Raw genomic sequence first — 576,716 nt, forward strand, 5'->3', positions numbered from 1 at the left:
ATTCTCACCGCCACCCGAGGTAGTTGCATCTGGACTTTTCTCCTTGGTTTTCCCTTCATAGCCCCCCACCACGGACCCAATCCCTTTCACCTGGGAAGAGTGGGCAGCCTCTAAGCCCAAGAAAAGTCATAATTCAGTCATTTTGCAAGTTGGTGAATTGATTGACCAATTCAATCAATGGTGGAAGTTTATAGGGAGGAAGTTCCCTTGGATAAATTAAAGAAGGTGCCATGGGCAAAAATCTGGTCTTCTCTCAAGAGCCTCCTATGACCTTGATAATTTTCAGTGTGGTTTAAACTGTCTACCTTAAAGGATCAGAAGTCCCAAAGCATTCACGCCCAAAGTCCTTCCTCTCACAAGGGGCTCACGGGAGACTGTTATGGGCTCCAGAATGACAATTTATTAATCTACAGTGAGAAACAGGCTCAACTATGTGACATTGCCAATATTCAAATGCTTTCGAACTACAGGAGTGGCAATTTCATATGATCCAACATTAATACCACCATGGGGATCTGAAATACTCAGATCTGTATGCCCACAATTGTCCCCTGCAGGCCCCCTATGTGGGAAGCCCAATTATAATCAAAGAGGTACTTGGTGAGCAATGAACCGGAGCAAGGATTCTGGGGCTCGATGGTGAGAAACAAAAAAGCAGGCCCTGGCAGCTGTCAGCTGGGAGCCGGCCTGGTACTCACAGCTAGGCCATGGTGTTCTTTTGTTGAACAAACACAATTTCACTGAACACCAACATCGAACAAGGTCACTCTGTGACCGGGATGGGGAGAGACAAAAACAAGGCCACTCCTGTAATCATGTCTGAACACAGACAAAAAAACTCAAGCATACTGTTTAAACCACAAAATGACCGCCTGTGCCTCCTTCCCACCTGGTGTGAATGACAGCCACTTTGCCAATTACAGCCCCAGCCTCACTCATTCATCCACCTCCTAGATAAAATTAGTGATGCCCAGTCCTACCCAATTTCAACGTTCTGATACCCCATCCAAAGCGACAGCCTCCAACATCACCTAGTGCGAGCTGAAATCCTATAAAATGGTCCCTCCGCCACCTCCTTACCAAGATACCCCAAGATTCCCCGTAGTGTGCAGTCTCCCTGGAGGCAACAAGTACCAAGAAACCCAACTTTGTTCAACTACCTGTGTGTTCCTGGCGTCTTTGGAGAGTGGGCATTGATCATGGCGTGAGATTTTGCCAACCAGACCTATCCAACTCTGCATCAAGGATAGGCCCACCACGACCACCACGACCACCATAATCACTTTGACCATTATTATGACCACCATCACCATCACCATAATCACTTCCACCATTATTATGACCACCATCACCATCACCATAATCACTACCACCATCATCACCACCCCAGTCACCACCACCACCCTGCTAAGTGATTGGTATACATTTTATCATTTTATCCTTCTTCAACTCTGTAGGGTAATTATAATTATCTCCATTTTCCCAGGTAAAGCTATTGTGACTCAGAGAGACTCAGAGAGACTCAAGATCACACAGCTAGGAAATGGCAGAGCAGGGGTTTGAAACCCAGTCAGCCAGGGATACTCTACTGATTCTCACAATGCAGAATACTGCAGTGCTCGGCCCAGAGGTATCCTGTGACCTCCTCAGTCTCCCCTGTGCCCCCCAGCTCCTCCTCCTGAACTTGGATATGAGCTGCCAGCAGCTGCTTTCGTCACTCTCCCTGTGCAATCCTAGCTGACCCCCATCTGACTAGCCCACTGTTATGTTTCTTTAAGGTGGTTGTGCACACGTTTGCTGTGGTCTCTTCTCCTTTTTTAAGTAGGCTCCACGCCCAACGTGGGGCTTGAACTCACGACCCTGAGATCAAGAGTCAGATGCTCTACCAACTAAGCCACCCAGGCACCCCTGCTCTGGTCTCTTCTGTGTGGATTTCATAGTTTAGCTTTTACAGGGAGATCCTATTTCCTTCTTATCCAAGCTCCTGAATCTATCTCCCTGTTGCCTCCATGTGCCAAACGCAGTGAACACATAAATTCTTTCCAGAGCCAAGAATAGAAACTAAGATTTATGAGTCCCCATCTATTACTGTAACCAGCAGGATCACTTACTCCCCATATCCTTTATTTCATGACCATATTTTTCTTCATAAATGGCACCTTTTTAAGATGTTACATAAAGAGGCCCAATTCAAAGTTTTAAATTCAAATTATTTGGGCTATCTGAGAACATACTAGGCATCTGAACTACGGATGGAAAATACCCTTTTTACATGCTTGAATAAGTCCAAAACAGCTTAAAGGATTTCTTCAATTTAAAAAAAAAATAATTCACTTCTGGACTGAGGAAAAAAATATGATAAATTTCTACATAAAGGCAATGCCTTGAGAGAGAAATAGCTTAGGTGGCTGTGAAAATCAAGGGCTTTGTAGGGAATGCAACCCAGTCTACAAGCAAAGCTTCCTCGGGCTCATAATGTAGATGTCAAGGGTGTTTTCCAGAGGACCGGGCTCAGGTGGATTTAGGGGCTATCTGAATTCTGAGATTTCTTCTTCAGTTGTGTTAGTTACAGAGGGGGGTTAAAGACCCACCCGGGACAAAGACTAGAAGCTGTAATTGGTCTTACCATACAGTGTTGTAAGTTCTTTTTGATGCTATTGAATGTGAAACAGGGACTTCTTAGGACAAGAGGAGTCTCAACTTGGCACAATTCACAGGCCTTGCAGCAAACCCCCACACGCCACGGGGAATCCCCCCTTATCTTTCTGGCAAGGTGTTCTGTGGTCCAGAAGCAGCTTCCCAAAATCTGCAAAAGACCCTTCTCTTGCGCTGATGGCGGCCGGCTTACACAGCACCATGCGCAGAGCACTTCCCGGGCCCAGCCACGAAACCGCAGCCCAGCGTTTGCTGTCTGCGGCCCTGGCGGGTCTGCCGTGGTACCGCGCCCCAGCCACGCTGCCCAGAGAGGGACCCTGCTCTCCAGGCTCTGGGGCCCCTCCGGGCTCACAGAGGGGTCACTCTGCCTGCAAACTACCACACAGCAAGGGATGCCATGCCTTTGTCTTTCTTGAGAAAAACCTTGAAACTATACTGGAGGCCTCCGGAATAGTGTGAGTACCCAGTGACTTTGTTTTCCTTAATGCATCATTTCTAAAAGAGAAAAAAGAATTGTAAAGACTCCATAGAAACTTGCCTCATCTACTTTGCTCCCAGACAACCCCCTCCCATGCAACAAAACACAAAAACAAACAACAAAACCCAACAACCCCATCTCCCTAAAGACCTTGGCAGCTGCCAGCAAAGGAGGACAGACATGCTGTCCATGGATGTCCAAGAGGTGACATTCTGTTGTTTTAGTTTTAATATCTCACAATGGTGATGGCAGCCAGAAACAAGAGCATTCCAAGGCTCCCTGTCTTAACGCCTCCTGCTTGGCCCTGTGGTGCATGGGATTAGTGTCACCCCTGCTATGGGGTCCAGTACCCCCATAGAGTGGCAGATCGTCAGCAAGGATCTGCATTTTCTACAAACTGTCAGACCCTCCAAGCCCTGGGCTGGTGAGTGCAGGCGGGTCCCTCCACCCGGTGCACCCCGCACCTACCTGCACCCTGCAGCCTCTGGCTCCGCCTTGCCCCCTAAGCACCTCCCCTCCAGCCCAGCCCCTGCTGGCCTATAGCAGACTCATCCCAGCAGGTAGGAGGAGCCCTGGGGGGGGGGGGGCATCTGCTACCACCCCCTTCCACCCCTGCCCCAGGCTTAGGGGCTCCTCTCTGCAGGCACCAGCAGCACCCTTTGAACATCCGGCCATCCGGAGTGGCAGGGCCAAGACAACACAGCCGCAGCAGCATCAGAAATACATGGATTTTTGGTACAGCCACGAGCCCCATCCAATTAAAAATAATCACTGGCATGTTCCAAGTCTTTATTCCTGCCAAGTGAGTTGACTGCCGCTCGCACAGAACAATGCTGTTTGTCAAACATGACCTCATTTTCAGAACTGACCAGAGAAGTTTTGAAGCACAACCTTCCCCCATTACTAGAAGGTCTAGAGGTTTTCCAGGGTGATCTTACTCCACAGTTAGGCCTCTTTCCTTGTCTGGGGACTGGAGCTGTGGGAGTTTAGGTTTTAAGTTCTCTATTTAGGGTTAGTGAAACAGGCCAAGCTGCTGAAGAAGAGACAGGCAGGGGGAGAGAGAGAGATGGCATGTGTAATTCCTGCCTGGGAAGTATTTGGAAACTGCTGGTGGGGTGGGGGTGGGGGGCCGATGCTGTAGCCATTAGAAATTACAGAGCAGGGGTGCTTGGGTGGCTCAGTCGGTTCAGCATCTAACTCTTGGTTTCAGATCAGGGCATGATCTCACGGCTTTGTGGGTTCCAGCCCTGCATCAGGCTCTGAACTGGCAGTGCGGAGCCTCCTTGGGATTCTCTCTCTCTCACCCTCTCTCTCTGCCCCCCCCCCCCCGACTTGCACTGTATCTGTCTCCCTCAAACTAAATACATAAACTTAAAAAAATAGGGGCACCTGGGTGGCTCAGTTAAGTGTCCGACTTCTGCTCAGGTCATGATCCCACAGTCTGTGAGTTCAAGCCAGCATTGGGCTCTGTGCTGACAGCTCAGAGCCTGGAGCCTGCTTCAGATTTTCTCTCTCTCTCTCTCTCTCTCTCAAAAATAAACATTAAAAAAAATTTAAAGTAAATAAAAATAAATATAGTACTTGTGTATAATTTGAAAAAATTTAAAAAAGAGAGAAATTACAGAGCAAACCATGAACGCATATCTCTTACCATTACATACAAGATGAAAGACAAAATAGGAGGGAAGTAAGTCAAGTACATGCCCCAAGAGGACCCATTATGTATATCCAAGAGACCAGTCCCTTGGTGGAAGCAGTAAATGGAAGGGAAAAGACAGGGACTGATATCAGACTAACCTGAGTTTCAATCCTGGCTCTGCCACTTAGGAGTTGTGTGACCTTAGGCAAGTTACTTAACTTTTCTGAAGGCCAGTTGAATCATCTCTAAAATCTGGCTATTCATACCTTCCTTCAGAAACTCAATGGCATTATCATTTATAAAACCTCTCTAGCAGGAGGTAAATACTACCACCTAGCTTCAGAGTAGGTGGGGGCGCCTGAGTGGCTCAGTTGGTTAAGCATCTGACCTCAGCTCAGGTCATGATCTCCCAGTTCATGAGTTCAAGCCCCACATCAGGGTCTGAGCTGACAGCTTGGAGCCTGGAAACTGCTTCCGATTCTGTGTCTCCCTCTCTCTCTGTGCCCCTCCCCTGCTAGTGCTGTCTCTCTCTGTATCTCAAAAATGAATAAATGTTAAAAAAGATTTTTTTTAAATAAGAGTAGGTAAATATTGGCAAATAGTACGTATTGATGAACAACTTTCTGCAACTTTTGGCAATCTTCCTAAGGTCTCCGTGCACAAGTCTGGAAGTTTATCAAGAGTCTATAGTTAACTTTTTCCATTCTGGTTGAGGATAACAGAAAAAGAAATTATATAAAAAAAAAGAAAGAAAGAAAGAAGAAAGAAAGAAAGAGAAATACACTGAGAAATCCCACCTTTCTTCCTAGAGATATTCTTTATGTTTCCAGACTTTTCAAACATTTTTTACCCCCAAATATCTGATACAGAGGTGCCAGATGGGAGGGGGTGGGGAGTAATCTGTATGTTGACCCAGGACACTGAGCTGTAGGTCCCTGACATCAAATTAACCATTATTTTGTCATATGGCACTCTTCCAAAATAACTTTTTCTAGAAAGTAACCCAATTATTTCTGACTTATATTTGCAATTCCATTGTTCTGCACCTTCACCAGAACTAGATATGGTCAGTCTTTTCAATTTAGCCATTCTTTTTGTTTTGGGTTTTTTTGTTGTTTTTTGGTTTTTTTTGAGAGAGCAAGAATGAGAGTTCGAGTGAGTGTGAGTGGGGAAGAAGGAACAGGGAGAGAATCCCAAGCAGGCTCCACAGTCAGTGCAGAGCCTGACATGGGGATTGATCTCTGGACCCTGAGATCAGCCCAACCGACTGAACCACCCAGGTGCCCCTAATTTAGCCATTTTAGTAGGTGTGTAGTGGTATCAAGGTTTTCATTTATATTTCCCTAGTGATGAATTTTTTCAGCATCTTTCCTGTGTATCTTCTTTGGCGTTTTCTGACAATTTGGCAAATTGTCTGTTCAGATCTTCTGTCTAGTTTTTAATTGTGTTGTTTATTTTCTTTGTTGTGGAGTTTTGAGAGTTAAAAAAAAAATACAATCTGGGTATAAGTCCTTTATCAGATAGGTATTGTTCAAATATTTTCTCCCAGTCTTGGTGTGACTTTTTCATTCTATTTTCTTTTGAAGAGCAAAAGTTTTTCATCTTGACAAAATCAAATTTATCACCTTGATTCCCTCTTATGCGAGTCCTGCATTTGGTGTTGTAGCTAAGAAATCTTTGCCTAAACCAAAGTCACAAAACTTTTTCCTATGTTTTCTTCTACAAGTTTTACAGTGTTCTTCTATACGCATTGAGGTGTGTGGTCCATTTTAAGATAAACTTTGTATACGGTGTGAGGTTTGGATGGAAGTTCATGTTTTGCAGATGGATATCCAGGTGTCCCAGCATCATTTATTGAAAAGACCATCCTTTCCCCCCATTGAGATGCCTTTGCACCTTTGCTGAAAATCAACTGACCATCTATGTGTGGGTCTATTCTGGAGAGCATCTCGATTTTCACCATATAGTCCTGTATTGAAATTCTCAGCTGCCACGATGCCCAGACAGGATCCTCTCTCACTCCACGAGTGCTGCTCACTGGTGGGTCCCCACCACAGGCAGCACTGACGGCTCTTCTACAGCCTCGAAGCTTCTTGAGCCTCGCCCTAGTGGGGCTGGCTGCAGAAGCATGCACAGATCTCCCAGAGGTCGGGGAGGGGGGCCCACCACATTCTCCAAGAGTGCACACCCCCCTCTGGAACATAGTACTGGGTACCCAAGAGGCTCTGAAGCCCTGGCCAAGCTGGAGGACCCAGGGCTCCCCCACATCCTCTCACCCTTCACCCTAGCACACGACCTCCCCCCTCGTCTTCTCTTCATTCCAGTCATCTCCAGGCCGGAGAACCTTCAAGAGAATATTGATTAGAAGTCCTGTCTGCCTTACAAAAACACGGGAGGTTAACTCCTCCGGCAGAGCCCGTCTTGGCCGCCTGTCTTCTTGCAGCTGCCTGGGGAAGGCTGTACTGAGAGAGAGGAACATCAGAGGAATCGCTCACTTATTTCCCCAGCAGTTAGGAATTAGATGAAGTCATAACCAGGTCTACACTTGGCAGAGCACCTGGACACAATAGTATGCTTAACGAAATGATTAAATGTCTCCGCAGCGGAGCCCCATTTCATTTATGTAACTTTTATTGACCTGTAATGAAGGTCTGCCAAAATACTAGCACAGCATGGAGGGGCACAAGCGAGGCATCCACCAGCAGGCAGGGTCTAGACTGACCTTGTGGTCCCTCCTCCTTCCCTAAGCTGGAGAACTCCTGCCATTGTCCTCAGTCTTTCATCCACATCTCCTGTAGACAACTGAATGGGTACCCCGAACTGGAAAAAATCACAATAAAAATGTTACCCTTTTCAAAGTAAACTGGCTCTGGCCAGGCAGGAATGCAGAGGGCTGTGTCCTTAACTTTCCCACCTCTCTCAAGGAGGAGGCACTGCCTTCAGGACATTCAGGTGGCTGAAAACCATGTGGTGAGTATCCAGAGACATCCCTCAAGGTGGCCCACCAAAAAGAAATTCTTAAAAGGGTGAGTTTTAATGGTAAGATTCATTTGAGGAGCTCATCCATCCTATCCTTTCTGCAAGGTCCACAAAGCACCTTATCACGTTAAGGGCTTTGAGAAGCCCTTCTGCAAATTCACCCAGAAATTTCCTAAACTTACGTTAAGAACACCTTTTTTCCCCCCGCCAAACATCTGTTAACACCAGGGAACTTGGTTGAGAAATGATGTTCCCCCCCAAATGCCAGAAGATGTTCTGATAAAAAGTGTCTGTCGCTTTATTCTATTCAGCTTAGGATCAGTGAAGGGTGAAGACAATGAGGAATTTGGGGTTTCCCCGGGCTCCCTGCCTGCTTCTCTCTGGCACCCAGCTTGGGATGTGGGAAAGAAGCGATGACATCTTCCTGCCACACTGGTATGTGTGTGTTTGGGGAGCGGGGGAGGGGAGGGATTGCAGAATCCCCAGCCAGAGCTCTGCCACTGACTAGTTGATTAAGACTGCCTGAAACGCCTAGATCAGAAGAGTCCACCTCCCCAAAGTTAGCACGTATTGACCTCTGATGACACAGTCCGTTCCTAGCACATAGTTGTCTCTTCTTTCCTCTCGTGCTAGCTTGCCACAGATTTATTTTCTCCAAATATCACAACTGAATTAAAAACATTTTTTCTCCCCCCCGCCCCCCCAACACTTCTGTACCACATCCCTCCCCTTCTCCAAAGTCACCTCTGGGACTAGAGGACCAGCTGCGGAAAACTCCCAATCTGTCTAAGGGGTGTCAGCCACTTTTAAGTGGCTACCCCTCCTCAGCTTAGTGCCTCCGCCGCCACGAACGAACGTGGAATTAGATTAAGCGCCGGCTGTCCCCCTGTCCCCGTGAAAAGCTCTCCGCACAGTCAGGCAGCGGAGAAACCACCGAGTCAGCAGCTCAGACTCCTCCCCCACCCCCGTCTCCCTCGGCTCCGGGCACTGGGTTGTCATCTGGAGCGAGTGCACTCATTCTAATTCTTTATGCCTTGTTATTCTGTCAATTTCTTAATCTATTTATGCTGACTTTATTTTTAGTGTGCCTATTGTGACAGCAAATCCTGAAATTGCCTTGGTTGTTTTCTGAAAATGGCCGTTACCAAACCATAATGCAGACCCCGACTAAAATAATGTGAGCCCCAGGCGGTTTCTGGCGCCCACAGCAGCTGTCTACTTTTAGAGCTGCATATCAATTCTCCCCTCGGAGGGGCTGGCCCGGGAGGCGGCTAGGAAAGCAACGTGGTGTCGTATTTAGATGAGCGTCTCTGGGTCTCGCTGAAAATGCTCGCTGCCTCCCCTTTTGGAGAATTTCTTCAAACATTAATAAATTCCCTCCCCTCTCCCTATCTTTTGTTGGCAAACTATAAAAAATGCAAATGATCCAGAAACCAATTAATTTTTAGAAGGTTGCAGCTGTTTTGCTGTATTCACAAGACATGGTGGGCACATTTAGGGTGTGTGTCTGCGAAAGCACACACATGTGGAAGGCATCCGACCGCTCATCACAGACGCATCAGATCTCCAGATATGAGCCATCATTCAGCCTCGTCAATGCCAACACATGCGTTTCAAAGCGCATTCCACTCCCAGAGAATCAGGAGTTGCTAAGGGGCACACAGAGGCCAGAAGGCGGCCACAAGATGGATACCCAGTCACAATAATGCTTCACCTCCTGGGACCAAGGAAACACTCTCTCTTCTGGTGGTTCTCCAAATGTCAAAATAGTATCCCTGGAGGAGAACGCCGTCAATATTCTTCTGCCTCCCGTTACATCACCCCGTGGCGGCCACGGCCCACCTAGCAGCCACTGCCCATCTCTCGTCTCACTTTGCTGGGAGCGGTTGGATTTGGTTGAGGTAGAGAGATAGGGGTTCCATTTTGTCAACCTCCCAAGGCACCACCGTGCTTGATCTAAGCACAACACTGTGATCCCACGATGCTCGGAGACCGGGCATGTGACCCAGTTGTAGCCAATGAGACGCAGGGCAAGCCTGCTGATGGGCTTTTGGAGGCTCCTGATGTCAAGCTACTCTGGCGAAGTCAAGTAAGGAAAATGCCGTTGTGCACGTCTGCCGCCTTCCTGTCCCAAAGAACACTTCTGTGTGCTGATGTGATGGCCGTGGCTTGCTGGTGTCTCATGACCACGAGGTGGAAGGCCTAGGATGGTGGAGCGGAAGCCGTCCAGCACCTGTGCCCATCCTGGGCCAGCAGATCTCCGGACTCCTGGCCGTGTGAGATAATTACCTCTCTTCATTGCTCAGCTACTGTTTGTCAGGTGCTTTGTTACTTGTGGGCAAAAGCATTCCTGATTGATACAAGGCTCTCCGGGTCGGAAGAGACGTACGGCTATGTCATCTAGAATCACTGCCACGGGCTGCTTGGCTTCCTGCTCTGATACGTCCATGGGGTGATCTTCTAAATTGTGCTCCACAAGCAAAGAAGAGAACCTGTGCTCTCCTGGAGCACCCGGGCTGCACCGGCACCTCTGCTGGGAAGTCTTCCTCCTGTGAGGAGAGAACCCACTCCCCTGGCGTTCTGGAGAGAGTGGCGCCGGAGAGAGAGGCATGGGCGCTGCTCCCACAAGCGATGCTGGGGCAGGGGCTGAGCCCCCCTGTGAAGAGCAGAGGGATGTCAGGCTTATTGAGCTATAATTCACATACCACACAACTCACCCCTTTAAATGCACAATTCAGTGTTTTTTTAGTTTATTCATAGATGTGTGCACCCATCGCAAGCCAATTTTAGACCATTTTCATCACTTGCAAAGAAACCCTGTGCCCTTTAGCTATTGCTCCTCTGCTCACCAATCCCCTTCCCTGCCCCCGCCCTGAGCAACCACTAATCTTTCTGTCTCTAGAGAGTCCCCTATTCTGGACATTTCATAAAACGGAATCACATAGTACGTGGTCTTTGTGACTGGCTTCTTTCACTCAACGTAATGTTTTCAAGGTTCATCTACATTACAACATGTATTAGTACTTCATTTCTTTTTATGGCCAAAAAATATTCCATTGCGTAGATATTCGGCCTTGTTATTTTTTGGTAATTACATTCTATAACGTCATCACAATCATTGAATTAGCAAATACCGCACCATTGCTGCTAGGGGAAATACAGGGTTAGGTTTCCGAAAGCCACTGGTCAGAACATTTTCCTCAATCAACACACAACCTTGGGGCGCCTGGTGGTTCGGTCGGTTAAGCGTCCAACTTCGGCTCAGGTCATGATTTCACGGTTTGTGAGTTCAAGCCCCATGTCGGGCGCTGTGCTGACAGCTCGGAGCCTGGAGCCTGCTTCAGATTCTGTGTCTCCCTCTTCTCTGTCCCTCCCACGATTTCTCTCTCTCTCTCTCTTACACACAAAAAAATAAATACATAAAAATTAAAAATTAAAAAAAAACCCACAACCTTGATGTACATGTATTTCTGCTTAAAGACACAGTATTTAATATATATTATTGGTTTGTTAACATTGAATTCACAGTCAACAGCACTATAACTCCTATGTGAATGAGTGGGGATGGGGATGGGGGAAGGAGAGCTGCCTGAGAGAACTCTTAGGATTAGACACACCTGTATCAACCCAAAATTGGCCCTAACTAGGATGATCAAGTGCCCTGGTCCTTGGAAACCCCTCAGGGTTTCCCAGGAGGTGGGACTTTCAGGGCTACAACCAGAGAGTCTGGGCAAACTGGGATGGTCGATTCACCCCACCTGCTTCCCTAGGTCTGTGCATCCACAGATTTGACTCCTACCCTTTGGAGTGACACAAAGATGATCCTCTCTTTCGTGAGAAGACCCTTCCATTGTTTGAAGACACGTCTTGTTTTCTCCCAAGTTTTCTCAGACTTGACATCCTTAGTTTCTTGGACCTTCTTCACACTGGGCAGAGTGATAGGGGTCACTGGCTGATGACAGAGTTCTCTTCTTCTGGCCTCATTGGCCAGACTGCACTTCCCACCCTCTCTTGAAGGTCGGTGTAGCCCTGGGATGAATATGAGCGCAGGCCATGTGGTCATTTCCAGACCTGGCTTTCACAAACCTTCCACTCACAGGCCCCACGTTCCTTCAGCACGAAGGGAGGCACCCACCCCGCTGCTGGAGGAGGGCTGCTCCCCACTTAGAAGCATCACTTAGTGAGCAAGTAATAGGCTGTTGTGTTCCGTCTCTATGGCAAGCGCCTTACCTGCCACTGCGGTGAGCCTCACTTTGATTCGCATGCTTTCAAGCTCCTGCATTACCATCTCCCTCTCTGCACACGTTCCTGCCTGTCTGGACTCTTTTCACAGGGGGCACCCCAAATCTGTCCATGTGTGATCCGTCTGTCTAGGGCAAAGGTTGATGCTCTCCCTCTTCCGATCACCCATATCTAGGGGCACAGAGTGAAATTACATAAGCTTTTTTGGAGGGGAGCCCACCCTGTGGCTGACCTCTGTTTAACTTGCTATCGAACATTTCCTCCCCATACCACTTCGAGACACTGGGGGCGCAACGATCAGCTTAACCATTAAATTCACCCATCATCATGACTTAGCGAGATATTCTGGATGCTATTGTGCTCACTGGTGCATTTACTCCTCCTGTCCCCCAGTGCCCCACCCCCCTGTTATAACCAGGGTAGCTGTGGTAACAGCCAATACCTAGATGGTAAATTCTAGATGCTTCATAAGTCCCAACTCTTAACACTCTTAACAATTCTTTTCTTTTTTTTAAATTGTTTTAATGTTTACTTATTATTGAGAGACAGACAGAGATAGAACATGAGCTTGGGAGGGGCAGAGACAGGAAGAGACACAGAATCGGAAGCAGGCTCCAGGCTCTGAGCTGTCAGCACAGAGCCCGACGCGGGGCTCGAACTCACAAACTGTGCGATCATGACCCAAGCCGAAGTCGGACACTTAACAGACTGAGCCACCCAGGCACCCCACCACTCAGCAATTCTAAAGGCAAAACTACTATGATCCCCATTATATAGCTGAGTAAACTGAGGCACAGAGAGGTTAAATAACCTGCCCCAGGACATTTAGCTGGCAACAGAGTTGTCTTTCATTCACCCCAGCAGTACAGTGTCAGCCCAGATTCTTAACTATTAGGTTAATATGTTTTCTATGCCCCGGTCGTGTCTGAATCCATGTGTTACACAAATACAGAACAAGAAAGTGCCAAGGGCAGCGGGAACCCTCCCCTGGACAGCCCTTTGAACTAATACTCATCTGCTTCTGGGACACATTTTAGGTTTAGCTGTTCAACTACTTGCTCAGCCCCTGGATGAGGGCTCCATGTTGCCTCCAGCCTGTGTGTCCCCATTTTAGTCACAGGGATGTCATAGGAGATGGGGATCTGTGCCCAGAAAAAAGGAGAATGGGCTCAGAGTTCTGCAAGTTTGAGGCCCTCCGGACACAGCCGCCCAGAATCCTTATGGACTTTCTGCCAAAGCTCAAGGGTATGACCTTGAAGATGCAGGAAATAAAACAGAAAGAGCTTGCCTTACTGGGACCAGGGGTGTTGAAAGAGGCCAGACTCAGAACTATAAAGGCAGAACAGGAGCAGCCCTGAAAGCCTGGCCATTATTCTGTGTCAGACTGAAGAGAAGTATTGAGAATGCATGCTTATAATCTAACAGTATAAGGTGAGGACTCAGATACGTATACCCTAGTAGAAGGATCGTTCTTGCCCTCTAAATCGCTTACTGATGGCATTCTATGCTGAGGACCAGCACAGCCAGATGGCACAGAGCGATCGCTTTCCAGCTTTATGCAAAGTAACTGGCTAAGCATTATACCAAAAAAGTATCATCCACAAGCTGGACCCTTGTCAAAGTTATTTTCTTATTACTCTACGGCTTGAGTGGCGGACAAAGATGAAAGGAAATTGAGAACTTCTTTCTCCAGTGGTGGCAGCAGAGGCTGCCAGTGGCAAGATGGCAGGCTGGTTACACAGTGTGTCCTGGGTCCGCGGCCACACGCGGCTCACGTTGGTTCCCATGGGCAGTAAGGACTGCCTTCGGCAAGCAAAGGCTGAGGCTGGGATTGAAAGAGGTTCCAGAGCTGGAGGATCCGTGGTAAAGCTCTTCTGGAAGCTTCCTGTCCTTTCGGCTCGTTCCGACCTATCGAGCCACCAGCAAGGCAGCCACAGGCCTGGAGTCTGGACGGAGGGACGAGGAACCTACTTCAGGGATGGGCAGGGAGTGGCTGAGTTTCTACCAGTTCAGGCACGGCCTTCAGTAACTGACAGGTTGCAAACAACTGCAATCCTGCTAAAGAGCCTGGAAATTCAGCCAATTCACTCTGCGTGTTCTGTCCTGGGGTCTGTGAAGATGACAGCAGGGCTGGTCCCTTCTGAGGGTTGTGGAGGAAAGCCTGCTCCAGGCCTATCTCCTTGGCGAGGAAATGGCCCGGCTCCCGTTCACGTCATGTTTCCCTGTGTGTCTGTGTCCAAATTTCCCCTTTTTATAAGGACAGTGTCATTTTGGATTAGGGACCTTCCTACTGAACTCATTTCAATGCAATCACCTCTTTAAAGGACCAGTCTCCAAATGTGGTCACATTCTGGGGGACAAGGGGTTAGGGCTTCGACATCTGAATTTTGGGGTGACACACAATTCAACCCCCAACACTCCTTTCCCCACCTCAAGTTTCTCTTACCATTTTCTTTCTTTTTTTTTTTTTTTTTTGCCTTCTTTACTTTAAAGCATTTGTTAGTACCCGCAGTCATTTCATTTATTTGTTTGGAAAGTATCTTTCCCACTTGAATGGAACATCCCTGAGCATTTTCTCCCCTGGGGACCTACCACACTTGCGGACTATGTGAATCTGGCTTTCACCTGTGCCTCTTGGTGGCCCACTCCCCCTTCTAGTGACAGCGGCACTGTCCTCAGCTGCAGAAGGCTCCAGGAAACCCACAGGGGACAGAGAGGAGAGACTTAAACCTGCCCCAAAAGGCCTAGGAGGTGACAGAAGGATGACAGCCTTTCTTTCTCCTTCTTATCACCTCATTATTTTCCAGGTCTTGGCCTCCTTCCAGAAATAACAAGATGGAAAGTCCATCACACAGCTCATCTTAATTCACATTTCTCTGTGATGCCTCAGATTATTTATTTTCCATAATAATATCATTACTTTTTTTTGAAGAGTTATCTTCTGTGTGGTAAACACAGGGGCAGGTAAATGCCGTTAGAGCCACTCAGGCCTGGGTCAGCTGCCGTGGAATTGGCCTGAGATGAAGAGGTGCTGCTACCTGGGTTGCAAGCCTGAGGCTTTCTGAAGCACCAAGGTCTCTCTAGAAGGAAGTTCTCCTTCGGTGGAGGAGTCAGGAGCTCGGGAGTGGCCCTGAGAAGCCAGGGTTCTAAGTAGTGCCTCGCAAAATTACCATCACCACATCACCACCGCCACCACCATCATCAACGTCACCAACCCATCACCACCACCATGATCACCATCGTCGTCACCGTCATCCTCACCACCGTCACCACCACCATCATCAGCGTCACCAAACCATCATCATCACGACTGCATTTACCAAGTGTCTACTCTCTACCAGGTCCTCTGTTAAGTGCTTGGCCCACCAGATCTTCTAAAAATAGCACCCAAAGGCCAAAACACTTCTTGTGTCAAAGATGTGGTAAACCCATACAAGTCATGAAAACGTAGGCGCTCACCGAGCACAGAGGATCTTCACCACCGCACGCGTAGCCAATAACCAGAACCTCGTGCCACCTCATAAGCGTCTACAGGGGCAGCTCGGCAGCTCTGCTCACCTCGGCTGGCCTCGCGCAGCGTCCGCGCTTGGCCTGGAGTCCCTGTTCTAGGCTGGGCGTGGCTGGAAGCCTCAGCTTCTCCCTGCGGAGCTCAGGGATGAGTCCACTCCACGTGTGTGCATTCTGGGCCCAGCTCAAGGGGCGGCAGCTGCTCCGAGGAAGCTTTTCCTCGTGGTGATGGCCACAGTGCAAGACATCGATGGGAACAGACGCGTTCTCCCCAGAACCATCACGTGGGACTCTGGCCAGACGCCCGCTGGCCTAAGTGAGTCACGTGGGCAAGCCTAGCGCCAGTGGAGCAGGGATGCCTAGCTCGTCGTCCTGTGTCACCGAGGACCTTGGTGGTTTGTGATGCTGTGTGACAACGACACCTCACGCCCCCTTCCTTCCTCTTCCGTGCGGTGGAGGTGTCTCCCTCTCCTGCTCCTGGACGGTGAAGCCAGGTCAGGGTGAGGACATGGTGAAGAGCAGGGGCCAGCGGGGCGGGTGAGTCGGTGGTCGGCAGAGGCCCCAGGCAGGGCCGTGGAGCAGCCCAGGTGCCACGAGACTGTCTAGTAAGGACTCGATTTCTGTTTCTGTCAGCTGCCAGCTTTGTGACCTCAGACAAGCCCGTCAACCTCTCTGAGCTCCAGTGACCGCGCCCGTGTGTAAAATCAGGGTAATAATGGCCCAGAGGCGAGGCTAAGAATTAGCATGTGTAAGTCCCCAGTCTCTTCGCTGCTTCTGGGCCGCAGGGGGACTTGGGTGGAAGCTTAACGCGACGTGATTCTCACTGAAGAGCTGGTCACCAGAGAGGGTCAAGCAAAGAGCGTGCAAACGAGGAAGAGAGGAAAATGCCCCAGGCGAGCGGGGGCAAAACCAAAGCAGGACTTGACCTCGCAGAAGCCCGGGAGGTGTTTTCAGCCATTTATAGAATCAGGGAGCAGCGAGGATGCTTCTGGCATCGGGCACAGAAAACGGTGCCACGTGTTATTTCACACCAGGCGGCTGAAGGTAGGGTGGCACCAGCTTCGGCCCGTGGGGCTCCGGGTCCCCGTCGAGCTGGACATCCAGACACAGTCTCGAGAGGACGGGCGTCTCTCAGGGTGTCTCCCGAGCCAGCGAGCCAGGAGTGGCCCAGGCTGCACGCGGGGCCCACTTCCAACCAATCACCGTCAGGGAGCTCAGCTTGCTCTTGGGCTTGGGCCAATCAGGACGCCGCCCTGGCGCTGGGGGGTCTCTCGGGAAGGAAGGAATGGGCGGTGTTGCCAGGGCCGAGAGGCAGAGGAACACTTCCCAGGGGCCCGGAGCCGGAGGAGGTGTGGCTGCGGTTGTGTGGGCGCCGTGGCTGGGGCGCAGCGCACGCAGGGGCTGCAGGCCCCGCCGCAAGTCATTCAGAAGGATCTAAAACCCACCGAGGCCTCCCAGTAACTGGAATCACGGGGAGCCCAGCACCGGGCGCAGGTGACACTGGGCTGCAGCGCTGGGTGGGGGGCGCGGGCCACGGGTCCCACCTATAGCTGCGGGGCAGGGGAAGCGGGGTTCCGCCAGCCCAGCCGACGGGTGGAAGGGTGGTCTTGGGACCTGCAACTTCCCACGACCGGCTGGCCAGTGGGGGCGTTCAGCGTTGGCACCCGGGAGATTGGGGAATTGTGTGCCTCCCTCGCACCGCTTCTCGTGGTCAGCGTCGGAAAGCAAGTTCCCGCGGGAGGGCCGGGTTTCCTGGACACCGTCTTCCTGGGGCCTCAGGGGGAGTGGAAGTGCTGCACGAGCAGCCGCTGACCCCTGGGTCCAAGTCTAAGTTCTCAAAGCTGTGGTTGCAACTGGGTTTCCCAGCTTCCTGGGGGAGAGTTTTCAGGATGTGAGCAAAATCACAAAGGGGACTGTGGGTCCTAAGTATCCTGATCCCTGAGCTGTGGCTCTCTGACCCCAGCGGGCGTTTATTCCCAGGTAGGGGCAGAGGTTGGCAATGGAGAGGTTGGGCATCAGAGATGGGTGCGGAAGAAGGCAGATCTCAGACCTGGTGGCTCCGGCATCCCAGCTGGTGGGGAGACCTCGGGTGATTTGGTTCACCTATAAACTGGGTAGGACAGCCTCGGTGTGTGCCGCCGCATAGCCACCCACACAGACGCCTGTAGGGACGTGCCAGTGCCCGGAAATGCTGGAGTCACCAGGTCTGCTCTGGGGCTTCTACTGCCCTCCCTGCCCTTTCTCCCTGCACGGCTGTCACCTTCAAAGGGCTTCTCCGGCACCTGAGCTCCCTTCCTCTCCAGCCGGGGCAGTCTTCATTAAGGCGCGTGGTGCTCTGACTCCTCAGCTCTTCTCTTCCCAATGTATGGTCTACTGCATCCCGCCAGAGCCTCGTCTCTCAATTTCCAAATGTCCAACACTTGCTTTCAAGACAGCTGTCTCTGTGATGAGACTCAAGAACCAATTTTAATCTGAAAAGCCAAGAGCTTGACACTCTCCACCCTGTCCCCCTGTCTCTGGGCTCTTTCTATTTTCTGGGCAGGGTGTGCTGCTGAAGTCATCGGAAGAGGGAGGTAACTTGATACAACAGGGAAATGTGCATGAAAGAAACCTCAGTCAATGACACCAAGGTTTATCCTGTCACAAGAATGTGATTCGATTGAGAACTTCTTACTTTCTTTTTAAGTTTATTTATTCGAGAGGGAGAGAGAGAGAGGGCGCGCACCAGCACAAGTGGGGGAGGGGCAGAGAGAGAGAGAGAGAGAGAGAGAATCTCAAGCAAGCTCTGTGCTACCAGCGCAGAGCCCAATTTGGGCTCTCGGGAAACCACAAGATCATGACCTGAGCTGAAACCAAGAGTCCGATGCTTAACTGACTAAGCCACCCAGGCGCTGGACAATTTCTTTTTGATTTGAGACGATTGGCCAATCAGAGTTTGGGACAAAGTCGATAAGGAGTTTGTGTGGAGAGCAAGGAGAAGATCACTTGTCTGAGAGCCGACTGGTAGAGCCGAGTTCCAGTTGGGGGCTGATGCTATCTGTGGGCCTTGAGGCAAGCCTTAGCCTCCCAAAGGCTCAATTTCACCACCTATAATACGGGGCTTGACCAGATGATTGTTTTGGTCTGTTCCAGCTCTGAAGTTCTGTGATGCTAGGATTCATGCCAAGAACAATTAAGGCCAGAAGCCAGATTTCTGATCTTGCTGAACTGACCACCTCTCCTTCTTTAAACTGAGTTTTCTTTTCAGTTTCTAAATCCAATTGTTTCTGTAACCGTTGGGCATTAGGTTGACAGTGGCCATCGGATGACAGCTGGACCCCCATGTAAACATTGGAGTGTAACAGGAAAAAGATCACGAGCTTTGGGGGCGCCTGGGTGCCTCAGTCCGTTAAGCGTCCAACTCTTGATTTCAGCTCAGGTCACCATCTCCCGGTTCAGGGGATCAAGCCCTATGTTGGGCTCCATGCTGACAGCACAGAGCCAGTTTGAGATTCTCTCGCTCTCTTTCTCTCTCTCTCTCTCTGCCCCTCCCCTGCTCACACTGTCTCTGTCTCTCTCAAATAAATAAACTTAAAAAAAAAAAAAGAAAAGTCATGGGCTTTGAAGTTAGACTAGCCCAGGATTTATGTTAGGAGGTGTTCAACTGGAAGTAACTAATAACTACCTAACAGTGACTTCCAACCATAAAGACATTTTCCGCTTACTCAAGAAATCTGGAGGTGGGAGGTCCTGAGATTGGTTTGACAGGCCAGTGGCCACACATTCCAAGTTCCATTTCCCATCTTCAGCGGGTTGGCTTTATCCTTGTCACCTCATGGATCTTAAAAGGTGCCCTGGGCCACACACCTTACCTTCCTACAATATGCCGATAGACAGGGAGGAGAGGTGATAGACTCACAGGGTGTTTGTTCTTGAACTGCTCACCCCTTCCTAGCAGGGAGAGAGTGTTTTCCAGAAGCCCCTGCTCCCACACCTTTTTCTCCGGACTCGTTGCCCAGAACGGGTCCCATGCTCCCTCCCATATCAACCACTGGCAAGGGCGCCAGGATTCTTGTAGGCCCACTAAGCCCAATCATAATGCTCACAAGATTTGCCACCTGGTTTTTTAAATTTGGGCTTCACTGGGGTACCGGGGTGGCTCAGTCAGTTAAATGTCTGACTTCGACTCAGGTCATAATCTCACAGCTCATGAGTTCGAGCCCCGCATCGGGCTCTCTGCTGACAGCTCAGAGTCTGGAGCCTGCTTCGGATTCTGTGTCTCCCTCTCTCTCTCTCTGCCCTCTCCTGCTCGCGCTCTGCACTCTCTCTCTCTCTCTCTCTCTCTCGAAAATAAATAAACATTAAAAAATAATAATAAAATTTGGGCTTCATTTAACTGCCTGTGTGATATTGAACAAATCACTCAGCTTCTCTGAGCCCCGTTTTCAGCAGCTGAAATAGAGGCAAAATCACACTAACTTCATAGGACGGTCGGAAGGACTGAGTCAGATGATGTGTGGGAAGTCTCCAGGGCATTTGACCGTCCCCTGCACGCCCCACGTGCTCAGGAAATGGTAACTCTTGCCCTTCCTGACATCACTTTGGATGACGGTCGGAGAGGGTAGCCTCGCTTAGCCCTCTCGTCCCCGTTTTCAATTTCCATAAACTCCATTTCCGTGACAAGACACGCAGGAGCTTGCCAAAGTCAACACGTTGTCGGGCTCCAGTGTTTCCCGCTGCGGCACCTCCTGTCCTCACGGGCTCGGTGCCGCTCTGTACACAGCGGTTTTGGACAGTGGCCACTGCACATTTTGTGTCTGGATTTCTTGTGGGGGAGATTGAGCATCTGGCAGGATGGCCCCTGACTGTGACCAGTCTCCAGCAAGCGTTGTCGCTGGGCGTGAGCGGCGACGAGACTTCTGTGAGGAGGGAGAGAACGGGCGTCCGCGGGAGAGGTGCTGCTTCCCTGGGACAGGGTGCCCTTCAGTGCTCCCACGGGGTTGGCTAAGGGGCGCCTCAAATCGCAAATCAAGCGGGGTTCTAGGGCTTCCGTCCCCTCCCCGCCTGCAGCCAATCCATCAGCTCTCTCTAAAGCCCACCCTCCTCCCACCACCTCTTCTCCTGTGGTCCCAGCAAGCCACTCCCTGGTCCCCTCCTGCCCCCCACCTGCCCTCACCTCCTCAGCACAGGCTCCTCCCAGCAGCCAGGCCGCGGTCCAAGGACGGGCACCATGTCAGATCTTGCCGCGGCTTGGGCCCTTCCTGTGGCCATTCCATTACGGGTGGAATAAAATCCGAGGCCTCATGGTCTGACCCTGCCCACCTCTCAACCCCTGTCCTCACTCAGGGCCAGTTTCAGGGCGACCCATCTGCAGCGCACACGGCCCCAGGCTTGCTCCTGACTCTGCTGTCACTGCCTGGAAGTTCTTAATCACTTCTGAACAAGGGTCTGCATTTCCGTTCTGTGTGGGGCCCATGAATTACGTCCTGTCCTTACCTTCTTACCTGCCACACTCAGCTCCCCTTCTCTAGAACACCCAGGTGTCCTTGTCCTCCTCGGCGTTGGCTGTTTCACCAGCTCCTTGTGGGGTCACTGCCTTCTCGGCGAGCCAGCCTCAGAGAAGACCCCCACCCCACTCCCCGTTGCCCGCCTGTGCATTGCCCACCCAGCACCCACCCTCTCGTCACGCCCTCTTCCGGCGCCGGGGCATCAGGACCCTTCCGTGATGCTGGAGGCTCACCTTGTCCCTTGTATGTCAGAGGCCCCACAGGCACACGTTTTGTCACGTGCATTATATGTGTTCCTCACAAGTGAGCATAACAAATGTCTGGTTCCAAAACTTGGGTTCTGTCTGTGGCTCGGAGGAAGTAACCAGGGAGTTCAAAAGTGTTCACAGAAAGCGTTAACTGCTCTGTGACGTTGACTTGGGACAGGGGTCATCTGAAGGACAGAATGAGTACAACTGTCCCTTCGGTGGTACTGGCACTGACTCGTGCATAGATGGGATTAATTGAATATCCAGAATGTTCAGTGGAGAGCTCTGATGTAATAAAATTAGGAACCGAAGTAAAGGACTGTGCCCAGGAGAAGAGCACCTTACACACACACACACACACACACACGCATAAACATGCACACAGACACACACCTATGTGCACACACACCGCACACGAACGTGTACGGGCACACACACACATGCACAAAGACACACATGCACACACACACACATACGCACACCACACACAGAGTCTAAGGCAGTGTCTCTCTTCTGAGCAGCGGGGAGGTCTCTGCCCGCAGCTGGGAGGTGGACTGAGCCCCAGATTCACGGGACTGAGGGGGCTGCCGGGGAGGTACGCACCCCTCCCCAGGAGTCCTGACCTCAGACTCGGACCTCGGACCTCGTCAGCCGCCTCCGACCTCGGACCCAGCGGCATCAGGCCGAGAGGGGGCTGGGATGCAGAGGACCCAGGGATCCCCAGCCTGCACCAGGTGGCCCGGGGAGCACCTTCAAGGGCCTGAGTAGCTCCAGTGCCCCAGCAGGTGTTTCAGTCCCTTCTAGAGAAGATCTGGAGAGCATTTTAGGTTTGAAGGCTAAAAATTACTGTCTCTTCTGAAGAGACCCATCTCTGGCCTCAAATGGCTTGGCCTGAGGCTGCGACACGAGGCAGCTTGGCTCTTTGAAGTCGCTTGTGTCCTCAGGGGGCTGTGAGGCTCAGGGGAAAGACGCAGTGAAGTGCTCAGTGGGGGGCCCTGGCTCAAGGCAAAGGGTCAGTCGGTGGCTTATCAGTCAGTCCTCTTGTTCGTGAACAGAACACGCCAGGGCTAGTTTAAGCTGAAAGGGAATTATTGGTTATTGGGGGATCCACAGAAAGCTCTAGGGAACTGGAGAAAGAGAGCGAGGCTGGTCTTCCAGGATCCGTGCCTAAAATCGTCTCACACCTCAGGTGGCAGGAGCTCAGCCCCACGGCCATCTCAGCGGCCACCGCCCTGATGCCACCTCTGCCCTGAGAACGGGACCCGGCAGCTCTGGGCGGGCTCTGCAGCCCCAGCCGACATCTTCACCCGAAAGTGGGCGTATTTGCCTCACCAGGGCGAGCAGGACAGGAGCCCCCCCGCTGAGCCTGTTCCCGCACATTCTTTACCTCTGAATCAAGGGTTTGCGTGGCCGTGGCTCATTGATGGGGCTGCGTCCTAGCTGCAAGGGAAGCTGGGGATCAAATCCTGGCTTCTCCAGAGAGAATTCCTCTCAGCCTGAAGACTTCCTCAAATAAGGAAAGCTTAGAAGACAAAGCATCTACATATGAGACAGCTGTACACGATGCGGAGCATGGGCACCAAAATCAAAGGAAACTTCAAAAACTAGTCTTCACCTAGTTTTTGCCCAAGGTCGCTGTCCAAGGCCCATTTGGCATCAGTCTTTGGGGCGGTGGCAACACGGTGTCCCATGACAAGACTGTGACAGGACTGGGGACAGATCGCTGGGCAGGTGGACAGCCTCTCCTGACCAGTGAGGTCTGGGGCCGGGGTCATACAAGACTGATGTCCCGGTTACCAGGCTTCTGCAGCTTCCAGCGGCTCCCGCTTCAAACCCCAGAGTTCTAGTGGTGCAATTTCTCCAACAGGCTGTTAGGCCAGGGCGCACCACCCAAGGGAAATAATAACAAAAATGATCATCGTCCTAATTTGCATTGTGCCCGGCGCTGAACCAAGCACTTTAAATCTCTGAACACTCACAGTAACCCCACAAGGTGCTTGATTACTGTCCCCGCCCGACTGATGTGCATATATACATATATATATAAAAGGCCCAGGAGAGAGATTTAAAACCAAAATTAAGACAAGGATAAAGTCAGAATGCAAACATGCAAGCCATGGGGCTCGGCCTAAGGACCACGTTGCGTCTGCAGTGTGGTTTCGAGATTCTTCTTGGCCGGAGTGAAAAGACACATCCAGTCAGCTCCCGGACTCACACGTGTTCCAGTCTCCCTGCTTCTGCCGGCGTCTTTCCAGGTCAGAAGTCCTGTTTTTAGTCTGTTCTCACGGGGACCGTACTCTTGCTCTCTCCCTCTCTGCCCTCATTTCCCTTGCCCTGCCCTGGGTTTATTTTCAGCCGCCTCTTCTTTCTGAAGCTGCAGGGGCTGCACAAAGGAGGCCAGGCTCCGGCCCTCCGGCTCCTCCCCTCCCTGGGGGAACAGGCCCACGTCAGTCAGCCCCGGCCTGGCCTCCCCGCGTGGCCCGCGTGGGCAGCCGGGTTTGGAAGCCAGCGTGGAAGGAGACCCGCACCCGGCAGCAGCCAGCGCGGGATGGAGTAGAGCTCCGGCTTCTCCTTCAGAGCTAAGGGACCGCTCTGACCTCCCTCGTTACTCCTGGCTCGTTTATAATCAGCTTTTCCATTATCTTGCAGCGAAGCCCTCCCAGAATCACATTAATTGCCTATAACTACAGCTGGGTGGTTCATTTATTCTTTCTAATTTGGAAGATCCAAATGGTTTAACCCCTATTTTTGTTTTAAAAGCTTTAGGGGTTTTGTAAACTTTGGAGGCCCTAAAGCCAACGTGGCAGACACATACACGCTCACGTAAGTCCAAGCGCACGTGCACCTTCACACGGCCCCGTGGCACGTACCACGCAGGACGGACCTTTCGGGTCAGGGGTCGGAGGAGGGTGATACGACCTGAGGCATTGCTGCGTAGACAGCGCTAGTGCCATTATCACCCACACCGATGACACCACCACCACCGCCTTCCCTGCCACCATCTCCACCTCCGCCCCACCCCCACTATCACCACCACCCCCATCACCACCCCACCGTCACCTTCACCACCGCTCGTCCAGGTGCCCGAACTCCCACCATTGCACCACTGCAGTCGGAGGGGAGCTCAGATGAGTGTGTGTGGGGCTGAGAGTGTGCGGGCACGCGCACAGGGACACGCACGCACGTGCGTGCCTTATCAGTTAAATAATGAACAAAGAAATGTGAAAAAAGGAAACTTCTGCCGACCCCTCTGCAACGTTGTCAGAGCTCTGGTTTACCTATTCATATCGTAACGGAACAGAGCGTAAGTTTCTCTTAAGCAGATCAGAAAACTGGAGTACGCGGAAGAGAAGTGGTTCTCAAACTTTCTCTCATGCAGGGGAACACCCAGGGGGCTGGCTAGACTGCTGAGCCCCACCCCAGCGTCTCCCAGTCAGTAGATCCGGGGCGGGGCTTGATTGCGTTTTCGAACAGGTTCTCCGGGGCTGCTGGTTCCGGGCCACACTTGAGAATCAGCACAGTAGGTTAAAACACACCCAGACTCACACACGGGCACACACACCACAGACTCGTGCATCAACCCTTGCGGACTGGAGCAGCCCTTTTCGATGTAAAAATTCTTGTCAAAAGAAAGCTTGAAGAATGTAAAGAAATTAAAATGATGAGATAAACTCATACTAGCCAGCTGAGAAGAGCAGTGTTCTAATACCCGCCCAGAGATGTGAATTCGGGGCTTCCAGAGAATATGCGAAGTTTTGAGGTTCAGGGAAACATAAGCTACCCTAAGTGGGGGGATGGAACCCTTCAGGAACGGCTGGAGGCCGAGCTTAAACAGGGACTGAGGGAGAGTTGGGGAGGGGGGCTTGGTGAGGCGGCAGGCAGGGAGGGGTTCCTGCTGGAGGGAGGAGCGTAGACGAGAAGGTGACGTAGCTGACACCTTGGTCCAGGCGGTGGGGGGGGGGGGGGGGGGCAGGACCACAGACCAGCACTGGCTGCCCTGAGGCCTCTAGAGGCCTGGAGATGCCTCTGGTCATTGCCAGGATTGAATGAGATTGCACCTGCTCCATTGCAATTCAAGGGAAAAACAGACCGGCTTGAAGTTGTATGCAAATATGTGTTCCTTTGTCCCAGACTTGAGCCTCATGTTTTCAAAAGGAATGGAAGAAAAGGTGTGTGTGTGTGTGTCGGGGGTGGGGGGCACGTGGGGTCGAAGCCCCACTCCACCCCCGGCTCCGGTTATCCCTGTCTTGTCTCTGGAATGCCCCTTCTAGCATGTTCTTCGTCTGAGTGGCTTTCCATTTCCAGAGTTTCTGCTAAAGGTGCAGACGTCCCTGGGGGACAGGGGGCCTTGAGCGGGTAAACGCGGGGAGGTGGCTTCCAGGCTGGCACCCTCCGGTTGCCCACACAGATACGGCATGTTCGGGCTAACGCCTCTCACCTGGTGGCCCAGGAGTATATTTTACGCTGTTATTTCAACCCTCCCCGCATCTAGGGAGCAGCCAGAAAATAACAGGTCTCAAAACAGACCGGGTTTGGAGACCTCAATATTCAGATGGAAAGAAACCTCATTTGAAGCCAATCCCAATTCTAGACACAAAATATGGGCTTGTTACCAAGAAGTATCGAAGCCCTCAACATTTCTTGAAACAAACCCTTCCTTGCCCTCAAATCACATCCGTGACATTAACCCAGGTCCCGCCGTATGGCTCAGAGGGCGTCTGCCTCGGAGGGTTCCCTAACTCTGCTATGACTGGACTCCCCAGGGGAGCATTTGCAAATCTCAGTGCCCAGAACACACCCCAGTCCAGTTAATTCAGATCTCCTGAGGGGCGACCTGAGCATCTGCTTTTTTTTCAAATGCTCCAGATGATTCTGACGGGCAGCCAAGTTTGAGAGCCAGTGGCTCTGTCTTGTTCAAGGCGAGAGAAACCTGGTGGGCTTCCTCCCCCACCTGCTGGCTCTCCGGCTTCAGGGAAATTAACCTGGAGCCCACGAGGCTCAGCGCCCTCACCCGTGAGCTGGGCGAGTAACTCTTTCGCCACAGGGTTGTTGTCAGCAATGCAGAGAATGTGTGTGAACACGTCCAAGGCACAGGTAGTGCCTGGCAAAAGGGAGAGGCTATTATTTGTAATTTAAGAAACTGAGGCACAGGGCCGTCGTGTACACCTGAGTCTGGGTCCGTGTCCCATCTGGAAGAGGAGATGGTTGCATTAGACGATGTCTTGGGCTCCTCTGAGCTCTAACACTCTGGGATTCTGCAAAGGGGCTGAAATGAGTCCTGTCTCCCCTCCAACACCTGAGAAAACCATGGGAATCCACACTCAGTAAAACAAAATAGGCAAAACCGGGCACGCGGGCTACTGGACTATTCTCCTCCCCACCTCCCGGGTTGCTCTGGGACCTCATCTCAGCAGAGATCGGCCTTTCAACCTCTTGCCCTTCTTTGCCACCAGGTCATGTCTGGGGGCAAATGGACAGGGCCCAGGAGTGACCAGTCAAGGCCACGGCCCCTCAGGCAGTGCTGCAGGCAGACCACGGCTGGGAGGCTCCTGGACCCCAAGAGAGGGTGTTGACAAACATCTGGAGCAGGGGTCCTGGACCTTGGTACTGTTGACATTGGGGGTGGCTAATTATTTCTGGGGGCTGTCCGGTGCATGGAGGGGCGCCCTGGCCTCTGTCCGCTAGATGCTAGGAGCAGTCCCCCCAACATCTCCAGGCATTGCCAAATGTCCCCGGGGGGAGGAGGGCAGAGTCACCTCCCCACACCCCCACACCACTGCTCTGGAGGCCCATCTTTCCTGCCCCACATGCAGCAAGGAAGAATGTTGTCCTTCATGTGTCAGTACAGATTCATTTTGATTTGCTCTTTTTATTTATTTATAAAAGAGATGTGTTCTTTTTTTTTTTTTTTAACGATTCATTTTTGAGAGAGACAGAGTGTGAGCAGGGTGGGGCAGAGAGAGAGAGAGAGAGAGAGAGAGAGAGAGAGAAGGCTCCAAGCTGTCAGCACAGAGCCCGATGTAGGGTCCACACCCTCCAACTGCGAGATCCTGACCTGAGCCGCAGTCAGATGCTGAACGACTAAGCCACCCAGGTGCCCCTGTATTGCTCATATTTAAAGTCACAAGAGAAGGGGCGCCTGGATGGCTCAGCTGGTTAAGCATCTGACTTTGGCTCAGGCCATGATCTCAGGTCATCATCTCATGGTTCCTGAGTTCGAGCCTGCGTGGGGCTCTGTGCTGACAGCTGGAAGCCTGGAGCCCGGAGCCTACTTCAGATTCCACGGCTCCCTCTCTCTGCCCCTCCCCCACACCCTCTGTCTCTCGCTTTCAAAAACGAATAAAACATTAAAAAAAAAAGTCACAAGGGAGAAGAACCACTCTACAAAGGGCAGACTTGTTTCAACTCAAAGGTGGGCAGGGAAGACGAGAGGAAAGGGACGGGAATGGGGTGCTCTCCCGAGTGCTGTTGAAAGGAACAAAATGGAGCCTTGGGAGCTGCGGCAGGGCGGAGCCCTCACAGCAGAGCTGACTGCGGGGGTGGGCGGTGCCGGCCTTGGGGACAGGGGCCCACGACGCTCCGCCGGCGGGGCCTGGGGACTCCTGGGTGCGTCTTCCGCCGCAGAGAGGGATGTTCCGTTTGCACTGATGAGTGGGTAAGCAGGTTACAGAGGTCAGAGACACGATCCCACCCCTACTTTGGAAAAATAATATGCATCTATGCCCACACCCATACTCACACCCAGCGCAAAGTGTGGCTGTGGGTACACCGAGACGCTGATACGGTTACTGACAGAAGCCGGGACGTCAGGTGGCTTTTCTCCCTCGTTTGCTTATCTGTCCTTTTTCTACCGTGCACATTGCACTAGCTGGTAGGAAGGAAAAAAATCACGCGAAGGAAAGGCAAACACTTGGGCAAAGGCACGTGAAAACCCCAACTGCCAGAAACACGGCTGGCGAGTCACCAAGAGGCGGCAGGAGAGGCAGGCATGGCCCCCGCAGCCATGGCCCCTCTGCGGGCGCGGCCCCGGGGGTCTAGAGACGGGAGAGCCCGGGAAGGGGCTCAGAGAGCGCCGGGCACAGGGCCGCGGGCGGCCCGGGGGAGCTGTCGGGGGTGGGAGGTGGACACAGACCCTGCACCCCTTCCGGGACCTCAGTCCAGGCCGCGGACACGCCCCCTTGCGGGGGCGACACGTGCGGCCCCGCGACTGGGACCACGCCTCTGGGACGCGGGGTTCTGGAGGGCGCCGCGTGGGGGCCCGGGAGCCCCCGACGGCCCCGGTCCAGGGGCCGGGGGCGGCAGAAGGACGGCCAGCGAGGCTTCGTTCCGGCCCACTCCGCGGAGGCGCTGGCGACGCTGGGGGACCCGGGTGGCGGCTCTGCCCCCTCGTCCCCGGCCGCGGGGAGCCTGCGCCGCGGCCTCCGGGCCCCGGGTCGCCAGCCCCCGCCCCTCCCCGCGCCCCCGGCGCCCCCGGCGCCCCCGACGGCGCCGCACGGAAGGCCGCGCGCAGGAGCCGCGGGGCCCGGGCTCGGTCGCCCTCTGCTGGGCGAAGCGCGAAGGGCAGCCTCAGGTCCACCCTGCCTCCCCTGCTGCCGGAAGGCTGCCTGAGTCACTGAGAACGGCAGACACTGGGAAGACTGTGCGGAGGGGGGCGGGCGTAGGGTGGGGGGGGGGAGCACTTCAAGGAGGTGGAGGCCGTGATTCTGGAGGGAGGCAATTGGGGCCCTTCTCCTTCCCCAATATACTGTAGGCAATAATTTTTTATTCTCAAAAAAAAAAAAAAAGTGTAATCACTTCTAGTTAGAAGACTCATCAATGCTCACAGGGGAAAAAAGCAAGCAGTACAGAAAAGCGTAAAGAATGGTTTACAGATCACCCAAACTCAGCACCCACTCAGCACCCACTCATGTAAATAGATGCGTATTTATTTACGTAAATAGCTTGATGACACTTTTCACGTCAAGAATAATGCCACATAGCCAATCTTTCTGGAGTTGTGGCTTTTGCCAGCACTTTATAAAGTTGGTTCTGTGGATTCTTAAGAGGCCTATGCTTGCCTCACAATTTGGCTGGCAATTAAGACTTGACTCTGTAAGGGACAGGTGCTTTGCTCATGTGGCCCAGAAGATGAGGAAAGTGCCATCTCTGTCCATGAGCCTAGGTTAGCTCAATGGGAGGCTGACCCTTGGCTGGGAGGCCGCAGAGAGAAGCAGGAGAGGTAACCAGGGCAAATGCCAGGATTATCACCAGAGGAACCAGCCTGTGACTGGTGCGCGCGCACACACACACACACACACACGCACACACACACTTACTGCTTCTTTTGAACAACTTTCTATTCCATGCTATTTTATCATATTCTATGCTGTGCTAGTCAATTCCATTCCATTCCATTCCATTCCATTCCATTCCATTCCATTCCATTCCATTCCATTATTCCTTTCCATTACGGCTGCCAAATACTGATAGCATTGCATGGCAAATTATCTAATCTCACAGGCTAAGATTTAAAAAAACTAAAGCGTGTAACAAAGTCTCATCCTTCCCTTCCTCACTTTCCCCAGCCTTAGGTCAGAAGGTGCCTTTGTTCTGACCCCAGGTAGCTCAGGGGTCTCCCCTCAGAACCAGAACTCCCTTTGGACCTAATCACAGCCTTCACTTACCTCTGTGCAAGCCCTGTTCTACCTGCCAGGACATCCCTTCTTCCTTTGGTCCCTCTCTGGACGGCAGAAAGAAAAGAAATGTCATTTCTTTTTAGCACGTCTGTGCTAAAGCATGCTTTCCTCAAGACCGTTCTTCTCCAACCAGAAATGACCTGATGCAACATTTTCCCACCTCCACGCCTCCCCCCCCCCCACTTCAGTGATCCCAGGCTAGCTGAGAATAATCCCCAAATTTTAAGCAATACTTGCTGAGATTTAGGTGAGGTGTTGCAAACAGCCACTGCTCAAAGTAACAGTATTTACAAACTGCTTTCCCTTGAAAAATTTTCGGCGGTGAGTCCAGGATTATAGCAACCCAGGATCCTTTGCAGAAACAGAAATTTAAAAAACCTGTCGGTGCATAAAATGTTCTGTGTTGAATTTATTACAAACGCTGCATCAAGACTTCAGATAACTCCAGAAATAAGAAAGCTACAATGGGAAGATTTCAGCGGGATTTATTTTTATTTATAATTTATACTCTGTCAGCTCCTCAAAAGGATTTGAGGCAGCATCCAATGAAAGACATGCGGTTCAACAAGGTTGCTAAAACTGGGAATAGAAAATTGAAAACTTCAAGCGGGAGGAGGAGGAAGCCAAGGTGATGGAATTACTGAGCTGAAGTGTAGCGAGCTCTCTGGTAGCCACAGCAAGGAGGGAAACACAAGCTTGTGTATGTTTCATTATCTGAGTAAAGAAAATAAAGTCCCAAGCCGCGCGTCAGTTCTCCAAGGGACATCAGCGCATCTCCGGTACTGTTTACTTGGTGGCAGTTACAAGGGCCTCGGAGGAAAGGGCCCTCAGGGTCCAGCGCTCACAGCTGGAGGCTGGAGGGGTGGGGACAAGCAGGACACGGTGCACAGGAGGGCCCGGGTTCTGGGTGGGGCACGGGGGTTGCGCGAGGCAACCAGACCCACCCGGAGCACCCTCCAGGCCCATCTTCTCCCGAGAGGCCTGCCCTGCAGGTGTTCACAGCCCTGGGCCCTAGCGGGGTGCCGGGGGACACCTGGACTGCAGGCTGGGGGTCCACGCATGCGTGCAGGCAAGGCCCTTGCACTGCAGGGTGCAGCCAGGCTGTGGGAACAGATGGGGCCAGCTCCCTGGCCCTGCACTGTGGGCACCTGGGCGCCTCCGGGGAGCCTGAGAATTCTGCCTTTGAGACCAGTGTCCAGGCTGCTGTGAGGCTGTGTATGCCAAGCAAGGAGACTAAATGTATTTCACTTACCGACTCTTTAGTTTGACCTCTGCTTTGGAGGCTACCTGTGCCGAGGCACTGAGGCATGGGGCCCCGGGGGGCCTGGGGAACACTGGCCTCTGTTGCCGCTCTGCCCCGGGGCCTGTGGCTGCACTCCTTGCAAGCTGAAATTGTCTTCCCCTCCCCGTCGCTGCGGTGGCCAGTGGAGAGGGGGCTTTGCAAGTCAGATGTGCAGTCAAGAGATGTGTGACCTTGGCAGGTTATTTCTCCTGGCTTGAGTCCCAGCCTGTGACCTTGGGGGAACAGTTCCGGTCCCTCCCAAGGCCCCAGTTTCCGGTCTCCTGGGGCGCTTGGGAGACTAAATGAGCTTATGTGCAAGCACGGCTTCAGGACAGTTCCGAACATACAGTAAATGCCATGCAAGTGCCACGTTCTTCTTCTTATTACTTGGATCAGTGGCTGTTCCTCCCAAGTGGGTCTCATCTGATTCCCCCTTCCTGTGGGACCCTGGAGTCCGGGGCTCAGCGGCCAGAAACAGGGGCCTCTGGTGATGGCAGGACCCGACCCCCCACCTTCCCTGAGCTGTGCTCTTTGCGGTTCAGACGCCTTACCTGAGAGAGGATATGGGCTGCCGCTCAGGTACAGCTCGGCCATGCGTTCTCTTCTCTCTTTTAAAAAGAGCAAAGTTAGTGCCAATGGGACCTATTAACACGCAGTTCTCCACCCACACCTTGCCCGGCCCCAACCCCAGGGCTCAGCCGTGCCTCTGGTCATTGGCGCCTCCTGCTGGCCGCTTGAGGCAGGTGCCTCACCAATGCTGGCCTCAGTCCGCTGCCAGTCCGTTCTCCAGTCAAAATACCCTCTGCCTCCTGAAGGAAGGACTCTAATCATGGTTGTGTCCTCACCCAACCCCCACCACCCACTTAATAGTTGTGCTTTAAGAAAGTGAACAAACGAATGAATGAATGAATGAAATGCCCATTTCCTAAGTCACAAGCTCAGACAACTCATAGACTTCCCATCGCTGCTTAGAGGCAAAACCCAAACTTACCCACCAGCCTAGGACTTCGATAAACTGACTCACCTCCCTGCCTCACCATCCCAGCACCGCTGACCCAGCCTGGGCTCGTGCCTCCTGCAAGCCTGCCTCTCCTGCCCTTTCCAGGGCGTTCCTTCCGACAAGGTCTGTGCGGAAGGACTCTCGTCCGCACTGTCCCTTCCCCTTGGGGCTATTATCCCCATCTGGGCTAGTTGCCATTTACCGTGACCTCGTCTCTTTTCTCCGTTATGCTGTAAACAATTGGGGACCGAGACGGGTCAGCCACTTCCGAGCGCTCACTGCTCATTTCAAAATGACTTCCTGCGTGTGTCTGGGGGTCTGTGTCGTCTCTAACACGTCTGGTGTCTGTGTGCCTGGGGGAGGATCCTGCCACGCTGCCAGGGGGTGCAAATCAAAGGTGGCGGGTGTGTGTGTGTGTGTGTGTGTGTGCAGAGCCTGGGTGTGGAGGGCGGCAGCGGGTGAAGGCAGAATCAGGAGGGGGGAGCCACAGCTTTCGCAGGAGCTCGAGAAGGTGGTCTGTGGTAGCCAGTGAAGGGTTGGCCCAGACGCTCTCCTGTGACACTTCTTGTCCTCAGCACTATCATCAGGGACAGAGAGAGGGACACAGGTAGAGACAGAGACAGAGTGGGGCCCTGGTTCTCACCGTGGTGCCTGGACCAGCAGGTTGGCCTCCCCTGGGACTTGACTGAAATGCAAATTCTCGGGCCTCGCCTGGACCACTGGATTGGAGGCTGTGGGGTCACCTGTGTTTTCACAAGTGCTCCGAATGAGGTTTGAGAACCGTGAGTCCAGACAGGGTTAATGAAGGTGCGCAAAGCCCTCCTTTTCCCAGTCCGAGTCTTTCCCTGCTCCTCCTTTAAAATAGTTTTTAATGTTTATTTATTTCCGAGAGACAGAGAGAGACAGAGTGTGAGCAGGGCAGGGGCAGCGAGAGAGGGAGACGCAGAATCCGAAGCAGGCTCCAGGCTCTGAGCTGTCAGCACAGAGCCCGACGCGGGGCTCGAACCCACAATCTGTGAGATCATGACCAGCGCCGAAGTCGGATGCTTAAGCCACTGAGCCACCCAGGAGCCCCTCCCTGCTCCCCCTGTAGCTGCCCAGCGGTCCCTGATCAGGGGCATGCCAGGGAGGAGCACGGACTGTCCCCTGATGGTGCCTGGCTCACCAGCAGGTGTGGCCTCTGGAGCCCAGGCCAGAGAGGGCTCCCACCTGCTAGGTGACCCGTGAAAGGTGGGGAAGATCTGCAAGCCCAAGCTCTGGGAGGAGCCTGCGGGACGGGGTGAATGGGAGTGTGCTGCAGGAGGAGCCCGGGGGTGTTATTCAGTATCAGATCAAGTGCGCCCATAACACTGGCTGGGGCTCTCACGGGCTGGCTGCTTCGTTGGGCACATACATTTAATCCTCCCCATGACATGACGATGCGGGAGTTCTTCTTGCACCCATTTTAGAGATAAACACCCTGGGCTTCCATGGGTCATTTGCCCAAAGTCATCCCAGCTGTAAGTGGAGGGGCTGGGCTTGGGGTTAAGTTTGGGAGGGTGGAGGAGGGTTGGAGGAGGCTTCAAGAGTGGGCTCAGGCAGGGGAGGACCCAGGTGAAGGGACCCAGATCTCCCGTCACGCCAACCAGCTGCTCCAGGAAACCCCTTTCGGGGAGGACTGCCTGGCTATCTGGGTGCTGTGTGATTGTGAAGAATTTTTAAATGTTCATAAAGGCATTTGCCATAAAAGTTTTAACTGCAGAGAAAACACTTAGTGGCCTATCACAGTACTGAATAGACTCTTAGTAACTCACTGTGAACAAGGACAAGGTTTGGGAAGTGACTCCCCAGGGCCGGGAAGGATGCTGCTAGCTGAGGAATGGGCACTGGGCACAGCTCACGGGCCACACGGGGGATCCCAGAATGCAAGCGTCCAAAGAGGCTTGCAAAACCACTCATCGACTGGCTCTTGTTCAGAAAGAAAAGAAAGGCAAATTTGACCTGCCAATACGCTGCTCACCTGAGTCTCCTTTTGGAGAGCGAGGGCTGGGCTTGGGGTAGGATCCACCCAAGTGACCCCTGGAGACAACGTGAACAGGTTTGCACAGGGGGTGGTGTAGGACACTTGGAGAAACATAAGAAGTCATCAAAAACCCAAGGATTGTGACACCACCCCCCCCACACCGGCCTTGACCTTCTGCCGGTTAAGGGGTTGGTAAGACTTCCGCCAGGTTGGGGTAAGCGTTCCTCTGCTTATGAATGGGACCACACGCATGTCTTGCTTTCGGACGTGTTCATGGAGGAGGTGGAAGACAGAAGGAGGTGGAGAAAGTCCGGGTGGGCCAGAAGACGGGTCGGGAGGGAGGTGTGGCCTCACCTTCGGGCGACTGCGGAATAAAACAGAAGGGGAAATGGAGGGGACAGGGGCAGTCCCGGGCCACCTGCGTGCCCCTCATCAGGGCCAGCAAAGCTCGTACCAAACCTTGTGTTTAGCAGGAGTTCACCCAAAGTTACCAAGGGGTTCCAGGAATGTTTTCTGGGGCAGACCAAACAGGCGCAGGCACTCGGCTACCCGTCTCCCGCCGCTGCACTTACCTCGGGAACTGATCACTCATCTTACGACTGGGGACACCTCTTTTTGGGGAAGGCGTCGGCCTTCTGGCCTGCCCTGTCACTAACCGCCACTGAGTATGACCGCTGACCGGACTGGGGTGATGTAGCTCTTGGGCCAGCAAACAGCTACCACGAGAGGGTGATTTTGAAGTTTGGAGCCACAGAGAATAGTCACTGCACCCGGTCAGGACGGCTCAGGGCCTGTTGAGACCCTCAGCCTGCCGCATATTTGAGAGAGCGGGTTTTTAATTTTAGTTCTTAAAGCCCAGGCACGGAGTGTGGCATCACACGTTGATACAGGAAGGGATGATGTTAACCTGCCCGCCCGAACTTTTCTAATAACTCCCACGGCCTCCCGGCAGGCACAACCCAAGAAAACCAGCTAACCCGAGGGCTTGTCATGCTGGGTAATTAATGTGTGATGGCACTCAGCTCAGAATGATTTAGTGACTAGCGAAAAAGTAAGATGTAACGCGGAAGCTTACATCAAAGGGACAAATTGGGTAGATTAGGCAGAATTATTGGACTACTTTCTGGGGCATATTAGGTTCACAGGGGAGCGGATGGTGGGTTGGTTCCTGTCTCATTTCTTCGGTGAACAAGTCCATGCCCAGGTGACCCCGGCCACGGTGATTCTGTGTGGTCTCCCCACTCCCGGGTACTCTGAGTGAAACTTCAGCACCGGGTGTCTGGCTACGAAAGAAAACTCTCCACTCCGAGGTGAAAGAGGCCCCTTATTTCTAGATGCTGTTGCTAGAGAGTGAAGTTTCCAAAACGAAGTGAGAAGTGCCAGAGATGATTTTCCGAGATCTTTTGTTTTCAGAGGATGCTCCCCCATCCAGAGGTCTCTGGGGGCCTGACCAGGTTCTACAAAGCAAGATTGCCACCTTCTCCCCGCCAGACACAGGGTCATCCCGAGTAATACTTGTTCGTATGGCTCTTAATCTTATCTGTTTCTTATCTGCTCAGTACGTCAGAGTTGGTGAGTACATTAGGATCTTGCTTTTAGTTTTTAGTTAAAAAATTGTTTAATTTTTATTTCAGAGAGACAGTGTGAGTGGGGGAGATGGGAGAGAGAGGGAGAGAGAGGATCTTAAGCAGGTTCCACGCTCAGCATGGAGCCCAACGTGGGTCCTGATCCCACGACCCCGGCACCATGACTTGAGCTGAAATCAAGAGCAGGATGTTCAACTGAGTCACCCAGGCGCCCCAATTTTTAACTGTTGGACCATCTGGTCATAAGACTGGGAGTTAGAAACCCCTGCAAGGGCCCAGGACCTGACTCAAAAACTAATTTTTCATCATCCTGATGGGATTTTTATTTTCTTGAGTTTTGGTGGCTGAGGTCAGTGTGGTCAGCATGGATGAGAAGGCAAATGTCAGCTTCAGCAGGAGCTGGAGGTGTGGTCTTAGACGCATGGACCCTCTTCCCAGTGAGGAAGTCCCTCCCTCCCCCCTCCTCTTTTCTTCCTTCCTCCTCTCTACCCCTTTCCCTTCCCTCCCCACCTCCTTCCGATGCACATAGTCCTGAACCTGAAGAGTCCACGCAAGGAGGAGCGCCCGCTTCTGGGTCGGGGAGGCAGGTGTCAAGGTCTCATCTGACCTGTTTTTGTTTTTTGTTTTTTTTTTTTACAACGTTTATTTATTTTTGGGACAGAGAGACAGAGCATGAACGGGGGAGGGGCAGAGAGAGAGGGAGACACAGAATCGGAAACAGGCTCCAGGCTCTGAGCCACCAGCCCAGAGCCTGACGCGGGGCTCGAACTCACGGACCGCGAGATCATGACCTGGCTGAAGTCGGACGCTTAACCGACTGCGCCACCCAGGCGCCCCACATCTGACCTGTTTTTAACCTAGTCCTTTACTCTCTGCTCCTTTGGTAATATTTGGAATACCGAGAAGTTAAAGCAAATGGATTCCTGTGGAGAATATGGATTCCACCCCCAACTCATTGTTAGTAGACATATCAGAGATGTTGAATTTGGACAGTTCCCACGGGAACATCTTTGGTCGTGAGAGATATTTGGAAAGACACAGGGAAAACTGCTGTGCAAGAGGATTTGTTGAGTCAGAGCCCCATCTTGCAGGCTGAAGTGCCATCGACCTCCAACTCTGGAGAAGCCTGAATAAGGTCCAGGGGCCCTACGTCCATGCATTCTCGACTGCCGGGGTGGAGCCTCCCTCCTCACTTACTGTGGTGCATAAAAAAGTCTTGCTCTTAAACAAGGAGTTGGTAGCCTTGCTGTTGTACTGTTTCCACAGATACTTTACTACAATCTTCTGTAATAAGCATCTATGAGGAAGGTCAGGGCTGGCCCACGAGCCAGCTCAGGGCAGAGGGTTTCCTCAATCACTCTCACCTTTTGCCAACAGGTCTTGTTTTAGCTTTGCATGAGATTTACTATGCTAGAATTTTCTTAGCTTTGTAACCTCTATCCCAACTAAAGGATCTCTAAGTAGCTGTGGCCACTGTGGACTGAAGGGAGCTGGAAGGACAGGTGAAGGTGGCAGTGGTCAGGGTCCACCCTGGTAACCCTCCAAGTTTTCCAGGTGAGGATGTCTACCACTGGGGCTTTGCTCAGAGGGATTTGGCCCCTAGAACAGGGACGATTGGAGAAGACAACCGGTAGCAATAAAATAAAAATAAACACATTCTCATCACCCGGGTTGGCAGAGCAAAGGGACTCCACAGAGTTTGACACAACTCAGTAAGGACTTTCTGAGCAAATCCAAGCTTTCTTTTATACTCACTTCTGTCCACTTGTTCCTTTCAGACAACGGGCCCACGCTTGCTGGAGACCCAAGTCCACGGTCAGTCACCTGGACGTGTCTGGTGGATATCATCTGTCAGGCTGCAGACCTGGGCCCCCACGCTAAGCCCGAGACATCAGGCAGGGGCAGTGCGGAGATGGATTTTGCAGCGTTTTCAGACGAGCAGGTAGTAGGTGTTTCGTAAATGTGCTAAGCTTCTGCAGTCTGCCTGATTGAGCTTCTTAAGAAAGTCGGTTAAGAATGGCCTTTATCCTTCTGTCACTGAGAGCACTCAGACGATCTCTAGCCTGCTTTCACTATTGTTTTGTTTTCTTTTCTGAGTTAAGGGATCATGCCTCACCAATGTAAGAAATACAAATTAGGTTCTGAATCACTTCGCTACGACTTGCGCAGAAGAGTTGAACTCTGTGCGCTTCTTGGTGACTGCTATTCTCATTTTCTCCCAAACCGAGTTATCTTCCATCAGGCAAAATTTGCTAACGGTCTCACTCATTATCACAGATTAATGTCACTGCTTGCGAGAGATGCTTACTTTCCTCTTATATAAGCACAGCCTTTGATAATTAATTCTGATAACACCAGTATAGAGACCTGAATACTTGACATATTATTCGATGACTCTTGGCAGAAAGGAAGACTATCTCACTCGAATGTGATAAAATACTATAAAAATCTGCATTTTACTACCTTTCGTAAGGAATTTAACTATTTGAGAAATAATTTTACATTTTACCTGGCTGATTTTAATTTATACTTAACTATTTGCTTTTTTTTTTTTTTTTTAAAGAAGATACATGAAAATAGGTGGCAATATACAACATTCTCCATGAACCAAACTTAGGAGAGATTAAATTTTGCCCCAAGTGAAATAGCTAAATTCAGTGGATTTTAATTACTTTTGTCCCTATGGGCTTCTTTTTTTTTTTTTTTTTTTAATTTCTTATATTTTCCCCTTAGGTTGCATGATTAATTTGCAAGCTGAGTCCCATACTGTCCATGAAACTAAGCAGAACATAGGACAGGCGAGGTGATTAGATGCCACCTTTTGACTGAGCACTGAGAAAGGTTTTAGCCAACATCAGCCTGTGTCACTGCTACGGAATGAGGGTCACCTGCGGTCACGCCTCAGCTCTGCGGGGGCCTGGAGGTGGCCGACTCAAGCTCTGGATCATTAGAATCCCTGTTTCGTGTAGACATAGGCTGGTAGGCGTCATGTGAGGCAGTTCCCATTTTTTTTCATTCTGGGGTTGTTTGGAAATCGTATTTTCTTGACTCTGAAAATAACAGCTGCCCATGGATACATTTTTACAGGGCAGCAATAACTTAGCAGAATACATTTTTTTCTCTTGAATGAATCCCGAGGCCTTGGAAGTCGCCCCTCCCTGCCCACTACATTTTCTCTACATTGCTTTCTCTAATAGCTCGTTCGGTGCTGAGATTCTAAACGTAAAGCTTACACTCAACCAGCGTAAGCAACGTTCTTATGGAAAGCCGCCTGAATGTTGGCTCACACGTGAAATGGAAATGGCTTGTGTTATCCATCCTTTAAAAAATTTCTAGTGCTCAGCCTCCATGAAATGGATTGCTTATGGGGAGATAATGTCTGTTCTATTCCTTTTTAAGTCTGTGAAAAATGTCATCCTGGTTAATAGGGTGATTAAAACTCTTTATGCTCCAGGAGATAAATGTGATTATGTTTGTCATACTCTACCCAAGATAAAGACAGCAAAGAAGGCAAACTTGAAATTCCATAACACTTCCTCTCTTCCATATCCAGGAACATTCAGAACTCAATACACAGATGGTACTTCACATAAAGAATAACATTATCTGTTAAACATTTTTCCTTTCCATTAACCAATTTAACAATATGCCTCTGGTATAAAAGGAATAGACAAATGACTAAATCTTCTGAAATCTGAGTCCTGACTGTAGAAAAATACCACGTCAGTCATATTGCTTGTTTTCCTTTTAACTTTCATCTTTGTTACTTCACTTCTGCTTTTAAAATGCAACTGGGAGTCTGTCCCCATCAACTTTCCCTCTGTGGGTGATTCACGATCGTTCTTATGGGAGCCCCCTTGCCATCCCTCAAGGACAACAGACGTATATGAAAAGGGTAAACAGAAGTCTGTATCCAAACATTCATGCCTTGAGGCCTCCCACAAGCCAGACCCTGTGGGAATGGGGCCCACCAAGCTCCTAGACACAGGCCATAATATCGACACAACCTGTTCCTTCATTTCGTTCAAAGACTAGAGATCTTTTCTTAGTTAAAAATGAAAGCCGAGTGAAAAGTTTTTGCTTCTCCACATACCCTGATAAATTCTGCAATCCCTTCCTTGTAGTCTTGAGATTTTTAACAGGTTACATATGAATCCCAGATGCTGCTTACACCTGTTTAATTAGTTAACAATATGGCAATTTTAACAGGGTAAGCTGGCCCAGAGAAAAATGTTACATTATGCACTTGACATTTCACTTAAAAATTTTCTTTAGAACTAAAAGGTTTCATTACAACAGAAAAAAAAAATTAAATATACTTTATTAAACCTGATTGCTAATTAGAGCCTAAGTAATTAGAAAGAAGTTGCACAACTGGTACCCAACCATATTTTTCTGGGTATACTGACATATGAAAGTACTTTTCTTTTTTCTTTTTTTTTTTTTAAGATTTCTTTTTTTTTATTTAAAAAAAATTTTTTTTTCAATATATGAAATTTATTGTCAAATTGGTTTCCATACAATACCCAGTGCCCATCCCAAAAGGTGCCCTCTTCAATACCCATCACCCACCCTCCCCTCCCTCCCACCCCCCATAAACCCTCAGTTTGTTCTCAGTTTTTAACAGTCTCTTATGCTTTGGCTCTCTCCCACTCTAACCTCTTTTTTTTTTTTTTACTTTTCTTTAAAGAATGTTAACTTCAAATAAAAATAATTGCGTGCAGACATTTTTCTCTGTTTTCTCAAAGAGATCATGGAGGACAGGAAAGGGCTGGGTGTGCATAGAAGAATTTACCAGTAGTTTCATCAGGGAGGCAGTACTGACTACTTAAATTTGAGACTCAATACTCAGGTAACTTTCTGGTTCAAAATAATTTGTTAAGGTAGGTGATAATTGGACTCTTTTTACATTGACAATTGAGGTAAAACAACAGTCAATGTTGAGGGACACAGAACCAACTTCTCAAAAAAGTACATTTTATATCCATGGTATCGTATTATTTTAGCATGACTACTTTTTCAAGTTCTCATGATCTGTTACTGGCTTCTTATCTATGCACAAGAATTTCCAGAGCCTTGAGACGAGCTCATCAGCGACTAATTAGCATGTGCAAAGCCAGGACAGCAAATTCAGGACAACAGAGCCACACCTGCTACCTGACAAACAGGGTTTACCTGTTAACCTGTTGCTCTGGAGTCGGCCTAATAGGAGTGAGCTTTCCAAGCCCTGAAAATCACATACAGACAAGAAACGCTGTTGAAACTCATTTAATTAGACACATTGAGGTACTAGTGTGGTTAGGAGTCTGTCTATAAAGATTTTCCATCATATGTTATTAGACATTTTTTTCAGGTACAAAACTTGGCTTCAGCTGTTATAAACAGATGTACTTCTCCTGGGATCTTCTCCACAGAGAGGTTATCCATATGATTATTTTTAAATAGTCTTCCCAATTTTGGGAAAACCTTAGGCACACGCATGCCCATGTGAATTTTAAAGTAAAGCGCACAGACTGGCGGCCTCCTCTGTGGACACTGAGCGCCTTCTATCCCATGAATTCAGTCAACAATGCACATGTTCCTGATGATAAATCAATCGAGGCCCCTTTGCTTCTGTGGCATCTCTGAAGCCACCCTTTCCAAAACAATCGTTTTAGACTTCCCTCACCATGCTTATCTCATTTGGATTTCAATGCTTCCTCCCACTCAAGAGTCGATTCGGAGTTCTTGGGGATTGCTGGAAATATTGATTGCATTTTGCTTCGAAAGTCTTTCATCTAAAAGGAGGAAAAAAAAAATCAGTTATCAAAATTAAAAGAGCCAAAGCAATTAGAGACAGACTCTGTTGCTGCTGGGATGATACTTCATCGCTTGTGGGTACCATAAAAAGTAAGACTGTGCTCCAGCTACCTTGAGAGGAAATGAGATACACCTCCGTTCTTCTTCCAAGTGGTAATCTATTGAGCCTTAAATAACATAAAACACCACTCTGAATCTGGAAGGCAACGTAATCTAGACTGTCAACCCTCCATGATATCTATTTCCTACCAGAAGAATGCTATGTTTTGTTGGCTTTTTCATATATAAAGATGCAGCTGAGAATGGAAGTTGTGTTTGTCTTAAACACACCGAGGCCATTCGTAGAAGCATTTTGGAGCTAGAGGGAAGAAGTAGAGAGAAGAAACTTAGTAAGGGTTAATAAAGAATGCATCAGTGGACGGCAGATAAATTAGAATGTTCTCATATGCCAAACGGCATTGAAAGCTCTGTGTAGAGGTTTTACCAACAGAGGTTGACTTGGAACCCGAGGGTTACAGCAGGGGCTGGAAGATCTTTAATAGGAGCGTCAACCTGGGGCACCTGGCTCCCCCTGTGGAGCACACCGTCCTAAGGGAGGACGGATCATCTTTGCATTAGATAGTGCTGGCTACGTACTTTTGATTCACGGTTTTAACCTGTCTGGTCCTGTCATGAAGATACTTCAGCACTACTGTGCAGCATTACAGTATTCTCGGCTGTATCCTGACTGTATTTCTCAAAGATACAGATCTCTTCAATCAGCTGTGCGAAGCACCTCAGACTCATCAACAACACCGAGACATTTCTTGGACTGGTTATGTTGGGAGTTGGCTAATATATTTTTCTTATATCGGTGCTTATTTATTTCACTTTATTTTGAAGCTGATTCCTTACTTTGTTTCTAAACTCAGCAAGTGCATCTTGCTCAGGACTTGTAAATTCCTAGGCATTCACTCCAATCACCGCAGCACAGCCTCTGCTGCCAGATAGATCTGTCTCTACTGGGGAAAACTCCTGTCTCTAAGCCGTAGTTTCCACATGTGTAGAAGGGAGATAACTGCCCGCTTATAGGGTTGTGAGGATTAAGTGAGATAATACACGTAAAGCACAGCACCTAACACATGGCAGCACTCAATATATATTGGCCATTGTCATTATGGCATCACCAAAGTATGTGCTGGATTCCAAGAACAAAGTTCATACGGACATAAATAATATGGTAGGTTGGCTAAAAGCATTACTTTATAGTTCTGTATCATTTTGGTTCAACTATTTTGACATTGGGGGATACGTATGGTTCTCCGTTATATGTAGTCTATAGGAGGTCCATGCCAACCATCTTTTAACATTTGGGTCCCAGACACCAGTCCTCATTACACACACATCCATGGCATGGGTATCTCTCCCTAGCCCCGTCTTCCATGCAACTCTTTGGTTTGTACTGTGACGAATCCTTCATAACACGTTGTCACCTAGATACAGTACTGGGGAGGGATTGGAAATGTAGCTCCAAATAGCAGTTCTCAAATAGTGTCATCATTTTGGTTGCCATAATCACAGGGAACTTCTATCTGCACTGGAGGAGGGGGGCAGATTCTAAGTATCTGGAATGGCCACAAAAATAATTGTTGCTTTGTCCAAAATACCAATATATAGCCCCACTGAGGCATCTTTTGCATAGACTTTCTCAGTTTCAAGACGTCTCTGGCCAGGGTCTGCTTGTGCTGCCTCTTCTTTCCCTTCACCTTTATGGCTGAACATCTGTTACAACTAAATCCAATGACAAGAGTTTTCAAATGGAGTGTCAGAGAGCGAGGACATGAAGAGGATCATATGCCATTCTGCCTTCTCAGTGATGTGGAACATGGTCAGTTGCTGAGAAGAAGGTAGGAAACGCAGATGTGGTCTGGGTAGGAGTAAAGGGTGGATGCTATTCAGCAAGGGGGGGTCATGTTGCCATTTTGTCTTCTTGGACTGATTTTTTTCTTTTCTTTCCTTATTTCCCAAGTATTGTATCATTCACCTGTCCCCAGAGTCATAAATGAGTTACTGACCCACTAGAAGAAATCGTATCTGAAAAAGAGCCAAAGAAGGATAGACAGACTTTGAAGAGGGGTAAAAGAAAGGAGGCAGATGGGATAAAGAACACCATTCGGGCCTCTTTAATTTTACAGCTGTAGAAGAGGAAACCCAGAGTCTACACTGAAGTTATAAAGAGGGCCTCATGTTACTCTAAACAATGGGGTTCCACAAATTTTTAAGCTTGTACTATTTATGTATATGGATAGGACATGAAAACCTTCAGGTTTTTTCCCCCCTGTATTAATTTCTGATATGCAGTTCAGAGGTGTTGGTGTTATCAGTGATACGCTATCCCGGGTCAACAGAACATTCTCCTGCTTAAAACTGTGCTTGAAAAAAGATTTAGGGGTTGAGTAAATTCAAGCAAATTTGATTATAAACCAATGAACTGAATTCCACAGTAACAATGACAGCTATCGGCACAAACCATCCCCTACCCTGTACCCCACAAGTTCAGTGAGGACGGGACAATGTTGGGAACTAGAGATCCAGTAACTCAGTTTTACTCTGAAGCATTTTCCAAGCTCTGAGCTCTTACCTGCTGTCTTCCTTTTCCCTCTTTCCTCTGACTGGGGAGAATTTTTCCCTGGCTATGGGTCCCAGGGCTACGCTTCTAATCAGGGCCACTGTGTACTACACAACTCCAGGCGCTGCCCTCCACAAAGACTAAGACAGGAATGGCACCCCCCCAAGGCAATGAGCCCACTGCGCAAGAACCTCATCCCTAAGTCCCACTGATTGTGTCCAACAGGGATGGGTTGTAATACCGTCAGAAAGTATTACTTTCTAAGGCAGCATGCCTTGAATACGGTGTCGTGACAATTGGGAAATGTATTACAAGTAATTTGTTACTAACATGGACATTCTGAAGACTGGGTATGATTGACTTTTTAGATGTTAGAATGGCTTCAAGATTATGTCTCTAATAATGTTACTCTCACTCACACTGCAATAGTTGTTTGAAGGGCCATATAGCCAGTAAGCCAGGAGAGAAACATGGGATACGGCTGCACATTTACCATGCATGTTTTGGCAGGGAAAAAACAACATGAAGGGTTTTGGTCTAATGCGTCGTGTGCTGAAAAACTCCTTAAAAGCCCAAGAGAGGTACCCAATTAGAGAAAACCCTTACCCTTAAGAATAGTATCTATTGTTAAAAAAATAAGCAGTTGTTGGAATTAATGTCTTTGCCACTGACTAGCTCATTTGGCTTCAGCTGCCTCTTGCAGGACTCCGGTACTGGAGGTAGAACGATGAAGGCGTTCTAGGACCGACAGTCATTTTGAAGAACCCGGAAATTCAGCTTCTTCATAACACAGAATAAGACAATAACCGTTACTTGAACAGGAATAATAATGGCTGCCGTATGAGATTACCTATGTGTCAGGCACTCTACCAAGCATCAGGCTACTATTTAGTCTTTACAATTCTTTGTGGCGGAAATGAGCACCGCCACTTCACATATGAGAAACCAGCAGTCAGAGAGGTTAACCCATCCATGGTGACATGCTTTCTAAGTACAACTGACTGAATGATGTCCAGGGCTCTTTCACCATAGCCGCTCTGATTCTGTGACCTGGAAAGACTTGGTACCTCTATAACCTCTAGTCACATGCCAGCTTTAACTAAGAATGACTCTAAAAGCACATGTACCTCTTACAATGGCTACCATTTTATTTAGAATGGTATGGCAGATTATTACTAATGTTCACTGATAGCCAGTAGTCATGTACTTCCAGATATGGGGGGGGGGGGTTATACTTCTCCACCCTCTTTAAGTCAGGTACCCACATGACTAGTTCTGACAAAAGAAATGTGCATCACTTCCAGGTTGAAGCATTTAATTGCAGGTGTTTCCAGGCCATTCTTACCTTTCCATAGAAATCATGGAAACCTGGGTTACTATGGCGGTGCCTTAAGATCAAAGCAATCTGAGGTACAAAGCCACCTGTGGAGGATGGCTCCCCTAGAGATTCAAGTAAACCCACAGTGGATTTAACGAGAGAAATAAACCTTGAGCCACACATTTGGAGACTGTTTTTCACTGTAGTTAACCCAGCCTACTCTGACTTGACATAGTGAAGAGAATTACAAAATAGACCTAAGGCGTGCTCTGATCCCCTTCAAAATTACATTAATCTTGGCTGAAACATGGCTGAATAAAAACTCAAGGGCTGGACAAAGGGGAAGAAGAACTCTGTGCAGTTAAGCTTAAAAAGCTCTTAGAATCGTCTGGAACCAAACCAACATTCTTCCCACTTTCAGAGCTCAGCACATCAATTAGTCCCATTACATGACACCGCTTCCTGGGTAGTCAGAACATTTCTAGATGTTTCCAATAAAATAGTATGGGAGCTCTGATCAGTATGGTAAAGGGTCATTTTTGGGGGTGGATTGCTGTCCTGTCTACCTGGTAAAATTCAACTAAGCAGGACCGGTTTTATTTAGAGAGGAGATGCTGGTAACTTTCCATCTTAATTAGTTTGGCTTCTGTCCATATGGATCCTGAAATATGTTTGAACATACCATATTATTTATTTAATACTCAATTGCATCAAGAAGGCTAACACGAATTTGAAAATCGGTCTCATTTTCTACGTTATTAGTACATCATTTAGGTAGAGGTCAGACAAGCGTCTTCACTTCCTCCTAAACCCTCACTGTATCACACATGCAGAAAGTCTAGAATCTATAGTAAAGTCAATTGATTTAGGAATAAAAAGTGAATGTGTAACTTTCTGAGAAATACAATCCCTGAAGCACTCATTAAAACAGCCAATTTTTATGACAGTGATTAACAACAGGGCACAATACAAAAGCAAAAGCTTTGTTAACGTGAAGTAAACCGAGCGAGAGGGATGCCCTCAGAGCATCTCAGGGCCACTCTGCTGATGAGACCTGGCCGAACAAGAACAACTTGTAACACGCTTCCCGGTTTAATGTGCAAACAGGTCAGGTTCTCAGAGGCAGTTCTAAAATAATTTCAGAGGCTTTATTTTTAGCGGCAACAAAATTTAGGAATGTCTCTCTGACAAATAAATGACAGTGACGCTTGCCACCTCTGTCAGGTCTCTTTCTAAAAGCTTTTTTCTATCTTTTTACACTTCATACTTTATGTTGCATTAAACGCTTTATAACTGCTACCACCCAGACCACTACTATTTTCCTATTTTAAACTAATGTTTCTGCTTCACTGCCGTCCATACACGAGCATGTGTGTACACGTGCACCCCCGTCTCCCAACACACAGGCCCTACTCGCAGCTCTCATTTTATAATGCCTTTTTTTAAGGCCCACCTGAAAGGTTGTCACAGGCGCACGAAGGCAGCTGATGGCTCCTTCACAGTACTTCTGTCTGTATATTTATTTTTACATTGTAGAGAAAGTCACAACTTCTTAAAAACAGTATATAAATGAACACAGTAGGTGTAAGCCAGCCAGAATGAAAAAATTAACATGTACTTAATGAAAATTATTTCTGTAACACAACAAACCTATATCCTTTATCCTTTTGGACCAAATAGCAACTCTCTCTCTGTCTGTGGCAAGTACTGGCACATCAGTGGTACAAAAACACCTTTGATGCAGTCACTTAGGAATTGTGTGTGGGGAAAAAAAATCATCCTGACATCTGTATGCTAAATAAAAAAGCCGGGGAATAAACAGATGAGTCACTGTACTTCCTTTCCTATTTCCAACTTCTAGCAATTTCAAGTTTATTAAAAAATTTGACATATACAACCCCACACCTACTATCTCTTCAATAACTTCTGAAAGATAGTTTCAAACAACTTTAAAGCTCAAGCTCCTTCTGAATTTCCCACAGTGTTTCTGCACTCTTCTTCAGACGGGCCTGTTCTTCAGGGGTCAGCGTCACCTTTACAAGGTCTGCAATACCATTCTCTCCCAAGACACATGGAACACTGAGGAATACTTCTTTGTTTATCCCATACAGACCCTTAATTATGGTGGAAACTGGATGCACTCTTCTAAGATTCCTCAAAATGCTTTCCGTTAAATCAGCCACAGATAAGCCAATGGCCCAATTAGTATAACCTTTCATTTTAATAATCTCATAGGCACTGGCAATTACATCTTTGTGGACATTTTTCCACTTCTCGGGATCTTTATCAGTTCCTATATCTGAACTCAAATCCTTCAGAGGGACACCAGCGATGTTCACTCCACTCCACACAGGGACACTGGAATCTCCATGCTCTCCAAGGACCCACCCATGACAGCTTTCAGAGTGAATACCAAGCTTTTGCCCAATCAAGAAACGGAAACGGGCAGTGTCCAGATTACAACCACTTCCAATAACACGGTTTTGGGGAAATCCACTCAATTTCCAGGCCACGTAAGTTAATATATCTACTGGATTGGAAACAACAATCAGTTTGCAGCGAGGGCTATACTGGATAATACTGGAAATCATTAACTTAAAGATGGCCACGTTGCGCTGGACTAAATTAAGCCGCGTTTCTCCTTTTTCCTGGCGTGCACCTGCTGTGATGACCACAAGGTTGGAGTTTGCAGTGACAAGGTAATCTTTGCTGGAGGCAATAGTCGGCATTTTCACGAACGGACTGCCATGTTGCAGATCCATGGTCTCACCCTTCAGTTTGTCTTCATCAACATCCACAAGGGCAAGTTCATCGGTCAAGCCCTTTAACAGGATGCTGATAGCACAGGCCATGCCAACCGATCCGGTTCCTATAATGGAGACTTTGTTGTGATGAACGGCCTCCTCGGAGGTGAAATTCTTGATAAGCTCACACTTGATGGTCGCCATCCTGGACACGAGGGTGACGGGCCAGGCGACCGGAAGGGAGATGCCTGCCGGCTGGCGGGGACACAGCGCCCCCCTCGGGCACAGGAAATTCACTCTCGCAGCCTCCACTCTCCGGCCGGCCCGCAGGACTCCCACAGACCAGTTCATGGCTATTCACTCACGAGGTGGAGGGAGAGAAAGGAAGAAAACTGCAGACAAGCTCTGTGACCTGAGGGCACAGAGCAGCAGGTGACCGTTAGACACCTCCCGCACCTGCTACTGCGGCGGCTCGAGGCCTTGGCGGTTGGAAGCCCTCCCCCCCCCCCCCCCCCCCGGTCCACTACTGCGACTGCGCGCGGCCGTGGCAGTTGGATGGCACCGCGTCCCCCCCCAACTACTTCGGCTGTGCGTGGCCGCGGCGTCGGAGGGCCCCGCAGCCCACTGCCGCAGCTGTGCCAGTGGGCAGGCTTGCGTGGCATCTCAAGGGCCTCCAGAGTGGTACTTTGCATGTCTGCTCAGGCTGGGGTGGTAAAAGGGGTTCTCTGGCAAATTAATTCTGTAGATTGTTTTACACACATGAATTCTCTTCCATTTCTAACTTGTATAATGGGCCAACCCAGATCCCCGGGATTACGGATTTTCTATTTTTGCTACAGATGCCAAGTAGAAATAATTCCAGTAGGTACAGATAAAAATAGGGTTAGATTTTCTGAACTGTATCTCTGCCGGAAAGAATAAGGTACGTGTACTCTGTCTCCCAACGGCCGCCTTCACCATTTTTCTGCGTCTATAGGAGAAGCGGGGCTCCTGTTTTAAGTTGTATCCAATTGGAGAATTTTCTATTTGGAGAGGTTCCACTGCCTTTGTACCAGTCACGACGATGATCCACAACTGGGGGGGGGGGGGGGGTGTCACAGCTCTGGCAAATAAGGGGAAGGGGCCGACTGTGAGCTAGTCCAACAGTAGAAACTCAAAGGGAGATGCCGTTAACTACTTTCTCATGCCAAAGGAAACCGTGTGATTCACAGTCCTGATTAAAAATTTCTCAGGTAGAAAGGTGGGGATGTAGCCTTCTATTCAAATGAAGATCTATGTTAAAGGTCTTTAAACTGGCAAATTTTGACCAACGCACAGATCAGATTATTGATTAAAGCAGTAAAATAAATATCAGTATCTCTTGCTTTCCACTGCATTTCTCTGGTCAGTCTTCTGAACTTGCTTTGAAGTTTCTAAGGAGATAGCAACTTTACATCTGATGAAATATAAATATATACCCTAACAAACCCAGTAAGCTACGAAAGTCAAATAAAAATAGTGGCACTTTCTCCCCACTTATAAAACAACTCTGACCATGTAATAATTCCTCAAAGTTCTCCTCTCCTTTTAAGAGCAATATGCTCTTGGGGCGCTCAGTCGGTTAAGCGTTCGACTTCGGCTCAGGTCAGAGCCTGGAGCCTGTTTCGGATTCTGTGTCTCCCTCTTTCTCGGCCCCTCCCCCACCCATGCTCTGTCTCTCTCTGTCTCTCAAAAATAAATGTTAAAAAAAAAAAAAAAAGCAATATGCTCTTCCCTAATAGGGCTCTTGGCACACACAGCCGCCTCCCAGTCAGAAAAAAGATTTCGGTTTCAGAACACCAAATCTCCACAAAATGAATATTTTATATTCAGGACTTAGAAATCTATATTCTTTTATCACCACAGTGCAGTCCAGGAAGAGAGGAACAATGAGCAAAGCAGTTGGTGAGGGGTGGGAAAGTGTGGCAATTAGTGGGGTTCCTGCAACCCTGTTTCGGTGGGACTCGGCACTCTAGCAGGGACCAGACGTACTGTTTAGATGGCACAGGGTCACAAGCTCCATGATACACAAAGTGGTGACAGCATCACAAACATGAGTTCTCTCCACACTGGTAGTCAGTTTTATGGTAACCATTTGCCAAATTAACAACTGCAATTTTAAAAACAATCATCTTTATTTAATGGTGGCTAACATCACAGAGGGATCCTTTTAAAAGACCAACTTTTGATAGCTGCAGTTTCTTCTATCCCAGGCAGAATAGAAATATTTAAACCTGATGCCTGGTCCCACCTTCTTCCTATAATGATTCCTTTGACCAGTCAAGTCATTTTCCAAGATAAGTGTTCTTGAGGATGAAATTCAAGCACATAACAACTCTTAGCTAGATGACTTCTTTCTATAGTAATTTTCTTTCTAGAGTTTGAACCTCTTCAGAAATAAAATCTCTGACAGCTGCCTCTTCAGCTTTCCCCCTTAGCCACAACTAAATCAATTTTGAGAAAATAACACTCTCCAAAGTAAAAATACCTCAACCAAAGCAGCTTTTTATTTACAGTAAGTCTTGAGCTAAGAAGGGAAGAACTGAGAAAGACAAAGACATGTACATGACCTCCACAGCAGATTTAGGTCTACTCAAAGATGTGCGAAGTCAGATACAGCCAGACAACTCCCTAATGACCTGTCTGAGGTGGTTCCTTATTCCTTTCGAATGGAAAACCTAACTCAAATGATCTATTCAAAAGGCAGTATAATATTATTGCTGATAGGAGGAGGATGCTTGATTACATCACCTAGGAAGGAGGAAGCAGGAAATAAAAGATGACCAACAAGTCTCTGGACCACAAATTGTTCCAGCTAAGCCATTCTATTCCACCTGTCTGGACTCTCATCCCCAGCTCTCTGGCCCTTTTTCTATCTGGGAGTCTGGTCCAAATATTCCATCCCCCCCCACCCCCCAGCAGAACTGACTTTTAAAAATCCTACGCCACCAGTGTCTTTTGCACCTTTCTCCATCATAGGATTTCTCACACACAATTAAGTGTAATTACATATGAATCTGTCACTCCAAAGGGATCACCTTTTATTTATAGCATATCACTATCCTCAAGAACACAGCTTGGTAAGCAAATTCAGTAAATATTCATGGTAGAAAAGAAGGAGTAGAGGAGTGCCTGGCTGGCTCAGTCAATAGAGCATACGACTCTTGATCTAAGGTTGTGAGTTCAAACCTACGCTGGACATAGAGATTACTTTAAAAAAATAAAAATCTTGAAAAGAAAAAAAAGAATGAATATAGAGCCGAGTGAAGTAAGGCTAAAGGTGAGAGAAACAGAAAGGCATGGCTGGAGAATCCACCTAGTACCAGAGTTCTAAATGAAGGGGTAGGTAAAATGTGTAGATGCCTGTTTGGGGTTTCTTAGCAAGGCTGATGTATAAATTTTAGACAAAGCTATGGATAGGCTAAAAGATTTCTTAACTGTTTCCAAAGCCAAAGCCAATACCTCCCTTTACCAAGTTAGAACACACAAAAAAATAAAAAATAAAAAATAAATAGTAATAATAAAAGAAAGAAATTCTACAGTGCTAGAAACACAGTAAAATAAACATGCAATGGCGGAAAGAATATTTTCATTCTTTAAACAAATATTTTGTTCTTTGGAAAGCTTTTAAAAAGTAACCACTGCATAAAACCCTTGATTTGAAAAAAAAAAAAAAAGAAAGAAAGAAAGAAAGAAAAAAAGAAGTTGCAATGAAAGAAGTGTTAATTAATATTATAAGCTGTAAACTCACCAGCAAGCAAGTAGAGCATTATATAAACACAATTATTTTAAAAGTCTTCTTTGTGATTTAAAAATCATAAAATGCAAATTGTAGTTTTAAAACAAATTAGTGGGCTATGATTCTATTGCTCATGTACTAAAATCTATACAACTCTGTAATCCTTCTGTGGGGGTGTTTAGAAATACCAGCACCTTATGTAGTTTCCTTTGTCAGCAATACGGGGAATGTTGGGGAGGGACAAAAGCAGGGCCACACAGCTTTGTCTCCTGATAGAACAAAGGTAGACTGTCACTGCAAAACAACATTGGGATCAACTTCCATTTATGGTATTCAAATATCATAACAGGAATTGGCAAATTCATCTAATAAAGAACCCAAATCTCACTTCTGTTCTTTAAAGACATCATCTAGGGTATCTGGGTGCTTCAGTTGGTTGAGAGGCCAACTTTTGATTTCAGCTCAGGTCATGATTCCAGGGTTGTGGGATCAAGCCTCATGTTGGGCTCTACACTGAGGGTGGAGCCTGCTTGAGATATTCTCTCTCTCTCTCTCTCTCTCTCTCTCTTTCTGTCCCCTCCCCTGCTCATGCACCCTCATACATACATACATACATACATACATACATACATACATACATAAAAATGGGGGTGCCTGGGTGGCTCAGTTGGTTAAGCATCTGACTTTGGCTCAGGTCATGATCTCATGGTTCATGGGTTTGACCCTTGCCTCAGGCTCTGTGTTGACAGCACGGAGCTTGCTTGGGATTCTCTTCCCACCTCCCCCCATCCCCCCCCGCCCCCGCCCTTCCCCTGCTCCTGTTCTCTCTTTCTCAAAAATAAAACATTAAAAAAATAAAAATAAAGATAAAGATATCATCTACACACAATCTTTGATGCACTTAAAAGAGCTACATGTATTAATAATTCAAAAGGAAAAAAAGGAAATATTTTAATGTAGGACAAAACATGAAAACAAGGCAATTGAAATTCACTGGTATGTGTTTAAACATCCCAAATTGTAGCTAAAAACTGACAAAATTTAATTTTATGGCTATAGGCTCTAACTGAATAGGTGTGGTTTTATTAATTCACTACAAGTATTCTCTGTGATTGGATTCATATAAATAATACCACAGTCCTGGATAACAGTTCTATTCATCAAAAAAAAGATATGAAGAATGTTTGTATATGGAAGTTATCTTCAATTTAGGTACAAACTTAAATTTACCTAATGGTAGAAGTTACCTTTATAATTTCAAAACTGCCCAAATGGATGAACTCCCTGTTGTGAAGTTTAAAGATTAGTTTGCCTCAAGACTCCAATCAGGCAAAGACCAGAGCCAGCATCAGGAACAGTAGGAAGAGCGAGGGGTGCTCAGCGGGGAGATCAGCAGGGACAGGGCTCAGAGGCCAGGAAGAACAAGGCCTCTCAGCCTGGCTCGAGCTCTGGGCGTAAGAGAGAGAAAGGGCCACTCTCAACCGCAGCACTAGTGACACGGGCACCAGATCGCTCCGTGGGGCCTGCCGGTGCAGCGCTGGGTGGGGACCCGCATCCCTGGCCTCCATCCACTAGCTGCCAGTAGCTCCCCCAGTTAGGACAACCAAAAATGTCTCCAGATACTGTCAAATATCTTTCTTCGGCAGGGCGGGGAAGACAAAACTGCCCCTATTAGGAACCAACGGGTGAAAGAAGTAGGGACCAGATCACGGAGGGGCCAAACCATCTCAGGGAACGTGATTTTATTCTTAAGGGAACAGTGAGCCACTGACATGGCAGAAACTGTGTGCCCGAGGGGGCACCCTCTGTGCTAGGCACTGTTACAGGTGCTGAGAATACAACAGTGAACAAATCAAATGAGGTCTCTATTCTCAAAATTGACATTCTTTTTGTGAGGACAGATGAGACCAGAAAATGGTCAAGAGAACTTCCTTTTGCAATCGTGCTGCGAAGAGAAGAAAACAGGATGCTGTCCTGAGTGGCGGGAGTAAAGAGGCTACTGTATTTCGGACCAGATGGTCTGGGGAAGCTTCTCTGAGGAGGTGAAATAAATTTGGGCTGAAACTCCAAATGTCACGCCAGAGCGGCGGAGCGCAGACCTGGGGAGGGAGGGTCCTGGCCCGGCTGGAGGAAGGGGCCAAGGGGAGAGGCCGGTGTGGCGCAGCGCGTGGGGGCGGTGGCCGTGGCGGTGGTGCCGGAGGAGCCGGAGGAGCCGGGAGCAGGGGGCAGGGCGCGACCGCCGACCTCTTCAGCGGGAGCCGCTGCAGGGTTTTTCAGAGGAGTGACGCGATCCGACTCAGACCTTCCGAGTATCCCCAGCTGCCAGCCGCTGCGCGGAGGAGACGTTCGGGGGAAGGGAAGGAGAGGCCGGGAAACTTCCAGGGCGCTGGGCAAAAGGCCAGTGGAGGTGGGGCCACGAGAGGAGCCAGGCTGTGTCTCGCAGCACCGCTAACAAGCAGAACTGGCCCACGGATGAGACGAAGGGGATAAAGGGAAATGAGAGAACCCACGATGAGTCTCTGCCGGGGTTTGGCTGGAACAGCCGGGGGGGGGGGGTGCAGAGGGAGTGGCCGAAGTGGGAAAGACAGACGGAGGGGGCGCCGGAGGCGCGGGAACCCCGAGTGGTTGAGCCACCGTCGCGGACGTGCCTCTCGGACCCACGACCGACGACGCACAACACGCAGCCGTGAGGCAAATCTGGCAACAGATTGCATGGTTGTTTGAAAATGCCGAGGACGAGGTGAGCGGAGCGAGGGACTGAGGAGGGAAAGAGAACAGATGGGGCCAAGTGGGAAGCCACTGGATGCTCCCACGTTTCCGGGTCTGCCACGGAGGAGCCAGAACAGGAGACGTGCAAAGATATCTGGCCAGGGAGGTCGAAGGGGTCTCGGAAGCAAAGAGTGTTTTGCGGAGGACAGAATGCTCAGTTGTGTCAAATGTCGCTGAGAGTCAACTAACAGAATGATAAAGACCTGGGTGTGGCAACAAGGAGGGCACTGGTGACCCTACCCAGCAGTTTCCCTCAGGACTGAGGAGAGAAAGGGGAGGAAGTACAGACGGTGACCATGGCAACTTTCAGAAATCGTTTCCTTCCCTTCTCTTCCTTCTTTCTCTCCTCTTTCCTTCCCTTCCGTCTTTCTTTCCTTCTTCCTTTCATTTTAGAGACAAAGCATGCACCTGAGCAGGGGAGAGGGGCAGAGGGAGACACAGAACCTTAAGTTGGCTCCACACTCAGTGCAGAGCCAAATGCCGGGCTCGATCCCACGACCCTGAGATCAGGACCTGAGCTGAAATCAAGAGCAGGTCGTTCAACTGACTGAGCCACCCAGGCGCCCTGCAAAAGATCTTTTCTATGAAGGGAAGCAGACGAATGGGCTGGTAGCTGGAGAAAGATGAGGAATGTCAGAGAGAATTTATAGAGGCAGGAGAAACGGGAACATGTGTGTACACGCTGCAGCAGAGGGGAAACCGACAGCTAAGGCTGAGGATAATTCCGGAAGCAAGATCCTCTGGCCGATGGTAGGGGTCAGCCCTTGGTAGCAGCATGGCCACCTTGTCCATGGTGACATGAATAAGGCAGAGTGAGTGGTACAGATGCAGGGAGAAGTTTGGGGAAGACGAAGGCCATGCCTTCTTGCAAAGTGTGGAGAAAGGACTATTGAGAGGCCAGGCGGGAAGCAGGGTGAATGGAGATTAGTCGTGACCATCTTGAGGCAGGGAGACACCCCGACTACAGTGGCTGTGGGGGTGTGGGAGAAGCAAGGCTTGGTGACTGTTTAGATACAGGGGTGACAAAGAGTGTGGTCGTGAACAGAATCTAGCTTTCCTCTCTGGGCAGCTCTGTGGATGATGGTGCCATTCCCCTGAGTGATGCAGGAGGAGGGGATGGGGTGAGGATGGGGTGAGGGGTAGTGAATGACCATGCAGGTGGGGACACGTGTGATGCCTGCAGGGCATCCAGTCGAGTGGGTCCACGAGCAAGGAGCTCAGGGGTCGACTCAAGATGCAGACCTGGCAATCTTCTGCACGTGGATGAAGCCACCAGAGTGGATGGAGCCTGCAAAGGAGAAAATTCAAGGGCAAAGCAAGGAACGAGCATCTAACGTGCAAAATAAGGCAGCGGCATTTCAGAAGTAGATGGGATAGTGGGAAACAAAAAGTAAGAGCCAAACTAGGATTGAGAAAAATTATAGAACGAATAAAGAACTATAGAAGCCCAGCATCCGTTCGCACAAGAGGCAAACTGATGTATCCGAGTCATCAAAAAAATAGTGAAATTACGTTCAGCACAATTTACATTGTGGAAAGATACACAGCACATTTAAAAAAAAGATTTCTTCTTAAAATTGTTAGAAATATTTCAGTCAGAAAAATTCAACTGGAGAGACCACTTCATTGTCTGATATACTGGTAAATGACTAATAATATATATAAATATACCAACATACACATATAAATTTTTTCACGGAGTCTTAGAGATTTCTAAGTGACCAAGAATAGGTACCTTTCACAACAAAGGTAGACACATGCTATCAGGTCTTCACTCCACAATGCCTTATTTAGAGAGATCTGCTCACGTGAGTCCAATTTTCTGTGCTCAGTAGAAGAAATAAGGACAAAGAAAAGGAAAACCCAAGTGAAATCAAGGATACTTTTCCTCTGGTGGAGTAAGGCTGGGAACATTCCTGAGGTGATTAAGCCTGATTTGTGTCAGGCTTTGGAACAAGAAGGCTTTCATGGCAGACCTGATCTTTTCTAGTAATGGTTGCACATTCCTATATTATAAAATGCTTGGGGCCCTGTTTTACTTATAAAAGGAAAACGTGGGTTTTTAGAAGAGGTATATTGGCAATATGCCAAAAAAAGCTGATTTTTTTTTTTTTCCACCCCTTTGGCTTAGGCAAAAAAAAAAACAACAACCCAAAACCAAAAAAAGACACTAGCTGTTATCTCCCATTTTAAACTGAGCAAGTCCCTGTGATTCGGTCTCTGTCACCAAATTGCTCCTCCACATTACACTGAGTGCCTCTTACCACCGGATGCCAAGCCCATTAGAGCTGCAATGAATGGGAAATAAGGGTTACAGAGATGTTCTTGTCACCTCAGACCTAGATTTAAGTGATGCACAGTGCCACTTCCAATTAATTTGAAAATGATTCCAGGAATATATTCCTCAATGCTTATGCCATTTGAAGGCCCTGAGCTTGACAGACGGAACTATCTGTGCAAGATCATGATGACTCTGTGTTCTGGGTGTTCTAGTAAGTACTATCAGGAAGTTGACGTGAGGCTGGGTCAGCTGACATTATGGTAATCAGAATAAGGAAGTGAAGTCCGCTTCCTGGGGACAGAAGCTGGTAGCTCTGAAATTAGATTAGGCAAGGACGCAGAAGGGACATATTTCAGTCACTTTTCCGATTTTCCCTGCAGATTCCTCAGAAGTGGCTACCATTAAACAATTTGCCAAGAGACGGATTTGTTTTTAATCTTTGACCAAACCAATGAGAAGTACAAAGCACAGTCTATTTTCTTCTTAGATATCTTAGAAGTTAAAAACTTCTAAGCTTTTCCATAGTTTTATTTACATATGCAGTTCTAGCATTCACAATGTTGCTTCATTTGAAATGAGTAACTTAAAAACGGTGTAGGCATAAAAATATTTAGGGGCGCCTGGGTGGCGCAGTCGGTTAAGCGTCCGACTTCAGCCAGGTCACGATCTCGCAGTCCGGGAGTTCGAGCCCCGCGTCGGGCTCTGGGCTGATGGCTCGGAGCCTGGAGCCTGTTTCCGATTCTGTGTCTCCCTCTCTCTCTGCCCCTCCCCCGTTCATGCTCTGTCTCTCTCTGTCCCAAAAATAAAATAAAACGTTGAAAAAAAAATAAAAAAAAAATAATTTAATATAAGATATACCAGATGTTGAAATTAGCAAAAAGTCAAAAGAAAGAGATTTGACTGTAATTAGCAAAAGCCCTTAAAGCTGGTCACAAGGACATTAAGAAATGAGCCTAAATATTAACATAAAAAGTATACTTAGCAGCAGCTACAAAAAAGAGCTGGAGAAAATACATTTTATTAGAATGAATCCAATATTGTCCTAGAGGAAAGAGATAATATTACTTCCCTTAAAGAATCTTTCTTAGAATAGCAAAGTTGAATGCCAATTTTTAGAGAAATATTTAAAATGTGTTTTATTTACATATTTTACTTTTTGTTTTCAAGGAAAAGGAAGCCTGGCTCTTGAGAAAGAACCAACCTATTATCAGCAGATGAGGAAGCAACACTGGGGCTGGAGAGATATGTTAAAACTCCAATCACAGGTTATTTGCATAAAAGCCTTTATAGCAACAGGGACTTCAAAGAGATGCAGTAAAGAAAGAAAGAGATTATTTCCCGTCTATCAGATTGGCAAACATTTCAAAGTAATAGAAGCCACTAATGGCAAGGGTGCTAGGAAACCCGTATGCATTGTCAATATCTTCTAAATGTATAAACTGAGCACTTAGCAATAGATATCAAAGACATTTTAAAAATGCACTTGGATTTAACAATAACATCATCTGTGTTTAGGACAAATTTCCTGACCAAGAAAAGTACAAAAAGATGCATGCCTGCAGAGGTTCACTATGGTATTTAAATAGTGAAAAATTACAATCTAAATGCTATTGGCAGGAGACTGATTAAGTAATTATAATATAATGGAGCACCATGTAGCCATTAAAAATGATGGAGATTTATAGACTCTACTGTGCAAAGATGTTCTTGTGGCTATTCAGTGAAAAAGGTTCCAGAATAGTACAGTAAAACAACATTTATATATAATTATATGAATATGTTTATAGAAAGTCTGAAGGGATGTTTTTATTTTAGTAAGTGATTACAACTCAGTGAGATTTCTGGTGAGTTTTGTTTCCTCTTTTGTACTTTTCTACAGTTTTTTTTTTTACAATGAGTACATAATTTTACAAAAAAACAAAGCCGTCTTTGTTTTAAGATAGGTCCTAAACATGTTTTTCTTTAAGCAATATAGGGACGCCTGGGTGGCTCAGTCGATTAAGTGACTTCGGGTCAGGTCATTATCTCACGGTTCATGAGTCCAAGCCCTGCATCAGGCTCTGTGCTGACAGTTCAGAGCCTGAAGCCTGCTTCTGATTCTGTGTCTCCCTCTCTCTCTGCCCCTCCCCCGCTTGCATTCTGTTTCTGTCTCTGAAAAATAAATAAATATTAAAAAAAATTTTAAATAAGTAATATATGTAAGGGGTGCTTAGGTGGCCCAGTCGGTTAAGCGTCTGACTTCAGCTCAGGTCATGATCTCACAGTTCGTGAGTTCGAGCCCTGCGTCAGGCTCTGCGCTGATGAAGATGCAGAGTCTGCTTGGGATTCTCTTTCTTTCCATTGTTCTCTGCCCCTCCCCCACTTGAGCTCACATACTCTCTCTCTCTTTCAAAATAAATAAATAAACTTAAAAAAATAAGCAATATATGTAAATAAAAACAGTATCCCATGGTAAAAAAAAACAAACAAAACTAAAAGTTCCCTTTATTTGCAAGTAAATTTTTAAATTTAAATTTCTGGACAATTTAAAGTATTTCACAATAACTAAAAATGTTTTCATTCATGGCTTTATTACTGTTGAGGTTTTAGCTCCTCTGAGGGCAACAAGTGTAAATTATCCCTAAATTCTAACTACACCAGGTATCATGAATATAGTAAATACAAGGCACAGTAAATGTTAGCAACGGTGATTCTGATCGGCACTCTAAGACAACTTCACCTCCAACAAATGTTGAACACGAGTCCACAGGCATAAAAAAAAGGCCTAACGCTCCTGGTCATATCAATTAGGAATTATTTATGCATCCAACATTTTTCCTTCCTTCCTTTTCCTCCTAAGGGGAGAAAAAAAAGGCAAAATGTCTAACCAAAAGTATGCTCAACCTTTTCAGAAATCCTTTCAAGTATCAATACTTAAAAAGAAAAGGTAGAAAAGTTAAGTCTTTGTGCTTAAGTTAACATGTAAATAATTGTAAATGGCATGGTTTTTTCTTTTGATAACTGGAGAATTACTATTTGGTATCCCTAGAAATCCTTATTTACTCACTGACAAACTTTTATTTCAACTATTCTCTAAACCTAAAATATCTGCCCCTAATAAAAACAATCTAATCAGACCTCCACAGTGTGAACTTGGCCTGAACACGGCAGTCTCCCAGGATCGTTTGCGTAGCTGCATCAGGGGATCGCAAACCCATGGTAAATGCTCATTCTTTTCACAATTAAGTTACGGTGATAAAATTAATGCTGCCTCAGTCATAATCAGATGATAAAATACTGTAATTTAAAGTAATTGATGAATTCATACTGAGCAATCGGGCCTTGCTTGCTGGCCCACAACACTGCTCAGCAGGCTGGAACTGGTGAGCTGATCCCAGGCGGAAGGTGAACTGATTCCTCCACGAAGGCAGGGAGGGTCCCCTCTTACATCCTGGGCACACTTACCCTGCTTCAGTACGCTGACAACAAGATAAGCTCCACTAGCTCTCCTTTATTTGAATCTCTAATTAAATGATACACCATCGTGCAAAATACAAATTCATATCCGATGTTTTGTACATGTTCTATGTGAAATGAAATTCCATAATAATTATGAATACACAAAGAGTAAATCTAAAATACTTCTAAGAAACTGAAGACCTTAGCTTCGAGCATTTCAACGTGTTCTCTTTTAGGCCAGCAGATGTAGCTGTGAATTAAAACAGGGAATGTAAACTGCTCTCCTTCAGCCATTAGATGGCACCCTTTTTTTTTTTTTTTTTAAACTGGGTTTGTATTGGCAATTTAATACAGTCCAGGGTAGCTACCAACAATTATTTGACACTGGAATTGATTTTGATTTACCTGAATTTATCTAGAATGGTCATATCAACTATTTATTGAGTACACACACTTGGGCCATTTCTGTTCAGCATTTTCTGAGACTGTTTTTAGTCAGAGAAAGATGACATTTCCAAATGTGAGGCAGTAAATAGTGATAAAAGTTCCACACTGGACTCAGGGCAACCTCACAATTATCATCAAAACTCTCTAGATGCAGAACTGAAATATACCATATTGCTTTCCACAAGCTTCAGAGTGGGTCATATAATAAGAATTTGCTTAGAGAGTCTTAAAAACTAAGTCTTCCATAATAACGGTCTACTGGGGAGTCCTGTCTTGGCACAGTGCCTGGATCAGGGTAGGCCCACAAATGTCTTTTGAATGAACAAATTAACAAACACTACTGCTATTAAAAGGTGTGCTCTTGTCATCCGACTTCAGCCAGGTCACGATCTCGCGGTCCGTGAGCTCGAGCCCCGCGTCAGGCTCTGGGCCGATGGCTCGGAGCCTGGAGCCTGTTTCCGATTCTGTGTCTCCCTCTCTCTCTGCCCCTCCCCCGTTCATGCTCTGTCTCTCTCTGTCCCAAAAATAAAAAACGTTGAAAAAAAAATTAAAAAAAAAAAAAGTGTGCTCTTGAAAAGCTGTCAGTGAATCATTTTTCTGGGAGACTTCTCAGATGTGGAGATCAAACTGATATTCCTAATGAACTACAGGTAGGGAGAGAGTAGATTTATATTCCCACTTTTTAGTTAAAGACATGAATATATAAAAAGATTCCAAGTATCATTGTATTCAGTAGTGCCAATCAGAAAATAATTTTTCTTGCTCAACTATTTTATCTAGGCAATAATCCTCCTATTGGTGCCATAAAACAAAGAAGCTCACATTCTAGAAGCTAGAATAGCACCATAAAGCCCATAAAGCCCAAGTTCTTGAGCATTTAACTTAACTTAAATAACTTAGTTTTGTTGGTCTATGGAAATTTGGATTGATTTATTATGACTCTTCTAATTTAAAGACTATTCATATTTTCAAATATCTTAAAACTTTATTACTCAGTTTATGACCTACATTACTAAGTTCTGGAAACATCACCAATCATTTCCATGAAGTCAATATAGAGTGCTAACAGACCATCATTTTTATAGAAACTAAAAGCTTAATTAAGTATTTCATGCCCCCAAGTAGATTTCATACATAGTTGAAGGGGTTTTGTGAACTCCTAGGTAGCTGTGCTTCATTTTTAGCATAAATTAATAAAAATAAAACCTAGCACTATTGTTTCAAAAGGGTTCTATTGTGAAAATACACATTTAAGAAACACAGAAAAGTAAAATAAAAATTCACCCCCACACCTATATTTCACCCACATTATTTCTTTTTAAAAAAATGTTTTTAATGTATATTTATTTTTGAGGGAGTGCAAGTTGAGAGGCAGAGAGAGATGGGGACAGGGGATGTGAAGCAGGCTCTGCACTGTCTTGGCAGACCCTGATGCGAAGCTCGAACTCACGAATAGCGAGGTCATGACCTGAGCCAAAGTCAGAGGCTTAACGGACCAAGCCACCCAGGCACCCCAAAAACTTCAAATTTCTGCCAGACGTATTTTCTCTCAGTTTTTTCCACTTGTTTTCAATAATTGCTCTCATATTATATATACATATGAATACTGCTTTACCATTATATCCTAAAGACTTTTCTACTGCAGATGAAGGCTAAAAGGAGGTCTTCCTTTTTATGAGAAAATGGCCGGTCCTATACCAGACTGATGTTAATTACAATGTTGGGAGATGAGACCCACAGTGAAGATACCCAGTAAAACCTGTCAAGTTACTAAGAATGTGTGGGTGTGGATCACATCATAATCAAAACCAAATTAACCACCTCCTTCCCCTCATCCCGGCCCCTTCCACCTACTCCTTGATTTCCTATCTTAGCTAAGGGAGGTAACATTGGGGAAAAAAAAATCTAGGTTTTAAAGACTATCAGACTTGGATCCAAATCTTGACTCTGTCAATTATAAGCTGTGTGATCTTGGAAAAATGACTTAACCTCTCTGAGTCCCAATTTCCTCATTTATAAAATGGGGGCTATTAATACCTGCTTCATAATTATTGTGAAGATTAAGTAATCTGCTAGGTCTAAAATGTGTGGCACAACATCTGCAATGGAAGAAGAGATTTTACATTGGTCAAAACCAAAATTGAGGACACAACAAAAAACATCAAAAATCTTCAATCATGGGGAGGTTGGTGGGGGCTAAATGGGTGATGGGCATTAAGGAGGGCACTTGTTCTGATGAGCACTGGGTGTTGCATATAAGTGATGAATCGCTAAATTCCACTCCTGAAACCAATAGTACACTATATGTTAACTAACTTGAATTTAAATTAAATCTTAGAAAAAAAAATCTTCAGTCACGGCTCTTCTAACTTTTCTAAGTAAACCTGACTTTATTGTCATAAACAGTTACTAGCCAGCAAAGTGACTTTAAAAATAAGTGTCAGACTAGGAGAAAAGCAACATCTATTCGTCAGAATACTCTGAGTGAAAAGTACAATAATGCTGATGTTTAGTTATGATTAAACCAAATGTGAAAAATATAGTAATGTTTTTAATAATAATAATACCTATCATTCCCCCTCCCTTGCAATTTCCCCCTCTACTGAATCACTCCCATCAGCACGCACACATGCTGTTAATTCTCCCAACTTAAAAAACAAACAAACAAACAAAAACCCTCTCTTGATCTCAGGCCCCTTCTCGCTATGACCCCATTTCTTTCTTTCTCTTTATGGCAGAACTCAAGATGTGCTTATATGTACTGCCTCCGATCTCTCTCCTCCATTCTTTTCTGTACCACCCCACTGAAGTTTTACCCACCAAGGACTGCCACACTGCTCACGTGGCAAACTAACAGTCTCATCTCACATGACTTATCCCCAGTGTACACCTTCTTCACCCGTGTCCAAGTCACCATTCTCCCGGTTCTCCCTGGTTTTGCTCTTTGGTAGAGAGGTCTCCTTTGCTAATTTCCTCCATATTCCCTAGCGTCTACACCTTGGGAGTGCCCAAGAGCTCCTTCCTCCGACCTCTTTTCTCCCTGCGTTCACTGCCTTGGTGAACTCACCTGGTCTCCTGCCTTTAAATACTACCTTTAAATATCGAAGAGTCTCAAGTTTACATCTTCACCTTGTACCTCTCCTCTGTGTTCGAAACTTCTACATCTAACTGCTTTCTTGACTCTCCACTTAGCCATCTAATAGGCACGTCAAACTCACAGGCCGCGGACTGAGCTCCTGACATTATCCCCGAGCACCTGCTCCTCTCACACTGGTCCCTGTCCATCTTCCAGCTGCTCAGGACAAAAGCCTTGGAGATCCTTGAAGTCATTTTTTTCCCTCACCGCTCACATCCGATGTATAACAAATCCTTGCTGACTCTACTTTCAAAATATACCTAGAACCTCTTTTCGTCAACTCCACTGCTGCCACCCATTCCAAACCACCATTGATTCTCACCTGTCACAAAGAGCCTGGTCCACAGAACTTCCTACCAGTAGTTAAAAAAAAAGCCAATCATTCCTAATATATAGCTTTTTAGCTTGGGGTATAGGTTACACACACAGTTCTTGAAAATCAGGCAGATTTAGACCACAGAAAGTAGAATAAACATTCCAGGTATCAATTATAGGATTGTAGTTACTTACACTGTGTACTCCTAAAGCTTTCCAGACTGCGAAGCTGATCACACCAACACCACACCACGCATAAAGTGAGCCCCAACCCAAGGCTCGCAAGGCAAGGATAGACCCGCTCTCCGGTAAGGCAGCCGTGGCCATACTTCCCTGCGATGAAGACAGAAAGGAAAAAATCACCAGTTCAGAAAGAGTAATTATTTGGGGAGTGTTTGAAATTCTTGACTCTCTGAATTCTATCATAATGTTGGGAAGCCGGACCAACCCAAGTTCAAATACCAGCTTTGCTACTTAATAACTGCAGGACTTAGGTCACAACTTCTCTGACAGATATTTGAATATGCAAGGAATTACCAGGAGCTTTGCTAGATACTGAAGAGAAAAAAGTAAATAGAGTAACTTCTTTCTGATTAAAGATTTCAATCAATGGGGGAGAGGACACAGACTCATAAAATTATGATCTAAATGTAATGTGCAACAGTAGAACTATACATGGTCCCTGAGGAGGGCACCTAGTCTATTGCTGCAGTTAGAGGAAGTTTTAAGGAGGGGTCCCTGAAAGAGGTGAGCTAAATCTAAATCACTGCAAAGACTTTTAAATATATATGCAAAATACGGGCACACGGTAGAAATTCAGATTATGGCAGCTATTAATGAGAAATGAGAAAATAAACAATGACTCTCTTCTTGGGTTTCAAGGTATAATATTAAGGTAAAAATCTATAATCATAATAATAGAACAACTTTCAGACTATCAGCATACAAATGTGACTAGAGATGAGTAAGAATGCAACACACCTTCAAAAGGGAATAACCACCCCATCACTGAAGGCACTGATTGCTGGGTTTTTCCCCCCAAAACTTCTTTGCTATTTTTACTATAATTCTTCCAGAAAAACCCTATAACATTCTGTCAAGATTCCTCCAAGTCCATTAGAATGTCATCAAACTGATTGGCTAATGTGATGAGATAGAAAATTTACGTTGTCTTCTTCTAGAAATGTATTTCCATTTACTCCAGACTTTCTTTTTTTTAATAATTTTCTTTATATTGCTCAACCTGTTGAATAAAGGATTTTAGCACAGGTGTTGTGACTGTGAATGTTACTGGTAGCACATAGAAACGCTTGGTTTATCTGGATCTCCATGCCTTGACCCAGTAGATACTCAATATTTGCTGACTTACCACTTTTTTGTAGATGAGACCCAACCAGATTTTTCAAGAGATTTTTCTTTAGCCATTTTCTATGATAAAACAACTCTCTTATCCCTTTTCTCATGACGCTATAGTTTCAGAGCGTTTTTCTGGATACTACACAGCTCATATAAATTCACTAACTTCTAATTGGCCTGAATTTTCATCCAGAAGCAGCACCATTAACCAAATATTATTAAACCAAGGTCAATTTAGGTGCCTAAATTTTATTTTAGAAAACTTAAAAGTTCCTTATTTCCCTGGGAAGGACGGAAATTATATATGTATTACATATGTACATGTATTTTTTTTTTTAAGCCACCTTAGCTTATACCTTTCTCTGTTGATTCAACAAAGGACAAAGAAAAATGCTCACTCATCACTTACTACTGCCTTTCAACTCCAAGTTTTCTAGCATGGGACTCAGCTAAGACAATGAAATTAAGACTTTAAAGAAATGATGATCATCCTCCCGAAATAAAAGCAGTGTAGGCAGTCCCCAACTAAAAGCTGATCATTTTCAAGTTCTGAGTTGCAATCTGAATCTGTATTATAAATAATAGCTAGGTTCCGGGCAGAAGATTATTTAAATAAAAAGTGGCTACAAATAATTTCTTCTCCAAAAATAGTCAAAGATGGAGACATCGCCATGGTGAGCAAGCTGTTTAATCCATGTGTGCCACAGTTTAATGGGGACAATACAGTAACAGTACCTCACAGGGCTGAGATGGGGGTTAAGTGAACCCAACCCTTACAGTAGCAGCTAGCACATGGCAAGCATCAAATGTTAGGTATCATTATCACTATCAATGCCAGAGAAAACTGCCACGCAGGGACTCTGAAGTACACTGCCTGAGTGGTATCCTTAAATGTGCGCTTGCTCAGTGTAAATGTATTAACTGCTTCAGAACCTCTGAGCTCCTTTACAAACCTTTACCTCTCAGAGTCTGGATCAATGGTAATACTCTAATTCAAATGCTTCCCCAGAGGGGAGGTGGAGCTGTACACAACATATTTAACATCAAGGCCAGTGGTTCTCAAACTTTCTGGTTTCAGGATCCATTTATGCTTGGATCCCAAAGATTTCTGATTATGTGGATTGTATCTATTAATATTTAATATATTAGAAATTAAAACTAAGAAATTCTTAAGTTTTATATATTACTTCATTTAAAAATAAAGCCAATATAGATTAATGTAAACCTATTTAATATAAACAGCTATCTTACAAAAGAATTTAGTGCAAGGAGGCAATGTTTTACATTTTTCTTAAGCTTTTAGAAATCTGGCTTAATAAAGGACAGATGAATTTTCATAAATGCTTCTGTATTCAATCTGTTGCAATATGTTTTTCAAGTATCTGAATAAAATCCAGCCTTACAGCGGTATGTGGTTAGAAAAGGGACAAGTATTTTTTTTTAATGTTTGTTTGTTTTGAGCAGGGGAGGGGGAGAGAGAGAGAGAGAGAGAGAGAGAGAGAGAGAGAGAGAGAGAGAGAGAGAGAGAATATCCCAAGCAGGCTGCAGGCTGTCAGCTCAGAGCCTGACGCAGGTGATCTCAGGAACTGTGAGATCATGACCTAAGCTGAGCTCAAGACTCTGAGCCTTAACCGACTGAGCCACCCAGGTGCCCCAGGGATGAGTATTTTAATAGCCTTTCTTTTCTGATGCTACACCCAAACTTCACAGATAGTTGCACTTTGGAATCTGAAGTCACGCTGATGAATTTTTCTACTTTGCTACATTAAAATCCATTAGTCTATTCTGTACTTCAAATGGGCCTTTCATCCATGCATTATGATCGTTCAGAAAATATTGATTAACCAAGTTATGCAGATCTCCCCAATGTTGACACCTCTTATTAAATATTTAAAATTTCACATCATTAATATTACCACCAATCTCACCAGAAAAGCCTTTAAGTATTGAGCACCTATCAAGATCAGAATGGCAGATACAAGTTTCCTAAAATCTACTTTTCACTTGCAAGCTCGAAGTTTACCACTGGCAACAAACACCAACAGTGCTTGCCTGAAGAGACACAGGCTCGTTTTGTTCATTTTGAAGGAAATGTCTGCCAAATACCCACTTCTGAGTAACTATAGTGTGTCAGTTGCTCTTTCAAACGAAAATGATATTACATGGGAAAAAAAAAGCAGCTAGTTCAGCATGCAACTTAATCACACAATTGCTTTTCCTGGAGAAACACATCTTTCTTTGGTGCTTTCTGCCTACTGCCCATTCCTTCACATGGAATATTACAGAGGTACATTCAAGGGTTAAGATTTAATAAAATTAATAATTTTACTGCTTTAACAAGGGCAGTCTTATGCAATTATGGCCTTTTTTTTTTTTAACTACAGGTGCATGGTAATGAAAGACACAGTGACTGCTAGTAGTTTGGAGCCACTGCCTTGATTACACCAAGGCACCAGCAGCTTTACCCCCGACTGCTTCCATACCATTAGTACAAATGTCTGAGTGTTATTATGAAAACAGTTTTGATGTTACAGATCTCCCAAAGAGTTTCTATGGGCCGCAGCTTGAAGTGGAAAGAGAACTCGACTGGTTTATGATTTTCACGTAACACTGCTCTTCAGGTTGTAATTATACAGTTAACTGTGTAAATACTTGTTTAATATCTGTCTCCTGCACCAGATGCTAGCTTCCTGAAGGGCAGATATTTTGCTCATCTCTGTATCTCCGGCTCCTAGCAAGCACAATGCCTGACACATAAAAGATCCCCAAGTTAACACTTGTTGAAGCAATAAAGTAATGGATAAATACACCATATGGGATGGAGAGGGCAGAGACAGGACAACACACGCCAACAAGTAACAACGCAACGTAAAGAAAAATCCTCACCAACTGGGGAAATGAGGTAGATACGTCCACATGAGTGATCACTCAATCTTGCTCATGGAGTAAGAATTTTCTGCCATAAGTAGGTTATGGTCATTCAACCAAAACTTATTGAGCACCTGTGTGTCAGGCCCTTTTCTGGGGAGCAGGGCTGCCGCAGTGCACACGCATGTGTGGTCTCTGGGTTCAAGAAGCTGACCTATGTTTTTCATTGATGAAAAGATGCACTTTACTTCAACAATTTAACATTTTTGAAACAGAAATGCCTCTGGTGCCTGGCTGGCTCAGTCAGTAGAACATGTGAGTCTTGATCTTAGGGTCATGAGTTCAAGCCCCACGTTGGGTGTAAAGTTTACTTTAAAAAATAAAACGAAATGCCTCTGGCGATCAGTATTATGTCAAGAGTTAATAATGGCATTACTTTTTTTTTTTTTTCTTAGTGGCACATAAAATACTGGAGCCTCTAACAACTCATAGGGAATTACCCAGATTTAGTCTCGTTCTGCTAAAATTTAAGAAAGCACATAATTAAATACATCTTTTTAAATGGAAATAGGGGTGCCTGGGTGGCTCAGTTGGTTAAGCCTTGGACTTCGGTTCAGGTCATGATCTCCTGATTTGTGAGTTTGAGCCCCACACCAGGCTCTGTGCTGACAGCTCGGAGCCTGGAGTTGGCTTCAGATTCTGTGTCTCCCTCTCTCTCTGCCCCTCCCCTGCTTGCTCTTGCTCTCTCAAAAATAAACATGAAAAAAACTTTAATGAAAATAAAGATGATTAATTTGTACACTTCTTGAATCTATAGGTGGACACAGGTTTACTTCTTAAAACAATATGAAAGGCCACCAACATTTTTTTCACTTCCCCTGTGCACACTGGCTACCAGCTATCTGTAAGCAGTAACACTGCTATTAATGGATTTCCTTGTCACAAACCTTATTGAACCATTCAGGGCTTTTCTTTTTAGCCAACGATAATGATGTAACAAATCCGGCTACCATTCCTGCTGCAGCAACAGTACCAAGGAAAACTCCACCTGCCAAGAGTTTTGGGGGTAGGGCATGGAGGGTGAGAGGGATTAAAGGGAGGAAAAGAAAAAAAAAACACCTTAAGTTAAGAGGACATACACAAATAAGTTTCAGACCTTTTTTTTTTTTTTTAAGAGAGAGATTATGAACAGGCTCTGTGCTCAGTGTACCCAAGGAGGGGCTGGATCTCACTACCCTGGGATCATGACCTAAGCTGAAACCAAAAGTTGGTGGCTTAACCCACTGAGCCACCCAGGCACTCCTTTAAATTACATTTTAGACGTGCCTGGGTGACTCAGTGGGTTTAGCCTGGGACCTGATTTTGGCTCAGGTCATGATCCCAAGGTCCTGGGATTAGGACCCACAATAGGCTCTGAATTAAGCCTGGAGCCTGCTTAAGATTCTCTCTCTCCTTCTGCCACTGTCCCCCGCTGGTGCACTCTCTCTTTAAAATAATTATAATAATTTTAAAAACTATAAAAAAATTACATTTTAAGTCCCTTCTGAAATTTGAGAAACGCTAACTAGGCAGCTCTTGCCAAACATAAACAATAGCAATGTGAAACCTCTGGTGCTTGCGGTCATCCTGAGGTATCCGTTTCCAAGTGGTGAGAATCGTCGCAGGGTCCCTTACCCTCTTCACCCGGAAGGTGCCATGAAGTTTTTCTCCGGGGGGGGGGGGGGGGGGGACGAGATAGTGGGAGTTCGAAAGGGGACGGCACGAGAGAAACTGCAGAGTGATGGGGGAAATGCAGCACACACGACATCTCGAGGGACCAGCCCCAAGCCCAGGGGAGATTCCAATGGGCACGACCCCTGATCTCCGTCCCCACCGGCTAAACTCAGCGGCAGCCCAAGGGAAGGTCTCCCAGGGCCGGGTGTGTGTGGAAATGGAGGCTTCGGCGCAGGCCCAGGGTGAGCTCGCCCGGGCACCAGCACCTCACCACACCACACCACACCTTTAATCAGGAAAAGCCGATCGTCTGTAGATTCCGGAGCCTCCAGACGAGAGGACGGCTGCCCAGCCCCAGCACCCGCCGCCTCCATGTTTCTAGGCCTCCGCAATTGCGTCCGACGCCGAGTCCGGGTGGAAGCGAGAGTGAGGCGGAGGACAAAGGTTCCGCTACCTCCTCTCCCTGTGCGTTCTGAATACTGGTCCGGGGAATGGCGGCTCACCCCAAACCCTCTCTCTTCCCCCGCCGACGGGCGAGGACAACAAAGTGGCTGCCCGTGGTGACCCCACCCCAGCCCCGAGGGTGGTGTCCTCCCAGGCCGACTCCAGGTTGGATCATTTGCCTGCTCCAAAGTGATGATCGCTGCACTTGAATACGGTCTCTTTCAAACAGTGCTCGGCCCTGACTCTAGGAGGCAGTGAGCGGTCGCGCATTGAGCCAGGAGCCCAGTCCCAGCCAGGTTTGAGACCCTGGAGCTCAGTTTCTGAGCAGCCTTACATTATGTCCAGGGATTTACCCAGCCCTAATGTTTCACGATTCTAGAAAGCAGGTCTCCCGTCTTTTCTCTGTACTTTTCTGGGAAATTTCGTAACAGTCTTCACTTTAGGTGTAAGCGACAGGTTTTATCTCTGGAAGAGAGGCCGTCTCACAGGTCCGCTGCGATAGATCTCCTTCCCTGGTAGTTTGATTGATGGACCTACCAAGAGGAGTGGATGGCTATCGGGCTGAACTGCAGCAAGTGATACAACTGAGCGAGAACAGCTGAGGACAACCCTGAGGGGTTGCTAACACGGACTGCAAGGCTGCACTAGAGTCCTTCTTGCGGGGGAAACGCTGGTGCAGGCGACCCCCAGACGCGCCTAGTCTTCACAGTCTGGGAGGCTGGTGTGCCCACGGGGGTGGATTCTGTAAATGGTCCCTGAGAGGAAGAGGCTGGAAGTCATAAACAATCTTTTAAGCCTCTCAAACACAGACACATGACATCATCTTTCAAAATGAGACAATCTGTCCTTTGTTCAATGTGAACACACACACAAAAGCCATGAACTTCTTGAGGATGAGGATGGAGATTTTTATTCATTTTTATATTCTCTGGCTCTCAACCTATTATCTGGTCACACATAATAAATTTTGGGTGAATGAATAAATGAATGCATTAGTTAATTGCAATTAGTAGCTCAACCCTGGGCTCAGGTCCTCAATCCCTTCTCTGCCATGCGAACTTGGCTGAGTTATTGAGGCTCTCTGCCTCAGTTTCCTCATATGTAAAACCAAGAAACTGATAGTAGCTGCCTCACGGGTTGCTGTGAGAAGTAAAGGAAGCAACATAAAGAAGTTAGCACAGTGTCGGGCACAGATACTCAGTACGTGTTAGCTTTAGTTATGATACCTGTTAATTTCCAGTAACTGTTTTTGCAGCATCGCCTATGGAAAATTTTAAGTTATAGATGCCCAGGGCCCACCACTGAAGATGATTGCTCTGAAGGTCCAGGCAGGGCAGTGTAAAAGCTCCACAGGGAGTTCAGATGATCAGTCAGGTTGAGGACTATTCTGTTTCTGGCTGAAACCACGCAAAATTTATCTAAACTGTGTGTGCCTTGGAAGCAAAATGCCAGAGTCTGAAATGGCTCTTTAAACTGGTAAATGCTGTACTAACTCGTTGAAGTTCTTTAGGACCCATTCTTTCTCCTTTCTCTTGTACAAAATGGTGATCATAGCAGCTAACATGTTTTTTGGTTTTTGGTTTTTTTTTTTTTTTAGTGCTTTCTGTATGTCTGGCATGGTGCTAAGTGCTTCAAATATGTTATCTCATTTAATTTTCTTTATAAACTCAGAGAAACTAACTAACTTGCTCGACTCCCACAGCTGCTAAGAAGCAGAGCCAGGATATAAAAGAAGATCTGCTTCTAAAAGCAACAAAAGCAAAAGGAAATAAGGGCTACAACAGGCCGGAAGCCTCTGCACAGCAAAGGAAACAAAATGAAAAGGCAATCTACTGAATGGGAATAAACATTTGCAAATCATATACCCAATAAGGGGCTAACATCCAATATATATAAGGAAATCATACAAACACATTCACACAAAACCACCCCAAAAGCCATAAAAATTATACATGGGCAGAGGATCTGAACAGACATTTTCCCAAAGAAGACGTATAGATAGCTAACAGACATGTGAAAAGATGCTCTACGTCATTAATCATCAGGAAAATACAAATCAAAACCACAGTGAGATATCACCTTGCACTTGTTAGAATGGCTATTATCAAAAAGACAAGAGATAACAAATGTCGGTGAGGATGTGGAGAAAAGAGAACCCTTGCACACTGTTGGTGGGAATGTAAATTGGTGCAGCCACTATGGAAAACAGTACAGATGCTCCTCAAAAAATTAAAAATAGAGCTACCATATGCTCCAGCAATTCCACTCTGGCTATTTATCTGAAGAAAATGAAAATACTGTCTTGAAAAGCTACACCCTGATGTCTGTTGGAGCATTATTTACAAGAGCCAAGATGTGGAAACAATCTAAATGCAGACCAGTCGATGAATGGATAAAGAAATTGTGGTATGCGTGTATAATAATATTATTCAGCCATAAAATGAATGAAACCTTACCATTTGTGACGTGGATGGACCTCAAGGGCATTATGTGAAGTGAAAGATGTCAGACAAAGAAAGACAGATACCGTATGATCTCTCCTATATGTGGAATCTAAAAGAAGAAACAAAAAAAAAATTAGCTCATAGATACAAAGCACAGATTGGTGGTTGTCAGAGGCAGGGGGTGGACGGTAGGAGAAATGGGTGAAGGGGGTCAAAAAGAAAAAGAAAAAGGAATAAATAGAAGAAGTTCTACTCAAATCCTTATCCTGTGCCCAGTGGTCCTCAAGCTCGAGCTTGATAAGTGCAATCCCCTGGAAGGGCTTCTCTCCCAGAGTTTTGACTCAGTGGTCTGGGTGGGCCTGAGAACTTTTATGTCTAAGAAGCTTCCAGGTGAGGCTGATGCGGCTGGTTCCACTTACAGAAGCTCTTCTCCCTGCTTTACTCTCCCAGTTTATACCTCTTAAAGCTACACCATCTACTTTAACTCCTGGAGTTCTCTTCTCCCAAAACTGTTCAGAGAGAAACCGTGCAGGCTCCCTCACTCCCCCTGTCTTTGCTGCCTTTCTCCTCCCCCCAGCAAAACCACAGAATTTTTTTGTATTTTAAGGGTTAAATTGCTATTTACTGTAAGGAGCAGAAAAGAGACTTTTAAATGCAGGGATGACACAGCATCCTGTGCTCTAGAGCTCGTCTCCATTTTGAGGCAATAAATACAAACTCTGCTGGACCCCTGTCTGCTTTCATTCCAGGAGGTGAACACCCACCTTCATTCTAACTCCCAGAGGTAAAGGACAGCTTCCTCCTTCCTACGTGTAAGCTCAGTTTCCCAGGACACAGAGGGCGACAAGGCAATCAAAGCAAACCAACAGGTAGTCCTTGCCTTAGATGAACAATTGGCACTTTGAGGATCCTCGTCAGATACACACCTTGGAGAGACCGAGAGCTCCTTGGACAAGGTGGGCTTGTTGTGTGAGGAGCTTACAATCCCACTCCCCACTGTTCCTAGGCTCCTGCCATTTGCTCCATTCCAGATTCTGGAAGATAGTGATTCCAAGGCCTGGGAAACCTGCATGAAGCAAGGATAGGGAGTCCTTGGCCTTGAGATTAGAACCACATTCCAGGTATCCCAAATTAGGATGCTTAAATAAAATGCATTTTAATTTTTTTATTTATTTTTGAGAGATGGAGAGTGAGCAGGGGAGGGTCAGAAAGAGAGAGAAAGAGACACAGAATCCAAGGCAGGCTCCAGGCTCTGAGCTGTCAGCACAGAGCCCGACAGGGCTTGAACTCATGAGCTGTGAGATCATGACCTGAGCCGAAGTCAGACGCTTAACCGACTGAGCCACCCAGGCACCCCAATTAAACACATCTCAAAGACAGTGTTAACCTACAGTGTATACAGTGTGCTTTTAGTTTTGGGGGGAGATTCCCATGATCCATCACTTACATACAACACCCAGTGCTCATCCCAACAAGTGCCCTCCTCAATACCCATTAGCCGTATTAAAAAAATAATAATAATAGGTGAAACTGGATGCGGGGGGAAGGGCGGTATGTGGGAACTCTACACTCTACACTCTACACAATATTTCTGCAAATCTAAAGCTGCTCTAAAAGAATAAAATCTATTAACTAAAACAAAAATAAAAGAATAAGGACAGTGTTAACCAAGATCTCATATGTCTACAGTTCACACAGTCAGGTCACATGCAGTCTAATTCCTGGCCTGCTCTCAGGACCCTCAAATCCCATCTGTATTGATTTCTACAAGAAAGCATGATGCAAGCTCCAAACAGGTGACTTGTAAATATTTGGAACACAGTGTCTCCGCAAGATTGGGATGTTAGTTCTGAAGAGCAAGACGGGACATATTCCAAGCATGGACACGAGAGATGAGAAATTTGCAGAAGTTTGGTGCTCCAAGCAATGTGGGCAGAACTGTTGTTTCAATGGAAGCATGACTCCCTTTTAGGAAAATGTAATAGAAATGTCTTACAAGCAAAGAGGCTGCTGGGAAAGTGAGCTCATCTGAGACAGATTCTGTTGCTATTTTGGTTTTTGTTTTAGTCAGCTGAAAGTCCATACCATCTATGCATCTGACCACATACTTATTTCAAACATTTGGGCCCCTGTAGATTCTATTTCAAGTTTCGACAGCGAGAAAACCTGTTAGCATTACAGTTTCCAGAATGTGGGTACCCTAGCTCTCTCTAGTTCCAAACACTGACGGGCTTTTTTCCCATCTATTTTTAAAACATGTCTTTGCAGCTTCAATGTCTCCCTGTTTAAAGTAGGAGGCTGCATTCTTTTTTAAATCTGATAAAGGTCACATATTGGTCATTCTTCTCACTGCTACTTGATATAAGATAGTTGTCAAAAATAGAGTGCAGAGATCTTTAAAAGTTACTGCCTAATTAAGTGTGTACATAGAAGAAAAGACACTACACGGAATTATTAACAGAGGTTACCTTGAGGGAAGGGGGGAGGTGAAACTTTCCAGTTGCATTTCATCTACTTTCTGCCCTAATAAGCAAAATGCCGACCAAAGCAACAGTTTTACGTATTTCTATAATGTTTGAAAAAAAAATATAGCAAGAGCTTTGTATTACTTTTATGAAAAGGAAAAAAAAAGGAAGAAAAACAATAAACATAATTTTAAAATGTATCACATCATTTAAAGAAATGGATTTTTTTTCCTGTGTAAATAGAAATATTATGTAGGTTTCCAGAGTAACTCACCGAAGTCTCCAGCAGGATATCCAATGACAACACTCTCGGAAAGGGAGGAAGTAAGAGTGAGAAACATATGTCCCACGGAGAGACGCTAGGCTGGCTGAGAGCCCTTGCCAGATTTGCATCCCCAGTTTTGCCGTGATCAGAGCCTCTTGAATTCTTCCCAATATCTGCTCTGGACTCCCAGAGTTATAACCACCTTGAAGTGCACTACAATCAATGTAGTGCAATGTAAGTGCTAAGTATGGTAATAATTCCTCTTCAGTGAGCTGCAACTTGACTTTCAAAGCTCACATCTCATTATTCACTTCCGGCATCTCATTACTTATCTCTTAGAATAGTGTTCTATAACGGCCCCCGGTTGAATAATAGAAGTCTGTCTTCATCACAGTAAATGCAAGTTGCCATTAAAGGTACCTTCCTTTCAATTTTTCCTTCTTGGGGAGAGTATCTTTCCTATCTCCCTTCATGCTATCGGTTGGATTGTTCCTGTTAATGGCAGGCCAGAAATCTTCTTGAAAGCTGTTCTATTTCACGAGCCACCGATATTTTCTTATAAAAGAGTGATGCATACAATTTCCTCTAACGACACTCCTCTGTCTTGTGAGGATCAAATAGGATCCCATGTGTTCAAGCATTTTGTAAATTGTCAAGGATTCTGGAAATAAAAGGCGTTCTTATTTTTAGTCCCATTATGTCCCAGTCAGAGAAAAACCCTTTACCACTGCCAAAAGTGAAATATATTTCCATCTATGCATCTCATTTTGCCAGTATTTCATACACAGGCACATATGTTTCATTCACATTTACTAGGAAGATATGTAATATCAACCCTTATGTCATTAATGCTTATTGTGTTTATTGTATTTATTTTTATGACTTATTCTGTCCTATTCTGATTATAAACCACAAAGGGGCTAAAAACAGGTTCTACCACGTGTATAATGAAGGAGTTACTACATAAGCTGGCGAAACTTTTTTTGACCAAATACGGTGTTTACATTGATGTTAGTTTTTCAACAAGTTATAACTAAGTGCCTATTATGGTCTCAGGTGCTGGATTTACTGTGTTGAAGAAAAGGGACTTAGCCCTTGGCTCATTGGAGCTTAGAGTTCCATGACCCTCAATTTTCTAAGTCAGTGAGAATTTTACCAAAGCATCTTTCCATTGCCATGTTTGGGGTTGATATTCTCTCTGACTGTATTTCTTCTACTTTCTGCCTTAACAAGTAAAATATGGAGCCACTTTTCTATTTCCTGCCTATGAAGTCTGCCTATGAGGCTCATTCAGGTCACTCACCCCTCTGAATAGCAGCTGCTACTATACATGTGGATAGAGAGAGCCTAAGAGATCGGCCTGCATCTGTGCTGAGCCTGGACTGTCCAGGTCTTGGGATTTAGAGGGAAGGGACTATTTCCCAGAAGTAGGCTCAGCAACTGAAGCCCCACAAATGATTCAGAAGCAAGTAGGCTTGTCTTGGGGGACAAAGCGCATGCCTAAGGGGTCATGGTAAGAGAGGTCTGCGGTTGTGGTGGTCTACTTGTGAGTTGATGTAGGATTTCTAAGTAATTAACATGGTGTTCCAGAATCCAGGGTGGAGAAGGGAGTTCAGAACTTACAGGAAGGCTAGCAGCACCAAGAAATGTGTCCATGAATAACAGCGTCCTGACCCTTGGCGGAACTGAAGACACAAAGATAGTATCGGGTAAATGCAAGGCACAACCCAATCAAGATGGCAAGGGCATGATAAAGAGACCACAGTTAGGAGCTCAGTTAGGAGGACAGAGTCAGTGGGATTCTGGTGCTGAGTCTGCAAGGAGGGTTTCGAGGTACAAAGTCTGTAAATAGAGCCTGATTCAGGTCAGGATGAAGGCTGGGTCTGCAGGTGGAAATCAGCTCACAGGGGCCGAGGGCTGGAGGGGAGGGAAGGAAGAAGACAAGGCCCTTTCCTTTAGTGGTGGGACTTGTTCATCCGCACGAGAGCCTCCAGCCCAGGGGACAGGGTCTGAAACCCCACCTGCGCTCTGCTCAGCAAGCCATGTGCCCTGCACGGATCCCAACTGCCTCTGGAAAGGGCCACCTTTTCTGGTTCACAAGATGGTACCACCTGGGCCAGTACTGGATTTGGAAATGTGGTATCCAGAGGTTAGGAACCAATTTAAAATATTCCAACTGAGGGGCGCCTGGGTGGCGCAGTCGGTTAAGCGTCCGACTTCAGCCAGGTCACGATCTCGCGGTCCGTGGGTTCGAGCCCCGCGTCAGGCTCAGGGCTGATGGCTCAGAGCCTGGAGCCTGTTTCTGATTCTGTGTCTCCCTCTCTCTCTGCCCCTCCCCCGTTCATGCTCTGTCTCTCTCTCTGTCCCAAAAATAAATAAACGTTGAAAAAAACATTAAAAAAAATAAAATATTCCAACTGATGGGAACGTACCTTGTATTAAGACAGAAACAAAAATATGAGAAACATTCCAGAGTATCTAGGGCTAGTGTCTCAGGAACAACTTTGTGGCGCTAAAATGCTCATAGATGCAAAGTGCCTTTGGAATTCAGAGAATGAGTCAGAAAAGTGTTGCTTCTGAAGAGTTCTTGGGCACTTAAACTACTTGAATTTCCATTAAAAAATACATCTGTGGCCTTTGGACAATTTTTTTTTGGTAAGTTTGGCTCACCAACTATTGTTCTCTCTGTACTACAAAAGAAGCATCTATGGTGACTTCTCACTGGGAAAATACTTCCATTTTGGTAACGTATTTTATTGAGATTTGCCCCCTTTGATTTATTCTTGTGTGTAGAAGTAATAACCTCTTAGAATGTGGTTATATAGAATGATAAAATATTTCACCACGTAGTAAATTACATGCCATTTAAAAGATAATCTCTTATTTAGATCAACGGTACAGGGCCAAATGCCCTTTTTAAAACATTCAAAGCATTTGATGGATTCATTGCTGAGCGCACTATAAATAAATACAACCTCAAATTCCAGACAATGAAAATGTGCTAGGGGATACATCAAAGCTACCACCATTACCAATGCCATTTTCAAGGTGATAGAGACAGACTAGACTAGCTCTCTGGAAGCCAGGAGCTAATTCCCAACCCTGCCAGTAAAGGTCACCATTGTCTCCACATGTCTTAATACGGGCTTCGTTTGCCTCCCCCATGATATGAAGGGAGGGTTGCATAGATCAGCACTCTTCAAAGTATCTTTCACAGCATGCCACTTCCAGAAGCTGTCAGGTGTTACCTAGAAGGGAAAAAGGTTTTGTGATTGAATAAGTCTGGCAAACAAAATATAACAGGTTTCTTTGCTTCGAGGCTTCTCAGTCTTCGAGAGGACACAGTAAGCAGTGATTCTCTAAGGTATTTGACCGAAGCACCCTCCGTTTAGGAGTATCTCGTGTACCTTAGACTATAGTTTGAGAAACACTGACCTAGTCAGTCACTAGGATTGTTTCTACTCCGCCCACCCCCCCCCCCACCCCCCTGCCAAACTCTGATTGTCACTCCGTTTGGAGAAATGAGGTTATTCTGCGTAGAGGGAAGAAAGCAGTACCTCTCCTTCTTCTTGCAGCTCAGGATCAGATCTAAAATTTAATGTCTCCACCCTCCAGTTAATCTGAACCTACTGGGTGATCAGAAGAGTGAAGACCAGATTTCACTCAGGGGTCGAAACTTTCATTCTACTCAGGCCAAAAATAATGTCTCACTTTCCCACATCAAATTTAGAGCTATTCTTCGCATTATAAGAGAGAAGAAAGAGAGCTATTTGTTGGGGAGGGGGGAAGCCAAAATGGTCATGAATAATCTACTTCATTCCAGTCAATTAGGAAGAAAAATGCAGTCCCCAAAGCACATTCTGAATTGGTATAGTTGAGAAACCAAAATAGACTGACTTACAGTAGAATTAGATTTACTATTTCAAGCCCTGCTATATATTTATCCTTATTTGGTTGCTTTTCTCGGAGTTGCATGACTTTAGGGAAATGGGAGTGACCTTTCGAGGTCACGGAGCAGATCATCTCATGTCCAGGAAGGATTTCGCTCAAATTCTCTTAATTACTGATCCAGCAGGAGGTCCATCTTGACTCCTGATTGTAGAGCAACCAGTTGACTTAGGCACATCCTATCTTACACGTAATTCCTCTTAAAGGAGCTCAGCGTGCTGTAGTTCTGGGAGCAGTAGGTGTGGGAGGAACATCCTCAGCCTTTTCGGAGAATGGCTGTAGGCAATCCCACCGGCAGAGGTTTCTGTGTTTCATGTCACATGATCCAGGTGCCCTGGCCAAAGCACACTGGACCAGGGTCACCATCAGACCCAAAGACAGTCACCTGTACACCAACACTCTGCCCAGTAGGAGCCTTACTTACTGGCAGGTGCACCCAATCTTCAGCACATGTTTTGGCTACCCCCTCTCTCCCGAAAGCTTACTATTCTCTCCCGGCCTGTCCCGAAGCTGACACCCTTCAAGGTGTCCTACTCAGCCCCCCTTCCTCTGGCTACCATACAGTCACTGGACGGATCTTTCATGGTTTTGTCACTACCCCTGAGGCCCCTTTGCTAGAACTGGAAAAATGCACCCAGTTTCGCGTGAAATTATGTCACACAAGTAGACCATTGAATATTTGTACACATGTGCCACATGCTTTCCCACTCACACACCCTCTGGAAGCCAAGGTCCACACAGTTGTCATGAGCTGACCAAATGTCTATGCTTCCCTTTTTTCCTTGCGGTGGGTTCTAATGCCCCCTCACCCCAGCCCGTTATGTGGGTCACTCCCAGAGCCATACCTTGGTCCAGGTCCTGGCTTCTCCCCGTCTGCCCTGCTCCACTGTGGCACTGTGCTCATAACTGACCACAGCGCTGGGGGGTCAACCAGAACTCTGGGCACTACTGTCCTCTTATTTCCGAAGACTTTTGACCAAATCCTTCATTTCATAACTTTGTTAATAAGGCTGGTTGTTTTTTTTTTTAATTTTTTTTTTCAGCGTTTATTTATTTTTGGGACAGAGAGAGACAGAGCATGAACGGGGGAGGGGCAGAGAGAGAGGGAGACACAGAATCAGAAACAGTCTCCAGGCTCTGAGCCATCAGCCCAGAGCCCGACGCGGGGCTCGAACTCACGGACCGCGAGATCGTGACCTGGCTGAAGTCGGACGCTTAACCGACTGCGCCACCCAGACGCCCCAAGGCTGGTTGTTTTTGAAACAGGTTGGGTACCTACTTCCAAAGAGCATCGATTTATGTCTCACCTGGAAGGAAACTCCCGAGGTCATGCTGCCAAATCTCTCTCCTCAGCCTTGGCCACGTCAACATGTTTGTAGGCAACTTGAACCTAGACCCTAGAAGGCACGCCTATTACACTTTACAGATGGCACAAGATAGGAAACTTAATTATTCGATGAGTGAGATGAATGACAAAAATGTCTTCACATGGCTTAGGCAGACAACAAAGGTAAAAAAAAACAACTAAGATGAGCTTCAACAAGGACACATCAAATTTGCAGAAAACAACCAAGTGCAGGACGGGAGAGGGTTGGCCTAAAAGACATCCTGTGAACACAGACACGGACCATTTAGTTGGCCTGTGTGAGGTCTGCCCGCTCAATATCCTCAGAAAGCAGGGCAGGTGTAGGTAGGGGACAGTGACCGGGAGGTGGGAAATGTTAACCATGTTGTCTAAGAAAAAAAGAGCTGAGGGTATGTGCTAAAGAAAGAGGTCGAGTTTCTCAGGAAGCATAGGGAAAAGATAGACTAGGTAGATTGTGTTTCAAATGAAAACCTTTGAAAAATTTGAAGTGCCCCCTCAAATGGAATTAGGAACTTGAATTATATTGTTTTCTATCACTAGGACTTTCTGAGCCTCAGTTGGATTAATATCTAACGGAGATGATGTAGGAGAAATTCCTACCCTAGTGACAAGTTAGAAATTCCAAGAAGGCTTATGACGCAGCTCTGTTAACTCAGTTCTGCTGTCTCTGAAACTTGGTTTTGTCAGCAGAGCCAAAGCAGAGTTATCTTTCTGGGAAGAATCACATTAATCAGGATCCAAATGCCAATTTAATACTGTGTAATGAAAAATATTGTAAGAACCGTAACAGGAAGCCAGGTAGCAATCAGAAAGCTGTGTGTGGCAGCCCTCTTTCAGGGTCTGGTGGATTAAGTAGACAAATAACAAGTAAGGTAAAGCTTCTGGAATAAATTAAGGGCTCCATCAGTGGGTTAGCTGTAAAATCAATCTTAAAAAAATCATTACCTTTCCCATATATCAGCTATGACTGATTAGAATACAAAATAGAGAAAAAAGACCCCACGATGTGATAATCAATAAAACTATACTGACACATGAAAGTAGGCTTGATGATTAGTTCCCAAAACTTAAGTGGACAGTTGTTAATTCTTCTCAACTTACACATTTAATGCAATTCCTGTTGAAATCAAGATAGAATTATTAAGAAAACTTGACAGAATGATTTAAAATTCATCTGAATGCTAAATATTCAAAACAAGTCGAGAAATTCTTGTAAAAGCCTTGTGGGGGAGTGGGGATTGCCCTGTCATTTTTACATGCATGATGTGACGTTACTTGAAGTAGTAGCCCTAGCTAGGAATAGATGACTACACCAACGAAATCAAATGGTAAGTTCCAAATGGACTTAAGTATATCTAATAGTTTCGTAAATAAACAACATATTTCAAATTAGTGGAGAGAGTCCAAAAAATGATCTGGGGGCAATTAACCGATTATTTGGAAATAAATATCTTTGATTTCTGTCTCGCATTATAATGAAAACATAAAAGTGATATAAGAAAATATAGATAACTATCTACTGGAATACATCCTTGAGTTGAGGAACAACTTTCTAAGCATGAACCAAAGATATAAATACAGCTCTCCCTCAATTTACAGTGGGGTTATGTCCTGGTAAACTCATTGTAAGTCGAAAATATCTTAAGTTGAAATGCATTTTTTAAGTTTATTTATTTATTTTGTGAGAGAGAGAGACAGAGACAGAGAGAGAGACAGAGAGAGGATGCCAGGGAGGGGCAGAGAGAGAAAGAGAAAGAAAGAATCTCAAGCAGGCTCTGTACTGTCAGTGCAGAGCCCAATGCGGAGCTCGATCCCACAAACCATGAGATCGTGATCTGAGCCGAAATCAAGAGTCTGATGCTCAACCGACTGAGCCACCAGGCGCCCCAAAAATGCATTGAATATATCTAACCTACCAAACGTCACAGCCTAGCCTGACCTACCTTACACGTGCTCAGAACACTTACATAAGCTTACCATTGGGCAAATCATCACACACAAAGCCTGTTTCATAATAATGTGTTAAGTGTCTCATGTAACTTCTTGAACACTGTACTGAAAGGGAAAACCAGAATGGGTGTGGAATGGTTGTCACTATGTCCCACGTCTCATGCTGACTGGGAGCTGGGGCTGCTGCCCAGCATCATGAGAGAGTTCACCTGCAAATTACTAGCCCGGGAAAAGACCCAGCTTAAAAATTTGAAATACATTTTCTACTGAACACCTACCACTTTCAGACCATCATAAAATTGAAAAATCTTTGAGTTGAACCATGGTAAGTTGGGACGGTCTGTGTAGACCAACTTGACTATATAAATCTGAAAAACACTGTAAGGCAGAGAGTGTAAATTTGCTCACACAACCCCATCTTGACTTCACCTTTGCCTGCCCCTCACTTGCTACTGGGAGTGGCTATGTGACCAGTTCTGGCCAATGGCATAAACAGGAGTCAGCTGATGTCGACTTTTCCCCCACCCTTCCCCCTTCTGCCTAGAACACAGATCTGATGGCTACCGCTGCAGCAGGCTATTTGTGACTGTCAGACGACAAGCAGGAGGTGGCCAAGAGAGGACAGGAGTTGTCGCCAAATTAATTCCAAAGTCAAATTCGTTCCTAACTGAGTCTGAGCTTAAGGCAAAACACTGCATTTCAATAAAAGGCAAATGAAAAACTGGGGGAAGATATTTGCATATATATCACAAAAGTTAATATGCCTATTAATATAAAGACTTCTATAGAGATAGGCATGTCAATTAAAAAAATGGGCCATGGTCAGAGTGGCTAAAATGAACAAATCAGGGGATTATAGATGCTGGAGAGGATGTGGAGAAACGGGAGCCCTCCTGCACTGTTGGTGGGAATGCAAACTGGTGCAGCCACTCTGGAAGACAGTGTGGAGGTTCCTCAAAAAATTAAAAATAGATTACCCTATGACCCAGCAATAGCACTGCTAGGAATTTACCCAAGGGATACAGGAGTGCTGATGCAGAGGGGCACTTGTACCCCAATGTTTATAGCAGCACTTTCAACAATAGCCAAATCATGGAAGGAGCCTAAATGTCCATCAACTGACACATGAATGAAGATGTGGTTTATATATACAATGGAATACTACTTGACAATGAGAAAGAATGAAATCTGGCCATTTGTAGCAACATGGATGGAACTGGAGAGTGTTATGCTAAGTGAAATAAGTCAGGCAGAGTAAGACAGATACCATATGTTTTCACTCATATGTGGATCCTGAGAAATTTAACAGAAGACCATGGGGGAGGGAAGGGGAAAAAAGTTACAGAGAGGGAAGGAGGCAAACCATAAGAGACTCTTAAAAACTGAGAATAAACTGAGGATTGATGGGGGGTGGGAGGGAGGGAAGGGTGGGTGATGGGTATTGAGGAGGGCACCTGTTGGGATGAGCACTGGGTGTTGTATGGAAACCAATTTGACAATAAATTATATTTAATACAAAAAAAAGAAAAAAAGAAAAGAAAATATTTACTGAGTCAAAAAAATGGGCCATGGATATGAATAGGAAGATACAAAAAGAATCAAATGCCTAATAAATTGATGAAAAATTTTTCAGCTTCACTACTATCGGAAAAATATAAATTAAAATAACGACAATGATTTATCACGTATAAAAATTGGCAAACACTGGAACAATTATGATATTTTCTGGAAAGCAATTTGGCAAAATATATCAAAAGTCTTGGAATGCCCATGTCCTTTGGGAAGACAGAAGTTCAGAGAAATGGTTAATGAGGTGAAGATATTTGCTGCCAGTCTGTCTCCTGTAGTGCTGTTGATAATTTAAAAATGATGGAGGGGCTCCTGGGTGGCTCATTCCGTTAAGCATCTGACTCTGGACTTCAGCTCAGGTCATGTTCTCATGGTTTGTGAGGTTGAGCCCCGTGTCTGGCTCTGTGTTGACAGTGTGGAGACTGCTTGGGATTCTCTCTCTCTCCACCCCTACTCTCTTCCCCTCCCCTGATCATGCTCACTCTCTCTCTTACAAAATAAGTAAATAAACTAAAAAAAAAATAAAAATGATGGAAATGGCGGAAATGTGCAATAATAGAGCTCTGGTTAAATAAATTATAAGATTGCACACCTAAAAAAGTATGCATCCATTAACCTGCTGTGGAGGTATATTTGTCAACATACAAAGATGTTCATTATTTATTTTTAAGTGAAGTTGAAAAACACCTCAGTAAAACATTTCTATTTTTGTTAATACGTATGTGTATTTATGTGTGTGAAAAATGGCACGGGAGAAAATAAATCAAAGTATTAACGTCATCCCTGGGCTTGGTCCACCTTTTCTGATTATTTTTGTAATAAGCATATTGAAATAAGAAATAGGAAAATTATGACCATAAAAATATCTCTTGATAAGCACGGAGTTGAAACAGGGGAGATTAGAAGAATTGACCATTTAATGGTATCCGGCTGAGAAAAGCTGAGGTGTTTGTCTCACTAGAAGGATATTAGAACATTCTGAGTTATTTGAGCTTGTTTCTCTGCTAATTCACTGAGCATAGTTGGTCCTGTTTCTATGATTCTCTGTTTCCTGGCCTCTTCTGACCAATGTATTTTTGCTGTAGGTAGTTTAATATATTCAGTCCAGCTAAAAACAAGCCTTATGGTTCTCAGGGTCCTTCAACTTGTAAGGTGACTCTACGTTTCTCTGTTCTGATCCAAGACATGTGATTTAAAGTTGAACTCTCTGTGGGGCGCCTGGGTGGCTCCCCCACCTCGGTTCAGGTCGTGATCTCACCGTTTGTGGGTTTGAGCCCCGTGTTGGGCTCTGTGCTGACAGCTCAGAGCCTGGAGCCTGCTTCGGAGTCTGTGTCTCCCTCTCTCTCTTTCTGCCTCTCCCCCTGCTTGCACTCCGTCTCTGTCTCTGTGTCTCTCTCTCAAAAAATAAATAAACATTAAAAAAAATAATAAAGTTGAACTCTGTGAGACTAATCTTATTTCCCTGATTTTCAAGATTTGGGGTGGGGGAAAGGTGAGGGCATACCTCATGGTAGCCCCTAAATATTGGCCTACGGGTAAGTGTTGGATTCCTCTTGAAAGACAATTAGTGCTTTGCCTTCAAGGGAGAGAGCGCTGAGAAGGCAGAAGCAACGACAGCAGGATCTTCTGACAGCTTGACTCTGAACTCCCGTGCTGACTTCTAACTTCTCATTTTTCATATTTCTTAATACACCAGCCATGTATTGTACAAGCAAGGATTGTCTTCCTTTTACTGTATTTCTCCACTTCACTTCCAAGTACTACTAAAAATGGCTATTTCCCTAAGGCAATTATCATCATGACCTTGCAAAAGCTACATGTGCCAGTTGGAAATTCTGTAGAATTTCTTTTTTAATGATGGCAAATATTTTATTAAACTAAGAGCATGACTGAGAGGGAAGTAGGCTGCATGGAAAAATATTGAAATGTGTTATAATTACATCTATCAACCAGGGTCCCAGCAGGAGATAAGAAACCTCTTAGGTAGCTCAACAGAAGATTCTTTAATGAAGGGACTCTGTGAAGAGGGTTACGGGACCACTAAGAGAGGTCGAGGTTCCCAGAGACTGTGACAGTAGGAGGCTGTTATAAACCCTGGGCATGGGGGGAAATGGGTGAGATTTGGAGGCAGGCAGAAAACACTCTCCCTGAAGGGAGGTGTGGTCATAGAAGCATGTTGCCACTCCCAGACCCAGGCACCAAAAGCACTAAAAGAACAGGGAAAATTGCCCTGCTTCCTGCCCTGCCCTCCAACGTCCTCTGATACCACCCGTTGGCCACATCCAACAGAAGGCAGCTGAAAGGGGCTCCGTGTAAGTTCTTGGGAGCACGAAGAAGGCAGGAAGGGTGAGGAATGTATCTGAATGCAAGAGTGGAGAACGACCAGCTCATTCCCTGAAGGAACGATTTGTTTTTTGAAAAGAGATAACACATGAAGGACAGTTTTGGCAACACTTAGCTGTGGTTCCTCAAGGTTCGTCTAAGTATGGTTTCAGGAATGTATCATTTTGAAAAGATTAAAACACACACACACACACACACACACACACACACACACACCAAACAAACAAAAAAAACCCAACTCAAGCTCAGTGGAGTCTCAGAGAAATATATTGTTATGGACTGAATGTGTTCCCTCAAAATTTATATGTTGAAACCCTAACCCCCACAATGAGGGTATTTGGAGGTGAAGCCTTTGGGAGGTAATTAGGTTTCAATGACGTCACGAGGGTGGGGCCCCCAGGATGGGATTAGTGCCCTTATAAGAGCAGGACAGAAGCCTTCTAGCTCTGAGAGCGGACTGTTGGACCCTGCAGCAGGTGCTGCCACAAAGCAGCCCCACCATGCAAATGCCCAGGGTACAGAGGGCAGCTGGTGGGGTCCTCAGCCACAGGGATACTGTGTGGCCCTTGAAGATGGCTGGGCATCTGGCAGTGTGCTTACATATTTGCTGGTTTCTCTCACGGGGATGACGGGAGGAACACGGCGGGTCTCGTTCTTCACTGTATCTGGACTCCTTGGTACACAGTAAGTGCTCAATGATGTTTGTGAAGTGAATACATGGCTGGCACCTGAAAGAGTCAATGTTTGTAACTTACATTCTCTAACCCGGTCACTTCGTGGTGACTTTCATCCACAGGAGGCCTCCCTGGTTTTAGATCAGGGGTTTACTGTTGTATTTGAACAGAGAGAAAGGTGCACTGGAGAAGGCTCTGCCAAGGCACCACAAAGGGACACACAGCAGGGTTGGCATCACCAGCACGGTCACAGAACCAGGTGGCATAGACAGGTGTGCAGAACCAGTTATATACTGGTGAAATGTCTCTAAGAGTTGTGGCCTGGTCACTGGGGAAGATGAAAACAATTAAAATTCAAACAGGCTGCGAGGGATTAGAGAAAGCTAACTGAAATCTTAATGGGGATGCAAGTTTCCATTGTGCCCCATCAGGCAGTAATGTTGAAAGAAGTTTTGGAAAATTATGCCATCCCCTGAAACCAGGTGGCAAGGGCTTTAAGATTAACACCCTGGGCAAGATAAGGACTTGGAGTCCCTTGTTGTCTGACTACAGGTCCATAGTTGATGCAGGTAAGACTGCCCGGGACAAATGCAGCCTTCTCGAGGACTTAGCTGCCTGGCCAGTGATGATTCCAACACCTTGAGAAAACAGCTCAAGTTGTTTTGGGGTGATGAAATTGTTCCTTCAACAGGTGAACTATATTTCTAGCCCTAGGATTGTTTAGAATTAGATGTTGAAGTAAATCAAACCATAATATTCATACTTTTGTGTAGTTTAGGAATGCATTTGAAATCATTGAGAAAATCTGGATGTACTTGGATCTCATTGTAATAAGAGAATTAGGTATATTGGAACGTAGACAGGGGATTCCAATTTAAAATGTGTAATTAAGCAATTGATTTTAGACTTATGATTTATATAAAGCAAAAAAATTTGATTAAATTTATAAACAGTGAATGTTTAAGTGAACGGGAGAGTCACAGCATTTATAGGTTTAATTTATTAGATTGATTACAGTTGTATAAGTACTTGGAAAGGCTTTGCTGCTTAGGGTAGACATTTGAAGCAGTTCAAAAGAAAATTGAATCCGTTAAATGTGTAACTGCAGTCTAGCATATTTGAGGGGATTTAATTAACCAAGGTGTAGATGGCAGTGATTGTTTAAGGGAATTTAGTCTGTTCAACTTGATATAATCGGTCACTAATGAAAGAAAAAGTGAAATGATTCTTGCTTTACTAGATGTATAAGTTGACTAAGAGTTGTCATCTGAGCTTAGAAGCCCAAGGAAAACTCAGTTTGAACATCTGGCATGACTTTCTCCTTTCCAGTCCCCTAAAGCCTTTGCACAAGAGGCTCAGGGGTCCCTGTGGCTTTGTGAGATCGGGGAAGGGGCTGCCCACACAGTGGTGGGGACGATCACCGAGAAGTGCTTCTGCCTCTTTAGAAGGGACCACAACTCACCCTACTTAAAGGATCAAAAGGAGATCTGGCTCTGCCACTCGGGCAGGTGCACTGCCAGAAAGCCACACACATTCTTCCTTAAAAAAAGAAGGCCTCAGAGTCAGGGGCCAGCGTGGGATAAAACCAGACCACACTTGAAGGAGCCCAAGAGACCACCCACTGAGCTGACCCCCAAAGTTTGTCTGACTTTAAATCAGCCTTTATTTCCTGAGACTCATGAGTGAGTTCTTTCACAAGATTTTTATTCAGAATGGAAGACCTATTTCAGACAGAGGAAATGATATTATCAAAGACTCAGAAATATGTTTGGGCTTCTTCTGGGAAAGCTCCCTTATTCTCCCAGGTTAAGAAAGAAGCCTCTTGGGGCGCCTGGGTGGCGCAGTCGGTTAAGCGTCCGACTTCAGCCAGGTCACGATCTCGCGGTCCGTGAGTTCGAGCCCCGCGTCAGGCTCTGGGCTGATGGCTCAGAGCCTGGAGCCTGTTTCCGATTCTGTGTCTCCCTCTCTCTCTGCCCCTCCCCCGTTCATGCTCTGTCTCTCTCTGTCCCAAAAATAAATAAACGTTGAAAAAAATTAAAAAAAAAAAAAAAAAAAAAAAAAAAAGAAAGAAGCCTCTTTTCCCTATTCCCAAAGTACAGCTGCCCAGCCTTCACGCATCCCTTCCCTGCACTGTCTCGGGATCGCTGGTTGTTGGGTTTCTTTTCCTTTCTATACCAAGAGCTCCTCGAAGTCAGGAACTACATCTTTGTTTGTTGTCCCAGGTCCTAGTCCAAGCCCAGGTGCTCAGCAGAGACTGAGCAGATGCCTGCTATATGACTAAAGGGATAGTCCAGGTGTGGGAGATTACGGACTTGTACGTGCAAAGACGTGGGGGATTGACCCTCGGTATCTATTTCAGTCTCCTTCAAATGGCCTTCCCGTATTGCAGAGGCTAAAAAGCCAAAGATACATTCCCAGACTCCCGTGCAACCAGTTTTATGAATGTGGATTGTATTTTGCCAAATTGATGTACTCCTCTGAAGTGCTAGGAAAGAGGAAAGCCATATTTCCCACCTGAGTTATCACTGCTGGTAAGCAAACTCGTGGATAGACTGGGTTTATTCCCAAGGGTCCATTTACTAGTGTTATGAGTTTTGAGTACCTTTGTGGGGTGGATGGGTGGCTCCTGGATATCTGGACTGCAGCTGGGATGGGTGTTTTTGAGCTCAACTCTTCCAGTTGCAGCCTCTTGCACTCCACCTGCCTGACAGTGGCAGAGGTAGACGTCCACTGGCGATCCACCTGAGTGATCTTGCTCTGGGAGTCATTCCTGGAGGTCAGCCTGTAGAAGGCTTCTTCAGCCTCCCAATAATTCTGTAAGCCCTGGTTTCCCTGTATTAAATGTCTTCCTGCTCAGGAAAACGTCAGTGGTTTCTGTCTCCTGCCTCTGACCTCTGACTGACATAATGGAAAGGAGAGAGGGACCAAGTTGAAGGAAAATTCAAAGGAAGGCTCAATAAGACTTGATGATACGATGTGGAAGATGAGGAAGATAAGGCAAGGTAGTTGGCAGTGAGAAGTGCCACAAACCCAGATATGTGGGGTAGGTGGGTTGTTCAGATTTAGACTGCATTCACCATGCTAATGGATCACATAAGTACAGGTGTCTGTGGAAGGATCAGGAAATGAAACCCAGTAAAAATCTAGAACTAAAAGTGTGTATGAAGGGTAGATGGTCTCCCTGAAAAAGACATTGTAAACAATATAACTGAGGAACATTTCTTATTTGTTTTTACACTTTTAAAATAGAAGCATAATACACAGTAAAGGGCACACATCTTACGAACTCAGTTCAATGAATTTTTACAGAGTAGACACAAATGAGTAGATAAAAATATAAAACATTGCTGGCACCCAGAAACCCCCTTCGTGGTTCCTTCAGCCAAAACCCCTTCCAAAGGTAACCATTATTCTGATTACTGTCACTGTAGATTTTTCCCAGTTTTTGAACTTTCTAGAAATGAACTTGTATACATTCTTTTGTGTTGTGTCTGTTTTTTAAAACTTAATATGGTATTTATGAAATTCGTTTGTGCTGAGCATTTACCAATAGTTTGTTCATTTTCACTGCTGTATAGTATTCCATCACATGCCTATTCCACAATTTATTTATGTATTCTGTTCTTGATGGATATTTATGTTATTTATAGTTTGAAGCTATTACGAATAGTGCTACAATGAATTTTCTTCTTGTACATGTCTTTTGATGCATTTCTGTTGGGTATATACCTAGGAGTGGAATTGGGAAATAGTGTATGTGTCTAATAGATTCTACAAAATTATTTTCCAAAGTGGTTTTTTTCAGTTGGCTTTTGCTACATAGTAAACCACCTGAAAATGTAGTAGCCTAAAACAATACCCTTTGTTCCCTGGATCAATGTAGTGGACTGGACTCATGTGGAATGGTTCTTTTCTGCTCTGTGCATGACAGCTGGATTCAGTCCTGCATTAGCAGTCAGTTGGCGGCTGTGGCCTCGTTTACTTGCTTGGCCATTGGTTGGCTGTCGGTAGGAGCAATGGGGCTAACTTAGTGATGGGGCACGCATAATCCATCAAGCTGGTCTGGGCTCATTCACACAGTGATGGTGGCAGTTTGCCAGGAGTAGCAAAAGAGAGCAAACTCCAACATACTAGCTCTTTTCAAGCCTTTACTGGTGTCACATTTGCTAATGTCCCATTGGCCAAGGCATGTCACATGACAAATCCCAGATTCCAGAAACGGAGAAATAGACCTTTTAGAGGGAGAAACTGAAAAGTCAGTTGTAAATTGTATGCGTCAATTGCAATCACATACACAGATGGGTATAATTTGTGGATGTTTTTAAATTTGCCAAAGTATTGCCCTGGTTTACACTCCTACGGTCAGTGATGGGAGATCAGTTCATGTCCTCACCAGTACTTGGGATTGTTAGTCCTTTTCATTTCAACCATTCTGCTGGGTGAGTGGTGGAATTTTCTTTTCTTTTCTTTTCTTTTCTTTTCTTTTCTTTTCTTTTCTTTTCTTTTCTTTTCTTTTCGTTTTAATTTTTATTTTCTTGGTGATTACTGATACCAAATACCTTTCTTGTGCTGATTGTTCATTTGGATGCACTTTTTTTTGGAAAAGCCTATTCAAGACTTTGTCTATTTCAAATTAGATTATCTGCCATCTCAACTTTTGTAGGATGCACACACACACACATATACATACATATTCGTTGTTTATATATTCTTATACCTTCTCACTTGCCTTTTCATTTATTTTTTTATTATTTTAATGGTGACTTTTGATAAATAGAAATTATAAATTTTAATAAAGTTAAGTTGTCCACCTTCTTTTTATACTGAGTGCCTTTTTGTGTCCTGTTTAAGAACTCTTTGCCTACCCCAAGTGATGAAGATATTGCCCTAGGTTATTGTACAGAAGGGATATCATTTTACCATTCCCATTTAGGTCTATGATCCACCTGGAATTGATTTTGTGGTGTAGGTAGGGGATTGAGGTTAATTTTGTCCCATCTTGATACACCACCATTTATTGAGAAGACCACCCATTCTTAACTCTGTTACATTGCAGTGACCTATTTTATTTCCTTTCACCCATACCACATTTATTTAACTTTCCAATCAATCTTGAGATCTGGTAGTGTAAGTCTTCCAACTTTCTTTTCTTCATCAAGTTTGTTTTTGCTTTTTTTTTTTTTTTGTCCCTTGCATTTCCAGGTAACTTTTAAAAACAATTTGTCAATTGGCAATTTGTCAGCCACCTACAGGCATTTTTAAAATGGAGATTGCACCGAGTCTATTCATTGGATTGAGTATAATTTACCATTAAAATATTGGGTCTTCTAATCCATGAACTTAGTGTTTAATAAACTTTCACTTATTACAGTCTATTTAAAATTCTCTCAGGAATGTTTTGTAGTGTTCAGCAAAGAGAGCTCATGCACGTTCTATTTGTTTTATTCTTATTTATTTGACAATTTTTGCTATAATTGTAAATGGCATTTTTTTTTAACTTTCATTTTCAGGTTTTTTTGGCTAGCACACAGAAACACAGTGTTTGCCTCCAAGGTGTCTTATTGTTGCCTCCTTTCTTCTATTTACTATAAGATTTTCCCTCATTAGCTCTGGTTTTCAGCAATCTTACTATGACATGCCTTGGTGTGGTTTACTTTTGTATTTATCTTGCTTCCAGGTCATAGAAATTCTTGACGCTGTGACTTGATGTCTCCGGTCAGTTTGGGGAGATAGTTTCTGCCTCATTCTTTCTCTTCTCTGGGAACTTTAATTACACATGCATTAGACTGTTCCAGCATGTATCATGTATCTCTTTTCTCTATTTTCAGGCTTCATTTCTCTGTGCTTCGATTTGACCTATCTTCCAGTTTGCTAACTCTCTCTTCTGCTTGTAATCTATTATTACATCCAATTTTTGGTTCTCAATTCAGTTACTGTACATTTCAGTTCTAGAATTGCCATTTAGTGCTTTAAAAAAAAAGATTGAAGTTCTTGGTGAAATCCTCCATACATATAACTATTTACATGACCATTTCAATCCCAGTTATTTTAAAATTTTTTTTCCCAACGTTTATTTATTTTTGGGACAGAGAGAGACAGAGCATGAACGGGGGAGGGGCAGAGAGAGAGGGAGACACAGAATCGGAAGCAGGCTCCAGGCTCTGAGCCATCAGCACAGAGCCTGACGCGGGGCTCGAACTCCTGGACCGCGAGATCGTGACCTGGCTGAAGTCGGATGCTTAACCGACTGCGCCACCCAGGCGCCCCAATCCCGGTTATTTTAAAGTCAGAGTCTGAGAACCTCAATATCTGGATTTCATGTGTTTCTCTATTGTCATGGCTTTTTTTCACCTTTTAAATCTTAGTCATTGGTCGTATTTTCTGGTATGTCCGATAACTTGGATTGAATGATGGGAATTGTGTATAGAAAATTATAAAGATTCTAGATAATGTGTACCTTCCTATAGGGAGGATTTAATTTGATTTTGGCAAGCAGATCGTTCATTGTGACCCAATCAGGAATTGAGCTGATTGGAGTTGAGTTTCAGTCTTTGAAAGGGTTCTTCTGTCCCTGAATTATCACATCTATTCCTAGGGTATGGTCCTTCAGAGTCCCAACTGAATGTTTGGAGTGCATGCCAGGACTACTCTTTTTTGGAGAGTCTTGAACTCCAAGTTTTGTCTTCTAAGCATCATAGATCACTAAGCTCTCTGATGACCATTCCCGTCTGAGAAATTGTCTGCCGTATGCTTGCTTGGTCTCTTCCTCTTGGACTGTTTCTAATTAGTTCAGGGATAGGTCAATGCCTTGAGGCGAAATTGCACAGGGAATGTGGGGCTAGCTTCTCTAAGATGCTGGATCCTCACATCCTTTCAGCTCGATAGCCCTGAATTCTACTTTTCATTCCTTAGCCCAGTGAGACTCCTATAGCACTCGATCATTTATGTAGATATGTACGTACATACCTATGTATGCATGTGTGCCTGTGTGTGTGTGTGTGTGTGTGTGTGTGTCTTTCTCCCTGGCCTGTATACTTCAGCAAACTCCCTGGGGAATAAGAGTGGTAACTATCTGGCTCACCGCAGTGTATTTTCAGGATCTTGATCCCTTAAGTCCTGGTTGCTTTGGTTACTCTTCATTGTTTTAATAGCTGTTTAATTTAGAGGTGGTGTTTTATGACGGTTCTTCTGTGAGAGTTAGTCTGATACAAGCTACGTATTCATAGATGCAAATAGAAGTTTACAGTTCTTTAATGTTTAAAATTTTTTTAATGTTTATTTATTTTTGAGAGAGAAGGAGAGACAGAGCGTGAGCAGGGGAGGGGCAGAGAGAGAGGGAGACACAGAATCCGAAGCAGGCTCCAGGCTCTGAGCTGTCATCACAGAGCCCGACGCAGGGCTCGAACTCACACCGCGAGATCATGACCTGAGCCGAAGTCAGATGCTCAGCCGACTGAGCCACCCAGGCACCCCTACAATTCTTTAATGGTTAAAGAAGAATAACATGTTGTCAGACATATGTGTTACGTGAAGGGAAAGTTCTTTTTTTCCTGTGCGAGTATGGAGGTCTTCTCGTGATTCTTGTGTACTTTCTGAGTATCACTGCTTTATTTGACATTTGACTTCAGACAGATTTGGATAGTTCTGGTCACAGCTGCTGCAACTTTCCATTAGTCCCCGAGGACGTGAAGTTCTTCAAAGTGATCTCTGGGGAACAGAATAGTTCTCCATGGCTGCTTAGCAGTTGGCAGTGTGGCTATGGCAGCATTAGATGGTTCTCCAAGAGTATGCTGAGATTAATCTTGAAGAATCCACTGGGATAAAATATGGGTGTCTGTCATCCAAAGCTCAACAAGAAAAAACAGTTTAAATAAATAATTCCCTGTGAAGACATGGCCGTTGCCGTGCCTAGGGAAATGGTTTCCATAGGAAACAATAATAAAAATAGCATTATTTTTAAACTGGGGGAAAAAACTGACACTTTAGGTATCCAGATTTTAAAATAATCTAACAGAGGAAATGTTTGAAGATCAGATATTTTGGTTTTACAGAGTCCTTGCTACGTTCTTTAGATTATATTACCTGGAACCACACAGTGGGTCGTACCTCCAGTGTCCATTGCGTTCTGGAGGGGTTGAAAGTAAGGACTGTCAGTGGACGGTGATCTATCCTACTCTTAGGAATGGTTAAAGCCACAGTCACTTAAGTATCTTATTGTATAGTCATAAGTCTAGACAAAAGTTCTCCCCCAATTACATCATCTAACCTGTTCTTAAAACTAAACTCCTCTTCTGGGGAGATGGAGAACGAGTTTCTCATATCCTGCATATGCTTGAAAGAGGTATTGAGGATTTGAAACATCTTCAGTCTTTTCTTTGGGTCCAAAATATAGAAACACAGGCACTGCAATAAAATGTCCTCCCCCCCTTTTTTTTGGTCTAACGAGAACATTTTTTTCTTAAGTTGTTGAGGTATCTTTCAGCAGCCTGAGTTACCAACTGTCATAAACTTTTCTTCCCATAAGGAATAATTTGCTTTTGCTAAGAGCAAATGACTCTTTCCAACTTTTCCTCGATATCTTTGGCTTGTTTTCTATAGGTACCCAGAAATTACTCTGTGCTTAAGAAACCCTCTCTAAAAACATGCTCTGTCTCCTGACTAGGGGATTGGACATGTCTGATTGTGAGCAATGTGAAAAGTGCTACGAGTATTTTAAAAACAGATTTATTTGAACCATTCCTTTCTGCTTTCTGGTGGAGCAGGTCAGCCGGTTAGAGACAGATTCCGAGGCAGCAGCGTCCGATGTGGGTGCTAGAGACTTCTGGGAGGACATCAAACGGACTTTCCCATCAATGCTCTGCCCTGGCTCAAGATGTGAACTTGACCACTCAATTCCTCTATCCTCCAACTTTAGGGACACAGAGGATTTTAGAATTTTACTTAACAGATAACAATTAAAGGTGAATTCAGGTAATATAGAATAGAGCCGTACTCAGAAAGGCCTCCGGCGTGAATTTGGGTTGCCTCGGACAATGCCTGCCCCTAGAGATACCTACCCAAAGGAAAGGTGCTATTGTCCTTTACCGAGGTCACCACAACCAAGTTCTCCTTGCCACAGCCAGATAGCAGTGAACACCTGCTTTGGCACCTGCACATTTGAGCATGCCCAGCTCTGTCCGCCACTGCTGTGGAAGGCTGGTGTCCTGAAGGAAGGAAAGATGATGGGAATAAACAAATGGTGATGCTACTGAAGCCTTGCTAGTTAGAGACAGCTTGAGAAGAGCTGGGAAGGAGTGACCCAAAGAAAGAGAGGTAGAAAAAAACCTCAGATGTTGTTTTGATTTTGTGGTAAGAGGAATCTCCATTTATTAAAACATTCTTCCTACCCTTCAAACCCAAAGTTTAAGGCTATCTTTCTTTTCAGAGATCGTCTGGTTGCCCAGCCAGGAGTTGAACACCCAGCTCCTTTCCTGCAGCATCTATATTCCGCTTTCAGGTGTGGTTACCTCCATACGTGCCTAATTGCATTACCGGGGTGCAGGGTCCTCAGTGAAGGGCATGACGTATAAGCCACTTCATGCCCTGTGTAGTGGCCAAGAAATGACCTTAAATCAAGAAGTTTGCTTAAATCAAGCAAATAGCACAACTCTTCTAAGCCTCAGTTTCCTCATCTATAAAAAAGGTGAACTTTATTCACCCAGGGGGCACCTGGGTGGCTCCGTCGATTAAGCATCTGACTCTTGGTTTCGGCTCAGGTCATGATCTCATGGTTTGTGGGTTCGAGCCCAGCATTAGGTTCTGCACTGACAGTGCAGAGCCTGCTTGGGATTCTCTCTCTCTCTCTCTGCCCCTCCTCCACTTGTTCTCTCGCTCTCAAAATAAATAAATAAACTTAAAAAAAGATATTTTTTAAAAAGGGGAAATAATAATAGTAGCTACCTAATTGGGCTTGTGTAAAAATTGAGTTAAATATTTCAAGTAGAGTAGGTAGTATGCTGCTTGCAACATGACTTTCAAATACATATATTGATAAATGTATATGTATAATTTCATAACATTGACGATATGTCATCCCAGGCTACCTGGCTAACATGAAGGAAGAAAGATCAGTGCCTAGCACACTGTCTAAACACATGCTCTCTCCCTCATTCTCCCCTGTCTTTGCTTAGTTTTTATTGTGCCCTTATCCCAAGGGAACCTGGCTAAGACGTACAGAAACTAGACAAGAAAGTATGTTCCTTATAGTCAACTCAGTTTAGAAATGCTTTCTTGTCAGATTATAGAACCTTTCTAATAACAAATTATGCTGGTTGCTGCCAGCACCTTTGTTGTTCTGGAGGCTACTAAGTGATCTCATTGTCAAGGCCTTTGGTTTATAGAAGCATCTTTCCCATTAAGCGAAGACTGCAGGCTAATTGACAGATTACACTAGAGTGGGTCCAGAAACATCTTTAGGCACCGTGCAGAATACAGCAGCTTCGTACATGTTGCTAAGGTACTCTTCTCTGGGTTTCTAGGGTAACTGGCATCTCAACATCTCTGGGTTTGTATTCAGGCTATTCCTGGTATGATAATGACAGTCTGCTTCTATACCTGAAGGTCTGTAATTCTCACTATTCCTGGCCTTGCTGCCTTCCTTCCTCACTGCCAATTCTTTCCACAAACCCTTACAAACTGGCCTCGACATTCCTTCAAACTGCTCTCTGAGGACAGCATCACCTCCTGGCTTCCAAATGCAACATTCTCTTGCCAGGCTCCACACAGCTCTTTGCAGCCTTTAACCCTCATTAGCACCCTGCCTTGCCCTCCATGGGTGTCTTTGGAATATGCTGGGTTTTTCTCCTCTCTGACCAATCTTTCTTTGCCTTTGCTTGCTTCCACCTCCTGTCCCTTAAATATCAGCATTCCCCAAGGGTCTACCTTGAGCTACATTCTTTTCTTGCTCTATATATTTATTCCCACTTGAATTCATCACTCACATACTTGTTAAAATGCAGAAGAGCCTAATGGAGAAGAGTTTTTTTAAAAATCACATGAAACATCAGAGATCACATTTGTCATCTTTCTATCTATATTTATGCATTTAGTTGCATGGTTTTATAAAAATGGGATCATTTTATACATGTATCTGCTTTCTTTTTAAAAATGTTTATTTATCTATTTGTCATTTAAAAACTTTTTTTAACATTTATTTATTTTTGAGAGACAGAACGTGAGTGGGGGAAGGACAGAGAGAGAAGGAGACACAGAATCCGAAGCAGGCTCCAAGCTCTGAGCTGTCAGCACAGAGCCCGACGCGGGGCTTGGACCCATGAACTGTGAGATCATGACCTGAGCTGAAGTCAGACGCTTAACCAACTGAGCCACCCAGGTGCCCCTATTTATTTATTTTTGAAAGAGAGAGAGAGCACAAAGAGGGCAGAGAGAGAGAGAGAGAAAATCCCAAGCAGGCTCTGCACTGTCAGCATAGAGCCTGATGGGGGGCACAATCTCATGAATCATAAGATCATGACCTGAGCTGAAACCAAGAGTCAGATGGTTAACCCACTGAACCACTCAGGTGCCCCCATGTGTCTGCTTTCTTTAACTAGAGTCTGAATACAGTCTGAATATTATAGGTCAACATGGAATTTTGACCATCATTTAAAGTGTACTATATTGTATTAGTTTGCTAGTTCTGCCATAATAAAGTATCACAGACTGGGTGGCTTAAAAAATAGAAATTACTTTTCTCCCAGGTCTGGAGGCAAAAAGTTTGAGATCAAGGTGTCAGCAGGGTTGGTTTCTTCTGAGGTCTCTGTCCTTGGCTTGTAGATGGCCATCTTCTCTCTGTGTTCTCACGTGATCTTCCTCTTTGTATGTCTTTGAAAATGGATTAGGGCCACTTGAAAGCCCTACCTCTAGGTACAGTCACACTCTGAGGTGCTGGGGATTAGATTAGGACTTCAACAAATGAATTGTGGGAGAAGGGGACACACTTCCACCCACAACACATATATTTTAAAAAATAATTCTTCATTTGCACCATTTTTTCAAATATTTAAACAATGTTATGGTAGTTGTCTTTCGTCTTTGGTTTTGTTTTGTTGTGTTGTGTTTTTATTTTTTTGTTTATTTTTTGTCTTTGGTTTTGGAATTTTCTTTTTATTCCTTTGGTTAAAAATGAGTAGAGTTTCAGTAAAGGTCCAGACCAAATGTTGGCTTGCCTGTGAAACTAAACTTTCCACAAGTAGTTATTCTTTTATCTGTGGCCTGATTTTTTATTGCATGCGCCATTGTGGTGGCGATTATCTGCCCTCTGAGAGTGTCCTTAGTTATCTTAGGGTTACTATACTTAACATCAGAGACTAGTTCTCATTCATGTCTGCTTCCCCATAGTCTATACCACATGGCCTGGGACTCTGAAGATGATGGATGAGTTATGGCTCATTGGCAATCTTGAAATTCTTGGCTACCCAATCTTTTTAAGGTTCAAACCTTAAATTTTTCATATGATTTAGACTCTTTTGGCCTCCTTTTTTTCTTCTCAGTTCTCCCCTTCCACAGTTTTTTTCCCAGCCTACCAGAAATTTTGTTTAACACTTTGACTTGAGCTCACTGAACTTCTGTGTTGATCTAGATAGTTAGATTGGTTTCACTGTTAAGACGCCAAAGCTAAGAAAATGGAATTCTTATTACTCACTTTCCCTTTTGCCAGGAGGATAGTAAATATTTATCAGATAAGAGCTCGTTGAGATCAAGTACCATCTTAAGTTTTCCTTGTGGTAATTATTTTACATATGGACAGAGCCATCATGGGGGCCCAACAATATTGATGTGTATCTTAGCACTCTACTTTAATTACATTGTTCCAGTAAATTAAACATGCCTTTCTTCTTTTTCAGGTATTTCTTTTAACCTGTGCTTGACAGCTCCCATGTTTTGCCTAAACTTCAATTATTAACCCTGTGAATAAAATGCTGTTCTCTCTCTCAGTATGTGGATGCTGACTTCTCTCATAAAGAGGACAAGGCCAGGAAGAGGCTTACCAACTATAGAATAGAAAATGTCAAAAAGGAAATCCTTTACATTTGGTGGTTTTCAGAAGATAGATTTGTATCTGAGAATGTATGTTGTTCGGAAATTCTTTTATGAATTTCTAAACAAATTGGGGTATGGAAGTGAAAAGGCAATCTGGTTATTCCAAAAAATATTACAAAATGTTGCATAAATACGGAAAAGCTTAGATGATAATATAATAAGAATATAATGATCTCCCCTGTATCAACTAGACAGCTTAAACTCTTGATTCTCTTTTTCTTCTTTCTTCACTCTTTCCCTTGCTAAACAAACAAACCAAAAAACACTGAATTTTGTAGTTATCATTCCTTTGGATTCTTTTTGGAATTTTAGTATCTATGTATATAACCATAAACAATATGTCCTGTTATAATTCACATAAAAGATACCATATATATAAGCTTCAGCAACTTTATTTTTCATTCAGTATCATTAAAAAAATTTATATGTGGGGAGCCGGGGTGACTCAGTTGGTTACTTGTCCGACTCTTGATTTTGGCTCAGGTCATGATCTCACAGTTTGTGAGTTCAAGCCCCGCATTGGGCTCTGCACTGACAGCACGGAGCCTGCTTGGGATCTCTCTCTCCCTCTCTCTCTGCCCCTGCCCTGCGCGCTCTCTCTCAAAATAAATAAATGACATAAACTTCAAAAAAATGTTAAAAAATGTATATGGGGGCGCCTGGGTGGCTCAGTTTGTTGAGCGTCCGACTTCAGCTCAGGTCATGATCTCACAGTTTGTGGGTTCAAGCCCCGCATCAGGCTCTGTGCTGACATCTTGCTCAGAGCCTGGATCCTGCTTCAGATTCTGTGTCTCCTTCTCTCTCTGCCCCTCCCCCTGCTCACGCTTTGTCTCACTCTGTTTCTCAAAACTAAATAAATGTAAAAAAAATTTTTTTTTAATGTATATGTTTGTCCTGATGCTTCTAATTATTCCATTTCACTCTGTATAATATTCTATTGTATGAGTAGTCCACTGTTTGTTTGTTTTTTAAATCTAGTCTCCAAGTGGCCATGTAGGTTGTTTCAGTTTTAATTCTTTTGACTATGAAAAAAACAGTGTTTCCGTGAATGCTCTTGTATGCGTCTTTTTCCAAATAGTACTAAAGACAGATTGGGGCAATATATGCGAGTTCTATTGTTTTACCTCCTTACCAGCATTAATTTGGTATAGTTCCAACTGGGGTTTTTTCATCATCATCAACATTTACTACTGAATGTTTGCTAGACTGGAGGACACTAACTGAAACCCCAGGGTGCTCAAGTTTCATCTTTAAATAGAGGTATTAAAAGATTCAAACATTTAATCATAGATTTACTTAAGAAAAGGTAGCTTCTAGGGATTTACTTGAATGGGCACTAAATAAAAAATATAAATTCATTTTCTGTAATAAAGGGTGCTTCACAAACTTTCCTCTCTTATTAATCCATAAAGGAATTGTAATCAAGCTGAGTTTGATAGAAAGCTGGCAATTTGAATAAGTCCACATTGTTCCCTCTCAATTTCAATTTAACTACTAACTTCTACTCTTAAACTGGAGATAGTAAGCTGCTGAGAGTCAGTCCAACCCTGCTGGTGTCCAGACAGGGAGCCAGCGAAAGGCTCTTCTCCTCTGGGTGAGTTTGAAGCCCAGAGCTGGAGCATCTGGGTGAGCTCCAGGAAGGTCCTCCTGGAAAGGGTATGGTCTGAGGAAACCCACCAATCCACGGGAGAAAAGACAACACTGTACTGCATTAGTTTCCCCAGTAGGACACAATTGAGCATATATCCACAGAACACTTACAAACATCTATCACGAGACTTCCTCCACAAGCCATGATAGAGTAACTGCTACCTAACTAACCTCTCTCCATAAACTGATCAAAATATGTAAGGACAAGGGGCCTGTCTGGCAATCAAAACTGATAAAAATATACGAGTTTTGTCTTTGGATGTTAGACAATAGGCAGATAATTAGGTGAGCACCACAATCATCTCAGCTCTTTGCCTGAGGGTTTTCTCTGGGCCATAGTGCAGTGAGAAGGAGCCCACACTCCTTTAGCCCACTGATCATTAGAGGCTAAGAACAGAGTTCAGAGCTGCTAATGCAGCTGGTGTTTGTGAGCGCAGAGTATCAGAATAAAGGGAGTTATTCATAAAAGGGGCTCCAAAATTCTGCTTAGGGATCCTCTTACCTCTTTGACTGTGTACTGAACTGTGAGTGTATGGGCAAGACTCCACTAGGCCTGGAGGTTTTATTGTGCTGAGAGATACAGGAATTCCAACAATCCAGAGTGGAAAGACGCCACTGAACATCCTGACCACTCAACATGCCAAAAAGTCAACATTCTATGGATTGGGTTATTCTAGCCCTACAGTAAAGACTACTCTAGATCCACATTACAAAGCTTAAACACAAACCTTGAAAGGCTCAAGTTGCTGTGTCAGTAAGTTAACTGTCCAAAAGAAAAAAAAAATCTAAAGTGAGATTAAAAAATCCATAGTCTCAACAATATAGCATTATAATGTGCGGCAACAATAAAAAATTACTAGACATTTGAAGAAGTAAGCAAATGTGACCCATGAACAAGAAAAATACCAAATGAGATCAACCATGAGATAACTCAGATGTTGGAATTAGCAAAAAAGGACTTTAAAAGAGTACTTATAAATATGTTCAAGAACTTAAAGGAAAATATAATCACGATAAATCAACAGATAGACAAAGCTCAGCAAGAAAGAAAAACTTGAAAAAGGAAATAAATGGAAATTCAAGAACTGAAAAGTAAAATATCTGAAACAAGAAATTCATTGGCTAGGTATAATTACTAATTGGAGATAGCAGAAAGGGTCAGTGAACTTGCAGTCAGATCAATAGAAGTTATCTGATCTGAAGAGCGCACAGAAGAAAGACTTTATTTTATTTTATTTTTTTAATGTTTATTTATTTTTGAGAGAGAGGGAGACAGAGCATGAGTGGGGGAGGGGCAGAGAGAGAGGGAGACACAGATCCAAAACAGGCTCCAGGCTCTGAGCTGTCAGCATAGAGCCCATCACAGGGCTGGAACTCACAAACCTCAAGATCATGACCTGAGCTGAAGTTGGACACTTAACCGACTGAGCCACCCAGGTGCCCCAGACTTTAAAAAAGTAAATACACCAAGTCTCATTAATTTGTCGGACGATATTGAGCAGTTTAACATATGTGGAATTAGAGTCTCACTCAGAATGGGAGGAAAGAAAGAGAATGGGGCCATATGCAAATGTTTGAAAAAATAATGACCAAAAACTTCCCAAATTGCTTGAGGAACATAAACTCACAGATCTAAGAAGCTATGAAACTTAAGCAAGATAAATTAAAAAGAAAACACCAGGGTACATCACAGTCAAACTGAAAAACAGTGTTGAGAGTAGCACTTTTTATGATAGGTGACAAATTGGGCAACAATAGTGCAAATGCCAGCTTGTTTCTCATCAAAAATAATGAATACCAGGGGCACCTGAGTGGCTCAGTTGGTTAAGTGTCTGACTCTTGATTTTGGCTCAGGTCACGATCTCACAGCTTGTGGGTTTGAGCCCTGTGTCAGGCTCTGCACTGACAGCACGAGGTCTGCTTGGGGTTCTCACTCTCCCTCTCTCTTTCTGCCCTTCCCCTGCTTGCACTCTTTCTCTGTCCCTCAAAATAAATAAATAAACTTTAAAAACAAACAAAAAATGAATACCAGAAGCCAGTGGAATAATATCTTTAAAGGTCTGAGGATAAAGCACCCATCAACCCAGAATTCTGAATCCAATCAAAATATCCTTACAAAGTGAAAATAAACCAAGATAATTTCAGATAAAGAAAAGTTTTCTTTAGCATTTCTTGAGGCTGAAAGAAATTGACATCAGGTGGAAATTTGTTTCTGTGGAAATGAATAAAGAGAATCAGCAATATTAAATATGTGACTAAATAAAAAAGACCTTTTTTTAATGGCTTAAAGTGAAATATGGTTATTTAAAGTGAAAATTAGGTCACCACATATATTAAAAAAACTTTTTTAATGTTTTATTTATTTTTGAGAGACAGAATGTGAGCAGGGAGGGGCAGAGAGAGACACACACACAGACAGACAGAATATGAAGCAGTCTCCAGGCTCTGAGCTGTCAGCACAGAGCCCAATGCAGGGCTTAAACTCAAAAGCCATGAATGAGATCATGACCTGAGCCGAAGTCAGACGCTTAACCAACTGAGCCACCCAGGTGCTCCTAGGTCACCATATATTTTGTGGTTTGTAATGCAGATAGTTATGTCATCAAGTGTACAAAACAGAGGTAAATAGCACTATACTATTTCAAGATTTTAAAACGTACACTATAGTAACTCTAAAGACTGTGACAAGCATACCTATTTTTATCCCTAAAGAAACCACTAATAAATAAGACAAAGAAGTATAGCTAAAAAGCCCATAAAGAAACTAAAATGGAGAATTTTTTTTTATATAAAACCAAAAGAAGGCAAGAAAAGAGTAGCAAAGAACCAAAAGATCCGCTCAGGCAAATAGAAAAGAAATAAAATGGTGGACCTAAATATAATCATATAAATAATTACATTAAATGTAAATGTGCTAAATACTCCCATTAAAGACAGAGATTGCCAGACTAGATAACAAAGCAAAACCTAACTACATGCTGTTTAAAGGAGTTATGCTTTCATAAAGTATCAGAGGGGTTGAAAATAAAATAATGGGAAAAGATTTACCATACAAACAGTACACATAAGAAAGGTGGACTGGTTGAACTAATCCTAGGCAACGTTGACTTCAACAAGGAATATAACTAGAGAAAAGAATTGCATTTTTATCAATAAAATGGCCAATTCTTTGGGGATACATAACAATTAAACAATTATACATGCATATACTCCTAATAACAGGGTTCAAAAACATAAAGCAGAAACTGAAAACTGAAAGGAAAATACACAAATCCATAATCATAGTTGGAGATTTTAACACCTCTCTCTCAGGAAATGATAGAACAACTAGAGTAAAAATTGGTAAGGATATAAAAGACCTGACAAAATTATCAACTACCTTGACCTAACTGACATTTAAAGAACACTGCACCCAAAACCTTCAGAAACACATTTTTCCCAGTGTACGTGGAACCATGACAAACTGACCACATGCTTGAAAATAAAATAAATTTTAATAAATTTAAAAGAACTGAAATCCTACAGACTATGTTCTCTGACCACAAAATAATTAAATTAGGAATCAATAACAATAAGATATGTAGAAATTAAACAGCAGACTTCTATTTTTCTTTTTAAGTAGGTTCCATGCCCAGTGCAGAGCCTAATATGGGGCTTGAACTCATAACCCTGTGATTAAGAGTCAAATGCTCAACTGACTGAGTTACCCAGGCACCCATAAGCAACCCACTTGTAAATAAAACATGGATAGGGGTGCCTCGGTGCCTCAGTCGGCTAAGTCTGACTTCAGCTCTGGTCATGATCTTGCGGTTCGTGAGTTCGAGCCCGGCATCGGGCTCTGTGCTGACAGATCAGAGCCTGGAGCCTGCTTCGGATTCTGTGTCTCCCTGTCTCTCTGCCCCTCCCCCACTCGCTCTCTGTCTCTCTCTGTCTCTAAAATAAACAAACATTAAAAAAATTTATTAAAAAAATAAAACATGGATAAACTAAAAAAAAATCACAAGGAAAATTAGAAAATACTTAGAACTCTGATAATGAAAATACATGTTAAAATTTGTGGGATGCAGTTAAGGTGGTTTTTAGAGGGGAATTTATATATTTTTTAAAATTTATTTTCAAGTTAGTTAACATACAGTGTAGTCTTGGCTTCAGGAGTAGAACCCAGTGATGCATCTCTTACATATGACACCAGTGCTCATCCCAAAAAGTGCCCTCCTAAATGCCCATCACCCATTTAACCCACACCCAAACTTCCCCGCTCCAGCAACCCTCAGTTTGTTTTCTGTATTTAAGAGCCTCTTATGGTTTGACTCTTAGAGGGGAATTTATAGTTTTAAATACTTATATTCGAAAAGAAAAAGACTCTGACTTAAGAATCTAGGAAAAAATAAGCAAATCAAACTTACGGTAAATGTATGGAAGATAATTACAAAGATAAGAACAGACACAGTGAAACAGGAAACAAATGCTAGCTTAGATTAACAAGGCACAGAGTTGGTTTTCTGAAAAAAATTAATAAAATTGATAATCCCCTAGCAACTCTGAGAAAATTGCCAATATTTACAACAAATGATCTTATAGACATTACCTGGGTGTTAGAAGAATATTATGAGCAACATAATTAAGAACATCTTATAAAATTCAACATCTATGTATACATAAACTCATCAAAGCACAAATAGAAGGAAAACCCCTCAATGAAATATTTGATGCTTTCTTCTAAGGTTAAGAACAATGCTTGGATGTCCAACCTTTAGTTTTTGTTTGTTTATTTTTGCCTAAAATAGAAAAGAAACAACTCTAAATGATTACTCAATTGTAGTTTGCTGGTCATCTACAAACTCTGAAATCATCTTTGTATTGTAGGCTTGAGGAAATGAATAAATATATTGAGGATAACGATTTGGGGTTTCAAATAAGGAAAGTAGAGAAGCAGGCCACATACCCCATAGTTCTAAATTAGAATTGCACGTGTCAGTTTAAAGACGTGGTTTTTAACATTGAGAAAAATAATGTACATGTTTATGCACATCTCTGTTGTTATAGAGATGGCAATAGACAGAGGTGTATAAGCATATATATTTTTTCTGCTGAAATGAACTAGGACCTCTTGGAGAAATGATAGGACTGAGAATGCAGTCTCTCACTTCCTGAGAAGTTCAGGACTGAGACAGAAAGGACAGGATGAGCCTGGAACAGCTGATTGACTCGGTTCGTAGGGAACCAAGGAATCGTCAGGTCACAACGAATTACTCAGGACTTGGACTGAATGGGCCAAATCTGGAACAATTTGAATATTAAAATAACTCTTGATAATAACAGATTATGACCTATTGGATAATATAAACATCTATGAGGCCATTCTGATATAAATAAACTAGTGAACAGATACATAAAGGGGGAAGAAGGGAAAGTTCTTCCTCACCATAAAATACCAAGAAAGGGGGCAGGAATGGGGAAAGGGAGAAAAAGGGAGAGAAGGGAAAGGGGCAGGAGATGGGAGGGAGAGGAAGAAAGGGAGAAGGGGAGAGACAGAGAAGGAAGGAAGGAAGGAAGGAAGGAAGGAAGGAAGGAAGGAAGGAAGGAAGGAAGGAAGGGGAGTGAAATTAGGAAATCAAAATGAACTTCACCAATATCAGGACAAACCAACAACATTTGACCTGATGTTGCAAAGGGCACAAGATCAATTCACTGATACTCACTCTTACCAAAATGCATAACCTAATTTTTTCAACATATCTAAACAGGCTAAATAGAAAGGTTGAAATAATGCTGCTTATTTTAAAAAACAACAACTTATATCTACATTGTTCCAGAAAAGATGTAAGAGAGCTAAAGCATAATTTACTACGTTATGTTTTGAAATGATTTTAAGCCTAGAAATAAGTCTGTACCAGAACAAATTAAAGTCTCTCTTAAGGTGAAATATTATTATAGGAACGATAGAAAGTTATAAAAAATGAAATTTTCTGGAAATATATTGGCACTCTTTATCTCATTGAATCACCTATAATTAAGAATATCCCTGATATTTTTATACCCAAAACAATAATTAACTTCAGATTTTACTAATGTATTGTTATGTGGATGTTTTTGGGAGAACCAAAACATACATTTCCCCCTTCCACCCCCCCACCCCCCCAAATTAGCAGTTAGGCTATTGACCAGAGAAATACAAATGAGTAGTAGACACTTTCATAAAGGTCTCAATTGCCTTTTGAAAGAAAACAATATAAATAGTGAAAACGTCTGAGAAAAGGGAAAATAATCAGAATACAACTGATACTTGCATATAAATTTCTTATTTACAAGGCACTTTCGTATATTTCTTTTTCCCTCACAACCAACCTCTGAGGTAGGTAAATTTCAGCTCTTCATTCCAAGGAGGTGTTTATTTCCTGGAAATGCCAAGGATGCCAAGAAAAGTTTTTTGTTTTTTGGATTTGTTCAAAACACATGTGTTCAGAGAATAAATAGAAGTCTAGCAAGCCGTTCTACTGGCTAGCTTTAATTCAGAAATAGCCTTAGACATTTCTCAAAATCCATTTTTACAGGGGAGACAAGAAACTTCTGAAATCCACCCTGCATTCTTTTGGAATTCTTTCTGACTAAGCGGCATTTTCAGTTGAGAGAAGTGTTTGTTTTGCTCCTGTCCTTTGAGGAGCAGATGTTGGTGTTCTGCACACCAAGGCTGGGCTCTCGCCGTTGGAAGCACTTGCAGAATTCAGAGCTTTACTCTCATGTCTTCCTGCGAGGTTTCATTTCGGGAGTGGTGGACCTATTTCTCATCGCCCATAGGAAGCATTTTCTTTTGCCATCATGTTACTGTTCTGTTGCATGTTTTATAAGTAACCAACAAAGTAGTCTTGGAGCCTTCGGCACTGTTCATAATTTTTGCTTCAGTACATACTTTTCTGCTTCTTGGTTAACAAGTGTCTGTATTTTAGGTGTCAGTTTTGGCTTGGGCTTGAGGCACGTTCCAGCTTTATCCAGCACCTGTTGCTGGGAGCAGTATGCACATGCTTCTTGAAAGTTGTGTAAGACTGTGCACCCCGAGGAAGCAGGAGGCCTGATGGAGACAGGTGTCTCATAGTTTCAGCTATATTGCTCAAGTACACAAGGCTGAGAGCTGGTGAGAGCTCTAACCTGGGTTTTACCATGAAGATATGCCAGGCAAACCCAAACTGAATGACATTGTACAGACTAAATGGCCTATACTCTATGCAAATGTCAAGATCAAGAAACAAAAGACAAAAGTGATGTGACTGTTCCATATGGAGGAAGACTCCAGAGACATAGTGATGAAGTGCCATGCATGAGCCTGAACGAGGACCAATTAACTATAAAGGACATTATTAGGACAGTTGATGAAAGTGGAATGTGGACTGTATCTGTGTTTGCCTATAATGATGAGCCTTGGAGAAGTATATATATTGTTAACATTGGTTACTTGGGAAAGGGTGCCCCCATTTATTTGTTTTTTGCTGGTTTTTTGTTTTTTGTTTTGTTTTGTTTTGTTTTGGTAATCTTTACATTTGAGAGAGAGAGAGAGAGAGAGAGAGAGAGAGAGAGAGAGAGAGAAACAAAGAGAGAAGCAGACACAGAATCTGAAGCAGGCTCCAGGCTCTGAGCTGTCAGCACAGAGCCTGGCATGGGGCTCAAATCCACGAACCATGAGTTCATGACCTGGGCCAAAGTTGGATGCTTAACCAACTGAGCCACCCAGGTGCCCCAAAAAATACCCCCATTAAAAAAAAAGCACACAGGGTGCAAATAATATGCATGATAGGATTCCATTTTTGTTAAATGACATATGTGTATGTATATAAAATGAATTATGTAAATAAAGATGATCAACAAAATGTTTCTTAAGGTGGTAGGAATTTGAACAACTTTTACATTTTTAATATTTATGTGCAATATAATTTTTCTTTTTTTCTAACATAATTTTTTAATGCACATGTATTATTTTTACAAAAATACTAAAAATTAATGTTTTAGTGTTAAAAGTCAAGAAAAAGTCACTTGGGGCCGATTTGGGGCTAAGTTATTTCTACTTCATACACTTTTTCCCTATGGCCCTGAGTTTACCACATTAAATGTCTTACTCGTCTTGACCCACGATGTTCCCAGATGTGCAGAGCACATATAGAAATGTGAGCTAACTCTCCGGGTTGGAAAAAATTAGGGTGTCTGATGTTCTGGAGAATTCTGTTTGATAAGGGAATTCGGCAATTACTTTGTGCCATCATAGAGCTCCCCGAAGAAACCCCTTTCTGGTGGCTTCAAAGTTCTCCTTAGAGGACTGTGTCCCTTTGCCCTCTATGCACTTTGACCACACTGGGTGCACTTTCATCCTGACTACAGAAGGTATATAAATTATATCATGTCCTGGATCTGACTGTCTTCCCCTTTCACCATAGATAAGACCGTACTTCCTCTTGGCTGCCTGCGGTATTCTGAGAATTACCGAGGTGGCTTTGTGGAATGCTTTGAGCTGCTCAGATGAAAGGAACAGAGCTCTAATTTTGTTAATAATATAACCCTGCTGTCAGCGGGCCCACCGAGTCAGGTAAAAACAGGGAAAGACCCGCCCGGAACAAAGATACCCCCAACAATCAGGGGAGGCCCAGTGTGGTGCTCATGGCGGTGCTGGCTATGGCAGCTTTAGGAGGGTGGTCAGATTAAGCAGATAGAGTTAAGGCTCCCAGAACGAGTTCTCAAATGGATGGGTTGGTGGAGATAGGTCAGCTTCCTCACCCCTTGGGTGGGTGACTGTGAGTCATAATGCATGTTCTAGAGTCTTCTTTCCCTCTATTTATTTCACTTCATTGTGCCGGGTGTTCTCTGGAATCCCCTCCCAAGTAAACGACTTGCACTTGAATCCTTGTTCATTCTAGTCCCACAAGAAATGTCACGTGTTTCCCCACCACTCCCACTGCCCTGGGATCCTGGCCCCCTTGGCTCTGCCTATCTAAATTGCCACAGCCCCGCTCCACGTTGAGCAAAGTCTACTCAGTTGGCAGCTAGTCAGACAAAGTACACTCTATTGTATAGCCTGCTGGAGTAGTATGGGAATCATACATACATGCCTGGTGGAAGAATACTGGTTCAGCTACTCACCAGCTGTGAAACCCTAGGCACATCACCCAACGTCTCTGAGCTTGTTTACTCTTCTGTGAAATACTGAGAAAAATGCTTACTTCATTGGTTTGTCTTCTGGATCTAATGAGCTAAATAACAAACCAGGATATTGCCTAATACCAGATGATACTCCAGAAAAGATAGTTCTTTTTATTGCACCATTTTCTTTCATTATTTACTTTCTGTGTGTCTCCATCTTGTTTCCCCAACTAGATTGTAGTTTCTCTGCCACGTTCAACTTGTTTATCACAGTGTCCTTGCACATAAAAGGCAATAATAGTTATTTGTTATCTGTTTTCTAAGGCTTTAAAGGAGAGAATGCACTCTTTCAATTCAGGATTTGTTTCTGGATTATTTGTTACTGTAAGGCATTCTCAAGGAATTTTTAGCTGGTCGTTCCTTTCCTTGGCCTCAGTTTTCTCATATACGAAACAAATGTTTAGGTCTATAACTCTAGATGCACTGAGATCCTTCTAGCACTGCACTTTGGAATCTATGTATTATTCCTTAAAGGCCAAGTACTCTAGGTTACTCTTCTGACCCATCAGGACTTAACATAATGGTAGTCACAGATTAAGTGCCTTCCCAGTGCACGTGGAGTCAATTCCAGTCACCTTAGAGCCTGTATCCTCCCAGCCTTCTCTCTTAACACTCACCTTTCCCTCACTCGATTCCAGCCAGACTGGTTTTTCTTTGTACCCCTAAGAATTTTCCAGGCTTGAGGCCTTTGTACTTGCTCTTTCTCATCACTTGGTTCTCTGTTCAAAGGTCTCCTCCCCCAGTTCTCTCTGTCCCACAACGCTGCCTTTTTCCCCCTGTAATTGCACTCTGACATTGTCTTATCATTTAGTATTGGCTTTAATTGTTAGCATTTTATTTGCATTTATTGCTTGTTCTCTCCACCTCTCCCTCTAGTTCTCCCATATAAACGTCTCTTTTGGTTCCTTTTATAGCCCTACCATGAAAATAGTACTTAATACAGATCTGGGACAAACTAGGGCCCTAAGTAAGCAATTGTGACATGAATGAACGAATGAATGAGTAAACTCTACCGTAACTTAGAGTATTTATATGGAGAGCTAAAATCTGTGGCTGTCACTCCAGGTTCTAGTGAACTTCTTTAGGTATGTATCCTAAGTGAATCAATTGCAGTAGGTCTAAGTAAACATGCAGTGGGAAGAAACAAGGAATTCCTAGGAAGACAAGTGCAAACAATCATACCAGCTTATCTAGAAACTTACTAGTAATGGGAAATTTAGATATAATTTACTTTTTAATTAAATTTTTAAAATGTGTTTATTTTTGAGAGAGACAGAGTGTGAGCGGGGGAGGGGCAGAGAGAGAGGGAGACACAGAATCCGAACCAGGTCCAGGCTCCAAGCTGCCAGTACAGAGCCCAACACAGGGCTCGAACCCACTAACCGTGAGATCATGACCGGAGACAAAGTCAGACGCCTAACCAACTGAGCCACCCAGGCACCCCTAGATATAATTTAAAAACAAATAATTTATTTCTTTTTGTTATGGAAAATTTCAAACGTAAACATAAGTAGATGTAGATAAGATGAACATAATGGAAAATGGACTCTCTTGTACCCTGTGGTGGACCGTAGGGTGGCCCCCTCATCCTAGTGCCCATACCTTGTATAATCCTCTCCCCTGAGCGTGTACAAAACCTGTGGCTTGCTTTCTAAGCAAAATAATATGGCAGCTAGGTGTCACCCCTTTGTGATTACTTATGTTATATAAGATTCCATCTTGCTAACAAACTCACTCCTTGAGGGGACTCTCCTTGCTGCCTTGATGAAGGAAGTGGCCATGCTGGGAAAGGACATGTGACAGTGAACTCCAGGTGCCCTCTAGGAGATGTGGGCCATCTCCAGTTGACAGCTAGCAAATAGCCAGCTACAGCTGTAAGGAAATGAATTCTGCAGTGACCTGAGTGAGCAAGGAAGCTGAAACTTTTCCAGTTGAGCCTCCAGATAAAACACAGCCTCACCAACACCTGGATGGTAGGTGTAAGACCCTAAGCAGAGGACCCTAGGTACCTGGACACCTGACCCATAGAAAGTGTGAGATAATAAATTGGTGTTATTTTAAGCTGCTAAATTTGTGATAATGTGCTGCAATACATAACTAATTCAGATATATCACCCAAAGTAAGCAATTTTCAAGAGTTTGCCAGTCTTGTTTCATCTATCCTATCATGGTTTGGGGATGGGTGGGCTGGAGTATTTTATTATTTTATTTTATTTTATTTTATTATTTTAAAAATTATTTATTAAAACAGAATTTATTGTCAAATTGGCTAACATACAGTGTGTACAGTGTGCTCTTGGTTTTGGAGGTAGATTCCCATGATTCATTGCTTACATATAACACCCAGTACTCATCCCAACAAGTGCCCTCCTCAATGCCCATCACCCATTTTCCCCTCTCCCCCGCCTCTTTCCCCCAGCATCAACCCTCAGTTTGTTCTCTGTATTTAAGAGTCTCTTATGGTTTACCTCCTTCCTTCTCTGTAACTATTTTTCCCCCTTCCCTTCCCCCATGGTCTTCTGTTAAGTTTCTCAAGTTCCACATATGAGTGGAAACATATGATACTCAACTTTCTATGACTGACTTATTTCACTTAGCATAATACCCTCCAGTTCCATCCACGTTGCTGCAAATGGCAGGATTTCATTCTTTCTCATTGCCAAGTAGTATTCCATTGTATATATAAACCACACCTTTATCCATTTATCAGTTGATGGACAATTAGGCTCTTTCCATAATTTGGCTGTTGTTGAAAGTGCTACTATAAACATTGGGGTACATGTGCCCCTACGAATCAGCACTCCTGTATCTGAATAGGAATTATGGATAAATTCCTAGCAGTGTTATTGCTGGGTCATAGGGTAGTTCTATTTTTAATTTTTTGAGGAACCTCCACACTTTTCCGGAGTGGCTGCACCAGTTTGCATTCCGACCAACAGTGCAGGAGGGTTCCCGTTTCTCCACGTCCTCTCCAGCATCTATAGTCTCCTGATTTGTTCATTTTAGCCACTCTGACCTGTGGGAGGGGGTATCTCAGTGCGGTTTTGATTTGTCTTTCTCTGATGAGGCATGACGTTGAGCATCTTTAATGTGTCTGTTGGCCATCTGGATGTCTTCTTTGGAAAAGTGTCTATTCATGTCTTCTGCCCACTTCTTCACTGGATTATTTGTTTTTCGGGTGTTGAGTTTGGTAAGTTCTTTATAGATTTTGGATACTAACCCTTTAACTGATATGTCATTGCAAATATCTTTTCCCATTCACATGCAAATACTTTAGTATGCATCTCTAACAGAGAAGGAATTAAAAGCATTGCCATTATGCCAGAAAAATTAGGGCTTCCTTGAGAACCAAAAGGGGAGTCTTTTTTAAAGCCAGGAAGTCAATGGATCTAGTATATTAATTGGGCAGAGGGAGAAAAGGTGGTTGCTAGAAATTGAGTGAGAATAGCATCCCCTTGATCCAATGAGCTGAAGAACAGGTAAGTATATGAGAGCTTTCACTTGAAATGTCTAAGCCTTGTCCCGCCCCCCCCCCCCTTTTTTTAACAGCGCAGTCACAAAGTACTTTATGAGAGTCTGTCATACAAAATCTAAAATCATTCAAGCCCAACTCCGATTATATGTTTAAGATCCGACCCATTCCCCCAATTCCTGTTCTGGAATGGACCCTTATAAATTCCATTTTTTATTCCTAACTCCTTACAGTGCCTTATAACTGCCATCCCTACCACTTTTCCTTTACTACGGGAAGCTCTTTCCAACTGGCTCCAGTTCTTCTCCTCTCTTGGATAAACCGATATCGTCTACCTTTGACACTGCTCAAGGAAGCAGCGCTTTGCAAGGGAAATTCTCAGGGCTCAGGGTTCAATCTCATCGCCACCACCAGGGAGCTTTGAGATCTCTGGCAAGTAGTACAGTGTTCTCTAAGCTGGATACAATAGTGCCTCGCAGGGTTCCAGAGAAGATTAGATAAAGAACATGTGTAACGTGTAAAGTGTTCAGCACAGAGAAGGCACAGAGGCGCCCCACCATTCTCTTTGTTAGTTCCCATCTCCAGTCTCCGAGCACCAGAACGCCCAGCACCGCGCCTCTCCCGCTCTCGTCGCGGGGGATGCAGGGATTTGTAGTTTTTTGGTCCCCAAGTCGTAATTCCTCTCGGAGCCAGTCGGCGAGAGGAAGAACTACACATCCCAGTGGGCGGTGAAAGGAAAGTGGGGCTCGGAAAACCGAGCGTCCCCGCCCGGCTGCCTGCGCTTTCCGCTGCCCACTGGTTGTGCCCGGCACGCGAGGGCTGCGACCCCGCGGCAAAGCCAGGGAGGGCTCGAGGTCACGGGCCGGGCGACTGGGGCTGTGGGGCGCAGCGGGCAGGGGAGTCGCGGGCCGAAGAACGGCGGGTCCCTCTGCGGCCGCGGGAGCTCGCAGGGGAAAGGGGAGAAATAAAGCGAGTAAATCGCGAGCGCCCGTGTCGGAGAAGTGAGAAAGGGTTGGGGAGGCAGCTACCCCCGCAGAGCCTGACCGCCACGGGCTTGTCCTCGGGAGGAAGGCAGGGGCCGGGGCGGGTGGGGACCCAGACCGCTCCGCTCTCCCCGCGGGAAACCTGGAAGCCGGCCGGGCCCCGAGACCTCCCGCCCGCAGCCCCCATCCCGGAGTCAGGCCTTCCTCGTACCGTCCCTCCCCATTCAGTCGCAGGGCACCCCCGCCAACTCCCGGGCAGCAGTGGAGCTGCACCCGACAAGTCCACCGCGCGCCCCGCCGGGGGAGGCCGGGGAGGGTCACCTCTCCGCAGGGGTTCCTCAGGTCCCCTGGAGTCGCGAGAATGGATTTGCGTGTAGCCGTGTGAATATATGTGTGTGGAGGCGGCAGCTGCGGCCGGGAATAAACCCGGAGGAGCCAGAGTCTGCGGGCGAGTGCACGGCCGCGGGCGCAGACCCCCGAGCCGTCCGCGAGCGACGCCGGAGGGAGCCCAGCGTCTTCCCCGGGGTCGCCCGGGGCCCGTCCGAGGGGACTGGGGCTGGGGGTCCGCGGAGCCCGTGCGGGGCTTCGCGGGCGAGAAGGAGGAGCCGGAGGAGGAGCCCGGCTGGCGAGGCGAGGCGAGGCAAGGCGAGGCGAGGGCCGCCGCCCACCCGGCCGGGAGGAGGCGGACCCGCTGCGAGCGCCGCGCGCGCGCCGGGGCTGAGCCTTGCAAACAAGTGTCTGTGGCGCTCGCCCCGCGGCCCTGAGACGCGCTCCGCCACCCCCGGCGGCCCTCCCTGAGCCCGGCCCGGCCCCTATGGGGCTGGAGGGAGCCGCCGGCCGTGCAGCCCACGAGCCGCCGCCGCGACCCTCGGCCCGGGCGGCCCCGGCAGCCCCGCGCGGGGGCCGCGGTCTGGGCTCGGCTGCCAGGCGCGCCGGCGCGGGGTCGCAGCGCGAGCAGCGCCCGGGCTGTCGCCGAGCCCGCTCCTGACAGAATAACGTGCTCGGTTTCCCCACCCCTGGGAGGGGTTGCCGGGGCCGCGAGCTGCCTCCCAGTTTCCACCGCTCTCTCCTGGGGAGGATCCGCCGCCGGGAGGAAGGATTAGAATAAACCTGGCCGAGGCGCCGAAGTGGCTCCCGAGGAAGCCGGGGCCGCCGCCTCGAGTCCCCTCGGGGCGCAGCGCTCGCGGGTCGGCGGGCCGGAGCCGAGGCGCGGCCGGCGGGCCGGCGGCGGCGGCGGCGGGGCCGAGCGAGCGGCTGTGCGAGGGGGCGGGCGCGCGGCGAGCCGGGGGCCGGCCGGGCGGCCCCCCGCGCCCCGCGGGGCCCCGGAGCCCCGGCACGCGGGCTGGAAGCGACTGAGGACCGCCGCCGCGGGCTGCGGGCCAGCACCGTCCCTCCCGGAGGGGGACCCGGCTATGACAGCTGGGCTCCCGCAAGGGTTAACCTGGGTGTCCTCGGCAAAGTTGTCGCCGAGCCGGGAGCCGGCGTAGCGGCCGCGGCGCCGCGGCTCGGGGGGCGGCCGGGCGGCCGGCGGCGGTCGTGGCTCGGCGGGGCCCGCTCGGCCGGGGGGCTTCTGGGGGCGTGCGCCCCCAGCCGGCTGCCCTCGTGGATGCCTCCCGGCGGCGGCGGGCCCATGAAAGACTGCGAGTACAGTCAGATCAGCACCCACAGTTCCTCCCCCATGGAGTCGCCCCACAAGAAGAAGAAAATCGCGGCGCGGAGGAAATGGGAGGTTTTCCCGGGAAGAAACAAGTTCTTCTGCAACGGCAGGATCATGATGGCCCGGCAGACGGGCGTCTTCTACCTGACTCTCATCCTCATCCTGGTCACTAGCGGACTCTTCTTCGCCTTCGAGTAAGTGGCGGCGAAAGCTCCGCGACGCCCGGCTCCCCCTCGCCTCTCCCCGACCCCTGCCCCTCCCCTCGCTACTTTCGTTTTCCAGAAGCCTTATTTGCTGTACGTTGTTATATAATGCAAACCCGCTTCTCCCTCTTTTTTCTGAAAGGTGTGTGGCCCTTTGATCCCCGGAGACAGTGCAGCCCTGGGGCGGGCTCTGGGAGTGGAGAGGGGAGAGGGGACACTTGGAAGGTGTGCCGGCCTTGCCGCTGGCGCGGGTCGGGTGGCACCTCGCAGGTGACTGATTCTTGGTTCTGTCTCTACTGAGTTTGGAGACCGGCGAGCCAGCCCAGCTGTAGCTTTCTGTGGGAGGGGAGGATGAGGCTGATTTCTCAGGCAGCGATAAATAGAATTGACTTCCTTTCCTGCTCGCGAGCTATAGGGCATCTTGTTCAGCTCATTTACTAAATCTTCCAGGTGTCTTCACTATTCAGAATCTTGGCTTTTTTCAGGTTTCAGAGCGAAGGCCTGGAAGGGTAATTTCATTTTTTCATTCTCCTTAGATGGTCACCCTGGATCAACAATTTCTGATTTACCATGAGGTTTCCAAACTCTTTGCTTCAAAAAAAGTTTTTCCATTAAAAACATGTTGCAAGCAAATCCTTTATTCTCCCTCCCTGACGTTGGGGAACCGGTGAAAGGAGACTTTCGGCCTGTTCAGGAGAAGTATGACACTGCATGGTAACTTCTGATTCCAGAAACAGTACTTTGGGACTTTAGGGCTTTTATCTGAAAAAAAGTGCATGCAAGTCTTCCCCGTTTTCAGGAAAATCAAGTTGGCCAGTGGCAACTGTCCTCCTGCCAACTAATGAAAGATTTTCTTATTTATTAATAGATTAGATAAAGTACTTTAACCACATTCCAGAATCAATTTCAATTGCCCTTATTGGGTCCAACATTTGCAATGCAGCTTCTTATGTAATTCTTAATGGTATCCTTTGCTCAATAAAAGTTATAGCTACACCCCCATCCCCAATTAAAAAAAAAAAGCAATACAGTTATTGGGAGTTCTTTGTGCTTCCAGTATCCTGCTTATTACGGGACATGGTACCCGTTCAGTCTCCATCTTCTTCTGTTGCATAGGGTTAATTAAACCTTTGTGTTTATTTACTTTTTGTCTCTGATGAGTATTCATAGGCTCTGGTTTTGTGCCCAGTGTCTGGTGTTCCAAATGCTATGTCAATCAGAAATGAATGATCTCTTGACAATGTGATGCTTTTCATGTAAAGCCCTCTGACTCTGAGGGGGAACGTTTTGTGCCTCAACATTGTGCCGTGGTGAATGAACAGTTATAGCAGGATTGAGTTAGAACAGGTGAGGACAGAGATCTCCCAGGTAAGCCACTCACGTCCCCCAGTCCTCACACACAGCCCCTCCATTTCTCTCCTAGAAGTTTAACTTTTGGGCAGTTTCGCAAGGAAGGTGGAGCCTGTTGGGGGCCTTGAGGTGGGAAGGGGAAGGTGTGAAAAGGCTTTGGGAATGGCGGGAGAAATGCTCTGTTTCTCCTGTTGTTCCCCTTGTCCCTTTCCAGAGAGCCGCTGGTCCTGACAGACCTGGGTCTGAGTCATAATAGATTCAGGCACTGAAATGATGATGCCATGTGGTTGAACACAAATGCCATCCTTCTAATGGTGGCTGTCATTTCAGGTGGTCTTCTGGAATATTCACGATGTTCCTAAGGTGAAAGTTTTGAACTATTGGCATTTTTTTTTTTTTTTTTTTAGCAGTTTTAAGGGTGGGGAAAATGGGTTAATTTTGTGAACTCAGCCACAGGTGTGTTTCATGCAGGATGATGAATGTTTCATTTTCTGTCTACACCCAAAGCCACACTGAATGGTTAGAGATCCCCTCTAGTTATACTTGCTGTCTTTTATTTTCTTCGTTTAAACATTGCTTTTAAGCAAACCATCGCTTCTTGAGCCCTGCGTGTGTTTCTTCCAAGAGCTCCCCAAAGTCCTCACTAGTAGGTTGTCAGGGATGTTTCTCTGCTGTCAGCATTGTGTTAACCAGAGGCTGTAGGAATAAACATGTGTGCTGGGATTTTATTAGCTCCTACTGGTAGCTTCATTTTTAGATAAGCTCTGTGTGTTTTGGTCTTCATGAGTGTTACTTCAATTAGGCAATTTGAAATTTCAAGAAAATAGGCCAATCCTAGGATGATGCCTCAGTTGGGAAAATCATAGGGCTATTCAAACCATAGAATATTATGGTTTGGCTAAGACTGTTTGTCACTGTGTTGCTTTTAAGTTCTTTATCATTGCTAATGACAAAGTGAAATTAAATAACTTTGGCCAAATTAATTTGATGGACTCGGAGAAGCAATTAGTTCCATGCACAGGGTATGAAACGCCAACAGCCTAAAAGAGATCAAAAGAGAATGCCAGTTTCGTCTGCCCACTGCCTGCCTGCCTTCTGCCCTTCCTTTAGCTATTTATTGAATATATACTACGTGTTTGCCTATTTGGCTTAATTTCATGTCTAGATAACTTTAATATGAGTAGAATTCGTGTTCAAACATTAGAGTCCGTGTCTCCCCATACAGTTACAAAGGGCAAGGACAAATTTGAAGACACGTGACCTAGCTTCAGACCTCTTTTTCCTGCAACTGTTCCCTACCCTGCTTCTCATTCCCAACCTTGAACAGATGACAAGGAAGTTCTTCTGAGAGAAAGGGACTTATGGGAACATAGCAACAGGTGTCGATACTGCCTCTGACACTGGGAAAAAGGCAGGGTAGAAATGATTATTCCCACATTGAAGGGGAAGTGACGGAGGCATTGAGAGGTGAAATAACCACCCCGGGTCATACACTAACTGGAGGCAAGAGTTTCTGACTGCAAACCTGTTCTGACCCACTGTTCTGCTCTTTCTCCGAGTATAGAATAGTGCTTGAAGACTTGGACTTCGGAAGACAGATCCCAAGATTCTAACCAGGAGTATGACCCTGAGAAAATAATTGGGCTTTTCTAAGCGTCAGTTTCCCAATCTGTTAAATGGGATTAATACTCTCTACCTTAAAGTGTTGTGAAGATTAAGTAAAAAAGTATACTTAATACAGTGTCTCATACATAGTAAGTACTCAGTGAATGGTACCTGTTATTACAGCAGACCTTAGAAGTAGCTTCCCAAGGACTCCCTTTTCTGAGAGCCTTTGAAGGAGGGAGTAGATGGGTTAATAAGCAAGGATCCTAGTGATAGCATATTGGGCTGAAAAAAATGCAGACCCGTGTAGTTTGCAATAAATCAAGACCTTTGTATGACTCAGGGGAGTGGCTTCACTCTTGCCTCTTCAGAGTGGGAGTCTTGCAGAGATGTGTGGGGACTGCCCTGGTCCAGACCAGAGCAGGAGCACAGAGGAAGCCTCCAAGAAGCAGGGACTGGATTTCATTTCCGTTTTTAGAGCCCATCTTAGAACCGTGAAGACAGTAAAGAAAGCTACTAGAAGCAGCCTGATGCAACTCTACTCATTTTCAAGTAGGGTCAGGCTCTGCATTTTGGAGCATCCTGTGTTCAGCATAGGCACTGTTAGAGAGTGACAGCATTTTGTAGTTGTATTCAAGAGGGGAGGGAGGAGGCTGGTTGCAGCGCTGTCCAGACTTGTCACTGCTCCTTGTGGTTATTGAGGGGCTGGTTCGTCTAAGACTCACAGCAACATCCTCATTCTCATACCCCCATCCCCAGAATTGCAATTTGAAAAGATCAGTGAACCTTATCCATTTCTTTGTCTCTTCTTCTCTGGCACACACATCCATACAGGCTGCTTTTGTTTCCAGTTGAAGTTTTGAAAATGTCTTTGGTCCTGAACGATTGACATCTGCTAGTCACTGATCACAGGGACAGAAAGAAGCAGATGAACCAGGCAGCCAGATGAGGTGAGGGGAGGCCTGCTCAGCTCTTGGACTTGACAGTCTCCCAGTTCTGTGCTGTGGTCACAGGCAGTCTGGAGATGTCTCTGGGGCTGAAACACTTGGGAATGTGGAAGCAGTCTTAAATTTGTCATCACTGGAAGTCCACTGATGAGTTGTTTTTTGAAAGCTACCAGTTGTCTTCTCCCTTCTGATTTCCCTCTCTCCTTCCTTTTCTCCTCCCCTCCTTCCCTTTGTTTCTTTGCCCTCCTTCTCCTCCTTCTTTCTCTGGCTAATCCCCTCTGAAATAATTGAGGAACGATTGGTAGTCAGTAGAACTGGGGTGATGTTTGCTTTGAAGATGGAACATAGGACTGTCCCCCATAAACAAAAGTGCTATCTCCTTTCATTTCTCCCTTATAGATTGGAAATCCTTCATTATTTAGTAGAAGATACTGCCATTACAACATATAAGGACCCTCTATTTTCTCAACTGCCCTATTGAGAACTGCATCAAGTTTTCCACCATCTCAGAAAACAGACAGAACGTGTCCTATCTTCTGGCCGGATGCTGGCCATGCCATGCCTCGTAGAACACCATGGGCTTAAGAGTAGACAGTAGGAGATGACCATCAGGTGCTACCCTGACCATTCCCTATTAACCAAGTAGGTGTTGTCAAGGATACTTTATAGCCTACAAGATCCACGAGAGTTTGGGATCCACAGGAATTTCAGGTGGCATCAAAACCTTATTAATGACCTCTTGGCGTGAGGGCACTGATCCATTCATTGGTGTGCAAGGTCAACGCATGTAAATTCCATGAGGATAGGGAATGCGTTAGCTTGTTCATTGTTGCGTTTTATCTCCGGTACCTAAAATAGTACCTGGTACATAGGAGGCTCTCAGTAAATATTTGTTGTTGATGGAATAATGGTAATACTGAAACACTCTGAAAAATAACTCCCCCACGCTTCAGTTTTTCATCTTGTAAAGTTGTAAACACTAAAATTTCTCATGCCTTACAGAGCACAGTTGCCTTAGAAACTTTGATTATTAGATGTAATTCTTCTGAATTTAGAATTGGGTCTCAGCCCTTTTCAAATACATTAATTGAAGCAGAGGAAATAAAAGGTTTCTTAGCTATTTAGAAAACTAGTGACAGAGTTGAGATGTTCCCTTGGCCAACTAAGACCTCTCTGTAGTTTTTCTTTATTTTTTAAGTAAATGCTTTGAGCAAATAAAGCACACACACACACACACACACACACACACACACACACATATATATGTATATATACACATACATACACACACATATACACACATACATATACACACACACACATATATATATATATATATATACATATATATATGTATCACCGTTACCCAATTACCACTAGTACCTAGAATAATTTTACATTTTATTGTAAATGTTCTTGACTTTTGATACTTGAATTTAATAAAACTCTTAAGGAGACTGTTGACTCTCAGCTAGTGGGAAGTGATACCCAGTTATGCAGAAAGGACGCCTGTAGGTTCCCGTAATAAGGTAATGATGGTCAATTACTTAATGGGCCATATCTACATAACCTGGAGATTTTTCTCTTGCAGTGCAATGTTGCGCATAATTTATTCACGGCAGAGTCACTATGTCTCAGCAAAAGAATTTAAATTAAGTGTTTCAAGGAAGTGCATTCATTTTTTTTTGTAGCTGAGGTTGGTGGGAAAGGGAAGGCAGTGGTGGCCAATAGGTATTTCTATTTAGTTACATCTGGGAATTTGGGTCTGATAAAAAGTTAGTTCAGGTAAGTGTTGGGGTCCATCTTAATGCTTTTGTTTAGTGCTTTACTAAATATAAATGTTGGTCCCAAATCAAACTGGTTTTTTACAAACTGGATGATCTTCTATCTGCTCAGTTCTCTCCTTTAGATAACATTATATCCATGCAGAAGATCATATGTAACATATGTGCAAGTGTTTAAATAAAATACCACCACTCAACTCAAGAACCACATCGATACCAGGGCTTTTGAATCTGTTCATACCCTTTGGGTTTTAGCTCTGTTCCATCTCCCTGCTCGCCTCCCTGAGGTCATCACCACTTGAGCTTAGTCATTATTAATGCCTTGCCTCTTTTTCCTCAAGGTTTTTAAATGTATACATTCGCAAATAATAGATTATTTAGTTTGGCTCATTTTTCTATATAAAAAATAGAAATAAAAAATTCCTATGTCTATAAAAAAGTAAAGAGATCTTTTGTACATGTAAAAAAAAACCCTTCCATCTCTGCCCTTTCCCCTCCTTCTCCCCGGACAATTAAACAGTAAGTTGCAGACATCATACCCTTTGATACCCAAATTGTTCAGTATTTAATTCTTTTGTGTGTATGTGTGTCAGAGAGGAAGAGAGAGAGAGAGACAGAGACAGAGAGGGAGAGAATCTCTACACTCAGTGTAGAGCCAGACATGGGGCTCAATACCATGACCCTGGGATCATGACCTGAGCTGAAATCAAGAGTCAGCCGTTCAACTCATTGAATCATTCAGGCATCTCTCAGCATTTAATTCTTTTTTTAAAATGTCTTTATTTATTTATTTTTGAGACAGAAAGAGACAGAGCATGAGCAGAGGAGGGGCAGAGAGAGAAGGAGACACAGGAGCCGAAGCAGGCTCCAGGCTCTGAGCTATCAGCACAGAGTCCGACGCGGGGCTCGAACTCACGGACTGTGAGATCATGACCTGAGCTGAAGTCGGATGCTTAACTGACTGAGCCACCCAGGCGCCCCTCTCAGCATTTAATTCTTGAGCAAAAGACCTTTTCTTAACTTAACACGGTACAATTGACCCTTAAACAACACAGGTTTGAGCTGTGCGGTCTACTTATATATGAATTTTTTTCACAGTATAGTCCTGTAAATATATTTGCTCTTCCTTATGGTTTTCTTAATAACATTTTCTTTTCTCTAGCTTACTTTATTGTAAGAATACAGTATATAATGCATATAACATACAAAATATGTGTTAGTTGACTGGTTACTTGTAAGGCAATAGTAGGCAATTAGTAGTTAAGTTTTGAGGGAGTTGAAAGTTATACACCCATTTTCAACTGTATGGGGTGAAGTGGGGTTGGCACCCCTAACCCCCATTTTGTTTAAGAGTCAACTATAATGGTATCAATTTCAGTCAATTTAATGTGGCTGCAACAGTCCATATTCAAATTTTGCTATTTGTCCCAATATTGTCGTGTTTAACTTTATGATCATGGTATTTGTTTGTGCTTATATAATATGTCTTGTTTCTTTTTTCTCCCTTCTAGCCTTCATATAAGTAAACTGCATATTTTTAGTATTTCATTTTATTTCCTGTAACAAATTTAGGTTGTATTTCTTTGTATTTTTTTAGTAGTTTAAGAGCTCAGCTATGCATCTTTACCCTATTAGAGTCTACCTCCAAGTAGTAATACTGTACTTCACAACTAATGTAAGAAGCCTAATACATTATAATTCTACTTACTTCTCTTACACTTTATAAATCTTATTGTCATATGGTATATATCTGTGTGTGCTATAAAGCCAGTAATGTTACTACTTTAAAGCTGTCAATAGTATGTAAAAGAAACATAAACATACATACATACATACATACGTGAAACAAAGATACTTTAAAGTAAAACATATACACACTTATAAAATCTAAAATAACATATACATTTATACATATATAAAATGGAGATAATTTTAAGTGCAGTTTTATATTTATCTTTACATATTTACCATTTCTAATACTGTTTATTTTTTCCATCTTTATCATTTCTCTTTGGCCTAAAGTATTTCTTTTAGTATTTCTTACAATTTTTTTTTTCAACGTTTATTTATTTTTGGGACAGAGAGAGACAGAGCATGAACGGGGGAGGGGCAGAGAGAGAGGGAGACACAGAATCGGAAACAGGCTCCAGGCTCTGAGCCATCAGCCCAGAGCCCGACACAGGGCTCGAACTCACGGACCGCGAGATCGTGACCTGGCTGAAGTCGGACGCTTAACCGACTGCGCCACCCAGGCGCCCCTCTTTTAGTATTTCTTGATGTAGGTCTGCTGGTGACAAGTTCTTAGGTTTTGCTTTGTCTGAAAATGTTTCTTTTGCCTTCATTTTTAAGGGAGAGAAGATATTTTCACTGGATATAGAATTCTAGTTTGACAGTTAAAAAAAATTTTTTTTTTTTAGTGTTTATTTAGCTTTGAGAGGGAGAGTCACAGAATGTGAGTGGGGGAGGGGCAGAGAGAGAGGGAAACACAAATCCGAAGCAGGCTCCAAGCTCTGAGCTGTCAGCACAGAGCCTGACGCAGGGCTCGAACTGTGAGATCATGACCTGAGCTGAAGTTAGACACCCAACCAACTGAGCCAACCAGGCACCCCAAGTTTGACAGTTTTTTAAATCAGAACTTTGAAGACATTGGCCCATTGTCTTCTGGCCTCTTTTGTTTCTGATGTGAAGTTAGCCTTTATTTTTAGCATATTCCCCTGTGGTATGTAATGGCTGAGTTTTTTCCCATCTGATTTTGTGTTTTGTTTTTTCTTTTTTTTCAGCAGCTGAACTACGACATGCCCAAGTGTAGTTTTCTTTCTGTTTAGGGTCAGGCTTTGCTAAGACTTCTTGGATCTGTGGGTTGATATCTTTCATCAGTTTTAGAGATTTTTTTCCATCCATTGTTTCTTCAAGTATTTCTCTTGTCTCTTATCCCATGTTTTTTAATACTCTTTTCTTTTTTAATTTTTGTTTTTCAGTTTGAATAATTCCTATTGATCAGACTTCAGGTTTACTGATCCTTTCCTCTGCTGTGTCTTGTTAATGTTAAACCATCTTTAATGTCTTATTTTTTTATTTTTAGCATTTCTACATTAAAAAAAATAGTTTTTATATACCTTAAAAACTAATTTCCATTCTTTTCCTGAAATTCTCCACCTATTCGTGTCCATGTTTTCCACTGGATCCTTTAACCTATTTTTTGGTAGTTATTGTGCCTAATGATTCCAACAGCTGTATCATCTCTGTGTCTGCTTCTTTTGGCTGTTTCTTCTCTTGGCTGTGGGTTATATTTTCTCCCTTCTTTGTGGGCCTCATAATTTTTGATGCATGCCAGATATTGTGTGTAAAAGAATCATAGAGGATGCAGTAATATAAAAGGGCACGCCTTTTTATCAGGCTACTAGTGTGTAGGCTGAGTCAATCTAACGTGTTATTGAAATGGGTGTGATCTTTATTGAAGCTTTCGTTAGATCCATTTTGTCACTGAGTTCAAATATTTTGAGGGCAGAGACTTTCCCTTTAGCAGGAATTGAGATCTGACCCCTGACTAAACTCTTAGTTTTCTTTATGCTTTACAACCCAGCAGCAGCTTACCCAACTGTGGAAGATTTCTGTTTTTCAGCCAGTATGCCAGCATTTTGGAGTACTGGCGAGTTTTCTTTGCTTTTAGTACTGTCCCAGCCTTCGTCACCACAGCACATCTCTCTCAGTCCAGCTATCCAGCCTCAGCTTTTGGAGGGCTGCTGCAGTGCCTATGGTGAGGGCCTGAAGTGCATAAGGGAGATTTTTTCGGTTTTTATGCTCTGACCCCTGCCTACTCTTGGGAAGGTCCTGTAGCCCCCAGGGCAGTTGCCTCTCAACTCTCCTGCCCTGCCCCCAGCCTTTGGTGTACTCTTGTTGTGTGTTTGGTGAAGATCTATGGGAAGGAGTTGGCTGGTGGTGCAGACTTACTCTGTGGTTCAGGCTCCCTGGAATTCATATCCATACGGCCATCCGTTGGCCATTAAACTTGCTTAAAAATTTACCTGCTTTCTCCTTACTCCTGGCTATGGTGGATTCCTGTTTTTCCTGCCACTTTGCTAGGAGTGGAAGCAGCTGTTGGCCTTTCTTCTCTTGGGAAAGGCTCAACACATTTAAGCTTCTGTGCACCCTCAGCTCCCTGATATATTTTAAAAAACTGCTTTTGTAGCTAATGTGGCCTCGTTCTCATTGTCAGAGTGGGAGTGATTGCTTTTACAACTTTCAACTTGTGATTTTTTTTGTTAATATTGTGTTTCTTAGATTTATGCATGTGGTTGCATATATATGTAATTAGTTTTTGTTGCTATAATATTTGGTTTGTGTAAATACACTCAATTTATTCCTCATACTATTTCTGGTCTTTCTTTTTTGGACTTCTTGCTGATTCTTGGCATTTACTATCATTTTAAAGGATACAGTATGCAGTGCTGCCTCTTCATAGGTTTTGGTTTCTTCTTAAATGTGTCCTGGCAATGCCGGTGACATCTGGGCCCAAGTGCTTAGGCCTGGTGGCAGAATTTAGCATGAGATTCAATCTATGATGCTTTTATATGATGGTAAAATAGTTATCAAAGGATAAATCATAACTATCAACTGATCATTGAAGTTATGTACAATTAAGAGAAAGGTTTATAGAAATCTGTATCCTTGTGATAAGTGAGATACTTTATCACAAATCTTCATCTGCCAGTTTAATTTGATGCTAGCTTTTCATTGATTTAAAAAGAAATCTTAACTTTTTATCCCCCACTTCTAATACTTTGAGTATGGAATCTCTTGGCCGATCTCATGTCCAGCTTAGATATAAACCCTCAGAACACTTGTAATTAAGGTTCTGTTACTGACCTCTTGTCATGTAGCTGGCTCTGGTTGAAAGTCCTGATAGAAGGGATTTATGATTGAACCAGGCAGCTCTCAGCTCATGTAGACTCTTCAGTCTGCCTAGCGCTCTACACGAGCGAGAAAATCTCTTCCTCTGCCATGAGCAGTCCCAGAATGAAGAGAAAGGTGACAGCTGTGTGTGCGTGCGTGTGTGTGTGTGTGTGCGTGCGCATGCGTGCGTGTGTTCTTTTCCCGGGACTGCGTTCCTCCAGTCTGTAGATGCTGTGCTACCCTTAATTGAGGTCTATTTTTGCCTCTACCTCCTTGGCCCTTCACAGCTGGAAACTAGAATGCCGTCGGAACAGGCTTCTCTGTCTCCCTCCAGGGATTTTTGAGGTAGAGCTTCTTTCAACTGTAATGAGACCTTTTTATTTTAGAACGCTTTAAGCACATTTGGACAGAACATACCATTTTTAAAAATAGGAATATAGTAATTTCCATACATCTTCAAACTGGGTTTTAAAACTGCTGACCTCAAAGTCCAGGGGAACCTGGCCTTGCTGTTGAGAGCCATCAGAGTGCGACCAGCCCGGGCAAGGTGGCCGATAGAGAAGCGTGTAGCCGATGGCCTCCGGGGCTGGATGTGGTTTGCCTTGAGGTAGTCCTTCTGTGGAGGAATTCTGCCTAACTCACTTGGGAAAGGATTTAAGCTCCCCAAGGCTGGTATCTCGTCAGGTGCCTCTCATGAATACAGAAACAGCTTATTTTAACACAAAACATGGAAGTCTATTAGAGGCATTAGTTTTACTTGCGGAGGTGAGAAATTATTGCCACCCTTGTACAGATAGTAAAAATAAAATGGGTCCCCAAAGTGTGTGTTCCTGACTGCTTCCTTGAAAAAATCTGGTATCCTTCTTTTTGGCTTTTTTTTTTTTTTTTCCTTTTCTCTTAATGGTGTAGGAGATTGTGACTGCTTTCTCTTTACTTGAAACTTTTCTTCCTTTAGCTTCTAGGATGTTTGTCTTCTGCTGATCTTTTTTTCCCCTCCCGTATTGTATCTGTTGTGTCTTTCCTGCCCTGGATTCACTTTGCTCATTCCCCTCCCGCCTTTCTTACTTTCTTGAGCAAGTTTGAATTATCATGGTGATCACTCTTGCTTCTTCCATTGTGGCTTCCATCTCTTGTTCTCTTTCTCCCTTGCCTAGGGTGCTTGCCTTCTAGTCTTGAATTACTCTTGCCTGTGGAGATCTCTCACTCAGTTGTCCTCTGATGCCCAGAAGGCCAGGCATTGAGCGCTGCATGTGTTGTTCCTGGATCCACCCCTCTCAGTGAAGACAACACCTCCCTAGTCCCCAGCACTGTGCCTCAGGTGTGCTCCTGTTTCCCCCTTTCTCTTGGGCTTCAGCCACCACCCTCTTCTGATCCTTTCCATTCATGTCTCTTGGGCTGTATTCTTCCTCTCTGTTTCCATACGTGATGTGGCGGTTTTCAAACATATTCATAAAATCTTTAATCCTCTTTCTGTAAAAAAAAGGATGGACTATAATTCTTCTCCTTTTTTTTCAATGTTTATTTATTTTTGAGAGAGAGAGAGCATGAGCAGGAGAGGGGCAGAGAGAGAGGGAGACACAGAATCCGAAGCAGGCTCCAGGCTCTGAGCTGTCAGCACAGAGCCCGACGCGGTGCTTGAAGTCACAAACCGTGAGATCATGACCTGAGCCTAAGTCAGGTGCTTAACCGATGAGCCACCCAGGCGCCCCAGTTCCTCTCCTTTTGAATATATGGGTCTACCTTAGTGGCTTTAGAACTGAGATTCTAAAGAATAGAACATGGCGGAAGTTTAGCCGTGTGATTTCTGAGGCGAGGTCACAAATGTGATGGAGCTTTTGTCTGGTGCCCGAGTTCCATCTGTCTCAGGACATGTACCTTCAGAGCTGCGAGCTACCATGTGAGAAGTCTAGCTACATCATACAGAGATTCCATACAGTACAGAGGCCGTGTAGAGAGTCCGGACCACACAGGGAGGTGCCCATGGATCTCCCAGCTCTTCCAGCCCCCAGCTGTTCGAGTCTTCCTGGTGCAGACATGTGAGCGAGTGAGCCTTCACGTGATTCCACTCCCCCACTTCCCCCGAGTCTTTGAGCCACCCCAGCGGAAGCCACATGGAGTAGGCATGAACTATTCCTGCCATGTTCTCTCCACATTGCAGATTTGTGGACAGAAGTGTTGTTGTTTTAAGCCACTACCTTTTGGAGAGGTTTATTAGACTGGAAAGCTTAACTACCAGAAAATCTCAAATTAAGTGTTGAGACTATTTTGGAGTATGCGGCAATTACTGCGTGACTCACAACACTAAAGTTATAGTGCTATAACTTGAGAGGTCTTTTTTTTTTAAGTTTATTTATTTTGAGAGAGAGAGAATCCCAAGCAGAGTTCGAACCCATGAACCAGGAGATTATGACTGGGGCCAAAGTTGGACGCTTAACCGACTAAGCCACCCAGGCACCCCTGTAGCTTGAGAAGTTTTAAAAATTTATGGTAGCATCAGGGTTAGCTTTTCTCACCACTTCCATTCGGACATGTCCTCGAATAGGAGAGAAAGGAGTTGCTACTCAGTAATGCATTCACAATTGTGCCAAACCCCGGGTCTAACCCTTGGTAGAAGTGTTTTTGTTGGAAAAGTGGTTTGAGCTCAGTGATGTAGGTCCTCATCAGCCCATGCCTGGACACAGCGCCGGCCTCCTTTCTCAAATTTTCTTCCGTGTTGTGTTTGTTATGTTTATAGTGATAGACTCTCACACCCATTTCGTGAAAAAGTAAATGTACACAAAACTGTTGAAATCTGGTTTTTAAGATCTGTCTGTTTTTCTTACAACTTATTAAGAGTGACAGATGACAATCTCTGTATTCTTGAAGATCTCTGTGTAGAGCCATCCATCTGTTGACTTTGGAGAGGGTTCATTTGGAAACGTGACCCTGGTAGGGACTCCTCTTCAAGATTGTTGTGTACTAGGATGCTCATTCTTCCCTGGGTTATTGAGACTGGGGACCTGGCTTACCTACCCTCCATGCTTTTGACCCACTGAGTCCTTTCCAGAAACAGCCTGTGGTCGCCTTATGTCTGCAGAGCCATGCTGCCCCAGAGATGGGCAGCTAGACAACCAGTGACTCCCAGTGACCCGATCTTTCGAGTGGGCCTCAAAGTTTTATAATCAATGCAGTTTATCATCTTGAATGGTACTATTTTGAGGTCTTTTAATGCCGTCAATTTCCCATACACACATTCTTGATGACAGATAAGTACATTTTTGAACATATAAGCCAAAGTCAAGTTAAATTCTGTAGCTATATATAGTTTATTTGTCTTTCTGACCAGAGAGAAAAATTCTTTACTCAGATCTCACACTTACTAGCTTGGTATAAATTTTCCTGCTTCATCTTTAAGATAGCAGCCCATGCAAATTAAATTCTGGAATGGTCCCAACACACACATTTAAATGGTGTTTATACTCTATTTAGGAGACATACTGACTTTGTGTTTCTGTTTCTATTCCTTTAGCTATATGCATATTTTGTGCAGATATTTCAAAAGGTATGGTCTTGTCTTTTAAAGATAAATAGATACTGAAAGTTAGAGAACTCTATTCTTTGTCATTAAATTACTGTTTAGTCAGGATTAACATTGTATACAGGATTGTCTCTTTGACTCAAATAAAAAAATAAAGGTAAGAGGTATTATTTTTTTAAGTTATATTCCTTTACTGAGCTAGACAATTATTAAAATTCTATTTTTTATTTAAAAGTTGAAATGGCAACCAAGTGTCCCATTCATTCATTACAGAACTCTCTTGCCTCTTGGCTATGGATGGTTATAATGATATAAGAAATGATGGATCTGTTCTCTAGAACATGAGATTAATATTCCTCTCCACTCTAAAGAGGGTACGAACTTTTTGATTTTAGGATGTTGGATGGGTTTGGTCCCATCACCCAGACTCGACCCTGGTTGGTGTTTTCAAAAAAGATCTCAAGCTTTTCTGATTGCAAGCCCTGATCACGCACAACAGGGAGAGTTAAAGTGTAGAAATAAATGGAATTGTTTTCCTTTCTCCTCATTCTCTCTTTCCTCTGCATAAGTTTTCTGTTGCTGCCATAACAGATTACTGCATAGTTAGTGGTTTGAAATCACACACAGTAATTATATGACAGTTCTGTAGATTACAAGTTGGACATGGGTTCCCTGGAAGGGGCAAGACCTTGGGCTGGATGTCTTTCTCCAGCTACAGGTGGTTTCCTGACAGGGACTTGGCTGGAAGCTGACAGATGCCAGCAGTCCAGTAGCTGGGAGAACAAATGCTTCTGTCCTAAGAAGAATAAACAGTAGGGTGGGGTGGGAGGGGTAACCTCTATGGCAGATGGCAGCATCCACTACAGTTAGTGACGGTTGAATGTTGCAGGTGGGTCAGCTACCTGGTGGGATGACCCGGATTGGGCGGGGGGTGGGGAGGGGGACAATCCAACAGCAGAGGGAGAGAGGGATCCCATCTGGCAGGCCACAGATGGGATCAGGGCAGCCCCAGGGACCTAAAAGTGTCAGGCAAGTCTCTAGTCCTGGAGGGTCACAAAATAGAGCCTCAAGTGTGGGGAACCTGAGGAGTTTGGGGCAGGGATGTGCTCCTGGGACTGGACACCGTGTGACGGTAGCACAGCAGCCTCCTGGCAGGGGAGAGTCCCTGACGGTGATGTTGGTGCTCTGTCCCCTCTGGATCTGCATCTTAGGACCTGCTGAGCCAGCCTGCATTTGTGGGGAGAAAGGGGAAGGCAAGGCTGGGAATCAGGCTGAACCTGACTGTTAATGAAATTCCCTTCTGAGTATGAGATGGGCCTTTGTCCCCCGAAAAAGACTTTATAATTGCCATTGTTTTCTGCCTCTGTCTTCACCAAGGACAGAATATGGCAGTAATTAGCAATGCTCTAGAAAAAAGCTTAAAGAAGTATTCTTTCTTCTGAATCAGGAAAACTGTGGAGATGTCTTATAGGAACGCAGTTGGTTGTATCAAACTGAGCTATTTCTCTTTGTATTTTGGAACGAATATTGTCATTCTTATTTATTTTACAATTTTTTTCATTAGTTATAATGATTCTCTACCAGTAAGGCTGCTCTCGGTGGCTACACTGACCAGCACAGGGACGGGGGTGGGGGGTGGGGAGAGAGGAGAGCTCTGACTGTGTGCACAATACACGTGCAGGGCAGGTGTGGCAGATAGTTTGCTTGTTTCCAGAATATCCACAGTCAGGTTCATTCAGCCTCCAAAGAAAAGTATTGTTTTTTATGTTTATTTTGAGAGAGAGAGAGAGAGAGAGAGGGAGAGAGAGAGAGAGACAGAGACACAGAGAGAGAGAATTTCAAGCAGGCTCTGCACTGTCAATGCAGAACCAGACACGGGGCTCCGTCTTAGCCCCAGTGAGATCATGACCTGAGCCAAAAGGAAGAGTCACTTAACGACTGAAACACTGAGGTGCCCCCAGAAAAGTGATTTTACTTGAAGTGTCTTGTCTAATACATTGATCAAAATACTTAAGACATTGGGGCGCCTGGGTGACTCAGTTGGTTAAGCATCCGACTGTGGCCCAGGTCACGGTCTTGTGGTCCGTGGGTTCGAGCCCCATGTTGGACTCTGTGCTGATGACTCAGAGGCTGGAGCCTGCTTCCGATTCTATGTCTCCCTCTGTCTCTCAAAAATAAATAGACATTAAAAAAAATACTAACGAAGACATCTACGAACGTATGCTGTATTTTGGAGGGCAACTAAAATGTTTGTTTCCAGACCATTTGATCAGACCATGCTCTCCTGATTCCCATGCTTAGACCGATAGGAGACATCATCCTTGTGAACGAGGGTTCCATCGCATCCTTCAGCCCATCTATTTTTTTCTCAACACTCTTCCCATATCTTTCTCCATGAAATATTTACCCCTCTTTTGCTTTTGTTAGTATTTCTGTTCCCTTTACTCAAGAAGTACCCATTGAGCATCTCCTGCATGTCAAACACAAGGTGTCATGTATCGGGGACTCTTTGTATATCCCATGGAGGGGCTGTGGTCTCCTGTCAGGGCCACGGTTGGCATTTTCCGAGTCTCTGAATAAGCACCGTGCCATGAGATAAGAAATAAAGGCACTTGCAACATTCATCATGAGTAATTGTATGTATATGCCTTTTCTTCAGACAGGCTTAGATCTCATTCTTTTTTTTTTTTTTAATGTTTATTTTTTTGAGAGAGAGAGAGCACAAGTGGGGGAGGGACTAAGAGAGAGGGAGACACAGAATCCGAAGCAGGCTCCAGGCTCCATGCTGACAGCACAGAGCACAACCCGGGACTCAACCCACAAACTGTAAGATAATGACCTGAGCTGAAGTCGGACACTCAAGGACTGAGCCACCCAGGCACCCCACCCCTTTTAAGATTCTTGTTTCGAAGGCACAAAAGCAGTTTTTCTTATTGTCATTCATATGAAGAAAACAGCCCCCGGAAGGTTCACGGTTTTGTGAAGAAAGGTCTGGAGCCAGAAACTCTGCCTTCCGTGCTCTTTCTAGTACGGGAGCTGGGCTTTTCTGCCGGGCTGGAGCTAACCCAGACATTGACTCTCCCCCATGCACATTTCTTTGCACATCACAGCTTTTTTTGAGGCTATGCCTGATCTTCCCCATTCTCTGTGGACCCCTCCCAGGGACCAGGCTGGCCAGGATGGTCCTGATCCTGATGCCACACATACACCGTCCCTAATGTTGATGCAGGCCTGGGTTGGGCCCCCAGCAAACACTGGTCAGACTGCTTTGCAAAGGGACAGGAATGATGACATCTGTCCCAAGGGGAGGTTTGCTCAGAGTCAGTTGTGTCATTACCACCAGGGCTGGATTAAACCCTTTCAAAAGCCATGAACATGAAGAAGTCTCCATGGTCAAACCCCTTCCCCACCACCACATGTAACGTGTATACAAATATAAGTTGTAAAACACAAAACTCACCTTCTTCCAATTGCAAAATTCTGAATAAGCTCGCTGAAGCTATACTTTCCTCCGTTTTCACGCCCTTGCTGTACTGATGTCCTAAACCATTGTGTGGTCTGCCCTGGGGATAATTCGCCGAGGTCTCACCCTAGAGAGTTGTAGGGATAGAGCCAGAGTGCCAGCCACAGCCCTGGAGCCCTTGTCTGTGTCCTACCCACCCCAGCACGAGAATGCCAATGCCACTGTTGTCTCCACTCACGCTGTCACTACTGTGCTTCCTGGAGGGCGGCACTGGGGACAATGACTGCATAGCCCCTGCATAGCCCACATTCTGAACAGTGGCTTTTTAAAACTAGAGCATGACTTACACCCAGCAGTTCCTCATGGAGACCCGCGACACAGGCATACACTCACATCCACACACACACTTGCACACGCACTCACTAAAATGGATTCACAAAGCGACACTTCATGTGCAGTGAGCTCTATTCTAGTCACTCTATTGTTTCATCCTAGAATATTTCACTTAAGAAATCCTCCTGGCCCACTGCATTGATTTAGTGACACCCCCCCCCCCAACCTACAAACGGAGGAACACTGTGCCATCCCATGACAGCCAAGACACCACTGCTGCCCTCGGGTGACAGGTCCCCACAGCCCCCGTCTTCACCCCTGTGTGTCTTCTGCCTGAACTCCTTCCCTCACTTCCAGACGCACACCTACGAGATGTGCAACAACCCATCTTTCCTCGTCTTACTCAAGCGTACATGTGTCGTGCAGCCTTCTCGACACCCCAGTTGTGGACACAGCTGTGTGCTAATGACACTCTTTGTCCCGTGTCTCTGGCGCTCACCGTGTGCCTTCGTTTGCTGTGCATGCCTTTCTCATCCGCCGGCTGGGAGCTCACTGAGCCCTGGCCTGTCCTGCTGTGCTTTGGCTCCTGTGCATTTGGGACCAGTATGTGGCACACAGTGGGTACTGAATCAGTGATTCTGGAACTGCATTAAAATGATACCCTTGAGTGAAGGGGCCAACCCAAACTGCTTTTCCAGCCAGGCACATCTACTGATAGGTTCCCATACATGCAGGGTTTGCATTAGCTCCATTAGCTCTCCGTCACATGCTAAAGCCTTTCTACAAGGGGCAATGAAATAACCATGATCAGGAACCCAAGGTGTAGACATAGAGGTCAAAGACATATAGAAACACTGGTGTTTCAAATAATGGACTTCTAGGAACTTTTTTTTAGAAGGATGAAAACATGTAAAAATAGGTGGTTTTTTACAATAATGATTTTTTTCCCATGATTAGTGTTGACTCTTGTCAATCTAGGACAGTATTCTAGAACATTGCTAGCTCTACACAGGATTCCTTTTCTCTTACATTTGATCATCTAGTGGTAGAATGGGTAAAATTTCCCCCATTTTACAGGTGAAGAAACAGGCTCAGGAAGCTTGGTGACTTTCGGTCATACAGAGGCACACCGGCAAATGGAGGGTGAGAATGTACAGCTTTTTTTTTTTTTTTTAAACATTTATTCACTTTTGAGAGACAGAGACAGAGTATGAGTCGGGGAGGGGCAGAGAAAGGGGGAGACACAGAATTTGAAGAAGGCTCCAGGCTCTGAGCTGTCAGCACAGAGCCCGATGCAGGGCTCAAACTAACAGATTGAGAGATCATGACCTGAACCGAAGTCAGACGCTCAACTGACTGAGCCACCCAGGTGCCCTGAGAATGGGCAGCTTTTGATGGCCTGTCTGGGGCTTACCCGGTGCATCTTCCTTTTTCCTTTTTTTTTTTTAAAGCTTATTTACTTATTTTGAGAGAGAGAGAGAGAGAGAGAATGCAAGCAGGGGTAGAGACGGGGGGGACAGAAGATCTAAAGCGGGCTCTGATGGTAGAGAGCCTGATGCAGGGCTCAAACTCATGAACCGTGATGTCATGACTTGAGCCGAAATCTAGAGTCAGATGCTTAACCACCTGAGCCACCCAGGTGCCCCTTTTGGGAGTCTTGAGTAGAATCAAGATAGGTAAGTCTAGCCCTTGATTTTATGACAAACTGTATAATTGATAATTTTAGGAAAGTTTAGCTTTTCTCTTTTGAAATTTTTTAAAAAAATGTTTTATTTATTTTTGAGAGATAGGAGGGGCAGAAAGTAGAATAGGACAGAGGATCTGAGATGGACTCTGTGATGACAGCAATGAGCCTGATGTGGGATTCGAACTCACAAATCATGATATCATGACCTGAGCCAAAGTCAGATGCTTAACCGACTGAGCCACCCAGGTGCCCCTACATCTTTTCTAAGGAGGGTAGCACAGGTGGCAAAAGGGAATGTGATGTTCTCATCCTCATAGCTGTCAACACGACTTGTCTTCAACGTGAAATTCTTCTGATCATTTCTTGTTTTAAGCTTTTATTTCTTCCTGGAAGAAAGTAATGAGTAGATTGCTATTTCCTCTGTCATTTGAAGGTATTAATACTCTCTGGCTGGCGGTGCATATAATACTATTACTTTCTGGATGGGTTTGCTGCATCGTACAATAAAAAGTCATGCCGGGGCACCTGGGTGGCTCAGTCGGTTGAGCGACCGACTTCGGCTCAGGTCATGATCTCGCGGTTTGTGAGTTCGAGCCCTGCGTCCGGCTCTGTGCTGACAGCTCGGAGCCTGGAACCTGCCTCTGATTCCGTGTCTCCCCCTCTCTCTGTCCCTCCCCCCACGCATGCTCTGTCTCTCTCTGTCTCAGAAATAAATAAACATAAAAAAAATTAAAAAAAGAAGTCAGGCCAGTTTTCGCCGGAGTTCGTAGATTTGGCCTTAGGTCTTAGTATATACAGGGAGACACAAATAGAATTCCCAAGGAGCACTTGTGAATGGGAAAGGGGTTTTAACATAATTTCTTTGGTTTGTCCCTCGCAGCACATACCATTTTGATTTGTCACAAGCTGTAATGAAAGTACTTAAGCTTCTAGGTGAGGAACCAGAGGAATACACTTGGTGAAACTTGTGGTCATTTAGTTGGGTTACAAGGAAATAGTCACTGACGTTAATTTTTTTCTTCCACTTTTGACCTTCACCCAACCCCTGCACCTGGGAGAGTGAATTTCTTTCTTCCCCGTGCCACGGACCCACAGCTCCCAGAACCCACAATACCTGCACTACTATCCCCTTCCTTAAGGAATAAAAAGGACAGGAGGCCGGCCTGAGAACTCTCCCTTCGTTTGTCACTTTTCGGTGGGGAAACGCATTCCCGATTTCAAACGGCCGGTGTAGGAATTAACTTTGGGGGCTGCCTGTTCACCAAAAAAGAAAGCTCATTTCTTTGGAGCTGATTAGCTAAGCAGAGCTCATTAGCTTAGCTTAGTTTAGCAAGCATGATCTCATTAGCTAATGTGACACCATAACATATACACTGTCAACCACCAGAGAATGAAAGGCGGCCAAGCAGGGCAGCATGCCCATTACAGGCATGCAGATCATCCCCGTCCTGGGCTCCCATCAGACCACCACCAACACGTGCCCGGACAGGTGCCCTGCCCAAACAGCACAGGGCAGCGTGCAGCGTGAGGACATTCCCCAGTGTGGCCTGCCCGTAAGGGCCGGCCGCCTGCCAAGGGCTGTTGTGCGTCATCTTACTTAAGCCTCACAGGCCTCGGGAGCAGTTACTGCTATAAGTCCCATTACACATGAGAAAACAGGTTCAGTTATAGATCTTTAGGGGTCTTGTCCATAAAAGTATCTCCTGGAAGTGGCAAATGGGTGTTTCCTAAAAATAAGTTTATGTGCTGTCCTGCTAATTAGCAGGGCCATTATTCAGTACCCGTTGCTTTGTTAAGAAGTGTTCCAGTGCTGACAGCCTTAGTGGTTTTGCTTTATGGAGAGGCTCTCCCCGTTTTCCTCAAAAGTGCAGCTGTCTGGTCCTCCGTTTTTTCCTCTAAAAATGGGACAACAGTAGCTTCTGGCAGTTTCCTGGCAGCGTTCCAAGGAGGGAAGGTATCTGGAACATTGAGCCCTGTGCCTGGCTCACAGACACTCTCTGGATCCTTTGCTTTGGTTAGATAGCTTGCTTTTATTTTTATTTTCTAGTGTTTCTGACCGCCACCATGATTTTATTCTAAAATAAATGCTCAGTTTAAGGCCAGGTGAGGCAGACAGGTAGGCGGAAAGTGAAGGAAGTGCCCGTCACAGGCACGTCCCCAGCGGTGAGCGGTGGAGTCCGCTCTGGGGGGGGTGGGCAGTAGCTCGCTTTCAGATACACTTTTTATTTTAGTGTGTTTTCGATTTATAGAAAAATCGTGAAAATACCATCAGGTAACTTTCTAGTTTGCATCTTCGTATGTCACGTCTTCCTCAAATGCTCTTTAGCCCCTGATAGATATTCTCATAAGGAGTTAAGAGTTAATGAATGAATTCCTTATGCGCTGCTGACATTTCAGAAAGTAAGATATATACAAGCCAATTAGAAGCAGTGGGTGAGGAATCGATTCTCTCCGAGTAGTCGGTGCAGACGCGTGCCTTCAGAAGTGGTGGCCAGCCTTGGTGTGTGAAGAGCGAGGAAGCCGAATCTCCCATTTGATTTATTTATTTTCCTGGCTCATTAAAAATAGACTCTAAGCGGCTCAGGAATATATTATGTTAGGGTCTGAATCCAGAAGCATGAAACCAGGAGAGACACCCATCTGGGAACATTTTTGCATCACTGAGATCCGGTGCAAAACCTTCCCCAAGTAGCCTAAAAAAAAAGGTTTTTTATTCATGTTCTTTTTTCTTTTGGAGTATGGAAATTTGGTCAGCAAACGAAAAGTCTGGATGGTGATGATGATGATGATGAACGTAGGTTGTGTTGTTAATAACCAAACACACATATTTGCCTAAGGGACTGAATTTTGACCAATGATTTACTCAAATATAAACGACTGTTTTTTGATAACAGTCTAGCATTACTTTCACTTTATAAGTGAGGCTATAGTTCACGGCTTAGATTTGATGATCAGCCTTATAAATAAAGCACTGTATAGTCAAAGACATTTTGCCACGATTCTGTAGTCATTAGGTGTGACAGAGAGGGACGTGCACTGCTCCATGAAGATGAAGTCTCAGATGGGGAATCAGTTGAGAATTCTGGGTAACTGTCCCCCAGCCCCACCCCCACCACCCCATCTTTTCCTCTTTGTTCCCCCTTCTAATTGGGATAATACCACCCTGGTGTCTTCTGTTGAGTTAAGCCTTGTCCTTTTGAGGTCACGGTCCTTTAAATATTAATTCCCAGTGGGAGAGGTAATACATTGTGTATCACACCAGCTCCAGAATGTGCATTTAGCTTATCACTTTCTCACCAGGCCTGAAGCTTTAAACAGGAAGCTGTGTTTAGGGATGGCATGAGGTGGGGGGGGGGGGGGGTGCAGAGACTGCGATCCAGGAGGGAAGGGCGCTGAGAGTGGCACGGGAAGGAGAAAGAAGGTTGAAAAGGTTCCAAAATCAAAGGGACCCGTGTGTCTGTTTGGTCCTTCCTGACCCAGTGATTGCTGTAAGTGGGATCATAGTTATCATGTTGAGTTTATGAAGGTGACAGTGTAGGACACTGAATTAATACGCCTTTGGTTGAATATGATTTCAGAATAATTTTGCTCCAAGAATTAGATGGAATTTGGTCTGCTGAGTTAGGAGAGGGCACATTTCCAGACTCAGAAGGAATATCTCTGCAAGCCAGGGGTCCCCCAGCAGAGTCCTGATTGCTCTATCACTAGCTTATATGGCACCTTTGTGTAGATTTGAGAAAGTCATTCCTTCTTCAAGATAGTTTATCTCCAGCTGTCAGATAATTGTCATTATATAAATATTTTTATTAAAACAAAGATACTTCTCTCTGTTGGAAAATTATCAAAATAAAGACATAATTCCATGTTGTCTACAAGGTAAATAGTGCCCCTTAATTGTAATGCCCTGGTTCAGTGCACAAACTGTGCAACTGAACATGTAGCCCTGCTTCATATTTCTCTAGTCCTTTGGTCTCTTCATATCTCTGGCAATGCTGAGTCCCCACCAAGCTAACTGCCTGAAGTGCAGAAGAGCCTGTGCCTGTCTGCCATTCAAAAAAGGAGGCAGGGAGAAAGGAGATAGAGTCCTTCTTGTCAGCTATTTGGGGATCAAGCATTAATGTATGTATTGGCTTTTCATTGTAGCCGTGCCATTCTCAACCTTGGATTAGCAATGCCTTGGGTATATAATAGTATTTCCATAAGTGTAATGCGCACCCATTATGGGCCAGGAATTTTGGTATCTATCATTAGTCCTTGTAACAAGTGGCCCTACAATGTAGGCAGCTCTTGTGGCTCAGGGTGGGCACCTAGACCACAGCCACCCATCTAGTAAGTGGCAGAACAAGGATGTGAACTCAGGCCACAGGGCTGCAGAGCTGTTCTCAACCCTTGTGGACCTCAGCGCCTTCCCCCCACCCCCAGCCCAGCCCACTAGCTCCACATGTCTGGGCTGCCCTGAAGCCCCACCTCCCCCCGCCCCCCGGCTGGGGGGTGCCTTGCCTTCTCCTGCCCTGTACTGGCTGTGTGTACAGGCAACAGCCTACAGATGGTCTCTGGCGAGGGAACCCTCCACCTTATAGGCATCGTTTGGTTAAAGGGCCAGCCATTTTATATTCTTCCTAGGTTTTGCTGGCCTTCATTAAGCCAAAATTGACTGGATGCAAGAAAACTTCCCAGCAATATCCTATAAGGAAAATTAACCCTTGGTGTTTTTCCCATTGTGAAATTCAATTTCTCAAATAATTGTTTTACACTGCCCAGACCACGTCATTTTTCATCTGAGGAGACAGATGTCTCAGCCCTAAAGTGAAAGCCAAAAAAAGGTGGACTTTGTTGAAAATTACTGTTGATGTGTTGGCCACGTGATTGTGATGAAATTGGTATGCCTTCACCTTGGAGAAAGGCAAAAGCAGGTGTCTAAGTGTTCATTTAATTACAGCTTGATGGGGACAGGCACTTGTTTGCCTGTCCCCATGTCCATATTTATTTCAGGGTTGATTAGGGTGATGTGTGAGTGCCAAGTAAACTTGGGTTGGGTGGGCCACCTGGCTAAGTAAACTCATCGTTTGCTTCTCAGGGATCAAATAATCAGAAAGCAGGTTGTTTCTATGCGAGTCCTCTATTCTCCTGCAAGTGCTGTCATGTTGCTAGGAAATGTGAAACTCTTTGTTTGAGAAATGATAAAGGTCAAGTGGAGAAATAGGCCCAAGAAGGAGTCAGATGTAGTAATGACGACAGATCTTTATGAGGTCATGTTGTTGGCCGGATGTGATACGTGGGGGTGTATGTCTGTTTTAGACATCAGTTTCAGCTGGGATTGGGTTTGTTGTGGATGATAGCAACCCCCCAAATAACACTGGCTTAACCAAGAGGAGAGTTTGTTTTTCTCCCACAGAAAATGTCAGAGGTCGGCGGTGCAGGCTGGCGTGGTGGCTTTGTCCCGCAAGGTCCTCAGAGAGCCGGGCTTCTCCCTGCTCACCCTTCCCTTCCTCTTGCTCTTGTGATCAAGGCGACAGCCAGAGCGCGGGCTGCTGCATCGGAGTTCCAGGCATGAGGATGGAACAGAGAGGAGAAAGAAAGGGGCAGAAAGGAGCCCCTGGCTGCCTCGTTAAGAGCTGCTGCGTGGCGTCCACTTGCATCCTGTTTGCAGGTCATGGTCCTACCTAGCTGCAAAGGCAATTGGGAAATGAGTCTTTGCCCCGCACTTCCGCACGACCCGTTAGACCTTGTTATTACGTAACGAGAGGCGAGCGGTTTTGAGGAACAGCTAACACTCTCTGCCTCTGTGTCCCCAGCCAAGTCGGTGTGTTGAAGCCACACGGAGGAGGGTGCGGGTGCCACTTTCTGAGGCTGGGCTGGGTGGGGCTCGGGGGTTGGGAGCTCTGTGGCATTGACGTGACCCTTCATCAGGTATTTGGTTCCGGAAGCTCTGATTGGACCTGCCTTCCAGAGGCAAGGAAGCAGCCGGTTGTCCCCCCATCGTGGCTCACGCAGTGAGCTCTGCTCCCTCCGGCTCCTTTCCTTAGGAACAGGGCAGGTGGTGTTCTCCGGGGGACCTGTTCTCTCCTGGGGAGGTGTTCGACGTGGGGCCCGAGTGCTCCCTTGATAGGTATTCATCGGGCACCAGTTGGTCAAGTGGTAGGTACGGTGGGGAGCCAAACACAGCCCGCCCCTGCCCGCGTGGTTTCCTGTGGTTTTCCGCCTCCTCTACGGGCGTGATGGTGTCCCCTGCCCGGCAGCTGCTATGGAAGGTGTTCAAGTACCTGTCGGGAGTGGCTCTGGCAGGCCGGGGCTTCCCAGGCAGCGCTCCACAGCGGCTTGTGCTTGTGCCCGGGCGCCTGCCCGCGCCCACTGGCACATCTCATGTTTCTCATGTCCGTCTGGGGTCATGCTGGGTCCCAAAGGTCAGCCAGACTGCAGCCAGGAGATGTATCGCATTATTTCATCGCCACCTTTGCCTGAAGACGGGAAAGCAAATAAGGGCAGAAAGTGGCACGTCACTTCGGTGCTGCGTGGGCAGAGGGGGTGCTTGTCTGCCGAAATTCACTGCATTGGTGTTAGTGTGTTCGGCTTGAAAAAAATAAGAATTTATGCACAAAAGTTCGCAGATCTTCAAGGCAGAACTAGTGTTGCAAAACAAACAAACAACTCATCACACACTCGATTATCAGGCACCTTAGAAAGAACAGGCTAGGAAGTAAGAGTTAATGCAACTTGATAAGGAAGTTGGAAGCCCTGTCGGATATGCAGATGAAAGATGTAATGGCTCGACTGTCACCTGCTTTGAGCAGGGTAGTCGATTCCATTTTTAACTCCTTGTCATCCATCGGCTGGAAGAAAGGGCCCAGGCCAGTGGCCTGTCCACTACAGTTGATAAAGATTCTCTGGGAAGCTTTTTAAGATGTCATCTTTGGGGACCCACATTAGATGTAGTGAATCAGAGTCCTGGGCTTGGGTTGGGTGGTGGGAGGGTGATACAGTTCAGGAGATGCTGTTTGTTGAAAGCTGGCAAAGAGTGAAAAAAGCCAATCTCCAAAGATTATATACTGGATGATGCCATTTAATATGTAAGATTCTTTTTTTTTAAGTTTATTTATTTATTATGAGAGGCGGGAGAGAAAGAATCCCAAGTAGGCTCCATACTGTCAGTGCAGAGTCTGATGCGGGGTTCGAACTTATGAACCGTGAGATCACGACCGACCCAAAGTCAGATGCTTAATTGACTGAGCCACCCAGGCGCCCCTAATACGGAAGATTCTTAAAATGACAGCATTGTAGAGATGGAGACCAGACACTGGTTGCCAGGGATTAGGGACCTGGAGGGAGGGCGTGACTGTGCTGCTGGGGCAGTTCTGTATCGTGGTTAGTCATATATGTGATAAAATGTCATAAAATTATACACAAGCTACATCCGATATAGGAATGCATGCACACATGGGTACGACGTTGCTGAGGCCTGCGGTTTAGTTCATTGCGCTGTGCCAAATGACTTTTAGGTTTGTATGGTGTCACTACTGGTGCAAGTTGAGTGATGGCTACTTTCTTACGCAGAAAATCAGATCCGTGCAGAGAAGATTAAGGTTGGAAAGTAAAAGGAAAGAAGAGAGAAGTGAAAAGGGTGAACACTCTCTGCACTGTTTTTACAACCTTTTTTTTTTTTTTTTTTTTTTTTTGAGTCCGTAACTACTTCCTTCAAAATACAAAGTTAGAAAGAACTCTCTGGATGCCTGTGATGTGCAACTGCTGGGTCACACTGCACAGTCCTTGGATGTGTATGCGACTGGCGCCTGTCAGAGGCTGGGGCAGCGCTGGGGTTGGGGGAGGGGTGCGCGGGAAGATTGGCCTTGGGTCTGGAGTCTGTTGAGTGTTTATCAGCGATATGAGATAAAACACCCTTTGGAATGGGAATTCCCTCGGCCTGGAGATTCAGGTGGAAATGCTGATACGGCTACAATGACTTTGGTAAATTGGAGAATGAAGAAGATCACCACAGCTCATCGGGGGAGGGGAGAGAGAGTCCAAGGACATCCACAGCTCTGAGTCAGAGCACGGCCGCGTGTCAGGTCTCAGACATGAAGTTCTGGGAGTCACTTTCAAGGAGAGCACCTGTATGTATCAAGACTTGAAAAATAAGATCGATAGGGAAGAAGAAGGGCTGCAGATAGAACAGCTTTCAAACATGCGTGTTTGAGAGAGCCAGTAAGGTTAAACTATTTGGGATTGTCGCCACAGTGAAAGGTGGTTAGTTCATACTCCTGAATGACAGGTAGAAGCGGACTCGAGGGATTACAGCCTGGAAGGCAAGGTGACAGTGAATGAGGGAGAGAGATAAGCCCTTGCAAATGCTGAGAATGGAGACTCATTAAATATTTGTAGAAGCAGTAGGTACACGGGACCCTCGTGGAGGAGGTGATTCTCCTGGTCTCTCTGCCTGTCAGGTCAAGACTTCATCTTTAGGACCTCAACCATGCGGAGTGCAATTCTCTGAAATACCGAAGTTTTGCTCATGAGATGCCACTAAAGATTTGTATGTATTGAGAAAGCCGATGAACACACCTCTCCTCACCTCGTTTCATCTGGCGGCTGATGGGTGCCCACGGTTTCTCTGATTCTGTTTTACCGCTACTCGCTGGTGTGATGTCACTGCCTTAGACAATTTGCCCCAGGAAGGGGAATTTCTTACTTCGTACTTGTAAAATTACCTGAAGCAACAGACAGTGTTCTCTCAGGATGGTTTTCTTTTTCTTTTTTAGGTATCTCCCTTTTAGAGCATCTTTTTAAGTCAGAAGGCAGCCAAAAATTTCTCACATTCAGATACTTAGTGGGAAGGATGTGTGGGTGCTGAAAAGCTTTCTACACTGCATTTTCCAAAATGTCTTTTTCTGTCTAAAGCATGTCTCCATGGAACCTCAAAACTCTTTTCTACCCACAAATTATTCCCGGCTTTCTCCAGAAACTGTGTCCCTGTACTCAGGGCTCCACCAGTGGCAGCGTCTCAGTCTTGCTATGGGTTATAGGTTTTTCTGTCCATTAAATGCCACTGTGTTCCTTCCTCTCCAGAAAGGCAAGCAGGCGCTGGCGGTGCGAAATGGCACCACAAAGGTTATCCAATGCATTTCTTTCTGTACTTATTTACCCTTCATAGAAGTTAACACGTCACTCGTGTTGCAGTGCGACCAACGGGTTGGGTTTCACTGCCAATTACTTGGGAACGGGCCCTAACTCAGTGACTTCCTGGAGAATTGTCTCAGTATTTTATGTAGATGCAGGTGGCACGAAGTAAACGCGGGGGGGGGGGGGGGCGCGGCAGGGAGGGGTAAAACCAATACGAGATTTTGGATGTTTGTATTCTAGATTCCTTCAAAATCGATGTATTAATTGATTCCTTCATTTATCCCACGAATGTGCATTCAGTATTACTTCGTTAGGTGTTAGAAATTAACTGGGAACCAAAACAGACAAAGTCGCTGCACTGATGGGGCTTATAGGTTGAGGGTTTTGTTAGCTTGGGTCTTTGGAGAAGCAAATGCAATGGGATCAGATGTGCAAGTGTTTTGTTAGGGGAAATGCCCTGATGGGGAAGAAGATGCAGAGGAAGCTGGGAACTTGGGGAGGGACTTTGGACCATGCAGGCCCGAGCTCTGGTGAAGATGAGAGGGAGAGAAGTTTGTGTGGAAGCACCCCGTGTGGTCCAGGGAGGTTTGGCAAAGCTGTTTGGGAGTCCCTAAGTCAAAGTCAGGGGAAAAGCCAGAGTCCCTGAGACAAAGCCAGAGGAACAGGTCTGTCTTAGCATTTTTGTTGCATTCAGTCATTGACTAGGTGGCCCTCTAAGAGCCATGGCCTCCACACACACACATTGAGATGGATTTCCAAGGCTGCAGGGCAGGCTTTCCTCGGTCCGTTATTCTCCCTGTATGGGGAGGTGTAGGAAGTGCATAGGAGTGGGGATGGGGGAAGATATTAACCAGAAAGTCACATGAGAAAATGTAAAATTAGAGCCATGAAGAACTCTAATAAAAGCCAAGTATACCGTGTTAGGAGAGTGTAGTGAGGCTATCTCATCTGCCTGCAGGGGACAGGCCAGGGCAGGCTTCCCCAGGGCCCGAGATCCAAAGAGTGAGAAGGGTTTAAGTAAGCAAAGTTGGGGAGGAAGGGAGGGCTCTCCTGGTGGCACTGAAAGTAGGTAGTCAACAGGCACCTGGGTGGCTCAGTCAGTTTAGCATCTGCCTCGGCTCAGGTTATGATCTCACGGTTCATGGGTTCGAGCCCCACATAGGGCCCACTGCTGTCAGCCTGTCAGCCCAGAGCCCACTTTGGATCCTCTGTTCCCCTCTCTCTGCCCCTACCCGCCTTGTGCTCTCCCAAAAGTAAATAAACATTAAAAAAAAAAAAAAAAGATGGTTGAGCATGCCTTTTAGGTAGGCGGCAGACAGATGGTGACTGTGGTTTAAGGGTGGAGAGCTGATTAGAGGGGGGCACTGCTGGGTGGGGGGGTAGAATTAGGAGCCTGTTCAGGAAAACCCAGTTGTGCATGGAGCAGGTATGGCAGCAGAGATGGTGAGAGGTGGATGGTGTCTCACCTTAGGATACAGCTGACTGTGCTTAGGCTGGGTATCTGGGTGGGGATGAAGGACAGGGAGGGGTCATGGATGACTGCAAGGTTCTTGGTTTGTAGCATTGAATGGGTGCGTGGGGGGAGGGAGGAAGAAAGAGAGCGAATGAGGACTTGCTTGCTCTTGTTAAGTTCGAGATGCCTCTCTTTGACCTTGTGAGTTATCTGTATATTACAGGTAGGCATTGCATCTAAGGTGAGAGTTTATGATGAAGGAGAGGCCTCGGGGGACATGGAGGGGCTGGGCAGAGGAGGCTGTCACAGATACTGAGAAGTGGCAGAGAGGGAGGAGGCAGATCCAGAGGGTCTGCTGTCGGGGCACAGACAAGGGAAGAGTGTTTCGAGGGCGATGGTCGACAGAATTGAATGCCATCACTAAAAAGGACTGCTGGATTCGGTGACACGGAGGTCATTGGTGGCCTTGACAGGGGACACCAGTTGGAGTGAGTTGAGGAATGAGTGGCAGGCAGGCAGCAACCCACTCTTTAAAAGTTTGGCCATGAAGGAAGGAATAGCAACAGATCAGCAGCTAGAAGGTGAGTATGAGGCTAGGAGTCCTTTTTCTTTAAAATAGTAGACACCTGAGTAAATCTATAAGGCTCTGGTTGACTCTATGAGAAAGTTGGTTTATTTGACAATGTAGGGTTCCTAAGAAGGCAGGAGGGATGAGACCCACAGCCCAGGCGGAGGACCTGGCCTTGGGATGGGGGACGCTTTTCCATGTGGCCTATGGGGGAGTCTGGGGGAAGGCAGGTTCTAAATATGGAAGTCCAGAATGTAGCTGACGGTGGTCAAAGGTTTGCTTTTAAATTAACAATGTTCTCATTTGACCTCTCTGGATATTGGCCTGTATAATGAGATCAGTGTTTCATATTTAGTACCACAGACCCCACTGCATATGAGGAAAACATCCCGGGCTTTTTCAGGACTTCCATAAATAAACAGTATTTCCTGAAGCATTAACACTGATGATGATGCATTAGATGAACTTAAACACTAAATGCTAACACCGTTAAGCAAGGAAGGAGGACATTAAAAAAAGGAGAAAAAAGGAATGTGTTCAACCATTTGAGATGATTGAACAGAGCAGAGGGCAGAAACACTGAGAACAAACATCCATTTTCACCCAGTTACCCTTCTACCCACCAGCCCGGTTTCCCCACAAGCAGAGCCTGCAGGAGGGGGTCCCTGTTGAGCTTTAAATGAACCTGGGGCAGAGGCTGAATTTCCCTCACACCTGCTAGAAATTCTACTGGGAGTGAATTCTCTGCATGTTCTGCACATCGTGGCAGCCGGGACCACCCGCTGCCGTTGGCATGGGTCTTCTTGGTGGAAACTGAGGCTGTACTCTGGTTCCCCTGGGCTCGTTTGATTGCATGAAGAAAAGTTACCACCTGGGATAGAAGCTGCCAACTACCTTGATCAGCCCATTGATTTCCAAGAACCGAAGACCTGGGCTTGTCACTATGAGAGGACTTTGTGCTGTGCTTCTTGTTCCTTTCACAAGAAAGGGAGAAGACACAAAGATTATTTGAGAAGTCAGACGGCAGGCCCTGTGCACGGAACACTGGGCGTTTGGCCTGTCTCTCCAAGAGTAAAATCCAAAGCAAGTTTAGACACGGTTGTATGAAAGCATCATAGGTTCATGGAGAGAGCACTGGGCTCTAATCCCAGCTCTGCTGCTGTTAACTGTGTTAGCTACTGCCTGTGGCCAGCTCGCCTTCCCTCCTCTTCTTTCTTCCTCTGTAAAAATTGCTGAGTGGACCTCCAAGCTCTCCTCCAGCCCTGCCGATCTGAGAATCTCTAAAATTAGGCTGGCTGGCATCTTTGGTTGCTGGAGCTGGTTCTCCTGGAGCCAATTCTTCCCCTCCCACCTTTGAAATGAAAACCAAAGGAGGTGGGGAATCCCCTGGGAAGTGCTAAGGCAGTAGTTTGAGGCTTCCTGGAGGACGATGTCGGCCAGTGAGATGCTGACGGGCTCCACTGGGCTGTGTTTGCAGCCTGAGATTTCTGTCGAGGCTGAGAGGCCCATGGACTGTATGTGTGAGGACAATTCTACCCAAGCCACCGATGGACGCATGGAGCCGTTTACAGACTCTGTGATGTCAGGGAATACTCAGCGTCTGGACCATTCGGTTGGTGGTGGTGTTTTCTTCCCGAGTTCAGGTGACGCCCTTAAGAAATTCTTTCCCGACTTCTTTCCGTGTTGTTTGTTTGTTTGTTTTTGTTTTAAACAAGTCTTTATTACCATATTCCAACTACCCCTAAAATTAATTTTTTCCAGAGTTCCCTATTAACTTCCTTCCATTGTTAACATCCTATTTGGGAAGACTCAGTTCTGCATCCTCTGGTTCAAGTTTGCAGCATGTTCACAAATCTCCTAACTGCCAGACCAAGTCCTGATTTATTCTCATTCTTCCTATCAGCACCACATGTTTTCTAGATGTTTTGATAACATTCGATTGGTTTCCCATCTCTCTCGTACTTTTGTTTGGTTCTCTAGTTATGGCACTAAAATCTTATGGGAATTCAAGGACCTAAAGGCCAAATTACATAGGATAATAGCAGGATGTTGGCAGAGAAGGTGGGGTGCCGGGCTGTCCTCCCTTACTGTCAAAATGATGCCGGTAATACTTTGGACTCGTCCAGATCTTCAGTAATACACCCTTCAGTGAATTACTACTTTTATATATTTTAAGTCCTTCTACGTTCTGGTCTGTGCTAGGCTCTAGATAGCTTTAAGTAATATTTGTAAATGATGTTGTAGGAATTCATTGCCAGCTTATCAAAAAGCTTTGCAAGGGATAGGAAAGCGTTAAAAAATATCACCATGCTCAGATGAATTGATAGAGGTAGGAAGGGTAGGGTAGCATTATATAAAGAATGAACAGAACCATCCAACATGTATAGTGAGTAAATAATGGTAATTGGGTGATATTAGGGTATTTATTTATTTATTTATTTATTTATTTATTTATTTATTTATTTATTTTTTAGGGATACACTCCATGAGAGAAAAGCTTATTAGAAAAGAACTCAGAAATATGATGTCCATTTTTAAAGATCAGCTGTGCTTTAGGATAAGTTAAAAGTGGGCGACACCCTTCCCTGGTGGGGGAACCCTAATGGGGGATTTCCGTGTGGCTCAGAGCAATGTCAGCCCAGGGACGGGGTGGGGCAGACAAAGGTAGCTGTGTTTCCTTCTCTTCCTATGGAGTTATTCTCAGGGCTTTTTTGTGTGTGTGTGTTTTTTTTTGTTTGTTTGTTTGTTTTTGTTCTCCTGTGTTGCTGAAATTTCTTAAGAGTACTCCAGAGCTCGCCCAGGATTGTTTTTGTTCATGGATAGCTGTGCAATTGTCCGTCTTTGAGCCAGGACAGGTGCTGGGGTCTCCCCTATATTGCCATTTTGTTAACATCACTCTGTGTGCATATGCTTTAAGATGTCACATTTTCACTTTTCGGTTCAAAATATTTTCTATTTTGATTAAAAAGAAAAAGGTGGTAGCAGGAAGAACTCCAAGGGAGGTCTAGTTCTCTATCCTGAAAAATTACCAAGACAACATACTCTCTTGCTCAGCGTTTGAGATGCCGCCCCAGGCTGGGAGGCAGTTCCGGTCCCCAGGGAGCCTGCATCTATGAGCCACCCAGCTGTGGGTGCAGGGGCTGGGACTGCAGGCCCCGCCAGAGCGGATGACACTGTGGTTAAAAGGAAGTACGTTTTGTTATTGCTTTTCACTCTTCCCAAATCCTCTTCCCCTCTTTAACGTTAAAAACAGTCCTGTTTCCTTGGGAGGGTTTTTTCCTTTGTATATATTTAGGCACACATTTTCAGTTTTTCAGAACCGTTTATTTTTCTTGGATCAGTCAAAGGTACTGTGAGGAGTCAGGTCAGTGAACCTATATAAAGCCCTAAAGTAGGTCACTCTTGTATATCAGGACAGCACTGCCTGCCATTTCTGTTATGGAAATCATTGATCCAGAAGGACCCAAGAAGAGTTTTAAGGATTACCCCTGCTATTTTCGAAGGTCCTATAAGCTAAATAATTTCACTGGGAACAAGAGATGGTGTGATAGGAGAGGGAAAGGGTTTGGGGGAAGGAGCTTTCGAATGAGCTTCTTCAAGGTCCATGCACAGCTCTCTGACGATTGCTAGGGAAGCAGTCCTGGTCTGCTAGGATTTTGACTATAAAACCAGTGAAAGGAAAAGCAAAACCTGCCGAGCTACATGCAGCGTGGGATGCGCTGCCCAGAGAACTTGGGTCTCTCTGCGTTTGCCTTTCCTCCCTCTGCACATCCCTGGAGCCTGCAGAACTCGTGCGGTTCCAGAGGACGGAGACTGGAACTCTGCGGGCGATCCACGTGGGAGAGATAGTGTGTTATGCAGAAGGTAGGACCTGCAGCATGGGTGGGCCGTAGGTCATCTGCTTATCACGTGGCCAGGACCATTTGTCTGGAGGTCTCCATGTCTCCATGTCTGGTCTGGAGAAGACTCTTCAGAGTGAAGTATATTTCTATGATGGTACCACTGGCTGAAGTGAGATGGCTGAGCCCAGCTGTACCAGGTGACAGGACTATTCAGACTGATTTATTCATTGAGCATCTATTATTATCATAATTATGACTTTTACTACCGCCTCCCCTGGGACCAGCTGTAAGCAATGTAGGATCACCTCCATTTGGTAAATGAGGACACCCTGGCTCAGAGTGACACGGGAGCTCACCCAAGGTCACTCGGGCTTGTGACGGGCAGTATCAGAATCCTGTTACAGATTTATCTCTCTCCAGAATGCCACACACTGTGCCAGGTTCCAGGGACACTGCAGGGAACAAAGCAAGTGCTGGCCCCCAGTGGACCAGTGTGGACGTAGGGGAGGGGGAGGCAGATGCAGACGAATGAACGATGCAGTCAGTATTGGAGAGGGCTGAAATAAGGATGTGCTCAGCGGGGCTGGCCGTGGGCAGGAGGCGACGCCCCAGGGAAGGCATGGAATCAGACTCTGGAGACTGGGTATGGGGTCAAAGGAGAGGAGAGAAATTCTCCTGACCCATGAGGCTGATGAGAAAGCCTCGGTCAGGAAAGTCCCCTACAAAGTGGGGACCACAGCCTCTCAAAAGCACAGTGTTTCTGGAGTGTTATTCCACATTGGGACAGGACTACCTTTTTGGTAGGGGGTTGAACTCCTGGTTCTTCTTAATAACTATACTGGAGCATCATTCAAAATTGGTATCTGTGCTGTGTGAATGTAGTTATAAGTGCCTCATATAACTGGGCTCCAAAAGTAAGCCTAGAAAGACAAAACCTGGATTTTCTTGAAGTTATTCTTAAAGTAATAGGTAACTGGTTTCGTGGAGGCTCGCAGAGGTGTGGATCACTGGAAAGAGTTATATTTGGCTTTGCAGTACATATGTATGCATTTGGGCTGTATCTTTTAAGTTTATTTTGTTTTGGCTATATGAAAATGAGTTAATAGTTCTCTGATTCATACGGACAGCCAGTAGCTAGAAAGATTATAAGGTTATAATGGGACAAGAGGTCTAAAAAGCTAACATTTTTCTATGGCTAACCTTTAAGCCATACATAAAATCTGATTGGGATGAATTTCCAGGCAGCAGTTTTTTTATATGTAAATTTTCCATTTGAATTTGTATGATTTGTCTGATTGAGTTTTTTTCATCTTTTTGAAAGTATTTTTCATCTTGATTTAAGAAATTACAAGAGTAGTTCTTGCTGTGCTAAAAATTCAAACAGCACAGAGGCTATTAAGTGAAAACTAGCTTGCCTCCTGTTTGCTGCTCAGCCCCCACTTGTAACCATTACCAGGTTCTTTTTTTTTAAGTTTAGTTATTTACTTTTGAGAACGGCGAGCGAGCAGTGGAGGGGCAGAGAGAGAGGGAGACAGAGAATCCTAAGCAGCCTCCAAGCTGTCGGTGCAGAGCCCCATGAAAGGCTCGATCCCACAAACTGTGAGATCGTGACCTGAGTTGAAATCAAGAGTCGGACACTTACCGACTGAGCCACCCAGGTGCCCCCAACCATTACTAATTTTATAGTGTCCTTCCACCAGAAACCTATACGTAAGTTGTGTGTGTGTGTGTGTGTGTGCATACACACACACATATATATATATTCATGCATATATATGTATATATTTTATGCAAATGATATCATGCCATGTACACCATTCTGTACCTTGTTTTTGTCAACTAATCATATACCTTGGCTACCTTAACGTATCACCACATACAGAGCCCCTCTCTTTTAGGGGCTGCATAGTGTTGCATAGTATGAATGGGCCGTACTTTCCTTAGCCAGGATGGACTTTTAGGTTTCCAGATTTTAGCTATTTTTACCTGGGTGACAGTAAACATTCTTGTACATGCATGTTGGCACAAATGTGTGACTTTATCTGTAGGGTCGTATAAGATGACTTCAGCTGCAAGTTACAGATAATGATAACTTGCATTGGCTTATATGATGAAGACATTGTCTCTACAGGAGAAGCCCAAGGTCAGGCAGTCTTCAGGATGTGTTGGTTCAGGAGCTCAGGGAGGTCTCAAGGCCACAGCCTGTTTCCTCCCTTGCACTCCTCTCCACGTGGTCCTGGGTTGGCTGCACTGATTCTAGGGGACATGTTGGACCTGACAACATCCAGGGGAAAAGTGAGAGCACCGCTTTCTGCATGGCCTTCCCAGAAGATGCCGTAGCCTGTCCCATTACCCCTTCTGAAACCACTCATGGGCCAGTGGTGGAATGTATATTGAGAGGTCAACTTACATACCTACTAAAAGGACAAAGTCCCATAAATGGGGCTACTAGGTTAGCAATTTTAAAGCTAGACTTTAAAATTTGCAGTTTCAGATGTGAGGGCAATCTGGCTGTGACATCTGTCACCCCACTGATGGCCAGGTTGATTTGGCTGATCCTGCGGGCTAGGCAGGTGTCCCTTCCTCCCTCACCACTCCATGTGCATCCGTCCCAAAGCTGGGCACTCTGTTGAAGAGGACAACCTTCCCTGATAGAGGAGGGCCCTTCTTGGGTCAAGGGTATAGGATAGCCACACTCTCCTGCTAGAACCTCCAAACAAGCTCTCAAACTTGATTTGTAGGAGAACTAAGGGTAGTCAAGCTTCCAAGACTCCAGATGCATCCAAATGAGGCACTGCACATGGCAGTCTGCCTTTTTTTTTTAAATAATAAAATAAATGAAGTAAAATTTCCAGTTTATTTCCAAATTGCGTAATGGAGATGTAGCACCAGTTTATACTTCTGTGGGCATAAACGGGAAAGAAGGGGCGTCGAGCAGTTGTTCAGGAAGTGTAGGCTGAGTATGTTGTACTTTGCTTTTTGGACCATGTTTCTGAAGCGTGACACAGGTGTGTGTGCCCTTTGTCCAGAAGGGATGACCAAGGCAGTCGGGAAAAGGGTAGGTTTAAAAAATGTAGGACTGCAACTACGGGTGGACAAGATTCGTTTGCATTTTGAGGGAAGAAAGGCGCTCTGGAATGATTAGAGTGCTTCGTGACTTTGAGTGTGCCTTCTTACTCCGCGGTGAACAACAGAACCGGCCCCTACTCTCCTCCCCGCTGCCCTACCTCCCAGCACAGAACAGTTCAGTATACCAGAAACATTTTAGGGAGTGTGTGGACTGCCAAACTTCTTCAAAGAGATCTGTGTCCAAATAATTCAACAGGTGTGTTTCCTTGTCAGTCAGAGGAGCCCCCACACGTATGGTCCAAGCTGGAAATGCTGGGGAGACCGCTAGTGATTAGATTGCTACAGCGTGCTATTGAGAAATTTGAGTAATTGAACTATAAAATGCTAGAATGCCATACATAGTGTAGTCCTCGTGCTAAATTTAAAGTGTCCTCGTGGATATGGAGGCCATTTTGTGGAGCTGCAGGCTTGGAACAGGGCAGGACATTCAAGTATTTCTTTTGCTTAGCGGCTGTGGGCTCCCCAGGTGGGCAAAGATAAGGAGCTTTGATTTTTCTGGCTCCTTCCTCCTGGGATTGCCCCTCCTATTGTTGGCCTTGATGATAGTGTGGTACAGTTGTTACAACTGATCAACCGACCGGTGTATCTTGATGCATTATGTTTAAGTCAAGTCCGCAGTGTATGTTAGGGCTCACCGTTCGTGGTGCACAGGATGTGGGTTGTGACAAATGCTTCGTGTCAAACACCCACCGTTACAGTTTTCCTACTGTTGTTATTGCTGCTTTTACTGCAGGGCCCAGGGTGGAAATTAAGACTTTATACGACACACTTGGGTCTAAAAGTTACGTCAAGATACAAGCAACGGCCTGCTCAGTGAATTGTGAATTATTGGAGTACTGTGTGCTTTGAGAACCTTGATGGAAAAGTATGAAAAGAATAATAATAAGTAGCATTTGGGTTATATGTTTAACATAATTATCTCATCTGCGAATTCACTCATTCAGCGTTCGTTGAACCTCTTCTAGGCTTCAGGGCCTCATAAAGGCAACTCTTGGGAGCCAGTAATTGATTTCCACTGTGCAGGTAAGGAAATTGATGAGAACCGGGAGTCACTTGAACCCATGCATCGGGTTCAGGACAGAGCCCTTTCCAGCGGTCACACTGCAGCCTTATAGGAAGAGCATTTTTCCCCGGCACGTGGAGGCTCCCTCTCCAGATACAGTTCATCTAGTTTTCTTAATTAAAAGGATAACAATAGCATAGGAAGGTGGGATGAGGGTGAAATGTAGGAAGCTCCATGTTGTGAAGATAAATGACATTGGTCCAAGCATTACCCGAGAAGCAAACAAACAAACAAACAGTTATTTCTATGCCAGATGTTTCCCATGCCTGTCCAGTGAATATTCTAGACTTTTAAAAGGTCCATCTTGATTCCTGGATTCTGTGCCTCCACCGCATGCATCCCAGGTTTAAGTGAATTAAAGGGGACCAGTTTGCCCTTGTGGAACTAAACTCATTCATCATCTGGTGCAGCATCACCCAGGGAGGCAGTTAGCACTGAGTGTATGGCAGGAAGTAGTCAGTGCAAGGTTACTAGTCCTAATAAAACCCAAGTTAGCTGAAAATTTCTCATGGGTCATTAATATTTGGGTATACTATAAATTCCATTTTCATTTCATGATTTTTAAAGCTGTCTCATGTTTTTAAGGACCCCCCCCCCCCATTATCAGGACAGGCAGGGTAAGCCCTATTCATAATAACCAGGAGCAGGGAAAGATAGTATGTGCAAAGCAGTTGCATAGACCTGTGCTTTTTTTGTGTTTTTATTTTGTACCTTTTTATTCTGTATTTTGCACATTTCCTTGCAAAACAGAGTAGCTCTTTTCACAATATGACTACTCTGATGGCCTTTTGTTTGCTGGAGCCCTGATCTGTGTAGTTACAGGAAAAACAGCATAAATGGGTGCACTTTACTTCCCCTCTTTTTTGAAAAAAAGCAGTTAATGCACTCTTTTGTATGCATTCTACTTTTCAGTTGATAAGGAAAATGTTTTCCAAGGCCAGACAACTAGACTGTGAGATTATGTGTTTGTCAGGAGACACACATACCTTCCCTCAAGGCAGCTGGTACTTGAGTGGGTAGAATTTATTGCAGTCGACATTCCTTACTTTAATAAAGTCCTGAATATGGCATTGACCTTGAATTCTAGCTGACTTTTCTTGTGGCTTTGGGCCTTAATTTTTCTACCTCAAAAACGAGTTAAAGGAAGCTCATTGAAAATCATGTTTTTTTTTTTTTTGGTTTTTGTTTTTAAATGTTTATTTATTGTGGGGGGGGGGAGGGGCAAAGAAAGAGGGAGAAAGAGAATCCCAAGCAGGGGCTCGATCTCACACACTTTGAGATCATGACCTGACCCCAAATCAAGAGTCCAACACTTAACCAACTGAGCCACCCAGGTGCCCCTCAAAGAGCAAACTAGTTTTCAAACTCCCGAAGTTTGTTTACCCTTTGAAATCGAAAGTAATAAACCTGATTGTATTTTTTAAATCTCATAATTAAGGTTTCCCTTTTCTTTAATTCAAATTGTTGAGGCTTCACGAAATATTACAGGATTTTCTAGGGATGATTTTTTTTTATAGCAAATCTAACATCTGGATTAGATTGGGATGAGGTACCCTGACCTCAGATATTCGAAGTCTAGGGTCTTTGAAATACGATGGTGGCAAAGTCTCTGTTTTGTAAATCAGGAGAATGCATCCCAATGTGCCTGTTAACTCTTTTTTTTTTTTTTTTTTAATTTTTTTTTTCAACGTTTATTTATTTTTTGGGGACAGAGAGAGACAGAGCATGAACGGGGGAGGGTCAGAGAGAGAGGGAGACACAGAATCGGAAACAGGCTCCAGGCTCTGAGCCATCAGCCCAGAGCCTGACGCGGGGCTCGAACTCTCGGACCGCGAGATTGTGACCTGGCTGAAGTCGGACGCTTAACCGACTGCGCCACCCAGGCGCCCCTAACTCTTGAGAAATGTAGCTTGTAAGTTCCTGAGCTCATCTAAAAAACCTCTTGTTATACGTAGTGCCATCTGTGGGTTCATAGGATCCCACCTAGGAGTTCATGGGCCCCGACCTTTGACCTGCAGACTCAGAATCGGCACTGAATAAGCCCCCCAGGCAATCTGGTGCAGGGAAAGTTTCAGAGCACCAGTCCAGGCACCTCATTAGTGCTCTGTGTAGACACTGCAGAAAATCCAACCTGGCAGATATTGGAGGTGAGCTGGGTTAAACTGGTTTCACCCAAAGCACTGGCTTATTTCACCTAAGTTTTAACACACACATGCCTTGTACTGAAAACAATACACTTCTTTTTCATATCAAACAACACCTTCACTGAAAACATTTCTGTCGAGGTTTGAGAGGCGACCACTGTGTGACATATTTAAACTCACTTTGTTCTGTTTGAAAATATGTTGGAAGGAGTTCTGAACAGGAGATAAAGCAAACCTCAGAGGGAAACAGCCACTGAAAAAACATCAGGCCACGGAGGTGAGGGGTCCTGTTGAACATTAAGGATTTGTTTGTTAAATAGGAAAGTCAGGATATTGTGGGGATGTTGTCCAGCCTCAGCTAAGTAAACATTGAGTCTGCTCAGGTCAAACTCAAACATAATCATTGCCCTATTTTTTTTCTAGCACAGTTTTAAATCACAAGGGGGAAGAAAAGCACAGAGAGGGAAAGAACAAGGAAGGGTCAGCAGGCTTTCTGAAGCTGAAACTGTGCTGTCCACCAAAGATCTATGCCAAATACCTAATTAACAGAGTCAGAAAGCGAAATTGGTATTTCACTTTGCTATGAACAAACAGGCTAGTTAACAAGGCTTTCTGGAGGGCCTTGCTAAATCTGTTGCTAGGCCCATGGCCCAGAAATGCTGCGTGAGCAGTGATTTGAGGAAAGAGGAGATACATTTGCAGGAGGTTTGATTAATTATTAAATATACAAACCTGAAACCACGAGCCATCATTGGAGATCTCTCTCTCTCCCACCTCCCACGTCCAGCCAATTGCCATGTCTTATGAATTTTACCAAGTAAATATCTCTCAAATACATGCCCTTCTCTGCATTCCAACCCCAGGCCCCAGGTCCAGCTCTCTTAGCTCTCACTGGGGACCACTGTTCTGTCTGGCCCATCCTCCCATCCACTTACACTCTACTGCTTAGCAATACTACAGCCAGAGGGATCTTTTCATAGAAACTCTAAAATAAGATTGTTCTGAATTTTTAAAAAAATCCCATTATTTTAATTGGGATTGCATTACGTTTATAGATTAATTTAGGAAGAATTGACATCCTTACGTTGTTGAATCTTCCTGACCATAGACTTTTCGGGCACTTCCTCGGCATCCTCTTAGGTTAAATTCTCTTCCTATGGTTCTTTTCCAATTCTTGTTACATTTATTCTTAAGAATTTCACTCTGTTGTGCCTTTTATAAATGGAGACCTTTTCTTCTACTGCTTCTTCTAAGTGGTTATTGTCTGTATACAAGCAAGTTCTTTGATTTCTACATGGGAATTTGCTCCTACCGTCCTAGTGAATTCTCTTATGGTTTGAATAGTTTCTTCGTGGATTCTTTTGGGGGTTTTGGCTATATGAGAATATCATTTGTAAATGGTGACAATTGTGCCTTTTTTTCTTTTTCTTCTGATTTTTAAATCTCTAACTTCTTTCTCTCACTCATGTGTGTTGGCCAGCTCCTCAAAGAACCACGACAGTAGGCATGTAGTCTTGTCCCTGAGCAGCAAAATGCTTCTAGAGTTCCTATTATAAGTGCTAAGTTTTAGGCTGAGTTAGATCTGTTTTATCATGTTCGGGAAGTATGCATCGCTGCTTCATTAATTAGCATTTTTATAGAGGGATCTCTTAAGACCTGATCATGTCACTCCCTGCTTCTCATTGCTCTGAAGAGGAAACTGTTCTCACCTGTGTCCCAAGGCCCTGGGCGGTCTGGCCTCTGGTCCTCACCAGCCTCAGGTGAGGCTCCATCTTGCTTCCTGGCTCCATCGACACTGGCTGCTAGAGCATGCCATGCCCCTTCCAAACTGAGCACCCTGGACATCTCCACCTTCTGTCTGCTCATTGCTCTGCCTTCCACCCCACTCCTGGACAGCCCCTGTCTGTCTGTCTGTCTGAGCTCATCTCAGTAGTTGATCCCTTGACCAGAATGGATCCCTACCTAGTGCCCTGCTTCTCCGTAATGAACCAGGTAAAATCACATTGTGAGGTGCCATAGCAGTGAGTCCCAGGTAGCCAGACCAGGGACAGAAGGTGCAAAGGAGGCCATCACGCTGGCTCATGTTCAGATGATGAGAGCTGGGCATCAGGTGATGGTCCCGGGGTTGGGAAGTAGGGAAAGGACACAGAGACACTATGGAGGGAAAAGCTATATGGCTTGACCACTGAGTGGAGGTAGGGGGTGAGGGATGGGAAAGGGACATTGGGGGTGCCCTGAGGGCTCTTCCAGAGTGATTTGATGGGCCATTCAATGAGATGGGGATTCCAGAAAGGGGAGTAGGTTTGAGGGAAAAAGTGACGAATTTGGTTTGGGACATTCATTTAGCAATCATTTATAGAAAACAAAGAGGATGGGGACCTGGAAACCAGGTGAGGAGGGAGTTTCAAGAAACAGGGAGTGGAGACTACAGCCAAGTCTCACAGAGGCAGTGAACCGGAAGAGGATGGAAATGGAAGCTGGATGGAAGAGGATGGAAGAGGATGGAAGCTGGTTGGCAGCTGGGGGTTGTTGGTACCTTGAACAGGAGCATTTTTGTGGAAATGGGGACATCATTGGAATAGGTTGATGAGTAAAAGTTGGGCGTCGTGGGGCAGGAAGTGGTGGCATCCGCTGTAGACTTCCTGTCCATTCAAGGGCAGGAGAAATTAAGACAGTATGTGGAGGAGAAGATATGGGAACTGTCAGTCTAGAGAGAAAGAGAAAAAAATTAGTGAGAAAAGGAGTCGCTGAAGAGAGGGGTTGCAGGCAGGAAAGGAGGGCACACAGAGCAGAATGTGTGTGGCATTAGCCTCACACAGGGGACCACGGCCTGCCCTGAGATAGGGAAGAGGGAGAAAGGAGGGGTGGAAAGGCAACTGAGGGCATTCTCGCCGAATGGCCTCGAACTTCTCGGTGTTGTCAGAGGTCAAGTGAGAAGAGATGGGAGGGTTGAGAGTTGAGGGTTTAGAAGTGTTACTCGGTCAAATAGGAAGGGGACCTTTCTATAAGTCTGAGGCAGGGTTCCTGAGCCTCTGGGACTGGAGACCGTTCACATTTGGGGGAATCTGCTCCCTGCTCTGTGGTTTTCCTCAGCAGGGCCGAGGAGCATGGGGTCGGCATGTAGGTGGGGATGATTGGCTTGATTCATTCAGGGTGGAAGATTTAGCAGGGAAATTGCAGGACCGGAAGGCTGGAAAGCCAAAGACAGTGGCAAGAGAGAAACCAGCGATGAACTCTAGGGTCCGGGCTGGCAGAGGGAAGTGAGAGCAGGGGTCCACAGGCATGGGGAGGATGCGTGTTGAGGTATCACAGCGAGAGTTGCCTTGTACCAGGGTTCATCTTGCAGGAGTAAGAATCAGAAATACATGAAATTGATCCCCCCCCTTCCATTAGAACGTGGTAACATCTCTTAATCGGGATTCTCTTTACGACTGTGGCCTCTAAGGACAATACGTGGTGGGGCTCTAGGCTTCATGTGTTCTCAGTGATGGCATAAAGAAAGGCCTCTGGTCTTGCCAGCTCTTCTGTCATAGGAATCTGCTTCCGGGAGTGGACTGGATTTGCCCAGCAGGGTAGTGTTTTTCTAAACTAGTGATCTGTGAACTGGTACCAGTCTAAAATTAGCTTGTAGAAAGATAAGCTTTAATATGTGTCATTAGGTGGAATTGACAAGTAATTGAGGGTGAAATTTCCCATTTTTACAAAAAAGTCTCTGCAAATCAGGCACTCCCATGTAAAAGGGTGCCGTGACCTCCTTGGCAGCTCCTTACAGCGTGCCCTCTGCAGCTGTTGGCCATGGCACCGTGCAGGAGTGTGGGAGGAGGCCCGGCCCTGCCCGGCTGGTCCTTCAGTGCAGGCTTGCTGGCGGCTGAGACCAGATCTCCTGCGTGCTCACTAGCAGCCTTCCGTGTATGTTGGCTGATCACTGGAGTTAGTCATAGCACATTCTTAGTCGCGTGGGTGTTCTGTTCAAGTGTTTCTGGTACTTCTCCTCACATCGGGTCTCCTCGTACTTGGTTCCATCTGAACAGTCAGAGACCTCAGCTCCCAGCTCTTGCTTCCCAGGTGCTTTCCTTCATGGTTCTGAGCCCCTGCGATGATCTCACTTGAGTGACATTTATAGCCATGTACCTGGTTGACAGGAACAGTGAGTCACAGTTTTCCACATTCAGCACCTCTCATTCCTTCCCTTCCAGGGGTGATGAGATTGTGTGTGTGTGCGCTTGGGAGAGGGTTGGGGAGAGGTGGGTGACTGTTATTATCAAAATGACTTGAATCTAAATGTGAGGCTGAGTCATCTCAGCCTGTGTGGATGGTGGTGGGCAGGGGGAAGGAACGGTCTGGGGTTGACTAATGCCTTGAGGAAGTTTCTGAGGACGCTTCCTCTTGGGTCTGTATAATGAGCATCCAGGCACAGATAGCAAGACTTCCAGTTCACCGTTTTCTGGACTGAGAGGTGTAATCTACTATGGGGTCATGAAAGCAATTTAATAGGTTGATAGTCAGAATTTAAAATAGAATAGAATAGAATATAGAGTGTATCTCCTTTGATAAGGTGAAGTACTGTTTTGTAAAATTTTGTTTCAGTTGGATATATGTGTGTGCATTTTAGACTGTGATGTAAAATGCATTTATTGCTATGGGTAATGGTGCAAAAAGTTTTAAAACCATTGCCCTAGATGGATGGTAAGTTTCTAACGAACTCTTTGGGTAAGGAGTGAGGACTATTTATCCATTCTTGTATTCCCTTGCCCCTAGCAGTATGTAGCATATATATTAGGTGCTTGATAGCTATTTGTGAAAGGCAGGCCGGCTGATGGGAAGGAAGGAAGGAAATAAGGAGGGAAGGAGGGAGGAAAGGAGGGAAGAAAGAAAGGAGGGAAGGAGGGGGTGAGATAGGAAGAAAAGGTAGGAGGGAAGGAAGGGAAGGAGGGAGGGAGGGAAGAAAGGGAGTAAGGGAAGGGAAGGAAGGAAGGAGAGAGGGAGGGAAGAAGGAAAGAAGGAGGGAGGGAGGGAAGGAAAAGAGGACTGGAGGATGAAAGGAAGGATGGATGGATGGAAGGAAGGAAGGAGGGAAGGAGAGGAAGGAAGGAAGGAAGGACAGATGGATGGGAGGAAGGAGAAGATGAAGGAAGGAAGGAAGGAAGGAAGGGAGGAAGGAAGGGAGGGAGGAAGGAAGGAAAGCCCGACTTTGAAGGGCTGGAATAAGGCAGATCTGGACATTATACTTCATTCCTCAACATCATCCCAAGATACCAACAACCATATCTCCTCCCTTTTCAAAACAACTTCCTGAATGATCTGGAAAGTGAGTCAGTGAAGACAGCCCTAAGATAGATAGAGGTAGCCAGCTTCAAACCAAAACCCAAAGATCAGAGGAGTCGAGAATCATCACGGGTAAGGGAGAATGTCTGTGAAAATGCTCTCCCTAAAGGTTTATGTCATCTCTGCCCAAGAGATCTTGATTGGGCGACATGGTGCATTCATCTCCCATTGCTGCTGCACCAAATTACCACAAGCTGAGTGGTTTAAAACAGCTCAAATTATTATCTTACAGCTCTAGAGATCAGAAGTCCAAAACGTGTCTTGCTGGGCTAAAATGAAGATATTGGCAGGCTACATTCCTCCTGGAACTCCTAAGGGAAAATGTTTCCTTGACTTTTTCAGTGTTTAGAGACTGTCCTTGGCTTGTGGCCCCTTCTTGTATTTTCAGAGCCAACATCGGACTGAATCCTCCTCGTGCGGCCTTCTCTCTGGTTCTCTCTTCTGATTTGCTCTTCCACTTTTAAGGATCCTTGAGTTTACACTGAGCCCACTGGATAATCCAGGATAATTTCCCTATTTTTTTTTTATTTATTTTTGAGAGAGAGCAAGCGAGATAGAGCATGCACATACAAGTGGGGGAGGGGCAGAGAGAGAGAGAATTCCAAGCAGACCCCACGCTGTCAGCACAGAGCCCCACTGCGGGGCTCGAACTCACAAACCATGAGGTCATGACCTGAGCCAAAATCAAGAGTTGGATGCTTGACCGACTGAACCACCCCGGCGCCCCTAATCTCCCTATCCTCAAGTCAGCTGATTAGCAACCTTAATTCTGTCTGCAACCTTCATTCTCCTTTGCTTTGTAACCTAACAGATTCATAGGTTCCGGGATAATTAGGACATGGACATCCTGTGGGGGCCATCATCCTGTCTACCACATATGGTTTATTCTAGGATTGCCAATCATTGGTATCCTGTGCCAAAGCTTTGGTATTTGTACACAGTACAGTTGGGCAGGGCGTGTATGCTGTGACTGTCTTCTGGATGTGTAAATAGTTCCATTCATACAGAGCTGGGTAGGTGTCCCCGGAGAAGGACGGAGCTGACAGCTGGTTTGGCAGGGTTAATTGGACAGCCAGGTTGCGATACGCTCTTGTGTGGTACTTTTGCAGAGCTGTTGTCACGTCGCTGATCTACTTGATGAAGTTGTCAGTAAATAGCAGCTGTCTTCAGCTGGCTCACCCACTCCCATCTATCAGATGATATATGGAACCCAGGGTGACGGGAGTGTGAGCAAGGGTAGTAGTGACTGAGTGCCTGCATCAGGCTCTGTGCAGTGTTGTTTGGGCTTAATCTTCAGAATGGCTGTCCGAGGTAGGTGCCATTACTATTCCTATTTAGAGAGGAAGCAAGTAAGGCTCAGGAGGCAAGTAATTCATCTAGTAGATGACTCAGCTGGTCTAAGTGGCTCAGCCTGGATTCTAGCTCTGACATCCTCTTCTCAGGAAGCACACAGAGGGGAGATCAGTTCCAGGCCCCTAGCACTGGGCGAGGCTCTTTGGTGAGTCAACTGTGTACCCAGGTTTCCCACCTGCATGACAAGGACTATAGTACCAGAATCCACAGTCCAATGCTAGGGAATGTGTCAGTGACAGGAGAGAGCCAAGGGGCTGCTGTGTGGACGAGAATTCTGTTTTCATGACTAGGCATCAATGACCTTAGTACATCTGATGGGATTAGGGAGCAGGTTTCTGCATTGTTACTAGCGTGAGTTATGTTGAAATCTCTTAACTATTAAATATATCCAGCGTTCCTTCAACTCCTTAGGAAATGTAGTCTGACCTGCTGTTCATAATAAATCAGTTATTTGACGTATTCCCTTTGGCTTTTTAAAGAACTGTTGCTTTAATTTTTTTCCCCCTTGGACACTTGGAAATGCTCACCCAATAACAATTCACTGAAGTAAATGAGGAACCCATGAATTCACCTCATAAAAAGCCATGGGAAAGAGCAGAGTTCACTTGCACCTTCTTTATTTTTTTATTATTATTATTTTTGGTGAAATTTGTATAAGACGCACTGTGAGACCTGTTCTGCTGCATACATTTAATTCTTTACATAAGTGGAAATACATGAGGCAAACAAGAGAACCTTGTCTTACTCATCTTGGTATCTCCAGTACTTGACAAAGTAGATGCTTGACAATTGTGTTTAATAAATAATCACATTATTCATTTCCTTAAAAATTTCTTTTAATGTTTATTTATATTTGAGAGAGGGAGAGAGACAGAGTGTGAGTAGGGGAGCAGCAGAGAGAGAGGGAGACACAACAGGCCCCAGGCTCTGGGCTGTCAGCACAGAGCCTGAGGTGGGGCTCGAACCCACAAACTGTGAGATCATGCCCTGACCTGAAGTCCGGTGCTTAACTGACTGAGCAACCCAGGCGCCCCACATTATTCATTTCTTTACTAATAAAATACCATTTGAGTAAGAGACTGTGTGGGACCAAAGAGAATAGGATGGAGTCCTTACTTCAGGGAGCTTCCTGGCTAGCAAATGCATTTGCCCAATGCTTTTTTCCTAAGGACGTTAGTAGTTGCATAGCAGATGTAAAGCTTATGGAAGAGTTCCTAAGTCAGCTGAGATCTGCCTGCACTGCTACTTTCCTGAGCAATTTATTTTATTTGCCTGGGAGCCTTCCAATAGGAGGTGGTTTCCTGGATAATTCCCATTACAATTTAATTTAAAATTTGACTTCCTGTGAGATAGAATAAACGGTGTTAAGACTGTGTAGAAGCACACCTGTTTTGTACTAGAAATCTAATTAGAGCTCTTTCCACGTGATTTTATGAACGGAAAAATGGCTTTCATGCCACTTAAGCCACTGACATGAGCCAAGTGTTTTCAACCCACGGTAACTACTCAAGTGCTGTAGAGAAATGTGGTGGGAAGAGCAGCTTTTCTGTGCTTTTTGGAGTTGCCATATATTCTTGACATGTAAGCATGTGCAATTTGGGGGAGCCATTTATATGTTTTTGGGTCCAGATGGTTGTTCCAAAAGGAGCACTGTCCCCGCTGATCGAGTGGGAAGTCAAGACAAAAAGTTTCCCTCTGTGTTACAATCCAGTTTGGAGGGCAGCCCAGCTGTTGCTGTCTTGGGGCTGCAGCATCTTCCCTCCCAAGATGCGGTGTGCCTGTTCCGAATGAAGATTTTAGATGGTCTGTGGTCACTTTTCTTTGAAAACCTCGTCATGTGCCTTGGCAGATGGCAGGTTTGCATTTGGGCACGAAAGCTAGCAAGCACACCGCTGGCAAGTTCACTCCATTTCTTGAGACTTATTTGGGTAATAAGAATTTATAAGTGAATTAAGTTGGTCCTCTATAACTGGTCATTTTATGTGGACACATGGCTGCAAGCTAAATACCAAATACCATTGTGTATCTTTCCTGATACTTGAAAGGAGGTTAGTTTTTTTTGAATAATTACAGCCCCTCTTGGATAACGCTTTTCATTTTCCTAGAGGCAGAAACTCATAGATGTTCTCGGAATAGAGGAAGAAAAGGTTAAAAAAGTAGTGACTCAGGCAAAACCAGAAACCTTGGGCTCTGAGAGGCTGGCCCGGCTGAGATGTTTGGGAACAGCTGTCTAACTGCAGACGCCCAGGCAAACTGCTGAAGCTCCGTGGGTCTGTTTAGGTTGGGGGGTGGGTGGGAGGGTGGGGGGCAGAGACCAGGTGACTCCAGTTCTAAAGATTCTCTGATTGCGTGACTGTGCCCCTTGGAAGGACAGGCTTGATAACGGCAGCTGGACACAGTGGCTGGCGTGTGCAAACACGTGCACAGAGGTCCCTGCTCGTGATTCAGAGCACAGCTGGTGGCCCTCTGTGACCTTGACAAGTGTCCTTCTCCGACGGAGATGTTAACAAACTGTGACATGACACGTGCTGTGGAAATGGAGGTGCTTTGATGTCTTCTGGTTGGCTGGTTTGCATCTTTCCTGAGGGAGCTCTGGACTTTGGGGCAAAGGAAATAGCAGTGGCCGGGAAAAACCAGATCCACTCTTCTGCACACACGCACTCTGTTCCTGGTAACTGTATCAGTGTGTGACTGAGCCAAGGATACCCATCAAAAATAGCTGTAAGCCCAGGTGATGCCAGGGTCAGTGCCACAGGATGTGGTTTTTGACCTTGCCAAGAGATGAGCCGAAGACTTGTAGAAAAATCCAGCTCTGAGATTTCATAGCCTCCAGCAACAAAAGGAAAATAGGAAAGAAAAACAGGATCGGATCTACTATGTGATTAATTGCCGATAATCTGAAAGTAAAAGAAACTCACTTATAAATTATATAATTATATATGATAGTTCTATTACATTTTGAGTTCAGGGTCAAGGGCTCTTCCCCTGTTCTGAACAGACTGAAGCCAGGGAGTGCTGGGTGTGGCCAATCCCTCCTCTGGGGACACCCCCAGCTGGTGAGAACCCCCTTGGGAGCTGAAGCCTGTTTACACACGGGGCTGGCGGTGTATCATATCAGCCCAAACCATGGCTGGGGTGGCCTGGACGTGCTCCGTTTTTCCGCTCCGTGAATCCCCGTGAGGACTTCATGTGATCAAATGATTTCGACGTGGTGGCGACCTCCCACTAGTTCCTCTTGTAATGCTCCTAGGTGCCCTCAAACATTGCATTTGGGTCACCGAGGACACAATTCTATGAATCATTTAGGCCACAGTAATAGCTACAATAACACTTTCTTTTACTATCCTCTGGGTGCTTTCAAAATGGATCTCTCATCCAATTTTCTCTGGTTTATCAAGTTTTTGTCAATGTGGATTGGGCCGCGTGAAGATGAGCAGTCACCAAGCTTTACATTATAAGGAAGAGCCAGGTTAGAGGAGGAAGGCAGCTCTGCTCTCCTCCCTCTTTGGTAGAGCCCGAGGAGCAAGCTATTTGCCTAATGAAACTGGTTCTGCTCCACGGTGGAGAGAATCCTTGTGTGACATGTTCCGTAATAGCCCTGTCTGGGTTGGCCATAGTCTCGGGAGAGGGGACCTGCTCAGGGCTTCCACTCCTGGACTGCCAGCAAAGCCTTTAGTAAATGAGCTTCCTGGGTTTTCCCCAGAGCTTCTTTGTTCTGACCTTTGCACAGAGACGTAATGCAAGCCATGCAGCTGTCACTGAGCACAGAGCACCTTGCTGGTAGAAATTCGTGTTCACACAGGAAGGAATTGCCATATCTGGTCCTGGGGCATTGCAAATGTTTATCCCATGTAATCCTCATATTGACCTCAAGAACTTTACAGGTGCGGAAACTGAGGCTCTGTGAAGTCACCAGGTGGTAGGAGGTGGGCTCAGGGTTTGCCTGCCTATGCCCCACCCCTGGGGAGTCTGCCTCCGAATCCAGGGAGATCAGGTAATCACATGCATCGGGAAGAAGGCAAGAGTAAGGCGGCCCCACGGGGAAAATGCTAGCATCTGTGGAGGTGTGAGTGCGAGAGGGGAGGGAAGGGTGTTCCAGAAAGTTTTCATGGAGTAGATGATACTGGGATGAATGTCAAAGAAGGGCTGAGGTGTAGACAAATCTGTGCTTTCTTTTTTTAAAAAAAACATTTTTTGAGTTTATTTATTTATTTTCAGAGAGACAGAGACAATGTGAGAGGGGGTGGGGCAGATAGAGAGAGAGAGGGAGAGGGCGAGAGAGAGAGAGTCCCAAGCAAGCTCCATGCTGCCAGCATAGATCCTGATGTGGGGCTTGACCTCATGAACCACGAGATCATGCCCTGAGCCGAAAGCAAGAGTCGGATGCTTAGCCAACTGAGCCACCCAGGCGCCCCATGTACTTTCTTGACCAGTGTCTGTGTCTGGCATTGGATTGTAAGCTGAGTATGGCAGGGACCTTCCCTTTCCTCTCTATTCCTTTTTCCTTTCTGCACTGTGCCCCAATGTTCTGGCAGAGTGGCAGAGAGCTGGTCACACAGCCGGTGTGGGCTAGGCGGGTACCGTTTTAATGGGTGGTTGGGTTGGATGTTGATATGGAGGCACCCAAGGCAGCAAGAAGAGCATGGGTGCAGAGAATCAGGCCAGGGTCTTGGGCAGGGCGAGAGCAAGGAGTCACGGCCAATGGGAGCCGGACAGGCACATTGACACGGCACCACGGGAGGCCTCGGGATGCCAGGCAGAGGCTCTGTAGAGACCCGGTGCTAGCTCTGGGGCCTGGGCTAACTTACCGAATGTCTCTGCACCTCCTGCTCTTCCTTATTTGTAAAGTGGAGATAATGAAGGCACAACCTTCGGAGTTTGGAATTCAATTTACTCTTACATTAAATAACGTAAGACCTGTCAAGTGTTTAGCGCTGTGTTGACCCACAGTAATGTAAGTGCTTGACGCCCCTTAGCTGTCGTTGTTTTTCTTGATTCATGAACCCTCGGGACAGTGTGGCTTTCTTGTGGGGTGGCGTGAGATTGGGCCAAGCTTTTACACGAATTAGTCTGGCGGCTACAGGACCGTTTGGGGTGGAGGCGAGACCCCCGCAGGAGATGTGAGGGTGAGTGCCTGGGATCTGGAGCACCCGGGTAAGCAGGTGTGAGGCCTTGAGCTGGGGACCCGTGGGGAGAACGTAGTGTGGGCCCAGGTGCCAGGCACCTCATCCAGGCTGAGTCTGCGGGGCTCCACGACTCACCAAGGGGAGGATGGAGCTTGGCATTTGAGTCCCTAGTTCATGGGAAGAGGGGAACCAGGCAGGTTTGCTTTGGAAAGATGATGAGTTCAGTCTGGGCTGTGTTGATTCCATGGTGCCCGTGGAATCTCCAGATGCAGAAGTCCCAGTGAGTTAGGAGACCTCACTCCAGAACTCTGGAGGGAGGTGGGGCAGGCGAGCCCACAGGGAAGTCACGACACAGAGCCATCTGGACGGAGGGCCGAGAGGGGCCTGAGGACAGGCCTGAGCTCCCAGGGAGGGGCTGGCGTGGCTGGGGGTGGGGATGCAGAGGAGGCCGAGGAGGCCCTTCCTCTGCTGAGCTTGATAATGAGACCTGGCCGCTGCTGGGCAAGAGCAGGGGGCTGTGGCCATGCGGGTGACATGGTGACAACAGCCATCTCTGCTTGACGGCCCTGCCTTGTAACCGCAGGTCTTCCCAGTGTAACCCAGCCTTTCCCAGAATCACTGTGGCCGAAAAGAGGGTGGGTGAGCTTGGGGCGCCACATCAGGAATCCCACTAAGTGCCCTTTGCCAGAGGGTCGTGGTTTTCCGGTCACATGAAGCTTTACACCTCTTCATTTTCAGACGGCACCGACCGGCAATGCTGGAACAACAAATTAGGTTAATGGATGTGTCCTTCCTTAAGGAGGCCATGTCCCCTCCAGAGAAAACCCAGATTCTCTTTATAGTGGTGTCGTGCAAATGAACGGTGTGCCCTGTGCTCTGCTTGTGAGCACCCCGGGTGGGCTCGTTCTGTTCTCGCCCAATCCTGAGGGGGCTGTCTTTGCAGTGAGATTGAGGTTCTTAATCACTTTAAAAGGAAGCTAGTCATCCCTTTTCCCAGAAAAATGGCTGTGTGTGCCTGCATACAGCTCTTGGGTCAGTTCAGTGGTTTTGAATCCCCTGAAGCCCTCCAGTTAAGAATCCTTCCCTTAAAGTCTCAGCCTCGGAATTTTCCTGTTATGAACAAAATGACCTTCTGTGTCAAGGTGGTATAGATTCAAATGTGTATTATTGAAGAAGGCTACTGGCTCTTCTCGATAACTATACTGTTGACCGCCGCAAGATAATACATTTGTGTGTTTAAAACTGGGAAAAAGAGTCCTGTGGATGCTATGATTCACTCTTTCCCATATAAAATTATGGGGTCATGCAGGTCGGACTTTTGCAGAAGAAGGGAGAGCACGAGTTGATTAAATTTACAGACGTTCATGTTTCTATGGGACGGTAGAGCAAAATAAAAAATCCATGCGGGTCTCTTTTCTCTTTATTTTATAATTTATTTGATTTTCTAAATAGAGATTAAGCTAGTTAAAAGTTATGTGCACTGAACTGTCATGTAACTTTTTTTATTTTTTTAAACAATTTTTTTTAATGTTTATTTATTTTTGAGACAGAGAGAGACAGAACATGAACAGGGGAGGGTCAGAGAGAGAGGGAGACACAGAATCTGAAGCAAGCAAGTTCCAGGCTCTGAGCTGTCAGCACAGAGCCCGACGTGGGGCTCAAACTCACAGACCGTGAGATCATGACCTGGGCCGAAGTCGGAGGCTCAACCAACTGAGCCACCCAGGTGCCCCATGAACTGTCATGTACTTTTTTAATTGAGGTAAAATATACCACCAAAATTTACCTTTTCAATCACTTTTAAGTGGTGAAAATTCACTTTTAAGTGAATCTCATGACATTAAGGATCTCATGTAGTTTTAATTAATCTCATTGTGAAAAGTTTCTAAATCTTCAAAAAGTAATGACTAAGAAAATATTGTAAGAAAGTATTTGCCCAGAAAAGTGTAGTTCTTGAACTGGTTCCTAAGGTGTCACAAATTTGGCCTTTCATGGGCAAGAATACTACAAGCATTTAAGAATGCTTTAGGGACGGGCACCTGGGTGGCTCAGTCGGTTAAGTGTCTGACTTCAACTCAGGTCATGATCTCACGGTTTGTGGGTTCAAGCCCCATGTTGGGCTCTGTGCTGACAGCTCAGAGGCTGGAGCCTGCTTCCAATTCTGGAAGCAGAATTGTTCCTTCTCTCTCTGTTCCTTCCCTGCTTGTACTCTGTCTCTCCCTCTCTCAAAAATAAAAAAATAAAGATTAAAATTTTTTTTAAAAAAAAGAATGCTTTAGGGAAAGTTCTCATAGATTTTAGAAGTAGAATTGTCTTTTAAATGGGGTGATTTTATTTTGCTAGAGGACTAAGGAAATCTCCAAGGTAGCCATATTAAGAAAATTTTAGAGATTGTACGATTAAAATCTGGACTTTGAGTTGCATCGGGAAGTATGGAAACAGTGAGACTCTTGAAAGGCGTCAGGGGTAGACAGATCTCTGTATGTTTCATTAGCTGAAGTTGACGTATTTTCACAGGTATCTACTGCACAGCATGAGGCTAAAATCTTGTGGGAATTTGCAAACGTGAGGATCACCCTAGTAACATCTATATTAACCTTTACATCTAACATTGTTAGTAAAAGATGCTTGTGCCTTTGTGAAAAGACTCAGGGAAAAAACAACAATGATATTTTTCCTTCTCTTATACCACAGGATGTTCCTCCCTTATCCCAGGCATTGTTTTTGAAATTCAAAAGTCTGGATGTCATATTAGAAGCAGCCAAAATATTAGTGTTGGTGTCAGGAAGTTAGAATACTATTTCCAAAAGCAGTGTGAGCCAAAGCTATGGAATTTATGGATGTACTTGGCTATGGGGGATAGTAGGGAAAGCTTTGGACAAATATATCTTATAAGTAATAAATTCAGGGTATTGTCCAGACTGTGGTAAGTTCCAAGGGCTGAATTCATCTAGAATTGAGCATTCATGCTGAGTTAGCCGCTTCACTGCCTAAAGAATCATATTGCCAAACAAAGAGTCTTTGTGGCAGTGAATGCGAGGGGCATCCAGTGACATTTCTTTAACACTGTCACTTAGGGTTGGTACGGTTCCCCGTTCCAAGGCACTGTCATTTCCCCCCATCTTGTGTAGCCATTTACATCTCTTACTTCATTCTTTTCTTTAAGTGTATTTATTTATTTTGAGAGAGGGGGGGAGTTGGGGAGGGCAGCGAGAGAGGGAGAAAGAGAGAATCCCAAGCAGGCTCCATGCTGGAAGCACAGAGCCCGACGTCAGGCTCAAACTCATGACCGTGAGATCATGACCTGAGCCGAAATCAAGAGTCAGAAGCTCAACCGACTGAGCCACCCAGATGCCCCTGCAACTCTTATTTCCTAATGAAATATTTCCTGTCTTCATTCTCAAAATGTCTTAGGGCCCTCAAGAAACTGACAAGTACAATTGAAGAGCGCTTGAAAATATTTTTTGAGAGCTTGTAGAAGATATGGGAAGGTTTCTAATGATTGCAAGAAGACTGATTTAAAAAAAAATTTTTAATGTTTTTATTTATTTTTGAGAGAGAGAGAGAAACAGCATGAGCAGGGGAGGGGCAGAGGGAGAGGGAGACACAGAATCTGAAGCAGGCTCCAGGCTCCGAGCTGTCAGCACAGAGCCCGACGCGGGGCCTGAACTCACAAACTGCGAGATCATGACCTGAGCTGAAGTCAGACGTTTAACTGACTGAGCCTCCCAGGCACCACAAGAGGACCAATTTTAAGGTCTCCCTTCCTCAAAAGAAAAGAAGTCCTGCTGGGTATTGATTTATGGCCCCAAATTAGAGCAATAGGCCATTTATACAAGTGCCCAGGATCCCAAGACATGACCACTGGGGCTACAGGAGGAGCTGAGGGTGCTGACCTAAGCAGGCATGTCCTGGGGACGTCCCTCAGAGTTTCACCACGCAGAAAATGCCATCACTGGACTAAGCCTTGTGGACACAACAGGAAAACTGAAAGCAAGGATCCTCTCCTAGTCCTTCCAAGGAGCCCCTTTAGAAGACAGAGTACGCACGCGCGAGCAGTAATGATGGCTGACCTCTACGGGACCAAACAGGGCCATGTGAGAGCAGAGAAGCAGGAGTGCACTCAGGCTTCATTAGGTCTTTTCAGTCTCCAGAGAGGCAAAACGAGGAGTGGCTGGGGGCACGAGCTCTGCAGCCAGGTTGCCTGGGTTGAGATCCCAGCTCTGCCACTTGCCAGTTGTGTGACCTCAGGGTGAACTGTTTAACCTCTCTGTGCCTCGGTTTCCCCATATTTAAAATGGAGATAATAATAGGCCCTACCTAAGAGGGATGCCGAGGGATTAGGTAATACATGTAAAGGACCTGGCTCACAGTGTGTGGTGTATAAATGTTTGCTGTAATTATAGTTATTCTGCAACCTTATCATGTTTATCGGGAAATCTGGACCACCTACCTAAGAGCCCCTATTGCTGGGAGTGTGTTCACCTTATTGGACTTCAGGGTTCAGGAGCTTCTCCCAGGGAGCCTCTGCAGAGCTTAGTGCCAAGTGGATTGAGGGGCCCTGAGAGACCCATCACTGAGGGTTTACTCCCCAAGCACTGCATCTGCCAAATTACGAGGGTTTTTTGTTTGTTTGTTTCTCGAGCAATAGTTTCTTGCACCCGACGTTTGCACAAAGGAAGAGCTGTCCAAGCAGGCAGTCTGTACCGTCTTCCCTCCATCCTTCCCGTCCCTCTCCACAGGCGGTGTGATGTGGCAGGTAACTAAGAGCGTAGCTTCTGGAATTGCACTGATTACTAGCTGTGCAGCCCAGGGCGAGTCACCTAACTTCTCTAAGCCTTAGTCTTCTGACCTGTACAAGGGGCTGATATAGACATTTACCTCATAAAATGTGACGATTAAAAAAAGACAAAAGCTTTAAAAGATGTTACCATTGGGGGAAACAGGGTGAAGTGTCCACAGAAACTCTCTGTACTATTTTTGCAACTTCCTGTGAGTCTCTCTTTTCTTTTTTTAAGTGAAAATAAAAGCATGCAAAGAGCTTAGCCATGTCCTTGGCCCACAAATGCTAAGAAATTTCCCAAGTATGTGTACAAATTTATTGAGTATGGATGCACACTACTAAATATTTCATGCGCACAAATTGATTTCATCCTCAAAACACCCCTACGAGGTAGGCTGTCCCCATTTTTCAGATTGGGAATCTGAGTCACAAAGAGAGTAAAAGCCACTTCTCCAGGCCGGCGGTCTGCTGCGGAGCCCGTGCCTCAACCACGGCGCTGTGTGCCTTCCCTAGTGAGAGCTCAGGGTGGTGCGCTCTTCTGATCACGACTGGTGATAGAACCCTCCATTTCAGAGACTGCTGGTGCCTCCGTAGTGTGGTTCATGCATGGGGAACAGAATCCCTTTACACGTCCCAGCATTTGTGCACTGAATGGCTGGCATTGTTTAATACAGTTTGGTAACCTGCCTGAATTAAAGATGAGCATCTCTGTAACAGTTACCTATAACACCAAATTTGGTGGCTTTGTTAATGCCTTGAAAGACCGGAACAGAGCTCACAGGAGCCTTGAAAACCATGTACTAGAAACTGCCCTCAGAGCAGCAGCGGCTCGATGCAGACTGCAGACACACGTCCTGCATGGGAAGAGTGCCACAGGCCTAGACAGATACACCCAGGAAGGTCCGGACCTGTTTCTAGCTGCTGCGTGAAGTACTAAGGTGTCTCCTTGCTACAGGCAGGCTGGAGCGTATTAACAGCAGCATGACATGGCCAGATCGGGGAGTTATCTTCTGTCTGGACATTTGTCAGACCTTTTTCAGAATACTGTGTTCACTTTTGCTATTCAGTGTCCAAGGTGATGTGGATTTGTCTGCACAAGAGCCGTGAAAGCGGTGGAGGCCGCTGTTCTGGCCCTCACAGCCGGGCGACCCGTGGGCCTGCTCTTACTCTAGGGCTGCGAGGACTTCTTTTTCAGTTAACGGCACGAGCTTTGCTTTAAAAGAAAAAAAAAAGCTATTCTTTAGAGAACATCTTAGTGTTGGCACTGCTGCCTCTTGAGCTACAGTCGTCTTGAAGTTTGTACTCAGAAAGAGCCTCCCTGTTTCTCAGGGCTGTTTCTCAGCCTAATCTGTCTGTGAACGTGGGCTGTAATAAGGAGTCATCTCTCGTAGCCTCGGTGGCATTCGTGGCTGCCCAGGTCTGAGCATGATTACTGTCACTGCCCCTGAAATGAGGAAAGGGCTTCTCAAGTGCAACGCGGGGCTCTCCCCGTGTCCCCGTATGGCCTCTCCAGTGATTAAACTCTAGAGCACGCTCCATTTCCAGCTTCAGAGGGTGATGGCTCTTGGTGATTCCCCTAATGTGCTCACTCTGCTTTGCCCTATGGTAGAGAATGTGCACCTGACTGTGATTGGACATTATTCACCACCTTCACCACTGCCTCACCCCCAGGCCTACGTCATCATTACCTCCTGATGGGTCTCTCCGCTCCCCAACCCTGTTCTCCACACAGCAATGAGGGGTCTCTTCAAACAGAAGTCAGGTCATACCATCATCCATGGCTGGGGAGTCTTGATGAGCTTACCTGTCTGACCTGCCCCAGTCGGCCTAAGCTCCCATCCCCCTCCCCTTGCTCATTTACTCCAGCCATCCCGGCTTCCTAGGGGCTCCTCCAGTACCTGGCCACTCTCCCCCATGGTCCGGGCACCTGCCATTCCCTTTGCGGGGAATCCTTTCCCCCCAGATGTACACGTGGCTGGCTTTTTTCCTCTCTTCTTTCAGGTGTTCGGTCAAATGCCACCTTCTGGTGATGCCCAACTCCTAGAGCTGCTCTGTCTAAAGCGGAAGTCCCCACATACTTCATATCCCCCTTCCCTACTTTATCTTCAGTCCTTTCTTCCGAATACCATCTAACATACGTTTTACTTTTTAGTCTTGCTTATAACCTCTTTCTTTCCATTACAGTGTTTGCTTCTTGAGGGCAGAATTTTAAAATATGTTTTATTTTCTACTGAATCTTCAGTGTCAAGAATGGGGCCTAGGTATAGGAGGGGCTCAATAAATATTTGTTGCACGAATACCTGATCAGTAATGTTGTTCATAATCAGTGTCAGTTCCCCAAAGGCAGGGCACACATGGTCTGTCTTCAAAATATTTGGTGCCGTCTACCTGCAAACAGGATAGAGGATCTCCTGTTGGGTAAGTTGGACTGTTTGCAGGGAGAGAAGTAGGTGTGCAGTCTGTTGAGGTCTTCTCTGGCTATGGAGTCTCCAACCATTTCAGTGCTAACCCAGAGTGAACCTAACAGTTCCCCAGATTGCTATCTCTGCCCCTGTTTTGTATCTGTAATAGTTTTGTGTCTGCAGGGAAGTCACTAGTGGAAGTTGAAAAGTGGGGCCTAGGACACCTTTTAGGAGGTAGAGGTCAAGGTAGAGATGGAAAGTGGACGTAGCATTTGTCTGGAAGAATCAACTGTGTCTTTGATCTTTTTAGACTTTGCAAATCCTGCGTCCCGTGCCGGCAGGTTTCCCATCGTGGAGAAGAGAGCTCTTTAAGCTGCAAGCTGTTTCTAAGCAGACACCAAATACTTGTTCTTATTTCCAAAGTTCTGGTAATTTGCTTATTTGTTCTCTGAGGCTGTAGCCTCCTCGTCGCTCACTGTGTCTGTGTTAGATTGGCGATGTGTCGTGTGGGAGTAAGGAAGGAACATTTCCTATGTTAATTTCTCTCTGACAAGCACATGTGCAAATCTAGATACAGCCTCTTGTCTAAAAAAGTAGAAAAGAAGAAAAAAGTCTCCATCCTTGTTGTGTGTGTCGTTTCCATACGGAAAAGATCCTGTGTTTCATGGAAACCCATATTGAAAACATGTATGGGCTCCATTTACTTCTTCCTCATATGTAGGATTTAATTAGGAAAGAAAGTCCTGCAATATCTCAACTACAGTAGTTTATTAATGGAGAACCCTGGGAGAAGTAAAATTATTAAATCAAAAATAAGATGAAATAGTTCTACCTGATGGCCCAGGGTACAGAACTAGTAAGACTCAATCAAATATACGGGATTCTTGCTCAACGCCAGGGTCTGTGTCTGAAGCTTTATGTGCATTTCTCATTTATTCCTCAGGATGAACCGGCTAGATAGATACTCTTACGGATGCAGAAACTGAGGCTTGGAGAGTGTTTTCTCAAGGTAAAATAGCCACTGAGTGGTAGAATCATATGTTTAGAGCTGGTGGTCTGATTTCAGAGCCTGTGTTCACACTTACTACACTCAACTGGCTCTCTAGAAAGTAGAGGAAAGACCCCTAGTGAGGTAAGAAGTTACTCTGGATTTATATCTTCTCCCTCTGCCTCCTCAGCCTGCCATCCCCATGTAGTAATAGTACCCATTACTTTACATAAAAATGAAAATAACCTTGATTATAGTGAAATTTACATAGTTTACAGTAACAAAGCAGCCTGGCATAAGTAAATACTTATGGATTTTTATTTTATAAATACTTTATGAATTTTTACAGGAACAAGGTTTGATATTGGATGAATACCATAATTTCCAGATTAAACTAGGAAGGAACTTAGCTAATCAGTTTGATTTAGCATAGATTGGTGCAGAAAACCCAGCAGCGCACCCGTTTAGAGAATATTTTAGATCCAAATGTGCAAGTTATCATAAATCATAAGTCCTGATGACCATCCAGTTCTCTTTTTTTTTTAATTTTTTTTAATGTTTATTTATTTTTGAGACAGAAAGAAACAGATTGAGAGTGGGGAAGGGGCAGAGAGAGAGGGAGGCGCAGAATCGGAAGCAGGCTCCAGGCCCCGAGCTGTCAGCACAGAGCCCGATGCGTGGCTCGAACCCACGAACCGTGAGGTCATGACCTGAGCCAAAGTCAGATGCTCTACCGACTGAGCCATCCAGGCGCCCCCACCATCCAGTTTTCTGTGTGATTGAAAATAGCTCAAGCATGTTGAGTGTCAGTGTTGGTCACCCAAGCTCTTCCAGCCCCAGAAGGACCCCATTTGTGCATGTGCAAGGCAATTGAAGATCAAATGCCATTACTCATTCGGTTCTGATGACTTAAGGGCAGGGTATTAGTCAACTTTGCTACTGTAACACACAGTTGCAAAAGTTGAATGGCTTTCAACAACGAATGGCTTTCTCAGGCCTGCTCTGTAGGCTGTGGGGCCCTGCATGGGTTTTCTCGTCCTCAAAGCAACAGTTATCTGGGCATGCTGTTCTCGTGGTGGAAGGGAGAGGAGGATGCCGCCCTGAACCACCACGTGTTGAATCAGAAGCTTCTCTCATGTGGCAGGTGTCACATTTGTTCACATTCCTTGGCCAAAGCGAGTTCCATGGCCAGTCTGGACAGTGGGGCCGGAGGTCTATTTGGGCCACCAGGACACATTGCAGGTCACACGACGAAGGACAAGGGTGTGGTCTTTGGGGGGATGGGCACGGTGGGAGGTGTGAGTCTACCCATTTGAGAAGCTGGAAGTCTGCACTCTGTCTTGGCCCCTGTAAGGAGGAGGTCCGCACGGACAGGTTAGGTATTTGATCTTGGTTTGCAGATAATGCTGTGTGCAGCTAAGTTTGCAGTCCCTTGCTTTCACTTTCCCTATCTGAGCCATCTCTGGGAGCTTTCTAGGAACCATAGGAAACAGCAGAGTTTTTTCACCTTCTTGTGTTCGAAGCTCTGAGAATTGTCTTGACTTGAGAAGTGTCACCGTGACTTTCAGAGTACTGGCGCCTGTTTTTTTGGACAAGTGTGCGCTCACCCCAGGCTGAGGCATCACATAGCCCTGAACTAAGAGAGAGGCCAGAGCCTGGGTAAAGGGGTAAAGAGGCCAGCAGTGGGTTGACAGGAATCTCATTGGGCGCTTGCCTGGAGGGAGGTGGGTGGCTGTGGAGCCGAGCCCCTGGCTGTGATGTAGGGTCTCTGTCATGGTCGTGGTGCTGGAGCTCATCAGGTCCCTGGTGGCCACAGGACTAAATAAGGAGGGCGAGAAGTGGATGCATTCTGGAAGTCGCAGCTCTGGTGTGCGGATCTTTTTGGGGGGAATAAAGCCACGAGGCACGCTTCCATTTAACCTCAGACAAAGTTTTTACAGATATTTGGAGCCAGCTTCTTCTTTTTTTTTTAAAAAGTGTTAATAACGTCATTTGTTCAATAGGCACTGGATTTACAATGTTCAAAATTCAAAAGGAACAAAAGAGCTTTCAGCAAAAGTCTCCCGTCTAACCCTGTCTCCCAACTTCCTTCAGTTCTGCTCATGAGGCCGTTACCAGTTTCCTGTGTGTCTGCCCTTCCACAGACCTTTCACGCATGTTCATAAGACATATCCTTTGTTGTTGGAAAACTTTCTACACAACAAGAATTACATTAGAAATTCATTGTGCAGCAAAAGAAAGAAAGAAAGAAAGAAAGAAAGAAAGAAAGAAAGAAAGAAAGAAAGAAAGAAAGAAAGAAAAAAAGAAAGAAAGAAAAAGAAAAAGAAATTGTGCAGCAAACTTTATTGGGAATCTTCCAGTATATGTTACATTTGAACCTGTTTGTTTCTTAGATCACGATTTTATTACTCAGGATACCATAGGAAAAGTATTCTGTGTCAGTATAAATGTCTTTGCTCTTAAGTTAAATAATGTAAGAAGACAAAGTTTATAAAAAGAGTTAGTACAGGTCCAAGTACTGTTTTTTGTTTTTTTCTGAGAGAGACAGAGAGAGGGGGAGAGAGAGAGAATCTTAAGCAGGCCCCATACTTAGCATGGAGCCTGATGCAGGGCTTGATTCCAAGACCTGGGATCACGGCCTGAGCTGAAATCGAGAGTTGGACGCTCAACCAGCTGAGCCACCCAGGCGCCCTGCACGGGGTATTTTAAAGTTTAACATTAGCATTACAGTTAACTCATGATACAAATTTTTATTTTATTTTTTGGTATTGAACTTTTTAAAATTTATTTTTTTATCATTTTATTTTTTTCCCCATCATGGTAAACGTACTCTTTAATCCCATTCCCTATCTCCCCCATTCCCTCCCCCCTCCACCACCCTCTAGTAACCATCAATGTATTTTCTATGGTTAAGAGTCTATTTCTTGGTTTGTCTCTCTGTCTTCTTTTTTCCTTTGTTTTGTTTCTTAAATTCCACATATATTGAATGAGATCATATGGTATTTGTCTTTCTCTGGCTTATTTCCCTTAGGATTATACTTTCTATCCATGTTGTTGGAAATGGCAAGAATTCATTCTTTTTTTGTGGCTGAATAATACTCCACTGTGTTTATATACCACATCTTCTTTATCCATTCATCAATCAGTGGACACTTGGGGTTCTTCCATATCTTGGCTATTGTAAATAATGCAGTAAATATAGGGGTGCATGTATCCCTTTGAATTAGTGTTTTTTGTATTTTGGGGGTAAATACCAGTCGTGTGATTATTGGATACTTCTATTTTTAACTTTCTGAGGAACCTCCGTACTGTTCTCCACAGTGGCTGCACCAGTTTGCACTCCCACCAACACTGTGCGAGAGTTCCCCCTTCTCCGCATCCTCGCCAACACCTGTTGCTTCCTCATGATACACATCTTTTATCCTCATGGTGCTTCAGCTTTATTAACTGTCAGATCGATATAATGATCCTTATTATCCAGGCTCACAATAGCAGAAGCTGTGTTCTGTTAGTACATAATATTCGGAAAGTTCTCTGGAAACTTGCGCGTGTGATGCTCACCACTGAGCCTGGAGCTATGACTGCTATTAAAGAATGAGTTGCTAGAAGAGAAGTGGATCAGTAACGGCAGACAGGAGCCTCCTTTCCCCTGGCTTGCAAAACTCCTCACTGGCTTCCAAGCCTTGTTCTCTGCGTGTGCCTGTTTGTTGGTGGCAGAGTAAATATTATTTCCATTAACCAAAGAGAAAAAGAAAATGTTTGCCATACATCATTTCCCCGGCGTTTTGCCTAGGACTCTCTTTTCCTGAAGCAGAAAGCATCCCTGGTGGGCACTGAACAATATGCCTGTGCTGTCCTGCAGGGGCAGCTGGTCACCCAACCCGAAGCCCTGGTCAGATGCCTCCTGAAGAATCACCTCCTCCACTCTTTCCACCTTTCACACAGCAGGAGCACTCCTGGAGGTATCCTCTGCTATGGGCAAGGCTCCTGGTGGGTTTTTCTTTTCTTTTCTTTTCTTTTTTTATAGAGGACCAAGGGGCCTCCTTTTTTTTAAACTTAATTTTTATTTACTTTTGAAAGAGAGAGAGAGGCAGAGTGTGAGCTGCGGGAGGGGCAGAGAGAAAGAGAGACACAGAATCTGAAGCAGGCTCCGGGCTCTGAGCTGTCAGCACAGAGCCCGACACGGGGCTTGAACTCATGAACTGTGAGACCATAACCTGAGCCGAAGTCAGATGCTTAACCAACTGAGCTACCCAGGTGCCCTCCCCCTTTATTTAAAGCAGCAATTCTAAGATTTGTCCAGAACTTGATCAAAGAACATCATTGGGCAAAAGTGAGGTAGTCATTTCGTCTGTCACTTGGTTGAAGCCAACTTAGGTAAGTTTGTCCACAGGTTCCTCAGGGTAGGGGCCCCTGCCAGAGCAAAGGGGGAGCATGGTGGCAGCACCCAGGGGATCCTGTCCCTAACCCCATCACCTCCATTCTGCTCCAGTCCTCAGAGTTCATTTGTGGCCCCTACTGATAACACTCTGGTCAGACTGCTAGCATTGGAATCCCAGTTCTGCCTCTTACTAGCTGTGTGACTTTGGGTAGTGCCCTGACCTCTCTGGGCCTCTGTTTTCCTCCTCTATAAACTGGAGATATCTGCCTTTTGGAGTTATATTTGAGATTAAATGTATTAATATAGGGAAAGCTTTTAGAACAGTGCCTGACGTATTGTAAGTACTGGATGAATGAATGAATATTATTATTTAATTATTGTTCACAGTCAGCCAACATTTATAAACAAAAGGTCTTCTTTGTGTGAAGCTTTGTGCGAGGTCTTTACATGATATTTCATTTATCCCCCTCAATGATCTAATGAGCTTTATATTTCAGGAGTGAAGAAAATGAGGACCAGGAGGTCAAGGCACTTGTCCAAAGTCAAATGGTTAATAAGTGGCAGAGTGAAAGTTTTAATTGTAGTCTCTCTGGCTCCAAATTCCACACTTCCAAATATTATTATGGGCAGTCCACACATCCACAGTGAAACCTACCATGGGTGAGCAAACCACACCTAACTGCTGAATCCCAGGGTGTAATGTTTCAAGTTGTGCCTTTTGTAATGGCATTCGATATTTGCCTGTGTATACCTGGAAACAACTGTTGGTCAAGGGGTTCTGGGAATGGAAGAAGCCCTGAGATAAGCCTCCAGTAGGACGACATATTTTGTTTCCTTTCTAAAGGTAGGAAACTCAGCAAGGATTTTTCCGCCTCAGTTGCAGACGGCATCTTGTAGGCGGCCTTTGGTAAAAAGTCCTTCTCAGGCCGTCACTTTCCCATTGAGAGCTGGGAAGAGGGCTCTTCAGGATCTGGTCAACTGATCAAGGATGAGACCAAAGCAGGTGGAGGAGAGGCTGTGGTCAGAAAAGGGTTAGGCAGGAGGATCCATGACCAAGGCAACATCTGAAATGAACACGGGGCCAGAAGTTGGGCTCAACATGGAGGAAACAAGGACCACAGTGGGGAAAGTCCCTGTAGAAGCCAGAGTTGGGGGCAGCAACTCTGAGCCTGCTGACAGGGGAGGGGGCTGGGGCAAGGGTCAAAGGGACATTCCCAGTGACTCCTAGTGAGAGGTTATAGTATTGCCTTCCCTCCTGCCCCCCACAGTTTATACACATAGTTTGCATATATGTAAAACCATTGAAAATAATAGCTCCAAACTACTGGAGATAAATCAGTATTACCCAAAGGGACAGAAGGATTCTAGGAGTTAATTTTGCCTCTGTCTTCTGCCAGCTTCTTGCAGCATTTTTGATTAGACCAGGGCCATCCTAGTTTATTAAAAATAAACAAAACCAAGTTGGGCTAGAAATAGATGGAACCTTGGTTCATTTGCCCTGCCCCTGTCTTCTTCCTGTTAAATCTCTATTTCATGTGGTTGTCTGGCCAAAACAGTGTCTATTTTTAAAACAACGGAGGATGCTTTCAGGCTTGGGTTAGAGAGGCCGGTGCTAGAATGCTGGGGGCGCAGTGCCTCGCGTTGGCCCAGTGTCTCCTCATGGTGAGTCACAAACCTCCTCCACCATCTTGGGATGGTAGCTGGGCCACCGAAGTGTAGGACCAGGGAGAAGTTCTTTTAAGGCTTATGTTCTATAGAAATTATTTGGGAAGTCTGTTAAAGTCTTGTCTGAAAGTGAAACATCCCCCTTCCACTTTTTTCATTCCATTCAATACTGTTGTTGTTGTTTTTTTTTAACTATATTTAGATGCAAAAACAAAACAAAACAAAACAACTGAGGCAAGATGGTTTTATTTTGGAAAAAGCCTGAGAGAGAGAAGGGTGGTGTGGAGGTGGGGTGTTAGGGTGTAAAACTAAATGCTTCCAAATGCCAAGAGTTGAATAGTTGTAAAACCAAGATGTCACAGTTAATGTTCTTTGCACCCCACTTGCCCCAGCACAAAGCCATCTCTGGGGCCAGCACCCTTTCACAAGCTCCATCTCTGCGCACAGTGTCACCCCAGAGGAGTGGGTCACTCAGTGGTGTGGAGTGCATTGGGGGCAATTGCAGGTTGTAGCAGTTCCATGTTATTTTAATTTGCTCATACTTCTCTGTTTATAACCTTTTCCCAAACAGTTTGAAGTGCCCATACTTCCCTTTTACTTCCTGTAATCGGATTTGTATTTGGTGACATTTATTATGCTGGGGACACTTGGCGTCTAGCTCAGTCCTTCCCTGCATCTAGATATTCTCTCATCTAGATAGCATCTCCTGAAAGTCATCTCTTATTACCTCGTGCACACATTATTACCCTCAGCCCCTTTCAAGCCTTCTCCATTCAGCCATATCCACCATTCCTCAAACCCAGCTCGGTTCCCACCCCATCCTAAAAGTTTTCCCTGACCCTTCAGTTGGTCTATATCACTTCCTTTTCTAACTCCTTGACATATTGTCTGTGTCACGTAATTAGTAACTTGCTACATAAGAATTATACGCTGATGTATTTGTGTATATACGTATACATATATATGTGTGTGTATTTATACATATACACACACATCGATATGCGCATGTATAAATATATGTTGTCTGAATGTAATACGACTTTATCTGAAGGTTTTAATTGTCCGTTTAGTCTCCAGTGTGGGCAAGAGAGTCCTCTGTTCTGGGCTCTATGGGGCCTTGTTGAGGCCCTTACAGGCCATTTCTGTTGCTTTGTCTCCCCATGGGGCCAAATGGGCACACCACCTCCTCCTTGTAGAGCTTGCTCTGGGTGCCTGGGACCCAGAATTCCTTGTCCAAATGACCTGAAGCCCACTTAGAGAGGCTGCGCAGGCTCTTCCCTGTGTTTGTGGGGCTGTGCATCCCAGGACTGAGAGGCGGGCTGCGATGCCTGTTGGGGAAGGTGGTGGGGGTGTCGTGAACAGGTCTCAGGCTGCAGGGTAGGCTGTCCCCACGCAAGGGATAGGGAACTGAGGCAGGATGCAAAGGAAGGCGAGGAAGGCCAGGTCTGAGGGTGCAAAATGCTAGGAAGTCTAAGAATCCTAAACAGAACTTGGCTTTTGGGTCTTTATGGAGTACGTTTGTGAAGGAAGGGGGATGGGGTGCCCGGCTGGCTCAGTGGGTAGAGCAGGCCACTCTTGATCTCACGGTTGTGATTTTGAGCCCCATGTTGGGTGTAGAGATTGCTTAGAAATAAAATCTTAAAAAAAATTTTTTTAATGCTTATTTATTTTTGAGACAGAGAGACAGAGACAGTGCATGAGCAGGGGAGGGGCAGAGAGAGAGAGGGAGACACAATCTGAAGCAGGCTCCAGGCTCTGAGCTGTCAGCACAGAGCTCGACATGGGGCTCAAACTCATGAACCACAAGATCATGACCTGAGCTGAAGTTGGATGCTTAACCGACGGAGCCTCTCATCTACCCTCCCCAAAATAAACTCTTAAAAAAACAAGGAAGGGGGATATACCCAGGTCATTTAAGTTTTTCCCTTGATTTATGCTGTTTACATATTTAGGTGTAGGGTGAGTGGCCCTCTTATACCCTTACCCTACATGCCACAAACGTTGGGGCTTTTCTTCCCAGTGAAACTGTAAGTTTTTGTGAGCAGTATTTTAAAAATACTCATATTTAAAAAAAATTTTTTTTAATGTTTACTTTTGAGAGAGAGAGGCACAGAGCATAAGCAGGGGAGGAGTAGAGAGAGAGGGAGACACAGAATCCGAAGCAGGCTCCAGGTTCCGAGCTGTCAGCACAGAGCCCAACGTGGGGCTTGAACTCACAGACCGCTAGATCATGACCTGAGCTGAAGTCAGACGCTTAACCGACTGAGCTATCCAGGTGCCCCAAAATATACTTTTATTTTATTTATTTGTAACTGTGATGTGTAAGTCTGACTTTGAGTAAAGGATGGGAGGTATTTGGAATAATTGCTGAGTGAAACTTCGCTCTACCATGAAGTTTATCCCTGTACGAAATGAATATTTTTCCTGCCTCTAATGTGTGTGAGAGTGGACAAAAGCCGCTATAGCTATTAAATGACTAAAGTTGAATATACAACCTCATAGATATTCACAAAAAATAATTTTGCTCAATGTTCAGTTTATGTCAACAAATGCTATTGCATTCACCTCCACTTGCATTTAGTGATTCTTCCCTTCTGTCGCTAATTACCCAGAAATCGTTATTAAGTGTGCGGAGTATGTGGCCAGGCACAGTGAAAAATGCATGAGGTCCCTACCCAAACATTCTGCTTGGAACAAAGAGAGGACAAATAAGAAACTGTAATAAAACTTCAGATTTTGTGGCTCTTAACCAGAAGTGCTGTTGTAGCGTAGATGATTGTTTCTTGAAAATAGTATTTTCCCTATTTTTAAAAATGAGACCTTTTTGGCATTAAAAAAATTTTTTTTTTTAACATTTATTGATTTTTGAGAGGTAGGCAGAGAGGGGACAGAGGATCCGAAGGAGGCTCCATGCTGTGAATGCAGAGCACCCAATGCGGGATTTGAACCCATGAACCGTGAGGTCATGACTTGAGTCAAAATCAAGAGTTGGCCACTTCACTGACTGAGCCACGCAGGCTCCCCACTTTTTGGCATTTTAAAATAATAAAAATGAAATTGTAGCCATTTTAATTCTCATAAATTCTTCAAGGCAGACACTCTTAGTCCAATTTTAGGAAAGAGAAAATTAGGCTTAGAGAAGTTTAGTGTTTTCCCCAAGGCCACACAGTTGTGATTCAGTAGAGCCAAAACAAGAGTGGAAGTCACTGACCTTCAGTGCAGGCCTCTATACACACCTGGTGCCCCCCAGGCACCCCCCCACCCCTCACGTACCCCCTAGGCACCCAGGATCTTATCATAGATCATCACAAACATTTGTCAGAGCAAGGTAAATTTCCTGTGGGGTGAGATTAGGTTTGTAGAGAAATGGGAAGCAAGAGAGATTTTACTTTTTTCAAATACAAGTTTCCCACCAAATACAGTTTGTTTGGAAAGTTAGATTAAAAAGGCATAGAGAGTATACATTGTATATTATATGAGTATTATTCAATTTCCTTTATTTATTTTTTAAGATGATTTTTTCTTTTTTTTACGTTTTTAAATACATATTTTAATATAAATCTGTAAAATGACGTGCATAGAATAACTTCAACAGCATTATATAAATGGAAGCAATTTTTTTCTTTTAAATGCCAGCAGTGAGGAAAATTGATCATTAACGTGAGAGTCCCCTTGGGGAGATTAAGCACCCTTGCCCGCTGCGCCGTTAGGTATAGGATTCTTTTTTTTTTTTTTTTCCTGTTTTATTTATTTATTTATTTATTTATTTATTTATTTATTTATTTATTTATTTAAATACAATTTATTGTCACATTGGCTTACATACAACACCCAGTGCTCATCCCAACAAGTGCCTTCCTCAATGCCCATCACCCATTTTCCCCTCCCCTCACCCCCCCAATCCATTTTTAGTTCTCTGTATTTAATAGTCTCTTGTGGTTTGCCTCCCTCCCTCTCTGTTTGTAACTATTTTTTCCTCTCCCCCTCCCCCATGGTCTTCTGTTCAGTTTCTCAAGATCCACATATGAGTGAAAATATGATACCTGTCCTTCTCTGACTGACTTATTTCACTTAGCATAATACCTCCAGTTCCACCCATGTTGCTACAAACGGCGTGATTTCATTTTTTTCACATTGCCATGTAGTATTCCATTGTGTATATAAGCCACATCTTCTTTATCCATGCGTCAGTTGATGGACATTTAGGCTCTTTCCATACTTTGGCTATTGTTGAAAGTGCTGCAATAAACATTGGGGGTACAAGTGCCCCTAGGCATCAGCACTCCTGTATCCCTTGGGTAAATTCCTAGCAGTGCTATTGCTGGGTCATAAGATAGATCTATTTTTAATTTTTTGAGGAACCTCCACACTGTTTTCCAGAGTGGCTGCACCAGTTTGCATTCCCACCAACAATGCAGGAGGGTTCCCGTTTCTCCATATACTCACCAGCATCTGTTGTTTCCTGAGTTTTTAATTTTAGCCACTCTGACCGACATGAGGTGGTATCTCAGTGTGGCTTTGATTTGAAAGATGATTTTTTTCAAAGTGTACTTATTTATGTTGAGAGAGGGAGCACAAATGGGGCAGGAGCAGAGAGAGAGGGAGAGAGACAGAACCCCAAGCAGGCTCCGCACTGTCAGTGCAGAGCCCGATGTGGGGCCTGAAACCACAAACCGCGAGATCATGACCTGAGCCGAAGTCAGACACCTAATCGATGGAACCACCCAGGTTACCCTATTCAATTTCCTTTAAAGTCCACCTTAAAATAATCAGATTTTTTGAGGTTTAATTTACATAACATAAAAGTCACCTGTTTTAAGCGTACAGCTGGATGAGTTACACAAATGTGTTCAGTCATGAAAACAGCTCCACAGTCATAATAAGGAATTTCCTAAGATCTTCTGTGCCCCTTTTGATGTTGGTGCCTTCTCCTTGCGGCCACAGATCTGCCGTCCAGATAGTTGGGCCTTTTCTTGTCTTTCATATAAACGGAATCCTGCCATTTGTAGTCTTTTGTGTCTACCTTCTTTTGCTCGCTTTGGGCCCACTTTTAATTGTTTCTGCTTTTACTCTTTTAGTCCTCAGAGCACGTGAATTAGGGTTTACTCTCCAAGAGGAATCAGACGATGCCATAATTCCCTCTGACTTATTATCAACGGGAAAATTCACTCAGAGACTTAGGAACCTCAGGCAGACCACTGCTTTGAAATTTCCCACCTGTACAGTGATGGGCTTTGATGTCAGACATGGGTGGTTTGAATTTCAGCTTTTCCGGTTTCTAACTATGTGATCTTGAGCAGTTTTACTCTCTGGGCCCTCGTTTTCTTAATCTCTGAAGTGGGGGTAATAATTGGATATCCCTCATAACATTGTTTGGGCCAAATATGATCTTACATGGAAAACACTTAGCGATATCTGGTATAGCATGAGAATTCATGAGGATGATGATTCTTAGCACAGCCTTTACCTCTGCTTTCTGTCTGATCAGAGGCCCTTGCTGGGGACTGGCGACGTAGGATTGAGGAAATCACCCATTTATGGTATTTTTCAAGCCAAACTAACTTGCAAATTTTTCCATAATAGATCGTGAGCCTTATCTGATGGTGCCTTTAAGGCACATGGTAACAACTTTGGTAAATATTTATAAACATTAGCAAAGAAATGCATTTGAAGGGGAATAGTTCCAAATCCATGAAATACACTGAATTAAGAACAATAGAAAGTGACATCACCAAATTGTTTTATGAACTTAGGAATTCCTGAATACTTATTTTCTTCTCTCACTTTTGTGTAGAATATTTTCTTTGCAAATGGAAGAGCGTGGAACTAACCAGCCCTTGAATGGATCAATTTTATTACTTTAAGAGATAAACAAAAAGTCAAACCCATTTCTGAAAAAGTCGTATCTTCACTGCCAATCTACTTACGCCTTTTGACAATTGGATTTTAAATTATTCTTTTTTTTTCTTTTTTTTTTAATGTTTATTTATTTTTGAGACAGAGAGAGACAGAGCATGAACGGGGGAGGGTCAGAGAGAGAGAGGGAGGCACAGAATCTGAAACAGACTCCAGGCTCTGAGCGACAGTTGGATTTTAACACCCCTCCTCGAATCTGTAAACTGGACCCCAGTCAGCTGACACAGGTGTGCAAATGGCAAAAAAGTAGAAGGCAGCTTGTGCTTTCCATAAATATTAACGCGTTGATTCCCAAGTCAGATTTTCTCCAGGTGCGTCCATGTTCAGCATTTTACCCTGATTTTAACTTCTTAAAATATTATGGATCTCTACAAGCAGAAACACGTTAGTGTTTTTAAGTAATAATTATCGTTCACTGTGGGAGAGGTTTTGATGTCAAAACTCTGGTCTTGTGTTTGTGCACATTTGCAGAGGCTGGTTGTGTCCTTCCTGATGGGTGAGATCTGAGCCCTGTAGGGGTGGGAAGGTTGAGATGGGAGCGTGGAGTGCCTCCACCATGCTTATGATTTCCAAAGAAACCAATTAACCTTTGCTGTGACCTTGACCTCCATCAGAGCTTACAAATGCTAATCCTTGCTGCATCTTCCTTTGATAAATTTAGCACAAATCGATATCAGAAATAATAACAAGTTTTGAGGTATTTGGAGAAGTGGCAAGCGGAAGAAGAATGACCTTGTGCATTTTCCATGTCACCCATTGTATGGGACAGAGAAAGGTGAAGTGTATACCTGCTCATTAGCAATCAGAGCAGAGTCGTACTGTCACTTGGACTATGAGCTCTACAAGGACAGTGTGTCCTCAGTGCATGGCCCAGTGCCTGGCACATAGTAGGCCCTCTATTCAACACACATTTATTTAATAAATATGTATTCATTCAATAAGCATTTGCTAATAAGTGAATACATGGGATGATGAAGTAATAGGTTCTTCTGCTGCTGGATTACAGTAAAAGTGGGAGGCATCACGGCCCAGACTTTAGTCTCTACTACAAAGCTGTAATCATCAAGACAGCATGGTATTGGCACAAAAACAGACACATAGACCAATGCAATACAATAGAAACCCCAGAACTAGACCCACAAAAGTATGGCCAACTCATCTTTGACAAAGCAGGAAAGAACATCCAATGGAAAAAAGACAGTCTCTTTAACAAATGGTGCTGGGAGAACTGGACAGCAACATGCAGAAGGATGAAACTAGACCACTTTCTTACACCATTCACAAAAATAAACTCAAAATGGATGCAGGACCTGAATGTGAGACAGGAAACCATCAAAACCCTAGAGGAGAAAGCGGGAAAAGACCTCTCTGACCTCAGCCACAGAAATTTCTTTTGACACATCCCCAAAGGCAAGGGAATTTAGAAGCAAAAATGAACTATCGGGATCTCATTAAGATAATAAGCTTCTGCACTGCAAAGGAGACAATCAACAAAACTAAAAGGTAACCAACGGAATGGGAAAAGATATTTGCAAATGACATATCGGACAAAGGGCTAGTATCCAAAATCTATAAAGAGCTCACCAAACTCCACACCCGAAAAACAAGCAATCCAGTGAAGAAATGGGCAGAAAACATGAATAGACACTTCTCTAAAGAAGACATCCAGATGGCCAACAGGCACATGAAAAGATGCTCAACATCACTCCTCATCAGGGAAAGACACATCAAAACCACACTGAGATACCACCTCACGCCGGTCAGAGTGGCTAAAATGAACAAATTAGGAGACTATAGATGCCAGAGAGGATGTGGAGAAATGGAGCCCTCCTGCACTGTTGGTGGGAATGCAAACTGGTGCAGCCACTCTGGAAAGCAGTGTGGAGGTTCCTCAAAAAATTAAAAATAGATCTATCTTATGACCCAGCAATAGCACTGCTAGGAATTTACCCAAGGGATACAGGAGTGCTGATGCATAGGACACTTGTACCCCAATGTTTATAGCAGCACTTTCAACAATAGCCAAATTATGGAGCGAGCCTGAATGTCCATCAACTGATGAATGGATAAAGAAATTGTGGTTTATATACACAATGGAATACTACGTGGCAATGAGAAAGAATGAGATATGACCTTTTGTAGCAACATGGATGGAACTGGAGAGTATTATGCTAAGTGAAATAAGTCATGCAGAGAAAGATACCATATGTTTTCACTTTTACGTGGATCCTGAGAAACTTAACAGAAGACCATGGGGAAGGGGAAGGAAAAAAAAAAAGAGGTTAGGGAGGGAGGGAGCCAAACCATAAGAGCTCTTAAAAACTGAGAACAAACTGAGGGTTGATGGGGGGGGGGAGGGGAAAGTGGATGATGAATATTGAGGAGGGCACCTGTTGGGATGAGCCCTGGGTGTTGTATAGAAACCAATTTGACAACAAATTTCATATTAAAAAATAATTTAAGAAAACATTTGGTTTAGATAAAACAAACTCCATTTTTTTAGGGTAAAAGCGTTTCATAGAAATTAAAACACAAACCTCGTACTTGGATTATTTTCCGGAAGCCTTGTTTCTTGAACAATAATTATTGAAGATGGTATATACTTTTGAGGGGAAACAAAAAAGCCAGCAAGAGAACAGAAAGTGCCTACCGGGGTTTCGAGGGGTGGATGGGGTCCCCAGGACTGTGGAGGCCGACGGTCTTGGGTCCTGTGAGCTCTGGGGAGTGCTCCAGAAAGGTGGGATGGCCTGACTCAGTGCAGCACTGACATCAGTCAGTAAGTTCTGAGGCTGAGGTCACGGTGCCCTGCCAGCCCCTCCCTCTGCCCAAACCTGACCTTGGACTAGACAAATTTCCAGTCTCTGACTTTTGTTTTACTGGCATTTCCAAAACGCCTACCACCTGGGCTACTAACTTCCTAATGTACTTAGTATTTTTCTACAAATTGACTCACTTGAAAGGACTTCAGTTTGTCCATCAACCACTTAAAACACCTGCTTTCTGAGTCACCCTTTGGGAGACACTGGCTTACCCATCACAGCCTGAAATGTATCACCTTTGTTCATACCCCTCTCTCTCCACACAGTAAATCACTCAGGTAGGATTTTTTTGGTGGGGGATGGGGAGCAGTGTGTGTGTGTGTGTGTGTGTGTGTGTGTGTGTGTGTGTGTGTGTGTTGTGTATGCATAATTGTCTAACACAGTTATGGATTTTTCTTTTTTATTTATTTTAGTTTTAAATTTTTTTATTTATTTTTTAGAGAGAGAGAGAAAGACCATGAGCAGGGAAGGGGCAGAGAGAGAGGGAGACACAGAATCTGAAGCAGGCTCCAGGCTCTGAGCTGTCAGCACAGAGCCTGATGCAGGGCTCGAACTCATGAACCCCGAGTCCATGACCTGAGCTGAGGTCAGATGCTTAACTGATTGAGCCACCCAGGTGCTCCTTTAATTTTTTAAAAAACTGTTATATTTATTTTAGAGAGAGAGTGTGAGTCGGGGAGGGGCAGAGAGAGAGGGAGACACACAATCTGAAGCAGGCTCCAGGCTCTGAGCTGTCAGCACAGTGCCCGTCGTGAGGCTCGAACTCACGAATCGCTCTACATGAGCCAGTCAGCTGCTTAACTGACTGAGCCACCTGGGTACCCCACAGTTATGGATTTTTAAAAAATATTTAGAGCCTTATTCTAATTTTAAAATATGGTAGGCCCCATGTTCTGCTCAAATCTATAATTTCAGCCTTTGCCTTTGATAGACCTTATGATACCTAAATTTTCTGTATTGTCAAGCAAATCTGGGCTTAGATTTTATAGCCTAAATTAAAAAAAAAAAAAAAGATGTTTGGCAAATCTCATAAAGGTCACTAAGACATGGGAAGTGTTCTTTTTACTTATTTTTTTGAGAGAGAGGGAGAGAGACAGAGACAGAGTGTGAGCAGGGGAGGGGCAGAAAGAGGGAGACACAGAATCCGAAGCAGGCTCCAGGTTCCGAGCTGTCAGCACAGAGCCCGACGGGGGGCTCAAACTCGTGAGCCGTGAGATCATGACCTGAGCTGAAGTTGGACACTTAATTGAGTAAGCCATCCAGGCGCCCCAGAAGTGTTCTATTTAATAAAGAAACTGTGGTTGATCCTCTGGAGGAGGGAAATCAATACAGTATTCTTGTTTTCCCATCCCTCCCCCACTACCTGTTATATTTAGTTTGTTTGTTTGTTTTTAATTTTTTTTCAACATTTATTTATTTTTGGGACAGAGAGAGACAGAGCATGAACGGGGGAGGGGCAGAGAGAGAGGGAGACACAGAATCGGAAACAGGCTCCAGGCTCTGAGCCATCAGCCCAGAGCCCGACATGGGGCTCGAACTCCCGGACCGCGAGATCGTGACCTGGCTGAAGTCGGACGCTTAACCGACTGCGCCACCCAGGCGCCCCTTGTTTGTTTGTTTTTACATGATAGAAATCTCCTGTCCTACAAAACTTCTCTTCTGAGCTGGGTTTATCTGGGATGACAGTGGGTGTTACGGATCTTGATTCCTCCAGGTTCTTAGGGGCATTTTCTTCAGACAGGAATTCCAGAGGGATCTCTACTTTTCGCCTCTGTTCTTTAGATTCAAGAGACATTCTGTGTGTTGACCTTTTATTTTGAAGCTTTATGAAATCTGAATGACAGGGTATCAATACATTGAAACCCTGACTATCTTAAACTCACTGTTCTCAGATCCCACAGTCTAAAGCTTTAAATTCCCATGAACTGTTGCTTTTTCTGTTCTTCCATATCACTCTACAGTGAAACTGGAACTGGAACCATCAAAGGGACTTCATTCTTAGGCACATTTTTTTTAATGTTTTTATTTATTTTTGAAGGAGAGAGAGAGAGAGACAGAGCATGAATGCGGGAGGAGCAGAGAGAGAGGGGAGACACAGAATCCGAAGCAGGCTCCAGGCTCTGAGCTGTCAGCACAGAGCCCAACGCAGGGCTTGAACCCATAAACTGTGAGATCATGACCTGAGCCGAAGCCGGAGGCTCAACCGACTGAGCCACTCAGGTGCCCACACTTAGGCACATTTTTACACAATTTGACACAAGTGAGAGTTTCATATTTCGTTATTTTGTTCTGTACTAAAAAGGATCCTCTAATAATTGGGTCTTGGGTTTAGATCGGCCAGCTATCCTGGACTTTAAATTCATTTATTCATAGGTGTTTATTGAACTTTCTTAACTTCATCTTTATTCCTTCAGTAGGTATTTAATGAGGTGCTCGAGGTATAGCATCTTTCCCTCAAAGACCACTGGGTAACTGGCTGGTCCACCTAAACTTGTATTAGATTTCATTCATTCTAAGGCCATTGCTTTTTTTGTGTTTTCTTTTGTTTTAGACCGAGGATGACTCCACACATCTACTTATTTCTGGTGGGAAATGCATTCCTTTTGACAAAGTCTGACTCTGAAAATAGCCCTGCTTATTAGTTGGCAGCTGTTGTTCCAGACCTTATGCTTATTTCAAGGGCTTTAGGTATGGGGTGTATATCTTAGGTTGAGGTTTCTTCGTGAGCAATAGGAAAAATATCCTTTGCTTATACAAAACATGTTTATTATGGCACTGGTGTGGCACCGTCCTCAAGACCACAGACTTTTTGGTGCTAGCTGTAGCTGGTCGACATTTCCAAGGTTACCTCATAGTCCAAGATGGCTACTCTAGCTCCAGCCATCATCTCTGCATCTCAGCCACCCAAAAGGTGAAAGGACAAAGAAATAAGGTTAAAAGATAACGCAGCAGACATTCTTTAAGCATTGTGTACCTATTTTTCCAGCCATGTCCTCAATCTTTGCTACTTGTGAGTGCACTTTTTTTCTGATATCAAAGAGTAACTCTCTGTCATCTCTCTAAATACTTTATGGTAATGGATCACACTCTTTAATTCCAGAAGATCCTGGCTGTGAAACGTGTTTATCCATAAAAGAAAGAGGAAAAGCGCAACACAACATTACTGACTTTAAAAATGCTTCTAATGCATCTTTAAAAATGAACTCACAAAATTAAAAGCAAATAGAGATAAATGCTCCCATTTTTTCCCCTGCACATTGAAAAGCCTCCGAAAGTGTTGATGGCTTTCTCCGTATTCACGAAGGAGTACTTGATTGCACCTGCAGGCCAACCCAGTGCTCTCTTTGGTTAATGCTGTATTTGTCACTGACATCATGTCTAAATACCCCCTAGGACGCAGTGTAAGCCCGAGATTGAGTTCAGTGGGACCAGAAGCATCCCTGCGTGAGTGCCTTTGACAGCTCCTCGGCACGATGCTGTTGGGTACCTCGGGCTGAGAACAGGCCTCAGTTCAGGTGGCACCCATTTTAGCGGTCTTATTTATTGCCAGTGAAGCGCTCTGGCCATGCCGTCTTCCAGCTGCACGTCTGTGGCCTAATGTTTCTTGGGAGGTGCTGCCGGACCGCTTTGGAAGGCAGCAGTGAGCCATTAGAAGTCAATTGAGCTAGCCATTTACTGCAGTATCATTTCCTTCCCAAGTTCTCGAAGCATTTCCCAGTGTGCATGGCAGGATGCAGGAGGACGGCAGGGTTTGCAGGGGCCTCTTGATACAGGTAGTCTGGATCTTCCTGAAAGTGCACCGTCTACCGGGGCACTGGAAGTGTGCCACCGATGCCTAGAGCCAGCTGAGTGATGGTTGGCCGGGTCCCTGGGGAGAAGAGCTCTGGAACAAAACAAGACGAAAGCCAGGGAGGAAAGCCTGCTGCCCTCCAAGGGCCAAGGCCACGCTGGAGAGGAAGGTTCCCGCAGAGCGGTGCTCCTTCGTTCCTCCCTCCTCCCAAATGCAGCAGGTAAATCATATGTGAGATCCCCAGCAGGCTTTGGGGAGACCGGCCCGGGTGATGCTGGCTCCTGTTTTGTTTGGTTTTGTCCTCTGGCTCCGGAGTTGCGGTGAGGTCGGCAGGGCCGAGCTGCGGGGCTGGAAAGAGCTCCCAGCTTCCTGACCCGTGGTCCAGCCCTTTCTGCAGGACTTGGGCCACGCAGGGACTGTTGTCATTTTCTTCGTGAGGAATAGAATGGAATCTTTCTTACAGTCAGCTGGGGAGACAAGCGGCTCTTGTTAGGAAGAAACTGACAGTGGAACACAGTGCAAACCCCTCAGATAAAGCAGTTAGTTTTAGACGGGGAGTCAGAGAGCCTCGCTCCCCTGGCACTTATCTCAGAGTCAAGTGACATCCTTTGATAGCTGCCATGTGCCGCCACGCCCTCTTAATCTGACTTGTGGGGGGACAGAGGAGAATTAGCTGCCGGGACAGCACGAGGGAGGGAACAGAGGAAGTGGGAGTTTTGCTTTTTTGGCACCGGCGTGGTTTCTGGTTTTGTTAGACTTCCTCGATGTTTGCAGAGTGCCGCTGTTGTGCAAACACATGCCCCCCTGCCTGCGGGGGAGCCCGGCTGCTGGCTTCTCTTGCTCCCCAGGGACGCTGCGCAGGCTCCTGGCCCCCAATTCCCAATGGCGGGGCCGGGTCAGGGCTCAGCAAAGATCCTTCTAAAAGCACGTCTGGCCTAGGAGCCTTTCAATTTTATAATCAGTCTCAAGGGCCTAAAAATCTCTTGATGGTTTCAGTTGGTTTGCTTTAAGGCAGGTGCCAATTTTGCAGTTAGTAGCCCAGGTGATCCTTTCTTTGCTTGTCCCGCAGTTGCAAGAGCGCCAGTGGCGTAGCGGCCCGGGGCCACCAGCCTGGGCCCTCCTGAGTCGGGGCCCCGTGCGTCAGTCCCCCACGCCGTGGAAACTTGGACTTTGCAAAGAGGGAAGGACCACAGCTGCCCAGTGGAGCGCCCAGCTCTTCCAGGCATGCCATGTTGTGATCGAGAACATTTTTTAAACTGTCAAGAATTAAAGGCACAGTGCTGTCATCCCTCCCCTTGGCAATTCGTGCTTTCTCCAGAGTACAGGTGTGTGTAGGTGTGTAGACGAAGGCATTGACCAACGTCAGGCTACTCTTTTATCACTTTCTTTTTAAGCAGGGAAATTTGCCAAGGAAGGAAGAGGTTTCAAATGAGTTGTACAATTATTCGGACAGTTCACCTGACCATTTTGCGACCATTTTGCTTCTGGCCACCTGTGCTTTAAATTACTGTGAAACAAGAGGTGCCTGGGTGTCGCTTTCAGCTAAGTGTCCAACTCTTGGTTTGGGCTCAGGTCATGATCTCATGGTTAGTGAGTTCGAGCCTCACATCGAGCTCTGAGCTGACAGTGTGGAGCCTGCTTGGGATTCCCTCTCTCTCTCTCTCTCTCTCTCTCTCTCTCTGTCTCTCTCGGCCCCTCCCCTGCTTGCTCCGTCTCTCAAAGTAATTAAACTTCAAAAAAATATTTTTTAAATAAATTACTGTGAAACAAGGTTACCGTTACTCGTCTGTTGTACATGCTGGTAAAAAGACTGAGCTGTCACAGACACTTCTTTGGTGCCTGAGTCGCCACAGGTCGGGACTCAGCAGCGAGGTGTTCATCACGACTCGGTGTTGGGCCCCAGGGTTTCATTTGTTTGCCCACAACAAACAGAGTCCAGAGCCATTCCTGGAGCTCAGGAATATTCTTTGGTATCATAAAAATCTGTTTTGTGGATTGGGTTGCTTGAGGTCATTTGGGAATGGTAATTTCTGTAACTGGAGTATGAAGTTGGCAGTTTGCTCAAAGAATTCTAGAGGGGAATTCTATCATATTTTAAAACGGGCAAGAATTCTATCATGTTTTAAAATGGACAATAACACCCACACTGTTCTCCCTCTTGCCTTTGCCTTGAGTAAGAATACATGGAAATTAAGTAAAGATACCACAGTATTCTCTGGAATCATTACAAGCCTTTAGATGCTATATTCTTTGCTTTCTTCAGAAACCTGAAATGATACAATTGTGAGTTTTCTGTCAATTGCTAATAGGTGGTACTCATGTCAGAGGTTATGCCTGGAAGTGAATTGCCGTGTGAGATCTCTTTGAGATCTGACCTGCAGATTCCGCATACACTCTGTGTTCTTGTCCTGAGAGGTGTCCCATCCAGTGGCCACACGGCATGGCCCCTCCTGCTCCCTCCCAACCAGATGCAACATTGAGAGAGGGCCCCCCCAGGGAAGAAGCCTCAACTGCCATGCTAAGCTTATAGGTGTGGGCCTGGGATTGTCTTTGTTCCAAAATTAAAACAAAGACCAAAGAAACCAACTCATAAAAACAGTGGTGAGTACCTGTGCTTACACTGGCTTTGCAGAGAGAATGCATAAACAGCTGTGTGTTTGCCCACCCCCCACTTCATGCACTTAGGGCTGTTTCTTTCTCTTCGTGCAGTCAGTATATATGAAAGTCAGATTATTGACGTTTAGTTGTGTTTAAGCCTAGAGTAGTGTTTTTGTTGGGGGTGGGGAGGGAGTATTATTCTGGGTAATTTTATGTGATTGCGAACAAAAGTCTTTTTTTCTCTTCATAGTTCCCATGGTGATTTTTTTTCATTTGGCATAGCATCGATCTTGTGGGTTTTAATTAGACTCTAATAGTCCCTAGGAGCAGAGAGTGTTGTGATTCGTCAGTATCTTCTCTTATTTAATGTTTGTTGATGGTTGGACGACATACAATGGTACAAAATCTATTCTGTTGATATCTGCTACATTGCTTGATATGATAATAGGAATATAAGGGTGTTATGAAAGGAAAAAAATTAATAGTAAGTGATTTTGCTTTTCTTCCCTCTTGCCAATGTCAATTCAAAATTCCTTTGGGATCACCTAGTAAAATTATGTTTTTCAGAATTCACAAAAGTATGTAGACTACAGAGGTTCCCAGTCTATAGGGAGGCTGAGGGTGGCAGGGTTACAGCAAGGGGTCAAGAATCAAGTATTGCCTGTAAATAATAAATGGTATACCTTATGTATATGGTTGTATAAACGTATATATTACATTTTTTCAAGTGCATGTACATCCTGTTGTGACTAATCAAACAAATTCAACTTAAAAGCATAAACGAATTTGAGCCACCTGGGTGGCTCAGTCGATTAAGGATCCGACTCTTGATTTCAGCTCAGGTCATGATCTCAAGGTTGGTGAGGTGGAGCCTTGTGTTGGGCTCTGCCCTGACAGTGTGGAGCCTGTTTGGGATTCTCTCTCTCCCTCTCTCTCTCTGCCCCTCCTCCACTCACGCTTTCTCAATCTTTCTCAAAATAAATAAAAACATTAAAAAAAAAGCATAACTGAATTAATGATAACCTTCTATAATTAGTATTATCTCAATAATCAAAAGGTATAAAATATAACCACTACCATAGGGGGATGCACATAATTTTTTAACATTAAAAAATAGTTTCTATCTTTGAAAAGGACAGGGACCACTATTCAGAACTCTTTATCAGAGTAGTGTTGATCCATATATAAACCTAGAGATATGTAGGAAAAAGGTATATTTTGAAGAACGTCCATGAAAGAACTTTCTGGAAGGCATCCATGAAAGAACTCTCTGGAAAACAGATTGTGGACATTCGTTAGAATGTATAAAATGTGTCCTACAGCTCCTGCTGTTTTTAAATGATGGCACTCCAGATCACTGTTGGATGGTGGCACCAAGCCTTACAAACAGAGTCAGTCTCTCCTTGGCTTCTCCCTGTATCCCCTTCCCTGTTAGCCTTTATGATTTCCCCAGATGTTAGGAGGGGGGTGAGTTCCTTGCTTCTGCGGTGGGGGCTGGAAGTTTGGAAACTTTGTTGGAGAAGCTGTATGCGTTGCAGAAGAACAAGACACCTTCCATTTCTGTGACAGTGAAGTGGGATCAAGTTTTCCTATGTCTAGGTGCCTCTCGCTAATGAACGCTGCCGTGGGAAGGGTTGGGGTTTCTGGGGGAGCTGAACAGAGGCAGCTGGAGAGACCCTGAGGATTGGAGTCTCCTGATGAGTAAGCCTGAAGAACCTGGTGGGGGGTGGCTTGTGTTCCTTAACAGGGCACAGGAGTGGTTGGGGAAGGGGCCCAGTGAATGGCTGAAGCCCCCACTTCCTTCCTCCGAGTTGATGAGTTCCCATGAAACTGGGATGTCTTCCTGTGTCTACTTCCCCAGAGATCCCTGTTGATACCCACATAGCAACTCTCGAATTCCTATGATGAGGCGTTTTGGAGAAACTTCCTTCTGAGGAATAAAATAATCAACTCTCCAAATTGGAAAGGGATTACTTAGACGTCACTGATTCCAGTTTCCCACTCCATGCAGGAATCCTTCTATAGAAAAGCTTCCTAGAAGTCTAGAATCAAAGAGTTCTGGATCCATTGGAATCAAGAGTGCCGGTTCTTACTTGTACACTTGAGTTATATGGAGGCAGAAAATAACATGACTCACCTGGGCCTGTGTGTAGACATCCCATTGCCTGGGCGTGGAGATGTATTCGGGGAAATGAGGGAGGGAGGGTTGCACAGGGGAGTGGGAAATGTGCACACGGAGGCGTGGAGTGCTTGCTGAGTGCCTTCTGACCACCGTCTTCTGGTCAGTTATGTTTCTCCTTAGCAGAGGTTGGTAACAGCAGGAGGTAAGCAAATAATTCTTGTATCTATTTTTTCCTGTTTGGACAATGAATACAATGTGCATGTGTTCAAGAAGGCTCCTTTTCCTGACTGCTAGCCACAGTGACCGGCTTAAGAAGAAGCAAAGTCAGAGCTGGTGAAAATGCACATGCATTTTGTAGTGGAGAATCTGATATCATGGCTGTGTGCTTTCGTTTTTGGAGTCTGAAATAACACACACATTCCAGGAGCCTGGGAAATTCCCAGGTGGCCACCACCATAAATGTTATCTCATTGAACCTCATTAAACTGTGACAGGAGTTCCAGGCTCCTAACCTCGAATGGTTCAAGGGGAAAAGGAGTCCCTATGGGGAGAGATGCCTTTGAAAGGCAGTCCACCTGTGGACAGAGTCTCCTGTGCCTCTGTGAATACGTTTGATGTTCTGTTCCTCCTTATTGAATAATAACTGTTAATAAAAATAGCTTTCAAAGGGACATCAGGATACAGCTGTGTAGCAAGACACAGGGATCAGGCAGATCACTGTAGATTTTGGAACTTTGATTTCCCAAACTTGTATGAGCAGGTCATTACCAGTCCAAGCCCTGTTGCCCATGTAATTCCTAAAGGGGAAGACATTTGGATTGATACAAAAATCATGCTTCCTAGTCGTCCCTCCTAGTTCCTATGTATTTCTATCACAGCAGCAGTATTTTGGGTTAGGGTCTTCAAGTTAAAAGCCCCCATCCCCACCCTTACAGATACATCTTCCTTCTGGATATGAAAGAAAAAATGTGAGCGAATCTTTTGTGGCTGGGCATGCGAGTACCAATGGCAGTGCCTGTCCAAGGTCTAAGCGAAGGGCAGGGGGATACTGGCCACAGATAGACACCTCCCTGCTGCTGAAGATGGATAAGAGGAACGGAGGCAGAGGAACAGAAAGGGACAGTGGTGGGTGCGACAAGCAGATACTCTGCCAGGCACTCAGTGACCCTCTCTTCCACCCAGTAAAGAGGACGCCAGGCAGGACAGTTCTAGCACTTTCCATCCAGCCATTGTGTGTATTGCCATTGTCACAGCTTCCAGAATTAGCAGTTAACCACTCTTGGAAGCCACCCATTGGAGCACCCAGCCCCTGTCAGAGGTAGAGCAGCTGAGCCTTGAGGTCCTCATACATGAAGAGTCTGCCACTAATTTAGGATAATTTTCATGCTTTTGAAAAAATATTAGAAGCTCTGTTGTGTCATATCCTGGTCCAGCACAGGGCTTGGCACCAAAGGAGGCTTTGTAGGTGGGTATTGGGTGGCCTCATTTCCCTTGATACAACTCCCACGTTCACTGCAGCACTGCTCACAAAAGCTAAGATGTAGAAACAACCTGAGTGTCCATCGATGGATAAATGAATAAAAAAGAAAATGTGGTAGATACAATGGAATATTACTCAGCCATAAAAAAGGAGGAGACCCTGCCATATGCGGCAACACGGATGAAATTGGGGGGCATTATGCTAAATGAAACAAGCAGGTCCCCGAAGGATAGATCCCACCTGACGCCGCTTACATGAAGAATCTAAAAATAGTTGAACTTCCAGAAGCAGAGAGCAGAGTGGTGGTCACCAGGGGCTGGGGGGGAGAAGGGAATGGGGAGTTGCTGTTCAATGTATAAAGTTTCAGTTTTGCAGGATGAATGAGTTCTAGAGGGCTGTTGCACAACATTGTACTTAACAGTATCGTACCTGTAAAAAGTTAAGCAGGTAGATTTCACGGGAAGTGTTCCTACCGCACTTAAAAAATTAGAGCAAACTCAAAAAAAAAAAAAAAAAAAAAGATACAAGTCACTACAGAGCCATGACTTGAAACCTTCTCTGAGCTTACATAGAGTTTCTGCCTTGATTTTCCTCTGCGAGGAGAGTCATGGTTTTTCTGCGACCGTGTGAAGTTAGCTCTTTCCTCCATTTCTCTAAACTTACCTCCTTCAGCTTAAAGCGGTCTCCTTAGTTCTGGAATTTCAGAGGTGGGGGATGAACCGTTGGTCCCGTCTGTGCTTTTCCTAACCTGTTTTCTGGTGGTGTTTATGTATCCATAAGGTGATCTCTGAGGTTACATGCACAGTAGTGGATCCTTTGAGAACTTCAACAGCAAAATTCCCTCAAAGCCATAAGTCATATCCTGACTTACAAAAAAGACTTTATTTTCCTTTCTCTTTGTGGTTGTTGCGCTCTGTTCTACTGCAGTAGGGAAAAAAGCAGGGCATCGTCTTGTTCTCAGAGATTTTACTGACAAGGTGCAGATTCCCAGGACTTTCTATAAATGTCGGGCTCTTTTTGGTTAGAGAAAAAAGTGTCACATTCTCTGGCTTCTGAAGATCTCTTCGAGAACGCCTCTCGAGGATCAAGCATATCCTTGTGTTGCTGTACATCCTAAATCTCAGCAACAGAAATGATTGTGCTTATGAATCACCCCCGGATGTCTGCTCTCTAGATCTGCCCCTCACAAAGTGGGAAAAGAAGGTGAGACGCCAAGTGTTGAGCGCCTGGCACGGTGCCCACCAGCTCTGCCCTGCTTTCGGGGTTGCAGCGGGGTGGGGGTGGGGGGGGTTCCTCCTCCCTCCTATTCGTGCACATTCGAGCTGGAGTCACCCGCGGTGGAGGGCTAGATGTGTGTGGTACAGAACAGATTCACTTCGTACCATTTTAGTTGTTTAACCGGGACCCTCACACAATTACTAAGAGGAAAATGGTTTCATGTCATTACTAATGAAATTTCCTGAAAGCCCATAAAGACGACTGATTCTGGGTGGCGGTGTCCAGATTCTGTGTCAGCTGAATTGCGGTGGGCAAATGTGCGTTATAGGAGGGAACATCTATAATATTAGTCATTAGATATGCAGACATGCACAAGACAGGTCAGATGGCTGGGAAACTGGGTTCTTCGGTGGGAAGTGCTTAGTTTGGGAAGTAGACACCTGAGAAAGTAAGAAAACAGAAAACATCACAGCCTGCTGCTTCTGTTGTCTCTTCAGCGTTGGGAACGTGGCAGAAGTAGGGATGTTGACCTACTGAAAACTGTTTCTCGAACCCATAGCCTTACTCTCCCACATCTGTGTGTTGAGAGTGACTTTTTTTTATGTTTATTTTTGAGAGAGAGAGCATGTGAGCAGGGGAGGGGCAGAGAGAGAGGGAGACAGAGGATCTGAAGCAGGCTGTCTGCTGTCAGCACAGAGCCCGATACGGGGCGTGAACACACAAATCTCAAGGTCATGACCTGAGCCAAGGTCAGACACTTAACAGCCTGAGCCATGTAGGCACCCCGAGAGTGATGTTTTATTAAACACCTCCTACATCCCCCCCAACACCTTACCAGAAGAAACATATTGAGCCTAGAGGGAGACTCATTTCAAAAGAAAATAATCCAGTGGGTCCATACAGCACCCCTACTCGAGAAGGTCCTTTCAGGTGAAGATGGCCATTGACTGATATGCTCTTTGATATAAAATAATTTTTTTAATGTTTATTTATTTTTGAAAGAGAGCAAGTGGAGGAAGGGCAGAGAGAGAGGGGGAGACACAGAATCAGAAGCAGGCTCCAGACTCTGAGCTGTCAGCACAGAGCCTGATGCGGGGCTTGAACCCACAAACAGTGAGATCTTGACCTGAGCCAAAACCAAGAGTCGGACATCTAATCGACTGCACCACCCAGGCACCCCGTAATTTTCAAAGCAAGCAGATGTTACTGAACTTTGTCCCACCCCAACCCCACAGCTTTTATTGATCAGAGTTTAAAATAACACTAATGATACAACTTTAAAAATCACAGTAAGCAATGATTTTTTTTAAAAAAGCAGTGATAGAAATTCAGTCCATGCTTAACTATTCCATTGTTATAGCCATAGATATATGTTGAAAATCCTTCCTTAACCTGGAAGTTCGTAAGTCCTAAAAATTGATTAGAATCGTTCCTGCTCTTGAGAAGATTGGGACCTGGAACATTCTGTGTGTGTGTATATTTTAATGCATGTACTTTTGTAACATTGTTCTTAATTATATATGCTGAATAATTCCTTTCACTGTAGGACTTTGAAGTAATTCATTTCTGTACCCTTTTCTGCTCCTCCGACTGCAGATAGTTCATTCAGACCAGGAATTATTAAATTGTACTTCTGATTAGATATTTCACTTCCTAGTTTTATCCGTAGTGGCTGTTCACTAAATACTGATTTAATGGTACTTCTGCTCTTCAAATTACGTCAATAATGTATGAAGTAGATTTAGGGGTGAATATGTGAAACTATCGTTTGTCCAAATCCACTATTTTTTTTTCCTTTTATTGTAAATTAAGTAATTATGAAGTTAATGTAAATGATTATGAAAACTAATCACATTCTCTTTACCTGCCTATTCCAGTAATCTGTTCTCATTTAAGAAACTGCCCCAAAGCTTAGTGGCCCAAAACAAATTTTTTGGTACCATCCCATGGTTCTTTGGGTTGACTTGGTTCAGTTGGGAAGTTTTCGGTTAGAGTATTCTGGTAGCGTGACAGTGACTGGACGGGAAGCTTTGGCTTCTTCATACTTGTGTGCGACTCCTGTGTGAGGGTGACTGGAATCGAGGAGGCTGGCCGAGCGTCTCGTCTTTCCATGTGGCTAACTTCGGTGTCCTCGCGGCATGGTGGTCCTGGGTGGTGAGACTGCGTGGGCAGCGTTCTAGGAAAACAAGGCTGAAGCTGTCAGACCTCTTTGAGCTAGTGTTGGAAACCCCAGAACAGCCTTCTGTCATATTTTCTTGGTCAAGCTAGTCGCTAAGACCGGCCCAGGTTCAAGGGGAGGGTTCTTAGATTTTCTCTCTCAATGGCAGGAGCAGCAAAGAATCTATAGCCATCCTTAATCTGCCACCTGATGTGTTAGAAAGTAGCCTTTTTTTTTTTTCTGTTTTAAAGATTGCTTACTGAGTTAGACCAATTTAAAGAGAGACTTAGTTTGTTCTAGAAAAGTACCAATACGGTCAGTTCTCCCATTGTGCCGTTCAATTTTAGATGATGGTAATTTTTGATTTCTTGTCATAAGCCAAGTCGAGTATATTTAGGTGCCAGCTTTGAAACTAATACGAGCATATCAGTTCTGAGGTCCTGACTCGCTGTTATTCGTGCAAGTCTTCCTGAGAATTTTCTCCTTGAGAACAGAACTTCTAGGGGGCGTCACGCCACAATGACCACAGTACAAATACCCAAGCCCATGAAAACAAGAATCGCCCCTTATAACAAAACATTTTTCCCCATGAACCATGAACATGGTGAAATTAGGTAACAGGCTAGTGAGAGCCCTTTCCAGGAGGAACTGCTTTGAACCATGATATCTAGACAGTTTGTGCCCTTGTATTTAGCAAGAAAAACAGAAAATTCCCAGGGTTGGTCCTTCATGAGGTGCCGTGAGGTTCTTGTTAAAATGTGATGAACTAAGATATCCTATCCCTGAGGACAGGTTGGCCTCTGTACCACGGTCTTTCCACCGAAGTCTGAGCTTGGGCATTCGGGGTTTTCCTGCCCAGACCTGACCCATGGCCACCTCTGAGCACGCTCAGGCCTCTCTCTCGGGAAGAGCTGAGTGTGTGTGCGTTGGGGTTGGGGGTGGGGGGATGGTCCTTCTCGGGCTTCTGGGCCACCAGCTTCACCCACCTGTGTGAATGTGTCTGCCAGCAGGGCTGGTTCCCATGACACCTCAGGGCCTCAGTTTACCACGCTCTTGGGACTGCTCGGTGTCCTCTGCGTGGTGCTGCCGTCTGCTCCGTAACAGCACCGTCCACGTAGAAAGAAAAGAGAGCTGTGTCCCTGGGCTGGGACTGTGCCTGGCCTGCTGTAGGCTTTCAGGCCGTATTTGTGGACTCAGCAGTAAATGACAGAAGTCACATCTGTGCCTTCTCAAAATACGAATTAGTTGCAGAAATTGAAATAGGGAAATTTTAACTAAAACTCAACTGTCGTAGCTTCTCCTGAAAAAATGGGAAACCCAGGCAACACCGGGCAGGAGGGGCAATAGTGGGGAGCCGTGTGGCCGTCCTCTGTGGATCGGCTGGCTCTCTAGGGGCCGGACGCCTTCCGCCCCGGCTGCCACTCTCACCAGCCTCTTCCTTTGCTGAGTCGGCAAACCCCAGAAGGCATATTCCACAACGCTTGTTATCTCTGGGTTGGAAACACCCTCAGGGTGCTTCAGAAATTCCTGTACCTGAAGGTTCGTTTGTTTGTGGTTTTAATAATTGCCTCATTGAGATAGAATTCACATACCAAGAGAATTACCTGTTTAAAGCACACAGTCCAGGGGCGCCTAGGTGGCTTGGTTGGTTAAGCACCCAACTTCAGCTCAGGTCGTGATCTTGTGGTCTGTGAGTTCGAACCCCACATTGGGCTCTGTGCTGACAGCTCAGAGCCTGGAGCCTGCTTCGGATTGTGTCTCTCTCTCTGCCCCTCCCCCACTCCTGCTCTCTCTCTCTCTCTCTCTCTCTCTCTCTCTCTCTCTCTGCCTCTCAAAAAATTGATTAAATGTTAAAAAAATTTAAAGATAAATAAAGCACATAGCCCAGTGGCTTTTAGTCTATTCAGAGCTGTGCAGTCATTACCACTATCTAATTCTAGGACATTTTCATCACCCCCAAAAGGAACCCCCTATGCGTCAGCAGTCACTCCCCATGTCCCACCTACTCCAGTCCTAGGGAACCACTAATCTGCTTTCTGTCCCTATAGATTTACCTATTCTGGACATTTTGTATAAATAGACTAATATAATTTGTGTCTGGCTTCTCTCATTGAGCATAGCATTTTATTTTTTAATTTTTAAAAATTGTTAAAATTTTATTTAATTTGAGAGAGAGAGAACGCAAGCAGGAGAGAGGGGCAGAGGGAGAGAAAGAGAATCCCAAGCAGGCTCCACACTCGGTGCACAGCCCGATGCAGGGCTCAGTCCCACGATGCTGGGATCCTGACCTGAGCCAAAGTCAGGAGTTGAGCCAAAATCAAGTTAACCAACTGAGCCATCCAGGCGCCCCGATTATAGCATTTTATCTTAAAATTTTTTTTCAACATTTATTCACCCTTGGGACAGAGAGAGACAGAGCATGAACGGGGAAGGGGCAGAGAGAGAGGGAGACACAGAATCGGAAACAGGCTCCAGGCTCTGAGCCATCAGACCAGAGCCTGACGCGGGGCTCGAACTCACGGACTGCGAGATCGTGACCTGGCTGAAGTCGGACGCTTAATTGACTGCGCCACCCAGGTGCCCCCCGATTATAGCATTTTAAAGGTTCATCCATGTTGTAGCATGTATCAGAATTTCTTCCTTCCTTCCTTCCTTCCTTCCTTCCTTCCTTCCTTCCTTCCTTCCCTCCCTCCCTCCCTCCCTCCCTCCCTCCCTCCCTCCTTCCTTCCTTCCTTCCTTCCTTCCTTCCTTCCTTCCTTCCTTCCTTCCTAAGTTTATTTATGTATTTTGAAGGGGGGAGGAGCAGAGTGAGAGAGAGAGAAAGGGAGAATCCCAAGTAGGCTTCATACTGCCTGCACGGAGCACAACATGGGGCTCAAACTCACAAACCATGAGATCATGACCTGAGCCGAAATCAAGAGTTGGACACTTAACCCACTGAGCCACCCAGGCACCCCTGGTATTTCTTCCTTTTTATGGATGAATAATATTCCATCGTCTGGATAGACCACATTGTATTTATTCATCAGCTGATGGACATTTGGGGTGTTTGTATTTTTTGGCTGTTACGAATAACGCCCAGAAGATTGTCAATCCACTAAAGAACTGTGCTGTGTAGCACTTCAGGGATGAGAGGGAGAAACTTTACATCAGAAAAACGAGATCAGGTTATCAACACACCAAAAAGTTTGGAAAATCACTACCACAAGAAGGAAAAATATAACGCGGCAGTTCCTGAGCTCCAGATGGCAGAGGGCGGGCCAGGGAAAGCAGGCCGGTGCTGGCGGAGTGGGAGACAGAGAGAAGGCGACTCTGTGACTGTCCCCAGGAGGCATGCTCCGTGGGAGGGGCCCGAAGCAAAGCACCACCTGCAGCAGCCTCTCTGAACTAAGTCACCCGGGGGAAGCGCGTCTGGGCCCCGGACAGAGGCTCCAAACCCCAGCTCTCCATTCCCCTGAGCCAGTCTTTCCAGGAGGTGGTATTTTGGGGAGGGAAGACGGCTTACTCTGAATGACAGATCACATCTTTGTGGGGCAGGGTGGCCCAAAGGCAAACTTGTTTGGTAGGGGACTCTGGCAACAGGGTCAGGCCCCCTGTGGCCCAGGTGCCAGCGCTGTCCTCTGCAGCAGGCTGAGCCTGTCCTCCCTCCAGCCGCCACTCCCGGCTCTGTGCCTTCCTTCGTCCTCCCCCCAGCACGGCCCCTGGAGCACTGCCCTCCCTTGTGGGGACCTGAGGAGCCTGTGTCTGTAAAGGCCCACTGTGTCACCATCCGTAGCCCTGTCCCCAGATGACACTCCCTCTCAGGCGGGATTTCAGGCTGCGTTTTTGTCTCGGGAAGGATGAGCTAGGTTATGCTAAGGTAGCAATCCGTTTCAACATCTTAGCGACTTACATCAAGAGTGTATTTCTTGCTCAAACTTTATGACCACTGGTGTCCACTGGGAGTTCTGCCCTCAGCTCGGCCTCACTCTGGGACCCAGGCTGATGGAGCACCAGTCAGCTCACGTGTTGACAGCCATTGTGGCGGGTCTCACACCATCAGTTAGATGTTCTGGCCTGGGGGTGACGCATTACTGCCACTCACAACCCTACCATGGGGGACCAGAAGTACAGGTGCCTGAAAACGGGGGCAGCTGGAAATGACGGGCAAAGGCGCCGATAGCCACCAGACATCTTGGCGCACTCCTCCCTGCACCCCCCCTGCTCCGCCCTCTCTCTGGCCATGAATTACAACAGGGAGGGGCCTTGGGCAGAGAGACCTGGGCCCCCATTTGCTACGGTGTGACCTTGGGTATGTCATCCCTGTACAGTGGGGACTAATGTTACTGTTATGTGTGTTAAGAGGATTACATGTGCACATAGTAGGCACATAGTAGGTGTTCCATAAATGATAACTCGTGAGGTGCTACTTATGAAAAGTTGCGGTTTCCCAACAGCCAGAAAAATATCTGATATGCCTCTGTCTTTCAATTCTGTTTTACCTAAATAAGCCAGTGTCTGGGATTCTATTTGAAGGTCGGGGAATAAATACAGTGTAAAGTGATATTATTTATATATTTAAAGAACTGGTGGGAACCAAAATTAAATGTCCAACCATAGGAGAATGATTAGGTAAATAATGAAATACAGACTTCACGAAATGTAACGCAACCACCAAAAACAAAGAAATCTGTATAACATAGGAAGAACGAGGAAAATTATATAACAACACGTAAAATGCTCAGGGTAGTATAGTGGTTGAAAGTGTGTTACAATGCTGTAGGTATTCTTTGACCACAAGCATGTTCAAATAAGCACAGATGAAAAAGGATTGGAAATTAAAATATCGGAAATGACAGTATTAGACAGTATTAGAATTATAGAATTAATGAACTGAATGAAATGACAGTAGAGTTTTAGAATTATGAATATTTTCCAGTGTTACTTATGTAGTTTAAAAAACCACTATTTTACAGATAGAAAAACTTCAGAAAAACATCCTAAATGCATTTGTTGATACACTGAGAAACTATTAACTAATTTTAAAGGTAAGTACATTCAGGGGCGCCTGGGTGGTTCAGGCTGTGAAGCATCCAACATTGGCTCAGGTCATGATCTCATGGTTTGCGAGTTCAAACCCCGCATCGGGCTGTCTGTTGTCAACACAGAGCCTGCTTCGAATCCTCTGTCCTCTCTCTCTGCCCTTCCCCTGCTGGTTCTCTCTCTCTCAAAATTAAAAAAAAAAAAAAAAGTCAGATACATTCATACTGTAGTGGACAGAGATGAAAAATACTACATAGAGGATCTCTGGTTCACAAGCCCAGTGGAAGATATTGGGCCCAAGGTAAAAGAAAATGTTTTTAGAGAGCAAAAATATTTTAAGTTTTTATTTTATTTTATTTTATTTTATTTTTGAGAGAGAGAGAGAGAGAGAGAGCGCGAGCGAGCATGAGTGGGGGAGGGGCAGAGAGAGAGGGAGACACAGAATCCGAAACAGGCTCCAGGCTTTGTGCTGTCAGCACAGAGCCCGATGCGGGGCTCGAACCCACGAACCGCGAGTTCATGACCTGAGCTGAAGTCGGATGCTTAACCCACTGAGCCACCCAGGTGCCCTGAGAGCAAAAATAATAGAACATCTTAGTAAAGTGTATGTAGACACGTATTATGATGCCTTCCAAATGTGAGTAGAGCTGGTAAAGTGTGCAACCTGCGGAATTCTTCGGGAGTAGAAAACTCTTCAGACCATGCCCGGAGCGCTGGTTTAGTAGCTAATCACTGACCTTCGGTCGTTATTGGCGCGTGGCCGTGTCAGTCTCCCCCGGACATGTGAAGGCCTGTGTGTCAGAAGGGTGTCCTTTCTATTTCTATAATTCCGGGGTCCGTTCCAGCACCTGATCTTTGGAATCTCCAGGACCTTGTTGAAAGCTCAGGTTCATGTATCCCCACCCCCAGGACTTCGATTCTGAGGGTCCAGAGTGGGGGCCAGGAATCTACTCATCCACCCTCCTGGGGTTTCCGTGTAGGCGTGTGAGGGCGGTGCTCTGTGCCTGGCAGGGAGGCCTCCGAGATGTGTTTGCAAGATGAACACACTAACAAGGTTTGTGAGGAATTTGGCTTTAAATGCAGTCTGCTGGTCTCTAATTCTCACATTTTCCCTGGAGATTCCTTGTCAATGGACTCCTAGCCTCTAAGCCTCTCCTGCCTGGGAACCCCCCCACTCTCTGAGACACCTGCTTCTCCCCTGGGGTTCCCTGAGGAAATGGGTTTATATTGCACAACTGGCCTCCACAGAGGCTTCCAACATGTGTTCCGAAGTGGTTTGTGTTGGTTAATGCCATTTTATAAGAGAAGGAAGAGATTATCACAGGAGGGAGCTATCTAAAATTAAGACTTTGTGGGCTTGAAATAGCTGGGAAAATGGCTGCTTTTGTGTAGAAAACTGAGCCTGTTTTGCTGAGCACAGTGGTTATTAAGCACCCGGGGAGAGAAGATGGTCTTAGAAGCCGGAAAAGAAGGAACAAAACAGAAGTTTAATTGTTTGAGCTTTGAGAACGCCCTCTCCGAGCCAGTGCTGCTGACGTTTTGTGGCCAGATGTAGGAGAGCTCACGTGAAAGGTATTCAGGGAGCCTCTGTGTCTGTTCCCCTCACCTGTAAAATGGGCCTTATGGTGGTGTCTCCTTCATGGCTCAGCATAAGGACCAAATGAAATGCTGTTGATAAAGCACTTAGGAGAGTGCTATTTTTTTTCTTTTCTTTTTAATTTTTTTTTCTTTCTTTATTTTTGAGAGAGAGAGAGAGAGAGACAAGCACGAGTGGGAGAGAGGGGCAGAGAGAAAGATAGAATCTCAGCAGGCTCCAAACTCCTGGCTCCTGGCTCCTGGGATCATACCCTGAGCCAAGGCTGGGCCACGCAGGTGCCCCTGGACTGTTTTTCTTTTCAGATTAGAGAACACCTGTGGGATTCCTACAGGTGGGGATGCTCTCCACCTGGGCAGAGGGAAGAGCACTCTGCCACCAGCAAAGGGAGCCTCTGGTCAGGACAGCTCCTGTCTGCAGCCAGGATGGAGGGGTGGTTGGGCCTGAGGAGGCGGGACAGAAGTGAGTGCCCCCGTCAGCCGGGGAGGAGGAATGGGGAAGTTAATACAGGCCCTGAAGTCAACTTACCTTCAACTGGGCACATGGAGCATGGGTAGGGGGCCGAGTTGGGCCTTACACAGAAAGGTAAGTGTTTATTAAATCAGTGCGTGTTGGGACGTCTGCGTGGCTCGGTCGGTTCGGTGTCAGACTTCGGCTCGGGTCGTGATCTGGCAGTTGGTGGGTTTGAGCCTCGCATCAGGTTCTGTGCTGACAGCTCAGAGCCGGGAGCCTGCTTCGGATTCTGTGTCTCCCTCTCTCTCTCTGCCCCTCCCCTGCTTGTGCTCGCTCTCGCGCGTGCTCTCTTTCTCTCTCTCTCAAAAATAAATAAACTTAAAAAGAAAATCAGTGCCTGTGTTTCCAGGACCATGAGCTGTGATTCCTGTCTTGACCTCAGACTATACTGCCTGCCCCATCAAACAAATGGTGTGGAGTCTTACTCCTGGGAATGGAAAACACAGCTTTAATGCCTGAATCCACATTTACTATGTGAATTAAAAAAAAAAAAATCAATCTAGTGGTGATTTTCTCCTTTTGTCATTCCCGGTACTTTTCTGTGAAAGACAGTTGTAAACAAGTGTTCGGGCAGGAACGCGTTTCACAAACCTCTTCTGGGAAAGTGATGAAGGCTCTAACAGGAGACGTGCTCACTTGGCTCTTATAGGTGTATAGAGAGGATGGTGTGGCTCTTAGGAACTTTGCAAGTTTTCCAGCACTTATGGAACCAAGTGCAGATGAAACGGTGCCACGTTTATAGCTGACAGTGTCGACGGGGTGGGGGGGGGGCGCTGTGCTGGACCACGTCCCACTGTGTGCTGCTTTCCTAAATAAGATTAATATTTTGGAGGCACTGTGCTTTGAAAAGTAAAGATAACAAGATAATTGGTGCTTTTGAAACTCCGTGGCTCATTTTAAGCATTGGATTCACTCTTGATTTTTGAATATATTCCCCTGAATCCATAAATGCAGAAGTGCCCCCCAAACCCATTAGTGTCTTGTTTTCCTTGGCCTATATTGGAAAAGTTTCTTCTCTTTTTTTTTCAATACATATATATCTTTTTGCTTTAAATTTGTCCTGATCATAAGAAAAATTGATTGGGCCAAACAGTCCTTATGAAGCCTATGTTGGCAAAGATAGATGACAATAAAGGTAACGTTCCAAATCATTATTTGAAATATTTCCCTGTTTCAGGCCTGTGTGGAACCACAGCAGAGCTCTGGCTTACATAGCTGTAATGTTTATTTACACGTAGGAAGTCGTAACACTGTCTTTTGTCTCTAGGATTTTTGTCATTTATTTATGTTGCAGGAACTAAAAAGTAAGGAAGGCTTTTTCCACTGTTTTCATTAATGCGTTAGGGGTTTTATTATATCATTGTATGAATGAGGTTACCTTTCTTTAGACACATATAAAATGATTAGCAATTTTCTGTTGTGTTTTGGGGCTGGGATTTTTATCCCGGTAGGCTTTAATTAAACGCCCTTCGCCATTCAGTTAATATGTCTATTTAAATCAATTTGACTTTAACACAGAGCTACTAGGTAATTAAACAGTTCAGTGCCACATCCTGGATTAACGAGAAGGCCCCAGTTTAGGAGCACAGTGTTGGAGAACTTCGGGTTCGAGTGTGCCCAGGCATTTGCAATGTAGCAAGTTGTCAGTAACCTCTACTTGGAAGCAATCATGATTAAGAAAAGTTGGACAGTTATAGAGTGTTGTGTTATCACATATCATTTGATAGCGTCTACTAAGTTATAAAGCAGAGTAATACAGTGAACACTCATAAATCCACCAGGCAATTTAAGCGCCAGAACATAACTCACACTTCTGTGCCCCTCTTAGGGCATCTCACAAATTCACACTCCTCTCTCTCCCCAGCTTTAACCACCACACTAATTTTATGGGTTTTCTAAAACTTTTGTATTATTTTTTAAAAATTGCAATGTTTAACATTTTTTTTAAGGTTTATTTATTTATTTTGAGAGAGAACACGCAGGTGAGGGGCAGAGCGAGAGGGGGACGGAAGATGGGGAAGCGGGCCCCGTGCTGACAGCAGAGAGCCCGAAGCGGGGCTTGAACTCATGAACGGTGAGATCATGACCCGAGCTGAAGTCGGATCCTTAGTGGACTGAGCCACCCACGTGCCCCTGATGGTTTTGTTTTGTTTTTGTTTTGTTTTTTAAGAAGAAGGTAATTGAAGATTCAGGTTTGAGTCTTCTGTTTTCACATTCCATTCTCCTTGCTTCTGAATCATTTTGCTGCAAGTGACTTGCCGTGAAGTCAGCGATATATACACATTGATCAGACTGGTGTTTCCTCGCCCTGCACACACGCCAAGATGGCCAGAAGGGTCCCTTAACTGTTTCTAGAGCGGCTCCACGAAGGACATTATCAGTGCCGTTGTAGTGACATTCCAATTTACTAACGTCTGCTGTCAGTAACTCTCAGAATATTGGAACCACTAGAAAATTTATCTTTGTATCCTGAACCCTTAGAACTCAGTAAATGCTCAGCAAATGTCCATTATGTTTAATAATTTAGTAAATGCCTGTAGGAAAAATTTAGGTAGAAGATCCTTTCAGTACCATTTCATTTAAGATCAGTTTTAACATGTAAAATCAAGTATATATTTACTTTATACTATATATATATTTATATACATCAAGACACACACACACACACACACACACACACACACACACACACCCTTGCCCTTTCTAAGTATCCCTCAGGCTCTTTCACGGAAGGATCTCTCAGACTTTACATTGACTTTTAGCCACTGCTTTCACTTAAGGCTTCTGGCGCTCATAGGAGATTGGTTTTCGTTTTCGAAGGCGTAAACAGAAGTGGCAAGGAGATGTTTACCTTTGAACCTGAGCCCCTCATTATGAGGGCAGATACGCCAAAGAGAGAATTCCCTCAGTCCCCCATCTGTGTTCAGGAGGTGGCACCGGGCAGGCCTCACTGGGCACCTCGGGGTTCCCCTCCCCGGCCAGAGGAGAGCTGGAAGGCAGCGGTGGTGTGGCAATGGAGACATTTCTGTGATTTTGACATGAATCTGATAAACGGGGCTCTGCACCTCCATGAGTCAGAGCAGACAGGCCCTTATCAAGTTAGGCTGTGCTCATGAGAGGAGAGGAAAGGAGAAGCCGCCTGTCTTTTGAGTGGAGCAAGGGACTTTGGTTTGCCAACAGCTGCGGGGGGCCCACCAGGCGGGAGTAGTCTGGCTCCTGGGCACCAGAAGCGGCAAGATGTGGCAAGGGGGAGGTTTCTGTGCCCTGCCCTGACCCACTGGGGCCGACACCCCCAGGGTCCAAAAAGCGCCCTGTTCCACTTGTCAGCAGAGAGGTGGCAAGATGTCATGGGAAGAGCCAGGGACTGAGCCTGGGGCTCCCAGCTCGCGGATGCTCCGCTTCGGCATCCAGAGGAAGCATTTCCTAGCTTGTGCTTCAGAAAAGTGGGGTTCATTCTGACGCTGCCTTCTCTGTCTCTGACACCGTCTGCTGGAAAGAGCAATGAACTCTTTTAAAAGTGATGGGCTCTTAAGTTCCGTGGCCTACCGAGGTTGGGCGTTGAGAGAGGTCTCGAGGAAGGGGAAATTTTATCACTGACACTTTGTCGAATTGCCCGCACACGGTGCTGCTGGCCAGTAGACAGACTTTTTGGGTGGGTTGAGGATTGATTTTAGATTTATCTCAGAGGGTGAACCTCCTTGTGGCCTCACTACCATGAGGCCTGAGAGGTGTGTGAACCGGGGTTCGCCACTCTTGGGCTCCCTGCTCTGGAAGGACCTTTAAGGGAAGATTTTTTTTAAGTTTTATTTTCATTTTTGAGAGAGAGCACATGTGTGCACGAGCAGGGAAGGGGTGGAGAGAGAGGGAGAGAGAGAATCCCAAGCAGGCTCTGCACTGTCAGTACAGAGCCCTACGCGGGGCTTGATCTCCTGAACCGTGAGATCATGACCTGAGCAGAAATCCAGAATCGGGCCCTTAACCAACTGAGCCACCCAGGCACCCCAGGACGATGGTTTTCAGGAAAGCCCTCTCTGAGGATAGTTGTATGGTCATCGGGCACATCAGCTCCCCTCCGAGTGTAAACACCACTCAGTGCTCCTGATTCTTCGGGAGGTGCTCAGATAAAGAAGTTTCATGTTTGAACAGGCTTCCCCATCACTTTCATGAGATAAAATAGACAGTTTTCAAATTACAAGAAAAAAGGTGTGAATATTACCTATTTGTTCTCAACCTCAAAAATAAACATTTTCTAGGAGTTTTAAAAAACTTTGTTTTGCATCGTTTATTTTTCTCAGTTACGTTGTTAGGAGAGAGAGAGAATTGTGAAGTTATCTACGTAAGTTGCACAGGCTGGTGAAGGCAGTGTCCAACCCAAAGCGTTATTTTCTGTCTCAGCCTACAGCTCACCCCTGTCCCCTCCACACTCCTTTCCTCCCGGAAATTGTGTGTGGACACACGTTTCCCTACTCCCGCTAACTCTTCCCACGTAAACCAGGGAGAGAGAGTTGATATTTTTATCGTGTTTTTGGAAATGTGAGGCAATACTTTCTGTAGACGAGCAGCTTGTGTCTCTTAAGGTAGTGTTTTTATCTTATTTTTTTCCTCCCTTTTTTGGAAAGTCTGCCTAGAAAATGGACGGTCAGCTAGAGAGAGGACAAGTGGAAACAAGCGAATCGTTTCCACGTGTGGGGTGACCGCTCACACGGTTAAGTGCTGGTCAGCACAGGGCCCTACCTGCCTCCTGACCTTCTCTGCTGCACTCCCGCCCGCAGACCCCATGGTCTGTGCCTGTCACTCCACTGTGAACACTCGCGTCTTCCCACCTTCGCTCACGTTGCTCCTACACACAGAATCATTTCCTCTATTCCTTTTCTTTGCCTGTTCCTGCCCCAATCCTATTACCTCCACCTGCAGAAATTTGCCTCTAGTAATTATACCTAACACAAATGTCACTTCTTCCAGGAGGTCCTCACTGCTCACTCCAATTGGGAGTGAGTGAACTTGACCCAGTCTTGATACTCCTTTATTACCTATTGTTTTTAATGTTTATTTAATTTTGGGGGGGGGAGGGTGCAAGTGGGGGAGGGGCAGAGAGAGAGGGAGACACAGGATCTGAAGCAGGCTCCAGGCTCTGAGCTGTCAGCACAGACCCTGACGTGGGGCTCGAACTCACACACTGTGACCTGAGCCAAGTCCGATGCTTAACCAACTGAGCCATCCAGGCGCCCCTTTTTTTACCTATTTTTTTTTTTGCATCATTCCTAAAATGTTGAGAGTCCCCAATGCCTGGAGTTGTTATTATCAGTCCATCTGTCATCTATATGTTTCCTCTGTGTCTGTCTGTCTTATTCGATCATATGCATCTAGAGGGGCATATTGCAGTCCTGAAAAGAGATATCCTTGATTCAAGAGTGGGGCCAGGACTGGGGCATACCTGGTGGCAGGTGCCCAGTCCGAGGGATCCTGAGGGAGTTGCTGCTGGCTTATAATCTGAGATAAAAGCACCAGAGCCTACAGAGACCCTGGGGATAGGCAGGCAGAACCCAAAGTCCAAGGGCATGGCATGAACTGGCTCTGAGTGGTAGCCACAGTCAGGTGGGGGAAAAGGAGTCATGCCAGGGGTCAGGATGACTCAGGAGTCAGGTGTGTCCTCAGAAGGTGTCAGCCTCGGTGGCTTTTCTCTTGGGGCACTTTGGGGTGTTGCAGGCCCCCTCCGCCATCCCCGACCAGCGTACCTTCCGCCCACGTGCCTGCCCTCTCAGCTGGCACCTAGCGGCCGGGCTCCTTGCTCTGGCTGAGTGAGGGGGCCCGGGTCTCAGCCGAGGCCTCAGTGTCCAGCTCTTTCCCCCCACAGGCAGCTGGGCTTTGGGAGAGCTCAGCTGCCCTGCTTCTTCCCACAGCTCTGTGGCCTCTGGCAGTTCCTTGTACCTGCTCGGAGGTCGGCCTCGTTCCGTCATCGCATCTGTTTGCTGGATGGGCCCATTGTTTCTGAGGCGTGTCTCAGATGCTGGGAACCGAGACCGCTGTCACCACGATAACTGAGTTTGCAGTTACAACCCTGAGCCACCTTGTCCAGGAAGAAACAGCTTTCATTCCTGTTGCCTCTCTCCTGTTTGTGAAGCTGTTCATTTTTTTTCAGCCACAGTAATGGTCCCGATTGGGTGGGGGATACAAAGATGAATGAATGAGATATGGCCCCTGACAGTCCCTTGAGCACAGCCCAGCAGGCGGCTCTACCCTCTGTTGGGGTTTCTCTCTGGGGCCCTTCTGGTACCATCCTGCTGGGAGGCCCTCCCTGTGAACCTCTGCTCTGAGGGCAAGGCAGTGCCCACAAGCCGGATGATGCATCGTGGAGACATGTCCGGAGTGCTGCCCCTGGCTTAAAGCCACTGGGCTGGAGAACCTTTAGAGTGTTCCCTCTTCCCACTGGAGCCATCTGTGGTTCTTGATAGGTTGTGGGTGGACCCTCTCTGCTCTTTTTGTACGAAATGAAATGCGTTTTGAAGGCTGATGGTGGCTTTTTGGGTAATGGCAGCAGCCACCAGCACAGGTGGTGATAGTCTCTCCAGGACAGGCGGTGGGACTTTGAGACTCATTTGGTTTCCTGACCTTGAGTTCCAATAGAACCATCTCCTCTTCTGATGCTGACTGAGGGCAGGTGTTCCTGTCCTGCTGTGGCACCTTGAACTTGGTGCCACAGTTCCTTATGGTACCATACATTTCGGCAAGTCCTTGATGCTCTGTTACATTGATGTGCCTTCCCGCACAGTATTATTTTGATTGTGCGATTCAAGTTGCTTTTAATGAATCTCATTGTTTGGAGATAGCAATGGCGAAAAGGATCACGTTCGTAAGTTCGGCATGAGGTTTGGGTAGCTTATATAAGTCAGGACTGACCATCTCGTGGCGTTCTCCTGCCTTTTTAATTTCACCCTGCACACGTTGGTTATTCCCGGTAATTTCCATCATTATAATTGAACTAGTCCACTCATTCATTTATTGGAACCCTATGAGGGCAAGGACTTATTCATTGCTTCATTGCCAGTCCTTAGAATTGTGTCTAGCCTGTGGTAGGGGCTCACTAAATATTAAGTGAGTACACATATAAATGAATTGGCCATGAAGTGGGATGCACTTTCCTCCAAAAGGGGATTGATGCCCTATTTTCTGTAATGCTCGTGTTTGTATCCCAGACCCTGGTGAAGCTTTCTTTGTGCAGAGGGTGCTGGCCAGGAGGGACACTGTAAAGAGATATCATGGAAACTGCATTTAATGAGTACGGCCTTTCCACTGTCCACCAGCGTCCCCAGATCAGGCATCAGTGTATGCACGGGCAGAGAAGATTTGAGCTTGGAGAATTAATCACAACGAATGAAGGCAAACTTCTTTTCGTAACCTGGCCAGTTCCCACCACATGACATTCCCATTGATACTACTTCCCGTGGAGAACGCTCCCCCAAAAGGTGATTTTGTGATCTGATTCAGGTTCTGGGAGTCGAGCTTTTCTGGGAAATTATGGCAACATATAAACTTGGCCTCTGATAGTAGCCATGTAGAAATGTCTGGTTCGAATACCTGAACTAGAGCGAGGACACCTAACCGATGGAAAACATTCTAATGTCTGTATTCCATTTGCCATTTCCCCCTTAAAATAATCTACCTTACTTTCACACTAATCAACACGCTCTTCACAGCTCTTCAGCACCCCAGCTTAATTGGCCTGAATTGTTGCTCTCAGTGTGAACAGTTTGCTCTATTCTCAAGGCTGGATTTGATGACATCTAATTATCCTCAAAGCGCAGCCAGGCAAGACGAGAAGGAGCTAGTGAACGGCCGCAGCCGGCTGCCATAAGCGCACTGATTGCGTGTGCAATCATCCTGTGCTGTCCGGGCAGCATTTCCGATGGGATGTGCTGGCAGAGCTCACCAAACTGTCCTGAGATACAGTGTGTTGTTGCAGAGACACAAGGCAAACCCTGCTGTCTCAGCCCTCCTTTAATCAACTCAGTTTTAGAAATCCTGGTTTTCCACCTGCGGACACTCTGTAAGCACGTCAGTGTGAAGGAGCCTTGTTCTTTGCAGGGGCTTTTGCCTAACAAAACACCTGCTCTAATACATGGTGGCGTCTGACTGGGAGCCTCGGGGGTGGGGAGTGCTTTATTTGTAGCGCGTTATCTTCACAGGAGAACGGCCCTTAAAATCAGATGAAATGTGATCTTTAAACTCTTTTTTTCCTTCTGAAGTGACACCTCGCTTTCTTTTATACAAAAGTGCAGTGGGAAAATGTCAAAGGGAATGAAGCTCACTGTAATCATAGTGACGCTGGACCTTGACTGAGATGTCGTACAACGCTTTAAACCATTTCATGATTGTTACTGGCTAATTCCTAGAATTCCTTCCGCTGTAAGGCGATTATTGTTCCTGCCGGAGTGACCTGTAAGAAGAGTGGGTCAGGGGGTGAGACTGTGGCTAAAGCCTCGTGCAGCCGGTTCCACCTGCATGTTGTGTGTGTGTGTGACACCCCTGCCTCACTAGGAGGCCAGGCTTCTTTACTTTGGAAGATTTTAGGATGCATGATTCCGTGTTCTCTTATTTATTTCTGTTGGTAATCTGCTGCAGTCTTCCTGTGGAGGGACAAATATGAAGGCACCCGAGGACTTTGGGGGGGCGGGTACAAACACAATTGAACAAAGCTGTGACCAGAAACCCTCCCTTTGAAAATTTCCCACGACACGATGATTAGGGATAGTGAAGCCGATAGAACGGGAGGATGTGGTTCACTTTAATACAGACATTGGAATCATAGACTCTCAGACCTAGCAAGGAACTTGAGGCCCTAATGCCTGACCGATTATGAACTTATTCCACGGAGTCTGGAGGTTTGGACCGGTGCAGACCCGCGGTGCCCGGAGGATTGCAGCGTGACCTCCTTCGTGATCCACTTTCTGTAGGGGCTTCACTTCCTGTAAAACTCCCCAGACCCACCCCCGGGAGGCAGTTTTGTTTGTACAAGGGTTTCCGTGAGGAAGGAAGGGAGCAAGAAAGTTTGGAATATAATTTTCCTTGTCCTGCTGGTATCTTTTCCTTTTAGTTAAAATTTTCCTTTCTGAGCCTTGGCCAAAATGTTATTTCTTTATATTTTTCTCATTTGTTTGTGTGGTTGGTTTTTTTGTTTTTGTTTTCCTTCTGCTTTTCTGGCTCTCCCTGACCTGTCCTGAACTGCAAAGCATGCTTTTCCCACATTGATTTTGTGTCTCTGGCTGTGATGTGCAGAGCTCCAGTGACTGAATATTAAAAAGCTAAACCTTTTTTAAAATTACAATTTAAAATCCACACCTGTATCTCTCCCCTATTTCTTTCTTTTTTTAAAAAAAAAAAAGTTTTAATGTTTATTTATTTTTGAGAGAGACAGAAACAGAATGCGAGTGGGTTAGGGACAGAGAGAGAAGGAGACACGGAATCCGAAGCAGGCTCCAGGCTCCGAGCTGTCAGCACAGAGTCTGACGCGGGGCTTGAACTCACAAGCTGTGAGATCATGACCTGAGCTGAAGTTGGATGCTCAACCAACTGAGCTGCCCCTCTGATATATATATGTGTGTATATATATGTATAAACATGTATATACATGTATATGTATGCATACACACACACACATATATATATATATAATTTACTGTCAAATTGGTTTCCATACAACACCCAGTGCTCATCCCAACAGATGCCCTTCTCAATGCCCATCACCTACTTTCCCCTCTCTCCCACCCCCCATCAACCCTCAGTTTGTTCTCAGTATCTAAGAGTCTCTTATGGTTTGCCTACTTCCCTCTCTATAACTTTTTCCCCCATTCCCCTCCCCCATGTTCTTCTGTTAAGTTTCTCAGGATCCACATATGAGTGAAAACATATAGTATCTGTCTTTCTCTGACTTATTTCACTTAGCATAATACTCTCCAGTTCCATCCACATTGCTACAAATGGCCAGATTTCATTCTTTCTCATTGCCACGTAGTATTCCATTGTATATATAAACCACATCTTCTTTATCCATACATCAGTTGATGGACATTTAGGCTCTTTCCGTAATTTGGCTATTGTTGAAAGGGCTGCTCTAAACATTGGGGTACAAGTGCCCCTAGGCATCAGCACTCCTGTATCCCTTGGGTCAATTCCTAGCAGTGCTGTTGCTTGGTCATAGGTAGATCTATTTTTGATTTTTTGAGGAACCTCCACACTGTTTTCCAGATTAGCTGCACCAGTTTGCATTCCCACCAACAGTGCAGGAGGGCTCCCGTTTCTCCACATCCTCTCCAGCATCTATAGTCTCCCGATTTGTTCATTTTAGCCACTCTGACCAGCGTGAGGTGGTATCTCAGTGTGGTTTTGATTTGTATTTCCCTGATGAGGAGTGACGTTGAGCATCTTTTCATGTGCCTATTGGCCATCTGGATGTCTTCTTTAGAAAAGTGTCTACTCAGGTTTTCTGCCCATTCTTCACTGGATTGTTTTTCGGGTGTGGAGTTTGGTGAGTTCTTTATAGGTTTTAGATACTAGCCCTTTATCTGATATGTCATTTGCAAATATCTTTTCCCATTCTGTCGGTTGACTTTTAGTTTTGTTGGTTGTTTCCTTTGTAGTGCAGAAGCTTTTTATCTTCATAAGGCCCCAATAGTTCATTTTTGCTTTTGATTCCCATGCCTTTGGAGATGTGTCGAAAGAAATTTCTGTGGCTGAGGTCAGAGAGGTATTTTCCTGCTTTCTCCTCTAGGGTTTGGATGGTTTCCTGTCTCACATTCAGGTCCTTCATCCATTTTGAGTTTATTTTTGTGAATGGTGTAAGAAAGTGGTCTACTTTCATTCTTCTGCATGTTGCTGTCCAGTTCTCCCAGCACCATTTGTTAAAGAGACTGTCCTTTTTCCATTGGATGTTCTTTCCTGCTTTGTCAAAGATTAGTTGGCCATACATTCGTGGGTCCAATTCTGGAGTCTCTATTGTATTGCATTGGTCTATGTGTCTGTTTTTGTGCCAATACCATGCTGTCTTGATGATTACAGCTTTGTAGTAGAGGCTAGAGTTTGGGATTGTGATGCCTCCCACTTCGGTTTTCTTCTTCAATATTACTTTGGCTATTCGGGGTCTTTTGTGGTTCCATACAAATTTTAGAATTGCTTGTTCTAGCTTCGAGAAGAATACTGGTGCAATTTTGATTGCGATTGCATTGAATGTGTAGATTGCTTTGGGTAGTATTGATATTTTAACAATATTTATTCTTCCAATCCATGAGCATGGACTGTTTTTCCATTTATTTGTATCTTCTCTCCCCTATTTCTGATTATTTTCCCCATTTGGGCACTTAGGCAATGAGGTGACTATATTTGTATTTTAGTCAGTGGTATCTATTACTTGATTGTCAGTTACGTGAATGGCCCTGAGTCTCCCTGTGACTAAATCTAGTATGTTCTTGGTGATACTGAAAGGAAACAAAGCTCTCATGTGTCAGAGTCATTACATCACCATATCCAATGATGTCACTGAGCTTATAGCCCACGGCCACATGATGATACTCAACTGTTACTTGAGTATTCCATGTCCTGGTTGAACTTGCAGTGCTGAGAACTCCCACATGTATTATCTTGGGTAGCCGGCAAACTGTGGTGACCTGTCTTCACATCAGATGAAGGCAATGGACAAGAGGAGTGTCCATATTCCTTGCAACTCTGAAATCCTGTAATTTTCATTGTTGCTCCTGTGAGCAACTCTCCAAGTGAGAGCTTGAGTCATTTATATAAATTTCCATTCGTGCTTCAACCAGCACATAGAGCATTCCTACGAAGTGCTGGGAACTGGTGCCCAGAGACGGAAGGTGCCCACTGCGCTTCCAAGGAACACAGTCTGGCGGAGGAGATAGGAACAAAACTCCCTCTGGAATAGGGTCATACAGTCTTTGGATACAGTATGCGATGGATGCTCTGGGACTCACAGGGAGCTGGAGGGAAACCCATCACACAGAAGGTCATGCTGTAGGGGAATCTTGAAAGAGAAATATGATTTAACCCCATGGAGGGTAGTGCAGGGATGGAAAGGATGGGTGAGGTTCAAGGGACAGGATATATAAATGGGAGAAAACAGGAAGCATGGCGTGCTGGGGAGTTGTCCTGCGAGTCAGAGTGAGGTGACCATGGGACAATGGCAGCAGATGGGGCTGGGAGGTCGCTAGAACAGTAGCTGTTATTTACTGTACTCCTCGGCTGAGTTAAACTGGTGTTAGCATCGTTTTGCAAGTGAAGGCATTGAGGTTGAGTAACTTCCAGAAGGGCATGTAAGTAGTAAGTAAAAAGCAAAATTTGGACTTGAGTCATTGTGAGACCAAACCTGAAGCTCTTTCCCCCATGCAAACTTCTCTATTGCTCTCTCTGACTGGGGACACCAAAACACCCCTTTGCTCCCTGGCCCCGCTGCCTTGCTGGAGAGAGTGGGTTTCATCCTAGAGGTGATGGGGTTGAGCTCAGAAGGATTTCAGGCAGGAACACAACAAATTAGGTAGAGAGGCTGTCAGGAAAATGGCAGCTGAGGGGCACCTGGGGGGCTCAGTCGGTTGAGCGCCCGACTTCGGCTCAGGTCATGATCTCGCAGTTTGTGGGTTCGAGCCCCACGTTGGGCTCTGTGCTGACAGCTCGGAGCCTGGAGCCTGCTTCAGATTCTGTGTCTCCCTCGCTCTCTGCCCCTCCCCCACTCAAGCTCTGTCTCTCTCTGTCTCTCAAAAATGAATAAACATTAAAAAAAATTTTTTTTTAGAAAATGGCAGCTGATCTAGGTCAACTTGTCCATTGTGCTGGTTGGACTCAGTTCCAGCCAGCGTGGGTGCACCGCGTGGGTGGCATTTGGAGTCCCATAGACCTGTCTTCTGTCTCGCGTCCGTTATTAGCCTTTCTTGTGACACTGGACCTAAGTGTCTTTGCAAACCTGTGAGGATTAAGGAAAACCCAAAGTGAAAAAAATAGTGCTATCAACTTGTAGTTATTGAACCTTCACTACATGCCTTTGCTGAGCATCACACCTTGTAATCCTCACAACGACCCCGTGAAGCAGCAACTATGAGCATCCGCCGTGCACAGACAGACATGGACTCACCTAAGGCCACACAGTTGGTAAGTGGACGGAGCTGGGGACACACCCCAGTCAGAGGATTTAACCTTTCCACCTCCTGCTTTCCAGGAGCATAGTGCCTGGCACATGTGTGGGAGTCAGAACTTTTATCAATTTGATTATAGTTGTTTATTATGTTAAGTGCTATTAAAGGAGGTCTGCGAGCCAGGCCGGAGCCGCAGGAAGATGGTGGGACCTAGGCGAGCAGCCTCGCGACTCCCAGCCAAGGCTTTTTCTCTTTCCCTGGCCCTCTCCCACCCAGGCTGGTTCACAGGAACCCCCTTCCCCACCACATGCCAGCTCTCAGAGGCTCTCACGGGCATTTGGAGCAGATTTGGGATGTGCCTGGGCTGTGGCACCTCGTGGGAGCCATTTCCATTGAGGTGCCCTGGGTCTCAGCCGGTTACAAGATGCCCTGGGCCCCGGCCTGCCGCAGAACCATCCCCTCTCCTTCCTGCTGGACGAGGACTCCTCTCAGGAGTAGATTCTCCCCGGTTGCCGTCCATGTGGGATCTGAGAATCCACATCATCCCTTCCCAGGGGGAAGGCAGCTAGTCCCCCCTGTGCACCCCGCTCCCACTTCTGGGGGCCCTCGGCACCCAATTCTGTCTTTCCGGCCAGACCGCGCCTGGCACTTGCGTCATCATTTCTGGGGAGAATAGTGTGGAAGAGGGTTTGCTTTGGGAGAAAATGTTCCCTGATCTCCACTTTAGTGGGATTGCACTTCAGATCTGGGAACCTCCTACCGCAGAGCCCTTGGGGCCAGGCTCCTCCTTGATTTGAACTCAAGAATTTCAGGACATTTGCTGAAAGCCACTTCCCCTGTGGTCCAAACAGACAGGCAAACAAAAAACCCAAAATACAACCCTGACTTCGTTTGATTCCAGGAGAGGGTATGGAACTTGCCGTATTTATTTAATAGGTGCTGTCATCCTGTAGACAAAGCCAGAAAGTTTTCTCTGAAACTCAAGGTGTCAGAATAGCATACCCTTTTTAGGACTATATAAGAGCTTTACTTTCAAATCCCAGGTGGTCACAGGGCTTCTTTCCTTACCATCTGTAGCCTGGCTTTGCAGACAGACACACTTCCTCTGGTTTTCCTTCTGTCGGGGCAGGGGCCATTACATGTCATTTCAGGGGCCAATACATGCCATTACATGTATTCACTGTGGCGTGGTGCTTACCTGTCTTTAGGTGGGTAGAACACGGCTGTCTACAAGGCTCACTGCACCTGGTAAACTGTCTCGAGGGTTCCTTCATTAAGTGGGTTGTGCTTTAAAAATAGCATACACGTGGGGCGTCTGGGTGGCTCAGTCAGTTAAGTGTCCGACTTCGGCTCAGGTCATGATCTCAAAGCTGGGGAGCTCAAGACCCCCCCCCCCACCGTCAGGCTCTGTGCTGACAGCTCAGAGCCTGGAGCCTGCTTCAGATTCTGTGTCTCCCTTTCTCTCTCTGCTCCTCCCCCACTCATGCTCTGTCTCTCTCACTGTCTCTCAAAAATAAATAAAAATTTTAAAAAAAAAATAGCATACACGTGTGCCTGGACAGGCTTATCTGCTGGGCTCTCTGCCTGGGAGTTTGCATTCTGAGCATCCTGGTGGAGGTGCGCCCGCGTGGCTGGTGCATCCGCGTGGCTGGTGCATCCACGTGGTTGGTGCCTGTGGCTGGAGGTGCCTCTGCGTGGCTGATGCGTCCGGGGGGAAGTACGTCTGCGTGGCTGGTGCATCCGCAATCATGCCACATATTTAATTTACATGAATTGGGGATGTGTGTTTTGTGAGCGTGAGGAGAGGTGCTGCTTGTTTCTTACGGGTTTACAAGGTAAACCTGATGCTGTGTTCTGTTTCCCGTAGTAGCTCGGTGGTGATTTGTACAAGAGAACGGACTTGGCTTGTGCAGGAGTCTGTCTCGAATGGTAGAGATGTTTATAAACGCAGGCTGCCTCATCCGATTACCAACTATTTCTGCAAACTCAGAGGGAATCTCAGATTGCTCTTTTTCGTTTTATTCTTGCTCTTCTCAAGGAGGAATATTTAAAGTTGAAATTTTTAGAAAAAGAAAGTGTTGCTGGAGACTTAAATCGTAACGTTAACCTGACACATAATAACAAGCTCATGTGTGAATGCTCTCTCTTCATAAAAGTTGTCATAGCATAAAGCGGCACCAAAGAAAATCCCTTGATAAGGACCGGTTTTTAAAATTTGCCAGAAAAAGGAGAGTTTTTTTAAACACTTTTTTCCCCTTTTTAATTGCTCTCATTAAATGGTTAAAAAATGTTGTAACACTATCCTCATTTCTTAGGTGTTTTGCATTTTATTTTGTTTTTATTTTTATTAAATGTTTATTTTTGAGAGTGAGTGGGGGAGGGGGAGAGAGAGAGAGAGAGGAAGAGACAGAACCTGAATCAGGCTCCTCACTTTGGCACAGAGCCTGACATGGGGCTCAGTCCCATGAACCGTGAGATCATGACCGAAGCTGAAATCAAGAGTTGGACGTTTAACCGACTGAGCCACCCAGGTGCCCCAGGCTTTTTAAATTTTAAAAGTGTTCTCCGGGTAAATCCTGTTAAGGCATCCCAGTGTCAGTTCCATCTGGATTTTGACATGGGGGATAGTGGTTATCCTTATGGAGGGGGCTGAATTTGGTAAGACTAGAGCCCAAAGCACTGCCTGACTAAGCCAGACTCCGCCAGGCACGCAGGAATACTTTGCTGTGTTAAGGCAGCACGTATTTCCAAGCATTGTCACAGACAGCTTTCCTTCAGTCCCTACACATCATTGTGAGGCTGACAGAGCAGATGTTTCTGATTCGGCACATACTGAGTCTCTGGCTCAAAGAGGCCAGATTACTTGCTTAAACTTCCCAGACTGGAAGCTCACAGAGCTTGGATGCCCTGGTGCCGTTTCCGCCTTCATTCAACAAACATTCATGGAGCATTTTGCGTGCCGGGAACTATGCCTGTAAACAAAGTGGGTCAGTCTTATAAAATAAGTAAGTCGGGCACCTGAGTGACTGCATCGGTTGAGCGTCCCACTTTGGCTCAACCTCACAGATCATGAGTTCAAGCCCCACGTCGGGCTCACTGCTATCAGCCCAGAGCCCGCTTCTGATCCACTGTCCCTCCCTCGGCCCTGCCCCCACTTGCGCTGGCTCCCTCTCTTTCTCTCTCATAAATAAACATTTAAAAAATGTATAAATAACTCCGTCACAGGGATGAAAAGTACACACAGGGAACGTGGTCGGTGATACCGTGATAACATTGCGTGGTGCAGGTGGTGACTGCTCATATTGTGAGCATCGCGTGTATAGAACTGTCGAATCACTGTGTTGTGCACTTGAATCTAATAGAACATTGTATGTCAACTATACTTCAGTGATTAAAAAAGGAAAAAAAATGGATCTGCCTGAAACTGGGCCTGGAGCTTACAGTCTGGTGAGACATGTAAGAGTGTGTGCAGGCAAGCCAACACCACGCCAGATTGTGGGGAAGGGAGCTCACCAGGTGTTGAGATGGAGAAACACCTGTGGGTGAGGGGTGGGGGACCCACCTCAGATACTCGATGGGAAAGGCCTGAGGCCCGCAGGGGGAGAAGGGGCCGGGCAAGGTGTGGCTGGGGTGGCCAGAGGTAAGAGCGAGTGTGGCGGGGGCTCTGAGGGCGGGGAGATGATGCCCACCTGAGCTGAGTGCTGACAGGGGACGTGAATGGAGTGGACGGATCTGGGAGGTGGGTCTCTTTCTCCACCGATGTCGGTGGGATGGATGTCAGTGGGAGTGAAAGAAACGGAGGCATCAAGGATGCCCTTGGATTTGTGGGTGGAGAAAAACAGCAGGTGGATGTGCTGCGCACTGAGATGGGGAAGTGAGCGGGGAGAGAGGAAATATCTTTTTCGGCCATTGAGTGTGTGTCGGGGGTGGGGGGGTGGCGCGAGCAGGAGATGAAGATTTAGGAGGGTCTCAAAAATTACTCTCAGCGTTTCTGTAATCATTACTTATTCAGCTTTCTAATTGTGTTTTAAATACTTGAGTTTGAATTAGGAAAATCACCTGGGTAATTTTATCCACTTACTTTTAAGTGAGGATGTATTCTATCTCTGGGCACGTTTCACTATTCAGGAGACTGGGGTCTGCGGGTAATAAAGTAGCAGCAGATAGAGTCCTTGGCCTTAACAAGCTTTTAGTCCGATTAGGAAGGCCAAGTGTATCTACACGAGACCAACGAGCAATTACTACTTGTAATTATCTAGAAAATTCTAAAGGCAACATATAATCAAGCGCATAATGTAACATGAGTTATCTATAAAATGTTGAGAGAACACACACAGAGGACAGTTTGGGGCACATTCATTAAGTCAAGAAGAGTCTCCTGGAGAAGGTGAGTCATGAGTTGGACCCTGAAGGAAGTGTTGGCTATTGCCTTGTATGGAATGCAAGAGAGATAAGACACTCGGATGAGGCTGTGTGGAGGGGAGCAAAAGCACACGAATGAAGTCACAGAGGCGAGGAATAAGCAGAGGGGAGGGTAGGAATGATAAAAATAATAGTAATAACTAGCAGTTATTAAATGCCTAGAACTACCAAGTACTTTGGTGGGAGCTTTATAAAAATTCTCTTCTTAAAAATTTTTTTTAATGTTTATTTATTTTGAGAGAGAGAGAGAGGAAAAAAGCAGAGAGAGAGAGGGAGAGAGAGAATCCCAAGCAGGCTCCGAGCTGTCAGCGCAGAGCCCAACGTAGGGCTCAATCTCAGGAGCCGTGAGATCATGACCCGAGCCGAAATCAAGAGTCAGATGCTTAACCAACTGAGCGCCCCCCAGGGGGCCCCCCAAATTATCTTATTTAAATCTTAATACTGCAAGGTAAGTGTCCCTATTTTACATACAAGAAAAGCAAGTCTTAGAGAGATAAATTATTCAGGGCCACGCAACTGATGATCTGTACAACAAAAGATCGCAGCCTTACTCCTCTGTGATGTCACCCCTTAAGACAAGATGAGCCACGGAGGAATGTGTGGGGTTGATGAACACAGACGCCCCTGCACGAGGAAGGGGCAGCTCTGTTGGGAACTCCCCAACAGCTGGTTTGAGGTTTGAGTTTGGAGTTGACTCAGTGAGGAATTCGAAAGCTTCTGGTTTCTTAAGCAGGACAGTAAAACAACGACTCTGTGACCAGTGACATGCACAGAGATCGAGTGGTAGAAATACAGGCTGGGGGATCACACAGGTGGATTGGAAAGGTTTCAAACGCAGCCATCCTCCTTCCGAATGTCCAGACGTTCTCCATAAACTTAAGAGGACGACACAGGTGCTCCCTGGAGCATTGCCACTTACAATTCTTCTGGAAGTGATAGCCAATTCACTTAGATAAGGAAACAAAAGGTATGATGTCGTGGAAAGAGGCAAAATGATGATTTGCCAACATGTGATTGTCCACTTTCTTCCAGGAAGAGAATGAAAACTCAGGAGAACCAAAAGTAGAAGAAATAACGTAAGAGGTATCTCAGATGGCGTGTGACAGATTTTTGAAACGTGCTTCCTCAGTTCAATGACCAACTGAAAATATAATAAAAGTCATTGAAAATTTCAACCCAATGCCTAAGTAGTTTGCACGTAGGAATAAATTTTAAAGAAATGTGCGGTACCCGTAGTGGGAAAAAAAGTTGAAGACTGAGAGGTACAAAAGCATATTTGAATAAATGGAGAATTATATTAAATATCTAGAGAGAAAATTCAATACAGTAAAGATGTCTGTCCTCCCCAAAAGTGGATTATAAATTTAACACATGCTGCCTGAATGATAGCATGATTTTGAGGGGAGAAATTCTTGAAATAATTCTTGAGTTCATCTGAAGGGAAAAAAAGAAGTATGTGTATATTTGGAAGAACTCAGAAAAGTAAGTAATGAGGGGGTCAAAGGATAGGCATTCTTGTTTAGAAATAATTAAATTAGTAATTGAATAATAATTAAAACTGTGTGTGGTTCTGATCCCGGGATAGAGAAGTTTAGGACACAGAATAAGACCTAAGAATACCCGGGATAGAGAAGTTTAGGACACAGAATAAGACCTAAGAATACGTAAGAATTTAATGTATCATAAACTCATATGGGTTTATGAGAAACTTTACATCAAACCTAGATTAATAATATTTTCATTTCAATAAGTGAGAATGTAAAAGTAGTGGAAAAAAATGTCAGTGACCATATAAAATCAAGTGAAGTGGGCACTCACGGGCATCACACAAAAGCCAGGGGAGTTTGGTAGGTTCCACTACGTAAATTTAAAATTTAGGTAGGGACACCTGGGTGGCTCAGTCAGTTGAGTGTCTAACTGTGACTCAGGTCATGACCTGATGGTTCATGAGTTCGAGCCCCGCATCGGGCTCTGTGCTGCCAGCTCAGAGCCTGGAGCCTATTTTGGATTCTGTGTCTCCCTTTCTTTCTCTACCCCTTCCCTGCTCGTGCTTTGTCTCTCAAACATAAACATTAAAAAAATTTAAAAATGTAAGATTTGGGTCAAAACAAACTGTCTTTAATTTAAAGACCACACAGATGGAGAAGTATTTGCAAGGTACTTGTTAGACAAAAGATTAATACAGAGTAAAAGATAAAATAGTGACTCAGTAGAAGAACAAGTTTAAGAATACATATGGATGATTCACCAAAAGAGAAATACAAATGATAAACAGCAGAAACTGGTTTACCTCATTAATATCCAAAAAAAAAAAAAAAAAATAGAAAAAGAGGACTCGTTTTTCGCCTGTTGGATTAGCAGGTAACCATCTAATCATAACCATTTCTGAGAGTATGGGAAGTGGGCCTGCTTATCTGTATATAAATTGGTGCACCTGTTTTGGTGAGCAGGTCAGTGGAAAATTTTTTAAAAGTTCTAAAACAAACAAAAAACCCCAGCATCTCCTTCACCTTAATGTCCTATTCCAGGAATTCATCTTTAGAAAATATGGTGATTCAACAAGTTAGCAAAGAGATGCAAGGCTTCTCACTGAAGTGTTGTTTGTAATAGGACAAATGCCCAAACAGTCCCATTGCTTGTCTGGCATTTAAATTCCAAGTTCCTGAGCAATATAGACAGTGTGACCCCCTTTGGCTCCATCCACCTTTCCAAATGTCTTTGCCTGGTGCCTACCTCTGTCCCTCAACCCCCAGCAAAGTACCTGCACAGGACAGTCCTCTGCAAATGCCATTTGAGCAAACCCTGCTGTGGCCAGCCAGGCCCTTCTGTGCCAGGCACTGAATGGAGCCTGCTGCTTGAAATCGTGTTTATGCTGGTGGTGTGCCTGCAGCACCCTGCCTCCCTTCTCCTGCCTGAATTTTCCTGGAACCTTCCCTGCTTTATCATCCCACAACAATGGTCAGCTCCCCCTAAAGTCCTTTAGCACTTTGTCTGAATCTACCTTGCTCGGTCTGAAAGAGACGGATAGGTGAGGCAGAAATCAGGTATTTGTGAGGTCAGTAGACTGAGTGGTTGGGGCTGGAGAAAGTGGTGAGAGGGTGGGTAAGAGGAGGCAGGGCATGGAAGAGGGGCAGGGCATCCCGTGATGGTGTGTGCGGAGGGTCAGAGCCATTGCTGGCCATGGTCACGGTCATACATGGTAAGGGTGCCGCCTCCCACGCTGGGAGCATTTTGTATTGCCCCGCCCGATGCTATCCCCATGGGCACCGCATCCTGCGCTGTTCACGGCTTTGTGAATGAAAGGAGAGGCACACAGAAGGTCCCGTCACCTCTTCTTGGCGAGCTTTTATCTTGTGGCGAGGCTAGAGCCCACGTTTGCAGCTTTTTCTGTATTCTTAGAGTCCAGGACAGGAAACACATTTATTCTCTGCTCCCCCACAGCACCTGGCCCACTGCTTTGCATATAGTAGGTATTCGATAAATATTTATGGAGTGGCTGGTCGGACTAGGTTAGTGTCCCTGGAAATGGAAAGAAAGAAGATGAATTGAGAGGCTTTGTAAATGGAGAGACTAGGACGTGATGAATACATGATGATGAGATCATATAGGTTTCTTCTTTTTTCAAATCAGCTTCTATGAATGAGCTGAATGTGAATTTCTGTGTTAAAATTTAATTCGTTAAACTGAGAAATCATAAGGCTCAAAGCAACCGTTTTGGTTGCGAATCCCCGGGCCTGGGCCCCGTCCTCTGGCTCAAGCCTGGTAACGAGGCGCGTTGCTGACACGTGGCCTCGGCTGTCACCCCAGTAACAGCTCTGGCTCCATAAGCTGGCAGCTAAAAGGGACCGGGGATAGGCTGAGAGTGATTGTAATCATAGAGTCGCTAAGTGGCCAGCATTTCAATTGTAATCTGGAGGGTTAATTATTTTGATTATCGAATTATCTCTCGTGCTGATTTGCCATTTTCGGAAGCGCGGGGAGCTCACCCGCTGGAGCAAGTGAAGAGCCTTCTGGTTTCACCACAGGGGCTGGCTCAGGGAAGCCGGGTCGCTCCTCCCTGCCAGGACCACCTTCCCCTTAAACGTGACATCAGTCCCCAGCAGCGACTGAGCACCAGACTGGGTGCCACCTCCCTTACCCCATCCCGCTTCACCCCTCCCTGATGTCCTCGCCCACCACCTACATCTAAACCACCAGCACCTCCTTCCAAGCACAGGTGTCCCCACATCCACTCTGGGGCCAGGCGGGTCCTTTCCACTTCAAGCTCCATCTGTCACCTCCCTGCTCGGAACTCTTCCTCTTCTTCCTCCCCTCCCCTTCTCCTTTCTCTTCCTCTTCCTCACCTGCTTTCTCCTCCCCCTTCCCCTCCTCCTTCACGGCCTGGCTTTATCTCTAGTGCCCAGCACAGTGTTAGGCACACAGTAGGAATGCAACATGTACATGCATGAATGAATAAATGAAGCCAAGAGAGGTGAGGAATGTCGCCCAAGTCACGTAGCTGGTAAGTCTTTCTTGACCCCACTCTTCACCCAAGGAGCTCCCCTGACCCCCGCAACCCTCTCACGGCCAGGGACAGCATGAGCAGTGGGACCTTCGCATTGCACAAACATTCTCCTCTTTGGCCCCTGTTCCCTCCTCTCCCCCTCCTCTCTCTTCCTCTGTACCTCCCCTCCCTCCTCCCTTCTGACCTCCCCACCTCCCACATTATTTTCTGGAACTCTGAACATGTTCTGATGGCAGTGTTTGTTTTCATGTGTCACCTTGTGGTGTGTGATTGCTCTCAGCCTTTAGGAAATCTGCCACATATGTTCTGTGCCCCATCAGGGTTGTAGCCTAAATTAGACCTTCCAGCTGTGTTTGGGTTTCAGGCACATTTGTGGCTCCTTCTATTCCCTTCACTCCATGAGAGAGAGAGGAATTAGCCTCCCTGAACCCTTGGTGCCCGGGCCTCTCCCTGTTTGTCCTCCTCCTCCGAGGGCAGGACCAGTGGTGCCATGGGGGCGGGGAGGTGGGGGCTTGAACACCTATTGTTAGTGGAGGGTTCCACAGAACCCTGACAAGCAGGAAAGAAGCTCACCGACCGGGGCGGGGGAGGGGGGGGGTGACTTACACAGTCCCGTAGCACAGATCTCGTGCTGGGAAGTAGTGGGAGGCGGGCACTGCAGCCCCGTGGTGAGGACCAGTGAGCAGACAGAAACCCCTCAACCACTGCCAAACCGAGAGGACAGTCTGAGTCGTCTTCTGGGACCTGCTCAGGGTCAAGAGAGAATGGAATCGGGCCTGTGACCCCCAGGGGGGTGAGGGGCTCCGTGGTGGCCAGGAGCTTTGCTCTGCGGGCCATAGCCACAGCATCTTCTGCTGGCAACTGATAGTTTCAAAACTCCCTGAAGCCAAAAGCGTGCCAATCAGGCATGTTTACCGGGGAAGACAGGCAACAGTATGCAAGCCCTCTGACCCCTTGCCTCCGCAGCTGAGAGATGGCCCAGGAGAGCTTCTGCCGTGAACATGACTCAGAGTCAGAGGATGCCATCAGGAGGAATTCTGTGTGGCCGTGGCCCTGGAGGTTCATGGCGTTCTGGAGGCGAAGTTGCCCGACAGCTGGAACTTCGCCTCCAGCTCAGTGACATTGTCCTGTGGGTCTTGGGTGTTCGGGGTGGAGAACCTCTCCCAGGAGGCGGCCACCACCATCGCAGCTGTGCAGTAGACCAGCACTCACAAGTGACATGCCCCTGCCCTCAAGCTGGTGGCTTTTGCAAGCTGTCCTCGTCCATGGTCACTGCATCTCTCTGTCACTTCAGTGGCTTCTCTTAGTCAACCAGCTGTGGCAACCCGCTTAGGTGTCAAAGCTTTAAGGCCCCCAAAGAATGGAATTGAGGGTTTTTTTTTAATGTGGGTTTGCATGTCCTTGTTTGTAAGGAAGTGTGGTCCCCCAGAGGAGCCCTGCAGGGTCCTGGCTTAGCCATTGACTCTTGGTTGGTCTTGGGCATTTCCTTAGTTGCTTCAGCTTCACAACAAGTGGGTTGGACTGTCGTCTCTAAGGTACTGTAAAGTCCCTAAATTTTTGAATGGTCAAGGCCAGAGGGAGGTCACTGTCAGGCCATTTGGCTGTGGAATGCTGGGGCCCTGCCTTTGAGCCATTGATGCAAGGTGGGGGCCGGGCGCCTATCCTTGGATGCTGTCCATCCCCCCCGCCATACCATGGCCTCTCCTGCACCCTCTGAGGGGGTTCTGCAAGCCTTCAGTCTAGATATCCTGATGGCAATGACAACAATGATAGAGATGCACTCTGTCATCTCAATCTCTCAACCTGGGGGGGGGGGGCAGGGGTGGGTGGGCAGGGCATTTGTTATTATTTGCATTGTTAGAATGGTGACCTGAGGTTTAGAGAGGACAGCCAGGAAGCTTGTGGACCAGACTCCAGGGCTCCTGCAGTGCCTTCCAGATCCATGCGAGAGACGAAAGACTGTAGGCAGATTTTTATAAAGAGGAACATGACTTCCTTTTCTTGTAGATTGTGGCCCTTTTGAGGACACCCATTCTCGTAAAATCTTCCAGTTCACTTTGTTTCATTAAGGCAGTTTTAAAGGAAATAACTCTGTAAAAACCTAATAAATCCAAAGAGAGAAAATGTTAAATTGCATTTTGTAGGCTGTAAGGTCTTAAATCCATTTCATTTCCTGAATGCATAATCTCAAATCCATTTCATATCCTGAATACAGATTCTACATTTAAACAATACCAGGGACAGCCAAACCAATAGGCAAGTGATCAAATGCTCATTGACAACTTGAAAGTTTCTTCTTGTCTTCTTGACCATAAACAGACTGTATTTTTCTATCTCATGTTTCCCTAGAAATGACACAGCTTGGAACTGGGGTCTCAGCTCTTAGTTATAGCTGCGTCACACTATTAAATGGGGCTGAGGCCTCTGAGAGTGCCTCTTTGGGTTTGTTTTTCATTCTTTTAACATAGATCGAGAAAAACATACCCTAAGGAGCCCGAGAGTTTTTGCAACCCCCCCCCCCCTCAAAGCCTTCATTTGTACATCCTTTGCCAAGCACTGAAGACTGCAGACTTCCGCATTTTGGAGCATTTAAATAAGCTCTAATTTTGTTGTCCTATGTAACTATGAGATTTTTTTTTAAGTCGTCCAAAATTGGATTGGAATGGAATACAAAGCCTTCTGCACTTCCTGTTTCATTCACTTAACCCAACAGTTTATGATGTCCATGCAATCATGTGTGGGAAGGAGGCAGAGTGGATGTGTGCTCTGAGGTGACACCAGATTTTATCAGGAGGTGGAAGCAGAAATGAACGTCGGCGATAAAGGTATAGGAGAAGACTATGCGAAGCAATTTGGGAAAATGTTGAGAGGTCCATATTAATGATTATGCCTTAATTATGTGGGCAGTACTGGAAAGCAAGTGGGGCATAAGAAAAGCCAAGGAGTCTGTGCCTTACAGGCAGGTGGGGAGCAGTTAGAGGTTTTTGAGCAGGGGAATAGCAACCAATGTGGGCATTAGTGAGAGAAATCTGGTTCCAGTCCTGAACTTTGTCCAGGCCATGAGTTTTCTGCTGCCAGGACCAGATCCAAGGGAGAGGGAGGGGCGTCCATAGTGACGCCAGGGTGCAGGAGTCAGCTGAGCCAGCTGTAAGGGGTTGCTGAGGTCAAAGAACAGCATCAGTGTCTGGCCAGCCACCTCCCGGTTCGTAGACCACTGCCCACTGTCTCCTCACATAGCAGAAGTGGCAGGAAAGGAAACTCTGTGGTCTTTTGTGAGGGCACTACTCTCATTCCTGAGGCTCTGTCCTCAGGACCTAATCCCCTCCCAAAGACACCGCCCCCAAGTGCCATCACACTGAAGGTTGGGTTTCAACACCTGAACTTTGAGGGCAGAAAGACATCCATTCTGTAGCATGCTAGGGGGTAGATGGGCTTATAGGTTGTTAGACTAGGTAAGCTTTTCTGAAAAATAGCACTCTGTAACTTTAACGTGGTGTTTTCACTAGGGAAAAGCAAAAGAGCTTTCAACATGAAAAGTGACAAAAGTAAAGCCTGAATTCTTGCTATTCATGATGACCCATGTTTTCGAAAATAAAACTGTTAAATGCCTAAATTGTATGTTTTCTTATTCTACACATCAAAATAGATCTTGAATATATTTTCTAAAATATATCAAATTCTCAGCAATCATTTTTGTAGACGTTTTGTAGTGGGTCACCATTTTGGGCATAGCTGCTGGACGTGGAACTCTGTAATGGCCTTAGTATGTGCTAATGTTTCAGTTGTTTTAAAGGAAGGATTAGAGAGCCTTTAAAAATGTGTTGCTCAGAGTGAGCTCTAAGTTCGCGTTATTGTTACACACTTTCTGTTGTGAATCCACAAAGCAGCGTTTAAATGGCTTCATTTAAGTATGGTGGGTGGATATGCAATAGACGTTTGTTGACTGTTTTAATATGAGGTATTTTAAGAACAAATTATATCTATCAGCTTTTTTTTCAAGAAGCTTGCCCGAACTCAGCAAATTAAATAACGAACATTCTTATTATCAACACCTATAATATTCTTATGCTAGTAAAGGCCACACGTTGAGAAGACCAAACAAGTTTGGGGCTTTCTTCTTGCCTCTTTTTTCCTTCTCTTTCAGTAAAGCATAAAAGAACGAAATGCCATTTTGACGATTCCCTACCAGTCAGGCAGTGTGTGGGTGGAGGATGTTTTAAACATTCCTACTCACAGCAGAGAGTGTCTGTGAGGGGAAGAAACCACATAGATCAGCAGGGTGCCTTGCTGACCTAGAAGTGGTACAGTCAGGGACAAGGTAGGACAGCTTCACTAAGAAGGCAGGAGCAAACAGTCCAACCAGGGCAAAGATAAGGACACAGGAGAAAGCATTTGTGGTCCTCTTGTGCGTAAGGCCCATATCTTTATGTACATTGTTCCCAGTGGCACACCTTTCGTGGCTGGGAATGCCTATTCTCCTGATAAAGCCATTTCTTCCTCCTGCTGTGTTCTGTGTTAGTGCCAAGAATCACAGGCCTTCTGGGACTTCCAGGACTCCAGCTGTATCTCCTCAGTGTCCTCCGGAAGGAAGAAAGTTCGAGTCAGGCTCAGTGCCACATTGGCTCACCTAGGACTATGTGTGGGGCCCTGTGAGGGTAGGCCTTGTGTGGCTCATATAGTATGTGGGTCAAAGAGTTCCATCAAGGAGGGCTGGTCCACTGCCACATTGGAAAGTAAGTCACCCCTTCCCACGCTCTTAAGGTTGAATTGTGTCCCCTGCTCCACAAAGATATATTGAAGCTCTAACTCTCAGAACATGATCTTATTTGGAAATAGGGCTTTTACAGAGATAATCAAGTTAAGATGAGGATATTAGCACGGGCCCTAATCCAGTGTGATTGGTGTCATAAAAAGGGGACATTTGACACAGATACAAACACACAGAGGGTAGACCATGTGAGGCCATTCAAGATACAAATTCCTGTGTTGAAATCCCAATGTCCAATGTGGTGGTAATAGAAGGTGGGGCCTTTGGGAGGTCTGAGGGACATAAAGGTGTACCGTTCACGGACGGGATTAGTACCCTTATAAAAGAGGCTCCAGACAGCTCCCGAGTCCCTCCCACCACGTGAGGACACAGCAAGAAGGTGCCAGCCATGAACCAGGAAGTGGGTCCTCACTAGAATGTGCCCATGCTGGCACCTTGATCTTGGACTTTGCAGCCTCCAGAACTGTGAGAAATAAATTTCTGTTGTTTGTAAGCTACTTTTTGTTATAGCATCCCGAAGGGACTGTAAGACATGGGGAGAGGATGCCATTCTGACTGTAGTGACACATGTACAAGCCAAGCAAACCCAAGCATTGCTGGCAAACACCAGAAGCTAAAAGAGACAAGAAGGGATTCTCCCCCAGAACCTTCAGAGAGAGCTTGGCCCTGCTGGCACCTTAATTTCAGACTTCTGGTCTCTAGAACTGTCAGACCACACATTGCTGTTTTTTGTGTCACCTGGTTTGTGGTACTTTGTTGTGGGAGCCCAGGAAATGACTGCACACGCCACCTTGCATAATAAGCCTTCAGAGGGGTTCCTTTTACACCGGTCACAGAAACCAGACTCATTATTTCCTTCCTCCATCACCTCCTTTTTATCTTTTCTTCTTATCTGCCCTTCTTGGGAACACACTGACAAAACATTTTGTGGGTGTTGAGGGAAGGTGGGGTAGCAAAGCAGAGATCTCAAATTTGCTCTGTCTGCTCTGAGTAGGATGGGTTAGGGAAAAGGGAGAAGGTTGCTGGAAGCCTGTGCCTAAGGGAGACCAGGCACCCGGGGCCTTGGCGGGTAGAGGGCCAGGTGGAGGGGGGATGGGCGGAAGCCAAGAGCCCGCCTGGAGTAGGGCAAGGAAGGAGACTGAGGTGAAATACAAAATGACTTCAAGATTTTGGACTTCACAGCTCTCTGGTTTTGAGACTTATTCCTTGCTTTGGAGAGAGATTACGGGGACAGTAATGAGACAAGTAGGAAGGAGTTTCCATTTTAGGAACAATTGTGGGTTCCATCGCCAACATGATTAACTTCAGTGATTGGAAAATTACATGACCTGAGCTGAAATCAACAGATGCTTAACTGACAGAGCCACCCAGGTGCCCTGGAAAAGGTGGAGTGTTTAGGGGGTCTCTGGAAGTTCAGTAGTTATAGAGAGTTTGAAAAGTATAGGTTTGAATAGATGGCAGAATTTTGGCATTCGCAGATTTGGGCTAAGTTTGTACTATCTTATGAGTACTCCCCCAAGGGCTGGGGTCTAAATGAAGTGATAGTGGGTCTAATGACACTACCTCATGCCGAGTGTGGGCAGCGTTACATGTGTAATGTGTGTACCACAATGTGAACCCCATGAGGATTTGGTTGCAGTGGACAGCAACCAAACATGGCAGCCCAGAACCTCTATCACATTTCCAAGAGTACTTGAATTTGGGGATTTGACAACTTGAGATTTGTGAAGATAGTGCCAGAAGGAGTCAGCCAAGAAGAAGCAACGCCTGTGAGCATACGGTACAGGATTCTAGGATCAGAGTTAGTGCCAGCTTTCACCCCAACCCCACCATTTCAGCAGTTGAGGAAGCAGAATCTCAGTGACTCGCCACCAATCAGACAACTGAAGATAGTGAGTCAGAACCAGAATCCCGTTCTCCATGGCTCTTTGTACCACCCCAGTCAGCAAGCATTTTAAAGTAATTACCGTAGGGCCAGCACCGTGAGACCCTCTTTCTCCTTCTCGTCGTCTACAACCTACTCAAAGAGGTGAAGTCAATATCCCAGCATTGTTAGGTGAAACAGTAAGGGATAGCAGGAGGCAGCAGGCCCTCCTGTGGATCCTTTAATTCACAATACTCCCCTTTTCTTCACCCATGTCCTGTAATAATAATATTAATAATATTTGTCTTCTGAACTAGTTTTGTGAAAATATTTTCAAAATTGTAAAATGCACAACGAATGTCGTGTTATTAGCAATGAGGAGTTCAGAGACATAAAAGACCGATGTAGACTTGCAGAGTGGAAGGCTGAACGCAGCCCCCATAGTGGGTAGAATGTTGGCAGAAGGCTCTGGTGGCTGAAGAACGTGTCCAGGAAGAAGGGGCGTGAGCAGGGGTGGGAGAGTGTGCCTTGGAACGCAGATTGATCACACTAGCTGGGATGGGGACTTATTGTGCCTCTTCCAGCCAGTTTTTGGGTTCAAGTCCAAATCATGGTGACTTAAGGGATTTGGTGCAGGAAAATATCAATATAGATATCATCGTTGTGCAGGTACTGTTATTTTTATTTTTGGAAGGCCTTTAAGGCACATTGTCTCTGGAAACTTTTAACGGTGTCCATCCCATTGAGCAGGGAGGAAAAGAATCTTACTGAAACAGATGTTCACATTTTATTCATTCTCCTTGTCCCATTTGGTTTATGTCTTTTGCATGTATAAAAGTTAAAATAAAAAATAGCAGATTCAAAGGAAGGTGGGAGTGTATCCAGCATCTTGGGACTTTAGTGATAGATGAAAGCTACCCATCATTCTATCTGTATTTACTTTACATTGCCTTTCATGGCCATTTTGCAGGGAGAGCAGAGCAGATTTTGACCCCATATGCTTAACACTCATTCTATTCATATGGGTTCCTAATGGCTTTGGTAACATGGAACTGTGTTTGACACTGTTTTTGTTTGGGGTTAGATGATATATTCAGTTCTGAACTTGGAAAAAAAAAACAAAACAGAGAATGCTGACAAGTCTGCCTGGTTTTAATCCCACTCGTCTTCTGCAGCTCATAAAACTCTTAGAGCTAAGCTTCCACAGGGGATCAGAGGACATTTTTGGTGTGTGGGCACTGCTATGGTGTCCTTTGCCATAGAGCAGCATTTGGTCTTAATCCATCAGTCCAGACCTACCTCACTAGGAGGAGTAAGCTACTGACATTTCCCAAGGACGTCTTTGAGGTAGACTCCTGGGATGAGAGCGACAGGAAGGTTGTGTGCCATGTTGTAAGATGTACTGGTTTTGCTATTCAAAATTATTATTAAAATAATAATAAAATATTATTGTTATTAAAATAATAATTATTAAAATTATTATTATTATTCAAGAATAATCCTAAGCATACAAATGTCCACCTGCTTATAATTATGGTGTAATATTTAAGAAGTAGAGATTTGTTTGGATTTTGTACCTCTTAGGTCTGCAGCTTTTAGGAGACCAATAAATTCATTCACTTATTCATTCAATAAGTATTTCGTGAGGACTGGGCATTGTTCTAGCAATGAACAAGAAATGAACAAGTCCCCACCTTCAATGAACCTACATTATAATAGGAGTAACAGACTGTAAACAAATCCACAATTATTGTGTAATGTAATATCACATGATAGTTCTGTTGAGGGAAAATTGTGAAGGCACTAGATTTGGGGTGATTCTGCTAATTTTATTTTATTTTATTTTATTTTATTTTATTTTATTTTATTTTATTTTATTTTGACTGTAATTAACACACCGTGTTACATTAGTTTCAGGTGTACAACTTAGTGATTTGACAAGTTTCTACATTATGCTATGTTCACCACAAGTATAGCTACCATCTGTCCCATTGCATCGCTATTACCGTATCATTGTATTCCTTATGCTCTGCTTTCATTCCTGTGACTTACTCATTCCATAACTGGAGGCCTGTGTCCCCCCTCCCCTCCACCCATTTTGCTCAACCTCCTCTGCCCTCCATTCTGGCAACCATCAGTTTGTCCTGTGTTCTTATGGTTCTGACCCTGCTTTTTGTTTGCTTATGCAGATTGTTTGTCTTTTTGGTGTTGAGCTGTATGAGTTCTTTACATATTTTGGGTATTATCCCCTTATTGGTTATGTCATTTGCAAATATCGTCTCTCACTCAGTAGGTTGTCTTTTTGTTTTCCTGGCTGTGCAAAAGCCTTTTGTTTTTGATGTAGTCTCAATAGTTTATTTTTGCTTTTGTTCCCCTTGAGACCTATCTAGAAAAATGTTGCTACGGCCAATATCAGAGAAATTACTGCCTGTGCTCTCTTCTAGGATTTTTATGGTTTCATGCCTTATGTTTAGGTCTTTAATCCATTTTGAGTTCATTTTCGTGTATGGTATTAGTCGTCCAGTTTCATTCTTTTGCATGTAGCTGTCCGGTTTTCCCAGACTTTTTTTATTGAAAAGACTATCTTTTCCCCATTTTGAATTCTTGCCTCCTTTGTCATAGATTAATTGGCCATGTAAATATGGGTTTATTTCTGGGCTCTCTATTCTGTTCTGTTTACCTGTGTGTCTGTTTTTGTGCCAGTACCATACTGTTTTGATTACTACAGCTTTGTAGTAGATCTTGAAATCTGGGATTGTGGTGCCTCTAGTTTTGTTCTTTCTCGGGATTACTTTGGCTATTTGGGGTCTTCTACATTTCTATACAAATTTTAGTATTTTTTCTAGTTTGTTAGTATTTTGATAGGCATTTCATTGAATCTGTAGATTGCTTTCGGTAATATGGACATTTTGCCAATGTTAATTCTTCCAGTCCATGAGCATGAAATATCTTTCCATTTGTTTGTGTCATCTTCAGTTTCTTTCATCAGTGTTTTATAGTTTTCAGAGTATAGGTCTTTCACTTCTTTGGTTAAGTTTTTCCTAGGTATTGAGTTTAGGCTGTTTTAGATGGTATATTCAGGAAAGGCATCTTTGAAGAGGTGATACCTCTTTCTGCTTTGAAGAACAAAAATAGGAACAGAGTGTGGAATTGAAATGTCTGAGTATCTGGTAAAGGGCATTCAAGGGAGAGGGAACATCTAGTGCAAAGGCCCTGAAGTGAGGTGAAATTGGTATATTTGAGGGATGGCAAGAAGTTTGGTGTGACTGGAACGCATTGAACAAGGGGAAAGTGGTAGCAGATGAGGCCAGAGAGATGGCCAGGCACTAGATCAGACAGGGCCTCATAGACCGTAGTGAGGATATTAGATTGTGTTCTGAGAATAGGAATTCACTTTTACGTAATCACTCTTGCAGGGGTATTGAGAGAGGAATGTAGGAACGTGGGAGGAAAGGGAGAAAAGCAGAAGTCATGCAGAAGATACGGATGACAGAGTAAGTGTGGATCTCATCGGGGCCATTAATGGAGACATAGGAAGCAGCTGGGAGGTAGACTATCTTGACAGTTGACGTGATTTGCTAATGGGTGAATTTGGGTGTGGGTATCAGGGGAACAGCCCTGTTCTAATTTTCCAGTTAGAGATGCCCACGGGTCACAGTTGCTAACCCCAACCCCAGCCCCATTGCCCCAGAAAGAATATGACCCGTGGCAGCTGAGTCCATCGCCCCTTCACAAAGGGGAAGAATGAGCAAAACCTGAAATGGCTTTCATGGTTTAAAATAAAAGCTTAAATTTTAAATGTGATGCATTTTGGGTGAAGAACAGAATAAAGATGTTGCTTGCTTTGTATCACCTTTTTTAAAACCTTTCCTTAGCAACCTTTCAAAACCATGGCAGATGTTCCTTAGAAAAATAAACCAAATGGCAATTTCCAGGAAAAAGAGACCCATTATCATGGGCTCATTACGAGCTCCATTATTTAGCATATTGGAAGGATCGGGCTTAATTTACAGTTTCTTTTGCAGGAGAGGAATCCTAGGCAGAATCGGTATGGTTAATAAAGAGGCAAATAATAAAAATTCAGATTTTCCTCTCTTCAGTGTTGGTATTTGAAATTTTTACTAATTTTCTTGTAGAACTAATACTCAGTGCTGGGCAGACTCATTTTGAATTTTCTGTTTGCTTTCCTTTTGTTCTGTTATTATTTCTTCCTTTACTGAAGGCTGTTTATCAGATTTTTTCCCCTGCAAAAAATAGTTTAACATACTTTACATGGCTTCTAATTTTTTCTGAGACAACTGTGTTATTGCAACTAGGATATTATTGTAAAAAAATTGTGCAAAATCAAAACAATGTGATTGGGGGGGGTGTCAACCATTTCTTGATCTTTTCCTGAATGAATAATTATCCAGGAATCTGTTCTACTCTAAATTAGCTGTATCACTGAATATTTTCTTGTTCTTTAAGATTACATTTATAGCCTGGGATTAGGTGTATTTCATTGCACTGAAATTTAAACTTTGATATTAAAACTGTTTAAACTCTTGTTTTGTATCTATGAACACATGAAGTTATTAAAAGGTGCTTTCATGTTCAGAGTGTTTCTACGTTTCTAAAGTCAATATTGCTTTAATTTTGGAATACAAAGACAACACTGATTTCCTCATATGAAGATTTAATATTTCACTGGTTCATGGAGCTGGTAGCTTTGCCTATAACAAGGTATCAGTGGTTGGTTTTATGATTTGATAAGATCGTCATTCTTCAGTTGACACAATTTACTCAGATTCTCCTTTGTTGACAAGGATATAATAATGTTTTACTTCTCCCAAAGAGGAGATTCCTTAGGATATAGAACTCTATGTCCTGGGCTGGAAGAGATTCTGAGGCTAAAATTCGCCTTTTTTTTTCTTTTTTTAAAGTTTATTTAGTTTGAGAGAAAAAAGACAGCATGAGTGGGGGAGGGGCAGAGAGAGAGGGAGAGAGAGAATCCCAAGCAGGCTCCACACTGTCAGTGCAGAGCACAATGGGGGGGGGGGGGGCTCAAACTTACAAAACCACAAGATCATGACTTGAGCCAAAGCCAAGAGTTGGATGCTTAACCAACTGACCACCCAGGTGCCCCTGAAATTCACCTTTTGACCACACCTAGCCCACCCTGAACATTGGGCATTCATGCACTTACTCAACAGCATTAAACAGTAATGGCAGCCGTTCATTAACCAAGTGGTGTGTGTTGTAATCCACTCAACGGTCTTGCGATGTTGCTCTTATAACAAAGAAAGAAATTGAGATCAGAGATGGCTGTCTCAGGGCCCACAGGAGTTGCCAGCAGGACCAATGTTCACACTGGTGGCAGGGAGGCTACAAAGTAGAAGACAATGCAATGCTTTCCTGCAGGGTATGCACATGGTAGAAGGGAAGACCAAGAAGGTAATTCTATGAAACAGTAAAAAGAAGACTCTATAGAAGGAGGAACACCATGATTATGAGCTGACTGCTTCACATCAGCACTGAGAGGGTGGGTAAGAGAGCCATCAGACTTTGGGGGCATGAGTCAGCTCGTTGAGGAGATACCTTGAGGGGAATTCAACTAATAGCAGCCATTCTGAATGGTCCTATTCATGGGTGCCAAAACCTGTCTTGGCAATAAAGCTTGTGCTCCCAACCCCACATTTCTGCATACTGTCCCTACTGCCTGATTCCTTTCCTCACCACTCACCCATCCTCCACCACAGAAGGTTCATTTACAGGCTTTGCTTCTTGCTGTTGGGCAGCCCCTTTACAAGTGTCAGGAATGCTATTCATGGCGTATAGTTTTTTGTTGCTTTACTTTGTTTTCAAGCCACGTAACCAACTATATAACCTCGATCAGGATGCTTTTGGTTGAAGTAACAGAAAGCCAAGTGCAAATTGGTTTAAACAATAAGGAAACTGATTGGTTGACATAAATTGGCAGCCTGAGACAGAGGGAATCAGTGTTGGTTCATCTGGCAGGTAGGTGAGTGGTGTGATCAAGGACCCGGGTTGTTTCCATCTGCCTTCCACAATGACAACTTCATTCCGTGATTGTTCTCCTTGTAGGCTTAGGATGGCTGCTGCATGTGGACCCACCACTTCCTCGTTAGGATCATCTAGGGTCAGACGTATCCTGGCTTCCTGTTGTTGCTTGTAAGAATAAGGAAGGATTTTCCCAGAAGCCTCCAGTGGCCCTCTCATTGCATTTCTTTAGACAGATGTGGTTCACACTTCCACTCCTGAGCCACTTACTGGCAGGAGAGGATTCCCTTAGATCATACATGCCTACCTTTTCTTTTTTAATATATTTTTAAAGTTTATTTATTTTGAGAAAGACACAGTGCAAGTGAGGGAGGGGCAGAGAGAGAGGGAGAAAGAGAATCCCAATGTGGGGCTCGAACTTACAAAACCATGAGATCATAACCTGAGCTGAAACCAAGAGTCAGACGCTTAACCCACTGAGCCGCCCAGGTGCCCCTGTGTGCCTACCTTTTAAGCTGAGCTCAAGTCTCCAAGCCAAAAGCTGTTGCTTAGTATGGACAGAGTTTAACGATTGCAGAGTCAAGGGTAGTATCCATTACACAAGACTCAGAGCCACCAGTGTTTTTTAGGACATGTGTGTCTTATTATCCATCCTCTTAAGCAGGATTTGGGGCTGATGAATAGTTGATACACATTGCTACAAAATGAATTGCCTAAAATTATTAGAAGCCAGGTGGTAGACAATCTGAAAACATGAAAACATGCTCAGCCTCATTAGTAATCAGGGAAATGTAAATTAGAATCACAGTGACATACTATTCCACTCCCACTAAATTGGCAAGGATTACGAAGTCTGACAATACAAAATGTCAGCGGTGATGTGCGTGTGGAAACACGACCTCACAGGTCCTGCTAGTGGCAGTGTAATTTGGTATTACCACTTTGGAAAAATTCGTATTAACTTTTAAAGCATGCATATACCCTTCGACTTAACAAAAACATATATTTTATAATTTCTTCAAGAGACATGTTTGAGAATGTTCTAGACAATAATGTTCATAATAGCAAAAAACTGGACACAATCTAAGTGTCCCCAAACAGGAGAACAAACAAACGCACCATGGTGTATTCACACAATGGACTGACATACAGCAGTGGAAATGAAGAAAATATAGCCACATGGAATCACATGGATGCATCTTAAACATTTTAATATTCAATTTAAAAGAGTGAGTTCCCAAAGACTACTATATACAGTAAAATACCATGTTTATAAAACTCAGCAGCAAGTATATGTACACAATATATTGTTAGGATACATCCACATGTGGCAAAACTATGTTTAAAAGCAAGGGTGGTTAGCTAGGTAGGGGTAGTTTAGAAGGCGGGATCCAGGAAAAGCACCAAGTTGACTCCAGTGATAATTGGTGATGAGCTCGAACCTTTAGTAGGGTGTAATGAGATCTAATCTTTAGTGGGGCAGGATATGGGGTGTCTGTTTTCTTTGGGGCTTCATGACCTCCTATCTATCCATCTGTCATCCATATCAAAGGCCACATAATAATTTTTAAAGTGTAGGCTCACTGAGCTCTTAGTAAGTGTGACTCATTGCCGTTGGGTGACAAAGTAACGGGATTCTTGTAAGAGGAAGCCATTTCTGTTGAATTAATTAATATCCCATCAGGGAGCAAATCATCATGTGGTTGGGGGAACCAGTGGCTACAATCTATTTAGACCTTGAAAAAGTCTCCGATCAACTCTTTGTGTCTGGGGAAAATATTTACTCACATATAGGGAGACAGCCATCAGAGGTAATAAATAGATAAAGAAGTAGGAATTGAATGAGCCTTCACGTGTGTGTAGAGGTGTAAGCTTTTTCATTTCTGTAGTGATCAGTCAACATTTGCCTCATAGCATACTTTTAATGAACGATTTGGAAGAGGAACACACAAGCAAGAGAATCCCCTGGCTAGAGGGAACTCAGAGTGCAGCCAGGTGGTGAAACGTTGTGCAAATGAGATTGAAGCTCAAGCTGAGGACTTGTTTCACTCAGAAATAAGACAGATGAGCTTTAGTGTAGACAGTACACCTGTTTGGTGGTTTCTGCTTCTGGGTTAATTCCCCCCGCGCCTTGATGCTTGGTGGGAGGACACTTGTAGCTCCTGTGGTTAGGGGCTTTTGCTAACCGAGCCTGTAATAGAATCTCTTAATGGTTAAATAACACGTTCCACTTCTGGTGCAGGCGGGACTTCTGGTGTCATTCGCTTGATTCAGCACAACCTTTTAATCCTCCCACTAGAAACTTCCCGTGTCTCACTCAAAATGTAAAGACAGACTGAGCCGAGTATTCAAGTCACCCTCTAACCCCCCAGTGACTACATTGAACAATTGTGACTTTGTCAACCTCTCTCTGTTTCCCCTTTAGTAAAAGGAAAAGGGTTGAACTAAATGATTTCTGATGCCTCTTTCAGATCCAGTGTTCTGTGGCTCTGGGCGTGTCTTTGTAAATGTCCTCCCCACCTCTCTTGGAGTCAGCAGAGGCTAACGCGCCTGCCATCTTTCTCACACTGTTCTTTGTGCTTCAGATAATACAGACCTCTGTAATTCTGTACATCTTTTCTCAGTTGTATTAATTATGTTCCAGGCACCTCTCCCCAAACCATGCAATTGATAGTAAACTTAGCAATGACAAGCTAGAACCTTCTGGAGTGTTTCCAGAGCATACTGGATATAGAACTTAGGTGGTGTGTGGAAACACCTGTCAACTTTAGAGAGTCTTCATAGGCTCCCTTATTCGAACCTTATCCATAGATAAGTTTTATATGGGTCTGGGTGAAATGTTGGTATGAGCTCTTGTCTACAGATAAAGGAGAACCATCTCTCTGGATGTTGGGTAGTAGATACCACTGTGCTTGCCCAAAGCTTCCTAAACATCTGGATCCTTAGATGCAGAGTGAATTAGACCATTGATAATTGGCACTTGGGACAGTAAGGGTCTGGTTTGTCTTGGTCTTCCTACTCTTAAAAGGTCCCCTTTCCTCAGTGTCCAAAACCCCTCAGGTACAGGCATGAATACACACACAGGCACGTTATCTGTTGCATTAGTTTTCTCTTGAGCTGTCTTCACCCACCTAGGATACCACTCGGCCACATATGATCTAATTCCTCAGCACTGGACAGTATGGACACTGCCCTCTTCCGGAACTTTCTCCCCTTGGCTTTCTGCTCTCATGGAGTCTCTGCCTACTTTCTGACTATTCTTTTGTAGTTCCGTTTCTGATTTTTCATTCTGCACCTGCCTTCCAAAGTTTGCTGTTCCCAGGGTTCTGCCACTGGCCCTCTTTGCAGTCTCCAAGAGGAGAAGAAAATGCAGATGTTCACATGGGCCTCGCAGGAAGCCCGGATGAGCCAGGCGGAAGGGCTTCCGGGGATGCTGGGCCTGTGCAGACTGCGACAGGCTTGCCCGCATGTGTCTCATCCATGGTATGACTCCATACCGGGGCAGGAAGCCCCGCCCATCTGGGGGCCAGACTTGACCACCAGACCCTGGCACTTCACTGGCTTCCGCTGTCAGGTGAACCTAGGCTGCTGCTTGCTGCCCATATTTTCCCATTTCCTTTAAAACTTTATCTCTTTTTAGTATTAAAAAAAAAGTGATACAAATAACATAATTTTTTTCCATCAAAATTTACCTTTGTGGTTTAGAAATAGAACCATGGGAAGCCATTATCCCTGGTTTCACCTTCACCAACCCGTCCCCACCCCAGCACCAAGGTCTCGTACCTCTTAATGCAGAGTTGTCTAAATCTGCTTTTTCTTTTTTAAGTTTATTTCTTTATTTTGAGAGAGTGAGAACAAGAGCACGAGTGGGGGAGGGGTAGCGCGCGAGAGAATCCCAAGCAGACTCCGTGCTGCCTGACGCGGGACTCAAACTCCCGAACCATGAGATCATGACCCGACCTGAAATCAAGAGCTGGATGTTTAACCGACGAGCCACCCAGGTGCCCCTAAATGTTTCTAAAGTTCAGATATTTTTTGTGTGAGTTCCAGAGCCACACTGTGGGGGCAAAAGGCTCGGATTACTTAACTCATGTTTCCACCCGGATGGTGGTTCCAGGCATCGCTGGAGTCAGAAAGGATTTCAAGGTGTGAAGCAAGAAGAAGAATCACCCTGCACCAGACACCTGTCTTAGTATATTTGCTTCTTGGTGTCATCATCTGTGAAATACAGCTAACCACTGTGCACAGGGTGGAGTGTCTGTGCAGAGTGCAGTAGAGGAGGTGAGATACCTAAGGAAAGAATTTTTATGTAAAATATGTCCACTTGTGGACATTGTCAGTGCTCAGCATATTTCATTTCCGTGTTGGCTTCATGCATGTTCTGAGTGTTATTTCTTTTTTTTTAATTTTTTTAAATGTTTATTTATTTTAGAGAGAGAGAGAGACAGGGAGCGTGAGTGTGGGAGGGGCAGAGAGAGAGAAGACACAGAATCTGAAGCAGGCTCCAGGTTCTGACTGTCAGCACAGAGCCCAGTGCGGGGCTCGAACCCACGAACCGCGAGATCATGACCTGATCCGAGTGTTATAATTTCTTTACGTGCTGTGAATTTCTAGAGGACTCGTGTGTGTGTGTGTGTGTGTGTGTGTGTGTGTGTGTGTGTGTGTGTTTAGTGTAGCACCTAGGACAGTGGCATAAGCAAGCGATATTTACCAATGCTTGTGCCGTTGACTGGATCACGATCGCTGGTAGCGAAGGTGTGGGTTGTGCCTTTTAGTCTTGATTTATTAGAAACCGATGTATAGACAACAAGCTCTAGATTGGGAAGTGATGAGCTGGAGCATTTCAAAAGGTAATAATAACCTACCTCGAGTAAGAGTGACAGGCACTATCTCAAGCACATCATGTGTGTTAAATAATCCACATGCACTAATACACAGCTCCCTCCTGCAGTAGGTCCAGTTATTACCCTCACCTCAGAATTGAGGAGACTCAAACAGAGGGAGATGAAGTAATTTGAAGCCACATAGCAAGTAAGCAGGGAGCAGGCTTTTAATGCACTCATCCTATGCAGGGTCCATGCCCCTGGCCGCCAGCTGTCTCAGGTGGGCTGCCTGCCGGCCCACCTTGCCCACCCAGAGCCCTCATCTTAGCTCACAGCTGCATATGCCTCTTGAACGTCAGGATCTCTGCTCCTGATCTGGTCATTTCCTCCCTGAGGATTTTTGTGGTCCGTCTTTCAAGGATGGTGCAATATGTCTGTACTATGTAGACCACAACCTGCTTCACAACCTGGAACAGATCAAAACATATCTGTTTTTCAGTATTTGTATTTTTTAAATTTCTGCACTCATCAGAATTTAGGATTTGGCTACACTAAACATTATTAAAGTGTTTTTCTCACCCTTAGTGAGGAATTAGATACTTTGCGTAGCCCAGGCAAATATTTTTCCTATAATCTCAGGAAAAGCCTGTGTTGCTGCTTTTGTCGACAATTAATTACTTCATTATCGATGACAGGAAGTTCAAAAGAACCCAGAAAAGAAACACGATCCTGTATTGCAGAACCCAGAACAAGACACGTGTGTAGCTGTCCTATCAGTGTCCTAAAATTGTTTCTGCAATACTTCGTTAAGTAAAGCATCCACTTCTAGATAAAGTAGAATTGGTGCAGTTATTCTTAAGGACGTTCTTTAGGTGAGGACGCCAGGAGAGATGGCCCCAGCTGGTTGGTTACATCTTGCTCTTAAGCACAGATTGGTCTTAATAGCTCACTGTTCTCCGTAAGATGTAAACAAAATTGACTATTCAGCACCATTCTCCTCTCTTACTGTCATCAGCTTCCGTAAATGTGTACTAAAACCTCGGGAGTTGTCACTGATGTGCCTATAGTCAAGATGTTTCCCAGCTGTGAATGTGGGGGTAGCCTCCCATATCTGCGAGTAAAGCCAGCGCTGGTCATTTCAAGAGTCAGGGTCAGATCTGATGGTAATTCAGTTGTTTCTGAACATTTCCCACCCTTACCTAACTGCTCACAGACTCGTGCCTCTTTTTACCTTTTGCTGATTATTATTTACACTGTAAGGGGCACCTGACTGAATGCCGCATATACATTTGCTTCATTTACATTACTGTTATTATTGTTGTTGTTGTTGTATTTGTATATTATATACCACATTATCATTATTTATGATTGTTGTTATTATGTGATGATTATTACTTCTGTTTTACAAATTAAAAACAGAGGTTCGGAGAGGTGGGGTAACTTACCTGAGTCATACAGCTAGTAATAGAATTAACAATCAGAATCCAGGCCTTTTCTGATCTGAAGATGAGGCTCCTTACCCAGCCATCGTGGATCCTGAAGGGAACTTAGCAATGTTGATTGCCAGCCCCTCATTTTATGGTTGAACAAGGAAGGAAGCGTGACATGCCCAGAGTCTCACTTCTGTCTTTGGTCTTTGGACCACCATGCTCTTCCTGGCACCCCAGTTCTCACCCTTTGCCTCAGACAGTGGCCAGTCACTCGCACAGGTCAGCCTGAATGAGTTGACTTCCCTGGAATTGGTTCTGTTGTAGAAACAAAACGAGTAAGGTTTTCATTAACAAGTGTGAAAACGTAGCTTCAGAGATTAAAAGAAAAAGACATGTTGAAGGCAAATGGGTATAAATTTTGGGCTCACCAGTTCCTTTTGGAACGAACAAACCAGCAAGCTCACGGCCAAGCACTGCCTGCTGCTGTCCCCCCCCACCCGTGTTCTCGGGGTGCAACGTGGGATCAGGAGGCACCCCTCCTGCCGTGTCCTGGAGGGATTTCCATTTCCACATCCAGAAGGCTGGTATGACAGGAGTTTTCCTCTTTCCACACCTGTTGTCATTCTAACTTGTGCTCGGTTGGCTGTGCCCAGAGCACATCCTGGATGTTCCCCTGTGGCCTCCAGACTCAGGGCTTCCGATGAAAGAGCAGGGATGGAAGACAGTTCTGTAGGGGACAAAATGTCCTCCAATGAGGATAGCAAAATATATCCTCCAATGAGATTATTGTTTAGTATTCAGATCTCACCAAGAAGTCAGATTGGAAAGGGTCCCCAGGATCCCCAGTGTATACAGTGGTCCCTCCCTTATCTGTGGTTTCAGTTAACTCATGGTCAACCAGGGTCCAGAAGGGGATGATCCTCCTTCTGACCTCTCGTCAGCAGGTCAACATAGCCTAACACTGCATCACAATGCCTTCCTCAGTCACCTTATCATGCGGGCATGTTGTCATTTCCCATCCTCTTCATGAAGAGCAAGCGGGACAATAGGATGTTTTGACCACATTCACATAACCTCTATCACCGTATATTGTTATAATTGTTCTATTTTATTACTGCTAGCCTCTTACAGTGCCTAATTTCTAAATTAAACTTTATCATAGGTGTGTATAGGAGAGAACATAGTATATGCAGGGTTCAGGACTGTCCACAGTTTCAGGCATCCCCCGGGGGGTCTTGGAAGGTGGTCTCCTCACAGATAAGGGGGCACAACTGTACTTTATTTTCGGTGCTTATTAGTGGGCAGTGGGACAGAGAGGAGCGAGTTATGACAACTGTCACACCAACTCGAAGGAACCCCTGAGACAAGGGAGAGACCCCCGACTCTGACTGAGCCCCGAAGCCTCTTGACCACTGGAAAGTCTTGCTGGTCTTGACATCACGGAGGCCAACCAGCCTCTCTTCCTGCATGTGGGTGGGAAATGGCCACCTATGATACAGGCACGGAAAACACACCTGAGTAGCCCATTCCAAGAACATGAGAGAGTCTGGGGCTGTGGTTCTGGGGAGCTGCACTTCGGGAATAATTCCACAGTTCAAGTTCTGGTTCTTGACTTGGCAGGTGCCGGGACTCAATGTTGTCCTGGTGTTTGCAGAAGTGTCTGTAGCAGGGGCCTTGCAGGTATATGTAGTATCAAAAGGATGTAATTGATTTAATGCAGCCATTTTATAGTGATCAGAATATTCTTTTTGCCTCTCTAGCATGTCCTGGTCTAGAGAAATTGGATTTGTGGTTGGAAGGTTGTTATGAGTGGGGAACAAGAGAATGAAGGGAGAAATGGCCTCAAATAGCATGTCATTTGAGAATGGCGAGGCCTGATGAATCACCCACAATTGAGTGTATTCCTGCCTTCCTGACTGAGCACCTCTCTGAGGGATGGTCAAGATATACACTACAAACTTCTGTCTCACCAAATCTTTTTCATTCTCTTTTGAGGAGAGCACAGGGTATCTGATTGCATTGTGGCTTATATGATTATGATTATATTCAGGCCTTCTTCTCTGACCTTATGCCAGATCATGCACAAGGAACTGGGAGCATCCAAAGTTTCTTTAGTTGTGCGTTTTCAAACATCTCTTGTGTTACTTCCAGAGCTGCTTACTAGCACCAACTGCATGCACACACACGCACACACACACACACACACACCTATATATACATATGTATATATATATATACATATATATATACGTATACATATATATATACGTATATATATATATATATATGAAAATGTTTTATGGATATATACTGTACATACAGAAAAGCGTATAAATTTTCCCAAAGTTGATACATTTTCACAAAGTTATTGGAGTCACGGGGCCCTCACTCAGAGCAAGAAATAGAGCACAGCCTACACCGCACAAGCCCTTTTAAGCCACTACCCCGTCTAGAGGAACTGCTGTCTTCTAACATCATGGTTTTAACTTTGCCTGTTTTTGAGCTTTCTATAAATGAAACTCACTGCACTTTTACTCAACATGATGTTTATAAGCGATGTCTATGTTGTGTGCAGCAAATAGTATGTTGATATCATTGCTGTATAATATCCCATTATAACAACATATCATTTATTAATACATTCTACTCATGAAGGACATTCAAGTGTCTTCAGTTTGGTGCTATTATCAATAGTGTTGCCATGAACATCTTGTATACGTCGTTAGGGTGAATTGGCTAATCTCTCCAGGTTTGCTCTCTTAAGATAGTTTTCTCTCAGAGTTCTGGGAGTATGCTGTTGTCACTCCCCGGACGGGTTATAGGACCCTGTGTGCCCTTCTGCCATACCATGATGCCATTGGTGGAGCTGGCCAATCTTTTCCAGCCAGATTGTAAACCCATATCCTAAGTAATCCATATTTATTAGTCGAATGAATGTTGTGATGAGGGTCTGGAACCTGGGTCGCAGTACAACATGAAATTGTGCAAGGAGGGACAAATTAAGGAGAAAGAAGGTCAAGTCTGAGATGCAATCGAACAAGAGAACTGAAGGGCTAGTAACTGGGGACCCTCCGTCGTCCTTTGTGGGGGTCCGTTTGTCACGAGAACCCATGAGATGCATTAAGTTAATAAATGTGTAATCACTCCAGCTGCATCTGTCACTTTCCGGAAGAAACCTGTGCCCACTGTACCCAGCCCATCTACAGTACACACATTCCACAACATGGCAGTGTGGGGGGAGAGGGCAGAGGCACAGTTTCTTTGTTTTTCCTTTTGGAAAGTTCTAGCAATGTAGTGAGAGTGAGTACTGAGAGCTCCAAGGGCAGGACCACGGGATTGTTGGCGTCCAGGATGCAGGCATCCTGGGCATCTGACAGTAGCACTGAAGTGAACTTCAAGCCTGTAGAGACCTTTGTTGCCTTGAGCATTACTTCACCGAACCCTTCCTCAGGAATTGCGAGCCAGGAACTGTCCCCAAAAGTGGGGAGCTGGCTTTCCCAGTGGGATTGGCTGCTTTCTATGCAGTGTGTTAGGGGAGGGGTGTGCACCAAAGAACCATCCACCCTCAAGTATCTCCTGAGCAGCCAGCCACGTGGTGCGTCTGAAAACTTCTCTTAGATACACCCAAACTTGTGGTTTCTGATCCTGAGCTGAGACATCCGGGTTCAGACCTGAAGAAGGGCCGAATGGAAGGCATCTGTCCTACCTCATACTGAGTCCTTTGTCCATGTGGCCGCTTATGGCTTGGCACTTAGTACATTTCAGAAGCAGGGCCGGAATTTGCTTTTCCTTTTTTATTTTTCAAGAACATAACGTCGTCACTTAAACACTTTTTAAAGTGTTGCTGTAGACAATGCCTGTGTTCTTTATCAAAGCCCCCACGTTGGCCACAGCTTGAGCTGGTAACTAAGAAAGGGTCAGTTGGGAAAGTCATCATAAGATTGCCTGTGGACGACTTAAAAAGGTGTGTGCGTGTGTGCACATGTATGTGTGCAAGCACGTATGTGTTGTGTATGCACTTCTGTGCGTGTGTGTGAACACGCATGAGTGCACATGTGTATGGGTGCGTGTGTGTGTGTGCATGCACATGTGTTTGTGCGCATTCACAAGCACTCACGGCTGTGGACACAGTCTGGCAGGAGGACCGAAGGGGCAGTAACACTGTTGGTTTCTTTGCTCGCAGCAGGCTGCCTGCAGCTCTGTTTATTTTCCTGGAGTTGAGGCTTCCTGCCCTGCGTGGAAGGCCTGCTGGGACAAAGACCACCCACCTGCCATTACTTTTCTTTTCTTTTCTTTCCTTTTTTTTTTAAATCTCTGGCAGCCCCGAGTCTAGTCGTACTTCAGTGTTAAAGGATTGGCACCCACTAGATTTCCCTCAAGCCACGTTGATGTTCGCCACTGGCTACATTTGGGACTCAAGACTCAAGCAAGTGGTTCCTAATGGCAGTCACTTATGGACATCAAAGGGCCACGTACGTGGCCCTTGAGCTTCTCAGGGCAGCAGGGAGTTGAGGGGGGGTGTTTGACAGACACCCTGAAACGAGTTGTTGCTGGGCTCGGTGCCTGTGGATAAAGGCTGGGGAAGCTCTAACGAGGAATGAGTTACAACTCACAGAGGACGTAAAAGGAATTAGAACCACCTCGGTTGCCGAGAGCCTGCTTACCTGTGTGATGTTGGCTGGCCCTGGCCCACCAGCTGCCACAGCTCTGCAAACCTGTCCCCTGCGTCTCCTGCTGTCCCTTCCAACCCCAGGGTCGATCCCAAAACTTTTGCCTGTTCTCAGACCTCTCATATGGTTCGGCATTAATTTTTAGAATCTACCTCAACATTTATCTCCTGGAACCTTGGACGTAAGCCAGAGAGGCCTTGCCTTTGTGCCCCTCCCCCCGCCCTGTTCTGGTCTTGCTGGTTGTTTCCAGAGAGAATTCCAGGCCTGTGCTCTGTGATCAGCACTGTCTTTCCACCCAGGTGGCCTGGGCCCTCCCCTCCACGTGGGGGACGTAGAACTCGAGGAATACTACAAGCCATACCGCAGCTAATGCGAGCAGGTGGAGCCACGCGGAAGCCGCCCTGTTGCTCTGTTGAGGCTCCAGCACCCATCTTTGCCTCCTGGGCTGAGCACGGCGTTCTGCGGGCTGACGCACAATGAATATGTCCTGGTAACAATGGGAGCATTAGCCATCCCAGAATCCTAGGCCAACGTGGAGCTGTTTTTTGTTTTCCTTCCTCAAGTATGGGGAGCCACACTCAGCAAAGCAGCAACTGAGTTTCAGTCCTATTTTATATATTTTCATTTTCCCAATCCTGGTATTAAAAGTATGATCATGTCTTCAAGTTAGAAGCCAAGGGACAAGGTTTGATATTTAGTTATTTAGGTAGGTGTGTATGCATGCATGGATGCTTCGAAGCAATTGTAGGGAATGGTATCCGATTTTAATAAACCCTAAAGTAAGTAGGCCATTGCATGGAAAAAACAAGGTACTTTGCTTATTTGAGTCCTTATCTTGAGATGCTCAGTAAGTGTGTGCTGAGCAGCTTGTATCTACAAGTCGTCCAGAGAGGTGAGCTCACGGGGAAGAGAGGTCCTCAGTGAGATAATTTTCTAAAAGGCATAAGCTTTGGGTTGGTCTAGAAGCATAACTGCCTTTACACAGATTCTGGAGGCAATGGAAACTGCCTGCTGAAAGTTCAGAACCATCCATGTCCCAGGTGACCAGTGGGTAAAGGCCTTGGAGCCAGGAGACTTGAGTCCCAGTCTCAGCTCTGACCCTCAGGACCTGAGTGGCCCTGGGCAAGTCCTTCCCCCTTGGCTCTTCCCCTGCAAAAGGAAAGGATTCAGCTGGTTTGCGTCATCAGACAAGCTCCAGAGTGCCCACTGGAGCCTGTCACTTTGCTGGGTCCTGGGAATAAAAAACTGACCAACTGGTCACTGCCCAGTTGTGTTCTCAAGGAACACAATGTCCTGTTGAGAAAGAGGAATGACAAAACCAGCAATTAGAGCTCAGTGGAAAGGGAACGCTTGCCCGGGGTTGCTTTGGTGGCAAAGAGGCAGGCACCGAAGAAACGGGAGTGTCGTTCAGAAAGCATTTCTTGTGGTGAGTGGCACTGGGGCCAAGTTGAGGGGAAGGACAGGGCATTTGCAGGACAAGAGATGACTTCCAAGGTCACTTCCAGACCTAAAGAATTGAGTCTAATTGGGGTGTGTGATCTGTGCAGAACTCTGGCCAGATGGGTTTCCCTTTCCATTCCAGTTGTGTCCTGGCCTGGAGCAGCGGCCCTTGGAATAGTCCCTTCCCCATCCTGACTGGATGGAGGAAGCCACAGGAAGGCTCAGCTGTCGTTCCCCCTGGATTCCTGCCGTGTGCACTTTGGCTGTCCATGCTTCTAGGTCTTTCTTCCCCAGCTGTCATGGCTTAGAAGTTCTTCTGGAACATATCTAGTTAGAGATTACCTGGTAGTCTTAGCTTATGCAAGAAATGAGTTCCAGAAGATCTCATATGATTTAAACTCACATAATTTGAGACTAGTTTTTCCATGGAAATAAGTGTCTAGAAGGGGGGATATGATCCTCAAAGACATAAATCTACAACTCTTAAAGGATATTTTTTGCTTATTCTGAGCAAAATGTTTGAAAAGCATAATAATATACACATAATAATAGTGTTTTACAATCTCTAACTTGCTTTCCAAAGTTATAAAATTTCTGATCTTTTCCAACATCAACCCCTTAATGATTGGGTAAATGACATTTCTATAGGATGTTTTTAAAGGATTTTTAATTGTAATAGCAGTAGATATTTAAATGGCAACACAGTAGTCACTAAAATCACTTCCATGTGTTCTGAGACGTGAAAGTGTTGGCCATTAGGAAGCTGGTACAAAGGAAAGCTGGTGTTTCCATTTACCTGGGAAAGTAGCTCTGAATATTAGTACTTAAGAGAATTGGGACAATAGTGTAACACTGTTGACCATTCATTTCCTGCCAACTCTGAAATGATCTGGTTCTTTAATTTTTTTTAATGTTTATTTATTTTTGAGAGAGAGACCGAGGCAGAGCACGGGAAGGGGAGGGGCAGAGAGAGAGGGAGACACAGGATCCAAAGCACACTTCAGGCACCGAGCTGTCCACACAGTGCCCAAAGCTGGGCTTGAACTCACAAACTGTGACATCATGACCTAAGCCAAAGTCTGACGCTTAACTGACTGAGCCACCCAGGTGCCCTATGAAATGATCTGGTTCTTGATAATTTTTTTTATTTCGATGTTTGCACATAAAATCAAGCTTTATTAATACTTCTATAACCTTACTATTTCAAATTTCACATAAATTCAAGTCTACATAAAATGTTGCACTCTGCCAATATGTCTATGAATCAGTGGAAGAAAGTAAAACAAAATGGGGCACCTGGGTGGCTCAGTCGGTAAGCATCAGACTTTGGCTCAGGTCATGATCTCGTGGGTTGTGGGTTCGAGTCCAACGTCAGGCTCTGTGCTGACAGCTCGGAGCCTGGAGCCTGCCTCCCTCTCTCTGACTCTCCTCGCTCTCGCTCTCTCTCTCTCTCTCTCAACAATAAATAAACATTTAAAAAAAAGAAAATGTACATTGCAGATATATATTCAAACCATGGAATGTCGAACTGAAAGGCTCATCTGAGGAGGGTGGCCAGTCCAACTTCATTTACAGATGAAGTGGGGACCCAGGTACGTAGAGTCAAGAGCTCAGATAGTGAGTCAGATCTTGTTTGTTTTGTTTTATAGTTTGGCATCAGGCATTTAGCCAACTCTGAAGTTGCGGTAGTCTAGCTCAGTGCCCGTCGGTAGTATAGCTCAGAAAATTCTGGAGATCAGCCTTGAGTAAGGAACTCCTGTGTTTCCCACTCTGTACCTTAGCTTTAGAGCAAGAGACTTCTTAGAAGTAAGGAGAGGCTATTCTGTTTCCTGGAAAGACAGCATTCAGGAGCAGCAGGGGAGGGAAGGTGCAGACCCTGAAATCTTCAGCCACAGCTCTCCCCTACCCGGAGCGCTGGAGCAGCTTTGACTCTTCCGTTGAAGGTTGACCACATCGGGGTTCCCAATCCATAGTGAGGAATGCTTGCTTCAGAAATGGGAGCCCCAGAATAAAGGGGCAGCCTTTGAGATGGTTGTCTTAATTAACCTAATTAAGCTGTAAATTGCTAGAGTATGTAACAAATTGCATTTGAAAAGCCACAAAGCTGGCTGCACAGAGATACTCAACCTTGGCATGAAGTACTCCTAGGTTTGCCCTTTCCACTCACTACTTAGATGACCTTTGACAAGTTGCTTATTGGTTCTATTTCCGCATCTAGTGCAATACCTACCACAGGATTGTTGTGAAAAGTCAATACAGCCTTTGTTTCAGATGCCAGGGCCTAACCATTCAGTACATTCCTTCCGGCCTTTATAAATGCAAATATTATGTCAAAAGCCAAACGGATAAAAATGGCTTTCACAACTATAAATGAGAGATTCCACCATCAGATAGAGTTTAGACTTGATCCCTAATCTCACGTTGACTTCAAACATTATCGAGAAACTGGTAAATGTGTGTTCACAAACAGGAATGGATTTGACAACGTGTCACTGGTTTTCACACCAGATCTTTCATTAAGTGTGTGAGGGGAGTGTGGTCTGGTTTATGGTTTATGGGTGGCCCCCACCCCACCCCCCATTTTCTCTGATCTTAGGGAAATAACTGGCCTAGGAAATCCAGGAGTCTACTTCCTGATGGTATGGGTTCTAAGGAAATTATTTCTTTTCTGGTCTTAAAAAAAAAGTTACCAAAACGATTTAATGAGCTTTTTTATTATTTACAAAGTAATTTTTAAAATGATTTTTAGAAGTCTGCTCACTGTAAATTGTGTTTTTCTTTTCTTCCTTTCCATTTCCTTTCCTTTCCTCCACCCACCTGCTTCCTCCTCTCCGTACAGAATAGGTTAAAAAAAAGAAGAAGGCTTCCTCCATCAGGCTCTGGGCACTGGTGTCCAGATTGCCCCGCCCCCTGCCCCGGGGTGAGGCTCTGTCCTCCCAAGAGCAGGCTGGAGGACGGTTCCCCCTCTCTCTCCAGTCTCTCTCTCTCTCTCTCTCTCTCTCTCTCTCTCTCTCTCTCTCTCTCTCTCACCTTGGGGGCATTTGTCAATATGACTCTACAAATGGCATTTTCAAGTTGCCTTTCTTTGATTGCTAGTGAGGTTGATGCCGTTTTAATTTCTTCTGTGTTAAGGTCCTTCCCTGCCCCTGGGGGTAGGGGGCGGGCGGGGAGCGGGCATCTGCTTTGTTTTGTTTTATGGTTTATGTAATCAATGATGCGTGATCTAAAAATGCCTTTCTCAGTTCATCTGTATCCACAGTATATTAATGGAAGCCCTTGGACTTTGGCCTGTGGTTTCCTCTTCAGTCTTCATTGCCATTGCCATTCTTTCTTCTTTTTGGTGTCATTGTGAGGGTTCTAACAGGAGGGAGATCACACGTGTCTGGTCAGCAGCTGTGCAGACCCCACCAAAAAGACTTTGGACTTTTATTTTTATGTCTCTCACAGAAATATCAAACCACAGCGGCATACAAGTTGGCATAGCCTGATTCTAGAGAGAATGTTCTTTAACTCATTAAAAAACAAAGACTCACTGGTAAATGTTTCTCTCTTACCATTTTATATAAAACATGGAAATGTTTCCTTAGGAAAGAAAAAGGAGGGAAACGAGATGTTTGGTAGCACATAGCACACGATTAAAGAGCTGCAGGGGGTAAATACCCTGATGTAAGAGGACCTTTAGGAAATACCGATGGTTTATTTGTGCTTATTTCACAAACTTCACTTCTGTTTATTTGGAACCTCTTACTAGGTACCAGTTTTCCAGCTCCTTGGCTGAATTTTTAAGGTCTCTTCTGTGGCATATGGTCGTACATAAACATATGTCTTCCCTTTCCATAATTATTCCTTACATCTTCTTTTTACATGTTGAGAAGTCAGATTTGGGGGGGGCCAGTGCTTTTGTAAGATTTTCACATTCTCTTGAACACAGCCAGTTAGATCATGAAGCGCTAACTCAAGCTTTAGTTAGTGCTAGAATCCAGCTAATTAATTTGTAAGTTTTCCCTGCCTCCAGAGTGATCCCCGTATACCACTCGGCTAGTCAGACAAAAATCACCAGAGGAAAGGATGTTCAGGATTTATTCCATTAAGTGATTCTGTTCTGTTCACTATAGGAAGAAGAATATTCCCTTTTATTTGGCAGATGTAATTTCCGAATGTTTTGTGTGCCTGATGCAGCCATGTGTGGTAGTGAGCCGTTGCTATTTAAACAATTACCCCCCAGAATTTAGTAGTTTAGAGCAACAAACATTTATTATCTTGTAGTGTCTGGGTCCGTAATCCAGTACAGTTTAGCTGTGTCCTCTGGCTCAGGGTGTCCCGTGGGGCTGCAGTCATCTCAAGGCTTAACTGGAGGAGGATCTGTGTCTAAGCTCACGCACATGCCCATTGGCCAGAGGCCACCTTCGCGAGCCTTGCCACAAAAGCCTGTCCATAGACAGTGCAGCATGGCCTCCCAGCCAGAGTGTAAGAGAAAGTGAGCAAGAAGGAGGTTACAATCTTTTTTTTAACCTAATCTTGGAAGTGATAACCCATCACTTTTGCCATTTTCTAGAAGTCACCAGGGCCAGCCTCCACTCAAGCTGAGTCTGAATACCAGAAGGCAGGGATCACTGGAGCCATCCAGTATGGCTACCTCCCATACTGTGAAAGGACTTTTTTCCATGGTGTTTCAATTAAAATGATTCAGGGCATCAGAAGGCATGAACATAGCCTCCTCTAGCCCCAATGCCGTTTACTGGCTGTGGGGGGAATAGCATTGACTGCCAGCTAAATCCACAGGGCCGGTTGCTGGTTTCGAGCTGCCACCCATTTCCCCACCACGCTTCTTTCTTTCACGGATGGCTCACTCACCCTGTCTTCCAGTGGCTTCCAATCACTTTTCTTTTTGAGTTCCTCTCTGAGCTTTGAAGCCAAACTTCTTCCCAACTCACTGGCCTCTGAAACAAACACACAACTCTCATGGGCTTTTACTTTAAACTGCAGAGAAGCCACTGGACTCAACTGGAAACAAGGAAAAACAGGGAAGGGTGGAAAAGTACCAGAAATCCACACAAGTGCAAGACTAGCTCTTGTAGGAGGAGGAAAGGAATAATATTTAGGGAGTACTGAATGTATAGCCAGAGGCTTCACTAAAGGTCTTCCAAATATTAACTCATCAGTTCTCAAACCAACTCTACAATGGGCTGTCATTACCCGTAATTGACCATTTTTCCAACTCAAAATACAAGGAAACTAAAACTCAGCAAGAATAAGTAACTTCTTCAAGTTCATAGAGTAAGTGCCACATTTAAGATTTGAAGCCAGTTGGTTTGAGTCCAATGGGTATGGCCTTCCCACACACCACGGAACTTGTTAGGTGGCCGTCGGGACCCACTCCCCGGATTCTGGTGTAGAAGTGAATCATGTTCTTGTCCTGCCAGTCTACTTGGTCTTGTCAGGGGGAAGTTCTCAGACTCCAGACAAGGCTAGGGATAAGATGGTACCCTCCACAGTCTCTTCCAGTACCTTCTTCATACTCTTGCATTTGCCCTGGGCTATTTTTCTTCTTCACAGAGGAGGTATTTTATCATTTAGGAGTCTGGCCCACCCTCAGCCTCATGAATGAGGAAGGACATTCACTACTTGCTCCCACATTGGCACCAGTCTTGAAGTGGCCCCCTTTCCTCCTCCCTACTTCAGAATGGGTGAACCCATCTTCCGCTGGACTAACGCATATGCACAAGGTGTTTGTGGGGAAGGCTGGTTCCACTCTTCAGACCTACAGGCAGAGCTGGTAGCCGAATTATTGAACAACTGCTGGAGCAAGGGCTTGGGGGCCTCGAACCTGGGCAGACATTAGCTTAACTGCCGGGTGATGGAGAGGTCCATGGGGTGTGGGGAGAAGGAATGAGGCAGGGAATGGTGGCTGGGGAACACTGAGGTGCTTGGACACCACGTTTGGTGCCACAGAAATGTGCTTCTGTGTAGCTACCTGGCTATGTATTTCTCTTCCTAAAAGTAGTAGTTCGTAATACTTTGGGGGCACAAACCTCTTAAAGAATCTGTGCATCTTCTCCCAAGAGACTGGGAAACCCATAAACTCCAGATTGAGACACGCCCTAAAGTAGGGCTTGGCCTCTTCTCTCATTGCTGGGAGCCTGCTGGAGCCTCAGCCCAAACCCTCCAGCTGGGTGACCTGAAGGCAGGTTACCACGTCAGGGCTGGCTGCCTCAGAGCCCCGACCCCCTCCCAGATTTGCGGCTCCTCTTGTGTACTGTTTTTGTTTTTGTTTTTTTAAGTTTGTTTGTTTTGAGAGAGAGAGAGAGTACTCATGCAAGTGAGGGAGGGTTAGAGAGAGAGGGAGAGAGAGAATCCCAAGCAGATTCTGCACTGTCAGCTCAGAGCCTGACTTGGGGCTCAATCTCACCACCTGCGAAATCATGACCTGAGCCAAAATCAAGAGATGAGACACTTAGCCAACTGAGCCACCCAGGCGCCCCTCTTATCTACTCATAAGGAGAGGCTGACTTCTCAGCTCATTTGTAGAACAGCAGTGATTGATACCCTTGGTTCAGTTTACCCGTTTTCCTAGGTTCCGACCCACATGTCCTATTTAATAACTCTTCCCTTTGACAAAGCATTTTTGCAAAGCTCGCTGCTATATTTAACCAACATCAAAATCCTGTCCTCTTGCCCAGGGAAAACACATTCCACTGAGGGAAGAAGGGGGGGGGGGTGGCGGGCAGAATCCTAAGAGATGGAAACTACTGCTGGACAAAGTCTTTAAGAACCGTCCAGAATGAGCATGACAGCCACGAACTTTTGCCGCTGAGCATTTAGGCACAAGTAGAGCCTTAAGGGCCAGCTGGGTGGCCCTCCGTGGCTTGACATCACAGAGTCTCACAAGTGCTGAAGACATGAAGTGGTGTTCCTTGGCAGTCACGTGACCACTCTCTCAGGCAGTTGTCTCTGGAAATGGAAAAGATCCTCCATAGTGCTTGATGGTTCTTTTGGACGCCACTCGTTCTACTGACTGTTTAAGCCAGCTGGATGACGCCTGGCACAAGCCCCAGATGAATGACGACTTAGTCCTGTGGGAGGCGCCGTCTGATCTTTTCCCCTGTCCCTTGTATCGTTCTCCAGCTTCCCTGCTTGATTCTCCAGCTTTGCCATCTGCTTGGCAAAACTCAGGGAATGCGCGGCAGCCATTTGATTTATTGTGCTTTTCACGACAGTAACATCTTCCAAACATTCCACCCGGATAGCCAGGCATGACTTCCTTTGCCTAAACCCCTGTTGTTGGGCTCTCATTAAATATGCTTTTCTCAGATGTCACTCCATCATATCCCAGAAGGTTATTTTCATGATTTTCCCTAGAACTAATGAACACTATTTGCCTTTTGACCTCCTCCTTTGGGAAATTAATAGTCATGTTTGCCACTGGGCAGTGCTCAGGAACTTGTTTATTTAAAAATGAGCTGAAAAGATCCTTATCTCAGAAGTGTGTGGCTTAAAAGAAAACTCAAGTAAAGAGACAGTCTAAAAGTTTAGCCGCAGAAGAATAGGCATGGAAAAGTGCAAGTAGATGAGTGGGCTGGCCAAGGCATTAATTGGTCAGCATGGTATTTTTCAGTTTTTTTCCAATGAGTTCAAAGAGTTTTCCTAGAAAGTATATCACTGTACCCAGTAGTATCTAGTAAAAATAGCCAGGCTTCTAGATGGTACCTGGCACCTTCCACCTGTCCTCATGTGAGGTTCTTTGTCTCTCCTGCTTGACAGGAATGTAAATCAGAGTAGTATTTTCAGTTACTGTGGCTTCTCTTGAAGTGGGGGCTTTGGACTTTCTGCACCCCACCCTCTTCTCATGAGAAGTGAGTTATTCCTTGAGCATAGCCTGGGAATTTGAGGAAGCATCTCTTTTTTCATAAATGAGAGTTTTGCTTTAGCATTGTACTCATCAGGACCCCCAGAAGCAAGACTAACCAGTGCCATGTTTGTTTGACACAACTACCTTTGGAAATAACAGGAGTGGTCTTCACCGTTCAGTGTCAAAGCTTGTTTAACAGGGATTCTGGGGATACAAGCACTGCTCTGTGTAGAAACTATGGAGCTGGTTATTTCTCAAATGGAATAGAGAAGCAGAACCTGAGAGCAGTCTTCTTGACCTTGGAGCACGAAGGCGGTCTCCCTCGTTAGTCCTTACTGAAACTCAGAGTGTGTCCTAAGCGGTTAAGGATCTGTGTGTCCCTGGAGGCACAGAAACCAAAACGTGGCCTGCACCCCTTCCCTACGTCCCACGCATCAGAGGCTCTGGCCCTCCGCCTGTCACAGCTGCCCCATGCCTTTCCTTGGACGGAGCTGCTATCTTCCCAGTGCTTCACCCCACAGGTCGGGGCTCCAGCCCACGCTCACAGCAGTCAGGATCCTGTGCCTAGCTGTCTTTTGGCACATGTATGAATCATTTCCTTTCCTGCCCATCTGCTGGTGATCCATCACTGAGAGGTGCTGTCTCTCATGACTCCTGGGCGTGTCTTCTCCCCAAACTGGGCAAGGCACCTCCAGGCGAGATCAAGTTTCAGGTTTTCTAGGCATTGTTGATTATATATGAGGGTAATTGGATCATTATAAAAAGGTGAAAACAGGTACAACTGTTACTACACTTGATCTTAGCCAGAAGGCTGAGAAGCGATCAACTGTTACTATATTTACTGAGAAAATGTAGAGGGCCCAGATCAGAACTCATGGTTGCCAGGGGCTTGGAGGGGGGATGGGAGAAATAGGCGAAAGGGGTTAAGAGGTACAGTCTTCCAGTTGTAAAATAAATAAGACATGGACATGTAATGTACAGAATATGGAATATAGTCGATAATATGTCAACAACTTTGGTGACTCATGGTAACTAGACTTTTTGTGGAGATCATTTTGTACTATATACAAATATCAAATTTCTATGTTTTATACCTGAAATGAATACAATATTGTAGGTCGATAATTCTTTGATTAAAAAAAATAAATGCAGACCTTATTGTGATACAATTGAGAGAATGTGCCATGAGCACGTGGGCTTTGAAGACAGCCACATCTGATTTGAATTCTCATTCTGGATCCATCATAGCTGGATGTCTTCAAATTAGTGAACTTTGTATTACTTAGTTTCCTCATCTGTCAAATGGTCTCGGTAATAATGCCAAGGTCATAGACTTTTTTGTAGAGAGTTCACGAACTATAATACGTGAAACTGCTTGAAGTGTAGATTTTTGATCAACAGCTGGGAATTTCTTTCCTCTCCCTGCAGTCTCCCTGTCTAGTTGCCTGTTACTTAAAAAAAAATTTTTTTTAATGTTTATTTTATTTTTGAGAGAGAGAATGAGCAAGCTAGCATGAGCAGGGGAGGGGCAGAGAGAGAGGGAGACACAGGATCAGAAGCAGGCTCCAGGCTCTGAGCTGTCAGCACAGAGCCCAATGCAGGGCTTGAACTCATGAACCACAAGATTATGACCTGAGCCAAAGTTGGACACTCAACTGAGTGAGCCACCTAGGCACCCCGCTGCCTGTTACTTTAAAAACTGTCTGGGGCGCCTGGGTGGTGCAGTCGGTTGGGCGTCCGACTTCAGCCAGGTCACGATCTTGCGGTCCGTGAGTTCGAGCCCCGCATCAGGCTCTGGGCTGATGGCTCGGAGCCTGGAGCCTGTTTCCGATTCTGTGTCTCCCTCTCTCTCTGCCCCTCCCCCGTTCATGCTCTGTCTTTCTCTGTCCCAAAAATAAATAAAAAACGTTGAAAAAAAAAATTAAAAAAAAAAAAAAAAACTGTGTGACCACCTCTATGTACCTTCCAAGGGCGGTCTTTCCCTCTGTATCTGTCTGATTTGACCTTGCTGTCTAATGGGCTGGATAATTACATGGTAGGAGTCCTCCCCACCATCAGGGAAGAAAAATGCTGCCTCCTTCTCCTCCTCCTCCTCCTCCTCCTCCTCCTCCTCCTCCTCCTCCTCCTCCTTCTTCTTCTTCTTCTTCTTCTTCTTCTTCTTCTTCTTCTTCTTCTTCTTCTTTATTTATTATTTTTTTTGTTAATGCAAAAGCTCTATGAAAGCAGAATAGCCAATAGCATGGTCAGTGTTTAGGGGGACAAAAGGAATCATCTGTTAATGAACAGTAAGTGATGCCCCTTTAGACAAGGGAAAAATTAATTAGCAGCCCCCAACAACAACCCAGTGTCCAAAAACTCATGGTAAATTTCATTTTGTTCATTTTTAATTTCATTTTGTTTTTATTTCCACCAAATATGCGCTTCTGTAGCTGTCCTTACCCGATGGCCCCCAACTGGGTGTCAGAGGGTCCATGTGCCTGTTAATTTGCTCACCTCATTTTGTTTTTATTCCTTTCCTTTTGGGAAATAGAATTTTTCCCCCCTTACGTGCATGTGTAGCTTTCTTCTTCTCTACTCAAAGACACCATACTTCCACTTTGTGTAAGTTATCATGTACTGTTTTTTCAAACATTGGTGTCTCTGCCATTGCAAACGCCATTGTCCTGTGAGTTTGTGAGTGACGTGGCTTAGCCATCCAAACTCACATGTGGCTCTGTCCAAACGATTGGTTACTATCATCTACGTCTAACACATTTACGATGATGGATATATGAAAAACCAAATCCTCAACTCCTCTTCAATCTTAGAGAAATATTATAAAGGAAATTTACCTGGTAATTCTTCCTCTGCAAAAGGAAGTGGGTGGCCCTCCTTCTCCCCCAGGACTAGGGGAAAAGCAACCACGATGTCTGGGTGAGGAGAGAGCTTTATTTAGCAGGGTAGGAGAGAGCTGTCAGCAGAAGTAGGGAATACACACTGGGATGAATGTCTGCTCATATTCATGCCTGGTTTCTTGAACTTTTCAACTGCATGATGGTCTTTGCAGCTCACCACCCACAGTGTGGACCCACATCTCTCAGGTTGCTCCAAGGATTCTATTTAATGCAATCCAGTAAATATTTACAGAGTGCCCGCCCTGCAGCAGGGAGTGTCTGGGGTGCTGGGGATACAGCAGTGATTCAACTACCTGCAAAGACCCCTTCCTGCTGGACTTGCCCTTGCAGTGGAGTCCAGTCTAGGTAGGGTCTGAGAATGCCCCACCTTATCACTTGGCAGTCAACCATGCAAGGCCTGGACACAGTAAGTACAGTGAAGGGTTTTGTGGCCCTGTGTTCTTGCAGATGCCATTCCTCTTTGCTGGTCTAACTTTTGCTTAGCCATCAATATCCTTTCCAGAAAGCCTTCTTTGATCCCATCCAGGCTAACAAAGCTAGTCCCCTTCAGCGTTCCCTCAGTACACTCTGTACCCCTGTCACCAAACTTGCTATTGTGTTTATAGTTAACTGCTCTGGGAGTCTGTCTCTCCTATTAGAATGTGAGCCCCTTGAGGGGCACCTGGGTGGCTCAGTCGGTTAGGCCTCCGACTTCACCTTAGGTCATGATCTCGTGGTTTGTGAGTTCGAGCCCCTCGTTGGGCTCTGTGCTGACAGTTCAGAGCCTGGAGCCTGCTTCCGATTGTGTGTCTCCCTCTCTCTCTGCCCCTCTCTCTCTCTCTCTCTCAAAAAAGGAATAAACAATAAAAAAAAAAAGAATGTGGGCTCCTTGAGAACAAGGATCTTGTCTTGATCTTCTTGTATCCCTGGCATTGGGCCTGGTGTGTTGGCATGTAGTACGTGCTCAATAAAAGTGAGAGCGATTGGATGAAGGAAGGAATGATGATCGGTGACATCAGACATCCACAGAATCCACGGTACCTGCTCTGCATCTGTAAAACTTTCCAAAACTCACACAAAGGCCAAACGTTTCTGAGGCACTCTTCTTCATGACACCCAAGACCACTTTTGCATAGCGCCAGCTTCTGGACACTGAAAGGGAAGGACGTTGCCCAGTGTGATGGGTTGGGGCGGGGAGTACACTCTGCAAGAGAGACCTCAGTCATTATGTGTAAAACTATGTTCGCTGCTTGGACAAACCTAGGAGAGCAGACAGAGGTCCTGGGGGTGGGGTCGCTGAAAGCCAAAGCTCTCAGCTTTGGAAACTGGGAACAACAGCTAGCAGGAGGGGGGAGAGAACAGACCATGTAAACAACAATCAGTGGTACCAGCAGCACCCCACCCACCCAGGGCCACATCCCAGCAGAGAGCCTGATGTCGCCAGTGCCTTGGGACAGAGGAGAAGGCTCACTGATGCTCAGTGTGCAGTGTAAAACAAGGCAGAGAATTTTCATCCCAAACAGGTTTTCCTGAACATATCATGATTAAACTAATTTGCATTTAGTTGAAAATGTCTCTGCATTGAATAGTCCATTCGGCTCATCACGGAGCTGTCCAGCACCCGGGTTCAACGCCATGAACATGGCCAGGGTTGGAGAAGTTTAATTGGTGCAGCTTTTCATCCTGAAGGTCTCCTTCCCCATCCTGCCATCCTTGGACCCAACCCCAACCCAAGGAAAGGAAAAGAGACCATACAATGAGTCTGAGACCCCAGATCTCCAGAGGGCTTGCCAGGATATGAGGATGCCCATGTCATGGCACGTGTGGCCGTGCACCTCGGGCGTCCTTCTCAGCTGTCTCCTTGGGGTTGGCTTTGCTTTTAATTGTGACATAGGAGCACCAGGGTGTTAATATCTAACTGTCCAGTTTAAGATGGAAACCCACAAGGGTGGCTAAAGGAGAACTTTCTCCAGTCACATGCCTGTGAGAAAATGTGCAGACCAGAGATGGAAGGTAACTTGAGTTTTGTATCTTTAAATATATGATACTCTGCACCTCGCCACCTGCCGATCTAATTACAGACACCTGCAGAAATCCAGGGCTTAGCCCTTTGTGGTTTTGATCTAACCCGGAATATGCATTATTGTGAAGCATCTTCTTTATTGATACTTGATGTTTTTTGAAAGCAGAGACAGATTTTAATATTTGGCAATCCCTCCCCCCCCTTTTTTTGGTTCAATGAGAATGTATGCATTTATTTTTAATCATATATTTTCTGCTGCAAAAATAAGCCATGTTTAATTAAGAAAACTTAGAAACTACCAAAAAGGACATATGCTCTGCAAAATCACCCTCATATCTTTCACCATGGGTAATGAGGTAATGTTTTAGGGCACAGACTTTCCTTTGTGAATATACATATGCGTTTGAAACAAAAATGGGATCATCTCGTGTCTACTTTGCATCCCGTGTGTTCTAGATGCCTATTCAGGTCATTCGACCAATATTTATTCAAGGCCTACTATGTGCTGAGCTCAGTTGTAGGCACGGTGGGTTACGTCTGGGAACCAAGCAGGCAAAAATTCCTCGTGACTTTGAGTTTTTCTCTGGTGGGAGAGTCAGACAGTGAAGAAGGTGAGCGTGGACAGTTCCTGGGCCAAGCAGGGTTAAGTGATAGGAGGGAAGATAAAGCCGGGAAAGGGCCAGGAGTGCGGGCGTGTTGGCGGTAGGAGGGCTGGGAGTTTACCCAGTGCGGTCAGATGTGGTCAGAGAAGGTTCTGCTGAGAAAGTGATATTTGAGCAAAGACTTGGAGGAGTGGAGGAGCTCTGTGGCTCCCCACAGGATGGCTTCTAGGCGGAGGGCACCGCAAAAGCCCAGGCAAGCAGGACTGGCAGCCTGCGAGGCCCATAAAGGGACGTGAGGAGGGAGCAGAGTGTGGAAGAGGCGGGTAGAAGATGAGGTCAAAGGTAATGAGCCAGGTGCTGTAGTTGCCAGAGGGGCAACGGGACCGGACAGCTTTCACCGCGTCGCTCTTGCTGATGGGATAGACGGTGGGGGATGGGCATGGAAGCCAGGGGAGGGGAGGATGTCTGGAAAGTGTTGCTTTGGTGGGAGGGCGTCAGGGACGAGACTGAGCCACAAACCTCAGACCCCTCTGAGTAAAAAAGCAATTCAGAAAAGTGTGAAGACGTGCTAGGATTCCTTCACCAGTTCATTTCATTCACTTTAAAAAAAATATTATCACAATATCACAATAGTGATACATGATTTTAAAACTGCTGTCCAGGGGAGCCTGGGTGGCTCAGTCAGTAAAGCGTCCGACTTCGGCTCAGGTCATGATCTTGCGGTTCGTGGGTTTGAGCCCCACATCGGGCTCTGTGCTGACAGCTCAGAGCCTGGAGCCTATTGTCTTCTCTCTCTGCCCCTCCCCTGCTCGCACTCTGTCTGTTTCTCTCTCTCAAAAATAAATAAACATTAAAAAGCCCTGCTATCTAAATAAGTCTAAAATAGCCATATACAATATACCACGTACAATACAGGCTCCAAGTGATTAGAGAGTACTGTCTTATTTGGTACATTTTTCCCTCAATGAGTCATGTCAAAATGTTGGCACCTTAGGTTTGATAAAATACAGAATTATGAATAGAGCTTTAGTCCTGCTGAGACTTCTGTACAGAGTTGCCGAAATAGTTGGAGCAGACACCCCTTCATGTGTGACACAGTTGTGTTTGTAGTTAACTGCTTTGGGGTCTGTCTCTCCTATTAGAATGTGAGCCCCTTGAGGGGCACCTGGGTGGCTCAGTCGGTTAGGCCTCCGGCTTCAGCTCAGGTCATGATCTCGTGGCTTGTGAATTCGAGCCCCTTGTTGGGCTCTGTGCTGACAGTTCAGAGCCTGGAGCCTGCTTCCGATTGTGTGTCTCCCTCTCTCTCTGCCCCTCCCCCACTCATGCTCTGTGTCTCTCTCTCTCTCTCAAAAAAGGAATAAACAACAACAACAAAAAAATGTGAGCCCTTTGAGAACAAGGATCTTGTCTTGATCTTCTTGTATCCCTGGCATTGGGCCTGGTGTGTTGGCATGTAGTACATGCTCAATAAAAGTGAGAGCAATTGGATGAAGGAAGGAATGATGATCGGTGACATCAGACATCCACAGAATCCACGGTACCTGCTCTGCATCTGTAAAACTTTCCAAAACTCACACAAAGGCCAAACGTTTCTGAGGCACTCTTCTTCATGACACCCAAGACCACTTTTGCATAGCCCCAGCTTCTGGACACTGAAAGGGAAGGATGTTGATGTTGCCCAGTGTGATGGGTTGGGGCGGGGAGCACACTCTGCAAGAGAGCACACTTAGCATTCTGTTTAGGACTGGGGCAAATGCGGTCTCTCCTCCCGCCACTCTTTTGAAGCCCCCACCCCCAATCTCAGCAAGTCCCAGGGTGTGGGGCTTTCTGCAGGGACCTCTCTGGCCCTGCCATTTCTTATGGGTCCAGGATGCACTGAAAGCAATGTGATAGCCCTACCATGACCAAATAGCTCAACGGCCATACTCCATCTGACAGTGACACAATCATCAGAGTTAGGACTCTGAGGGAAAATCTGGGATGTATGGTCACCATGCCTAAGTAATCACATGAGGTCATTAAAGAGCCAGTCTTGAGGCAGAGAAATACTGGCTTTCCTCCCTGAGATTCACACACTAGCCTGAAGACTTTGGCTTCCTGAAATCTTAAATCAAACTCAAAAATCACTCGGCAAAATCTCTGAAATGCCAGGATCCCCCTAACCAGCTCTCGCACTTTCTCAACAATGGATGGGTATGTTGGGCTGTTTACAGGCTGTGAATTGAAACCTGCATTCTCAACTCCAGAGTCCCAGGTTCTGTGGTATCATTGGACCTATCTGGGTGGTCTGGGAGGCCCCGGGTTTAGGATAATGATACTGATTTTTGTTACATAGCAGCTGTGCAGGCTTCAGGCAAGATCGTGCTGTTTGGGGGCAAGCCTGCAGTGACCACATGCAGCTGGGAGGCCTGCGGGGAGAAACCAGATTCCTGAGCAACTGTCCCCTCCTGAGTCCATGAGCTTTGCCTGCCTTCTGAACAGTTTACAAATGTCTCTGTGGAGTTCTGCCCTCACCCAGCCTTCCTCTCTGGGTTTGAGCGTTTCCTCCTAGTTTTCTTTTGATATATTTCCCCCTCTTTCCCTGGATTCATTTATTTAAGTTCCTTCCTTCCAGGGGTGCCTGGGTGGCTCAGTCGGTTAAGCAGCCTACTCTTGATCTCAGCTCAGGTTATGATCTTGAGATTTGTGAGTTCAGGCCCCGCGCTGGGCTTTGTGCTGACAGTGTAGAGCCTGCTTGGGATTCTCTCTCTCTCTCTCTCTCTCTCTGCCCCTCCCCTGCTCATGCTCGCTCTCCCTTTCACTCTCTCTTTCAAGGTAAATAAATAAACTACAAGTTTAAAAAAAATTCCTTCCTTCTGATCATATTTGTAGGTTCATCATTATGAACAATTAGTAAGAAGGGGGCTTTTCAGACACTGGAGGTGTCTTACAGGGAAATGGTACTCTTAGGAGCTTTATGAAATCATCATTGTTTTTCCCCATTCTAGAGCTGTGAGTGGACATTATTTCTGAATCCACTTTTTCTGTACTTGTCTCTAGGTGATGTGCTTATCTTTGGCCTATAGTGGTACATTTATTTCTAAGTGTGTGATTAAGGGACAAATCATACAATTAATGGTGTTTATGTCCCTCCCTATAAATGAAAACTACATTTATTTTATAATAACTCATATGAAAAGGAGAAAGATCATTTCTATTATAACCCTTATAACCTCTACTCCTCACAAGGCTACTCTGTTATTATTTCAGACATGTGAGTCATTGGCTTAGATTATTTCATTTTATGATTATTTGCCCTATTACCGAAAGGCATTGCAACCAAGATTCTGGAATTTAAAATAACGGGTTAACTTTGTGATTTCTGAAACAGAAACGTCTTTTGTTAGAGTACAGCATCACGGAAGTGAAGCCGCCTCCCCCTCCTGTATAAACTTCAAGTGCATGCCTGGTTTCTGTGTGTAAAGAATAGTGAATCTGGTGTTTATACTTACATGTGTACTGGACAGAACACGAATATCAGATGTAGGCCATGTGGTCAGGGGTCATGAGCTGCAATTAACAGGACTTTTTTCTGTATGTGTATCCATTTGCAGGCAAAAAAAATAAAAGATGACACAAATTGTTTTGAGATGGGAAAAGATTCTCTACTTTTTGTTCCAAAGGCCACTTGGTTTTAATGTCTCTGCTACATCTTGTTAATGTTTTGTTTTGTTTTGTTTTTCATTTTAAGTAAAGCTAATCTTCCCTCAAAGAATGTATTGTGGAAAAACAGAGAGACCTGGCTACCCAATAATGAAATCCAGATTTCCTATCTGAAATGTTTCAGAAATTAATTTAGACCAAGGAGTCTTGTCCAAGGAATCAGTTTTATGTCAAATTCTAACCTATGAACCAGTCTCTAAATATGAATGCTCAATTAATGACAGTGTTGATTCTGGGATGTCAGTGTCTGTTTAATGGTTAAAAAAAATCATAATTAATGACAAAACACATGGATTACGTACGTAGTCTCGGATAACCCAGCATCCAGGCAGCAGTCCCACCCTTTGCGAATAAACGTCAAAACAGAATCAGTTATTTTCACAAAGATTTGGGAAGATGGCTAGTAGAAGTGAAAATATTCCTCCTCATCTTTTTGGCAATGCTGCATTTTCTAATTTTTACCCGGAAGGCGGCGACAGTCCCTGCTGGGTATTCAGTCATCACACCCAGAGCCTAACAGCCCCCACTGACTTGCACGGTGGGGAGGGGGGCACCGTAATGGCTTTTTATCATGTTAGCATTTCCTTTGTCTGGTGCTAAATTAGCTCATTTCTTTCATGTTATGAAAATGCATGCTCTCAGATTATTTCTTTTTCTCTCCTGCCACTTTCCCATTGAGCTTTATGAAGAGTAAGATGCTCATAGCCTGTTTTCCACAGGCCCTGGGTAGTATGTAGGTCACAAGTCTTCAGATGGAACGAGGACTCCATTTGGTGTTTATATCTTTGACAGCTGCATCATCATCTTGTATCAAATCCAGGCCCTCGGGGGAAGGAGTCTTCCTCCCCACAGATGGTGCTCAGAATTGGAGATCCCAGCCACAGTTGCTCAGAAATGTGAAGGAGCCATTTTCAAGTTGTCTGAGCTCGGGCTAAGAATCTTCTTCTTGCTGGGATGTGGCTGGGGTTTCCCATTAGTCTTGCCTCCTTCCAGAGGTCTAGAGATCACTGTCCTGGGCAGGATCTTTACCAGAAAACAGGTGTTTTCTGCTTTCTCCGAGCAGCGGTTTGAAGGTGCCTGGGTAGCACTGATCTCATCATTTGCTTAGGGCTGTGAATTCTGCTGCTTTGTAGAAAGAGCATTGTCCAAGATTTCAAAGACAAACTAGACATTGTTCTTTCTCACACAGAGGCTGGTTGGAATGGGGGACTGTCACAAGCACCCAGTATTGTACAAAGTCTTACCAACATAAGGCGCTTTCTCTGCTAGGACTTCAGGGCATGGAGGGGTTAGGGGCTCTAGTTAATGCTCACAGGATGCGTGCGTATTGCACACTCAATTCAGTGAACTAGAGAGAATCTACTCCCTCTCTTGGCCAGAGAAGCCTCCTGGACAGGGCATATCCTTAGCACCCATTTGAAGGAAGTTTCCTGCAACTCCCTTAATCTTGTGCGCAGCAGGCTTAGAAGATAGAAAAATGAGTTCTAGACACAAAATGCATTGTTGATGTTGAGAGTGTGCCTGATTTGACTTTCTTCCTCTTTTCCCTGTTACTATAAAATTCGGTTGAATGGGGATCATTCATTCAGTCACTTAGCAAGTATTTTCCAGGCACCTGCCCTATGTGAAGCATTGTGCTGGGGGTTGTGAAGGACACAGCCGTGAGCAGGGCCAAGTCTTGCCCTCCAGGACCTCCAGTCCAATCAGGTGCATGGGGCATGTCCACCAACACAAGTACCACAGAGAGGAGCAAACAAAATATTACAGAGGCGCAGAGAAAGAAGCCGTCACTTCTGCTTGGCGTTGAGCCAAGAAAAAATTTTCACAAAGTCTTTATAGGAACTTGAACATTGGGTGTCGGGGCATTCCAGCCACAAGGGCTGGGTGAGCAGATGCCTGTGTGGGAAGGCCGAGGGGTCGTGGACGCCTGAGAAAGAACATGAACTTAACTTAGAGGGAAAAGGGGAGTCACTGCAGGCTTTGGGGCAGAGATGCATGGTCTAGAGCTGACAGGTGGTTAGGGCAGGTTGAAGTGGGGGCCTGACAGGCAGAGGGCTGAGACGGTGTGCCAACTGTCCCCCAGGCTGGAGAACCCGAGGAGGACAGTGCGTGGGACTTACTCCTTGAGGTGCCTGCGAGGATGGAGAGGGGCGAAGTGAGGCTGTAGGGTGTGCTTTGGGCAGGACGAAGGCTGCCTTCTCTCTAATTAATAAGAGGGAGGGATGTTGCGGTGCCCCTGGGGCAGTGCACTGAGGTTCCTGCGGGGGGCTTCTGAGAAACTCACAGACTCAAGAGAGAGCTGGGTTAAACATCTGGGGGGCCCACAAGTGCAAAGCCACCTTGCAACAGGGCTTGCTTTTCAAACCAGCACTTCCCGATCTCCCTTCCTGCTCCTTGTCCTTTCTTCTCTAGCCACCAGTGTCTAGAAAGGGCACTTGGCCAAGTTAGAGGTCTCCACCATGAACTGGGATTGCCACATTTTTAATTACTTAAATGAGACCGCTTGCCACTTGCAGTGACCAAAGGACTTCTTGTCACCTTCATCTCATGACCAGAAAAGTCAGGGACCAGCCTGAGTTTTTACCCAGGGGCAGGAGCAGGTTTCAAAGGAAGACCAAAAAAATTGTATTTCAGATTCACATGTGATCCCTCACAGTCAGAAGCCCTGGTGGGTGGTAGCCATTCACTTGTCAACTAGACTCTCCCCATTCCTCCTTTCCTGGGTAGGTCATAATTAATCTGCACCCCAAGTGCAAATAACTCAAACCACAATGTACTATCTCTGGGAAGAGAATGTGCCAGGGGACAGAATACTCAAGTTAAAGACAATGATCTCTCATTTCGAATGTCACATATTAGCAACCTAGGGCGGTGGACATCCTTGGTGGGAGATGGGGGAATGCAGGTAGAGGCTATGGGAGACTCCGGAGCTGTCAGCCTGGAGAAGTGGGTGGCCCTTAAAGATAACAGCCCCACATGCAGTGGACTTGGGACAACAAGAAGCCATATAGGACGTGGCTTACTCATTAGCTACATCTTGCTCTATGGAGGCAACCTCTGGGACTTTGAGCAGGCATCCTTTGAGGTCAACCAAGTAACATTTCAGACGTAAAAGGGAAAGACAGATAATGCTATAACCCAAGATCTGCTAAACCACCTCCACAGGGGGTTTCTGACAGCACTGAAGTATCCTTCATCCTTGGAGAAGCCAAATGGAACTAAATAAATCACAGCCTGCAATACTCATGATGGATCACATCCTACTGACCAGTGGCCCCATCATATTGTCCTGCTGTGCCCTGGGTGCTGCTGCATAACAACTCTTCCAACTGTTTCTTATTCAAACTCATTAATAACAAGAAGGGAGGAATGTTGACCTGTTTTATTCTCTGCCATTATTCAAATAGGCATCCTCCTGTTGAATTTGGAATTTAAATTATGGAAAATCATATTCTACACAATTAATCATTTTCCTAACCATTTTGTAAAAAGAATATATACAGGGTGCCTAGGTGGCTCAGTTGGTTAAGCATCTGACTCTTGATTTCGGCTCAGGTCATGATCTCAGAGTTTGTAGATTTGAGCCCCACATCACGCTCTGCACTGTTGAAGCCTGCTTGGGATTTTCTCTCCCTCTCACTCTGCCCCTTCCTGGCTCACTCTCTCTTTCTGTCTCTCAAAAATAAATAAATATTAAAAAAATTAATACGCATGCGTGCGCACTCACACATATACACACACACACATAGTCCACCTAGAGTAGATTCTTTTATACTAAAAAATACTTTAGGGCTACAGATTCAGAGGGGCACATGCACCCCAATGTTTACAGCAGCAGCATCAACAATAGCCAAATTATAGAAAGAGCCCAAGTGTTGGGATGAATGGACAAAGAAGAAGTGGGATGTACGTATGGAATATTACTCAGCCATTAAAAAGAATGAAATCTTGCCATTTGCAATGATGTGGATGGAGCTAGACTGTATTATGCTAAGTGAAATAAGTCAATCAGAGAAAGACAAATATCATATGATTTCACTCATATGTGGAATTTAAGAAACAAAACAGATGAATATAGGGGAAGGAGGGGAAAAAAGAGAGAGGGAAGCAAACCGTAAGAGACTCTTAACTATAGAGAATAAACTGAGGGTTGCTGGAGGTGAGGTGGGAGGGGAGATCAGCTAGATGGGTGATGGGCATTACGGAGGGCACTTGTTATAATGAGCACTGGGTGTCATATGTAAGTGATGAATCACTAAATTCTACTCCTGAGACCAATATGATTATATATGTTAACTAACTAGAATTTAAATAAAAACTTGAAAGGAAAAAAATATTTTAGGGCCAATATATATACATTGAAATCCATTAATACCAGGGTCAGTTTTATGCCTTTGATATGGACTGTGTTTATTTCTGATTGTGGTACACCAGCACATTTCCAAGGCTTCATACAGTGGTAAGGTTGTTTTTTATATGACAATAAGTATAACCAAGGTAATGTCATACTTTATGCCACAAATACCTTTTAATGACCCTCTAGAGCTTGAGTTCCTTGCTCTTAACTCCAGGATGATATCACAGTCAGAGATTTAATCAATAGACTTGCAGCAATCGATTTTTATTACCAGCTCTTCATAAAAGTTCCATGTCACTGTCCAAACATGGACTTACAGTCTAAATAACGTAATAGACACGCCCTGAGGAGCACCTATCCCCAAAGCCCACCGCACCACACCACGTCATAGAGCTAGGATTCAGCCCCATATGAACATTTGGATTCCAAGTTTGATTCAGTAGTAAATGTGCTTTTGATTGTCACTTTATACTGGATCTTAGTGGGGCCATCTTTTAAAATCTTCTCTCTAACTGTCTAATTCCTATTGCAAGAAAATGTTCCCTTTACAAATCCAGGAGTAGATACTAAGGGCTATTTACCAGATTATGGTGTCCTCAGTCTCTTAAATGTTTGGTTATTTAACTTGAAGCTTTTCACATTTTTTAAGAAAAATCGGAAGCCCATTAAAGGGTATTCATTATGTTCATATTTGCCAGAAAACACTTGAGGAAAGCAATGATTTTTTTTTAATGTAGAGCAAAATCAGTTGAATTTAAAAAGTCCTTTCCATAATTGAACTGAGTGCTTTCACAAAGTGCTTATCTTTAGGTTAGAGAGTCTTGTGTTCCTTTTATCCACATTCTTTGTATCTTAGGGCTCTCTTTGCCAAATATACTGTTCTACAAGAATCTCTGAGGATGTTCAAAAAGGTTATAAGTGTCTGGAAGTTTGGGCAGGATCACACTGATGCAGGAATGACAGTGAACAATTTTTTTATGGTTTCCTGTGAGTCCCATGAAGAGAAGTCACAACTGACAATCCAGCGAGTGAAATGTGACACGAGAGACCGGTGATGGTTGTTTCATTCTGTTTCTGCAGGGCAGTTGGTATGGGAAAGATGAACGAGATGTTAGAAATGTCATAAATTGTTGTGTCTCTAAATCAGGTGTTTCTCTTGGAGACCCCAGTCTGCCTGCCTGCAGGCCATGCCTCCCAGTCGTTTTGGGGGTCACTCATCCACCTTCTTAGAGTTGTTGGAAAGTCATCTTTACCGTGACCTGGTCTTCAGGTCTCTGTCTCATTCACCATGCCTCTTCAAGACCAGATGTTCTAACATGCCTGATGCTGGCCTCGGCAAAGGGGATCATGCCCCGTGGTCCTTGAGGCCTGGACTCTTGCTGGGATCCCCTTGCCATCCCATCAGAGATCTCACTACCTCCTCTGCAAGCACGGCACAGGAATGGGGTGCTGGTCCCTAACATTCCCGGGACTGAGCCCCCTGTCCACCTCCTTGTCTGGAACAAAGCTTTCATCTCTACTCTCTCTGTTTGTTTCAGCTTGAATATCTGCAAGCGTATCCCCTGGTGGGTGGCCCATCCAGAAGGTGATTTCCATTCCAGATCCTACAATCTTGTGATTCCCTGTTGTGTTCCTTGATGGTGCCCATGAGGTTATTGAACGTGGTGACAACAGACTGACCACGGTCATTGCAGATCCGATCCTCACTCAGCTCCAGGCATGGCGTTGGTTCCCACTCTGCCATTCGCCACCTCTGTGGAGTCAAGGGACAGTGATAATGGGCCAGGGTGCAGTGCTTAAAGCTGTTCTGGTGCCTGGATCCCCAGAGCCCAGCTGGTGTAGACTAGAGTCTCCCTGACTCCTCACAGTCCTTGCTGAATGTCTGCTCCTAGGACTGAAAGACAGCGAAGGGGTTTTGTAGAATTGAGTTGGGCCATGCTCTTCAATTGGTAGCTCAAATGCCTTCTGGATATGAGTCTGTTCAAGTTTTATATTTCTTCCTGTTTGAGTTTTGGAAGTGTGTGGGTGCTTAGGAATTTGTCCATTTCTTCCAGGTTGTCCAGTTTGTTGGCATATAATTTTTTCATAGTATTCCCTGATAATTGCTTGTGTTTCTGAGGAATTGGTTGTAATAATTCCATTTTCAGGAAGAAATAGAAAACTTGAACAGACCCATAACCAATGAAGAAATTGAATCAGTTATCAAAAATCTCCCAACAATAAGAGTCCAGGACCAGATGGCTTCCCAGGGGAATTCTACCAGACATTTAAAGCAGAGATAGTACCTATCCTTCTCAAGCTTCCAAAAAATAGAAAGGGAAAGCAAACTTCCAGACTTATTCTATGAATCCATCATTACTTTGATTCCTAAACCAGACAGAGACCCAGCAAAAAAAGAGAACTACAGGCCAATATCCCTGATGAATATGGACGCAGAAATTCTCAATAAGGTACTAACACATCGAATTCAACAGCATATAAAAAGAATTATTCACCATGATCAAGTGGGATTCATTCCTGGGCTGCAGGGCTGGTTCAACATTCACAAATCAATCAATGTGATACATCACATTAATAAAAGAAAAGATAAGAACCATATGATCCTGTCAATTGATGCAGAAAAAGCATTTGACAAAATTCAGCATCCTTTCTTAATAAAAACCCTCAAGAAAGTTGGGATAGAAGGAAAATACTTCAACATCATAGAAGCCACTTATGAAAAGCCCACAGCTAATATCATCCTCAATGGGGAAAAACTGAGAGCTTTCTCCCTGAGATCAGGAACACGACAGGGATGTCCACTCTCACCGCTGTTGTTTAACATAGTGTTGGAAGTTCTAGCATCAGAATCAGACAAAAGGAAATCAAAAGGATCAAAATTGGCAAAGATAAAGTCAAGCTTTCACTTTTTGCAGATGACATGATATTATACATGGAAAACCTGATAGACTCCACCAAAAGTCTGCTAGAACTGATACATGAATTCAGCAAAGTCTCAGGATACAAAATCAGTGTACAGAGATCAGTTACATTCTTATACACTAATAATGAAGCAACAGAAAGACAAATAAAGAAACTGATCCCATTCACAACTGCACCAAGAAACATAAAATACCTAGGAATAAACCTAACCAAAGATGTAAAAGATCTGTATGCTGAAAACTATAGAAAGCTTATGAAGGAAATTGAAGAAGATACAAAGAAATGGAAAAACATCCCATGCTCATAGATTGGAAGAATAAATATTGTTAAAATGTCAATACTACCCAAAGCAATCTACATATTCAATGCAATCCCAATCAAAATTGCACCAGTATTCTTCTCGAAGCTAGAACAAGCAATCCTAAAATTTGTATGGAACCACAAAAGACCCCGAATAGCCAAAGTAATTTTGAAGAAGACCAAAGCAGGAGGCATCACAATCCCAGACTCTAGCCTCTACTACAAAGCTGTCATCATCAAGACAGCATGGTATTGGCACAAAAACAGACACATAGACCAATGCAATAGAATAGAAACCCCAGAACTAGACCCACAAAAGTATGGCCAACTAATCTTTGACAAAGCAGGAAAGAATATCCAGTGGAAAAAAGTCTCTTTAACAAATGGTACTGGGAGAACTGGACAGCAACATGCAGAAGGATGAAACTAGACCACTTTCTTACACCATTCACAAAAATAAACTCAAAATGGATAAAGGACCTGAATGTGAGACAGGAAACCATCAAAACCCTAGGGGAGAAAGCAGGAAAAGACCTCTCTGACCTCAGCCACAGCAATCTCTTACTTGACACATCCCCAAAGGCAAGGGAATTAAAAGCAAAAATGAACTATTGGGATCTCATGAAGATAAAAAACCTTCTGCACTGAAAAGGAAACAATCAACAAAATTAAAAGGCAACCAACGGAATGGGAAAAGATATTTGTAAATGACATATCGGACAAAGGGCTAGTATCCAAAATCTATAAAGAGCTCACCAAACTCCACACCCAAAAAACAAATAATCCAGTGAAAAATGGGCAGAAAACCTGAATAGACACTTTTCTAAAGAAGACATCCAGATGGCCAATAGGCACATGAAAAGATGCTCAATGTCACTCCTCATCAGGGAAAGACACATCAAAACCACACTGAGATACCACCTCACGCCGGTCAGAGTGGCTAAAATGAACAAATCAAGAGAGTATAGCTGCCAGAGAGGATGTGGAGAAACGGGAGCCCTCCTGCACTGTTGGTGGGAATGCAAACTGGTGCAGCCGCTCTGGAAAACAGTATGGAGGTTCCTCAAAAAATTAAAAATAGATCTACCCTATGACCCAGCAATAGCACTGCTAAGAATTTACCCAAGGGATACAGGCGTGCTGATGCATAGGGCACTTGTACCCCAATGTTTATAGCAGCACTTTCAACAATAGCCAAATTATGGAAAGAGCCTGAATGTCCATCAACTGATGAATGGATAAAGAAATTGTGGTTTATATACACAATGGAATACTACGTGGCAATGAGAAAGAATGAAATATGGCCCTTTGTAGCAACGTGGATGGAACTGGAGAGTGTGATGCTAAGTGAAGTAAAGCATACAGAGAAAGACAGATACCATATGTTTTCACTCTTATGTGGATCCTGAGAAACTTAACAGAAGACTGTGGGGGAGGGGAAGGGGGAAAAAAGTTAGAGAGGGAAGGAGGCAAACCATAGGAGACTCTTAAAAACTGAGAATAAACAGGGTTGATGGGTGGGAGGGAGGGGAAAGTGGCTGATGGGCATTGAGGAGGGCACCTGTTGGGATGAGCGCTGGGTGTTGTATGGAAACCAATTTGACAATAAATTTCATATTTAAAAAAAATGCCTTCTGGAAAGCAGGAGTTTATTATAGTCCACCTGCCTAAATGCCTTTAGTCTTCTTCAGAAACCAGCTTGCAAGTTCATTTCCATAGCTCATTAACCTCTTTTGGACAGATTAGCTCCAAAATATTGAAAAATGGTTTCTTGCCTTTAAAGGGTGCATTTGCGCTTCTCAGCTTTTGGGCCAGGAAGGTGTTCAACTCAGGAAGGAAAGCCTGGGTCTGGGGAAGATGATTCTAAGCCGGCGTCTTCTTTTCTTGTGCAGTTTCAGGGAAGGCCGGGAAGATGGCACAGATTCACTAGCTGTATTGATAGCTCGCGGGGTACAAGCTCTTGTTCATCCTGCATTGATCGTGCAAGTGGGATGATTTTCTCTCCTCTGCCAGTGTCTTTCCCGAGTAGCACTGTGGGAGCAGAGGGCCTGGGGTTTTGTGGCTCGACAGGGAGGGTGAAGCTGTCCACAAGAGAGAATTGCAGACCTCCCCAAATGTAAATGCTTAACATAGATGAATTTTTAATGGAAATCAATTTTGCTCCTCCAAAGAAGCTTTCGGCTTCTTGGAAAATATAGACTGCTCACTGTTGATTACTGACATTATATTTCCTTTCTCTTTCCCCTCTCCCCCTGCCTTCCCAACCTGTTGGCAGCTGCCCGTATCTAGCAGTGAAAATCACCCCCGCCATCCCCGTGGTTGGTGGCATTCTGTTCTTCTTTGTGATGGGGACCCTGCTTCGCACCAGCTTCAGTGACCCGGGAGTCCTTCCGCGAGCCACGCCGGATGAAGCCGCCGACCTGGAAAGGCAAATAGGTAACCTGGAAAGGCAAAAAAGCAGACGAAGGTCTGCCCTTAGCCTCGGGTCCCTTCCCACCTTGGCTCGGCCACAGTGTGGAAGGACAGGCCCAGGTGCCCGTGCAGGAGGGGCAGGCGGGGCACTGGACGGTGACGCCTAGCCGGGGAGGAGTCCCGGAAGTCTTCGTTCCCGCCGCAGCAGGATGACCTGAGTAGAGGTGGGGTGTAAAGTGGCTGGAGGTAAGGCCCAGGGGCTGGCGCGCTGGAGGCGGGCTGGCGATGCCATCAAGTGAGGGTCGGCGCCAAGTTCTGTTTCCCGATGCTTCTTGGAAACCCAAGGTCCTCTGAGAAGGAGCCTCTGTTATGAAAAACCCATAGTTTTAGGTGGCTGCCCTCTGCTCCCTTTATGCACTTCATGCTAGTTTCTGTAACAGAAACCTGGAGAAGTTACATCTTACCCCGCTGTCTGGGTTATCCAGCCTAGGACCCAGAACTTCCTTTATTAAGGCATGGCCAAGATACATATTTGTGATATATTATTGAGCTGAATAGCTTTGGTTTTCCTTAGATATGTATCCTAGGATTAAAAGTTTATAGCAACACATTTTAAAACATAGTAAAACAAATCCTAATCCCTCACGGAGCAAACTTTTAAAGTTGTATTTTTGGTTAAGAAAAGAGAGATGCTTCTTGCTCTTAAAAGTTTGCATTTGTGACCATGTGGCTTGGCGGTGGTGCAGTGATAATCTGACAAGAGTGTCAGAGGGGCTGTGATCACTCCGTGTGAACATAAAGCTTAGCATGAAAACCCACCTGACAGTTCCCTCCCGCTGGCCCTCCTACGCCGTGGGCTTCCCTTCCCAGGCTTACTCAGCCGAAAGACCCCCCTGCTTTGCAGTGTAAAGAAACACAAGCGTGGGTCTTGAGAGACAGCACCTGCTGTGGTCTGCCATCCCCAAGTACCAAAGCATGACTGTGTCCTCTGAGTATCTGCCTACATCCCTGTTGTCCAGGAGGGGGGCAGTGAATGACTTAATGGTGGGAGTGTTTGGTGGGGGTCTGCTGGGCCACAGCCTTCTTGTGTCCTGAGGCAGGGAAGCAGAAGGAAGAATCAGCAGTGGAGAGACAGACCGTCTCTTAGTCACCGCATCTTGGGATTTCAAGACATTAGTTATGAATTAATTCGTAATTTAAAGCCTTGCACTTATAGCATGTGAATCATTTGTAAAGGCTACCCATGGCTATTGCTGAATTTGATCATATCCAAGCAAGTATTGGGTTATTACATCCATCTTACCAATAAGGAAACAGAGCCTCAAAGAGGCTAAATGGGAGAAAGTGGCAGAGCCAGACCCTTGAACCCAGGTCTCCTGGGTCTCAGCCCTTATTCTTTCCAGAGCATCATGTCCCAGGGGAGAGACAGGCCCAGTTTCCTTCGAAACAGAACTGGGCCTATGGAAACTGCATGGTCTGTACCTACATCACATTAGCATGCAGCTGGAAAATCCTCGACTCAAGCAGTGTGCAAAGAGCCCAGCTCTTCACACTGGCCTTGAAGCATTTTCCTGCTGTGATCCTATTTGCTATCCCACCTCTTGGTTAGTGAAAGGAGCATCTGCAAAATCAACAAGATTAGGAACTGGGGATGATAAAGAGTGCCACCGGAATTCCCTAAGAGAGTTTCCGTTCTTCCTTGTTAATATTGAAGAAGTTGAGTGATTCACTGAAGTGCCATATATATCCTAAGAGCAGTATTTTTCAACATGAACATTCTTAAAACCAGCGCTGCCTCATGCTCTCAGAGACACAGAATCTGTGAGAGAACTAGATGGGGTAAAGGATGAAACCGAATCTTGTTTCCTGTGAGGAAGAGCAGAGGGGCTTTAGAGACAGGCGAGCATGGCGGACATGAGTTGCTCTGCGCATCCTTTCCCCAAGAAGCAACAAAAAAATTGGAAAAAATAGTCACAATCATTTCATGGCTCTAGAATTCAGCTGTATTGAGGAGCAGTTACCCATGAAACACTGTTGGACTTTGGTTAAGTAGAGTGGGTGTCTATGACGTTCTCACCTGGAGCTGCTTCAATCCCCACCCAAATTCCAAAGGTGATAAAGTTCAACCTGGACAGGGCAAGCTCTGAAAACCAGCAGCTTCCCTGAAGGGCCAATTTGCTTTGGAGTGAAGTATGGAAAAAATCAGTAACTGAAACTTTCACCTTAAGAAACTAGAAAAAGGACAAACTAAACTCAAAGCAAGCTATAATAAGGCAGTATTAAAAATGACATTGGAAATAAAAGAAATAGAATACAGAAAACAACAGGGTAAATCATAAATCAATGAGACCAAAAGTTAGTTCCTTGAGAAGACTAACAAAACTGGCAAACCTTTAACTATACTATCCCCAACCCCTTCCAAAAAAAAAAAAAAAAAAGAGTGGGGCGCCTGGGTGGCGCAGTCGGTTAAGCGTCCGACTTCAGCCAGGTCACGATCTCGCGGTCCGTGCGTTCGAGCCCCGCGTCGGGTTCTGGGCTGATGGCTCGGAGCCTGGAGCCTGTTTCCGATTCTGTGTCTCCCTCTCTCTCTGCCCCTCCCCCGTTCATGCTCTGTCTCTCTCTGTCCCAAAAATAAATAAATGTTGAAAAAAAAATTAAAAAAAAAAAAGAGAGAGACAGAGAAGATACAGATTACCAAAATCGGGAATGAAAGCAGAGGCCTCACCGTTGACCCTACAGATAGTAAAAGGATTTTTACTTTATGCCACAAATTAGACAACTTAGGTGAATATAAAAATTCTTAGAAAGCCACAGTTACCAAAAGAATGACTCAAAAAGAAATAGAAAAGCTCAAGAAACCCATAACAAGTAATCCTTACCTCATACCTTACACACAGTTTAATTCAAAATGGATCATAGACCTAAATTTAAGAGCTAAAATTCTAAAACTTCTGAAAGAAACATAGAGAAAATTTCCATGACCTTAGGATAGGCGAAGACTTCTTACATAAACACCAAAAGCATGATCTATAACGAAAGTAAAAGATAATAAATTGGATTTCATCAAATTAAAAATGTTTGTGCTTCAAAGACACCTTTAAGGGGCACCTGGGTGGCTCAGTTGGTTGGGTGTCCGGGCTCTTGATGTTGGCTCAGGTCATCATCTCATGGTTTGTGGGATCCAGCCCCGTGGTTGGGCTCTGTGCTGACAGTGAGGAGCCTGCTTGGGATTCTCTCTTCCTCTCTCTCTGCCCCTCTGCTGGTTGAGCTCTCTCTTTCTCTCAAAATAAATAAATACACATTTTAAAAAGATACCATTAGGAGAGCCTGGGTGGCTCAGTTGGTTAAGTGTCCGACTTCTGCTCAGGTCATGATCTCCTGGTTCACAAGTTTGAACCCCGCCTTATGCTCTATGCTGACAGCTCAGAGCCCAGAGCCTGCTTCAGACTCTGTGTCTCCCTCTCTCTCTGCCCCTCCCTTGCTCATGCTCTGTCTCTCTCTCTCTCTCTCTCTCTCTCTCTCTCATAAATAAATAAATAAATAAATAAATAAATAAATAAATAAATTTTAAAAAGACACTATTAAGAAAACAGAAAAACAAGCCAAAGACTGGGAGAAAATAGTTGCAAATCATATATCTGATAAAAATATCTTGTACTTGTATCCAGAATATAAAGATCTCTTATAACTCAATAATAAGATAACCCAATTAAAAATGAATAAAGGATTTGAACATTTTTCCAAAGAAGATGTATGAATGGCCAAAGAACACACGAAAACAAGATCAATATCATTAGTTAAAAGGGAAATGCAAATCAAAACCACCATGAGGTACCACTTCACACCCACTAGAATGGCTCTAATCCAAAAGACTTGAGGGTGACAAATGATGGTGAAGGTATGGAGAAATTGAAACCATCACGTATTGCTGGTGGGGATGTAAAATGGTGCAGCCACTTTGGAAAACATTTCCTTAAAATTCTTCAAGAAGTTAAGCATAGATTATCCTACAACCCGGCAACTCTATTTCTAGGTATTTATCCAAGAGGAGTGACAACATATGTCTCTGGTGTGCCTTGTACCTAAAACCCCAAAACTGGAAACAACACAAATTGTCCATCAGTGAGCAAACTGATGAACAACATGTGGTATATCCACATAGTGGAATACTATTAAGCTATAAAAAGGAGTCCAGTGTTGACACATGTTACAACACAGATAAACCTTAAAAACACACTCAGCAAGGGGTGCCTGGGTAGCTCCGTCAATTGAGCATCTGACTTTTTTTTAATTTTTAAAACTGTTTATTTATTTTTGAGAGAAAGAGACTGAGGGGAGAGGACAAAGAGAGAGAATCCCAAGCAGACTTTGCACCATCAGTGCAGAGCCCAATGTGGGGCTCAGACCCACGCACCGTGAGATCATGACCGGAGCCAAAACTGAGTTGGAATCTTAACCGACTGAGCCACCCAGGTGCCCCAATAATAATTTTTAAAGAGGCTCAGACACCCAAAAAACAGAACTCCAAAATTTACAGTATGGACAATAACCATCACCCACAATCTCATTACAGGAAAGAGTATCTTTTTTTAAAAAATAATTTTCTTGCTTTTTAATTGAGATACAATTAGCATAACATTATATTAGTTTCAGGTGTGCAACATGATTCGATAATTGTGTAGATTGCAAAATGATCGCCACAATAAATATGAGTCACATCCATAACCATAAATAGCTAATAAATTATTTTTGTAATGAGAAATTTTAACATTTACTCTCTTAGCAACTTTCAAATATGCAATACAATATTAGTAACTATTGTCACCATGATGCACATTATACCCTTATGACATTTATTTTGTAACTGGAAGTTTGTAGATTTTGACCCCTTTTACCCATTATGCTCACCCCCACCCTCCTTACCTGGCAATGACCAATCCGTTAAATCTGTTCTCAGTATCTATGAGCTCTGTTTTTTTTTAAAGTTCTTTATATAAGTGAGATTATACAGTATTTGTCTCTCTTTCTCTCTTTGATTTATTTCACTGAATGTAATACATTCAAGTTTCATCGATGTTGTAGCAGATAGCAAGCTTTCCTTTTTTATGGCTAAATAAAATTCCATTGTATATACATACCACAGCTTTTTCTAAAATTTAAATTTTAGTTGGTTAACATACAGTGCAATATTAGTTTCAGGAGTAGAATTCAGTGATTCATCACTTACATAGAACACCCAGTGCTCATCACAACAAGTGCTCTCCTGATACCCATCATCTATCTAGCCCATCCCCACCCACCTTCCCTCCATCAATGCTCAGTTTGTTCTCTATGGTTAAGAGTCTCTTGTGGTTTGTCTCCCTTTATTCTCTTCCCCCACCCCTTCCGATATGTTATCTGTTTTGTTTCTTAAATTCTACTTATGAGTGAAATCTTATGGTACTTCTCTTTTTCTGATTTATTTCACTCAGTGTAATGCATTCCAGCTCCATCCACATCATTGCAAATGGCAAGATATCATTCTTTTTGATGGCTGAGTGATATTCCCTTGTGTATATATACACCATGTCTTCTTTTTTAAATTTAATTTTATTATTATTATTTTAATTTATATCCAAATTAGTTAGCATATAGTGCAACAATGATTTCAGGAGTAGATTCCTTAGTGCCCCTTACCCATTTAGCCCATCCCCCCTCCCACAACCCCTCCAGCAGCCCTCTGTTTGTTCTCCATATTTATGAGTCTCTTATGTTTTGTCCCCCTGCCTGTTTTTATATTATTTTTGTTTCCCTTCCCTCTTGTTCATCTGTTTTGTCTCTTAAAGCCCTCATTTGAGCGAAGTCATATATTTGTCTTTCTCTGACTAATTTCACTTAGCATAATACCTTCCAGTGCCATCCACATAGTTGCAAATGGCAAGATTCCATTCTTTTTTATTGTAATACTCCATTATATATATACACACACCACATCTTCTTTATCCATTCATCCATCGATGGACATTTGGGCTCTTTCCGTACTTTAGCTATTGTTGATAGTGCTGCTATAAACATGGGGGTGCATGTGTCCCTTCGAAACAGCACACCTGTATCCCTTGGATAAATGCCTAGTAGTGCAATTGCTGGGTCATAGGATAGTTCTATTTTTAATTTTTTGAGAAACCTCTATACTGTTTCCCAGAGTGGCTACACCAGCTTGCATTCCCAGAGCATCTGACTCTTGATAATGGCTCAGGTCATTATCTCATGGTTCATGGGATCAAGCTCCACATCAGGCTCTGCGCTGACAGTGAGGAGCGTGCTTGGGATTCTCTCTCTGCCTCTATCTCTGTCCCTCCCCTGCTCACACACTCTCTCTCTCAAAATAAATAAACATAACAAAAACGCTCTAAGCGGAAGAAGTCCGATCAGAAGGCTACATATTGTGTAGTTCCATGTTTATGAAATCTCTGGAAAGGGCAATCTTTAGAGACAGAAAGTAGATGAGTGATTGCCTGGGGTGGGGGCAGGAGTGATGGTCACCACACTTGGACTTCAGAAAACTTGCTGGAGATGGCCTCAACTTGGGCTGTGGTGCTGGTTGCACAATCCAGCACATTTATTTAAGGTCATGACATTGTATATTTCCAAAGGCTAGCTGTTAGGTTTGTAAGTTTATAGCACAATAAAGCTGTCAGGGAAAAAGAGGAAGAGAGGAAGGGGAGAGGAGGACAATGGGAGCAGAAGAGGAAGAAGGGCCCACTCACCTCTAGTTGTGTGACGTTAGGCTAGTTGTCAAATGGCAATAATGATGCGTATCCTATAAGGTTCTTTTCAGGATCAGCTTAGTAAATGGTTGGGGTTTTTTGGTTGGGTTCTTTTTCTTTTTCTCTTTCTTTTTCTTTTTCTTTCTTTCTGTCTGTCTGTCTTTTAAGAAAAGTAGAAAAATTCTTCTCTTTTCCCACCTAGTTCTCTCCTCACCTTCCACATACATAGATCCTTATAAAAGAATTCTCGACCTGAAATGTGGTAGAAATAAATTGCACAGTTGGTCTAATTCTTTAAAAGGAGTCCTCCCTCCCCTATATTACTTGGCTGTGGAGAATAAGATTCTGGTTCAATGAAATCTTAGCACATTTATTTTGTGCCATCTAACGAAAGAAGGAAAAATGAAAATTACCTTTGGAAACTTCTTATTATTAGTTATTAATCCTAATTATCTGTAGTAGATGTCTCCTCACAGAAGCCCAGGATCGCCGCTGGAAACCAGCCATCTGAGTAATTGCTGGAAGCTGTGGGTGGAGGGCGGGCACAGCTCCCTGCTTTCAGATTTCTGCAGGGGAGTAGGTGGTGAGGAGGAGGAGACTCAGTGTCTCAGAGTCTGTTACAAGTCTCCCGAAATGCCTTACACTTCTTTTTTCTGGAACACCTTTCCTGATGAGTTACGCTGCAGCTAAAAATACACCCAGGAGGGGCGCCTGGGTGGCGCAGTCGGTTGAGCGTCCGACTTCAGCCAGGTCACGATCTCGCGGTCCGTGAGTTCGACCCCCGCGTCAGGCTCTGGGCTGATGGCTCGGAGCCTGGAGCCTGTTTCCGATTCTGTGTCTCCCTCTCTCTCTCTGCCCCTCCCCCGTTCATGCTCTGTCTCTCTCTGTCCCAAAAATAAATAAAAAACGTTGAAAAAAAATTAAAAAAAAAAATACACCCAAGAATGGCAGCAGGGGTGCAGGGAGGTCTCACTGGGGTCCCTAAAGTCCCTGGAGTCCTGCTTGGAAATGTGACCCTTTGGAGACTCAGCTTTTTCGGTTCCCTTGGGGATGATAAGATACTAAGCAACTGATTTGGAGTTAGAAAAAAAAAATGATGAGAGGGGCACCTGGGTGGCTCTGTCAGTTGAGCATCTGACTCTTGATTTCAGCTCAGGTCATGATCCCAGGGCCGTGGGATCAAGCCCTGCATCAGGTTCCACACTAGTGTGGAGCCTACTTGGGATTCTCTCTCACTTTCCTCCTGCTCCTCTCTCCCACTCATTCTCTCTCTGTCTCTCTCTCTTAAATAAAAAAATAAGATAAAAAAATCTTTAAAAAGGAAACAAAATTATGAGATACTGCATTATAAATCACAGGATCAAAGCATTTCATTTCAAGTAGGGATAGACCTTTACAGGGATCAAAATGGGGGAAAGTGGTGGGTCTGCCTCTCTCCTTTTCATTATGCGTGTGGTCACTTCCCAGCCCCACTGGTCCTGAGGATGCCAAGAGAGGGAGTCCAGGAGGAGTTGAAATGTGAACTCAGCTTGCTGGACTCCCAAAAGCAAGCCTAGTTATTTAGGAAACTCTCTCCCTGTGTCACGGTAACCCTGACACTACAGAGTTCCAGCAGGATCCGTAAAAGAAAAAGATGATAAATTGATCACAGATCAAATAGTTGCTTGGTGAGGGCGGAATTCTATCAAAGGAAGTAGGGTTGTCTTTAAAAAACTCACCTATGCTGTGGCAGTGGCAGAATCCGAAGAATTATTACCTCCACTGTGCAACTTTCACTGGACAGCTAGAACACCACTCTGCTAGTCACAGTGCGTCTCCCTTCTCCGTCTCCTTCTGTCTCTTTCCCTCCCTCTCTCCTTTCCTCTCTCTCTCCCTCCTGCCTCCCCTCCTCCCTGGCCCTCTCCTCCTCTCCCTCCCCCTGCTTCCTCCTCTTCTCCCCCTCCACCTTCTCCTCCCCCTCCTCCCTCTCCTCCCCCTCCTCCCTCTCCTCCCCTCCTCCCTCTCCTCATCCCCTCCTCCCCCTTTCCTCTCCCTTCCTTAGCTTCTTTCTCCCTCTTCTCCTCCCCCTCCTCCACTCCTTCCTCCTCTGCCTCATCTGCTTCTTTCTCCCCCCTCCTCCCTCTCCTCTTCCTCCCCCTCCTTCTCTCCCTCCTCTTCTTCCACTTCTCCCCCTCCTTTTCCTCCCCCATCTTCTCTCCTTCCTCCTCTTTCTCATTCTCCCTCCTCCTCCCCTCTTCCTCCTCCTCCCCCTCAACTTCCTCCCCCTCCTCCTCTCCCTCCTTCTTCCCCTATTTCTCTTTCTCCCCCTTCTCCTCCCCCTACTTCCCCTCCCCTTCCTCTTCTTCTTCTCTTTCATCCTCTACCCTCTACTCTTTTGGTCAGATTCCCATCAACCTCTTTTCTTGAAGTACACAGAACCAATCACCATTTCTAAGACAAAAGTTTCATCTTTCCTTATTTCCTAAATTGGACTGGACATCCTCTAGAAGAGATGTTTAGGAAGCACGGCTGTTTCTGATCCCGAGGAAACACTGGCCAACCAGCCGCGGTTCCGCCCCATCCTACATAGCGCAATTCCTGGGAAGAGTTCCATGGGAACAGGATGTTTTCATCCGCCAATTTGACTTGCTAGAGTTTTTTTCCCTAGAGACATCTTAATTCTGTGTTTAAGAGTGGAAACATTTTAATTGGAATTTTAACAACACCGATGGATTCTTGCTGAAGAAAAGACTTTGCGAATGAATACTCTAAGCCATTTTAAGACCTTAATCAATTTTATCTGTTGTAAAGCTACACCATTTCCAATTTTTCCCATTGCTGTTTTTATTTTACTAAAATTATTATGATTAGAGTCATTTCTGCATAAAATTTAAAACTAAGAATGTTTTCATTAATCAGGCTTTTTGTCATGAAAGTTGTCATTATGAATTTTCTTACGGAACTGTTATCTCCAGTAAGACAGATTTTCCTGGGGATTTAATTTTTTAAGTCAATACTGGCTTCTTTTTGTGTTGGTTATTTTTACTGATGACATTCACCATAAAATTGCTTCAAAATGTGATTGTTTCACTTATTTTTGGCCTCACGATTAGTCTGTTGTCCGCGATCGATCTGTGATTAAACCTTCCTTAGACTTTGAGTCACTCTGTGTGCTATATGCTGGATGCCACAGTGTAGAACATACAAAAAGAGAAAGGGCAGGGTCATTGGTGGTTAATTTGATTGGCTTTCGCCAATTTTCTTTTCAGAAGGTGATATTTTCTCACCCTTCCCCCCAATTTTTGTTTGCATTTCCCCTCTCACCTCCAAAATGATCCCAGTTTATCCGTTGTGTAATTGTTATTTGCAGTGGACATTTTGGCCTTTCATGAACAGTTGGCCAGACCCGGAAACTCTGTTCGGACTTGAATTACACCTGCCTGTGTGGGATTCCTTCCGCCTTTGCCATTGTCTCTGCCCTGCTTCTTGCTTCCTGCCGCCTTCTTTAACAGAGTAACCATGATGCCACTCCATTAGCTTTGGCACTTTCTCTTCCATGCACCATCAGCATTTACCTGTGTCCATTGAAGTAAAATATTCTGCGTGCTTTTCCTGTAAAGCAGTTGGTTGGTCGGTCCATGCTGAAAGATAGAATGATGGTAATAGCTATTTTTCACTGAGTGCCTCTCTCGTGCCGGGTATCATACTCAGCCCTGTCTATGTAGGACTTCCTTTATACTCACAACATCCACTCCATGGTGTTCAGACACTATTGTCCCTATTTTAGTCACAAGAAAGCCAGTGCTCAGAAAGGACAGTGATTGGTCAAAGGTCATTTGGCCAGAGCTGGGAACATAGGCCCATCTGCCATCACCCCCTGTGCTCCAGACCACTGCCCGTGGTCTGGCTGCTCTGGGGAGCCAGGCTCTGAGTGAGGGTTTCTGGTCTTAGTGGAGCAAGTAGCCCTTCCTATTTTCCCTAAGTTGCTTTCTCACCCCCCCCCCCAGGCTGTGGGCATGATCCGACTCTCCCATCCTGTTGGCTGACTCCCCCATCATCTCCATGACTCAGAAATAGAGAGCCATGCCCAGCACATTGTGGCTACAGGGCCTGGTTCTCAAATCCCGGGCCCAATTGTGTGGAGAGAGTGGAACTGCCAGGAAAGTCCAGGCATTCCGACGTCCCTCTTGAAACTGACTGCCTTTTGTCCTTTGGGACTTCTGTCCTTTGGGACTCTCACTGATGCCCACATGCCCTGTGATACTCGTGAAGGAGTTAAGGGAAGAGGGGAGCAGGGTGTCCCGCCGTGTCTAAAATACCTTCTGGAAGGGACAAGGCCTTTGAAGAAAATGGCATCCCAGGAATTAAAAAAAAAAAAAGAAGAGGAAGAAGATTCCTTGTTTAAGGGAAAATGCTAGAAACATCTAGTGCGTACTAATGCCAGGGAAGGATAGGCAGTGATTCTCCCATACCAACACAGGGTGGCAACTCAGAATGTCAGAATTCCTCATTGTCTCTTTAAAAAATAATCCAGCCTGGGAGAGCTGGGAACCAGATGTCACAATTCGAAATTGTGGTATTTGGGGAAATACCACAAGATTTTGAAAACTCTAGTTCTGAGGGAAGGAAGGAGCCAGAGATTTTGTTTTTCCAGAGGATTTAGGAAGAGGGGTGTTTTTCATCCAGGATGGTCACTAAAGTCTATATTATATCTTCTTCCTGTAGAAATCCAAATTTGCGGGAATGCACCATGTGTTGGAACCGAGGCCAGTTTCTGATGTAAATGTATTCACGGGTTTGCGAGGTTAGGACATTTTACCGTGATGGTTGGGATGGAGAATTGTAAGGACAGAGAAGAGTACTCTGCAGCTCCCACCCCTGGTGGATGCCCTTTACAGAGCAGTCCTCCAGAGAGCCTTGTGGGTGGCGAGTGGGATTTTCCTCCTTTTTACAGGAAGAGAAACTGAGACGAGGGCACTTGCCGAGATGGCGCTTTCTTGTCCCCGCTGCGCTGAGCCTCTGAATCTGAATTCCTAAATCCACAGCGGTATTTTGGTGACCTCTGTACTCCCCATCCTGAATCCGCTGGGTGTCTCTTTCAACACAATAAGTCTTACTAAGTTGGAGGCTGGACTTACAGAAGTGTACCCATGTACACATTTGGAATCTCTTCTGGAGAATTAACGAACCCACCCTGAAAACAAAGGGATCACTTCGTTTCAGATGGCTCTCTCTCACGGCACCAATGTCACATTCTTCAGAGTCTGTTAAATCAGCAAAAAGAGCAATGTTGATGTGCTTTGACAAAAGAAAGAAAGGAAGGAAGCGAGGGAGGAAAGAGGCAGGGAGGAGAGAGAGAGAGAAAGAGGGAAGAAACATACTGTAATTATAATCAGTTCTCATACACAAAACCGCAGAAGGGGGAAGGTTGGTCCACTAACCAGGGTGAGGAAGAGGTCAGCTGTGAGTGAGCAGAGGAAGCCAGAAGCTGCAAGGAAGGGAAGGACAGGCTGGTGGCATGGAAGGGAGGGAGAGATTGGGACCGCGTGGCTCGAGAATACGGCCGAAGGAAAGAGCAAGGGTCTGGCGCGTGTTCGTGGAAAATAGACGCCCACCCCTCCCCGGCCAGGGGCACTGAAATGCACAGATTCCATCGATGAAAGAGCTTGGGGAGCCCGCCTCCCTGACTCCAGGTGAGCTGGTCCCCAGCAACGCTGTGAGTCGCCAAGGGACGTCAGTGACTGTGGACATCATCCCGGACAACTCCCTTGGTTTGCAGACAGCTGAGGCTCTGAGAGAGACAGGTGCAAATACCTATCCCTTGACTCTTTTGCTTCTGAAACCGAATCCCTAAGTCCTTGCTACACAAAGAGGGGTCTGTGGAGGAGCAACATCAACGTCTCCCGGGAGCTTGTTGGAAATGCAGAACTTCAGGCCCCAGTCCTTGTCCTGACTGAGAAGCTGCATTTGTAACAAGACCCGTGAAGGCTGAGAAGCGCAGCCCTGAGGCCTCTCTGCTCCCACCTGGGGAGGGGGAACCAACCTGTGTCTGCCTTCTCCACCCGTGTTTGCTTCCTCTCCTCTCAAGTCCTCAGGACCGCCAGGCTTTCAGGGGGTTAGCTAACCAGCAGTTCATTTACCCGGAGCAGTCAGTGTAATTACCTCCTTGCAGTGCCTATAAGCGGCATCTTTTTCCTTATTATTAGTTATTAATGATAACCATATAAATACCTTCTCTTTTGCTAGTGCTTTACATGTTCCAAGATCCCTGTACGTTTTTATTACTAGTAACGTATAGGGTGATGAGTGCAGGCTCTAGAGCTAGGTTGGCTGAGCCTGCATCCCAGCTCTTCCACTTGCTGTGTGACCCTGAGAAGTGTTTTAACTTCTCTGGGCCTCAGTTTTAGTGCAAATAAAATTGACCCACTGGGTGCAAAGATCCATTCCAGTGTTACCATCCCAGAGTCTAGAAATAAATCCTTCCTCCTCCTTTGCCTAACCTTGAAAATCCAGGAGCGTGAATACCTTAGAAGGTTTTTTAGCCTCTTCAACTACTTACACAAAAAGAGTGACATATTCTGACTTGTATTTCCCCAATAGTGAGTGATGTTGAGCATCTTTTCATGTGTCTGTTAGCCATCTGGATGTATTTTTTAGAAAAGTGTCTGTTCATGTCTTCTGCCCTTTTCTTTATTGGATTATTTGTTTTTTGGGTGTTGAGTCTGATAGGTTCTTTATAGATTTTGGATACTAACCCTTTATCAGATATGTCATTTGCAAATATCTTCTCTCATTCCATCAGTTGCCTTTTAGTTTTGTTGATTGTTTCCTTTACTGTGCAGAAGATTTTTATCTTGATGAGGTCCCAGTAATTCATTTTGCTTTTGTTTCCCTTGCCTCCAGAGACGTGTCTTATAACGAGTCGCTGTGGCTTAGGTCAAAGAGGTTACTGCCTGTTTTCTCCTGTAGGATTTTGATGGTTTTCTGTCTCACATTTAGGTCTTTGATCCACTTGAATTTATTTTTGTGTATGGTGTAAGAAAGTGGTCCGATTTCATTCTTCTGCATGTCGCTGTCCAGTTCTCCCAACACCAGTTGCTAAAGAGACTGTCTTTTGTTCACTGGATGCTCTTTCCTGCTTTGTCCAAGATTAGTTGGCCATACGTTTTGGGGTCCATTTTTCGGTTCTCTATTCTGTTCCACTGATCTATGTGTCTGTTTTTGTGACAGTACCATACTGTCTTGATGATTACAGCTTTGTAATACAGCTTGAAGAGCTACATGGGTGATGGGCTTTAAGGAGGGCACTTGTTGGGCTGAGCACTGGATGTTCTATGTAAGTGATGAATCACTGGGTTCTACTCCTGAAACCAATACTACACTGTATGTGAGCTAACTTGAATTTAAGTAAATAAATAAGAACTATCAAGAGAATTAAAAGACATATATAAAAAAAAGAATGACATATTCTGTGAATAATGCTAGAATGCAAAGCTGCCTGCAAACCCAAGTAAATCCCACAAGTAAACTGTAGGTGCTGCAAAATACGAGATACTTAAATGACTCACTGGAATATTACTGGCCTTGTTTCTAACTGCTGTGCTTGGGGTGATAAAGCAAGACGGTGGAACAACAGCTCTTCTGAGTGAGGGAATGAGTTAGTCAGTCAATAGGTTTTAGAGGGAAGTCAAAGATAAGGCACTTCATCCAAGAATGGGCAGGGCGTGTTCAGCCAAACATGCTCTGGGACAGCAGTAGGTCCACGGCGGTGAGCATGCAGGGCATGGGGAAGAAGGGAGGCGAGAATGGCTTTTCAGGAAAAGCCACTGGAGGAGGTTAATCAGAAGAGTGGGCAGGCTCTTTGTCCCTGGAAGTGGGAGGCATTTTCTTATTACAAGTGTAGAGTAGCATGAAAGGCCTCTCAGGAATAAAAGGAGACAAAGCACTGGGGGAGGAAAGAGGAAGTGGACCAGGGCGAGGAGGCGTGGCGGGCCGGGGTTGGGAGGAGAGGGAGGAGAGGCTGAGCAGGTGCAGGTCAGGGAAAGGATTAGTGGCCCGTGGAGCGGGAGGGATTTAGAGAATGTGCTGTGGTCAAAGAAGCAATAGGGGCTCCCTGAAGATTTCTTGAGAAAAGCTTTTTTTTGTTTTTTTTTAACAGTCTAGGGCACTATCCGTCATTCTGTTTCATAAAACATCTGCATGTTTTGAGTGTTTTGTGGCTGGAGTCTACACTGGGGATCCAACTTAACAAAGAGCCACTTGCCAAATAACGTACTCTTAGGGTCTCTGCTTATCCCTTACCTGTCGTCGACACCCCTATGTCATTTGTGTGCTTGCATACTCTGTGAGATCCATGGGGTCTGTGATATCAATGAAACTACGCCCAAATAATCACCCTCCAAAGCTTTGTCATAATCAAACCAACTCACTGCTGGCTCTCCAAGTGACCGTTCCCCCTCCTCCTTTAGAATTTAATGCTACAGAGTAGGGATTTGCATCCAGTTTTGGGAATGGGTGTGCTCTGTCTTCCTTCCCTTCCGTGCCCTGGAAAACTCAAGACTAAGTTATGGGAGACAGAGCAACTGTTATTTTGTGTTTCTCGTGGACGAGTTCTGAGGTTAAGAATCGTTGCCTAAGAATATGAGTAGACTAATATCTGCCATGTAGTCCAGAGTCGGAGACGGGCGTTAGGACTCGTTGCAGCCAGCGCTCAGCGGGTAGAAGGTTCATGTGAAGAAGCCAGCGAAGGCTCTACTGGGGAGAATGGTGGGGCCCTCCGGTGAGCGCTTTTCCTGCCATCACGTTTGGTAAGGAAAAAACTCCTCATAGTTTTCATTTATCCAAATTCACCTTCCGAGGCCCCTGAAGGAAAATTTTAACTGACACAGATGGGCAGAAATGAAGACGATTTATCTGGAAATTGTAGATTAAAACACCATCTAGGAGAAAACAGAAGTACAACTGGATGAGTCATATGACATACCATCAAAAATTTGGAGTGTGCACTTTAAAAAACCCTCTTTATTTTCTGTGAAGGATGGAAACTTGAAGTCCAAGGGTCCTTGAGTATGTGATGGCTGGGCTGCTTCTTATACTCAAGAGAGAGCAATAGAGTAGAAATGGACTAAAATCTCCCTGTGGCTCTCACACAACTAAAAGTAGCACAGTTAAAGCAATACTCAGCAGCACACCCCCAGAAAGATAATGCAAGCGCTGTGTGTCAGTGTAAATTTTCTAGTAGTGACATTTAAAAAAAAATGAAAAGGAACAGGTAAAATTGATTTTAATAATGTATATGATTTAGCCCAGTGTGTCTAAAATATCATCGTTTAACATGTATTCCACATTAAGAAGGACTCATGAGATATTTTACATTCTTTTTATTTTTGGTGTTGAATCTTGCCAGTGTTGAATCTTACTTTGCACTTATGGGACATTCAGTGCGGACTCCTCCTTGCCTCTCAAATGCTCAGGAGACACGTGCATCTAGGGGCTGGCATAGTGGATGGCACAGGTTTAAAGACAAAGAATTGGACCTAAGTAGTTATTAGAATCTCTCAGAATTATTGGCATGGTTTCATCTTGCTTTGGATCACTTCAGAGAAAAGCTTGGGAGAACGGCATTTAACTCCATCATTTTTGGAAAGACTTCATACATTCATTAATTTTTCATGTATTCAACATATCCTTGAGTGCTTGTTCAGTACCAAGCACTGTAATAATGCAAATTATACTCTTAACAGATTTCTTTCTGTTTCTATTGATGTCATTGTAAAGCTATAAACAGTGGGATCCTCTGGAATACCCAAACAGAATCATGTTTGGTTTTAATGATATTAATGTTTTTAATACGGTCACATTCCATGCTATTGATTAGGCCACTGGTTCTTAAACCTGAACATACACCGAGATCATCTGAAAGGTCTGTTCAAACAGATGTCTGGGCACCGCCCCCTCCAGAGTTTCCAAGTCAGGGGTCTGGGGTGGAGCCTGCTAAATTTGCATTTTTGACAAGCTCCCAGGAGTTGCTGATGATGCTGGTCTGGAGGCCACACTTTGAGAATCACTGGATCAGAGGTACAGTTTCTCCTTTAAGATCCTTCACCTTTTTTTTTTTAATTTTTTTTAATGTTTATTTATTTTTGAGACAGAGAGAGACACAACATGAGCAGGGAAGGGGCAGAGAGAGAGGGAGACACAGAATGTGAAGCAGGCTTCAGGCTCTGAGCTGTCAGCACAGAGGCCGACACGGGGCTCAAACTCACGAACTATGAGATCATGACCTGAGCCGAAGTCAGACGCTTAACCGACTGAGCCACCCAGGCGCCCCTAAGATCCTTCACCTTTTATGTATCCCACACACCTGAAGGTAGAGCTGAGCATTTCTGGAAAGTTGAACAACCACAAGATTCAGGCGTCTCAGAACGATTAGTTGGGGAATGAGTAGATCTCTTTCTTGCAGTCTATTTTCTTTTTTTTTTTTTTTTTTAACGTTTACTTATTTTTGAGACAGAGAGAGACACAGCATGAACGGGGGAGGGGCAGAGAGAGAGAGAGACACAGAATCGGAAGCAGGCTCCAGGCTCCGAGCTGTCAGCACAGAGCCTGACGCGGGGCTCGAACTCACGGACCGCAAGATCATGACCTGAGCTGAAGTCGGACGCTTAACCGACTGAGCCACCCAGGCGCCCCTCTTGCAGTCTATTTTCTAAGATATAGATGTTGTGACCCAAAGGAGAGATTTGAGAAGAACACCCAGGACTGAATGATCTGGTGTGCACTCATCTAAGCGAAGCTTCTGTGTGGATACTTTGGGGACCAGCATCACAGATTGTGCCCCAGCTAGCCCCCTCTGCATGGGTCCTCATGGGTAGCTCTCTTTTAACCCTTGCCACCTATTTCCAAAGCTCACATGTGGGCTGGGGTGGGGGTGAGGCTCTGAGAAGAGTATCCCAGGGTTACTAAAGCCTCTGAGCACCACATACTCACCAAAAGAACATTGCAGACGTTACTTCCTATACCTCATGGGAGAAGTGTGTCTTTTGCCTCCTATCAAAGGATTGCTAATACCCGCTGGAGTTGCTGTCTATCTCCACAATGTAGGACTGCCCTCCTCATGTGCGTTTGTCCAGGGCGGCTCCAGAGCCAAAACTTCTAGCTGGAGGGCACGCGGGGGCATGTATTTTATAAGATGTAAATCTTCCACACTCACTCAGGTATAATGGATCCGTCTGGGAGGGTGAGAGCTGGGCCATGCCAAGCATCAGTAAGACCAGAACTTTTGGACTGGATCTGGCAACATTCCTGTGTCATGCGGTTGATACAAATTTTGAAAGCACCCAGAGAAAAGGCCCACTCTGAATGGTGGCCTCTGATTCTTAATGAGTTTCTTTTTCTATGTAACTTCACCATGGTTCAGGCCTACCTTACTGAACTCAGAATGTCGCCTGAGCCTTGTCTAGAAGGACAGCACATACTCTCGCCAAGCCAGAGACCTTTTATGTAATTATTATTACAAGTTCCACCCAAAATGTGTGTAGTTCTCTGTAATAGATTGGAATGCTAGGCTCTTCACGCCAGTAGGTGAAGCATGAGCACTTGGGATGGGGCTGCTGTCTGATCTCCACTGCGATGCTGGTCAGCACTCTGCACAGAGCAGTTTATTAAGAGTAACACATGGATGCCTTGTGGCTGTCACCTACGTTTCCTCAACTTCCTCATTCAGGCAGGAGTGGTCAGGGGCTTATAAACCCCCATCCAGTTATGGGTGCTGCCACTGGGGGCGCCATTGGGAGGGATGGTCTTTTCTTCCTACTATTTATTTACTTATCGTCTTTGCAGGAAAGACATGTGACAGACTAGGGACAAGATGCCAGGTGTTGTGTTCACCTGTGCCCTAGACAACTTGACACCAATTTTATTTTCTTTTAATTTTTTTAACATTTATTCATTTTTGAGAGACAGAGTGTGAGTCGGGGAGGGGCAGAGAGAGAGAGAGGGAGACACAGAATCCAAAGCAGGCTCCAGGCTCTGAGCAGTCAGCACAAAGCCTGATGCAGGGCTCGAACTCATGGACTGCAAGATCATGACCTGAGCCGGAGTTGGATGCTTAACCGATTGAGTCACCCAGGCGCCCCTGGACACCAATTTTAGATCACTGACACGCCTTCCTCACTGTCACTTGCATTCTAGACAAAAGACATAGTTTCTCTTAATTTGGATGAACAGATTTTGCTGTTCTTACATGATATTAATCCCACGAATACCAACCGAAAGGTCAAGTTCCTAGAAAAGAACACAGATATGAAGCCAGGCATGAACAGGTTGCCTGTGTACTGTGTCTGATGTTGATGGCGGTGGGGGGTGGGGAGTGTTTGCCTGACTCCCCCAGACCCTTCTGTCATTGGACAGACTTTTGCTTGGTAACTACAGACTTCTGTATTTTTCTCTCAACCAGCACAGGATGTTTCAAACATTTATGCGCCTATTTTTCATCTTGTGATGACATATCCCAGACATTTAATGAAAAATATTCCTGGCTGGCTGTTTAGTTAAAAAATTAATCATTATCAATTAATCAATCTATTTTCAGCACAGCACTGTTTTAAGTGCTGTGGATGAATCTGAAGAAATCTAGCCGGAGGCTGGCATGCACAAGTGAAACTACTGAAGACTTCTTTTTAAACAACAGAAATTTATTTTTTCACAGTTCTGTAAGCTAGCAGCCCAAGATCTAGGTGTTTCCAGGTTGGGTTTCTCCTTGTCTTGTCTCCTTGCCTCGCAGATGGCCAAGAAGGCTGTTGTTGTTGTTGTTGTTAAACAGGAACATCAATAAGGGTAGGTAACTGTAATATAGGGTTTAAGCCTGTACCATCGACAGTTTGGGCAAGAGAATTATTTGTGGGGTGGAGGTGGGGGCTGTGCTGTGTTTGCAGGATGTTTAGCAGCATCCCTTTCCTTAACCCACTAGATGCTACTCCCATGTTTACTACCCCTCTACCCCAATAAAATTGTCTCCTGACAATGCCAAATGTCCTCCGGGGGAGTGGCAGAAATCACCTGGGTGGAGAGCCACTGATGTAATGTAACCTGAATTTGTGAGGATGGAGGGAACCACGAGCCTAGGAGAAAATCAAGAGAGATTTTTCTGGGGAAAACAAGTCTGAGCTGGATTTCAAAAGACAGGAGGACACGAATTGCCAGAGGAGATGGTGAATGGAGGGGCAGAGGGTAGGAGAAACGGGGGGGGGTGTTATTTCAGAAACTGATGACTGAAAAGAGAAATAGAGGGACACGAGCCACCTTCCTTTAACTGGCATGGGCGGTGTGCATAGAGGGAGGAGGGATAATTAAAGAATTCGGTCAGCAGCAGGTAACGCCTGCTCAGGACAGGTTTCAACAGGCCAGAAAACAGAACCAGGGGAGAGTGAGAATGGCTAAAACATGTTTAGCACATACAGTAGCCCAGGCACTGTTTCTGTGCGTTGCACACGCTCATTCCCTTCTCTGCAATAGTACCTCTCAGGTGCTACTGTTATTCCCATTTTACAACTGGAGAAACTGAGTCTTGAAGAGGCCAGTAACTTCCCAAAATCTCTCAACTAGTAAATAGCAGAGCCACGATTTAACCCCTGCCTGGTCGCTGAGCCCCTGCACTTACCCACGGCGCTGGGGCATGGGTTAGTTGAGGCGGGGCCGGGTGATGGAGTTCTCCGGGTGGTCAAGCAAGGTTTGAAAGGAATAAAAAAAATTTGCCCAAGTTTACAGAGACATCAGGAATTTGCATGAAGGGTCAAATAGATGCTCAGATTTCAAAGGAAAGCTACAGATGAAGAGCCCAAGCAGAGAGGTCAGTTCCGTTGGCCCCAAGAAGGGGGACAGTGGGTTCCAGGCTGATAATGGAGCAGGGTTTTTGAGCAAGAGGTCTTCGGGCAGGCCTGGGCTTGGCCGAGGGTGTTGGGAGGAGAAGGCTGCCCTCAGGGGAACGGGGGTGGGTCCAGGTGGGCTGCAGCCAGCAAGAGGCGGGGTTGCCAGAAGGAAAGTTGAGGGGTGGGAGGCTCAAGTTGGAGACGAGGCTGGTCTGTGTCAAGGAATTAGGTGTGGAGGGACTGTGGCAAGAGATGGGAGGTAGAGCCACAGAGAAAGGCGGCCTGGACCCTGACTGTGCTATTCACGGCCGTGATCTGGGCTGACTACTCAGCCCTCTGGCCTTGGGGTCCCCTTGTCTGGAACAGGGACAGTATAATACTGCGGGTGCGGGGCAGAGCCCAATGAGATGCTATACGTGTGGGGCCTGGTATCACTTTGTGCACACCGTAGCAGTGTGCACAGAAATTCTCCAGTGGCGAGCAAGTAGGTCGGTTGGAGAGGGGGAGGGTGGAGCCAGATATACTTGGGGAGGCTGTGGCAGTTACAGAGGCAAGGGGTGAGGGGTGGACTAGGGTTCTGGGAGAGAACCATAGGGCTGTTAGAACTCACAGGGGCTGTTCTGATAGGAAACAAAAGAAACTTGGCTTATGTTAGGATTTTAGTCTCCAGTGTATCATTCGATATGTAAGGGTCTTGATGTAAATGGACAGAAACGGAGTGGTCGGGGCTGAAGAGTCAATTTTCACATTTGACGGAGGTCCGTGGTTAGATGTGCGGCCAGTACGGTGATAGGTTGAAGAATGAGAAAAAAACAAAATGTTCTTCCGGGGACGGGGCTTTGGTTGTTCTTATTTAGAATTTAGCTCTAAAAATAACTTCAGCATCAAGGCACTTAAAGGGTTTGTGGTATACAGTCTTGTGAGCTGGGCCCATCTCTGCAGACTTCCTGATTTCATTCCCATACCACTGAGGAAAGCAAGAACGATAGATGGCTCTGAGAGCAAATAGAATGAAAAGGAAATGAAGATCCGTACCAGCGTTGAGGCCTCATGCTGTGTACATCCGGGCAGAGTCCTGGGCCCGGCCCTTCCCACCGCCACCCTAATAAATAATGTATGGAGATTTTCCGGCAATGTCCAATGGATGTTTTGGACTGCCTAAACCAGCACCATATATACAATGAGCTACAAATGCAAGCACATCAATTTAAATTTTCTAGAAGTAGTGACTTTATAGCAGTAAAAAGAAACAGGTGACTCTTATAATTTTGATGTCACCCAATTCTTCAACGTATTCTCATTTGAAAATGTAATCAATATTTAGAGACTCTTGAGGTATTTTATATTCTCCTTTTTGTGCTAAATCTTTCAAATCTGTTTTGTATTTTACACTTGCAAAAAAATCCCAATTCAGACCAGCCACCTTTTGAGCACTTAAGAGCTACAAGTGGAGGTGGCCACCATATTGGACAGCAGGGGTCTAAACTCCCCAAGTGCAATGCCGCCATTGCAGAAAAAGCCTGGCAATTACTCTGGGCTCGGTGACATCTGTGTCACTCCCATTCCCATGAGACTGATGCATAGTGTGCAAGAACGCAAGTTTGTGGTTCATTCTGTACCTCAGGTAGTTTGCATTACCGGAGGGAAACTGTTTAAGAGACATCCATCATCCAGAGAGCCCCAGATGGGCCACTTAGTGACAAGAGCAGCCCATCCAGAGGGCTCCCATCCAGCCGTTACCAATTCCAGAGGAAAACAAAACTAATACCTTTGGTGCTGAAATGGAATCCAAGTTTGTGGGAAGAAGGAATTTCTAATATAAGAAAGGCAACAGCCCATCAATAAAGAAAGATTGGATCCAGGCTGAAGCAATGAAAGACTCAGAATTGTGTTTTTGGTTTTATTTCTTCTGTCTAAGGTCCTCATTTTAGGTCATTATGACTCCATTTTTTCTGCTTGGCAGTGCACAGAGTGATTCTGGGGAGTCATTACTAAAATAAAAATTATTGATATGGCATTTTGCAAAAATCACCAAGTGAACTTTTATATAAAACAATATAGCAGAGTTCAAATAATGTGGAAGGGGCATTTCTTTGCTGGAGGCTCCTTTTCTTTCTTGGACAAACATATACCAGAGTGAAAACATCTGGAAATGTGACCTTCGGGGAGGGCCGCCCAGCCCCCATTCCCTGGATGCTGGATTTCCCCTCCAACTTTTAAGAGAAATGTAAGTGGACACTTCTGATTCCAATCATACTTCAGAATTATTACAGCTCAAAACACACAGTGTGATAGATTGAGAGGTTTTTCAGGCTTCCCATTGAGCTCTCCTGAGATAAAAGCAGTTAACAACCACTATTCTGTGATGATAAATGGTTGTTGGTTTTCTTTCTTCAATATTTTAATAACTATTTGCATGTTTTGGCAATGATGGACACGGAGAGTCTGATGGTGATTACAGAAGCAGATTGCAGAGGTGATTCACCGGACGCAGTTGGCCATCAGAGGCAACGCCATCTCTCAGTGACAGGCGGGTTCCAGCCCAGGCACCTGGCTCCCTGGCAGCCTTTTAAAGCAGGTGTTCTGATAGCCGTCAGTGCAGGGCGGCTGATGTGACAGAAGTTGGCTGCCTTCCCCTCTGATGCTCTTTTCTCCAAAACAGCTCAGCTCCCCGGCAAGTGCACTGAAAAACCCCACTCCAGAATCAGCACTTGCCTCTTTCTGTAGATGTGACTGCCCGTTGAATTCAGAGCTGCTTTGGGAGCCGTTCCGTGGCTGTGCTGGCGGAAGGAATCTGACAAAGCAGGATTCTACAAAACCTGTAGAATCTGACAAATCCCTCTGCCACCTCAGAAGGAACCTTTTTGGAAGGAAATGGTGCTCATGTTTCATGGACGCTTCCTAATTTCTCAGTGAAGTACTACTCAATTTATTTCACTCTTCTGTCTTTCTTCATCTCAAGCTCCAGGTTGCCATGAACATTATTTTGTAGGAGACTGGTTATTAATGTTCTGCCCAGAAAAGAGTCTGGGAGAAAAATTTCAAAGACCTTGAATTTGTAGAAGGAGCATTAAGAGCTGTCTTTCCACTTTGTATCAAGTTTTAGAAATTAACGTAAGAAGCAAAATAACGAAATGGTGGAAGGAATCCAATATGAAAGGAAATCATTCATACAGCTTCGAGGAGCAAAGTTTAAACCTTACTTGAAAATAAATATGGGGGCGCCTGGGTGGCGCAGTCGGTTGAGCGTCCGACTTCAGCCAGGTCACGATCTCGCGGTCCGTGAGTTCGAGCCCCACGGCAGGCTCTGGGCCGATGGCTCGGAGCCTGGAGCCTGTTTCCGATTCTGTGTCTCCCTCTCTCTCTGCCCCTCCCCCGTTCATGCTCTGTCTCTCTCTATCCCCCCCCCCAAAAAAAAAACGTTGAGAAAAAAAAAAGAAAATAAATATGAAGATGTTCATTGCAGAGTTTCTTATAATAGTGTAAAATATTAGGAGCAATTTAAATATATGATAGTACCAAAATGGATGAATGAACAATTGTATACTTCTATAATTAATGTTAGGAAGGAAGTCATTAAAAACATTGATTTCAAAAACATGTAATGACTTATGAAAATGAACTTGATACAGCATTGAATGAAAATGTGCAAAATGCAAAAATGTATGTAAATTATAATCTTAATATATGCATCAGTTTAGAAAAATGACTTGAAAGAAACATAGAGGTTTCTCTTTGTGGTTAGACTAACAAGTGGTTTTAACTTTTCTCTTTGTATATTCTGATATTCCTCATTTCCTATGATGATCACATATCCGTTTTATAATCAGAAAAAAGCAGTAGGGGCGCCTGGGTGGCTCAGTCAGTTGGACATCTGACTTCTGCTCAGGTCATGATCTCCCGGTTCGTGGGTTCGAGCCCTGAGTCGGGCTGTGTGCTGACGGCTCAGAGTCTGGAGCCTGCTTCGAAATTCTGTGTCTCCCTCTCTCTCTCAGCCCCTCCCCCGCTCATGCTGTCTCTCTCTCTCTCTCTCAAAAATAAACATTAAAAATTTTTTAAAAGAGCAGTAAATATCATTATATACACTCTAATAGATATCCTCACAACAAACATTTATTTTAGCAAGCAATATTACTTGCCAGTTGCGTAGACTTGGCAAATCCATCCCCTGGGCCTTCATTTCCTCACCTGGATAATGGGATCCAGTGACCTTGTCTGACACACGCAAGTGTGATGAGGTACGGATGCATTCACCTGCAGAAACTGGAAGCAGCCAACCACGTATACAGGCAGGACGTGTGACACTGCATTGGATGCCGTGTCTAGTAATAGATCGGCTAGGACATAAGAAATTGAACAAGCTTCATTGACGTGGTCAGAATCGGAGCGCGTAAGAAACTAACACTGAAAAGTGGCCAGCCCAGGTCCCCATGGCAGGAAGGCGTTTTAGGGGAGCCCAGGTCCTCAGCGGTTGGATGTGTTAGCTGGCCCCGTGTGAGGACCGTGTGCACCGGGACACCGCTTTAGAGCTGTTGCTGACAGTGGCTCTTGCAGCTACCCTGTGACATGTACTCAGAACAACATGCCCGTGAATGGGAGAAGCGTGGATGCCGTGGATGGATGGGGGCAGGGAGGGCACACAGTTCCGAAGGATTTATTGCGGTGCCAGGGTTAGCCTAAGTTCAGGGTTTCCGTCGTCAGTGCAGATGAGAATCCCCGTGGGGGGTTTAAATTTTTACATGATACTTTTTTTTTAATACCATATGTGTATTACTTTTCCATTATAAAATGTATTCATAGGGGTGCCTGGGTGGCTCAGTCGGTCGAGCGTCCGACTTCGGCTCAGGTCATGATCTCGCAGTTTGTGAGTTCGAGCCCCGCATCGGGCTTTGTGCTGACAGCTCAGAGCCTGGAGCCTGCTTCAGATTCTCTCTCTCTCTCTCTCTCTCTCTCTCTGTCTGTCTCTGCCCCTACCCCACTCACGCTCTGTCTCTCTCTCCTTCGGAAATAAATATTTAAAAAATTATATATATAAAAAAAAGAAAAATGTATTTATACACGTCAGAGACTTCTGGAGATTCTGACTGAGCAGTTGAGTTCCCCGCTGGACACATGCAAGTCTGAAAGTCCCAAATGTAAGACCCACGATCCTACAGTAGCATAAATATGGAGGATGCAGGTAACAAAGCGGCCGCCCTCGGTTGATAATCCAAGGGACACAAACCCTACACACGCGGCTGGCACAGAGCAGGTGCTCTGACACGTAGCCTTCGAGCTGTTGAGTTGAATGGAGAAGTTAAATGCGTACAGTGTGGAGGTTCTTGGAGTCTTTTTTTCTCTTAGCATCTGAGGATTCTGTGGGGGTAAGTGAGAAACGGGTGTTCACATGTAGCAAAGAAAATAATGTTGCTTCCTCAGCTCAGAAAGCTTCTTGCAGGGGAGTGGGGGAGGGGGGGAAGGTTCAGTTTGAAGAGGTCCCCGGGTCGTGAGGTGGTGGGCCTGCTACTGGGACCCTGGAGCCTGAAGCGTGCGGCTGAGTGCCACATGAGAGCGTGTGACTCCACGACTGATCACGAAACCCCCATGTCTGGGCAGTGAGGGAAGGAAGCAGGGTCTGGGACCCTCTAAGCGTGAGAACCGTGAGAAGGGCCAGCAGGGCTCCCAACGAGAAAGACCGGAAGCTCTTCGAGGAGGCGCCCTGCCCTTGTTCACTCTGTGCAGGTTTCCTGTCAGTGGCTCTGGTAGGGAGATGGCAGGGGCCGCGGCTCCCCATGCAGCGTCTCTAGGGAGATGTGGGGGGGGGTCCCCGGAGAGAGTTTGCGGAAGCTGTGTCCCTGACATAGTGGGCGGGAGGAGGAGTCCTTGAGTCATCATCTGTCACCCTGACATCTGCAGACCCCTTGTCATTAAAATGCAGATCCTCAGGCCCCAACCTAAACCCACAGATAGCGACTCTAGGAAGTAGGGCCTGGCAGGGTGCTTCTAACACACTCCCCCAAGGTGATCCTTTTACACAGAAAGACTTGAGACTTGCTGCCTTTAAATGTCACCAAATGCATATGGAGCATTTGCAGGTATAGACAGCACCATGATGGTTTGACAAGTTCCTCAGAGAATAGAGGTGGAGTCAGCTGGGAAGCTGTCAGGGAGAAGCCTGTCCTTTATCCCCTCCTCCCTTCCCAGCTCCCTCCATGCACCCACTCTGCCATTCAGGGCAAAGACCAGAAAGCCCCCAGGAGCTCTTTGTTAATGCAGGGCGCTTCCCAGGAGGTAAAAAGGAGTGAAGCAGAGCAGCCCAATGCTGGGACCGCTCAGAAGGGCAGATCAGTGGTGTCAGGGCCTGTTCCTGCTCCAGAAGGACCTGTTGAGTGTCTCCCAGGTGCCATCCCTGGGCTGGACCCCAGGATCTAGGAGAATAGGGCAGAGTCCTTGCCCCAGCTATAAGCCTAGAGTCTGGAGGAAGCTGACCTAGGACCTGAATGGGGGAACTCCATGCTCCCCAGGGAACAACATGGCAGCAGCCAGAAGTGCTTCCTGGGAAAGTCCTGCCCCAGCTCCCAGCCTCCAAGCTAGAGTTGGAGCCGGGGCAGGTCTGGGTGGCATGAGGTCACCCAGAAGTGGCTGGTTTCTGCACTGCTCTGCTCTGTGTATGGCGGGGAGGGGGGGGGGCAGGGGGTGTTCCTTCCCCCAACCCCCCAGCAGAATCTCTTCTGTCTGAAGGGAGAGCATTCGCCCTTCTTGTCTTGCTTCCAGTACGTGGTTCCTGGAAGGTGCTTATGAGAGAGACAGATCCCCCAGACAGATGTCCAGGTGGAGCATCTCCATTTATCAGCACTACGTGTGCCCAGAACAAATTGGGTCATTTCTTTCCTTCACATACAAAAACACGGGTGGGGGTTGACCCGCCTCCGGCCAGCAGAAGCAGGCTGATGGACACTGTCCAGGTCTGAGTGCTAATAAGGACTCGGAGGTTCAGGCCACACATTGCTGTCATCCAGACCCTCAGGGAAGGATGTGGGCAACAGGTGGGGAGAATGTTTCAAAAACAAGCAGCTAAGGGCCTCTGAAGGCCACACTTGTAGATTAGCCCAGGTTGTGGGCTGCATTGCAGTGCTGAGACTTCTAGAAGCCTGAACAAATGTGAAACATGAGATACTTTGGTGGGTCGAACAGGGCCATTCTGAGCAGCTCTGTTGGGTGGAACCCATTAGTCTGCAGGGCCAATAAGAGAAAGGATGTCAGGGAATATCAGCTAAGAGTATCAGGGTCCTTGCACAGAGGAAACTGGGCTAGAAACTCAAGGAATTTCTCAGTCATATTTCTTTTTATTTTTTAATGTTTTTAAATGCTTGTTTATTATTGACAGAGACAGAACATGAGCATGGGAGGGGCAGAGAGAGAGGGAGACACAGAATCTGAAGCAGGCTCCAGGCTCTGAGCTGTTAACACAGAACCTGACACGGGGCTCGAACCCACAAACTGCAAGATCGTGACCTGAGCTGAAGTTGGGCGCTTTACCGACTGAGCCACCCACGTGCCCGTCTCAGTCATGTTTCTTCCAAGTTAATTGACAAAAGAATCGAGAAACTCCTACCCGGCTGACAAGATAATTTCGTTAAAAAATCAAACATATTCTTTACAGTTAAAACTGTTCTTTTGGGGGGGTCTTAGTTGACATCTACTGACTGTCACATGATGGGGGTGTGTCGAGGACTTTACCTGGATAACCAGAAGCAAAAGACATGAAAGACTCGGATTTCTAATCCACTTTTACGCCAACCAAGCTTGGGACCTGAGCAAGCCGCTTTCTTTGCCAGAAGGGGGGAAAAACATAATCACACTCAGAAGTATCAATATGTCTACGTGGCTAGAGAGAGAATTGTAGGCACGTTGTCTTTTATATTGTGCGTACATGGTTTTCAAAAATATGTAGACGTTGGTGACCATTACCTGCTAATCTCAAGAATCGGAAACTCAGTTTTCTTCTCCTGTTGACTATCATTACAAGTCGCGTTGTGAGCACTGGAAGGAACAAAAGAGAAATGGAATCGTTTTGTTTTTGTCAAAATCTGGACCATGCTGCTATTGGTCACAGGGTGCTTGCTGTGACATCATTTATTTGGATTCTGTTCCACCCTTCCTTACACATTCTTATTCACAGCACTTACAGTGCTTTATTGAAGTACCAGTGAGCATTAGTAAGGGCAGACAAAATCACTTCTGCTCACCTTACAAGCAAGTTTAGATGAAACTCATTCTTGCCTGATTTGCCGTAGTCTTGGCCTTTTTTCAGACCTGGCACCAGAGAACTCACAGGGCTGGGACTTCGAGGGCTGCTGTGGGCCCATTAAGGCAAGTGTGGACCCCTAGGGCTGAGATGCTAGAGACGCACTGGGGTGGTCTTCCATGCTGCTTTTGTTAGGAAGAAACACGTCCTCGGTGGTACGAGGAGGTACGAGTCGAAAGCAAGCGTATTTGAATTATTTCATTTAATCGCTATAAGCAGAAAAGGGTCGTATTGACGTTATTGGTTTAAAGGAGGATTGGTTAACAGGTATTTATTAAGTACTTGCCTGCAGTGGGCCTTCAACCCATTTGCCATCTGCTTGTGGGACTAAAGCGAAAATACAAGAAATGAGTTCGTAAAAAACATAGGCACGTTTTTCCGTGTCACTCAGACTGAGTCACACGTATGATGAAGAGCACAAAGCCAAGGGGAGTCAGAAAGCTGAGGGGCGTGAGCCTATATAGAATCCTATACCCAGAAACAGTCAGGAGCCTCATGGCTCATCTCTCCAGCCCCCTGTTATACAGATCTGGGGAGCCCAGCAAAGTTAAATTACTTGGCAATGCCAGTGTGGACAACATAACTCGGTCTCCTCACTCCCAGGAAACTTCTCCATTCCCCTTGCCTTCTCATGGCGCAAAATCTGGACAACATGGTGACAGACAAAAGGATGCAGTGCCCAGTAGCATGAAAGGCACTGTTCCTAGACGTAAATGTTACGCCGAGATAATCTGCGTTAAGTGAGCTAATTGTGTGACTTGGCCGCAGCTAGCATCGTGTACGGCCGGAGAGCCGGGAGGAGGATTACAATTCCAGGAGCTACAAGTGAACTCGAGGAGTCAAGCAAACTCCTTCTCCTATCATTTCAGGAATGACAAAAGAATCTAAAAAACGTCGAATATACAGCCAGTCTTGAGGGGAGGGAGAGAGGAAATCTTTCTAAAATTATTGATGAATGTCACCTCTGCTCAAAACCTTTTATTGTCTGTTCCTCCTGTACAAAATGTAAGTTGCCTGAGAACAGAGCTCTTTGTATATTTTGTTCATTGTTTTATCCTCAGTGCCTAGAAAGTTCCTCGTGTATAGTAAATGCTCAACAGTCACTAGGTGAAAATAAAATAAAATAAAATAAAATAATTGCTGGGATCTATTAATTTAAAAGTATTTTTTGAAGCAGCAGAGATATTTCCATTGATACCTAAGCTTATGAATTATAGGGAGCCCAGACCATCTCACCCCTTTTTGCAAATGTTTTATGCCTCTTCCAAGATGTTCTAAAAGTAACATATTTTGTTCATTGCAAAGCAATATACAGTAAAACCTGGTTTGCAAGCATAATTCATTCTGGAAAAATGCTTACAATCCAAAGTACTTGTATATCAGAGTGAATTTCCCCATAAGAAATAATGGAAACTCAGATGATTTTTTTCCACAACCCAAAAAATGTTCATATAAAAATGATTACAATACTGTAATATAATACAACATAATAAAGAAAATACAAAATATGAAGAAAAATGAACAAATTAACCTGCACTTACCTTTGAAAACCTTTGTGGCTGGTGTGAGGGAGAAAAGAGAGAGGAGGGTTATTGTGTAGGATGACTTTTACTGTCACTAACGGAATCACTGCTATCTATTGGCTCATGGAATCTTTTTCTGCACAGGTACCATTGATACGCTTGCACAGAGGTCGACTACAGTACAGTGTTAATAAACTCTTGCCATATACTGTATTTAACATAACTGGAAATAAGGCAGCAGAGAAAAGGGTCTATCTATATCTGCAGGCAGCCTGACCTAGAATGAAGCAAAGCATTTCTAAGCTTACTCTTATATGGAAAAGCAAAGACTGTCCATAGGTGCTTGGAAGTGACCCAAAAATACACTAGCACCAGTTGTGGGCACCTTCCAATGTTCTGAAAAATCACTGATTTCAGCCAAACACCATGGCCTGAGACCGAGCATCCGAGCATGGGAGACAATCACCCACAATCCCGCAGCAAAAGAGAGAGAAAGAGAAGAGCCATTGGCTCAGTTGTGATCATGTGATGCTCAGCATCACGTACTATATGCATTGCAAGACATGGCTTGTTTATTAAGTCAAAACTTATTAGAAATGTTTGCTGGTCTTGCAGAACAAGTTACTGGAAACCCAAGGTTTTACTTGAGTATTGATTATAGAAACCCTGAGAAGCATAAAGAATTTATTTAATTCTTTATTTTTTAAACTAATTTAGTTTAAAATTTAGTTTTAAATTTAGTTTTTTTAAACTAATTAATTAACCCTACCAATCAGAGATATCCATGGTTAACATTTTGATGTAGCCTTTCAGTACTTTTTCTCTGTGTAATGTATTTTGACACAAATATGGGCTCACATCGTACATTACTATTTTGAAAACAGATTTTTTTCCCCCTGCTCTATACTATGAACCATTCCACTCCATCTTTAATAGGCATATGGTTGTCCCATTATATGATCATATAGCACAATCCATTTAACCAACTCCCTTTTATTGACATTTCAGTTTTTAATACTAAAAAACAGTGTCACAATCAACATTCGTGAATATTTCCCGAGGTCAGATGTCTAAAGATGCTCTTGGTTGGCAAAGGAAATATGGGCTGTTAATGTTTTGAGACATATGCCCACTTGTTCCTCAAAAGGTTACATTAATTTATATTCTCACCAATAGTACGGGAACATGGCTCTTCTCCGTGCTCTCACCAAGACTAAATAATTATCATTCAAAATTAACCTTTGACTTCGCTCGAAATTAGGGGCAGCAAATCACAAACTTTTTCAGTATATTTACTGACCTATTTCTCCCTTTGTATGTGAGTTGCCTGTTCATCTCTTATACCATTTTCTTATTGGAATACCTGTCTTTTTCTTAATCATTTATAAGAGCTCTTTAAAGATATTACTCTTTGTTATGGTAACATATGTTTCTATTTTATCATTTGCATTTTATGGAGTTTTTGACATATAGGTTTTCAAATTTTTGTGTAGTCAGAATTACCCATCTTTTCTTTATGTATGCTGCCTTGTCATATATGTATAGAAAGGGCTTCCATACCCCTCAGACTCTTAAGTTTATGTACATTTTTCTAGTTCTTCTATGTTTTACATTTATGTATTTTCATATAAGACATGAGATATGGCTCTAACTTTTGGGTTTTTTCCTTCTAGATGGTTACCTGTTTATCCCAATTCCATTTATTGAATAACTCTTGCTTTCTCCATTAGTTTGAAAAGTGTATTCATCAAATACTGAATCTTCTAGAATTTGCATCTATTTGAGAATGTTCTATTCTATATCAATGTTTCATTTTTTTCCTGGGATGATTATTTCCCCTCATCTTTTTTTTTTTACTTTTGCAAATATTCTCACCTGTTTATTCTTCCAAATGAAGCTCAGAATCATTTTTTCCAGTTTGTCAAAATTTCCCCAAATCACATTGGAATTTTTATTGGCACTGGAATAGATGCATGATGTAATCTGAGAACTGACATATTTTTTTTTAATTTTTTTTTAATGTTTATTTATTTTTGAGACAGAGAGACACAGAGCATGAAGGGGGGAGGGGCAGAGAGAGAAGGAGACACAGAATCGGAAGCAGGCTCCAGGCTCCGAGCCATCAGCCCAGAGCCTGACGCGGGGCTCGAACTCACGGACCGCAAGATCGTGACCTGAGCTGAAGTCGGACGCTTAACCGACTGCGCCACCCAGGCGCCCCAAGAACTGACATATTTAAAATACAGAATCTTGCATTCCAGGATGTGGAATGCTCCTCTGTGCTTTTTCAAAATCTCCTTAAAGTCTCTATGTTGTTTTATAGGGTTCTGCATTTGAAACCTATCAACCATTTTTTGGGGGGGTTAGGTTTATTCCTAGAGTTTTGTGATTACTTTTTCTGAAGTAAATGGGATTTTATCCCTTTATAGTTTCCAACTGGTTATTGCTAGTATTATTTATATATAAATAATAGATATATCTACCCACGTATAGATTTATACTAGTGATCTTATTGGAGATTCTTATTAATTTTGCCAACCAATATTGATTAGAGGCAAAAGAGAAAACAGTATAGTACCACCATAGGTGGGCATGTTTTCCTTTAAAGTATATAGTGCATTTCTAAGTAGCGTTCTCTCATGCTACAGCGGCGTCCTTAATTCTCTTTTTCTTGGTGCTAAAGATAAAATCGTATTACTGTACAGAATGAGATCTAAGCTGCTCCTTGCTAATGCCCTCATATTAGTGCTACTCAAACCCCAATAAAAGCATACCAGGTTTTCCTAGGGATAATGAGGAAGTGCAGCCCTGCCCTTGCTTGGTGTCCAGTGCCCCCCTTTTTACCTCGTTCTCACCTCCCTGTCACATAATACTGCAAATGCTGACAACCCAGACTGAGCTCTATCACTGTACAGTGTTTTGTAGTTACACAGAAGCTCTGTCCCACGGAGTAGAAACACACACAAGTATTTCTACCTTTGGCCTTCAATGAAAGGACTGATAACTCATTTATGCAGCACAGCGCGCACGTGTGTGTGTGTGTGTGTGTGTGTGTGTGTGTGTGTGTGTGCGCGCGCGCGCGCGCGCGCTCAGAGAACTTAGACAAAAATCTGAGAGAAATTAAAACCTGGCAAGGACAAAGTGACCTTTATTCCTTTTACATTTAAGGGCAAGGCTTTGGCATCTGTGCAGGGGAAAAAAAAGCATGCAAAAAATAAGATAGTCATTAATTTTCATTTTGCTATAATGTTTTGGATTAACTCAGTTAAACTAAAAAGGTCATAGCTACTAAGCACTTTCTTTTTCTTGTGTCTTTAATTGCATTAATTAGTGGTACAGATATAGATATAGATATATGGCCCCAGAGAATCTGGGCAGGCCCCCAAAAGAGAAGTTTTGATAGCTATGAACATCATAGCATCTGACAGTTCAAGGTCCTTCAATGAATCACAATGCCCCTGAACTATGGGTGCTCAAATTATCATAGGTTAAATGTGGAGAAACCGAGGCCTGTTTTCTCCAGATGAAAAGATCACACTCCTCACCAATGCCATCCTGTGCTCCGATTTTCCGGAACATGTGCTTCAGAACTATTTTTAGGAATATTTGGGCTTATACTCATGGAATTACTTTCGCAACAGGACGAAGATCGATGTTTACCACTCCATGGTCACAGTTACAATTCACAGTCACAGCCATCTTCTTAACTCTACGAGAGCATATGGATGTGGACAGGATCTCTCCTTTAACAGGGCCTTACTTACCTAAAATTGGCTTCCACTCCAGGCTGTAGCTGTTGTCTTTCACGATATTTTTCAAACTGTCCCCTGGAACCAGAGCATGAAACAAGCAGGGCCCATCCATGTAAACCAGAGTCACTTCATTCTTGCCTGTTTGGGATATTCCGGTTCTTTCAAGATTGTCTTCAAACGAAAAGTTACACTGCTGGGGCGCCTGGGTGGCTCAGTCGGATGAGAGACCGACTTCGGCTCTGGTCATGATCTCACGGTTTGTGAGTTCGAGCCCCGCGTCAGGCTCTGTGCTGACAGCTCAGAGCCTGAGGCCTGCTTCGGATTCTGTGTCTCCCCCCACCTCTCTCTCTGCCCCTCTCCCACTTGTATCTGTCTCTCTCTCTCTCTCTCTAGCTCAAAAATAAATAAACATTAAATTTTTTTAAAAAAGTTACACTGTTATCAATACAAGAAAAATGGGCGGTTTGAAAACTTGGCCTGGCCATTTCATCAGACCAACTTTCCATTTTCCATTACTAAAGAGATAACATCAGCTCTTTGAGTAACATTAGCATCTTTATAAGTAGCACACATCTCTCTCTCCAGCATCCCAGGCCGGCTGCTGAGATTCTCCAGCCAGTGATACAGAAACTCATGCTGAGGGTTTAGCTCTTATCTGTGTCGTGTTTGCTATGGATCCCAGGCCTCACCATCAGATATAGACAGGGAGCTTTTCTAGAAGTACTGATTCTTAGACCCTACCCTGTGGGCCTAAGAATCTTCAGAAGTAAGGAATCTCTGCATTTTAAAAGCCTCCCAAGTAAGCAAACCTTCACAGGTGATGGTTGTCAGAGTACCTAACCTGCGAGCAGGGACTCCGCTGGGCTTTTGTCCTGCTTGCTAACAAGGGTTTGCATCTCGGCAATGCTTCTCCAACTGTCACGTGCATCTGAACCACCTGGGATTATTCCTTTCCAATGAGCTTCCCAGCGATGCTGGTACTGCTGGTCCACAGAACACACTTTGAGTAGCAAGGCCCCAGGCTAAGATTTCTCATCCTTGGCACTTACTGATATCTTGGGCTGGGTAAGTCTTTGCTGTGGGGGCTCTCCTGTGCATTATGGGATGTTTAGCAGCATCTGTGGGCTTAACTTATTCCCTCCTGCCACCTCCAGACATTTTGGACTCAGCCAGATTTTTCCTGGGGCCCCAAATCACCCCCGTTTGAGAATCACTGCCCTAGCTGACCCTAGCTGACATCAGCCCCATTTAAGATCTGTTATTAAATGTGATTTGTTTGTACTCTTAAAGATCCATCCTCTGGGCTTATCTGCCCTTCCTAGAGGGTAGGCCACGAAAGGACAGAGGGCTTAGCTTACTCACCACTGTATCCAGGGCCCCTGGAAGACTGCTCAGCACGTGGTAGGTGCCTAATAGATATCTGAAAAGAAGAATGAATGAATGAATGAAGCTAGCACTGAGTAGCACAGGAACCTCTTTCTCTGAGGTTTCCTTTTTCTCCTGTTAGGCAGACAAAGGTTGCCTTGCCCAATTCTCTACAAAGATTTCATTGTGTTTTTCTCAGTTCTTGGTTAAAAGCCTTAAGTGGTAGGGTTCTCATGTGGCTTAGGAGTACCTGTTCAGGTTCTCATCTGACAAATGCTTTCTCCTTCACCAAGTTTTCTCCTAAAGGAGGTCCACCCTATGAGCCCTTTGATGATCAAATCCAGAGTAGGCCTAAAGCCTTTGTGGTCTCTACGTAAAATTACCTCCTGTGACCAAACCCAGCTGCACATGCAGGAGAGGCAAGGTCAAGGCTGAGCCACTTTGTGAAGCACGGGTTTATTGTCTGCAATGCACCATTTCCCCCTTTCTTAGCCTGGCACTACCCCTGCGCTTTAATTGTTCCCACCACTTACGACGCCGGTGAGGGGCTTAGGGAAGACCTGTGAGTGGGAACCATGCACATGCATCACCCCGTCAGAGCCTGTCCCTTTCCGTTCCTCCTCCCGAGCATTTCCCAGGCAGCCACGGTCCCCACACCAGACCTCTCCGCCCTGCTTTGTTCATGAAGGCAGGACCGCAGTGGGTGGGGGGTGGTGAGACTCAGTGGGAAAAAGTACCCCGTCTGCAACCCCCCACGCCTCCAGCAAGGGCAGGCAGCCTAATCCCTTTATGTGGGATATGCCCCAGGTCCTCTTCCAGATCCCCATCCCCAGGAGTCTGTAGTAGTTCCCCCACCACTGCCCTCTCCATCCCTGCAGGAAGGTGCCCTCTCCAGGACTCTGCATCCTTCCATGATTCTACCCATTTGAGGGCAAGCCAGTGGACACACTGTGCCTAGCCCCGGGCCTTTCCATCTCTCTGCACGCAGTCCAGGCATCGGAGCGTGGTGGCTTCATCCCTTCGCCCGCCACCCATCCTGGCTGAGCTTTGTTTCCAGTGTTCTCTGTCCAGCCCCGAGAGAGTGCGGTTCCTTCCTGCTCCACCCCAGCATCCACTCCGAGCACAGTCACAGCCGTGTCCCCTTTGTCCAGAGGAAACCCCGATTGCCCCACCAGGCAATCCTCCTTCTACACCAGCATGTTCCGTGCTAGGGGACCACAGGACGCTCCTTGTCCCACAGGATGGGAGTATCCTTGGAAGGTATGAGGACCAAGTTCATTGAGGAAACCCTGGGTTTTCTTTGCACTTTTTTATTCCTAGCCTCTTTGCTGTGCCGATGCACCAGTCCCCCAGAGGGACTCCGGTGTTGGGGTTTTCCGGATGTGTTTAAAGCAGACTACGTGACTCAGTGACCCTGTGCCCCTCCTTCTGCCTCTCCAGTGCTCCTTGTTTCTAAATGTGGGAGTGGCTTGGGGCTCAGCCCTTGGCCCCGCACCTCCTGATGACTTCAGAAGCCGGGGGATATTTATCTCCAGCCTGGGCCCTTCCTCTCAGGTCCTGCTCTGTATGTGCACAGGCCTGCAAGATATTTCCTCACACTCAGTACCAGCAGGCAATCTCCTCCCTCCCCTCCTTCCCTCGCTGCACCTTCACAAGTGCTGCCGTCTGCTTCAGGACGCTGCCACAGTGCCCCCCTTGCACCATCCAGAGCCCGAGACTCATCCTGGACACCCACCTGTCTCTCATTTACCACATCCGCTAATAACTGATGTTACCATTTTCACGTTTCTAGAATGTGTCTACTTCTCTCCATCGCCACAGCCACCACCCTATTTTGGGCTAACATCATCTCTGGCTCGTATTCCAAATCCCTGCTAACTGGCCGTCTTGCTTCCCTCTGTCCCCAGCCCATCTCTGGGACACTGAGGATGAACACCAACATCCCCAACATGACTCCAGGGCCCTGTGTGATCTAGCCCCTGCCGTCTTCCTCTCTGACCATCTCCCATTCTCTGTGTTCTGGTCACACTAACCTGCCTGCAGTTCTTGAATATACCATCTGCTTCCTGTCCTGGGGCCAGGACACAAGTCACTCCCTCTGTCTGAAATGCCTCGCTCCTCACTCCCAGCGTGCATGCACGCTTACACACGCGTGCACAGGCGCTGCCTAAGGAAGCCCTGCTCCACCCTCTTTCAGATCCTGGTTCAAATGCTCTTTCTTCTGGGAAGGATCCTCACACCAAGCGGAGTTCCCTGCTTCTCTGACTCGAAAGAACACGATGCACAATGATGCATCTAGTTGTGTGTTTACTTACTTAATATCTGTCTCCTCCACTAGGCTGTAAACGCCCTGAAGGCAGGAGCCAGGTCTGTGTTGTCCATCAGAGTGCCCGCAACACTCAGAGACGTTGGATTAGTGAGTGAAGGGACCGGGAAAGACTAGCTGGGCCCCGAATGCCTATGTCTTCCGTTGCTAGTAGGACTCCTTCCATCCCATGTGGGGCCCACGCCTGCCTATGGCTTCCCCACGTCTGCTTTTCTTCTTCTCCTGCTCCTGGTCCCTGTCCTTCCTCCGGTCCTCTTTGACGTGTGCCCCTCTAAGCAGAGGGCCCTCCCCTGTCTGCCCGTCCGCGTGGCTCAGGATTGAAACCACATGCACGAGCCTCACCTCAGGCATCAGTTTTAGCCCTCGAAGACAAACATGTAAGACAAACTGACAGAGCAAAGCGTTCAGCTGGTGGGAGAGGGCTGGGGAATCTCACCCCTTCGTGAGCCTTCAAATGCACATTTGTATATAAGCATTTATGGAGGCAAAGCTACTGCCATCCAATATATTGGTGAGAAAAGATTCACATTTTACCCTCAAGTGGAAACCTAACCAATGTCTGTGGACAGATCAGAATTTGGTCTCCCTTTCACCCCTAACAGTTTAATAGTTGAGCTGTCTCAGATTTCATCATATTAATATTTTCCTATGGGCTTGGAAGTTTACAGACTGTTAGCCAAGAGCCTGTGTTGATTGGCTCTCAGCCGTTTTCCGTCCCGAGAGGTAACCATTTCAAGGTTGGGTAGTCTGTGTCCCAAATGCTGCAAAGCACCAATGACATGAGCCTTATGAAATTTCGGATGCATTTGAACTTACGGCTGTCCTCCAGCCACGCAATGGACAGGGTCGTGAAGATCTGAGTATAAAGCAAATCTCACTTCCCCTACGACTTGTATCCTCGTGCAGTGTGCCCTCATTCCAGTCAAACGTTTGTTAGCAGAGGTTCCTCCCTCTCGCGAAGACACTGTTAGTGGTGAATCATCATGAAACTTCAATGCACCAGGGAATCCCACTGTTCCAAATCCTTTTGGAAAAGGAAAAGTACCTTAATGTACATCTTTCGTAAGTTCAGATATTTCCCTTTGCATTTTAAGAAAGCAGAGTTCACTTGCTTTATGTGGTAAAGGTCAGCGGTTTTAAAGGTTCAACAGTTTTCTCCCTGAATTTGGAGCAGGAATCAATAAAACGGTAGACAAGTGGGTCGCTCAGGCTATGAGTGAATATTTATTATTCCTTCAAGAAAAGAGCAAGACTTGTTCGGAGAGTGGCTTTGACTTTTATTTTTTATTTATTTATTTTTTCAACGTTTATTTATTTTTGGGACAGAGAGAGACAGAGCATGAACGGGGGAGGGGCAGAGAGAGAGGGAGACACAGAATCAGAAACAGGCTCCAGGCTCTGAGCCATCAGCCCAGAGCCTGACGCGGGGCTCGAACTCACGGACCGCGAGATCGTGACCTGGCTGAAGTCGGACTTTTAACCAACTGCGCCACCCAGGCGCCCCCGGAGAGTGGCTTTGAAAGAGGCATGCGTGAACAAACAACTTACTAAAGGCTCTGGTAAGCCCAGGACTTCTCTCTGAGTGAAAAACTTAGTCAACAGGCAGTTGTGTGTCCCTACGTTCACACTGCATGGCCCCTCCCCCACTCCCCAGCTCCCCTTGTTCTTTGCTGACTGTGAGGTTCACGCCAGATGGAGATTCTGTTACTCTTTCTGCCTCCACCCCAACAGCTACCAACAATTTGCAAGGAGGGGGAGTTTTATAAAGAAAAAGACCATTTCAAGCCCTTAAGTTTGCTTTCAGAATGCTCGTATATAAAAGTGTCCTTAAGAAATACTGACTCATATAAACTTGCAGTACTGTTAGAGGTTTCCCCCCCACACACACACAAATTCTAGTGTTCTTTAACCGTTAGATATTGCAGACTTCAATTATCCTTTTTCGGCGTCTGTACTTAAACCACAAAGAGCAGTTCTCCGAAGCGGAGGGCACAATTGTTGCCAACGACGAAGACCAAAACCAAAAAAACAGAGTAATTGAGGATGAGAACAGGAACACCACCTTCCGTGCCCTGTGACGTGGGCCACGGGTGTACGTCATCTCCAGGGACGAGGAACGGATTTTATGACCAGCCATTGGCGTCAGTCTGCACGTTGAGGAGAAACTTTCGTTGTGCTCAGGTGGGTGTTTGAAGCCCTGGGTTTCAAGGCCCAGTCATTCACATCTACCCTGGATGCAGGCATGCCCGAAGCTGCTGGCTGGGGTGGCTGTTGAATTTATTATGTGAAAGAAACAGCCACTTTGGGGTGCCCTGAGGTATTCAGCTGCCCGTGTTGCCCGGCCCTCTCTTGGGGGCGCATACGCAGACTAGCTGTGTGAGATGGGTCACTGGGCCAGCAGTGGCCGTGGACACGTTTAAGAAGAGTAACAGCCTCAGGAAGATCTTGAGAGAGGCGTTCCCAGGGAGGGAAGCGTCACTGGCTCAGAGGACAAAGGACAGTGGGCCTCTGGCTGACGCACGGGTGTGGAGGACGCCAGTCCTGTGCGTCCAGGCATCCTTCATCCCCACCTGTCGGGACTACTGGCCTTCCCGTTCAGCATGCACCTCTTGAAGACCTACTGTGTGCCAGAACCCCTGCTGGACAGTGGGAACATGAAAGAGGGAAGGCATGGTCCCTGAGCGGCAGCAGCCCCTGGGGGAAGACACGAAAGCAGATCCTTGCGGTGGCTGCACTAGCGAGGTCCCAGGTCTTCCCTCCAGCCTGTGAACATCACCAGCAGAGAACATGTCTCCCCCTGCTCCCAGCACAGGACTGGTACCTGAAAGCACAACATGCTCTAGTGATTGAAAATAATATACATATAAACGAATCATATGGTGAAAGTCCAAAGGAGGAAACAGCTCAGCTTACAAAGCGTTTCTGCAAGAGAAGCTTGAGCTGGTCCTTGAAGACTGAAGGGTATCTACGCAGATAGGATGAAAGGGAAGCCCCAGGGGAGAAGGCTTTGTGCCTGGAAGTACAAAACGGCAGCCTGCTCGGGGGGCACAAGGAGGCCACTGTGCTCTGAGCACAGGCTCTGTGTAAGACCGGACGTCAAGAGAAGGGCCAGGTGCATGAAAGACCATGTGTGGCCCATGGGAGGCCCGTGGGAGGGTTTTGTTAGACTTCCATCTAGAAAGCCGGCTCTGAGGGAATGGGACGGCCAGACTGGCCAGGAGACTCACTGCCCGGCAGACAGCCCAGCAGGACCCCTTGCTGACTTCTCCCCTTGTCTGTGTTTGTTCGTTTATGAGTCCTCTATGGCCTCTGGCACAGTATTTTACTTAAATGCAATTGACCCTCAAATAAGACAGGTTCGCACTGCACGGGGTCACTTATACATGCAGGTTTTCCAATAATACAGAACAGTCCTGTAAATGTATTCTTTCTTCTTTATGATTTTCTTAATAACATTTTCTTTTCTCTAGCTTACCTTATTATACACAGTATATTATATACAGTAAGAAAATATATACAGTATTATATATACTGTACATTATATAATGTATATAATTATATATACAGTATATATAATGTGTGTTATATACAGTATACAGAGAGTATAATGTACTATATTATATACAGTAAGAATACTGTATATAACGAATATAACATACAAAATATGCCTTAATCAACTTGATGTGATTGGTAAGGCTTCTGGTCAATAATAGGCTAATAGTAGTTATGTTTTGGGGGGCGTCAAAAGTTATACTTGGATTTTCCACTGTGTAAGGGGTCAGCCCCCCAACCCCAACATCGTTCAAGGGTGAACCATAGGTTCTAAATACCAGTTGACTTTTTTTTTTTCAGTTATGTGGATCTTCAGTCACTTGAGTCACTTCAATGGCACAGTTGGGTCCTGAATCCAGGTCTTCCGATTCTTCAGTGTCTTGGACATGAAAAGTCCTCCAGATGTTTAGTCAAAGAGTTTTCAGATTTGGCTTAATTCTTAAGCCTCAATTTTTCATGTCTGTTGAATTCCCACCTTCACTTCACATTGTATCAAATTTTTAACCTTTCAAAAATGTACTTTGGAACAACAGGATCAGGTGCTAGCGGGTCCTTTTCCAAGGCCCTGCTACTCAGACTAGGCTATTTTAGTAATTTGAGTGCAGAGAAGATGGTCATCCCTGCATTTTAAGACACTTTCTGTGACAATTCAGTCTTTCAACTTTTCTGATTAAATTAACACAAATACTGCTGATTGGATTATTATTTCCATTAAAAAAATTTTTTTTAATGTTAAATATTTATTTTTAAACTTAAAAGAGAGAGAGAGGCAGAGAGAGAGGGAGACACAGAATCTGAAGCAGGCTCCAGGCTCTGAGCTGTCAGCACAGAGCCTGAGGCGGGGCTCGAACTCATGAACCGCAAGATCATGACCTGAGCCAAAGTTGAACCTTTAAATGACTGAGCTACTCAGGAGCCCCTGGGTTATTATTTTTACACATGTATCTGGCTTTCTAGTTTTTCTACCCATGTTTTCAAGAGCTAAATGGATACAGTAGATTTCATGGCTGATATAAGGCTAGTGAAGCACCAAGTCATAATTAATTTAGGCACCCAGTTGGCACAATCTCTAGAGAGCTGACCTTATCTTTGATGTATTCAAAGCAAGTTATTTTTACCCTGATGGCTAGGGAAGTACATAGCCATGTCCTCTCTTTGTTTTCTCCTTATTACAGAATCCATTGAGAGGTTTGATAGGGCAGCCACCGGGGTGCCAGGACAGTGGGGCACATGCCAGGAGAGGGTATCCTGCTTGGCAAGGCCACCCAGGGTCCCTGGGATGGCTCCGTGGCTGTGTAATTATTATTCTAAGTAGAAGAGTTGTCCTCAGCAAAGAGGTAAAGCGGAAGGCTGCTCCTTAGTCTTCCCATTTCCCTGCCCTCTACACCGCCTTGTCTGCCTCAGGTGTTCTTGAACTCTCTGTGCTTTCCTTCTAGAACCTGCTTGTAGAACTTTAATTTTCCATGAATAGAAAATGGCTGATAACCACTCACAATGCTCCCTCTCTACCACTTGGGTTGGTATTTTTACAAATACCAAACTTAGGCCAAAGGGCAAGGGGCAGATTTTGGGGCCTCCGTTCTCCTGTTAAAGAAGATTGGGGTGAAGGGTGAAGGGCCCCTGAAATCATGACGCGTGAGTGGTGGATTCTGTCGGAGCACGGAGGCAGGAAGAAAGTGCACTTCTGCAGATATCACCATACCTCAGCAGTTTCTTCGACCCCGATGCCAGACTGTACCCCCACCAATGAAATCAGCCTCCCTGAGGGCAGGACTGAAATATCAGGAGTTTTGGAAGCTCTTCCTGTAACTCCTGCCCAGGCTGTTTGTGGGGGCCCCCGTGGGTGTTGGGACTCATACCATTTGGGAAATGTATCACATGTTGCAACTATTGCAAAATAGTGTGACCTTTCAGTGTGTGTGAAGTAAAATACAGCTACCTTTAAAGTTACCAGCTCTGTTCCGAGACCACCATGAAGTTTCCCAAGATTTCCTCCAGCCCCTAGGGTCTGCTCTAGCTGTTTATCTGTTGCAGAGTCTCTTGGCGAAGCCCTTAGATAGTCTTGCTACTCTCCATCCCCCCATGGCCTCCTGTGCTGGGCTGCACAGGCAGCTGCCCCCAATTCTTCCTGACAGGGTTCACAGGGCTGAGGGGCCTAGAGGAGAATAAAACTGGATGTTTTATCTTCCTGTAGAGCAGGGGTTCTCAACCCTGCAGCACTTTACAATCACCCCAGGGGCTCGATTCTGATTTAATGGGTCTGTGGCAGGGTCCATCCATTAGGGGAATTTCGAAAGCTCCTTGGGTGGTTCTAATGTGAACTCAGAGACAAGAACCAGATTTGTAAGATAAAATGAAACTTTAAAAAAAAATACAGGGGCGCCTGAATGGCTCAGTCATTAAGCGTCCGACTTCGGCTCAGGTCATGCTCTCACCCCATTCGAGCTCTGGGCTGATAGACAGCTCAGTGAGTTTGAGCCCTGAGTCAGGCTCTGGGCTGACAGCTCAGATTCTGTGTCTCCCTCTGTCTTCCCCTCCACTGCTTGCACTCTGTCTCTTGCATTATCTCAAAAATAAATAAACATTAAAAAAATTTTTTTAATTAAAAAAATATATATTTGTATTTTTTTTCAACGTTTAAAAAACTGGTTCTAGAAGATAATGAAAGATGCTGGTCAGACAATAAACAAAATATAGAGATTATTTTTTAAATATACATTTAAATATATCTATTTTGAATATATATATATTTTTTAATATATATATGTGTGTGTGTGTGAGTGTGTGTATATATATATATACCCTCACACACACACACACACATATATATACATATGTATTATATATTCCCCTCATCCAATACCTGGTATTTTTGAGGCCAATGTGCAAGGTGGGAGATTCTTAAGCTGGATTTGGAATGTACCATCAGAGAAGGATCTTGATGTCAGTATCCCCCACTGTGTTAATTAGGGCAGCACTAGCTGCTGTAACAAAACCCAGACCTTCAGAAATTTAACACTGGGAATTTGGTGTCCATGTAGCAGTATGGAGGGTGAAGAGATCAGAGAGGCAGCCGTCCTCTGCACATTCAAGATCCCCAATTTTTGGCTCGCCAGCGGCCCTGCGGGGAGAGGAAAGAATGGGCGGGTCTCCGCGGGGAGGGACCCATTGGCTGGGCCTGGCCATGTGTGCTCGAACCTCATTGGCCAGAACTCAGTCACGTGGCCGCTGCCTGTGTGAACTATTTTGGGCAGCCTCAGCCCTGGCAAGGAGCTGGAAGGCGGTGGGATGGCAGGTCCTCTTGGGTGTCTGGCGTCGGGTGCCTCCCAGAAAGGCCAGGTGTGGCTGCTGCCCTTAGAAGTGCAGACTCCAGGCCTCCTAGGGGTGGGAGCCTGCAGCCGATAAGTGATTATATTAAGGGCTTGCACTCTTTTTCTTCTTTTGTCCACAGATATCGCAAACGGCACCAGTTCAGGGGGGTACCGCCCACCTCCCAGAACCAAAGAAGTCATCATCAATGGCCAGACTGTGAAACTTAAATATTGTTTCACCTGCAAGATTTTCCGGCCCCCTCGTGCCTCTCATTGTAGCCTTTGCGATAACTGCGTAGGTGAGTAGAAGCAGAGATTGCCTCTGTTCCACCTCTCGGGCAAGTGGTAAAATGTCTGTAGCTGACGGGGGAGGCTGATTTCCCTGGTGTAGACTGTGCTAAAGAGAGTCAGCATGGGTGTCTCTTTAATCCTCCGAAACTGAACAACTCAATAATAGTTAATATTTCAAGTGCCTCCCGCCACGGAGCCCATTCACCAAGCCCAATGTTCCCAAGTCTCTGTTTTTTCTTCTTCCATCCTCCAGCACCCCCGCTGTCGGTGCAGCTCCCTGGGCCGTCTCCTGCAGGTGCACACACCCCAGAGTGGGGGTTCTTTGTTCCCTGGAGCTGCCGGATCAGCAGGCACTAGAAATGATTTTACCCCCAAGTCCCTCCATTGCCCAAAGGGCTGGCTGCACATGGAGCCCGATGTGCTTAGTGATGTTCTTCTGAGTCCTCAGAGGGCCAATGAGCTGGGGAACTGGAGGCATTTGAAGCCTCAGGAGAGAAAAAGAGGCAGAGGCCAGAAGACTTCCAGGCCTAAGTTAGGATCGTCGCTGTTCCCGGAGACCACCAAGGCCTTCCCTGTCTGTCCACTGGCTTTCTCCAGGACGGACTGGAGAAACAGGCGGAGGGAATGTGTAGCACAGAGGTCATCAGTGGTGAGATGTGGCTCTACTGCTCCACCAGCTCCACCCCAGTACAAGATTTTACAACGGCCGTGGGTCCCAGCCCCTTGGGATTAGTGGGCAATCACTTCCTGTCACTTCAGATGGAGAGCTGCTTGGCACACCCACACACCGTCTTCTGTCCTGGGCTGGAGCTTCTTAGAGATGAAGTTGGCAAGGAGGTGGTAGAAGTCCCAAGTCACAGGAAGGGTGATCACACAAAGGCTCTGCCCACGGGGAAAGACCCTCATTTCTCCAGCCCCATAGCCTGCCTCTAATAGAAAACGACCAAGGGTAATTCTGGGCTTTAGGCACAGGAATCCTCTGTTAGCTCAGAACAAACCTGTTTCCCCTCAGCATCATCAATGGCCAACACTCTTTCTGAGTCTATTGGAATTTGTAGTCTCAATTCTTGAGGAAAATGCAAGCTTATAATGTACTTCTGCTGTGCAAAGCTGTTTTCCTTTTGTCTGAAATTCACTTTATCCTAACTTTAAAAATCTGCACTTTGGTGGAAAGTCCATGTTTTCCCCATCAGGCCTTGTCTTGGTTTTATTAACTTAGATGAATTACTTTTAGCCTTTGCTCTCCCAGCAGAACAGAATGGAATTTCGTCTTTTCCCATTTTGCAAGTAGCTCGAGTTAAGAGCTGTTAATCTGGCACTGGATGGCCTGGGTACAAATGTTAGTTTCGTGTCTACTTAAACTCTCTATCCCCGGTTTTCTCATCTGTACAATGGGTTGATAAGAGTAACTACTAAATGAGATGGTTGAGGGATTAAATGAATCAATATAAGGAAAACACTTAGAATAGTAGCTAGTGTATAGGTTCCATAATTATGGCTGCTATTCTGTTATTACTTCTGCCCCCTTGCTATTTTTGATTGGCTTTCTCTGGATAATTTCTTGATCTACTGTGGCCCTCTGTGGGGGCGATGACCAAAACTACACCTGGTCGTCTATGTAGGGGCACACCAGTGTTCCTACAAAGACACAGGACAAACGTTGTTAGTTTTCTGATCTGCTTCCTGGTGACGTCAGCTATCCTGTGCGCATCTTGAGGACACTTTTAAGCCAGAGCATTGCGATGGCTTGAATATCTGCAGGCAATAATCTCTAAGGATTCTCAGGACCCTTTCTTGGGTCATAATTTTGATATTGCATGATGGAATGTGATATGATGGAATAGTATATAGCATACACTTTTCACGTAAGCTCTTCTGTTACTTTGCTTGCCTTCTCCTGGAGGTCCAGTGACTTATTCCACTAGGCATTTCTAGGTAGGGGGTTGTTATCTGCAAAGCCATAGAGTTTACTGGGCACCTCCTTCTCATTATCATTTATAAAAATGTTTACCCATTTCTAGACATCTGACTGTTCATTTATTCATTTGTACCATTTGGTCCCAATCTTCTGTTTCCTCTCTCTAGGCTAGACTCCTAATCATGGTAAGACTTCCTCCCAGCTCCTAGTGCTTTAAAATTCTCTTTGGATTATTGTAAAACACTTTCTAAAAGTTCATAGAATTGTCTTAGTCATTCCCTCCAACACCCATAGGTGTTCATACATGTCCCTTAAAGAACCTGATGAATTAGATGTAAAATCCCCTTGCCAAAAGTATATATCAACCTCAGTTAATGGTGTACTTCTCGCAGAGTATAACTTTAAGGTAGTACAATGTCTTATAGAAACCAACAGCTGGGAAAATAAGAGCTATCAGTCTTTAATACCTAGGAGCCCTTCTGCAGCTTTTTTTTTTAAGCTTATTTATTTATTTATATATTTGGAGAGAGACAGAGAGAGAGCCTGCAAGCAAGGGCGGGGCAGAGAGAAAGGGGGAGAGAGAATCCAAAGTGAGCTCTGCACTGACAAGGAGCTGAAACTCATGAACTGTGACATCATGACCTGAGCCAAAATCAGGGGTCAGACACTTAACCGACTGAGCCACCCAGGCGCCCATGAAACCTTTCTGATAAATCCAAGTAACAGTAGCAATCCAGCACTCCACAATAAGCGTGGGGGGGTCCTATAATCGGGAGGCACAGAACAGCAAAGGGAAAAGAGAGGAAAGGGGAAGGTTTGGGAGTGGGCTCAAGAGGAGGGAAACTGGCCAACATCTGCCTCTCAGCATCATTTGATGGCCCTGGGGCTGGAGTTTGGCACACCCTGATCAGGGTCCCGCTGTGCAAATGACAGGTGAGATAAGTAGCATATTTGACTTAAAATAAAGCTACTCTCAGCCCTCCTGGAACAACCACACGGTGATTCACACCTACGTAGCTTCGGTTTTCCGGTTCATTGAGCTACATTTGGGCCTTTGGTGTGACCCATTAGCAGACAGTAAATTGGACTTCCTTCTGCATTTGGGAAAATAGAGTGGAAAGCAAACGTCTCCAACTGAGAAATGTAATTGCAGAGTTTGCCACGATTTTATTTTTAGATAGAAAGTTTTTGTTGAAAGAATTCTACTTTTTGCAGCCGGGGAGAAAAATACAATGATATGCGGAAAGCCAGAGTTAGCACATGTGGCTTCCCTTCCCTTGTAATGAGCAGGTTTGGGTTGGTTCTTCCTAGGTACACAAACAAATGCCGCTTTACTCTGGGAGAAGAGAGAGGAAAAAATGGAGTTTCCCAGGCAGTTCAGAAGAATAGTTTTCTTTGTTAAATGTGTTTGAAATGAGAGCAAACTTATAAAGGCTCTGTATTTTCAGTTGAGGACTGATGGAAAGCTTTCGTGGAAAGCAAACTCTGGCGCAAATATAGAATGGGTCAGCGGGGCCTAGTAGTTGGCAACTTGACTCTAACGCGCACAGACTCGGGCCTGGATCCGGGTCCTGTCAGTGGATGATATTGGTACGTGAGTAGGTTATCTGACTCACCCCCAACTGTTACCACGTCTATAAAATGGACGACCCTAGTACTTTTCTTCGTAGGTTTCTTTTAAGGATTAAGTGAAGCTGTGCCCAGCAAGGACCCAGTATAGACCTGGTGCACACTGTGGGGGGCTCAGGGCTTGCCATCAGTGTTATTGTGGATAACCAGGAAAATGTTGCCATAGTGCTCCCAAAATAACTGCATAGAACAAGGTTCATGGAGGGATAGGAATCACTTTGTTTCCCTGTAATCTGGTTTGATTTATTTGACCTGCAGTCCTAGAAGTGAATATATTCTTTCTCTCTCTCATTTTGTCTCTGTTTCTGTCTCTTTCTCTCTCAAAACCTTTCCCTGTCTCTCACTAGTTCTCTTTCTCTGTTGCCATTACATTGCTTCTGCATGTACAGAACTGAGTATTTTGGTGTGTTTATTCAGCCAAGGGATCTTTGAAGTTATAAAATATTAAAAAAATTTTTTTTTCAATGTTTATTTATTTTTGAGAGACAGAGTATGAGTAGGGAAGGGACAGAGAGAGAGAGAGAGACACAGAATTCAAAGCAGGCTCCAGGCTCTGAGCTGTCAGCACAGAGCCCGACACGGGGCTCGAACCCACGAACTGTGAGATCATGACCTGGGCCGAAGTCAGACGCCCAACCGACTGAGCCCCCAGGCGCCCCTAAAATATTTTTAAACGACCAACATCTGGGGCCATGGGGCCACTCCTGCTGTCTCTGATCCTCAGGCTCCCTCAGGTCATTATTAAAGTGAGAGTAACTGCAGGTGCTGGAAAGTCAACTGTATGCTCGGGAAGTCCCCTCAAACTCATTGTGTACATCCCAGAGCCCCAAGTCAGTCCCACATTTCAGGAAGTCTGTCCTTTGATGGGCTCTGGTCTAGTGTCAGAATTACCAGCAGCTTTCACTGGAATTGGGTATTTTTAATACAACCTAAACCTGTAATTAAAAGGGACTTATTTGAAATTAGTTTAATCACACACTGTGGACTGGGTCGAGTTTGCTAAACGATTAGATGGCACATGCAAGCCTCTGTAAGCCTGCTCTACGTGAGTGTGTCTAGCTTTGACCAGGCAGAAGGCAGCTTAACCTGACACCCAGAGGTGACCTCTGGAGGCAGCAGATCCCTGGGTCCCAAACCTGCTGCCCTGTCTAGGCAAGGAGGACCCTCTCTGCATTTGCAGTGACACATCTGGACGTGCTGTGAGGACAGAGAAGACGGTGCGTGAAACCCTCAGGATGTGTTGGCCCCTGGGGAGCTCTCAGGAGGGCCAGCTTCTCTCCTCATATGGGGGGTGCCCTGGTCCCATTTTGCTTGGTCCTTGTGTGTCGGTGCTGGCATAGGTGGCACAAAGAACCTGCAGAGGCCCCCCCACAGGGACTTCAGGGACTCCTGCTTTTGGTAGGGCTTTCCCACCATCTTTAAAAATCCTTATAAACTCCCTTTCTCATTTCCCTGTCTCTTTTTTTGCTGTGCTCTTTCTCTCCTGGGGGTACTACACACTCCCCGCCTCAACCCGCGGTGTCTCCCTCCCATCGATCCTTCTGCTTCCTCTGCAGTGTGGTTTTCTGAGCTCAACTGCTGATATTTTGTCTGTTGTGTACCCACTGTGTGCATCAGAGCTCAGTCACTGCTTCACAGCTGGCCTCAATTTTAAAAGGTTTAGAATATCTGAGATTTGGAATGCAGCTACCTTCTGGTGTGGAGTAGCATTCTGGAATTTCTCTTTGACTATTAGGGTATGGTGAGCGCGCTATTAATTTCCCACAGGAAAGGGTATCATTTGAGGGGAATGGAGAGAGAAGGCATTTGTATCTTCCCAAAAACCAAACACAAAGGGCTTTACAGTAGTCCCCACTCCCCTACAAGTTTCCAATATCTTTGATTTTCAGTCACATTTAATAAGCACCTATGTGTCAGACACTGCTAGTAGCTAGATGCATCAAAATAAAAGTCTTCAAAGATCATTGTTAAGAACAGACCAAGGAGAATTTATTATATTTATTATGTTGTAGTATTATATTCATTATATTTTATATGTAATAATAAAAGTCGTTATATTTATTATATTGCATAAGCCCAAGAGAGTAATTTTACACTGGTAAAGAGCACAACAAACAATTCAGTCATCAACATATATGCACCAAATAACATTGCATCAAAATATATAAAGTAAAAGTTGTTAGAGAAGGCGAGGATAATTTGCTACAAACATAATGCTAGTGAGAAACATTTGCATACTTCTAGTTTTAATGGTTCGGGTCAGTCAGTAAAATATAAGTAAGAAAATAAAGTATGTAATTAATATGTGCTGAACTTTGTTTCTACGATGTATACTTAGCTTTTTCTGTGTGTGGAATATTTACAAAAATTAATCAGAATAGGCCACAAAAAATTCCTAGCTTTTTAAAAACAGATGTTTGCACAGATCATATTATCTGATGACACAACAGTAAAACTCAAAATCAATTGCAAAGATATAAATACACAAACCTAACCAATTGTGATTTTTTTTTTTTTAAAGAGCCTTTTAAACTTCGAATGCAAACGTAAATTCTATGCTACTTAGAATCCTAGGGGGCGCCTGGGTGGCTCACTTGGTTAGGCGACTGACTTCGGCTCAGGTCATGATCTCACAGGGAGTTCGAGCCCCAAGTCAGGCTCTGTGCTGACAGCTCAGAGCCTGGAGCCTGCTTCAGATTCTGTGTCTCCCCCCTCTCTACCCCTCCCCTGCTCATGCTCTGTCTCTCTGTCTCTCAATATTAAATCAATGTTAAAAAAAATTTAATTAGAATTCTAAATTTTAAACAAAATAGTTACCCTAAGCAGAAAAGGAATTATTTGGAAAGCTATCAGGTAGCTCATAGGAATGAAGGAGAAGCCTGAGAGGCAGGCTCAGAAACCAGGAAGAGTCAGGGAAGGCTGAGTGCAACAGGACGTCACAGGACGTGCAAGCACTGCGAGCAGAATGTTTGTGGCGCTGCCCTCGAGTTCTAGCTCTGCTGCTGCTATCAGCTTAAAACTGTGACTCTCTCTATGTGCAAGGACTCTGGGTTCAAAGATCTGGATGGGAGCACCTGGGCCTTTTTCGCTTCCACACCCAAGGAGCTAGCAAGGCAAGAGAGGCTAACTACCCACTTTCAGCTTCAATAAGGGAGGGGGGGCCCTGCCCCCCACCTATTTTGAGATCCTCCTCAAAACAGGAAGTTTACTTAGATGGTGGATGGCCAGTGAAAAAAAATGTTTTTAAAAGTCTAGTACAAAAAACAAAACTGAAATTAGAAGCAAATAAATGAACATAGTATCCATCTCAAGAAGATAGGGGAAAAAATAGCAAAATAAACTTAAGAAAAACAGGAAGAAAAAAATGAATGTCCTACAAAACAGAAAAATCGATGTGGTACCACTTCTAATTCTTTGGAAAATAAACAACATAAAGATAAACTTCTGGGAAGATAACAAAGTGGAAGTAAGAGATTCAAATGAGACAAATATGGGTGAGTTTTTAGTTATTGGATAATAATTGCGTTAGTTTGCATATTAAATAACTTGATGCTGATTGATTTGAAATCTCAGTGGAACATGATTTTATGGGAAATTAGTCAACAAATGAGTGGAAAACTTAGACTGCTAATAATGAAAAACAGAACTTTATTAAAGAGTCATCCAAAAGAAAAATAAGATAAAAACACAGAGGGAGGCATGCAAACCATAAGAGCTTCTTAAATACAGAGAACAAACTGAGGGTTGCTAGAGGGGAGGTAGGTGGGAGGTTGGGTTAAATGGGTGATGGGTATTAAGGAGGGCACATGGGATGAGCACTGGATGTTACATGTAAGTGATGAATCACTAAATTCAACTCCTGAAACCATTATTACACTATATGTTAACTAACTTGGATTTAAATTTTAAAAAATTTAGGGGCGCCTGGGTGGCGCAGTCGGTTAAGCGTCCGACTTCAGCCAGGTCACGATCTCGCGGTCCGTGAGTTCGAGCCCCACGTCGGGCTCTGGGCTGATGGCTCAGAGCCTGGAGCCTGTTTCCGATTCTGTGTCTCCCTCGCTCTCTGCCCCTCCCCCGTTCATGCTCTGTCTCTCTCTGTCCCAAAAATAAAATAAACGTTGAAAAAAAAAATTTTTTTTTAAATTTTAAAAAATTTAAATGCATATTTGAAATGAAAAATATTCACATTATATTATTAAATCAAAATGTTGGTTAGATATAAAAAGAAAATCATCCAAAAAAGATGCTAGAACCAAACAATTTTACCTCCTGTGCTCTGAATAGTGTTTCAGATCTTAGAGCAGCGTGGACAGCCTTTCAGTTCATTTTACCAAGACAGCACAAACCTAACACTAAAATCTGACAAAACATGAAAGAAAGAATATTCCCATTTACAAATGTATATAAAAGTCAACATGAGAACATAGCAAATTTAATCTACCAGTGTAATAAAAGAATTGATCACTCTGACATAGAAGGGGCATATTCCAAGAATGCAATTTTTTAAATGTTAATAAGTCTATTACTATATCAATAGGTTAAGGGCCAAAAGGTGTATGATCATGACAATAAATAATAAAAAGAGATTTAATAAAATTTGACACCAGTTTCTAACTCTGAAGCTTGGTGAACCAAGATTGGGAGAACTGGCAGGCAGAATTTGGGCCCCGGTGATCTCCACAGCATTATGGGTATTACTCCCATAGTTATGTCACCTTACATGACAAAGAGATTTTGCAGATGCCATTAAGGTTACTCATTAACTGACTTCAAATAACAGGTATTATCCTGGATTATCCAAGTGGGCCCAGTGTAGTCACAAGAACCCTTAAGAGCAAAAAATAGAGATTCCAAGTAGGAGAAGGCTTCATCCTTCATTGCTGGCTTGAAGATGGAGGGAGCCAAGTGGAAAAGGTGAGAAGGAACGAATCCTGCCAACTGCACTAAGCTGGGAAGGAAGAAGACCCAAGCCCAGTGGCACCTGCACCCCCACCTTTACCTTGATCTTAGCCTGGTGAGACCCTGAGTCAAGCTCCTGACCCACTAGAATTCCAATACACTAAATTTGTGCTGTTTAAGGCCACTGCATTTGCAAGAGATAATCTGCACCCCATGTCCATTGCAGCATTATTCACGATAGCCAAGAAATGGAAACAATCTAAGTGCCTGTCCCTGGATGAATGGGTAAAGATGTGGCATAAACAATGGAATAGTATTTATCCATGAGAAAGTAGGAAATCCTGCCTTTTGCATCAACATGGACGTATCCTGAGGACATTATGCCAAGTGCAATAAGTCAGACAAAGATAAATTGTGTAGGATATCATTTATATGTAGAGTCTAGAGAAGTCGTACTCTTAAAAACAGTTTAGGGGGTTGGGGGACCAAGAGAGTTGTTTAAGGTTACAAATAGACAACTAGGAGTAACTAAGTCCTAGAGATCTAATGCACAGTATAGTGAATATAGACAACAGTATTGCGTTATAATAAACTTGCTAAGAAACTAGATCTTAATCCAACCACAAAGAAGAAAGCATAATTATAGGTGACAGTTGAGATGCTGACTATTGCTATGACAATCCTATTATATAAATGTATCAAGTCAATATGTTGTACGCCTTAAATTTATACAATGTTATATATCAAATATATTTTAATTAAAATTTTCCCAGGCAGTAAATTTGTTTAAAGCCACTACATTTGTGGCAAATTGCTAGGCAGTTACAGAAAACTAATAAGAATATCCTTTAACATGATTTCAAAGGTGAAGAAAGCTCACATTTCTTTTATGGTAAAACACTGGAGTTATCTTACATTAAAATTAGAAACAGATTGAGACGTTCACTATCACTCCTGGCATTTAACGTTTTCCTAGCTTTTTCTGACTGATGCAGTAAGATGAAAAAAATAAACATGAACTATCAAAAAGGAGCAGGTAGAATTATCCCTTCATTGTAGAGGACAAGAAAACAAACATTAAAACTAGATTTTTAAATTCAGTAGAGTTATTAGTTACCCAATCAATACATGAAAATAGGTGACCATATATCAGTTAGGAATCACAATAGCAATCAAGATACATTCTCTCCACAGTCTTCTTAATAATTTTAAACAATTTGAGGCAGGGAACAAGATAAAATAATTTAGTTCGATCAAGAGAATAAGCTAGCCGTAATAACCAATAACATTTTGGGGAAAGAACAATGCAAGGAGCCACGTACTATTATTAGATGTCACTGATCCACAGACCAGTTGCAGAAAGTGAGTCAAGGACCCCTGTATGTGTGCATGTGTGCAGGTATGAATGATTTCTTCATTGTCATTTCTGAATTTTCCAAATCTCCAGTGATCATCCGAATGCACAGTTCTTGTTCAGAAAGCTCTCATAGTCTGGTGAGGAAGGCAGAGATGACCAACACAGTGGAGTCTGGCAAGTGCCATGGGGAGGGGTCTTGAAGAGCCCAGACTTCACAGTGTGATGGGTCCCTATGCCAAGTCATACAGCATCAGCAGGGGTTACTGCATTGCAGGAGGGCAGAAGGGCAGGAGGCCCAGCAGGCTGACAGTGGGACAGAGCCTCGGAAACTTGCAGGAGTGCTTGAAAGTGGTCAAAGAGACCAATCTCCTGAGATTATTGGCAACTATTTACGACTCATGTGGGGCTGCCTTTGAACTTCTGCAGTGGCCCATGGGCTGGGTTCTTCTGCTCCTCAGGGCTTCCAGCCCCTGTGTCAGACAGTCTGTTTTTTCTCAATGTCTGAAGTTTTATCCTTTCTTTTTCGGTTGAATCAATAAGTCCTGTAACTAAACTTTAAAACATATCAAACGATCTAATTAATGCTTTTGGATCTAAGCCACCAGTCATGTTTTCACCTTCTCCCATTCATTGACCTCTGGAAAGTTTCTGCACGCCTCTGATCATTGTGTGCCCACCTCTGAATCAAAATGAATAAATACAGTCATGAGATCTTTTAGCTAAAAACAAACTTGGAGGTTTTTGTCTTCATGGATCATCTATTGTAGTGGCCCGAGGGTTTAATGAGTCTTGCAAAATGAAGATAAAGTCCGGGAATGTTACCATCATTGTGATGTAACTCACATGTTGCAGGATTGTGGAGAGAGCCACAATGCCGTTCACGGCTGTGCAGAAGACTGCCATGTGTTCATAAAAAGGTGTATTCATTTAAGAAGTTCAGAGCCAAATTTAGCCACCTCTGAGCAGTGTAAACAACACCTTCGGGCATTTATTTTTGGCACTCACTTATTCCTGGTTTGCTTATAAGCAGCTCAAGTCCCCTTCCGGCAAGAGATGGGGGTTTTAATTAAGTCACTCTTTATCAATGATTCAGTGTTATTAGCTTAAGTGACAGATGACGGAATTCCAAGTAACCTTCCTGACTCACTTGACAGTAAGATGACGTTCTTTCCTGGAAGCCTTTTCACCTCCTCTATATGTCAAATTAAAACTGTTCCTGGTTGTCTCTATGCTGTTCGCTCGTCTCTTCCTACCAGTTCTCATTTCCTGTATGCCACACCTACTCCCCTTCTCCTGGGTCCCTGGCTGTCCCCAGCGCTTCTCCTGGTTCCACACCATCCTCCCTGGAGTCTTCATGCTGTAGCTTGGAGCCGCCCTTTTGTTCCAGCCAGGAATTTCGGGCAATCTCTTTCTCAACATGCTCTCCCCGCAGTGAGATCCTCTTCATGGTGTTCTGCTTCCAGGAGTTTCTTTTTAAAAAGCGGGGTGGGGGGGTGCGCCTGGGTGGCACAGTCAGTTAAGCGTCCAGCTTCTGCTCAGGTCACAATCTCGCAGTTTGTAAGTTCAAGCCCCGCGTCGGGCTCTGTGCTAACAGCGCAGAGCCTGGAGCCTGCTTCAGATTCCTCCTCCTCTCTCTGCCCTCCCATGTTCATGCTCTGTCTCTCTCTGTCTCTCAATAATAAACGTTTAAAAAAATTCAAATAAAAAAGTTAAGAATCCAGAGGTGCATTTGAGGCAGTAACCAAAATAAAACTTTGTACAAAGTCGTCTTTCAGAAGAACTTACTTCATAACATATTTGTTATAGGCATAAGGACATGTAAGTACACGTAAAATGGACTACATGGGCCCAGGTGTCTGCATTGTAGCAAAGTTCCCAAGGGTCTCTGATTCACAGTCAAGGTTGAGAGCCAGGGGAACAGACTGGGTTCGAGCCTGAAGGTCAGGCCATCTGGAAGCCTTAGGAGTTGCTCATCTCTCACAGAGAGCAGGCCAAGCAGTGAGGTTTCCCACAGCAGGCATCTGCTTCCAGAAGATTACTGCTAGGGTGATTTGCCACCTTGAAATTTTAATATGAATAAACAGCTACCATCTTTTGAGGGCTGTTGGAAGCCATGCATTATGTGTTGAAAATTCGTCAATAGGGCTGCATTTCTCCTCTGACTGCTCTTAGGGCCGTCGTCTCTCTGGGTGTCTGAGGTCGATGTTGACAGAGTTTGCCAACAGGGGTAGAGGTCCACAAAGTTCATGGCCGTGCCAGGGCCCGGGGCTGGATGTTGAGAATCAAGACGAGGGATCAGACCATATCTGTAGAAGGCTTTGTAATGTAGGCATTTACAGCTAGTCCCAAAGTATGTATTCATAATAATCAGGTGTTTATTTGCATTGCCTACAATCGAGCTGGCTTCTCGCAACAGACTGTTACATGGAAAGAGAGTGCAAAGTATAAGACGGGCTTCCTGCGCTTGAGAAGTTTTCTGCCCACATACGAGAAGTTAACTAACACCGAAAAGAAAATATGACCGGTTTGTAGCACCCAGGATATCTGATCTGACCTTAGGATGGTCATTTTAGAAGAATTCTCATAAAGGGGTGAGATGAGAGGAAAGTCTGGAAAAATTAGCTGGCAGCCGCTCTAGGGCCCCCAATGCCATCCAAGGAGGGACCAGACTCAGCCACTAGCAATAATGCTAGAACAGAGAGTGGAGATGAACAAAATTTGGCCTTAGGAAGACCAATCTCACATAGTATAAAGTGAATCGATGAGATGTATTAGTTAGCTACTGTCCAGTGACGCTGTATGACAAACCCCCTCCAAAATCTCCATGGCTTTTAGCAAATAGCACTTCTCTTTCTCACGTGCCTCTGAGTCGTCTGGAGCAGCTCTGAGAAACGGCTAGGCTTCGCTCCAGGCATCTTCTCCTCAAATTTGATTCCGAGGACCCAGGCTGAAGGGACCGCAGCTACCAGGGGCGTGTTCTCCTTATGGAGGGTCACCGGGCCATGTGATGGGCCCCAAAGCACACAGTATCTCTTAAGGCTTCTGCTTACAGTTTATGTGCTAAGCCTCTGTTGGCCAAACAAGGCTGATGACCATGACCGTGCCCATGATCTGTCAATGGGGCAGGGAAGGATGCTCCACCTCAAGAGGCAGATAGGTGAATGTTTGCTGAAACTATGCCATATGTCACTTGCAGGGAGATTTGAAGACTGAGGAAGTAACTTGAAGTTCCTTTCTAAGTTCCTTTCTAAGGTTGTATGACTATTCATCTTTTTATAGCATGGAGCGTCTTATAGTACGCAACAGTCCGTTGTTTTCCTCACTTGCCAAGAATTGAAATTGGCCCCCAGTAATAGATTTGAGAGTTAAGGAGGCAAAGGATGAAATACACATTACCAGCCATGAAATTTCTTCTTCCTACCTATCTGTTGCCCTACTATCTGTTGGGTGTGAAACAGTGTTGCACAAAATTCTACCCACTGTGAGTAGCAGTTGGGAAGGACTCAGCTGTTAAAGGCTGAAAACTTGGGATAGTGAACAATAACCTGTGTGCTGTCATTCTGAAAGCTTAGTACAAGTTTGTACATTAAAAAAAAAATTAAAACTGAGAATAATTTGGTTTGTTGGAATATGTTAAGTTTTGTTTCATTCCCAAAAGGTTGAAAAGTATTTTATTTTATTTTTTTACGTTTTTTAATTTTATTTTTGAGACAGAGAGAGACAGAGCATGAACAGGGGAGGGGCAGAGAGAGAGGGAGACACAGAATCTGAAACAGGCTCCAGGCTCTGAGCTGTCAGCACAGAGCCTGACGCGGGGCTCGAACTCACGGACCGTGAGATCATGACCTGAGCCGAAGTCAGACACTTAACCGACCAAGCCACCCAGGCGCCCGAAAAGTATTTTGAATAAAAGACTGATTGAAATGGAAAGATTAGATTAGAAAAAGGGAAAGAAGAATCACTTCTTTAAAAATTAATCACGTTAAAAAAAATAAGGTGCCTGTGAAAAGGAGACTATTTTATTTTTATTAAGGAAGGGGAATGAACACATAGAAACAATTTATACTAAAATAGCTCTTTGGTTTTCATGATACCATCACATATTTATAGGGGCTTTTTACTTGAGGAGGTAGTTCTATGTGTTCTCTCATCTGGTGCTCACAACCGGCCTGTGCATTATTCGGGATGGAAAGTATCACTCCCATTTGATAGGGAACTTTGGTTCAGAGAGGGGAGGGACTCGGAAATGGTCAAACAGCAAGACTCTAGTCGCCTGAACTAGAAAGCATCCTCCCAAGCCCTGTGGGAGAGCTCATAACACACAGATACAGAGCAGAGAGAAACTCAACTGAGCCTGAAGGTAAACAGCAGGTGGAGGTAAGACTTTCACGTGCAAGGGAAGACAGTAACCTTCACCCTTCCCTGGTAGAAACATGCCATTCATCCAACAGTGTGTGCGGCTCTGTGCCTGGGCATGGGGCAGGGCTGTGGCACGCAGGGAGGGTAGGGAGATGAGTCCCTCGTGCTCACCAGCCTCTACAAGCTTCTGAAGGCTCCAGGATGGGTAGAGAAGGCGAGTGTCTGGCATGACCTAGTTGGGCCCGTCGCAAAGTCATAAGTAAACTCAGCATGACAGTTATTGCCCCGGGATTACTGAGAGGTTAACAAGACAGGATACATGTGTAAGTCCTTCAGATCTTGAAAAAATATCTCATGTATGCCTCTGAAGGTTATAGTACCCTCCTGAAATTGCACCACCTGAGCGTCCTAGATCTCAGCATAGCACAGGCTTTTGTGCTTTCTGTTAGATCAGGCCTTCTCCTCCTCAGGGCTCCCTGGGTCCTTTAAGATCCACGGGGAGACTTTAATGAGGTGAGCTGCGTACTTGAATCAGAAGGTACCAGCAAGCTGATGGCTTGCAGCAACTTAAGAAGAAGCAGGGAGCCCCACACGTGAGAAAGAGTTCAATGATCTGGCCCAACAGTCTGGACGGAGCAAGCTCCCCGACAGGCTCAGAGCCATGAGGACAGGCAGAATGCCGCTTTCTCCGTGGGCCTGACTCCCTCCAAGGACAGGGCCCGACCAGGGACCAAGCGCCCTGCTTCTAGGGTTTGCTTAGAGCAGGGATTCCTGATCTGGGCACCATGGATGGAATTCAGGAGTCCATGAACTTGGATGGGAAAAACAATTCCATCTTTATTCTCACTAACCTCAAATGAAATTTAATATTTCCTTCAATTATGAATACAGGCAGCAAACCAAGTTAAGCCGTGTTAGTTGCCAATAGAAAGCACAGACATTTTCCGATGACGTCACAACTATTGCAAATATTCAGATTCACATTTACACTTGTTACTACTTCACAGTTATGGTAGTTGAGAAGCTGGAGCTTCTGTTATTTGTCATATTAATAAGCATGCATTTTATTATGTCACAGTTTTTAAATTATTTTGAAAGTAATACTTAGTATTGGTTTCTTTGTCCCCTCGTATATTTATTAAGTTAATAGCACTTGTGGGGGTGGTGGTGCCTGGGTGGCTCAGTCTGTTAAGCATCCAACTTTGGCTCAGGTCGTGATCTCATGGTTTGTGAGTTCCAGCCCCGCATCGGGCTCTGTGCTGACATCTCAGAGCCTGGAGCCTCCTTCAGATTCTGTGTCTCCCTGTCTCCCTGCCCCTCTCCCACTAACACTCTGTCTGTCTCAAACAATGAATAAACATTAAAAAAATTTTTTTTTGATGTTGAAAATCCCTTCATTCCCATTGTCCTTGTCTTGATTTCTTTATACCACTGAGAAATACTGGCAAAAAAAAACAAAAACAAAAAACAAAAAAACCTTGGTGTAGTTAAAGAAATTAAGACCTTCCCACAAAGGATAAGATGGCATTGTCTTAAATTTGAAGCAAAGATCATTTTCCAAGTCCCGCTTGGCTTGTACAGTGGTTTGTGTCACATACCTTTCCCCTGAAAGTGGGCAAAAATACGATGGTGTTACAGAGCATGTTCTTGACTCCTATGAGTTAAATTCACAACAATATCATAACAGAGTGGTATGCCATTTACCATAGGATAAAAGTAACCAGTTTTCTACCAACCATTTTGTGCCTAAAAAACCATTGCTTATTAGCAACTGATTTATAGGTTTGTTTTTCAGTCCAATTAATTGAACCAAACAAAAAAAAAAACTTTTTTCCATCACTGATCACCCTGGGATTTTGCTGTAGAATAGGAAGTCGCCAGTGCATGTGCCTGGGATTATTAAAATACTGCGCTCAGAGAAGCAGCGAGCTTCTAGACTAATGATCCTTCAGGGCTATACACGTTGCCACGTAAGCACTTCGTTCAGCCTTTGAAGGAATATCTGCTGACTGTTGGTGGTCAGGCCTGTGCTAGGTAGGCACAGGGGCGGGGGGCAAGGGCAGGGGGGTAACGGTGAAGGTGGTTGACATGGTCCTGCCTGCAAGGAGCTTACACGTGCCTGGCAAGGAACGCAGCCATGGACCAGGGAGGTAGACAGAAAATAGGAAAGTGCAGGGTCCTGTGGGAACACACAGGAGAGGTTCCTGACCCAGAGGAGGAACGTCCCTTCTGAGAACTACAGGAGGAGCACCCATTGTCTGGTGAAGGGAGGCGGGCAAGTAGAAAGACATGGGGGCAGGTTGGGCAGCCTGTGCAGAGGCCCAGGACAGGGGAAGGCACGCCGACCCGAGGGACCAGAGGAGAAGAGGCTGACGTGGAGAGTCCAGGCAGACAGGGCTTGAATGAGAGGCAGGAGGTAAGCAGGGACCTTCCAAGCCCCGTGAGGAGTCTCCATCCTACCCCAAGGACGGTAGACAACAGAGTGACCTTATTAACTGTGTCGCAGGAAGTTCCCTCTGTCCACCTTACAGACGGTGAATGGATGGATGGATGGTGACAAGACAGAGCCGAGGAGATGGATGGGAGGCTGTTGTGCCAGGGTAGGGACAGCTTCCCTTGGCCCAGGCTAGGGAATGGCCATGGAGGTGGAAAGACAATGTGGATGGATTCCAGAAACATTTCAGAGGAAGAGCCAACAGGAGTCCACGCTTCATTAAACTCATGGAGTTGGGGCAAAGGGGAATGAGTGTCCCTTTGTCTCCTGAGAGTATGGTCATTTCCCCCACGTTAAACATTAATGCTTTGAAAGAAAAATAGAGTCCGCGTATTTTAAGTGAATCGTGGCACAGTGAGCTGAGTCTGTGCTGCACATAACTCGCTTTGAGTGCCTGGAAGCCTCTGGCTCTCGGTCCGGAACTCGATCTGTAGCAGCTTACACACGTGGACCCAGAAGCCACGAAAGCGGCTGCAGGCAGAGAGCCAGAGCTGCACGTGTCAGGCTGGGAGTGGTTGGTTGGTGTCTGTGAAGTCAGACACAGAGAGGAAAACGAGAAAAGATGGCAGGGGAGTGCTAGAAGGTCACGGGAAGAGAAGGAAAGAAGAGGGGGCGGGAAGGGCAAATGTAGGGCCGGTGAGGGCAGAGACGTAGCGGGCTCCAGGGGCGCTGGGGTCAGAAGCCTTCCAAGGGCTGAGGGCAGGCAGTGCTGGCACACAGACCTGCCGCCCCGGGAGCTGCCAAGGATGCTGACCACACCGAAGGGCAGGCCCCACAGTAACTGTGCCTCCTTTACCCGGAGCGCCCCCCGCTGCCAGCATGCTCGCGCCCCTCCCTTGCCAGCTCTGTGCGGTTTACAGAGTGATGCCAGAAAGAGCCCTGAGCGTCGTGGTGAGTGTCATTGCTTGCCCCGAATGAGGAGCCCGTTTTCAGTCCTGCCATAAGCCGTGTCTTTCCCCTATGCTGGAGCCGCGGGATGGAATACGAGGAGGAAGCCAGTCCTTCTAGAGAGCCCACAGGTGACAAGGGACCGTCCATGGGCAAAGGCCGGACTGTGGGCAAGCATGTAAGTGAGCACAGGAGGAGTGAGAGTCTTGTCTCAGGATGTCAGGGACCCTCAGAGGTGGATCCCAGCCAGACCAGGGTCCGCTCTGTCCTGGGCTTTCTGCCTAAAAGTCATCAACAGCTTCTTGGAGAGAGAACTGGGAAATAATATCCTAACACACCCTTTTAGAATTTTTGCCCGTGGGGCTCCTGGGTGGCTTAGTCAGTTAAGCATCCAACTTCAGCTCAGGTCATGATCTCACGGGTGGTGGGTTCAAGCCCCACATCAGGCTCTCTGCTGTCAGTGCAGAGCCTGCTTCAGATCCTGTGTCTCCCTCTTTCTCTGCCCCTCCCCCACTCGTGTTCCCTCTCTCTCTCTCTCTCTCTCTCTCTTTCTCTCTCAAAAATAAATAAACATTAAAAAATTAAAAGTAAATAATAAACAGACATTAAAAAAAGAAAAATAACTTTTGCCCATGACTTTGTAGGGTGAGTCCTCACATTCTCATCCCTGGGGTACTTCACATTCCCAGTGGGGTCCTTTGGTGGCATCATCCCCGTGCAAGGAGAGTCCCCAGCCCCCTTACGTACTGTTGTCCACAGACAGCTGAACTGGGTCTACCTGAGACAATCTGGGTCTAGAGAGGGAAGAAGCAAATAACCTGCCCGGCCCACCAAGTCTTAGTGAGGTCACCCATTTCATGTTCTCATCCCAGGTGAGGCTGGGATGCTGGGAGGGCTCACACCCCAAATGAGAAAAGGCGGGTGAGGCTGGCCCACACCCTGAAAACAAGGACTCCCCCCCGATAGACCTCTCAGAGCAGCCTTGGTCTCAGATCCTGCACTTGGCAGGCATGAGGTCTGGGTTCTATTGTTGTGTCAGGGACAGCCATCCCTTCGTGACAAAACGTCACACTGAACGTGCAAAGCCAGGTGCCAATATGTTCATTTTAAGCAAATGACTACGTGACCCCCTGTCCCAGGGACCAGGGTTCTCCCCCCATGCAAAACCAGCCCAAGCTACTTGGGCAGCCAATTCATAATCAGAATAACAACTGATAACCGTGGAATGAAAATATAACCACGACAGGAAGCAGAACCCTGCAGGGCCCACCCTGTGCGGCTTTCTAGATACTCGGGCCAGATACTCTCATGGAGACCGGGAATGGTTTATAAGTGCCCTTTAGAAAAATGCTGTGCTAGAAGACGCTGATAACTTAAAATAATGCATCTAAAATCATTTTTAAAACATGCCTTTTTTATTCTGCACATCATTTATTTAAAAATTGTTTTCAAAAAGGACACCTGGGTGGCTCGGTCGGTTAAGGGTCCGACTTCAGCTCAGGTCACAGTCTCACGGTTCGTGGGTTCGAGCACCCGCGTCGGGCTCTGTGCTGACAGCTCAGAGCCTGGAACCTGCTTTGGATTCTGTGTCTCCCTCTCTCTCTGTTCTTCCCTCACTCACACTCTGTGAAATAAATAGACATTAAAAATTTTTTTTTAATTATTTTCAAAAGAGAAAGATTGTGTGTCTGATGAGACAGTTTGGAATAGTGCACCTCTGACAACAGGAATGTCTCAACGCCAGAATTTCTGGGGCCTCCGAGGCACTTTTCAGCCTGTCCTGGGCTGGCGCCGTGGAATTCTTTGCGCACTGCACAGAGACCTAAGACTGGACCTAAGCCAGACAAGGGTGGTCTCTGGCCGCGGGTTTTATATTTATCTGGACAAGAAGTGCTTGCCTCATTTCTGCCTGTAATTGTCAAAGTGCAGCTCCTCTTAAAAAACACTTTTTTAACACCCAGGAGAGCCTCAAGCAATTATCTCATGAAAGTCTGTTTCTCTTGGTCTCACTCTCCCCACACATGTATCTTTTTGCCTTCCTGTCCCTCTTGGTGTGAGTGTGGCTCCTGGCTTTGTGTCTGGGGAATGTGTGCCCCTCTCTGAGTCAGCTCCCTTTGTCTTCCTGAAGTCTGTCTTTCCCTCCGGTTTATGGCTCCAGCTCAGACCCCTGCCCAGAGCTGTGGACTTAAAGATACCCCTGTTATTCTGACACCTCCACTCGGGGAGCCCAGAGACCTCCCCCATCAGGCTGCCCCACGACCCCCACCTCGCTCAGAGCCAAACTGTTTGTTGGTCACACTTAGACTGGCAAACACCTAAGAGTCACTTTTGAGTCCTTCCTCCTCTGTCCTTAGTTGACCCGTGGTGCAATTCTGTACATTTGCTCACTCGGCAGGTCCCAGCTCCAACCACTGCCCTGCCTTTGCACTGTCATGGCCAGCGACAGGCTGCCAGCCCCTCTCACCTTGACCGGGCGGGGGTCTCCTGGTGGCCTCCTCCATCCATCTCTTCTCCCCATCCAATCCACCCTCTATGACCTAGACAGAGTGTGATCACATCACTCTTCTCCTTGAAAGGGCTTTCCATGGGGCGCCTGGGTGGCTCTGTCAGTTAAGCCTCCGACTTCGGCTCAGGTCATGATCTCGCAGTTCGTGGGTTTGAGCCCTACATCCGGCGCTGTGCTGACAACTCAGAGCCTGGAGCCTGCTTCGGATTCTCTGTCTTTCTCTCTCTCTCTCTCTCTCTCTCTCTCTCTCTCTCTCTGCCCCTCCCCTGCTCACACTCTGTCTCTTTCTCTCAAAAATAAATAAACATTAAATGTATATACAAATTGGTGCTTTCCTGCTGGTGGTTAATAGGAAGGAGGCCAAAATGCTTAACCTGGTCTGCAAGATGTGTGCCCTGCCCACCTCTTCAGCTCCGGGCTTGGCCCCCCTCTCCTGTTCTCCATTCCTGGAACAAGCCACAGTCCCCTCTGTTAACTCCTGCCCACCTTTCAGGAGGACCCCTGGAGTGGTTTCTCAGGGACACCCCCCCCCCCCAGGCTGTCTGAGCTCTGGCTTCACCCGCCCAGGCTGTTATGATACACTGAGGGCTTATTTGGAGTGAGAGCTGTGTCTGTATCTCTCTTCCCGTATTCTCAGCAACCAGCACCGGGCCTGGCATGCAGCTGCTCAGTTAATATGTGCTGGTGGAGGGAGCAAAGGAAGGGAGGGAGGGAAAGAGAAAAAAAACCAAGTGAGTATTCCTCTACCTTCCTTTCCCCACTTTACCTTTCTCTCTTAAAAAAAAAAAAAAAGTATATTGTTTTTTCGGTTCTATGACTAGGTTAGTGCTCTCAACTGGAACAAAAAAGTTTCCTTTCCCCAATCTAAACTAAATAAAACTCACAGCCCCACCCTCAAACCCTCAAAGTTCCAGCAGTACAAATGAAAATTTTCAGACTCCAGGAGAAATGGTAAAAAAAAAAAAAAAGAAGAAAGAAAGAAAAAAAAAAAAAGAAATTAAGTACAAGGGTGTTGGGGAATCGGTAACCCTGATGGAGCTCTAGGAGGCTGTCAATGACATGACTGAAAATGTATTCAGGCCTCTTGCAAATATGACGTGTACATAGATGTATTCACTGGGAAAGTGTTTGAGAGCCTGTCATGTGCCCACTACAAATTTGAATAAAGCAGTCATTGCCTTAGAACGTTTTTCTTCCCTGCAACTCACAGTAAGAAATGCATATACCCTGGTGCCCAATGTATACAAATGTATACAATGTATACAAATGCCCAGATACGGTTTCATGAGATGCCTATTTTCTCTTCCTCGTCTTTTTTAAAAAATATGAATGCTCGTCACAACCAACTAATTTCAGGACCCGCTATTTACTCACAGCCCTTAGCTTGGAAAACCCTGAATAAAACACGGGCCCTTCCCCGTAAGTAAAGCAGCTCCCTTTCGGCGTGAGCGCTCAGCGGCGGTGCGGTTGTGCAGGCTGAGCGGAGAGCCAGCCTCCAGCCGGATTGGGGTTTCAGGGCGTGTAATACGGCACATATAGCCGGCCAGTCAGCAGGTGGGAACCTGCCTGCCTGCCTTCTTAGAACAACTCAACCTGAAAATTAGTTGTTTGAAATTAGTTCCTTTATTTTCAGCAAAGTAAACCACAGGTCAGCCGTTCTGAGCCCCTCCCCCACGGGGGGGTGGTCTGAGAACAGGCTTCAGGAAGCTGTATGTAAACTGCTGTGTGTGTGAAGCAGGGGGTGGGGGGTAGCACAGTTTTCTTCAGATTTTCAAAGCATTTGGGAATAAAAAAGCTTAGGAACCACTGCCAAAGGGGTCAAAAACCTGAGTTTCTGATATTCACGGGAATCAGTGGACAAGAGGGTGGAATCTTAGACTTTGCTTCGTCCCTCTCGTCCCGCTTCCCTCGTTAACCTCATTTTTTAAAGGATTTTAGCTTTTTCTTTTTTAAATGCGTATTTATTTTTGAGAGAGGGAGTATGTGCGCAAGCAGGGATGGGCACAGAGAGAGAATCCCACGCAGGCTCTACGCGGTCAGCACAGAGCCCGACACGGGGCTTGATCTCGGGAACTGTCAGCTCGTGACCTGAGCCAAAATCAAGAGTCGGATGTTGAACCACTGAGCCACCCAGGCACCTCACTCCCCTCACACCTTCTTCAGCAGCAGCAGGAACCCTCCCCCGGCGGCCCAGCCACTGGATCTGAGCTGGGTAGCTCCAGCAAGTGTCGGCCAGGAGGGTTTTTGTACCTGCCCAGAGGCTTTCCGCGTGGAGTGGGATGTTAGCCCCCTGTAAGTCTAACAGTTGGTCACCACATCCTCGCTGTACTTTGGTCTTAGACGCCCTTTGTAAATCCTTTCAGACAATCCGCCAGAATTTCTAGCCATGAATCTGCCTCGATCAGAAAATCACTTTCCCAGACCGTAAACCTATGGCAGTTAACAAGTCTGGCTTCGTCGGTGTGCAGGACCCAAGGTTGATTTTATGCTCTGCTGTCTCTGTCTTAAAATTCTTATGCATTTTTTTATAAGACGCCCTATACTTTGATTTTGCAGGGGGCCCCGCAAATTATGCAGCCAATCCTGACCATTAGCTAGAACCTCTGGCCTGTTCTTTTGAGTGCCTTGGTTTAAAAAAAGTAATTGACGACCCCCTGGCTAAACCAGAGTGACTCAGGCAAGTGCTAGGCGTGCTTGTGCTGAACAACAGCAGCTAGAAGACAACGTACTATATTTAGCGTCTAAGAAGTCAGCTGATGGGACTTGTGGGGGGAGGGGTGTGTATGTAGTACTTGTGCTCTCAGGGCCACCAGTATATCCTGCGGCTAACCTGGGTCCATGAGAGGGCCAGTTCTTATAAATTATTTATAGTCTCTACTGCTGAAGACTGCCAGCACCTCCTAACTTTCTGTAGAGTAGACAACAACTGACTCCCATTCTTGAAACTTTTATTTAGCCGTACGATTTTAGAATTTGAGTTGGACAGAACCTTTTGCAGCACACCCGGCCACTGGGGCCCACGAACTTGCCTAGGTGACGTTGCAAAACGGGCCTTTAAGATTAGGCTGCCAGGTCCTCTCACCTAGGAATCCCGCGTGCTTTCAACATGCTCTCCTTTTATAACGGCGCAATGCCCCACATACTGGGAACTTGGGACTGCTTGGAATAATTACAGGGAACGTTTATTAGTGATTATAAATCTGTGTGTGTGGGGGGGTGTGTGTGGTTGTAAGCAGTGGGCCATTTTAGAAGATGGAATATAAGGGGGAAACTCAATATATCAGACAAATAGAGGTCTATCTACTCCAGTTGAAAGGGAAGAGGAGGTGAATGATGGGGGAGGGGCACCCCAGCGCCAGCCCCCAAGGAGCTCAGTTTGGAAACGCATCAGTTCTGTGTCACATGGAGGCCACACCCAACAAAGAAAGGGAGGCCCCAGCAGCAGGAGCCGCACAGGGAATGTAAGCAAAGGGCTCGTGTGATCTTACTTGCTTTGGGCGGTCCTTCTAGCAACAATCTGGAGGGGGATACACTGACCGGGCACTCTGGGAAGATTTTACAGTGGTTCACAAAAGAGCTGATAAGGGCGTGTACCCTGCAATGGCCTGCAGAGACAGGGAGCAGAAGCTTAGGAAAGACAGCAGGTGGGGCGCCTGGGTGGCTCAGTCAGTTAAGTGTCTGACTTCAGCTCAGATCATGATCTCTTGGTTCGTGGGTTCAAGCCCCGCATCAGGCTCTCTGCTGTCAGCCTGGAGCCTATTGTCTTCTTCTCTCTCTGCCCCTCCCTTGCTTGCATGCACACGTGCTCTCTCTCTCTCTCTCTCTCTCTCTCTCTCTCTCTCCCTCTCAAAAATAAATAAATAAACTTAAAAAAAGAAAAGACAAGACAGCAGGAATACAGTTATCAATCCTATTGACCAGCTGGATATGAGAGATGTGTACAAAGGACAGAAACGAGCTCATTCTCTACCATGGGCAACTAGATGCTTGGGGTGCCATTTGCACAGACGAGGCAGGTAGTGAGCAGAGAGTACAGGGGAGCGTAAAGAATGTAGCTTTGGGCCCGATGGAGGTGAGGTGTCTATGAGACAGGTAGGAATGCCTAGGAGGCAGGTGGAAAGGCAGCCAAGTGCTCGGTCGAGGAGAATGTATCCGTGAGAAGAGTAAAGGCCCCAGGGTGGAGCCTGGGAGGAGTGACCCTGAGATATTGCCTCGTGCTCAACGGGAATGACTCTTGTTACCTCCTCCCACCTGTACCCTCCAAACCTGGATGTCTGCAACTGGCCATCAGACCGTGAGCCAGAGGGGCAAAGGGATTGTGGAATGTCGGACACGTGTCCTGAAATGCCAGTCACACAAGCAGATACTTGAGGGGGCTGAACATCTGTGCAGAGTGGGAATTTTGGAAACCCTTACAGAGGACTTCTGAGCCTCAGACAGCTTTTCTGCCCACCTGAGTCTGGCTTTGCTTCTATTCTGTTGTCCCAAAAGAACCGGATTGAGCCACCAGAGCCCCTGCCTCTGAGAGTTGCTGGGCAGAGAGGGCACCCGAGGGTCTTCTGGCCAGGGCACAACTTTTAGAACTGGGAAACTGAGGACAGTTATGAATATCATGAATATGAATATCAGTCGCACAGACTGAAGAAGGGTCAGAGGAGGAACACCGGCCCCTCCCGCTCTCCTGTCTCACATCTGTCCACATCACCTTGTGACACCCGTCTGTCCATGTCACCTGGTAGCACACAGGTATGAGCCGTAGCCGTGAGACACGGTGTGAATACAGTTGTATTATCAGATGAGACGTGAAAGCACCTTCAAATGTATAAAGCACGGTCTGTATTTTTTTATCACTTCCTTGTGCTGGTCTTTGTTGTAACGCTCCTTGTAATGAAGTTGGGTCTACGGTTTCAACTTCAGAGAAATGAAATGTCTCAGAAGTTTTGCAAAGAGGTTTCATTCCTGATCATTTTTTTTTAATTACTACTTTGGACACATCAGAGTTTTCTTTTTAAGGGAATCATCATCCATCCCATTGAGTCATTGCGTCCTGCTCATTGACACAGCTGTGTGCCTTAGGTGATGCAGAGTCTTTCGTACAAGATCACAGAAGCGTGTTTACTTTGGAAAAGCGTGCCCACTGGGAACACCAGTTTCCAACTGTGTATATACAGATTCAAATTAAAAGGTTTTGAAGAGGCTTAGAATTAATTGTCAGCTCTACGTATGTAACGTACTCATGAGCTAACTCCGTTCTGAAACCTTCATTTTGGGGATAAATTGACTAAGGCTTCAAAAACGATTATAATGGAACATGAAAGAACATGTGACTCAAGAGTGTGGAAGACTTGGGGAAAACAGTGACTAGATATCAGAAGGGGCTCTTGACCCAGGCCCAGCATGGAATAGCCAGGAGACCTGGCCATTCTGTGGCTCCGACTTTCACGGTCCTCACTCATTCCTGCCTGCTGCCTATCTCCCACTGCGAATGTGAACAAGGACTGACGACCAGAAAGCCCTCAAATGGTTAAGCCATTCTGATGTAAGGTGGGGTTGATACTGATTTCAAGGCCTGGAATTTCTAGAGAAGAACGGAGATGTTTAGGGGGGGTATCAGTTGATAGTACGAGCTTGTAGAAGATCATTTGATATTCCGGGAGAATTCAGGGGAACCCCCACGCAGAGTTTCCAGCCCTGCAGACCCATAGACAGTGAGGCCGGGGCTGAGAGGGGCCTGGCTGGGCTTGGGGGGGTGGCATGCCAGGAAAGGAGGCTCCCTGTGCATTCCGGCACTGGCTTATCCTGCAGTTCATTTCAGAGTTTTCAGGACACAGCAGGGACCACTAATGTCTTGAGACTGTGTTCTTGAGGACGCACAAATTTGAACTTACGCTACTGATTTTGTCAGAATGATCCAGAGCCCTTTCCAGGAGGCTGAAAGAGCTCAATAGCAGGGCTGTCGTTCCTGAATCTTCTGAGGGCAGAGATGCTGGGACACCCAGAGCAGGGAAGGAAATGGATTCTCCTGCATTGGGACTGGCATTTCCTAGGATGCCCCTCCAGGACCCAAAACTTAGGGAATTGTAGGATTTCTTTCCCTCTACCTCATAATGGGCAGATTCACTTTTTTTTGAGAGAGAGAGAGATTGAGAGTGGGGATCAGAGAAAAGAGAGAGAATCTCAAGCAGGCTCCGTGTCCAGCACAGAGCCCCGATGTGGAACTCGATGTCACAACTGTGAGATCGTGACCTAAGCAGAGATCAAGAGTCGAACACTCAACCAACTGAGCCACCCAGGCGCCCCTGGGCTGATTCACTTTGTAAAGTCATCATATTTCTATTAACTTCCTTACGTCTCCTTTCAAAAACGAAGTCTTCTCCCACCTTCTCCCCCACTTTATTTAGCAACTATTTCTATTTGCTTCTCTGGGAGGAACTTTTTCCCCCTCTTCCCAAGTTTCATGGTCCTCTGTGTCTCTAACCAGCAGGTCTCCTCCCGGCACAGCCTCCCCCAAAGGCTGGCTTCTCCCCTGCGTGCCCTCCCATCCTGCTAGAAGCAGAAAATTCCCCCAGCATTGGAAACCGATGTTGAAAACAGAAGTTAAACTGATAACAACTTAAGGAAATGGAAATGGGTACAATCTGCCATCTGAGGAGCCGAAGGCACCTTAGCTGTCCATTGTCAACCCCCTCCCTTGATGCCCACAAAAACTCAGCGCTGTGCCAGATAATGGTGAAGCCAGGCAGCGGTGGGAGGTGCAGGTGAGACCTTGGCAGGGACGCTTTGGATTCCACATCACTGCCCAAGGTTATGTTAACCTGCATTGTAAACATTACAACGACTCTACATTCCCTAGTTGGTTTTACGTGAAAAGTTTTCATTTTTGAACAAATGGAGCTAAACCCTGTAGACTCTTAATTTATAGGACATTGGCAAGGGCTCAAGACCGGAAAAATCCACGCGGGTACTAATAAAACACAGAGTCGTGTTGCATTTTATTTTACAGCTCAAAGGGGTCTCGGGGCTTATCGAATTCCACTTTTTACATGTGAGGAAACTGAGTCCCTGTGCAGAAGTGATATATTAATAACTTTAAGGCCGCAGAAGTAGTTAATATGACATCACATCCTTGCAGAGGTTGGGGTACTTCCTTCTGATTGAGGATAGGCCTCTCCAGACATGAGCTAGGTGTCCTCTGCATGGTTCAGGATGCCCTGAACCAGGAGAGACCCATCAGGCTCACCGACACAAGTGCCAGTCCTGGGTGGCAGCGTTCCATTCTTATTCCCATTCCTGTGATCGGCGCGGGGGGGGGGGGGGGGGGGTGTCAGGTGCCCACGTGTGCTGCTCTAGGAGGGAGGGGTCGGGTCCTCAGGCCCACCCAGCCCAGCCGGCAGAGCAGGAGACAGTAACAGGTGGTGGGTAAGGGTTCAGATGAACACCTGGATTCCAAGGCCAACTTCTCACCTGCACCTTCTCATCTGTAAAATGGGCATAAGAGCATCAACCTTACCAGGTGGTCTGAGAAATAAATGACATAATTCCCTGCAAGGACTCACTGAGGGTGGATAAAAGTGAGAGGAGGAGGAGGTGGAGTGAGCGTGCCAGGCTGCTTTCCAGAAACCCAACCAGGCCTTGGACATGCATATTTTAACTCGGATCTTACCAAAAGCTTAGAACAGCTTGAATTATTTAGTGTCTAAGAATCACTTGGGAGCCATAAAGGCCGGGTGACAATACGTGCTGCTCTACCTCGGCATTCCTCATTTTAAAAAAGAAACACAAGAGGGGCGCCTGGGTGGCTCAGTCGGTTAAGCGTCCGACTTCAGCTCAGGTCACGATCTCGCGGTCTGTGAGTTCGAGCCCCGCGTCGGGCTCTGGGCTGATGGCTCGGAGCCTGGAGCCTGCTTCCGATTCTGTGTCTCCCTCTCTCTCTGCCCCTCCCCCGTTCATGCTCTCTCTCTGTCTCAAAAATAAATAAACTTAAAAAAAAAACTGCTGAGGATTCAACTCAGTTAAAAAAAAAAAAAAGAAACAAAAGATACCTCATAGGGCAAGATTTGTCCAATTGGGGAAGTTAAAAAAAAAAAAGCGCTAGGTTTAAAGGAAAAATAATTTTCCATTCCGTACCTTTAACAACACTTACTTTAGATGTAGTAACATCTAAATGAGAAGTTTTTAATTTCAATTGCATAGTTACATCTATTATTTCACACGATTCTCGAGACACTGCTGGAGAAGGAAGTTAGGATGGTTATTTCCCTTCTCCTGACCAAGCTGAGATGTGGCCCACCTAGAGCCCAGGACCACTGTCTGGAAAATGCAGACTTTTTGGGTCCGCTGCTGCCTGGCCTGAGGGTACGATTTTTCTCTACCTCTGGATCCCGTTCTTGAGGGCCTATATTAGAGCCTGACTTTTAGGAGATTTTAAATTCTTAATGTTTCAAGCATCGTATTCCTTTCTCTGGCAACCTTCAAACACAGCTTTGGCAAATATTTTTTCTTTAATATTTCAGCGGACTTTTCTGTCCTGGTACAATTTTAATGCTTCTGTTTTCCTTTTTTTAAGGGTCTTTTTCATACTCCATTTCTCCCCCAAATCTTCCTCTGGTCGGGGCTGAGGCATAGTCTCTGCTCAGAATCTGTGGCCCCTGATGGGTAGTCCCTAGTCCCTCACTTTGCGTGGTGATTCCCTGGTCTATAAGGTGTGGGCATAGCACCTGGGGCTACTCTGGGGCTGTTGTCCAGGACAGATGACAGACGATGAAATAATAAAATACACAATCATCTAGCAGGCAGTCAGTGAATGGTACCTTTAATCATCATTAATAATATTATTGTTGGGGTGCCTGGGTGGCTCAATCAGTTGAGCGTCCAACTCTTGATTTCGGCTCAGGTCATGATTCCAGGGTCGTGAGATTGAGCCCCTCGTTGGGCTCCTCGCTGAATGTGGAGCCTGCTTGAGATTCTGTCTCTCTTCCTCTACCGCTCTCCCCTGCTCTCTCTGTTTAAAACTGATAATCATAATCATAATATTGTCATTATTATTTTGACTTTGGGGTTAACAAAATAAGACTTTTCTAAAGTGTGCCCCCACTGGCCATTTTAATGGAACCTTCTTTCCCCACTTAGATCTCGGGGCGGGGGACTTTTTGAAGTCGGCTTGCATCCCAAACATAGCATCTGGGCCCCCCTGTGGCATCCTGTGGAGCTTTTCATAAAACCACCTCTGCCTCCCACTGTTAGTGTAGAGGCCACTTCTTGCCATGAGCTGATTGACACTAAGAAGTATCCAGCGGGAGCTTTTAACCTCTGGTCAACAGCTTCCAACCCTCAGCCTTCTCTGAACTCATTCAAATTTCACAGACCCTGCCTTTTCCTCTGGTTGGCTCCCCAGCGATCTTCTCCTTGACCAGCATTGTCAGTGTCTGTTCCTGGCCGCCAGGAGCAGCGACTACCCAGAAACCTACCAAAAGCGATTAAAGGCGTCTCTTCCTTGGCTTGGTGCATGTTTGTTGAGTGTCTGCCAGGCAATTCGGGTGGCCAGAAATTGTCTCTTACCGCAAGGCTCACCAGGGGAAGGAGGGGAGAACAGATCCACATAGGGTGGTGTGGTGCTAACAGGGCCGTGGGCAGGGCGCCCCCGCTGGCTACTCGGATCTCCAGTTACTTTACAGAACCTTCCAGGTTTATCAGCACCCCGCCCTGCCCCTGTGTTCCATTCCCCACCCCTGAAGCTGTTCCTGTGTGCGGCAAGACTGAGCACAGACCCACAACAGCATAGCATAGCCCAGGGAATAGCTCCTAGTGCTTTTTAAAGGAACTCTCCAGAAATGTAGCAGTGTAGAGGCCACTCCCTTCTGGCCGGGTCCGGACCTCAGAATCAAGGGATGTGGCAGAAAGTCCAAAGCGTTTTTTTTTAAAGAATCTCCCACAGCACCCCCCACTCCACCGCCAGTACATAGGACACCCGTTTAGTTTTTCCACGTGGAAAATCCACGAGCTGACCTCTAATGATAGTCGTGCAAAATGTCTCCGATGTTGCAGATTCTTGCAAGTAGCTTTCCAGCTGTTGGGTCCCCCTCTCCTCCTCCAGATGTTCTCCCCCTCGGCCAATTACTGCTTCATCCAGGTCCCCGGGAGCACGTCGTGCGCAGCTGTGGCCACTTCCTCTTGTCCCATCTCAGCCTGTCCCCAACTCTCGTGTGCTCTTCTCCCCTGGAAACTGAGTAACAGAAGCCTCCCCACTCGGAACCCCCCCAGGCCCCCGCTGAGCTCCTTCCACTCTGAGCTAGGGCGAGTGCGCTCAGAGCAGAGCCACGCGGGCTGGGGTGACACCTCTTGTCCTGCTTTTATCCTTGACCGGTAAAGAGAGACTGTGCGCTTGCCAACATCGGTGAGAGAACAGATTGAGTTAGACATTCAGTTGGGTTTTCTCTGTTAGGAGTTCATTCCCGGAGTCTGAGGGGTATCTGGAGGCTGAAAACAAAGCAACCCCTCAGAGAAGATAAGGAATGCCTTGAAGCCACGGGGTGGTGGTGGTGTTTTCCTTCCTAGCACTTGACGTGGTGCTGGGCGCAGGGAAAATACTCAAGAAAGGCAGCGTGCATTTCGGAGCCAGGATCCTGGAGGCAGATAGAGCAGGGCTTCTTCCCAGCCTTGGTACTCGTGAACTGTGTGACATTGGGCAACACGCTTGCTGGCTTGGATGTCCTTTTGGCGGTATGAGGGCTTATTCAGTCATTTGACAAATATTCATCAAAGGCTTAGAGTAGTGTTGGCAAACACGAACAAAAAATAGATGATTTTGGATAAACGTGGGGGTAGAGCTGACAGGACCTGTCGAAGGCAGTGCATGGCCATTTTGGTTGGCATTTGAACGTTGGGAGAAAGAGAATTCACAGTGGTAGAGAATCCACAGAGGAGAGGAGAGGCCCAAGCTGAGCCCAGGGTGCAGCCCACCTCCAGAAGTCAGGCAGAGAGTGAAACTGAGCAAGGGGATGGGAGGAGGGCATGGCGGAGGGCATGGCACGGCGCAAGCAACCATTGGACAGAGATGCCCACCGAGTCTTGGAGGCTCATTTACCGCCGTGTATTCAACACACACCAAGAAGGACGTGGAAAACGTTCAATAAAAGAATTTCACGGGGAGCCTACATTTCAGTGGGATTTTTGTTAGCCTAGAAAGTTTTCAGTAGGACAAGTTTCCAAGTGGAAACTGCTTCCAGCTCAAGACTGCCAGGCCACCAGGCGTTCACACCATTCCTGAGACATGACTGGTTTTGCAAGAAGCCTCCCAGACCCCATGAGCAAGGGTCTCATGCACACCATCTACCGTCTTCACTTCTCCAGTGGGTCTGCCTCCCTCAGCCGCTAGTAAACTTTCTAAGCGAAAACCAAAACAACCGCCCGCCCCCACAACCATGGTCGACAGTGGGTGGCCAAGACCCTTGTACTTCGACGGGGGTGTCCACAGTGTTGGTGACACCTCTCAAGCCTTAGTGTCTTCTGCGCTGATAGGCGACTTTCGCTTGAGTGAAGAGGCTGAATCCACATATTTTGGATTTGGAGATCAGCTTTCGCAGCTGGGGTCAGAGATTCTGACCTAACATGTGCTCCTGTGGCCCCAGGCCTCCAATTCTCATTCCCATTTTCTGTGCTCATGGAGGAAGAAGAGGCTTCTCGAAATGGCACAAAGTCTTGGGAAAATCTCACTGGTTCAGATTTTTTTCTCTCTTTTTGCCCTTCTTTGTGTAGATGTCTCCGGTACCGCCCGCATAGACCAGTGACTTGGGAGAACTGAGGTTGTGTTTACACAAGAGTTGACTTTTCCAGCTGTGTGGCTTGGCAACACGTGTCATCACATGATGTGGTCCAGCAACAGGCATTACTTACCTCACGTGCCAGCCTCTGGTGACAGGCCACTGGGCTGTCACCAGACCAGTGAGGCCTAAAATTTCTCTTCGGGTCCCCTGCTCAGACTGGCTGTTTGTCGTTCGCACCACTTGCAGACAAGCATGACTCTTAGGGCCCCTCTGCCACCACTGTCCCCAGGTGTCCTTGCACCCTTCTCAAGAAGCAAGCTTGTAGGAAACATAAAATAGAAGATGAGTGATTTGTGACAGGTGACCAGAAAGAAAGGCAACACTGCCTTGCCTGACTTTGGTCGGTTTACTTACATGGTCACACCTGATGTGCGCCTCTCTGTGTGTGTTTTTAAAACGTTAAGCGTCTGACTTCGGCTCAGGCCGTGTGGGTTTGTGGGTTTGAGCCCTGCATCGGGCTCTGTGCCGACAGCTCAGATTCTGTGCTTTGCGTTCTGTGTCTCCCCCTCTCTCTCTGCCCCTCCCCCCCCAAACAAAATGGATCCACATTAAAATAAACAAACAAATAAATAAATAAAACACACATAGGGATTTAAAATATGAAAATTGAATAGAAGTTAAGCTTGGGAAAGACCCCGTGTAGAAAGCTAACTCATCCCCCCTGGTGTTTTCGGCCCCCCTGGCAGCAGGCGGTCAGATCAGGGTGGGTTAGGAGGGCACTCTGGATAGTCCTTTGGATGGAAAACCAGCCGAGAAGTAGAGAAAAGAGAAGCACTTGGCCATTACTTGCAGGGGGAAGGACGAGTCACAACCTCATTTCAGACGTTGTGTGAAATTCCTGAGGTGAGAAGACACGGGTCTGTACGTAGGGAACCGGGGGTGACGGTGCGGAAGTGCCCTGTCCCAGCACTTGGGCACTTGTGGGGTGCCCTCGGGTTCTAGCTCTACTGATTCTGAGCTGTGTGGCCCCGCACGAGCAGCCTTCCCTCTCTCTAGGCCTCCGTTGGCTCCCCTGTAAATTAGGGCAGCATCATTTTCCTCCTAAAATGGCTCAAGGCCAGAGGTATCAAGGTATGTGACTTCTCTTAACAAACCACAAAACACTGTGTGCTTTGTAGAAAGGCTTTCCCAGACATTACTTAACCCCACAAGGACTCTATGAAAGCATCTCCGTTTCACAGGTAACTTAGCCGAGAACTGTGGACTGAAAGACGCGGTGTCTTACCTTGTGTGTGAAGACCACGGTTTTTAAAATACCAATTTTCCTGCAACTATTGAAAGAGTGGAGGCATTTCCTTGGGAGACCGTTGTCATGGGAGGAGAGAACAAGAGACAATCCCTCTGTCCTGGGACAGGCCCCCTGGACAGGGACCTCCGTCTACAGCCGCTGACGAGAGACGTGTCACTCCGTACCACACGTGCGTGCCCACACGCAAGCACGCACGCAAACACGTGACGAGAGAGGTGCTCACTCGGTCCCACGCACAGACACACACGTGTGCACGCACACACATGCGCGCGAGCGAGGGGCCCGAGCCCAGGCCCTGCCCAGCCCAGCACTTAACAACCATCCTAAGGGAAGACTGTTCTGTGAACCTAAAAAGCCCGTTGGTACAAAACGGGGAAATCGTCCCTTTTCTAATCGTCACGAGAACTTGAGCGCCTGTTTCTTCAAGTTGTTGTGTGAGAAGGATGCGTGTTCCTTGTGCTTTCAAACCAGCTAAGTTCCGTTGAAAGAATGATTCTGTGCTTCAACTGTCTGCATGTTAAGCATTTCTCTGAGCAGTGGATTTGGAAATGCACAGTGTGGTAGGGTTTTGACCAACACAGGCTGGAACTCCATGGGGCCGCTTATACGTGGGTATTTCCCCGTAAACACAGCACAGCACCGTGAATGTATTTTCTTTTCCTTCCGATTTTCTGTATGAAATTTTCTTCCCGCTAGCTCACTTTATTGTACGAATACAGCATATAGTACATAGAACGTATAAAATATGTGTTAATCGACTGTGTAGGTGATCGCTAAGGCTTCCAGTCGACCGTGGGCTATTACAGTTAAGTTTCTGGGGGGTCAGAGTCAGATGGGGTTTTCGGCCGTGTGCCCCCACACCGTTCAAGGACCAACTGCGTCGTCAGAGTATTGGGTAGCAGGGAGAGTCTCCATCAAGTAAAAAGACATTTTATTAACTGATTTCCATATTTTTTTTTTCTGCCTCTCATTTCAGAACGGTTTGATCACCACTGTCCCTGGGTAGGCAACTGTGTGGGGAAAAGAAACTACAGATTTTTTTATATGTTTATTTTATCTCTGTCTTTTCTGACAGTCTTTATACTTGCATTCGTTATCACCCACGTCATTCTTCGTAAGTATGCTGGCGAAATCAGATTACGTATGTAACCATTTGCCTGACTTTGGTTTTCGGATTTAATTTTGATTTAATATTTTGATCATTTCGGGCTTTCTCTTTCTTCTCTTTCCCCTCTTCCTGGACCTCTCCTCACTTCCAGCCTGCCCCCTTTTGTGTTTCTCCCCTTTCTCCTCCCCTGCCCTCCCCTCCCTTCCTCCTCCCCTGTCACCCCTCCCTCCCTGTCACCCTCCTTGACCTCCCCTGCTGCCCTTCTCCCTGCCCTCTCTCCCTTGTTCCTTCTACTCCCCATTCCTGATCCTTCCGGCCACAGCTGCCTGAACGCCCCAGATCAGGCTGTCTTTCACTTACAAGACTTTTTCCTTGATACACTTGCCCCTGCTGCAACCTCAGTGACCTCACTTTCTCTTCTGCTAAGGGATTCCCTGAAAGAATCATTCCCACATTTTGCACAAAGGATAATGGGCTGCAATGATAACCATCAAATAGTTTTGTTTGTTTTTAACATTAACATGATACTGGCTTAAGTGAGAACAGTCACCATCCCTAGAAAACAATGTCTGAGGCTGAAGACTGGGTTTTCTAACACACACACACACACATACACACACACACACACATTAAAAATATACAATTGAAAAGATTTTCAATTACCTGCTAAACATTAGTAAATCCCTGGCAACATTATTAAAGGAAGGAATCAACATTATTAAAACTGAGATTGGGATATTAATGATTTTAATATGTATTTGCCTAAACAAATGACGTTTCTCATTTCCCATTCTGAAGGTCATGACTTTGAATTTCTTTGCTCTCTTGGTTATCCACTTTCCAACAACAGGGAGTGATGAGAAGGAAGTTAATTGGCTTTGAACTATAAACTTAAGCCTTTAACTTCCATTACAGTGCCCAGTAGCAACATGAGAGACCAGCTTTGCCTCTGGTCCACATTCCTGAAGTACAGCCATCCATTAGCAAGTGCAAAGCTTCCTCCTGCAATGTGTCTCTCACTGTCTGAACACAAGCCCACTTTCTTCCCCGGGCAGCAGCACTGATACCACAGATGGCATGTGCCCAGGCTGAAGTTAGAAGTGCATATTCCCTGCTGCTCGTTGGGTTGGGTTTGGTGCAGCCCAAGATAGGGAGGGCATAGAAAATTTCGCATGGAAACATCGGTCATGATTGGACCTTACGTGGAATCTCCTAAGTTTTCATGGCATTTTAAAACGTAGGTCCCGTTCTTTTTGGCTGAAATCCCTTCATCTGAATGTGACGCAAGTTTGTAACCTATGCTTGAGAGCCATAACTTGGGTGGGATCCCAAGAAGAGAATTAAGGTTTATTAGAGGCCTTTTCCACCCTACCTTGGAAAGGTGTTAATGGTGGCCCTTTGCTCTCTATTTTCAGAGTTGAAAATGGCAAAAATGTAGCCAGGGTCCTATCTGCTTATTAATAGGCAAAAGAATCAGAGACAAGAAACTGTGGTTTACACAACTCGAGAAGAAATAAGTGCTGATAGTTGCAGCACATTTATGACCTAAAAAAATAGTATTCAAACTTGACGTTTTTGTATCATCTTTAGCAACTTCAGAATGCTTTCATATGTGTATTACTGAAGTGTATTTATGGCCTTGCCCTTACATTCTGGGTATCAAGGGCCAGTTTTCGCTTGCTCACCTGCACACGTGAACTCTGGGAACACACACACTCACACACACACTGTGAAGCCGGCCACCTGGCGGGCGGGTGGTGTACATTTGGGTACACCCACCACAGTTGGGTGAGGTACATTTCACTTTCATCTTCCCTAAAGGTTTACTCACCCCAGATCCAGCCAAATAGAGTTTGTGGTCTACGACCATTCCACCCTGAACACGCTGACCTGGGAAGCTAAGCAGGGTCTGGCCTGGTTAGTACTTAGATGGGAGAAAATGGAGTTTGCTGTAGTTTATGCTTTATATATTGTTAATCCCATTCTCCACCAAAAAAAAAGCGTTCAGAATTTACCTGCTTGCAAATTACCCGAGTGTGTTGAACAAAAGCAAATAAAGATTATCCTCTCCCCTTGTTCTATACCCCCCAACAAATCCCCCTGAACAACCCCACCCACCCCCAATTGGCTTGGCACTCCATGCTCTAAGGAAGGGCAATTTTTTACGTGACTCTCATGATCCCCTAAGATTATGAAAACATTGGCAAAGGCAGAGCACTGTCACCTGAGTTCTCCCTGCCAGGTAATGGGGCTCCGAAGGGAGGTTGGGGGAGAATCCTGTTGTAGCAAAGATTCTGGGGAACCTGATGGCTGGACTTCCTTGTTGAGAAGGGAAGGTTTGGAAAAGCAAGCCAGTTTGGGGTCAGTAGGGAAAGAGAAGTCATTTCTTTTAGTGTCTTCCTTTTGCCTCAAGATGGTGTTTTCTCTAGGATCTGCCCCAGCCCACGTGCTGGCTTTGCCCCACTGGCCTAGTGGAGATGGAAGAAGAAGCCTTAAGCTCTCCTTCTTCATTTTCCTGTTCTTTGGCACATCCTTGTGCCTCAGCAGTGGACTGTGGGGAACACAGCACAAGGGAGGAAATGGGGCCTCAAGGATGAATTTGAAGCCACCCCACCCTCAGCCTTCCCTCCTACACAGAGGGGTCCAGGACCCTGCCTCTCACTGCCCCCTGCAGCCACAGCAGAGATAACACAGTGTCTGTCCTCCCTGTGCCTCTCATCTCTGCCCCAGGCCAGATGATGTCCCCAAAACACATGGCTTCACGCAGCACAGCAGGGACCCAGCATCACCACTCTAAGATGGGAGCACCAAGACTTCCTCCCCCATGGGCATTTATGTTTAAAAACCATGATGTCAACACGTACAATAAAAACTGCTTCTTGTCAGATACATCTTTACTCAAGTCCCTAAAGAAATTTTTTTTTTTTTTGCACACACAATTCATGTTAAAATGTCTTCAAGCCTAAAGGAGTCAGTAATAAACTCCAACGTTATGAGTTTGTTTACTCTGGGTGCAGAGAAAGACGTCTTTTGTACGCAGCCTGGTTTATAGGATGCCCCAGGTCAAAAGTTAACAAACTTTGGAAAAACAGTCTTTCATAAAAGAAGAGGAAAAAATAGCATACAGTATTCTGTTTTCCTATTAAAATGAGGAAAACAAAGGAGTAATCAGAACTATAATTTATGGGAAAGGACGCAGGCATCCATCTGCTTTTATTGAAAAAATATCCTGCAGATGTCGGGTCTAATTATGAATCTGCCATTTTCTGGTTGAATAACTGTGGTGGAATCTCAGTCCTCGATCAGTATGCTGGTGCTGTAGCACAACAAAATATAATTATTTAATTGATCTTTAGACACCTATTATTTTCATGTAGATGAGGGAGCTTTCTGCATAAGGGCTGTTTTTCTGGAGGTGAATGTTTGAATACTAAATTTTGGTTTCATTTCCCACAGGTTCACAACAAACAGGATTCCTAAATGCTCTTAAGGACAGTCCTGCGAGATATCCTTTCTGGTCGTTGTGTTTTTCACAATGCTAACGTGTTCAGTATTGGACTGACCTCCTCAACTACCTCATCGTCTGTGCCCTGGCTTTTCTTCTCGGAACTCGTACTTTCTTGCATTCTGTAAATCCTCCAAAAAACTCCCCGTATTCACTTGCATGCGTTGTGGTGTCTGAATGCTTGAACCTCAAAGTGACTCATTTAGCTCTGTTTAAATCAAAGCGCTCTTTAGCTAGAGAGCCAAGTGTAAATTCTTGCCCACCCCAGGAACCTGCATTGATATGTGTTAAGTCAGGTTAGTTTGGGTAGAAGGAGGGCTGCAAGGTCCAGTCCACCTCATTTTGATCAGGAGGTGGTCCCTGCAGCGTATTTATAGATGCCTGTGTGTGGGTTGCCTTCTTGGTATGCAGTCACCAGATGGGAATCCTCTGACCCTCTATATGGATTCCATCTGGGAATCTCGTTGGGCGCCCCTCCAGACAGTCTGGATGGCCTATATTGTTTCTGGGAACAGAACACCTTTTCTCAGTCTTGAATGGACTAAAGGTGGCCAATCTCAGGCCATTCAGATTAATCCCGTCCTGCCAAACAGTATATATGGGCGTGTACCACACTTATTTTGAACTTCTTGAAAGAAAAATATTCACCCATGATGCACTCGAATGGGCTCCCCGCCTCACCCATCCCCCTAAGTTTCACCTTCATTGTTGTAGCGCTGGCCCACTGGACCCATTGACCTGGCTCCATCTGGGACCCAGCTCCCTTTCTTCTTCACATAAGCAAGTAGACTGGACTTGAACTTCTCAGTACTCCCAGAAGTAATCTTCATCTTGTGGTAGAGAATTCTTAAACAATGAATGAAGAACTTGATGAAGATGTATGTATCATGTACAGCATTTAGTTAGTAAGATAAGCTGGCTCACGTCCCTGGGAACTGGTGTGTGGGTGGTGGTAGTGTTATTAAGATAGAACTGACAACAAATGTGGTCTTATAGATATTTGCATAATATAAAGTATCTCCTTTTTGGTGCCTCTGTGTTCATAGGCAACATAGAACGTTGGTTGCAAGTACAGATCCTATAGTCAACTAATCTCTTAAAAGGGGGACAGGCGACATATGGAAGATATACAAAGGGGGCTTGGGTCCTGTCTTCTATTAAGGATCTGGGAAGCAAGAGTTAGCTAGAAGTTATCCAGAAGGAAAGGTGGTCCTGAGAATGGAATTTTCAATGTTTGTGGCTGCTAAGAACAGGTCTCATGAGAAATGTCTCTCTTCATCCCTGTCCCCAGTCCTGCCAGGGTGACACCCTCCACCATCATCTCCTCCATGCCCTTCTATTTTCAAGGCCTGTTGCTTTGGCATATCTTACAGTCAAGCCTTGTCTTTTCTTCCCAGAAGAAGAGGCTTATCTGTCTTTCAGGAAGTTGGTTACATCATGAAAACACGCTGGTCATGTTAAGTTTTATACATGCACCTTAGACCGGAACCGAGGTCTGGGCTGCCAGCTGGAATGCTTTCTGAAGCCTCGAGAGTGTGGCAACCTGAGCCACCTCCCCTCCTCTGTCCCTGGCACCTGTGACCATTCTGACCCCTGGATGTCTGTGCAGAATGCATGTGGAGCATTTCAGACAATGAGAGGTATCAGTGACAGGGACCCCTCTCGGTGGGGAGGGGAGGCAAAAGCCCACCTGAGACCTGGGGGATTTCAGCTGCCCGATTCCTTGGGGCCTGCAGGCTCCCTCCTGCCCCATGTGGCTCTCCTGGGTGCCACCTTTGGGCACAGCGGTCCCCTCTCTAGCAGACAGCATGCACCTCTTGTGTGTGGTTTGTGCTGTTGGGTCTTTGTGACACCTACTACAGGCCTCCCAGCTCGTGGATCTTATCATCTCCCAACCCCAGAAAGAGTCACAAGGAAGGACCAGGTTGTGGGTCCTGGATTCCTGCTGCTGATGATGAATGAGGTCATTTCTTTTAAATGAAGTCTGAGGTCATTTCTTTTAACGCTTTTGTGTCTCAAGTTTTTGACCTGCGAGAGTCAAGCATTACATACTTGACATGCTGTGGTGACAAGACCAATTATATGGGATATCAGCGAGAACACCCGACACCAAAGCATCATCTGCACACATGGCAGGAGCGATTTCATAGAAGCTTCTTTTTGTGGCAATATGTGCAACGGGCGGGCTCTGCTAGAACCTTCTTTTAGAGCACACACGTCTGCTCATTCTCATGCTTTGGCTGTGCCCATAGTGTGTATAATCAAGAGCACTGTGTTCCCCAGGAAGGGGAACAGACAAACGTTGCTGGTAGAAAGGGTAGCATGCTGACTTTGCTGGAGAAACTATTCGCATGGAAAGGAGAGGAAAGCGAGAAATGCCCCTACTAGGTTCAGAGCAGATTTTAGCTTGTTTTCCCCAAAATATCATCCTCAGGTAGAGGTCAAGAGTTTTCAGGAGGGCCCAGGTTTTGAAAACTCCCAAGCATCTCAGCCGCTGCCTTTCCAAATGGTGTCGTCACCTCTAGGTGCGGAGGTTTTCCCTTGGTGGGTGTTACCAGGCGTGTTCTCCACGTTCAGGAGCCTGGCAGCCACGTGGCCCAGTCAGAGCCAGTGGGGGCGACAGCTGGCTCTGAATGCGAGTCAAGCCCCTTGCAGTGGCCAGACACGCCTGCAGGGCATCCTGCCTCCTCCAGGCCACAGCCTTTCGTAACAGGCTCCAGCTTGCACCAGGCTGTATTTTAGAGGCTTAGAGCAACACAAATTTACTGTTTCGCAGTTTTGTGGGTCGGAAGTCCAGCAGGCCTGGCTCATTTCTGCTCTGGGTCCCGCAGTGCTGAAATCAAGGTATCAGCCTGGACTCTCGTCCGGAGGCTCCAGAGAGAATCCTCTTTCAGGCTCATATGGGTGGTTGACCGAGTTCCCAGGGCATAAGACTGAGGTCCCGTCTCCTTGCTCCGTTCTCTGATTCATGACTTCCTTGCTCTTCTAAGCCAGCAATTGTGGGTCAGGTCCCTCCCACGCTTTGAAGCCCTCCCGCCTCTCTTCCGCCCATCTCTCTGACCTCAGCCAGAAAAGCCCTCTGTTTTTTAAGAGTGGCTGCACCCTGGGAATTCAGGATTATCTTCCCATCGCAGGGTCCATGACCTGCAGTCTGCAACTCCCTTGTGCCATGTCGGTAATGTATTCGGAGCTGCCAGAGATTAGGACATCTCTAGGGAGGCCACTGCTCTGTTGGCCCCACAGGCCTTTGGGGAGGAAGTACCCTGGAGTCAGGCACTCAAGTACAGGTCATTTGAGAGGTTTCTCTCTTACACCCGTCCACGCAGCTCACTAGCAGTACAGCTCAGCTCTGAGTCTATGTCTGTCTCGCCATTGTCCTGTGAGTTTGTGAGTGAAGTGGTTTAGCCATCCAAACTCACGTGTGGCTCTGTCCAAACGATTGGTTACTATCATCTACGTCTAAGACATTTACGATGATGGATATGTGAAAAACCAAATCCTCAATTCCTCTTCAATCTTAGAGAAATATTATAAAGGAAATTTACCTGGTAATTCTTCCTCTGCAAAAGGAAGTGGGTGGCCCTCCTTCTCCCCCAGGACTAGGGGAAAAGCAACCACGATGTCTGGGTGAGGAGAGAGCTTTATTTAGCAGGGTCGAGCTGTCAGCACAGAGCCCGATGCAGGGCTCGAACCCACAGACCGCGAGATCATGACCTGAGCCAAAATGGGACGCTTAACCGACTGAGCCACCCAGGCGCCCCTGAGGTCAGGTTTTATGGCACCTCTTGATCTACTGTCATTTTGAGCTCCTTCCTGTTAAAAGGTGACCTAAAGCTGAAGCCAGAATATCCCAGGGTAGCTACCGCGCTGATATAAAGATTATCTGATAAACCCCCTCCCTCCCATTTCTCTCCCAGAGAAAATCAGGCACCAAGAGCAGGACTCCAGAGAAATCTGACAGCACAGAAGCCCATGGGGAAGAGATGGGCAGGGAAGGGATAGGGGCAGTCTGAGCAGCAATCCCAACTTCGATCTTTATTCTTTCTGGAAGTAGTGGAGAATTTCAGGAACATCAGACGTACCCACACTAAGACGTGAGGTCCTGGGTTTTTTTTTTTAATTCCACAGAACAGAAATTGTTTCATGTGCCACCGAACACTCCTCCCCCAATCGGTATGACTACTTACAGGCTCTCTGTGCTGACAGCGTCTTTCCTGTTTTAAGTACATGCTTTGCAGAAGAATCCCTCCTTCTCTCGAGTGGGTCTATAAAGAAGTGTTGAGGTCTGATGATGTATCAGGAATCTGTATTCCAGAAGAAAAAGTATGCTTCAGGTTCTATGAGGTTGTGATGTGTTTTTGAAAAAATACTGAGTTCTGGTTACTAGTGATAATGTATATATGATGAGTAAGGCTGGATCCCTGTATGCCAGGGAGTAAGGCATCCCTGGATGCCTGTTTGGTACTTTGGGCTCCTGCCTTTCCTGTGGACACCTGTGTGGCTCTGGAAGGGGCACCGGGATGGCCAGGGAGGTGCTTCTGAGAGATAGCTTTCAGCTCACTAAGGAAGACGTGCTCACCACTGGGGCAGCTCAGAAACAGCATGGCCAGGGGAAGCGATGAGATCACAGGCCCTAGGGGTGGTCAAAAAGAGGACGGACCACGCCTCCCTACATGGTTCTAGCATCAGATAATGTTTTGACCTCCAAGCCTCCTTCCACTGCTGAGGCCCTGGGAGTCTCTTTGGAGGTGGTTGATTTCTGATGGATGAAACTGATCCGTGACATTTCACACTCATGACAACTGCTCTCTGGATGATGGCAGCGTGGCCCACAGCTCGTCCTCTCCAGACCTACAGTCTCTGTGGGGCAAGAGTCTATACGGCACCAAGCTCTTAAGACAAGAGGAGGTTTTCTGGCAAACTGCCTCTGAGCACAGGACCGGAGTCCAGTGTAGCCTCTGCACGTGACCTGCTGACTGTTCTCGGGCAAGAGGATAACTTAAATTTATAATTTTTCAGTGGCCTCCAATCTGGTCTCCCGACCATGATATGGAAATATTTTGATGAGAAATCAGGGTCCAGGCAAAGGTTTCTCACAGATTTACTGTGAGAACTATCCAACTGAAAGCAATGTCGTTGATGAAATGAGAGAGATCAGAAACACAAAAGGCTATTTAACAACCAATGGAGGCACCTTATCTATCGGAAGCACTGCCAGGAGCAACAGAAACCCTGACATACCAGAAGGTCTTCATCGAGCCACCAGCAGGACCACAGGAGAAAGGAATCAAGCAGCGCACCCGATGAGAAGCGGGAGGTACCCGTCAGTAAGGATGGGATGGCATCTTGTTTGAGTGCGGCAAAGCCAAGAGGAGGGGGAGGAGGAGGAGGAGGGGAAGGAGGAGAAGGTGGAGGAGGAGGGGGAGGAGAGGAGGACGGATGGGTAGAGCCAGTAGGCTCACTGGTGGCACTCAGCAGGTCCCTTCCCAGCCCACAGTGCCGCCCTGCTCACATCAGGGAGGCTAAGGATGCTGCCCGGGCCTCAGATGGCCAGCCTTCCCTCCGGTTCCCTCCTTATCCCCCAGTGGCCTGAGGCCACTCCCTCCCTCTTATCTCTGCCTCAGAGAAGCAGAGGCAGTGGCGTGGCTGGGTGCTATGGACTCTCAGGAGCCGCCCCCCCCCCCCTTCCCCAGGGAGAGATGGAAGGTGAGTCTTCTCCACGAAGAAAGGCACTGGGTCTTCTCTCCACACAGCCAGGCAGTTTCCAAAGGACGAGGTCCGCTTGGCATCTGTTTCTTCCAAGATCATTTGACGCAATACCCACTCCGTGCAAATTCTGCCCGGGTTACAAAGTCAAGAAGGAGCCACCGGCCCAGACCTCTGAAGCACATTCTATCAAAGGGGGCAGGCAGAGCAGCGAGGGTGGACAGAATGATTCACTCATCTCCTCAATGAACATCTGCCGGTGCCGAGACCTGGTGTATGACTCTGAGTTCTAAAAAGCAGAGTAAGTCTTACGTGGCCTAAAACATCATGGAGAGCTTCAGGTGGGGGTGAGGGTCCAGAAGGGCATCTTGCAGGGAAATCAGGAAAGGCTTTGGCAGGTAGCGTTTGCATAGGGCTTGGAAAGATTGGGGAAGAAGTCCTAAAACTGGAGACATGGAGGGGAGAGATCCCAGGCAGGGCCAACAGCCTGAGCAGGGCCTGGTGATACGCAGCATGTGTCAGGGAAGAGCAGCCCGTCTGTAGGGCCAGACCTGGGCTTGTGTTCATTGATTCCTTCAGCAGGGTTTGCAGGGCTCCGGCAGCTCGGCCGTGCTCCCAGTCAGCAGGCCCTCCGCCCTAACGGTACAAGCACACAGATGCACTTACGACTCATACACACGGCGGGCATAGCGGGAGGGGAGCCGTGATAGCTAAGCCGTGGTTGGGGGGGGGCCGGGGGGTCAAGAGTGACTGCTCCCAGGAAGGGAAAGGCCCTGACAGCATTGTGTACCAGTCAGCCTTCCTGCCCAGGACGCTGGGGAACCAGCTTAGATTTCTGGCAGGTGAATGACATCACCAGAGCCTTTCTGTCATGGTGGTTGTGTGCTTAAGAGTACTCGTTTGCAGCAGGGAACACAAGGAAGGGGTGAGGCGATGTGTGCAGGGGAAAGGCCCCCGGAATTGAGATGGGTGATAAGGGGACAGCTGAGCAGGTAAGCAATCAAATCAGTGCTTCTGGGAGGGAGGAGGGAGAGTCAGCGCCAGTTTGGAGGGCTCAGCCCTGGGGACCCAGGGGAGGGAAGGCACAGTGGAAGGGGAGAGAGCTAGCACCGGTTAGAAATGCGTCCTATTTGAAATACACGCGCAGCACCTAAGAGTTGACCCCCCGGGAACCCCCATGTGAAGCTAGAGTAACCTCACGGTCCTCTGCAGTTCCTTGCATGAAAGGCGGAAAGAGGAACAAGTCATGAGCCTGCGGTGACAACATTGCAGCCTCAGAGGACATGGCACTGGTCACGCAGAGCCAGGAGAGCCACGTGGCCTCGCCTCCAGCTCACCAGCGGATCTGCAGGTGGAAGTCCCCGCAGGGGTCCCCGCAGGAACAGGGCCACCGGGGCCAGCAGCATCCTCGAAGAGGAGCCAGAGAGGAGAAGCCCTGCGATCAACAGTCGTCACGATGAAACGGCATTAACATCCAATTAAAAGGATTACAGTCATTTTTAATCATGACTTATTGTTCGGCGCTCCCAAACGAAGAGTTTTCAGTGGTTGCTAAATCAAATGGTAATTGATTCTACGTGTGTGGAGGCTCTCGCCAGAAAGCCTTTTTATCCCCAATTTGCATTCATTTCGAGGCACGCTGTCTGAAAGGCACCGGCGGCCTAATGGGCACGGTTCTGTTTTAATGGAATTTGGTAGAAGGCTCGGATTTGGCTCAATGCCCTCAGAAAGGAGGGACACCGTACTGCCCGTTGGAAAATTAATGACGGCGGCACAGGCCTTTGCTAGACTCAGCTTACAGGGCCCTTCTGTCCCGATGTCTGTGGGTCCTCAGGGGGACCCCAGGAAATAGGTAGGACAGGTGTCCATCGGTCCCTTACAGCTGAGCCTGCGCTGAAGGGTCAGATGACCCCAATTTACACTCAGCCGTGTTGCCAGAACTGGAGCCCAGATCTCCTTACCGCCAGCCCCTCTCTCCGGGCAGGGAATTGACACTCTTTCCCACTGCCCCTAACCGGTCTGTCTGAGGGAGTGCGTGAAGAATAAGCATCAGATTACATCTCATGGGGTCACAAAGTGGGGGAGGAGGTTGTTGGGGTTTTTCGAAATCACTCAGGTACTGGAAGAACATAACTCTCATAAAAAATTTCAAATAGGAACGTAAAAGAAGCACTGCTCTCCACCCTTCCTCTGTCGTTCTGTGGGAATCCTTGTCAGTTTTCATGGGTCTTTCCAGACGGTATTCGAAGAGTTTGAATACGTATGTGTCTGTAGACCGTTGCAGGGACTGTTTCTACCTAAGAAGGATCGTTTTCCTTGTATTCTTCAGCGGTTTGATTTTTAGATGTTTCCTGAAGGTATTTCCATGTCACCGTATGGATCTACATTTTTTTCCCAGCTGCTTTATAGAGTTTCAGAACACAATCTATACTAGATTTTTCTGTTGGTGAATACTTAGATTTCTTAATTGTTTTATTGCATAAAAATGAGGTGGCAGGCCATCTTGCACGTATGTCTTTGTGCACGAGTGTTCGTGTTTCTCCAGAATTGACAACTAAATGTGGAATCACTGGAAGTTAAGCATATTTTTTAAATTTTTTTTTAACGTTTATTTATTTTTGAGACAGAGAGAGACAGAGCATGAATGGGGGAGGGGCAGAGAGAGAGGGAGACACAGAATCAGAAGCAGGCTCCAGGCTCTGGGCCATCAGCCCAGAGCCCGATGCGGGGCTCGAACTCACGGACCGTGAGATCGTGACCTGAGCTGAAGACTGAGCCACCCAGGCGCCCCAAGTTAAGCATATTTTAAAAAATTTTTTGAAGTTTATTTTTTGAGTGAGCGAGCATGAATGGGGGAGGGGCAAAAGGAGAGGGAGAGAGAAAATTCCAAGCAGGCTCTGTGACATCAGCACAGAGCCCCATGGGGGGCTCCAAACTCACGAACTGTAAGATCATGACCTGAGCCGAAATCGAGAGTCAGACGCTTAACCAACTGAGCCACCCAGGTGCCCCTCCAAGCATATTTTTTTAATATTTATTTATTTTTGAGAGAGAGAGAGAGAGAGAGAGAGAGAGAGAGAGAGAGAGAGAGAGAAATGAGTGGGGGAGGGGCAGAGAGAAGCAGGCTTGGCCATGTCAGCATAGAGCCTAATGCTGAGCTCGAACTCATGAACCATGAAATCATGACCTGAGCCAAAGTCGTCTGATGTTTAACCAACTGAGGCGCACACTGAGCCACCCAGGTGCCTGGAAAATTAAGCATCTTTTAAATGTTGACTGACATGCCACATTGTCCCCTAAAGAGATTGTACTGACTCGTTCTCCCGTTTCCCCACACCTTCATCCACATTGGATGTTACAGGTGCTGTGACTTTGGCCAATTTGATGGGGGGAAAATTCATTGGTTTAATTTCCATTTTCTGGATAATAATCAGCTTGTGCTTATTTTCATTTTTGTTGACATTTTTTTTCATGACCACAATGTGCCAGCTCCTAATCTCTGTCCATTTTGTAATCAGGTTGTTTGTTCTTTTCCTGTTAACATGTTCTTTATTCTTTTTTTTTTTAATTTTTTTTTTAACGTTTATTTATTTTGGGGACAGAGAGAGACAGAGCATGAACGGGGGAGGGGCAGAGAGAGAGGGAGACACAGAATCAGAAACAGGCTCCAGGCTCTGAGCCATCAGCCCAGAGCCCGATGCGGGGTTCGAACGCACGGACCGCGAGATCGTGACCTGGCTGAAGTCGGACGCTTAACCGACTGCGCCACCCAGGCGCCCCAACATGTTCTTTATTCTTAATAATAACCATTTAATATCTCTTGCCAATATTTTTCTCCCAACCTGTCACTTACCTTTTAAGTTGACTTTTTTAATACAAAAAAAAAACAAGCTTAACTTTTAACAAAATCCATCTACAAATCAGACACTACATGGCTCCTAGATTTTGTGTCTTACATCTGAACCCCAAAATTATAGGCATATGTCCTTTATTTCCCTCTAATACCTTTACATTTTATTTCTTCAGTTTGGCACAGTAATTTATCTGTAATCTACGTGTGTGTGTGTGTGTGTGTGTGTGTGTGTGGTGAGCTAAAGTTCTCACTTTGTTTTTCCCAAATGCTTAGTGAAGTGTCCCAGTGCTGTTCACTGTTCACTTCTGGCAGTTCTCAAACTTTTAGGTCTCAGGATTCCTTAACACTCTTAAACATTATTGAGGACTCAAGGAACTTTTGTTTAGGTAGATTATATATATTTCTAGAGGTCATGTTTGAAACTACAACTGAGAAATTTCTAAAACACAGAATGCACAAGCACTTTCCCTATTATGATGGGAGTGAGGCCCATCCCAAACCCTTCAGATGAAGCCCCTGAATGACAGAAGCAGTTAGACTGGGAAGCAATGTCTTGGCATTGATTGGGAAATAGTTCTGACCTGGGGGTTTCTCTGAAAGGATCTCGGGGACCCCAAAGGCCCACGGGCCACACTTTGAGAGTCGCCAGTGTATTCTTTCACCCAAATTTGAAATGTCTTCTGTAGCCCTCGTGCCCACAGGTCTGTTTCAGACTCTGTGTTTTGTTTACTAAAGGTGTCCTCCCATCCCCCAACCCAAGAGTTGGTTTTTTTTTCAAGTTTTCTTACCCATTCTTGCACGTTTTCTCTTCCTGATATTTTAGAGTCAGTTTTTAATTCCTTTTTAAAATTCCAGAATTTTGATTGGAATTACAGTGACTTTATAGATTAATTTGGGAGAACTGCACATCTTTATTTCCTGGTATAAAAGAATATGGGGAAAAGGATTTGAGAGACTGAAAGATGATGGTCACATGATCCACACCGAAGGGTCTCCTTGACTTTCCATTGTCAAAGTGTCTATCATGTAAATTACTAGCTTGACCCCTCTGGGCCTCATCTTCCTCCTTGTAAAATTAAGGGATTAAGATAAATTAGGACTTTTTAACTTGAGGTCCATGTGCATCTGTGGAAAGGTGTCAGGAGAGTTTCTAAAACTCCTGAAATCAGAAGAAAAAAAATGTGCGTGCATATTTTTTTTTCTGAGAAAAGAGTGGGAACTCAGAAAGGTTAGAAATCTTTGGTTCCGTGATCTCTCACCTTTTATGATTTTCCAAACACTGAAATGCCCTCACCATTCTGTCCAACGTTCTTCCCTTGTGTCTGCAAGGCCTTCTCACCTCACTTACCTTCCCAAGGGCAAACAGATCCCTTAGGGCAGGAAGTGAGTCCCTCCCCCCTCTCCTGTCCTAAGTACAGGGCTGGCTGCACAGAAGGGCACCCAGCAGGCACTTCTGGGATCCCATGGAAACTCAGTGGAGGGCTTTTTGCCCATCAGCATTTTTCAAAGTCTTTTTCATTTCCACAGTCATCTCGTGAGTACCTCAAAGTGCGACATCTTGGGGTAGAACTTAAATTAATGCCACACCCCTGGCCAAAAAAAGGGCTCACTGTCTTCTTGGGGGTTGGAGGGAGAAAGAGGCTGGCAGTGGCAACTGCTATAATTTTGAACCATCTCTGATACAGTAACACCCAACTGCTTATTAAATTGGCTCTTAGTCGAGTTGGTGTATTTCTTCCTCATTTCCTCTTTTAAAAATATCAGTAAATGGCTTTTGATGCACTTATGGAAAATTTATATTAATCTTATTATGGCATAGATATTTTCAACATCTGGCTCTGGAGTCAGTGAGGGGATGTGTTGTTCAAATGTTTGTTCCCCAGCCTGAGAGGGAATTTGGAGGGGGAGTGGTCTACTTAGGCTGCCAAAGGTTCACAAATCCCTGACAAAAAGAGGATCCCCATCTTCCCCCGCAGGGGTTGTGGTCAGCCTAGAGCCATGGGAATGTCGGCAGGAATAGGAAAGGAACCAGCCCAGGGCTTTTCTCTTGTACTGGCACAGGCACACTTTCAGGGCTCCATTTCCAGCTCTGCTGTTTCTCAAGCAAAGTACTTACCTGCTTTCTGCCTCAGTTTCCCTGTTGGGTAAGTGGGAATCACACTTCACCCTGGGTCAATGAGGATTAAGTGAGTTAATCCATAGGAAGCCTTTGGAGTACTACCTGATGCCTAGCCAGAGACACCAGCCATTGTTATGAATGACGATGAGGGTTCCTTAAGACATGCTGTGGGGGGCTCCACTGTGAGGGCCAAGGGAAAGAGGGCTGCGTCTTGCATTTTGCCTTGAATTCGTGTCATTTTGACACAGCTGTGAGCTAACAATCTGCTAATTATAAAATGTCTCTAAAGTGCATAACATATTAATATAGAGATCTGCTAGTTTATTCTTGGACCTATAAGCCTTTAAAATCCCATGTCCACTGGTAACAACGCCTCCTTTGGGGAGTAATAATTTTTTTTTCAACGTTTATTTAGTTTTGGGACAGAGAGAGACAGAGCATGAACGGGGGAGGGGCAGAGAGAGAGGGAGACACAGAATCGGAAACAGGCTACAGGCTCCGAGCCATCAGCCCAGAGCCTGACGCGGGGCTCGAACTCACGGACCGCGAGATCGTGACCTGGCTGAAGTCCGACGCTTAACCGACTGCGCCACCCAGGCGCCCCGCGGGGAGTAATAATTTTAAGTGGCATTGCAAAGGGAAGAGCCACCAGAAAATGGGCTGTGCCGCTTTAAATGCTGTGATCCTCCCTCACGTGGACATACCAGGTCTTATATGGTTCAGGCATATGAATTTGTGTGTATTTTGACATCACCATCATTCTACCTGGACTGCAAACTTTTGGTGACACAGAAGCATTTCTGAGATGGAGGTCTGGCTCTTCGTGCGTTATTCAGCAAATAAATCTTTTGCTTTCATTCTTTATTCTCTTTCCTACCCTGATCATTTCTTGCTTCCGTTTCACGTGTCCCTTCCTCTTTGATCTTTCTATCTCTTGTCTTTTCCTTCCAGCCTGTGGAGGTTCACTGCCAGTGTCACCCGCCTTTCCGCAACCCACGTCTCCTTGACTCGGTCTTCCCGCTGCTTACCTCCATCGTTTCCCCCCGGGCTCCACTCCACCCACGTGGTTTGCCTCCCCAGTCTGCCCCCGGGGCGGGGGGATGCTCAGAAGAGGGGCACCTGTGAGCCTCACCTGTGAGAAGGCCGTTGAGAATGAGACCATCCGTGTGTCCCCGCGGGCACCTGAGGCCTCCCCTCTTAACCATTGGCCTACCTGAGAACTCTGGGGTTCCAAGGCAGATCTAGGTTGGGATCTGCTTCTCTGCATCTCTCTCTTACTCCACAGATCCTCCCTGCACGTCCGAACTTACCTGCTTTTCCATAATAACCACCTGGTTCTCCTCTTCTCAAGAGATGTAGCTACTCCTCCCTTTTTACCGACCCCTGCCTCCACGAGGAATGGGCAGGGCCCACGTTGGGCAGCGTGTGTTGGCATCCGTCTGACTCTGGGTGCGCTGGGCAAATGTTTTCGTCTTAGCTAGCTGGCAGAGGTACATTCTTCTCCTCCTCAGATGTCCATTTAAGTTCAGGGTAGTGCTTTTCTGAAGGCTTGTGGTTTCTAGAAGCTTAAACCTTAGAAGAGCAGAGCATTCTTCTGCTTCTCCAAGAGCAGGGCCAGTGGTCTGTCCTGATGTTGAAAGTCAGTCGGTCAACAGGCAAGAGCCCATTCATTTCTCCCGTTTTGTATTTCGCCCCACGCGCCCGGACAGTGGTATTTGTTAATAATGGCATGGCAGATTGTGGCGCTGCACTGAATACTGTATTCATTGCTCTGGTCTAAAGATGAATTATATCCAATCCTGAAAAAAAAAAAAAGATCAATGGTGATGTATTACAGCGTGATCTCTGGCTTCTACCCTTGAGAGCATCAGGAAAGCCTGGTGTTTACTTTCTCCAGCCTGTAACTTCTTGATGGGGGATGGATGGTGTATATTTAAACTCCCAGACCTGTGAGGAATATTTTTTCCCCAGAGAAACATCTATATCTTGTAAATAGAATTTTATAAACATTTGTGGAACAGAAAAATTCTCTAGTCCTTGGAAATTGCCACACTCTGGGTTGATTTATCTCATCTGTTGAAGAATACCACACTTTTTATCCCCTGGTTGTAGCACATTTTGTGGGGCTCGGGATGTGCCATCACTCAATGTCTGATTAAGCATCCACGTTTCCTAGTTGCCCATCAAATAGCTGAAAATAGCCTTAGGTGTTGGGGTGGGCTAAGGTCTTGGCAAAGAGTCCCCTAAGTAAAAATACCCCTCACCCTGACACCACTCTGAGAAATGCCCCTGCTGGTTCAGAAGCCCACCCATAGGTGGGGGCAGGCAGCCACCAGTGGGTGAAAGGATCATCCAGGCAGAGAGAAAGCCGTGAAGGTGAGCCCTGCCCAGGCTACAGTTGCCGGTGGCCGGCCCTGCTCACAATTGTCAACTACTGTTGTGTGACGGTTCACTCGGCGTCAACATCAGGTTGGGGGACAAACCTGTTGATGTGATAGTGCCCAGCATTCAGAAGCTGAGATTAGAGTCTGAGACTGCAGTGATGTTCATGTTCAATGTCGCGTCCTTTCCTAGCAGGCCTGGGCCGCTGCCAACTCCGGCCAGCGTGCTTCCGGCTTTGCTGTCACAGTCATTGGCTGCACAGTGAGCCACAGGAAAAGGCCAAGGGTAGGTGGGGAGGAAATGTCCCCCGTCAGAGGAACTGTCCACCGTGAAACAGTAAACAGGTAATGTTCGGGGAGCCCACTGGTCGTTGACTGAGCACGATTGGGGTGAATCAGAAGGAGAGAGGGGCACAGTGCTGGACCTGAAGGGTCCCCCTCTGGTTAGGGACAAAGCTAGATAGATTCAGAGGCCTCAGTGAGCGTCTGTGGGGTTTCCCATCCGAATCTTACATCATCCTGGTTCCGCAGGCGCCCTGAGAACTTATCCCGCTTCCACCCCCCACCCCCACCCCGTTCTTCTCCTTGACCCCAGGCCACTGTGCTGGAGGCCGTGGTGTGCTTCTTCTCCGTCTGGTCTATCGTCGGCCTCTCGGGTTTCCACACATACCTGATCAGCTCCAACCAGACGACAAATGAAGATGTGAGTTCCCAGCGGTCTGGGGGGTGGGTGTGTGTGTCTGCGTCCAGAGGCCGGGGGGGGGCGGGGACAGGAGAGAGGAGCTCAGGGGCCAAGGCCTTGCACATATTCCATTCCAGGTATGAAAATGAAATCATTTTCCTAGGGTCTCCATGATTTCCAGTGGGGAATCTCCAACCTCTCTTACCTTCTGACCACATCAGTTAGATACTAAGGTCAGCTGAGAGACCCCCATCTCCAAACTCTGAGGGAGGGGCTTATTGTCTATTCCTTCCTCTTCAGTAGTTTTGTGAGCAACCTGTCATACCTCCTCTGGAGGTGAGACCACGTCCAGCTGATATCTCAGGGTGGATGAATCTGCCTTTCACATTTAACACTTTTGGAGGGGACTGCCCCCACCCAGAATTTAACTTTTTGTCCAGGATTATCTGGACAAAAGGTCTCCATCCTTTACTGAATGCAGATGGAGAGAAGGTAGAAAACATAATGTTGGAAATGTTCTTCATAAGCCTGGTCCTCTTTGCTCCGAATATTTAGACTCTGACAGAAGTGTCTGTTAGTACAGCAATTAAATGTCTCAGAATCAGTCAGGTTGCCTTAAAGCCTTGGGAAAATCGGCACCGAGGAGATACATGAGTTAAGAGAATTGTAATCGAGTTATTTGTATTTGGCAACTATGAATATTAGAATCTGTGGGCTTATTTTGGTAACATTGTGAGGCTGAATTCAGAGTATAAGTGGGTAGTTACGGGAGCCGTGTTAACTCTTTCGGCTGCCATTTGTTTAATTACTGGTTAGCACGCCAACTGTATGAAACAAATCTCCACTGGCTTATGCGAGCTGACCTTTGGGTACCGTGTTATAGGAACAAGAGATTATTGTCCCCGAAGAATGTTACTTTCTCCCTAGTCTGACCTGCTGTCTGGGGATATCTCCAAGTTTGAGGTAAATGCCAGTTTTCCTTGAGAAAAGTCTCTCGGTTTTCTCCCTGTGAAGAAATGAGTAAAGATGGTTTACGTTCTTGATGAGTTTCTCGTGACCCCATTGGCCTAAACTGTGGCATCAATATGAAGGATGTTGTATCATTCGCTGTCCTTTTCTTTCAGATTAAAGGATCTTGGTCAAATAAAAGAGGTAAAGAAAATTACAATCCCTACAGCTACGGAAATATCTTTACAAATTGCTGTGTTGCCCTGTGTGGGCCCATCTCTCCAAGGTAAGAGTCAGAAAGGATCGCGTTCTCTAACAGAGCTCGGGAAAGCCAACAGCACAGCCCTCCGGCACAGGCCTCGCGAGCTGGAGACCTGGCCACAAAACCCACTGTCACCTTTGGTCACACCCCTTATATGACCGCTGCTCAGTGGTCTGCTCTGTGTCAGGGAGACACGGCCTTAGTGAAGTGGAGCTACGGCTGTCTCTTGTGTTGTTCCTGCCCTCTTTTCGGTTCTTTCACTGAGTTTGTGTCAAGGTTGGGGAAAATCTCCTAAGGATCCAAATAGGAAAACTGAGGCACGTGACTCCAATTAAGTACTGAGTCATCTTGAGCATCTGTGACGAGCAGAGAGCTGTGGTCAGCTTAGTAGGGGGACCGGGACACAATGTGGGAAGCAGTCAGAAAACCTGTAGAAGGAGGTGCTAAGAGCTGAGTCATACAGGATGTCCATGCTAAAATAGCTCAACAGGACAGAGCGGACTGGGCTGAAGCAGCGTGTATTATGGCGATGGCAACATGACGACACTGACCATGGCAGTGGCTGACACTGAATAGTGTTAGGTCTGCTCCAGGTGCTTTATATGTATCAGCCTTTATTCATTGTTTTACTTTTTTTTTAATAATTTTTTAAGTTTATTTTTTTTTTGAGAGACAGAGAGACACAGAGAGAAAGGAGGTGTGTGTGCACAAGTTGGAGAGGGGCAGAGAGACGGGGAGAGAATCCCAAGCAGGCTCTGCACTGTTACCACAGAGCCCAATGCGGGGCTCGAACTCACGAGATCATGGCCTGAGCGGAAATCCAGAGTCAGATGCTTAACCGACTGGGCCACCCAGGCACCCCTGTGTCAGCTTTTAACACCTCACTCTGTGCCTGTGAGTTAAGGCAGTATTATGCCCTGTTTTGTGGACGAGGAAACTGGCACAGAGAGGTGAAGTAAGGTGCCAAGTTCACACAGCTAGTAAACTCTGCCTCATCGGGACCCAAACCCAGGCATCTGGTGTCAGAACCGGGGTGTGTGTGTGGAATGGCACTTGCGAGCGCCCCCCCCCCAACCCCGCCCCAGGCAGGATTACGTGAGTACAAAATGCAGTCGACTCCTGCTTATTGGTGAGCTACATCATGCAGAGCATTTCCAACAGAGTAACCCATCATCCACCATATTTCTTAAGCAAGTACTCCGAGTCTCTAGAATGAGCTTCCAAACCTTTATTACTTCCTCCCTTGTGGCTTCTAAATGTATAAATGGAGAGATTCCACAAAAAGCCATGGGGACTGTCTCCGAGGCAGCCCCACCGTGCACTTGGACCTCCATGGCCAGTCATTGCCGACATGTGCTAATGGAATGCAAACTTAATTTTTATTATCAGCCTCAGTGAAATATCATTAGGAAGGTAAGGGTGTTGCCCTCCCCAGAAACAAAATCCAAGCATATATTCTGAGGCCACGTATTGGTACTGGGTTATGTTACTGGTACTACTGGGTAATTAGAAATTGGTTGTTTTCTGGGGCGCCTGGGTGGCTCAGTTGGTTGGACATCAGACTTCGACTCAGGTCATGATCTCACGGTTTGTGAGTTGGAGCCCCCATGTCAGACTCTGTGCTGACAGCTCGGAGCCTGGAGCCTGCTTCAGATTCTGCGTCTCCCTCTCTCTCTGCCCCTTCCCCATTCACACTCTGTCTCTCTCTGTCTGAAAAATAAATGAACGTTCAAAAAAAATGTAAGAAATTGGTTGTTTTCTAGAAACGAGAAAGTTGTGAGCCTAGTGTGCCATACTCCTGCTGAACTGGGGGCCCCCCAGAAGCCCCTGGCCTGCCCCTCAGAGGCTTCCTCTGAGGAGGGGCTGCACGAAGGGGCAGCCAAGGACTCTGGATGGGGGGCCACCTTGGGCTGGGGAGTCAGGCATGCCTGGGAGGGTGCTAGCCTCTCTCCAAGACAACTCCAGACCCACCCAGGCATCTCTCTTGGAGCTCTTTAGGCCAGAAAATCCCTCAGGAAATTCTTGGTTTTTCACAATTTAGCTTTGTTTCCTACTGGCGTGTATTTATTTGTGGAGAGGGGGGTAGGCCAGCAGCCAGGGCTAGGGCCCTTGGAGGAGCATAAGAGGCCAGGGGAACTGAATAGGCCTCCTTCCCTAAATCTAAAATACACATCTGAATCCATGAAAAGAATTTAAAAGTCTCACATTTTGAACAAGTCTCTTTTCTTGTTCCCCATTTGGTGCTGCTTTGTTTTGTTTAGAGAACAAATCTTGTCACACCAAACTTCTTTCTTCCACAACTGGATAAAATTTCCTACTGTGGCTGAGTTGGGGCTGTATTCTTTCCAAAACCCAAGTCCCTCTGGATGGGGCATTTCTCAAGGACAACCTCCCCTCAGAACATCGTGAACTGCTCACAGGTTTGCACAGGGAAGATGGGCTGCTGGCCTCTCCCACTGCACCCACAGGCTCCCCCAGCCTGGGCAGATACAATGGGGGGATAGTGCCTGGCTTTGTTCTTCCCTCCTGTCACCTTCTTTGCCCCTTCTCTCTCTGCCCTACCTCACTCACCCCTGTGCCCATTAGAGGGCCAGAGCCTTCCCTGGACATTCCAGCCAAGCCTGTCCATCAGGGACTAAGAACCAGTGACATGCCCAGCATCGTGTGCCTGAGTTTCTCTAAAATGTTCTTAAATGGCACAATGATGTGCTCATAAGAGTGTTTTTGTGGTGCTCCTGGCTGGCTCAGTCAGTTAAACGTCTGACTCTTGATTTCAGCTCAGGTCATGATCTCACAGTTGTGGGATCGAGCCCTGCGTCAGGCTCCACGCTGAGCCTGGAGCCTGCTTGGGATTCTCTCTCTCACTTCCTCTGCCCCTTTCCCTCACTCATGTTCTGTCTCCCTCTCTCTCTCTCTAAAAAAGAAAGGAAGGAAGGAAGGAAGGAAGGAAGGAAGGAAGGAAGGAAGGAAGGAAGGAAGGAAGGAAGAGAAAGAAAGCAAAACAAGAGTGTGTTCATGTTTCCCACTGAGAGCTGTGAGCCATGAGGGCAAAGACCCACATTCAGTTCCCTGCATGGGTCCCAGAGGTGTGCATGGCAGCAGGGTAGGAATGGCCACATTTGGGGGTAGGGGGTCCTCATACAAGTCTGGCAGAAGGAATGGAAAGTTGGAAAGACAGAAAGACCACTCCCAAGGTGTGGTCAGGGTCAGGCCCTGCAGGCCAGGGCTAAGGGTCAACCTGTGGTTGACAGGTTTAATAGAATGGCAAGTCTACATAGTCCAAAAGGGGCTGTGACAGAGGGTGGGGTGCAGTTTCCATGGGAAACCCAGGAGGGCTTCCCAGAGGAGGGGGCCTAAGTTGTCATCTATTCTAACAGGTGAGTAGGAATTGGGGGAAGGGAACTAAGGGAAAACAGAAAGGGGAGCAGCATGTGCAAAGGCCCTGAGGTGAGGGGAGAGCCTGTAGGAGAAGGAACTAAAGGAACTTGTGTGTAGGAGTGAGCGAACTACAGAGGGCAAAGCAAGAGGTAAGGCCAGGGGAGCACATCCAGATTAGGAGGGGCTCCTGGGCCATTGTGAGGACTAAAATGAGACTCGGGGCAGACTGTCACAGTCTGGGGGCATGTGGCTGGTCCATTAAACAGGCCTAACACACAGGATGAAGGCTGAGAAGAGGTTTGTTTTGTCCTCCCTGCTGCCCTTTCAGACTCTTTTGATGACCTAGTTCTTTTTTTCTTTTTTGCTCCTGAATGAATTCCCCTGTAAGTCCCTTAGTTTCTCCTGTCACTTAAAAAAAAAAAAAAAAAAAAAAAGGACTCGGGGCACTTTCATTTCCTTGAGAATCATATTGTTTCAGTGAACGGAAACTCCGGAGTTCATAGAGAAGCAACACTTTCCACCCCTTCATCCCTACCCAGGTTGGGGTTTCAGGGGATCTTTTGGAAAGACAGTTCCGCCCCACGCCACACTGGTTCTCTCCCAGGGGATCTGTGTCTGGCCTCAGCCTGGCCCCGCCTCCTTTGTGTGTGTCCTCAGGAGGGTACAGGTGTCTGCCTGTCCGCGGCACCCTTCTTTGCTTTTTACCCCTTTGACCTTCTGTGCCCAGGCTGGGGGTCACAAACCTGGTCTGAGCTGCATGGGGTTCCAGCACCTCTTTTTGAAAGATGGAGCTTCTTGTTGCCTATTGGTTTTTCTAAACCTCTGGGGATCCAACAGAAACTGAAGCAGACAAGAGTCCCATTCCAAGATCTTATCACAAGTATTTTTTCAATGCCTTGTTATTGTGTCGTCCGAACACCTGAAGGTAGAGGTTGCCATAACTCCTATCTTCTGGGGGCCTGACAAGTAGCAGGGCGACCTCACGGACCAGCCCTCCGCCTCAGGAGTGGGGAATGTACGTGAGCACATTGGATGCACCAGCAGCATTTCCGATGAGTGTGGCCCGAGCCCCAGATGGTGGGGGCCGCACCAGGAGCGCCCACTTATTAGCTGCACTTCCTCTTGCCCTTTGTAGTTCTGCCCTTAGACTCGAGGTCAGCTGCCAGGCAGAGGGGAGTGTGTAAAATCACGACGCCACCAGGCGACAAGTGGTATGTGCCCCTAGAGGAGTCACACGCAGGTCCCAGAGAATCTGGAGAAGGGGCAAAAGCAAAGGCTGGGGGCTTTTGAACCTGGCCGTGAAGAACGGACAGCGGGGTGGAAGGGAAAGTGACTTGGGGCAAGAGAAACCAGAGCCCGAACGAAAGGCACAGGTGGCAAAGCCCAGAGAGGCGGGGCGGGGCCTTCTGTTCGTGCGCATGCGCTGGTGCTGGCGCACGCGCACGCGCACGCGCAGGTGTCCCAAAGAGCTAGGCGCACTGCGCTGCAGAGAGAGGGCGTGGGTTGAGACCGGGCGGAAAGTGGGGACAAGTCCTCCGAGGCCTGGAGTGTTCGCAGGTGAAGGAGCGCGCCCCCCTCCCTCGAGCAGCGCCAGCGGGCGTAGAGACATTATCAGGATGGGGGGCAGTTAGACGGGGCCCCAGTGGCCATGATGGCCGGGGTTGGGGGGACAGGGTGGGAGGGGGTGGGAGTCTGTAGCTGGTGGCAGGGAACAGACGCTACAGACATTTGTCAAAGGCAGAGGTGACAGAATTTGGTACTGACTGTACCTGAAGGTGAGTCAGGGTGTATTCCCAGGTGCGTGCAGTGGCGCCCCACACAGAAAGAGGGGGCCCCGCATGGAAATTAAAATAGTATTGATGAGTCTTTGGCTTTTTATTCACTCTCTTCCTCCGTATTTCTTTTTCTCTTGTAGCCTGATTGACAGAAGAGGATACATCCAGCCTGACACACCGCAGCCAGCCGCACCCTCCAATGGCATTGCCGCCTACGGAGCCACGCAGTCACAGAGCGACATGGTAGGGGCCGCCTGCAGCCGGGCCCAGAGCTCCCTGCAGAGGCTTCTCTTCTGCTTCTGTGTTCACTAACCCAGTAACAGACCAAACACACCTAGAAACCTTCCCCGAACACCCATTTACTGAAAGGCTCAGACAGGGGAACAGAAGCGTTAAATTAAGGCAATACCCAACAAAGGATTATGGCCCCTGAGTGGTTGGTTTGCTCTGGGTTGTGTAAGGGGAAGTCCGCATGCAAAAGGTCTTCCAGAAACAGCTTGTGGCACCGTGTGATGGAAAGCCCCCTTACACAGAACCAGGATGTCGTCCGGGGGTGGGGGGGAAGGGGTGAGATACAAGTGCTCCAAACTGGCCTGGCTGGCTGGCTGGCTGGTCCCTTTTTGTCCCTTTGCCTCAATCTGTGCTCACCTCCCCACCCCCTCTTTAAGTGTACAATGGGTGGCCACTTCTCCCCACTTTCAGCGGTGACCTTAGGTCAGTCATGCGTATCTCAATACACTAAATCAGACAAGGTGTTCTTGATTCACAGCCAAAACTGAGCTAGTGCCTCTCCAAGAGGTCTCATAGGGGTCCTGTGAGGTATGGAACGGCATGTTTGGTTTCCGGGCTGCAGGTTGGAGACTTGGGACAGGGGCAAGAGTCCCTCTGTGGGTACCCGAAAGCTCAGCCAGGCCCGGCTCCGACCATCCATCCCTTAAAACTCCTTAGGCGTCTGGAAGACAATGGCTTCACTTTATCTGGAACAGATTTCCCTAAAGAAGTTCCGTGTTTCTGAAAGGCACCCAGTCTGTGGCCACCCAGGAGCTGTTTGTTCTTTGTAGAAGGGAATCACCCACAAGAGAGTTTCCATAACAAACAAGTCAAAGACCCGCCTTCTGGAGTGGACTGGGAAAATGACAGCCTCCTGGGCACTTTGTTTCTGCTTATAAAGAAGGGCAAGGTGAAAGCCCACAGTCTCAAGGCTGTCTATGTAAGCATTCAGGGCTAAGGGAACACGCTTAATGCCAGCAACCCTGTAGCTGTGTTTATGACCCTGGAACTAGGCTCCAGCCCCCAGCAGAAGCGTGCTGGGACTAACTTGTTGGTAGTGGTGGTGTCTAATTTGTGCTGTGGTGCTTTGCTTCGCTAATAGAGCACCTCCTTTAAAGGAAAGTACATGTGTGTCACAGTCCTTGCCACTCTACTCTGAAAGTGGTCACAGGACATCTTGTTCTGTCCCCGCTCACCCACATAAGTGACCTTTAAGGGTCACCCCCTTATTTTTCAGAGGACGAAAATGAGGAGAGAGAAAGGAGAGAGGCAGACAGGAGATTACATTTATTTAGCACCGACTGTGTTCAAACACTTGATGATCAGAATCTTGTTTAATCCAAACCAACAGTGGCAACTGGGCATGCCTGTCTCTTGCTTTTCTTTTTAAGCTGGGAGAAGCAGATCATCTCTGCCCAAGGGTACACAGCCACTAATTTGTGGATACAAACCAGTCTGATGACTCTAGTGCCCACGTTCACTTCCAACGCTTCCTCCTTCAAGTGAACAGGCACTAAAGACCGCTGTGTCCGTGCTCAGTAGTCTTTCTCAGCCACTTACAGGCGCACAACAAATGTCCTGGAACGAATTCTGGCCACGGCATCCACTGATCACTTCTGTGGTGTGTGCGCATGTTTTCACATTGTGTGTGTGACCTCTCATTAGTTCAGTAACCCTTCCTGAGTCCCTACTGTGTTGAGGACTCAACTGTGGTAGGGATGCAAGGTCTGTGGAGTGCAGTCCATCTGCCCTCAAGGAGGCAGCGTCCGGGGACAGGACACAAACACATTCGGAAAGGAAGTAGTAGGAACCTGCACTAGGGGGCACCACTGACGGCAGTGGTCCTTATCAAAACCAGCGAACTTACGTTAGTTTTACCCTGTGACTCCCATGGTACTGATCCCACCTTTCAGTGCACTTTCACTAGATTTAAAAAGTAAGCAAGGCTACCTTCAGGATGTTGACACTATTAAGCCACTTTATGTTAAGATGAGATGAGGGCATAAGTTATTAATTCCACACATTTATTGAGTACCTACTATGTGCCTCTATGAGAGCCAGAGAGGGCAGGTTTAACAAGGGACACAGGGAGGTGTTTTCATTCCGTACGGTTAATCAGATTCCTCAAGCTGCTCTTGTGCCCTCTGGAGTCTGTTCTAAGTAGACCACACCATAACCCCAGTTAAGGGCATACCCCCGAGGGAACTGGCCTGGCAGGAATGGTTATGGTGCCACTGCCTATTCCTATGGGAAGGCCACCTCCCAAGTAACCAGTGACCCTGAGGCACTGGGCTTGACGCCATATGGATTGTTTACAGAGGACACTTCCAAGATGAAGAAGAAGCTTGTTAACGGTGAAGCAGTTGCCGTTGCTAAGCCCTTATCATTCAATCCAAAGCCTCTGGCTTGAACTCTTAGGAAGCATGAGGATATTAAAAACCTAGGGCTCCTTGCCCTTATGTTCTCCCCTCTATCTGGAGATGAGCCACAAGTGTGGGCAGCTGCAGATGACGTCCACACGCCCTAAGTGCCAGTCAGATCAGGGACTCGGGAAGAGCTCTGACGTACAGCAAGTCCTGCTCAGTCCCGACCACAGGAGCCGTAGCATCCTGAGTCTGGGGAGGGACTGACTGAGGACCTGTGACCCTCAGGGACCTGCCAAGGCTGACTGCACCCCGACTTCATACCACCTCTACCTTGCTCACCCACGTGGAGGTAGAAGACCTCATGTCCCCCAGCACCACCCGGCCACCGGCACACACAGAGGGGCAGAATTTCATTCGTTTCTTTGTCCAGCCATACACAGATCTTTCCTGAAGAGCTAGTAGGACAGCACGCTGAAAGTGCCACGGGATAGAAAGGAATGACCAAGGCACAGATCGTCCCCCGGGCGCCTTCCAGTACAGTAACACTCCAGCTGCCACAACCCTGATGCCATCTGTGCCCCTAAGTTCAGATTCATGACATTTTGCTTACACTTTCTGGACCAGCGTCTCCCCCTGCCTCCCATGGACTCCACAGTAGAGAAGCTGTACATCACTGAGTCCCATGGCCCACCCTGTCCCTGTCAGAGACAAAATCTAAAAATCCTGGCATGTCCACTCCAGATTTGGTCAATAGCACAGTCGTGGAGACTGGTCCCTGGGCCAAGGTGTTCCAGCAGTGGTAAAAAGTGTGCGGAGACGTCTCTTTCACATGGGAGGCACTTCACAGTCAAGCACCAGGCTTTCAAGAGGCCTTTCTTACCTCCTTTTGAAGAGCAGATGAGGGGGCGCCTGGATGGCTCAGTCGATTGAGCGACTGACTTCAGCTCAGGTCATGATCTCACAGCTCGTGAGTTCGAGCCCCGCATTGAGCTCTGTGCTGACAGCTCAGAGCCTGGAACCTGCTTCAGATTCTGTGTCTCCCTCTCTCTCTGCCCCTAACCCACTTGCATTCCATCTCTGTCTCTCTCAAAAATAAATAAACATTAAAAAAAAATTTTTTTTAAATGAAGAGTAGATGGGGATTAACTGTGCAAAGAGCCAGACTTCTGACACTTTCTAGATGAGTGACCTTGACAAGTTGCCTAACCTCTCTCTGCCTCAGTGTTTTCATCCATAAAATGGGAACATATCGATATCCTTACCTTGTAGGATTTCTGTGGGGATTAAGTGAGCTAATGCATGTAAAGCACTTAAAACCTTGCCTAGCACAAAGTAAGAATTATATTTAAGTATTACTGTATTATTATTATTATTATTATTATTATTATCATCATCATCTCCCTGACATCCATGGTGACAAGATCAGCCAGGTCAGTTTCATCCACTCTGAGCTACTGGGCAGCAATGGACATGATTCAGGTGAAGGAAAGAGCTTGGGTGGGAAGTGGGGAGTGAGAGCTTCAGTCCTGGCTCCCACCAGTTATCTCCCTGACTACTAGCAAGTTCCCCTGCCTCTGTGGCCCTCAGTTTTCCCCAGCTGCAAAATGAGAGCTGGGACTAATTTGTCCCTGAAGCCCCAGCCAGCTCAAAGCTCTCTGTGAGTCTCTGATTTTTGCAGCTTGACAGATAGGTCAGAAGAGCAGAGAACAACTTCTCAGTCCCCATACACAGGAGAGGGAGCCAGCTTCCCCTGGAAGAGGGTAAATGCTGTGACCCTTGGTTCCTCCTACGCCTCCCACCCGCCCTGATGCAGACTGGAGACCCCGCACTTGGCACGGGAATGGGGGATGTGCTGCAGTCTGGACTTCATACCAAACCTCCCCTTCTCATTTGTCTCCTGTTTCTCAAATTTCTAGGATAAACCCCACTTAGCCCTGGCGTATAATCTCTTTTATATGTTTCTGGATTTGGTTTGCTAGTGTTTTGTTGAGGATGTTTACATCTATGTTCATAAAAGATTTTGGTCTGCAGTTTCCTTTTCTTTCGATATTTTTGTTTGTTGTTCGTATCAGGGTTAATAATAGCTTCATCGACTGAGTTGAAAAGTATTTCTTCTTCTTTTTGGAAGAGTTGCCGAAGAACTGGGATTCTTTTTAAAAGATCTGGTAGAATTCACTGGTAAAGCCACGTGGTCCCAAGCTTTTCTTTGTGGCTAGTTTTTTGATTACTAATTCACTCACTACCTATTACAGGTCCATTCAGATTTTCTATTTCCTCTTGAGTCAGTTTCAATAGTATGTGTCTTTCTAGGAGTTTATTTCACGAGGTTGCCTAATTTGTTGCCATTGTCTCTTTGGTCATACATCATTATTGTTTTATTATGGAAAGAGGTGAAAGGAGGAAGAATTAAGCCTGAAAAAGTAAAAGCAAATAGAAAATGAGAGTAATTTGCAGAAGTGGGAGAAGGAAGAAGTATCCCAGGACCGTGGTGAGAGTGAAGGAACATGTGGGGTGAGCCCTGAAGGGGGAAATGGGTGTTTTGTGTTTCTCAAGCGCTGTGAAATGCGCGTTACTCCCCCAGAGGAGAGAGCTGGGAGACTCTAGCAAAGTGACTTCAGCGGGGGCTGCAGGCCCCGTGCCGTTTGCTTTGCCTTCTCCTACTTTCAGTAACGCCAGGACCAAGAGAAATATACGTATCAAGCAGTTTCCAGGAATTGTCAAAATCTGGAGCTAAAATATTTCAAGATTGACAATAAACTAATTCTCTGAGGCAAACAGGAACATTTCTTCCTTTCCTTTGACTTGCTTAGTCTGCCCATAACAGACACCCCGACCCTCACTACACACTGAGCCGACACATCAGACCCAGCAGTGCCTGGCAAGAAGGAACCTGAAACCCCTCAGGTTTTCTAGTGTCTGATACAGCCGTGGACACCCAGGAACTCACCTTTTGCTCTTTTGGAGACATGCATAATCACTAAGAGCAATTTGTCCACAAGCAGTCCATCGTCTTCCTTTTTATCTATTTCATTTATTGGATATAATTAGAGCTCACGATCAATTAAAAAAAAAAAAAAAAGTTCTGGTGTTCCAGTCCCCAATCAATCAGACAAATGTGAAAACTGGCTTTAAATCCCTTAAAGTTGAATTCGTCAGAATCACAAGGTAAATTTCAGGCAGTTCTAAAAATGGAACCAAGTTTATTTGGTAGAGAATTATACTGTGTTTATCACTTTTTGCAATTGGCAGAGTGTGGACAATATTGAAACTGTTATTGCAAGGACCATCTCATTTAATGCCAACAACAACCTGCAAAATACTCTCGTTTTACAAAGCATGAAATGGAGGCTTTAGAATAACGACTGGCTTGCTCAAAGTCACACAGCCAGTGGTTCAAGACCCGGCTGCTTCCCACTCATTCAACTTCAAAAGCCCTCAAATTGGTGTCAGCTGAATGTCTTCAGATCTGGCCCTTACCTCTGGCAGCTGGGTTTACCGCAATCCAGTGGGCCTCAGCCGTGGATGCGCTTTAGAATCACAATGCTGATATCCTGAGCCCAATGAAGTCAGAATCCCCTGGAGGTGATTTAAGCATCAGCTAGCATTGAAAAACATCCCCATAGTCTTCAGATTCTCCTGAACTCTCTACAAGCTTGGGTTAAAAGGAATGACTTTTGAGCCATGTTTGGCTTTAACACCAAGAAATTTTTTTCTTGAAAAACCTTACGTCCATTTGACTCAACTAAGACATGATCTGTTCAGAAAATACTCATATTCAGGTGCACGGAGGATTTCAACAATGTGCCAACAAACGAGAGGTTGGGGAGTCATAGAAGTCCAAAAACAAGTGCTCGGGTTTCAGGCAAAGCTTCCTGGAGGAGGTGACGTCTGAGCCAAATATTAAAGTATTGATTACAGTGAATAGCCACCCAGAGGTGGGAGAGATGCTCCATGCAGAGCACAGAGGCCCGGGCATACATGGGGTGGACTCGTGTGCATTTGCGGGACCAAGAGGACTGAGTTACAGGGTGTGGGTTGCAAAGCAGGCAGGAGGGGAAGCATGTGAAGAGCCTTGGGTGCCTTAAAACCAGCATGGATTTTGTTCTGTAACGTGGCAGGAGCCACTGCAGAGGCTCAGTTCAGTGAGCAATACCATTAGATTTTCACGTGGGGTTAATGGAGCCCGGGAAGCTCTTTGGGGCACAGAGGGAGGCGTGTTAGTATGGAGACAGGGAAAACAGAAGGAGACCGTCACAGTAAGCCTAGCGGATAGCAGGATAGCAGAAGTGGCTCAGAAAAGAGGCAGCAAGTCTGGGATTTGGAGATGGTCACAGTGGAGGTCTGGAGTCAAGAAGCCAGGGATGGTCCCCGCCTTTCAGCTTAGTGATAAGGTGATCGTATAAGTCGCCAAAAGGAAACACAGGAAGAGGGGCAGGTCAGGGGGAAGCTGATTGTGGCATGTGTGTGCCCATAGGTAGCTGGGGTGGTGGGGTGGTGCCCTGCAGGTAGCTGGGAAAGCCTAAAGAAGGTTTGCTTCCCTGTACTTAGGAAAGAATGACATGGTTTGTAGAAATAGTAGAGATGTGAGTCAGTTTTGTTAGTTATCCTAGAAGTATCAATCGATCTGGCATTTTTTAAAAAACTGTGAGTTGTTCATGTTTGTCATCTGAGATACTAACCCAATTTCATCTCTCATGCTGGAAGATTATTATTTTAAATCAACATTTATCACTTCTCAGTCTTTTGGCTAAGATCAAGTGAAAATCAACATTTATTATCTTTTCCTAAATTTCTCTCCCCTGACCCCTGTGAGCTCTGCCCTCACCAAGTCAAATCAAGTCTCTTGGTCTAGTTGGATACTAGTGAGGATGATAGAATAAAGCCGTAAGACAGTCGAAGAGAAAGCTTTGCAAATGGACCGATTTAAGTACTCAGCACAGCGGGGAAAGGTAGGGAGAGAGCTCAGTTGGATCACGGCCCCTGGGCTTGCGTTTGCAGGTCCTGACACTGGGGGCTGCAGCAGCATGGGCAAGTCCCTTAATCCCAAGAGCCTCCAGTTCCTAAACCATGAAGTAAGAAGGGGTGAGTGGTGACCGCCTTCCTGGATGGTGGTTGGAACTGAGACCCCTTTCTGTCCCACCCTCCCAGCCCCAGGGGATGACACAGCCTGGCACACAGGAGGTGCTCATTAAATGTTGAGTGTGTGTGAAAGTTCCCCCCAAAGGGCCTTCTCAGGGGAATTTCTGCACAAATACTACTTTGTTCCTGTCTTCATTCCCACGCCTCATTCTTTCCTCACTCTGGTTTTGTCACATCTCCTTCGTGAATATGGAACTAGGGACTAGAGAGACAGTTCTCTTTGGTGCAGTGATAGCCTTGATAGGATCGAATTAATCCATGGGCCAGGAGACCAGAAGTCATGGCTATTCTGCCTGTTGGACTCTGTCAGCAAAGTGCCTGGGTGCTTTTTCCAGGGACTGTGAAAAGTTCTAAGGCCTGAAAAAAACAATGAGCTCCAACACGTGAAAACTACAAAATCAAAATTAGTAAATTAATGTCTACGAGACCCATGTCACCTTCATTAATTGTTAATTAAATTTAGCTTTCATGCAAATTTTACCACATTAGAAGTGATTGTAGGTTGGGTTTCTGTCACTTTATAATAATTCCCAAGTACACATGTGAGTGAGTTGCCCATAAATGAATCTAAAAGTGAACTGACTTCAAGCCCCACGCACTCTCTACGTCTCCATGCTGCCTCTGTTATGAGACACCCGCTTGGCGTACAGCTGAGAGAACTCTTTCTGGTCTCAAGGCTCCTACCCACTACTGACAGTGTCCCCAAATGTATCAGAACATCTCCAGGAGAGGCTGGATGTGAACACTCCAATGGGGGGAAGATGAGATGTGTTCGACATGGCCCCACAGTTCAGAACCAGGGCCAGATGCAAATCCTGCCCAGTCCAAGAGGGAAATGTCCAACACTCAGAGGCCCCCATCCCAAAGATACTTAGGATGGGGGAGTTAGCAACCCCCCCCCCCCCGCCATTTGGGGATGGGGATGGTTGTTTAGTGCCTAAGTGATCCCTCTACTACAAATTCCTGAGGAAGGAAATGTTAGAAAAGTAACGAAGGGCCATCGAAAGCATTAAAAGGGTGTGTGTAACCTCAGTATAGCCTCTGTTGTCTGAGTGCTGGTGACATTCTGAGGAGCCATACTGGAATTACTTGCAGATAACCCCAGTGCCAGCCGAAGATCACATTTTCATTGTTCCTGTTTTCCTCATCATTGGCTTTTATTAATACCTAATATTGAAGTTCTTTCCTGTGTACATAGGACATCCAGTTATGGTCAGTTTTTAGTATGTATATTTCAATTGATTGTCAAATGACTGAAGTTCTGTATAGCATGGGGGTCAGAGTTTATGCTCATATCTGGCACTTGTAACTAAAAGATCCTTTGCAACACGTGCTACCCACAAAGCTAAGAACATAGTTCATGGTTGTTAGAAATTTTGTTTGTTAGAAAATCATTTGTTATATTTACTTAACCTAATTTTTGAATGCACTTTAATCCAGTATCAAAAAAGGCTGACTCTAGCAGTTACGTGATTTATGAAAATAAGTTTGTGAATAAATATTGCAGAACTCTCCATGCATCATCTGAAAAATCTAATATAGTAGGAAAAATAACTTACACACACTTAAATAGTAATGTTAAATGACAATAAAAAGAAAGCTCTCCTCCTAACCTACATTTTAGGTGGATTTTAGAAGTTTATAGTGATTCTATAACTGTAAACGAGCACTCGTAAGACCCAAGAACACGGCTTCACAGCCAAACAGAAATAAATGATGCCCAGTGCTAATACCTTTGACAGAATTGGAGCAGAAGAAATAAATAATTTCATTCGCTCTTGATTTGTATACCAGACCATCTCGAAAACTCCCAGATTTGCTTTTAACAGCATTTAATCTGTGTGCTAGGTATATTTCAAACAAGGAGCCAGATAGAGTGAAATGAAATGTATTCCATCATGAGCGATTTTACTTGAAAATCTGCAAAAACAAAAAGTAAATGATCTCTATGGTGTTTTCAGATTGTAACATTAAGTGATAAAATGTGCAACATCTGAACATCTGAAACCATAAACTTCTTTGTAAGTTAAATGGCAGAGCTTCATGTGGGCAGTAAATCAGCCAGCCGTCAAGTGACTTACTGCAACCACAGCACACGCTCTCGCATTCCTGCCAGGAGTCGTTTTATGCTGCCAGCAGAAGGGTCTTCTCATAGACCCTCTTATAAGCGATCAGGCTTCTATTCCATTGGAATTCAGCATTTGGATGATTTTTGACTTTTAAATGGCAATTTCATATGATTCAACCTGATATTTGATAAATAGGAACCTTTATAGGGTTGTTTTGGAATGATCGTGTGAGTTTCTCAATTTTCTGTTTGTAGTAGATGGGTTGTCACTGCCCAATATCCAGGTGTTTATTGGTTTTTCTTAAGATTATATAACTGGTTAGAGAAAATGATACACTGAAGGGCGTCTTGGTGTTCGCACTGGAGTGTGAGCCCTGCTACCAAGTTGTCAGAGGAAAAAGCAGGCGGTGACGTCTCCCCCTACTGGTGGATGTGAGGAGTCGGCAAATGAAAAGCCAAGGAGGTGGTGGGTAGTGGAAGCATGAATAAAGCGAAGAGAAAATAGAGGTGGGGGGGAAAGAAGAAAGGCAGAAGAGGGAGAAGTCAAGGTGACGGGAGGAGAAAAAAAGAAGTGGGAGGGAAACCCATGAAAGGAAGAGATGGAGGGGAAAGCAGAGAAGAGCATTGGGAAGGCCAGAGAGAAAGAAAACTAAGTGGAAAAATCAACAAGAAGTGGGCAAATAAGAATCAGAAGCAAAGGTAAAAAGGAGGAGGTGTAAGAACATTTTCATGGATCATCTCCATAGTAACCCTGAAAATACTGGCCAAGTTCTCAAATGGGACTGCAACCATGAAGGTTTATCAACCCATCCTCCTGGGGCCGAGCTTTAAAAAAGAAAAAATTGGATGTCTCCTAATCGTTGAGTCTTTTCTAAGAAGGAGATGTTCCAAACATGCCACATTAATGGTATGAGAATTATAGTCATTGCACTGTCCCTGGTTGGAATCTGATAAAATCCATAGTCCTGTAGAGCCAGTAGGAAACTTTATCTGAGCAAAATCCGGTAGAACAAAGTCTGGTCCCTGGGTACCCCCAAATGGGATTGGTTGTCCAAAGGAAAATCGGTTTGAATGTGGCAAATTATCTTCAAAGTTTTGGGTGCAGCAGGATTTAGACACTTAGTTTCATGGTCCAGTAACTGTGATTACTGATATCACGGCCATAGGTTAAACTGGTGGGGAGCGATGGGGGGGGGGGGCAAAGAGTAGGTTAATTGTTAATATGTAACTGTGTTTTTCTATGACAAAGGAAACTCCATAACTGTACTCAGAAAGACAGTCCTCTTTTAAAATATTTAAAGAAGTCTATACAAGAGGTGCTTGAAGTCTGATAACACAAGTCAGAGTTCAAAGTAGTCATTTTAAAAAAATTTCTGAATGACTTATATTTAGATTTCTTTTAATTAAATGGTTTAGGCTAAATTTATTTCCATGTATTTAAGTCCTTAGGCTTCACCCCTGGTAAACTGGACAGCATTTTCAACAGCCCGGCTGGGAGGCTGAGCACAGACAGATTTGTTACTGTTTTAACAAGTTGTCGGTCGGGCCACAGGAAAATGCCAATAGGTGTATACAGGAGTGAACCCAGGTTTGGAGGACGCTTTCTCTTTAAGAGAGAAAAACCAATATGCCAGGGACCAGGAGGGCAGGGGCCCTGATCCTGAGCCTCATGGTTTCAGAGTAAACCCATCCCAGGTACCTGCGGTCTTGTTGGAGTCAGCAGTGATGATAGTGTGAAGCCTTGGAAGACACATCCAGCCCCACCTAGCCCTCCGGGTGAACACAAGCTCTAAGGAGCAGACAGACCACTTTATCCCCAGAGGTTCTGGTGCCCCCTGTGGGTCCTGCCGTGAGCATGGCTGGAGGGTTGTGATCAAGGAGGAAGAAATGAACAGTGACCTGGAGAGAGGAGGGAGAAGGAGGGGAGCACCTCTCCCCTCATGTTTGCGCCCCTGACCTTGAAAATCTCCAGCTCTGCCCTCAAACAGAATTCTCTGTGAGCCTGTAAGAGTTGTCTTGCGCTGATCCCTAAAATAGAATTTGCCAATTAGTTTTCAATAAAAAAGGCTTCCTGCAGGTCAACAGAGACAAGCAAATCTGATTTGCAATTTTATCTTTCCTTAGAGCTGAGGGCATTGTGTAGACAGAAGGTAGGAGGAATAGTGAGGGCTCCAAGAGGGAAGATGGAGAACAAGATCCCAGTACCCAGAAAAGCGCCTGCTCTCTGCAGCTCTGGGCTCGGCTCTGGGGTCGCTAGCGGGCCTGCTCACAGGCTGCACTGAGCCCCGGGAAATGGAGGCAGTGCAGAGCTCAGCTGGCTGTAAGAATACCAAATGGAACGCGTCACAAAACACAAAACGTTCTTTGCAAAGCACAATATATCCAAAGCCCTAGGTCAGTTTCCAGAAGATGAATGTGATTAATCAGGAAGTTGCTCCTCCCCACCTCTGCCCTGTCAAGACGGAGCCGGTGTGCTGGACTGAAAGGACGGAACTGGAGAGCTTGAGCAGACCTGTGTGGATCAGCCTGCCCGCAGCCCCGCCCCCCGCCCCGCGTGCTCCTCAGCACCTCCCACCAGAAAGCCCCTCCACACCGAGCTGAAACCCCCTGCAGGAGCGACCCCGTGGGAAAACACCGCTATGGCAAAAACTGCGTGGTGGTGCTTCGGAAGATGAGTACAGGAGGTGACTGTGACCAGCCTTCCAGCCCATGCTCCAGGCTCTGGGTGTTTCTGAGCTCCCTGGACTGAGATGAAGGCTGAAAGAAAAGTGAGGGTCTCCTTGCGATGGAATACTACTTGGCAATGAGAAAGAATGAAATCCTACCATTTGCAACAATGTGGATAGAACTGGAGAGTATTATGCTAAGTGAAATAAGTCAGAGAAAGGTATCATATGTTTCCACTCCTATGTGGAATTTGAGAAACTTAACCAAAGACCAAGGGGGAGGGAAGGGGAAAAAAATAGGTATAAACAGAGAGGGAGGGAGGCAAACCATAAGAGACTCTTAAATACAAAGAACAAACTGAGGGTTGATGGGGGGCGGGGGGAGGGGGAAATGGGTGATGGGCATTGAGGAGGGCACCTGTTGGGATGAGGACTGGGGGTTGTATGGAAGCGATGAATCACGGGAATTGACTCCTGAAACCAAGAGCACACTGTATACGCTGTACGTTAGCTAACTTGATAGTAAATTATATTTAGAAGGAAAAAAAGTGAGGGTCTCCCACGTAACTGGCTTTCCTTCCTTAAAGAGCTCTACTCTTGCCCAGAATCGAGGTCTTTTGCCCTCTAAAGACTGTGAATTCATGAGAGACTGCAACTCTTCCTTCTCCTCCTCTGGCGGGGGAGAGGAGGGGTACCACTTGTGATTGTAGAAAGAAACCCATTTGGCCAAAAGGACACACACCCACACACACACACACACACACTGGAGCAAATAAAGAAAAGCCTTAGGAGTCAGAACTTCCAGTGAACTCCCTCTCCTCCCTGAAGGCCACATGGTGCATGGTTTGGGCTCTTCCCTGCACAGAGGTGGTTGAGTGATGGTAGTCCTGGGTATCCCCTTGGCAGGAACAGGGTGAGGCACCTCCTTTGCAAACCCATTAGCACAGATTCTTCAGCAACTCCGGAACTGAGTTCTGAAAAAGAGATGAGGGGATAGATAAGCAGACAAGGAACGTTTATTAAGCACCTACTATGTGGCACATGCAATAGTAGAAAGAGGTTTGCAGCCAGGCAAACTCAGCCCCAGGTCCTGGGTCCATGCCTTACTTTTATCTGTAAGGTCTTGAGCAAGCCACTCGTTCATTTAAGCCTCAGGATCTTCATTTGTGAAGAGGGGAACTTCTGAAGCAAAGCAGTAGCCTGCCTGGCTCACTGCTTGAACCCAAACTTGGGACAGATTAGCTCACACCGACTCTTCTCTTTCCCGTGGAAGAGCAGTTCCTGAAAATCTCTTAAGGGGTCACTGCCCACGTTTGAGTTCAAGATCTCTGTGTGCTGTGGAAGTCTTCTGGCTGATCTGAAACCCGCCCCCATGGCTCAAGAGAGGGTTTACGGAGGATCAGAGATCCACATTCGATCGGCTAAAAGTGTGTTTACACCATTTCCTTTGCCCAGTGAGCGAGGAGAGGCAAAGGACATAGGGTGTAATGCGATGTAAGAATGCTTAGAAGAAAAGGAAATATCTTGTAAAATGTTGGCATTTTCTTTCACAGATTAAAAAAACCACAGAAGCTCAATTAATGGTCCTTGAAGCTGATGAAAATTTAGCAGTGGGGAATTCTAGGGCTTTGTGAACAGTCTGCTCAGACTTTTTGTAGTAAAATGTACATAACCTACAATGTATCATTTTAACCCTTTCAAGTGTGCACTTCAGTGGCAATAAGTACACTCACATTGTTGTGCAAAGGTCACTACCGTCCATCTACGGGATCCCTCATCTCTCAAAACTGAGACTCTGTCCCCGTGAACACGAGCTCCCTTCCCCCTCCCTGACTCTCGGCAACCACCCTTCTCTCTGCTTTCTGTCTTTACAGAGGTAACTACTGTAGGTACTACTATAAGCGGAAACATACAATATTTGCCCATTTGTGACTGGCTGGCTTCACCTGGCGTGATATCCCCAGGGTTCATCCATGTTGGAGCGTGTGTTAGGATTTCCTTCCTTGTTATGTCTCAGTAGGGGTCCATCGTCTGTACGTACCGCATTTTGTTCAGCCTCTCATCTGTCGATGGACCCCGGCTTCTCCCTTTGGGCTTTGGCTATGTGAATCACGCTGCTTTGAACTAGGTGTACAGGCCCTGTGTTTTTAAAACAATAGAGTAAAAGCAGTTTTCAGCACACGAAAAACAGGCACCTCAGATTGCTAAGGTGGTAAACCTTGTGACTTCATCCGCGGGATTGTTTTTTAACTAGGTTGAGTCTGTAAAGGGGGACCAGGAGCATGATGGCCTCTGGCTGCATGTAACTCCCTGGGCAGCTGTGGGTGATCAGTACTTTCAGCGGCTTATTTAGATGCTGGGTATTTGCACTTACCGTGTATGTGCTGGGCGCCTCCAGATGAAACCAGGCTGCTGTGCAGGCTCTCTGCCCTGAGGTGTCACTAACGGGTTTCTCTCTCTCTCTCTCTCTCTCTCTCTCTCTCTCTCTCTCTCTCTCTCATTCTCTCTCTCTGTCTCTCATTCTCTCTCTCTGTCTCTCTCTCTCGCATTCTGTCCTTCCCTGCCCCCCCCCCCACCGTGCCCCCTTTCCTCCCCACCCTGTGCCCATCTCATCTCCGCCTTCTCTTTGCTGGCTGCCTCCTGCTCTCCAGTGTGACCAAGACCAGTGCATTCAGAGCACCAAATTCGTTTTGCAGGCCGCGGCCACGCCCCTGCTGCAGAGCGAGCCTAGCCTCACCAGCGACGAGCTGCACCTGCCCGGGAAGCCGGGCCTGGGCACTCCCTGTGCCAGCCTGACGCTGGGGCAGCCCACGCCGCCCTCCTCCATGCCCAACCTCACCGCGGAGGCCGCGCTGACAGACATACTGCCCCTGAAAGAGGAGCACGTGGGCCACCAGTTTCTGACTCCAGAGGAAGCGCCCTCGCCGCCCAGGATGCTGGCGGGCAGCCCCCTGGCCCACAGCCGCACCATGCACGTCCTCGGTCTGGCCAGCCAGGACTCTCTGCATGAGGACTCCGTGCGCGGCCTGGTGAAGCTCAGCTCCGTGTGACCACAGCCCCGGGGGCTGCAGACAGCAGGAGCTTTCCCATGACCCAACTCCGTGGTGGTGAGGACAACTCCAGTCCTGGGGCACAGAGACTACCGGGAGAGTGAATGGATCCCCCCTCCGTGGCAGACGAGGGCAGGGCCCAAATGCCCACGGCTTGGTTTAGTTGAATTTTCTTCCCCAGCCTGACTGCCTTGATAACAATGAAAATAAGAGAAGTAGCTGTTTGCCAGCATTTGGAGTCTGAGGGGGGTGGGCCTGGGAGAGAGGAGACTCGGGGCTGCAGAGTCCGGGAGGAAAGGACAGTGTTCTGCTGCCTGCTTGCTGCTCTTGTGACGGACGCACGGAAAGTCGAGGACCCTTGTGGCCAGACTGAAATTGCACCTGAGTGTTATGCTACTAATATCTGAAATAGACATGCCATTCCATTTGTTAATTAAAAAAAAAAATACCTAAAAGGGAAAAAAATGACCGGATCTGGATTTGCATGCCACACTACGTCTGCTTACGGTGGTGTTGGTATTCAATCGGAAGTGCTGCTTGCTCGCTTTCTTTCTTCTAATTTGGTGAATCTTCAAGTGCTGTTTTACGGGAAGACAGTGCGACACACACGGAGACTCGTGGGACGATGCCATCACTCACCGGCTTCTTCAGCTTCATTATCCAGGGGTCGGCGGAGCCCCGGGCTGCAGAGGGTCGCTGGGGTTTTATCCTATCCAGTATCAGCTAACCTTCTGTTTAGTAGTTAGATGAGGTATTGTGTTGTACCACACCTGCCACAGCCTCCACCTCCTTGTGTGACCAAACTTCCTGTGGACAGCCAATAAAATGACGTCCTCTGTTATTTTGGATCTGCGTACACTTATCCTTAATAGCTTCCATGACAACACAGCCGTCTGGATGGCCTGTGGAGAGTTTGGTTTTACTAAAGTATTCCCTAGCAAGGAATGGTCTCAAAACAGCCAAAAGTAAAATATTTGAATTGGGGTTTTATTTTACGGGATGACTTATCAGGTAAGAGGGCAGCTTTCCCACAGAATTTGCCCCACATTCACAGATTGCCACACAGTGGTTAATCTATGGCAGGTAAAGGGGAGAGGGTATGCAGGGATGAGGACCACAGTGGGACCATCTTCTGCGTTGTGTTCATGTATCCCCAGGGTTCAGGAAGGGCCACCTGAGGTCCTACGAAGATATCAAAAATTGAGGAGGAGAAACCAGCTGAAAGTTTGGGCCCAGATCATGCAGACCATCATTCTTAGCCAGACACTAATCAGTATGGAATTAACAAAATTACCCCTTCGTTCACTTCATTTATCAGCCAGAAGGGAACTGGCTTAGCATCTGGGGAGTAAGTCACTTTGGAGGCAGCTGCAGGGACTCAGCAGGCTCTGTCCTTGCTTCTCTCCAGACGATAAATTCAACAACCCAATCTGCTCAAGTTCAGAATCATGCTGTTGCCCCTCACAACCATAAAGAAACACAAGATGCGTTGATCAGTGGTATAAGATGCCCCAACAATTTACATTTACGGAAAAAGGCTGTTTCTCCTGAGAAACAGTTGCCATTTTATAGAAAAGGAAAGGAGAAAAGAAAAAGAAAAGTACAACTTAAAGTCTTATTTGGAATAAAGCCAATTCTTTGTCGGTGGAAAAATAATTTGTGCTGAAAATAACCACAGAATTCTCTCATGGCGTTATCTTTGAACCATCTTTGTTTTTCGCACTGTATATACGAATAGAGAACAAGAAGGTAAATTGTGTGTAGCCTTTGTTAATCTTCTGGACCTCCTAACTACTTGCACTCAGAACTTACAATAAGGGGGACAGAGCTCTTCCTTACACAGCCACACACACACACACACACACACACACACACACGCACGCTCATGGTCATCAACACACAGGAATTCTCCTTGCACACGTGCTGCCTGTGAGCAAAAAGCAACAGCCCCACAATGTGCCTTCTGTAACGTCCCTAAACCTCTGCTTTTTGCCTCCTTCCATCTGCTGCCCGGAGACCCTGGGAGAGCATTGGCCCTGGTGAAAGACAAGGATGGGTCAGTTCTCACTCCCGTATCTGTATGGCTCAGCCCATTCCCAGTTTCTTCATCTGAAGGATGAAGACAATGGCCTTTTGAGTCTTTCCATTCCTTTTTAACTTTGTGTCATTTTAATTTTTATGCATAATTCACGTTGACTTTTTTTTCTTCACATTTTATTTAAATTCTAGTTCGTTGACCTACAGTGCAATATTGGTTTCAGGAAAATTCAGTGGCTCATCACTTACATACAACACCCAGTGCTCATAACAATATGTGTCCTCCTTAATACCCATCATCCGTGTGTTCTTTCCATTTCTAATATCGTCTAATTCAGTAAGTGCTGATTTCCCATGACCACTCCTTCTTTCCACCTCCTTATGAAAAAAATCCAAAAAGTAAGGATCTTTTGTCTTTAATAATATTTACATAATATTTATTACCAATTCTCCACTCCACCCTCAGCCCTGTCCCAGGGACATCACTTAATCAAAAAGAGGACTGGGAATTTCGGTGAAACAAATCAAGGCTATTCAAGGCTCTGCAGGGTCCAAGAGGGAGATTAACTTGAATGGGACAATTTGCTAAGACGATTAACTTCTTAAATAAAACCCCAAACCAGAGAGTTACTCACAACCCTTCCCTCTGTGGCTTAGAAAAGAATGGAGAGTGTGTGGAATGAATGACTGCGTTCCCAGGAGTCCCCTTCTCCTGGGGAGTATGCATATGTACGTATATATATTTAAATGTGGAGTGGTTCCATCTAGCTGTGGCTGTGTAGACTTTGATCTTTCTAAATTCTGTCAGTGTGTTATGGGTTGATTGCATGCTGGCTATAAAAATAAGATAAATATTTTACCGTGCTATTAAAGCTTGGACCATTATCAAACACAGACACACACATACACACTCCTTTTGTTGTTTAAAAATTCATCTGCTCTCATTCTCCTGGGAGTGCTCTGGGGCCTGCTGGCTTCCCAGGCTCTCGGAGGCTGAATTTAGCCTGAATGTCCTGGTCCTCAGGAAGGATGTTGGATGGAGCCGATAGCCTGTATCTGGAAGGGCAGTGTGACATGTCGGTCTGTGCCTGGGGAGAATCGGCCAGGCCCTCGTGCTACTTCCAGCTTTTATCTGTAATTATTTGAGCCTGGGAGAAGAATGCCATAGCCCTACCCTGCGCCAGCAAAATCCCAGATACCTGTTCTGGTCCAGAGTAGCACAGAGGAAGAGTCTTTCAGAGCTCAGCACCCCCTCCCCACACCGGTGTACCGTGGTCTTCCCCTGTTGTGTCTAGGATTACTGACTGGGGTTCGAAACAAGAAGCAAACCCTGTTTTGTGAGCCAGGCTCCTTCCTGCTGGACCTGAATGGGTTTTTGAAAGCCCCCGAAGCTTGTTATGCCCTGGGCCTGGGCCTTCTCATCCGATTCCGCAGCAAGAAAAATGAATTTGCCAAAATTGGCAGTAAGCGTCCCTGGCACTGGAGCTTGCAAAGGCATCTGCAGGGAACTTCTGGAACTTGAGCCATTCAGGGACCACCATCAGAAGGTGCAGAGGCTTCTGGAGGGCACAGCCTATTGGGCTCCTCTGCAGGTCTCAGAGCCTCCGTGCTTCCCAAGGAGGAGAGCCATAACTTGGATGCCCCTTCCTGAACTCAGCCCACAAATCATCCTCTTCAGCAGAAACCCAGTGCTTTTCCACCTTGGCTTGTGGTTTTGATCTAGCTAGAAGGTATCAGGAGTTTGCGTTCATTGTTTAAGGAAAGTTTCCAAGGTTGGTTGTCCTTTCATTCATGCACGTGAATACTATTTGGCCCATTTGGTTCTTGATCGTGTAAGAGAAGAGAATAAAGGGAACAAATGTCGAATATGCTTTTCTGATTAATGCCTTAAACTGTTCTGAAGCTGAGCCTCAATGAAATCGATGTTTACATTTTTTATGAAGCACCTGTTGAGCTGTGGGATCTAGTGTATTCTTGTCCAAATGAGAGAGCCTTTCAAATTAATTCTTCTTCCCGTGGTCTCCTCCACCTGCCCTGGAGATCTGTGTATGGCATTATATTCTGTTTTCCATGTTACCTGGAAAAAAACCACCTCTCAGATGTTCCCTTGAAATGAGTCCCCCTCCTTTCTGTCTTCTATGAATAAGTTACCATTGAAATATTAAATAAGCGGAAGCGCCGTTTTCTTTCAAATAAATGTCAAAGATGCTAACGGTTTTTTGTAACTCAGTAAATCTTCTGTCTGGTTGCCCATTGTACAGTCCTGACAATACAGCCAAGATGGATTTTCAGATGAGTGGTTAGCACATTAATCCAGCCGTTGAAAATCATTGGGAGGCTGAAGATTAGATGGTTTCTGGAGCAACTGAATTTGCAGCTGCCACAAAACTAGATAAATGGCCTTAACTGGGATTATTTTTTAAATCTTACAAACACCAGGAATTACATACAGAATGGATTGGAGAGCAGATGAGCATTTGTGCAATCTGAAGACGTTTCTTCCAACGATCGTTGACTTTCTAAAAGATACTTGGTATTGCTGATGAAGACATGAATGAACAACTCTCTATTTGCCCTAGATATTTTGAGATGGATAGTTAAACCAAGAGACTATATGGCATCTCCAAGGAGACATGTTTTCTGGGTTTTACACGAATGGAGATGGTTTTAGCCTGTAGTTTAAAAAAAGAAAGAAAGAAAGAAAGAGATTGAAGCCTTGCTTACCATTTGCCCAGGGCATTCTGTGTTGGTATTTCACAAGAGCCAAACATTTTGGTGTGAAGGGGGAAGAAAAGGTACATTAAAACTCTTAGTGGATCCAAAGCCCTAAATCTGAACAATGGTAACACAATATAACACATAACATTGCATGTTTTCTGAGATAATTATGCTTATTTAAGTGCCTTTCATGTTTTAATCAATGTCTGCAGAATTGTTCTTGAAATGAATTAAGAAAGTATTTTCCTCCTTCAATAAAAACTGCTAATGGCATCAAATGTAAACCTCAGTCTTTATAAGATAGATATTGTCAAGGTCAACAAGGTATAGAGAAGAATCGGGTCAATTTGCATTCAGTGAGTTTGCACAATGTAGGCACTCATATGGAGAATAATGGGTTTTCTGATCACACGTGTCTAGATTAGTATCTACATTGTGATTCTCCACTTTTTTCAATTCACAAATGACTTCAGAGTAATGTAGAACTTCATATCTCCTAATGCACTTGTTCTGTGTTCCACCTTCTAACACATATACACACCAGCCTCCAGCCTTGCCAGATAAGAATTGTGTTTGGCTACTGGTAACAAATCCCCAAATGACAATGGCTTAGACAAAGAAATGTCTTTTTCTGTCATGCAAAGTAAGTCCAGAGGTAGGCAATCCAGGGTCTTGTAGTGGCTCCATAATGTCATCAATGCGCTGACTTCTGTCTCTCTTTCTGTTCTGCCGTTCTTAGCACTGGCTTTCATCCTCAGGGTCACTTCATGGTTACAAGATAGCTGCAACTCCAGCCATCAAAGCCATATTCCAGGAAGGAAAGAAAGAGAAAGGATGAGCCAAATGCATACATGATACTTAAGACAGCTCCCTTCAAAGAGCTTTCCCAGAAATGTCAGCCTGATTTCTCCATGGCCAATGTTGAGTCACATGACCACCCCTAACTACAAAAGAGTCTGAGAACATGGTGTTTTAGCTGGGCACATTGTTACCCCAAATAATATTAGGCTTCTGTTAGTAAGAAAGGACAAAATGAGTATTTATTAGATAATCACAATAGATAACCTCACCTCCTCCTTGTTGAAAAAGAGACCCTCCAGCTTGAGCTCATCCATTCTCCCCTCCACCAGATAAGCTTTGTCTTCATCCACTTTTCTTTCCCTTTAAAGATAGTTCCTACTTGCTAAATAGACTTGACCCGGGCTCTTCCATGATCTCTAGAATCCATCCCCTTCTCTCTTGTATCTTCTATTTCTTTCTTTTCATTGGTTGCTTTTTCTAAGTCATCAAACTTTTCTTCTAGCAAAAAAAAAAAAAAAAATCCTCTTCCTTGTCCTTCATCCCCAGCGTTCCCTCATGGCACATTCATGAGATGGACCCTCCAAGGTCCAATGGCCAAATCCAATTCAACATCTCGGAAGTACCTGGTGTCATGGAGCTGCGTCAGAAGCTGTGCTGGCCGAGAAGGCAAGCTGCGGTTGGAGGGCCCCTAAGGCTCCTTCTCACGCAAGCCCTCTGTGCTTTGCCACCATACTCCCACCCTGTGGCTCAGTGACATTGCTGTTGTTCCAGGTGACACCTCTTTATACTCTGCTTCCTTCTCACACCCTGAAGTGAGGACACATGGCAAGGCTTGGTCCTCTGCCCTTCTCTCTCCTTGCTGTCCTCCCCTCCAGAGACTTTTCCACTCCCACACCTTCTCCTCTTACCTCTGTGGTGGACTCCAACCTCTCTGTCTCCCATATCACCTCCCTTCCAAGTGCCAGCCCACATCAGAACCAGCTGCCTGGGGGGAGAAAGAGCTTCAAACAGGATTCTGGCTCTGGCCAGCCTAAAACTAGCTCTCTAACCCTTGGGCAGTGGGTGGAGCCTCTGAGCCTAGTTTCCTTACCTGTACATGAGTGGTCTTTGAGGTGGTGCCATGCTACTGTAAGTTTAGTGTCCCCTTAGATGTCCCATCATCACCCCAAACTCAGAATGCCTAAAATGGAATTCCACGTCTTTTCCCCAAAACCAGTCCTTATTTTAGTTGCTGCTTCCCTAGTAGGGTCCTAGGCTGAAAATTCTGGAGTGGTCCTTGACTCTTGATTACCCTCCATATCTAGTCAGGTGTCCAGTCCTGTCTACTGTCGCTTTATAATATCCATCAAATCTGTCATTCTTTTCTGCTTGATTGCTATCTCATTATTTTCCCCAGGATATGATGATGTCTGCCAAGAGGTCCCTCCCAAATCTTTTCCTATGCCCATCCATCCCATGTGACCCAGGCAAATTGATCATCTCCAACCATGCTACGTACATATCAGATCCCAGACACGAGACTGTCAAAGGCTTTTTCTTGCCCTATGCTGCTTGAGCCAACATCAAAGCCTCTATATTCTGGCCCCAATTAGGATTTCCATCCTTCTGTCCCTTTCTTCTTGTGCTTCCCTCTGACCTCCTGGTCTCATCTTCTGGCAAGACCCATGCACTTCCCACCCTCCCGATCTGCAGTCTGCTCTTCCTGACTCTCCTCTGAGTCCCTCCTTGCTTTCAAGGCCTTGCTGAAGGACCAACACCTCCATGAGATCCCTGACAGCCTGAGGAACTTCCTTCCTCTGAATCCTTAAATTTGTCTGTCAGGTATGTTCTTAAGTTGAGGTATAATTCACATACCATAAACTCACCCTTTTAAAATGTACAGTTCAGTGGCTTTGAGTATATTCACAAGACTGTACTATCACTGCCACATCGATAACATTTCCATCAAGCATTTGAGACTCTTTCCAGAGAGCCTGTTATTTTCATGTGAATGTCCTCTCTCCCCACAAAACATGGGGACAGGCCAGGCAGGACAGCTCACTCAGGCACTTGACAGTCAAATGCTCAGGAAGGCCAGAGGGTTCAGGTGAGGAGGATGCAGTGACAATAGTTCAATAAACAAAGACCCAAACTCCCTAAGGGAAACTCTTGCTGGGACCGAACCACTTCAGGGAAAGGCCAAGCCCATCTCCCCTTTTACCCTCTTTTGTGTCCATTGTAAGGAAATGAGGTTGTTGAGATGCAAGGCCCTGTGCCAGGAGATCTGAGCTTGGCAATCCTGTTCTGATCCATGGAGAACATCCGGGCTCCCTCCCCAAGGCCACCTGAGGGGTCTCCTACATTTCTTACAGCATGTATGCTAATTTGGGATAAAATTTGGGTCATAGGTCAATCATCTCATATAATTCCAGTAGAAAAAAGTTAAATGTTTAAATATATAATTTGTAATCAATAGTAAGACAACTCAGATCATTTGGGGATTGCATGCTTTAAAAAATTACATTTAGGGCGCCCAGGTGGCTCAGTTGGTTAAGCATCTGACTCTTGATTTCAGCTCAGGTCATGATCTCACAGTTCATGAGATTGAGCCCCATGATAGGCTCCATGCTGGGTGTAGAGCCTGCTTAAGATTCTCTTTCTCTCCTTCTGCCCCTTCCCTACTCATGCTCACAAGTGCACATACTCTCTCTCAAAAAAAATCATTTAATAAAAATCTATTAACCAGTTCCATTAATAAACATTTTTGGCAACATGACCAAGTTAGGCACTGAATAATGTGTATCACTTTCCGTATCATAGAAAGCATACATCATATACTCATATATTATAATGATTGTTTATTTCCAGGTAATAGATCTTTAGTAAAAGAGGCATTGAAATAAAACATAAAATAAGTATTTATATGCCACTTTGCTAGAATCACATTTTTGCTTAGAAATAAACATGGGCAATTCAATCAAATGAGTGACAAACAGTATTCTCCGTTTGACAGAGCAAGAAACATTAAATGACTCTTACCAGGGTCACACAGAAAATGAGGGCCAAGATATCATCTAAGCCTCTAACTCTCATCTATAAGAATTTGAATGCTAGAAGGGCAGACCAGCTCTCCTGAGTTCACTGCTGCCAGCACCTGGCACAGCACTGTGCCTACCATGGGCTGATGCTAACATCAGTGCATGGGCTCTGAATAAGTGTTAATGGATTTGACGAGATGCCAAATGATAAAGGGGCTGTAGCTACCTTTCATATCACAAACAAGGCTAACTGTAATGAAGAACTGAGAAGTGAGCATGTGGCATATAATTACATATGAAGGTATATAATTACATATGTTCCTACCTACCACTTTTCATATAGTAATATATTTTGTATACTTTATTTACTAACAGATTATATTCAATCAGTTGGCTTGGAATTTGGAGTATATTTTCTCACAGAAACAAACATCTTAAATGGTATTGAGAACCTAGATCCATCCACAAAATAATCCATAACTTTCCTAAAATAATACTAATGACAGTCCTAGGATCTAAACACCCCAAACTTCTCTTAAGTTCTGAGTTCTGAGCCTGGTTCTCTAACCCTTGGAGACCTGGGACCCCTTGAGAGTGGACTCCCCACTTGCTGCTATTTCTACCTCACTTCCAAATAGCAAATCCATCTTAAGAGACACATGGAACTCCGATTTCGTTAAAATCTCTATGAGGAACAGACAAAAAAACGGAAAGAAATCCTCAAATTCTCTATTTCCAGAGATTCAAAATAGGTAAATTCTCCTTTGCAATGCATTTAAGGTATCTCTTAAAAACAACCTTTTCCTTTTACTTTGGAGCCTTCAGGAATTTCAGCGGAGATGATTTTCTGGCAGAAATTCTAGATGATTCCACAGCTGAATCCACCTTTACCAAACATGGACGATTCACTTGGACTTGAGAATTTCTTTTTTTGTTAATATCCTAAATCAAAACATGCATTGTGCTTTGAGGCATGTCTAGCTGACATTGACCATCATGGTGAAAAAAAAAAAAAACATTTTGTAAAGCCTTTTTAAAAAGTTTCCTTGACACAGTCAACACTCTGGACAGGTACAAAGGAGATGACACTATGCAAAGGTTGTTCCTTTTTTGAGAAATCTGGTCAGCAAACATCTGTTGGTGGCACCTGTGTTTCTGATTGAAATCTAGCCTGAGTATTGAAATTTAATTTGTTAGGCCAGTCTGGAAGCTGCACTAGAAACGCAACTTCTTGGGATGGTGAGAACAGATGGATTCAGAGGCCACCAAGGATTAATCTAAACCCATTGTTCTCATGGAAATATCAGATAGGGCTCTCCGTGTCCCTAAGTAATAGCTTCAGAACAGCTGTGCTGAGGCCGTAGGAAGGCCCTATGAACTGATGCTCTGTTATCTTACTGAAATCTTAGAGTGCCTTGCCTTCCACAGTCATCTTCCCAAGATCTGGATAAAAATTAACTTTCTGCGATAAAATATAATCCAAGAGCATGATAGAAGGTAACTGAAAATGTGAATCTGAGGACCCTTTCAGGAAGCTCATAACCACCTGACATACACCTTTTACACTGGTTTGGAGCTCGCCATGTGCCCCCACCTCTCCACAAGGACACCCCTCTGCATCTGTCATACGCGGCATACAAACTAGGGACCTCATAGTACAAACCCAGTCACCTCTGGAGGTATCCGCTTCCCTGTGACTTGGTACTTTGTCAGGACCAATTTTTGAGAATTCATGTGTGAACCTCTAGCTACTATAGCTGATCTACTTTTAAATTCTATATTATCAAAAGGAAGGGTCTGGCAAGCACCTCCTTATCGGTTCATCGTCAGGTGGGAGATCCCTGACTAGAATCCCTAAACTCTTTTCTTAGCATCCTTTACCTGCCAGGAGGGAGGCTGAGCCACTTAGAACCACACAGGAGACCAGTGCTTTTTCTAAGGAAGGAGCAGATATTTTTTCTTTTCTTTTCTTTTCTTTTCTTTTCTTTTCTTTTCTTTTCTTTTCTTTTTTTTTTTTTTAATTCTATCAGAGCTTTGATAGTTGTCTAATAGTTGACAGATGCTTTGCTGAGTTGTCTAATCATGAATCAGCCTGTCCTCAAGTTCTGAGTGAGCAGGACTTACACTTACAAGTTAGGTATATCTGTGCTCCATTCATTCCTAGAAGAACTTACAGCAAGATCAAAGATGACCCATAGGATGGAAATAAGGTGTTTTCCTCTCAGTTCTTCGTGGTGCCAACCACCCTCCACTCGTTGAGTCCATGGCCCATCCAAGGGGTCCTGGCACAGCTCAGAAGAAAGAAGTCAGTTCTCAGCCTGGAGCATCTACACAGACTTTTATGAGGCCATGCCAGAGACAGTGACCTGAAGAGAAAAGACCACATGAGCTGAGTTTAAACAAAGATCTGGAAAGATATATACCGGCCTTTTTTTTTTCCACCACAGGGAGAAGAGTTGAGAATTCTGTGTGGACTGAGGGAAGACTGGAGCAGTGGAGGGCTCCCTCCATACCTCCTTGGTGGGGTCTCAGTGAGGGAAGTTTGCTGCCCTCCATGGCTTTGGGGGGAACCTGAGGGCAAAGAGGACTGGGGCCTCACTTCTTGGGTCAAGTCTCAGGAGACAGCATAAGGAAGTCAGGTCTAAGGAGTCTGAGAACCAGTATAAAAGTGGCCAGTGGAAATCACAGCAGGTGACTAAAAGCAGAGAGACAGAGAGAGCCCATCCCCCTCACCCCAAGGCCCCAGATGGGCAGGAAGGAGCAGCTGGGAGTGTCCTGTGCCTGGAGTCAGGTGGAGCACCTAGGCACGAATTAGGGTAAGGGTCCTCAAGACCCGTTACTTCCATCTGTTGGGGAAATTTCATAATAGACCGGTTTTTGTAAGAAGACAGCTGCCATATGTCACAAACTTCTCTGGGCAAACACAGATCTGTAATGTTCACAACATGAGCAGCAGCCTAGGGTGGCAGTGACCCTGCCTGTGGTCAGATGGGGTTGCCACGAGCAGATGCAGCCAGATGCCGCGAGTCATGGCCCCTCTGCAGCTGATGTAGACGTCGAAGATGCCTTGAGAGGAGTCCCGTCTCCGCAGAGGCCACTGAGCAGAGACAGTGATCAAGAACCAGTGGCTTGTTCCCAAAGGACACTGACAGATGTTATGCCCAGAATTCGTGATCCCCAAAGACCACTAGGGAGCCGAGTCCGATGCAAAAGCAAAAGAGCCTTTATTCGAGCTAGCTCGAGCTCAATCCCCTACCTGCACCAACGCAGCGGTGAGATACCGGGGAGAGAGAGCAAGTTTCAAAAGGACAAAGGTTTAATTGGGGCCTAGGGACAGTTGGTGAGGTAATGGCTGTGGCCTCAGCCAATTGGCTGGGGAAAGGAGTCCTGTTAGGCAGGTCACAGGTCGCCGGGCCTGTTTTGATTGGGAAGTTTGAATGGGTGAGCAGGAGGTTACTCAAGGGGAGGAGGCGTGGTCAAGGTGAAGGACACAGAACAAGATGGAGTCTGCCCGGGGTAGGCCCGCCCTTTCAACAAACACCACACAGATTCTAAAGAAGCCCCCAGTTTGAGGGAAAGTGGGAATTCTAACATGACCAACAAGATCCCTGACTTAAACGGAGTTTCCCTGGACTAATTTGTTTTTAGCTGTGGAGGCACAGAGCTGGAAATTAAGTAGTTCTCAAAAATTAGCTTGTTTATAACCTGGTTTGTGACTATAACATTTATTCCTGTCACAAAGAGGTACTTGGTCCCTGGCCATGTGGAGTTTCTAGCTTAGTGGTATGAGGGGCCAACACAGGCATGAAATCAGCTCCCTGACTTTCTTCCCACCTCTGGCCTTATTCTAGCTACTATGGCCTACCGTAGCCTCTACTGCGTGGGCACACATGGGCGCACGTGTGTGCATGCACACACACATACACACACACACACGGACTCTCCTTCTCACAGAGGCTTCTCCTCCTCAGTCATATACCAGCCTTTCTTCCTCAGACATGCATGTGCATCTCCTCCCTACACACACATACAGAGGTTTGTCCTCATACACAGGCCCCTCAGCTAACACCCTGGGAACTTCCTTCCCCAGGCATCACATGACTCTCTCAGCTCAAATCACTGCCTCTAAGACACGCACACCTTCCCTCAACCCCCAGCCCCTTCCCTTGCTTTTCGATTTTTTCATAGTAGTTTTTGCTTCCCAGCATCATATACAATATTGAAGTTGTTTATATTCTGTTTCTACAAATAGAACATGAATCCCATAACAAACAGGGACTCTGTCCTGCGCACCTATTGTATTCCCAGGGCCTGGAGTAATGCCTGGCACATAGTAGGGGCTCAGTGTTTTTTGAATGGATGAAGAATCTTAATTTAGAGGAAACTCAACACTGCAGCAAGCAGGGGCATGCTCCCCAGAGCCTGTCCTTCAGAAGCTGCATTTGCTGTATTTGTCTTGCTGGCCTGGGCTCCGGATTCCGAAGGCCCATCAATGCATAATTTCCTTAATGACTCAGGCAAGTTTGAGAAATACCACTATCCTGCGTTTGCGGGGAAGATCTTACATTTTTCCCATTTATGGATTTTTAGGATGGTCTTCATAATTACTTGGGCTTAATGGTGTGCAAATGCTGTTAGTTTGAGTGCCTTAAAATTTTTTTTAAAAAAAAGGAAAAAGCAGAAAATAGGGAGTAAAAAGAAATGGTTGGCTCCCAATTTCTAAAGCAGGATGAAGCTTCACCATCATCATCACCTCCCAATAAGTGAACTTTGTACGGACTGTCATGGTTATGCTGAGTGGACACTGAAGTTGTGGGGGACAGGGAGGGAGGCTGCTAACTTGATGGCCACCTGTCAGGGGCTCAAAAGCAGTGACAGCACATGTGGGTCCCCCCCACCCCTTTCCTGCTCCTCCTGACCTCTACCACCTGTTCCTGGCCATTTCATGACTCGTTGACCCTCCACTGAAGTAGGAGTAAAGGAGAGGAGAATCAATAACCTGAAACCAGCTTTCTAGAATTCCTTTGTCAGCACAGGTGGCTTCAACTCTAAAGATAGAAGAGGGCAGGGGGCGCCTGGGTAGGATGAATCGCAAAATCAACAGAGGACATTCCCCAAATGTGTGTCCCATGAAGACTCACAGCTGCTACAACGTCCCATCAGATAGCCCCGGTCCTGGGTCTGGCCCTAGGCAGCACCAGCAAGCTCTCTTTCCCTTGGATGAGGCTCCCCCTGAATAGTGCCCGGTTCCAACCTAAAGACAGGGATGTTGGGATGTGATGCTTAAGTCCGTCCACATTTCTGGAGAGCTGGGAATGTTGCAGTATAAGCCTGCAGTCAGGAAAATCAGTTCAGGATTTCCTGGGTTGGGTCTGTTTTAGGCTCACTCTCCGGAGTTGGTTTCCTTTGCAGAGCGAAAGCCTATTTAGGCTTGTACACATCCAACTGCCAGACTTAGGAGGACTTTTAAGAGGAAACATGCTTGAAAAAAAAAAAAACCAAAACGTTCTACTGCTGCCAGCGGAAGTAACTAAGGCCTGAGGCTTCTCACCCTTTGTGTGTGATTACCTCTGAAGACTGTGAGGAAATAGGGGCCTTCCTGGCCCTTGGCAATGCAGGCCTACTGACAACAGCTTGTCAAGAACCTTTGTAGTTACCCCAATACATCCATTCCTACCAACGACTGGATTTTCCTCTTCCCTAGTGAGTAGAGGCCCTACTAGGGCAACGGGCCTTCCCCACCAGGTCCCATGGAAGACCCCACCTCTCAGAGGCTGCACAGTGACAAACTACTACCCAGGGTGCCCAAGCACTGGTCTCCTGGCCCTGCACTCACCCCCATGCAGCGAATGTTAAGGACACTCATTGTGTGTGCCTTCACCTGCCAATTCAGTATCTGTAACTTTAAAAGAAGATAAAGTGGCTGTGTGGAGTAGCAGAAAAATCGTCATGGAGAAACTAGGCCTTCAAAAGGCGAACGATGATTTTAGCAAATTTCTCTGGTTGACCTTCCCTCTCCAAGGCTCTGCAGAACACAACTCCAGGGATGGAAGAGGAGCCAAAAGCCCCATTTCCCCTGGAATTCACAATTCCTCTGTCCAACTAATCGGCACAGTTACAGCAAGGGAAGTACATTAGTCAGTGACAGAGGCCCAAGTCAAACTAGCTTAAGCAAAACAAGGATTCATTGCTTCACAGGGATAACCCAGCATCAGACCGGCTTGATCCAAGGGCTCAGTTCATGCGTTAAGGACTTGATTTTTCAACCTCTCTCTCTCCATCTCTCAGCTCTATTGCCTCCAGATTGATGTCACACTCAGAATCAGCCCTCAGAGTGACAAAACAGTCACTGAGGGCTGCAGGTTTAGGTCCTCCCAGGTCAGCGGCCCCGTGAAGGAGAGTAGGAGGGCTCCCTCCTCCACATCTACCAAGTCCTGGGACACCACATCATGAGGTCTATGCAGGCCATGCTCAGTCCTGAACCAGTCACAGGAGCGAGAGGACTCTGGTGACCCCCTAAGCTGGAGCTGTGTACCCACCCCTGCCACGGGCATAGAGGCACCCCCCCTTCAAGCGACAGGGACCAGGAGTAGGGCAGAATGGCTCACTGCATGGAAATCAGGGCAGGCTGACTGCAGAGAGGACAAAGCAGTGACAGTCCCCGCATTTCCCCTGCATAAGCTGCCACTGGACAATACCAGTGAGTAGAAAGAATCAGGAACACCAAAGCTCAGCCAACCTAAAAGGGTCTGGCAGAGACTAACTCTGGACTCAAACAAGGAATGGGAGCCCGCAGAGTAGTTGCGAAGCCCAAACCTGGAGCCGGGCATCGTCCTGCGTGCCTCCCTCATCCTCCCAGGTTGTCAGCCACTTAGTTCTTCCAACTTCAAAAATAATTGCCATCTGTCCTCCCTTTTCCATCCCCCCCACCACCACTGCCGAAGTCAACAGTCACCACTTGTATCTATTTCTTAGGGCGGCTAAGTGCCACAAATTTAGCAGCCTAACACCACAAAAATTTATTCTCTCTGTTCTAGAGATTGGAAGCCCAAAATCAGGGTGTCAGCAGGGCCATGATCCCTCTGGGATGCTGGGCAGAGCCCTGCCTTGCCCTTCCCAGCTTCTGGGGATGGTGGCAATGTTTGGCGCTCCTTGGTCCACAAGTGTGTCACTCTAGTCCCTGCCTCTGTCGTCTCGTGGACTTCTCCCTGTGTGTCTGTGTCTTCACATGGTGTTTTCCTCTTCTTATAAGGACACCAGTCAGATAGGATTAGGGCCCATCCCAATGGCCTCATCCTTTTGACTATATCTGCAAAGACCCCACTTCCAAATAAGGTCACATTCACAGGTATCATAGGTTAGGACTTAACATAACTTTTCGGGGGGCACAATTCAATCCACAATATCACCTCTTGCCTAAACCATGGATGGCAACCTCCTAAAGGTCCCTTCCAATCTTAATCTGATTCTTTCCAATCCAGTCTCCAAACTACAGTCTGAGTGGCTTTCCTAGAATACAAATCTGACCATGTCCCTCCCTTCTTCAACCCTCCACTGGCTCCCCAGATGGTCCACAGGGCAAATTCCAAGATCCATGACATATGTGGAGGCTCGTCTGCAAACACTCTCTCGCCTCTGTTCACATGTTCAGTTCCCTGGAGTCAGGAGGCAGAGCTCACCCCCTAGGGCCACACAGGGAAGCACCAGGGTCTTTCAGGAGTGCAAAGATGGGGAGGAAAATGCAGACGAGACCCTTCATTGTGGTCTCTGAGAGAAGGAATGGGTGAGGCAGGGTAGGCAGGCTTGGCATTGGCAAGTTTGAATAATTTCAGTGGGCTCTGGTTATAAAGGCTCTTCCTAGTGACTGGCACCTGGGTCTGGGTCTAGGTCTGGCACCTGGGATAAGACAGGTGGAAAGTGGCCCAAGTATGACAGCCAGATAGAGAAGGTGGTTGGGGCTTGGGCACTAGACTGGTTAGTTTGCATATAAAAGGCACATTTCTGGGAAAGCTGTTTACTCTCTCTGGGAGTGACTAGCCCTGGGAGGGGCAATCCCTCAGGGTCAGCAAGAATCAGACGTCAAAGCATCAGAAAGCCTGATTAATACCAAGCTGCGTACTTCCTGTGTCGTGTGAGCCTGTTGGCAAGAGCCCTCTGTCTGTTTGTTCTGAGCTGTGTTTACATCAGAAGCTGTGATATGAAGTGATACAGGCACCCAGGACAGAGCCTTTCCTGAGGCCATTAAATGTGCCAGACCGGGTTAATCAAGATGCCCCACTGGAGGACTCCATCCCGCCCTGCGCATAAACGACAATGCAGCCAGGTGTCATTGAAGACATTCCAAGCCCCCTGTGTGGACTGGAGTTAGCACCTGGAAGTGTGGGGAGCTGTGTCCTCACCAGGCGTTGAGTCCACCTGCACAATGGCAGGTGTGGGGCATGTGTTCGAGGCTTCCACAGGTTCTTTATATGCCTTGGGTTTAGTGAGCCAGAACAGTGTAGCCAAAGAATAGTATATATTTAAGTCATGTGTAATCATTAAAGAGCAAGCAGGCTCTCAATCCAAAAGTACAATATTTCTGTAAAATTCTGGAGGGGAAATACACCACACCTGTGCAGCAGTGTCAGCCAGGGGTCCTCACCTTTTCACCCACGGGCATTCCTTTTCCTGATTTCCCCTCCATGGAGCCTGTGGAGTCCGATGAGACAATCATTATTTTATGCTCCCATTTTCTTATAAATCGGGAACATGCATATCTATTGATCTTAGCTACTGGTCATCTAGAGATAAGCCGTGTTTCCATGGTGAGTTTTAACTCTAGCCAAAAGCAAAGGAACATGATGTGCTGGTTAACCTGTGTGGCATCACTGTGAACAAGTGGGTGACATCCCATACACTTTGTGATATACTGAAAATAAGCCACGAACCCCCGTGGACTTAAGGATGCCCTGGAGTCAGGAAATATGTGCTCAGGAACCACTGGACTACAGCTGGAAGGATCCAGAGCAACTGGAAGGATCCAGGTGTCCCTAACTGATGAAAAATACCAGTGCCAGCTCCTTCAGAGTAAGGATAACCTCATAAGGACAATAATATTCTTATGTGTTCAACCCACTGTGGTATTTTCTAGGCATTACTTCAGCTAATTACCATATCTGTCTTATGAAATAGGCTCGGGCGCCTGGGTGACTCAGCCGGTTAAGCGTCTGACTTTGGCTCAGGTCATGATCTCATGGTCTGTGAGTTCGAGCCCCGCATCAGGCTCTGCTGACGGCTCAGAGCCTGGAGTCTGCTTCAGATTCTATGTCTCCCTCTCTCTCTGCCCCTCCCCTGCTCATGCTCTGGCTTTCTCTGGCTCTCAAAAATGAATAAACTTAAAAAAAAAAAAAAAGAAATAGGCTCAATGAAGTACAATAAAACCCAAGGTCCCTGCCAATTGGGAAGCCAGGGTGAATTTTAGATCCCCCAACCTCAGAGCCTGTGCTCTAAGCTCTGCATTACGTTGGAATGTGGGCTTTGAGGATCTCTAAAGAAAACTGTGTTCATCTGCTTGGGCTGCCATGACAAAATGCCACAGGCTGGATGAGCCTGAACAGACATTTAATTTTTCACAGTTCTGGAGGCTGAAAGTCTAAGATCAAGGTGCTAATCAGCATTGGTTTCTGGTGAGACCTCTCCTCCTGGCTTATAGACGGCCACCTTCTCGCTGTATGCTCACATGGCCTCTTCTCTGTGAGTGGGAGGGCAGAGAGAGAGATTGGGGAGAGAGAGAGAGTGAGGGAGAGAGAGTCAGAGACAGAAACAGAGAGAGAGAACTCTCAGGTATTTCTTAGGGCCCTACCTTTATGACCTCATTTAACCTTAATGAACTCTCTAAAGGCCTTATCTCCAAATACCGTCATTTTGGGGGGTTAGGGCTTCAACATATGAATTTGGGAACACAGTTAAGTCCATAGCAAAAATTGCTGCACTTTTTTGTGGATTCACTAAAGAGCCACCACCTGGGATATCCAGACTCTATGCATCCCCTCTGTGTGGAATCAGACTCACCTGAGAGGTCTGGGCACCTGGGGCCCAGGCTCATCAATATGGAAAGGTGATTTTCTAATCACCATTCAGATTATTCTGGCTTTCCAGAAACAAACATGAACTTGCAAGCAGGAAAGACTTCTCCATTGAGGAGGCTGGACAAACGTAAAGACAGTGGGTGTTGGATTCCAGCAGCTCTGAATTCAAGTGCCAGTTCAGTCGCCTATAAGTTGAGTGACCTCAGGGAAGTCGCTCAGTCTTTCTGAGTGTCAATTTTTCCATCTTCAGAATGTCACCACCAGCCCTTACCAACCCTCACAGGGTTGTTGTGCCAGAGTGGAGAGGAGACAGCTTGTGTCATGTGCCTGACCCATAATAAAAAGTCAGAAACTATCAGGCGTATGCTAAATTGTCAGTTGCACTACTGGCCCCCGATTTGAAGATCTAGAAGGAAGTCTTCTCACACTTGGCTGTGTGCTTCAATAAACCCTAACAGCTTCTCTGGGTCCCTCTCCTTAGGGTCACCAAGGCATTGCTGTAAATACAACATCTACCCATTTTGTGAGCCTTTCGTTGTCAACATTTAATTAAATCAGAGTGACATTTGTCCCCCAGGACTATCAGGTGTTGGGTAGAGGTAGCACCTCCTGGGAGTTGGTCTAAACTGGGGTCCTGATCTGGCCAGACTGATTCAAGAGACTGTACTGTCACCAGGGCAGCAGCAGAACATCTGAGCTGAATAACTTGTCCTCTCACTGTCCTGAGTGGTTTGCAACTGGCTGTTTCCATCTCCGGGATTTTGCTTCATCGCTATGGAACAGTGCTGGGCCCCTTGGTCCTTGCAGCTATGGCGTCCTTGTGTGGCTCAAGACACTGTCCCCCATGTCCTGGGACTGAGAACTTGCTGGGGCGCTGGCCAGATGACCAAGTCCAGCTTCTCTACCTTCTCACATCCCTGGTCAGACTCCAGTGAAGAGCAGGAGGGAGATGTGCTGGCAGGCAAGGGTGGACTCTTGCACTGTGGGAGGTGGTACTGCCACTTATGGACTAGCCAGCCTCTGATGGACTCTGAGCTCTACCTCTTACTAAATGTGTGCCCCTTGGTGAACTACCCTGTGTCTACAGGCCTCAGTTTTCTCTGTCTGTAAAGTGGGCACCATTCCATATCCTCTGCAGTATCACTTAAGGAGTAGAGATGGTCCATGCAGAACTATGGATAATATGTAGCTCTTCATAAGTAGTAGCTATTATTATCTCTGTCATTGTGATTTTACAGTTCTTAGGGAAATAGGCTATCAGATGGGAAGAGAACTAAAGCCCAGTGCCTGGGGATGCTCTAGGGTTTCAGGCTGGATAGGAGGACAAGGCCTGAGCACTCTCAGGATGGTGGGCTTCTCTCAACTGGCATCTCCTAGCACATAATGATGGGGTCCTCTCCAACAAAGCATTCCCCTTCCTGAAATTCCTGGTCATGGACACAGAATAGGCCAGCCAGGCAAACACATTGGTTGGGCAAGATTTTTCCTTTGCAGTTAGTGTGTTTCCTTTGGTAAGATGGGACTTTCCAGCATCCGAATCTCCCTTTGCTGGTTCCTCCAGTGGAGAGCAAGCAGTTATGCATGAATAACTAGGGGAAGAAGGAGGTGTAGAAAAGAGTGTTTCTCTTAGACATTCCTTCCACTTCTTCTGGATTCCATGCTGTTTCCTGAGCTTCTACAGATTTTAAAGACTCCAAAAGAACCTCTGAGATGCTGAGACTAGGTTATCAGCTACTGCAGGGGCTGCCCATACCATGACGACCAGAAATAGGTTGTCTGGTGGCCACTTCCTGCTCATGGATGGAGAGGGAAAGAAAAACAAAGCAAGTAGGAGGCATAGTGAGAAATCTACTCAAAAATGGTTCACCCCAAAACATTGCCCTACCAGAGGAGCCTCTAACTAGATAGTGCACCCTACTTGGCTTGGCCTAGATTGATGAACCGATCACCAACTAGCAGCATCAGTTTCCATGATTGGTTCGGTTCACTGGAATCCTTCTCTGAGACCTGGATTGTGTTAGGAGCAGGAAGGGAGCATATGTGGCTGTTGAGCAGGCGACTGCCAATGTCTGCTACCCAATCACAGAAACTGCCTTAACACTGGAGAGCCACCTTGTGCTGAGCAGGAGCTTGTCGTAATTGGAAGAGACCCTTTGTGCAGGGGTAGTCTGTACCAGGAAGAAGTACAATCCAGGTAATTTACACCTGTGGAAGGGAATGCAATGTCAGGGTCAGGGAGTGGTCTGGCAGGCTGTTGGGACTGAACCCAGTCCCATCACCCTCAGCTGCTGTGGCACACAAAATATCTGCTCTACTGGGAGGGGCAGGGAAAGGGTCATGCCCTGGACCCGTCCACCTCTTCCTGTCCTCCATTCACCCTTCCCCTCACCTCTGCTTGCTTACGGAAGTTCAGCCCTGAAAGAGAAATTCTGCCTGCCAGAGGCTCCACCAAATCATCCTCAATCTGGAAAAGGTGCCAGAGGACAGAGGTGTCCCCTCAAGGGCACCCTAAACAATCATCATCCCAAATGACAACAGATGTCTGCTTCCTGCCTGAATGCACTTTGTTTTGTCCAGAACTGCAGTACCTCATTGACCTGTGTATTATCCTTGGACTTACAGTGGCCTAATTCATTGGGAATGTACAACTTGAGAAAACAATTTTGTCAATTCATCTCTCTAAAACAGTTTTCTAGGTCAACCACTATGTGAGAAGCAGCTGATGGTTGATGTTTTAAGAGATAATAGGTTATTCTCTACCCCAAGGTAGTCGACAGTGTCTCATACATCCAGGCTCACACGATAGTCTGACCTTTAGGATGGCAACTAAAATTCATCCCTCATGTCTACACTGATAGGTTGTTGGTGACTATCCAGAGTATTGGGTTGAGAACAGCTCAGGCTGCACTAGAAAGAGTACTGTATGCCATTCACAATGTCTGCCATGAGCAAAGCACAGGAATGATGGCGATACCATGAACTTGATTTGCCTAGTCTAACCTTCCACCCTTCAAGAGGCATCCACTATATATTCCAAGATAAAGAAAAAGGTGCTCATATGCCAGCTGGATAGAGACTTCCACAGAAACAAACCTTTGCCCAGGTTGAAGAAACCATGGCAACAAACAAATGTTCTCTCCTCCTTATGCTATTCTCATGCCCAATGTGAGTCAAGAATTTTTTTTTAACTAAGCTTTTTCTAAGCCCTAGGGGACTATTGGGATAAAGAAGCAAACCTGATCTGTATCTGTTTTTATTATTCTCTGTTTGTAAAGATTATAGACTAAATGATCTATAAAAAGTGGTGGGGGAGGGGAACAAAATCTAAGAAATAGGGTTCCTGGCTTAGTTTGGTCAGTTCTTTTGTATTCTTGCCATGTGACTCATCCATGAGAAAAACTCAAACTACATTAAATTTATGAGTAACTTGATGGTGTGTGACCAAGGAATGAAGAAATCTTGCAACAAAGTTTTGTTTTCCAGGCCCGAGTTCCCCCAACAGTGAGTTAGGACAAGTCTCATGACCAAACTGGCAGGCCCTGGAATCCCGACTGGCCTGGGCCAGGCCCTGCAAGGAGAATCCTGGGCTCTGAGCAGCAAGGGTGGGCCTCTGTTATTTCAGCCTGGAAAACATCTCCACCCCACCCAGGGAGAGCCAGCCATTCCTGAAGGAGGAGACGGGGATGCTGGCAACCCATCCCTGCCCGAAGCTTTACTGAAACCAGAGCTGGGTGGACCCTACCAACCACCTGAAATATCTCCTAGAATTCTGTGTTTGGCTATTTAATGAAGCAGCGACATTCTTTTGTGGTTTCTGTCCTGCTTTTGGATAGAAAGGAAGGAAGGGAAGGGAAAAAGCCAACATGATGCCTGTCATGTTTCAAGTAACCACTATCAGTCAAGAACTCCCTTAAGTCCTTTGTAACATATTCCATTATAATCACAAGGTTCATTGGATGAATGAGAACCCTGCAGAGGCCCCTGTTGTTTGTCTGAGGTCCCACAACTGGAGCAGCAGAACTGGGTTCACAGAAAGGCAGCCACATGCTCTCCACCACGTTCAGAAGTAAGCTCTGAGTCTCTGATGGCCTACAAGTGGACAAATTGTCAAGGCCTTATAACAAGAAAGAAGGAAAGCTTTTAACTTGGAGGATATTACTTCAAAAATGTTCAAGCTTATGTGTTTGCTGGAGGGTCCCCCCCCCCCCGATGCATTACATTCTAAATTCAATGCCCTAGAAGATATTGAATAGACAGGACAAAATCCATTAGGCTTGTTGATTTATAGCTTTTCAGCATTTAGAAGGAGCAGCTTTCAATGTGAAATTGATTGCATGCTGCAGCCCATTTTAGAAATTTGTCTCCTTTTGCTAGTAAGTGATTTATGCCATGTTCCCATTATTGCCTCTTTCTGGAAGGAGGAAAAAATACCAACACAAAGAAAATTCGGTGTCCAGTATCTTTGTGAATCCTGCTCAACACTCCCATGGCCCATCTCTGCATTTTGCTGACTGAAGAGTAAATAGCTGGGCCTCTGGTGCACAGTCAAACAGAGCTGTAGCAGGGGTCCATCCACCAATGCACACTTTCTGGTGTCAATGAGAGGAGAGCGGTGGAGATTAAGGGGGAGTTAGCTAGGGTTACTCTTGATCCTCTTCCACACCTCTTCCACCCCCCTGCTGGTTCTCCGTGGTCACTCCATCCTTGCATCGTCCTATTTACTGCCCAGTGCTCTCTAGATGGGGAGTATACAGAAGGCCACAGGTTTGTAATGAACAGCCTTGTGTCTCCAGCCCCTAGCACAGGGCCTTGCATACAGTAGGTGCTCCACACATGTTTAGTTGAAACAACAGTTCACACCCAAGTGGCTGAGGCTGAGAGGGCCTGTTGAAGGATGGAGCCATATACCATAGCATATGTATGAGATGCCTCTTGAGTTTGTCACGGGCCTCTTTGAACTGCAATCCTAGGTTTCTCTGTGTATTCTAAAATACATGGCATGGAAATATACAAAATACTTTGCCAAAATAAAGAAACTCTACATCTATGAGTTTAGAAGGCCTGGATTAAAAACTAAAAGCTAGATCAGTTTAGCATAACTCATACTAGGCTTGTGTGGCTCACTGCTTTATTGAACAAACTTAACTTAGTATTAAATGCTACACAAATATGAAATAGCTTTATTTTCTCATTCATTTCCAGTCCTTTAGTGATCTTATTCTGAGCCTTATTTCTTTGATGACACAAGATTATTAAAAAAACACAAGTCTTGTCCAATCTATGTTAATCCACTTCTGTTTCATATCCCCACCTCCTCCCAGCAGTGATGAGGTCCTCACTTCAGAAATTTGACATGAGGAGGGGCAATGTTGGCTCTCTCCACCCTCTCCACCTTGCTCCTTCCTCCACAGTGCTGTGCAGAGGAGGAGGAGGAAGGGAAGTCCAAAGTCTTTGCCCAGTGGTGCCATTCTGCTTCTCCCTTGGCTGTTGGTACAGCTGACTAGCAGGTGCTTTCTCTGTGAGGTCCTGCATGAGCCTCCTCACCTACAGCTCCTCTGGCTCGTCCCACTCAGACCTGCCCCCAGGCCCTGCCCCCAAGGTTCAACCCACAGCCTCCTGCTTCTGGGGCAATGGTAAAGGGCTCAAGTATGGCTACCTCCCAGGTGTCCCTTGACCCACCAGAAACAGTCACCTCTTGGCAAGAGACCAGTGACTCTACCATTGACCTCTCCTCTGGCCATTCATTTCAAGTAGCCACAGCGGGAATGATAATATAACAAGATTCTCCAGAGTGGCTCCAGAATCAAGAGAAAAACATTGCCTCCAGTCTTTTCCAAACTCAGGGTGAAATTGTCTACTTCTTTCATAACAATTATGAGCTTAGCTGTTACATTAATGGAGGAGAGCCAAAAGTCAGGATATACAAAATAGTGGTCCATCACACTTTATTTTAGAAAGAAGACACGGAGTCAAAGACAAAGGCAAACACACTTAGATGCTGAGACAAACTTAACTCAGGTTCATCTCTTCCTGACTCAGCCTCCATGTCTCCTGAGCCTGAACGGAGGTAACTCAGCTTAGAAAATAACTCATTAAAGATAATGTGAAAGCAGAGTCATGAATTTAGCTTCCAAAATGCATGTGAAAGAGTCAATACTTCCGTCTCCCGGTTCTTGGATGTTCTTGAATATTCTTGAATAAGCCTGGTCACAAAGATTAGCTGATGAAATATAAGTCATCAGGGATTTTGCTCTCCTTTAAAGATAGATAGAGCTCTCCCCTTCCAAACTGCTACAACACATGTAACGGTGATCTGGCTGCGGCACGTGTCACCATGCTGATCACAGGGCTGATTCTACTGATCTGGCTGGTTAGGCAGGTGTTTCTTCCTCTACTGCTGTTCTGTGTGTGTGCCTCTGAAGCTGAGCACTCTGTTGAAGAAGACAACCTTTCCTGAAAGAGAAGGACTGTTCTGTCCAGGGTGTATCCTAGAACCTCCAAATAAGCTCCTCAAAATTCCTCGCCTATGTTGTATGGCTTTGCTGATTACATCTAGAATCTGTCCTCCCTTTTGCTTTCTTAAGGGAATTCGAATTTTCATTTGAGTAGCCTCCCCTACCTCATGCAGCCCATGGACTTAGGGAGGGGCGGACTCTCAAACTGGGAGGGCCCTGATTAGTCTAAGACAGAGAATGGGGATAACTGTATCTCACACCTCACAGTGGTGGGGTCGGACACAGGAAATGGCATTCAGACAATCCCAGCATTTGACCCATGACCCAGTTTGGGCTAATGAGACCCAAGCAGAGATTTGCTGGAAGAGACCGTCTCTCCTTCTGGATGGTGTATTGTGTGGCTACAAGCTCTGAGACAACTGAGACAGTGCTGTCACCAGGACAGACCCCAGGCTGAGGATGATGCTGACACTCTGTGGGGCAGAGAACCCAAGATTATGAAGACACCATGGAGCCAGGTAACCAGCCACCCTGAAGCCGCCCTACTTCTGGCCTCTCCTTACTGGCAAGCCAATCTGTTTGGTGTTCTGTAACAGCATTTTAAAACATTCTAACAAGACCAGTCACATAATTCATTGTCCAAACCCAGACACTTTTGCGAGTGAAACGGGTCCTCCTAATAATCCTACCAGGACTGCACGTATAAACTGGGACTGCTCCAGCAAATCAGAATGTGGGGTCACTCTAATCATAACTGATAGAAACCACAGCGTTATCTAAATGAATCACCAAGCTTGAAGAAAAAGCAAAATCAGAGTCATTTAAAGGAATAAAGCAACCTGACTCAGGTCCAGCTCTAATTCCATCTCCAAACTGTAGCCAAAGCGATCTTTTCAAAACCCAGATCTGATCATGTCCTCCCCTGCCTACAACACTACAGCAGCTTCCCATTTCTCTTGCGATGCAGCCTAAGAGCCTCTGTAGGGCCTCCCTCCTCTCCAGCCTCCCCTGGCGGGAGCTTTGCATGCACTCAGCAAGGAAGGCCCTTCCCTCTCACTTACCCACCTACTCCAGAGCCTCACCCCTACGGCAGTCTGCCCATCACCCCTCCAACCTCCACCCCAACCTGGAGCCTTTGTTGTAGAACCTGTCAACCCCGTTCCTGCCCTACCTAGCACCTCTTTGGCTCTTCATTGTGGGTACAAGCGAACAGGGATGTATCTGCTCTTGCTGTTTGTGGTGTGAGCCCCATGCAAAATGCCTGGCCACACAGATCCTCAAAACACATGCGTTGATAGAATGAACAAGTCCTAGGAATACAAAGATTAAGGCACAGCAGAAATCCTGGAGGGTCCATCTTCAGAGTTCAAAGTTGTCCTTGCGCCGTTCAGTGGAGCCCAGAAGGACAGACCAGTTCTCCCTAATGATGCCTTTGACTGCGGCTACTGAGGCTTGTGACCCTCTCCCGTGAAGCCAGTGCCTTCGAGCACACTGTTTCCGAGCCTCTCCTATGACGGGAGTAGGGGGCTGGCAGAGGCCCTTTATAACCATTGAATCCGATGCAGCTGCTCAAAGCTCAAGAGGTAAAGCATTGTGGTGTTTTCTTCCAAAACCCTAAGCTGCAAACAGGTAATTTTTTCTTAACCGTTCAGTTATCTAAAGGTCAAATCTATTTCTCCAATAATTACCTCCTTTTTCTGGCTGGCATAAGTGAAGGTACAAAATCATTCTTTTCTTATTTCAGCCAGAAAATGAGCTCCCTAACACAATTCCTCTAGGGATAGTGTATATATATGTGTGTGTGTGTGTGTGTGTGCTCTGGACAAAAGAGGAGAGGAAAATCCTTTTAAGTCTTGCCTGGGTCTGTGTTCACGCACCATCTTAAATCTGTATTCCGGTAGCAACAGTAATCACACCCCCTGTGGTTACCTGTGTTGAAAATTCACTTTTCTTTCCTTGTTCTCAACTCCCACCCATACTGCCAGCCACTCTTGCAGCGTTTTTCTGCTCTCCTACACAGCAATTTTAGGCAAAGATTTTCTTTGTCCCTTTAGTTGTCTTGGGAGGTGGGCAGGGAGTGAATGAACAGAAGCTCAGAGAAGGTACGAGACGGGTCATCCTGCAAGGGAACACTGTCTATGTTTTTTAAGTCTATCTATCATTTACAACATTGCTGCAAAGACAGTGTTCAAGGTACTAGCTAATGCCCCTCATGAAGAGTCACCAAATATCTCTCATAAAATTCAGTTCCTGGAAAACATCCATCTCTCTAGAATTCGCCTCTAATCAGGCAACGTGAACTGTACAATCTGTCACACCACCTTTATGTCCTGAATTAGTAACTTCTAGAATGAGCACTAAATTTATCCATCTCACCCTTAGCCCCTGGCTTCAGAGCTCCTCTGATCTCTATTTCCACTGCCCTACTTAGTACATGCTTTCATATTTTAAGCTACCTCAAAACTCTTTTAAAGGTAGACAGGCATAAATGATAACAATTATTTTTATTAAAAGTGTCTTTAATCTTATGAAACCACATTCTCTTAAAAGAGTAGTTCAGAATCACATTTAAAAAAAAAAATCCCCATGGGGCGCCTGGGTGGCTCAGTCGGTTAAGCATCTGACTTCAGCTCAGGTTGTGATCTCATACTCCATGAGTTCGAGCCCCACATCAGGCTCTGTGCTGAGAGCTCAGAGTCTGCTTTGGATTCTGTGTCTCCCTCTCTCTCTGCCTGTCCCCTGCTCATGCTCTGTCTCTCTCTTTCTCAAAAATAAATAAAACATTTTTAAAAATTTATAAAAAAAATAATCCCCGAGAAAACTAAACTCTCACTGAGAACTAATAACTTCAGGTCTGTTATGCAGCAAACTCCATTTCCTGTCATTTAATTTCTTCAGACTCTGGATTTGTGCCTCCTGTGCCACATCTATCATTCAGCCTCAGCCCTCGGAGGTTTCTTCCAGGCACCAAGAAAACCAGCTTCCCAGAGGCTGCTGAGAGCCTGGCACGTTTGAATGAATATTTTATACAAAACCTCTGAATATCCTCCAAAATCGGAGCCGAGGACTCAGAGGAAAGAGGAGATTTCATTCCCAGTACAACCCAATAACAAGGGTATCTGTAGCCCTGGGGAGGTTCAAGCCACATCGGGGACAAATGCCTGTTTGACATCCACTCTCGGGGACAGGGTCAAGGCCTCCTACCTCCTGACCAGGGCCCCCCGGGTGAGGGCTTCCACTATGCTGAATCATCCCAGTGGGTTGGAGATGCTACACTCATTATGTTCTATCAATTCTCAGCAGTATTGCCTCGAATTTGTAAAGTAGTGATTAGATAATCATGCCACGGGGACAAAAGAAGATGGAGCACATTCAATCAGAGCTTGTTATAATCAAAACGTGACACTAATGACACAGGACTGTGATGTGTAATCATTACTATGCATCTAGTCCTACTGAACTGTAATCCTCAAGAAGACTGGACTCATCTTTTCATATCCACAGCAACAGACAGGGCACCTGCAGACAGTGCACTCTCAGTATGTGTTTGCTAGAAAAGCGGTCACGGTAATGAGCAGAAATAATCATCAGTTCTCATACATTACTGCCGTTGGTGTTGCTTTTCCATACTAAAGCCAAGCTTCTAGTTTGTATCTTTCTTTTCCTATTTTCATCTCTATAGATGGTCCCACCATTGATAAGGTTTCCCAACACTGAATACAGGCTCATTCTACACAGACATTGACCCAAGCACATACACACACTGACTCAGTAAGAGATAAGCGTCTTGGACACATTTCCCCAGTATTCAGGATCCCATGTCATCCCATATCTTCCCTTCCAAGTGGCCTGAGTTGACACTCCCCAAACTTCAGCACAGTCGTTTTAAGCACAGACTCTGGAACCAGATTGCTGGGGTTAAATCCATTCTCCTTCATTTACTCACTGTGTGATGTTGGGCAAGTGATTTAACCCACCTGTTACTATCTTCTTATCTGTAAAATGAGGAAATAATCCTATAACTTACTTGTCGTGGTTTGCAAACGTGGTCACAAATTCTCCCCATACCTACGTGCTTGGGCACTACCCACCCCCACCAACTCTGGGCTTGGTCATGCGCCTTACTTTGACCAATAGGGTAATAGCAATAGGAAGCAAGCAAGAGACTTGAAAAGTACTCTGTCACTGGGGCTTGCTTTTTTGCTGCCTTGGAACAATGAGGCCACCATATAGAAAGCCCAGGATAGTCTACTAGAGGATCAGAAACCACATGGAGAGAAGCCCCAGGCATCTTAGCCATTCTACCAAGGTCATCATAAACCAGCCAACCCCCAGTCAACCTGCTGACTGAGCACAAATGTGTCAGTGAATCCCACCAAGATCAGCTAAGCCTATCTCAGACAACACAAACTGACCAGCAGAATCATGAGTTAAACAAATAGTTGTTGTTTTAATACACAGGTTTTTGGGTTATGTGGTACTGTTGGAGTATGGCCTCGAAATTCTTTGACACTCTTCCCATTAGAAATGGAGTCTATATACCTTGAATCTGAGTAGGCTTTTGACTATTTCAACCAGGAGGTTATATCAGAAGTATTATTATGTGATTTCCAACAGTATATATAGTGAGAAATTATGAATTTTACCTTGTTGAATACTGGATATTTTTATTTATTTATTTATTTTTAAATTTTTTTTTAACGTTTATTTATTTTTGAGACAGAGAAAGACAGAGCATGAAGGGGGGAGGGTCAGAGAGAGGGAGACACATAATCTGAAACAGGCTCCAGGCTCTGAGCTGTCAGCACAGAGCCTGACGCGGGGCCTGAACTCACGGACCGTGAGATCATGACCTGAGCCGAGGTCGGCCACTTAACCTACTGAGCCACCCAGGTGCCCCAATACTGGATATTTTTATATTCCCATAGATATTCTTGAATTTGTTCTTGGCAAGGTAAGTTACTTGGGAACAGTTTGATTCGTTCTGTCTTGTTTTTAAGATCTGTTAAGTGAAGTATGGCCGTGTTTAATCTAGGGCTCATTGTTCACAATATTGAGGCAAGACCCTGCTGAGTACCCCACCCAATGCCCAGGATATCATGAGTTTTTCTAGTCTGGCTTACAGGAACAGGAGCTATTCCTCACCCTACCTCACTATTTAACTAAACTATGTATTTTTTTTAAACACAGGAGTTAAATAAAATTCAGAAGTATCATAACCTTGCTTTCTCCAGGAATTGTACGTGTATCCAATAAAATGTTATTTACCAGCTAACAGTGGAATGAAGTTCCACTTATGAAAAGAATTGCCTTTGTTGTCAAAAATACCTTGGGGTGCCTGGGTAGCTCACTTGATTAAGCATCCAACTCTGTTTCGGCTCAGGTCATGATCTCACGATTTGTGAGTTTGAGCCCCACATCGGGCTCCATGCTGACAGTGTGGATCCTGCTTGGGATTCTCTCTCTCCCTCTGTCTCTGCCCCTCCTCTGCTTGCTCTCTCTCTCTCTCTCAAAAATAAAATAAACTTAAAAAATTGTTTTAATACCTCGATAGGTCAGTCTAGTTGGGAGGTGAGTCTTCAATAGTTTGTCTGGAAGAAAAGTAATGAATGCAAGGGAGCCAAAGTGCTCCACATAAAGAGGTTAAGAGAAATTTGATTATGGTGGAGAGAAATAAAGTAAGAAAGGGGAGAGGGTCAGGGGAGAGAGAGACAAGACAAGACAAGACAGCACAGAAGCAGGCAGAAATATGGACAATGAGACAAAAACTCTTGACAAAATGGGACAAAATGCCAAAGCAAGGATCAAGGATCTGCTAATTCAGTTTTAGATTTAATTCAGGTTTAACTTTGGATTTAAATTCAGATGCTATGATATAAACCTCTCCATGGCCTCAAACTGTCAGTAAAAGTCAGCTACATACACAGCCTTGGATGATGGCATTTTAGAAAATGAAGCTATCAAAGTCATGGCCAGTTAGGGCAGTGAGACACAAGTTGGGATGAAGAGATGTTTCATGAACAGAACTGATTTTGTAGAATCAGGATTTCAAAGCTGGAGGTAACCAGGGGAAATGTAGTACATATGGTCCTCTCTGTGAATTCCCCAGGGTCTGAAAGGACTACTAGGTCTCCAAGTATACATGGGAGGGGAGACAAGTTAGTTTTGCTCAAAACTTAAAGTACAGGGTCACCTCCAGCTGACATGAGGTTAAACATAATTGATTCTTAAATTGGTGGCATGAACAATGAGTGGTAAGAGTTCAGAGACAAGAGTCTGTCAATATGACATGTTTTAGCTGCTTTAACCTGTATCCGAAATAAAGTTCCACCTTTGCCTTTGCAAAAATTGTTTTTTAAGCATTTTCAGGATATAGTACATTCATGATAGTATCTGTTCTCCACAGCAAATATGACATCATGGCATAGCTCAGAAGCAATATTGCCTTTTTTCCCTCAAGGTTAGATTGTACTGATAATTCCTTGCTCCAGTCCCAGAGGCACGGATTTGCCAAGATTCGCTTAGAATGTTGTATTGCTATTTACAGCAAGCAGTACAGTTTCTTCTGAAAGGGACCCCAGTTGTCTCCCCCAGAGCCACTTAATGTTCTAAGGAAGGCACAGATGACACTAGGCATCAAGCAGGTTTTAAAGATCTTTCTGCTTGTTCACCAGGAATTCTAGAAACAAATGTTCAACTGTGCCCCTGGGTATTTTTCCTGGTGAAGGAGATGAAGGTGTTGATACTATATCCTCTTGCCTATCTCTTCACACCTCCTCCAAAGGTGATTTCTTTAAAATGCTCTATTACAAACCTGATGGAGGTTAAAATTTTCAGTTGCTCCCATGTTCACTGAGTCTTGAGCAATCTAGCTTCAAAGTCAAGGGCATCCTGCTGAAGAAGGACGTAGGTTCAAATCCCAGCCTACAAGACACTATGCAAAATCCTTCCCTGCTTTGCCTTTCTAATTTTGAACTGGAGACTCTTAAAGAGATGGTACAGAGTGTTGATATATATACTGGGATTTAGAATATGATAAAGATAGAATTCCCATCAGTGAAGAATTAAAGAGAGTAAGGAAATTCAAAGTCACATTCCCAAGTCACTTCTTAACTTCTGTCAAAGTAAAATCCAAAGCAAAGCTTTAAACATTAAAAAATATATACCACAAAAGAATTAAAATAAAATGTAATCAATTCTTTTAATACAGAATGAGAAGGTCTTTCTAAGCGTAGCCAGTCTACCCCAGCCCCATGCTACAATATGGATAAACCCCAGGCACATGAAGCTAAGTGAAAGAAGACAGTTACAAAGGAGCACATCACGTATGATTCCATTTATATGAAACATCCAGAATAGGCAAATCTACAGAGACACAAGGTAGCTTCATGGTTGCCTAGGACTGGAGTGGAGGTGGAAATTTGAGAGGTGAAAGCTAAGGGGTACAGGGTTTCTTTTCGGAGTAATAGAAATATTCTAAAATTGATTGATGGCTACACAACTCTGAGAAAATACTGAAAGCATTTGAACTGTACATCTTAAATGAGTCCACTTCATGTGAATTATATCTCAGTAAAACTTGTTTTTTAATGGAGGGATATAAGGCAAATTATCAATAGTGGTTACCACTGGATAGAGGGCTAGTGGCTGATTTTCATTTTCCTTTTACTTATCAGTATTTTCAAAATTTTTCTCCAATAATTAGGTGTTACTGTAGAAAGGAAAGAAGGTTTGGGGTACCTGGGTGACTCAGTCTGTTAAGTGGCCGACCCTTGATTTCAGCTCAGCTCATCATGTCAAGGTTCATGAGATCATGTCCCACATCAGACTCTGTGCTAACAGTGCAGAATCTACTTGTGATTCTCTCTCTCCCCTCTCTCTCTCTCTCTCTCTGCCCATCCTCTCCTTGTCCTCTCTCTCTCTCTCTCTCTCAATAAATAAATTAACATTAAAAGAAAAGAAAGGAAGGAAGATTCTTTTCCTAAGAAGCAAGGGGTGGAAACCATGATCTGAGTTGCTCTTGGTTCCAATGACTACCTGCTTATTATAGTGAAGAACATGTCTCTTCAACCATGTAAAGAGCTTGGTTATTATTTAATACTAGATGGGTTTCCATATTAAATTTATAATATGTTTTAAGAAGATGTTTGTCAGAATGAGTTACTACTTGTGAAAAGAGTAAGTGTGACCTCCTGGAGGGCACCTGCTCAGATCAAGTAGTGAAACTTTGGAATGATGCCCTGTTCAATCCAAATCCCTTGGATTGTACTTAATCTCTCTTCTAAGTGCAAGCTTCTGTTAGATCTCTTGCTGGAATCCAGAGAGAATGTCATTCCCTGCTTATAGAGATGTTCTTGCCATGTCTTGTGCGTAAATGTATTTACTTTCAACTGGTATCCCAACTGGGTTTCATAAGGGATATCTAGGTCCTATGGATGGCAATCTAGTCACATGTGATCCCTGGGACTTTCATTTTTATTTTTTTTAATGTTTATTCATTTATTTTTGAGAGAGAGAGAGAGAGAGAGAGAGAGAGAGAGAGAGAGAGAGAGAGAGAAGGAGAGGGGTAGAGAAAGACAGAGGGAGAATCCCAAGCAGGCTCCACAGTGTCCACATAGAGCCCCATGTGGGGCTTGAACCCATGAACTGTGAGATCATGACCTGAACTGAAATCAAGAGTTGGATGCTTAACCAACTGAGCCACCCAGGTGCCCCCTATTTGTAACTTTTAGTTCTGAGAGTGGGTCAGACCTTGTTACCCAAAGGAACTCTCAGTGCGTTTTCCGAAAAGTGGGCACTCATGCTGGCTAACCAAAAAAAGAAAAGTATTCATTGTAGAGGGCATACGAAACTGCTATTCTGTTCTAAAACAAACCTTTTTAAAAATAAAACCTTGTTGCCATCTGGTCTTCCTGGGCCTGTCGTGGTGGGGATGTCTTCGTTCCCATGTCTCCATGGGACAGCCAGAGCTGTTAGAGGGCATTATCCTCGGTGTTTTCCAGCCATCAGACATTCCAGGGTTTCCTCAGAGAACTAAGAAACTTCTGAGGTTGGTCAAGTGGGCACAGGCCCTCTCTATGCCTTGTAGTAGAGTTCCAGCCCTCTGTGGCCACCTGAGGGGACTTGGAGATTCTATCTCACAAGGCTCAGACAGTCTTAGGAGACCCTCTGTGCACATGTCCATGGACAGTGCTGCTCCCAGGTTTCTAAATCGACTTAGAAAAAAATTTGGAGGCTGTGATAGAGGGTAAAACCATCCTCTGGCATTCTCGGTAGCAAATAGTGGTCTCTTGCCTCCAAGTCTATGTAGAAAAAAAAAAGAGCCTCAGGAGGGTCAAGGACGCCATTCACAACCTCTTCAGGCCCTCAGGAACAGTTTCCAGGCCCCAAATTGACTCAGAAAACTTGGTGTTGGACGGGTTTATCCTGGGACGCCCTGGCTGCAGCTTGCAGGCCTATACACATGGCTGGGAGGATCAGGAGGGGAAGCTTCTAAATGTTTCCATAGGCTCCAGAAGGGACAGGCACCCTCCCCAAGTATCTTCTGCAAGTGTGTGGTGGTCCCTGCCTCTGGAGGGACTGGAATATTTTGAAGTCTCAAACTTCAAAGAGAAGGTCAGAGTGACAGCCAGGGATTGGTGATATGTATCTGTGTCTTTAGGGGAACTCTCTGAATCATCTTTGTTTAATCAGACGCCATTTGTGAATAGAGACACTCTATTCAATGTTGCACAACAGCAATCTCGTGACTATCCATGATAAGAGTGATACTCATAGAAATAATGATGAATAACAACGATGGTCATGACGATCATAGTCGTGACATAAGGAATAACAATCATCATAGTGATAATAACATTAAACGAAGGAGGTAGAAAATAAATACTCAGCAGGAGTCCTCTCCGGGCATCAGGATTACTTTGGTTTGGGATTTATTTTTTGCATGGTGCTCTTTGATGACTTCTTCACTGCGTATGTGTAATTGCACTAATTAAGGAGGAAATTTGTATTTTTAGAAACCATTTAAAATTGTTTGCTGCTATATTGTATTATGTTGAAACCTGGGTTCAGGCTAAGAAAACTACAGAGCTTTGGCTGAGGCCTGACAGGAAGCTGAGGGTAAACGGGGTTGGGAAACTTCTTGCTTTGGAGCCAGGACGGGCAGAGAATCCGAATTCTCTTGTCCTGACAAACTGGCAGAGGGTGCCTGACGAGGAGGAAGCTGGCGTTTCAAGAGGAACATCCTGAGGAAGTTAACAATTAAAGGCCAAAAGGAGAGGAAGAAAGCTGATAGCTGAAGCTTCGAAACCTGGAGGCGGAAGCCAGTGCTTTGCCAGCAGAGGCTGGCTCAGCCAGGGCCTGGCCTCTCCCTCAGGGCCTCTGTGGCCTGGAACTGCTCTGTCAAAGCTGCCAAAGATAAAGTGAGTCCTGGGCAGCCAAGATCCCGCCTGATCCTCCCCAAGATTCCAAACCGAGGATGTTTATCCTCTTGTGAGAGCTTCAGCATAAACTAACTTCAGGAGACACTAGAGTTGGGCTTTTGTTCAACAGGGAGCCACATGCTTTAACCAGAAAGCCTCTTGTGCCTGGACAGTTCTGTGTTTTAAAATCTTTATTCAGCTGATTTTAACAGGTAAACGTGGGATTGGAAATACCGGTGGCTCAAGTGTCAGTGGGTGAAGGTGAAATCCTTTCCATGTGTGTCTGTGGTGACAGACGGCAGGGGGTCCTTCACCCTGCTTTCTGTGTGACCAGTATCCCTCTGCAATTCCAAGGGGGCTCAGTCCATGTGGATTCCAACACACTGGCGATGTCTGGAGTTGTGCACTGTTAGCCTGGCTTCTTCCTATGGAACAGCTTGGACGGCTTCCCATAAGGAGTTGCTCTCAGAAACCTCCCAACAGACTGTCTCTCACATCTTCATTGAATGGGGTCAGTTGCCCATAGCTGAGGCCCCAGCAAGTGGACAAGAACTCCCCATATAATCTGGCTAACTGAGGATCACATGCGAGGGGTGACAGCAAGGCTCTGTCCCTCCTGAAGCACAGTCACCCAATACAGGGAGGGGAGCAAATGGATATCGGATAGGTTCCCAATAGCACCTGCCACACTGCTTCTAATCATCAGTTTCCAAAAAGATGGGTGTCCAGTGTCAGCCAAACACCCAGTCCAGTAGGGAGTATGGACTCCTAGGAGCTGTGAGCCCCCCACAGTCAAAAGGAGAATAAATCCAACAATCGTTGAAGAAGAAAATTCACAAGTACCATGGGTTCCCCACAAAGTTAGGGCCTCTGTCAGGGGCTCTCCCGCACCCATTCGGTGCTACCTCAGCTACCACAAATGTCACAGGCCACTTCCATGGGTCAGTTGGGAAAGGGTACAGGCGTTTGTACTAGATGGACCTGAGTTTGATTCAGGGCTTTGCTATTTCCTATCTGTGTGATGTTAGAAATATCATCAGCTTCTCTAAGCTTCACTGTAAAAGTGGAGATAAGAGTATCTACTTCATAAGATTGTTGTGAGGATTTTTTTCTTTTTCTTTTTAATGCTTATTTATTTATTTATTTTGAGAAAGAGAGGGAGTGTGAGCCAGCGAGGGGCAATGAGAGACAGAAGAGAGACAATCCCAAGCAGGTTCTGTGCTGTCAGCCCAGAGCCCAACACAGGGCTCAGTCCCATAAACCGTGAGATCATGACCTGAGCCAAAATCAAGAGTCCAGATGCCCAACTGACTGAGCCACCCAGGTGCCCCAAGGATTTGGCTAATCAGAAGAGTCCCTAGTACATAATAGGTTTCGACTAATCAATGACTCTTCAACGTTGGAATTCTTCAGAATCACTGGAGAGTCTATGCTAAGCATACAGATTCTCAGCCCTCTCACCCTAGAAATTCTGATTGCGTGCATCTGAGCCCAGTAATCTGCATTCTCAACAGCCATCCCCAGCGTAATTCTGTTGCCAATGAATCGCTGACGCACCTGGAGAAACACGGCAGCTCGCTGCTGGCGATGTGTTACTGTGCCGTTAAGAGGTGACATCGGAGCGCAACAAGTATCTCACACAACAAGAACATTCATCTTAATTATAATTATCTGTCTATAATTAGCTGCATTCCACTAAAAATAGTGAAATCTGCAGGGTTTGAGGTCGGGCGTGAGCCTGTCGGCAAATGCTGAATAATTCTGGTGGCGTTCTCCTTGCACAAATTAACCAAGCATGCCAACGTCAAGGAGGGCGGAAAACCCCCTCCCCAGGAAGGAAGGCACCACCTCTACCTTTGCAGCCAAAATAAGACACTTACTAAAATGACCAAGTGTCACGTTTCCAGCAGACAACATCCTTCCAGCCTCCAGCCTGGATGAGCAAAGATTCTGGCTCTAGAGTTCTGTCTGTTCAACTGACTTCCTGCCCCAGGAAAGGTAATATGCCCAGAAGAGCAAAGGTGAACGTCTCTCTTCCCCTGCTCCCTCTCCCACCCCAACCACTTTGGCCCTGCAGCTGGTCTCAGGAGGATGTAACACTGTTTATTTCCTATTTCCGGTCTTCTGGCCTCCTGCGATTATAACACTCTCACCCGGACATCCCTGCTATGGCCCCATTATTGCACAACTGGAACAGAAAACATTTTGCAGAAGCTGACTTGGAACAAAAGAGCAGGGAAGAGAAAAATGTTCCAGCCAGCATCTGACAGTTGAGAAGGAAGTTCAAGGACAGTGCAAAGGATAAGATTCGGCAGGAGGTGAAGAGGGGGTGTTGGGATGTAAGCTCTTACAGAGGGGGAGAGGTTTGAGAAGGAAAGGGCCGAAGACAAAGCCATGTTTGATTGTGCTGTGAATGGCCTTGGGCTCATCCTGCCTGGCTAAGAAAGACTGGCAGCAGCCACGTTCATGAAGAAATGTGGAGAGGAGGATGATCAGCCGTTCTTTTCCAAAAGGGAAAACCAAGGGCAAAATGAAATGAAATGAGATGGAAGGAGCTCTGATTATAGTCCAGTGGTTCCCAAATCTACCCAGTTGCCAGCATCACTTGGAGGGCTGGTTAAAAGAGCCATTCTCAGGCACCCACCTGATACTCTTCCCCAGCAGTTTGAATGATCCAGTGGAATTCAGAACCACTGTTTTCCCAGAGTTTCCTGGCTGGTGGCCTCTTGGGACAATGACATTTGTTCTATAGAGTTTTCGGAATAGTTAATGCATTTTTCTGTAATTCACCAGGTACATGTGTAAAGCCCTTGATCCTCACAGCCAGGGCCATTTTAAGATCTCCCCAAGCTCTAGGACTCTGACTTCCTTGACCCCCACATCACAGCAAACATACTGAAATGGCACCCACATCCCATCTGAAACAGAATATTAGCATGTTACTTTGAAATGTTTTGTTTTGCTTAAGTAAGTTATTTAATTTAGGGCCAGCAGTCATTTCCTGGAGATTATATAGATACTCAGGAATTTTTGCAAAGTGAAAAAAAGAAATGTAATCCACAAATCATTTTCTAACAGAATGAAAGTCTCAAAAATACTAAGTTTAGGGGCATCTGGGTGGCACGGTTGGTGAAGCGTCCAACTTCAGCTCAGGTCATGGTCTCACGGTCCATGAGTTCAAGCCCTGTGTCTAGCTCTGTGCTGACAGCTCAGAGCCTGGAGCCTGCCTCAGATTCTGTATCTCCCTCTCTCTCTCTCTCTCTCCCCTGCTCACCGTCTGTCTGCTCTCTCTTGCTCAAAAATAAATAAACATTTTTAAAAATTATAAATAAAAAATAAATAACACAGTTTAATAACAAAAGGAGTGGGTCTTATGTTACATTTTTCAGGCATTTAGTTAAATTATTATTAATTTTTTAAATGTTTATTTATTTTTGAAAAAGAGAGTGCAAATGGGGAAGAGGCAGGGAGAGAGGGTGACAGAGGATCCGAAGTGGGCTCTGCACTGACAGCAGTGAGCCTGACAAGAGGGCTCAAACCCACGAACGGTGAGATCACGACCTGAGCAGAAGTTGTATGCTCAACTGACTTAGCCACCCAGGTGCCCCAGTTAAATTCTTAATAATTTTGACTTTGAAGCATCATAGAGGCCCTAAGCACTGTGCTGGTAGAGTCTAATGGACTAAACACTGTGCCAACAAAAGCCCTGTGAAGTAATATCTCTTTAGAGGTGAAATAAACCACCAGCCACGTAAAGTGATTTCTCTACGCACAGCTAAGAGGCACAGTCAGGACCAAACGTTAAGTCTTCTAATTGCTAGTTCCATACTCATTCTACTGGCAACAGAGAATGTACTAGATGGCTTCTGAGCACACTCACCTCCTCAGACAGCTATTATTTCCGACATCATACCAGGTTCATGGGAGTTCGGGTCAGAAGCTCAAGGCCTGGGCAAAAGGCAGGCTTCAACCTGGAGAGAAGGCTAAGATTCAGTAAAAACAAGAACAGGGGAACTCACAGCTCACTGATCAGGTGGTTTCAGCCAAAGTACATTATACACTGTTCACGATAGGAATTGATCTCCCAGGATCCACAACGAAAGGTATGCACAAAGTCTGTTCGAAATGGAGAAGTTACTATCTAACCAAGACACCCAAATAAAATAAAGCAACATAAAAGACAAGGAAGAAGAAAACAAGAGTCATATTATGCCTTCTTTGGACGGGGATGGGGTGCAGGTGGTAGAAGAATGGACGGCATCAGTGTGAGAGCTTAAAGGAAGAGCTGGCCAAATTCTCCTTGAGGGGTCAGGAGAGGCCTCAGACCGCACTGGAGCTCAGCTTTCATGGCTGAGCGAGGTTCCCCAGGCAGCCAGGCAAGGGGCAGCATGAGTTCGGATAAGAGTCCTACCCAGATCCCAAGAGACAGCCCCGCGGAGCTGTCCAGTAGATAGTAGGCTCTTAGCTCGGGGGCTTCCCTCCAGGGTCATAGACTCCACCCTCTCCTGGATGGTGTCACAGAGGAAACCGAGCAATCTAGCTTGTCGTCTCAGAATTTATTTACACATGGCACCTGTCTGCATCATGGGGGTATGAGATGTAAGGTCCCAGGCTGAGGTCCACAGGGAAATCTAAGGGTGACACACGGTAAGCATCCCTCTCTGGAAAACACCTTCACGACTCTCTCCAGATCCAGCAACCCCCCACCATCACCCCCAAGTAACCCATTCCATAGTAAGTAAAGGGAACCTCACTCAGGCAAACCTGCATATGAGAATTTCATCACCAGTTTGAAGACGTTTGCCTTAGAAATGTCACTTCCATCAAGGACCTTGATAAGCACCAACCCACCAACCTTTGAAAAGTCTTGAGAGGGATCCAGGTTCACCTGAGATTTGGGGATCAAGAATTTCACCTAAATCCAGTGAATCCCAGCTCAGATTTAGAGAGAGCAAAACCTTGATTTCAAAAGCAGACTGAAAAGTAATAGGTCTGGGATGGTTCTGGTCATGGTTAGGAAGATGCCAGATGGTAGAGAACTATAGCAGTGCCGCCCGGGCACGGGGCAGAGGCATAGATTAGGGAGTCGTCAGCATGCGAATGGCAGCTGAGTCAGTGGGATGCACGGGTTGCCCAACGAGAGTATGTACAGTGAGAAGCCAAGATCCAGCCCTGGGAACACCAGCAGCAAGGAAAGGGTAGAAGCAGAGGGTCCCTCCTCAAGGGAGACTCAAGACATCACATAGACAGTAGGAAGAGGACACAGAGAGTGTTTATTTTATTTTATTTTTTTAACGTTATTTTTGAAAGAGAGAAGGAGAGAGAGAGAGAGAGAGAGAGAGAGAGAGCACAAGCGGGAGAGGGGCAGAGAGAGAGGGAGACAGAATCCAAAGCAGACTCTAAGCTCTGAGCTGTCAGAGCAGAGCCCGATGCAGGGCTCGTACCCACGAGCTGCGAGATCATGACCTGAGCCGAAGCTGGGCACTTAACCAACCCAGGCGTCCCCAGAGAGTGTTTTATAAAGTCACAGAAGTTAAAGTTTCAAGGAAGATCTGTTTCTTACCCTCTATATCTGGTCTTCTTTATTCCACTGCAATTAAATTTTCAACAAGGCATACTGCCACTAAGAATAAAGAATGTATTTCCAGGCTTCTACTGCAGCTAAATATTGCTTTGTGATTTACGATTGCTTTATGACTTCTGGCCAATGAGAAAAAAGCAATTGTGGTGGCATAGCCACTGGCAATATCTATCAAAATCGGAAATACATAAATCCATTGATCCTGTATATGTTTAACAATATAAGACTGGGGACAACCTAAATGTATGCATCATTAGGGAACAGAATACACAAATTACAGCACATCCATACAAAAACATGCTTTGTAGCAATTTTTTTAAATGAAGTATATTCATATGTACTAAATGAATATGTACTTTAAATGAAGTATATTCATATGTACTATATTGATGTTTAAATGCAAAAACAAGGGCCTGGGACACCTGGGTGGCTCAGTCAGTTAAGCATCTGACACTTGATTACAGCTCAGGTCATGATCTCACAGTTGTGGGATCGAGTCCCAGACTGGGCTCTGGGCTGACAGCACAGAGCCTGCTTGGGATTCTCTGTCTCCCTCTGCCCCTCCTCCACTCTCTCTCTCAAAAATAGATCAATAAACATTTAAGAAAAAAGAAAAGAAAAAGCAAGGGCATGAGGAGAATGTATAGTATGCTACCATTTATGTACAAATGTGAGTATACGTGTATTTACATGCTTGGGAATGCATTAAAAAATCTCAGAAAGGACTCACAATAACACATGGGAGAGAGGTACCTACGGGCTAAGGGACAGGAATGGAAGGAGGTATACCTTTTATTCTAAACGCTTGTGGATTGTTTGATTCCTTTCCAACCACAGACATGAATTACCTATTTTCTCTTATTTTATTTTATTTTATTCATTTTATTTTATAGCAACTTTGTTAAGATATAATTTACATATCATAAAATGCACCCTTTAAAAATGTATATAATTCAGTATCTTTAGTACATTCACAAGGTCTGCAGCCATCACCACTGTCAATTTCAGAGCATTTTCATCATCCCAAAAAAGTAACCCCACACCCGACAGTCATTCCGATTATTCCTCACCCTCAGCCCCTGCGTCCAGCCATCTGCTTCTTGTCTCTGTAGAGTTGCCTGTTCCAAATATTTCACACAAACGGAATCACACAATGGATGGTCTTCTGTGTCTGGCTTCTTGCACTTGACATAATGTTTTAAGGTTCATCCCTATTGTCGCACACGTCAGTGCCCCATTCCGTGTCATGGAGGAATAACACACTGCCTTATGGGTAGCGCAAGCCTATTGATTCTCAGAGCTACTGGGAGCTAGAGAGGAGGGCCGGAATCGGGCCAGTTGAAACTCCACAAAGATCACTGTTCTAACTGGGATGCAAACATTTTTCTTGAGTGAACGCTTCTGGTATTGTTGTAAGCCTTTGGTTAGTTTTCAGAGTTCTGAATATGTTGATTTTGATCACTCTTGCTTTTGATGGAGATGGGATTTTCAGAGGTCCTTATCCTGCCTGAAGTTACCTATTTTAATCATAAGTAAATCTTTTTCTTTTAAGAGTGAATTGGAGGAGGGGGTCATGAAAATTAAATGATGGATTGTATATAAAGCAACTAATCTAACCCCTGCAGTATGGTAAATGTTATTATTTTTATATCATCATGATTACTCCCGGCTGGCACTGAGTAGTTGAGTGGCAGGCAGAGCAGAGACTAGAACGCCCGTCTTCTGACTTCCGGCCCAGTGCCTTTATGGGTCTACCACCCTGCCTGTCCCTCCTCACCGCAAATGGTCTATATATTTAACAGGCTCTTATAGCCCCTTAACTATGTTGCATCAACCTCCAGGTATTATCTTCAATATAATTTTCAGACAGACTAAAGACCAACCTACAAGAAAGTAATGTCCCAGCACAGAACAACAGAGGGTGAGGGAGAATTGGACAAATGTGTGTGCATGCACGTATGTGCACATGCATGCGTGCGCGCACACACACACACACACACACAGTCATTTTCACAAAAAAAAAAAAAAAAAAAACCCCAGAGTCCATTTGTCAACCAAAACTGGCCAAATAAAGCCCTATAAGAGCAGTCCACATTCTTTAAAATATGGTTCACCAGTTTAGGGCAGAATGTAGTGGTCACTGCCCCAGGCTGTGGGACCAGCTGGATTGTTTGCTCCTTGTTCACTCAAGTCAGCTTGCAGTTAAGTACAAGAAGAAACCTATCATGAAAAGCTTTTCTTTCATGAATTCCAGCAATAATTGTTTTAACTACTCTTTTACAGCAAATTTCAATACTGCTGCACATTTCAGCTTATCTTCAAATGACAAGGCTGACTTGTAGGTAGTGACACCTCATCAACTGTTACGCTCCATGATTGCTTGCTAACAGTTGGCTTAATATAAAGTTTAGTAACCTTGAACTTGGAAACAAAGCATGCACATTATTAATCCCATAGAGAGCACACTTAACGGAAAATAGGAATCTTCTTAGTGTTAATGAAATGAAACAAGTAACATTAGTTATAACAGCTAAGATTTATTGAGTCCCTATTATGTCCTAGGCACTGTGCCAACTGACTGACGGATGTTACCATCTTCCTAGAACTCTTCCTAGAACTCTCCAGATGAGTGCTATTATTATCTCTGTTTTCTATTAGGAAACTGAATCTCAGAGAGGTTAACTAACTTGCCCTCAGTCACACAGCTGGTAAGAGGCAGAGCTTGGCTTTTGATCCACACAGCCTAGATCTAGAACTGGGACCTATAAATACAGGATGAAACAAGAGTTTTGCTCTTTACATTGTTAAGCCCAATTTACTTTATTTCAACAAAACAACACATCCACTTTTCAATAAATTATCATGTTCCATTGTACTAACAACATCCTAAGAGTTGAGAGAAGTTATTAAAATCACATTAACAATGGCCTGGCTTTCTGTAGTATTTTTCCCCTCAATATTGCAAAATGCTTCTAGGTACATTATCGTGTGTATCTTCTCATATCCTGAGGAAGTAGGTCGTGGAAAGTCTCTTTGTCACACACAGCCTCACAAATAGAGAATCTGAAGTACAGAGAGGTTAAATAAAACTCATGGGAGAATTCATGTCAAGCAGTGAATTTTAGATACTCAATTACCTTTAGAATCTAGATTTCGCATCTCCCAGGGAACTCACATACTGATCCTGAGAAACCATTAGGTGACAAGGTCTCTGCCCATGCTTGGCTGCTGTTCCCATGATTGGTTGAGAGGTCAGGGTGATGGGTAGGGGTGTGGCCAGAGTCTGTTTTGACCCTTAGTTTCATCACCTGCTTTAAGACTTTGAGAAAATTACTTCACTTTTGTGGGCCTTGGCTTTCTCGGCTATCAAATGGGAATAATATCGTCTCCACCTCATGGAATCATTTCCATAATTAAATAAGACGGTATAGGCAAAGGGTTTGGCACTGACCTCACACAGAGCCTATACCTAAGGGCTGCGGGCAGTTACCATCAGCTGTGGCAATTGTGCTGACGAGTATTTCTGTTCTTCTAAGTGAGCCCCAGGCATGGAGACCCTCCCCAAATCTTAGAAGGACTCCTGCTCAGATGGAGGTTACAAGAACTGCTCTAGGAGGAAGGGGATACAGCACCCTGTGAATAGAGACCATAGTTGAGTATGGATTATTGTTTAAGATGCTTTTATATTAAATAAACTCAACATGGTCTAAACAAAGGAATTCAATCTGATGATAAGTGCAGGGGTAGAGCTGCTTCAGGGCTGACTAATTCAGCAACTCCCAAATCCTCAAGAATCCAGGCAATTTACATCTCTCCAGTCTACCATACTCAGTAGGTCAGTTTTGCCCTTGGGCTGGTTCCCTTCATCTTCACAAGATGGCCGCCACATCCCAAGATTACAAACAGCTACCACAAAGTCCCAAGGAGGACGAGGAGCTGTCTCTTTCTTCTCTATTTTTTAAGAAACAAACCTTTCCCAGAAGACTCCGGATTTCCTGACATGTCTCATTGGCCAGAACTGGTCATATATTCGCTCTAAACCAATCATTGGGACTACCTGTCCCAGAGTTATCAAGATTTGGCGTCTAGGGTTGGAAATGAGAAACACAGAGAAGATGGACACCTGGACAAAATCTGGGTTCTGTTAGCAAGGAAGATGTCAGAGTGGCTGTTGGGTAGACTACCAACAGTGTTTGCACTTATCAGATGCCTACATAAACATGCTTTCTTGAAAGCAGGTCTGCACATACGTAACATTGTGTGAAATGGGCATGCGTGTAAATTGTAAACATGGACCTTAACATGTCATAACTCTGTCCTATGCTTTGGATTTCTGCAGCAAATTTTCTGAATAAGAGCTCTCTCTCCTAACTATGCAGCTATCAGAACCTCAAAGCATCAAATGCTATAGTCAGATAAGAGCACAGGGAGAAAAGGGGATATGCAGCCATCCAGGAAGGTAGACATACTGCCAGGGACATGTTTCAAAGGCTCATCCCTTGAAAGATTGGAACCTAAGACCACCAGAACTGAAAAGACCCAGAGACATAGCTGAGGAGATTTCTCCCCTGTCTCCCAGCTGGACTCCCCACAAGCCTCACTTTTGCCCAACATTAAGCACCTTCCCTGGCCTGACTGTTTTCCAGTTACAACTTCCAGGAAACTATTTTAAGAGGCTGAGGTATTTCTGGAAAGGGCAACAATCTCAGGGGAAGGAAACTCTGCCCTATACCTGATGTTTCTAAACGTTGGGGACCCTGGTGGTCTCACAGGGCAGACAGATCCTGGCGAACACAAACTCTAGTTGTCCTGCATTCAGCAGCCGCCCTCTGAAAGTAAGGTCAGAAGATTCATTTTACTTATAATGTTCTTCTGATTGCAAATCAGAAGACTTTAATTTTGCCTAAAAGTATTTTGCTAGGGGGTTGAGGTTATTCAGGCAACTTCATTATTATTCCAGGGGCTGCCCAGATGCCCTGAGAAGATTTCTCCACTATCCTGGAGAGTCATGGAGAGACTCACATCATGGAGAGAGACCCAAGAAGCATTTCCTCTCCTGCTTGTTGATGGGAGAGCCCCTGGAATTGAAGAATTTTTCCATGAGAACATAAATTGTCTACATGTACGTAACAGGTATGCCCTGCTCATCAAATTTGGAGTATAAATATAATTACATCTGGTGTTTTGGGTTTTTTTGCTTTCATTTAATCACTAAAGACCCTCAAAAGGAAGCGTCAAGGTTTGAGCTCTGCCTTAAAGCAAAGCACAGCTGATCTAGCTATCAGAGTTTCCAGAAACAGTATCCAAAGCAGTGGTTAACATCCCAATATCCATTCTACCCTCAAAAGAATTGTCCAAACATCTCGTGGTAAGCCATTTCCCTGGCCAGTGGGTGGTGTGCAACAGACATGAAATAGGCATGTGACCCAGCCCTGGCCACACAGACGTGAAGGGAAGCTGGGAAAGATGCTTTCTCTCCTGAAAAAGTGTATTTCCACAGTCTCCAGGGAGGAATTCTCTCTCTCAGTTGTCTCTCTCTCCTAGTAGCTGCTCTTGGCACCATATTCCTGAGCGTTAGTCACTCCTCACTTCTTGGAGGGGAAAAGAATACATCTGGGATAGAAAAACACCAGCTCAGAGTGTGCGGACGTTACTCTGAACGTGTGGAGCCATAGAGACTACTGATAGACTGCTTGGCATAATTTTGGAGTTTGCCTTTTTTTTTTTTTCCTGAAAGATTAAAGGAAGAAAAGGACCCTTTGCCATTATTTGGTTTAACTCACTCAAATAGATTCTAATGTGACAATGTCACTGTGATTTAAGCTTGCATGTGAGAGGTTTAAAAGCAGTTGCTTGAAAGTTGCTTTGCATCTGGAAAAAAAAAACAACTTCATAATGATTTTGATCTTCCATTCCTATGAAGAAATGAAGCTAAATGCTTTTATTCCTAAAAGTGCCCTCTCATAATTCGTAGGATCACAGTTGCAAGGCAGAAATTGTAAATGACCCAGGAAAGGTGTCCCCAGCAATCACAACTGTCCACTCATGCTTTGATCTTCCCAGATGTTACTGGCCAGGCAAAAGAAGAAAGCTCAGGCACTACAGAAAAGTAATGCTGCTGAGTCATATTCATGGGTTTTTTCCCTCTGAAACTACACTTCGTTTCAAGTGTGACCTTTGAGAGGAAACACAATATCAGCTGACTGTTAAGACAGTTGTCAGATTAGTGGCCAGTGTGATGATATTAACTGTCAGTCTCCCAACAAAATGTTTATTTCTATTTCATTAATACCATCACTGGTGTAGTTGAAAGGGTGAAACTAGGAGCGCCTGGGTGCCTCAGTTGGTTAGGCGGCCAACTTCAGTTCAGGTCATGATCTCATGGCTCTTGAGTTCAAGCCCCATGTCTGGCTCTGTGCTGACAGCTCGGAGCCTGGAGCCTGCTTCAGATTCTGTGTCTCCCTCTCTCTCTGCCCCTCCTCTGCTTGTGCTCTCTCTCTCTCTTTCTCTCTCTGTCTCTCTCTCTCAAAAATAATAAAATAATTTTTAAAAAAAATGGTGAATGCATGTCGCAGTTCCCTGTATATTGCAAGCCTCTCTGTAAATACGATTCTCCCTCGATCGTGGCAATCCGCGTCAGGGCAAAAAAAAAAAAAACCTCCTCTACCATTGCACACAGAGCTCTTCAGATTTTTCAGTCCTGGTTTAGGCTTTTCCAGGATTGTCAAGGTTTCTAGTTCTTTAAATGTGGACACCATACCTTGAGGGTAGGAGTCACTTCTGTACCCCTGTAGTTTCTAACACAGCTCGAGTGTAGGAGACACTCCAGCTAGCAAGTAGATAATGCATTGAAAATTGGGCCTGATCCCTAGGGGGCAACAGAGTCAAACACATCGGGGAGGTCGGACGCCAGCCAGCAGAGGGCGGGCGGCAGGAAGCGGCACCTCCCACCGGGGCGGAAGTGGAGCCAATATGCAAATGAGGCCAGGCTCCAAGCCCTGACGGAGTCCTGCGCAGCCAGACACTCCAGAGGGTTTTGACAGACCTTCTCTCCGGGTTTAGCCGTTGTGGACGTGTGCCACCTCACCTCTCACACCGCCACACCAAGCCTTGAAGCTGCGATCCATCTTTTATACCCACTCCCCTATGCCCACCCCCACCCCCACCCCCACCTCCCACCCCACTCCAACCCCAAGAGCTGAGAGTTAACAATGTCTATAACATCAGGATTATGCCACTTTTCTAGTAAAAAACAAAAAGGTGAAAATAGTAATGAACAACACAGAAGGAACTTAAGCACCTGAAAATATTCCATGATTGTAATAGTTACCATTTATTACTGACTGCTGGGAGCTGCTCAGCCACCTTTCTCACTTAAACCTCACACTCATCACATGAAGGATCTGCTGTGGAGTGAGGTGCCCAAGCTGCACTGGGGGGACAGGCAGCACCGGGATTCACTCAGGGTCCGTGCCCTTGCCAACACTGTATTCTATTCATTCGCTCCCCAAACCCTTATTGACTATTCAGTAGGGGCCCTGCATGCTCCATGTTGTCAGGGATACAGAGATAAAAGACACAATCCCCTCCTTTAAGAGCTCATTGTCCAAAGAATCTCACGGACTAGTAATGAGATGATTACAGTATGATGAGTCCAGTATGGGCATGACGGAGAAGAGTCTCCAAAGGCAGCCTGGGAGGGCCAGCAAACACTTCCAGGAGGAAGCCCTGTTGTTTCACAAGAGCAGCCCTGTTGATAGCCTTAATGGCACTCCACACTTGACTACCATATGCCTGGAAATTGCCATGCTAATCTACAGTGACCACCACAGATGTGCATGGTGTCCCTCCCTTGTTTCTCAATGCCCACGGAACAGCCATACTGGCAAACTTGCATCAGAACAAGTTTTGGAGGATAAATAGGGGAGCAGGCAGTCAAATAGGGAATGGGGTGGGAGGGGGGAGGGATTTTAGGCAGAGGGAATGGCCTAAGAAGAGTCTCTGTGACTGGAGCATAGGTTCCAAGAGGAATGGGGACAAGAAGACCAAGAGGTAGACAGGATCCAGGTGACATTGAAGGCCTTTTATATCATGCCAAGGAGCACAGATTGTGTTCTAAAAGTTAGGAGGGTGTTTGGGGGAATGTTATACAGGGAATGGCAATGTCATAGATGTGGTTTCAGAAGTATCATTATGCCAGCATTACGAAGAATGGATTGGAACGCAACAGTCCTTGGATGCAAAGACCAGGGGGGAGCTTCCTGCATCATCCAGAGGAGGAAGTACAAGGACCTGGGAAAAGATGGTCATGGCAGGAGTGGAAGAAGAGGAAGGATTCCAGACTTATTTAGGAAGAAGAAGAGATCAGACTTACCAACCAAATAATTATAAATATGGAATGTGGGAGGATGACTCCAGGGCTCCGGCTTAGGTCACCAACTGGATAGTGACACCATTTCCTTTGGGTGAGCTCTGGGACTGTGGCTTATGCAGGGCTGCATTACTTGGCACAAGACACGGTGACAAGTACATAGTCGGTACTCAGTAAATATTTATGGGATGAATGAGAGTATGAATGCCTGAGTGAGGAATATTAACAAAGAACAATGGGAGAGTGGGGTTTGGTTGACGGTGCACGTTGAGTATGAGATGCTCATGAGATCGTCAGAGGAAGATGGGCTGCAGGCTGTCATACATAAGACTGGAATTCAAGAGAGAGCTCTGGGCCAAAAGTCTAGACTGGGGAAGCATCCATATCCACATTCAGAGTAAGGAGAATGGCAGACAAAAGAAGTCACGGTCAGACATTGGGAAACATGGACAGTTCCAGCAGAAGAACAAGGGCCCTGGGAAAGAGGTGTAGAAGGAAGACAAGAAAGAGTGATGGCGTAGAGTTCCAGGAAGGAGAGGCTGTCCCCAGCCCCTGGAGGCCAAGTAGAACAAGAGCTGGAATGTATGGAGAACAGAAGTCACAGGACTGCGTCTGAGGGTCACCCCAGGCAGGGTGTGTGGGAGCTGGCTTGGGCGAGCTCACGGAAACCAAGTGCTAAATTTTCAGGGATTTTGCAAGCTGGTGGTAAACACGGCTGCTGTTAAAAATTAAATTATAGGGGCGCCTGGGAGGATCAGTCCGTGAAGCGTCTAACCTCAGCTCAGGTCATGGTCTCACGGTTTGTGGGTTCAGGTCCCACAGTGGTCTCTGCACTGACCGTGCAGAGCCTGCTTGGGAGTCTCTCTCTCCCTCTCTCTGCCCTTCCCCCACTTGTGTTTTCTCTCTCTCTCAAAATAAATAAATAAACTTAAAAAAATTAAATTATAGGGGTGCCTGGGTGGCTCAGTTGGTTAAACGCCGACTTCGGCTCAGGTCATGATCTCGCGGTTTGTGAGTTCCAGCCCCGTGTCGGGCTCTGTGCTGACAGCTCAGAGGCTGGAGCCCGCTTCCGATTCTGTGTCTCCCTCTCTCTCTGCTCCTTTGCCACTTGTGCTCTGTCTGTCTCTGTCTCCCAAAAATAAATAAACATTTTTAAAAATTTTTTTAAAAATTAAATTATATAAACTTACAAACTGAATAAATTTTGCTAAAAACAGAAGTAATAAACACCTAAAACTCTTCACTTCCTAGTTATTGACATTTTATTATTCTCTGTGCCATCCAGGTTACTTACATCAACTGTGTTTGGTACAAATACTTTATATCTGTGTGTCCCTGCTCATCTCTTCTCAGCTCCGTGCTCAGTGACATCACGGGGGGGGGGGGGGTCACTGGAGATGGGCCAGTGTGGGGATGTGTACACCATGCAGCAGACCCTGCAATTCAGGGTTCTTCCAGAGAGCTGGGTGTTGGCATTTACCAGCACACCACTGAAAGCTGTCCTCTTCTGCCAGAGGACGCCCCCTCCATGTCTCCCCGTCAGGGAGCGGCATTGATCTCAGTCTGGTGACGCTGGTGTAGGAAGAGGGGTGGGCAGCAGAGGGCTTAGACTAGGACCACTCTTACCTTCGGGGAATGCCTACTGCACTGTTTTAGAGAGTTCTATCCAGGTTGAGGCAGGGGTCAGCTGGCAAGGATACAGAGGATTGGGGACAAGGAGAAAGCAGGTGGCAGGGATTGGGTTGGGGAGGGGGTTGCCAATCACCTGGTCGGACACTCAGTGCTAGATTTCAGGGCCAGGAAAAAACCAGGATTGGGGCAGAGGCCAACCTGACAGACTGGTTAACCGTCCTGTGCTTGTGTGGGGCCAGAGCAGCAGCGGACAGGGAGGGGGGTTTTCGTTCTCATCGCCTCAAGCCTGGCTGACAGGAGCCTGCAGGTGGTGGAGGGGAACCAGGCTGGGAAGGCAGGATCTGGCAACGAAGCAGTGGGAAGTGAATTTATTTATTAAAAAAACAAAACAAAACAAAACAGAGGCGCCTGGGTGACTCAGTCAGTTAAAGTGTCCAACTTTGGCTCAGGTCATGTTCTCACAGTTTGTGGGTTCAAGCCCTACATCGGGCTCTGTGCTGACAGCCCAGAGCCTGGAGCCTACTTTCTATTCTGTGTCTCCCTCTCTCTCACACTCTGTCTCTGTCTCTGTCTCTCTCTCTCTCTGTCTCTCAAAAATAAATAAACATTAGTGGCGCCTGGGCGGCTCAGTCGGTTAAGCGTCTGACTTCAGCTCAGGTCATGATCTCGCGGTCTGTGAGTTCGAGCCCCGCGTCAGGCTCTGTGCTGACCGCTCAGAGCCTGGAGCCTGTTTCAGATTCTCTGTCTCCCTCTCTCTCTGACCCTCCCCCGTTCATGCTCTGTCTCTCTCTGTCTCAAAAATAAATAAATGTTAAAAAAATACATATTTTAAATAAATAAATAAATAAACAAACATTAAAAAAATTTTCTTAAACCACTAAAATAATTTTGAAAAACTCTGACCTGATGGCTAATGTGCATCACTGGTTATACCTGGTGTGTACTGAGGAGAGAGGAAGAAGTGAGGCGCATTGTCCGCAGAGAATTAAAACATAAGAAGGAAACCAACTAATTGGCCTGCTTTTTATTATCTCCACATGTGGCAATTCTAAGCGGTGGTAGCGATAAGATACTCCTTCGGGGCAGGCCACTGCCACTGCCACCGCCACCCTCCACACAGGTGTGTACTTTTGACAGCGTTCTGCGTAATCGTTTGATTGTTAGAAAAGCTGACGGGCTCCTCTTTAGTTCCTCTTTGCGGGTTAGCTTCATAGAATCCCTTATTTTTAGAGCGTTGGAGCCACATCTTGTTTTTCCGTTCGGACGACAACGTGTACCAAGGGGCCACGATGTGCCGTCTATCAGTTGTGCTTGGGGTAGCTGAGAGCGCTGTGAGAAATGTGTGCTTTGGAAACGAAATCGGTAGAGAGCCTCATTTTGTGCGTGCAATACAAGAAGTCAGAAGTCCGCTCTGAGTCACCAGTCTCCTATTATTCTAGCATCGAACCTGCGGGGCAGAGGGAGGTTTGAAGCATGAAAAGGGCTCTTTAAAAAGACATAAGCGTGCAGACGTGGAAGGGCTGACCTCAAAGCAAGTTCTGGCGCATATCAGCTGTACCATCTTGGAAGCACTCTACTGAACTGCTCTGAGCCTCAGTTTCTCCATTTAGTAAAATGGGACTAATAACACCGGATCAGCTACTACCCAGGTTATTGTTAAAGGTCCAGTGAAACCAGGTATAGAAAGGGGTGATGCTTATTATAAAGCTTTCCAGGATTCAAGAAGGGGAAAGTGGAGCCCAGAGCAGGCGTATCTGAGCAGATTCCGTGTAGCTTTAGGTCTGGAGCTTTAATTTCCACTGTAGATACAGTGTGCTTAGCAAAGTTTGAGGGCATCAAAGTGAAAATTTGAAACTTGGATACGGGGTAAACAGCTCCGTGGGAAAAGGAGCCAGGCCAGGGCTCTTCTGGAGCGGGGCTCACTCCAGGAAGCAAAGTGAGAAAGAAGGTTCCAGAGAACAGCAGTCACATGGCTGAGCCTGCATGTGTCACAAGTTCAGAGTTGCTGTGTCTGGTTGGGAAGGAAGTTAGGTCTAGAAGAAGATCTTGGAGGAGCGTCTCCCACATCACTTGCCAACTGGCAGATTCGATTTGTAACCAGAAGCCTCTTCTCTCTTCACTGGCTTTGCTGCATTTTTGAAGAGCGGGTGTTTCTTCTGTAAAGGACTGTGGTAGAAATTCTGTGAATCCCTCCAAATCTCTCAAACCAAATGGAAAATAAAACAAATGAAGATGCTCTCTGGCCTCTTTTTGAGTCAATCAACAGAGAACACATATTGTGATGTGAAACATGAGCTTTTTTTCTCTACTACCTGGAAATGGATGGAAAGTCTTTTCCAGAGGTTGCTGATGTTGGCATCATGATGATGGGTGGGTGATAGGCTGTCAGCCCTCCCAGGCAGGTGGTCCACCTGCCTTCTTTGATGCTGGGGCTCCTCTGCCATAGCAGGGTAGGGAAGGGAGCTGGGGAAGTGCCCTCTGCTTCCAGCCAGACCCTCCTGGAATGAATGGAGCCTTTCCACATAGATCTTCAGGTCTTCTCCATGGAATTTAGGCAACTAAAGGCAGAGACAGGTCACTGCAGAGAAGTGTCTGCTCCCTTTTCTAACTAGTGCTTAATATACAGCGTAAGGTTGAGAAGAACAAGACACATCAGATTTGAAGAAACAAGCCATTGAGATAGATGATCCTGGGGTTCAGATGGTTGACCCAGGAGCAGGGCAGCCAGGGAGCCATGCATCTAGAGTCGTGTTCTTCCTTCCTGGAGACACAGCAGGTGAGCTTCCCTCCTAAGGGGAACCCCGCCCTTTCCATGAGTCACTTCCACACCCTATGCACCTGTCCGATTCCAGTAGCCCAACCCTCTATGCCCATGAACAGCTTACACTTCCCACAGCCCTGACAATCTGCCCCATTGGCAACTCTTCAAAACATCGAGGGGAAGTACCGTCAGTTCTGTCCTGGAAAACGTTGCGGGTTAAGACACATGGCCAAGTGCTCCCAATTAATTACTGGCAAATCTAGAATCGGCCGCATTATATGTTTCCAGCACATTTCACAAACTGCCCAGCCGCTTTTGTTCTTTAAATAGAATATCTATGAAATACACCAGAACCTCACCAGGCGGGATTTTTAGAGCAGAGGAAGAAAGCAGAGCAGGTGTCAAGGTTCATTAACCTCACCTTGGTCCCTTTCTAAAAATTGACTCACTGAGATGTCCAGGCTGCTTTTTAAAGCTCCACATGCATATGATATATCATTACGCTTGCTTTGTATATGCATTTTTAGGTCTATTTTTGAGCCAGTTGCTGTACTGAATCAAGAGGCTTTTAACTCTGATATTCTGGATCTAAAATAATCTGCCACCGTGTTTCTCATCGCTGGGCCCTCTCTGGATCTATTTCCAACTCATTATCCTGCTCATGCATATTGGCTTCCACATTGGAACGGCCAGCAGATGCAGAGAAACCCAACCTTCACATTTAATTGAGGCCACGAAGGCCCTTTCCTTGGCAAAACAGAGGGCGAAGTATAAATTGCAGATGCAGTAACCAGCAAATGGATGTCGTATCAGAAGCTGGCTCTCCCCCAGCCATGTCCAAAAGCCTCCGCTATAAATACGTAGAGGAAGTAAACCTTAACCACACCGAGGCTAAAAAAAAATACGCCGGTTTCTGTATGTGGCTTTTGTAAATCAGTTTCATTGCGTCACACTTCCACCTCGAATGCATGACAATAAGGCCAGGGTTACCCAGTAGAAGGCAGAAAAAACCCCACATGTATCACCATATGGCACCTTCCTACACAGTCTGTTTTTCCCTTGGCGATGACAATGAATCACTTGTTGACAGCAGCGGGGCGGTCACATGGCAGATGTGAAACACACCTCGTGGCGCAAAGCCACAGCAAGCAGGAATGTGGCGGGGGTGGAAAGGCCCTGGCACTTCCTTGTGGAGGCCAAATATGACCAGGCCTGTCTGTACTGTATGGAATTAAATAACCATGTGGCAAAAAGCTACGACTCTGGCTTTGCAACACTAAACTGTAAAATGTGTAGGCAGCGCCTGATACATCTTGCAAAATATAATTACAGATCTCCAATGCTTTGAGAGTTTGCATGGAAATGATCCAAACCAACTTAAAATAGTAACAAAGGCTGAGTGCAAACGTGTGGCATGGATTCTCTGAAAAGGCACCAGGAGGAAGGCCAAACATTAATAAGCCTTTTAGGAGCAGGAGGGGATCGTTTGGTTCAACGATGACCGTCACGTTCAGAGACAGCTATCCCTCCACTCCAACCCCACTCTTCTCTTTGAAGAATTAGATCTGAAATCCTTAAGGGCCAGTGTGTATGCGTTGATATTCCCAGTCACACCACATTTCAGAAATAAAATAAACCACACAGGTACAACAGCAGGGACCTGGAGGTGTTGGTTTTGTTTTGTTTTGTTTTGTTTTGTTTTATCATTTGAATACAGTTCAGTAACTTTCTGGAAAGAAAGGACCTGGGGTAGATTGAGCAGCATCCAACACCAAGAGGCAAAAATTTCATACCTGCTAATTTTCCATCCTGACTCTCTTGCAAAAAGACTAATATTTATTCACCAGGGAGCTTCAGGAACAAGTAGGATATTAGCCAGGAAAACCTATCACAGCAGACTGCTTTGTACCAAAAAACTTATAAAAAGTCCTGGGCCCATCAGCATGGTAGGTTGAGAGTTATATTAGCACGTTTCCCCCACTACTTATCATTACAAAACTTTTTTTTAAACTTTAAAAATAGTTGATCACAAAAACAGGGGCAATGTTTATAGCACATACATGTTTTCTGGAAGATTTTATTTTATTTTTTTAAATTTTTTTTAACGTTTATTTATTTTTGAGACAGAGAGAGACAGAGCATGAATGGGGGAGGGTCAGAGAAAGAGGGAGACACAGAATCAGAAACAGGCTCAGAGCCTGACAGCTCAGAGCCCGATGCAGGGCTCGAACTCACGGACCGAAAGATCATGACCCGAGCCGAAGTCGGACGCTTAACCGGCTGAACCACCCAGGCGCCCCGAGGAAGATTTTAATGAAATAAATAGCTGATTAAATATACATTCACTAATCCAAACAGTGTTTAACTGTACCTGGGCTTTTGTTTAGATGTTATTCTCCTGCAGGAGAATTCTGACACCTGGACATACACTGGGTCATATGTGCAACTCCCTATGTGATTCCTGGTTCTCTGGTGACCCTCGTCCCCTTGTTCCCAGGGGCCGGGCTGGCTTTGTTGGTGCTACGTCACCTGCCTCCTGTCCACAGCAGTGGGGACCAGAGGTGCACACTCCCCAGATCTGGCCGCTCACTGGCCCTTCTTCTGGAAAATGAAATGGAACAAAGAAAGCTTTCCCGATAGCTGGACTCAAAATGTGCACCCGTGACTATGGCCAGTGATCACGTTCTACCCCATGCACCGAGGAGCAGGGAAGCTGGTTTGCAGAAACCGGAGAGAAAGCCCAGATTTCTTCTCACGTTTAAGTCTGGTCCCTCCCCGAGGCCCAGCTGCAAGTTCATTGCAGCCGATCACAGAAACAAAGACAAGGCTTATAGCGCATACGTGTTTTCTGGAAGAGTTTAATGAAATAGATAGCTGGTTAGATACACATCCACTGATTCAAGCGTGGTTTGACTGTACCTTGGCTCTTGTCTAGATTTCTATTCAAATTCCTATTTTTTGAGAACTTTTATTTCCCTTGTTTGTTTCAGCCTGGCAATTTCTGCCCCGCGCAACCAAGAGATCTCTAACTGGCACACATTCTTGTGTCTGAGTCACATCATTCCATGGCGCTTTGGGCTGCAGGCTGATGTAACAGGAAACGCCTTGCCGCGTCTCACAGGTACTGGCTCTATGTTCTTTGGGCAGAGGCTACAGGCAGTGGGGTGTGAGTTCTGGCTCTGTGCATTTGAAACATGAACACTTAGCAAGTCTTTTAGCCTGCAAGCTCCTCAGCTTCCTCAGCTGTAAAATGAGATAAACAAACTAAAAAATGATCACGTGATAAAGCACAAAAAGCTTGACCCTTGGGGTTAGTCCAGGGACAAAATCCCAGTTCTGTCACCTCCCAGAGCCTGAGGGTCCTCACTGTGAGTGACAAGTCCTGCATAATAGGCGTGCCTTTTTTTAAAATATTTTTTTTAACATTTATTCATTTTTGAGAGACAGAGTGCGAGAAGGGGAGGGGCAGAGAGCGGGGGCCCGGGGGAGGCACAGACTCCAAAGCAGGCTCCAGGCTCCAAGCTGTCAGCACAGAGCCTGATGCGGGGCCGAACCCATGAACTGTCAGATCATGACCTGAGCTACAGTCGGACATCCAACCGACTGAGCCACCGGGCGCCCCATAACGGCCACGCTTATTATTACTGTTGCTGTTATCGCGACTGCCCTTCTTCTCTTCCCGGCGAATGTGAACTTTCTTTGTGATCTATTAAGAACAATTCCCGAAATAAAGGGTATCAAGACTCTTTCTTTAAAAATCAAAAGCATGGGAATGCAAGCTGGTGCAGCCACTCTGGAAAACAGGATGGAGTTTCCTCAAAAAACTAAAAATAGAACTACCCTACCACCCAGCAATTACACTACTAGGCATTTATCCAAGGGATACAAGTGCACTGTTTTGAAGGGACACAGGCACCCCCATGTTTATAGCAGCACTATCAACAATAGCCAAAGTATGGAAAGAGGCCAAATGTCCATCGAAGGACGAATGGATAAAGATGTGGGATATATATACAATGGAGTATCACTCGGCAATCAAAAAGAATGAAATCTTGCCATTTGCAACTACGTGGATGGACCTGGAGGGTATTATGCTAAGTGAAATTAGTCAGAGAAAGACAACAATCAGATGATTTCCCTCATTTGAGGACTTTAAGAGACAAAACAGATGAACAAGAGGGAAGCGAAGCAAAAATAATATAAAACCAGGGAGGGGGACAAAACAGAAGAGACTCATAAATATGGAGAACAAACAGAGGGTTCCTGGAGGGGTTGTGGGAGGGGGGATGGGCTAAATGCGTAAGGGGCACTAAGGCATCTAACTCCTGAAATCGTCCTTGCACCAGATGCTAACTCTTTGGATATAAATTTACAAAAATAAAAAAATTTTTAAAAATCAAAAGCAGCTTCTGCTTCATCTCTGTCGCTCAGCTGGAGGCGGGGGGACATCTCTCTGTCGATGACATCTCAGGTCTGCTTGTTGATCCAGCATGAAGGCTGTAAGACACGTAGGAAATAGACGTCTCCCGTCTTTGAAGGAAAGGAGAGGCAGCCAGGTAGGAGAGGGAGACCACCAGACCTGGCTGCCCGTCCTCAGGCCACTTACCCGCTCTGAGATTCTCTCTGTAAACCGGGATGCTGATGTCATCTACTCCCAGGGACACTGGACTCACTGGGGCTAGCGTGCCTGAAGAGGCGCTCCACACCAAACGCCTTGATGACAGCCCTCGCCTGGAACCCGCCTTTCTAACTCTCCTGTCTCTCCCCCTCTGCGGCAGAAATAGAATAATCATTCCGACAGCCGTGAGCGTGTCTCCGTGTTAGCAGGAACCCCGACGTGTTTCTCCTCAATCAGCAATGTTCCTACCAGGTCATCAGTTTAGGAAGAGGCAAATCAGACCTCCTTCCCTTAACATTTATTACCCTATTTGGGTTTTTTAGGAACTGAAATTTGCATTGGGCGCAACTTAAAGGGAACAATGTTGACAGCTCAAATGCATCAAAATCTAGAGTTCATACCAGGATCCTGTTTTTGCTTTAATCACAGTTCATTTTAAAACCAAAGTCAAAGGGGTTTCATTCTAGCAAATGAGAAGCTGAGTGACAAACTAAAGATAAAATTATGGTCTGGGTTCCCAGTTTCAGGCCAGAGTCAATTCTCAAAACCGTCCTGGAAAATGGTGATACTGTGAACTCCGCAGGGGGAGTTGTGGGGGTGAGAGGCTGAAGGGTGTGGCGTCACACAGGGGCCCACAGGGGCCAGGCCCAGGAGAGGCCCTGCTTGGAGCCATGTCTGCTGTCTCCCAAGGCATCCGCTCGCCCTGGTTTGTCCAGAACCATCTCGGTGTTAAGTCTGGGACTCAGGTGACTCCTCAGTCTCAGGCAAACAGGGACAGTGGATCACCCCATCCCACACTGGTATGAACTGCTTCATGTTCACCTAGCCTTTTGGCCTTATTACACATTCTGATCCCCGCCTAGTCTATCCCGTAGACTTTTCTTCAATTTGATTTCTTTTGCTTTCTTGCCTAAATAGCAGAAGACAAATACAACAGAAGGAGAAAAGCGTTTTAGGACAGATAAGCCGGTGAGGCTAGAAACCACTGCTCTTGGAGTAGAAGGCACTTTCCCTCACTTTTCCCACAGTTCAGGACCACAGGAGCAGGCAAATACTGTCCCTGGTGATCAGCAGCATTCATGGCTGGGCATTAAGGCTACATTTGTACCCTTACTTTTATATAAATTTTTATAAGACTATTAATTGTCACCGTTGACACTATACTTAACATCCTGTTCATACCCCTTCTTCTGCAGTGGAGAGCAGAGGAGGGAAGATGTTTCCTCTTTCCAGCCAGAGGAAACACATTTGCAAAGAAAATGAACCCCTGTAGGAAATTCCTCTTGCCTAGTCCTTTTTTTTTTTTTTAAAGTAAATTTGCTGCGGAGAGGGTGGTTCATCACGGTTATCAAAGCAATATATGCATATTGTCACAAACTAGGAAAATAGAGAAGGAATTTTAAAAATCACACGTAATCCCAGAATGGTATCTTTTAAAGCAAGCTGAACAGCAACGCACCCAGTGGACATCTTCAGTGAGCAGTACCCGTTCAGATAGGCTACACCGTCATCCCCCAGAGCCGCTGGCTGCCCGGAACATTCTGTGTTCTACAGCCTTTTATACAGCAGCAGCAGCAGCAGCAAAAACAGCTCCCTTGTTACTAAGTGACAATAGTTCTTTTTCTCTAGGATGCTGAATTTGTGTCAGAGCCTTGAACCAATCAACCCATCCATCAACAAATCCCTGCCGTTTCTGTGATAGAACAGCACCCTGGGACCCCAACTTCACGACAGGAAATGTCCCGGGCAAGTGTAATGAGTTGTATCAGTGAGCAAAGAGAATGCCTGGGAGGGGTAGCCAGGGGACCTGTTCTGGACTGGGAGGCAGGGAGCTTCCCGAGGGCATCACACTCAAGCCAAGACTAGCCAGCGTACTAGGAGGAGCTGGGTGAAGACAGAGAGAAAGGCCAGAGGGGCAGCCCGTGAGAAGGTCTGGGGGCTGGAGCATCCTGACGGAGGGGCTACACGGGACAAGGTCATAGTGAAGGCCAGGATGCCTGAAATACCCAGGGCCAGTGAGAGTGAGGCATGAGCCAAAGATGCCAGAGGAAATAGGACAGAAAGGGTAAGGTGTGCAGGTCTGTGTTCTTGATTTTGGCTTTCCACCAAGAGCAATGGGAAGCCTCCCAAGGCTCACCCACAGGGGCACGACAGGACCTCTACAGTGAGCAAGCCTGGCTGCAGAGAGCAGCGTGGGCGTGGCAGAGAGTGACTGGGTCAGAGGCATCTGCAGAAGGAGAGGGGAAAATAGGTGTGTTTGCGAGGGCTCCAGGGGTCAGAATCAGCCTTGGTGACTGATTTAATAGTGCAGTGAGAGAGACAGGGCCCAGATGGCAGGTTGCAAAGGGAGAGGTGTGAAAGCTTCAAGGACAGCCCCCAGGGGCAGGGCCTGCTCCCTGGGTGTGTGGCTGGTACAGTCACCCAAGCTCGTCCTCAGAAGGGCCGAGTACTTGGTTTACTGCTTTGCTGTCGCTGATCATTTTCCAACAAGGAGCCCTGCATTTTCATTTTGCACCAGGCCTGCAAATTACATAGCTGGCCTTGCCCAGGGCTAATTGTCTTCTACATGTTTCGCTTGGCTAATGGCACTTGGACTCCATCCAAGGCCTTGAGATTGTTGATTTATCCTGTCAGGCGGGACATGCGTGTAAAGAAGGCTCACTGGACCCAGTTCAGTGAAGTTTGTGTCTGTGAGCATGTCAGTGATGGTCTGTGATTAAAGTGCCTGAGAGCAGGAAGACAGAAGACCGTTTTTACTGGCTTTGGAGACAGGAAACTGAGGGCATTTTAATAACATCAGCCTCAAGTTTGCTGCTTGAGTAAAAGAGGGATTTTCCTCATCCCCAGGTTCATTTAGTTTAGTAATTCAAGCCAAAAAACTTCATTTGTTCAAGCTGAAGCTAAATGGATATTCTGTTTGGCAGAAAAGACTTTGAAAAAATGAGTGATTTATTCTTTTACTTAAGCTAAGAATGTCATAACATGCCTGACTCTCAGGCAACATGAAATTCGCATTTGAAAAAATTATTATCGTAAGGGTTTAAAAGAAAATATGTGAATATTTCTATGCTTGAACTTCAGGGAAGAAAAAAGAGATAGTCCTTTACCAAAGCTCAAGGTATAACACAATAAACTGATTATTCAAGGAACTCTATAAATTTACCAGAATCGTTATGTAGGCTTGTAGGCTCCAGACCAAATAATAATTATTACTTTTACTACTAAGTGAGAAAATAAACTATTAAGAATAACTAAGATACAGATCACCATCCTGAATTTCTTTACATATCATATATCCACTTACAACAGCAAATTTCTATAAAATAAAATTATAGGAAGAATAGGGAGAATTTGGCAAGCCCTTCCAAATATTTACAAGGCTACATCTTTCGAAGTCGAGTTAGTAATGTAGTCTAAAGGAAGGGTTTTGAAGTCAGGAAGTTTCAGGTTCAAGCCTGGATCCAGCTTGGACAAGTTACTTAAACTACCTCTGTGTCCCCACATGCAAATGGAGGTAATCCCTACTTTCTGTTTGTAATTTGCATATTGTAATTAGTCGATAATTTGCATTTTTTAAAGCTGTATTTTTTTAAATGACTGCTAAAGAACAGTTAAATGCACACTTACCTGTGTGAATCTTCATCAGTTTCCTTGATAAGTTACTCAAGTGACTCCAAGGGCTGGGGCCAGTGTTACTGGACCAAAGCACCCTGCAGATGACAGAGAGGTGAAGGGATTGGGGTCTTCCCCTCCGAAAAGAAGGAAGGAAAGGGACGGAGGTGGGGAGGATGAGGGAGAGGAGCATGAGCTGGTGTGTTGATGTCACCGGAAGGGTTCAAGGGACATAAGCAAAGGAGGAGAATGTCAGGGGTGGGGGGGTGTTAAGAAAGGAGTTTCCCTGTCTCCGCAGGTAAAGTACCTGGAGGGCATCTGTACTAGTGTCCTAGAGCTGCAGCAAGCAAGCCCCACAAACAATAGGAATGTAATTCTCTCACAGTCCTTGGGGCCGCAAGTCTGCCATCAACATGCCCCAGGATTGGTTTCTTCTGGAGGCTCCTAGAGGGATTCTGTTCCAGGCCGTCCCCTAGTCTCAGGTGTTGCCGGCGGTGCTTAGCGTCCCTCAGCTTGTGGATGCATCGTTCCCGTCTCTGCCTCCCCTGATACACCGTTACAGCAAATACCGGGCACACAGGAAGAGACAAGTGACAGGCGCTCAGAGAATCAGAAACGATTTTATTCTGCACCAGCGCTGGCCAGCGGAGTCATCTCCAAAAGCTGAGCCCCGAGCCCTGGCGCTGGCCTACTTTTATGCCTGGTCAGCTTCCGGGTACTTGGAAACTTTCAATCGGCTGCATGGGTGGGCAGGATTGCAGGGGCTCAAGGGAAGAAATGGGGGAGAGGGGCACTTACCGATTGTGCTACACGGGCAGTCGGTTGATCAAGAAGCAAGTAAGCAAGATTATAGAAGCCAAAAGCATGCAAGGGGCCTATCCGGCCTCGGACATCTGCCTGTTTTTGTTTTTTTGTTTTTTGGGTTTTTTTTTAATCTGCTTTTGTCAGCTTTCCTTCTCAACACGGCCTTCTCGCCTTCTCCCTGTATGTGCGGGTCTTTCTGTGTGTCTTCACACAATGTACTCCTCTCTCTGTGCCCAGATTTCCCTCTTATAAGGATAGCAGCCCATCCTACTCCACAAAGACCGTTATTTCCCAATAAGGCCACAGTTACAGGTATGGAGGTTAGGACTTGAACTTGTCTTTTTAGGGGATACAGTTCATCCCACCTCTGGCATAGACAAGGAGCAGCTAGAGGTGACCAGCCAGGGGCTCTTCTGTCCCCAGGAGACATCATATCTGTAACCTATTCTCAGTCTGCCACTTTGGAAAGCTCTGGTATAAACCCTCCTCCATTCCACTCTCGCCTTCCCCCCATCTCTGATAAAGTTTCTACTAAACACACATTTCCTACATCCACACAGGCTGTGATCTGATCAAAGGTGCAGTACCCAATCAGGCACCTTCCATAAGGACCGATCCTGCCCGAAACTCACCTGTCATGGCCAAGCAGCAGGTGCATCTGTATGATGCAGGACATCCAGGGCTGTTGAGCCTGGTGCCATTCAACGTGGAACTCTTGAAACAAATTCTTGTCTGACTCTGGGCTCATGGGATCTTCTGACAGCTTACCTTTCGGGTGGCAGGACAGGGAGAGCGGATTGGCTGGAGGACCCCTTTGTCCAGCACTACAGTTCCTACTTAAATCAATAAAGTAGCTTTCTGGCTGCAAATGGTCAGTGCATGACCCTGGTTAATAAGTCTGTCCCTGAAAGATGAGTGCATTCTCTCTGCACCGAGTTAACTCCGCCTCACAAGGCCATTTGGGAGATAGCCCCAGCCATATCTGGCCAGTGCCCACCTTGCTGATCTCATTGCTAGGGCCTCATTTCCTTTGGCAAATTCTTCTACTACAATTGTGGTCTCTAGAGGCACAAATGAAAGACAACTGACTCAGCCCAGGGGTGGGAGGGTAGGAGAAGAGTCCAAGAGGAGGGGAAGGAGCAAGCAGAGCAGGGCGGGAGGATTGTCGGCAGAGGGAACCGTGCCTGTGAAGTCATAGTAACCTGAGGATGTGGGGGCCATGGAGGGGAGGGCTCTGGTGCTTCTGAGGCCACAGTTTACTGCAAATGAGGACAGGCCTGGAGGTTACTCCACGTAAGAAATCGGGCTCCTTGGGTGCTCTGCTAAGGAGTTGGGTCTCAGTCCCAAAGACTACTGGGAGCCATTTGGGATTCTAGGCAGAGATGCCATGACTAAATTCACATTTCACCAGGCTCATCGAGGCAGCTGGCTGGAAGAAAGAGAAACCAACAGGACAGAGAGGAAGAGAGAGGAGGCCACTGTGGTCATCCAGCTCTGTTAGGGCCAGAATCAAGACGACGGGATGGAGGACAGGCAAAAAATGAGAGGTGTTCAAGAAATACAGCAGTGAGGGCACCTGGGTGGCTCAGTCAGTTAAGTGTTCGACTCTTGATTTCTGCTTGGGTCATGATCTCATGGTTTGTGACTTCAAGCCTCGCACTGGGCTCTGCACTGACAGTGTGGAACCTGCTTGGAATGCTCTCTCCCGCTCTCTGCCTCTCCCATGCTCATGCTGTCAATCTCTCTCTCTCTCTCTCTCTCTCTCTACCTCCTCCTCTCTCTCTCCCCCCTCCTCTCTCTCTCTCTCTCTCTCACACACACACACACACATAAATAAATAAATAAAACTTAAAAAAAATTTTTTTTAATACAATAGGGGCACCTATTTACGTGTTTACGCGTCCAATTCTTGATTTCGGCTCAGGTCATGATCTCACAGTTCATGGGTTTGAGCCCCGCGTCAGGCTCTGCACTGATGGTGCAAAGACTGCTTACAATTCTCCCTCTCCCTCTCTCCCTCTCTCTGCCTCTCTCTCAAAAAATACATAAACTAAAAAAAAAAAAAATCTTTTCAAAAATACAGTAAACAGCCTAGGATGTGGAAAGTGAAGGAAAGGAGAGGGAAGAGACAAGGATTCCTGGTGCAGAGAAGATAGCAGGACTAAAATGGGCAGAATTGTGTCCCCCCCAAAAGATACACTTAAATGTTAACCCCAGTGCCTATGACCTTATTTGGACATAGGGTCCTTATAGACATAATCAAGTTAAGATGAGGTCCTACTTGAGTAGGTCCCAAGTGGGACCAATGACTGGTGTCCTTATATGAAGAGGGAAATTTAGACACAAACATGTAGACATACAGGGAGAAGTCATGTGACACTGGAGGCAGAGGCAGAAGGGAGGGATGCAATTTCAGACCAAGAACACCAAGGATTGCCAGCAGAAGCCAGAAGCTGGGATAAGGCGAAGAGGGATCCCTCCCTAGAGCCTTCTGAGAGAGCACAGCCCTAATGACACTTTGATTTTGGACTTCTGACCTCTGGAAGTGTATGAGAATAAATTTCTGTGGTTTGAAAGCCACCCAGTGTGTGCGACTTTGTTATGGCAGCTCCAGGACACTGGTGTCACCAACAGCCTCCTTCTCCATGTATCAGTGTGTTTGCACCCAAACTTCTCTCTTCTTATAAGGACACCAGTCTTTGGATTAGGGTCCATCCTAACATCTCAGTATGACCTCACCTTAAGTTGATTATATACACAGAGACCCTGTCTCCAAGTAAGTTCACATTTACAGGTATGAGGAGTTAAACTTGAACATATCTTTTTGGGGAACACCGTTCAACTCACAGCATTCCTGAGTGAATATTTCTTGTATTTAGAAAAGAACACGAGAGCATAAGAACTGGGTGCCATAGGAGTGAAATTTGTTCTAAATTCAGAGAAGGGAGAAACTGCCTTGAGCTGGTGGAGGATATAGAGAATCTTGAAGAATGGCTAGGAATTAAATGCAGAGGAGGATAAGGATATGTCACAGTAACAAAAACCACCAACAGGTCACCTGCTCTGCACTGGGCACTGTCCTGGATGCATTACGTACATGGTCTCCGGCTCCTGGGGTCTCAGTCGGTTGAGCATCTGACTCTTGATTTCAGCTCAGGTCATGATTCCTGGGCCGTGGGATCAAGCTAAGTGTGGGATCCACACTAAGCATGGAGTCTGGTTAGGGTTCTGTCTCTCTCTCTCTCTCTCTCTCTCTCTCTCTCTCTCATTCGGTCTCCCCCCCACCCAGTCCTCCCCCTAGTCACGCATGCTGTCTCTCTAAAATACAAAAAATATGTACATATATACATACGTACATGATCTCTAGTCCCCCATTATCTATCATCGATTAGAAAATGGATTCTCCAGAGGCAGTGTTTTTTCCAAAGTCACACAGAGAGTACTGGAACCCAGGCCCAATGGGTGCAAAAGCAATCGGGCTTCAAACCCAGTCTGCTGCACTGTGGGGTTCCTATAAGGAAACCAGGGAGATGGAGGTGTGGAGGTGGGTCCTGTGCCCGTGCGCAGTGGATGAACGTCACCTGCCTGGCCTGAACAGAGCTTCCTGCACAGAGGGCAGGGGATGAGCCTGAACACGTGGGGCAGAGCCAGCTGGTTGAGGGCTTCATGCCAGGAGCTTCCAGAACAAGGAAGCCCCTGAAGGTGATTAGCAGGAAGTCCTGCAAGTGTGGTTATGGGACCATGGATGGAAAATATTTGTGAAGACGAAACCTGTATTACTCAAGTTGCAGATTGCAGGGTATTTTTTGACGACGGGACAAGTTCCTCCAACCTTCAACAAGGATGATGGAGTCCAGAGATGCTCTCTGGTCCCATCTCTAGCCCTGTGTGACTCCAAACAAATCCCTATGCTTTCTGCAAATCAGTTTCCTTTTTTTCCTAATTTCTTTTTTGGGGAGAGGGTCAGAGGGAGAGAGAAAGAAAGAAAAAAAAAATCTAAAGCAGACTCCACGCTCAGGGTAGAGTCTGACTCGGGGCCCAATCTCACAACCAACTGTGAGATCATGACCTGAGCTGAAATCAAGAGTCAGACGCTTAACCGACTGGGCCCCCCCCAGAGGCCCCTGCAAATCAGTTTCCTATCACTGGAAGAAAGATCATGATACCTGCTCAATCCTCAGTGTTATTGGCAGATCTGCTGGGTTATGTGCTGGGATGGAAGTATTATTACAGAGCTAGGAGCCTTGGCAAGACCCTTTTGTGGGTGTGCATAGCCCTGGCCCTGAGATTGTGTTAGAATTCATGAAAGAGACACAACAGACAAAAAAGCTAATTTAAATGGTATTTGAAAAGACCATTTACTTGGCTTTGGGTGTGCTGGATTTTTTCTGTGTGTGGGTGGAAGAATTTATGCAGCAAATGGTACACGCACTTGAGTCAGGCAAGGCCCGGGTTTGAAGCTCACCTTCTTCTTCTTTTTTTTTTTAATTTATTTTTGAGAGAGAGAGCTCATTAGTAGGGAAGGGGCAGAGAGAGAGGGGAGGGAGGGAGAGAGAGAGAGAGAGAGAGAGAGAGAGAGAAAACTGGAAGCAGGCTCCAGGCTCTGAGCTGTCAGCAGAGCCCAGTGTGAGGCTTGAACTCACAAGCCGTGAGATCATGACCTGAGCCGATGTCTGAAGCTTAACAGACTGAGGCACCCAGGTGCCACACTATCTTCCTTTTCAAGACAATTCACCTTTGACTGGGGAGAAACAAAGGGTGGCTAAGCCATTCCCTCCTTTGGGGAAAATAATCTGTCTTCAGTAGTTTCCTTTCTACATAGTTTTGTTCTGGTCTATTTCATTTACCGGCAATGGAGCCATTCAGAATGTGTTTTCAGGCAGTTCAGAGCATCTTCCTTATTCCTCTTATCAGATTTGTATTTGGGCTTTTCTGTTGCCAGGCCTGGCCCTGGGGCAAGCCTTCCTGAAGACTGGCAGCACAGGACCTGAGGCCCCTCCTTGGCTCTCCTGCCAGTCCTCTCCCGGCCTGCTGGGCTGCCCAGTGAGTCAGTCTCTTCCTCTGTTTGTTTACCTCATTGCAAAATTAGAGTCGTAGAAATAAATATTTACCAACCTCAACAGGATGTTGAGGCAATTAACAAATGAATAATTATAGAGCAGACTCACATACAAAGCTCCTGATAAAGCTAATTATTATTTTTATAGGAGCTCTCAAAAGGAAAACCTTCTTGATGAGCGTCCACTCTCCAGGTGGCTTGTGAACTTGGCCTCCCACTGGGGTATGCCTGCTTTCTCTCAGGGATGGGATCGTGAACATCAAACTGGAGGCCCATTTCCCCGATAGTGTGGCCTTCCAGAGCCAGAACGCTGTCCCCTTTGGCAGCAACGAATGGAGACCATGGAGTTGCCAGGTAAATTTGTAGGTCAGTTGGAATTTCAGGTCAATGGCAAATGATTTTTAGTATAAATATGTTTCATGCATTAATTGTAAAGGAGGCAAAACACACTTATACTAAAAAGTTTTTGTTTACTTGAAATTCTAATTTCAGTGGGCATCCTGCTTTTATTCATTTGGTTTTTTGTTTCTGCTAAATCTGGCAACACGAAATCCACATTGTTTTACTAACACCATCTCAGGATGGTGACATTCAGACATCACAATCATCAACCCCTGCCTTTGAGAAAGCACAGCAATCAGTTATCAGCGTTAATGTTAACGTCTGACACATGGGGCTGCAGCCACACCAGGTGACCGTCCTCGTTCAGGCAGGATGCTTTAAATGGGACTGCTTGCCTAGCTTTGCCTTCAGAGTTGTGACTCTCATAGGTGGTGTTCCTCCTGTCTACCTATAAAACAATGGAGAGAGTGTCTCTTTAGCTCCAGGACCTTGTAAAGATGAGAAAATGATTGGGGCACCTGGGTGGCTCAAGTTTGTAGAGGGTCCGGCTTGGCTTAGGTCATGATCTCACAGTTTGTGGGTGTGAGCCCTGCGTGGGGCTCTGTGCTGAGAGATTCTGTCTCCCTCTCTCTCTCTCTCTCAAAAACAAGTAAATGTTATGCCCAGAATTCGTGATCCCCAAAGACCACCAGGGAGCCGAGTCCGATGCAAAAGCAAAAGAGCCTTTATTCGAGCTAGCTCGAGCTCAATCCCCTACCTGCACCAACGCAGCAGTGAGATACCAGGGAGAGAGAGCGAGTGTCAAAAGCACAAAGGTTTTATAGGGGTCTAGGGGCAGTTGGTGAGGTAATGGCTGTGGCCTCAGCTGATTGGCTGGGGAAGGGTCGGAGTCCTGTTACCAAGTCGCTGGGCATGTTTTGATCAGGAAGTTTGAACGGGTGATCGGGAGGTTACTCAAGGGGAGGAGGCCGTGGTCTAGGTGAAGGACACAGAACAAGATGGAGTCCGCCCCGGCGTAGGCCCGCCCTTTCATAAACATAAGAAAAAAAGATGAAAAAATGTTTAAGAAGGATTGAAACCCACGTTCTATGTGAGACCACTTGGTTGAACTTATGACATTTATGTTTTTTAAAGTCAAACAAGTCAGAAGTGGCCATTTCGCATGGCTCAATATCTAGGCTACCGTTCAAGAAACCGTCAAGGTTCTAGAGTGGGCTCTGATGTCAGGCACCAGAGATGCCGCAGTAACCCGCTTCAGATTCATGTCTACATGACCTTATACGTGATCTCATCTCTGTTAGGGTATTTGCTTGTTGCCTGAAGGCCCTGTCTCAGCTTAAGCTTGTAGGTCTTCACCCAGTAATGAGTGCTTGCTAATTGATTTCAGTGGAAGGCTTTAGTTTCCTACAAAGCTCTCTGAAAAAGGTTGACCATGGAGATTACGTTCTGAGAATGACAAAGTAGTTTGATGAAAATAAGCCCTAGAGATAATGGAATTTTTTTTTCCTTCATATTTGAAAGCAGTGGAGAGTGAGTAAAAGAGGTAGAAACTGGAGTGGAGTTTACCCTTGAAAGAGGGGAAGTGTGCCTGGTGATATTTGGAAGTTTGCTGCTTTTTTTCTTCCCCCTTGAAGAAATTTCCTGAATCCCCACACTCCCCATTGGCAGAAAACATCAGCCTTGCTGGCTTGAGGTAGATGTAATATACATAACACAAAGTGCATGTGCCTGTGCACGCAGCCTGTGGTTCTACTGCTAAGGTTCCTGTGAGGTATATGAAGCAGTACAGTATTACCCCTAAGATTGCGATAAAATAAAGGCCTATATTATAACCACTAAAGCGACTACTAAATACAAAGAGGTGTAGCTAAAGAGTCAGTAGAGGATTAAAATTGAATGTCAGAGGAGCACCTGGGTGTTTCAGGCGGTTAAGCATCAGACTCTTGATTTTGGCTCAGGTCATGACCTCACGGTTCATGAGGTCCAGACCCGCACTGGGATCCCCGCTGACAGTGTGGTGAGGAGCCTGCTTGAGGTTCTATCTCTCCCTCTCTCCTCCCTCCCTGCCCCTTCCCTCCCAGAATAAATAAACTTAAAAAAAAAAAAAAAAGGTGGCTGATGGCAAAGGGAGAATTTGAACCAGGAAGAGCACAAAGAAGGGAAAAAAGAGGGAGACCACCCAGGAGGTTTCATGGAATTTGTTTGTTTGTGGTCAGCTTGTGAGGTTGGCAGGGAAGTTGGGGCACAGGAATCATACCCAATGGCCCTTCTCCTCTGTCACCATTTACAAAGGACTGCAAGACATTGGTGTGTTCCTCCTCCCAGACCTCTCAAGCTCAGTACGTTGCAGGGGTAGGTGTTGCTGCTCCGCGCCCCCCCCCCCACACGCACCCAGCCTAGCACTGCTTCTCAGCTCTGCTTAGACTGTGAAATTGGGGTTTGTTTCTGCAACCATTCCCCGCCCTCAGCCAGGGGTGCCCTCTACCCCAGATAACCTCGCCCTCCCTGTTCTCAGCAAGGGGGGGGAGGGGGGAGGAAGCTGCCTTTCTGGACCTTTCTCCCCGGAGCAGCAGCGGCAGCTTGCAGAGGGAGGAGCTTCAAAGTGCGGAACAGCTGGATTCATTTAAATCCTGTTGGTTCTAGCTCCCAACCCTTTGGATAATCACTGCTGGATTGTTTTGGGAAACCAAAGAAGGAGAACAAATTTCATCTGAGTCACTTTGATGCATTTTCAGTCTGTGTTGTGGGTTTTTTAGCAGGATGGTTTTTACTGTTTCATTTTGTTTTGCTTATAAACAGACTGAGTTAAGAGGATTCTTAAATGAGCATCTATCAGACTCCTGCAGTTCTAGCTTCTGCTGCTGAATCGCTTTGACATCATCGATAATTCTTCACCTTCTGAAAGTGCATATGCAGGTCAAATTAATCCAGGGAGTCCAAATTACTGATGATAATCTTCTATTACGATTGTCTGTTCCATTCAGAAGCGATTTTTGCAGCCTCAATACATACAATGGAAATTACCTTTCCTAATAGCGAAGCAAAGAATGAATTTCGTCTGTTTGTGGATGGCAACCAGTCTCCTCTGGGACTATGCAGTCAGCCTCCTGTGTGTATTGACTGGGAACACCTGATGTCACCAGACACCGCAGCACCCAGGTCTCATCCCCAGGAGGTTCTCAGTAACTATTGCTTGAATAAATAAGGGAGAATCACGATTAGGCTAATTAATGTATTTGAAAAGCCCTGCTCATCTTCCTCAGCAAATGCGTCTTCAGCACTTGGCAAGGTGACACCTTCTTCTTGCCACAAACAGCGAGTGTTACACCAGCAATGCGGCAAGGACAAGTCGGTCCACAGCAATCCCTGATCAGCCCACCCCAGGAAACATTTGGTGCGTCCAGTACGGACAAGCTCCTGTGCCTGCATGGGGCAATGATGGCCTTTCTCTGCCCAGTTTCTTAGCTGGAAGCACCGAGCAACATCAACAAGTCGTGAACTACTAAATTCTGGTCATTGTAAGAGATATGTTGCAGGACTTTTTAAAAAAATTTTTTTAATCTTATTTTGAGAGAGAGAGAGAGAGAGAGAGACACAGAGTGTGAGTAGGGTAGGGGCAGAGAGCGAGACACAGAATCTGAAGCAGGCTCCAGGCTCCGACTGTCAGCACAGAGCCCGACGCGGGGCTTGAACCCATGAACTGTGAGATCGTGACCTGAGCCAAAGTCGGACACTTAACCGACTGAGCCACCCAGGTGCCCCAGTGTTGCAGGACTTTTTACCACAATACCCGAAAACGCCGCTTGGAAGAATGAAGAGGTGGACACAGAATGAGCCGCAGGCACAAGTTTATTAGAGTATAAGATTAGAAAGTTAGAATGGTAGGGAAACTCTCTTTACAGAGAGGGGATGTTCAAAAGTGAATGCCTGAGAACTCTGGGCAAGGGTCTTTGTTTTATAAGCTTCTGGTCAACCCTCCCCTACTCTACCCTCTTGGTCCTTCTCAGGTTCTACTCTTAACTGGCTTGAGAGCTCTAGGTGCTGAGTGCCATTCCAGATTGGCTCGCGTCCATAGCACGAGGGGTGGCCTGCGGCCACACTTTGGTCTTTCATCAAATTCCTGAGGGAAACCGGAGGGGGAGTAGGTGGGGTCTGTTACATTCTTAAGAGGAACCTTAAGCCTGAGGGGGTTTCCTGTGGTCAGACACTCCCAGCATTGTTCTAAAATATGTGTTTCTCCCCCACCCAGGGACCTCAGGTCCTAATCCTTTCCCTCTCTGCCTATTTTAGCCTATCTTTTCCTATCATAGTTTGATTGTGGAGGAATCAATGTGAGGTTGGGGTAAAATAATCCAGCAGAAATCAAACCCCATTGAAAACACCTGCACCCTAGAATTTTTTATTTTTTATTTTTATTTTTATTTTTTATTTTTAGAGAGAGCACGAGCAGGGAAGAGGGGCAGAGGGAGAGAGACATTCCCAAGCAGGCTTCAATCCCACAACCCTGGGATCATGACCTGAACTGAAATCAAGAGGCCGACACTTAACCGACTGAGCCACCCAGGCGCCCCTTGCACCCTAGAATATTTAACTGGGGTTGTCTGGAAACACAAAAACAGCAAAAGTCCTTCATCATGTTATAAACCCTTTAATGTCCCTACTTCTTAAAAGAGCATTTATTAGTTATCTAAATTATTGAGCGTGTAGTGTGTTTGTTTGGGCTTCAGCCTTGCCCAAAGGATGCTCTGAACTCTTTGACCCTTTCACTGATATGATTGTTCAAATCTCCACCCGTTCTAGTGATGACACGAGAATCACTTTAAATAAATATCAGATGGGAGTCACTTTATCAGCCTCAAAATATAAAGTTATATGAGGATCTTGGCCTTGGAGATATTAATACTATGCCCAAGATACTCCCCATCCCTCAAAGGTTTTATTCATTTCCTTGGGGCGCCTGGGTGGCACAGTTGGTTGAGCGTCCGACTTCAGCCAGGTCAGGATCTCGCGGTCCGTGAGTTCGAGCCCCGCATCGGGCTCTGGGCTGATGGCTCAGAGCCTGGAGCCTGTTTCCGTTTCTGTGTCTCCCTCTCTCTCTGCCCCTCCCCCGTTCATGCTCTGTCTCTCTCTGTCCCAAAAATAAATAAACGTTGAAAAAAAAAAATTAAAAAGGTTTTATTCGTTCCCTTCGGCTGTGTTGTGCCTGCACCTGTCTCCCCACTCCAACCAGATCACCCATTCTTTAGCAAACAGGAACTCTGTTTTATTCATCTCTGTGCCCACATGTGCCTTGGCCACCCCAGCACCCAGCACGGTTCTTCATCTACGCAGCAAACCTGCAAAACATGCTTATTAAATAGGAGATGTGGTCATCAAGTAGTGGTACTTATTTTCTTGGGTGGCTTGTAAAGTGACTCTGAAAGTATTTATAATATTATTTTGAGGGGTGGCAACATCAGGGAGATTAGCTTCCGGTGCCAAAGGGCCTGCTTTGAAGAACAACCCTCATGCAGAAGCCTAAGACTTTGGTGTATCTGTTGTGGAGGCAAAAAGGATTTCATTGTTTTGGGGAACATGTCATTACGAAATTTTAGAATGTTCCAGGTATATCTTGTCCATCAGTTAGGCCAAACTTTCTCATGAAAACCCAAGGCTCAGACAATTTACAGGACTTACTCAAATCATTAGTTTATTGTCAAGGCAGAACTAAACTTTAACTCCCTAAATCTCTAGATAGTATTTTTTTTCTACTATTGTATCACATTATCTCTAGAGACTGCTAAAAACAAACATTGGTTTTTATCCTTTTTCCTTTTTGACTAGGAAACTTCTTTAAGGAATGAGTAAGAAGAGTCTTAATTCTGAGAGAAGGCCATCACACTTAAAGATTTATAACAAAAAGAGCTTCTTTTTCTGACCTAGATGAACTTTGCAAACACGAAAAACACAAAACTTAAGTCATATCATCGAAAGAATTTTTTCTTACTCTTGAGCCCCTACCAGCTAGATATATTCAATGATTTACTTTAATAAAAGCTCTTGACTAATACACATTTTATATTTAGGAAATGCTTTTAAGAAATACTAAGGGGCATCTCAGTCGGTTAAGCGTCCAACTTCAGGTCAGGTCATGATCTCACAGTTTGTGAGTTCGACCTCTGTGATGGGCTCTGTGCTGACAACTCAGAGCCTGGAACCTGCTTCAGATTCTGTGTCTCCCTCTCTCTCTGCCTCTCTTCTGCCCTCCCTCTCTCTCTCTCTCTCTCAAAAATAAACATTAAAAAAAAATACTAAATACCCCAGATACAAGGTGAGAGTCTTACTCAACTTACCCTACCAATAAAAAAAAAGAAAGAAAAATATTTGAAAGGTAGAAATTTTTAAAAATGGGGGAAAAAGTAAAAGACTTTATCAAGATGAATTTTAAAATAAATTGGTTAACAGAGACTTGAAACTGAACAATGAAATGTAATATGTGACATAGTTTAGATCCCAAATCAAACTAAATATAAAAATAAAATAAAGGGGTGCCTGTGGGTGGCTCAGTTGGCTAAGCATTCAACTCTGGCTCAGGTCATCATGATATAGTTGTTCATGGGTTTGAGCCCCACATTGGGCTCTCTGCCGTGAGCACAGAGCCTGCTTAAGGGCCTCTGTTCCCTTCCCTCTGCCTCTCCCCTGGTCACCTGCTCTCTCTCTCTCTCGCTCTCTCTCTCTCTCTCTCTCTCAAAAAATGAATAAACATTTAAAAATAAATTAAAATAAAATAAAATAAAATAAAAATACACCTTTGAGATCATTTACATATGGACTGGGTTTCAGATGGTATGAGGAGATATATTGTTAATTTTATTAGGTGTGATGATGGTACTATGGTTATATAAGAAAATATCCTTATCTTTTTAATATGTGCAGTGAAACATTTAAGGATGAAATGTTGGGGGGACAAAAGGTTTCATTGCTTTTCAGTCTGAGACTAGCTTTAAAACACTTCAGCAAAGGGAAGAAATAAAGCATCTAAGACAAAATGTTAATTTATAAAATCAAAATGACCTTTTTATGAGAATTTGTCATATTATTCTCTTTACTTTATATATAAAATTGTTATAATGAGTTCTCATGAGAATAATGTTGAAAAGCATGTTGGGTGAATTTAATCTTAAATACCACTTCATTGTTGAAATGACTTTTGGTATAAGTGTAACAGGAACAATATCTTTGATGGGGAAGTACTAAGCTAGCCAGATGGTGAACAAATTGTACTTCTCATCTTCCTTTAAGTTAAAAGATGTCAGAACTTTAAAAAAAAACAAAAACCCTCTATGAACAAAATCAGTCTTTTCTTTAAAGAGAAAGTATGATGAAGAACCGGCATTGTAGGAATCAAGGAAGTTAGAACCTGAAATCATTCTCAGGAATGATTTACGTGAGGTTACAAGGCGGGGAGCTCTGTCAGTACTCCTTCGATTCCAGGAGTTTGGGCGCTTTTTTTCCCCCTTAAATTAATGGTCCTGCCCTTTGCAATGCTTCCTTTTTACTTGAATATTCTCGCAATGCTGTTTCTATTATAAATATCACAACTGGCCCTTGCTCACACTAACGGATCAGTTGTGTCTGGACTTTCAGTAGGGAATATAACCTTTGTTCTGTTTAAATCATCTCTCTCTGGGGCACCTGGGTGGCTCAGTCAGTTAAGCGTCCAACTTCGGCTCAGGTCATGATCTCATGGGTGGTGAGTTCGAGCCCCATGTCGGGCTCCGTGCTGACAGCTCAGAGCCTGGAGCCTGCTTCGGATTCTGTGTCTCCCTCTCTCTGCCCCTTCCCTGCTCACACTCTGTCTCTCTCTCAAAAATAGACATTAAAAAAAACTAAAAATCAGTCAATCAATCAATCATCTGTCTGAAACTAGAAAAGGGAGACATGAGTCAGGATAGGCAAGGTTATGCTGCAGAAACAAGATAACCTCAAAATCTCAGTGACTTCAAAGGTTCATGTCTCACAAAAAAATCTGTGGGTCAACAAAGCAGTGGGTGGGAAGGGGGAGATACACTGGGTAGGGCACCAGGCTGCCAGAGCCTTCCCTGTCTTATAGCTCTGCTACCTGGGACTCGCTTCTGCAGGACAAGAGTGACTAGGGCGTACCACAGGGTCTTCTCACTGGTCACTGCAGCTCTACAGTTCTTTGACAAGAAATGATCATGAGATCCAACCTAACTGCAAGGGGGCAGAGAAGTGTGGCCTTCCATGTGTCAGTGAAGGAAAAGTAACTGTTTTGGTGAGCACCGTTTCCACTTCATTATCATCACTTGCTTTGTAGATGTATAGATCGTTCATTCACCAAGTGTAAAACTATTGCTTGAGGACCCACTATATGCAGGCACTGTTGTGGGCATTGATAACAGCCAGAGCCTTAATTCAACGGCTGCATTCCATGAAGGAGGTCTGTCATCCTGCGAAGACAGTGTGCTCTGCCTTTTTATTGCTCACGAGAATGTAAAATATAAACTCAAAGAACAGAGATAAAAATTTGTTTTCTGACATACAGATAGATGGCTTCTATCTAGAAGGTGTTATATATTGGAAATACTTAAACTTACAAAAATTAGTATCAAGGATGATCTTTGGAGTGTGACACACTGTATTCCAGTCTTAGTGTTACCTCCCATGAAACTTAGGTCTTTTTTTTTTAATGTTTATTTTTCAGAGAGAGAGAGAGAGACAGAGCATGAGCAGGGGAGGGGCAGAGAGAGAGGGAGACACAGAATCGGAAGCAGGCTCCAGGCTCTGAGCTGTTAGCACAGAGCCCAACACCGGGCTCGAACTCACCACCCATGAGATCATGACCTGAGCCGAAGTCGGACGCTCAACTGACTGAGCCACCCAGGTGCCCCCGAAACTTGTGTTAGGTGCCTCCTTTGTAAGATGAATAAGAGAATAATACTTTACACCCAGAGAAGGATTAAATGCAGTGATGTGTGTAAAGTACACGGTGTACAGGCACAGCAGGCACTCTGTAGTGTGAAACACATAATTTCTAATTAAAAAGTTAAATAATTTAGGGGCGCCTGGGTGGCTCAGTCGGTTGGGCGTCCGACTTCGGCTCAGGTCATGATCTCACAGTCCGTGAGTTCGAGCCCCGCGTCGGGCTCTGTGCTGACAGCTCAGAGCCTGGAGCCTGTTTCAGATTCTGTGTCTCCCTCGCTCTCTGACCTTCCCCCATTCATGCTCTGTCTCTCTCTGTCTCAAAAATGAATAAACGTTAAAAAAAAAAAATTAAAAAAAAAAAGTTAAATAATTTAAAATAACACAAAAATGGGATCCGACTCGTTGGGATGTTTCTGTCCGCCTGCCTCCCTGCCATTCTTCCTTCCTGAATGATTTGGTTTACAAGCCACTAAGTGGGGAGCAGGGCAAGGCCACCATCCATGTCTGGGAGCCTGAGACAGTATGTCAGAACCCAGGCAAGATGTGGAGATGCGGTGGCAGCAGGCCGGTTACTTATAGGGGACACTGATGCAGTAAGCAAACAGACTGAGAAAAATGGGGACCGGTTTCCTCACTGTCAGAGAAGGAAGTTACAAATACAGAAAATGAAGAAACTAGAATGAACTTTGTTGTATCAGATTTGGAAGTGGAAGTATTGGTATGAACTCCTGGTTTGTAGTGTACAGAGATAAAGAAATAAATGTGAGTGTCTGATACATACATGATGTGTGTGGTGTGGATGGGTAGACAGGTGGATGGATGATAGATAGATAGATAGATAGATAGATAGATGGATGATAGATAATAGATAGATAGGACGATAGAGCCCTAGCACTATCTGAAAACAGTGATATGCTGTTAACCATGTGCACTCCTAGAGTCTTGATCTAGGTTTCTAAATATTCTTCTCTATTAAAAAGATAATTAGAGATTCTTGGAGAAATGGGTGATTCTAGGATCAGGGCAGGGAAAGTACAAGATGGGCTTAGAACATGCCAGAAAGTTGGGAAGATCTCGGTGCATGATAAGGACATATTAAAAGGACACTGAAACCAGTTCAGTGGGCCCCACATTGGACAAATCCAGGGGGAAATAAGCAATTTGGCATCAAAACAAATGGTTATGGCAAGAGATGATCACGCCCTGCACAAAGTAGGAATCTATGAGTCTATACTGACACAATGAAATCACATAACAACTAGCGGGAGAAAAGAAAGCTTTCCTTACAGTGAAATGCCAACTAATAAATGTACAAGGAATGCTGGAATCAGAAAATCACTATTTGACAATATTTTGATTATTAGTGCTACCAGAAAACATTAATAGATATTAAAACTATCTAGTGAATGAAATTTGATAAGGAATGGAGTACTTGTATGGTCTCAGAGTCTCTCCTCACAAAAGTTTTATGGATCACAAAAGAAAAAGAACAACCTGACAGTGGAGAAACTCAGAAGACAACACTAATCAAATGATCAAAGTTAACACCACCTGTAATGAGTCAAACTGAAACCTTCTACCACTTGAACAGGCACAGCAAGAAAAATTCACCAGGAATTCCAAAAAGCATAACCTGAAATAATTGGAAGAAACACTGGGCAGATCCAAACGAAGAGACGTTCTAGAAAATAACTGGCTTGTGGTCTTTTAAAGTGTGGAGATTGTGAAAGTCAAGGACAAACTGAGGAACTGATTGACAAAGACGAAAGATGAGAAAGTAGCCTTCAGACCTTCTGGCACATGACGTTCTAGGCCCGCCTTGCCCTTCCCAGGCCCCAGCTAAATGTGGCCCCCCATCCTAGACTGGATCTTTTCTGTAAGAGACATCAGGAAGACCACTGCCCAGCTTTAAGTGGGGCCTGAAGACCAGATGATGGTACATTATCAATTTTGGTTTCTTGATATTGATGGCTATGTTGGGGTTGTTTCAGAGAACGCCATTATTAGAATTTCACACTAAGGCATTCAAGATTGATACAATATTGTAGCAGCAACCTATTCTTGTTTTTTGTTTTTTTTAAGTTTATTTACTTTGAAAGAGAGACAGAGCATGAACAGGGGAGGGACAGAGAGAGAGGAAGACACAGAATCCCAAGCAGGTTCCACGTTGTCGGTGCAGAGTCTGATGCGGGGTTTGAACTCGTGAACGGTGAAATCATGACTCGAGCCAAAATCAAGAGTCCAGGGCTCAAACGACTGAGCCACCCAGGAGCCCCAACAACCTATTCTTCAATGGCTCACGAGGAAAAGTTCTTTGTACTCTCTTTACAACCTTTCTCTAAATTTAAATAAACATCAAATATACACAAGCTCGGGATGATGGCGGTGATGGCTGCACAGCAATGGGAGTGTACTGGACTCTGCTGAACTGTATGCTCAAACGTGGTAAATTTATGTGTTTTTATTACAATTTTTTAAAAAGCTAGGAAAATGGTAAATAAAAATTCGAGAATGAATGGTTGCTCAGGAAAACACATTTGGAACTAGTGTGTCCTCCAAATCCAAACTGCACATGCGTATGTGGAAAGATTTGTGTGTATAGTGTTTGCCAGTGTCCTGGAGAAGGGAGTTAAATGGACTTCTCTAACACAGAAGTCTTCTGGGCAGCATCACCCTGAGGGCTATTAGAAGTGTGTAGACAGGGGCACGTGGGTGGCTCAGTCAAGTTAAGGGTCCGACTTCAGTTCAGGTCGTGAGATCGCAGCTCACGAGCCCGAGCCCCACATCAGGCTCTGTGCTGACTGCTCAGAGCCCGGAGCCTGCTTCAGATTCTCTGTCTCCGTCTCTCTCTCTCTCTCTCTCTGTCTCTCTTTCTCTTTCAAAAATAAACATTAAACACAGTTTTCTTAAAAATTTGAACTGTACGGACATTTTTCTGTTGTCCCTGTGACTGGGGAGGGGTGCCCTGCCGGAACTCAGGAGGTGAGGACCAAGATGGCAGGCCCCCTGCAGTGTGCGGAGGGTACCAAGAAATAAAGAACCCCCCCCTCCAGCCGTTCGTGAGCTGAAAAAGAGCTTTTTATAAGTGTCTCAGCCTGGAGCTCCTCTTTCTTTCCAACTGCAAACTATTTCTTGTCACACTTCTCAGGTTCACCGAATTTTCCAGGAATACCACGACCATGTAAGTTGAGAGAAGACTACTTTGTTGTGTTTGAAACTCTACCAAGAAGTTGCTCACTATGGGGAAAAATGAGGTCACCTCTGGCAGGGCTGCCTGCCTGTGGTATTTGAGTGACCAGTGCACACACCTTCCTCTGCCTTTGCAGTCTTCCCACGCTGCTATGCAACAGAACTTTCCGGAGTCTCCTTTTAACTGCCTTCCAACCAAAACCTTATTAAATTGGCAAAACCATGAATACAAAGATTGAGTTTAATTGCACTAAAAGGATTTCTTTCTTTCTTTCTTTCTTTCTTTCTTTCTTTCTTTCTTTCTTTCTTTCTTTCTTTCTTTCTTTCTTTCTTCTTTCTAAAAAATGTGTATTTATTTTTGAGAGAGAGACAGGGTGCTGGGGAGGAGCAGAGAGAGAGAGGGAGAGAGAGAATCCCAAGCAGCCTCCACACTGTCAGTGCAGAGCCTGACGCAGGGCTTGATTTCAGGAACTGTGAGATCATGACCTGGACCGAAATCAAGAGTCAGACCCTCAACCGACTGAGCCACCAGGCGTCGCACTAAAAGGATTCTTTTAAAATATTTCCTATGATTGTTTTCATATGTGTATCGATTTTGTCACTCAAGGGTGAGACCTGCATTGGGAAGCTGCATATTGGAATTATTTCTTCATGCTTATTATTCTCTAGCCTCCTTCTCACCCTGACCCAGGGATCTACCCCAGGACCTCTCGTCCCTGTTCTGCAGTTTCTCCTCCCATCCTCTCTGCCCTGGGGCCCATCGAAGCCCATGGGCTCCAAGCTTCATTTCCTACAGAATGAATTTAAGGAAATCAATATGGGGGATATGTTTTTGGCAATCTACCGTCCCATGTCAAAAGGCAGGAAATTCTTTAGCAGTACACTTACAGGTGAATTTGTAGTTCACCTGGGAGGAAGTCATACTTCCTCATTTTCAAAAGTCTATCATTGATTTCTGACATATATTATGACTTTAAAGAAGGTTTTTTCCCCTCTTTCTGTCATCCTACATAAATAATTTTGGCCTGTTATGTACCCTACTGCTTACTTGTAACTTTACTCTTTCATTTTCTATTTTCTATACATTTTCTATACAGAGCTCTCTGATCTTCTCACTTCTTATAAGCAAATGCAAATAACCATTTCCTGTGTCTTCCAGCGTAGCTAGGCCTCAGCATTTACATATTCTTTTTTCATAAATTACTTTCCTTTATTCCTCCTTAATTTTATAATTGGATCGTTACATTTGTTTTTAAGTTATGTGCATAGGGGGTTACCCCTGAGTATGGTACAGGTCAAGGGTATCAATGCCGGGGGTGCAAATTCTGTGCTTGGAACTTAATTCCTGTGTCTCCACTTCCTCTTATGTATAGCGGAGATGCTCAAGGATGTCTGTCTCCAAGGGTCCCAGTGGCAAAGTACTCAGTACATGTCAACGATCTCTGTTAATCTTTATGAGTCACCACAAAGAGAAAGAGAAATATGAACGGGAGTTCATATTCCCCGTTCCATGTCTGCTTTTGGGTTCCATGAACCTTTCCTGTATTCTTCTATGATAGTTCCTTTTCTGTTTACGTGAGTCAAGTTAGTTCCAGTTACCTGCAACCACAGAAGCTTGACTAGTACAGGTGAAAGAAGGCTGAATCTAAAATAGCCACTGCAGATGAGGCTCAGGACTTGAAGAGCTAACACAGCTCTGGCATTTGGAGGCAATGTGATGGTAGATCCTGGCACTTACTTGGTAGACCCTCTCTGAATCTTCCAGTCGGATACCTGTGAATGTAACAAAATACAGGGACCCGTAACACCACTGGACATTAGAGAAGGAAGAGTGCCATGGGCCAGAATGCGGGGGGATTTCCACTAACTTCAGAGTAGATGAGGTTGGATTGAAAATTACCCCTTTGAATCATCCCTCCTTATCGTCTAAACCAGCACAGTAATAGATGGCTGGTAAAACCGTAGGGAGGTCTGACTCACCTCCATTAAAAATTTCTATTAATAGCGTGAGAACACTTCTCTGGGCAAGCCAACTTGTCATTCATGTGTGAAAGTAACAAAGATGGTCTCAAATAGGCAAGGGCCCCCCCAAAATCCACCATCGTATATCTCCCTGAAAGTGACATTTCAATGAATAGAAAGGCCATGCAATAAGTATTAAAACCAATTGAACATTTACGTAATTTTTAGGATATGGTTTCAAAATTGAGTAAGCAAAAATAATTCTTAAGAAAATATTTACATGAGCAAACACTTGACATATGTTAGAATATCACATGAAAGCCACGGAGAGGGTATGAGGGAAGGAGAGCTGTACATAAGGGCAAATGTTGTTCTCAACTTTAATAACCAGAGAAATTGATTTTAACCACGTGGCTCTTAAACTTAAAGGTAACCTCAAGCAGGCTTAAATGGGGTGTCTATTTCCAATCAAATAAAATATGACAAGAAAACAGAAGCAAAGAAATTAAGAAGGCAGCCTCACAAACAGAAAGCACACATCAAGAAGACTGAAGTAGAACCAAGAGTATCAGAAAGATTATCAGTAAAGACACATCAAAATGCTTTAATAATAATAGAATGTTCAATGAACAAGCAGGATAAAATACCATATACATATGAATTAAATTGTGTAAAACATGTATAGAAGAATCTGGAAGGAGAGTAGGAAAATGTTTAAATTAGTTGTATCAGGATATATGTGAATTTTTCTGTTTGTTTTTTACCTTTTCTGGTATTTGTGATTTGTCAACAACGAACATGTATTATTGTATTAGGCAACACTCATTACTGCAAGCAGCAGAAACTAATGCTGGTTATTATCTGTCTGTAGGACAGGCAGACAGGCTGAGGACTCAGAGAAGAACTGATATTGCAGCTTGCAGAATTCCCTCTGCTTCCAGGGGAATATCGATCTTTTTTCTCTTAAGGCCTTCAACTGATTGAATGAGGCCCACCCACGTTATGGAGCATAATCTGCTTTACTCAAAGCCTACTGACTTAAATGTTAATCTCATCTAGAAATACCTTTATAGCAAAAAATAAATAAATAAAAATGCCCTTACGGCAATGTCTAGACTAGTGTTTGACCAAATATTTGGGTAGTGTGGCCTAGCCAAGTTTGGGTAGTGTGGTCTAGTGTGTTAACTATCACAGCCACCAGTTGGTGAACCCAGGGAGCGTGCCAGAATCCTGGCAGCCAGAATGTGGGGGGAGGGAGAAGGCCACCTTCACTCCTACAGTGAGAAGCAGGGCTCTGTGCCTCACCAGTGCTACCTAATGAGGGGTGCCCAGACATAGGAAAGGAAGCTAAGGGCTGCATGGCCTCAAAAAATGACAAACGTTTGGCATGGTTATACGCAAAAAAAAAAAAAAAAAAAATTCTGCTCACTAAGGGCTTTCAGGTCCAGCAGCAAGTTTTTAGTGAGATTTGAAGACCATGAGTCACATTACCAGGCTTTGTGACCTCACCCTGTAACCCAGCAGCTCCCGCACCCACAATGGTTTCCTCTTCCTGACTCTTCTGTGTTGGGCAACTGATCGCAAGCCGCTGGTCACCCATGCCAGAAACCCGGGCTTCGACTTGGATCCTTCCTCTGCCTCAGTGCCCACATTCGATCGGTCCCCGATCCTATCATTTCAAATATCCCTCCTCTCTGTCCCTGCGGCCACCAGCCTGGCCCAGGTCTTCGTCATGGCTCACGTGGACCAGAATCTGAATCTCCCGTATTCCCTTCGCTGCCACCTCTAACCATCCTCACAGGCCTTCAGCGTTGACCTTCTAAAACACAGTGCACATCTTGCTGTTCTTAGCCTGGCCCATCCCCTGGTGGGTCCCATCCCCAGAGTACGGGTCCCGTCCCCAGAGTATGGAGCCAGGTACCATCTGCTCCAATTTGCCAGATGGAGGGGACCTTCTCACACAAATGAGAACGAAACACATGAAGCCAGTAACAAGTTGGAAAGCACAGAATTTCAAATGAATCTACTTTTCCCACCTGAGGAGGTAAAATGAAGCTTAGATTCACCCCACTTTGTTCAAAGTAAAATTTTCAATTTATATCCCCTATTGTATATAATCTATTATCTAAATATGTACTGATGGAACCTTTTATATGTTCATTTATACACACATTCATCCACTCAGCAAAGAGTGTCTGGCCTGTCTCTGGCACCATGGCAGGCACCAAATACACCCAGATGTGTAAGAAAAGGCCCGTCTATTATGGTTTAGCACATGTATCAGTTCTTCCTGGCCACAGGCCTGGCATCGGGGTAAGATTAAGTGTCTGCTAATAGGCACCGATCCTCCTGGAAGGCTGTGTGTCGAAAATTGTTATTTGAGCATTTTATTGGAACTCCATACCCCCCCAAATTAATAAAAGTGTGTTTATCTCTTTCGCCAGTCTGTAAAGAGAGATAAAAGGCCAAAACAAAGCTGGCCTAGAATTGAGCTACTCTGTAACTATTCATCATTTTAAAAAGAAAAAAACAGAAAGCATGTCTTTCTCTTGGCTTCTTTTCCTGCTCAGTCTGGTAAATCCATCATCTAAGCTTTTTCCCGTCTCCTTATTTCCATTCCGATTTCTGCATATGCCAGAGGCTACTGAGTCATTTATCTTTAACAGATGTAACAGTTACTCAAACTCTCCAAAATATTTGATAATTGTGCAAAGAAGCACATTTGTGAGGCTTTATTCCATGGATATAATTTTGGCTATGCGACTTTTAGTGAAAAGCATAAAACATCCTGAAGTTTCTCTCAAAACACCCACCAATCTCATCTTTTTTTGAGTTTATTTATTTATTTTGAGAGAGAGCGAGGGAGGGACAGAGAGAGGGGGAGAGAGAGAATCACAAGCAGGTTCCGTGCTGTCTCGCAGAGCCTGTTGCGGGGCTCAAACTCATGAACCATGAGACCGTGACCTGAGCCAAAATCAAGAGTCAGACGCTTAACTGACTAAGCTACGCCGGCGCCCCCGATCTCGTTTTTTAAAAATATAAAGCAAATCACACACCCATCTGTATCCTTCTCTCTACTAAATAATCTTAAAATCAAGTGGAAAATGGCGGTAGGTAGCAGGCAAACCAACACTTTGTTTCGATATAGTTGAAAGTGGATGATTTAAATCAATTGCCGAACATGTATTTTCTTTCTCAAATTTAAACCTAGATTCTCATGGCAATAGAACGTGTGGATGATCTGCAAATTGGGACAGCTACATTTTTGGATCCGACTCCTTTCATATGACCATCTAAATAATTATCCCTTTTGGCGTCTGCACTGGCAAAACCCAGGACTGCGTTTCCAAACATGCTATTAATGATCATCAGCAATGAAAATAACTATAGGGGATTAAACAGCCTTCCCAATCAGGTTTCACTGGTCATTCAAACTACCTTCTACTGCCCCCGCTGCCTGACCCACCACTCTGGTCATGCTGAACTACTCCCAAGTACTTGACTATAAGCCACGTGCATTCCTTCTACTTTCTTTCCTTGGCCTCGTCCTGCGCCTGTCCACCCTAAAAGAAGGCTCTACATTCTTCTCACCATCCAAAAAATTTTTCTCCATTTTTCAAAGATGAAAAGAGGTGTCACCTCCTTTTTGAAGCCTCCTTTGACCATGTGAGTTCACAGTCTTCCCTTCTTAAAGGACAAGGACTCTCGAGTGAGGTGGGGGAAGGGAGACCCTTCACTATCTCATCATCTTTAAATCTTGGCTGTTGCAGGAGCATTCTAACTGACCCTCCAGTTGTGAATCACTTTCTTTTGAAATTCACTCTTAGATCTACCAGAGTTCTCATTGTAAAGTAAATTTGATCATGTGCCTCTCCTGCTTAAAACCTTCAGCTATAAATTCTAGAGTGATGAAAGATCTACAACTCAGATTCCAGAAACATGGCATACTGAACTAATGCAAACCTTACTCCCAGCCGTAAAAATTTTCACAACCATATGAAATATTAGATAAAAGATGGCAAAATTTATTTGAAAGGCATAGATGAGCTCAAAAGCTCCAGGCGTCAGAGTGAGTAGTAAACTTATAACTTGAGTCTCAGCTGTGGAGTGAGGGCAGGTTTATGTCTGGATGTGGGTCCCAAAGACTATGAATGGGATTTTAACACCCAAGAGAAGGCAGGACATGTGGTGTTGGGCCCACAGGAAGCAAGGAGCTAGAACTGAGACCCTTAAACTGAGAGCCTGGATGATCTGTCCTTTCATTAAGGAGGGATGAAAAAACTCTCCCTACTTTTCCAAGAAAGCAGCAGTAAAGTGAGCTCTGCCCAGGGTCCTGGAAAAACATCTCCCATGAATTACTGAGGCGCCTAACCTGCACCATGCAGGAGTTGAAATTTACAACACCTCCGTTATGTGGAAATTTCCAAGCTAAACTTGTCCTAGGCTGGCAAAATTACTAGTTGCTTAGAAAAAGAAAATATAGGGGCGCCTGGGTGGCGCAGTCGGTTAAGCGTCCGACTTCAGCCAGGTCACGATCTCGCGGTCCGTGAGTTCGAGCCCCACGTCAGGCTCTGGGCTGATGGCTCAGAGCCTGGAGCCTGTTTCCGATTCTGTGTCTCCCTCTCTCTCTGCCCCTCCCCCGTTCATGCTCTGTCTCTCTCTGTCCCAAAAATAAATAAACGTTGAAAAAAAAATAAAAAAAGAAAAAGAAAATATAGACTACACTAGAGGGGTATTTTTTAAATTGAAAATACAAGTGACTTCCTTAGAGAAAAAAATCCTAAAGAAATGAGCTCACAAACAAAAATTATAAACCACAAGAGAAAACAACTCACCACAGACACATCAAACAGGAAGATTAGCAAGAACCTGAGATAATAGTAGAATTGGAAAGACATGATAAAACAAGGGTGTTTCAAATGTGTAGAAATCATCATTAAAAATAAGATCAAATAGCTCCTCCAGAAATTAAAAAAAATATTGCATTTTTGAAATTTAAAATCCAGTGGGAAGATTAGCTGCAGATGTTGGACAGAGCTGGGGGAAAAAAAAAAAAGTCTTGTATCCTCAAGAAATTTCCTAGAACTACGACATAGAGAAAGGGTTGGAAAAGTGTAAAGGGGGTTATCTTTTTGGAAGATAAACCAAAAAGGTCTAACATATATCAGTTAGCTTTTGTTACCTAACAAACCACTCTGCTGAATTTATACTTTTCGCCAGTTCTATGAAAATGGATCTGGGCCCTTTAAATATATATATTTTTAAGTTTATTCATTTATTTTGAGAGAGAGAGTGCAGCAAGGGAGGGGCAGAGAGAAGGAGAGAGAGAGAGAATTCCAAGCAGGCTCCACACTGTCAGCACAGAGCCTGACGCAGGGCTTGAACTCACGAACCATGAGATCATGACCTGAACCGAAATCAAGAGTCAGACACTTAACCACCTGAGACACCCAGGTGCCCCTGGGCCCTTTAAATATTTAAGTAATATTTAAATATTATTTTTCCTTTGCCAGATGGCTTGATGTTAAGCTTTGTAGCACTTGGGAAACACTGCAGAGAGGAAGAGTTATTCTTTCCGGTTCCCGCACGCTTGCAGGGTGCATGGCTTCCCCAGCAGTCTGCACCGGGACCAGGGTCCTGACGGGCTTGCTGCCTCTCCAGCGTCCAGCTTCTGCCCTGCACAGAAACCGGCAGCATCCAGTGCCCAGAAAACAATGGAGAATGCACACACTAACAACAACAGGCATGAACTAGCGAGCATCACTAAAGATTTTACAGACATTCAGATGATAATAGGGGAATATTACTAACAATTTATGCTAGTTAATTTGGCAATTTAGATGAAGTCAGAAAATTGCTTTAGAGATACATATTACCAAAACTGACTTCAGGAAAAAAAGAAAATATAAATAAATCTATATCAACTAATGAAATTGAATTTGTAATTCTTAATTTTCCCACAATAAAAATCCCAGGCTTAGGTCTGTGACTTTACAACGAATTCTATCAAAACCGTAACGAAAACACAGTACCAAGCCTACATAAATTCTTCCAGAAAATAAAGGTAGAGGGAGCACTTCATAACTCAGCCTATAAAGTTAGCAACACCCTGCCCTCCAAGCCAGTCAATGACATTACAAGGGAAGATCTAAACTGGTCATGATTAAAGATGCAAAGAAATCTTCGCAAAATGTGATCACATCGAATCCAGCAATGTCTAAAAAGAGTAGTATATTCTTAATGAAGTGGGGTTTATCCCCATTTGAATTCCAGGAATATACATCTGGTTTCACATTTGAAAAATCAATGCAATTCACCACATGGACAGACTGAAAAACTGAAAATATGATTATATCAATAGATGCAAAAAATTTTTTATATAATTCGGTACCTATTTATAATTTTAAAAATCCATTTTCAACAAATGAGAAACAGAAGGGACTTCCTCATTTTGATAAAGGGCATCTGTGAAAAACCTGTGGCTGGCATCATACTTCATGGTGAATGAACGAAAGCTTTCTATCTAGGAGAGTGAACAAGGCATGTATGTCGGCACTCATTGTTTCTAGTCATCATTGTTCCGGAGGGCCTACACAGCATGATAATGTAGGAAAAAGAAACAAAAGACACACAGATTAGCAAAGGATAAATAAAACTGCCCCTTTTTTCACAGACAGCATTGTTTAATACAGAAAATGTGGAGGAATCTTTTAAAATATTCTAGAACTAATAAGTGAATTTCACAAGGTTGTAAGATGTAAGGCCAGCCAACAAAAATCATTTGTATTTATAGATAAATGAATAATTGAAGGATAAAATTTTGAATCACTTTCATTTGCAATAGCATCAAACAACCTAGGAATGGGGTGCCTGGGTAGCTCAGTCAGTTAGGCCTCTGACTCTTGGTTTCCGCTCAGGTCCTGATCTCACTGTTGGTGCGGTCGAGCCCCGTATTGGGCTCTGTGATAATGGCAAGGAGCCTGCTTGGGGTTCTCTGTCTCCCTCCCTCTCTCTGCCCCTCCTCTACTCATCCTCCTCCCTCAAAATAAATAAATAAACTTAAAAAAAAAAACCCTAGGAATGAATAAACACAACGTGTAAGATCTAAACGTGGAACATTATAAAACATTTCTGGAAAAAATTAAAAGGAACCTAAATAAATGGAGAGATTCATCATTCTTGTATTGGAAGATGTAGAATTGAGATGGCAATTCTCCCTTAACAGATTGGTCTGTAGACTTAAACAGTCACAATCACCATCACGATCCCAGAATTTGTTTCTTGTAGAAATCAACTACAATTCTCAAATCTATCTGAAAATATGAAGAACCTACAATAGACAATACAGTTTTTAAAAAGAAGACTATTATAGGGCTTATATAACTTGATTTCAAAACTTTACATTCATGGACAATATTCAAGGTAATGTGCTATTGGCAGATGAGACAGATATAGACCAGCGGAATAGAATAGACAGCCCAGGAATTGACCCCATAATTCTTTGCTCAACTGGCTTGCAGCAAATTTGCCAAGGCAAGTCAGCAAAGGAGAAGAGAGCCCCTTCTGCCAATGATGCCTGAATAACTGGTTGTCCAGACACAAGAAAGTTGAACTTCAACCTATACCTCACACCATATATAAAAGTTAGCTCAAAATGCAGCATGGAACTAAATATAAAAGTTAAAGTCCTAAAGCAAATGAGAGAATCTTTGTGCTCTTGTGGTAGGCAAAGATTCCTTAGACGGGGACACAAAACTTTATAAAAGACAGACATCATCGTCTAATACAGAAAATGTGGAGGAATCTTTTAAAATATTCTAGAACTAAACTATAAAAAGGAAAAGAAAAGAAAAAAGAGTTGGACTTTGAAATTAAAACATTTTATTCTCTGAAAGATAACATTAAAAATGAAAAGGCAAAAAAAAAAAAAAGTATGAAAAAGCAAGGTGCAGACTGGGAGGAGATATTTAGAAAACTATATCTGATAAAGAACTTGTCCCCGAGCTCCTGGGTGGCTCAGTAGCTCATGATCTCACAGTTGGTGGGTTCAAGCCCCACACTGGGCTCTGCGATGATGGCACAGAGCCTGCTTGGGATTATCTCCCTCTCCCTCTCTCTCCACCCCTCCCCCACTTGTGCTCTCTTTCTCTCTCTCTCTCTCTCAAAATAAATAAATAAACTTTTAAAAAAAGAACTTGTATCCAAAATAGATTAACAGATTAAGAATCTTCCACTCGATGATAAGACAAACAAGCGATTTTGCAAATGGGCAAAATATTTGAACAGACACTTCATATGGAAGAGTAAAATGATACACAACATCACTAGGTATCAGGAATGTGCAAATTAGAATAATGAGATACAACTACCTACCCACTAGCATGATGAAAACAAAAAGGATGGACAATGCTGGGTTGGTGAGGATATGGAGCGACTGAAACTGTCATACATCTATGTTGGGGAGGGAAAATGATACAGATGTTATAGAAAAACAGTATGTCAGTTTCTTGTAAAGTTAAACATGTGCTGATCATATGATCCCTCGATTCCATTTCTAGGTATATATCCAAAAGAAATAAAAAGGTATGTCTGAAAAAAGAGTAGGGAGTAATGTCCATCACAACACTGTTCATTAGAGCCTCAAACTGGAAACAGCCCAAGTGTTTATCAGCTCGAGAACAGATAAATCATGCTGTGTCCAGGTACAGGAATACTACTTGGCAATAAAGAAGAATGACAGCTACCATGAGTGAATTGCAGAAACATCACGCTGAGCTAAAGAAGCCAGACACAAAGGACTATAACTATAGTATGGTTTCATTTATGTCATTTTATGAACGGCAAAAATATAGTAACAAAATGCGGGTTGCCTGGGACCTGCAGAGGATAAGGCAGAGGAAATGTCACCATACAGGATCTAAATGATACTGCTCCTTCACCCTTTACTTACTGTGTTGTGATCATTTGCTTATGAGTACTTCCCCACTGATTTATGATTCTTCAACAGAAGACACCCGTGGCCTTGTTCATCTTTTATTTCCCCAGCCTCTCACCCAGAAGGAACTCCATAAGTGCTCCCTGAATAGTGATTGATGTGAATCTGGCAGAGCTCAACTGAAATATTTTTTAATGTTTATTTATTTTTGAGAGAGAGAGCGCGACAGAGTGCAAGTAGGGCAAGGGCAGAGAGAGAGGGAGACACAGAACCCAAAGAAGCCTCCAGGCTCCAGCTGTCAGCACAGAGCCCCACACGGGGCTCAGACTCATAGACAGTGAGATCATGACTGAGCCTAAATCGAATGCTTAACTGACTGAGCCACCCAGAGGCCCCCAGGCTATAGTTTTAAATGAGCTTTGTCAAGGGCCCCTGGGTGTCTCAGTTGGTTATGCATCCAACTTCAGCTCAGTTCATGATCTCACAGTTTGTGAGTTCGAGCCCCACGTCGGGCTCTGTGCTGACAGCTTGGAGCCCAGAGCCTGCTTCAGGTTCTGTGTCTCCCTCTCTCTGTTCCTCTGTCTGGTTTGCACTGTCTCTCTCAAAAATAAATAAACATTTTAAAAAATTTTAACTATAGCTTGATACCATTTTAAGGAATGGCCCTTTACTGGTTCTTACCTTTCCTTTCTCCTTATTTATGGAATAAAAGAATCACCTCTCTGAAAGTGTTAAAGATGCCTTTAGGGGCACCTGGGTGACTCAGCTGACTAAGTGTCCCACTCTTAGTTTCCGCTCAGGTCATGACCTCTCGGTTTCGTGAGTTGAAGCCCCGAGTAGAGCCCTGCACTGACAGTGCGGAGTCTTCTTGGGGTTCTCTCTCTCCCTCTCTCTCCGCCCCTCCCCCACTCACACTCTGTCTCTCTCTCTCTCTCTCAAAAATAAACATTAAAAATTTTAATTTAAAAAAGCGTAATTGGAGTAATTAGAGACTAACTGCTACTAATGCAGGGTCAGACTATGATGGAGGTAAAAGAAAACACAGCAGGAGAAGACAAGGAAGGATGGAGAGCTACCTCCCAAAGTGAACGCTAAAGATATGGGGTCAGTCTGGACGACTGACATTGGGACTCCCCAGGGCATCCATTTATTTTTTTTAAGATAGGAATCAGATTTCATACTTGGGAGGAGAGTATGGATGGTGATGTATTAACCAAGACATGCCTTGTTAACTATTTTGTTCCCAGTTATTAGTACAAATTTGTGTTCATTACCTATTGCTACATTACAAATTCGCCCACTATTTAATAACTAAAAACAGCAAACATTCATTTGGGGTACAGCTTAGCTGGGTGTCTCTGGCTGAGAGCGTCTCATGAGATGCTGTCAGGCCATCAGCCAAGGCGGTAGACATCTCAAAGCTCGCTCGTGTAAATGTGGGCAGACCCTAGCAGATCTCTGTAAAATCCAAGTGTACTCACATTTTTGCAGGCAGACCTCAGCTCCTTGCCATATGGAATTCTCCACCGGCTGCCTGGATGCCCTCATGACACGGCAGCTAAGAGAGAGAGCGCCCACCAGGGCATCCAAGATGGAAACCACAGTCTTTTTATAACAACCTTGGTTATTATAACCATCTACCTCCTTGGCACTATTCTACTCATTAAAAAGCAATTCAACCCACACTCAAAGGATGGGGATTATATAAGAGAATAAACACTAGAGCAGGGGGTCATTGGAGACTATCGAGAGGCTGGCCACTGTAGAAGTCTGGTGGACTCTCTGTGAACATGTGAATGAAACAGGTAGGAGCAGACTGCCTTTGGACTTGAACTGTCACTCTTCCCGGGGCCTCCACCCTGCTGGCCTACTCTGTCAGATTTTGGACTCACCAAGCCTCCACATGCCATGAGTCAATTCCTTAAAATAAATCTCTCTCTCTCTTTCTCTCCTTCTCTCTCTTTCTTTCTCCTCCCTTCTCTCCTTCTCTCTCTCTCTCCCTCCACACACACACACCTTATTGGTCCTGTTTCTCTGGAGAAACCTAACGAATATACCAGGGGAGAGGAGACCTAGAACAGATTCTCCCTCCCAGCCCTTAGAAAGAACCAATCCACCCAGATGTCAGACTTAAGCCTCCAGCACCGTAGGACGATAAACGTTTACCGTGTAAGCCTCCCAGACTGTGGCACGTTGTCAGGGCGGTCTGAGCCCATCAACACACCCTCCTAATGCAGTGGGAGCTTCTCGGTCCCACAACAGAAGCCAGGTCTTTGTGTGGCATCTACTTTGTGATTCCTCATACTCCATTTTCTGTAGCAGGTGCAAAAGTGAGTCTCTATTTGGAAATCCTCAGAATGCTATCAAGAAATACAATAACATGTGAAGGGTGGAGAGGCTTATATCCATCTATGTAAAAAATCGTTTTCAGAAGTCAGCAGAATCCTTCAGAGTTGACCGAGAAAGGTACCAGGAGCCATGGCAATGCTGGTGGCATCAGGTCACCAAATACCTGACCGGGCAGATGACGGCTAGAAAGGATTGTGTGGTTTGTTTCTCTTTTACTCACCCCGGATGCTGAATTGATATTTTTTCCCCTGTGCCCCTGACATTTTGTTAAATATTAAAGGCCAAAATTTTTTAAAAAATTAAAGCTCTTTTTTTGTTGATGCTTTTCTCAAGTTTCATGTGATTATTTTAAGGAGCTGGTGGTAATGACAAAAAAAACACCTAAAATAACGTTCGAGTGATCTGAATTTTTTTTTAAGTAATCTCTATACCCACCATGGAGCTAGAACTCATGATCTTGAGATCAAGAATCCCATGCTCCAGGCAGGCGCCCCGATCTGAATATTTAAATCACCATGTTATTAAATTATACTTCTAGGTTTAGCATCTTAAATACATTTTATGTTCAAATTAAAAGTTGATTCTGGGGCGCCTGGGTGGCGCAATCGGTTAAGCGTCCGACTTCAGCCAGGTCACGATCTCGCGGTCTGTGAGTTCGAACCCCGCGTCGGGCTCTGGGCTGATGGCTCGGAGCCTGGAGCCTGTTTCCGATTCTGTGTCTCCCTCTCTCTCTGCCCCTCCCCCGTTCATGCTCTGTCTCTCTCTGTCCCAAAAGTAAATAAACGTTGAAAAAAAAAATTAAAAAAAAATAAAATAAAATAAAAATAAAAGTTGATTCTGTTGCTGTCTAAGTGACTGTAGAGCTGTAAAAGACCCTTGCAAATATACAATTCTTTTATTTCAATTAAAATTTTATAATTAAAAAAATTGGTTTTCACTGTCATTAGATATTCAAAATTCTGCATCTTTAATTAAATGTCTTGTTCCCACACACAAGACATCTGGAAAAGCTGTGTTTTTCTCTCCACCTCGTTCCTGACCCACTAGGAATTCCTGGGTCAGTGGCCATACCACACGGAGCTTCGTCTTCCATTCTGCTACAATGCTTCCACCGCACATCCCTCCAGCCTCTCACATCTTTTCTCTTCTCTGTTATCTTAAAATCTTCATTTTCAGGTCTCATTTCTGTCTAGAATCCAATTCCCCTTTCCACGTATCTCCTGAGTGTTTCCATCCAGATATCAGCTCTCTGTCAGGCTGAACTCAGCCAACTGGGGGGGATCTGGAGCTGAGAATTTGACCCCTCCCGGTGGAGGAGACCTGAGACAGGACAGAAAGGGCTACTAGGGAGAAGCCGAGGCTAAAGCCTAAGCCGCCGACCACAGCAGCCCAAGCAAATATCTGGCATTGGGGTAGGAGGGGCTGGAAGAAGGGGTTGAGACTCTAGTCCATATACTCTCTGATAATCATTAAAATCGCACACGTTTGCCATCACTCCCCCTCACCCCCTTGCCACCCCCACTTCTGAGATTCTCCCTAAGGTTCGCTGAACCACGGCCGTAAAATTTTTCTTTCCAAAGGTCGCGTTAGTCCCAAATGCGCAGAAACCGAGCTGCAGAGAAAAGGAGTCAGACGCTGGGCTCCTCCCTAGCACCTCGTTTTTATTAACGGCTTCATCCTTCTCTAGCAAAGCCAGTATGTAACATGCCAAGACCTGTATCTGGCACCCAGTGTCTGCTGAGAAAATGTTAACAATTACTATTATTCAGCAGTAGAACCGTAGTTACCTTAATCTTTCCCGTTCTACCTTCAGGGAGCAAAATTTGCCACCCCAAAATGTATCTCTTTGGCATGTGGATTATTTTAGACCTATTATTTTTAAGAAACAGAAGGCCCTGGGGCGCCTGGGTGGCTCAGTCGGTTAAGCGTCCGACTTCGGCTCAGGTCATGATCTCGCGGTTCGTGAGTTCAAGCCCCGCGTCGGGCTCTGTGCTGATGGCTAAGAGCCTGGAGCCTGTTTCAGATTCTGTGTCTCCCTCTCTCTGTGACCCTCCCCCGTTCATGCTCTGTCTCTCTCTGTCTCAAAAAAAATAAATAAATAAACGTTAAAAAAAAATTAAAAAAAAAAAAAAAGGAAAAGAAACAGAAGGCCCTGGAAGAAATCTTTGACCTACCCCTAACTGCCTAATAGAATTTAGATAAACCACCTGCTCCAGGAAGGGAGTTATCACCATAGGTAACTACTACAGTAACATGAACTAGGTATGGCAGTCAGGGAGGAAATCAGCAGTCTGTTAAAATTCCTCTGTAGGTCCCACTGTTTCTGTATGGCCCAAAAGACACTCACTCTTTTTCATTTTCCTATGAATTAATTGCCTTCCTTCTTTTTGAAGTCCCAGACCCCTCCCGCCTTCTTTTTACCTCTGGATGACATTTAAGCCTCAACTGCCTGACTGCATGGGGACCTTGTATCCATACGGAACCCCCATATATGCACAATTAAATGTGATTTTTCTCACATCAATCTGTCTCATGTCGATTAAATTCTTAGACCAACCACAAGAACCTTGAAGGTAGAATAAAATTTTTCCTCCCCAGCACCACATATATATGATTGGCCTGCATGCTCTTCATTCACAATGCCTCTTACATTTGTATCCTGAAATATCTACCAATAAAGTGATACGATGTCCAGGGATTTAGAAGATATAATAGGGGAGGTAAACGGTGGTGTAGGGATGGGTTAGCCATGGGTTGGTGATATCTGGGTCTGGGTAAGGGGTACATGGAAGTTCATTTTACCGTCCTATCTACTTTTGAGTGTTTGAAATTTCCCATAATAATAGAAATTAAAATAACAACAAACTCATGTCTCATGGTGATTCTTTTCTTTCCATGCCATTGTTTAGACATTTAGAGAAACAAGAAGATACTTGATAAGTAGCAATGCTGAGGAGCACATTCCCTGGGGAAAGGTTGGCCTGTCACACGAGAGGGCCACAAGTGGCACGTTGTCCCAGTGCAGCTGCCTGGGTGCTTTGTGGCCACCTACCTCTTAGTGTCAGGAAGTGATTTGTCACCACCTTAGTCGTGACTCTACAGCAGAGGGGCAGACTCGCACAAACGAGGCTCAGGAGGGTGACAGCTACTTTGGAATGCCAATACACTCTCTTATTAATGACTCTGACTGACAAGGGTGTGGGACACTTGAATCTTTTTCCAGGAGCTTCTCTCCCTCCAGGCAAACAGCTATACAAGGTGTTTTATGAGCTTGAAATCACAGCCAGGGAACTTGCTTGGCCTATGTTTACTGGCATCAGGCCAAGGTAGCCTTCCCCACAAGGCCAGGACGGGGAAGGCACCAGAGTCCGGGACAGGTGCTCCCATGGCCTGCCACATTGGCCTTGGGCTCTCCTCTCCTTTGTTACCAAATCAAGCCAAACACCCCCTACGGACAGCCATTTCCTTTCTTCAAATATGTTAATACCTTTAATCTAATTATTGTTGATTTTTGCATGCCAAGGAACCATTTTGTCTCTTTAAGGTTTCTTTGAATATTTTTGCTCATATCAGCATTGTCTTGACCTTTAAGAATCTAATGGGTGTATCACTTCCTTCAGTCCCAAGTTCCTAGGTAAGACAGTAGAACATTTCAGAATAGTGTGGCCATAACTACTATATGAATGAATATCTTCAACTACCGAAGCGTTTTCTCATCTGTCTCCTTCCCTCTCGGGTCCAGTTGTTCCAATGCTTCCTACACACCAGAGACATTACTTTAAGATACTTTTTTTTGGAGAGAGAGGGCACAAGTGAGCGAGGGGCAGAGAGAGGAAGGAGAGAGAGAGAGAGAGAGAGAGAGAGAGAGAGAGAGAGAATTCCATGAGGGGCAGAGAGATGGAGGGGACAGAGAGAGAGGCAGGGCCACGCAAAGAGGGGCTCAAGCTCACCCAAAGCAGGGCTTGTGCTCACCTGAAGCGGGACTTGAATTCACGAACCATGAGATCATGACCTGAGCCAAAGTCAGATGCTTAACTGATTGAGTTCCCCAGGTGCCTTAAGATACCTTCTATGGCTTCCCAAAGTCATAATCTACCCTCTACCTGTCTTTCTAGCTCGATTTCCCACTGGTCAACTTCTGCCCCCGGAAAGTTGGTCTAGCTGACATCAGGAGAATACAGACCGAACTGTTTCATTGTTGTATCCTTGCTTACACCATTCTTTCCACATTAAAAAACTGAATAGTCACCTGTTTCTCAAGATATACCTCAAATTTCGCCTTCTTTTGAAATTTTCTGATTATACCAATCATACATAACAACCATCTCTTGTGGAAAAATGTAATAATTATCAGGGGAGGCATCATTGGGTACAGCTTGTAAAGTTGCACAGGAGTCCCATGCTTAAAAGGGCCCTACACTTGGTTTAATGCTCTATTACTGTCTCGAAATTATTATTTTTTTCAATAAAGGAATGTCCAAAATATTTGTCAAAAATGCTAAAGAATGAATCACACAGACTTTAAAAAGAAATTAAGGGGTTCCTGGGTGGCTCTGTCAGTTGGGGGGCTGACTTTGGCTCAGGTCATAATCTCATGGTCCATGAGTCTGTGGGTTCGAGCCCCGCGTCAGGCCCTGTGCTGACAGTCTGGAGCCTGCTTCGGATTCTGTGTCTCCCTCTCTGTCTGCACCTCCCCCACTCGTACTCTCTCTCTCAAAAATAAATAAACATTAAAAAATTTTTTTAAAGAAATTAATATTTTGTACATTACATTTCATGTAATTGCTGATAAATTTGAGATGATTTTCAACCACCTTATTCTTTCCCTAAGCTTTGACCTAACTGGTTAGTGTTCCTTTAATCTCTTTACTTGAATTAAGTATTTACTCTTGCTCTGAATTAAGTCTTTTATTATGCCACTGATCCCTCTATAAACTTTTTAGTTATAAATATACACACATCCTTGTGTTTATACTAATGACTAAATCATGAATACTTAATAGAGTCTACTAAACTGTACCCTCAAATCCTAACACCTTCAAACACTTAATTCTATTGCTACCCTTACTAACTTTTGTATTGCCCTTGTCATTCATTTTAATTCTGCATATATTTTAATTTCCATGAGACATCACTACTATGGCTTCATAAAACAATATTCCTTTATATTTATCTATATATTATCCTCTTTGTTATTCTTCATTCCTTTCAGCATTTTCAGTTCAATCTGAGATTATCTTCCTTTGGACTTAAGAATTCACTCTAGTGTTTTGGGGCGCCTGGGTGGCTCAGTCAGCTAAGCATCCGACTTTGGCTCAGGTCATGAACTCGCAGTTCATGACATCCAACCCCGCATCGGGCTCTGTGCTGACAGCTCAGAGCCTGGAGCCTGCTTTGGATTCTGTGTCTCCCCCTCTCTCCGTCCCTCCCCCACTCACACTCTGTCTCTCTCTCTCTCAAAAATAAACAAAAAAAAAAAGAATTCACTCTAGTGTTTTTCTCTAATTCAATGCTGCTAACAACAAAATGTTTCAGCTTAAGCTTTCCTTAAGAAATCTTTATTTGGGGGTACTATTGCTGCTGGGCATAGAATTCTGTTTTAACAAGAGATTTCTTTGCCACTTAAAAAAAATTTTTTTAATGTTTATTTATTTTTGACAGAGCGAGCAAGCATGAGCGGGGGAGGGGCAGAGAGAGAGGGAGACACAGAATCCAAAGCAGGCTCCAGGCTCTGAGCTGTCAGCACAGAGCCTGCCACGGGGCTCAAACCCGCAGACTGTGAGATCATGACCTGAGCACAAGTCAGACGCTCAACCGACTGAGCCAGCCAGGCACCCCTTCTTTGCCACTTTAGAAGTGGTGTTCCACGGATGTCTCTCTCATCTTACTTATATGAAGACCTCAGGAATCAGCCTTTTTCCTGTGTGTTCGGTGTCTGTATTCTCTAAAATCTTTCTCATTATCCTTGGTCTTTAGATCATAGTGTAGCTTGTTTGTTTCCTGTGTACTTACTTTGCTTAGGGGAGGTTGAGTTAACTGATAATTGAATCTGTGGGTTGATGTCTTTCAACAATTTGGAACAGGTTTGTGTGTTTTCTCTTCTGATATTAGTTCCTCTCTACATTCTCTCTATTCCTCTTTCAGTCACGTCCCATTTATCTTTTAACTCTGTCCTGAATTCTCCAACACTGTTCACCCTGTGTTTTATCGGGATCTTTGCTTTTTTTTTTTTTTCCAGCCTTAAATTTTCTTCATTTGTTCCAGCTTTTGGAGGTATAATTGGGACATTATTGGTATTTAGGGTGTGTAATGTGATGATTTAATATATGTACACATTGTGAAATGATTACCACTATCAAGTTCATTAACACATCTATCACCTCACATAGTTATTTTTGTGTGTGTAATGAGAACACTTAAAATCTACTCTCTTAGCAAATTTCAAGTATATAACATGGTATTATTAACTACAGTCAGCATGCTGTACATTAGATTCCCAGAATTTATTCATCTTGTAACTGAAAACTTTTACCCTTTGACCAATATCTCCCCATTTCCCTTACCCTCCAGCCCCTGGAAACCATCATTTTATTTGCGGGTACAATAAACTTGATAGTTTTTTTTTTTTTAAGATTCCATGTGTAAGTGAGATCATGTAGTATTTGTCTTTTTGTATCTGGCTTGTTTCACTTAATATAATGTCCTCCAATTCATCTATGTCACAAACATCAGGATTTCCTTCTTTTTTACGGCTGAATAATATTCCATCATATCATATTTTCTTTATGTACTCATCTGCCAAAGGAATTTTAGGTTGTTTTTATGACTTGGCTATTTCAAATAAATCTGCAATGACCATGGGAGTGCAGATATCTCTTCAAGGTAGTGATTTCATTTCCTTTGGATATATGCCCAAAAATGGGACTGCTGAATCATATGGCAGTTCTATTTCTAATTTTTTGAGGAGCTGTTTTCCACACTGGTTACACCATTTACATTTCTATGAATAGTGCCCAAGAATTCCCTATTCTTCAAACCCTCACCAACACTTGTTATGTCTTGTCTTTTTGATAATAGCCATTCTTATGGGTGTGAAATGGTATCTCCTTGTGATTTTGATTTGAATTTCTCTGATGATTAGCAATGTTGAATCCCTTTTCATACACCTTTGGCCATTTGTATGTCTTCTTTGGGAAAATGTCTGTTTTGATCCTCTACCCATTTAAAAACATTTTTTTTACATTTATTTATTTTTGAGAGACAGAGAGAGATAGAGCACAAGTGGGGGAAGGGCAGAGAGAGAGGGAGACACAGAATCTGAAGCAGGCTCCAGGCTCTGAGCTGTCAGCACAGAGCCTGACGCGGGGCTCGAACCCACAAACTGCGAGATCATGACCTGAGCCGAAGTCGGATGCTCAACCGACTAAGCCACCCAGGCACCCCACGACCCTCTACCCATCTTTGAATCCAATTATTTTGATTTTTGCTATTGAGGCATATGAGTTCTTTTTATAGTTTGGATATTAACCCTTTAGATACAAGGTTTGCAAATATTTTCTCCCATTCCATAGGATGTCTTTTTGTTTTGTTAATTATTTCTTTTGTTGTACAGATTTTTTTTTTGATTTGGTAGAGTCCCACTGACGTATTTTTGCTTTTTTGCTGTCCTTTTGCTTTCAGATCCAAAAAACCATTACCAAGACCAATGTCAAGGAGATTTCCCCCCACATTTTTTCTGGAAGTTTTATAGTTTCAGATCTTACATTTAAGTGTTGAATCTATTTCAAGTTAATGTTTGTGTGTGGTGTGAGGTAATATTGATTTCATTCTTTTGAAATTCTTAATCATTTTTGAACAAAGGTTTGTCAATTGTCATCTTGTTCTGGGACCCACAAATTATGTAGCTGGACCTGATAACTGTGCCCACTGAGGAGAAAACTTGGAACCCCGTTTTAAGTGACCCCCTCCTGCTCAGAACACAGGTATCTAATTTCTAACAGAGTTAGTAACTGTGTTACAAAATTATTCACTTCCTTTTCATTTCAATCAACTCAATCTACTGAATATTTATTAGGCTGGTTTTAAACAAGGAGCCAATAGTTCCTTAATCCTCCCCCCCCCAAAAAAAAACAATTATGTTTTCAAAAGAACATGCCAAGTGAGCCTCTAAGAGTTACCTTCCAGTAGGAGACATTTCAGGCTGGGCATTATTGTAAGGTGGGCTAGCCTTGGAAGTGAGCGTACTGGGGTTTTAGGTCAGGGTAGTGTGGTTTAAAAGACTCCCCTGAATTGTTCTGCTTTTCACAGCTTTTCCCTTCTCTTCAGAAACCACAGGTTCTCTAAAACACAGATATTTCTCGCCGTGGTTCTCATGGGAATAGCATGAGTTTTGTGTCCAGGAAAAATACACAATATTTGTTTAGTAAGAGTGAATAGCCAGCCAGGACTGCCTTGGGGCCTCTGGGTGGTACTAGGATGGACTGTTTTCCCCTTATTTTCCTTACATTTTCAATTCTAGGGAAACACAAAATGCATTTTCATGATTTTTATCTTATCTACCACAGCTCTTTGTACATTGTAGGCTCACAATAATATATTATGATGAAATAAAAGCTAATAGGGGTACCTGGGTGGCTCAGTTGGTTGAGCATCTGACTTTGGCTCAGGTCATGATCTCATGGTTTGTGGGTTTGGGCCCCACATCAGGCTCTGTGCTGACAGCTCAGAGCCTAGAACCTGCCTTGGATTCTGTGTCTCCCTCCTTCTCTGCCCCTACACTGTTTGTGCTCTCTCTGTCTCATAAATTAATAAATAAACATTAAAAAAAAAAAGGCAGCTAATAGACCAAACTAGCCATAATAATAGCTACTGTTTCTTGGGTCCCTAGGTGTATGCCAAGCCCTGGGCTAGGCTTCAGTGTGCATTACTCCAGTCAATAAACAATCACCACCTGAAAACCATACCTTTACTTTGCAAATATTGACATGGACAGGTGCCAGCTAGATAGTGACTGTGTATGAGAATCATATGTGTCTCAGGGGCACCTGGGTGGCTCAGTCTGTTGAGCATCCGGTTCTTGGTTTCAGCTCAGGTCATGCTCTCACAGTTCGTGAGTTCAAGTCCTACATCAGGCTCCACGCTACAAGTGAGGGGTCTGCTTGGGATTCTCTCTCTCCCTCTCTGCCCCTTCCCCATTCTCTCTCTCTCTCTTTCTCTGTCTCTCTCCCAAAGATAAATAAACTTAAAAAGTTTTTTAAAAATGGGGCACCTGGGTGCCTCAGTCGGTTAGTGTCTGACTTCGGCTCAGGTCATGATGGGTTCAAGACCCCTGTCAGGCTCTGCTCTGACAGCTCAGAGCTTGGAGCCTGCTTCAGATTCTGTGTCTCCCTCTCTCTCCACGCCTCCCTGGCTCTTACTCTGTCTCTGTCTCTCTCTCAAAAGTAAATAAACATTAAAAAAATTGTTTTTTAAATGAAAAACATGAATCATATATATTTCTGAACAGCTGTGTATTTAATACTTTTAAAAATTGAGCTTAGAATCTGTTTCTGTAAGTATAACATTAAACTTGTTACCTATTTTGAAACTAATGCAGAGCTTGGGTTTACACAAATTGTAAATTTCTACACGCTTTTTTTACTTAAAAGAGTATTTTGCATTTTGACATTTCTGGACTTAACCAGAGGTTTAATGATCTTAAGGAACAGGAGAATGGCTGAGGCGCATGTAAAAATCCTGAGAAGCTAGCCATGCTGGATGCCTCAGGGAAGAGACTGAGTATATCCCGTGGCTGAATGGAACTGCAGTGAGAATGAAGAGAGGGAAGACGGAAGAAAAGAAAGAGACACCATACGCGTGAGCAAATACAGACCTTCAATGTGAATGATGAGAACCCTGTAACCATTGTGGGACATGTTAGGAAATCCGCTATAGATCTGAGAACTGTGAATAGAAATCAGCACCACAGTGGAGCCCCCCTAAGTGCAGGGTTATTGATTAACTATTAAAATCTTTTAGGAGAGAGGGTTAAAGGCAGTTTCGCCGAATCTCCTAGACAAGTCGTAGGGCAGTGTCACTACAAATGAGAAAACTGAGGGTCAAGGTTAGATCATCTGCTCTAATTCACACAGGTGGAAGCCGCAGAAATGAATTTCAAGCCAAGGACTGTCTACATCCGGCCCGCTGCTCTCCATTCAGCAGCAGGTGGCCTTTCTGATCAAAGGCCTGCAATGTGCACTTACCCGCTTGCATTTAGCAGCAAATATCCTGCCTTGGTGTTAGCGAGCGCTGTCATTAGAAATGCCTCTCACGGAGCATAGTGTGTGCGTGCAGGGGGGCATGCAAGGTGCGTGTGCATGCACTAACGTGTTAAGTGGGACTTTCAGCTTTCAAAGTAACTCTTCAGAGCCTGGGACTTGAACAATGACACGTGAGCTAGCAAAAAGTCCTTTGCACCCCAGCTCTTCCTCCTCTGTCACTCACTTCTTTGTGCCCAATCACCGTCTGTAAATTTTCCGACGATTCCCGCTCGAGTCTGTCCATAGCAGGTCAGAGGGTCAAAGCAACGTCCTAAGGTAAAGTAGTAGAGTACACAGGGATGCTGGAGCCTGGGAGATCATTTGGGAAGCCAACTGGTTAGCCAACGTTACCATTACTGCCCCATCTCAGTCTCTTTTCCCAGCGTTCCTTCTGGGAGTCCGGAGCAGCCACACCTGCAAACAGGCGAGCCCAGAACCAAGGGCGAACATCTGTGCGGTCTCACTAACCTCCAGCCTCCTCCTGCCGTGACCCGCTGTCCCTGCCTGCTCACATCTTAGCAGTGGGATTCCTGCTAGATCTCCAGTTCCGCACGCTATTTCCGATTATTATACGTGGACCGTCTCCCAGACAGTGGAAGAGAGAAGTGACTAAGTCAAAATGGAACAAAAACTAAAGCCAACATCAGCTAAGCGACCCAAACAAAAAGACATTCACTTTCACACGTACCATCAGCTAGCTTCACACCATGGAAAGTCTCATGTGAGGTAACCTCTCTCCCTTCACTGTATCTCCTTCCCCTGCTTGATTTTCCACCAGAGCGCTTACTGTCACACCTGGCATGTTGTATATGTATCGTGGTGTATTGTCCTCCCCGCGCCCCCCCCCCCCATTACTGGCAGTTCTGAGGGAGCGGGGCTCTTATCTCTAACAATGCCTGGTACAAGGTGAGGACTTAGTACATTTGCTGTGATTGGAAAGGCACCGTCTTTTTGCTAATTTCGAGGCCACCCTTGAGGTTCACCCTTTAACTTCATCTAGCTCAGAAAATGAGAGAAGTAGTCTTGTGCCAGACCCAGGCCGACTCTGGGGGTCCGTACTAGTCCCCACACATTGCATCCTCCAACTTGTGACGGTCACCCATATTCACCCCTTTCCACCATCGGCTCTCACACCTTCATGTGCCTCCAGTAGTTTCACATTGGTTGACCCGGCACCTAGTTGGGCTCTGAGCTTTTGGAACATAAGGACAATCTAATTTTGACTTGAGAAAGAAGCAAGAAGAATTATAATGATATTTATTGAGTGCTTATTATGTATGAAACATCATGCAAAGTCCTTTGAGCTCCTTATCGAACTTAACACATACAACAAACCTATGACATAGGTACTATTATATCCTCAGTTTGCAGCTCAGGAAACTGAGGTTGAAAACGTTATGAAGCGTACCTGAGGTTACACGGGTTGTAAGTACCAGATCCATGGACAGCAAAGTCTGTGCTCCTAAGGAAGAAAGGAGGAGAAAAGGGAAGGAAAGGGCATGGGGACTGCATTTGTGTTTTGCTGAAACATCAGAGTCGTATCTAAGAAACTTCCAGTTTTTAAAAGATGAATTTTAAAACACGTCAATGTGAGGGGTGCCTGGGTGGCTCAGTCGGTGAAGTGTCTGACTTCAGCTCAGGTCTTGATCTTGTGGTCCGTGAGTTCTCAGTCCGTGAGTTCCAGCCCCGTGTCGGGCTCTGTGCTGACCTCTCAGAGCCTAGAGCCTGCTTTGGATTCTGTGTCTCCCTCTCTCTCTCTGCCCTTCCTCTGCTCATGCCCTCTCTCTCTCTCTCTCTCTCTCAAGAGTAAACATTAAAACAAAAACACGTCAATGTGAAAAAATGAGTTCGGGGCTAGAGAGTTTCTGAGTCACAACAATGAAGTTACTAATTTCTTTAGTTAAAACCAAAGTGCTTTAACTTCACAAGTGTATCATGACAACTAAATGTCACCGAACAAACCCAGGCAGGATTCAACGGCCGTTCCATTGCCACCAGCCGTCCACCTCCCTGGCATGATAAGGGTGCAAAACCTAAACAGAGCAGCTCAGTTGCTCGGGCTCCGGGCCCTTTTTCCTTTTGAAAGTGCAGTCTTGTTAGAACCCAAATCGGTCTGCAAATGCAGATCAAATTCCCTCGATGATCAGTTGCGTTCTCACCCACGTGAGCTCTGGAAATTCAGGCTGTGGAGGGAATAATGACTGGAGCCGGGCTCAGTGCTGGGGCTCTGGGATCTGCGGGCAGCCCGGTGTGGGTGCTGCCTCTGAGGAAGAAGGAAGGAGGCATCAGTGGGTTTTTCAAACGGAAGGCCAACTTTGTAGTTTGGGGGAAGCCGCTGTTCCACTGGGCAGCTGGACTTTGTGAGATGAGAGAAAAGGATGTCATGCTTCCTTCTTCCGTTCCTCTAGCGTGGGTGGGTGGCTCCTCTAGGACGGGAGTCCTTGTCCTGTTTTTAACAGTGACTGTCCTGACCTTCACAAACCTCTCACCTAAAATATTTGGAGTTTGAAACTGACATGTTTTAGAGAGCTGGAGTAAGAGGAGCGGGCTCTTGTCCCTCCTCTGGCTTAATTCACGGCCGAGAGTAAGTCATTGAACTACCCTGGTCTCGTTTCTGCCCCTGTGAATGAGTGGACTGGCATTTTATAATCCCATGAACTTGGTAATTACATCCAAGACAAACAAATGCCAACCGATAGCTAGAAAGCGCATAAGAGATGTGCACTTCAATGATAAGTCACACTAGAGAGGTCTTGAACATAATTAAAATCTTTATTTATGGCATCTTTAATGTCTCCAGTAAATCCTGCTCCGTTTAGCAGCTTTATTTTCACACACACGAGTCGAAAGCAACGTTATATCACAAGAGGAATTCATAAAACTTCGGAGAAGAATAGCACTTTTGAAAAGTTGGTTTTTTTTTTTTAAGAAAACAGGATGTTATTGAACAATAAAAGTTGTGGAAACTGGTATTGTGCAATGGTTCACATTAGCATGGTCAATGACGGAGACAGTGGTTTTCAGATGTGTCCCACAGAATCCTACAAGTTGCTCATAAGTAGACTCAGGCAAATGCTATATTGCTTCATTTGGGATTTGTAACTCCTCTCATTCACCCATTTTACTCATTCATTTCACGCAGTGATGGTGGGGGCTTCCCGTGAGCTAGGTGCACAGGGGTGGTTGTGAGACCAAGGCCTGGAGCCTCCTCTCCTCAACTTACCTACAGTCTGATGGGGAGGCAGGCCAGTGGTCACTCTAATGAATTACAAATGGAGATAGGTTTCCAAAGGCAAGGAAACCAGCACCGTGAGAGCTTAAATTGACAGAATTTGACTTAGAGTGGGGGCAGGGAAGTTCTCCTTGACAATTGGAAGTGCTCTGACAGTTCATGGCAGCTCGGAAGGATGAGCAGGAGAGTAGCTGGTATGTTGGTTTTGGGGGGAGGGTGGGTGGTGGGCAAGCGGGAGTATTTCAGACAAAGGAACAACATAAGCAACATAATTAGGAGTCCCAGCACGAGGTGAAGTTGTGAGGCCCCTTATTCAAACCTATTAAGAATTTAAAGGTGGTGAGAAAGAGCATCAAAACAAGGACAGGGTCCTTGAGTGGGCCCTTCTGCACAGCTCACGTGCTCGCCCAGGAGGCTGGTCCTGGTCCCTTCCCTGGAAGGGAGGGTGACGCTCATGAGTCAGGGGGAAAAGGGAGGCCAGTGTGGTTGGAGCAGAATCTGGGAGGGCAGTATGAGGTAGGGGTGGAGATCAGGCTCACGTGACGATTACACCAATGACTGCACTTCTGGGCTCTATAAACAAAGCCTCAAGAATATATGTAGTGATTCACTTTCATTTATTAATTCGCATTGGTTGTTCTAAGTTTGGTGTCTCCACGGTTACTTCCAAAAATGAAACCAGAACTATGGAAATTGTTCAAGTAGGGAAACCTTGAACTCCCTGGTCTTCTTGCTTTCTTGTGCTGGGTGCCCAAAATGACTGGTTGCCCAGAACTTGCCAAGCGAGCATGCAGAAAGCTCAGGTCACAGGAGCAACCTTGACCATTATTGATCTGCTGCAGGGAGCTGCACCCACCTCTCAACGTTAAAAGAATATGGAGGGGACGCCTGGGTGGCTCAGTCAGTTAAGCGTCCGACTCTTGATCTCTGCTCAGATCATGATCTCATGGTTCCCGAGTTCAAGCCTCGCTGTCAGCACAGAGCCTGCTTGGGATTCTCTCTCTCTCCCTCTCTCTGTGCCCCTTCCCTGCTTGCATGCTCTCTCCTTCAAAATATATAAGTAAACATTTAAAAAATAAATAAACTTAAAAAAATAAGATAAAAAGTATGGAAACCTCATTAAAGTATTACTCGAGTTCAAATCCTGACTTTTCCACATACTAGTGTGTGCTCTTACTCAAAATATTTATTTAGTTGTTTGTTAAAATGTAAACTCATTCTTAAGATACAGAAACACATATATAAGCAAAACTTCTAATGACAGCATCTGATGAAGCTTTTCAGGAATTTCCTAGACATAGACAATGTATTTTCTTTTTTTTCGTTTGTTTTTCTTTTTTAATTTTTTTAGACAATGTATTTTCATATTTTTTACACAAATGGATTGTACTATAATGTTCTTTTTACCTTTATTAATACCTCTTAAAATATTACCACTTCCTTATAGGCTTCCTCATATTTCATTTTTGTGGATATACCGTACTTACTGAAACAGACCTGTTAGCAAACATGTACGTTGCTGTTTGGGGTTATTACAAAGCAACGGTTTACTGAACATCCTTCTCACTCAAGTCTGACAGCAGGATAGTTTCCTAGAAGCAGAGCCACCAGGTCCAAGGTTACAGTCATTTCCAGTTTTGATAAGTATTACTAAATCAGCCAAGTTACTTAAGTGAGCCTTGATTTCTTCATGTCTGTAAAGAGTGGACAATAATGGCTTTCTTAAAGGTTTCTTATAGGGGCGCCTGGGTGGCTCAGTCGGTTGAGCGTCCGACTTCCGCTCCGGTCATGATCTCGCAGTCTGTGAGTTCGAGCCCCATGTCGGGCTCTGTGCTGACAGCTCAGAGCCTGGAGCCTGTTTCAGATTCTGTGTCTCCCTCTCTCTCTGACCCTCCCCCATTCATGCTCTGTCTCTCTCTGTCTCAAAAATAAATAAACGTTAAAAAAAAAAAAAAAAGGTTTCTTATAAGGACCAAATGGGATTAAGGCATGTGAGAGCTATACAGCAGTAGGCTGTCAATGAATGCTGGTCTCCAACTTCCCTTTTTACTTAGGAAAGACTGTTTATATTACGATGATTATAGCTTCAGTCACGAGCTCAGCAAACAAACATTCACAGTGCTCTATAGCGCCATGTTCTTTTTTTTTTTTAAGTTTATTTATTTATTTTGAGAGAGAGAGAGAGAGAGTGCGCATGGGCAAGGGAGGGGCAGAGAGAGAGGGAGAGAAAGAATTCCAAGCAGTCTCCATGCTGTCAGCACAGAGCTCGATGCAGGGCTCGAACTCACAGAACCGCAAGATCATGAGCTGAGCTGAAATCAAAAGTTGAACACTTAACCGTCTGAGCCTCCCAGGAGCCCTGTGCCATATCCATTTTAAAGTCCATTGTTGAATGTAACTAATGAAATCCTGGAGGTCAGATAGGATATTTTTCAGAGGACACAGATTTGAAATTAACTCTAAATACTGCTTTCCTAGCCTAATGTTGATCCTATCTGATAGCCGTCTGTTTTAACATATATATCCTTGATAATAAAAACAAAATGTACTAGATTAATATACTAATTAAGATATATCTTCCAGTCATGTCTTTTGTACTGGAGTAAAACTCTTGCCACTCAATTTGAGTCATTCATTTATTAATAAAACCCATATATCCAGCTCTGAAGAGAAACATTTTCCAAAAAAAAAAAAAAAAAAAAAAAAAAGGAAAATTTTAGACCTCTCATTTCCACTTTAGGAAACCTGTTGTATCTCCCTCAAACCTCCAGGGCCCTGAGGCATTTTTAAATTTATGGAGAGTCTAAGAGGAGGTTAATTGGACATCTCAGAACAAAATCCCCAAGTGTCTCGGCCCAGAAGTTCCAGTTGGGATCACAGCCTGTGGTAACCTCCAGGCTGGAGACAGAACCTCCTTGGAAGGTGTCTCGAACGTGCAATAAAAGTGTGTTGTGTCTTTCCACAGTGCCGGCCTTACTCAATCACATAGCAAGGTTGACAATTGTCAAGCAGGTTCAGGATTTCAAACTCAATGACATTTCACTATGCATTTAACTTGGCTTCATACACGTCACACAAGATGAGATATAATACGAAGGCACACAGCAAACGAAATGCCATGAAGGTAAGAAGTTAACAAACCAAAGGCGAAGGCAGTCCCTGAGCGCAGTTGAGGCGGGGCGGCCGTCTGGTCCGGGTCAGCTCTCATGCTCACCGCTGATTGTTCGAGCCACGGAGGATCTCGGTCATGTTCGGAGATCAACCAGGCAGAACCTTCGGGGGCAGCTGCCTCTCCAATGTGGCCGCACGTGGGAGGGTCAGCGTCTGGAGAGGCTGACCGTTGGCCGTCCTCCCTCTCAAAGGAGTTTAATCAGGCTTGGGCCTTCGCAGGCCTCTTCTGGTTCTAGTGATTATCAGCCCCTGGTTCTTCCAGGTTCTGTGGCCTTCTTGTTTATCAGCCCTTAGTGCGGCCAGTCTGTGTTGGTTTGGGAGATAGCCGGTCACAGCTGCAGGGCCCTTGGCTGCTTTCCTGTTTGGGTCACTACTTGACATGAGTGACTCCATCTTGCTCTCTACATCCCATCCCGTGATTACTCCTGACTAGTCATAAGGGCTGTACAGCAATCAAATAAATTTTTAACCAGGTCAGCAGTATGGTTTTATCCTGCTATGGATAAAGGCAAATCTAAGTCATGCACACTCATGGTTCCAATGAAAATCAAACAAAATCAAATCAATCTCAAATCATATGAAATGTCAATTGACATCATAAAATGAAAATCACAACAAATCAAAACAAGTTAGATAAAATAAACTGAATCAAATAGAGGTAAATCAATTTAGAGTAAGGCAAAATCAATGAAGGATTAAATAAAATATCAATTAAGTCAGGTTGTAAAGTCAAATCAGAATCAAAATTCAAACTCAAAGTCATATCTAAGAAGAATTGAGTCAAGTCAGAAACCAAACTAAATCTGAATTCGATTAAGGTAAGTTAACAAATCAACAGAGCGGTCAAATAAATCCAGTGAAAATCATACTATCAAGTATGGTAGACAGAAGTTCAAAAATATATATGAAATCTTTGACATAGGCTCACGGCACATACAGAATAGAAAAGCAAGGGTATGGGGCGCCTGGGTGGCGCAGTCGGTTAAGCGTCCGACTTCAGCCAGGTCACGATCTCGCGGTCTGTGAGTTCAAGCCCCGCGTCAGGCTCTGGGCTGATGGCTCAGAGCCTGGAGCCTGTTTCCAATTCTGTGTCTCCCTCTCTCTCTGCCCCTCCCCCGTTCATGCTCTGTCTCTCTCTGTCCCCAAAAAAATAAATAAACGTTGAAAAAAAAAAAAATTTAAAAAAAAAAAAAAAAAAAAAGAAAAGCAAGGGTATGGTTAAATCATAGTCTTTTTGTAATCTTCCCTTCTTAAGCCTGAAGGTGCATAACACACTAATAGCATTTTTAATAAAATAGCAAAAATAATAGCCAAAAGCAATAGAAGGGTTTCCTTAATGGATTCTCAAATATGAGTAGAGAAATAATTCCACCCCATCTTTAAGCATTTTAAAGTGTTATAGTGAGACCATGAACTAGAACAAATGACGTATTTGAAAGGTTTCTTTAGCAATTCTAGAAAGGAACATTTATCGTGTAAGCTTTGAATACTTTTGCTCAGTGTGGCTAGGTTTGTGTCGATGAGTGCTGAGGCCGCGTGAATGACGTTCACAGGATTAGCTTACTGGTCAAGGTTTTGTGGGCTGCTCCAAGTTCTTCTAAGTTTTCATCCAAAGTTTATCGATCTTATCAGTTTTTACTCAAGGTAACTGTTACCTTAGTATGAGAGGATGTTGGAAAATTCTTATGTGGATATTCTGAGATAAAGGTATCCATTTTGGTAACATTATTAAATGTCACATTAAGAGCATATAATATTTTAATACATTCTTTGTCTATGGTGACGACGGTATCATTTCCAGTTGAAAAGTGTTCCAAGTCTAAGAATAAATTTTTTGTGCAGGTTGTTGTTAGAGGATGAAGATTAGCATTGATTTACAGTTCAGGCAAATATCTCCAGGTAGTAAATACCCATCAATCCATAAGGGCGCATGTGTTGTCAAAAGTGATGTGTTACCATGTACTTGTTGTGGTTTGGTGTATGTGTTATATGCTAATAGGCTCTGACCACCTAATAGTCTCAACAATGAAAGTTTATATATATTGTTCTGTATTGTCAACCTGATGGTCTGGAAGTATCTAACTATAAACAGACTCTGTCCAGTCAGAAGAATACATTTCCCCTGTTAAATCATGTTTCTGATATCATTCCATGCTTTCTCTAGTAGGTTACTGATTCTGTAGCAACAATTTTTAAGTTTATTTATTTATCTTGAGAGAGAGAGAGCGGGGACAAGGGAGAGAGAGAGAGAGAGAGAGAGAGAGAGAGAGAGTCCCAAGCAGGCTTCACGCTGTCAGCGCAGAGCCCAGTGAGGGACACAAGCTCTCAAACCATGAGATCATAACCTGAGCCAAAATCAAGAGTTGGACACAACCGACTGAGACACCCAGGCACCCCATGCAGCAGCCATTTTTTCGTTGTTCTTTTATGTAGAAATTTCTAAGATTGAATAAATTTTGCTGGAGGACCTCGACCTTACGGTCAGTGTCATAAATTCCAGTTGGTAGGCATGGTGATCATGGATTGTAGTTCTCTGAATGCTGAGGAGATCTTGGAACCTAAGCTACCCACTGCATTAGATAAGGGGTGAACATGTTTTTTTTTTTTTAAATGCAAATAGCTCCTGCTTAATAGTGTGGATTTCTGCTTCTTGTATCCCAGAGATAATTAAGTTAGCAATGATACCCAGTCATACCAGGAATTGTAGTTTTTTAAGTCTAATTTTATCAATGGGTGGTGAGTCAGGCAATTCCTGGGTGGTCATTCCTATTTCTGTTGCATAAATTTTACATTCAGGCTGTATATAGAACAAATTGAATTATTCTTCTTGTTATTTCAACTCTCTGTGGCATCAGTTTATATACAATTCTCACTGGGTTAAGTAATACAGGTTCAAACATATTTGGCTTGAGGATTTTCCATGTTGGTTTGGTAATGCCATGTACCTGTTGTGGTTTCCAATGGAAAGTTCTCATACAATGTGTAGTATTTAAAATCCTCTCAATAATACATGGGCCCGGGCTGTTGGGTGATACACCACATTTGTCAAAGGTAACTCCTTTAGCCATGTAAGTTGGTATCGATGAATCCGTTCTGGATCTATTCTCATAGATAGGATGCTGTGCCAAGGGTATGTGTTCTCCCCACCATGCATCTGATGGTTGGATCAATGAAAAGAAATATTGTTGCATACCTGGTTCAATCTATGTCGATGTTACTAATTAATGTTACTAAATTTGCATTAAAATCAGTTCCCGATATATCCTACCATGCTGGTGATCTTCCTTGTGTAATTGAGGTTTTATTAACCAGAGGTCATAAAAATATATTGCATCTAGTTGTTCTAATGGACAAACCAGCATGATTACTTCCTTTGTTGTATTATATAGATTGCTGCAGATTTTGATACTAAGGTAGCATTATATGTGCCATTTATGTTAAGCTGTTTACAAAACCTGTATTTTAGGTGGGATCTGTGTTGGAGTAATTGATTTGTGTCTATACCATGAAGGTGTAAAAGGACCTAACATAGCTGGACTCCGAGCTGCAAGGCTAGTAAAATTATCTAGAGAATGATTACAAGTAAAGATCTTATGCCCCATTTACCTCTTCTGTGCTAAAACTCATTTAGGTATAATTGTATAGGTGTGTCACAGACTGTTCTGGGAACCATTGTTTTAACTACTGGGTACCCAGATTGCCCACATTTTGTCATATTAACTGGCAGTTAGTAAGTTGTGCAGTAGGGGACTCCGTAACAGATAGTCGTTAAAGCATAAACATTGTCTCTGGAAATATTCCACCATGTAATGTTGCCTCTAAATTTTGATAAGCCTGGATTGTGTCCGAAAGTGTTACTGCTGGAGGACAAGTCCCTTCCATGGGGACATGGTGCCATAATGACATGTTTTGTGAAGATGTCTTTAATGACGGAGGTGTTGTGTGGCATCCATGTGTAACCTTTGTTTGTGTCACCATTCCATGGTATACTATATCCTGCATTATTGAAGCGTAACTTCAACTCAGCTGTACCATTAAGTGGGAGTTACCTGATCGCGGTGTTGTTCAAGATTTGTGATTCCATTCCGTTATGACTTGGTATGTAAAAGGTGTCCACAGTTGAATCTGAGCCTAGAGGTCCCGCTCAAAGCAATTTACTAGTCCATCAGGGCAATGCCCATGCCCTGTAAACCAATGTTTTAAAGTCTGAATTGTTCCAAATGGGTAGTTTAGGTTCTGGTTCTCTGAATATTCTGTGTAAAAATATCCCTCGGTGTGTGGTGCTGTAAGGTTCAGTTGAAAGCATAAGAGAACCGGTTTGAAAAGCATTCGTCTTGCAGCTTTGTCCCCGTGTAGGTGTGTGGTAAAATTACTTTCAAGCCTCTCGGGCATGCCAATGTCCAATTATGTCATAATTGTTCCATATGATAAGGTGTGTTTTGGGGTACATGTAAATCAGGTCTAGCTTGATGTGTGAAGTGGTGATCTGGCTATGTAAGCAAGGTTGGTCCTATTTTTAATTTCCAATCTGATTTTGTGGGTGCAAATGTTCCATTTCCTCTTGTATAAATTTCCTCAGGTTGATGAAGCCTTGGCCTACCAAGTACAACGTGTATTATTACATTGTGAATCTTCATGTCTTGTGCCAAAATTACCAAACAATGGGATCTGTTAAATAATAGTCACAATACGTAACAATCTTGTTTGTGGATATGATGTTATAATCCTTCAGGTACCCAGTTGGCATTGGAAGCTTGTCTAGGAGTGGGTGAAAGGGTGGAAATGATATAATGAGGGTTTAGTATGAGCAGTTTTGAGATACTCATATTCATCCCATACATCCTCTTGTTCCATAGGCGGTTGGTACAAAAACTGACACCACGTGTTGACAGAGGATTTGTATGAGTGTATAATAATATTCATCCAATGGGATGTTCAGATATCTTGCAGTGCATGGCTCCTTGTTTGGTGGTGAGATTATGTAGGACGGTCCTAATGTTTTAAAATTCCATGGAAGTGGTTAATTCCAGGTCTTCACTTAAAAAAATTAAAAAAAAACCCACCTCAAACCAATATGCCACTCATATTACAAATAAGACAATTTTAAAGTTTTATTTTATTTTTGAGAGGGAGAGAGAGCGACAGGGTACGAGCGGAGAAGGGACAGTGAGAGAGGGAGACGCAGAATCCTAAGCAGGCTCCAGGCTCTGAGCTGTCAGCACAGAGCCTGATGTGGGACTCGAACTCTGAACCGTGAGATACAACCTGAACTGAAGTTGGATACTTAACCAACTGAGCCATCCAGGTGCCCCTGTTTGAGATATTATTAAAGTCTTCACTGAATGAACATTAATTCTGGTCTTTTACACTTTACCGTATTTTGTCTGCAGTGATCTGGTGTGTGATCTATATTTTATGTATAGCTCCATAAAGGGGTACAGTTTGTAAGGTAGAGCAAAAATTTGTTGGCAAAGCTTAATATCACTGTAAGTGCAAAACGGTCTTAAAGTTGCTGTTTGAGCTCTACTGGAATCAAGCATGTATGTAATTAGCTCTCAAAACAGAGAGATATTATCGTAAAAAATACAGCCTGGTATGTATTCAGGCAGTCCTGGTATGGTTGGGACAGGATTTGAAAAATCGACTTTTGGTGTGGTCTGGGTTTGTGGTATAGGGACAGTTATGTTGTAATCAGGATCTGGTGTCTTGTTGGTGTCTCCTGTGCTCATTGGGTTAGTGGCTGTACTTATGATGAAGATACATAAAACTGGCCACCAAATCTTGGTAATCATGTGATACATGTTTCCAGCCTAGAATAATGTGTCCTCTATTAGCTCTCTGACTAATCAGCCCTTGTATATATTGACGATAGTATCTTAAAAGCCAACAAATATCAATTAAGCGACTTATGTGTGTGACCTCCACTAGTCCTTGTAAAGTTCCTAGTGCTGCTGCTAGTTCAGTCAAGAAGCAATCATTAGAGGCGTCTGGGTGGCTCGGCTGGTTGAGCGTCTGGCTTCGGCTCAGGTCATGATCTCGCGGCTTATGAGTTCGAGCCCTGAGTCGGGCTCTGTGCTGACAGCTTGGAGCCTGGAGCCTGCTTCGGGTTCTGTGTCTCCCTCTCTCTCTGCCCCTCCCCTACTCCCACTCTGTCTCTCTCTCAAAAATAGGTAAACATTAAAAAAAAAAAAAGAAGCAATCATTAAAATTAGTATGCCTCATGGGAGGCAGCACATCTTGGCACTCATGTGAATCAGCACGTACCTGCTGTGACCAGGTGTCATCATCCGACATTGTCTTCCAAGAGCTCTGAGAGATCTTCCTGGCTGCTTCTAGCAGCGGGGTAATCTCTGGATCGTCTTCCCTTGTTATTTGTGCCAAGTCTAGATCATTGTCAGGAGATACTGGGGAGTCTGATAGGGCAGAGTCTGGAATTTGGTGCATCTCCCTGTTGATCCTGATGTGGAAAATCTTATTCTTTTAATGCTTTGTTAATTAGGCATTAATTAGTTAACTAGGTTTGACTAGTTAGGCTAACGAAACTAGGTTTAACTAAACTAAGTTTAACTAGTTAACCTAGTGTAGTTAACTAGGTTTCTGCACAGTAGGTGGGTCCTGTTAGTTCAGTAAGACAAAAAATCAGGACGATATTGGTAATTAATAGAAATACATCCCCCGGCAGCGTCACTGCCACGAAACTAGATCAACGCTGCATATTTCTATCCTAATCGATGATGCGATTTGTGTGCAGGAGTATCACTTGTCTTATAGTGACTGTACAAGTGAGCAAGAACACACAGATTAGATGCAGTATATAGCAGTTTTCTAGTCTATAATATGAGGACTGTTGTGTTTTACATGTGCCTGGCATGCTTGTGTAATATATAATGCCCATATGAGCATGCCGGTTATTAGCCAAAGTATAATGCCACATAGTAGGATTCTAACTAGAATGCACTTTTCCTCCAATTCTTTTTTTAAAAAAATTTAATGTGTATTTATTTTTGAGAGAGAGACAGAGAATGAGTGGGGGAAGGCAGAGAGAGAGGGAGACACAGGATCCGAAGCAGGCTCCAGCCTCCAAGCTGTCTGCACAGAGCCCTACGGGGGGGGCTCGAACTCACAAACCGTGAGATCATGACCTGAGCTGAAGTCAGACACTTAACTGACTGAGCCACCTAGGTACCCCTATTTTTTTTAATGTGTATTTATTTTTGACAGAGAGGGAGAGACAGAGCATGACCAGGGGAGGGGCAGAGAGAGAGAGACACACACACACACACACACACAGAATCTGAAGCAAGCTCCAGGCTCTAAGCTGTTAGCACAGAGCCCGATACAGGGCTCGAACTCATGGACTGCGAGATCATGACCTGAGCTGAAGTTGGATGCTTAAACTGAACCACCCAGGCGCCCCCCTCCGATTATTCTTCAAGTATGCCCATGGGGAAAGGATCCCAGATATTCTTAAGTTGCAGCGGTCCTTTGTCCCCTGTGATCTAGTAACTTTCCATGTCTATGAGCAACAGTAATTTGTAAGGAGACAGAACTGTCCCTCAGTTTAGGTGCTACCTTATGTAGAAGTTTGGGTGTGTCTACTGGTGTCTCCCTTTTTCCTTTATCTGGAGCAGAAGTGTTTAAGATCTTATAAGGATATCTTTTTGTAGTGTCTCTCTTTGATTTAGCACAAAGTAAGCCGTATCTATGGCCTGTTGAAAACTCCCTTGTTTATCAATTGTTAATTGTCTTTTTAATAATCCACCAAATCTCTCTATATATCCAGCAGATGCAGGGTTACAGGCTAGGTGGCAATTCCATTCTAAGTTCTATAGATCACAGAGCTTTTTGAACTGAGGTGGCTGTAAAATAAGTTCCCTGGTCGCTTTCTACAGTTATTGGTGCCCATGATTTTGGAGTTCTTACTGTTGCATGGGCTAAGGGGCTAGAGGCAGCCGTAGCTATCCCCAGTCCTGTATATAGGTATACCATGGTTGTGGCAAGCTTCTATAGATAACTGTGATTTCACCATCCTAGGAGATCTATTTGAATTATAAAATTAAATGTAGTGGGTTTGTATGTGTCTATTGGTGCAGTATACCCACATTTGTCTATCATTTGTTTATATATGATGCATCATTGCAATGCTCTTTTATTTCCTAAGTAACCCTGAGATTTCTTTGAGAACCATTTGAATAATGCATGTGTTCTTATGTGATCTTTCTATGTATTTCCATAACTGAATGGTTTCATGAGGGGTTTTCAGCTAAAGAAGAGACCAGATGGGGCGCCTGGGTGGCTCAGTCGGTTAAGCATCAGACTTCAGCTCAGGTCATGATCTTGCGGTCCATGAGTTCAAGCCCCGTGTCAGGCTCTGTGCTGACGACTCAGAGCCTGGAGCCTGCTTTGGATTCTGTGTCTCCCTCTCTCTCTGCCCCTCCCCTGCTCATGCTCTGTCTCTGTCTCAAAAATAAATAAAAACATAAAAAAAAAAAAAAGAAGATACCTGATGCATCTGTGTACCTGACCATGCAACCGTGTTTGCTCCACTATCCCACACATGGAGCAGCCAGTCTATGTCACATAGGTTTTTAACAGAAATCTGTCCTGATCTTCTGAAGCTTAGCGCAGGTATATTCTTTATCTTCTGATACTTCTATTGGTTGTCCTGGCCCATGATTATAATCTACCACTCTTTTGCTTGTAATTATAGGTCTGCTCCGATAATCATCCTCCCCACCCTGGAGTTACCATAGTCTCCTGGGTCCTCAGGATGGGGTCCCGAGGGTAGTTTGTCTTTTAAATTCAAATTATGGGAACACCTGGGTGGCTCAGTCAGTTAAGAGTCGGGTTCTTCATTTTGACTCAGGTTATGATCTCACAGTTCATGGGTCTGAGCTCTGCATCAGTCTCTAGGCTGACAGTGTAAGCCTGCTTGGGATTCTCTCTGTCTCTCTGCCCCTCCCTGCTCGCTCTGTCTTTCAAAATAGTAAAAATACACTTCAAAGAACAATTTAAACTCAAATCATTCATAGATTTGGCCTTCCTTTTTATTCTGTTAGCTAGCTCCTTGCCCTTTTATTGGTCCTGGTCTAGCTGCAAGGTGGTTTTCATTAGCAAGACAGGAACCTCTGTAGGGGGAGCTGGGGACATTAACAGTTTTACATTCTGAGTATCCTTCAGATCCATGATTACATGGGGTGCCAGTTGTGAGCCTCTTTCTGACTTCCAGTTCTGTGGGGGGTAACACAGATCTTCTACACAAAGTAGGATGTCTGACCTCTGGGAATTTCTACCTTCATTTTTAGGCATTTACCTGGTGCCCACATTTTTCTTCCTTTCTTGTATTCTAGCAGCTGTTATATACAATTTCTTAACTACGTAGAGCTCTATTTCTCCCATATACCTGGGAAATGTCTATAGGTTTCTACACAGTTTTTCTTCCTGTCTTTCTTTCCTTCAGGTTGTAGATTATTTTGGCCCCTAGTGACATACATTTTTGCAATGCTTCTGAATGGTTCAATTTTTCATAAGCTTCCAAGTGCCTTTCTAGGTGGTGTCCCTCGGTTTCGGCTTTAGCTACTTCTACCTCCTGCCCCGCTTGCAAAAGGGGAAGCCAGGCTTCTGCTGCTAACTGCCTCGTGCACACAGCTGGTCTCCATTTCACCTGCCTGTGCCAATACCTTTGGATCTCACCCCCAGCAAAACACGTGGAAATTCTATTTTCACACAAATTTATCCCCAACTTACTGTTTTTAATTCTGCTATCATCAATTCCAGCAAGACTCAAGGAGTTTTTTTCCCCCCAATTCTTCCAAGTTTTCTAAAAACACGTAGTGAGTCAGTGACACAGCATTCTGACAACTCAGCCAACTTAGGCGAGTCGTAAAGGCCTGTACTCCAGTTGTGCCTTTTCCACAGTGCTGGCCTTACTCAATCACATAGCAAGGTTGACAATTGTCAAGCAGGTTCAGGATTTCAAACTCAATGACATTTCACTATGCATTTAACTTGGCTTCATACACGTCACACAAGATGAGATATAATACGAAGGCACACAACAAACGAAATGCCATGAAGGTAAGAAGTTAACAAACCAAAGGCGAAGGCAGTCCCTGAGCGCAGTTGAGGCGGGGCGGCCGTCTGGTCCGGGTCAGCTCTCATGCTCACCGCTGATTGTTCGAGCCACGGAGGATCTCGGTCATGTTCGGAGATCAACCAGGCAGAACCTTCGGGGGCAGCTGCCTCTCCAATGTGGCCGCACGTGGGAGGGTCAGCGTCTGGAGAGGCTGACCGTTGGCCGTCCTCCCTCTCAAAGGAGTTTAATCAGGCTTGGGCCTTCGCAGGCCTCTTCTGGTTCTAGTGATTATCAGCCCCTGGTTCTTCCAGGTTCTGTGGCCTTCTTGTTTATCAGCCCTTAGTGCGGCCAGTCTGTGTTGGTTTGGGAGATAGCCGGTCACAGCTGCAGGGCCCTTGGCTGCTTTCCTGTTTGGGTCACTACTTGACATGAGTGACTCCATCTTGCTCCCTCCCCAGGGCCAGTGGGACCGGGAAGCCATTGCCTCCTTCCGCCCTGGCTTTTTAGTATTTATTTTACGCAGTCAAGAGCACAACCGGCTCCACATCACTCGCCAGCGGAGCAGAGATCCCCGTGGGTGACTCTGGCCCTGCCAGGAGGGCGTGAAGTGCACCGGGTGCACCGGCCACAAGAAACTTCGGACGCGGCCTACGGCGCGGTCCTGCGGGAGGCAGTCGGACCGGTCCTCCAGGCAGGGGGACCAAAGCGAATCCTCACACCCCTTGAAGTTTTCCCGCGGGCAGCCACGCGGGGCGCCGACCCAGGCCCGGCCGCTTCTCGGGACGCGGCCGGCGCTGGAACAAAGGGCGCCCGGCGCAGGAGGCGGCGGCGGCGGCGGCGGCGCGGGCCGGGCGGAGGCTCGGGGCGGGGGCGGAAAGTGGGAGAGGAGGCCGGGCCGGCCGAGGGCACCGGGCGCGCTTCCGCCGGCCGCGCCGCGCACGCCGCGGTAAATGGGAGGCTCGGCCGGCAGGGGCGGGGGCCGCGCAGCCGGGGAGTTTCAGGAACTGGAGGAGCGGGCGGCGGCCGGAGTCGCCGAGCGCCCAGCGGCGGGGCCTGAGCGCCGAGACTCGGGGCCGAGGCGGAGCCGCCGCCGCCGCAGCGCCGGGGCCCAGCCGTAGCCGCCGCCGCCGCCCTCGCCCGCCCGCCTCGGGCCGACAGCCGCGGCGCCGGAGAGGAGCCGGCCGTCCCGGGCCGGGGGAGCCGCCCGCCATGGCCACCAAGGTGAGGGGCGCGCGGCGCAGGCCCGGCCGGCCGGCCGCTGGGGCCCGCGGCGGCGCGGGGGAGGGTCGGGGCCGGGGCCGGGGGCGCGGGCGGCGGCGGCGCGGCCCAGTCACGCGGGGCGCGGACGTTCGGGGGCTCGGCGCGCGGCGCGGGAGGGTCGCGGGGCGGGACTCCGGACGCCAGCGGCGGCGTCTGCAAAGTTTGCGCGTGAGCGTGGGCTGCGGCCGGGCCGGAGGGAGGGAAAGTTCCCTCAGCCCCGGAGCTGGTTTGGGGCAGCCGTCCGGCCGCCGGGATACCCCGGTCCTGCCCCGAGTGGCGTCCTCTGCCCGCCGCCGCCGCCGCCGCCGCGAGAAGCGCCCCTCCCTCCGCCGGAGGGTGGGACCCCAGCGGCGCGGGCCGGTTTTGGGGGACCGGAGCCCCGGCGGACGGGACTGGACATTTCAAATGACTGTCCGCGAGCCAGTGCTGTCGCGGACGGAACCCGCACACCGAACGCCCCGCGCCTCCACTTCCTTCGTTTTTCTTGTTGTTGTTTTTTCCTTTTGTTTTGCTACCTTTTCAGTTTGAATGGTATTTCCAGCGTGAATAAAATACGAAGAGGGAAATGACTGTGCTTTCAGTAATGAGTTTGCTTGAAAAAAAAAAAAAAAAAAGGCCCAGGCCCCAATTACGTGGTGGAACTTTAGCTCGATCTTGGTAATTGGCCAAGAGTAGTGGTTTGCTTATTTCAGGGTATTGTTCGTGGAATTAGCGGTCACCCTTTGCTACCTGAGTGTGTCGAAGCCACCCTCCCCCCCGCCTCTTTCTGGGGCGTTTTCTTTAGCTCTTCATGCAAAGTAGTGCTGGGAAAGTCACAGTCGCTGAATAGGGCACTACTGGTAGGAGACCCCTCCTAGAGCTAGTGATGTGGTTTGAGGAATGGCTTGACTTTTGCAAATAGTTTTCGTGATGTCACTTTTATACAGCATCAGCACCCTCTTCCATATTCATGTTTGAAATCTCCGAGCTTCTTTTGGGTTGGCGAAAACCTTAATTTTTTGTTGTTGTTGGGTTTTTGTTTTGGATTCCAGGATAATTTAGGAAAGGATAAAAATTTTGAAATCCCTTGGAAAGATCAGATTGTCTGATGTCACTTCAGTCTGTTACATTTTGTGCTCTGACACTATGGGCAGTGTTTATTTAAAAAAGAAAAAAAGATTCTCCTCCGGGGAACCTGTTGTCTGCTGTTACTGAAATAATTACCTGCTTGTTAATACATTATTGGCTGCACTCTTCCTTGGTTTTATTAGATGTCTTAGAACTTGCTACCTTTTTAACATATGTAATTTTGTGTTGATCTCTTTAAAAACAAAGCTCAAGCCAAGGATTTCTAAGGAGATTTGATTTTGAGGTTTGTTGCCAGCCATTCCAGAAATCACCAATTACCGGGCCTATTTTGCATTCATCTTGCAACCTGAAAAGCTGTTTGTGGTAGATTGTGTTCAGTGGTGGTCAGTGTTGTGGTATTTTGCACTCTGATCTGCTGATGCATGTTACCCGTACCCCTCCTTCCAGTGGGACCCAGGTAATGAAACTGGTTTGATTAAACTGAACTGAGTTTTTTTTGTAAAGTGAAAAAGGACGGTGGTTCTTGTAGTAAGCTTGACTTGCACGTGTCCTCACTAAACCAAACCTTAAAGCATGTGTAAGCACTTCCTACTTTGTTATCTCCACTACTCGAGGCGAATTCCCATGATTCCAAGCCTGTCTGTCCTGCACCTTTCTAATCACTATTCCACTTGGCATTCGGCACCGTGTTTACGTGATGACAAGCCACTTCGATTCTCAAAAAGAAAGGAGGAGCAAAGAACCACTTGTTAAAAGGGGACCCTACCCCAGTTCTCTGGTTTTGCTACTTGCTAGTGATTCTTGTGTCAAACCAGGGTCATTTTTTCATTGTTGCCAGAGAGGAAAGTTGTCCTTGGTTTCCTCTCGCCCCTGCAGCCACACCCCTGCCTTTGCAGACATCTGAGTAGTTTGGGGTTTTTCCTTCCCTTTCTTTAATTGGGTAGGTGGTGAGAATGTAGCTTGCTAGGTAATGACTTCTAACTTTGTAAGGAATCGGAGACTCACGGGGCGCTCAGGCTCTTGCTAGAAGCCTTAAGTAATGACAAACACGACATCTGGGTGTGTGAGGTGGTGTTGCGTTTCCCTTTGAATTTACCAGAGAATGGCTTTAGTTGTCTGCAAATATAATTTTCTTTTGTATTCTTCTTACGTGTTTTTTTCCCAAGATGCAGTTATCTCTGAACTGTTGTGATTTTTTTTTAAAAACAAAATCCACTGGTATGTTCCCAATAGAAAGAAATTCTCTTTTAGAAGAAAAACTTTAATGGGGCAGTTCTTCACTGCCAAAGAAAGTTAGTAACTGCATATTAGAAAGAGATTATCTTCTCTGTTTCTAATCGCTACACAGGAGGATGCTGAATTCAGTTGTTAAGTAAGTACATTATTCTGAGTCCAGTCTTATCTCACTTAACAAATACAGTGAAGGGCTAATATGTGTGTTTAAGCCTTGGCTTCTACTAGAAACCTCAGAGGGTTGTATTTTATCACAGTCATATGGTGGATTTAGGAGTAAAATAAGTCTTATATATCAAGTCATGAGAAAGAAATTTTTTCTTTTTTTGCCCATATGTATCAAAAGAAACATGAAAATAGTTGATGGAAGTTGATCCGCAGCCTTATAACACGGTCATTTCCGTGTCAGAGTTAACCTTTGGTAACTAATTTGGTTCCTTTTGTGCTTACATAATCACTTTTAAGAGTAATCATTATAACAAGATTCTGAGAATCCCTGAGGATTCCCACCCCCAACTTTCTAGCTCCAATATTTAAACATTTGTGCTCGCGCTTACCTGGTTGAATTAAGTGGGTGCGAAGTGTTGAAAATACTGGTGGGAAATGAGTGAATTGCTCAGGACTGTTCCATGATATACATTAGTGAGAACAGCAGAAAACATACTTTGTAATGTCTCCTGAGCAAAAACCTCTTTGAGTGGAAGAATAGAAAATCTTCCTAATAGAGCTTTAAGGATTCAAGTTGGTTTTGATTATTTTTAAAAACTGTACAGAAAATGCTAACTATTCAATTTTGTGTACGTAATTTTTTAAGGGTCTTACTAAATAGAATATCTGGATAGTATTTGTGTAGTCAAAGAAAAATTCTGACAGTAAAAAGATCAACCACTTTTTTATTAAGGAAGGAATAGATGAGGAAGCATAAAATTTTTGCAGAGTTTTCTGTTGCACCGTTTCTATATTGACTATATGAAAATTAATAGTTTTCCTTTGCCCACCTAAACCTTTTTAATTTTGCCTGTGCTGTTCCTTTCTTTTCTGGAATGCTGTTCTCTGGCTTCTTCCCTCCAGGTACCTTTTTTTTTTTTTTTTTTTTTTTTTTTTAAACACCTTCTGTCTTAGCTCAAAGCAATGATTCCTCCAGAAAGCCTTTCCTGATCTCCCTGACCTCTGTTACAGGGTGACGTTGTGCGTCTGGGCTGCCATTTTACCTGTGATTTTGTCTAGTGACCGTCTCCTGTAGGAAGCTCTCAGCCCCAGGAGGCTGGGTCTGTGTGTATTTCCTCACTTTGAATCCTCTGTGACTGGCACAGGCAAGGCTCTTGATAAACTGTTACTGCACGAATGAATGTTGAATTTTCTTGCCTGGGTTCCTTGCTGTCCAGTTTGAAAGAGTAAAAGATATTCCAGTGACATAAGTGATGGCTGAAGAAAACTGTTTTCAGCAGTAAACTGTCTTTCTTGTTCACTGTGTTTTAGTAAACTTTCCCTTTTTAAGTATACATCCACAATGGACAATACACATCTACAGCGTAGGTACTAGCGTGTGTTTGAAATCGAATAATTCAGTTTTATTGGTTCTTATGTTTTCAGGTGTTTGGAACAAACCTCATACTGCTGAGACTTTAATCCATAGTTGTTAGAAATGTGTTTGATTACCAAAAGTATAGGGTGTTCCCATTTACCTTTTTGTTAATGATTTCTAACTTAATTGCATTGTGACAAGGGAATCTGATTGCTAGTAATACCATACCTGAAAATTTGTTGAGGCTACCGTTGTATCTGTCCTGTAGTCTGTTTTCATAAAGGTGCCATCTGTTCATGAAAAGAGTATGCATATCCGCTAACTGATGTATATATTTGTATTCTGTGTATGTCCATTAGATTGAATTTATACTGGTCACAGGTGCATCCTTACAAAATCTGTTGTATCTGGCTGATCTGTTGTCTACTTGATGGAGATATTAAAATGCTGGATTTAAGAAATTTAAGAAGTTTAGGGGTGCCCTGGTGGTTCAGTCTGTTAAGTGTCAGACTTGTGCTCAGGTCACGATCTCACGGTTGGTGAGTTCAAGCCCCACATCAGGCTCTCTGCTATCAGCACAGAGCCTGCTTCAGATCCTCTGACTCCCTCTGTCTCTCTGCCCCTCCCCTGCTTGCTCTCTCTCTAAGATAAATAAACATTTTTTTTAAGTTAAAAAAATTTTTTTTTTAAGTTTAGAATTAGTATCCTCTTCCAGGTGCTTTGAACTTTTTTTATCCTTATGAAGGGACCCTCTTTATCTCTAGTAGTATGTTTTCTCATAAAGACAATTTTGTCTGAAGTTCATGTGGTTTCAGTAGCTTTCTTTTGGTAAATATTTGCCTGGTATATAAAAACCTATAGCTGAATTTTACCTTTTTATCTAGTCTGGTGATCTTTGTGGCTAGAGTTTTGTCTGTTTTTATTTGTGTTTGCTCACATGTTTGAATTTCTGGTTACCATCTCTGGACTGACTGAGGATTTTTCCCCCCTTCCTCTTATTTTACTCCTCTTGACCTCAGTTTTTTGGAAGGTTTGTCCTATATGTCACTTTTTTTTCCCAGTGGTTATCATAAGCATGCATGTTACCGTTTCTAAGTTAAAGTCTGAAGTTACTCAATATCATTGCCCTCCTTTTGAATTACAAAAAGGTCTTAAGATATATAACTCCAATCATGTCCTCCAATATAGTCAGCTACTGCCCAGTATTGTCATTCTTTTCCACCAAAAATTGGACATTATTTCTACATAGTTAATGTTTATTTAGATTTAATCAAATTTTATTGTATCTTTGCTATTTCTGTTTACATTTCACTCCTTTCTGGGATAATTTTCCTTCTGTTTAAAATGAATTCTTTGGAATTTCCATTGGGGAAGATTTGTTGTTGGCAAATCATTTATGTGTGAAAATGTATTTTGCCCTGTGCTTGAAAGATAGGTTTCTTGGTTGACAGTTTAGCTCAGCATATTCGACGGTAGTATCCGCCTTTTATTCTCTGGGCTTTCAGAGTTCCTTCTAAGAAGTGAGCGGTCTAATGTCCATTTAAGATGATCTGCCTGTTTAAGACCTTCCCTATATCATTAGTACATTGCAGTTCTAATTAGTACATATCATCAGTACGTTGCAGTTTTACCTTAGTGTGCCCATGTGTGAATTGTATATACACAGCTTGAACTTTACCGGGTGTGTCGGGTCCGAGGATGGGAATTTCAGTAGATCTAGAACAATGCAGTTCAGTAGAACTTTCTAGGATGATGGAAATGTTCTACATCCGTGCAGTCCTGTATGGTAGCCACCTGCCACATGTGACTAACGAGAATCTGAAATGTGGTTAGTGCGATTAAGGAACTGTGTTTTAAATTTTAACTTACATAGGCTCATGTGGCTAATGGCTGCATAGTGGGGAGAGCAGTTGCGGAGACTTCCCAGAGATGGTTATTTCATGAATATTCCCTCTTCCCCATTTTCTCTTTCTGGAGCTCTAATTAGCACGAAAAGGTCCAGCACATCTCTAACTTCTTTACTTTCCACCTGCCGTGTTTTCTTTGTGCTGCATTCTGGATAATTTCTTTGGCTCTCACCTGCAGTTCACTACTTTTTCTTTCTTTGGGCATCATCTACTCTTTTATCCATCGCTTTTATTTCAATTATATTCTGTTGTTAGAAATTATATTTGATTCCATGGGGCGCCCGGGTGGCTCAGTCGGTTAAGCGTCCATCTTCAGCTCAGGTCATGATCTTGCGGTTCGTGAGTTTGAGCCCCGTGTCAGGCTCTGTGCTGATGGCTCAGAGCCTGGAGCCTGTTTCAGACTCTGTGGCTTCCCTTCTCTATCTGCCCCTCTCTGGCTTGCGTGCTCTCTCTCTGTCTCAAAAATAAATAAATAAAAAAAAATGATATTTGGTTCTATTTCAAGTCTGCTTGGTCATTCTTAATAGTCTCATTCTTAGCTCATTTTTAAGCTTCTGTTCAGCATATTAAACATTTATAGTTTGTGTCTGTTCTGGTATCTGAAGTCTAATCATCCATCTGGTTCTGCTCACTCTTACTCGTGGTGCCTTGTTTTCTTGTGTGTGTGTGTGTGTGTTTCTGTGATTTGCTCATTTTCCTTGGAATTTCATCTGAGGGAATTTTAATGCCCGGATGGAAGTTACAAGGTCTTCCAGAGAGAATTTGTCTTTGCTTATGCCGGTCTCCCAGGGACACTGCATTCTTGTGGTCACTCTAACTTTCTCACTCCTGGTTCAGTGCTTCCAGCCATACTGGTGGTAAAAATACAGACCTCAGATGTCTGGGGAGATTTCCCTTACTCCTGTACTCCAGGCCTATGAAAAAAACAGGTTTCCTTGCTGTCCGCTTTTGAACAATAGGTTCTCTCTTTGGCCTTTATATTGAAGTCCTTTTGGGGTCGCAGTGTCTAGCTCAGTACAGGAGTCTTTCCTACCTCCCCCAGTGTAGCCTTCAGCACACAGACTCGAACTCGGAGTCTCCAGGGTCTCAAACTCAGGGTTTGGAGGAGACACCTAGAGTGGAATCGTGGCTCAGCACATATTTTTCTCCAAGGAGAGAAAGCACTCCCTTCCTGTGTGACCTCTCTAGAGTCTTTCCTTTTGTGCTGACTCAGTGGTGTGTTTTCAGAGGTGTTTATTTATGTGTGTGCTCGTCTTTTCCTTTTAATATTTTATTCAGCACTTAAGTGCTTCAGCCTGCGGGCGGTTCGGGGTGGTGGCTTGCCGCGTGTGCTGGAATAAAATCCGAGTCAGGGCATCTTTATAACAGACTGTAAAGTGAAGGAAGGGAACGTGCGCACGCACAGCGTTAACCTCTTCTTTGGAGGGAAAAAGGGTGAAAAAGCAAAGTAGTTAAGCATTTTAGTAGAAACCAAACCTTAAGCTATCAAAACAACAGACTGTGGCCATATTTCACTTTCCCATTGGGGTTTCTTTGCTTCCCCACCCCCCTTGTTGACTGTTCAAAGCACATGGTAGATTTAGCCCTTCTTATTCATTTTTAGATATTGTAACTGCAGTGTTTGAGGGTGTTATTCAGTATGACTCAATTCTTCTAAGCTATTTTTAGTCTCTGAAAATGGAGTCATATAGTGTCATTACCTGTAGAGGCAGGATGCAAAATCACCTGTTAGTGGTTATTTGTGTCAAAGAGACATATAAACTTTAGGGTTAAGGAGGGTGATAAATGCACCTTTATCCTGGGAGCCGATACCCTTCATCATTCACTGACTCCTTCATTTGAACTCCAAAGGATCTCAGAGCCAGGTCCTTCCGCTGCACTTGGGATGTCAGCATGAAAGGCCTCATCCGCGCTCTCAAAGAGCCTTTACCAAAGTCGTAGCCCCTGGATTGGAGGCTTTCTTCCGGGCACAGTGGGGGCTCCTTCCTGATGCAGCTTCTCAAGCCCGCAAGGCTTGCTAAGGAGCGGAAGTCTTGAAATGTCTATTTTTTTTTCTTTAATTCATCGAGTGAATTTTTGCCCTTATTCTATTACATCAGTCAGTTTTAAGATACTTCTGGAACACATTTGACAGTCTGGAAGTCCAGACTGCCTTGTAGGATCCCCAATGTCCAGTTCAGCAGGTACTTCAGTAGTGTCTGTGTACCTCTTTGACACTGGAAGTAAGAATGAGATTTGGATCCTTGCCTAAGAGAGTTGACAGTCAGAAATTAATGAGCTGTGTGAAATGTACCAGTTAAATGTCAGTTTCAATATATTTTCCAATGCAGATTCAGGAAAGAGGGCTTGAAAATGTAGATACGGGTGTGAATACTATTTGTCTATCTCATGGTGGTTGCACTCAGGAACTTCTCTTTCATCTTTTAGCCTGTTTTGAATTCTCAAGATTTTGAGTAGTGAATATTTGTTGCTTTTGTAATGAGGAGGAAAACAAGTTCTTTTTTTCTTTTTCTTTCCCATTTAAAAGCTTATTGTCATTAACTGGGCCCTGAAAGCAGATTCCCAAACTTACCTACCTTCTCTTAATTTGCTTTGAAGTATATAGTAAGGTGAAAAAAGTGTTTTTAATTAATGCTTATAAATAGTGGCACTTCAATAGGAAAATACTAATGCATGCAGGATTACAAATAGAAACTAAAAATTTTATTTTACTTCCTGAAGCACTATATTTTCTTCTGCCAAAGGAGAGAAAGTATGGTTTTTAATTTTCAAAAATAACTAAAAACTTACCAAAAAGCAGCACTGAAGTTCTTAACAATTGCTGCTTTATAGATACTTTCGTACTTTTAACCAAAGCCTGCTGGTGCCCTTTCCCTCAGGAGCTTGAAGGAAGCAGAGCTCCTAGCCTCCTGTGGGCTGGACTGGTTTTCTTCACTTCCTTACGTTCCCCACCTTCATAAGATTTTAGAGTCAAGAGTTGAATTTAAGATTTTATAGCCTTTTCGTTGGTGTGTCAGATCTACTTTGTCTTGCGATTGTCCCTCCCAGTGAGTAAAGCACATTCAATGTCCTTGTAACCGCCTCCCCAGCCTCGAAAATCCAGTAGGTTTTAGATTACGGAGATCTGTAGTTACATTATATTGATTTGTCTTAATCATTTAAAGCCAAGATGAAACCAAAGAATATGGAGATTGTGTTTTAAAATTCCGATATTTAAAGCTACTTCTAGTATTGACTGCTCTATCTGTAACATTCCCCTTTTTGATAAATAAAAATATCTCATGTCTGTTTCTGTAGTTTGTATTGTGCAAGTAATAGGTAGTTCTCTAAAATGTAAGTATTAATTATTTTTCCTCAAACTCCCCTCTTCTCTGCCTTAGTAGCAATCTGTGCTGTAAAGAGATTACGGCTGTGACAATAAGCTTTCATCTAAGGGAGAAATTGGATTCTTACTGAAATATATGGATGTTTTATGAGCTATGATCGTGTTTTTGAGGTTTTAGGCACTAATGGCAGAGCTGTGGTACCCTGGCTGCATCACAGCCCCCACCCAGAGAGCTTGTTAAATCACAATTGCTGGGCTTCGCAGAGTTTCAGATTCAGGAGGTGGGGCCCAGAACATGCATTTCTGCCAGCTCCCAGGTGATGTTGATGCTGCTGGTTTGGCATGACACTTTGAGAACCACTGTGTGGAAGATGGAAAAAGAAGAATCAGAACCTGAGTTGTGTTCTTGGTTCATCCCTAAAATCTGTGGGCTGTAAAACGGGTGGGCCACACTAGTGCACCTGTGAGCAGTGAGTATGGTTTCTTGTTTCAAGGACTCTTCTGTCTAACTGGGTTCAGGTGATGCTGAAAATCAGATCCGTAGTCTCAAGTAAAGACTGTTTAGTTTCTTGTCAGCTTGTGGTTTTCAGTAACTTTTCAGTGTTGTGTTAATGGGTCATTTGTATTGTATGCAAATGGGTCTCTGTTTTGGTGGTGAGGTGGCTGTGGCTGGTTATTAACTTTTCCTGTTGCTTTTGGTTGGCTAAAAAACAGGCCATACAATTGTGTTTATCATTATGGTTCACAGTATTCAGCCTAGATTTATTTGCTTTGTATAGTATGTTCCTAACGTGGCTGTATAATGATGACAATTTTAATTCACTAGGAGGGGGGTGCCTGGGTGGCTCAGTCCGTTGGGCGTCCGACGTTGGCTCAGGTCGTGGTCTCGCAGTCCGTGGGTTTGAGCCCCACGTCGGGCTCTGTGTTGACAGCTCGGAGCCTGGAGCCTGCTTCGGATTCTGTGTCTCCCTCTCTCTCTCTGCCCCTCCCCCACTCACGCTCTGTCTCTGTCTCTCTCTGTCAAAAAAAAAAATAAATGTTAAAAAAATGACTTTAATTCACTAGAGGGGAATACTATGTAAGAGAATCCTGTTTTTTAATTATTTTATGATTCAGATAATCTATGATATTTGTGTAAATCTAGTTTTTTAAATCTTATTTGTGTAGTATGTACCTATTAATTTTGGTGAATTTAAATTTCATCAGATGCAACTTTTCTGTTTTCCTTTGAGGAACTATTCAGCTTTCCTTGGAAGACCCCTTAGAAGCCTTAAAAAAGTAAATTTTTCTTCAAGTATTTATTAAAGCCAGAGAAAAGGCTGAGTATAAGCCCTGAACTAGAAGAATCGACCCTTGAATAATTGCATTGATTGGTCTGGGACTCCTGCATGAAAGGCAAGGGTGTGCTTTGGAAAATGGCTTTGTGAGTGAGAGGCTGGCTGTGCTCCTATAATGTGCCTGTGCTATTCCTAAGATTTAGCACGTGTCTGAATAAGAATGGTACAGAGAGGGGCACCTGGGTGGCTCAGTCAGCTAGGCGGCTGACTTCAGCTCAGGCCATGATCTCGCGGTTTGTGAGTTCGAGCCCCGCGTCGGGCTCTGTGCTGACAGCTCGGAGCCTGGAACCTGCTTCGGATTCTGTGTCTCCCTCTCTCTCTCTGCCCCTCCCCCCCTCATGCTCTTTGTCTCTCAAGGATAAATGTTAAAAAAAGATTATAAAAAAAAAAAAAAAGAATGGTACAGACTGATACTTGTTTAAAAAAATTTTTTTAAGTTTATTTATTTATTTTGAGAGACAGAGACAGCACGAGGGGGGGAGGCAAGGGATGGGGGAAATCCCAAGCAGGCTCCATGCTGCCAGCACAGAGCCAGACACAGGGCTTGAACTCTTGAAACTGTGAGATCGTGACCTGAGCCGAAACCAAATGTGGGACGCTTAACCAACTGAGCCATTCAGGCACACCCAGACAGGTATTTAAAAATCTTTGTTGGCATTTACACCAAAGTCTTTTTGTTGGATCCATAAACAATATATACTATTAGTTACAGAAGGAATAAATTTAATTTTCTTAAAGTCTGTGGTTAACATTAGAATATTATTATACGTAAATACCAGGGATATTTATGGAAAATATTAAGTGTGCTACCAAAACTCAAGTGCATGGGTGTGTTTTTCATTCAACAGGCTTTGTTGAGAACTTGTAAATACTGTAGGTGCACAATGCATGTATATTCTTCCACTCTCAAAGAATTTCTAGTCTAGTGGGTGAAAACACTTGAATCTCTTTAACTGAATGTTGTAGTTGCTGCTGTGGATGTAGATGCCGTGTACAGTTAGGGCACAGTGCTGGGAGTCAGAAATGAGACGCTCATTTCTTTATTGACTTTCATTGGACAGTTAAGAGTAAAAATGAACTTGTGCCAATAAAGAGACCATAGTTTGAAAACTTCACGTAAAAATCAAAACTAGTTAAATACTCGGACATACATTAGTCAGAACACGGAGGAGGGTCGTTCCTCTACTTGAGGATATTAGGGAGTAATGTTAGATAAACGAAGACACATTCAGTTTGAGGTCTCTTTTAAAGACTTCTTTATTAGGGACTTGCCCCTGCAGGACAGAAAGTACGTTTCACAGAAAGCGGACATCTTCAGTCTCCCTGGTTGTGATCTAAAATTTTATCTGAGGCTGGCCGCACTAAGCCACTTTGAAGAACCCGGCTCTTTCTAAAACCCTGTGGTCGTGGACAGTCTTAAAATGGTTAAAACAGATCTCCTTTTGATTTCCAGGTTAGCAGTTTAGTTAAAACATTTGGAGTGTTTTATATGCCTGGTTTGCAACACCTCCAGTTTATTCTAGATTAGGGATTCCCTGCTGGCGAGCTTTCAGGGGATCTTTATTTATCTTTGGTCTTTAAATGAGCAAACATTGTTATAGACTGGGTGTCTTCTTCACATTTGTAATATGGTTTAAAAATATGTCAGCTGGGGGTGCCTGGGTGGCGCAGTCGGTTAAGCATCCGACTTCAGCCAGGTCACGATCTCGCGGTCCATGAGTTCGAGCCCCGCGTCGGGCTCTGGGCTGACGGCTCAGAGCCTGGAGCCTGTTTCCGATTCTGTGTCTCCCTCTCTCTCTGCCCCTCCCCCGTTCATGCTCTGTCTCTCTCTGTCCCAAAAAAATAAATAAAAACGTTGAAAAAAAAAATTAAAAAAAAAATATGTCAGCTGTGTTATTAATAAAATATGGATCATTTAAAGGGGGCGCCTGGATGGCTCAGTGGGTTGAGCGTCGGACTTCGGCTCAGGTCATGATCTCACGGTCTGTGAGTTCGAGCCCCGCATCAGGCTCTGTGCTGACAGTTCAGATCCTGGAGCCTGCTTCGGATTCTGTGTCTCCCTCTCTCTCTGACCTTTCCCCATTCATGTCTCTCTCTGTCTCAAAAATAAAAATGTTAATGACTTTGGGGCGCCTGGATGGCTTAGTCAGTTAAGCATCCGACTTTGGCTCAGGTCATGACCTCCTTGCTCGTGAGTTCGAGCCCCAAGCCCTGCGTCGGGCTCTGTGCTAACAGCTTAGAGCCTGGAGCCTGCTTTGGATTCTACGTCTTCCGCCCCCCCCCCCCCCATGCTCTGTCTCTGTCTTAAAGATAAATAATAAACATTTTAAAAATTTTTAAAAAATGTTAATGACTTCATAGTACCTTTGTGGCATTGCTTATGAATAAATTGTGCTTTTGTGTAATTACTGTTGTTTGTGGGGTGATGGATGGATGTATGAATTAATTTCGAGGTTGTTGGGATCCCTCTATGATTCAAGGTGACTTTTGTATAAAAGCCCATTTCCCTTATCAGTATTTGCTTTACCTTAAGTTTCATCTTTAGAAGAGAGATTTTGTTGGGTTTTCTATTAGAGATGCAGTGAACAAATAAAGTCAGTTTTATGTGATTATGAAGTTTATGTGTTTCAGTGTAATAGTGGTATAGCCCAGAGATTGGGAGTCTGGGCTCAAATCCCAATCAAATCCAGCTACATAACTTTGGAAAGTTACTTAATGTTTCAGATCCCTCATCTGTAAAATACAAGTAATCATATGAACTCAAGTGTGAATTCCATTGCACAGTCCAGGTGTGGAAAAAAATAGAACTTTATTTTTCATTAATAATTTACCACAATCGTGTCAATTCTACTGGGTAAGTGAAACTACTCCTTCTCTTGCCTCCTGGCTGAATTGAGGGTGGAGATACCTTTGTAATGTCATTGCCTGGGGGGACCCCATCCTGCCCTCCGGCCGCCTCTCCCCACACTGGAACCATTCTGCTATTGCCACACTCTCATGGGACACGCATCTCTGCAAAGTTCAGACACTTTCTGTCCTAATGCAACATATAGCTGTTCGTACCCCTCTGGTCGATGTGCTGTTTCCCCGGGTCTCTGGCACTATGATGTGGGCTGTCTCCAGCACTCTCCATTGCGTCTAGACTCTGTCCTGTACTTCTCCACCCCAGACCATCTTCCCCAGGCTTTGGAGGCAGAAGTGGCAAGGGGAGAAACGGGTCTTGCCTTTTCTCTCCTGTGCAGTGTTTCTCACAGGTGTAGACCTAGAGTTCCCTCTGTTCTTAGGGCCTTTGGAACCCGCAGCTGGGAAGACTGTTGTGTTCCACTGTGTCCTGTCCCTCTGCTGAGGCAGTGACACTGCTGACTTGGGGGTGTGGAGGTGGGAGTAAAGACCAGGAAAACAAAAATCCCTAAGGATGAAAAAAATTATATTTTAAAGCTATTATCTCTACCAAATTATCTTAAGAATTAAGTGAAAATTCTTATAAAGGACTTACCAAGTGTCTGGCTTATTGCAAAGGATAGTTGTTACGGTTGAATGGTGTTATTCATATTATTATAAAAGTAGAGTATAAACTAAGATCTGTTAGACCCCAGGATCTAGAGTCTACCTTAACTGTATTCAGGGAGCTGAAAGAAGCTTTTCTAATGTCCAGTTACTCTTGTGGATGTGATCAGCTTTTCCATCTCCTTCATGTTTATCTAAAACTTTGGATAAACTTCCCAAATTGGGGTGCCTGACAATTTGAGTTTGATTCTTTTTGCCGTTGCCTTGGTGAGCCTTGTTAATTCTGGTAAATTACCTTTCATACATCAAAACAAGATAGTTCTGGTAAATTACCTTTCATCAAAAACAAGACCAAATGTTGGAGGCAGAAAGGAGAGAAGTATGAATAAAATCACAGAGTACATTGGCGGGGCACCTGGGTGGCTCAGTCAGTCAAGCTCCGACTTTGGCTCAGGTCATGATCTCCCGGTTCACGAGTTCAAGCCCCGCGTCGAGTTCTGTGCTGACAGCTCGGAGCCTGGAGCCTGTTTCGGATTCTGTGTCTTCCTCTCTCTCTGCCCTTCCCCCACTGACCCTCTGTCTCTCTCAAAAATAAACACTAAAAATAATTAAAAAAAAAAAAAACAAGAAGTGTGTTGACATTGCTGGAAACCCTATGGTGGAACAGCACCACGTGTGTGGAGCAGCTCTGCTTGCTAAGTTCTTAGATGGCACATCTCATTGGATCCTCGCGGTAGCGGTTCTCCATGTCCCCCTGTTCCTTCAGTATATTGTTGAGCACCTACCATGGTCCAGAAACTGTTGGGAAACGGTAGGAATACAACCTTGAAGGAAATAATTCAAAATCCCTGCTGTCGTGAACCTTGCTGTCTAGGGGAGGAGATGACAACAAACAAGGTCAGCGAGGAGAAGGAATAAGGGAAGGAGGAAGCTCTGGCTGTGAAGAGGAGAACCTGCCCATGAGCGCGTGCACACACAGCGTTAGACGTGGCCGGGGAAGGAGACCCTCCAGCAAAGAACTGAAGGAAGGTGGGGAGCAGGCCACTTGGATCCTTGGGGCCCCAGCTCTGTTTCCCCACCGGAGTAGCACCCGGGGGTCAGCCTGGCCGCCGGAGCCGGGAAGAGCCGTGGGGGCCTGGTCAGGTCTGGGGCCTCATGCGTGATGATGAGGCCGGTGGCATTCATTCCCAGCGCGAGGTGAATCCCTGGCACGTTTTCAACAGACCTAAAACCGCTGGCTTTTTTTTTTTTTTTCTTTTTCTTTTTGGAATCGAGCTGGCCTCTATTGGCCAAAGCTAACTGGGGAGTTAATGCTCTGTTCACTTTCTCTCTTCTTGAAACTTGATTGTATCTAATTAGAGTACCACTAGGAAAATTCTGTGTGACCTTTAAGCCAAAAAAGGAAAGAGCTCCAAAAGGACTGATAGATTATCCTTTTTTGAAAAAAAACTATATATTTTTATTTAAAAATTTTTTTAATGTTTATTTCTGAGAGAGAGACAGAGCATGAGTGGGGGAGGGGCAGAGAGAGAGAGGGAGACACAGAATGAGAAGCAGGCTCCAAGCTCTGAGCTGTCTGCCCAGAGCCCGACACGGAGCTCGAACTCACAAACCGTGAGATCATGGCCTGAGCTGAAGTCGGTCGCTCAACCGACTGAGCCACCCAGGCGCCCCCCAAAAAACTATATTTTTAAGAGGACACTTCTCATGGTCAGCACTGAGTAGTATATGGAATTGTTGAATCCCTTTATTGTATACGTGACACTAATATAACACTGTGCATGAGCTATACTGGCATTAAAAATAAATTAGCCTTTTATATATACAAAGACTGTCTCAGCCAAGTCAGTTGAAAATAGTTTTTTTTTTTTTTTTAATGTTTTTATTTACTTTTGAGAGAGACAGAGACAGAATGCAAGTGGGTTAGGGACAGAGAGAGAAGGAGACACAGAATCCAAAGCAGGCTCCAGGCTCCAGGCTCCGAACTGTCAGCACAGAGCCCAAAGGGGTGCTCGAACCCACGAGCTGTGAGATCATGACCTGAGCCGAAGTTGGACGCTCAACCAACCGAGCCACTCAGGCGCCCCATCGTTGAAAATAGTTTTTAAATGAAATTTAAAAAATCTTAAGCACACTGGATTTTAGATTTTATCTGATAGGACTTTCCAGCTGTCTCCTGGTTGTACTGAAAGTAAATACATACACCTATCTGGCCACTTGCTTAGTTGGACTAAAAGGTGGTTCGTTTGGCCGTCTTCTGTCATCATCCTGTTGACCTCACTGGTGTTCACCCAGACAGTGAGTGAAATATTGCCAGACCGGCAAGTTTTGGACAGATACAAAAAATATTTATAACTAATGACAACCAACTACATTCCTCCTCTGACTGGAGTCACTACTTGCTAAAGCAGCAGACTTTCTGAGGCCTCAGCAGTTTTGAGAACAGTAGCGTAAGAAGGCAACAGGAACTCCGAGAATTGGGTCAGAATGTTCTCAAAAGCGTAGAACAAGTGGCATCATCCTGGCTTAGGATTTTGAGATTCAATGAATCTTTATTCTTTTCCCGGTTCCATTAGTGATTTTGGGGGGGAAGGGAGGAGCGGTGTGCAATAGATTACTGAAATTTTATATTATTTGTCCTTTAAAACTCCATGTCTGTGAGTTTTAAAGATAATACCTTGGCATGACTCAGTATTTTTTTAACTTTTTATTTATAAAAATTCCAAACACAGACGAAAGAATAGTACAGTGAACCCTCCCCCGCCCCCCATACCCGTTATCAGCCTCGCCGGCTACCAGCTCCTGGCCCATTTTCTTCCCTCAAACCTTCCTCACCCATTTCCCCCTTCCTTCATTATTTTGAAGCAAATTCCAGACCTATTCTTTCATGATAAATATTTTAGTATATCCCTCCCAAAGTAAGACTTTTTAAAAACCCATAACAGGGGTGCCTGGGTAGCTCGGTTGAGCATCTGACTCTCGATACCGGCTCAGGTCGTGATCCCTGGGTCATGGGATCGGGCTGCACGCTGAATGTGGAGCCTGCTTGAGATTCTTTCCCCCTCTGTCCCGCTCCCCCACTCGTGCGCGCTCTCTCTCTGTATCTAAAACATAATAAATAAGTAAATAAAAACATAACAATTATTCCTATCATGTAAAATTCGAGAACAAATCCTTAATATCTTGAAATATCCAGTCTGATGGTATACAGTGTTGTAAACATATTCATAAATTAATAATTTGCTCTATTTACATGGCTTGATACGCATTCAGATAAAGACCATGCCATCTAGTTTAGCTGGATGCTTAGGTGATAGTTAAAATGATTATTGATTGGCATTTGTATGAATCTGCCAGTGTTAAGACAAATTTTGTCATAAGTAGTGTGTGTATAGCTAGTATACCACAGGCTTTAGAATATACATGTGTGTTGCTCTTCTCGTGTTGACTCACTGCCCTTAACAGAATCCTCGGCAGACAAGGCCTTTCTGAAGCCTTTCTGCCCAGTTCGGGTGGTGCCAGCAATGGGAAGATGCTTTGGATTAGGGAAGAATGGGATTATAGAGGCATTTATTACATCAGAGTGACCTCCAGGTGATGGTTAAAAAGTTGATGAAGCATGAGAAGAAAATACCATCATGTTTTAATGTAGGAATACATAAATCTACATTTTCTTACCAATCCTTTGATAGAAAACCAAGGTCTGATTGGAGTTCTAAGTGATCCATCTTGTGTAATCTCAGAATGCATTGCCTAGGATTTCCATTTTTAGTTTCTTTTAAAGAGCTATTAAAGAATTTAAAAACAATTTCAAAGCATTGTGGATACAGAATTCTAGATTTTTAAAAATTATTTCCCATTTGTCCTGTTGCCTCAGCTGCATTAGTTTGACAGTAAAGTTTTTAGCAATTTAACTTTTTGTCACTGTTCCTCCAAACATTCAACTGATTTTCCTAGAAACAATTGCTCCTTTGTCACAGTCTTGTGTGAAAGGCAATAATAGTTCAGTTGCATGGCTACAGCCATAAGTACAACTACATAAACGGGTTTCGGAACCATCTTGGTATGTATATGAGGGGGTAGCCTGCTAAATGCAAGAGTTCAGGATGCCACGCGCTTCACCCAGAGCCCAGACAGCGCCCGTAAATTAGGAAAGTTGACATAGAGGGTACAGGCTACGTGACACTCTCCTGTTAATGAGTCACACTGTTGAAATTTGTGGCTGGTTACCTGGGATTGCTTGGCTTGGACTGTGGTTCCCGCGGGCTCAGAGGAGAATTGACGGGAGATGGTGAATTCAGTGTTTGTTCCTTAGTCTAGTACCTTGACCAGCTGCGTCCGGTAGGGCCATTATCATGATGTGAGTGATGAGAAGAGCTTTTGTGACATTTTCAGTGAAGATGGATTTTAGACCGTGACCTAAAAAATAACGAAATGTAGTTTACTAAAGTAATGTGGTGTCATTTTTTTTCTATTTTACAGAGGAGAATGGTATAGCTGTTGAAACTTAGAGATTTTACAAGTGTGGGGAACTTGAGAGTTTACGGTTTCTGCAGTAGCCTTTCCTTCCATCCTGGAAGTAGAGGTAGACTTAATCCTATGAAAAAAACCTCCTCTGCCAGTGGTGATGGACATGGTAAGCTTTCTTAGCATTTCAGCTTAGCCTGTGTTCTGTGTTTACTGGAATCCACAACCGAAGTGACTAGGGTATTAAAAAAAGGAAAGTCAAGCATTCTCTCTGTCCTTGAGGCCCTCCATAGTGTTATCAAAGACAAAAACAAGAGCCAGCTGCACGAGAGCATATTCGAGAGGAAAACGAAAGCTACAGACCACTCACTGAAGCTCGAAACGCCCTCTGCCCGGCTGCCTCTGTTTTGTGCGCTCCCTGCCGGCACCTGCCTCCCGGCCCACTGTGCTGCTTCTGTTTTACTAGTGCCTTCTCTGGATCACACCGTATCTTTTTCCCATTAGCCTTGGAGGACAGTGACTCTTCCTTGCTGGTGTTCGTCTCCCTGTAGAGTGATTTGTAGTGGATATTCAGTAGATGAATTTTTGAGCAAGAACCAGGAGCCACCTGGGGGTGCTAGAAAGGCCAGGCTTTGCCATCAGAAAGCCCTGGGGTACAATCCTGGCCTCAGCGCTCACTTTCTTGATCTTTGACCGCAGGCAGATGAATCACTCTGGGCTGTGATTCCTCATCTGTAATGATGCAGGCGTGTTAAACTTCTGATGTGCAGGAAAGTCTCAAAGAACATAAAGACTCATCCTCCCCTTGGCCCAAATATGAATTGTACCACCCCTGGGAGACCTTGGCCTAGGCTCCTCAGGCCTAGATCACTTGCTAGGGTAGACACGGAGTTACCTTACCTGACTCACAAGAGGGAGGGTGAAACCTTAACCAAAAGCAGGGGGTGGGGGGGCTGCATCCAGTATGGAGGGAAGAAGAGGGCACAGATGAGAAATAGAGTCACGGGGCGGGGGAGCGGTTGGTATTGTGGAGTGGGGGAGAGGCCTAGATTTTTAGATCGTGGAGGATCTTGAATGCCAGGGAATGAATTTGAAGTTGATCTTAGGTGATGGGGTACCGTTCGAACTTTTTGCTGTGAATGATGCCTGTGTTATGAGGGGGACTTTGCAGTAGTGTGTACAGGCAGCTGGGTGAGAGGGAAGGTCATGGCAGGAAGATCAGCCCAGGGGCTCCTACGCGGCAAAGAACTGGGTAAAATACCACTTTTTCCACTCGCTGGTCATTCGACCTCAGGACCTTAGCGTGTGTGATCGTGTGAGCTGCTGTTTCTCCTGCGAAGCTAAGTCAACCGCCACCATAGGGCTATTTTGAAAGTTAAATCCGAGCATATGTAAAGTGCCTCACTGCTGGAGAGGCTTAGTCCATCCCCACTTGGCTTTCCCTCTTTGTTGCGCTATTAATTTGCAGGAAGGACCAGTTGGGAGGGGAAAGAGAGGAAGCTGGCAGAGATCTGGTCAGAGGCACCTTTCGTGCCCCATAGAAGGTGCCTCGTTGGGACCTGGCCAAGAAGCCCTCCTGTCTTCTCCATCTCAGATGTTACGAATCCCGTATTTGTAAACTTTTTCTGTCTGTTGGTTGCTATTTAGCCTAACTGTCTTCATTTGGCCATGCGTGATTCATTCTTCTGTTTTTGGCATACGAAACTTCAAGTTGGCCCTTCGAATTGTGTTTTATTTTGCTAACTTTGGCAGTCTTATTTTACTGCCTTACACTTGTGCTACAATAAAAACCAGGTCTAGTTTTGTGGTTTTATGTCAGCTGTGTGAATCTAGAAGACACATTATCCTAAAGAGGAACCACTGATAAAAATAAGTCCTGGTTAGGAGTTCTGCCCTATCATCCACGTAGCGGTTTAAAGCAGACACCCACATTCCTCACGTAACCCAGTTGTATGTGTATTCATGTTGAAGGGAAAAGCATCATTTTGAGTAGTTTAATTTTAAAGATCTCTGTATTTCACTTTAAATAGTGTTCTTGAAATACTTAAAAAGTTTTTTTGTTTTTTTCATTTAAGACAGGGGATACCCTTTGTTCAGACCCATCAGAGAAATGGACAGCTTGGGTCTGTAACAAAGTGCTGTTTTATTTCTTTTAAGTTTTTTTTTTTTTAACGTTTTATTATTTATTTTTGAGACAGAGAGAGACAGAATATGAACGGGGGAGGGGCAGAGAGAGAGGGGGCACAGAATCGGAAGCAGGCTCCAGGCTCTGAGCCATCAACCCAGAGCCCGACGCGGGGCTCAAACTCACGGACGGCGAGATCGCGACCTGAGCCGAAGTCAGACGCTTAACCGACTGAGCCACCCAGGCGCCCCACAAAGTGCTGTGTTTTAAAGCAAAGATCAGTAATTGTATGAGGATATGCTGCTACATACACGATGACTTCAGGGCACAGATCAGAGTTTACTGTTCCTCTCATTCCTCATCCTCTCCTTCAACAGAATCCGCACCGACCTCCTTGCAGTCTCTGTCAAGGGGAGCCATGCCCTCACCCACATACCGGTGAACAGAGGCACGCTTGTCATACGTCAGGTCAACCTTGTGGTCCAGGCGAGCCCAGGCACCCCAGCAATGGCTGGGGTGTTGCTCAACATGCATGCAGCTCACTCTGCTTTGGCCAGGTCTCCACCAGGTACTGCAGGGGGAGGCGGGTAATTAATGCCGACTTTGAAGCCAGCAGGGCACCAGTCCACAAACAGGATGGTATGCTTCCTCCTGACGGTGGCAGTGGCAGCGGCAGCATTGACATCTTTGGGAACCGTGTTGCCACGGTACCCCGGGCAGGAAACCATGGCGAGGGTCACATTTCACCATCTGGTTGGCTGGCTCAGAGCATGCGTCGGTGATCTCTCCTGCAGAAAGCTGTTCAAGGCAGGCTTTCTCAGCAGAGGTGACAGGAGCATATGTGGCCGGAGCGAGAGGGGCGTGGCAGTAGGGTACGAGGTCGGCCTGGAATTCTGTCAGATCAACATTCGGGGCTGCATCGAATCTGAGGGAGGCGGTGAGGTCAAATCGTGTCCTCCATATCCATTAGTGTAGGTTGGGTGTTCAGTTCCGAGGTTTCTATGACACGTCATAGATGGCCTCATTGTCAACCGTGAAGGCACAGAGTGTTCCAGGGTGATGTGGGTAGTGAGGATGGAGTTGGAGGGCTCAGCTACAGCCATGGAAACCTGGGGCCTGGGTAAATGGAGAGCTCCAGCTTGGACTGCTTACCATAATCAATAGATGTTGGAGGGAGCAGGGAGGTGAACCCGGCAGCAACTTCTGCTCCCAAGTGGAAAACCAAGAGACCCTGAAGACCTGTGCCCTGGTTGGCCAGTTTCCAGACTCGGTCCAAGACAAGGTCAATGATGATCTTGCCAATGGTGTAGCGCCCTCGGGCATAGTTATTGGCAGCATCTTCCTTGCCCGTGAGGCTGCTCGATGGTGAAGGGCTGGTGGCGGGTGCCAGTGTGAGCCTCATCAGTGCCCATGGGTCCCAGGTCTGCAAACACCGGCCTGGGCACGTGCTCGCCAGCACCCGTCTCACTGAAGAAGGCATCGAAGGAGTCAGCTCCTCCCCCAGTGGTCTTGTCACTTGGCATCTGGCTGTCAGGCCGGATGCCGTGTTTCAGGCAGCAGAGCTCCCAGCAGGCGTTGCCGATCCGGACACCAGCCTGGCCGGCGAGGATGGAGGTGCATTCACGCACGGCTGCCGAGCAGATGGCGGAGAGGAAGAGGACAGGTTGTCGCGTCTCAGAGCACGACTCTTAGGCGGTCGACGTAAGAGAAGCTGCCAGTGTAAAATATTTAACTTGAATTCTTTAAATAGGCCCAAAAGGACTTGCAGGTCATCTAGTCTAACCCTGTCATTTTTCACGTTTGAAAGCTAAGGCCTAGAAAATAAATATTCAGTGTCTTTTACTTTATACAGTAATCATGGTTATGATAAGGACCCTGAGTCATTAGGAACAGGCTTTTTTTAAATGAGTCCTACTTTCAGGGTAGTCTTTTTGAAACCAGGAAAATATGTAATACAAAAGAAGGACCATGAGAGATGAATTATTAAAAAACTTCATCTCTTTTGGTTATTGAGCCTTCAGGACAGAGAAGGCGAGCAGGAGCTGCCGGGAGGGCATTGCTGAAAAGGACTGAGGCCACGTACAAACCATGCCGAGATTAGTAATTTCTTCCCTGGGCCCAGGAAGGAGCGGGGGAGCTGATGTAATATACCTAACATCTTCTCTTCTGGTTTTTAATAGGGCTTGATTCCTGTAATTTAGTTTTCAGTATATTTTATTCATAGGTTGTATAAATGATATTTCCTTTTGTTTCCTGAATGCTTGTTTTGTTTTGTTTTGTTTTTTTTAATCGAAGCGTCAGGGAAGTCATGCTAAAAATAAGGTGTTCATTTTTAAAACTCTTTTGTAAATGTTCCTTTGTATCATTTGACCTCTTGTTTAGTTACACTTAGCACTTATGACCTAGCACTTCCCCAGGGCCTTTGCACTTGCTGTCCTTCCTGCCATACCTGGGCGTAGTCCTCCAGCCCTGTTCCTCACCAACTAGCTCCCTCATTCTTTAGGTCCCAAATGACCCCTTCTCAAAGTGCCTTTCCCCAAACACCTTCAAGTAGCCTGCACCAGCCTGTTACTCTATCACATCACCTAATTTCTCTCATTGTCCTTAGCACCAGCTGGAATTACCCTGTGTTGAGTGGCATCTCTTTCTTTTTTTTTTTTTTTTTTAATTTTTTTTTCAACGTTTTTATTTTATTTTTGGGACAGAGAGAGACAGAGCATGAACGGGGGAGGGGCAGAGAGAGAGGGAGACACAGAATCGGAAACAGGCTCCAGGCTCCGAGCCATCAGCCCAGAGCCTGACGCGGGGCTCGAACTCACGGACTAGGAGATCGTGACCTGGCTGAAGTCGGACGCTTAACCGACTGCGCCACCCAGGCGCCCCGAGTGGCATCTCTTTCTACTAACACACTCTGAGGGAGGGTAGATGTGTTGTTAGCTTTTCACCACTGTGTGGGCCTGGAACAGGGCGTGGCAGTAGGGACTGTCTGTTACATTGATGACAAAATGAATGCATATCTGCCATCTAGCTTCAGCCTGGTTTCTAGCCATCGGCTTTAGTGACTCCATTGCATCCCAGGAGAATTGCCTCTGACGGCGTTGAGCAAAAAAAAAAAAAAACTAGGATATGGGGGGGGGGGCAGGCAATTCTCTCCCAAAATTACGGTAGAGTTTAAGAAAGTACAATTAAGAAACGTTTGGGATAAATGTTGACATTTTGCAAAGGAATGTTTAGCTTATAAACTCAAGAGATTTATGATTGCCTGTTAAAATATTGGCTTTTGGTTGTTTTAGCTGGGACAGCAAACCTGGACTAGTGAAGTTTTTCATCTCAAGAACAGTGTACTTTCTGTAATTTCATCACCAAATTAGGAGGTTGGGTAGATTTGGAAATGGCAGAGAATTCATTAGCTCAAACATTCTAAACACCTGTTAGGAGGTAGCCGCTGTGCTGTGATGACTGGGTTAATAATTCATCCATCGAACATAATTGAGTGACTGCTGTCAGGTGCTGTGCTGAACAAGACCGAGAAGGAACCTACAGTGTAGTGGAGAACACAGAGAAGTAAACCAGCCAAGCTAGTGTGGTGCAAATACAGTGACGGAGGAGTGCAGCCCCCTGCCCCCCCACCCCCGGCAGTTCACAGGAGGGGTGCATGACCAATTTCAGAGGTTTTTAGGGTGCTTCCCATAAGTGGAATCTAAGCTGGGACTTGAAAGGTGAATGGGACTTAGGTAAAGAAAGGGGGAAGGTGTGTATGGATTTGGGGTTCACAGTGTACGGATGAAGTCGTCAGGGTGGTTGTCATCCAGGCAGAGTGTATACAGTAAGGAGAGCATGGGGCCTGGGGAACACGAGCCTTTAAGGGGGCCTGCCTCCACGAGAAGACTGAGAGAGGAGAGACAACAGACAAGGAGGAAGTTGTGGGCACGTGTGCAAAGCCAGAGGGAGGAAATGTTTCAGGAAGGAGTAGACCGCGGTGTCAGATGCGGCCAGGAGAAAGGAGGGTCCAGCAGGTTGCGGGTGGGAAGGTTGCAGGTGGCCTTGGCCGAGCTGTTCCAGGGGCGCCAGGTGGCAAAGCCGGACTACAGAGGGTTAAAGAGTGAGGCGCAGGTGAAATAGACACAGGAAACATGGACCACCTGTCTTGAAATTTCTTAGATTAAGAGAAAGCATTGGTCAAAGGAGTCCTTGGAGTTGAGGGAGGATTCTGTTCCTTTTTAAAGATGTAACAGACATGAGTGTTTGGATGCCAATGGGAAGGAGACAGGAGAGGTTGAAAATCCTGGAGTAGCTAGAACGTGTAACTTGCTGAGCGTTGTCCCATTGTGACTAGGGGTGGTCAGGTGCAGATTATCTTTGTACTTTACCCAAGGAGTTTTCTCTTGGCCTCTCCCTCCTTCCTTTCTTTCTTTCTTTGTTTTTTATCTTTTTGAAGTTGGAGCCAAGGCCAAGTACTTACATGTAACCCCCAGGAATGCCCTAAAGCAAACATTTGGTGGTGAACCGTATCACATCTGCTTTATAATGTTGGGTGACTGTGTTTAAAGTATTTGACCATTCTTGAAGACTTCTGGTGACCTCTTTGAGAGCATATCTTTGTTTGACTTTTCAAGCCCCAGCACTGCTGGCTGCTGGTCACTGTGAAGGTGGCTTAGTACCAACTGTCAGCTACAGAAGGCTAATTTCGTAAGAGGAAGAAAAAGTACAACCAGGGCACCATTCATTTTTCCCCCCACAATTGTACACCATTACTTATTTGTATAATCTTCAAAATCGTGGTAAAATATAAAGTTTACCATTTTAACCATTTTTTAAGTGTATAGGATTCAGTGGCATCAGTACATTCACAATGTTGTATAACCATCTCTTAAAGAGCTTTTTCATCATCCCAAATGGGAACTTGGTGTTATTAAACAATAACTCAGCCTCTCCCCTACCAGCCTATGGTACCCTCTTTTCTGTTTTCTGCCTAAGAATTTGTCTCTTGGAGGTGCCTCATGTCAGCAGAGTCGTGCAGTATTTGTCCTTTTATATCCGCTTGCTTCACTTGGCATGACGTTTTTCTAAGTTCATCCATGTCTTTGCATGTCTTAGACTGTCATTCCTTTTTATGGCTGAATAATACTCCACTGTCATTTGTTTAGCCATCTCCTGATGGACACTTGTGTTGCTTCTACCTTTTGGCTATTGTGAATAATTTGCTCTAACAGTGCTTATACGTTTAAATTTAAAAAAAAATTTTTAACGTTTATTTAGTACTTTTGAGAGACAGAGAGCATGAGCGGGGGAGGGGCGGAGAGAAGGAGGGAGACACAGAATGGGAAGCAGGCTCCAGGCTCTGAGCTGAGAGCACAGAGCCCCACGCGGGGCTCAATCTCATGAACCGTGAGGTCATGACCTGAGCCCAAGTCGGACACTTAACCAACTGAGCCACCCAGGCGCCCCCATTTAAATTTTTTTTAATGTTTGTTTATTTTTGAGAGAGCATGAGAGAGCACACTCCTGAGTGGAGAAGGGGAAGAGAAACAGGGAGACAGAATCCAAACAGGATCCAGACTCTGAGCTGTCAGCATGGAGCCCAATATGGGGCTCGAACCCACGAACCATGAGATCGTGACCTGGGCTGAAGTCAGATGCTTAACCGACCGAGCCACCCAGGTGCTTCTATATCAATGTTTAATATAAAATCAATATTTAATTTTTAGTGTTTACTAGGTACAATAACTAATTTCGTGTTTAGTGTTAATCTTGTCTCAGATAATGGAATTAGTTGACATTTCTGGGTTAGTTTCCATTGATTTCCCTTCCTCATTGGGGTCTAATTTCCTGCCTGGTATTTTTTGATTGGATGTCAGACTTAGTGAATTTTAAGGGTGTTAGGGAATTGTGTATGTTTCGAAACCTTCTTGAGCTTGTACTGGAATGCAGTTAAGTTACTCGGAAACCGTTAGATCCTTTTGATCCTTGCTTGAAGTTTTGTAGGATGCGATGAGCTAGGTCAGCCTTTGGGACTGTTTTCTCCCCACCACTGAAGGGATACCTGTCTGAATAATTACCCAGTGCCCTGTATCACAGAGGTTTTTCACCATGGCTGGTGGGAACCCCAGCTTTCTCCAGCCTTGGGTGAACTTGGGAGGAGATTGTTCTGCCCACCGCTTCTGTGGTTTTACTTCCACTGTTGGGCAGTTTTCTCGCATGCACGTGCCGATCGCAGATCCCCAGAACGCGGTCTCTGTGCAGCCGTTTCTGCTCCCTCTTTGCCACCCCCTCCCCCAGTCCCATCTTGGAATCCTCACTGCAGAGACATCCGGAGGCTTCGCCTGGGTTTCCTTCCCTCCCTGTGGCCCACAGTCACTGTGGCAGTTCTCAGGCTTACCTCCTTGCCCCCCTCTCTCAAGATCACAGTCCTGGGCTGTCCCGTGTCTGTGGCCTGAAAACTGGTTTCACATATTTTGTTCAGTGTTCAAGTTGTTTAAGGTGGGAGAGTAAATCCAGTACCTGACACCCCATCTTCTCTGAAGCTGAAGTTTGCCTGCTATTTATCAGGACATTTTTGTCTGTCTTCTAAAGTAGGTTTTGTTAAATTGGCCTTTTCCCAGGACAGATTATCTTCAGAAGAAAAAGGGGGCCGGTGTCGTCCTTCCCTCCCCAACGCTCACCTTTCCTGTCTCTAGTGTAGCAGTTTCGTGGTGACCTCTACCCGCCTGCTGCTTCCACGCACATCCCGCATTGGGTCACCCAGGCGCGCGGGGACCCCGAACCCCCCGTTGCAATGGGCATGTATCTGGTGCAGGCTCCCTGCCGGCTGGCAGAGGGATTCGTCCTGGGGGGGAGTCTGCACACACTCCTTCTGCTACCCTCGCCTGCATCCTGATGTGAGCTGGCGCCCCAGTGCTGTTGCCCTCTGCTTTTATTCTCCTTACTCTTCAGGCTTCTGTCTCCTTAAAGTGCATTTCTTACAGACAGCACATCGTGAGGGTCTGGCTTTGTTCTCAGGTCAACAATCTCTCTTTTCATTGAAGTGTTTAGACTACTTACATTTAATGTAATTATCCATTTAACATAATTTGATTCGGTTTAAGTACCGTCTTGCTATTTCTTTATTTGCTGCATCTATTGTTTCATGTTTTTCTTTTCATTTTTAGGTTATTTAATAGTATTTTTATCTTTATCATTTGCTTATTAGCTATTTATTCACATATGTTTCTCTCTCTCTCTCTCTCTCTCTCTCTTTTTTTTCCTTCTGTCTGCTCTCAGGTTCACAGTATGCACCTGTCACTGCACACTCTGACTCCACCTTCTGGTGTCACGTATACCAACTCTGTAACAATGCACTTCCACATCTGCCTCCCGTCCTGTGTGCTGTTTGTCTGGTACATTTTATTTCTCAATGGTATAACCCCCACAGTACACTGTTGTCCTTGTTTTAAAAGTCAGTAATCTTTTAGGGAAAAGAAACAATGAGAATTTTTTGTAGATGACCCACATGTTTACTCTTTCTCATGGTCTGTGTGGGTGGGTGGGTGGGTGGGTGTGTGTTCAGGTTTCTGTACAGCATCGTTTTCTTTCGGTAAATGAGCTCCCTTTAGCATTTCCTGCAGTGTCAAATTGTTGGTGATAAATTCTCTTAGCTTTTGTCTGAAAATGTCTTTATTTCAATATTATTTTTGCAAGATGTTTTTGCCGTATAGGGAATTTTAGCTTTATCGTCTTTGTTATTTTTTAGCACTTGAAAGATAGATTTTGACTTGCTTCTGATAGGAAGTCTCGAGTTGTTCTTTGTTCCTTTGTATGTCATGTGTCCCCCCCCCCCCCCGCCTCCCCCTCCCCACCACCTTCGGCTGCTTTTAAGATTTTTCTCTTTATTGCTGATGTCCTGCATTTGATTATGATGTCTCTTTGTGTGGTTTGTGTGTGTGTGTGTGTGTGTGTGTGTGTGTGCATGCGTGCGTGCATGCGTGCTTTTTTCATTTGTGGGACTTAGGTTCTAGAATTTGGGGATTTTAGTTTTCATCAAATTGGAAAGTTTCTGCCATTATTTCTTCAAAAATTTCTGCTCTGCCTCCCTGCCCTCCTGGAATCCAGTTGCATGCGCGTTAGACTGCGCGATACTGTCGCACAGTCCATGAAGGCTCTGCCCATTTCGTGACCTCTTTCTTTCTGTTCATAGTTTCTATTCCTATTTCTTCAAGTTCACTGACCATTTCTCCTGGAGTGTCTAATTATCTGTCGAGCCCATCCAGTAAATTTTTTAATTTCAGAAATTGCATTTTACAGCTCTGGTTTTTCCATTAGGATCTTTTTTTTTATAACATCTATTTTTTTTCTCCTTATAATCAGATGTTCCTTTAAGTCCTTGAACATATTTATAGGAGCTATTCTAATGTGTCTGCCAGTGTTATTATGTCTGACATTTCCTGGTGTGTTTCTATTGACTGATGTTTTTGTCCTAGGTCACATTTTTCTTTCTTGGCTTGTCTATTAATTTCTTATTGGATGGTGGACATTGTGTTGGCATGTTGCTGAGTGTCTGGATTTTGCGTTCTGCCTTTAAAGGGTGTTAAGGTGTTTTGGTAGGCAGTTGAGTTACTTGTGAACCAGTCTAATTCAAGACTTGTTTCTGTTTTGTATGGGGAGGGGGGTGTCCAGAGTAATCTTATCCTAAGGTGCCTCTACCCCAGCCCCATTGGGGTCTCTACCGAGAATGCTGCGGATGTGTTCAGTGAAGCTTCTCCACTCTGGCTAGTCCGAACTGCCTGACCTCTGAGCATTTTTCCAGCCCACATCCCCCCTGTAGTTGTTGTTTGCTTAGCCTTAAAGAGTTTTACCCTGTCGTATGCAGCTTGGTATTCATCAACAGGCTCAAGGAGACCTCCCTGCAGGTGTCTGGAGCATTTTCTCTGAGTAGCTGCTTTCTGATAGGCTGTTCCTCAATTCCCAGTTTCCTAAGCCTCCTGGAGTTCTGGTCCCACTCACTTCACCTCAGGAGGACCTGTGCTTTCCACTTGTGGCTCCCTGCTTGGGTTCTTCTCTTAGCTTTTGAGTCAGAAGCTGCCTCCAGGCAGAAAGCTAGAGCCTTCATAGGGTTCACCTCCTCTGTTTCCCTTCTCTTGGAGTTCACTGTCCTGTGCTGCCCTGTTGTTCAATATCTGGAAACTGTCATTTCATGCATTTTGTCCAGTTTTCTAGCTGCAAATGGTAGTGAGAGGGATAGTTACTCCACTGTGGCTTTCTGCTATTTGATTTTGATTAATTTTGTTATGTTTATTGAATTTTGGTGTATCGTTCATTCATTAATTACTAGTCCTTCTCTTCTCTGTTTTATTTGGTCTGAACTATAGCCTCTTGAATTCGGCCTTCAATAGTTTTATCCTTATAAAGCCCTGAGTTGATTCAGGTTATTCTAGGAAAATACTGAAGTTCTAGGGCACACGTTTATTTTTGCCGTTTTGCATATGTATTCAGCGTCTCAGGGTCTCCAGATAACAGTGAGGGCTGCATGATAGCTCACATCCCCATTCCTATACTTTTCCCCAGCACACAAGTGAGCCGTCTGAAGATGTTCGTATTGTTTAAGAAACATGGGCTTCCAGGAAATTTCAGTTCTTGTGAGGAACTTAAGGCACTGAATATAATACAACATTTTGATAGATTCCTTTGTGATGACTATTTCTTCTGTCATGAGATAATGTATTTTTTCCTAAACGAAATTGTTGGAGTACTGGGTACAAAGTAATCAGTGTAGTAAAGGACTAAGGAGTACTTGATCATGATAATTAGCATAGGCTGGTAACCAGGGGCTAATGGCTGAAACAGGAATTTATTTTATAGGACAGTTTGATCAAAGTTTTCAGTCTCATGGAGGAAAAGAAATATTTCAAGGTAGTTTCTGCCCCTTTGGAAACTATGCTGAGTTTGTATTAAAGAGCAGGATGGAATATTGAAAGATTTTAACATGGTCCTTGGCTATTGATTTTTGTGGCTGTATAGTGCTAAAAATAAGGTGTCGTCTTGCTGTATTCCTGAGGTCGTAGTATGTTTCAGGAGCCCTTTAAGAGATCACAGTTCGTTTGCGATGGAGTTTATTTGTAATTTCTCCCAAAATATCCCCTTGGAATTTTGAATGAACCTTCAGTGCATTTATAGACTGACATCTCTGTGCAGTTATCGCTTTGTTCTCAGGAACATGGTGTGATTTGCTGGTGGGACTTTCCTCATGAGGTTCTTCATGTTTGTGGCGATCTCTTCTGCTTTGTATTTTGGCTTTTGTTGCTTATCCCACAGTTGTATTTTTTTTTTTTTATCAAGTCAGTATTTATGGAGAAACTTGATTTTTGCCAGTTTATCTTTAAATAGGTTTTCTTATTACATGTTCATTGTTCCAATATTTTTGCAAGTGAATGGGGTCGAGGGACTCCCTGGGACCATCCTCAGCATTGCTGTAATATCTCTACCTGCATGCAATACTCCCCACACACAGGGGCGAGGGGGGTGTGAAGCAGGTAGTTGACCCTGTGTGTGGGGGGGGGGGGGAGGGGGGGAGGGGGGGCTGCTTCTCTCAAGATGTGCTGAAGTAACAGATTACAAAAACACCTTTTGTGGGGATAAGTAACCAGTACTCAGCTCTTTCTCTTGAACCCCAAGGCTAGTTCCAGAATGCTTGGTAGGCTAGAAGGAGGACACAGTTAAGTAACAACTTTTAGCCTAATATGGAGTGTGTGTATGTGTGTATATGTGTGTATGTATTATATGTATGTATGTGTGTGTGTATATACGTGTGTGTGTGTGTGTGTGTGTGTGTGTGTGTATAAATAAAACCCAAAGGTCACAATAACTGGCATTTACCAGGCCCTTTGTGCCAGTCACTGTTATAAGCACTTCATATTTATGACTTCACTTATCATCGGTGTCACGAGGCACATGCTGTTATCCTTATCTTATTCTGGAGGAATTTGAGACAGACTTTAAGGAATTTGGCCAAGTTCAGAAAGCCATTGAAATGGTAGAGTAGGGAGTTGACCCCTCGTGGTCTGGCTCCAAAGTCAGCTCATAATTGCCATGTTGCCAGTGATGACATTTCCTCTCCTGTTTGTGGGGGAATGAAAATCATTGTCAACACACAGTGTTGACTGTTGGGGGGGGGGAGGGGGGACCAGTCAGACGCTGTTACTGGGAGTGTGTATGTTTTCGACCAGTTGTCTTTGGGATTTGGGGCACTGTTTGCTTTTAGACTCTTCTTCCCCTTTGTTGCTCCGAGGCGCTTGTCCTTTTACAATGACGCTATTTCAGTTTAGGCTGGGAGTCAGGTTATCTTCTTAACCACAGCTAAGTAAGTTTTCATGTGCTTTGCCCTGGAGGTTGCCGGGTGGGTTAGACACCTTGCATCTGTGATAGAGAACAAGATAGATGTGCTGATATGAACACTCCTATGATGACATAAAACATGAAATGTAGACGAGCATAGGTGCTGTGGTTCTAATTGGCTCTGTGTGTGTGCACACACGTGTGTCAAATGCGTGATGTTTGGAAGGCCAGTTTCAAATCTGTTAGCCCTTGTGATCTTTGACAGGGGGAGAGGAACGTTTTTTAACTTTTCCATTTGTAAACTTCATTGTATTGCTTTTCATGTCGTTGATTGTATTGCTTTTCATGTGATTGTATTGCTTTTCATGTCGTTGTAAAATGTAATTATGTGTATATTTATGCGGAGTGAAGGTAACAGTACTCAGAATGGGAACTCCTGGAAGACAGTACAAATTCTGTCTGCCCCCTTCCCACCCCACCCCCTCCCTTTTAAGTTATGCTTGGGAGCATTTTGTGCTTTGTTACAACCAAGGAAGCATTCTCCTGTAGATTGTGGTATTTTCAGCAGAATTCTGAGCTTCCTAGGTAGAGGCATTAAACACTACTTCCAATTTTTAATTTTTTTTCAACAGGCAATAGACTTATGTTAATTAAAAAAAAAACAACACGAAAATGGTGCAGAGAGAATGACACAGGAAATTCCTATCTGTCCCCGCCCCCGGCCAGCTGGCTTCTCTCCTTGGGGGCTGTGTTACCGGTTTCTTTCCCCTCCTTACAGAGATAGTCTGTGCACACACAAGCAGAGGCATTTTGCCCCTCTTTTCACACAAATGACATACCAGGCTTTATTTTGTTATTTAACACATCCATTAGAGACCATCGCACCTCTGAAAAATAAGCAAACCTTAGTTGTTTTTTTGCTGGAGCGTGCTGTTCCACTTTGTGCAGCGCCCTACTCTCCTTAGCAATCCTTAGCGCTGGGCTGCGCCTGCTCGCTCACTGTTGTAAACAGGGCTGCAGTGAGTACCCTTTTATGCACATCACTTTGCAGACATGTGAATATTTCTAGAAGATACGTTCCTAGAAGTGGAATTTCCAAGTAAGAGAGTCTCTGTTTGTAATTTTCATAGACATTGCCATCCACACCGTAAGAATCCTCACTCCCATTCCCACCTAAGAATAATCTACTTCCTGAACCTACGGCTTCATCAACAATGATGTTGCTATGAGTTTCTAAATTTTTTTAACGTTTATTTATTTTTGAGAGAAAGACACAGTGCCAGCGGGGGAGGGGCAGAGAAAGAGAGAGAGGGAGAAACAGAGTCCAAAGCAGGCTCTAGGCTCTGAGCTGGCAGTGCAGAGCAACTCAAACAATGATGTTACGAGTTTCATTTTTGTTTCTCTGCCATGCTGGTAGGCGAAAAATAATGTTTGGCTTATATTTTTAAGAGCCATCTTTACTTTTTTTTAAAAATTAATTTATTTTAAGAGAAAAAGAAAGAATTCCAAGAAGGCTCAACACTGTCAGCACAGAGCCTGACATGGGGTTCAAACCCATGAACTATGAGATCACAACCTGAGCCGAAATCAAAGAGTCGGATGCTTAACTGACTGAGCCATACTCCACCCTCTTTTTTTTTTTTCTTTTTCTTTCTTTCTTTTTTTTTTTTTCTTTACTGATTTGTAGGTACCCTCTGTAGAGTAGGGGAACTAACCTTTAGTCTCTGATATGAATTACAAATATTTGTTTGTCATTTGTCTTTTTTTTCTTTATTGTCATTTTTTATCTTATTTATATTGGCTTTCGCCAGGCAAGGCAGGTATCTTTTACTTGAGTGAAGAGAAATCTCTCTCTCCCTCCCTCTTAAGGACTTGAAGATTCTGTTTCACATGTGAGGCCTTCCTCTACTGCAAGGTTATTTTTTAAATTCTCCTCTAAGATTTCCCTTGGTATTTCTTGTAGTTTCTTAAAAAGTTTTTTTCCCATGGAGAATGTCAAACATATTCAAAAGCAGAATAGTATAATGAAGCCAACACACCCATCACCCAGCTTCAACGACTATTGACTCCTCTTGTTTGGTCCAGACCCCTCAACTTCCCTGCTCTTGCATTTTCTGAAGAAATGCCAGATCTCTTATCACTTCATCTGTAAATATTTCAGTGGCTTTCTCTAAAGATGGGCAGTACTTTAAAAATATAACCACAAGGGGCGCCTGGGTGGTTCAGTCGGTTGAGCGTCCGACTTCGGCTCAGGTCATGATCTCATGGTTCGTGAGTTTGAGCCCCGCGTCGGGCTCTGTGCTGACAGCTCGGAGCCTGGAGCCTGCTTCGGATTCTGTGTGTCCCTCTCTCTCTGTTCCTCCCCTGCTCGTGCTCTGTCTCTCTCTCAAAAGTGAATAAAGATTAAAAGAATTTTTTTTTAAAAATTAAAAAAAATATATAACCACAATACTATTTTGATACCTGAAAATTGAATGCTTTTAAAATATCCCATAGCTCTTAAGTATTCAGATTTTTTTTATTATCATAGCCTTTTTTTGCATTTTGTTGAACTCAGAATCCAAATAAAGTCTATGTATATTGCAGTTGGGATCAGTCTCTGAAATCTCTTTATTTATGGGTTCCCCTGTTCTCCCACCCCCAGCAGGCTTGTTTTTGTCTTTGCGATTTGTTAGTTAGAGAAAATGGATTCTGTAACTTCCTACATATGGATTTTCCTATCACATCCTCATTGCATAAATATATTTCTTTATACTTCCTATAAATTGGTACGAGGATCTAGAGTGTCCATAAGATGCAAATTCTTTTTTCAAGTCGATTTCATAATTGGCATTGTATTCCATGAGAAGGCAAATAATTTCTGGCTGTCTTTTGGAGGCACTATGCTTAGATGCATTAAAGTATTAGAGATTGAAAATGATGTTCTAATTCTATTACTCCCTTTTCATTTATTTCATTTATGAGCTATCTTCAAGGTTCATCCATGTTTATGCATTTTGCAGAATTTCCTTCTTTTTAAAAGCCTAGTTTAAAATACCACATTTTCCTTATCCATTCATCTGTCAAAAGGCATTTAGTTTGTTTCCATATCTTGTCTATTATGAATAATGCTGCAGTAAATATGGGTGTGCTGATATCTCTTTGAGATCCAGATTTCAGTTCTTCTGGATAAATACCCAAGAGTAGAATTATTGGATCATATGGTAGTTCTAGTTTTAATATTTTAAGAAATCTCCATACCATTTTCATAGTGGCTCTACCACTTTGTGTTAGCTAGAATATTTTTATAAAGGGAAACTTATCTGTTACTTGATTCCTTAGTGGTACAGTTTGTAAAAAAGGGGCAAGATAAATGCCAGATTTTTCCCACCTTTATTTGGCAGCTTTCAGAATGCATTGGTTCCCTCATATCATGTAATTGTGACCCATTATTTTTATCATTTTGAACTCTCAGGTTTAAGTAAATTTGATGCTCAGTCCACTGTAGCCTTTATCCTTATTGTTGCTTGTATTGCCTCTTGTTTGGGTAGCGAGCTCCCCTGCAAGTTGGAGCCTGTGTCCTTTCAACACTGTCTTAGCAGGTTTGGCGAGTATCTTTGATATCTGATAGCAAAAGATGTTCTGGGCCCATCTTTGTATGTCGTGCATGTGTTCTTGTTTGTTTTCTTTTTTCTTTTTTTAAGTTTATTTATTTTTGAGAGAAAGAAAGGGAGAGCACAAGTGGGAGAGGGGCAGAGAGAGACCTGAAATTGACCTGAAATCAGCCAATTCTCTAAGCAAATCTGATTCCTTTTAGTGAAACATGCTATTTGAAGATTCTAATCTGGGCACTAGCTATGTGATTTTTTTCTTTCTCTAACTTTTTCTCTCTCCCTTTTCTCTCTCTCTGTCTCTGTCTCTCTCTCTCTTTTTCTCTTTCTTCTTGTAAATATTTGGTCCATCTTAGAATTTATATTGGTATAGGGCATGAGGTAGGGATTCACTCCCCCCCCCCCCCCAAGATCGACTCACTTACAGTAAAGCAATATAATGCCCTCATACTACTTATTATACTGGTACTTACTACTGTACATTGGGACTAGTTGTGGACTTTCTACTTTTTCTCTTCTCTGCTTGTTTTTTTGACGATTTTTTTTTATTTTTATGTATTTATATGGCCAAACGTATTTTAGGATCAGTTCTGTTTCAGAAAAAAAAAAATCTGTTCATCTTTTTCTTAAAATCTGTGACAGAGAGTTGCTATCTCAGTGGAGCTTCCCATCTTAAAACGAGGGAAGGTTCTTTGCATGAATTAGTTTTTCTGGTCTAACAAAGTACCTGCATACCTCGTAACTTAAAACAACAAAGACCTACCTTTTCTTTAGCTCTGTGGGTTGGCTGTGGGTGGCTTCTGTGGTCTGGAAAGCCCAGCTGAGGCTGGAGAAGCTTCCAGTGGCCTTCCCCCATGTTGGGGTCTCACCTTGTACAGCTCGGATGCCTGGGGTGGGATGGCGTCCCCTGTAGAGGCTAACCCGGGCTGATTCAGTGGTCGCAGAGGCGATCCTGGTAACAGAAGAGGGCCACCCTGGGTGTGCAAGTGCTTTCATGCCTTTCTTCTGTCACATTTGCTGTTACTCTCTTGGCCAAGGCAGCAAGCACATGAACAAGACCAGAGTCCAGAGGTGGAAAATGGCCTTCCCTTCTCAATGGGAGGACTGGCAGAGTCACCCTGCAAAAGGATATAGGGATGGGAAGATTTATTGTGGCCCTTATTGCAAGCAATCTGCCACACTCCCCAGTTTTTCCAATTTTCTGTGTCTTTCAGGAACGTTTTAAGGCTTTTTCCAGATAGGTTTCTATTTTTTGTTACTACTATAAATGGTGTCTCCCTCCTCCCGTTTTAATTTAGAATTCTTGGGCGGGTGGTACGTGTATACAGCAAAAATGGAAATGATGTGAAAAGGAGTCCACTGTGAGGAATCCACTCTTTTCCTCTCCCATCTCTATAGGTAACCAGTTTAAAAATAATTTATCTGGTGCTTTTTGGTGGAAATATTGGCAAATATAAATATCTGTCTACGTATGAAAAAAAGGTAGTATTCTCTATGCCCTATTCTGCAGCTTGCTTTCCTCACTTAGTGATATTTTCCTTCCATGTCAGCACATAGAGATTGTTCTTATTCTTTTATTGCTGCGTAATATTCTCTCGTGGTGATATAACAGTTTCCTATTGCTAGACACTAGGGTGGTCTACAGTCTCTTTATATGAAAAACAGTGCTATGTTTTCACTGGTACACATTCTGCGTCTAGAGAATGGAGTCCAAAATGAGATTTCTTTTTTAGTTTAGAGAGAAAGTGCGCGAGTGGGGGAGAGGGGGCAGAGGTAGAGAGAGGGAGAAAATTCTAAGCAGGCTCCATGCTCGCGTGAAGCCTGATGCAGGGCTCAATCCCATCACCCTGGGATCATGACCTGAGCTGAAATCAAGAGTCAGACACTTAACCTGACTGAGCCACCCAGACACCGACCAAAAGAAACTTCTGAGTCAAAGGGTAAATTTATCTTTAAAACTTGATTGAGGGAAAAAGAAGAGAGGGAAAGAAGCCACAAGAGAGACTCTTAATGACAGAGAGCAGAGGGTTGATAGAGGGTGATGGGGGGGAGATGCGCTAGATGGGTGATGGGCGTTAAGGATGGCACTTGTGATGAGCACTGGGTGTTGTATGTAAGTGATGAATCACTGGGTTCTATTCCCAAAACCAATATTGCACTGTTAACTAACTAAAATTTAAATTAAAAAAAGAAAAAAAGCTTCTGCACAGTGAAGGAAACAACAGAACTAAAAGGCAACCTACAGAATGGGAGAAGATATATGCAAATGACATATCTGATAAAGGGTTAGTATCCAAAATCTGTAAAGAACTTCTAAAACTCAACACCCCAAAGACACATAATCTACTTTACAAATGGGCAGAAGACATGAATAAACATTTTTCCATAGAAGACATCCAAATGGCCCACAGACACATGAAAAGATGCTCAACATCACTGATCATCAGGGAAATACAAATCAAAACTCCAGTGAGATAAACTTCACGCCTGTCAGAATGCCTAAAATCAACAACACAAGAAACAACAGGTGTTGGTGAGGATGTGGAGAAAGAGGAACCCTCCTGCCCTGCTGGTGGGAATGCAGACTGGTGCAGCCACTCTGGAAAGCAGTATGGAGGTTCCTCAAAATTTGAAAATAGAACTACTGTACAATCCAGAATTGCACTACTAAGTATCTACACAAAGGCTACAAAAATACAGATTCAAAGGGATACTTGGACCCCATCGTTTATAGCAGCATTATCAACAATAGCCAAATTATGGAAAGAGACCAGATGTTCATCGACTGATAAATGGATAAAGATGCGTGTACACACACACACACACACACACACACACACACACACACACACACACACACACACAGAAAATGGGGTATTATTCAGCCATAAAAAAGAAAGAAATCTTTCCATTTGCAACAATGTGGATGGAGCTAGAGGGTATTATGCTAACTGAAATAAGAGTAAGAAAAATACCATATAATTTCACTCATGTGGATTTTTAAGAAACAAATGAGTAAAGGGGGAAAAAGAGAGGCAAACCAAGAAACAAACTCTAGGGACGCCTGGGTGGCTCATTTATTTGAGTGTTTGACTTGGGCTCAGGTTATGATCTCATGGTTCATGAGTTCGAGCCCCACATCAGGCTCACTGCCGTCAGCCTGTCAGTATAGAGCCTGCTTCGGATCCTCTGTCTGCCCCCCCTTTACCCCTCCCCGACTCGTGTGTGCTGTCTCTCTCAAAAAATAAAACATTAAGTATATATTAAAAAAAAGAAACAGACTCTGAACCATAGAGAACAAACTGATGGTTGGGGGGGGGGGATGGGTTAAATAGGTGATGGGGATTAAGGACGGCACTTGGTGTGACGAGCACTGGGTGACATAATGGAATTGTTGAGTCACTATATTGTACAACTGAAACTAAAATTACACTGCTAACTAAAATTTAAATAAAATAAAAGCTATTACTCCTTTGAAAAGAAAAAACAACTATGCTGAGACAGCATTTCTCCCTTACTGGATTGGCAAAAATCCAAAAGTTGGGTAATTTATTCTGTCTGTGAAACTGTAGACAGCCAATCACCTTCATATATATGTTGCTGGTAATAGTTTAAATGGTACAGTCCCTGGTGGAGATCTGGCAACATCTTCCAAATGAACTTGCCTTTCCTTATGTGTGAAATTGAGCATTCTTTTTTTCATATGTGTAAGTACCATTTATATTTTCCTATGAACTGTTTGCTCCTCTGCCCATTTTTATGGGTTCCTGGTCTTTTTCTTAAGTCCTAGAACCTCTATATATTAGAGTAACCCTTTGTGACATGAATTACAAAGATTCTTCTCTTTATGACTGATGCAATATATATTAATGACTTTTTTATAATAATTGTGTTCCCAGCCATGGTATAGAGATCAGATTATGGCCCCCTGAGCGAGATCTGGCCTGCTATGTGTTTTTTGTAAATAAGGTTTGATTTGAATGCAGCCACACTCATTTACTTGCACTATTGTGTATGGTAGCTTTTGCACTACAGCAGCAGAGAGACTGCATGGCCTGCAAAAGTTCAAATGTTTAGTACCTCGCCCTTTACGGAAAAAGGAAAACCAACCCCCATTTCAAGCAACCACATCAAAGTGTTTAGTATGATGAAGCCATTTTGATATGGCCTTAAAAATAAAAAATCCAGGTAACTTTAAATGTGTATGTGCAGTTACGAAGCAGTGGGCAGAACAGGCAGTCACGTGTGGGTGTCCTAAGTGTCTGTTTTGGCGTGTTACTTGGTCATAGTGATGTTATGTGTGGTATGGCCAGTTTGATGCCACCTAATCAGATAACTATTAAAACACCTTTGTCTGATTGGTCTCATGTACGGTACCAAAGAAGCTTGGATCTGGGTGAGTTTGGGGAGAAAGTCGCTTAAAGTCAGCCCAGTCTCTAGCAGTTTGGTTTGGTTCCGTTCAGAGAATTTCCTTGGTTCAAGTGCTTTTCCAGAACTATTATCCATACGTGGACTACAGGGAGGGGAAAGTAATGTGGAAGCGGATGGTACAGTGTGGTTTATTTATGATCGCTATTTAAAACTTTTCTGTTCCTCTTGTGATTGTGTAATTGATTTGCCCTTTGCTACACTCAGATTTAAGATTATTCTAAATATGTCTTGGAAATTTGTATTCCTGTACTCTGTGAACTGTTTCTGTTTACATTTCTTTTTGTGGAAATTTCCCAAATTGCTCATCTAATTGACCACTAGTTAAAAAATTCCTCTAAGTGCATCATATTTCAGGAAAACAGATGAAAGCCCACTTTAGGAAAAACATTTACAGAGCATGTTAATTTCACTGTGGTAGTTCATTCCTGACATTTTTGCGTAAGAAAAGTTTTCAGCCATTCTCAATGGCTACTCTGGTTCTTTGTAGAAATTTCTTTTGGAAAAAGATCTTTTATAGAACAACTATTAAAATAAAACCTTAACAAAATTTTAACATCTTAACTATATTTTCCTCTTATTTTAGAGGTAAGGAGAGGGAGATGGGGAGAGGGAGGGGAGAGACTCTTTTAAGCAGGTGCCACGCCCAGCACTCGGAGCCTGATGTGGGGCTTGATCTCATGACTGTGAGATCATGACCTGAGCCGAAATCAAGAGTTGGATGCTTAACCACCTGAGCCACCCAGGTGCCCCTTGACTATATTCTTGAATAGATAATAAACACATTGCTTGTGAACATTTAAGGAAACAGACTATTTCCTTTGTTAGGGAGCAAGAATTCCTGTCTTTTAAGGGTCATTCTAGCTGGACCAAGAATCAAATTGTCAGACAATTAACAGGAGAAATTGTCAGACAGATTAACAGGAGAAAATCAAATTTAATGGCATATGTACTGGGAATCCACACAGACGTGGAAATTCCGAAGACCGGCAAAGTGAGATGTATGTGTCATTGTGAACTAAGGAGAAGGGGGTGGGGGTCTGGGATTTCAGAAGAAAGGAATGTTCTTCACAGGGTGATAAGAAGACCAGATGTTTAGTAATTAGATGTTTGCCCAGCCCTCACACATGGGTCACTCAGATAAAACTTATCTCCGTGAATACCCTTATTCTGGGAAGGACCCCCAATGTAGATTTTTCTATGTAGTTAAGGGAGGAGCAAAAGTTTCTCTTCAACTTTCGGGGTCTCAATTGCCTTCAGCTCAGAATAATCCCCATGCCACAGTGGCCCAGCTTGGGGTGGCCTGCTCTTAGCCCCTACGGCTTCCTCCTGAAACTTCCCTGAAGTTTCACACATTAAAAAGTTGAGCTGATAGGTTGTTTTATCCCATTGAACCAGTCTCTTAGTCCTGACAACAGGTCAGTATAATCTTGCTCATTTCATGAGGTGGTGATGCAGGTGTGTTCTTCAAGTTACGCCAAGTTACGTGGTAGTCAGGCTGCTGGGAACTCTGGAAGCTAGGTACCAGGCTGATAATGTCCAGGGGAGCGTTATTGGCTCCATGAAGTCAACGTTAGTTCCCTAAAGCTGTCCCGTCACATCTGAGTCTGCGCGTGTCTCTCAAATACGACATTCCAGTTGAAGCTTTGGTAATACCATGTGGTAATACCATGTGATAATACCATTTTTTCCATTGGTGTCCTGTCATAAGGAGAACAGATTCGTATTGAACTTATGCAAAGAAATAGATTGCCATAAGCATATAAGAATACTCACTGAGAGGGGCGCCTGGGTGGCGCAGTCGGTTAAGCGTCCGACTTCAGCCAGGTCACGATCTCGCGGTCCATGAGTTCGAGCCCCGCGTCGGGCTCTGGGCTGATGGCTCAGAGCCTGGAGCCTGTTTCCCATTCTGTGTCTCCCTCTCTCTCTGCCCCTCCCCCGTTCATGCTCTGTCTCTCTCTGTCCCAAAAATAAATAAATGTTGAAAAAAAAATTAAAAAAAATAAAAATAAAAAAAAAAAGAATACTCACTGAGAGTTTCTGAGTTCCGGAGGGTTCAGATAGGGAGAAAAGAAAAGTTTCAGTTTGTTCAAAAAGGTGTATTGTATCAAATTGCAGTAAGTCGATTAGCTTAAGAGAAAACGTCTTCTTAAATCTGGAAAAAAACCAAAACATTTTTAAAAAGTCAGCAATGTTCCAAACAAAAAATCATAAAAAGTGTAATTGTCTTCTTCAATTTCGGTCCCACGTTATTAATTCTTCTGCTTGAATCCGGTTCTTCCGCTAGTTCCAGAAATTTTTACCCAGTTCAGTTTTACGATCTGCAGGTTATCAGAAACCTGTACTCAGTGTTTTTTCCATGTGTCTCATTGAAGATGAAACACATTTGCAGGGAGCTTTTGTAGAGGCATCTGAGTAAAAAGTATTACTGTGTGTAAACGATAAACTTACATAAAAATGGCCATGGTTGAAGATTTGATTAGAGTTCACTACAAGCAATTGGTAAGGAGATTGGGTTATTTTTGTGACAGACGCTTCAGGATAATAACACACCAGGACATCAGATTTCTAGGAGTTGCATGTAATTTTTACAACACTTAACTTTAATAACATATCTACATAAGTATAACGTAGGAGGGTTTAATATCACTTTTTTGACAGTGCTCCCCATGTAATTTAACATACCAAATAAGCCTGATTAGTTTAATTTCTCAAATCTTTGAAACGTTCCATGGGCCCTTTGTAACACCTCAGATTGTGGTCAAAGACTTTATTTTAGAATTTGGTTTTGGGAAGTATGTCAGAAAATATCAAAAGATTTGGATATTTGATTAAATAGAATCACAAGTCATTTTGAGAAAATATTTAATTATCCATTTAACCACAATGACAGTACAAGATTTCAAAAACCAATACAGATTACATAGTTGTGAGCAAAATTGAACTCTTTTCATATTAAGATTCAGTTTTCTTAAGTAATCAAAGAGCTGATAAACATAAGAAATTATTTTGGCAAACATGGAATAATTATTAGAGAACTTAAAAGGTAAAGAAAAACCTTTGTTTACAATTTCTTACGAAATTGTAGACCAATAATAGTTCAAAAGAACTTTGTACCGTTAACAAAGAAAAAAACTAAAACATTGCACCAGGGTACTTTTGATATTAAAACTCATTTACTTATTTGAAATTTTCCTAATCTTAGCCAGTACAGGCCACACGTAAAGTTTCTTTCTGAAGAGTTTCTCTGTAAACCTTACACACGTTTCTTTTTCACGTTCGGATTTTGTCCTAAACTTTACCCTTTTAAATAACTAGTCTCACTTGAGGACAAAATTCTTTTCTTTTTCCTTAACAAACATGTATTTTATTCGTCATACTTTTTGTCATCAAAAGCGCATCCCATTTTCCTTACATACCAAGTTGTTTCCCTTATTATTTCCAGTGCTCTTAATTACATTCGTTAGAATTCTTAGTGCTTAGAAACCTTAATTTCTAGTGAAAACTGAGTAGTAAGCAACTGTGAATTGTTACACCAGAACTCTTTAGATTGGCAGTTTCATACTTTATATGGATTTTTTTCACAGTGCAATAAAGCACAAAGTGTATTTATTAACAGACCCAAACATATCCTTAGTTTCTCTGGAGTAAGACAGAAGTAGATTACTTAATGTTTCATTATTTTATCTTAATTGGAAATGATCTAGACAATCAATGAACTTTACTCACCATTTAACTTCGTGAAATTTTAAGTTTTTAGGTTACCAAAGATTTTGGAAGCTATTTAAAAGCTACAAACCTTCTTATTTTATTTACATCTATTTAATTTACTTGTTCTTAACAGTTACGCTTAGCCTACCTGTAAAACTTCATGAGGCATTAGACAAAGTCAGTTGTTATTCTGAGTTTTTTTCCTCTGACATATTTTACAACAGAGATACCATAAGTTTATTTGACTTTTAGTAAACACAAGCAGAATGAAAGTTTATATTTAATGCTGATAACTGTAAACATGTCTGCTTTAATTAAACCAGCAACCTTAAATTGGCTTTCATACCACGTATTGTCCCAGGTCACATGAACTTGAAAAACATTTGAGTTAGTTTCTATCTTTCTGAGTTTTAGGATGGCCAATCCTTATAAGTGCTTGCCTTCAGATCAACTAAATAAAGGTCTTTTACAAATTAATTTTAGCAATATCATCCAGAGGTAGAGAGAACACGGACACACACAAAAATTCACAGGCAAGATGTAAACAAAATCTTAATTTTCTTTTTTTTTTTCTAATGTTTATTTTTTAAAAAAAAATTTTTTTTTCAATGTTTCTTTATTTTTGGGACAGAGAGAGACAGAGAATGAACGGGGGGAGGGGCAGAGAGAGAGGGAGACACAGAATCGGAAACAGGCTCCAGGCTCTGAGCCATCAGCACAGAGCCCGACGCGGGGCTCGAACTCCCAGAACGCAAGATCGTGACCTGGCTGAAGTCAGACGCTTAACCGACTGCGCCACCCAGGCGCCCCTCCTAATGTTTATTTTTGAGAGACAGAGAGACAGAGTGTGAGTAGGGAAGGGGCAGAGAGAGAGGGAGACACAGAATTCAAAGCAGGCTCCAGGCTCTGAACTGTCAGCACAGAGCCCGACGCGGGGCTCGAACCCACGAACCGTGAGATCATGACCTGGGCCGAAGTCGGACGCCCAACCTACTGAGCCACCCAGGCGCCCCTTAATTTTGTTTCTACTAATATTTGTGGAGAGGACGTTACAGGCCCAATTTAAGATACTTCTCTCTTTTTTTTCTTCAGTTTCAGGAGATTGTGGGCTGTGTTTACATTTCAAAGACATAAGATTATTAATTTCAAGGGACAGAGAATTTCAAAAAAGTTTTTTTTAAAGAGTTTCAAGGTGATTGTCATTTAAAATTTACTTTTTGGGGGGGCCTGGGTGGCTCAGTCAGTTGAGTGTCCAACTCTTGATTTTGGCTCAGGTCACGATCCCAGGGTCGTGGGATCAAGCCCGTGTTGGGTCCACTCTGAGCACAGAGCCTGCTTGAGATTCTCTTTCTGTCCCTCTGCCCCTCTCCCCGACTGCCCCTTGAATAAAAGAGAAAAAAAAATTTTTTAAGTAAAATTTACCTTTTTAAGGTACAGAATTTGTTCCAATATCCTGATCTTTTATAATACGTACACATTTTGAGAGGAATAGGTAAGGTTTGGAGATTGGTAAAGATAGGTGAACTTTCACTTGTTTCTAGAGTTGTGGTTCTGGTTTTAGAGAGATTTGTAAAATAAAGGCAGTTATTCCTAATTCCCCAAACACCTGGATTAGAGCCTGAGTATCAAGAGATTGACTCACATTTTTAACTATCAGGGAGAACTTTAACTAAAATGGGAACCAAGAGATTTCTGCCTTTGTAAAGTGTGTATGAAGCATTTCAACAAGCATTTTTCTGGATACAAAATTTACCCCTGGCTTCTGTTAGTCCCTAAACATTGGCCTTTTGCAGTGTCATTTGTATAAGGGCCTAGGAGAAATTTTGGTCATCTATTTCCTCAGTGAAGGGAAAGTTGTGAGTATAGTCAAATAGCCTTTCTGGTTACTTTCTGAATTCAGTGGGGTCATTTGAAAGTAGAGGTAAAAGGTACTTCATAATTTAAAAGATCCGACGCTGTTCAGAGGATGCAAATTCTTTTGCAGGGGGTTGTCTAGGATACACCTGCAAAGGACATAGTACAGGAATGCCTACTCTTCAGTAAACCCTGATCACAGAGCCCTGGAAAGTGGGAGGAAAGCAATCCTTATTGCCAGTCTCATGTGCTTTTGTTGAGATTTTCTGGCTTTCAGCTTTTCCATGAGCAACCTTAGAGCCTAGAGATTAGGCCAGAGTGATCTCTGTAAATCTTGGAGGGAAGGGGAAGTTAAAACAGGCAGGTGAGCCTGGAATTTACTTTGGATGTGGATATTTATTTTTAAATCCTAAGGCTAATTTCTGTTCTTTTATCTGGTCGAGGGAGTCCCTGAGGCTAGCCATTACATTAATAAGACAATTGAGAGCTTTTTTTTTTTTTTTTTAATCTAAATATAGCCTATTTAAAGGATCCATTGTCTGGCCATTGGTGAGTTGGATCTATTAATAGCAACTCAAACCAATACGCCTTTTAGTGGTTTAACCAAAGATGCAAGAGGCATCCGGAGGGCATAAATGATGTAGCTCCCATGGTCCAAAAGTTTACTCTTAAAATTACCCGAGGAAAGCAAAGGCACAGGTGGCAATAAGGGTGGTGTGGTGAAAATGCCGTGTTCAGTCTCCCGCAAGAATATGAGATGCCTCCAGTCCCAGATCCGCTAATCCAACACCAAGCAGGTGCTCCTGGAATGGGACTTTCCAGCGCTAATCAAGCAATGAAGGCTGAGATGACACAGGTTCCTCTGGACTGGAACCTCTCATGACAGATACCCCTGAGAGCTGGCACAGCTGGACAGAGAGGAAGAGGCTTGGATCCCCAGCCTATTCAACTGGCCACCAAGTGCACCCTCTGGATGGTGGAGACCAAAGAGAATATTCCCCTTGGTCATAAAGCCAAGCTCCTAGGACATAGAACAAGATAAAAGGAAAAATCTAACAGCTTTATCTAAGCCTTAGGTTTCCTTAAGCCACACTAATAACTAAGAGGGATGTGCTGTTGGTTTGGAGACTGTTGTTTTAGAGTGTGCCTCATTGCAGGTGGCAGGTGACCTAGTGTCTGTCTACCCTGTTCTGTGACCAGTTGGTCCTATCATAGGAGTCTTCCTGAGGGTCTAGCAGCTTTTAAGTGCTGGGCCCATGCCCACCAATTTTGTGGCTTTGGCTTCCGAGATGGCCTTTAGCAACAGATGACAGACAAAAGGCACAGCCGAAGGAAAACAAAGACCATCTCTGGGAAGAAATGGATGAGTAACCAATGTGTACTCTACCAAATTTAACCAAAGAGTTGCTAAGCCCAAGGAACTAGTTCTACAAACCTTTTCTCCTGCTAATCTCAATTTAGAAAGCGAGTAGAGGACTGTCACCAGTGTTGCCCCATCCACTCTGCAGGGGGAGATTCTGGGAAGCTGATGTGGTGGGAAATCTCACTTTCTGTGGCTGCTTGTCAGTTGTCCTGGGATCTGTCAGCCTCAGCAGTGTGCTGGGGAATGGTGGCGAGCGAGTTAAAGCATCTTGCCACCTACAGCGACAGTCAGATAGGAATTCTTCCTGCCCTTCTGGCCAGACTGAGAATCTAATTAACATGAGACCGCTTAACAGGAGAAAAACCCAATTTAATAGCATATGTATGGGGAATCCACACAGATACGGAAATTCCAGAGACCGGCAAAATGAAATATATATGTAGCTGGGGCCCAGGGGTATAAGAGCACCTGGCTCCGGGGTCCCCAAACAGATGAGGTTTAGCTGCTCACCCCTGACAAAATCCAAAGGCAGAGAAACGAGATGTGGTGAAACAAGAAAGGAATTGATTTCACTGAGACCACCACTGGGAGGCCAGCAGACGAGCATCTCAGACTGTCCG

At 45.2% G+C, this 576,716-nt stretch overlaps 6 protein-coding genes, 2 long non-coding RNA genes and 1 pseudogene across 27 annotated transcripts in view; 4 read left to right on the forward strand and 5 right to left on the reverse strand.

Moving 5' to 3' along the window:
• LOC123385595 overlaps positions 1-1,172 on the forward strand; it is an 8,026-nt gene extending 6,854 nt beyond the window's left edge. Inside the window, exon 3 of the long non-coding RNA XR_006598443.1 lies at positions 1-1,172. This exon is cut by the window's left edge and continues 2,321 nt beyond it. This is a non-coding gene — a long non-coding RNA (uncharacterized LOC123385595).
• Positions 1-16,319, reverse strand: part of LOC109500119 (SH3 domain-containing protein C23A1.17-like) — a 47,218-nt gene extending 30,899 nt beyond the window's left edge. For 2 of the 13 annotated variants that reach the window (XR_006598435.1, XR_006598431.1), the window contains exons 1-2: positions 15,453-16,319; positions 7,495-7,592 (exon numbers count right to left, since the gene is read on the reverse strand). Coding sequence is in view for 3 of the 13 variants with exons in the window: in XM_023254524.2 (XP_023110292.2) it covers positions 1,161-1,379 (219 nt within the window). In the remaining 10 variants the exon portion in view is untranslated. Of the gene's footprint in view, positions 1-1,160; positions 4,393-7,494; positions 7,593-9,188; positions 10,408-11,981; positions 12,165-13,602; positions 13,940-15,452 lie in introns of those variants that run through there. The other 11 variants (XM_023254524.2, XM_045058286.1, XR_006598440.1 and 8 more) reach the window with 10 other exon arrangements.
• A 24,712-nt stretch (positions 16,320-41,031) lies between these two features.
• On the reverse strand, positions 41,032-48,660 carry LDHAL6B (lactate dehydrogenase A like 6B). 2 transcript variants are annotated; one of them, XM_045058290.1, is made up of 3 exons: positions 46,958-48,660; positions 44,793-44,966; positions 41,032-41,556 (listed from the first exon to the last, which is right to left on the reverse strand). In XM_045058290.1, the coding sequence occupies exon 1, from the start codon at positions 48,597-48,599 to the stop codon at positions 47,454-47,456; it is 1,146 nt and encodes a 381-aa protein (XP_044914225.1). In that variant the 5' UTR covers positions 48,600-48,660; the 3' UTR covers positions 41,032-41,556; positions 44,793-44,966; positions 46,958-47,453. The 2 variants fall into 2 exon arrangements, with proteins under 2 accessions (XP_044914225.1, XP_044914223.1); XM_045058288.1 differs by lacking the exon at positions 44,793-44,966.
• Positions 41,032-70,739, reverse strand: TMEM242 (transmembrane protein 242). Of its 2 annotated transcripts, none has more exons than XM_003986667.6 (4): positions 70,615-70,739; positions 69,563-69,663; positions 64,587-64,724; positions 41,032-41,556 (listed from the first exon to the last, which is right to left on the reverse strand). In XM_003986667.6, the coding sequence occupies exons 1-4, from the start codon at positions 70,700-70,702 to the stop codon at positions 41,458-41,460; spliced, it is 426 nt and encodes a 141-aa protein (XP_003986716.1). In that variant the 5' UTR covers positions 70,703-70,739; the 3' UTR covers positions 41,032-41,457. The 2 variants fall into 2 exon arrangements, with proteins under 2 accessions (XP_003986716.1, XP_006932173.1); XM_006932111.5 differs by lacking the exon at positions 41,032-41,556 and adding an exon at positions 59,607-59,889.
• A 46,787-nt stretch (positions 70,740-117,526) lies between these two features.
• ZDHHC14 (zinc finger DHHC-type palmitoyltransferase 14) lies at positions 117,527-475,801 on the forward strand. Of its 5 annotated transcripts, none has more exons than XM_045058291.1 (12): positions 117,527-118,015; positions 288,124-288,284; positions 333,110-333,268; positions 367,358-367,495; positions 370,946-370,994; positions 385,654-385,756; positions 386,860-386,969; positions 392,239-392,341; positions 453,715-453,887; positions 464,509-464,639; positions 475,495-475,595; positions 475,760-475,801. In XM_045058291.1, exons 1-12 carry the CDS (start codon positions 117,771-117,773, stop codon positions 475,784-475,786), a joined length of 1,500 nt encoding a protein of 499 aa, XP_044914226.1. In that variant the 5' UTR covers positions 117,527-117,770; the 3' UTR covers positions 475,787-475,801. The 5 variants fall into 5 exon arrangements, with proteins under 5 accessions (XP_044914226.1, XP_003986718.2, XP_044914227.1 ...); XM_045058293.1 differs by lacking the exon at positions 117,527-118,015 and adding an exon at positions 130,271-130,639; XM_045058294.1 differs by lacking the exon at positions 117,527-118,015 and adding an exon at positions 130,272-130,647.
• On the forward strand, positions 195,209-198,757 carry LOC123385597. Its single transcript, XR_006598445.1, has 2 exons — positions 195,209-197,684; positions 198,534-198,757. It is a non-coding gene; the product is annotated as an uncharacterized LOC123385597 (long non-coding RNA).
• LOC111560728 lies at positions 269,808-269,892 on the reverse strand (annotated as a pseudogene).
• A 52,936-nt stretch (positions 475,802-528,737) lies between the features above and the next one.
• On the reverse strand, positions 528,738-542,877 carry LOC123385755 (basic proline-rich protein-like). The gene is made up of 2 exons (XM_045058668.1): positions 542,808-542,877; positions 528,738-529,864 (listed from the first exon to the last, which is right to left on the reverse strand). Exons 1-2 carry the CDS (start codon positions 542,875-542,877, stop codon positions 528,738-528,740), a joined length of 1,197 nt encoding a protein of 398 aa, XP_044914603.1.
• Positions 542,878-550,360: 7,483 nt separating this feature from the next.
• SNX9 (sorting nexin 9) overlaps positions 550,361-576,716 on the forward strand; it is a 104,651-nt gene continuing 78,295 nt past the window's right edge. For both annotated transcript variants that reach the window (XM_023254527.2, XM_019831438.3), the window contains exon 1: positions 550,361-550,411. In XM_023254527.2, coding sequence (XP_023110295.1) covers positions 550,376-550,411 — 36 coding nt within the window. In that variant the 5' untranslated portion in view covers positions 550,361-550,375. The remainder of the gene's footprint in view (positions 550,412-576,716) is intronic.

The sequence above is a fragment of the Felis catus genome, chromosome B2 (genome assembly GCF_018350175.1).
Source record: "Felis catus isolate Fca126 chromosome B2, F.catus_Fca126_mat1.0, whole genome shotgun sequence".
In the NCBI taxonomy this organism is placed as follows: domain Eukaryota; kingdom Metazoa; phylum Chordata; class Mammalia; order Carnivora; family Felidae; genus Felis; species Felis catus.

Excerpts from the sequence above, each read along its gene's own strand:
- LOC123385755 (XM_045058668.1), bottom strand. The coding sequence starts at position 542,877 with ATGGAGAGTGCTGGAGACAGCCCACATCATAGTGCCAGAGACCCGGGG. Across the intron at positions 529,865-542,807 it reads ACAGCACATCGACCAGAGGG|GTAGCAAAACAAAAGGAAAA; the intron begins GTACGAACAGCT and ends CAAACTGAAAAG.
- TMEM242 (XM_003986667.6), bottom strand. The coding sequence starts at position 70,702 with ATGGAGGCGGCGGGTGCTGGGGCTGGGCAGCCGTCCTCTCGTCTGGAG. Across the intron at positions 64,725-69,562 it reads GCCCTGAATGGTTCAATAAG|GGAAGTATGGCCACGGCTGC; the intron begins GTTTGTGACAAG and ends TCTTCATCGCAG. Across the intron at positions 41,557-64,586 it reads AAGCTTTAGGAGTACACAGT|ATGAAAGACTTTCGAAGCAA; the intron begins GTAAGTAACTAC and ends TCCTCCTTTTAG.
- LDHAL6B (XM_045058288.1), bottom strand. The coding sequence starts at position 48,599 with ATGAACTGGTCTGTGGGAGTCCTGCGGGCCGGCCGGAGAGTGGAGGCT.
- ZDHHC14 (XM_045058291.1), top strand. The coding sequence starts at position 117,771 with ATGCCTCCCGGCGGCGGCGGGCCCATGAAAGACTGCGAGTACAGTCAG. Across the intron at positions 118,016-288,123 it reads GGACTCTTCTTCGCCTTCGA|CTGCCCGTATCTAGCAGTGA; the intron begins GTAAGTGGCGGC and ends ACCTGTTGGCAG. Across the intron at positions 333,269-367,357 it reads CCTTTGCGATAACTGCGTAG|AACGGTTTGATCACCACTGT; the intron begins GTGAGTAGAAGC and ends CTCTCATTTCAG.